This window comes from Cricetulus griseus, chromosome 7, assembly GCF_003668045.3.
Source record: "Cricetulus griseus strain 17A/GY chromosome 7, alternate assembly CriGri-PICRH-1.0, whole genome shotgun sequence".
In the NCBI taxonomy this organism is placed as follows: Eukaryota; Metazoa; Chordata; class Mammalia; order Rodentia; family Cricetidae; genus Cricetulus; species Cricetulus griseus.
In genome coordinates, this window is record NC_048600.1 from 61,783,688 (window position 1) to 62,360,403 (window position 576,716).

At 39.6% G+C, this 576,716-nt stretch overlaps 2 protein-coding genes across 2 annotated transcripts; both read right to left on the reverse strand.

Annotated features, from left to right (window-relative positions):
* Window positions 1-2,639: 2,639 nt before the first annotated feature.
* LOC113836825 (bromodomain-containing protein 4-like) lies at window positions 2,640-5,061 on the reverse strand. The gene has a single exon (XM_027427681.2). The coding sequence runs from the start codon at window positions 4,779-4,781 to the stop codon at window positions 2,931-2,933; it is 1,851 nt and encodes a 616-aa protein (XP_027283482.1). The 5' UTR covers window positions 4,782-5,061; the 3' UTR covers window positions 2,640-2,930.
* A 40,124-nt stretch (window positions 5,062-45,185) lies between these two features.
* Window positions 45,186-427,287, reverse strand: Sgcd (sarcoglycan delta). The gene is made up of 8 exons (XM_027427680.2): window positions 427,034-427,287; window positions 405,022-405,210; window positions 250,722-250,823; window positions 191,337-191,424; window positions 179,439-179,558; window positions 143,415-143,487; window positions 54,599-54,722; window positions 45,186-52,887 (listed from the first exon to the last, which is right to left on the reverse strand). The coding sequence occupies exons 2-8, from the start codon at window positions 405,208-405,210 to the stop codon at window positions 52,714-52,716; spliced, it is 870 nt and encodes a 289-aa protein (XP_027283481.1). The 5' UTR covers window positions 427,034-427,287; the 3' UTR covers window positions 45,186-52,713.
* Between the last annotated feature and the right edge of the window lie 149,429 nt (window positions 427,288-576,716).

Here is a 576,716-nt window from a genome sequence, read left to right on the forward strand (position 1 = left end):
GGCCCATTGTCTGTTCCCAATACCTGAGGCATCCCATAACGGGGAAAGATTTCTTCAAGCAATTTCTTAGTAACGATCTTGGCTGTTTCATGTTTAGTAGGGAAGGCTTCAACCCATCCTGAAAAGGTGTCTACAAAAATTAATAGATACTTGTATCCATATTTTCCTGGTTTAATCTCAGTGAAATCTATCTCCCAATGTGTTCCGGGCCGGTAGCCTCTGACCCGGTTCCCGGGAGGAAGCTTCAGTCTGGATGCGTTGACTCGGGCGCACGCATCACATTGCTCAGTTACCTGTTTTAGAATATCGTTCTTCCCCAAAAGGAAATTGAATTCCTCTTCTCGTTCGAGGAGCTCCCGCATCTTCTTGGAGCTCAGATGTGTCATCTTATGTAAAAATGTCACTAGGTACTTGGTTACCCGGTAGGGGATGACAGTCTTTCCTTCATAAGTCCAATCCCCGTTTGGTTCCTTTGCGGCTCCCAATTTCTCTAGGGTTTGGATGTCTCTTTGTTCATAGTCCCATGAGGGGAAGGGATGGTCGTTGGTGGGCTCTAGAGCCAGGAGGTTAGTGGTGTCTGTGGTCAGGGCCGCCTCTCGGGCAGCCAAGTCTGCCCTTCGATTGCCCCTTGCTTCGAAAGAATCCCCTTTTTGGTGTCCAGGGCAATGTATGATACTTAAGGCAGCGGGCAGATGAAGAGCCCTTAAGAGAGCGAGGATTTCCTCCTTATTTTTAATGTCTTTCCCTTCGGAGGTAAGCAGCCCCCTCCGTCTGTAAATTTCTCCATGTATATGGGCAGTGGCGAAGGCATAACGACTGTCTGTATACACGGTGAGCCTCTTACCTTCTGCCAATTTTAGAGCCTGCGTGAGTGCTATGAGTTCTGCCCTCTGTGCGGAAGTTCCAGGGGGGAGTGCCTGGGCCCAGACGACCTGATTCTCTGTGGTGACTGCCGCGCCCGCCTTTCGTTCTCCTTGATGCAAAAAGCTGCTTCCATCCGTGAACCAGATGTGGTCCGGGCTAGGTAGAGGCTGGTCAGTCAGGTCGGATCTCGCTCCATGGGCCTCGGCCAATACCTGTAAGCAATCATGAGCCTCGGGCTCCCCAGGGAGGGGGAGCAGGGTGGCTGGGTTCAGAGTCACCAAAGGCCCGAAGTGGACCCGGTCTTTGTCTAACAGCATAGTCTGGTAATGAGTCATTCGGGCATTAGTAAGCCATCTATCTGGAGGCTGTCTGATGACTGCCTCTACTGCATGAGGGGCATGTATGGTCAAAGGCTGCCCCAAGGTTAGCTTGTGAGAATCTTTTACCAGCAGGGCTATAGCAGCAATCATTCGAAGGCAGGGTGGCCATCCCGATGCCACAGGATCCAATTTCTTGGAGAGGTATGCAGTGGGCCTTCTCCAAGGCCCCAGTTTTTGGGTGAGGACTCCCTTAGCATAGCCCTCCTTCTCATCTATAAAAAGTTCAAATGGCTTAGCTAAGTCCGGTAGACCCAGGGCTGGTGATTCAAGGAGAGCCTTTTTGATGTCGGTGAAGGCTTTCTTTTGGGGCTCTTCCCATTTAAAAGCAACCCCTGGCCGAGTGAGGGGGTAGAGGGGAGCCGCCATTTCGGCAAACCCAGGGATCCATAGGCGGCAGAAGCCTGCCGTTCCCAAGAATTCTCTCAGTTGGCGGGGATTTTGTGGGGTGGGAATGTCTAAGATGGCTCGCATACGGGCTTCCGTTAGCCATCGACGTCCATCCTTTATCTTGTATCCTAAATAGGTCACCTGTTTCTGACATATCTGGGCCTTCTTGGCGGATGCCCGGTACCCTAGGCTCCCAAGAGTCTGGAGGAGGGCTTGAGTGCCTTCCTTGCATTCCCCTTTGGTTTTGGCTGCCAGGAGAATGTCATCTACATATTGTAAGAGGATTAGAGCGGGGTACCTAACCCGGAATTCTGCCAGGTCCTGATGTAAAGCTTCATCAAAAAGGGTAGGGCTGTTCTTAAACCCTTGAGGTAGCCTAGTCCAAGTCAGCTGCCCAGAGATTCCAAGGGCCGCGTCCTGCCATTCAAAGGCAAATATAGGCTGGCTGGTGGGATGCAGGCGGAGGCAGAAGAAAGCGTCTTTAAGATCTAAGACTGTGTACCAGGTATAGTTAGGTGGCAATCCACTCAGCAAATTGTAAGGGTTGGGGACAGTAGGGTGTATGTCCTCTATCCTTTTATTGACTTCTCTCAGGTCCTGCACTGGCCGGTAGTCATTAGTTCCCGGCTTCCTAACGGGTAGCAAGGGTGTATTCCAAGGAGATTTACAGGGCACCAGAATCCCTTGTTCAAGTAACCTTTTAATATGTGGCCGAATTCCTTCGCGGGCTTCTTTAGGCATTGGATACTGTCTGACGGATGCAGGAAGGATGGCAGCTTTTAAGGTTACTATAATTGGGGCCTGGTTAATGGCAAGGCCCATTCCTCCTGTTTCAGCCCAGGCTTGGGGAAATTCCGCAAGCCAGTGATCAAGGGTTTCCTGATTGTTCGAATTAGTCCTCTTTTCATGGAGTCTATATTCATCTTCTATGGACATTGTCAAGATGGTAAGGGGAATTCCCTCTGGCCCTGTGACTTTGACTTCTGACCTCTCAAAGTGTATTTGAGCTTTTAATTTGGTCAATAGGTCCCGTCCTAGTAAGGGGTAGGGGCAATCTGGCACATGGAGGAAAGAATGCATAACCTTACCGGTCGCGAGCTGGAGCTGCCGATTTGTAGTCCAATGGTACTGCTTTCCGCCTGTAGCTCCCTGTACCCATGCAGTCCGGTGACTCAGGGGTCCGGGTGACCGATTCAGAACGGAATGTTGTGCCCCTGTATCGACTAGGAAGGTGACCGGATGCCCCCCGACTTGCAGTGTTATCCTGGGCTCAGGGGGGGGCTCCTGGCCCCGACTCCTCTAATCTTCTAGGTTCAGGAGGTCAGAAACCCTTGGCGGTGGAAGCTTGGCCCGGGGGTTCTTAGGGCATTCTCTTGCCCAATGTCCTTTTTCTTTACAGTAAGCACATTGGTCCCTGTCCAGGTGGGGCCCCCTTCTGTCATCCCTCTGTCTATTCTGTCTCTGGCCTGTCACTACTGTGGCCAATAACCTGCTCATTTCTTTATTCCGCTTACGGTCTCTCGCAACCTCTTTTTCCTCAGCTTCCTGTCTTAGTCTTTCCTCTCTCTCCTGAGTTTCCTTCCTCCAACGTTCTTCTCTTTCTGTCTGTGTTTCCCTCTTATTAAAAATACGTTCTGCTTCCTTCAACAAATCTTGGAGTGTATATCCCTGTAGATTTTCTAGCCTTTGAAGCTTGTTTCTTATGTCCGGGGCTGATTGCCAAATAAAGGACATAGAAACGTTGGTGGCCTGACCTGGATCTTCCGGATTATAGGGAGTATACATCCTGTACGCTTCTTTCAATCTCTCTAGAAAAGCGGCAGGTGATTCCTCCGCACCCTGTATTATCTGCTTCACCTGGGCCAAATTAGTGGGTCTGCGTCCTGCCCCCCGGAGTCCCGCTACCAGCAACTGGCGATAGAGACGCAGGTGGGTCCTACCTGCTTCGGTGGTAAAATCCCATTCAGGTCTTTCAAGAGGGCAAGCCGCATCAATTTCATTGGGTAGCTGGGTGGGCTGCCCGTTTACTCCTGGGACATTTTTTCGTGCTTCTAGTAGCACGCGCTGTTTCTCTTCCGAGGTTAAAAGGACCTGCAAAAGCTGCTGACAATCATCCCAGGTGGGTTGGTGAGTCGTGAGTACCGACTCTATGAGAGATGTCAGCCTCACGGGGTCTGCAGAAAAAGAAGGATTATTATTTTTCCAGTTATAGAGGTCCGATGCTGAGAATGGCCAATACTGAGGTTGGCCGTTCAGCCCAGTTCGGAGGGGCAGAGTGGTTGAATCTGGAACGGGCTGCTCCCTACGACCTCTTAGTCGATAAGCCATTGGTGAAGGGTCAGGGGCCGCTTCCGCCAAGGCAGCGGCGGAGTCCGCTTCTGCCTCTGGTGGGGGCGGCAGTGGCGGATATGGCGGGGGCTCCTCCGTTAATAGATCAACCAACTGGTCTTCTCCCGGAGGGAGTACCTTAGGTGTCTTCTTTTCTTTAGCCTTAGTGTCTTTCACCACGGTAGGGTAAAGGTTGGAATGGGAAGGGGGGTTGGGAGGAATCAAAGGAGTGGGAGGTGTAGGGGCCGAAGGAATGGGTCGGTTGGAGCGGTTAGAGGGGGGAAGGAGAGAGGGGCCCTTGGGATGTAAGAAAGGACGTACCCAGGGAGGGGGGTCCTGAACCAAAGCCTCCCAAGTGACGATATAAGCCACTTGATCGGGATGCCCGTGTGGTCCAGGATCCATAATCTTCTCTTTTATCTGGAATATAGTCTGGGGGTTAAAGGTACCATCTCGCGGCCAGCCTACATCAAAGGTCGGCCATTCTGAAGAACAAAGAGTAATCCATTTGCGTTTACGCACATTAACAGATTGGTTATGAGCATATTCCTGTACATCTTTCCAGTGGGAGAGTGTTAGGGACAAAGGAGTGGTGACAGTTTGCCCCATAGTTTCTAGGCTTAGGAGGGCACAAATGACAGCTACAAGACAAAGACCGAATAACACAGAACAGACTTTCGCAGCGCGGTTTCGACAGAGAGTCGACAGAAGGAATTGAGAGAGAGTCGAGGAAGGGGGCCCTCCTTCCTCGTCCCCAGTAAAGATTGCAAATCCCTCAAGCCGAGGGCCTTCTCCAAAGAGACTGGGAAAATGTCCAGTCATAGATCTAAGTTCAAAGTACAAATCTCTCACCCTGAGGGCTTCCCAAGTTCAAAATACAAATCCCTCTTCCTGAGGGCTTCCCAAGTTCAAAATACAAATCCCTCTTCCTGAGGGCTTCAAACGCTACCAGGACGTCTCCTGGAGCCGCGGTCGGGAGTTCGGACCCGTCAGTCCCTCCTCGGATCCGCCTACAAATGTACACAGCTGTATACTACAAACGCAAGCGCAATTCACAAGACAGACTCAGACCAGACAAGACAAAACAGCGGATCCGCACAACACTTACCTCCCAGACGTGGGTCGGTGGTCCCTGGGCGGGTCTCAATCCCGGACCGAGCCCCCAAATGAAAGACCCCGAAGAGGCACTTTCGTAGAGGGAGACCCACACACCCAGGAATCAGCGAGGCCACGAACTGGATGCAAAAAACAAGAGGCTTTATTGGAGACGCAGGTACCTGGGGCGACTTAGCTTCTGTGTGGCTAAGCGCCCCGAGCCAAGGGAAAAGGGGTCCTTATATAGGAAAAAAGGCGCAAGCTAGGAGCAAGGATTCTATTGGATAATTCTAATGAGGCATTATACAGAGCTATTCCCATTGGTCAATGTATATGAGGCGCTATACAGGGTTATTCAAATGAGGCAAAGTACAGAGTTATTCAAATGAGGTGAAACACAGAGTCTTTCAAATGAGGCGAAATACAGAATCATTTCCATTGGATGGTTCAAATGAGACACAGAGCCATTCCAGATCAGCATATTCTCAAGGTCTGGTGTCTGGTACAGCAGACTCAATTCCCCCCCTTTTCCTGATGGCTGACCTTGGGGGCGGAGACCTTGGGACGGAGTGTTTCTCTTCGGGCGGGGCGGGGGCTCAGGGGCAGAGCTCCAGGCCGGCTCACTCGGTGTTTGTCCTCGTGCTGACCCACCTGGTGCTCGCCCTCGTGCCAGCCCACCCGGTGCTCGTTCTCGGGCTGGCCCACCTGGTGCTCATTCTCGGGCCGGCCCCACCCGGTGCTTGTTCTCGGGCCGGCCCCACCCGGTGCTTGTTCTCGGGCCGGCCCCACCCGGTGCTTGTTCTCGGGCCGGGCGGGGAAAGGCCACCGGGGGTGGGGATCGGGGAAGCCGCCGACAGGAGGAAGAGGAGACAAACTTGAGAAAGAAAGGGCTAAGGGAGAGGGGTCTTTCACATCTGGCTCATGATCCTGCCATCCTGCCTTCCCCATGCTGGGCTTGTCCCACAAATTGTGAGTGGAAATAAATTCTTAAGTTGCTTACGTCAGAGATTTTGTCACAGCAACAAGAAGAGTAACTAACATAAAAGTGGTCATTAAGAGAGGCAGAGCAGTTCTTCAGAGGTAGAAATAGACTCTCCAAAATAGCTTCACATCTAGAAAATGTTAGCCTCCATAACAAATGCATAGGAAGCAGAATTGTTTATCACTGAACATGTATTTTCATTTGAAAAACATCCAATTCTCTGGTGGACTGTTATTTACTAAGAGCTGTAGAGTGCATGAAGAGGGAAAGTGCTCTGTTATGATCTTCAGTGAGAAGAACATTAATTATAAGGGATGATGCAGGCAGGATAGAGGAATTTCATTTGCAGCAAGAAGGGCTTATGTCTGATGCACTGAAGCTTCATGACAGGAAGGGTTTCTTATGAAAGTGTTCTTGGCAGAGATTATGGGATCTTCTTTAATCCCATTATTACATTTATCATAGTTCAAGCAAACCATCTCTGCTCATAGAGTTAGCCTTGTAAAATGCCAGCCTGGTCATATTTATAACGTTTTCTTACAACTGTTACTTTTTACTTCTGACTTCTGGGTTTGATGAAGTTGTTTCCTAAACTGTTTGGAAGACAGGTTTCTGACTTAACACTGTTTATTTAACATGTCTAGGCTATTTACAAGGCTAGGGTGGCTCTAGCCTTATTATATAGCCAAAGATGTTCTTGAGCTTGGGATCCTTCCACTGTTGCTTCCCAGTGCTGAGGTCCCAGGTGCAGGCCATAATGCAGTGGTGGACTCAAGCCCAGGGCTTCCTGCATGCATGCTGGGCAAGCACTTTGCCAATTGAGCTTTATCCCAGCCCTAACATGGAATTTTAAAATTCAAACAGTAAATTACCCATGGTCAAATATAATGAAGAAATACTATCGTACCATTCTCTCGGAGAATCACAGAGTACACAGTAAAGTCTTGGGGAAGTCTCAGGGTTATGGGAGTCCTCAGAACTCTCACCTCATTTCTCTTAACACTTGGACGTTGGTTGTTCCCACCCCCACTGAGCCTTTACTCATACAAATTCCATCATTTCTCTCTTTTTCCTCACTAATATACTCTCATTCACTCTTTAAGTTACTGTTTTACCCTTTCTGCAAGTCTCACAGAACAGGCTCTATTCTTCTTATTCATAGTGTAAAGTTGTAATCTCAAGGGCTGCTTCTCCCTGCAGTCTCATCTCACCAGGCTTGAAAAACCAATGCCCAGCCTATGTCTACTAACAGACAGTTCCTAGTACCTATCTGTTACATGATTGAAGATGCAACGCTGAGGACACAAAGCCAGCCAGTGAGTTACTGAGTGACTTCATCCTCTCTACTTTTCCTGAACACTTGCCAGATAGTAGAGAGGGAAATATTACTGAGTGCTCATCCTATGCCAGGTTCTGTACAGTCTATTTCCATATAAGAACCAATCCTTTTGGATGTGGACATTACATTATGCATCCTTAGTAAAGACAGGCCATGTGTGGTTTGAATAGCATACTTCATTTCATGATGTTAGTCAAAAGTAAATTGAGCAAATGACTACCTGGAACTGTCTATAGATATCTTCAACCCAGATTATACAACGGTCAGGGTTCTCCTGTGGTGATATATTAGTTATGATTTGTTAAAGCTTGCATGAGCATTCAGAAAGCAAAGTCAGCCACTAGCCATTGAAGCCAGGCACATACCTTTAATCCCAGCAGTCAGAAGCTAGGAGGTGGTGGTATATACCTTTAATCCTAGGACTCAGGATTAAGAGGTAGACAGATCTCTGTCAGTCCAAGGCCACCCAGACCTACACAAGATTCAATCAGTCTAAAAGAGAATTATAGCTCACACTTATAATTCCATGACTAGAAGAGTGAATAAGTCAGTATCAGGCATTTAGTAGAAGAGATTCATTCTCCAGGCACACTGAAAAGAGGTAGCAGGATCAGCCCATTCAATCTGTGGTAAGAGCTGGTGGCCTGCTACTTTGTTTTTCTGAACTTCAGCTTTAAGTTTGATCCCCAATATCAGCCTCTGTGTCTTTTATTTTCATGTTACATTCTTCCACTTGCCTTAGTGTTGACTAATAGCATTCCCAGCAGATCCTTCCAAACCACAGTCAACTTGTAGTCCGACAGTGATTGTCTCATACTGGGAGGGCAAGACACTGTTTTTTGCTTAAGGTATGAGGTTGAAAGTCTCAGCAGTCCTGTATCAGTTGCTTTTCTGTTGTTGTGATAAAGTTCCATGACCAAAGGAAGCTTCAGGAAGAGAGAATTTATTTTGGCCTATGATTCCAGAGGAATAAGCGTCCATCATGGATGCAGTAAGTGGTAGGTATGGTGGCAGGAGCACTAAGCTGAGAGATCACAAGTGTGAAGCAGAGAGAGATAACCGGAAGTGGAACAAGACTATAAGCTCTCAAACCCACATTTAGTTAGTACTTTCTGTCACAAGGCTGTATCTTTTAAAACTATCTCAACAGCGCCACCAGATGGTGACCAATTATTCAAGTGCCTGAGCCTATGAGGTGTGTTTCTCATTAAAATCACCACAATGATGAAAGGTTCCTCCACTGATTAGTGTTTGTTGGGAGTTGGCACTGTGATATGTGCTTGGGAAACAGGAGAGAAAAAGAAGACAGACTCTCTCGATTCCTTGTGGAGGCTTTTGGGTGTTAGAGAAAGATAGGAAGTGATTAAGACAATGAAATAAAACAAACTCTATGAGAGGGTCCTAAAAGGATAAACAGCAGCATGGAAGGATGGGGGTATCTTTGTGTCAAGGGTCATAGCTATGGGAGATAGGTATCTGAGAATTGGGGACTCAACTTGGAGGCTCCAAGCTTCCTACCAGACCAGGGACAATGGTTATAGCAGGCTTTGTCCTCATAGTTTCAGGGCAGAGAGTGAAAGAAAGGTAGTGACTGTGGTAAGAGAAATGGTTGGGGGTCTTGGAAGAGGAACAAGTACATGAATTCTTTCTTGGTTACTCTGATGATATAACATGTTTCAATTTAAAAAGTTTATATGCATTATTTTAAAGTAGGCAATACATGTAACCATATATATATATGTATATATATATAATGCTTAGACACAAGCATATGTCACAATACATGTGTACATATGCATATAGACACATTTACTTTTTATTTTCTTGACACCAGGCCTTACTCTGATGCATAGGACTGCCTCAAACTTCTGGTCCTCCTTGCTGAGCCTTCTATTTGCCTTCTCTGAGCTTGGTAAGAGTCACAACCCCTGGTTTATTTCTATATCAATATATTTTGAGTAAAAGCTTGAGGTTATTCAGAGATCTGTAACTCCATGAGAATTCCGCCAATTGCCACATTCTTCTAGTTGTCTGTAATGCTTATTTAGGTAAGGCTTTAATATGTCAATCAAGGTTGGGAGGTGGAGCTTTGAGAACCATGAATATCACATTTATGAGCGATGTAGTCCCAGCAAACAGAACTTCAAGCTGTTCTGAAAATATGCTCCAGATCTTTCAAAATGGCAACTATGTGTGTATGTGTGGTGTTCAGCTACAAGGAAACTGTCTCACTTTAAAATCAGGAGTCATGGTTAGTACTGATGGAGGCTCAGTGAGGGACTTGGCTAAGTTACAATTAGCAAATGCTTCTGTACTCCATTTTAATTGACTCAATCCAAGGTTACTTCATTTTGGTTGCTTTTGTGTTTCTTTTTTTCTTTTTTTGGTTGCTTTTTTGTTTAGGCACCATCATCAATTGAGCAGTGCAAATAACTGTACAGGATGAATAGTTCTGGTTATGTGTTACTGTCTTTATCATTGCAATGGTGCCCATTTTACAAATGAAATAGTAGAAACCTTTACAGTAGAAACATTTACAAGTGGACAGTAGAAGCAGGCAAACCCTCACTGATAGGCATGTTAGTACAACATGGTTTTTGAAACAGATAACAAGCTTGGTGGTTACACAGCCGAGTTTTGTTTCTGTCTTCAGGTTTCTATTTCTGTGATGAGACACCATGACCATGGTGACTCTTATAAAGGAAATCATTCAACTGTGGGTGGCTTACATTTTTATAGGTTTAGTCCATGATCATTATGGTGGGTTGTGGTGGCTTGAAGGCAGACATGGTGCTGGAGAAGTAGCTGAGAGTGGAGAAGAAGATACATTTTTAATCCCAGCAGCAATAGGAAGTGAACTGAAACACTGGACATGGCTTAAGCACAGAGGAGACCTCAAAGCCCACCCCCACAGTGACACACTTCCTCCAATAAGGCCATACCTACTCCTCCTAATAGTGACACTCCCTATGAGGCTTGTGGGGGGCCAGTCACATTCAAACTCCACAGTTACCTGGTAGTCCTGGAGGCCAGTTGTCCATAATGATTTTTGATGGTCTGAACTCAAAGCTCTGAAGGAACTCCAAGGAAGAATGTTTTTCCTTACTTTTCTTGGCTCCCACAGGCTGCATGGGAGCCCTTCCCTTTGGTGTGGGGCTCCTTCTCCTACCTTCAAAGCTAGCAATGGCATCTTCAAATGGCAGTCATTTTTCTTTTTACTTTCTCGTCTCCCACCTTTTCTGCCTGCCCCGTCTTTCATTGTATTACCTTCTCTTTGACTCTTACCCTCTTACCTCCCTTTTATGGGGCTGTGGTGGCCTGCAATCATGGTTGACCCACTGCTCTTCCACCATGAGAGAAGGCAAAGTAATCTGAGAGGAGGGACGCACAACTGAGAAAATGCTTCCATAAGATAGGCTGTAAGCAAGCCTGTGGGGCTTTTTTTTTTTTAAAGGTAAGTGATTGATTTTTGAGAGCCTATGGCATTATGGGTGACACCATCACTGGGATGGTGGTATTGGGTTCTATAAGAAAGTAGGGGGGCAACCATGATGAAATAGCACTGCTTCATGGCCTCTGCATCAGCTCCTGCCTCAAGGTTCCTTCCTAGTTTTGAGTTCTTGCATTGATTTCCCTCAATGAACTGTAATTTGGGATATGTAAGCAAAAACAAACAAACAAAACAAAACAAAACAAAAAAACCTTTATTTCCCATGTTGCTTTTGGTCATATTGTTTCATCACAGCAGTAGGAACACTAACTAAGGGACCCATCATAATAATCCGAAATGATTTTTCCATTCTCAAGATCCTTAGCTCTTCTTGCAAAATTGTGTTAGCCATATTTGTGAGTTCTGGAAAGGAGGTGGGCATCTCTGACCAGTCACTATTATTTTATTATAGTCAGATCACTTTAAGAATGTTTCTATTAAAAAGATAAAAATAAATAAAAAAGAATGCTTCTATTAATGTATAAACTTTATGAAGCAAGGGCCAGTGCCAGTAAACAACAGTAGGAAGTATACCCCAATCTTAGTGATAACTAAAAATATTCTGGTATAGGGTCAGATGGGGAAATTAGCAGTTTAGAACTAATCTACTGACTACAACCTGCTCTTTGAACTTCCCCCACTTTATTCAGCTAATCTAATTAGTACTTTGCATCTTAATTAACATTATAAAAAGATTTCCAGAAATAGGATCCTGTTTAATCTCTCCACTCCATTATCCTATTGATGTCTATAGAGAAGCTTCAAATATACTCTCATCCCTCTGAGGGTTCAATAATTTTAGTATACGAAATAAGGCAACAAGGGCCAGGGATGTAACTCGGTGATAGATCACTTTTCTGGTTCATGCAAGGCCTTGACTTCAATTACCAGCACTGGGGGGAAAAGACAACATCTAAAACAACACACAAGTTTATACAGTTTTCATTATATGATGTTAACAGGAATATCAAAATCTAAGTTGGCATGATGTTGGCAAATTTTATGGAGCTTGACCTCAGGATATGAACTTGGGCCTTTTGGAGGAGGGATTTTAGAGGTCAGGGAAGTATAATGAAAAGTCTGTGCAGCAAGTAAGAGCTGTCCTGTGATGTAGATGACATCTCCTGGGTATCCCGTGGTGACTTCTGTCTGGGCTAGGGGTCAGACCATCAGTCATTTTCCTCTGAAGTGTGACATTATCAAAGGAAGGGTTCACTGCCCACCTTTGATGCTTTGATGTAGATAGATGCAAACTTCTTACATCAGGACAGCTCTGTGAAGCAATGCCTACCCCTGCAGTAGTGCATAGTTTGTCTGAATAACCCATTCAGAATAAAAGTGGAAATACATTTGAGTGATGGTATTTTGATCTCTCTCATATGATAGTTATTATTTCTATATTTGTGAACTCCTGGATGTATTTCCTTCATTGTGGCTTTGAATACCCAAACTTAAAAAATATGTATGCATGTATGTATGTATGTATGTATGTGTATAATGTATGTATATATGCACTTGTGTAAAATGGGACATGTGTAGCTGTCATGGGACATTTCAGGTGTCAGTCTTCATTTTCTACCTTGTTTGATGTAGGAACTTTTGTTGTTCTACACTGCATTCACCAGGCTAGCTGTCTCACAGAATTCCACAATTCTCTGCCTCAACCTCCTGTCTTGTTCTAGGAACACTGGGATTGCAGAAATAGATGCTATTGTGCCTGGCTTTATGTAGGTTCAGAGGACTTGAACTCAGGTACTCATCCTTGCACAGCAAGTGCTTTGTTCACTGATCTACCTACTCAGCTCTCACTACTACTACATTTTGGTATACTTACATTTTTGCATGTATTCGGTCTTGGAAGTCTTTACTTCTCTTTCAAATCTGAGCTTCCATCTTGGACTGCTCCCTTGAGCTTGAGAGGCTAGTTACATGATTTTTGAATGCACTATTATATGTATTACATTTTCAGAATTCTGGAGTTCTCTCTCTTAGCACATTAAAGATATCAATCTCAACTGTCTTTTATCTTCCATTGTTTTTCTGTGAAGCATCAGACATAGTTTTTGTTATTTTTCCAAATATTTTCCATTTCCTCTCTCTTCATTTGTATTAGTTGCTTGTCTTATTTTTTTGTGTCAGAATACCTGTGTCAAAGCAACTTACAGAAGGGTTTATTGTGAGTCACAGTTTCAGGTTACAGCCCTTCATGATGAGGAAGATAGAGCAGCAGGAGCATGAGGCAGCTGGTCATTGTATAAGCACAATCAAGAAGCAGAAGTTCTCTCTCTCTCTCTCTCTCTCTCTCTCTCTCTCTCTCTCTCTCTCTTTCAGTATGTGTGTGTCGGGGGGGATTGTGCATGGGAGGGTTTGTATGTGCATGTGTGTGTTTGGGTATGCTTATCTATGGCCTTGAACTGTGTCGTGAATTCTGGAATTACAGCTATGTGCTACCACTCCAGACTTAGAGAAATTCACTTTTGTGTTTGCCAACCAAAAGCTTACAAATCCCTGAAACTGAATAACTCATCATTGAATGAAAAATGGGTCAAAGCAGGAATTAGGAAAGAAACTAAAGACTTTCTATAATTGAATGAAAATTAATAGAGAACATACCCAAACTTCGGAACACAATGAAGGAGGTTCTTTATGAGGCAAGTTACTAGTACTGTCTACATAAAAATAAAAAAGGGAGATATATCATACTAGTAACTTAACAGCACACCTGAAAGCTCTAGAAAAAAGAAGAAACCATACCCAAATGGAATAGATGGCAAGAGATAGTCAAACTCAGGGCTGAAATCAATAAAATAGAAACAACAACAAAAACAAACTAATACAAATAATCTATGAAGCAAAGAGTTGGTTCTTTGAGAAAATCAATAATATTGAGAAACCCTTATTAGAATTAACTAACAGGCCGATAGAGAAAATAAAAATTAAAAAAGTTAGAGATGAAAAGGGGAACATAACAATAGACACCAAAATTCCAGTGAATTCATCATACAGACAAAATTTAAAAACCTGTAGTGCACCAACTTGGAAAATCTAAAAGTAATGGATAATTTTCTAATACATATCACTTGCCAAAGTTAAATCAAGATCAGATAAGCAATTTAAACAGACCTATAACCCCCAGTGAAATAGAAGTAGTAATCAAAAGTCTAATAATCCCAAAAGCCCAAGGCCAGATGGTTTTAGTGCAGAATTCTACAGATTTTCAAAGAAGAGTTAATGCCAACAATCTTCAAATTATTCCACAAGATACAAACAGAAGGAACATTGCCCAATTTGTTTTATGAGGCCACACTTACCCTGATACCCAAACCACATAAAGACCCTACAAAGAAAGAAAATTACAGACCAATTTCCCTTATGGCCATAGATGTAAAAATTCTCAATAAAACATGTTACTTTCAAACTGAATCCAAGAAAACGTCAAAAAGATCATCCACCTTAATCAAGTAGACTTTATCCTAGAGATGCAAGGATGGTTAAACATATGTAAATCAATAAATACAATACACCATATAAACAAACTGAAAGACAAAAACTACATGGTCATCTCATTAGATGTAGAAAAGGCAGTTGGCAAAATACAACACCCCTTGATGTTGGGATACAAGGTATATAATACCTCAATATAATAAAAGGCTGTTTACAGCAAATCCATAGCCAATATCAACTGAAATGGAGAGAAACTCAGAGCAATTTGTTTTGGAATATTATTTAAGATGTATTAACACTTGTTTATGCTGTGGAACATTTGTTTAATGGTGCAAACATATGTTGCATTTTTTTAAATGTTGCATTGGTTTAACTCTGTGAAGCTGTGCTACTTTGCCCCTCCAAAACACCCGATTGGTCTAATAAAGAGCTGAACAGTCAATAGTAGGGCAGGTCTGGCAGGCAGAGAAAATAGAAGGAGAAAAGAAGGAATGAGAGAGGAAGGAAGAGGATGCTAGGAGCTAGCCATTTAGCCACACAGCCAGCCAAGGAGTAAGAGTAAAAGTAAGATATACAGAAGTAAGAGAAAGGCAAAACCCCAGAGGCAAAAGGTAGATGGGATAATTTAAGTTAGGAAAAACTGGCTATAAACAAGCCAAGCTAAGACTGGACATTCATAAGTATTAATAAGCATCTGGGTGTGTATTTATTTGGGAGCTGGGTGGCGGGTCCCCCAAAGAGTAAAGAGTATAAAACAACCAACAACAGTAATTCCACTAAAATCAGGAATGAGGAAACATTGTTCATTCTCTCCATATACCTATTCAATATAGTACTTGAAGTTTTAGCTGGAGGAATAAGCAACTGAAGGGGTATAAGGGAATACAAAATCGGAAGAAATAAAAGTATCTTTATTTGCAGATGATATGATACTATATATAAATGATCCTAAAAATTACTAGGATACTCCCACAGCTGATAAACATCTTCAACAAATGGTGCTAGGCAAACTGAATGGCTGCATGCAGAAAAATGCAAATTGATCTATACTTACACCCTGAAGAAATGCTACAATCTGTAGAACTGCAGAGGTTAGGTACATAGTAAGGGTCCAGGTGGTACAAATGGATCTTCTTAGGAACGAAAAATAGAATAGTTATGAATGGATATGGGGGACCAGAAAGGTAGGATCAGGGAGATGGGGGAGGAAATATGGGGAGAGACATTTAAAATTAAGGGCCATTTGAATGGTAGTATGTAAACCTAATACAGTAGAAGTTTTCTAAAATATATACATATATGAAGGTGATCTAAATGAAATCACCAAATAAAGAGAGGAGACAAACCCAAAATGGACATCTCTTGTCAGCAAATGAAGCTTTCATTATTGGGAATGGATTACATCTAATTGGGTTGTTGGCCAAATAGGTCCCATTGGAACCTCTTAACAACCTAGGCCATTGCCAAGACTATAGGTTGCTCTCTAAAAACTGATGGCAAGGCCCTTTTGCAGAAGACAACACCCTCACAACTCACCGAACATGGAGAATTTAAGCTGGTGACTACAAGAGCCTTTACCCCATGTCCTAGCATCTTTGATACAGAAAGGTATCCTGCATGCCACCAAAGAAGCATAAACACCAACCCAGCTGAAAAACTTTGATCTACAACGGTGTCCTGCCTGTAAGACATGCAAGTGCAATGGTGGCACAAAGGTGTGGGAGTAACCAACCAATATCTGATTTGACTTAAGGCGTACTCTATGATATGGAACCCATATGTGACACTCCTTGGGTGACCAAGAACCTGATAACAGATAGGCCATGGACCTAGGGTCCCAGACCAGTGAAATGACCAATCCTCTTTCACTGCTGTTTTCTTCTCAGTCTCACCCATGGAGAGGAAATGTGACAAGCATAGGGATTTTCTAATATGTTTCCATTTTCTTCAGGTCTTCATTCATTGAATTCTGGCTGCTTTAATTGTTATCAAACAAATATACTTTAAAGTTTTTTACCTAGCTTTTATTGTTTCCAGTAGCTACTTTACTATGAATTGGGTTTATCTCTTACAGCTAAAAGAAAAACCTGCAGATTATTGTTTGGTTTTAATTTTTCATGTCTATCTCTTCAGAGAGAGAGAGAGAGAGAGAGAGAGAGAGAGAGAGAGAGAGAGAGAGAGAGAGAGAGAGAGTGTGTGTGTGTTGTGTGTGTGTGTGTGTGTGTGTGTGTGTGTGTGTGTGTGTAGGTCAGAGGACAAGTTTTGGAGTTTGTTCTCTATTTCTACCATGTGAGTCCCCAGCATTAAATGGCAGTCACTAGCCTGGATGGCCAGAGCCTTTTTCTACAGAGCCACCTTGCTGGCCCTTGCTTGTTTTTAATAAAATATATTGACTACAGGGTAGTCTTTCTTCATCTAGGTGGTGACCTTTCAGATACTTCTCTCCATTTATAAAAGCCTGCAGTCTTTTACTCTAAATTAAATGGCTGAACTATTTTCAGTTCATGTGATATGATATGACCCACTGCTATTCTAGTTTATCTTTAAAATTTTACTTTTAAGTAGAATACATACACATTATGAGCTCCTAATTGAGTGTAATAGGTTACTTATAACCTCTCTTCCCCTGTTTCTCATATTAATTACTTGACCAGGAATTAGTGAACTTATTCTAACCTTTGAGTGTTCATTGTCATGGCAAAGACACTGTCTAGTTTGAGGAGATGATTTTTAAATGAAAACAGCTGGATTATGGTAGGACTACAAAGAAAGTTCCATGCTGTGGCTGCTTCTGTAGTTTGTGTGCAGAGTGTCTCCTGACAAGATGCCTAGCTGGAATAAATTGTTAGTGTTATAACAGGTTTGTTGAAATCCTTGGTGTACATACATATTTATAGGTCCCTGCTTAGATTTCCAAATCCATTAAAAACAATAGAAGGTACACATATACCTTAAAGAAGGTATACCTGTGGAGTTAAATCATGCCTCCCTTTTGCCATCTGGTTCTTCTTGGTTGAACAGAGGAAAGAAAGATGTTTCTGGCAGAATTGAATTTAACTTCCTGAGTTCCCTTGGAACAGAAATTCATTCTCCCCTCCCTACTCTGTCCTGAATGACTCGTTATTGGGATTTCACTTGGCTTCCCTCTGTTTTATAGTAGAAAATTAATAATCGTTTTGGATGCAATCTCAAGCCAAGGCAGCAGCCTCTGTGCACTTGTTTGAAATGTCCATTTCATCTCAACCCTCCGAATCCTGTTATCAGTGCCTGCACATTTTTGGTAACCGATTGTCATTACATTGTAAGGATGTTGCCTGGATGATTACTCCTCAACCAGAGATGTCAGCCAGCTGACACACACTAGGAGACAACAAAGGACATTCCTGATGGGGGTGGGGTGGTGGGCCAGGAGAAATTTCCATGTGTTTGATATTTGTATTCAAGTAGATTTTGTCTCTTTGAAAATTCCCTGAATTTACTATCTCAAGCAGAAAAATGGAATCTTGGGGCAGGGGATAAAGACAGCCTACTTAGAAGATGGGCAGTAAGATGAAAAATGCCATGGCCTTGTTTTTGTTTTTGTTTGAGACAGCTAGAAAGAACTTGAAGTTGGGTGGGTAGAATCTGGGAGGAGTTGGGGGAAGGGAAAATATCAAAATATACTGTAAGAAAACAATTTTAATACAAAAGAAGGTCTGCTTTCTTTTCTTAGCCGCCTTTGGTTATGGAAAGGGAGAGAATTATTAAATGAACAAGGTCACAGTGACTTTAATTCCTGAGGTGTTAGAGACTAGCTTTATGAAAACACTGTTTGCAAGGATTCCTTAGATGCATTTTAGTAGTGTCTTACTGCCTCGGCTCTGCACAGAGTGCTAGCCCAGGCGTTTTCTGCATTATTGATCACGTGTAAAGGGAATGCCTTGAAGAAACCTTATTTATATGTGGGAGTCTCTGTGTGGAGCAACAAAGGCCTATTGCATGCTGAGTGTATGATCTCAAATGGTGAAATTTTGCATCAAGACTGATAAGCCCCAGTGATTAAACCCCAGAGGCAGTGCAGGCACCCTGGCTCCATCTTTATTTTACTTCTTCACAAATGCAGAACTTGTCTGCTGGTGCATGCTCAGCAAAGCAAAAGGAACAGAATCTTATTTTCTAATAAAGGGTTGACAGAGTCCTACAATGCACATGGTGTGCAGGACTAGAGGTGGCCTGATCTGTATGATAATAGTGCTTCTTTCTTCCCTTATCTGAGACCCTCAGAAGTCCTGATACCTAAGCACTGAGTACCTGGAGTTATGCTATAGATTGTAAGTTGTCCTATGAGTTTATAACTTATAATTAGTGCAGGTTGTATATGTGCATGTGTGTCTGTACAGAATGTGTGCACATATAATATATGTAGAGGTCAGTGTTGGGTGTTTTCCTAAATTGTTCTCCACCTTAAGTTTTAATATAGGGACTCTCATTGAATTGGGAGCTCATCGATTCAGCTTGAACGGGCTGGGCAGCAAGCCCCAGGAATCCTCCTGTCATTTCTGCTTGTGCTGGGGTTACTGGCACATGTAGGTTCTAGAGTAACAAACTCAGGTCCTCAGGCTTGCTTAGGCAGCACTTTACTAGTTTTCTCAACAGCCCAAGTAGCTAGACTTTTGGGAGAAGAGATTTTTTTTTTTTTTTTTTTTTTTTTTTATGAGTGAGTGCTGTGTGGAGGAGCAAGTGGTCGGCTGTGTGGGCTCCTCTCAGTGCAAACAGTGCCAGAGAGACTCTGTGGCAGTTAGTGCCATGGGAGAAGATGAAAGGTTACCCAAGCACCGATGCGGCAGGGGAATAAATCCTGCCAAAGGCCACGACCCACCCATGGGTTCGGAATCAATCCTACTTCTGGTACCCGGTAAAGTGGATCACAGTTAATGCAGATCACAATGGAGTCAGAACTAGTTTGAAAAACAGATGCTTATTAGGAAGTACTCTTGCGATGGATCCAGTCCTGTACAGCCAGACTGGAGAGGGAAAAAAAAGAGAGCGGCATGCATTTGTGTCTGGTATTTAAAGCCTTACTATATTACTCTGACCATGCCTAAGTGTGCGTGGTCAGCATTACCTGTGTCAGCCCCCAAGCGGGCGTGGTCAGCATTTCCCCCTACAAGTGAGTATTTTAATTTACATATAAGAAAAATGAATAGTTCAAGCATATAAACATAAAAATTCAGCCAACCAAATAGAAAAACCAATGGCTTATAAAGAATTTGCATAATGTATGTGTTTAAAGAAAGCTTTTTATATTTTGTATTTTTATGTATCTTTACATAAAATTGTATACTTCTCACGTGACAAATGTAAATTCGCTAGTTAATTTACAATATTGACACAACCCACCCTCATTCCACTCCAATTCCTCTCCCGTACCACCCACCACAATTCTCTCCCAACTTCATTTTTCCTTTTGTTTGGTTTTCCTCACCAAATCCACTCAGCACTGCCAGTATGTGTATGGATGCAGGGTTCTCTACTGAGGGCTAGCCTTTCAGGAGTCATATCCTTGAAGACACTGATTCTCTCCCTCCAGAAGCCATCAAGTGTCAGCAGCACCTTCGCTGTGGACTTTGTGAGTGTCTCCCCTCTCTAGGCTGAAATTTTGTCTGACTTGATCTTGTGCAGAATTTATGCATCCTGTTGCAGCCACTGTGAGGTTATAGGTGCAACTGTCCTGCTGTGTCTGTTTCCTTGTAGTCCTCCACTGACTCTGACAATGTTTCTGATCCTTCACCCTTGATGATCCCTGAGGCTTGGGAACAGGAGGTATAGTACAGATGTCCCATTTACAGCTGAGCATCAAGAGTTTCTTAGCCTCTGTTGGCTGAGCAGTTGTGAGTTTCTTCTGATTCTGGCACACTGTTTTTCTGTTTGGGCTGCCCCCGGTGTTTTCTCCTTCAGACTAAATTCTTCCATGAATCAGGTACAGAGCAGGGAAGGGGATACTGCACCATGGCCTTGCTTTCAGGCTTAAAGGCACTTAATACAGTAACCCAAGAAATAAGAGAGTTTCTTTTCATAACAGTAATTTTTGAAACCCATGGAAGAGTTCTATTGGTTATTTGGAGCCATGATCCTATCTGTGCAACAATCGATTGTTTAGAAGCCTGAAGAAACTATTTTTAATCCTATATCCCAATCAGAGTATTATTTCATCATTCTCAATTCCCTCAAATCTCTGGTCAACTTATTATTCTACCCGTCAACGCAGGAATTCATATATGAATATTTTGGTTCTATGAAATAATGTTTATATTTTTATATAAATGTTCCAGAGAATTCCCTAGAATTTTTGGCAACAAAGGCCCATTTGCTACCATGATTAATGTGGTAGTGACCAGAAGGAATAGCTTAACAATTCTTAATGATGTTCAAAGGAAATCTTAACCAATTCTCTTCCCAGGTTTCCATTAAAGTGGCTATAGTATTTCCATTGTTATACATTTATTCTGGGAAATGCTTGCTGGAGAACAAATGATAATTACTTTTCATTTTAAGATTCATCAACTCTAAAACAGAAAATCATAAAGCACATTTTTATGTTAAGACTGAATCTATCTCTTCAAAGTTCTTACCATGCTATATCCACCAACCCTAAAGTACTATATTGATTCTTGCCCCATCCTGATCAACAGCCCCACATTGAAAGACTGACTTAAAAGCACATTTCCATTATAATAGCATGTCCATTTTGCTATTCCTCAGTTTTAAAGATGTGTAAAATTCTGTCTAACTCATGATCTTTCTGCAATGGTAATAGACAAAACTCAGGTTTAGCTTACATTTGGGAAATAATTTAGGGCCCTTGATTTTTATGTCAGTGGCTTGTCATCTCCAAGGGTAAATGCAAGTGAATGCAACCAATGTGTATTAGTTAAATTGTATGGATCAAACACTTAGGGCTTCTGTAGAAGGAGTCTCAAACTAACTGTCAAGCACCTTTTCTCAAACTCTTCAGAGAGATGGAAGCATATAAAGCACAAATGGGGCATAATACAGATGTCAACAGGTAGTCTTGAGGGAAGATATTAATTCCATCCAGGACATCTCAAGAGGCTTTTTAGAGACTGTGTTTGGACTTCACACTGAAATGGCTAACATGTCAAGAGGAGAAGGCTATAAGGAAAAGCATTCCGAACTGAGGGCAAAATATAAAGGAGAGAAGGTAAGTGTGTGTCCTGAAGACCTAGCTGACCTGTGCTGGTAAAGTGGATGGGGAGCAAAACACTGTATACTTGGAATGCCAGGAATGAATTCCAGATTTTACTTCATAAGCAGCAAGCATACCTGGAAGATGGTGATGCAGCCAATGTACTCCCCATACCCTTCCCCTCCTTTCTAGTTCTTCAGATTATTGGCTTCCTTTTCTTCTTTTTTTCCTTCCTTCCTTCCTTCCTTCCTTCCTTCCTTCCTTCCTTCCTTCCTTTTTTATGGTTTATCTTCCACCAACTTGTGATCCCTTCTTTCTCTTCCTTTCCCAGTCTAATCTCCACCCAATTTTCTCTCTTTGTTTTCAAAAACCCCCACCCCATCCATTTTTGTTTGGATTTATTCTTCCATTCTCCCATCCTGCCTCTCTTCATATCTGTTTCCTTTCTCCATCTCACCTTTCTCTTACCCCTTTACTTCCTTATTCTTTACGTTATTCTTTATTTATTATTCTTTACTTCCTTCCTGCCTTCAATTCTTCTTATTTTTCCCCTTATATACTCCGAAAAACATGCATTTGGGTCTTTTGCTTATGCATTCCTGGTGTCTATGGAAGCCAGAAGAGAGAACTGGGACTCCTGGGACTGGAATTATCAGCTTCCTTGTAGGTGCTGGGAATTGAGCCTGGGTCTTCTTGGAGAACAGAAAGTGCTCTTAAGTGCACTCAGATTTTCATGCTTGTGTTTAAGAAGATTCAGAAGTCCGGAGAAGCAGATGAAAATGTAAATAGGAACTGTATTGATTCAATAGCAACCAAACTGAACTGAAAGTCTTGCTGGAAAAGTGGTCCTGCATGTTGGCTGCTGCTCATAATTAGGATGAAGGGCAGAGATGAGCTGCAGGAGTGAGGTGGACTGATGGGCAGGTGGTCTGGATGAGGCAACAGAAGGGCAGGCAGATGGCAATTAAGTAGGTTGTGTCAAGAGTGGGGACCAAGTAGAGCTGACATCCTTAATATAGTCAGAAGTTCTCTTCCTGTTGATTGATGTATTAATCTTTTCTGGATTAGAAATAAATATATCGTTGAATTTGTAGAAAGTATAGGGAGCTTTGCACCATAGTCCTTAAGAATATGTATAGATAAAAATTTTCATTTTGGTTTTATGGCCCACAAATGGTAGTTTTTGGTAAATGTTCCATCTAAATTAGAAGAGAAAGTATATTGTGTGATTGTTGGATGAATTATTTTATTCATAAATATGAGTAATTAAAAATAAAAAATCATTAAGTTTATTAATGGTGATGTTTAAATTTCTGTGTCCTTGCTGACTTATAAAATTTTGTTAGTTATTTCCATTTCTGAGGATATTTTGACATCTCTCCTCTTAGGGGTTGATCTCTCTTCAGTTCTAACAATTACTTTCAGCTTTATAGATTTTAAACATAAGCCATTAGGGAAAACATAAACTACTTCCTTTTATCTGCATTGACACATTTAGCAACAGAAATACATTGCTAAGAAAATGTATTTCCTGTGTTAGATGGGCTTTTGTCTGACTTGAGTGTGACATTATTTCTATTTTGGAAACTCTGTACATGGAATAATTTTTTGTCTTTTCACTTTGTAATTTTCTTACCCTCACATTTAAGATGTACCTCTGATGAGAAACATGTTTTCATTTTAGAAAAAAATAAGTAGTAATCTTACCTAGTATTTAGTATTGAGATGGAGTATCATTATATAGTCCAGACTGATCTTAAACTCAGTATTTTCCTGTTTCCTGAAGACTTGGATTACAAGTATGTGCCATTGTATCTAATTCAGTCTTAATTTTTAATCCTAACAGTAGTTCATTTCTATTTAAGATAGTTGGCAGTACATTTGGATATGGTGAACACATTGCCTTCCCAATACTGTGATTACAGACAAAGCTCTACCTTGCCTGGCTTTGTAATTTTGATTATAGTCACCATCCAGTACATAATGAACTTCTTCATATGTCTAGCTTGCATTTCTTTGATGGCAAATGATAGTATTTTCTCAAGTGCTGATTAACCAAATATATGTGGTGTTTGGAGAAATGTCCATCTATCTCCTTTAGCCATTTGTAGCTGGGATGTTTGTTGTCATGAACTTCATATATGAATACATCCTTCAGCTTTATTTTACTCGTCTCGTGTAGGGCTATAGATTTTTTTTAGTTAATCTTGTATCCTGCCACTTTGCTGAAGGTGTTTATCAGCTGTAGGAGTTCCCTGGTTGAGTTTTTCGGGTCACTTATGTAGACTATCATATCATCTGCAAATAGTGAGAGTTTGACTTCTTCCTTTCTGATTTGTATTCCCTTGATCTCCTTTTGTTGTCTTATTGCTCTCGCTAGAACTGCAAGGACAATATTGAAGAGGTATGGAGAGAGTGGACAGCCTTGTCTTGTTCCTGATTTTAGAGGAATTGCATTGAGTTTCTCTCCATTTAATTTGATGTTGGCTGTTGGCTTGCTGTATATTGCTTTTATTATGTTGAGGTATGTTCCTGTTATCCTGATTTCTCCAGGACCTTTATCATGAAGGGGTGTTGGATTTTGTCAAAGGCTTTTTCGGCATCTAGTTAGATGATCATGTGTTTTTTTTTTCTCCTCAGTGTTTATATGGTGGATTACATTGATGGATTTTCGTATGTTGAACCATCCTTGCATCCCTGGGATGAAGCCTACTTGATTGTGATGGATGATTTTTCTTATGTGTTCTTGGATTCTATTTGCCAGTATTTTATTGAGAATTTTTGCATCAGTGTTCATGAGGGATATTGGTCTGTAGTTCTCTTTCTTAGTTGTGTCTTTGTGTGACTTGGGTATCAAGGTTATTGAAGCCTCATAAAAAGAGTTTGGTAATGACCCTTCTGCTTCTATTGTGTGGAATACTTTGAGGAGAATTGGTATTAGTTGTACTTTGAATTTCTGGTAGAATGCTGAACTGAAGCCATCTGGTCCTGGGCTTTTTTGGTTGAGAGACTTCTGATGACTGCTTCAATTTCATTAGGGGTTATAGGTCTATTTAAGTTGCTTATCTGTTCTGGATTTAATTTTGGTAAGTGAAATCTGGTGCTCAGATTGCTGATGTCAGATGTCTCTGAGCAGTGATGAACGGGAATTGGAAAATGGAAACAGCCCCGGTCTACCTGTGCTGGCGGATGGAGGCAGAACTGCCAACAGGCCTCGGTGTGTCGGGTCCCGCCGCCGAATTTGGTCCAGCGGGCAGATTAGTGGTGTCAGATGACTCTGAGCAATGGTGACTAACAGGAACCGGAAATGGCCCCTACAGCCTCCTTTCTTATAGAGCCCAAGACCATCAGCCTATGGATGGTATCACACACAAAGGGGTGGACTATCCCATATCACTCACTAATTTAAAACACACACACACACACACACACACACACACTATAGTCTTACCTGAAGACTGATCTTATGGAGGCTTTTTCTTAGTTGGGGTTCCTTACTTTCAAATTACTCTAGTTTGTGTCAACTTGAGAGAGAAAAAAAAAAAAAAAAAAAAAAAAAACCAGCCAGCATGGCATGCATCTCTTTGGATATTGTGTCACCAATATCTCTTTTTCTATTTTTTATGACCCTTCATTAAGGCATACACTAGTAACTATGAATCTTAACATCCTCTCAACACTTTAAAAATTGTTATTTGCTTTTGCATGCTGCCCTGTAGTGGAATTCTTGAATATTCTTTGATTCCTTGATTTCATTTTTATCTATGTTTATATTCCTGAAACTTAGCTTTAACTCCAGTTTATTTTAGTAAATATGTTTTTTTTTCTTCACAAATGTTTTAAAACAATTGACAATTTGATACTTGTATATAATTTTGGTCATGTTTACCACCTACTCCCTTCTCATCCCATTCCCATTCCACTTGGAACCTTTCTTCCTAGCAAGTTCTGACTTTCATCTCTCCTCTGTGTGTAACCCACTGAACTTGATTAGAATTGTTTGTCATTCTATGGACAACAATGGAACCAGTATTTATCCCTAGTGCACAAATGGGCTTCGGGGACCCATTCCCTATGGAGGGATACTATTTCAGTCCAGATACATGGAGGAGGGCCTAGGCCCTCCCCTAAATGATGTGATAGACTTTGATGATCCCCCATGGAAGGCCTCACCATCCTTGGGGAGTAGTGGGGGCTGGGTTGGTAGGGAGCATGGGAGGATGGGAGGGAGAGGGAACGGGGGGATTCATATGTGAGATGATTGTTTCTAAATTAAAAAAAGAAAGATAGAGAATTGTTTGTCAGAGCACAAGAGGTTTTCACTTGGGCAACTTTATCAATGCCATACCACTGAAGACACATAGTACTCCTTCCCCCTGTAAACGCTGACTGCCAATAGTGCCTCAAGGAGAGGCAGAACCTTCTGGCCTTCTGGGCCTCTTCTCCATCCATGCATCCATGATGAAATTTTGATGGATCCAGTCTTGTGCAGGTCTTGTACAGATATCACAGCTGCAATGAGTTCTTCCACAATGTTTACTGAACCTTGGAGGGATGGGGTTAATATAGCTGTCCCAGAACTTTGGCCTGTTGTAATTTTCTTCATTAACTACATGCAGAAAGGAGCTTTGTTGGTGAAGGCTGGATATAGTACTTACCAATAAGTATTTAAAAGGCAGTTTGATAAGAATACTTTAGCCAAGCAATAGTAATAGGTTTCCCAGTAGGACCATAGATCTCCCAAGCCATGGGCTCTTGAATAGGTTTCTAGAACCAGAAATGTGTTCCCTCCTTCAGAGTAAGCCCCAAATCCAGTCAGAAAGTAATTGGTTACCCATGAACTAGTCATGTCACTATTGAACTATATAGCACATGCTGCCTTCAAGGTTCATATTGTAGCATTCAGAATTTAGCACTGGGTAAGATCATTGATAACTTTTCTACCATAGCATCCTGCATGGTACCTTTTAGCATCATGAAAGCTAGCTATTGGGTCAGAAGTTTCCAGCTCACTTATATCTTGATTTCTTGGTTTTGTGACCAAAGTGTGTGATGTCTTTAGTATTAGGGTTTTACAGTCAAGTTCTGTCAGTAGCCTGCATTGTTTGGAGGAATTTTAGTAGCCTGTATTGTTTAGAGGAATTTTAGGCCTCCAACACCAATAACTTGTAATGAAGTATCCCAGACTGGGTGCTAGGATTTTCATTTAATCATCCATGGCTTTCGGGAAGAGCATTATCCATTTGTGGAGGGTACTTCAATTGAAATTTGTTCTCATCTTTTAGATTATGTTTTGATATACTTATGAAATAGGTTTCATATGGCTTTTTCACAATCCTTATTTTGGGTTACTCTAGCTCTATTCTCAACCTTTAGTGCTTAAACCTTTGCAGCCCCAGGACTTGTCCCTCTACATTCATGTCTGATGTATTCTCCTATCTTTTCCCCTGTTTCTCTCTGTTGTCCTTCTAATGGCTCCTTTATATCTTTCTGTCATTTGCTGTTACTTTATATTAAATACACTAACAATTTGAAGCTGGTATCTAATGAGGAACATGAATGGAACCTGAGATAGATTATTAACTGGTAATTTATTGGGAAATATATACTCACACAAGGAATCAGTAACCAGATTTGACACTCTGAGAAGTCTGGTCCCAGATGCTTCCCAAAGCTGGCTAAATTCCAAGAGAGAGCACGCCCAGCTCCACCTTGCCCTTTATCCTATCCTTTGTGTACCTGTGTACAGGTGTTGGAATCTCTCCCTACGGCTATCCTCATATGAAAGAGAACATGTGGCATTTGTTTTTCCAGGAAGGCTTGGGTTCCTTAACTCAGTGTAACATTTTCCAGATCCACCCACTTTCTTGCAAATTTCATAAATACACTCTTTTTTTGCCATTGAATACAATTTTATTTTATGTATGTACCACATTTTCATTATCTATTCATCTACTAATACATATCTGGGCTAGTTCCATTTCTTCATTATTGTGAATAGAGTTGCAGTAAATATGAAAGTACAGGTCTCTCTGTTGTAGGGTATGGAATCCTTTGAGTTATGTCCAGGTGTGGTATAGCAGGATCATACAACTCTATGTTCACCTTTTTGAGGATACCCCACACAGATTTACATAATGGCTTCCCAGTGTTCACTCTCTCCAATAGTGGATAAGGGTTCTTCTTTCCCCACAAGCATATGTCATTATTGTTTTTTCTTGATAATAGCTCTTCTGAATGGAGTAAGATAAAATCTGAATGTAATTTTAATTTGCAGTTTTCTGATGGTTTACAGGTTTTTGGTATTTTAAAAATTATAGTTCATTTTGACAATTCTCTGTTCAGTTCCATGGGTCATTTTTAATTGCTTACTTTATGTTAGTCTGTTACATATTCTGGATATGGATCCTCTGTCAGATATGTACTTGGTGAGGACTTCTCCCATTTAGTAAGTTTTCTCTTCACTCCATTATAGTTTCCTATGCAGTATGAACCTTTTTAATTTCATGAGGTTCCCACTTATATATTGTTGGCCCTATTTCTCACATGACTGGAGTCTTATTCAGAAAGTCCTTAACTGTGTCTAAATTTTAGCCATTCTTTCTGCTTTATCTGCTAGTTGTTTCAGAGTTTTCTGTCTAATATCAAAATCTCTGATCCATTTGGAGTTGATTACTGTGTAAGGTGAGAGAAAAATATCATTTCATTTGTTAAGTGGACATACCCATTTTTCCCAGAACTATACGTTGAAGAGATTGTATGGACTTATGTATGTGTCCTCAATTCCATTCTATTGTTATTTGTCTGTTTTTGTGCCAGTAGCATGCTCTATTATGGCTCTATAATATAACTTGAAATCAGGTTATGAAGCCTCCAGTGGTTTTATTAATCAGGACTGGTTTGGGTATCTGAAATTTTTTCTCCCCATTTTTGTAAAGAATCGAGTTGGCATTTTAGTTAGAACTGTATCAAAATTATAGATTGATATTGGGAGTAAAGCCATTTTTACTTGATTCCTTGTGAATGGGGGTTTTCCCAAATTTTAAGTACTGTCTTCAGTTTCTCCAGTATTTTGAGTTTATTCCATGGTTTTTGGGAGAGTTTTTCTTTTTCTTATTTGAGACTATTATGAATGGGTTTGTTCCCCTAATCTTATTTTTAGTTCATTTGTCATCAGTTTATAGGAAGGCTACTGAGTCATATGTGTTAATTTTGTAACCTAGCACTCTACTGAAAGGTTTATCAACTTCCAGAGTTTCTAGTGGAGTCTTTGGGTGGCTCATTTTTCACACTGCATCATCTGCAAAAAAAGGTACTTTGACTTCTTCCTTTCATATTTGTATCAATTTATTTTCCTTTCTTTGTCTTATTGCTCTAAGATTTAAAGCACTATGTTGAATAGGAGGGGGGAGAGTGGGCACACTTGTCTTGTCCCTGACATTAGTAGAATAGCTTTGAAGATTTCTTCATTAACCATGGTTTTATGTGTATGTAAAGTCCCTACTGTAAATAGCAAAATACAGCTAGGGCTGAAGTATGGATATATTCCGAAACTTCAAATAGCAAACCAAGTTGGGGCTGAATGGATGAGCCCTCTTACCATAGATGGCAAATGCCGAAAATGCTGAAGTACTGGCACACTCTCTAACCTCATGGGCAAGCTGGAGATGGATCCAAAGTACAAATGGGTTCTCTACCTCAAATAGTGCATCAGAACTGGTGCTGAAGCCTGGGCTTGCCCTTTAACCTCAGGTATTGAACTAGAGCTGGGGTTACTAAAACTTTTCCTCATAACTTCACACATACTGTATATTATATAAACATAATAGAGATACACATGTATGTCCCTTTCCCCTTCTCCAGGGGACCATGTATGTCTCTCTTAAGAGTCCTCCTTGTTTCCTACCTTCTCTGGTGGTGTGGATTGTAGGCTGGTAATCCTTTGCTCTATGTTTAAAATCCATACATGAGTGAGTACATATCATGTTTGTCTTTTTTGTGACTGGGTTACCTTGCTCAGAGTACTTATTCCCAGCATAGGAATGGACTTTGGGATCCCATTCCACATAGAGGGATACTCCCTGAGCCTAGGCACATGGGGAGGGTCTAGGCCCTATCCCAAAGGATATGACAGACTCTGAAGATCCCCATGGAAGGCCTCACCCTCCCTGGGGAGCAGGAAGGGTATGGGATAGGTAGGGTGTTATTTGGGGGGGGGCAAGGGAGGAGGAGAGGGAGAAGGAACTGGGATTGACATGTAAAACAATATTGTTTCTAATTTAAATAAAAAATGGAGAAAAAAGAAAGATACACATGTATGTATGTGTATAGAGAGGGGAAGGAACTTATTTCATATTTTCTCTGTGTGTGTGTGTGTGTGTGTGTGTGTGTTTGTTGTGTTGTATGTGTATGTGTGTGTGTTGTGTGTGTGTGTGTGTTGTGTGTGTGTGTGTGTGTGTGTGTGTGTGTGTGTGTGTGTGTGTGTGTGTGTGTGTGTGTGTGTGTGTGTGTGTGTGTGTGTGTGTGTGTGTGTGTGTGTGTGTGTGTGTGTGTGTGTGTGTGTGTGTGTGTGTGTGTGTGTGTGTGTGTGTGTGTGTGTGTGTGTGTGTGTGTGTGTGTGATGTGTGTATGCTTGTGTGGGCATGAAAGGCTAACTAATCCCTGGTGCTGATCTTCAATTTCCACTTTGCTGTTAGACAGGTCTCTTGTTAACCACTAAGTACACCAGATGAGCTACATTGTGAGTTTCTTTTACTTTTTTCCTTTGATGATTGTGGTAGCTGAAATGGAATAGCCTTCAACAAGCCTATATATTTGAGCATTTGATCCCTATATGGTGAAGCAGTTTGGGAAAGATTAGGAAGTGTGATCTTGGAGGAGGAGGTGTCACTGGGGGTGGGCTTTTAGGTTTAAAATTTCATGCCATTCCTGGTGAGCTCTTTGCCTCCTGCTTGTAGATAGTGATATAAGATCTCAGCTACTGTTCCAGCACCATGCCTGCCTACCTGCCTGCTGCCATTCTCTCTGCCGTACTGGTCATGTACTTTAACACTCTAGAACCATAAGCCCCAAATTAAATGCTTTCTTATATAAGTTACATTGTTCATCATGTTTGTAACAGCAATAGAAAAGTAATTAAGACAATGACCCTGTAAACAAATAATTTTGAACTCTTCCTGATTATTGTATAATACTGATTTATCTGGATTGTATTTCTAAGTTATACAACTATTGATTACTTGGCATTACTTTTCTTCATGTTTGAATGCTTACCCATCCATTTGAGATGTTTGCTTTGTTGATCTCCAGTCTCTAATTGGTTTTTGAAGTAAGTTTTTGCTTTAGACTCTCTGAAAAACACATAAGAGCAAAAGTAGGTCTTGCATTTTTGAGCTAAGCCTTCTCCCCAAGGGGATAGCAAGGCAGCCTCTCCTCCTTTCAGGTGCTGTCATGAGGCTGATCTCTTATAGATGGGGAGCTTGTCCCTACTATTCTGTTCCTTCCCATTGTTTTATGATCAGCATGGCATACACTGTCCTCCTGGCCTCCAGCAGCCTCTGTTTAACTGGATCTTGGGGTTCAGAAAGCCCAAAGCTTTAGCCTTGCTTACCTCCCATTTCTAAGAGTTTCTGCTTTATAGTAAGTATATTGCATTCTAAAGATAATCTCACATATTTTCATATTTTCTCCATTTTATGTTCAATTTTGTTTTGTGTTTACATTAGAGGGTTGTCAAGGTATAATCTTATTGCCTGTCTTGAGTGAACTTGGAAATACCTTGTTGGACTTCCCTTGAAGTGGAGAAGATTCTGGTCTGCAGAATCTAGCTTCCCTCCACATTCATGGTGTGCCTTATCTTTTGGCATTTTGGTCTCTGACATGGTATAGTGTTCAATGTCTAGGACAAGTGACTTCTGACATCTGTCTCCTGTGGAATCTCAGATGATCTCCATTCTGTTCCTTTTGGCTGGCTTCCCGGCTCTCCCTGCAGCCCTTTTCATCTTTCAACAAGTTTGGAATGGTCAATTTTAGAAGCTCTCCTTAGCAACCAAAAGGTCGCCTCTTCTACAGAGGACAGCTTAACAGCCACTGTCTCCCAGAAGGTGAGAAGAAAGTTATTGTGCTCCCGATGACTAATTCACAGAAGAAAATGAAAATGAGCAAGCAAGTGAATGTTCAAGTGAATGTTCAGTCTTCCCAACTAACACACTGCATAACTTACATTTCCCAAGAACTTTGCTCTATCAGAACGCTCTTCTGCATCTGTGTGCAGGATTTCTCCTCATCAATTCTAAGCTCAGATGTTACCTCCTTAGGGGAGGGTTTAATTCTGTTGCAGCACTTTTGTGTGTGGACTGGAAACAGAGTTGTTTATTTGCACATGGGCATTGCTGCTTCCCACTATTCTATAAACTCCCTGGAGGCCATGCCTAGTTGTTTTTATTATAATTTCCAAATATATAGGAGCATCACCAGTGCTCTTCACATACTAGTCAAATAGCTAAATAGTTAAACAGAGTGGACTGGTCTCACCATGAATCAGCACAGTGATTTTTTTTTTAATTTAACCTTTTCCCATGAAAAATCTCAAATACATTAAGAAAAAGGAATGGTAAACTTTTATAGTTACCATCCAGCTTTAATAATATAGTTTTCAGTTTCTCTCTCTACCTCCTCATCTCTGATCCTTTGTGTGTTGTTCAGTTACAGCTTTATAGATTTTTATGCTCCATAAAATTTATCCATTGTAAGTATATAAGTCAGTAACATTTTAAGTTATTTACATAGTTATAAAATGACTAGTACAGTCTAGTATTACAAAATTTGCCTCCCTCCTGCCTGCTGGCAAGGTTATGATCCCTATTCTCACATCTAGTCCCAAGTAGCCACTAATCATCAAACCTATGTATTTCCTCCTTTTTGGACATTTCATGTAAGTGTAGCCATGTAGTGTCTTTGCATCTAGTTGTTCTCTCTCTCTCTCTCTCTCTCTCTCTCTCTCTCTCTCTCTCTCTCTCTCTCTCTCTCTCTGTGTGTGTGTGTGTAGTATGAGGACAGCACTGGCAACTCCTATGATGGTGCTTGAGAGATAGACCAGTGATGAAGAGTTTCTGGTGTGAAGAAAACTCCATTTCCCCATAATTCTAAAAGCAGAAGGGACAAATGCCTATCTGTGGTGCCTGTTAGCATACCAAAGTTCATATTGGCCTCCAGGCTGGCTCAGTATCACTAGTTGCTGTTTTCAAAGTCCATGCTAGCATCCTGTCTCTGTTCATCTCCTCCCTTACCCTGAACTCTCTCAGTTCATGGGCTTTCTTCCCTACAGCTATGCATTGTCTTTATAATGCTGCTATTGCAGCTATATAGTCTCTGTCTCTCTGTCTCCATCCCCCAGCCTCTTTGCTATCCCATGCTCCCCCTCCCCACTGTCTGTTCCTGTATCTCTCATGGCCATGTCCAGTGTGCTGGCCATGTTTAGTTTACTTTTTTTCTCTGCAGATGTCTTTGGCTGTTCTCTCCCTTATATCTACAAAAACAAATACACAAACTAAACAAAAATACAAAAACCTTAACCAGACAAACAAACAAAACACCAAAAACCTCCCAAAAATAAACAAACAAACCCCCTTTCCTCCTTAACCATACCATGGAGCAGTCATATTATCAATTTTTACAAAGAGCATGTTCAGCTCTTCCAGAGGATCCGAGTTTAGATCTCAGTATCTATATTATCCCACAATGGTCTGTAACTGCTCTGGGAGATTTGATGTCCTCTAGCCTCCTTGGGCACAGCACCTTCTCCCAACACTTAAAAAAAAAAAACAACAGACACAGGTCATGACAGCCAATGAAGATCATTTATCTGACACATTTCTTTCACAGGGAAAAGGCACCACAGTCCTGGACATAGTCACACAACTAACTGGTGACATGACAAAAACCAGGTTGTCCTTTTTTCCCTCTGTGCCACGTTAACAGCTTTTGAAGGAGCATCAATCCTCGGTGGTCCTGCCATATAGCTGGAACTCAGCCAATGGAGACATACTAAGTAGATCCCAGATTTGTCTCCACTCTTTTTTTTTCTTTTTTATTTTTTTTTATTTTATTAGTTCTAGTTAGGGAACAAGCTTATTTCAAGTCCCTTCTCCTTCTCCCTCCCCTCACCCCCAAACTTCCTCCCCCACCCCCAGCCCACCCCCACCCCATCCACCCACCACTCCCCAGGCAGGGTAGGGCCCTCAACGGGGGCTCTGCAAAGTCCACCAAGTCTTCCTATGCTGATCCTGGGCCCTTCCCCATGTGTCCAGGGCCAGAGTGTAACCCTTCATATGGGATGGGCTCTCAAAGTCCCTTCTTGCACCAGGGAAAAATACTAATCCACTACCAGAGGCTCCCTGGAGTGCAGAGGCCTCCTTATTGACATCCATGTTCAGGGGTCTGGATCAGTCTTGTACTGGCCTCCCGGACAGCATCTGGGGTCGATGTGCTCTCCCTTGTTCAGGCCAACTGTTCCTGTGGGTTTCTCCAACCTGGTACAGACCCCTTTGTTCTTCATTCCTCCCTCTCTTCAACTAAATTCCCGATTTCGGCTCATTGTATATCTGTGGATGTCTGTCTCTGTTTCCATCAGCCACTGGGTGAGGGCTCTAGGATGGCATAAAGAGAAGTCATCAATCTCATTTTAGGGGGAGGGTTTTTAGGTTATCCTCTCCACCGTTGCCTGAATTGTCAGATCGTGTCATCCTTGTAGGTCTCTGGAGATCTCCCTGGTTCCTGATCCCTTCTCGGGCCTACAGTGGCTCCCTCTGATATCGTATCTCTCATCTTGCTCTCTTGTCTCCACTCTTTCCACACATATCTGCTTGAATCATTTTGAGTCTCATTTTGGCTCAGTTTCCATGCTCTCAATACAATATAGACATCACACTTAGATTATGTACTCACTGGGCAATTAAATAAGATTATTTGAAAGGTTATTTGGGAATAAGAAAATTCAGTTTGAGAGAAGCAATATAAAAGTATAATAATCACTTTCCTTGTGTATAGGAAAAGATGGATGGTCAAGAGCAGGGAAGGTTATCACAGGGTCCCTAAGATAAGAGGGCATTAAGCAAGAGTAGAGGTTTTGAACAAAGGCTGGCATAAAGAACTTACCATGGTTACCAAGGACATTGGAGAGTGGGCCTCTTCTGTTTGTCTAATAAAATGTTTTTATAACAGAACCATGTTAGATTCTGTCTGAATCATGATAGATCTGTCAGAAGAAGGTAAATCAGCCATGCAAATTATAAACCATGTCAGCAATCTGTCTGGGGTGCTGTGAAATCATCAAAATGGAAAATGAAAAACAAGCGACTCTGACCGCCTTCATTTCATTGAGCAATTATTAGTGGATGGTACTCTGTGCGTTTCTGAGTTATGTGGATATCATGGGGGTTGGGAGGTGGAGCTGGAGATGTCCTGCAAGGAAATGGAGCTTGACAGGCCTCTAACAAAGCATAGCCCATGCTGGATTCAGACCATGCCAAGGGGAATTTTTGACAGTGGTGGGCTTTAAAATGAACAGTATCACTTGGGGTGCAAGGGCAAAAATTAAATTGGAGATTTGAGTCTCTTAGTGCAGGACAAAATAAAAAGGCTTAGATAGGGTGGTGAGAGTGTTAGGAACTCACATGGCTGGGGTCAGGTGTGGCACCACCCTCTATGAGGCTGTGTACTGTCTCCATGGCCCGTGGGGTGGGCATGATTTGATTGTGATTTCCAAGCCATTGACATGTGATGATTTAAGTCCATCCAGGTTGAGTAGTAGTCCTCCCAAATTCTTAGGACCACAAGTATTTTAGATTTAGTTAACGTTTAAAAACAATTAGGAGTATTTTTATACACATCCTGAGATATCTGGGAGATGAAATTCAAATGTAAACAAAAAATAATTTGTTTCATATGTGCCCTGTACACATAACCTACCAGTAATTTCATTCACTACTTATAATAACTTCTGGTATGTAGTAAAGATCTATGCTATGGAATTTTCCATGTGTGTGTCAAGAGAGACCTTTGGGAGGTACACATTACCACAAAGCATTTAAGTATTGCGAGCTATGATCTGTACCCATCCAGAAGGAATTAACAAAGCCCTCAGTGTTCTAGGAAGGAGGAAGACAGGCTCACCATGAGATCCTATCTCCCAAATGCACTCTATACAGTGTCCCAATGTGGTACACCTGAGTGCCTTTCCCTGTTTAAACAAGTGAGGCCTTGCAGCCTTGGACTTTAAATCTACAAATTGTGGGTTGCATACTATTCTTTTTGAAAACACCCAGCCACAGATGTTTTGCAATAGTAATGGAAGAATAAAAAAGGTGTGACTAATACAGAGACTAGTGTAGTTCATACACAGGTCTTTCTAAAATTAGAAATGCCGTTCTATGTCTATACCCTCTACTCTTTACTAAGCCTTTGCCCTGAGAGCCATAACTTGGCTGGAGAATACCTTTTTGGGTGGAGGCAGAAAGGTTAAAGAAAGATGAGCTAGTTGTGCCATATTATAGTGTGTAGGCTGACTATATCTTCTTCAGAATTTTTAGGACCTCACATGTTTTGGAATTAAAAATTAAGTACTTATTTACTTGGTATTATGGTAATTTAATAGAATAATTTTAATAATTCACTGCATAAAACAAATATTCATACCATAGGATCTTCTACTTATAGAATCATTTGTACTAAAAACATCCCTGATTTTAGAATAGTTAAGATTTTTGGATTAGGGATGCTCAGTTGTTATCAGTTATCTAGTTTCATTAAATGATAGAGTTAGACCACTGTAGTAATAGTCCATAGAACTTGAGGAGGGGGTCAATCATTGCTTGTTGGATTGTCTGTTATGTAGGACATTTTTGTATGTGTGAGAAACTTGTGTTTATCTTTTTCTGCTTAGTGGTTTTATTACAATATTTTTGAAATTATAATCACAGCATTGCCTCTTCCCTTCAAACACCCCTATGCAACCACCTTGCTCACGTTCAGATTCATTGTTTATTTTTTTAATTATTGTTGTTGTTGTTGTTGTGTGTGTGTGTGTGTGTGAGAGAGAGAGAGAGAGAGACAGAGAGAGAGAGAGAGAGAAAGAGAGAGAGGAAGAGAGTAACACAGAGAGACAGAGATACAAGAGGGAGACAGAGAGAGAGAGATCATGCAAAAGAGTATTCCAAAATACATAAATATAACCTACTCAGTCTGTATACTACTTTTATGTGTAATTCAGGATAGTCACTGGATAACCAATTGGAGAGCTCTTTCCTAAGGAAGACCATTTCTCCACTCTCACTATTCCCAAGTTTTCTGTAGTTCTTTGTAAGGAGTAAGGCCTTGAGCTTTAACATTTCCATGTTACCATGTCCCTTGGTGTAGTCCTTGTTGAGGTGGAATATATAAAAACATATTTTAATACAGAGGTGGATGTTTCATCACATGATGGAGGAGGAACAATGAACTACAACATTGTGGAGATAAGGGAAATAAATTGTGATATCTGAATATCAGGGGAGTATGGGATTAAGATATACTACTAAGCTTGTCCGAAACTCTGTAGAGTTGGAAAGTATAAAGTCAGGGCAGGAGAGGTGATTCAGTGGATAAAGAGCTTGTTGTATGTGAGGGCTGGTGTGCAGATTCCCAGCATTCACATAAAAGTTGTACAGGTGGAGTGGCTTCTTTGTAATCTTGGCACTCAGGAGGTGGAGACAGGTTAATCATTGAACAAGATGATGAGGTAGACTACCAAAATACATAGGTTTCAGGCTGAGTGAGACAGCCTGTGTCAGTAAATAAGGTGGCAAGCAAGTAAGGAAGACACCAGATGATCACCTCTGGCCTCCACATGCATGCACCTGTGCACATGGGACTGGACACAGCAAATCACCACACATGCAAACACACAGTCATGTTCAAGTATATCAGTCACACACATACAAATGCAATATATGTATATTTAAAAATTAATTTAGCAAAACCAAATAACCAACCAACTTGAAATACTGAGGATGGAGGAAATATATAACTCTAATGATAGTGGGTTAATTTGTAATCAGCTCTACAAGCCTTTGTCACAATGAATGGACAGCTATCCATGTCTACTTGTGATTAGAAGTTCCCTTGGTTCCTCCTTGTGTAATTTAAAAGACAGGAAGTCTTGGGCCATTCCTTACCTTGACTTTGCTAGAAATCCATTATGAGAGCCAATTGACTTCAACCTTGAGCACAAACAACTCTCTTGTGTGAATTGTTCTTAGATACAGCTCCATGTGAGACCTTTGCAACCACGATAGCAACTAGAACAATTTCAAATATCGTATTTTTTCCAAGGGATGCGTTATTCTCTGCACTCAGAAGTCTTTTCAAACTCGATCCATTGGTAGATTTGATTAAATAAACTGGAGTGGAAATTAAATACTTTAAAGATCAACTTAGAAACCATCTTTGTTCATCTGTTGTACAGAATTAATGGCTATTCTTAAGAGAGAAGAGACAGAAATAGTTATGCTTATATTACTTTAATGCTTTAAAATATTTTTTAAATAATCTTAAAAATGTGTGGTTTTTACACTTACAGTGTACTAAATGTGTATGTTCTCCAAAATTCACAGGTTGATATTGTTAGCCCCAATATGATGGAATTAGAAGGCAGAGAGAGCCTTGGAGATCAGATGCCAAGACAGAACCTCATAAACTAGATGCATACTTTTTAATTTTTATTAGAATGAACCCTAGAGGGATCCCTTGTCCTCCCTTTTTAGTGTGAGGATATAAGAAGTTGGTCATTTGAAACCTGGAGGAACGTCCTCACTAGAACCATTCTGGCATTCTGATCTCAGACTTAAGAATTGTGAGAAATAAGTTTCTGCTATTTATAAACAACACAGTTTGTGGTGTTTTGTTATGGCACTGACAATCAAAACATCATTAACTTTAAATGTAACCTCAATTTAAAGTCTCCTAAAGTTATACATGTGACATTCTGTGGCTCCAAAATTATTTTAACTTATCTTCCAATGATTGGATGTGACAGGATTTATGTACCCATTACTCCAATTGTTGAGATAAAAGGCAAATAGTAGACTATATTTCTTTATCAAAATACAATAAGTAATTTGTGGTCTATAAATTTTGTTTCTTAAAGATTATGTTATAAAACACATTGATTCTGTGTTGTAGAAAGAGCAGATTATATTCTTATTTTGAAAAAGTTTTATTTAACAAATACTGTAGATACAAGAATGATAAAAATATCCACAGCATTTTCACTCAAATCGTTTTGCTTATCTTTCAGTTTCTGTAGAAATCTTGACTATTGTGTATACCTCACATTTGCCATAAAGTGTTGCCATATTGAGATAAAAATCTTGCAGGCTTTGGAACGCCTATTTGATAGTCCATGAACTTGAAACACCATTGTCTAGTTAATATCTCCTTCAAGGTCAGGTAGCATTGTGAATTTTTTTTTCATCTCTGAGTTCTACTGTTGTGCACAGGGCTTTAAGAACCTCGTTTTACTATTTAAATATTGTTGGCAGGGTGAATTTTGAAAATAGGTTTGCTGGACCAAAGGCTATGAATATTTTTATGATTTTTCTGACAGAACACACCAGTGCCTTCTGCCAGTGCACAGATGTGCACCTTCTCCATCCTTCTGCCATCAGAGAACAGGTGTGCATCTGCCTCTTATCTTGACAGAAAAAATGGGAAATCTCCTAGCATGGAAGGAGTTATCTGTGATCTTAGCGCACAGTTGTAGGATTGCCCTCCACACATTTCTTAATTCTGTTGAGAAATATTTCTTGTAAATGTCATAATAATATGTACTTTACTGTTTTCTTCAGGATTAAGTAATATAATGTAAATTTATTTTTTCAACATGACCCCCAATTTAACAGTCACTAGTCAACCAGTCTGATAGAAAAACGAAAGATTAAGACATCAGTTTTCTGTAAGACTATGCCTACCTTGATTCTTAATATTGATTGTCAATTTGACAGGATCTAGAATCTCCTAGAAGATAAGCCTCCAAATACCTGTTGTGGGATTCTCTAGATTAGGTTAGCCCTACAGACAAGTCTGTTCGGGATTATCATGAGTGAGCCAGTTGATGTGGGAAGACTCACGTTTCTGAAAGTAGCACTAGTCCGTGGGCCAGGTTCCTGGACTGAACAAAACAAACAAACAAACAAAAAACCAAAAATCCCCAAACACCCAGAAAAGGTGGTGTAAGATGAGCATTGACAGTCACCAGTCTGCTTCCTGACTACAGCGTGATCACCTGTTGACACTGACTCCCTTGCCATGTGTTCTAGTACCTTTGAATTGTGATCCAATATCAACCCTTTCTGTATGTTGCTTTTGTCAGGGATTTTGTTAACAGCAACAAGACATTATCAAAACCATGTTTCCCTATGGTTTTGTAATGAATTTAACTACATTTTCAATAGCATATATATTAAATATGTATGCAATATATTGTATTTTAAATCATTTCACATCTCAAAATTCAGATTGCATCATACAGTGAATACTACTACTATTTTTTTTTACATAAATCTCATGTAACCCAGGCTATCCTTAAACCTCACTATAAAGCCAGAATGGCCTTGAACTCCTGACCCTTCTGTTTGTAACTCCCAAATTTTGAGATTACAGTTGTATACCACTATGCCTGAATTTACACTGAATATTTAATGTGATGGCATATTCTTATTTTGTTTGGAAAATGTTCATTAATTCTGTTACAGCTGCTAATGTCTTAGTGTGGAGGAAAATGAATACTTTCATTTATGTAAATTATATATAATTATTACCCCTATTGCATATTTATGTATTAATATCTTGAGGGTTTTATTACTAACCTATATGAGTACCTTCAAACTTATAAAATTTAATAATCTGTTATATGTATTGATATTATTATTTTAAAAAAGATTTATTTGTAATTGTATTTGTGTGGGACTGTGCACATGTGAGTGTAGTGCAGGAGAGACCAGAGGCATTGGATCTCCTGCAGCTGGAGTAACCACCTGACTTGGTTTTTGGAATCAAATTCAGGTCCTCCGAATGAACAGCATATTCTTTTAAATTGTGAAGCATCTCTCCTGCCTTATTGTTTGTTCATGTGTGTGCGTGCATGCGTGTGTGCGTGTGCGTGTGCGTGTTTATAGTCGAACTTCTCCTGTACATGACAGTGGGCTGAGGGAAGAAGGAACTTGAGAATTACATATGCTATTTGGATGTGGTAGCATAGGCTCCTCCTTACAGCACATGGGGGACTGAGGCTGGAGTATAAATAAGTTTGAGGCTGGTCTGGGTCATAAAGCAACTATCTTTAAAAAAAATCCCCAAAAAACTCCTCAACCCCCCCCCCCGCCCCAAACTAAACAAAATGAGTACTTGAGTAGCCTAGTTTTCTCCTTACAGATTGTGGGTTAGATGATTGTCTAGCCTATTATTTTGTCTTTTCTTCCAGGCTGTGTTGTAACTGTGCATTTTAGATCTTCATGCATCCAGCAGGCTAGGCTCTGATTTTCCTGAAGCAAGGGGTGTGTGTTATACACAAGAGCATAAAGACTCTGTAGATACCAGATAACAGAGTGTTCTTACGTCTGGACCACTGGAGATAATTTAAGGTGTGAACCTTGAAGCCTTTGGCCTTCAACCAATAATTGGCTGATCAGTTTTCCAAATATCAGTCTCATGATCTTTACATTTTCTCTTGGGTTGTGCTGATAATCTAGCTGTTTACCCAGCATCCATTATTTCATATCTGTGGCAATTTCACTATTGTGGTTGCCTATTGCAACCTCAGTGAGTGCAGAAATGTACATACACATCTTGAAAATGTTATCTTCATTATGGCTGTTTTATAGTTTTAAATAACTGTTAGGTTTTTGTCTAGAATCTATTGTTTATCTTCACTATTTGTTTTCCATTTTAATTTGCCTGAACATTATATATATATATATATATATATAATATATATATATATATATATTTCTTAGAACAAATTGCCTGTTGGGTAGAATGTTAAACATGTAAATAAATAAACTTGAGGGAAAGCAAGAAAAACTACATCATTTTTTCCTCTTTACAACTAAAGGTTGGTTTCTTCATTTTATTTTTCTTTGAAAACAGTGTATTTTTCTTAGCATAAGAAAAAGGCACATTCTATTCTTTCACACAAAGGTTTATGTATGTCTGGACACATGCCTATTATACTTAATAGGTATTGTATTTATATAGCAAAGAATATCAGAGTTGGCAGAGTCTTGATTCTACTTGAGAATCACTTTACAGCTGCTTGAGAAGCAAGCACTTAATGTTTGGTGAATTTTTAAAGTTCTATATCTCACTGAGATTTTCAATTTTTTCATATAATAAAGTAACATAACTTCTAATTTCATGTTTGTGCTTTTAAATGTTTTAAATATTTACTAGAAGTATTGTCTCTTTTAGATTTTTGGTTTTGGTTCTTTTAGACATAAAAGTTTAGGACCCCTTCTTTTAGCCTTACTGTTTATTTTTGTTACTGTGTTGATGGTTTTGGAATCTTATGGTGAATGCTTTTATCATCTCTCTACTGACAAGTTAAAACCCTTTTATACTTCAGAAGACTTTCCATTCGTATAATTTATAGTGTGTTCTTAAATTTTTATTTTTGAAACAACATTTCGCTATGTAGCAGTGGCAGACCTGAAGTCAGAGATTCACCTGTCTCTATCTCCTGGGTGCTGGGACTAAAGACTCACGCCACCTCATCCAAAGATTTGTTGTATTTAAAAATTAACATTTCTTACATAGGCTGGTTCCTTTCTCAAATCATGGACTCGATAACAGAATATGTTCACTTTAAATTTCAGGGATCTCGTTAATGTAGAACACATGATCTATTTATCTTTCTGTTTTGAGAGAATGTAGCTGGAAAAGTTTAACATTTGCAGTTTGATGTTCTTATGGAGCCTCTGTGTATATGTATGTATGTGTTTGTATATATGTGTATTGGTGTTTTGTAATTTGTAACTTTGTAGAAGCTACATGATAGAGTGATAATAGTCTCCTCCCATAGTTATATTTTATTTTTCTTCTTGTTCTTATTTTTCATGGTTTTATACTTTTGTTTATTGATCATTTATTTGCTTCATCATGTACAGTCAATGAGGTGGGGCATATTGCTTTTGGATCTCTCCTCAAATGACATTAAAATATACATAGCTTACTTTTAAATATTAATTTTAATTCCAATTTTACTGGTAATTTTTTGCATATCATATTTTAAAATACAACTCTTAACATGGCCTCATAATAGATGAGGACTGATTAGTTAGGGTTATAACATGTTCCTTTGATAACTACTATCTGAAACTTTGTTACTTCCTAATGCTTGTCTCCTACTGGAACAGACCATCATTTGCAAGATTATATAATCACATTTTAAATTATAACATGTTATCTTGATATTTTAAAAGTATTCCTAATTATGCCTAATTGTTTGTGCCAAGGAGACTCAATAGCTCATCTGTTAACCTCCTTTTGAAGAGTAATGGAGATATTGGGGGCAGCAAATTGATCCTCAATTGCTGCCAAGTGTTTAGTACTGTTGAAAGTCATTAAAACTTGGCAAACATAAACTAAAATTAACTTGTCATTGTCCTTAACTGGAGATGCCAATTCCTGTGTGATACTCACAGCTTCTTTTGAAATGTGTTTATTACTCTATGCACAGACCCCACTCCTACCCCTTTATTTTGGCTTTTAGGCTCAAGGAGGATGCCCCATTACACAATCTAATATGGTGGGGTCAAGCTACAAAGAAATCGAGCAGTTGCTGATTTGTATCTGTTTGCTCCTTTGAAAAATCCCCATTTTCCTCTAAAGCTTCTTGATTTCTGCATATGCTCTTTAATTTGTATCTATAATGAGGCCTATAGTTTGATTTATCAGTATTTGCCTGCATTTCTCCTCCTTGAGTGCTTCTTTATCTTTTTAAACTAAGATTACACTTTTCTTTTTCACCACATATTTTAGCTGGCAACTTAATTACCTTTGATGTAGATTGCTTAAAAAAAAAAAGAAACAAAACAACTCCATCTTTATAAATAGATCGCACCCTGCATTGCAACAAGACTTTTAGAATATAGTCCTTTGCTTTGAAGATTCTGTCCCTTCAGCACTATTGGGAGTCAGCAGGTAAATTTAATGAGAGGTAGCCTTGGACGAAAATACAATTGTAAATGGGAATTACTTTGTCATATACAGGACATGCAAAATATGTGGTGAATTTTTCTATAAAAGGAAATTATCTACCTTATAATTGTGAGGATTGATTTAGGTATGTGTTCAAGTTTTTAAACTTTAAAACTGAATGCAAATATTCTAAGGTTTCAGATAGATAAATAGGTAAGAGCTTAGTAAAATGCAGTATTATGACATAAAGTCAATTAATGGTGGAATTAAGGGTTAATGATGAGGACCATAGAGAGATGACACATGAGATTGGAAAGCATGGTATTCTGGGGTGGGTGGTGCTAGGTGGTTGGTGTTCTAGGTAGATGGAGTAGATAGTATGCATAGCAACTTGTCACTGTGGAAGGAAAGAAGGATCAAATGCTAAAAATGAAGGACTGAGTATGATGAGTAGGTCAAGGAGACTCTACCTTCCATGCTACATGCTCTCACTGTGCTCCATATAGCAGTGTGCTGGACTATTCTTTGAAAAAAGATAAAAAGTGACTTGCCCAGGGTTGAGTGCCTGACTCTATAGTCTTACAAAGGATGCTGCTTGAAGGGGTCTCCTCAGTAGGGGGTGACTTCTTCAAAGACTTGGTGAGTGGGGTGGTGAGTTCCTTCTGTCAAAGTTCATATGGGTGACTTGAAGATTCATTAAGAATAGCATTTTCCTGACATGTCCCAAATCATTTTGGGACTCTCACATTGCAGGCCATGCTTACCTTAAATTAACCTCTCTTTTCATAAGATAGTCCATGTGAGTAACTTCCCAAGAGCCAACATGTTTTAGCTAACATGTAAGAACATTGATCAACGCAATGTAGAAGAGAGATTAGTCTGGACTTCCATTAGCTATGAGAGAGGAGCTCTCTGAAGAAGTGGACAAGGTACTTTCCTTCTTACCAATCATTATTTTTTATTAATATATTTTACAAGACTGCAGTTGAAATAATATTAAATACAAATTTGTTTTTATACAGAAAGTGTAATAAAGTTAAAATAGTTCCTTGTAATTCATAGCATTATTGCAATGCTTACAAAATTTTTGCATAGAGTGTGCAAGGATTGATGTTATTTAAAAGAAAATTAAAACACTCTTCTCACATCACACCAAACCCAGAGGAAAAACAAAACAAAATAAAACAAAACCTAAAATAACACAAAAGCCAAATTCAGATGGGGTTCCTTTTCCAAAGTTCATAATCACCAAACAAATTGACTTCTGTGCCAACATCTATAACCTTATCTTTTCTGGTAGAGCCCCAGAGTGTCACCTCCAAAGGGTATTCAGCCCTATCATGATGAATGTTCTACTTTCCTATCTAAAGCGTGGCAACTTCAGTATGTTTCTGTGGCTTTGTGGCCTCTCAGAGAGATGAGAAAATTTATCCCACTTCTTCATGAAAATATCAGACAGAAATTGCTTTTGTGTTACTCTAGTATATGTATCCAATAAGTTCCCTTTACTTTGATACAACTTCCAATCTTTTCCAGAGCTTTTGTGAGGATGGTGACATAAGATGTGTCAAAGGTGCCCATACATGATTTGCCATTTGGAAATTAACACCATTGGAAGGGAAATCCCTGACTGACCCAACTGGAGGGTCTTTAACAGTTCTAGTGGATTCCTTTCTAAGGTTGTATGAGAGGTGGAACCACACAAGCTGTAGCTCTGGGGATGAATTTAAGTGTATCCAGACCCTCCACTGCCATGAGAAGGATGCACATAGGAGCACAAGGGACCCATCTCATAGCATCTCTAAGCTCTGGGAGGGTCAGGCTGACAGCAAGACTTTCACAAGGGTATAGTAGGGTGTAATCTGTTCAGACAGACATTGGCTGAGTCAGTTTTTCAAAAAAGATCTTGTCTATTCACTCTTATGAACCAAATTCCAATTCTGCATTCATAAGGTGCCAACATTCCAAGTTACCCAGTTATAATGAGCTGTAGATTGTTCTCAGTCCTGATTTTTAGTTGAAATTCCTATAGGCTTAGGGCTGAGTGTGGGACACCAATATAAAAGAGATGCCCTGGTTAAGGTATAGAATGGCTCTCATTTCCAACTCAGGAGAATTGGTGGTGATGGCCTAAAAGCTCTATTGTGAAGAATTCTGCACCTTGGGAGGGATATGGCCCTTTAGTGATAGTTGATAAGGGTTGGGGACTAAGCCACTACAGAGTCATAGTGGCTTGCTCCAGGTGGTGTTGAATGCTTAAGGTTAATTGAGTCCTAGGTGATTCTCAGTGATAGAGATTGAGCCCCGATTTATTTGATGATTTTATTTCACTAGAAGTAAAGGGAGAGAAGAAAGCCTAATAGTGTCAAAGATCTCACATAAAATACGACAGTTGATTTTTGGAAGGAGGTGTAGAAGAAGGAAATAATATATAGTGGGAACACAGCATTGTTCATCCATACAAATGCATTACCAAGCATTCAAATTTTCTCCTACATATGAGGCTGACAGCTGAGATATCTTCCAGTCATAAGGACTAGGAGTCTAAATTAAGAATCATACCCAGAACAAAACAGTTGGTTGGTTTTGTTGCTATTGTTCTAGATTCTGTAATTCAGTCAGGCCTTCTATATCTCCACTCCACATATCCACACTTTACTATTGTATGGAACCCTGAGAAGAAACTACAGAAAACAAAGATGTGAAAGTTCTGTAGCCTCATTTTTCTAGAAGGTCTAATCTAAAACCTAGGAGGGGCACACTCCCCACCAACTTGAAAACTAATTCAAATGTTAGTGAACTGCCCAGGGATGAGCCCAGGGAACTGCCCACACTCTGGGCTGGTCGTTTTATAGATACTGAGTTTGAGTAAGTTTCTTAGTCTCTGCAAGTCCCAATTTCCATATCGATAAACTGGAACCTTGTTGGGAGCTCAACTCCAAAGCACTGTTCTGAGGAAGAAATAAATGGATGCAGATAAAGCATTGAGCATGGTGCCCAGTGCAGAGGTCAATGAATATTAACACACAATTCTAGTAACGATTGGAAAGTAGAGTCTAGTTCTTTTCATATCTTAGGGTAGGCTGTGGATCCAAGAAAACCTCTTGTTTATGCATGAGTTTTGAGGACATGGCTCTTTTTATGGCAAAATTTTATAGCTTTTTCGCTCCCTGTTCAGAAAGCAAATAACCCTGGCCCTCAAGATCATAGAATCTCCTGACTCAGGTTAATGTGAATATTGAACACCTATGTCTTCCCTGTTGACCAATGCCATCTTTCAGTCCTCAGACAACCCATTGTTTTACCACTCTCAGCCGGGATGGAGTCTTTTCCTTTATGAAATCTGACCTATCTCTGCTTCCAGTGAAAGAAGCCCTAGATAAAAGTTGGCTTTGAAGACATTCTGGGTATGTGGGGAAGATTTTTTTTTTATCTTAAACATGAGTTTTCTTTCTGGTTTTCCCAGCAAGGGCAGCTTCAAGTTTGTTGTATTTACTGAGGAAGCAAAAGCCACATACTTGCCAGTGAGGATGGCAACGAGTGTGGCTTTTGGCTGAGATCTCTGGCTTCCTAGTAGGACAGGTAGATTGGGACTCTAAAGCTACTTCTTGCCTGTGGCAACGGTTCCTTTGATCTACTCCCATTTGTAGCCCCAAGGGTGTCCTGATTCTGCCTGTTGCTGGGTTTAAGTTAAGGGGCAGCAGTTGGCATTGCTGTTGCTATATACTTGCAACTCTTTATGGATGGGCCTGTTGGCATCATTAATGGGTTGTGACATAACCCTCCCTACTGCATCAAATCCCCATGGCATTCTCTCTTCCTCAAAGGAATATAATGATGTCTTACTCTGTGCATTTCCACAAAAGCAAGATGGGGGAGGGTGGGGCCAAATAACCTTTGTGAGCCTGGGTGCCCCCAGGAGAGTTTCTTGTGCTCCAACTATACTCAGAAAGAGGACCTCCCTTGGGTAATTATTTTCCCTTTGCCATTCAGACCTACCTTGACAAGTTTCAAGGACTCCATTATGAAGAAAGCTTTTAAGACTCAGAGAAATCACATTGCTTTAGAAAGTGCTAATGCCTACGGTGCATTGTGCTGCCTGGAGCAGCAGGCTTGGGGCTGCTTTATCACTGATCAGTGGTTTGGTTTTGTGAATGGGAAATTCAGAAGCAACTGTACAATTTAAAATTCCGATTACCACAGACAAAGAGATACATCTGACATCCTGGTGCAGTAAGCTTCGGCTATTTTAATGGAAATATGTTGGAACTAGGGAAGCCTTCCTCCAAGGAAAATGATGAAAAACTGCAAGAGAGACATTTTATCTTTGAGATAAAAGGCCTGTTTTCTAAGGTTGTTTCTTTCATTAGAACTGTCCCGCAACCTGCCTGCTACTGGTGCTCCATGCAAAATGTATCATTCAAGGAACTGATTCTTTATCATCTTTGTACTTAAGACTTCCTAAGGTGTATAGTGTGGGAGGCAGGTCTGGTTTTGTCTTACAACTTACATAAATGACATTTTCATCTTTTATTGATCGTTAATAAAGGATCAGGTACTTAAAAATGGGTCAGTTCAACCCCTTGGCCCCAAACATTAATGCTGTCTTTTGTTCAAAATAAATAAAACCAGGGTACTCTCATTGGTCTGCCAACTTGGTCCTTCAGATATATTCATGTGGAAGGCAGAGGGCTTTTCTGTAGTGATGTAGATTAAGGACCCAAAATGGTAGACATTCTCTAAGGTAAATACTCACACCCACAAAGCTTCATTTATAATGATGGTGAGTTAAGAACAGCAAGTACAACATCACTATCAGCAAAGGGGAAGATCTACTATAGCAACTGGTCTTAACACACAGAAGCAGAGGTACATGAATACAAAACATGTCCCCCACTCCAAAGGAGCAAAGAAAAGACTCAGATTCCAAAGAGCAAAAGTAAACTGTCATTTATCTGGACATTTCTAGAAATGGCTCCATGGAAAATATTTCACTGTTTATTCCTACATATACAAAAAATGTTATTGTTTTGCATCCTTCCAATTATTCTGGGGCTATAAGAACAGTGGCTACCTTGGACATATGAGTAACAGAGCTCACATAAGGTCAAGAGTATTCTCTGGAGGACCTAGGTGTGGAAGTCTCTCTGGCACATGGGAAGATGCAGTCTTGGTGGGTGTAGATAGACTAAGTATTTTTAGGGAAAAGACTGTGAATCAAGATCACACTAGTTGGCTCACTTCTGGTCAAGCATCACTGACCTGAGAAACACCTATGAAAGCCCTCCTGCAAAGAGTGAGAGGAACACAGCTTCCTTATTCTCAAGCTTCTTTCCATTCCAGTTTCTCAGTTAGCCCAAGTCCTCTGAGCTGACTTCTCTCTTAGCTATGTCCTTCTTCAAATCTCAGCCAAGTTTTATATCCCCAATGTCCCACGATAACACAGGTTACTCCTTGTTCCTGAGAAATCTGCCTTCTGTTCCACTATGCCTAACACATTCTACAAGTGACCTATAGCTCAGGGGTCAGCAAATGTTTTCTATAAATGGCTGCATAACCATAATGTTGTGTTGCTGGCCATGCAGTCAATGGTGGAGGTAAAGGGTGACATGGCTCATAGGACATGTAAATGGCTGTGGTTTTGGACTCAGGCTTGGTCTCCAGTTGCTAGTTTATTGGCCCTTTTTTAGGGTCAACCCTCAAGTAATCTTTGGTCTATGGTTTGTGGATGGATGCGCAGTGCTATTTGTCTAGAGAGAGAATGGCCTGAAGGAAGTTAAAAACCAGTTTTAGTCTGTAAGTGCTGTCCCTTAGTCATGTAACAAATATGAAACCACACACTAAGTTTCTACCTAGATAGATGCCACCGGAGCTCTTCAAAACCTATGTCATCTTAAGGCAGTCCCTCCAAATGAAACTCTGAGGATTTGCCAAACAGACATGCTGAACAGAACTAAATGATAAATGTATCTGGAGATCACATTTTGATATGTAAAATGTTTTCTGAAAAACATTAGCATACCAGAAGTTCTAGGAGGATGGAGAATCATTTGAATACTGTTGTTCCACCAGCTGCTTAAGAGACACAGGGGTGTGATTGTCTAGAAGATACTATATAGAAAGATTCTCATTTTCAAAATGTAAGGGTCAAAAGACATTAATATAAATGCTGATCCCCTCTACAGAAATCTGTGAAAGTGTCTCTCATGACTATGGAGAAATATTTCTTGTTGAAGAGCATTGGGTGGGTAGATGGGGGAATTCCTTGACAACTAGGGATGCATTTCACCAGTTTTTAGTCTGAACTGAAATATGTAATCTTCTCAGGCCAGAGATCCTCTGTATTTATTACCTGATGTCCTTTAACAAAATCGAAAACCAGAATTAATCAGAATTTTGTATCACGTATTCCTCCAGAGATTTCTCCATTTATATCCCCAACTGCTATTAATTTTATTGTGTGTCTGTGTGATTTGCTTGTTATAGGATTCATTTTTGCATGTGTGGCCATATGTTTTTTTAATTGTCATAAAATTCCCAAGGAGTATGACTTTTATGCCACAATTGGAAATAAAATCAGAAGAGATGCAGGAAACTTTGTTTTTCTCCTTATTGATAGACAATGGATCTGAGACGGTTAAATGTAATGGCAGTTTGTCTGCTTAAATGAGATGAGACACTCCCTCCACCCACTCCCAAACAACCCTGTCTTCTTTATATACTTAGCCACAAGGGAATTCAGAGTTATTGTGTATCTGAAGGATATGGGGTAGGGGCTTCTAAAAGCTAAGAAGGGCATTTTTTTTGTGACTTGAAAATAATACCTGTGTGTGATACAAAAGGGCCTATAAGAGGTTCAGTACCCTGGAACCTTGTATAGGATATCTTTGTAAATTCCATGCTGCAAATGGAGCAATTTTAAGCTTCTTCCCTAAGATGGACCCACCCAGTGCCTCTGCATAAGATAGACAGAGAGGGTGAGGGAATCCAGGCCTGGCCTGGAAGCCAGAAGTCCAAGTCATGAGTCAGGTTAAGAGTCCCTGTGTTGTGGCAACAAGCAACCAAGGAGTACATTCCATATGTGCAAACCTCAGCCTGTTGCTTGAGTGTCATATCAGAAATAGCAAATCTCTTTTTTTGTTTCCTATAATAAACTGTTCAGCTTGTGGAGTAAGAAAAAAAAATTAGAACCCTGTGGAGAACAAAAACAGAAATAAGGGCCACTCAGGCCTACAAATACAACTTCATTCAAGATTGTAGGGCTGCTGCTTTGCCTAGTAGCATCAAGGATGATCTAAGCCAGTTATACCTCCATTCTGGGCTCCTCAGAGTCCAAATGTGGAAATCACTTGGTTTGTCTACCAGTTTCTGATGCCCAGTCATGTCTAAACCATTTCCCTCCAACCACCCAAAATAAACTACAGGTAACAAGATAAATAGGATGTGCTTCTCCTTGCTGAGTGCATTGGCTTAAGGCATAGGCACATTTCCCCCTCTTTGAACAGAGATGGTATAATCCCCTGTCCCAGCACAAGAGCTGGCCAGGGTGACCCTGGGGCATGGCAATGAAGGTGGGGTGATAAGAGGTAGCTGATGGCGGGAATTAAGAGACTATTTCTGTATGTGGGGGTTGGGTGCTGCTGAGCCCAGGGGACACAGTGATTCTGATGAGGACACATGACTTTGTCTATATTGTCATGAATAATTCTGGCAGCATGTAGTGTCTTAGGTCTGTGATTCCTAAAAACACAACAGTGAGTTCGGGAATATGAATACCCCAGCACTGACAAAATATATAAGAGCAAAGCAAGAGAGATTGTGCAAGCCCTTGAAAACCTGACATGTCTCTAAATGGCCCATCCATTTCAGGAAACTTGTGAAAATTAGTTAGCTTCCCTATGGTACTCTTAGATTTCCATCTTAAAGTAACTTCTCTTGGGATCTGGGGCTCACTCTTTGAGATTCAGATTGATTTAGTGATTTTGAGTCTGTTGGATAGAGTCAAAAGTGAGACTCTAAAAGCTTGGGAGACAGTTTTTCCCTTAAATGAGATGTCTCAGCCATGTATCTTTGTCTGTCAGGCCACTGAATGGCTTCTAGCCCATGGTGGAAGAGCTGGTATCCTCTTCTATGCTGATTCAGAGCACTTACTCATTGATTGTGGGACAATATGCGAGTTTAAAGGAAGTAGAAGTTACGTGAGTGACTTACATTCTTTCAGAATTCAACCTCCCTGCCCCTATTCATTTAGCCACACAACTCCTAGTATGTTGATCTACAAAGGTAGGGTGGCTATTTTGATTTCTTGTGACTTATTTCTATGGGTATACCCTATCTTTACCTTGAAGAGGAGAACTTGACCAGCTTGACTGAAGCTAAGAAAGGGAAACTGTAGGGGATCAAATGTCTATGTTTTTAAGACAGTTTCACTATGTAACCCAGGCTGGCCTCCATTACCACAACTTGCCTGATGTTGTGATTACATATGGATTAAATGCTTATCTTTTATACTAATATATCATTGCTTGAGAGTGACCCAAAGATTCCCGCCATCATTGCCTCTGACGACTCTAAGAGAGAAGCTAGGGGATTACTTGAAAATATCAATGGATATTCTGTAAGTGCTCAATTCATTGTGTGATTTGAAATTGCCCGGGGAATGCTGAGCCAGTGCTTAGATTCTGTCATGTGGGTGGTGGTGATGGGGTGGAAAAATGACAATGAATGATGTCACAGGGTCACCCATGGTTCCTTTTGTACTGAAACCTCATTTTATACAGAGGATATATATATATTTATTTATATATATTTATATATATTTATACCCACTCATACACACAACCCACTCATACACATACTCATACACACACACAAACACACAAGGTCTTTGATAGGCTTTCTGTGTTCTAGTAAAAATAACTGGCAGCCAGTGTCTCAAGCCAAAAAGGGCCTCGATGCTGCCAACAATTGTCCACTGTGGATAGTCCTTCAAAGGCAGACACTTGTGTTTATCTGACAAGTGGAACCAGTTCCTGCCTGGGAGAGGAATAACCTCCCATTGGCACAGACGCAGACCTCGAAGACCTTCTGCCTCGTTCCTGTGGGTGTGTAGGATCCACGAGGCAGTCTAGGTAGTTTGATTTTTGCAGCATCTAACTTAATCTAGAGAGAGAAAATAGAAAAGAACATCAGTGAGAGGCTGCCATGTGCATTCTTGAAACTCAGAAACACCTGAATATTCCATTCCATTTACATCTCACAGTACTGACTGTGGGCTGAGCAATGTCTGTAGTGGGGATGAGACAGCCTATATTGGGGTTGGAGAGATGGCTCAGTGGTTAAGAGCACTGGCTATTCTTCCAGAGATCCTGAGTTCAAATTCCAGTAATCACAATCATCTATTGTGGGATCAGATGCCCTCTTCTGGCATAAAGTTGACAGAGCACTCATAAACGTAAAATAAATAAATAAATAAATAAATAAATAAATAAATAAATAAATAAGAGTTTCTGATCTCTCTCTCTCACACACCTATAATCTAGCACGGTTATGCCTTATTGGTTGATGTCAGCATTTTGCAAAAGTGTGATATGCCGAATAAGAATAACATCATAGATTCAAATAAATGTGGGAATGACACAGTAAAGAGTTCACTACTATAGGGCAATCATGCGCGTGGCCAATAAGAAGTTCCCAGAAGACAGTAGAATATATAGCATTTTTCATGTTTTAAAAGATCAGTGAGCTTTCCTCTTGCTTTCTTTTTCTAATGATGGCATTAATATTCAACAGAATGTACTTTGAGAAGGCTGGACATACAAAAAAAAATAAGCTTCGGTGAAAGTTGTCATTAGGTTTTTGATTGTAACTGCCTCCCCCAGAGGTCAAGTTTGAGTGGCTTTGAACTGCCTATATGAGTCACTGTTTTTATGAGAGTGGCTTGCAGTTCATGGCTATTTGAAGAGGTAGTTGTTATAATGGAAGTTACCATCAACAAATTCTTTTAAAACAATAACAACAACAACAACAAAAACCAAATGTCTAACTAGACCAAACATTTTTTTTTTAAAGATCCCACTGAATGGATATAATTATGCAAGAGAGCTAGGTACCCTCTAAGTAGATATGCAAGGTGTAGTAGTGTTTTATCTTTAAAAGTCAGGCTGCCCTTTTATTTTCATTCTTAAATGAAACAGTTCACCTATGAACACTTAAAAAAATCTCTTTTTAATCTGCAGTCAAATTAGACGTTTGCTGCTAGGAGAACTTGGCTTAAAAATACAAGTGGCATTTGTGTTCCATGGCTGGGGCTGTGTTGGGGTAAGGAGAGTCAACAACAATTTAATCTACTTGACGTTGTTGGGTTCTGGCTTGTTTTGACTCGGGGTAGTGCTTAGACCCAACTTCCCATTCTCAAGGAGAATCCAGGCACACAACATAAAATATCTACATATGAATTAGGTTCATTTTCAGTCATATGAGTCTAATATAAAACTTAATTATGTATGGGGGCAAACAAAATCTTATTTTAAGAGTATGAGAAAAAGGTAGATGGACAGAGAGAGAAAGAGAGAGAGAGAGAGAGAGAGAGAGAGAGAGAGAGAGAGAGAGAGAATTTGGAAACAGTGCTCATTTTTCACAGTCGTGTGATTTTGTACTTGTGACACATACCCAGCATTATCCTGGCACATTACAAATAATGCATCATAACTTTTATTTGCTATGGGTTTGGCTTATAATCATCCTATTCAACTATTTTGTGTACTCCTTGGGTTGATACTGTGTAAGATTAATCTCAGTGCAAACCAACCTAGGGGAAAGGTTGACCCCTCAGGCCAGTGAACTCCCAATTTCTTTCCTTCCCACTCCTTACCTCCCCATCCTTGGACTCCAGTCTCAGCTCACTTCTGCAGGTGGCTTCCATATTGCCGGCTTCTGCATTTATTTCTACCCCTTTCGGGGCTTCCATCACTAGAGATCGGGTTGGGGACTCCAACCTGAAATACAATACATAGATTGAAGATCCTTTTCCCTGCTTAGGAATTTTAGGAGGCAGATGCTCATGGCATTGGATCTAATTTGTCTAGATTTTGCTTTACAAACATACATGTCTGTGACAGGATAGTGTCAGGGTTCTAGGCTTATCTCCTCCACATTTCACAAAGCTTGTTAGGAAGGTATTCTAGGGTAATAGCCTTATTTTATACCTGATGATTGTTTTTTATTAAAATTAACCATATTTACCTATATCTCTCATTCTCCATAATAATTATTTTTAAAAGTAAGGGTATTCTAGCACCTAGCTTTCTAGAATGTTTTCACTCTGCCATATTGTCTGGATCTTATGAAGGCACAATCAGAGCAAAGTTAAGAAAATAGACCGAGGTGGCTTAGAGGTTAAGAGTGCTCTAGGGGTATTCGATGCCCTCTACTGGCCTCCTCCATCAGCTGTATGCACAATGAAAAATAAGATCATTTAAAACAAGAAAATAGATCTGAGTCAGACAGTCTTAAAATCAATCCATGAGGTGCCCCCTAATGTTACCTTTTGCACATGTACATACAACTCCTACCCTAAACATACACACACAATTAAAAATTAGATCATGTAAAATAAGAAAATAGATCTAATAGTCAGACATTCTTAAAAATCAAGCCATGAAGTGTCCCCTAATGTTACCTTTTAAGTTTAAATTGCTGTGATTAAGAGATCTATAAAGCAAAACTGCCTCTAACCTCTAAGTCCCACTTGCCCAAGGACATACAACTTCCTGGAATGCTGAGTGCTGTTGTTCCTGTACAGTAACAAGCTGTGTGGTTTTGCTTCTGTAAACAAGCTTGCTTGCCTCAATTGCACAGTATGTAAGCAGGAAGTACATCAGGATGTATGCTTGCCTCTGATTGAAGAAAGGCATAACATACATAGCCTTGTGAGTTTTGTTTTTCTAAGCCCCTGACTAATGTAATTTGGTGCCATAATCTGAGCATGGACCTGGCCAGTATCTACAGCCCTGGCCATTATTTAATAAGGTCTCTTATTTATTAAAATTTATTCATGATCAGACTGGTGAATCTATGAATGACTCCAGATTCATAACATTATAACCACAGGCAATTCTTTTTTTCTTCTCATCGCTAAATTATCTCAAAGCCTCAGTTTCTTTATCTATAAAGTTCAAGTTAGGCCCAGCATTAGAAATATGACTTACTCTAAAATACTATGCTTGTGGGTGGAATATTACTTACCTGAAATTCTTGGAAATCAAATGCATTTCAGAGTTTGGAAATGTCTAGAGTTTAGTAGACCTTACTGGAACATTCCTTATCTGAAAACCCCAAATGCTCCAGATAATGGCTTTCTAGTGTCGCTCAGTTGTTTTTGGAGTTTCAAGCATATTGAGACTTTTCAGATTAGGGATGTTACCCTGCTCTGGTGTTGGCATTATTATTATATCAGCAAAAAAGAGTTCTTGAGTCTCAGTGATGTAGATTTAGAATAGATCAAGGGCTGCCAGGGTTTGGGAGTGGCACTAGTTGAGGCATAAAGAGGAGTCATTTTGTGTGGTGGAACAGTGATGTATATTTTGGTTTTAGTTTAGCACAGATTCTGTGTCCTTATGCACTTTTGAAAATACAAAATAATAAATCAATTTTAGTAATTGTAATAAAAATTAACCTTGTTCTATGTTAATTATAAGGGAAAAACAGGATGGTATGCCACAGCAAGTTTTTTTTTTGACCAACCCACTTTAATGAGAAAGAGCTCAATCATCCCCATTAATCTTCTAGATTTGAACAATGTTATGAATCCCTATGATAAGAGAGGGGTTCATGAAGATCCTCTTCATTTCAGAGAAAGCAGCTCAGCCAAGGGGCAGGACCTAGCAATGGCTTTAGAATTGCTTTTCTTCTTCAAGTCAGTTTCCTTAGAATTAATGTTTCCAACTTTCATATTTCTTAAACAGTGTTGAAAAGTGTATCTCTTTTTTACCCACTGCTGGCTTCCCTACCACTCCATATATGGGTAGAGCAAACCTTTTAGTGCCTCAGAAAAATGGCCACAAGGACAAAGTAGCTAGTGGGTTGTCACCACAGAGAAATCATATCAAGATAGATAGTGGGGAAGGCTCCTCCACCATCCTTGTTCCCAACTACTTCCAGGAAGCAGCCTTGTCCTTGAAGGTTTGCCTCTTATACTAACTTCACTGGACTCACAAAGAGAAGTAGGAGGGCCACCACACTTCTCCTAACAAAAGGCTTTCCCTTCTACTTGGTTCATTCTTTCCTTACTGATCTTACTCCCCTGTGTGTGGCAACAATCTCTCCAATCCATAGTCTCATCACAAGACTTCCACCAAGGTCGCCCCAGTCAGGTGTGTGTTTGTTTATTTTATGACTTCATTTGCAGAGGGATTTTTCTCATCGCCTGGGAATAATCTCAGTGCAGTGTGGATGAAGTTTTATTACTAGCACAAGAGGAAGCCATGTTCATGCAGGGCTACCAAGCTGAGACTACAGTTTGATCATATGCTAAACATTGTGCTAAGAAACAAAATCTTCGGCAAGAGCCCTTGGGAACCACAAAGGGCAAAACACTCTTGAAGTGATACCTATCCATTTTTGACCACAGATCAACAACTAGAACATGACTGTTTACGTGACATAAAAATGAAATTGGTGGAAAAGAGTTGAGGATTCTGCTGACTCTTGGGAATGAATGCTACTATCATTGAGAAAAAAATGCAACCTCCAAGAAAGAAATATGGAAAGGAAGAGAAAGACCAGGAGGGAAGGCTAAGGGGAGAGGTCAAGTCTTAAGAAGAATTTTCAGTGTAAGTTTGTAGAAGCAGAGTGCTGGGCTCAGTAACTGATGAGTAGTACTGGCGTGAAACCAACACATCTACAGATGTTGCCTTCATGCAGGGCTGTAAACTCAAATGCCCACAGGGACTAATTAGGCAGTACTAGTGAGCAACCTACAAGGAAGCTTTAAGTAAAAGGACAGTGCCAGCATAATGGTACCTGCAACTGATGCTGGCCTGGATGTGATGGAGATGCTGTCTACAGAGGTGGCTGCTTCTCTAATCTCTCTGCTACTTAGGATTCTGATTTTTTTTCCTGAATTTTAAAAAGCTAATTTTCTTTGGAATCATTAAATTCCACAAATAAATGCAAAGTCTTTATAAAAATGAAGGAGGGGACACAATGGAAAGGCATGATATCTTCATGCTCCCATTTTCTTTTAAGAATAAAAGGGAAAATGCTTACTTTGTGGTACCCACAACTCATTTCCTCCATTCCACTTATCCCTTTCCCCCCTCACTAATAAATACTATTAGGAATTTTGTGTTTATCACTTTGTTGCTTTTATTCACAGCTACACATTTGCCTCCTTGATGAATTGTTTCCTTCTGTATGTTTTAAACTTTGTACCAAGAATAACTCCGCTTACATATTTCTTTAGTAACTATTGTGTACCGCATCATATTCTTGAGATTCACACACAGCCCATCAGATGGCTATAGTTTATTCTGTTTTCCTGGTGTCATCATATGCTATGATTTATTTTTGTATTGCTCCATTAGACATCTGGTTCCAGGCTTTTGTTTCTATGGTTTGTCTATTTACACTTTGGGGCATGCCTCCTTGTGCACATATGCAGAACACTCTTGCAGATATATTATAGACTTGGTAGTCCTGCAGCATATAAGAACATATCACGCAAACCCCAAAGGGATTGCTCAAGTTGACTTTCTCTCCAGAAATGTAGAAAGTGCCAATCATTGCACTTTGGTAATGTTAGAGAGGATACTATTGTCTTTAATTGTATTTCCTTAATTAACCAGAGAGTGAAGCATCATTTCACTTGGAAGCCATGTGAGGTTTTCGTCAGTGAACTTTTTGTTCTATTTTAATTTTTACTTTCAACTTTCTAGGTGTGATTTATAAATATATATGCTAAAAATTTCAGTTCTATACATTTATGTTTTTATCTTTTCCTTTGTGATTTGTCTGTTCATTCTACACTTAGCATAGTCTATGAATATCAGTGTAGCTTTCCAGGTTTAATGTAGGTAAGTAGGTTTGTGCCTTTTAAAACTTATTGGAGCAATAGTCCTTCCACTGTTGTCATGATTTTCACTACATCTGTAACTTGCGGATTATTGAGTTTTGTGCATTGAGGCTTATGCTGGGGTTGGACTGATGCAGCTTGTTATGACAACATTGTACGTGAAAAGCATCTGGAGCTCTACCATACTTGACATTTTCATAATCTTACTCCTCTTCTGGGGATTTCCAGTCTCATTGTTTAATCTGTCTATTCTTGAGAAGTACTTATGGTATGTCAACTTACTTTAAGGGTTCTAGTGTTCTAATTTATACCTGGTAGGGTAAATCTTACTACCTGTAGCTTCTTCAAAACTCCTTAACCATTCTTGGTTTTCCATGCAGCCTTGGATTTAAGTGTCACAAGGAAATATGGAGTGATTTTGTTACCCTTCTAAAGACATCTATTTTTTATTTATTTGTGTGTGTGTGTGTGTGTTCAGGCACACATTCACATTTATGAACCATAATGTACTTAAGGAGGTCAGATAACAGCTTGCCAGAGCTAATTCTTACCTTCCATCATGTGGCTCCATCTAACTCAGGTGTCAGAAATGACAGTGGGTGCCTTCACCCACTGAATCATCTCACTGGCCCAGGGTTTTTGCTGGGATTTGAGTCCTACCCATTATCATTGTGTTTGTCTAGTTATGTTTTCTTGGATGCATTTCAGTAATTTAATATTGTCCTGCATAGCTTTATACCTCACACACTTGTGCTCTTATTTCTATTAAGACAAATTATAGTATAAGATATGTTTTATAATTCTTTTCAGGTTGATTTTAATAAGCAATTTTTTAATTTTTCTGTTTCACATAATGGCTTAAGTTTTCCCTCTTTTTTTTTTTTAACTCATGGCTCTGTCTTCTTCCCCTTTGAACTATACCACCAGAGGTTTGTTTTAGGATTCAAAGAACTAATTTTTCTCCTATCTATTTAATCTTTATTTTCAGTTCCTGAATTCCTTCCTGTCCTTTTATTTCAAATATGTTAGAAAAATTCACCAGCTATTCTAACTTCTAACATATGCCATATCCTAGATCCTACATTTCTAGAACATATGCGTTTATATGCATATTAACAGCATCCCCAGAAAATACTTACAGCTGTGACTTTTCAAAAATTGCAATATGATCACTCCTGTGGCCTCTAAGTTTTAATCAACAGCTATTCTTATTTCTTACATTCTAAAAATATGAGATGTCCCGGAACAGATTTCTAGATAGGCCTACTATATGTTTTTATTATTGATTCTGAGCTTTTGGACATTGTCTTTGAACTGAAAATCCTATAATAGAAACTGCTTTCTGTATAGAATCAATTCTTTAAAAGTTGAAAGTACCTTTTTGGGTCTGGTAATGTCAGTTTTTATAAACATTCTATGAGCCTGTGTACTTCAGGGGCTGGTGGCATGTTCTTTATGTCTTATTAACTAGTTAATTGCTCTGCTTGGCTTTATTATTTGTCTTTGAGCCATGTTTGTGATATTTGTGTTTTTTTTCTTTTTTTGAGACAGGGTCTCAATATGTAGCCTTGGCTGGCCTGGAACTTACAATATAGACCAAGTCAGCCTCAGCCTCACAGAGCTCTACCTGCCACTGTCTTCCAAGCACTGGGGTTAGAGGTGTGCACCACCATACCCTGCACTGATTTTTTTTCATTTTTAAAAGAGGTATGTTCTTAGATACCAACTTTCAGTTTTCTACATTTATTGTCATCTTATCAATATTTAATGACTCTTTTGATTTTTCTTTATAGTCTTTTCCCACATGTGTTAAAATTCAGAAATCCATTGCTATAGTTATTTTGAGTCGGTATCTTGCAGAATTTTCCTGGTGGAGATTTCCTTATACTTTCAAATATGAGGCATGGGATTTGGTTATATTCCAGATGTGTGCCTTATATAATTGATTACTTTTTACTTCATATGGCTTTTCTTTGCATGTGTGTGTGGTACATGGAGGTGTACACATTAGTATGTGCTCATGAAGAGGTCAGAGTTTGATGTTAGCTGTCTTCCTCTGTTACTCTCCACTTTATGTATTGAGACAGGGTCTCTTGCAGAACCCAGAGCTTGCATATTTGACTAGACTGGCTTTCAAGATCCTATCTTTATAGGGGGTTTCCTATCTTTATCTCCCAGCCCCATGGTTGGAGGTGTACACCCTCATGCTCAGCATTTTCTCTGTGTGTTAGAGAACTGAACTCAGGGCCATCTCATCAGCGCTCAGATTACTTTCAGTTGAAGTAAAAGCAATGCAGAGTAAATGTACAGATCTTAATTATATGCTTTTAATGTATTTTGAAAAATGTGGTTTCATGCAAACACTACTCCTCAAACATCCACACCATCCATTTTGGCAGTCCCCACCTGCCTCCCTCCCCTCTCATTTCTCTCACCAAACATTAGTCTTGCTTGTATTCAAACCTTGTGTAACAAATGTCACCATTTTTAGACTTTTCTGACTTTTGAAATGTTTACTGTTGTTTGATGTGGCTGTTTTCATCAGTTGTTCAGTCTTTCTATTGCTCAGTAATGGTTGACTGTTTGAATAGACCATGGTTTGTTTACCCAATCTATGTTTATTAGACATCTGGTTGTTTTTAGTCTGTGACTATTTTGTACAATGTACTATGAAAATTTCAATGCAAGTATTTTTGAGGATAAGTTTTCCTTTCCCTTGAATAAGTAGCCATAAACCACTAAATCTAAGACAGGTAGCTTTAATAAGCCTGGTAAAGTAGCACTGAAGAGAGCCCTTAGTGATCCTTGCCCCCTGATACTCATGCCCCTAGTTAATTTCCTCCCTTCAATATAGGACTTTATACAAATAGGACATGGCAACAGTGATAGTCTATCACTCATCCAATTAGTATGTAAAGACTGGACTTTACATTCCAATTCCCACTTCATCATGTTGTGGCAACTTGTCATATGAGTTGTCATATGGATGGCTTCTTAAAACTCATAAAACCAATGAATACCTTTTGCCCACTAGGAGCTAATGTCCCCTGACTAATAATCAGAAGCCATGGAACCTTGCTCATAACCACAGCATTCTTGGAACTGAATTTTCCTCTGGTCAAACATTTGATGACAGTTATGGTCAACAGTTCACCTGCAGCCTCATATAAGATCTGGAGTAGAAGCCTCAGCTAAGCTGCACCTCCACTGTGACTCACAGAAGCTGAGATTATAAATGTTTTAAATGTACAGTTTTGGGGATCAGGTCCTGTCTAATACAGATAGTTGTACAACTGCTAGTGATGCTGAGTATCCTTTAGTGACTATATAAAGATATCACCTGGACTGTTTGAGATATCTTAGTACAAGAGCTTCTCACACTACCCTGACTTGACTTCACTTCTGCAGCCTACAGTGGAAGGAAAGAACCAATACCCAAGAAAGTTCTCCTCTGACTTCCACATTTGCACCCCGGCATGTGTATACCTGCGCTCATACAATAACAGAGAGCAACATTTTGTGAATGACATTGTCTTATAATTTTCAGCTCTTGTGCCTGTGTGATAAGTACTTTATTGACCAATCCACCTCCTTAGTCCCTATACATGGATTTACCTTTACTTGCACTGACTGACTGTAAACTCTACATTTACGGTTTCATCTCTATCCTTACTGCTGGACAACATTTGGCAGATATGTGCTTGAAAATTAGTTTTGCTTCATTTCCAATTGTGTTCTCTCTCTCATTTAGACTAGTCTTATTCTGACATGTCTATTATCCTGTTTCTGCTTCCTGAATAGTTCTTCAATATATTTTCATATTGATTTATCTTTATCCATTTCACCTCATATCCATTGGAGTTTTGCTTTGTGAGGTTATATTTTTATTCATAGACATTTTGTTTAGTTCATTTTCTAACTTATTAATCACTTTAAATATTCCTTTGCTTTGTATCATTTGGTTTCATTCTGTTATGCATGGCAGGAGTACCCATTTTACCGTCTTTCCCTGCTTACTCCTATATCTGAAGCCTCCATGACAGTAAAGTTCTATGCTTGCTCTCTTGTTCATGGGGCTTTCTTCTGAGTCTCTTGTCCACCTTTGACTATGAGTTTATATTTCTTGGGTCCCTATCTGAAGAGATTATTTGAGGTCTGCCTTTAAGATAGTTTGCTGTAGAGTTTATGATGGAGAGCGGATTCCCTTGCTTGAGGTTTTAGGTTAGCATGGGGAATATGTACTGAGGTTACAAACTAGAGCAAGGGCTGATGTAAAGTTATAAGTCATGGTGGAGTTTGAGGCAGGTGGGTTGTAGTCATTTGGGTTGATAGATCAGGGGTCAGGGAGAGATGAGTTCAATGCCACCCTAACACTGTGAATTTGGGATTTGGGGGGGGGTCTCAGTTTTCCTGGTGTTCTTAGACATACTACTTCAATGGGCTTGAGATGTATATTGTGCCAATGAAAATGGAGCTGCATTTCATGCAGTTGAGCAAAAGCTATAAAGATGGCCTCAGAGTTCAAACTCTGAGTTCCCATTTATCTTTAGTTTGTGAACCAGTCAGCTTATATAAACTACCACACTGTTGTGCTTGAATTCTATGTTTCTGAACTTTTAAAAGAGTGATGGTGTGACATCATACACTGAAATCACTTCACCTTTAAAGGTGGGATTAAATTCTTACACTTTAGAGACACACCAACTTTCTGAGAATGCTCTCTAACCTGAGAGATGCCAATGTGCTAGGAAACTCCTTAGAAGTTTATTGATTAGGGACCAAGTAGAGAATGAGCGCTTCTGAGAGTAGGGCTGCATATATCTATTGTAGGGAGTTGACTGTTCATGGTGGTGGAGTTGATTCAGGAGTCTCTTCAAGGCTTGGTGCCAAATGCAGGAGCCTGACATCAGCAGGACAAAGCAAGGAGAAAGGAAAGATGGGCATGGAGTGATACCTGAAAGAGTCTCTTGCCTCCCAAGCCTCTGCTAAAGCAGAGGAAACAGTGCTTTCATCACTGGAGCATTTGGAGGGAGTCAGGGACACTTAAGTGTGGGATGCAGTCCCATGCTAACAAAGTGAGCTCCAGTGGTTCCCAGTGCTGGGAACCAACCTTCCAGGGGAAATAGTACCCATTTGTCTCACATTATCAGCCAGACTAATTCAGGGTAGGAATTATAGGAACTGCAATTCCAGCTTAAAAAGCTGAAATATAAGTCCAGTCAGCCATGTCACCCCTGCTGTAAATGCCTGCTTTGTATTGAATATGTGGTGTTCAGCAGAAATAATTTCAGCCTGCATGACAGAAATTCGATGAAATTAAAGAGGCACCTAAGAACAGTAGGAAGAAACAGGGCTTTCACAACTAGATAGGTTCTGCTTTTAAGTCAAGCAAGTTACTTTGAAACACAAGATGTGTATGTGTGTGTGTGTGCTCCAGATGTATCATATCACCCTGGGGCTGGAGTAACAGATCTTTGTAAGGTGCCTGACTAGGGCTTGGAGCCAAATTCAGTTCCTCTGTAGAGAACTTCATGCTTTTAACTGCTGAGCCATCACTCGAGGATCTCAAAAACCCCTTAACGTGCAGTAGGTTTCTAATTTTAAAAATGGAGCTTCCGACCTTGTAGATGTGCTTTTAAGCCCCATGTCAAAAAGAACTATGCAAAACAGCCTTTGGTTCTACTCTGAAAGTCTAAGAAATGAACTGAATAGTTTCAATTGAAGACATTTTCTCTCAGAAAAGCAGCAATATTTACTCACCTAGACAAAAACCATTGCATGATTTGTTTTGGTGAAAGGCAATCCTGGCTAACACAGAAAATCATTTTGAATCAACCCCTTTTTCCCAGTGTAGAGCTTATGGACTGATTTAATGTACATTTATTAGACCTAGTCTAAGGTGACATGGAACTGTGGCCTATATCCTAGACTGGCAGCTGCTGGCTTGGTTCTAAATGTTCATTAGGGACCGACTCATAATTTTATTAAAAGACGGTATTTGTTTGTGGGTGTTGCATTTATATGGCTGTGTACATAACAGACAAATGCTTTACCATTGAGATTTGTCCCTAGCCTGATCATCAGACCTTCATTGAGTTCCCAGTACAAAGCAGAGAGCTAAGGCTACAGTTGTGTACAAGGTGAACTTATTTCTTGAGCTAAGGCATCCACTTTTTCAAGACAAGCTGTAGTAAATAAGTCCTTGTTTATGGTGATAATGAGTCCTAGAGAAATACTGGACGTTATATGAGCCCATGACTAGCATAAGTCTGGGTATCAGGAAGGGTTGGTATATGGAAAAGCTCACATGTGACATCATACGGATGAGAAAGAATCTCATATTGAGGGTCCAAAGACTTTTGGAAGAACATAATTTTTCAGGCTGCAGGAAATTTAGAGACAGTAGATAGAGCAAGCTTCATTACTGAGAGATGGGAGGTAAATGGGGACTGGCTTTGAAGAATAAAATGAAATAGCCAAGGAGATTATATATAATTGAATATATATAATGGAATTGAACCTCTCTCCATATATATGGAGAAAGTTAATATATTGATATTATATGGATAATGATAATGTCATTGAACAACTTGAGCCCATCTTGATGTGGTGGTGATTCCTCTAGTTTACTTTACATGTCCACTTGACAGGACCATGGGTTGCCCAGATATTTGGTCAAACATTAATCAAAGAATATCTGTAAGAGTATTTCTGAATGAGATCAACTTCTGAGGACATGGACTAAGTAGAAATTATCCTTAATGCAGATAGCCTTCATCCAATCAACAGAAGATCCAAATAGAATTAAATAAAGAAGAGTTAGAGAGGCTTTGCCAGCCTACTTAAGATACCAGTCTTCTGCCCTTGGATTTGAACTATGTTTCCTGACTCCCAGTGGTCAAGCCTTCAGATTCAGACAAGAAAGACACCACCAGCTGTCCTGAGTTCCTCATATGTGGAGAGAAGACTTTGGAACATTGTTCAAGCCCTTTCATGCAGAGGGCACTTCCTTAGAACCAGTTTCTCTCCTCTTCCCCGTTATTTTTTTTTTGTTTGTTTGTTTTGTTTTTGTTTTTTTATGCAACTCTGACTACAGAGTTGTTGTATGGATAGCAGAAGTTTTGGACTTACATTTGATGGTAGACTGAGTCAAAGCTGAGTTTCAATGTTTTAGGTTTTGCCACTAGTAGGTAGAGAGCATCAGCCACTGACAGGTGTAAGTATATTCTAAGGATGCAAAATTGTGAGTTTACTTTTAGTCACACACTGAACTGATATTTTGAGATGCAAAATAGAAAAACTGATATGCAGGGATAAAGAGAATGAGTAATGTACTTATATTCAATAATAGTTGAAGGCACATTTCTTTATTGCTGAGATGACATTACATGCACAAACAACCAAAAACATGGGTTTCCATGGAATGCAGCTACATTCGGATGGTGAGATTAGAGAACACTCACTCTGGGAATTAGTTATCCAGCTGATTTGCGGTGTAGATTGCTTCCTTTCAGGCTGAAGACACCCCTCCATTTAGATATTTTGTATTTATATCTGAGGGATTATTGCTCTTTGAGGGACTATCACAGCTTGTCTTGGAAGGCATGCATTCTTTGCCAGGGAATTTGACAACGAAAATTAGTCCTGTCTTCAATGTTTATGAAACTCTGGGTAGTTTGTCTACCAAATAATTTCCTGGCACAATTCTGCGTTTATTTGAAACCTTTACTTCTCTGCTCAAATTCTGTTTTAAATACCCATGACAGGTAGGCAGCAATTGTGTCCCCTTTCCATCTTAGTTATATTCAGAAGTCTCATGAATCAAACCCCCCACAAAACTTTAAATGCTATCACAAGGTCTGCTTTTGAAACTTGGGAATAATTTATTTGTGGTTGGCATTATCAGTTTGTTCTCTCTGTCTCTGGCTCATTTTTTGTTGAAATTGTTTTTGTAGGAACAGTGATTACTTATCCAGATTTCTTGTTTTCATTTCCTTCATCATCAGAATCTACATTAATCACTTCCAAGCCAAGACAAGCTTTTAGATCATATTCCACTTCCATCCTTAGAGAATGGAGACAGTAGCTTATATTATACTGGGGAGCGACCTTCAGAACACCATAAAAACACAAGCAATGTGAGTGAGAGAGAGAGGGAGAGGCAGCACCAGAATCTCTCAGCAAACAGCAGACTCACATCAATACCTGGGATGAGTCTATGCTTTGTAACTTTGATGGAAAAATTAATTAGAGGAAGTTATGATGGATATGAGAAGTGTTGTAAAATTGGTACAGCTTTGGTCATTCCAAGCAGATGAGAAATTTCACCAAAGACAGAATCACATGAGAACATTACATGTTCTCATGCACCACCAAAAATTTATTAGAATGCCGGGACATACATGTGTTTTGTTTGTTTTTTTATAATTTCACTGCATAGAGATGGTACAGAGAATCAGGTGTGTTAGACTAATATGGCTGACCTGTGTGTGTTGCAGATCTTTGCACTTAATATAGACCCCTACCATGGCCCTGATGGGAAGACCATGCTTTACAATTTTGATGAGACAAGTAATTCAAGGTACAACCAAACTAGGTAAGTTAATGTATAGTCATATGCCACTTAATGAAGGGGACACATTCTGAGGAATAAGTTGGTAGACAGTCTCATTGCTGTGCAGACATCATGGTGTATATGTACCCAGTTCTACATGGCATATCGCAATCACACAGCTGATGCCTTTTTCAAAGTAAGATGCCATTGCTAGGACAACATGGCATATTAATTTCTAGTTATCTTTTTGGTACATAGAGGAATTATCTTACTTAGGGTATCTATTGCTGTGAAGAGACACAATGACCACGACAACTGTTACAAAAGAATTGGGGTGGCAGCTTTCAGTTCAGAGGTTCAGTCCATTATCATTATGGCTGAGAGCATGGTGGCATGCAGACAGACATGGTACTGACTACATCTGATCAGAAGGCAACAGGGAATAGACTGTCTGTCATACTGAGCAAAGCTCGAGGAAAAGAGACTTCAAAGCCCAGCCATACAGTGACACACTTCCTCCAACAAGGCCACACCTTCTAATGGTGCCACTCCCTGTGAGATTATGGGGGCTAATTACATTCAAACTACCACAGGTATATTTTGAAAATAATGATTAAAAACTACAGCATCATAAATAAATGAATGTATATAACAGATATTTATCAAGCACTACATACTGCATATAACTGTGCAAGAATTGTATATAGCTTTACATAACTGGCTATCCGCAGGTTGATTTGCAGCAGCATTAGAGCAGACACATGCATAATGATGGTGCTATGAAGGCTAAAGTGTCACTAACCAACAAGAGATTGTCAGCTCACTTAGATTCCTATGAAACTACATCTGTGTATGCCCTACATGACTTCTGGATAGAATGAAGATGTTCATTCCTCTAATTCATGAATCTATTGCATATCTATGTTGCCAGTGTAGGGACACACACACACACACACACACACACACACACACACACACACACACACACGTGTGTGTGTCCAAATCAAAAAGGTATCTATACCTATGAAGATGAAACTATGTGAATTTTTGAAGTGTATGTATTTCTCAATTTTTTCATTGATCTGAAATTCATTAGTTCTCATTGACTTTTTAAGTCTCAAAGTTTAAATCTTAATTCAAGAAAAGCATTTAAAACTTTTTATTTACTATTTTCTTTTTGCTTGATAAACACTAAGAAACAGATCGTGAGCAACATAATGTGCTAAAGAAGTGCTAGGTGAGATTTTAATGCATATCATTTTACAAGCTTAACATTGCATACCATCAGATTCCACTCTGTTGTCTACTTACTTTTGGTTTGAAAATTCTGATGTATGTGGCTTCCTCTTTTTTTATCCATGCACACTGGACATTTTTCATGGACATTGTCTTACCTGTCATTTTCCACTAGCCAGCTTCATTACTGAGAAGGAACAATGAACTTGAGACTAACAGAGACCAAAACCACAGGCCTAGAGAGTTGTATATGCAATTCAGGTCTCCTGAGACTGAGGTAGTGTATTCTATAATATCCCATGGTTCTGATTGATGAAAAGCAGCTTTTGTTTTGTTTTGATTTTTTGAGACAGGGTTTCTCTGTGTAGCTTTGGAGCCTATCCTGGCACTCACTCTGGAGACTAGGCTGGCCTCAAACTCACAAGAGTGAGTGCCAGGATAGGCTCTGCCTCCTGAGTGCTGGGATTAAAGTTGTGTGCCACCAACGCCTGGCTGAAAAGTAGCTTTTCACTCTTCCTGTAACCTGTTGTCTCATAGACAAATATACTAAATTTCAAAAGAAATGAATGCTAGCTATTCTGAACTTTCCTTTATTAAACATGAAGAGGGGGGTCTTAAAAAGACTCTACAGTGAAAGTATTTACATGGTATTTTGGGTCACCCTGCAGCATTGATATGGTGGGTACAATCTCTATTCTTGATTATATATTTCCTTCAAATCTTCATAAATGTCACCTTTTAGAGACTTTCCCTGATTGACCACACCTATCAACCAATGACATTTCTTCACATCACTGGACAGTTTATAATTAGTTGTTTACTTGTTTTAATTTCTCTTCCATTGAAGGTTAAGGTATTTAAAGGTGGCGATTCTACCAGGATTACACCCAGCATGATGTCTAGTGCTCAGAAATATTTGTTAAATTTGTGTCCCTCTTATACTCTGTTACCTACACAATGCTCGTGCTATATTCTGAGCAAAACCAAGAGGCCCAAAATACTGTTTCTTATCCTTACCTTCTTTACATACAATTTGCAAGCCCATTGGAGCCCTGTCCCTTTCTGAATGGAGATGGAGGAGAAATGGATAGGGGAGAGGGGAGGGAACAGGAGGAGAGGAGGGAGGAGAAAGTAGTTGGTATGTAAAGTAAGTTAAAAAATGTTATTTAAATAAAGTAAAAAAAAAACAATTCTGAACAATTTAATCTCATTTTGAACTTACATTTTCATGCTCTCTTTTAAAAGTATTTTTTATTTTACATGAAGGAAATAATTTCTTCTTTTAAATGACTCAAAAGATTTACTGTTTTTTTAAAATGTATTAGTGAGCTTGTGCTACTTTCCAGTCATTCATTCCAGTTTGAGAGAGGGCATAGGTCACTAGATTAAAGGTAGATGCTCAGGGTGATCCCACACATTGTGTTGTGTTAGGTATTTGATCCGATAGCAATTGAAAGCCTTCTTGAGGCTAAGCCACTTTTCCTGTCCAATATGGGATAATGGCATCTTCCTCAGAGGACTGTTATAGAGTATGAATGTATAGGTAAAACTTTAGTCAGGATATGCACTCAAGCCAATCAACAAGCAACATGTTAATATTGTGTTCATTCTCCCTCCTAACCTGCTTATGCTGGTAAGAGCCCTCTGTTCTTGTTTCATCTTTGGTTCTGCTGAATGTTTCCATGTCCAAAGACAAACTTTCTGTCACAGCTGTCACATTACACATTGTGAAGAGCTTAAATTCAGGAATGCTTTTATTCCCCAGTATTCAAGGGGCCAAAGGAATTAATTCTTCCTCCATGCTGTTTGCTATTGTTAAAAGATATATTAAAAATTCAAGGTCTTTGATACTAAAATTGTGGTGGATTCTCTGTGAAATTGCTCAGTTGTCTTTCCAGAGGTCACAAAAGATCACACATGCTGTTCCTCCATAGTTTACGATTTCTGAACTATGTTGGAATACAAAGCTCACATATTTGGTCTCAAAACTCAAGGTTGTCAAGGTGACTATGAATGACATCACAACTGTCATTTCTAGAGGAAACTCTTAAAGGTCCTCTCTGTGCCTTTCTGTCCCCAACCCTTACATGCTCCATTCTCTTTCTAAAACCAATAAGAAACAAATTGATTTAAATATCAAATAATATGTATTTCTACATTTCCATATTCCATTAGATTTTTTTGTAACTTTCCTAACAAGACCTAATGCTCTCAGAACTCTGTGTGACAGTGAGCTAAGTTATCAATTATTATAGTTATGAATTGAATGAAGAAATTCACAAATACTGTTTAGATTTTTTTCAATTACATAAAAACTCCAGCTTTGCTCTGGGTTGGAGGTCAATTTAGCCCTATGGTCCAGTGTGTCGCAGGAGGAACCCTAACCTGGGTGGTGGGAATGGATTCTTGTCACTAGGTTTGGAATTAATTTGGCCATAGGGACTCACTTGTCTCTGTATGATGAGAGTTAGACTATCAAATAAAAGATATGTATTTCAGCCCTAAACATACCTCACATTTACTACCCCCCCATACACGTTAGAAGATTAACAGCAACCAACCAGACAGTTTGTCATGATTATAACTCAACAACTCTCTTACATTGAGTTGAGTGGTGCAATGAGCACTCTTCATCATCCAGGCTGACACTCAGCAGACATATATGAGAGTACTCAGTTCCACTTATCTGTATGCTATAGGGTCGGGGGTGGGGGTGAAATACGTAGGCTTCACTGTCAAGAGGAGGCTCCCAGCAGCAGGCAATATGTCATAATCATACAGTTATACTTTGAGCTTTTCTGAAAGGTATTTAATAAAAACTTACAGATTACAAGTGTTGCATACTGATAGTAGTGCACTAAGTGAAATTATAATATGAAAAAGTCATTAATTATGCCATTATTACTCTTTTGCAGATAGATCTAACCTTGCAAACTTCACTAAAATTGTAGAGCCAAGACTCAGCAGAAAAACATGTGTCCTAACCACAACTCTTTCATCATTTTCAATGTTCCCTTAAAACTGTCTCTACTTACTGAATATAAATTGTAACCATGTAAAATTTAGGAAGTATCTAATTTGTGTTAGGAGACATTTTATTTAGTGTAAATGGATCCATTTAAAATGAAAGTAAATGGTTCTCTGTTGGATATTAATTGAAAACTTCTATTTTTATTCCAGCCATGAACAAAGTAAATTGAGTCGTGATCAACCACCCTTAATACTTTTTGAACCTCTCTACTTCCATCCCTGATAGTAAGCATGATTGCGTGGGAAGCCTGCAGCAGTGTTTGAAAGTGATAGGGAGAGAGGCTGGTGCCTCTGGTATGATCAGTTGGAGGAGAATTTGGATATTGTCTGAATGAACCTGGAGTGGTTTGTGAGGGGTCAATAACAATGACTCCTATATATTGAGCATCAATCGGCCTTTCACATGTTCTCCTGGGAGCTCTAAGGGAATCTCTGGCAGTATATGGTAGAATCTCTATTGCACAGATGAGACTCAATATGACAGGATGAGGCCTCCTAGTCCCCACTTATAGATGGGAGTCATGTGAACAGAGTGACTGGATTTACTGTCTCCTCAATACTTTTCATGTATCTACCAGCTTTCAGAGAGTCTTGTTAATGATTCTTAGTGGGGTGGGGTCTGGGGCACAAACCTACTGAAAGTTCCGTGCTTACTTGAATTCTGTTTATGTTTGGTTTAAAACATTATGTATTTAGTATCCTATCACATAAAAGTTCTATTTAAAGGAAAAGTGATTTACTATTTTCTAAGCTATTTGATTTCTACCTTTTGTGGTTTGCACATGAAATGTTCTTGTATAGTAAGGGCTACTTTTTCATTGCCACAGCATGGTGGGTCCCTGAGAGATATTTGGATCATGAAGACTCTGATCATTGGGATCATGCTTTTAAAGGGTATATTACTTTACCCATAATCCCTTGCTTGCATGTGCATCATCCACCCACCAACCCACCTATCCTCTCTCTCTTTGACCATCACAGATGAACAGCCTCCTCTATCACAACCTCTAACCATAGTATTCTGCCTCCTGTCACTCCCAAAGCAATGAAGCTGATGACCTTGCTCTGAAGCCATAAGTAACAGTAAATCTTTTAGAGCTGGGGGATGGCTTCATTGCTAATATGCTTGCTTTACAAGCACAAGGACCTGGGTTTTGATCCCTACCACCCGTATGAGAGCTAGGCATGACAGCATGCATCTGTAACCTCAGCTCAGGTTGAGGCAGGGGATAGAGAGGAGGATTCAAGGAGCTCATTATCTTGCCAGTTGGTTCCAGGTTCAATGAACAGACACTGCCCCATAAAAACAAGGTAAAGAGTGATCAAGAAAGGAACCTGGCCTCAACCTCTGGCCTCCTTATACATGAACACACACAGAAAACCATCCTTCCTTACAGCTGTTTTTCTCAGGTATTTTGCCACAATAAAGGAAAACTGACTAATAGTGTTCAAAAATTTTGTCAAAGTATTCTTCAGGAATACATGTCTAGTTTATATTATGATCTCCCTAGTTTGAGAAGGATAATGCTTCGATCATGCAGGAGTAGAGAGAACCTGTGGTCCAAGGTTCTTTACAGTACACATAACCTTAAGAAAGTTCTTATCTTCTCTGAACCTGAATGTAATCTATCTATAAGACACAGTCCATGAGAACTCATAGTGTGTGTTACTGATGGGCTCAAACCAGGACTTTATACATGCTAGGCAAGTGCTTTGTCACCGAGCTCCACCCACTTCTAAGACTCACAGTCTTTTGCTAATGTGTATTTAGATGGTGGTTAGCCACAGGTTATGTCATGGCATAAGTGTGAACAAAGGTAAAGAAACACTCCCAAACTGTGAAGTTTGGGATGCATGGCAAAAATGACTTAATGCCACTGTCATGGCAGTTCAGTGAGATTCCTGTCAGAGCATTATTCCCTTTAAGTCTGTGGATGGCTAAGTTTACAAAGTCACAAAACTTGGGAAATAGCCCATCTGCTTTTATAAAACTAGGGGCTTTTAGGAGAGCATGGGGAACCGTTTCTAGTCCTACCCACGACAACACTGTGAACACTGTACACTTTATTGCTTTAATATACTAATAATTTTATGGCATCATTTATAGAAATGGAGAAAAATACTTGCACCTATTGCTCTTTTTTATAACACAATTTAAATGAAAGCCCACATTGGAGTTCAGCTTATTTCTTCTTAGATTAGCATTGAAAGATACAACACTATTAGAGATGATGGTGTTGGTGTGATCAGCATAAAAGACTTCAACAAATTCTTGGAAGTACTTAACAAAAGTACCATCATCACCTCTAGTAACATTTTTTTTTTTGAGACAAGGTTTCTCTGTGTAATAGTCTGGCTGTCCTGGAATTTGATTTGTAGATCAGGTTGGCCTTGAACTCAAGAGATTCACCTACCTTTGCCTCCCAAGTACTGGGATTAAAGGCATGTGCCACCACCACCCAGCTTCTAGTAGTTTTCTTGGAACCTGTGTCCAACTCATCACATTTCCATTCAGAGTGAGACACCTCAGAGCCCAATCTCACCACCCCTAAGTCCTTTGCTTCATTCCCCTGTTCAAAACATTTTTGCACACACATGGGGAGATTGTCATTTGAGTGATAGAGTCAGGGAGCTCTTAGGTAGTGTTGAGTCATGAGGAGGAAGTATGGTTCTCAAAGGATGCCTCACAGTGTAACTATTTGTTCTTTTTTACCTAGAGTCACAAGAAAAAGTCTTCTTAGAAAAATCTAAGAATGATATATAGTATATATACTATATTTTTATGTAAAGCAAATTCTTTACACAGTGCAAATATCTGTGCTAACAATAACGCTTATCGAGATTATTTATTATAAGGCATTAAAATAAATCTTCTTTTCAATTACTTTCTAATGAAATGTACCAATTACCTTTTGACTGGTGACATATGGCTGTAATCTATTCCAGAGGGGATAAATCTTGCTTGTACAAGGTTTCAAGGACTCCCTCCTGAACTGCATTAATTACTGGTGTAAACAAAGATGGAAGATTATGATCAGCCTTATCGATAAATCCTCAGCCTGCTGCAGTCAAGTTCTTGGGGTTAGAGCACATTAATCATCAGGTAATTTCTAACAGTTATGGTGCAAATCTGTTAAAAAACGTAATGTTTTGGCAACCCAGCTAATTGTGAAACATGTTTATTAATGTGGATGAATCCTATGATAGTGGGGAGAAAAACACATGGGATGCTATACACATGGAAGGCATATTGCTAGCATTGGGCTAAGAGAAAGAAGCATTATCACAGGAAAATGTCAGTCAAGGTATCTGATGGCTATTGTGTGTGCTCAGTGATGATCCATAGGCCATAATGCTAAGATTTCTTTATTCAGATAAACACCAGCCCAAACGCAAGCCAGAGCATGCCCAGAGGCCGAAAGCTAGCATGGCCAGAGAGAGAGCCGGCCTCTTAAGAATTGCCTCCACCATCATCTTCGCCCTCCCCTGACCACGCCCTCATGGGCGTGGCCAGGCACACCTGTAGGGGCTACTAGGAGGTGGGGCTACAGTGTCTCCCTACAGATGGCTGTTGATGAAAACAGAGCATCTGCCAGGACCAATCCTCTGCATGGCTAAACTTCTTTTGGTATCTTTCCTTTCGGGGAGCTGTTATATGACTAAAGAATTGGAGGAGAGAAGATAGGAAGGACCCAGAGTGAGGATCCTAATTTCTAAACAATGGCATTGAGATCACTTTTTCACCCATTGAGAACTATTATGAGCTTCAGGAGAGAACTCTGAAGTTTACATGACACCATTCCCCCCACTTCTGAGTACCCTTTGGTTTTTCACTGAAAGGATAGACAAGATATTGAATGCAAGATACAGTTGTGCCTTCTTACTCTCAGAAGATATGTTCTATGACCCCAAGTTAATGCCTAAAACCTCAGAGATCCAAATATATTACAATATTAAGTTCTATATACACAATATTTATTCTGTATCCTAATAATTTGTGTTGTGTGTAGTAATCAAATACTGAACTTCCAATATTTTCTTCCTGAAACCTTAATCAGGTTCTTAAACATTCCTTGAGGTCTTCCTATGCTATAGCATTATAACTCACTGAGTCTATCCTGTACCCCCACAATGTGGTTTCTGAACACCCTGGTCAACCTTCAGCAAGAACCTAGTTGAACAGAATCAGACTCTTCCTCCCTAATGTTTTCATTCATTGATTCCTATCCTGCTTTTTGGCTACAAATTCTTTCTTACCTAAGTTGTATTCAGGGTTAAGCTCAATATCTTTCCCCTCTATTTTATCATACCCCTTAGACCTGAAGTTTTAATGTCATTCTATAGATGTTTATTGAGCTTGGCTATGTATGGAGAATATAGAAAGCTATTTAATATAGTTTATTGCTACTCCTATTTTTGTGTGTGAGGAAAATGAGGCTCGAAGAAATCAAATGACTAGCCCATCCTACAGAGCTTCATAGATAGAGATCTACAACTGAAGCCAAGAATTCTGCCTCCAAAGTCATTTTTCATCATACTTCTCATCTGGGTGAAGAGAAATGTAAACTGACATCTAAAATAGCAGAAAACATGAACCATAAGAGGTTTAGAGGGCTGGAAAGATGGCTCAGAGGTTAAGAGCACAGACTGTTCTTCCAGAGGTTCTGAGTTCAATTCCCAGAAACCACTTGGTGGCTCACAACCATCCATTGTGTGATTTGGTGCCCTCTTCTGGTGTGCAGATATACTTGGAAGCAGAATGCTGTATACATAATAAATAAATAAAATCTTTTTAAAAAATAAGAGGTTTAGAAGGTGGCATATTATCCCAAATAGGTAGAATGATATTTAACCCACACTTGTAAGAGCTTAGCCATATGTCCCAAGAAGAAAGGAAATAGGAGACTGTCCCAGGCAACATAATTATGAGAATTTTGTGATACAGGAAAGTAAAAATGGAGTATGAAGGTAGAAATGAGACAAAGCATAAGGCCTTTGTTGGTCAAGAATGTTGTGTGCTCTTTCCTCTGAAGGGTATTAATCAGGAAGAGATGTGGTAGAGAGAGTAACAGCAGAAGGCAGCAGGCAAGTATTCAGACATGAGAAGGCTAATGTTGATGGAGGTGGTATCCAGATTTTCATTACGATGTTGTCATCACTTAAGTTTTATAATACAGGTTAAGGAGTGGGAGTGAGAGAGCAGGATAGAGCTAAAGGGCTCTTCTATAGTGTTAGGCACAAAAGGGACAGTGGCACTTCTACAAGAAAAGAGCATATGAATAACATTCAATTACAATAGCACACAAGGCCTCTGAGCAGAAATCAGTAGGACAGTATGCCTATATTAAGAATTGGCCATCTTCAAGATGGTTTATGTGAAGATAATTACTTAGATATAAATACAGTTGAAAAGTATAAAATTCTTAGGAAATGACTCAAATTTGAAAATGAAAATAGTACCATACAATGGGAAGTAACAAGAAAGATAGACAAAAGCAAGAGGTCTGAGATTAATTAATTCATGAAAATAGGGAGGTACAGATTAATAAAAATCAATAACATTAAGAGTTGTTGTTGGTGAAGCAAAATGCCTTTTGTCTTCTCATCTTCAAATACTGGAAGGCTATTAATCATTCTGTATTGTAGACACGTTTGCCAATTTGTTGTGTTTGAATGCTGAGTAGGCAGTGGGCATGGGATGACTACCTGGACCGATATGTCAGGAGATGGGCTGAATGCAAAGCTTGTTATACTGTTGGTCATCCTGGTTAGACCTAGGGTAGCCATTTTCTTCTGCTGTAATAGAAACAAGAAACACCTGCAGACAGATGGACAATCTGCCTTAATTGCAGATGGTACCCCTTTCTTATCTCTGGGTCCATCAGGCTCAGCTACCTTTGAGTTCTTGCACACACACCTATTACTTTATAGCCAACTGATACAGTATGAAGATAGTATGAAAGCAGCTTGAAGACCATTTGATGAATCACAGAATGGGAAGCTCTAGCTTGGCCTTTGGAAAAAGGGTTCCCTGTGACATCATTTCAAATACACAATGCTTCTTAACTGAGCTGGGCCCTCAGGTGACAGTTTCACTCCTTACAGTGTTCATTCTAGGCAACCTTTAGTATTCCAGACTTACTACTTACTGATATCTCACTTTTGGGTTTCCTCCTATGCATTTAAACTCCACAGCTCCCAAGTTTGGCCATTTTACAGCACTACAAATCCTGATCTTAAATAGTGGCACTACTGGCCTTGGTCACTACCTAGAATTCATTCCTGACACTGCCCATTGGCAAAACTGACTGATTGTATGTGAATCTTAGTAAAGTTAGATTATGCCGTGACAAGTATCAAGGACCTTGGTAATGCACCAGTCCTAAAGCTAAAGTATGTGGTACATGGCTGATCTACAAGTCTCTCCAGCTCATCCCGGGTGTTCTTAGTCTGTTATCTATTGGATTCTGGCAGTTGAGGATGAGGACCTATCAATTTGATGAAACACCCTTAAACAATCACCTAAATGCATAACCACATTAAATGCATCATTCTGCAACTTTAATACAATATGTACCTATTTATGCACTCACAAACAACAATAACAATATGACTTTAGGGAGACATATCGCCTGCAATAACATTCCTGTGTCATAGTTCTGTCTTGCTGCAATGTTTGAAAATTACATAATAGTGATACATCAACTTACACAAATGTCACATTCTACCCCAAATCAGTGTTTGGTGTATGGTTATGCCTAGAATGTATTCCATGCTAGATGACCCACAGGGATTCCTGTCATCACTAGGCTTTCTCTAGCATCCCAGATCCAAATGCCCATTGATGTACCTAATAAAACTCTTGCTAATCTGTGCCATCTCAATGCCACACTAACTGTTCTGACCCTATTCCAAGTTATCTGACAGCTCTACTCTGTACCCTCCCAATGCCTTCCTAATGACTTTTGCTTTAACTCCCCCCCCTCTGTGAGTGTATAGGTGTACATGTGCAGTGGTGGAGGTGTGAAGGTCAGAGGACAAACTTGGGTGTTGGTCTTTGCCTTTCCGGCTTGTTTGAGACAGTCTCTTTGTTGTTGTGTGCACTAAGCTAGCTGGATCTTTAGATGCAGATTGTCCTATCTCTGCTCTAGTTTCCCCATAGAAACACTGAGATTATAGACATGCACAGCTTTGCCTGACTTTACGTGGGGTCTAGAGATTTTAACTCAAGTTCTCATGTTTGTTCAGAGGTTAAAGAATTTATAGTGCAATGGCCCCAGTCCCCTACTTTACTAATTTGATCATCATGGTCCCTTCCAATCTATTCTATTACAGCAGTAGTGTGTTCATTTAAACCCAAATTTAACTACACGCACACATGCACGCATGCAGACATGCACGCACAGATGCATGCCCTATCTTAAAATACTTCCTTAGATTCTTACTGTTTAGGGACTATATGTGGAAAGCAATATCCTGGCCCTCAAAGTCCTACATTATCTGAAGTTTCTGAACCTCTCATATTTCATCTTTGACCTTGATCCTCCACACTGCAAGCCTTATGGATATCACACTATGCTTCCTCACTAGAGATTGTGCTCATGTCAGGGGCCCCAGGGACTTTCTCCTTCACATCCTTTGGAGCCTAACTCCAGCATCACTCTATTAGCCAGGGCTTTCCCAGCTTTTTAGACCAGCTTGAATCTCTGAAGTCACATGTTCAGTTGGCATCCTGATTCTTCTATTCATAGCATTAGATCTGTTGCTTGTGGGACTAGTTATTGAATTTACGTTCCATGCTAGAATTCATTGCACAGAAGGAGCCTCCCCAACCCAGGTACTTTCTTCACCACCAAATTTCATTGACAAGATGGTGGCGATTACTTTTAGGGTTGCCCTATGTGTTGAATGAACATGCGGACAGTAGTCTCTATTGACACTCTAGTACCTCACTCATGCATTTGGGAACTACAACAAATATGTGGTAGGTGACAGACATAGAATGGCAGGATCAAAATTCCAGCTCATCTTGCCTCTCAGTCACCAGAACCTTTCCATTTCACTCTTTAGAGTCTAAGATGTATCACTTCAACAAGGAATTTTATCCAGATCCAGCCTGGACATTTGATTTGACAGTGCAGGCAATGAAAGAGCTTTTCATCATCTCTGTACAAAGAACTATTAAGAACATGACTCCAAATCAATAAGCTCTTTCTCCTTAAAAAAAGAGAATTAATTTATTTTAATTATAAGTTAAATGTTTACCTGCATGTATGTATATGTACCATGTGAGTGCCTGGTGCCCAAGGAGGCCAGAAGATGATATTGGATCTTCTGGAACCAGAGTTATGGATGCCTTTAAGTTAGCATATAAGGTACAGGGATGAGAATCCAAGTCCTCTGCAAGAGCAGCATGTGCTCTTAACCCCTGAGTCACCTCTCTGTCCCCATTCTCTTTCTTTAATGTTCATTTTACTAACAGTCAAGGACTATGTGGAAAGCTTTTATTCTGAGTACACCCATCTTTGTGGTTTAGCAGGTGCCTAGACATTCAATAGGCAGAAGTAAGAGAATGGCAGTCCCTCCTCCCCCACCAAAATGGGAAGAATGTGTTACTGGGGCCTCAGAGGAGAGTGCCAGATGGACTTGTTAGACTCTAAAACATCCCACAAATAGAATAGATGGTTATGCTGAGGTCGACGGCCAAACCTGTTTATAGCATCCAAATGGTAGTTGTCAAGGAAGTTATAAGTGTAACTCTGATCTGGGTGGAGTGTTGGATATGATGACCTCTCAGGTTCCTACTCTGAGATTCTATATTTAGTCTAAAGTGCATGTTGCATTTGGGTCTGGGAAGAGGCAGTAAAACATAGCAAGATAAGGAGCATCTGAACAGCCATGAAAGAATTTATTGTGGGAGTTTGGAGCCTGGAGCCCAGGATTCTGACTAAATCCCAGCCCAGAGTGGTGGCTGTATAGATTTTATGACAAAACTGTCATCACGGCTTTGATTATAGTTGTGACAGGAGAAAAATTATTAAAGTGTGAGTATTCCCAGCTTTCCTTCTCTCCACTCGGCCAGAAGTAAGCCTGGCCTTGGCCACTCAGATGTAGGGGAAACTGCAGCCACACCTGCTTAGGGGCTGGCTACAGGTGTGCCTCACCACGCCTTCCAGGGTATGGTCAGGGTGACATAGAGTGAGAGGCATTGAGGTGGCTGGTTTTGGTTTTGGTTTTACTTTTGGCTTGCTGTACGGACTGCTGCCACCAGCTGGCTAGGGTGCTCTGTAAATAAGGCTTTTCCCCTATTAAATACCCTTGTATTTCTACCTGGCTCTATATTGGTATTTTTCCACATTACTCAGACGCTCTTCTCTTTCTTTTTCCTTCCTTCAAAGAATCTGGACTTTCTTTTCTTTCTTGCTTTTTAAGGCTAATATTAGCTAATGGAATATTGATAGTGAGCAGCACAGGAGAGCTGATGAGCCACCGGCTTCGGTGTTTGCAGAATGGTTTGGAGTAGGCATGCTCCTGAAAGTCTCCTGGAGAGAACTGAGAAGAAAAGGCGATGATGTGGACTACTTGGCTGGTTTCCCATCATGATCTTTGTGAACTGTCCTCTGGATAAGGAATGCAATTCATTGTGAATTCCCTTTACTTGTCTTACGGGATTCTGCTCTGGGTATAAACTGGGGGGGGGGGACCTCCAGATCATGGTTTCCAGAGGTCAATATGGGAAAATCTAGAAGCAAAAGGGTTACTCATGTTTTTCCAAGCTAATGACCGTCCTTCCTGTTTCCCCAGAACAATCCAGATGCAGGTTCACAAACTCAGTATCCCAGGTACACTAAGATCTTCCCTCTTACTGTCTATTTTCTTTATCATATTCTCCATACCAGATGTTCTCTGGGAAGCAAGTGGTCTATCACCAAGCTACGATTCCCAGGCTATCTCTTTGATTACAGTGTTCATAATTTCACTGTACTATTCCAAACCTACTACCTGTAGGATCCTTGCAGGGCTAACGTCCTAGTCTTAACACCATCCAGGATTCTCCACTTTCCCTAGTTACCTGGCCATAGTCCTCTCTGCATACCATTCCTCTCACTCTGTCCTTACCTCATGGAATACACAAAGCCTGCTCCCTTGGGGTTTTCACACCATCACACACCTGGCTTCTGACCTTGGAATATAGTTTGTTCACTCACTTGTTTTTGCCTGCTTATATGTGGAATGATTTTAAAGGTGTCTCTTGTCTACCCACCTACTCCAGGACCCTTCCTGGATGCTCACCACACTGAATTGAATGTCATCCTAGTGCTTTTCACTATCTGCCATTCATTATCTAATCTATATTGCAACTATTTTCCATATCAGTGAGGTCTGGTTGATATCTGTTAATGTTTAGTGACTGTCATTGAAAGGATTAAAAGAAAAGTTAGGGAATTACAAACTTTATGGTTCTCTCTGTTCTTTCCTTCTGCATTCCCTGAGAAGGTGGAACACTTGGGACTACTGAGATAGGACACCACACTTGTCATCTTGACCTAGGAGGTCTAGAGCATTTAAGCCATCTGTGGAGGACCTCTTGGCAAGTGTATGTCACAGGTTAGGATTCTGGCAAAAAGAACCAGTGAGAGCTATTTAGAATACAAATGAGTAGCAGCTTCTTTTGACTCTGCTATGATCCGTCAAGCAGGGATGGATCATGTGTTGGAATCTATAGACAAAACCCTACACCTGGCCACAAACTGTGTTTCCTTGACTACCTTTATCCTCTGCACAGAAGGCATGGACACTTTCCTCCACTCATCACACCTTACAGGGAACTTCTGATGACTAGTGGAGGTCCAAGTAATGACTTTCCCCCACTTTGACAGCTATTTGAAATCCAGGATTCTGCCAAGCTCTTTGCGTCTTAATACTACTAACTTTTAATTATATAGAATTAAAACACCATCAATCATAAATGCTGCATTAAAGCCTCCTGTAGTATTTTAAGTTTCCTTCAAAAGCGCCTATTAAGAGCACACAAAGTGCAAGATAAAAATTGCAAAAAAAAAAAAAAAAACAAAAAACAAATCCTACCCTTCTATAAGTGACAGTCTGAGGTGACTATTTTTATTTCAAGGAGGAAAGTCTTAGCTTACTGTGCTAGGATACAGTCCATTGTGGGAGTAGGCAGAAACAGCATGGTAGCAGGAGGCTAGCTAGTCTCATTTTATCTGCACTCAGGAAGGCAAGCGTAAAAAGGAAGTGGGGGCCACCCACAAAACATTAAGGCCCTTCCTAGTAACCTACTTCCTTCAGTGTGCCTCCACAGGGTGGATATTTTTATGTTAAGTTGGTATCCGAGTATTTGGTCAAGTACTATTCTAGGTATCTCTATGGAGGTATTTCTTAAACAAGAATAACATTGACACAAGCAAGCTTGGAGAAAAGCATATAATCTTCCACAATATGGGTGGGACTCAGCCCTGTTATCTTAGAGCCATCAATAGATTGGCTGGCCATGGAAGAGGAAGGGGATTGCCTTTGGGGACAACTAAACTCGTCTTTGCATCTCCAGCTTGAAGGCTCATACTAAAGTTCCCACAGTGTGTGTGTGATTTTCATGAATTGAGCATATATTCTGAGAAATATGTTATCAGGCAGCTTAATCAAGTGATTACAAAAGAGCAGTAGCATCAACCAACATGGTACAGTCTACTACACATCTCACTGTATTATAAACATAACATATAGGTTATGGAACATGTATGGCATGTATGAAAGAGACACAGTTAACATGAGATGCATGAGGCGGCTTCTGGCATAATATGGCACACAGCAAGCTTTTAATAAGTAAGAATGTGTTCTAAAGCAATGATAACCCGGGCAGCAAATACACAGTAGCAGTAATTTTTATTATTGTCGAGTGTGATACACTGCACGTATTTGTATGTGGGCTACTTCTACATGGATGCTGGTGCAGTAAGTTTGTTTATAGCATTACAGATAATTCAGTGTACTTGTGTGGCTGTGATGCCACTAGGGGATGGGGATTTTTCAGGTCCACCACTATCATGAGACCAATGCCAGTGGCCTGTGTGTGTGTGTGTATTTACATGTTTTCTCAGCCATTCTCTTCGGAGAACACTGATTAACTGTCTATTGGGGGAAGAGCTACATTCAAATGTAAAAACAGTGACAAGTGCTGCTATGAAGAATGAGTGAGGTTAAAGGCACCTGCTGAGAAAGATGTATCCTGGTTGTAGAGATCACAGAAGATTTCCCCAAAGAAGTGGGCCCTGGATAAAATCAAGGTTGGAGGCAAAGGATGTGTAGAAAAAGCATTGCAGGCACAGCAAAGGTCTCTTAAAGGATCCACCTCTTTGTATGTTTCAATTTTAAATCCTCATTGCACCTGGAAATGTATTGCTCTTATCTGTGTTTCATATATAAGTGAAGCAAAGCATATGCAGGATCTATAGCCTCAGGGTTGGGGCACAGTAGAGCTGGGGTGCCCTTATTAGACTCCAGAGCCTCTGCTTTGAGCCTCTAGCACCCATTGGCAATCCAAAGATTTAGGAAACTGCACTCATCTGCCACTAAGGCATGCTGCTTTCATGGCTATACTATTTTCAGTATAGCCACATACAGGCATACTTACATATGTTAGACACCATACCAAATGAGGGGAGCTCACACACCAGTGCTGCCTGAGTTCCTGGAAAGCTTGGCCGAGAGACGGCAAGACAGACATACCTGTCCAGAGTATCATCTTTGTGAGAGGAATGAGGACAGAGGCATAGAGAAAGTTGCTTTGTACTGAGTTTGGCAAGACTCTGGGCTCTGGCATATGTTCTAACAGGACAGGGAAGACAGACATAGAATGGCTATTGTGGAAGAATCGGCTCATATTTACAGATCCTAAAGAGAGAATGTGTGGGGGAAATACTGAGGTGGTCAGGAGGCACTGGGACTAGGGGAAGGTAGGCAAGAGCCTTCACTGCAATTTTTATGGGAGGAAGTGAAGAAGGCATGACAGGCTAGATCGACTTGGTTAGTCTGGATACTTTCAGTGGACTATGGTACAGGGTGTACCTCTGCTTGCTTAACACCTAGCCCTGGAGTGATTAGAGGTAAGGACTGTGGTCCAGTCGAGACAGGCAGACAATGGAAGTAATTAGTGGAGAGCAGTAGATAGTGTATGGAAAGGTTCAAACTCAGGTGGTAGGTTTCTATGGAATGTCTCCCAAAGTCTTATGACTTGAAGGCTTGGTTTCCAGCTGGGGGAACTATTAGGAGATGTTTCAAACTTGAGGAGGTGAGATTTAACTAAAGGAAGTTAGGTCACTTGAGGCTGTGTTCTTGGAGGCTGTATAGGGTAACCTTCCTCTATTCTGTTTACCAAGAGGTGAACACATTTCCCGTCTGCCATGATGTCTTTGCCTTGCCTGCAATGATGATCTAAATTGAATCTTTCTGTCTCTAAGTAGTTCTTCTTGGGTATTGTGTCTTGGTGACAGAAAGGTGACTCATACAACTGATACTCCAGGAGTCCACTAACCCTTCAAGGCATGGTTCTTCCAGGGTCTGTCAAACTCTCTGATATCAAAGTATTCCTCACAATACAGTAATGCCAGTGTGGCTGAACTTTCCCAGAAGAGGCTACACAGGGCACCACATGCACAGAGCCATAGAAGCATGAAAACGACTCAGTTTGGCATGAAGAGAGTATGGCAGGGATAGGGAGAGTACACCCAATGTTGCAAATGTGTTTATGCATGTGGGGGGTAGACTGAGTGGGAAGCACTCTAATATGAAACTCGATTTTATCTCCCAGGCAGGAGGGAACATCAAAAGCCGCCTCATGTGGCCCATTGATGAAAAGACAGCAATTTGAGTTCTTTACAAAGTGGCCCATTTAAAACCAGCTGGGCTTTCCCTAGCATTACTTTCAATGAATCTCCTTTGAACTGTTCGTCTGCTCCCCACCTGCTGCCCAGGTAGAGGCTTTAGATGTTTTCCTTTTAAAAAATATTTAATGTATTAATTTCACACATGAGGAGAGAAATCATATTAAATCTCCCGACACAATTAGCAAGGCTGCAAATACATTTTCAGAAACAAAGATGAATCATGTCATGTTCTAATTAAACCTTGGAAGGTTTAATTAAAAAGCATCTTTCAGAGCAAAGCAGTTTAGGAGGAATTTGGGCTTAGCATTCTGAATTTGGGATCATGGAACTTCTTGTCCCACTTTTGCTGAGGGTGGGGGCAGCGGATGCATATATGCAGGAAGCAAGTTTCCTGCAGTGAGATGGGATTGTGTTCTCTACTCATATGAAGTACTAGCACAGAGGCAACAAAGCTGGGGAATGGTAGGGGGCAGCTGAGAAGTCCCACTACTTCTGAGAAGACATGGCCACAATGGGATATTTACTGCACCCAGCACCATACTGACTGTTAATACCACAGTCATTCCTCACAACCCACTCCATGAAGTAGGTAGTATTACTGCCATTTTCTAAGTAGGTGAACTGAGGACACAGACATGAGAAATGGAGGCAATGACAGGTACCCTGGCTTCAGGATCCTATCACCACCATATTATACTTTCTTCAGGTACCAATGAGGAGCTAAGGAGATACTGACAATGTGCTTTACATTTAAATCTGAGTGCTCTGAGTCAGGAGATTTGGAGCCTCAGTCCTACTTCATAAAGTGGGGTGAAAAGAAGAATTTGAAATGTGGTTATGAGATTTGGGTAAATGATGATGCACCTGAGTCAGTAAGAGCTCTTCTCTCAGCAACATCAGACAAGATGAGCAGACTCTAGCAGAAGTCTACATGAAGGTATTAGAAACTCTGGTATATCTCAATGGCCATAAGAATAGAAGAGAATTACAGTAACCTTTTACAGTTGATATAATTTCTAAAATATACTACAGTGTGTGAGTGTGTGTGTGCAAATGCTGCCAGTGTCCTAATTAAAACCATATAAATGCATTTAACAATTAGTTTTAAAAAATGCTCACTTTGTCCATGTACAAGGCCCTACAGGACTTGGCCCCTGTCCTTCTTATCATGTCACACTTTCTTTGCTAAGGACACCTCAGCACAGTGGCCACCCTTTTGCTTCTCTGACAAGTACACACTTTATGTCTGGCACTGTGCAGAGCTTCGATAGGTGGATTATTTCACTTGACTCTCAGGACAGACTCAGGAGGCGGTGCTAATGCTTATTTATCTATGCTTTCCAGTTGTTGGAAGCTAGACTGTGGCCAGTGAGCAGCCATCCTAAGAATACACAGCTAGTTTTGCTGCAATTCAAATCTATGTTCACCTGCTTCATAGTCCAAACACTTGACAAGATACAACACTCCTGAATTTGACCTTGCCTGGAATCCTGTAGCCACTCCAAGTTAACATTTGTTGAATGAGGAGCAGATTAATGAAGGAGAACAAACATAGAGTAGTTGCTGAAAGTGTGCAGAAGCCAGCATGCTCAGAAAGTCAAGCCCAACTCATAAAGGAGACAATGTGTAACTTTTGAAAGTCTAAGGGTGACTAGTACATTTTTGTATTTGTTCCCTGAATGATCCTCGTTCAGTGTGAAGCTTGACTTTAGCACCTGAACTGCCTATGCTGATGGGTTTGAACCAGCTTCAAGGCTATAATCTTGTGTCCTTTCCATTTATACAATAGACAGTCACATTATAATGATGGCATTGAATTAATCTTCCTTGTTCATCTTATCACCTTCCCATTATTATTTCTTAATTAATCTTTGGATTAAGACAAGTGGCAGGCCATGTGATGACTGTCCAGACACATTAGAAAGAATGTCACATACTTTTGTCTTGCTTCATGGCTACAGGCTGAGTGGCTGGCTGCCAAATGTCAACTTTCACAGCTCGATGAGTCCCTTTCTGAGCCTGTCAACAGTAAAGTATGAGAAATACCATCTCTTTCTCTCCAAGAAACAGCAGATGTTTATCCTCAAATGCATGGCAAGAAAGAAAAATAATATGATTTACTGAGAAGACACACACATTTCACCAAAGATCTGGGTTTTTAATGCCTTGTTTTGAATAAAAACAAAACTAAAGTTCAAGGAAAATTTCCTTGATGTAACAGATAAAAACAAACATGAAAGTCCCTTGTACTGAAGTCTTTCTCAGTTAAAGTGGTTGCTTGTCATCATTTGTGATATCTATGTTCTATAGGGTCACTGGAATATTTTAGAATAGCAAACAGTGAGCCACTACTTTTAGGGGAGATATGATGTTAGGTTCTTAAAAGTCTCTGATTATATTTAAGACACTTAATTGATAAATCTTTAAAAACTGAAAGTTGTATCTTTAGTTTTAAAGTGCATGCATGTGTGTGTGTGTGTATGCATGCATGCATGCAGGTGCCCATGGCATTCAGAAGATAGCATCATATCCTGAAAGGTGGAGATACAGGTGGGTTGTGAACCACTTGACATGGTTACTAGGAATAGAACTATGGAGTCCTCTGGAAGAGCAGCACACACTCTCAACCTTTCCAGCCACCATGATCTATTTTACACACAGACACACACACCCTGGCAAGGTCATATGGTGCTGGTTAGCTTTTGTTAACTTGACACAGACTAGAATCTTGGAGAAGAGCTGCCTCCATCCAAATGACATGTGGGCAAGTCTGTGGACCTTTTTCTTGATTAATGATTGATGTAGGAGGGTCCAGCCTACTGTGGAAGGTGCCTCATTACAGGTGGTGTATCAGTAAGCAAGATGAACAAGGCACAGAGAGCAAGCTAGTAAGCATCATTCCTCCATGATCTCTGCTTCAGTTCCTGACACAACTTCGCTTAAGTGATGGATTGTGATCTGGGAGATGTGAGATGAAGCAAAGTCTTTCCTCCCCAAGTTGCTTTTGGTCTGTATGTTAGCAACAGAGCTAAACTTACACACATTTCCCCCTCTTCTTAATCCCAAATCTCACTACTTGCTGATTCTTTCTGCCTAGTAGGAAAGTCACTAAGTCTAGTTAAGTGGGATCATTATGCTGACTGAGGAAAGGGACTGTAACTTGCTAAGGGTTGGTAACAATCCTGTCTCTCTTATTTAACAACTCCCTCTTAAATGGCTTATAAGATCTGCTGAGCCAGGAGCACACCTTAATTTTCCTGGGACAACTGTCCAGTTGATTTGATTGGCAGCATCACATCACAAACATATTTTCCATTCATTTTGCTTTTGGGGAGCTGCAAGAAGTTGTATAAATACAAAATCTGATAAAACCAAAAGTTGCATGTAGCAGACAGACTAAAGCTTCTAGGGCTCTCTCATGAAGCGGAGCTAGGTCAGGGCCTGGGGATAAATGAACTGTCTGTCCTGGAAGTTACAGCATGAGGTAAAGTAGCACAATTACCAGTCCCACCAGAAAGTCATCCTCTGGCAAAATATGATGGATTACAAAGTCTTTATGTTGATGCTGAAGGCTGTCAGAATTTCTTTCATTAAAAAGTGTTTTTTTTTTTTCACCACAACTTCACTTTTTTCCATAGTCCTTCTGCCTACTCCACAAGGGGAAATGCTGTGAAATACACCTGCAGCAACATAATGTTAGCTTGGCAAGAAGCTCCAATCCAGTTCCAGTGGTTGATAGAGAAGACATGTAGTGTTGACAAAGACAGGATCTTACAGACACATCCTGTGATGGGCCAAATATTATGCCAGAACTGCCCTGCATTGAAAATGGAGGAACATTTTCCAACATACCTGCTGAACACAGTGATATTGCCTTAGGGTTTTTAAAACTGCTTCTTTCCTTCCTTCTTTTTTTACATTAGCCACATCGAGTGGAGTAGAGAGAGACAAAGAGGGTAAGAGAGGAGAGCAAAGTGTTTTTAACTTTTTCTTAAAAAGGTATATTTTGGTTTGTTTTTTCAGAGGGTGTTGGAATTGTACTGATGCGAAATGCTGGCACCCGTTTATCAAGCATCTATTCTCTACCAAGCCTTGGCTCACAAAGAAATGCATACATTGTTTGAATACTTATGAAGATATGGAGGTGGCTATAGGAGCAGTGAGTGAAAATGATAAAATACATTGGATGACATCCCCAGAGTATTAACAAGTATATATTTTACTTATTTTTCACTTTAAATTATCTTTTACTTAATGATAAAATAAAAATATAAATACATATGATCTATATACCAATATTTATAAGTAATTAAAATTATTAAAATAATTTTTCTTATTTGTGAAAATTATAACTTATTAGATGCTGTTAACACATATTTCTCTATAATGAATTTTTAAAAGTTTTTTTTTTTTGCCTTGCCTTTTTGTCTTTCACTATTCTCATAAAACCAGTGAGATTCTCTCTCCTATTCTTCAGGCATGGGAGACTTCCAGTAATCTGAGGTGGGCAAGAGTGATAAGAAACAGGTCCAGGAGGGAAGAAAACTCCTTCAGGATTGAATAGACAGCTGCAGTGTTGAAGCAGAGCTGGAAGACTGCCAAGCCTGGCCTCCCCTCTTCTGTGCACACTGCAAGTTCGTGTTCCAAAGTTCCCAGGTGGTAGGAGCCCGGGGAAGTTATTTAGAGAAGTAGTGAGGGGATTGCCATCCCAGGTCCCCAGAAGAGAGGAGAACTGATTGTGAGGACTAGTGCCTGCACTCTGCTCCAAGCTTATGTGCTCATCAGAGGTCAGTCCTTCTTGCTCCCTCCAAATCAAAGTTCTTTTCTGACTATGTTACTAATGGTTAAAGGAGGAGAGGAAGTTTAAGGAGTGGGAAAGAACACAAGTCACTGTTTGTAGAGGCTCTAGCTTGGCAGATGAAAGTGAAAACACAGTTTCCGACACATTCAGACGGGTACAATATAACTGCAATACTTTCCATTTCTCTCTGAATTCCACCCTCCAACCCTCCCCCAACCTCATTCACCACAACTTGTCATCAGCTCACACTTCTTTCTCCTCTTCTTTCATAGACTTTCTCCTTGCTTAGAGCTTACCAGGCATCGTCCCTTGATTCACTAACAAGTCACATAATTAATTCCCCTTACCAGCCTAGATGGCATCATGGGTGATATACATAAGCAAGGTTACTAAAACAATTCACCTTCAACCTGTCATTTATCCCTATACATCTACTTTCCCACACTTCACTATACCTAGAAATACAAAATTCCTTTCTTCTCTATTGTCATGTTGCTCCTTCAAAATCCATCACTCTAAAATGAATGAAGGCATATCAAATATCTGGTGGGAGGTATCTCATGCTAGGGTTATCCCTAAAAGGAAAGGAGCAATTCTTTGCTTCACTTATGGAAGAGGTATAGTAGATTCATTTTCATAAGCAAGGAACAAATATTTTCTACACGTTCAGTTGCTTTCTTTTGTACCCTGTTATTTGATTGTGTTGATTTTGATTGTTTTCATTCGTGTTAGCTAAGGCCTTGTTATCTTGAATTAGGACAAAGCTTTGCTTACTTAAAGGGAAGGGAGTGAATCTTGCAGTAGAACTTGAAAAGCACTGAAGTATGTAAAATTTAAGTACATTCAAGCAGTCTTTCTTGAAAGTAGTAATTACTACAATGAAGAAGATGTCAGGCTGCAGAAATACTTTCCATGAAGAGCTCAGGCATGGTTACTGTTAATGTGTTCCATCACATTCTGGCAGGCAAATTTGTAATATTCCTAATAATATCTGCTATTGTTTGAATATGCTTTCCCAAGAGTTCATATTCCAGAATCCCATACTCAAGGTTGTGTTGGTGATATTTGGAGGTGATGCTTGGGGTAATGAGGGTAGCACTGTAACTTCATTAGTGACCTTGAAGGAGAGGGAGGAAAGTCATAGCCTCTCCCATATAATGATGAATGTTCTTGCATTTCCTACCTTCTCGAGCCAGGAGGCAGATATTTATGGTGTGTGTGATGCTGGGAACTGAATGCAGGTCACATGGCAATCCTTCTGCCTCAGTCTCTTAAATGCTGGGATTACAAGCATGGTCCATCATGCCTGGTTAAGAACTAAACTTTTTTTGCCCAGCAGCCTTGGCATATTATTACACTCATCATAACTGAGCTACATAATCAAAGAGAGGAGTAGAGGACTGTTATCTTGAATTAGTTGGTAATAAATTCATGTTATCTAGGATAGGGAACACACATAAAAGTCTATCTTTCATTCCATCACTGACTAGAAGTTATACTGCTCTGGCCAAGCATATAATTTAAGATTCTGTACCTAGATCATAGATGACACACTAAACTACATGTCCTTCATAGAAATAGAGAAAATAAGGGATTAAATATATCCTTCAAGTGACTTTTCCTTCAGAATTTCTTACAGAATTGAATATGATTGCAGCAGGTTGATTGAAGTATTTTAGTATACACATTTGAACTCACCCTGAATCAGAACAAAATAGCAGTGAAGGGCAAGATCTAAGTCACATTGCTATTAAAGGTCTGGCCAAGCCATGGCATCAAATATGAGAGCCCTGTGAAGAAAGTTGATAAGGGACTATTTCACAGCTGTGATCAAAGAGCAATGACAGAGTCCTCTGCTTTGAGAGCTAAATGAATCCCAGGCAGAAGCAATGTGAACTAGTCACTCATAACTCAGTGCTAATGCTCAAAATGCCAAGTTCTTTTTCATTAGTACAGACTATATACTTCTTTCCTGCAGATGGGAGGGACTGAAGGGACTATTTGTAGATTATAAGCAATCACATTTCAGATGGTACAACTTTCAATTTGTACCCATCAGAGGTAAGGTATGATGAAATGACAAGAGTCCAGAATGTCCATGACTTTACAAAGCATGTGTGACTAAAGTTCAATCCAAAAGTCTTTTTATTTTAAATGTTCAACAACCGATCATTTTTCCTAACAAAAGGAGGTCAATGTTGAGTCTCCTGTAGAATCTATCATAATAACTATTTTAAAAGATGTATTGTTATCATTTATGTTTAAACACGTGTCTCTGTGTGTACATATACTTGCTACAGTACCCAAGGAGGCCAGAAGAGGGCATCAGACCACCTATATCAAGAATTACAGGTGGGGTGCGGGCTGCTCAACATGGGTGGCAGAAACTGAACTTGAATCATCTGCCAGAGTAAGATGCACTCTTAATTAACTGAGCCATCTTTTCCAGCATAATACTCAAATCTATTCTTGTAAATGAATTTTAGAGCCTCAGCTATAAAGTTTTTACAATAAGTAGATGGTTTATAAATAAGAACTTGAATTTGTAAGAAGTACCTACTTAGAGTAATCTGTCTACCTAAGATGTCTGTTACAGCATCTGCTGCATGTTAGTTTCTAATCAATGTAAGCCAAATCTGGATGCACCAAAGATCAATTAAAAACCCAGTATAAAGAGCTGGAATGCCCCCTCTTATTATCTAAAACTTTTATATCCTAACATTCCTTAAAACAGGTGCATATGATTTTGAGATGAATATTCCATATTTTTTTGTACCTTTGGTAGATGATCATTCTCTTAAAGTGGTTACACATCATCTTCTAATGATAAGTGAATTAAAAATACAAAATATAGAAAGACATACAACTCTACTTTCATTTATTTTCATGATGTATAAAATTTGGAATGACATTGAAAACAATGTAAAAGTGAAAAGATGGTTTTCTATCTTGTAATTCATCACTCAGTTAATACTTGCTCTGCTCACAGACCTGAGTCTATTTAGGGATTTAAGAAATATTAGAGTTGAACTTCTAGATAAAAAGACCTTTAAGTAGAAGAATGACATATTATTTGGTGTTTTTTTCCTGCTTATGTTCATTTCAGATACACTGAGATACACCAATGATCATGTTCCGGTGACATGCTTTAAGTGGCTTAGTGTTTACCTTTAAATCTAGGAAAAGTCATAAATTCATCCCACCAATTTGCATGCTGTGCCCATGGCCACTCATTACGACTTTAGAAATGTACTGGAATCTAGTAACAATATTCTTATAGGAAATGTTGAGAATGGATTATTTCTCTTTCCTTCCCAGGGTGAGATAAAGGATGGTAAGGAAGCCTGCAGGCATCATAACAGGTCTGTGGAGACCCTTTCTGTGCATGGACCCTACATAGGAGAAAATGGACCTCAGAAGTAGAATGAGTGGAGATTTGATAGTGTAAATCTGACACCCAATTCCAGAAGTGTCCAAAGTATTGGTCCATGGATTCAACATTCTTACTGCTATATGGTAGACACAGACATGCTTTGATGTTGTTACTAATGATCAAGACAAGACAACAGGCTAGGAGTCGGTAAGTAGCATGAAGCCACAGTTTATAGTCCTTGCTGTTCATGAGGCATTAAGTGTGAGAAAATGTTATATTGGTTCGGATTTCTTTATATCTCAACCTCATTATTTTCTTTTATTATTATTCCGTTCATTATTTTTTGTTTTCTTCTGGGCTTCCTTAAACTGAGAATTTCTCATCTGCATTTTTAAGGTCCAACATCATGCCTGGAACAAATTATCTACACCATAAATGTTTGAGCAAAAGAATGAATGAATGTTTCCTAGTGAAGGTAAGTCTTTAGCACAGCAAAGATATGTAGCTAAAGATGAATCTCTTTGCTTCATCCAGTTTTTACAAGTTTCTTGAATGAGTATGAATAAGAATGCCATTCGCAAAACATCCTAGCTCTCAGTTCTGAAATAACTTAGATCAAGAAAGGAGAGGGAAATCTAAACAGAGAGAATGGCTTGAGTTCACTGAAAAGGAAAGAATGGGTAAATGCAGAGGAAATCTGTTTCAAGTTCTAGAGTGATGATCTACAGATTCTTCTATTTTTGGTTGTGAGCCTAGACTTTAATGGCTGAGCCATCTCTCTAGTCCCTGTATAGATTCTTAAATTGCTGTTTTCTTTTCCTTGTTTTGATATTGTTGCAAGTATGCTTTTCCATAGTTGAAAGTAACCAGGAAGATCCGAGATCTCACCTTACTTGTAAGCTCACAAAGATGCTGGTAGAAGTCAGGAGACCCTCGAATCACAGAGGATAACCTCCTACAAAACAACATGAGCCACAAACAACAGCATAGCTCTATCAGTTTCTCCAGCCCCACAAACTCATGGGTTAGTGTAGCATAGATGCACTCCAATGGATACCTGCAAATACAGTGACTTATGCAAAGGAGGAGACCCAAGACGGTGTGTGGATACATGTGTTACTGGCAATCAAACTCAGGGCCTTGTGTAACTGAGGCAAAGCACTCTACCTTTAAGCCACATTCCCTAGCCCCAAATCTGTTTTTAAAGATCGATAAGCACTGCTATCCTTTGTGCTGGTGTGAGACAATGTCTCTATTTTTTTTCAAAGTGAATATTATATAAATGACCTTGAAAAGCAAGTCTGGAGCAATGGGCAGCACTTGCCTCCCTTGGAAAACATGCAGAAACACAAGAGTCCCAGGACAAACTTCTCTCTACCATAGTAAAGTGGGGAAAAGGAAATGTGAATTATAATATTTAAGCCTCAGCATGTTAATCCTTGGATATTTAATTTTCCCACAAATAGATTTCCTGCCATATCACAAAGAGAAGCTATATAATGTCCATTTCACTCAGAAGCTGCCTGAAGAATGAAAAGCACCCAAGAGAAGATTGCAAAGTCCCTCGAAGAAAGTGATGAGGACAAGAACCCCTGACCAAATTGGAGCCTGGGGGCAGGGAGAGGAAGGAGAGTCTTCATCCAGTTTCAGTTTGAAGCAGAAACATACACCAACAGCTAAGCACTGAACCATACTACTGGAATTCAGTTGTGGAGAGGGAGGAGGGTTGAGCAAAGGAGCCAAGACAGGGATGGAGAGATCTGCAGAAACAGTGGACCTTACTTATTGATAGAATGGAGACCCTAGTCATAAAGCTGGGGAAACAGCATTGGACCAAACCAAGGCCTCTGAATGTGGGTACCAGCTAGGAGTCCAAGACAGTCTATGGGTCCTCTAACAGCGGAGCCAGTCTTTATCCCTAGACCACAAATGGACTTTGGGAGTCCATTCCCTATGGAGGGATACATTGCAGCCCAGATACAGCAAGGAGGGCCTTGGTCCTCCCCCAAACAATATGACAGACTTTGAAGGTCCTGGGGATAAGGTTGGGGTAGGGAATATGGGAGGATGTGAGGGCAAGGGAATGGGGGGGATGAACATGTAAATATGAGTAATTTTTTCCTTACTAAAAAGGAATAAAATGAAGTGAATGCAGATAGCATGAGTACTGAACTTTCTTGGAAACAAATGACAGTATTGGTGACTGCTCATCTCTATGCTCTCAAGTTGTAGAGGAAAAAAAAAAAAACTGTGACTTTTCTTCCACATTATATAAACAGCAAATCTGGATGTCTCAGGCTAATTCTCATCAGAGTCTTTGCATTACAGTTTAAAAAAATGATGCTATTTCTTAAAAGCAATATATGAACCACTATACCTCTTGGTCTACTTTGGGTGCCCTTGACTTGCCCCCATCCCTTTGATCAAGGTCCCTCTATCCCTAATTATGATGAGACCAGACTTTGACTGGAACACTGAGAACATAACCAGTCATCTATGGAAACAGATACAGAAGTCCATGTCATTTATAACGATAATGGCACCTAGGGACTGAGAAGGGCAAAGATAATGATGACAAATAGGTAGATGATGGTGTTTATTTCCAGAGACAATCAATAGGGATTTTGCAAGAATCACATGGAAACCCTCAAGGAAAAACTTTCTTTCCTGTTTTTTGCTTGAGTAACTGGATGGATGTTTGTCATGTCTAGAGATAGGAAAGGGTTGGTGGAGAACTCTAGTTCAGACGCAGTATTGGGATCCTATGAGGATAATTAAATAATAAGTTAGATTTATCAATCTGGGGTTCCAAGCAATGTTTTGGGGTAAAGACACACAAGCAAGAGTCATCAGAATATAGATGATATTTAAAATCTAAAACTAGGTAAGGTCATCCAGGGGACAAGTGTGGTGTTAAGTCTAGGGGTGTGACAATGATTAGAAGGCAGAGAGATTTGATTCTCTTTGTAGTAAGAAATGTCTATGCATGGTGGAACACACCATCAATAGAAGGCTGAGATAGGATGATGACTAGTTTGATGCTAGCATGGGCTACCCACATGAGATCTCAAAAACAACAACCACAATGAAAAGGAAGTGATCATCGGTGTAACTATGTCACAAATTGATGAAAGATTTTATATGAAATGGCTAACTGAGACTGGTAAGATGGTTATAAGGCAGGCCACAGTCAGGAGTCATACACTGCTGTTGTCTTAGTTAGGATTTCTATTTCTGTGAAGAGACACCATGACCACAGCAACTCTTATAAAGGAAAATGCCTCACTGAGGTGGCAGCGTACAGTTTCAGAGGTTCAGGCCATTGTCATCATGGTGGGATACAGTGACTTGTAGGCACACATGGTGCTGGAGAGGTAGCTGAGAATCCTTTATCTTGCAGGCAACAGGGAGCAGTCTGAGACACTGAGTGGTATCTTGAGCATAGGAGACCTCAAAGCTTGCCTCCACAGTGATACACTTCCTCTAACAAGAACACATCTACTCCAGCAAGGCCACACCTTCTAATAGTGCCACTCCCTTTGAGGACCATTTCCTTTCAAACCACCAGAGCTGTGCACCCTATTCACATTCGGCCTCTCTGCAGCTTATCTTCAGATTCTAAGGCCCAGGCCTGACAGTGGCAATTATCAGGGAAGCCACAGTAAGAATAACAATGACCAAAATGTCAGTGACTGATTTATTCCTGTAAATTTCAGGGAAAAGCATACCCCTGCTTTCACTAAATTGCCTTATATTTAAAATGAGAGAACATTTACTGAGAATTGACAAAATTCTAGGATCCATGGTGTCAGAAAGATCATTTAATTTCTACAATACATCTTTAGATGAGTTGAGACTCCAAGGACTTTATATTATATTAAAAAGTAATAATCGTAGAAACTCCTAGGTGAGCAGGAATACCCACTCTAGTTTACCTCTAAGAACATAATAGCTACTTGAAAGCTATTTAAACTGTCCAGATATCTGCCTTAGATGACATTTGCCTTCCTTTATCTTGGTAACCATGAAATCTTAAAGTGCATGAGAAATATTACAGAGTGCTGAACATTGAAACATGAAGTATTACAGAAGCAATTTTAGAGATTTACAAAGAAGGCCACATATGAAGTAATATAAACACTTCTCTTCCTTATAATTTGCTATTCTATAGGTAATAAAACCATTGGATATATTTTAAATGAAAAAACAATTCCATTAAAATAGTATTTTCTCTTATAGCTACTTAGCAAAGTCATTTTTGGCAAGGTGTTATAGGCCATGAATGTGGGGCTCGTAGTGTTCTGGAAAAGGTGGGCAAACTGAGAACAAGGCAAAAGTGCAGGGTACAGATTAAGATACAGAGACTTGGATGTTGGGGAGACCATGAATAAGTAATATTTCCCAATTAAGGGTACACTGAGAACATAAAAAGAGGAGGGTAAATCAGATTTAGAAAACATAGAATTTAGGGTAAAAAGGCCAGTCCTTTTAGAAGCTTGCAGAGTTGTTTATGTACGATTTCACTGAGAGAAAGTAGATCTACTGGGCTTTCCTATGTGTTGCCATTATTCAGCAAAAGTCTTCATGTTCCTTCTAAGCACAAACATACCTCCAAGGGAATTCAGTTTGAATGGGTGTTTGCTCTTATTTGCAGTAGTTTAACAAGACAAAGTTGGTGACTGGAAAATACTGGCTTTCACTGTCCTACAGGAAACTCGGAGGTTTTCACTCTTGCTTCTGAGAAGTATGATATACACCAGCTTTGCATTTAGACCAAATTTGGGAGCTGTGCTAAACTCAGATTGAACTTGAACCCTTCAACTTTTGCCCCAGCTGGGATGACAGGCATCATCATAACATCCAATCAAGATGTTCTTTGAATGAGATAGGTGATGCTGCCTCAAAGCTTCATGGTACTCTTGAGAGAAATAACGTAGTGTTCTTGGCTCATTCGGGAAGGACCCGAGAACATCATTTAAGACCTTTGTTCCCTCAATGGTATGACACAAGATCTGAGGGTGACTTGCCTTCCAGGAATAAAAGGGGCTGATTTGTAATGCACAGAATCATTCTAACCCTTTTCTTTCTTGGATAACTGAACTAAGAGGGAGATCCTAACTTACAAGCTTCTTATTGGAAAAGGCACCTCGAAGTTACAATAAAAGGAATTTAGAAACATCAAGAAAAATGCTTGGTGTGTGTGTGCATAAAGAATAAAGTGATTGTTTTCAGAGACTGACAGATGTTCCAACGACCACCTCCACAAGGTAGATGGTTGTAATCTTTGAATGACAAAATCAACTGAAATCATTATTTGGAAGTAGTAAAGAAATATCCTTTCCTTCCAAACTAATTGATTTGCTTGACTTTGGGTTGTCACTGGTATTCACCAAACCTTGGAGGTAGTTTTAGCAGGCTTTGTGTAGAGAGGGACCATATCAATATCTCTCAAACAAAATGTAATGAGACAGTGTATGCTTGACTGTGACAAATAAATACTCTCCAAATATTCAGATAGCCATTGAGTTGTTCCCCATGCGGTGCTGTCTCTCCTAGGTCCTCTCTTTTCTTTTACTCTGCAAGCTACAAGTAAGTTCAGTCCTTCCTTTACAAACCAGGGACAGTCACAGGGGTATCATGTACAGGAGATATCATGTATCAGCATGCTTTTGACAATCACTGTAGTTGTTGATCACTATGTTTGTGACCTTTATTTGCAAATGTCACATCAGTTCCAGGACCTTTTAAAGAACTATTCTTGGTTTGACTTTTTGGCTACTATTTATTGGATATTTTTTATGTGATAAGCAACATGGAGTATGCTTGTGTGGTATTATTCTCCTCCTCCAATCTGAATTCTGTTCCCTAGATATCCTGACTATTGATGAGATGAGTGAAATAAGATTTACTTCCCACTTTGGAAAGATACACAATTGAGGCAGAGAGAGGAAATAATATGCCTAAAAGCACTCAGCTGCTCTAGACAAAGAGATAGTACTCCAAAGCTTGTGAGTCTACAAACCTGTATGCTGATCTTTTGAAGTGAGTTTTCCATGTCATCACCCATGTAGGAAATGAGCCATCTCTTGTATCAATGAATGATCATTACTGGAGAGGCACAAAGGGCAAGATGAACATCATCTGTTGACATCCTTGCATTAATGGCAGGTTGGACTATGTGGCTTTCCCATTGATTCTTACACCTTTGTCAAGGATTGGCACATATTTAGAGCTGGACTGGGAGGACTGAGTTGGTGGCTGTTAGACCATTATGGGAACCATCAGGAAGCAAACAGATGAAAATGGAAGAAGCATTCATCCAGAGAAATCCTTACTTTTCAACATGTTCTCTTTTCTCCTGGCCTTGGGAGAAACTGCAAGTTGTATTATTAATTTGTTCCTGTCCAAATGAGCAATTTCATGCCTGCAACTTGTGGGACATCCCCCTCAAAGCTGCTCTGTTTTCATAATGTCCAACACACCCTGTCATCTTACTGTTCCTGTGTTAAAGTATGGGTTCCCTACCAAGTTGAAAGATGTTCTCTAATTTCTAAACAAGCAGGGAGAGCAGCAGGACAGGAGAGCTGGGTTAATTATAACAGGAAATGTGGACGAACCTCTAGGCCCAGAGAAAGCCATTGCCATAGAAATAACAGATTTAAAAAAAAGTGACCCATCTGGGTTATAATTTCTCTCTTTGTCTAGACTTGGGGGTGGGGGAACTTCCTTTACCTTGACAGTTTTTGAGTTCCTATGTGTGTAGTGTGCATGTGTATATGCATGCTCATGTTAGGGGTATGCATATATGAGCATTTATTTACATGCTTGTATACACGTGGAAAGGAAGAGGCTGTGTCTTCCCTCATTTCTCTCTACCTTAAAAACTGAGACAGATTCTCTTGGTGAGACTAAGAATTTGATTAGCTTATCTACCTAGCTAGCTTGCTTTCGGGATCTCCTGTTTCCTCCTCCTGAGGACTGGGATTACAGCTGCACTACCTTGACTGTCCAGCATTTATTTTTGTAATAGAGACCCAAATGTTGGTCCTTACATGGCAAATGTTTTACTCTTGGAGATATCTCACTATTCTTATTGTTTCAGTTTTTATCTCACGGAAATAAAATTCAGAACTTCAAAATATTGGGAGTCATCAATCTATTCAGCCACCCATCTATTCTTTACTCTATGCACCTAGCCTCTTTGCCATCCACCTATCCACTCAGCCATCTATCTACCCATAAACCTTCTACCATTCTATCAATTCCAATCATCCATCCATCCACACATGCACCACACCCTCTACCTACCTATTCACCTATCCTTCCTAGTGTATCTTGATGATATGGAGCTGAACTGGTGGGTGTGATTAAAGTAGTTCTGTTCACATTGGGCTCATAGCCCAGTGATGAGGCAGGAAAGATGAACTGAGAAGCAGTATATGACAGAAAACTTCAAGGTTGCATATGAAGATATGGAAGGGTGTCTTCATTCACACTTGAGTGATTGAATAAAACTTCAAGGAAAAAGCTAATGTGCAGATTATTTCCAAAAAGATAATCCAGGATTTTCTAGCCCAATTACTAATGCATGTGAACTGAGACAAAGGGACATAGGGAAATGGAGAGGAGGGTTAATAGAGGAAATATGTGAAGAGGAAAATAAGTACAGTGCTTGAGAAGTAGAACATCTCCCAGTGGTTTCCACCACTAATGTGGGATGTCTTTCTGTACATCATGAATATGTGTTGCTCTCATTGGCTGATAAATAAAGCTGCTTTGGCCTATGGCAAGGCAGTATAGAGGCAGGTGAGAAATCCTAGCAGAGATACAGGAGAAGAAGACTGGAGTCTGAGAGGCACCAGCAGCTGCTCAAGGAACTACATCACAGACCACCACTGTAAGACATGGGCCACATGATGATACACAGATGAATAGAAATGGTTTAATTTAAATGTAAGAGCTAGCTAGTAATAAGCTTGAGCCATCGGCCAGACATTTTTAATTAATATTAAGTCTCTGAGTGATTATTTAGAAATGGCTTTGGGGCTGTGTAGGACAGAAAAGCCTCTGTTTACAATTCACTTTCTCACACTTGTCCACTTGAGCTTTCTAGTGAGCTGTACTGTCTCATATATTATGAAAAATCCTTATTGAGATAAAATCATTATTTTGTATCACCTATTTAAAGCAAATAACTTTTATTTACACAGTAGTACAACTATTACCACAATCACCTCAAGAACATTGCCATCATTCTCAAAGAAAATACCATGTCCTTTATCTCTCACCCCACAGGACAACAATTAATTTTCAAACACTAAAGTGATACTCAGGTATTAAAATAATAAATATCAATTCCTGGCTGACAGGTTAAGATAATATATAGGCAGAAACCCACACTTCTAGAACATAAGGCAGCTTTCTATGTCTATTGAAGTAGTGAAGTCGATGAGTGTGTTTTCCTTTGTCTGTGTAAGGAAGATGGTGACAGGAAAAAAGATTCTGAGAGATATCTAAATAGGGGGTCACTTTGAACTCTAATGTAGGCTCTTGGATGGAGAGACATGGGGCTAAAAAGACAAACAAAAGCAAAGGAAAAGACCATGTAAATACTTGAAAGGAGTACCAGCATGAAATTATCTACTGATTAGCTTCAGTTATCACCCAAGGATCCAGAAAGTCTCAATGAGAAATCCCATCTTTTTCTTGATTTCTGGGGAGCAATGGGCAAGTGGTATAATGATGGGGAAACTAGACTTGTTCGTAGAACTTCACAGTAAAGGACATCCTAAGATCTCCGAATTATTCTAAAAGAGTTGGGAAATGAGTAAGAATGGATAGAATGATTGGAAAGAAAAGCTATAAGTGATCCACATTGATTAGGCATTTACCAGTGATGTTAAAAATGAATGGCTGTCAAGAAAACAGACTAGCACTAATAGCCATGGCCCAAACAGCAATCTTCAAGATATGAAGGTATAGAATGCCCCTTAACAAACTCCTTATCTACTCAAGCACATTAGGCTCTGGAGACTGAGCCCAATTTCCACTGGAAAAGCCTCACCCTGACACAGTAACTTCTTCTCTCTTTACTCTTCCTGTTCTCCTGATTCATTTCTTACCATGGGACTGCCTTGCTTATTTTCTTTCACCTTAACTGAAAAATTAGTTTTCCAACTTGACAGCCTGTGGTTTGTTCTTTACATTAAATATCTAACCATGTTTCCAGAAAGAATTTCTCCTCCTCACCTTCTGAATCCCAGAAAATAGGCTTCTTTCTGCTTTTTGTTTGTTTAAAAATACTTAGCTAATAAGGGTAAGGGAAAGTACTGAAAATACAATGAAAAAGAGTAAAGTTTCTTCTAAACCAGAAAAATAATCTAGACTGTATTGGAAGATTGGAGTGCCAGGATGGATTATATTCCATCAGAGAAAAAAAGGACAGAATTGGAGGGAATGCACTATATCCCACAAATGCCAGGAAAAGCCTAGATGGGCCAGGTACTAGGCTAGACTGGCTATCTGACAATGTGGGAGTAAAGCCATAGCAGTTTTTTTTAAAGACTAATCTTTCTTTTCAAATGATGTAAAAACAAAAATACCACAAGGATTCAATGCAGAGAATACAAGTTACCTTTGGACATGAAGAAGACTTGCAGAAAAGATCTCAGAGTACCTCTGTTGACCATTGTCTGCCAGGGATGAGAAAGGACAACTGACACTTCTCTGGGTATCAGTCTGGAAAGAAGGCATCAAGGGCCTCTAGTTTTTTTGTACATAGGAGAAAGTATATGTGTACCCCAATGATAAGTTCAAATTTTGCTACTCTAATGGATTGAGTCATAGAATTAGATAATTGGTTTACAGAAAAATAAGTGTCATATATAATGTATATTGGAGTTGTATTAAGTACACACACTCACACACAAAAACACATGAAAGCATACACACATTATACCATAACATACTTCTGTGTGTGATAAATCCTCAATATTTTATGTGCCAGTAGTAACCATTGCAATGGTTATAACAGATATCACTTGTGGTTAGACTGATTTGTTACTCATTTTTATAAATAAAGTTTTATTGGAACATAGCTATTCATTTGTTTGAACAATGGTTTGTGGCTGCTTTGGAAGAATAAAGATAGAGAAGTAGAGTTTCAACAAAGGTAATATGGTCCTCCAAGTTAAAAAAAATACTTGCTCTCTTTAAATTTAAAGGAAATGATTGCCAATTCCTATTTTAGAATCATAACTGTTATAGGATAATTCACATGTTTCATCAGAGAAAGAGAGAGGGGCTGTGAGATTTTGAGAGACAGAGATACAGAGTGGGATTTTGAGAAACTGGCTCATGTAGTTACAATATATTACAGTTGAAACTCTACAGGATAGGGTCATAGGCTGGGAAGAGCTGTCATTCAAATCTGAAAGAAAGATGCTGATAGAATGATCTCTTTGGATTGGGTAAGACTCATCATATTTAATCCAATCTGCTTGACTTAAGGTCTACTGTATTAGACATCAGTCTCATTTGAACATTACTTTCATAGAGACATCATAGGGTGACTCAACATATAAACCATATAATCCAACATAAAAACCAAGTTTACATATAAAATTAATACCTTTCCCACTGTCCCTCAAAGTCAAGAACAGGACACAGTACCCTCTTTTTTTTTTTTTAATTTCCTAAAATTTTGACTTCATTTGTTTTGAATGGTTTCCAGTCAGTCAGAGGGGGGATTCACAAACTCTGTGGACTGTTTCATTAGTGTTCTTCAAGCAAATCATTTGCTATGGTGATTCATGTTTCCTTTTAGAACATGAGATGAAGGTAAATATTTCACATTTCACTTCCTGTTCATTTTGGTGTCACACCAGCATGAAAAGGCCAAATCCAAGTGGATTTTTATTTAAATCAGCTGGCATACAACATGACATATTCCTTTCTTCTCTGTGGGAAAACCAGACGGGCCTAATTAATAAAATGTATCATATCAGTCTTCAATTATGTCTCAGTGGGGAGGGAGAATAACACAGTCTGGAAGTCTTTAGGCCTTGGAGAATGATGTTTTAATTAAATAAACACGTTTTTATTTTTGTGCTTAGGAAATAGCTTTGAAAACAAAATATTACAGTTTTAAAGAAAGGTAATGAATGGAAACCTTTGTTGATATTATCCAAGCTTTCCCTGGATTTTGTAAGGTGAGTATGATAGGTTTTGCCTTCTCAAGGTCAGAATGAAAAATAAATTCCAGTTAGGAGAGAATTTTGAGAACCATAGAGGACTTTGCAAACAGAAGACAACATTGCAAATAGCCAGAATAATCAAGTTGGCTGCAGTCCAGATTTGAGTGTAAACACTCAAGGTGTTTAAAAGAGCCCTCAGTGGATGGCTGAATCATAATCTGAAACAAAGACAGGAGATACAACTAAACAAAACACAGGACTCCAGCAGACTTAACTCCACTCTCAGATCTACAGTCAGCATTTCCTTTGAAAATTACAGTGACCTGGGTGAAGAGGTGAACCCTGCAGTTTAGACTCCCAAGCTCCCACAGCTGGAAGACTTTAATTAGACAACATATTGCAACCTTAGCCATTTGGCATGTAATATTTTACTAGGCAATTACAGCACCTCTAAGACCTTAGAGTTCATAAAGTTCAATTGCAATTGCAAATCTCTCTATTTACCAGGGAGGGGATATAAGGATAAAATGCATCATAAGTCATTGCACAATGACTTTGTAAAGTGATAAATGGCAAGTGACCCTCACCTTCAGGATCTGGGAGACATCAAGAACTGTTAGAGTCAGGGTAAGTTATAGATCATCTCTGTCTCTTTTGGAGGTAGCAGCCCCAGATTATAATATGGATATTAAAACAAGTGAAATCTCCTATTAAAATATGAATAGGTAATTAACATAAGAAAACCCAAATAAACCATAATTCATATACTAAGCTAAACAGCTATGCATATCAGTTGCACATTCTGATAATCTACCCTTCTGATTTTACTTATGGAGAAATGATGACTCATGCAGGGGTCATAGCATTTAGAAGTCAGTCATTTCCCCTCCATTGTTGTATTGCACTAAGCAGATGCCCTTATGTTCCTATATTCTAATTATCCCCTAAGTTGTGTAGTGTCCATTAAATCCTCAAAGCTTTCAATCACTATGGAGGAAACAGATGGAGAAAACAAGATATTCCATGACAAAACCAGATTTAAACAATAAACATCCACTAATCTAGCCTTACACAAAGTTCTGGAAGGAAAACTGCAACCCAAGGAAGTTAACTACAACCAAAATAATAGACAATAGATAATCCCACTTTACCAACAGCCAAAAGGAAAAAGGGATAGAATCCCACACACAATCTCGCCACTATCACCAAATCAAAAACAAACAAGAATGAACAATCAATGGTTATTAATATCCATTAACATTAATGGTCTTAACTCCCCTATAAAAAGACACAGAATCTATCCTTCTGTTGCATACAAGAAACACACCTCAACTTTAAGACAGACGGTACCTGAGAGTCAAGGGTTAGGAAAAGACTTTTCAATCAAATGTGCCGAAGAAACAAGCAGGGATAGTAATCCAAGTATCTAACAAATTAGACTTCAAACTAAAATCAAAAGAGATGAAGGGCACTTCATATTCATCACAGGAAAAGTCCATCAAGATGAAGTCTCAATTCTGAACATCTATGGCCCAAATGCAAAGGCACCCATGTTTGTAAAAGAAACATTCCTAAAACTCAAATCATATATAAAACCTCAGACACTTATAGTGGGAGACTTCAACACCCCACTCTTACCAATATATAGGACCACCAGACAGACTTAACAAAGAAACAAAGGAACTAACAGAAGTTATGACCCAACTGGGTTTAACAGACATCTATAGAACATTCCATCAGAACACAAAAGAATATACCTTCTTCTCAGTGCCACATGGAAGATTCTCTAAAACCAACCAAATACTTGGCAACATAGCAAACCTCAACAGGTACAAAAAATTGGAATAACTCCCTGAATCTTATCAGGCAACTATGATTTAAGGTTAGAATTCAACAACAACACAAATTGCAGAAGACCTACAAACTCATGGAAATTGAAAAATGTGCAATTGCACCATTCGTGAGTCAAGGAAGAAATAAAGACTTGCTAGCATTCAATGAAAATGAAGACACAACATACCCAAACTTATGGTACATTTTGAAAGCAGTGCTAAGAGGAAAATTCATAGCAGTAAGTGCCCACATGAAGAAACTGGAGAATGGTCACACTAGAGAATTGATAGCCCAATTGAAAGCTCTAGAACAAAAAGAAGCAAACTCACCCCAGAGGAGTAGATGCCAAGAAATAATCAAACTGAGGGCTGAAATCAATAAAGTAGAAACTAGGAAAACAATACAAAGAATCAATGTAATGAATTGGTTCTTTGAGAAAATCAACAAGGTAGACAAACCTTTATCCAAACTTACCAAACAGCGGAGAATGAACATGCAAATTAACAAAATCAGAAATGAAAATGGGGACATAACAACAGACACTGAGGAAATCCAAAGAATCATCAGATCATACTTTGAAAACCAGTACTCCTCAAAATTAAAAAATCTAAAGGAAATGGACCATTTTCTGGATATATATCACTTACCACAATAGATGCAGAGGGTCATTGCCAAAATCCTTTTATGAGGCTTCAAAAACCTTGGTACCAAGGCACAATGACACTTCTAAGAAAGAGAACTACAGACTAATATCTCTCATGAACATTGATGCAAAAATACTCAATAAAATACTGGCAAATTGAAGACAAGAACACATCAGAAAAATCATATACCATGATCAAGTAGGCTTCATCCCAGGGATGCAAGGATGGTTCAACATATGAAAATCCATCAATGTAATCTGTCATATAAACAGACTTAGAAAGAAAAATCACATGATCATCTCACTAAATGCTGAAAAAGCCTTTGACAAAATCCAACACCTCTTCATGATAAAGGTCTTGGAGAGATCAGGGATAACAGGAACATGCCTAAACATGATAAAAGCAATATACAGCAAACAAACATTCAACATCAAACTAAAAGAACAGAAACTCAACGCAATTCCTCTAAAATCAGGAACAAGACAAGGCTGTCCACTCTCTCCATACCTCTTCAATATTGTCCTTGAAGTTCTAGGCAGAGCAATTAGACAACAAGAGGAGATCAAGGGGATACAATTTGGAAAAGAAGAAGTCAAACTTTCACTATTTGTAGATGACATGATAGTTTACATAAGTTACCTGAAAAACTCTGCCAAGGAACTCTTACAGCTGATAAACACGTTCAGCAAAGTGGCAGGATACAAGAATAACTCAAAAAAAATCAGTAGCCCTACTATATGCAGATGATAAATGGGCTGAGAAAGAAATCAGAGAAACATCACCCTTTACAATTGCCATAAACAACATAAAATACCTTGGGGTAAATGCTAACCAAACAAGTGAAAGACCTGTATCGAAAGAACTTTGAGTCTTTAAAGAAAGAATTAAAGAAGATAGCAGAAAATGGAAAGATCTCCCATGCTCTTATATAGGTAGGATCAACATAGTAAAAATGGCAATCTTGCCAAAAGCAATCTACAGATTTAATGCAATCCCCATCAAAATCCCAACACAATTCTTCACAGACCTTGAAAGAACAATTCTCAACTTTATGTGAAAAAACAAAAGACCCAGGATAGCCTAAACAACCCTGTACAATAAAGGAACTTTTGGAGGCATCACTATCCCTGACTTCAAGCTCTATTATAGAGCTATAGTCCTGAAAACAGCTTGCTATTAGCAGAAAATAGACAAGTAGACCATTGGAATCTAATTAAAAACCCTGAGATTAACCCACACACCTACGAACATCTGAGTTTTTCCAAAGAAGCTTAAATTATACAATGGAAAAAGAAAGCATCAACAAATGGTGCTGGCATAACTGGATGCTGGTGTGTAGAAGACTGCAGATAGAACCATATCAATTGCCATGCACAAAACTTAAGTCCAAATGGATCAAAGACCTCAACATAAATACAGTCACAATGAACCTCTTAGAAGGGAAAGTATGTGGTACCCTGGAATTAATTGGTACAGGAGACTGCTTCCAGAACATAAACCAGTAGCACAGACACAGAGATCGACAATTAATAGATGGGATCTCCTGAAACTGAGAAGCTTTTGTAAGGCAAAGGACACAGTCAGCAAGACAAAATGGCAGCCCACAAAATGGGAAAAGATATTCACCAACCCTACTTCTGACAGAGGGCTGATTTCCAAAATATACAAAGAACTCAGAAGGTAGTCACCAAAACACCAATTAATCCAATTAAAAAGTGGGGTATAGAACTAAATAGACAATTCTCAACAGAGGAATCTAAAATGGCTGAAAGACACATAAAGTGCTCAACATCCTTAGCCATAGGGAAATGCAAATCAAAACAACTCTGAGATACCATCTTACTCCTGTCAGAATGGCCAAAATCAAAAACACCAATGACAGCTTATGCTGAAGAGGATGTGGAGTAAGGGGAACACTCCTCCAGGGCTGGTGGGAATGCAAGCTCATACAGCAACTTTGGAATTCAGTATAGTGGTTCCTCAGGAAAATGGGAATCAGTCTACCACTAGATCCAGCAATTCCACTCTGAGGCATATACCCAAAAGAAGCACATTCATACAACAAGGACAGCTGCTCAATCATGTTCATATAAGCATTATTTGTAATAACTAGAACCTGGAAGCATCCTAGATGCCCTTCAACTGAAGAATGGATGCATATTTACACAATGGAGCACTACTCAGCAGTAAAGAAACAATGGAATCTTGAAATTTGAAGGCAAATGAATGGAACTAGAAACCATCCTGAGTGAGGTACCACAGTCACAAAAAAGACAATAATGGTGTATACTCACTCATATATGGGTTTTAGACATATAACAAAGGAGTACCAGCTTACAATCTACACCATAGAGAAGCTAGCAAACAAGGAGGACACTAAGAGAGATACATGGTCTCCTGGAGAAAGGCAAAGGGATGAGATCTCCTGAGCTAATTGGGAGCATTCTGGAGGGGAGAGGGAGGACTTGAGAGAGCAGGAAGATACAGTCAGGAGAAGAATAGAGGAGAGCAAGAAAAGAGATACCACAATAAAGGGAGCCATTATAGGTTTAAAGAGAATTTTAGCACTAGGGAAATGTCTAGAGATCTACAAGTTTGACCCCAACTAACAATCTAAGCAATAGTTGAGAGGCTACCTTTAATACTCTTCTATGATAATGAGATTGATGACTACCTTATATGCCATCCTAGAGCCTTCATCTAGTAGATGATGGAAGCAGAAGCAGACACCCACAGCTAAACACTGAGCTGAACTCTAGAATCCAGATGTAGAGAGGGAAGAGTGATGAGAAAATGGGTCAAGACCAGGCTGGAGAAACCCACAGAAACAGCTGACCTGAACAAGGGGTTGCTTATGGACCCCAGACTGATAGCTTGGAAACCAGCATAGGACTGATGCAGACCCCCTGAACAAGGATGTCAGTTTGGAGATCTGGGCAATCTATGGGGATGGTCTAGGCCCTGTTCCAAGTGATATGTCAGAAACTGAAGATCCCTCACAGAAGGCCTCATCCTCCCTGGGGAGCAGAAAGTGGTTGAGATAGGGGGTGAGGGGGGCAAGGGAGGAGGCAAGAGAGGGGGAACTGGGATTGACATGTAAAACAAGCTTGTTTCTAATTTAAGATTGGTCTAATTACAATTATAAATACTAAATTAAAAAAGAAATAATTTCTTTGTCCATGTTATATACTAATAAATTCCTCTTTGCTGACCTAGCACAGATCATGTTATATGTCTATTTTATGTGTTTTGCTTTATCTATTTGAACAATGGAAACAGGAAAAAATAATTGATAATGTACATTCATTTTATATTTTCATTCTAGTTCACTGTATGTAACACATATAGATGCTTAGGTACATGCAAATTTTGTGGCTGAGATCCCTGGGCTATCAGTTTAAGGATTGATGGAAAGTGTAGACCTTTGTCTATGCTTGGCCTGACATAGGTTTTTGTTGTCTAAACATACAAGCTAAAAATACATTTTACACTTTAAAATGATTGAAGTTAAATTGAAATAAGATAGTATTTTGACATAAGAAATTTTGTGAAATTCACTGACCAAAAAACATATTGCTATATGGCCATAATCATCTGTTTGGGTATTTTCTATAGGTGTCTTTGAGCTACAATCACAGAGTGTAAGAACTGGGACATACTGTGATGGCCCAATGAACTTACAATTCTTACTATTTAACTCTGCACAGCAAGTTTCCTGATCCCTCTTTTTGAGATCAAATCTATACAGTAGAAATGTTGTGCACCTGTAGACACATAATATGCCAACTGGGACTTAATGAACAAAATTATTATTTACTCAATTTTAATTAGTTGAAATTTCAACAGCTACATGTATGGATTTTGTGGTTCTAGTCAGTCTCAAAGACACATGGATCCTCTACTGATATTCATAGTTTGTAATATCCTAGAACCAGGTGCAGCAACATGAACCTACAGTCCTATCTAATTGAGACAGTGAAGTAAGACTAGTTGAGCTGACAAATTCAAGGCCAGTTTTATAATTTAGTGATACCCTCTTTCCTTCATTCCAATAATTAAGCAAACAAACATTATATCTTTTAAAATATTTTCCCATTGACATCTCTTCTAGATCAAACCAATTATTAATTTCTTTTTGCTATGTTTTCAAGATTTCCTCACAACCCTTTACCTACTATAGACTCTTCTTTCCTTAAAAGTAGAAATTTATAAATGAGTTGCTCATGACTTCTTGTCATTTTCTCCTAATAACTGTTATTCTCATGGCAGTAACTGTCACATCTAAGTCAACAGCCTTAAATATAGAGTTCCTAAACTATGTGTCCTCAAGTCTAGCTGCTGGCTTTACATGTCTGCTTAATTTACCAGGATATGAACCCAAATGTATCTTTAACTACTTTCCTTGTTGTCCACATCAAGCGATCTCTTGTCCCTGAGTGTTCTAAAATGAGTCCAGCTATGAGGCTAGTATGCTTGGAGTCTTGCTGCTGGTGTTAAAATATAACACCATTTGTTTTATTTCAATCCAACTTTTAAATAAAAATAAACCTAAGAGCACAGGCTTGCAGCACAACCGAACCAATCCTGTTAGCTCAGGAGTGAGCCCCAAAATTGTGAGCATGGGAGAGCTGTACCGGTTACCCATCAGTCTTTGTCTTGTGGCTACATAGGCATCGGAGAGCTGCCCCCCCCCCATCAAAAGTCTAGGGCAGATGGTAGAGCTGACCCTGTGGTCATAAGATTGGGAAAACTGACCCAGACTCACACACAGCAGAGATGGCTCTGTACCTCTCCAGGGCAACACAATAGAGTCATCCCTGTTAGCTCACGTGTGGGTAAGGCAGCCCAGAAATTGTGAGCATGGGAGAGCTCTCCTCATTTCTCATCTCTCTTGCATGGCCTGTGTCAGGTGGGAGAACTGGCCCTACAGTCATAAGAGTTGGAGAGCTATCCCTGACCCCCACCAGCTGTAACACCTGGGAGAACTGGCCCTGCATTATACCAGGGGAGCACAATAGAGCCAACCCTGTTAACAGAGATGTCGGTGAGCCAGCCCCAAAGTTGTGAGCATGAGAGAGATGTCTCCATTTCTCATGTCTTGAGGAGGCATGGGTGGGGGAATGAGGCCCTCCCCTTGCCCATCAACATCTGAAGCAGGTGGGAGAGCTGGGCTTGTGGTCATAAGTGTGGGAGACCCATCCCCAACCCCCACCAGCTACAACACGTGGGAGAGCAGGCTCTGCACTTTACCAGGGCAAAGCAATCACTGGCACCTGCACAGCTCTGTCAGTGCAGGTGCCAGTGATCCAGCCCCGAAGTTGTAAGCATGGGATAGTTGTTCCCATTTCATATCTAGGGACCAACCCTATAGCTGCCCAGGCCCAGACCCAAGGTTATGACTTGGCCCACTCCATCATCCATCCCATTTGTGATCTGCTGGAGCACGTGAAGGGATCTCACCCACAGACCCAAAGCTGCAGGATCTCCACAACACAGGGCAACAACAGGATATCCAGGAGGGGTCTTAATATAAACCAGAGGCCTCCAAAGAGACCAATAGCTCTTTGCAATCAACACTTGCAAATAAAGATAAATGGACAAAGGGGTTTATGACATGATTCACTGTGTCACACTACAGCCTCCGTGATGAGATTTTTAAATTTTTCCCTTTTTAAAAGCTTTACTATTTTTTCCTTTTTTCCCTTAAATTTTGTTTTATTTGGGGGGGTGCAGGGATGGAGGGTGGATGCAAAGGGACAGGGGAATGAATGGGATCAAGATACATGATGTAAATACACATAGAATAAATAAATAAGCAAATATATAAACACATAAGACATTCAAAAGAGCACAGGCTCAGCTAGCTTGCCTGTGTTTGAATTTGAGCTCTACCTTCTACTAGCTCCATGATCTCAGGCAAGTCGCTTAGTGTCCCTGCTTCTCGGCCTTGTCTGTAGACAAAAAATTAAATAAGCTAATATTTATAAAGTAATTGAAGATAGTAACTTTTAAATGTGTTTAAAAATGTCATATATTTTCAACATAAAAATTGTATTTTGGAAAGGATATAGCTGGTTTATACAACAAGAGGGAGAATATTTTGGTAATCTTTTAATATTTTACAAAAATATTACAGCCATTATAAGATACGAGCTAAATTCTGCATCTAGTATGCTTTTCTGGTTTCCATAAATAACAGTTACTCTTTGGAGCCTCCTGGTAGATAGTTCTGGATATTCAGAATGACACAGAGTTTTAATGGTGGTGGTTTCCAGGGCTTATGTTATAGAACTGATCTGAATTATTTCTTGTATGAAATTAGCATAATCTTCCCAACATCCTTCCTATCTTTGCTTCTCTCTTTAGAATCATGCCTACAGCTTAGACAGCATCTATTCTGCAAGCGGCCCTTATGCCCTCTATCAGCTGTGAGCAGAGGAAGAAACCCCAGCCCTCAGTCTAGATGGTGTCATCCTGCTGGCTTACATGTACAATTTCAGTACCATTCTTGTCTCTATCATCCAAGAATAATGCCTCAATCTTCTTCCCTTCTTTTGGACATCCAAATCTTACCACCCTCAAATACCATTTTTCCATGAATATCTGCCTACAATCCATTGCTTCTTTTGAGACTTCCTACTGTGATTCCTGTCTCTCGTGTTCCTTCTTGGCATGGTCTTGCCCTCTCTATTGTCTCCATAGGTATAGAAATTGAAAACTTGAATCCTTGTGAATTCTTTACATCATGCATTAGAAGATGTGAATCAGTGTTGCTACTATGTACCAAAGAAGGAAGAGAAGTGCTATCAACTTGAAAGCTTTGTTACACATTGTTTTGTATTTGAATATTTCAGATTTAGATAGAGGTTATATAAGTAGAATTTTCAAACATTATGTGCCCAGAGTCTACTAAAATCAATGTTCTACATAAGCATAGGTATATTTGCAAGACTAAGAAATCAACACTGCTATGATACCATGATCTATTTTTAGCATTTGAATGTTGCTACTTCCCATGTCTTTTTCTTTTGTTTCTAGCATGTATTTGTTCTACAAAACATGCCCGTGTCCTTCACTAACTCAAGATCTGGTCTGAAATTGTACCCTCCAGGAAAGTACGCTACCCACAAGGACTTGTTTGGATGTCTAAATGGACACATGCTATGACTAGCTTATGAGAAACCATGTGGAAGTGGACATGGAAATACCTAGGCTTGAGCTATTTTCAACAATAGTATATGTGTCACTTTAGAGAAATCATCTCAGCTTCAAGCATGAAGAATGTGAGTGACACTGATGGGTTTCTGCTTCCCAGCATCCATTTTACCCTTGTTAAAGACGCCCTTTGAGGACTTGGTCTGCACTGAATACAGACCAGTGGAGCTATGATCTGGGACTGCACTCTGAACCCAGACTGGGACAGTGTATTACACCCACAACCCCGTCCCCTGACTCAGAGGTGATAAGCAGAACAAGATGGAAATCAGGTAATCCTCTCCAGATCCACCCGACGCCCAGATCTTGGCCTGCTGCTTCCTGAATCCCATAACTTCTTTCCTACCTTCAGCTTCATTTTCTCACCTCCTGTTGATTCTTGTACTTTTCTAACATCCTTCTGAAAACCTAACCTGTAGGCCTGATCAAGTCAGAATTCCTGTTGCTTCTTACCAAAGACTCCTAAGTCAAGTGTGCAGGAAGAGTCACTGTTGCACAGATTGTGTGAGCTACCACCTATGAAAGTCCACAAGGAAGAGCAATGGCTATGAATATCCGAGTTGATAAATTCATTGAAGTAAAATCAATTTTCTCCCTCTTTCATAGAACAAATAGTTAAACCAAATATTTATAGGTGCCAGCTATTGTACTGAAATAGCAGACATTTTGCAGTGATCATGGAAGGAGTTCAGTGCTGTAATGTTCAGTTACTTCCTCAGACAGTGATGAGTGTATTTGTTGGGGACACAGAAGAGAGCTGGCAGGCATCGGCAGAAACCCCACCATGCTTTCTGGGGTATTTCGGTGTCTCTCTTTTGCTAACTGGTGCAGCTGACGAGCACACTGGGGAATCCAGCCTGTACCACCTGATGGCTGTCTCCCTTCCTGTCTTCCTGAGCCAGCCACATGTACAATCAGCTTGGGATGAACAAGGCTCACAGTCCCTGGCACTTAGTGAATGGCATCTTTCTCTTGTGCTGCCACTAGCTGTAGGTTTGTATCAGTTCAGCTTGTCAGCAAGTAGCGATTTATGACACTTGCTGATGCTGAGGGAAAGGAGGGTCAGGGATGAAAGTGTGATACATTTTCCCGGCTGAGACTGCCGGTTTTACCAGGCACATTATCTGCTGTCTTCTTTAATGTGCAGCTTTGATAACAGTGACATTTTGGGTCCATTCAAAGTTGTGGAAAGAGTTTCAGATAGCTATTCAGTTCAGTGACATAATGGCAGCACAAGTTGAATTTTCTGCCTCTCATAAATAGCTTGCCCTCCCTTACCTCTTTGTTCTGTTTCATAAGCTTTATACTATCTGGCTTTTAAGGAGAATAAGGAAATATCATGGAGGGACAAGTTGGAAACAAGGAAGGGTGTTCCACTCAAATGTTTCTCTCATTGCTGTGACCAAATATCTGACAAGAAAGCAACATAAGACAGTTTGAGGGTATAGTTTATCATGGCGGGGGACATGCAGCTGGTCACATTGACTTCTCAGTGAGGCAGCAGAGACTGAACAGAAAGTGAGGTTAGGTTCCAAAACGTCAAGACCCACCCCCAGTTATCCACCCCCAGTAATCCAGGCCCACCACCAGTAATGCCCCAACTCCCTAGGGTTCCACAACCTTCCCAAAATAGTGCCACCTGCTGGAAATCAAGTGTTCAAACCAAACGCTCCAGCCAATGTGGGGACAGTTAACATGCAAACTATAGCAGATGTGTTTTGAATTATGCAGATTTCAGATCGTCTGAACCCTCAGTCTTAGAGCTTTTCAGTCTTTTTGAGTCACTCCCCCAATTTGCTCATGTGCTAACTCCTGCTGTTGCGTCGAGATGACAGAGTCCTGTTAAGTGCTCCTATTACATGACTTGCTATCCTGGAATTTTGTCTATGTTCTCAGCCCCTAGCTCTCATGCTCTCTGTGTAGCATCCATCTTCTACCTTTGTCACAGTGATGGGATTGTATGCATTCATCATTATTGTGTGTGCCAGCTCTCTGGAGATTGCCTCATTGTCTGGTGAAACGTATGTAGAACTACTGATTGCTGGAGAGGTTTGTGAGAGAGATAGTTGCTCTGAAAAGAGCTGCTTGGGGTATGAGATATTGTTGAAAAATGGGTCCATGCCCAGAGGGAATAAGACATGCTTATAAATCACAGGCATGGTTACAAAACCCTGACAGCAGCTGACAATGGGAGAAGAAATGATCAGTGTAAAGAAATGAGCCTGTGATGTCCTCAAGATCAAACTTGTGTGTGGCTCTGGCTTTGCTCTGAGAGTCCCTGACAGCAAAAGCCCATCAAGAGATTCTAGAAGAGTGGTTGGCCACCAGGGACTCTAAGGAGTTCTTCAGATTGGTTACCTTGGAGCACTGTGGTTAAATCACTCAATGGATTTACAGGCAATTTAATAATCAACCACAGCTTTGTCCCTTGAATATATGTAAGCCTGTCAGACACTGAATAGGCTTCATACCAAATACCATCACCGTTGCTGTTGTGTTCAGCAGGGATGCTGTTCAAGGACGAAGACAGCTTGGGACCCATGGTGTGCAAGATACAAGCCTGTTTGGAGAGATCATCCATTAGGGCTATGCTGCTAAATGAAGCAGGGTCTGTGCTAATTGTGCCGGCAACCTTGCCTTATATCAGGGTGAGGACGCAGAGGGAGAAAAGGTAAAACAACAGTCCATTCTAGATCGCAACAGATCTGGAACTCTCTGGGTGTACAGAGAGGAGGTGACTGTGGGGAAGAGTACAGCCAGAAGGTATCTGGATTTAGACTGACCTGAATTCAAATGGCAATTACCCAATATGACCTTGGGTTATATATAATAAATCCTAGGCTTATTCAGGCTTTTGTTTCCTTATTTAAAGATGGTCACTATCTCAAAATTGTTATTAAGATGGAAGGCATATATAAGGTGTCTCATGCAATGCTCAGTTAATAGTACCCACCATTTCTAGCAATTAATGGAAGAGGAAAACTTCTTAAAGTGTTTTTCACCCTCTTAGAAGAAACAGTGTGTAAGTTAAGCCTTGTGGCAGCAAAGAACATCAGCCCAGCTTGACTTCGCTTCAGTAAACATTTGTTAAGTAGCTACTGTGGATGCTGCTTCCTGCCAAGATACTAAAGTAAATGGCATCATCCCCGTTGCCTCCCCAACTGTACCATAAACTTCTTGACAAGGCAGGCATGCATGAAGGGAACTTTAGGAAGGCTTCCAAGACAGCAGAAAGGCAAGCCAGAGGCTCTGTGGAGACTGAAATACCCAAAACTCTTAGGGAATATAAAACAAAGCACAAAGATAATTCATCAGGGATGTGGATGGTCCCTTGCACACCCTTGCAGCCCCTGTGCTGGATGAGACATCAAATACTTGGGAATCTGTTAAAGTGTCCAATAAGGTAATGTGCCTATCTCTTTCCCTGCATAAAAGAAAAGCATTGAGAAACAAAGTACAATGTTAGTGATTTCTCCTCTTTGTTCCTTCTCCACTACCTCTACTTTCCCTTCTTAACATCTTTACTTGAGCATGAGTCTAATTTGTTTGGCTAGCAGCTACCCTTGGCTGAGCAGCCCATTTGAGTTAGTCCCTGCCATTGTTTTCCTTTGAATCCTGAAGCAGTTGACTTCATCCCACAAGGCGTTTCCTTCCAGCATCTGCCCCTTGCCTTGGCTTTAATGGCTTCTGAAAATTCTGCTCACAGGGTTGGATGATGCCTACTCCTCTGAGAAACAGTCTTCTTGCCTCAGCACTTGCATCTTCCTCCTTTGTCAGCTCCTTTGAGCATCCCCTGCCATGTCCTGCAGCTCTGTGTTCTCTCTCCAAGATGGATCTGTTACAGCCTGATTCCTCTCCTTTGTACACAGGTTTGATCACTTCCAAGGTACTTCTACTCTTTGGGATTTCTGTAACTTCAAATAAAACTAAAACAATGAAACAATCCAGTTTAAATCTCAAGCATCCCTTGATGGTTCATGTTAACTGTCAACTTGAGGGAATCTAGACTCATCAGGCAAGGGCTTCTGGGAACTTCTCAACCTTTTGACTTGAGATGGGAAGCCCCAGCAATTTTGGTGGTGCTATTGCTGGCTGGGATCCTGAGCAGTAAAGTGGTGAAAGGGGACTGAGCAGCAGCATGCATTGTCACTCTGTTTTCTAAGCATGAGTACCATGTAACCAGTTGCTATAAGCTCCTATTACTTCTACTTGTTTAGCCATGATGGACTGTAATCTTTCAACTCCCCTTAAGATGCTGTTGTCCAAGTATTTTATTGCATTGAATTGATCTTAAATTCTCCTGTTTCCTTAAGTCAGAGTAGCTATTTTGTATTTTTTATGCTAAATGTCTATAAGTACTGTCATGTGGAGACAGCAAACTACTCAGATGCCCATTCATCTCAATGAATCTACAATGATTTGGTATATATGCTCTCACATACACATGCTCAAGGTCATAAAACTAGTAAATGTAAAGTCAAGGATTTATTCCAGGTCTATGTGGGTTTGAAGTTGAAGCTACTTTATACACACTTTGTTGTTCTTGTTAGATAATAGGGAGGTGTGTGTGTGCGTGTGTGTGTGTGTGTGTGTGTGTGTGTGTGTGTGTGTGTATATTTAGACCCGTTTCACACATAAAAAATTATAAGAACTTCTACAACTCAGAAAAACATAATTTTGTCTTCAAGATAACCCGCCTTTTTTTTTTTAAAGGTTCATTGTACAAGCTGCCTCCGATTTATAGTGATTTATTTACTCTTATTCAATGAAAGAGTATTGTGTGTCAAGCACTGTGTTAAATGACAGGGATAAATGGAAAGCGAAGTTGCCCTGCAGCATCATGCTTTGGGCTGACCAAGGAGACCACTATGAATAAAACAGGCTTAAAGTAAATGTGTAATTAAAACAGAGGCAGATGTGCTAGAAGAGAGATGTGGGATCTCTGGAACACAGGACACAAAGTGCAGTCTGAAATACAGGTGTCTGCACTCACTGTGGATTTCAACTAGACAAAGCACATCAGGAGGGGAATCAATAAAGTAACAAGACAATTCACATCCATCTTAAGACCTTATATAGTTTATTAAGTTAACAAAACCTTACAGAGTGAAAAACACCACACTGAGATGTTTCCTATAGTGTCATGTGATTTAGTTCGTAGGCACTGGATGTCTGTCCCTTTAAGCTTTGTGCTTTGCTGTCACTCTCCCACCCATATACCTGGACTCCCTCCCATTATAGGGAAACATTTGTGGAACTAGACTGTCCCTTCTATATTCCATCACAGGCTTTGTTGAGTTATGTCCTTTGCTTTCTTGGAGATTCTCAATTAAACTTCACTTGATGGTGTGTGGTGGGAGAAAGATGCACAGGGAGGGAGGCATGGCATCAGCTCTGCAGAGTGTCCGTTAATCCACCTGGTGTCCATGTGCCTTCTGTATCAATGCTTCCCAGGCTCCTGGTGCTGATGCTGCTCCCAAAGTCATCATTAAGTGAACTCAGCTATAAAACTAACACCCCCCCCCAGTCCTTGACCTCTAATGCTTCAAGACCCTGGGGAACTCAGCCCCCTGCTGATGAAATGATGTCCTCTGTCTCTCCTCACAGTAGGACCTGCTTCTTTCTTCCCACATTTCCAATTAGTTTCTGCCTAGTACGTGAACATCCCTTACCCAGACTGCATTCATCTTCTTTATCTTGCTCACTGTTTTAAATTCTAAAGCCAGCTAACACATAGCCCAAAGATACTGCTGTTTTTTTGGGGGGGGGGCAAGGCTGCAAAGAATTTTGCATTTATTGCTTGATTTTGGAGAACTAGGAATAAAGCAAGTCAGCTTTAAAAAAATAAATCACCATATCAGTGTAAACTTTTGTCCCCCAAAGAATTCTATTCTTGCTACTTGCATACATCTTAACATGTACTTCATATGATGCCATCTAAAATTTTACAAGACAGCTCCAGACAATTCACTGGATACTCAGTTCATATATCAAAGACAAGTGTCTTTCTGGCAAATACTGGAGCAGTCACAGACCCAGAGCCCAGAGTGCAGGTCACCCACTTCTGCATTACCCATGAGAAAGAGTCCCATGTGATGTTTTGACTACTTCCACCCAAGTTCTTATTGCATAGCGCTATCTTGAGAGGACACCCAGAAAGGTCCTGTGAAGAAGCTAGGCAGCTGCTCTCAGCTCTGAAATTCTAGCCTTGTCAACCAGTCAGGAGGTCCTAGTCACTCCCCTACACTCTAGGAGCCCAGGTGGCCTAGCCTTAATAGCCGACCTGCAGAAGTCCTCAGGAAACAGTTGTGTGACTCTGCCTGAGAAACAGCCAGGAAAATAATGCATTCCCATTGCTTTGTAAACAGCCAAGTGGTCCTGTCTGTGCACTCTAGCTCTCATACAACACATTCTGAGAGACATGACCCACAGATGCTCAGGGAAGCGAATGAACAGGCCTGTCCAGCAATATAGAAGCACTGAACAAGGCTTTCCTGAATGGCAGAACTACCCAAGTGTCCAGAAAGCAGCCAGGAAGACCCTTTCCATTCCCCACCCCCAAATGCCCCCACAAAAAAGTAGAGTAGTCTGTTCCCAGAAGCTAATTATTTTCATTGTTACTTCATAACTGTAGTTTTTCTACTGTTATGAATTGTAATGTAAATATTTTTGGAGCTAGAGGTTTGTCAAAGGGTTGGATTGTGGCCCACAGGATGAGAACCACTACTTTAACCCTTCTTTTACACAGTTTTCATTAAACTCAGAGGCTAGTAACATGGATTTAGCTAGAGTAAACTCTTTCATTATGGTACTCTCTCATTAAAGAAAAGCCTGCTGGGAGTATATTGTCACCTGGTGAGAGCACTTTTTGAAGCAGCCTCATTTGATGTAATCTAGTTGTAGATAGACAGTTTAGGACCACAATATTTTTCACCAGTAAAGAAACCTCAAATTGAAAATAAATCAAGAACACAGACAATAGTGAAACATTTAAAAGTCTGTTTCATGATGAAAATAGTTGAAATGTTTTTATTTTACAATTAGGCTGATTATCTACATTCACCTACAGGTTATATAAATCTTGTGTGACATTAAAATCTTGTTATCATCCCAATTCTGTATCCTTCTCCAGTACCATTTACCAGTGATCCAAATTCCTTGGAAACACACTGATAACCCTTCCAATGTATGAGGCATGTATGAGATCTGCTTCTTCTACCAAAACATTTCTACCCCTTCCTTTGTGGTAGATGCTTGTACATTCTTGAATCTAGGATACTTTTTTTTTTTTCAAATGTGTTCTTCCTTTGTATGCAGGCCTATTGTAAAACTGACTTTCAGACTTAATGTTTCCATTGAGGTAGCACTATGGCTGGAGGACTTTCACATTTCTACTATGTCACCATATGTTGGAAAATGTATTCTCCTTAAGTGAGTGACATATAGGACTCTCACAGAGTCCATTTAAACCTGGACTTTCTTACTTAGCAGTATAGCATTTCTATTTTTTTTCAAATATGAACAAAGCTTGCAGAGGACAAGTGCCTGGTAATCAGTGATAGAGGAAGACAATATGGTTCCAGGTTCTAATAGTAATGACTCTAGAGTGGTATATGATCAAGTTCAAAGTACAGATTAAATGGGATAAAAAGGCAGTGCAATGCCAGCAAGTCCCTAGCTAGAAGTCAGAAGGCTGTGTTCTTAGAGCTTCCTGCCCAGCTTAGCTATGTCCTGGGAAGTGATTCCACATCTTTGGACCCAGATTTCCTCATTTATCATACAGCAGGAGTAGACTTGATAATATCCAAGTCTCCTATGAATTCTTTTCTTTATGAGTGGTTGCTATGTACACCCACAGAATGCTGACAAGCCCTCACAAGGGGATAAGATGTAAATGCAACCTGATTGACACAAATTGTTTAAGTGTATTGACATCTCACACTCTCCCTCATAAATATAAACAATATTACACTAATTAAAAAGTAAAAGAAAGAGAAACAAGCATGTTACCATACTCAACAATTCATACTCAAGGTATATTTATTGGAAGAAAATTTACAGAAACACTCTGAAAAGGTATCCCTGACTTCCTCTGAAGGGAAAGGAATCTGTTTTCTTGGAAACAAACCTTTATGTCAGCTCCAGCTCCAGTAAGACCCTAAGGCATGATTCTGTAGGAGCCTGAGAAACCAAGGCAACTATACTGATCAGCACCAGAAAGAATCAGAATGGAGGGAAAGAGGTCAGAAGCACAAAGTGGAGAAGAGAAATGAAAATAAAGGAAGAAATAGAAGAGATGGTGTACTAGATATGCAACCTGGGGACTTTTTGAACTAAGAGTATTTACTATTGAAATTTACTTTGTTTTGCTTTCTCAAAAATTTTTATTAAAACCCTCCAACTTTTTCAGGGCAATGTACAATCAGAATCTTTTCACTAGAATCCATTTGGGGGTGGTGCTGAGTTATAAATCCCTCCTTTGTGCTACTGGATAGACAAATGGAGCAGAATGGGACTCCTTCATAGAGGTGTAGGTCATGCCTTCCTTATAGGTGACATATATATCAATGTATATGTAGAGGGTCTTTCAAATAATAGATATTGCACATTTGTAACTTTGTTATATTTTCTGGTAAAAGGCAGAGAATATATTTTTTTAAGTAATCAAGGCTATTGATATTGCTCATGATTATCTCCTAGAACTTGACAGAAAGTCCCTGTTGCTAAAGACACTACATAGTTACATCATAGGGCATGGAGAAATCAAGCTGATACTGACCTGGATGCTTCATTCTTACAGTCTAGCTTTCTTAGTGCTACATGCTACAAAGAAAGAAGAATAAACAACAGTCTTGCCCAGCTATGAACCCTGTGAGCTACATGGTTTATTAGCTTGGCAAGATAAGCCCAGAGCTGTAATAGTGGCATGAATGTCATGGGATAAACAACTACTTATGATTGGATTTAAGGTCCACTCCACAAGATGTAACTTGTGCCCAGTGCTGATGACTGGGTCAAGAACATGTGACTGGGTAGATCATAGTTTCCAGGGGAGATCGTCAAGAATTATTGTCTGCTTTGTACTAAACTGCCCCTAAATACTTGTCTTTACCTGCATATCTATCTATCTATCTATCTATCTATCTATCTATCTATCTATCTATCTATCTATCTATCTATCTTAGAGTACAATAATTTGGGAGGAAATGTGGTAAAAGTGATAGAGAAGGAACTGGGAGAGAGAGGATGGGGTAGAGTCTATAAAAAACACAGTATATGTACCCACGAAATTCTCAAACAATTAAAACAACAATATTAAGATAAATTTTGGACAAATAAAAGTGAAATGACCTGACGGAAGTGTACTTACTGTAATTTCACAAAAGTGATAAAAATGTAGTGGGGATATCTAGTTTTAGACCAAATACAGTGCTAGAACAAAATTCAAAGCCAAAAGTGATCATGAAAACAGGCAGAGGTTCTTATAAAGGACATCATGTTTCCCAGGATTGGTCAAAAGAATTTTGCATCCATCACTTTTAGGGTAGAATAATGGGTAGACACAATGGTCTTAACTGACATCCAAGTGACACGCTGATGGAGCAGTGTTAGGGAATTAGACAAACCCCACGCCACTGCTACTTTCTCCACCAGTTTTTCCAACACTCCCTATTATCTGTGCAGCCTCACTTGCAGGCACTTGAATAAAAATAAGAATAAAAATGTGATGTGCTCAATGTGGTGTTGGTACCCTGCTGAATTATCCAGGGGTATAATCAACATAATAACAAGGAAACTGTGAAGCTCTCAGGTGTGGAAGGTACTTAAGTGTCTTTCTCCCACCCCCCAATTAAAATGCTAATAGTGTGAACAGGGCATCTACCTCTGCTGTTCATCATTTTCTACATCTGAATGACAGGGAATTCTCAATTGCTCACAGAAACTTCCCTTTCATTGCTTGGCTTACAAGCAATCATAGCACCCCACACAAACTATAATTTCCTCTTTGTTATCTTTGCTTCCTTCAGACAAACATGATTCACTGAAGATATAAGAATGAACCATTACCTCTGATGTAATGACTGCCTGAGTTGTCAAGAGGGAACTGAGCCAAGATCAGAGATGAACGCATATTAAGGAAAACAAAGAGAATTACACTTCTAGATGATGTGAGAACCCTGCAGTTTGATGTTTACATTTTCATATCCTCATACACTTATCTAAAGCCTCTGCTGATTTTTATGAAACAGTATGCAGACTCATAAGTTGAACTGTGAACAACAATCCAATACTACTACTCTGATACTTAAATTCAACAACAGCTCTAATCACGGCCTTTGTCATTCATCTGCGCACTCATTCACTTACTCACTCACTCACTCACTCACACACTCACTCACTCACTCTCCCACTCACCCACCCATCCCACAGTCTTCACACCTCTCCTCCTACCCACTTATCAACATGTTCTGAGTGTCTGCTCCTGGGCTTTGTACCACTTCAAAGCTTATGAAATACAGTGTGCTTGTAGATTAGGGTTTACATAGTTATATCTGTTTTAGCCTCAGTTCCCTAACTTGACTGCAACAAGGAAACACCAGACATGTTTTAAACAATTCTAATGTCTAGCTCTAACGCCTAAAGATTCTAATTCATTCTTCTGGAATGGGGAATTAGAAATCAGGGTTGTCTTTAAACACCTCACATGGTTCCAATATGAAACAAAAGGTTCAAAATCAAGGGCTTAGAATTTATAACTTATTAAAGGAGACAAATATTTTTTTCATTGTAAAATTTTGGATTTTTGTCAAAAATCAGGTGTTCATAGATGTGTAGATTTACATCTGGATCTTCTATTTGATTCCATTGATCTGCTTGTCTGTTTTTATGCCAATACCAATGGTTTTTATTACTCTTGTAGAGCTTGAAATCAGGGATGGTGATATCTCTAAAAGTGTTTTTTTTTTTTTTTTTTTTTTTTTTTTTTTTTTTTTTTCCCAAGACAGGGTTTCTCTGTGTAGCTTTGGAGCCTATCCTGGCACTCGTTCTGAAGACCAGGCTGGCCTCGAACTCACAGAGATCTACCAGCCTCTGCCTCTGCCTCCCGAGTGCTGGGATTAAAAGTGTGTGCCACCAACGCCTGACCATCCAAAATATTTATTCCAGACTCTTCCCTCTCTAGACCATTATGTTTAGCTACCAGTTAATAGAACTCAAACTTAGATGTCACGTGCACTTTATAGTCTGCTGACCTCTGCGCTATCTTGTTCAGAGATCACACTTAGATCCTAGGCCCTTGAGATACAGGACCTGTATTCATGGTCACATGTACTTGGCAAAGGAGTGTTTATATAGTCACAACTTTAAGATTTATTGTACACCCGGAGTTGCAATGATTGTTTCCTGGAAGCCTGGAAAAGGAATATTGTAACATGGGAACTTTCCCCCCAAATTGTACTGTTTTAAACATTTGGGCATCAGACACTCTAGAAGTTTTGATCCAGATTGGCAAAGTCAATCTGCAGAGTTTTCATTCTCACCTCTTTGCTGATCATTTCGCTGCCTGTTGAGACCCCCTCACTCCCTGAATCCCTCAATGTCCTTGTCCAAGTCACCAGAACTCTATGAGCCTCTGGCCCTCTAGGTATAAACTAAGCACGGCTTCATCATCTCTCCTAGGGTGTATATAAATGAGGTAAGATGCACACAGGAGTTAGGCTGGTATGAGGCAAAAAAAAAAAAAAAGGTGCTCCATAAATGCCCATCACTCTGCTTAGATATACAATACCTTTCCTGCTAAAAGGGAGAGTCCATGAGCACAAGAACCATGTTTGTCCTGTTCATTAGTCTGTTCCTAAATCATATGTCAGACACATGACAGATATTAAACCCTAGTGGAGGCTATTCATCCACTTGGGCTACATTTATGTGGCTTGCCTGGCAAATCCAGTTAGAGAAGTCTTTGGCTGGAAAGCATAGAATCTGGCAGCAAATGTCATCTCAAAGCTGGCCAAATGGGTTCCCTTGTGAAGTGTCACCCCAAGGCATTTTCCCTGTCCCCTTATCCTGTCTGTGTCCCCTTATCTCATCAAGCTAGTCATGCAGGGCTTGAGAGAGCTGTAGAACTAAAGAGATGGCATTGCTTTGCTTTCTCCAGGTTCCAGACTGAAACCACTCCACCCTGTGTCAAGTGCTGTCTCGGAGAGCCCATGGAACCAGAATTTTGATTGTTTGATACTCGTTCCTTAGACTTCATTGGTAGAATTCTTGTGACACCAGCTTTCCCAAAATTACTGTGCTAGAATGGTTCCAGGGGTGTCCAAATATCTGTTATCACCAAACAATTAATTTGCCTACAAAAACCACAGGGGGAGAACATTACATCTTGCAGTGGAGTCTGGCTTAGCAGTAAGTTGTTACCACGAAATAAGAGTTTGTTGGACCCAGTGGCACAAGTCTGCCATCCCAGCTCTCAAGAGGCTAAAACAGAGGGCTTTCGAGTCCTCCTGGGTAAATTAGTGAGATCTTGGTTCAAAAAAGAAAAAGAAAAAAAAATCAGTTGCAGCCTCCTATGGTTACAAGATAAAATTCTGTCTAAGCCATATAAAAAGGTAGGTAATCATTATGGCCATCAGGGGAGGGAAAACAACATAACTCATAAAGGCACAATATAATGAAGAGGCACAAACTTTATGGATACATGCAAAAATAAATGGGCACTCTCTAGGATAATATGAAATATTCAGATGAAAAAATTTCAAATCTCATTAGAGTTTAATGTTTTCATTTCATTTCCCACTATGCTTAGAAGAGGGCTATTGATTGCTGGCAGCAGTTGGCGACAAAAATAAAATGTACCCCGACAAGGCATTTTGTTCCTGGGATTTTCTGTCTCTTATTGTCCTCTGTGGAGCTGAATTTTGATTCCCACCACCTTCCTGAAAATGGCTTCAGGGGGGTTAGGAAGGACGGCATTTAGTAACTCTAATGCTGGCAGACTTTTAACACATTTAACACATTTTTACATGCTATTTGTTTCTATTTTTTCATGGATGTGGTAATGCATGTATTCTATATAGATGCATGTGTCTTTGTATGTGTCCATTTATTTTTTGACAGGGTCTTACTCTGTAGTGAAGGCTGGCCTGGCATTTTCAATTCTATGTCTCAGTCTGTCACTAGAATTGCAGGAGTATGACGACACACCTAGCTTCTCTTTTCTGTTTTTAAATATCATCACCTCTTAATTCCTCACCTTACAGGAACTAAACACCAAAAAATGTTCAAAAGCTCTCTGCAGTATGAATGCTTAAAAAACAAATCTTTGCATTTATAATCACAATGCTTAGCACTTCATTCTATCTGTGGAAAGCTTGTGTTTCTCAAATTGCTTCTCCTTGGGAAAAGATGTGGCTTCATCCTGCCTTCAGCTACAAAATGAATGCCTTTCCAGTGAGAAACTTTCAGCAGGGTCAGAGTTCACTTTTGATTTTGGGACCAACCTGGCAAATTATTCAACTCACATTTGTTTTATTGTGTCGTCTTAAATCGACTTGTACAAAACAGGCTATTAACCCATGGCTGGCTATTATCCCACAGGCATATAAATACTGCAGGCCAATTTCCAGATTACCAGGACAGATTTCCCTACCATTTTCATGGGTGAGTAATGATGTGTTCTTGCAACAATAAGACCTCTGGATTGAATGCTTATTGTGCTCCATGGTCTAGGTACTATTGAGTGCACACGTGTTCATGTACACACACACACACACACACACACACACACACACACACACACACTGTGCCATTGAAATCTCATAAACTCCTTCTGAATTTTGGTCTCATTCCTATTCCATGTCTACATTTTTCACAAATGAGAAAATTGAAACTCTGTCGAGGTCACAGGCTATGAGGGAGCAAAACTGCCTGACACTCTGACCTCACATACTGTTACCACAGCCGACATTTGGCCTACTTACTGACACCTTCAAATATCATTGGGTAGGACTAGGGACATGTTCCCCAGCTGAGTGGTACAACTCTTGCCCCATGGTTCATTCTCCAGCATGGCATAAACACTTCTAGGCATGGCAGACCCACACATGTTATCTTAGGACTCAGAACCCATAAGGCTGATGCAGGATGGTCTCAAGGTCAGTGGAACCTAGGGCTATATATAGAGATCCTCTCACAAACAAACAAGCAAACAAAACAAACAAAAAATCCCTACTATACCCAGATATTGTCAGGGGAATTTCCATTGTTTTTGAAGGAGATATTTGTAAAAATACTTTAAAATTATAAACCATTATATAACTATGAACTGTTCCCAAATATCCACAGAATAAGGAAAAGAGAGGAATCCACACTTACTATAGATTCTGGCCTCAGCCACTCAATGGTAGGCTTTTTTTCATGGAACTCAAACTCCCTGAGTGGCCTTAAAACTTCTGTGAACATTAGCATCCTAAGATGTAGAACCTTCACTTTGGAGCAGAGGCAGAAGCCATTTAGTTAAAATAACTCCTCCTTGCGAGTCTGATCCATTTCTTTCTTTTAAAAATTTTATTTAGTCTTTTCTCATATATTACATCCCAACCACAGCTTCCCCTCCATCCTCTCCTCACATTTGTACAGCAGTTGTGATTGGACAGTGACCTTGTCTTGGGTGATCCACATTAAGGACTGTCAGGGGAGGTACCTTGGCATTTCAGACAATTACAGATCACTTTCTTCTACTGAGCTGTATCTTTTGGTCTCACCCCTCACTCCAGAGCACTCTAGGTCATTAACACAATGGACAAAAACACCCTTGTGAGAATGGTACGTTGTATACAGAGAAGCCTGTGTTCTAGCCTTCATTAGTTAGTGCCTGGCTGGGGCTACAGGAGAATGTGATAGAGGGTAGACTCCTTTGTATGTCACCCTCTCCTAACTTCTATGCTTTGGACGTGATGCTGAAGTTGGAAGCATATTGAACAGTAACTTCCTGCATTCTCTGTGCTCTGTTTGGATCATGTCCTTTAGGGTTGTGTGTCTCACAAAAGTTCCTCAAAGTGACACTGAGCCATTTGCAGGAACACAGCAATCAGAAGAAGCCTAGAGCCTTCTGCTCTCCATTTCCACCTCAGTTATCATGCACATTTTCCATCTATATCTGCATGCAAAGGCTGAAGGGTATTTCCATCATTTCCCCCAAGAGCTTTCACAAGGACCAGAGAGAGCAGCATAAACTAATAGACAGATGCATCATGTTAGGAAGGGCATCAACACTTTGCTTTAATCAGTACACAGTCAATAGTCTCCATCAGGAATAACTAATTAGTGTCTCAACTCTGTTCCTCGGATGTCATTGCAGAACTCTATCTGAGGAATGTCATCTCTACTTAAAGAAGGGACAAGCATCATAATTAAGTTGTAAGCTATTACTTCAGCATGAAGCTGCCACCAAGTATGAAATGACTATAATTCACATTTTAAGACCCTGAATTTATTAGCATCCATTTTCTATTCAAAGTTAGGGGTATGGTTTTTGGATTGTCAGAGCATTCAAATTTCTCAGCCCTTCGTTATTCTAGAGTAACTGTAGCTATGCTCTGATGCTAGACAAGAAAATATTAGTGGGGTTGGTTGTATTTGTGAAAACAAAAGTCACAAAGAACTAGAGGCTTCTTTTCCTATGTGAACTAGAAACAGCAATGAAACATATAAGTAGGGAAAGGGAGGTGGAATTCCTTTATAAGTTATATCTGTGGCTTAGAAAGCAAATAAGTGCTGTAGGCTATGTGCTTCTCTGGGATGTGCCTATTATACAACCTATGGACATAAAAAGTACAAGAAGTTTTAAGACAACTTTGGAATGAAAGGGGAATGAAATAACTACTGTCAGAGGTGGCTTATTATGAAAAGAAGGAAGAAAACATGTGGCTACTACATGTTCAACAGGACTGACTAGGCCAGGGAGGCCCTGGTAATGCCCCTTCTTGAACAACGTGTAGGAGGAAGTTACTGATATGTTTGCTGGCTAAGTGTCTGCTTTTGAGGAGAGTGGATTTGTAACCATTCATGTAACCAGACCCCTTTATGAGCAATAGTCAAAGTGGAACATATCTTGATCAATCAACTAGAAGATGAAAGTTTAGGTGTAGTGTGCAGTTGGAAGAGGAAGACCGTAATTGGGGCCTAGGTTAGGTGAAATGGTCAAGATCAGAGCTTAAAAGTGAATAGAGTTTCCCAGAAGAAAGGGATGAAAGTTAGTTTTAAATCAAGAGAATGACACTATGAAGGCTCTAAGTCCTTCTAGAGACTATAGGAAAGGGGCAGTATGGCTGACATCTACAGACACAGAGACCTTCTGACTGAAAGACATGCTGTATGTAGTTGCCTCCCTTGGAAAAAGATAATGCAGTAACTGGAAATAGACTCCTCAATGCCCCAAACCCACAAGGAAAATAAAAGGGGTAAAAGTAAAAAAGACAATGTCAACCACAAGTTGGAATTGAGACAAAACCCAACACATAATAACGTCATTAGAAAACATCAGGAAGCTGAAAGTTGAGAATCCATGGGTCTAGTAAGACCCAAACTGCCAGATAATTCAAGATTCACAATCTTGGCTGGCCCAGGAATGGCAGTGAACAAGTACCTCTTTGATGTGGCTACAATCATATAGCTAATGGGAGCAGGCCTCAGGAAACAGTCACCCTCTAGGAGTTTCTTCCCTCTTTACCTTGTGACCACACCACCCTTACTGAGGAAGTAGGAAGTCAACTCTGGCCTCTGTCATACAAGGAGAGCTGAAGGTAACAAACACTGAAAACCAGGGCTAAGTGTAAACCTACATATTATAGGGCAAGACCTCTCAGTTTTCCACTGCTCCAAACATACTGAACATCAAAGTTGTCTCAAGCAATGGGTTAAGATATCACTCTAGGAAAACTGACCAACCAAAGAGGGAAGACATGCAAATTTTGACAATGAATTCAACTCATCCAGAAACTCCAGAATCTTTGTATCCCAGAGACCATCACTTAACTAGTTCCTCATGTGTACAAAATAGATTTACAAATATTTATTTTAATGTTAATCATGTATACATGTGTGTCTGTGTGGGTATGTACACATGTGGTTGTCTGTGCAGACTATTATGAAGATACTCTAAGTGCAGGTAGCCTATGAGCCATTGGACTTGGATGCTGAGAACAAAAATTCCAGTCACCTGCAAAAGCAATACTGACTCTTAAACACAGAGCCATCTCTCCAGTCCCTCCAAAGAGATCCATGGTGTGTTAGTTCTTAAATTGAAGTGATATATGAATCACCAACTTATTTTTTAAGTTTTAAAATTGAAAATAGATTCCTTTCTCATACAATACATCCTGATTATACTTTCTCCTCCCTTTATTCCTTCCAGTCCCTCCCCACCTCCCTTCTCTCTGAGACTCACCCCCTTTCTGTCTCTCATTAGAAAAGAACAGGCTTCTAAGAGATAACAACCAAATACAACAAAATATAATATAATAAGACAAAGGAAAAACATTCATATCGAAGTTAAACATGCCAACCTAACAAAAGGAAAAGAATACCAAGAGCAGGCAAAAGTGTCAGAGACCCTCTGGTTCTCACAGTCAGGTGATCCATACAAATACTAAGCTAATATGTGTAATATATACACAGAGGACCTGGTGCAGACCCAGGTAGACCTAGTGTCTGCTGCTTCAGTCTCTGTGTGCTCATATGTGCCTTGCTTAGTTGATTCAGAGGGCTGTGTTCTCCTGGTGTCCTCTATCCCCTCTGACTCTTAAATTTTGTTTCCTCTACTGCAGGACTTTCTAAGCTCTGAGGGGAGGGATTTGATGGAGACCTCCAACTTAGACTCTCCCTCTACATAATGTCTGGCTGTGAGTCTCTGCAGACCTTAATTTAAATAACTTGAAGGAAACTATCATTTGTATAACCTATAGTAGAAAAGAAAAGAGAAAGTACATCTATGTAATTCATGCAGGATATAATAAAGGGCAACATTATAGAATGAAGATTTCTGAAAATTTTTAATATGAGAGCAGGAAGGAAAGGATAAGGGGAAGGGATGGAAGACATAGGTGGGCAAGACAAGAAATAAAAATAAGAGAATGCCAGAAGATTGGGAAGAGAAGTGGACTCTAAACAAATAGGTTATGCTAAGGTTGAGAGGGACTTTTAAGATTTGTTTGTATGTGTGTGCACATGTGCACATACGCATGCACATGTGCCATGTGTGTAGGGGCAGCCATAAAGGTCAGAAGAGAGCATCAGTTCACCTGAAGCTAGAGTTATAGGAGGTTGTACATCATTGAACATGGGTGGTCAGCTGAACTTTGGGTCCTCTGGAAGAGCCAGCGGGTGCTCCTAATCATTGAGCCATCTCTCCAGCTCTTGAGAGCTATATTTTGAAGCTTCATCAAGTCAGTGATACCCATAAAAAAAGAGCAGATAATGCAGTGACATTAGGTCCAACATTGTGCCTGACCATGGCTAGGAAATGAAATGTGCTTGTCCAGGGGTCCCCGAGATCTGTTTGTCTGACTCTCACTGTATTCTAACAAACCATGGACCATACTGGATTAAGAAGAGTGCAAGAGAGAGGAAAACATGATTGACTGGCTGGTTTGTTTTTAATTCATTTCTGATTCTCAACTGAATTCATGTAAAATCTCTTGTCATCTTGTTCAGCTAACCTCCCATTACTCTTTGTTTTGAAAAGGTCTTAACTGGAATCAAACAAGCCTGGCTTCAAGCCAAGACCATGAAGGCTGTAATTAAGCAAGATTTTCTGTCTATATACCCAGCAGGACCATCTCTAGAGGAGGGAAAAACAGGAGTCAGAGGCAATTGTGCATTTTTGAAAACTAACAGAACAATATATTCTACATACTTTACATAATAAATGACAGCAGCTGACATTTTAATCAAGACAAAAACAACAATAAAGTTGCTCTGCCTTCTTTGGAGGCAGAAGTTAGCCCTAGCTCGTGAACACATTTTTTTTGCTCTGAAAGACAAGTATATCAATGCTTACTTTTGAGCTGGTATATTTGTCTTGACAACTAGGAAAAAAAGTGCAATTTTATACCCTCCTATGATGGCTTCTCCTAGAGTCCATATTTAGGCTTAAATTACTCATGTTAAAAGTTAATCTAAAATTCATAATTTTAATTCTTAAGAAAAGCCACTTTGTCTGGGATACTGGTGGTGATGTCATTTCATTGTCCCTCTTATGTTGAGATGGAAATGGGCCTACTGTGACAAGTAAAAGTGGCATTTTTCAAGCATGCCATCAATGGCTCTAGCTATCACAGATACCCCAGAGATGTCAGGTAATGACTTTGAGAGAGGCTTGAAAGATGCTTTTCTTGTCAAGGCATTCCTTTCTATATGTGGTTTAGTCTGAAAAATTAAAATACCCAAGCCACTTTGGGGGAGAATGGCATATTTGGACTCATCCCTTGCTGACTTAAGATTCGTAAGGGGATGGATATTGCTTATGACAAGGGTTATAATGGTGGATTCTGACAGATTGTTTTACCCTTATTTCCATGGTTCCTACAAAATTTATAAAGAAAGGCTCATAGCCATTTTATCTTGCCAACATCAGATAAAAGACAGTGGGATTTCCAAGCCATTCCCCATGGAAAGCTGGCCAAATGACAAACCACTTCATTCAGCAAAAGTAAATGGCATATCCTCATTGTTCTTGTCTGATTAATTTTTGTCTCAAACTCTCTCCTCATGAATTGTTGGGGGAAAGTCAAATGGCATCTATTCTAGTGACCTTTCTATGAGCCCCCCAAAAAGATTTTCCTTATAAAAATCTGTTTTTTCATTTTTCCTTCCCTCATTGGAATATTGTAGAGGGGAAAACATTTATGGGACTGCCTGGTAAGAGGAACAGAGGAATTTCAGCTTCCAGGACATATAGTTCTGGTGAGATTCAGGGTTGAGTAACAGATCACACTGAATTCTGTTTGCTCATCTCCATGCTCACTTAGCCACACTGACTATCAGGTATGGTTGGTATTGCTAGGTCATAAAGTTAGACACGCCTCCTATCTCAGTCTAAAGCCAGACTATCTACTTGGTGCCTCAGCCTATATTATGATTTAAGTATAAAGTATAATCCATTGCTTCATGGATTCCAGACTTAGAAACCAGTTGATGGCCTCTTGGAAAGCACCTGAATCTGGAGACTTGTGACCTAATTACTGGACTAATTCTTTGTTAGAGTCATAGTATGATGACATTATTGTGAGGCAGTGAAAAGCAGGAGATGGGGCCATGGTAGAGGACATAGGTAACTGTGAGGCATGTCCTTTGCATTTGTAGACTGCCCTGGCCTATTCTGCATTTTCTTCCTCTGTTTCCTGGCCATGAAGACATTAACTGCTTTTCTATACCATGCCCTCTCTGCCACAATAGATGGAAATTATGAGAAAATAAATATACCTTCTTTTAGTTTCTAACAGGTAACATTCCATGGTGATTAGAAAGCTAAGCAATCAGCCTCACTCCAAGCAATCTTCCTGGAAGCCTGTCCACTTCTACCATCAGTTACCACCTACATTCCCAAACAGGACTCAGCTGGAATGAGATTCAATGGTAGAATGCTTGCCTAGTGTGCATGACTCTGGCTTGATCTGTAGTACCAGAAAAAATAAGTGGGATGGGGTGGGTTCACATGGCTCCTTCTAAAACCTATTTCCTCCTTTCCTAGGAATTCATAGAATTTCTTCCCTAGATACATGACACACAGGGAGGCCATATGTAGGAGAACTTTGCACTATGGTTTCACCCCACAGTCTCAAAAAGGGCAATGACATCTTGTAGTTAACCTTTCTTTTTTCCCCTTTTGTTAAAAGGCAGGATCTTACTATGTATCCCTGGCTAGCCTAGAACTTACTATTAGCCTAGGCTACCCTTGAACTCACAGAGTTCTACCTGTCTCTATCTCTTAAGTGCTGGAATTAAAGGTGTGCAATGCCAGGGTCAGCTGACTTTTCTTGAAACCCATCTAATTAGCTATTTCCTCCATCATTGAGAGCTGTCATTTATTTTAATCCTTGCTTTCATGACATTTGTTATCTTCTTCCCACAACTCACAAGGTATAAGGACAAATAGGCTTTCAATTTCTTTTTGAGTGAGAGCTTTAATTATGGCATAATTTCTCCCATGTCACCTGACTTATATCTTTCTCTGGTCCCAATGGGAGAATTACAACATAGAGAGGAAATAGATGCAGAACACACTGGAAGTATCTTCAAAGAACAAATCCTTTGTCATTCTTTACGATATTATTTTGGAAACAGGGTCTCCTATATAGCCCTGACAAGCTCAACTCACTAAATAAACTTGGTTGGCCTCACAATTGCTGTGAACTGCCTGTGTCTGCCTCCCAAGCATTGTGATGGCAGACAAATGCCATCACATCTGGCTTCTAACACAGTTTTTAAAGAGCTTTTGATTGATTGATAGATATGTCAAGGGTGACAATGGAACTACCTTAATTATTGAAGCATCACTTTTCCTTTGTTCCATTTGTTCCTGTCTCCTCATGAAGACCAGAAATTGGGCAAAGAAAAGCAACACAATGGCATTGCCCAATTTATGAGATGGTCTTTTAACAAAGAATGTTAGTAGGGCTAACCATTTATCTGTAATGTTAATAGTTGCCCTAAATATAGTGGTTGTTTGCCTATCTTGTTTTGTCTTTAATTGAAAAATAGTTACTGGACTCCATCATTTGATAGAAATCTTGAGGGGAAGAAAAAAATGTTGAACTTTGGGAATGCCAGTCTGAGCTGTCTGCCCTGATTATACAGAACTGCCTCTCTCTTCTCTCCAAAGCTAACAGTTTCTGAGTTTGTATTTTCTGAGTTTTTATGTGTTCTAGTCACCTAAACTTGAGAGCTTAAGAGCTATGCTAGCATTTATTATGCACATGGGCATTGGGATCAAATTAAAAAAAAAACTTCAGGCCACCTCTGGAGCCCAAGCTCTTGACCAATGTTGATGTCATTCATGTTCCTTTCACTTTTACTCTGGAGTCTGAGTTTTTACTACATGACTCCCTGGTAAGCATCCAACCAATACTTTGTAATGGTCTCTGGTCCTTCCAGACATCTTAGCTATGCTGTTTGCATATTTTTTAAATTTCTCATTTAAATCATATTATATTGCCAAATGTTTCTGAACATCACGTGTGCAAAAACAAAAGACCAAAGTCTTAGTTTGTGGGATGCTGGGAAATGGAGGAAAAGGAAAGGAGGTTGTGAAATTTGGAAGATGTCTGTAAAATATTCAAAAAGAAAATGTAAGGGTTCTGTACATTCTAAAGACATTCTGTGGTATTGCTCTATATACCACACATCCTCAGCCAAGAGGCTCATTACATGCCTCTCTCCCTCTCTACTTCCTTTCCAGTTCTAAAAGACATCATCTGAGAGTTTTGTATTGTGACTTTGAGAGGGTTAATACCTACCCTGTGGTTAACTGAACCCTGAGGCTGTCAAACTACCTTGGTACCTTAGTTTTATAAAGCACCAGAAGGCAACTTAAATTTAGTTAGACTTTAGTTAGGCCCAGACTATAGTAAATAAAATAATTTACTTTTGACAATTTATCTGAGTCTGATTGAATTCTAGTTTCTGTATGATATACACAGGTTCTAAATCTTACACATTTTCGAAGAAATTAGCTTTCCTATTTTACATTAAAAAACAAAAGTGCACACACACACACACACACACACACACACACACACACACACACACACCACCTATAGACTCTTCCAGAATATGCTGGGACTACTAGATGTTGATAAGAGTTCTGTCCTATCCATAGGATGCTGGTAATACTTGAAAAAAAAAAAACTAAAAGTAATAGCATTTTCAGTTGTTGTACAACATGCTTGAAATTATTTTTTATCCCCAAACCATGGGATGGGCTACCTTTAGCAACTTAATAAAGTATTTCAAGTCTTTTGCAATCATATTTGAAATCATGTCCACAATTTAATAAACAATATAGCCACCAGAAGGAAAAATCACATTTTAATAAATGCCATAGAATGTTGTGGAGAGCCACAAAGAAAGGTTGGGATATTTGTTCCTTAAAACAAGTGGCAAGAGACACCCTTTCTCTTTCAATCCTAAGACTAAGTCATTGACTCTTTTCTACATATCTCAAGCATTATTTGCTATGGGCAACATTACCTAATTATCCTAGGTAGATGTTATTCTTTGTGTTTCTACCAATTTGATTCATACCTCAATCCTAGTAATTATCACGTTACAATGTATTTTGGGTTACATTTCTGTTGCATTCCCCCTTGACTTGAAAACCACCTCAGCATTCATTTTATTCACACCTGCCTTGCAAATGTTCAATACATGATTCCTTAGTAACAATCCAACCATTACTTTGTAAAATAGTCTCTGATTTTTGGAGAGAGGGTGATCATGTTAATCCTTGCTCTAAGTGAATGTGAAAAAGAATGTGGAGTTTATTTTTTTTTTGTTGTTGTTGTTAAATAAAGTTTATTTAGCTTCTTTGTTCTTAGGCATTTTTACGGTTCTTCCAAGATGTGGGGGCTGGTTAAAGTTGTCAAATATCACAACCCACTCAACTTTGTCTCCACCTTTCACTTCTTCATCCCTGGTGTCTCTGATTTCAGATTCTCCTTCCTGATTCTCTAAGCCTCAGGATCCTCTAAGAAGGCTTCACAGTCACAGGGAGCCCTCAGAGCAGTGTGGGCACTCAAAGGCGGCCTCTCTGTGTTCTCAGAGAAAATACATATGCAAAGCCGAGGGGCCCATTTCCCACCTCAGATCATGAAGAGCTGGTGATCAGAAGATTCTGAACAAGGGAACATTGAATATATTCACACCCTGAGTAGTGAATTTATTAAAATCCAATTACTATTCCAGATGAGTTCCTCTTATTGAAAGGAACAGGTTCAGCGCTTAGTGTATTTTTGAGTATAGTTTCCAACTTGGAACATTGCATCATTATTTCAGAATTACCCTTCTGGGTAAAGTCAACATGTACGAACCTTCTTACCTAGATGGTTGTTGTAGCCCTTATCAGTATAGTAAGAAGCAGCACTCTGTTATGGATTTGACCTCAGCTTGGGGATTATATAGAAACATTTTGAGTAAACACTGCAAAGCAGGGACCATAGTCACGCAAGAGCAAAGCAATAAACCAAAACTTTGCAATAAGGAAGCTATTTCTCCTTTACTAGGAGCATCTAAGGAAGAAATACCAGAAGTCCCAATACTGTTTTCTGTGAACAAGTAAGCAAGAAAAAATAAATAAACCAAAGAATCCAAACTCTGAAGCAACCAAGAGCAAGGACAGGGAAGTGATTCTAGTGGAAAAGCATGCAGAGATGGGTACAATTTTCTGATGTTTGATCATCTGGGTGATGAAGCACTGTGGATATTTAAGTTGTTTATTTTAAAAGAAAGTCCAGGTCCAAGTCTTCTGGGATCTTCTGACTCAACTTGTTAACCAGTAACAATACTTGCTGAGAAAAATCAATCTATTTCATTTAAAGAACCCCATCCCAAATACCCAAATTTAACTGCACAGAGAATTTTAAAGATCCATTCACTTACATCTCAACCAGCTCCTGTCTATAGAGCTCTTTTAATAACATATTATTGATTGATGATATAGATGACTGTATCTCTTGAAGCAAACCTAATAGAAAACATGATATCATAGGACTGTAAGAAGTTGATATTAGAAAGAATAGTAAGGAGATGATCTGTATATACTTCTATAACTCATGTTTAAATTATTTTACAATAAGAAGTTGGAATAATAGAAAATAAATAGACATCTAGAACCAAAAGAGAGCTGGGTTTCTATAGATGCCAGGGCTCCGTATTTGGATCAAGGCCATGGAATGAGTTTAGTTGGGTCCCTGACTCATAGTACCTAGCCATTTTCACTCTGTTGCATTAGTAATAGTACAGTTTGTGGTTCTCTACTTGCTGACACAAGTCCAGGAGTCTCATTTAAAGTACACTGTTTCCTTGAGTCCAAAGACACAGTGGGATGCAGAGGCCAGAGGACATAGACTTCAAGTTCATTATCTTTGGCTCCATAGGCAAAGTCAGCACCAGTTAGCAGACTAGAGTAAAATGTGCTGCTATTCAATGAATGAAAATGCAAAACATACAGAGTCTAGTACAAATCTGTCTGTGAACCACAAATGGGAATCTTCAATTTGTCTAACAGGTATATGTACCCTGTAGCTTACCACTGAAGATAGCTAGGGATGGGGCTCAACACAAATCACAGACTGCTTAAACTATTATAAGATTTTATTGTGAGATATATATATATATATATATATATATATATATATTCAAGTATATACATATACTGTAATCTGACTGCTTTGTGCTTTGTTATGGTGTGTAAATTTTGCAGATGACAAGGTCATGTTGCAGTGTCAAAAGGCTGGCCATGTTACAAGATGCCTGTAATGGCTATTTTAGTGTATCAACTTGACATGCTAGAGTCATCAGAGAGGAAGGAGCTTCCACAAAAATCCAGCTGTAAGGCATTTTCTCAAGTAGTGACCAATGGGGGAGGGCCCAGCCCCTGGTGGGTGGTACCATCTCTGGGCTGGTAATCCTGGGTTCTATAAGACAGCAGGTTAAGCAAGCCAGGAGGAACAAGCCAGTAAGAACCACCCCTCAATAGCCTCTGCATCAGCTCCTGCCTCCAAGACCCTCCCCTATTTGAGTTCCTGTCCTGACTTCCTTCAACAATGATTAATGCCATGGAAATCTAAGCCAAAGAAAACCTTTCTTCCCAAACTTGCTTTTTTGTCATTGTGTTTCATTGCAACAATAGAAACCCTAAGATAATGCCAATAAGAAAAAAGAATTCTAGAAAGAAGAAAGGGCCAAATTATGATATTTTGTATTTTCAACTGGACTCAGACTACCATGATTTGGACAAAAGGGACAAACAAAACAGTGTAAGGATAACACAAGGATGTCTGTCCTAGTCAGCCCTAAGTGTCATTTTGACACAGCCTAGAGTCATCTGAGAGGAGAAGCCTCATTTAAGAAATTATCTAAATCAGGTTGGTTTGTGGGCATGCCTGTGAGGGCTACCTTGATAAACTGTTATGGCACCATTTTCCATGCAGGTGGTCCTGGGCTGTATAAATAGCTAGTTAAGCATAAGTACATGACCTAGAGAGTAAACCCGGAAGAAGCATGCGTCCATGGATTCCAACATGACTCATTGTTCAAGTCCCTGCCTTGACTTCTTCAATGATGGACTGTTCAATCAAAGTGTAAGCCAATCAAACCCTCCTTAATCAGAGTGTTTTTTAATCATAGCAACAAAATGAAATGGGGATAATTCTTATCAGAAAACATTACTTTGATCATCTGTGGACTTTGCCCATAATTTTATGTTTTTGAACTACACTCTCATTTTCTCAGAAAGTTTACAGAGAACATATTCTAATGCAAATTCCCAGTTTTCTCTTAGGTTTTGAGTAGACACTGAAAGCTTAGCCTCAGCACACTATGAGCAAACATTGTCCTATGTTTTCCAGCATGAACTGATTATTGAAAAATATCCTTTTGCTATGGTTTTATTTTAATAATATGTGTTTATGAGGAGAAAATGCTAATTTGATAGGATATAATAATAATTAAAGGAGGGTAATTAGCCTTTGTACCTTCTTAAACAGTGGTCACTTTTGTGATGTAATCTTTCAACCCATCTTTTCTGGTTCTTTATAAGATATGTGATAGGCTGTGAATTATAGCACCTGTCTACACAGTACAATAGAACAGATTTCAATGTAATGTGTATAATGCATATTTGGTACCCATTATCTAAGCTCTTCCAATCTCCAGTACTCATATTCTTACTGATAATGACCACCATTCTACCTATACTATACAATCTACTTATTTTAGGTTTAATATATGAATCAGATCACACTATTTTTCTTTGTGTATCTACCTTATCTCATTCAACATAATGTCCTTAAGTTCATCCATGCTGTCATATGTTGCTATCATACTTTTTATGGCTTTCATGTTGCAAAAAATAATAATTATTATAAAAGCAATTTTGATAGAACTTTACAAAATGGAGTCAGGGAGCCATTAGTACATAAGGTTAGGCATGACTCCAACTGCCAACTGCTACCTAAAATGCGAACCTTTTACATGAAGCATCAGCAATCCAGGAACCACAAGTCAATGCCTTTGCATTCTAAACTTCAGGATGTCCATCACTTGGTGTTTGGACTCCAACTTTATGGGCATTTCAGTTCAGTTTACACTTCTTTCTTTACCTTCTCTACAGCCAATGGCCCACCTAAACTCAGACTCCCCATGCCTTTCTCAGAACACTGACTCAGGCTGTCCAAACCTGGAGTCCTGAATTCTTATTCCTAAAACTCCAGAGACTGCCTTTCTTTCTGATGCAGTTTCTGAGTTAAAATTCAGTGACATCACACATCTGCCACATTTTCTTTATCCATTCATCCATCAAGACACAAGTGAGTTGATTCTGCTTGGCCCTTGTGAGACTTGCTGTAGTAACTGTGAAAGTGCAGATATCTGGTGTATGTACCAACTTCACCACACATGTATAAACATGCATGCACATACAGGCATGCTCACACACATGCAGGGCAGCTGGCCTAGAAACTACAGCTCCACCTTATTTGGGATTCTTTTGGGTGGCGGGGTTCTCACTTCCTAAAATTTTCCCTCTTTTCTCTCAATCTATTTCCATTTATCCTTAGGATGTTTACATTTTGAAGAAATGCCTGGGTTTTGGGAATGAAGAGATATATTTCTCATGGTTGAGAATATGTTTCTGTTAAGGGAATACAGGCTCCCCTGTGGCTGTGGCCATTTCAGGAAAGCACGGATCAAGAGTGTACATTCTGAAAGAGAGGATATAGCCTATGCAATGCAGATGCATCTGATTATAGTTGACTTCTATTATGAAGTAGTTAGCCAATGCTGTCTGTCCTGGTGATTTACCATTGATGTCAGGTCAAAGAATTATCAAACACAAAGAAAACCAGCATTCCCCTGGCTTCTGGATGATTATAATCCTACCTAAGAAACCACAGTTGTATTTATATCAATATACTGTTTTGAATGTGTTTCTCTTGTGGGGCTGTTAGTGCCTAGGATGGCTTTTAGGCTGTATCTCTATATCCATCTGTCTGTATATTGCTATTTTTCATTTTACATGGTTGGTGACAACTGTAAAGCATCTCAGATGCCTGCCCTGCTAAGACCCACACTTATGGATATTTGAAGAGCAACACTGGTGCAAAGAATATCTAGAGACTACATTCCCAGTGCTATAGGACATCAAGTATTAGACATTCTGTTACATGGGAGACATTTAAATTGGGTTAGAAACAAACTTCTTTTAGATAATACTTTTGGGGCAGTTGATCCATATCAATTGTGATTTGTTTTCTAATTCTATCGATTTGTAGAAAGCTAGAAATAAGCAATAAATAGACAATGTCAACCCAGAAATCTAATCACCAATCACCTTTCCATAGCTGGCAACTTCTCACCCCAGACCATCAATTCCTTAAGCACTCATGAAAAAAAAAAGATTAAAAAAATTATCACTGTCTTGAGTAATTCTCCAATCTCTCCCAGTTAACATGTTCAATACAAATTAAATGTCAGCATTATTCAAAATGAGCCCGTGGCCCACCACAGACAGGAAACAGCCACTGATCAATGCAAATCAAAGCCAGAAGCTTACCTTAGTTCCTTGAAGGGGTCTGCTCTGACATTAGGTGTTTCTATGGATTTGGGAAAGACTGTGCCTTCAGCTCCTACAGAGAAAAGACAAAACAGATATTGTGCATGTGGGGCCACCTAGGGCATCTGCAGCATGCTGTTAGAGTGGAGAGCATGCATATTGCCACTAGTTTCAGGGCTTCTGACAGGACATGATTGAATCAGTTCCTGTAAGCAAGCCTTGAAAAAAAAAAAAACCAGGGGCAATTCCTGTTATATTACAGTGAGGCTAGAAGGAAGCCTGCCCTCCCTGGGTTTCCAAAAAGAAGACAAGCAAGTACTTTATGATTAAAACACAATTCCATTATGTTCCTTTTCCCTCCTTGAGCCCCTCCCATGTTTCTACTCCTCACTCTAAAATTGATAGCCTTTTTCTCAAAAACAAAGAAAAAGGATCTTTAAAAAGATGCCTTGAAATGGGAAATTTTAAATCTTGTCTCTTATAAATTATTAATGGTCACCTGAATGGAAGCTTTGAATACAGCAGTTGAGGCCCTCTCCCTGACATGCAGTACAGATTGTGTCACATGGGATTAGATGGTGGTGTTTGCCTAGTGTCAAGCTAAAGCTTCTTCTGTAAACAATGTTCTGCTTTATGATTCTGAAAAGTTATGCAAATGGAACATTATGGGAGATCACTTGAAGTACGGATTTCTATGCTGAGTATAAACATTGATCCCCAGTCCAATCGAGACATTCAGCTCCTGCTTGAGCTATCAGCCTCTATCTATTCCACTTGACAACATTAGCTGAACCTTTCAAGCTATAAAACATAGCGATTATCTGATTTTTATGCTCCCTAAGTGATTTCAAATCATTTAACCTGCAGTGTATCGGGGACAATTGCTCTGGACATTAGCTTTCCAATTAAACATAGCTGGGGTGGTATCCTGTACTTTGAAGAAGTTCTGGGCTTCACATTTGCTGTATGTGTTTGATGAGGTTAAGAAAAGGGGAGTATCTTGCACTCATGTGCAAATTTCTAGCACTCTCATGCATGTTTATACCACCTAGAAACTCCTCATTTGTAATTATTACTTCATTTTAGATTCATCTTGGTATAACGATGTGTCCATAAAAATGAATTTGTTTATTTACTTATGCAGAAACTGCAAAATTATTCAATCTTATGATAGCAGCAAAAGACTGCTACAAGTAAATCAGAAAGTAGTGCTTTGGCCTCATATTACACATAGCCATTGGAGGAACAGCTTGATGATCAGCAGGAACTTATAAGTTAATGATTTTGAGTAAATCCTATAGGTTCCATCATATATACTTGCTCATATTCCCTGCAGCAACCTCATAGAATTGCCATGTTCGGTGGACAGAAACATTAAGTATGAGCCATTTCAAGCTTTTCTCATTCTAAAAATATCTTTGTGTGTTTGCCTGTGTGTATATATGTGTTCTCAGGTGTGTTTACACATGCATGTTCATGTAGAAACTAGAATTGATATTGGGGGGGGCTCTTCTTCAATGATGCCTTACCTTATTTGTCAAGACAGGGTCTCTCACTGAACTTGGAGAGAATTATTGTGGCCAGACTGGCTATCTCGCAAGCCTCTGGTATCCATCTGTCTCCACCTCCCAGTGCTGAAGTTACAAATGTATTCCAGCCAAGTTTGCCTTTTATACAGCTAGTGGGGACCCAAACTCAGGTCCCTGTGTTTGCATGACAAGCACTTTACCCACTGAGCATCTCCGCAGAACTGAAATTCTTGCTTTTTAAGATCCCATAGCATTTCAAACATGTTGAAGTATACACATAATGAAATTGACAACTTGTTAGGTGAATTACCTAAGAATATTGAAAGTTTTATTATGCATAAATTACTAATTTTCACCCTGAGATTCCCTCATTGTAGTTTTGTGTAAGTGTAGGACAGACTGGATTTTAGATTATCATGTATCTTTTGTTGAACATGCACTAAATTTGGCTTTGAAGACTATTATTACCTTGCATTATCCATGTTAGGCTATTTTTGTTTGAATGTCAAATGCCTCTCCCAGGATTATGTGTTGAATGTTTTGTCCCTAGCTGTCGTTGGTATTTTGGGAGGTCTTAGGAGGTTTAGAAAGGGCTGCAAGCTGAAGAAAGTAGAGGTAGGGATATGATGTTCGAGGCTGTGTCTTATCTTAACTTGGTTTTTGTGTCTGTTTCCTTCTGCTTCCTGCTTGTCATGTGACATACAGCTTCTGTTCCTATCTCTGACTGCCATGTCCTTCCTCACACATTCTCAGACACACAGAAATAAACGACCACACTGAACTTTCTATTGCAAGCTACAACAAGACATTCCTCTTTTAACTTTCTGTGATTAGTGATGTGTAGCTAAGTAGTTCCCACACAGCTGAATGCACCACCTACTGAAAAAAAAGGCAACAAACACCAGAGGGGCATCTCTGGGTAGGAAACGGGACTCTCTGTGGGAAAGGAGGGAAAGGCAAGATGCCCACATTTCCTTGTTTTTTCATCATCTAATCCAATAATCTCTGAGTTGTTGTGTGTTGGGATTTGACCAATGGTGTATCTACACACCAAAGGCCATGACTTTAGACTCAAATTTCAAGAAGTTTGAAGTTTGCTGAGGGACCCTGAAATCGACATGTAACTCCCACGACACTCTATTTTCTTCTTGGAAAAGAAGGAACATAGGCTGGCAAAATAACCCAGTGGGTGAATCACTTGTCATGTGAGGATGAACACCTGAATTCATCTTGGAACTTACATTAGACAGGGAGACTCTACTAAAAGACAAGTCTTCAGACCTCAACACACATGCTGTCATGTATGCATGCCTTATGGTAAAGAGACTGAGCATCTTATGGATGTGCAATCTGTGCCTTGGGGACATGAAAACTGTCCCATTGTCATAGAGCTGAGGAGCCTGGGGTTGGAAACTTAAGTTCAGCCTCACTTCCAGATCCAATGCTCTTTTCATCTGCTCCAGGTGATCTCTCAGCAGATCCATCTGCCCTGTACTTATTCCTTTTTATCCGAGTCTAAACAAATACCAAGGATCATGTCAAGTAGTGCTTGCCTTTAAATTCCCAGTTACCTGTCTTCCCAAACCAACTCATATCTACAATGAGATGAGATATTAACACTTAAAAAAAAGACCTTTATTTTTAAATCCTACCAGGTTTCTGATTTCCACATTTCTTACTTTTCCAGATAGCCATCACTGATACACATCCTCAAACCTGCCTTCTACCATTCTTGGATAATATATTATTCTTGATTTTATTATTTCAAAAAGACTCCTAATAAAATGATACCTACTGGTTCTTTCTTTTGACACAATATAATTTACAGGCAATGAATGTTCATAAACAGTTTGACTGAAAAATCCATAAAACCATTTCAGCTTTATTTTAAGTTCCATTTAATGTCCCTCAAAAATGATTTCATCGATGTGTTTCCATTAGCTGGTTCTCTGCCCAATAACTTAATTCCATGAAATCAATCAGGAATTTATAAAGCATGTGACAGATCTATCTAAAGTATCTTGATGCACCATAAAGTTCAGCTCAATGGCTCTTTTCCCTACTAGCTCAGGTAGGGGGTACACTTGTAAAAAAAAAAAAAACATACTTGAATGTACCATTACCATAGTAACAGAAACACAGCTTCTCTAGAAAAGACACTCAAGTTCAGAGTTCAGGCTTACTACAGTTTTCCTTTGAGGAGTTCTGTATATAAGAGACCTGACATCTAGTCTTCCCTCTGTGGTGTGTAAGGTATAAAACATAGCATATAATCTTTCTAGGTGTTCATTTCCTCAAGTGTAAAATGAGCTGAGCTAAGTATTAGACCTGAGTGGTACCTTCTAAATCTAAAATTTTGTGAGGTCAGCACCTAATATAGGTAGACTTTCATCCTTGCTCACCTCCTTTTCCTCCTGGAGAAGCAAAGAACTCTAGAGTATATACTGAAAGAAGTTTTGCAGTGTTATATTTTTGGGCTGCCAGGGATTGGACCTAGGGTCCTGCATATGCTAAGCAGCTGCTACACTAACCCTAAACTCACTTTCTTGGCAGAATAAAACCATCAGGAAATGAATTCTGTAAGAGACAAACTAGCAGAAAGCAACATTCATTACAGATGGAAGTAATGAAACAATAAACATTATATCTAATGTCTTAAAACTTGGAAAAGTAATCTCAGAGAAATCCAGAACTAAACATTAGCTCTTCTGTTTCCCATTCCTGATTTTCCAAGAAACAAAATCAACCATTGGCTAAGCTTTTGATGACCCCTTTTCAGTTTTACTTCCTTATCCATTTTATAATCCAATATTGGTATAAAAATATATTCTTATCCTACCAAGTAAAATATGGTTGTTTTGAAGTTATATAAAGTGGAAATGGGTGGATTCCATGCTTTGCTAGGTCACTTCAGGTAACTGTCTAGATGAAATACCCTCATGAGCCGGGAGAAGATTATGGTATGCAACTAAACCCAAAGTTCAATTCATTCAGCATGGATGTGTTGAGGAGTTAGCTGTAGGCCTTAGAAGCAGGGATACATAGTCACAGGTGGTAGAGTGGCGCATCCTCCACTATCATACTCAACAAGTAGAAACCACTGGTAGTCATATGAGCTCACAAATAATATAAACTGATAAAGAGTGCTGGTGGGAGTTAATATCATCATGGAAACATGGCCATTTTGCCAGCCTATGTTCTTTCTTTTCCAAGAAGAAAACTGAGCCTCATGGGAGTTTTATGAGCTGATCGCGATCCCTCAACAAATCTTTGAAACTTTCCTGATGTCACACGTAGCACTCAAGTTTTCAGAAGAACTGAAGTTTTGCTGATATCTTAAAAGTCATGAGAGATGAACATGCTAAGAGGGGTGTAGCAATAAAAAAGAATACACAAAGGCCAGACACTTCAGAAACACAACTAATAAAGAAGATTGTGGGGTTTGATCATATATAGCAAGAGGCAGCATGATGGGTAATAGAGAAAAGGATAGGTCCCAGGGAGTGCAGTGTTCTAAAGGCCATAATTAGTTATTAATCAAGAGATACAATTTCTTCAAATTCAGATTTTAAAAGATTGTGTGGCTGCATGTTATGCACTGAGTGTCTATATCAGCCAATTATTAACATGTTGAAATCTTAACTCCTATTGAGATGGCAGCACAAAATAGGGCTTTGGGAAGTATACTGGTAATTTTCTTTTGTCAATCTGACATAAACTAGAGTCATTTTGGAAGAGGGAGCCTCAACTGAGAAAATGTTCCAACTGGATTGGCATATGGGCAAGCTTGTAGTGCCTTTTCTTAATGAGTGGTTGATATGGGGAGGTTCCAGCTCTCTGTGGGTAGTGCCAGCTTTGGGATAGTGGTCCTGGGTTCTATAAGAAAGTAGGTTGAGCAAACCATAAAGAGCAAGTCCTTCTCCATGCCTCTGCATCAGTCCCTACCATGCTTGAGTTCCTGCCCTGACTTCTCTCAGTGATGGAGTCACTTACCTAGAAGTATAAGATGAAATGAACCTGTTCCTCTTCAGAGTGCCTTGGGTCACTGTGCTTTATCAAAGCAATAGAAACCCTAACTAGAGGAAGGATTTAACTAGATTTTGAAGAGTTCATGAGGTTGGAACCCGGATGATGGGATTGGTGCTCATATAAAAAGAAATGTCAGATACATCCTTTTTCTGTCACCTGTCTACGAACCCAGGATGAGAGTCATAAGGAAAGACAAACTAACATTCATCTCCCATCTCTAATGTAAGGAGAGCAGGAATCTGTCCATCTTCAAGTCAGGAAGTGGAGTCTGGCCATTCTGGCTTCAGAATTCAGACTTTCCCACTCCCAGAATTGCGAGGAATACAAGTCCTATGTAGAGCTGTGACATTCTGATAGTGACATTCAGACACCGTGCTGCAGCATGGAGAAGACAGCTGCAGATGCAAAGAAAGATGTGGAGAGCAGGGGAGAGTTAGTAAAGGTGGGTTAGAGAACTCATACACAGAAAGGGGAGTGGATGGGCTGAGGGGATACATAGGAGAGAACCAGCAGGGCTTGGAGGTGCATTGGACAAGAGGGGGTGGAAGGCTGATTACAGAGCCCTAGAAAAGACCCAGATGAATGTTCAAGCCATGTGAACAAATTCTCAATGGCAGCTATGCCCATGGAAGCCATATACTTCTAAAAGAATCCACCCATCTCAGAATTTGCTATTTAAGTTATAAACTCCAGCTCTGGCTTTCTTTTTCTTTTCTTTTGGTTTTTAAAGACAAGGTTTCTCTTTGTAGCTTTGGAGCCTGTCCTGCTCTGTAGACCAGGCTGGTCTTGAACTCACAGAGATCCACCTGCCTCTGCCTCCTGATGCTGGGATTAAAAGCATCTGCCACCACTGCCGGCCAGCTTTAGTTTTCTTATAATGAAGCAAGAAACATAAGAAAATTTAAATTAAACCACCTGATATATTTATAAGTAATGCATTTTAGTAATTACAGAAAAACACAAATAATGAACATACTTTGCAAAACAATATTTTTCTGGTAAAATAATAGATAAAAAGGTTTTCGTTTAGCTATCATTGTTAGAATTCTTTCTAGAACCAGTGAGATAGTTTTTGTCGAAGTCCAAAATATTGAACTCGGAAATGTCTTAATACTCAAATATAGTATTCCTTAGATTGGAGATCCATTTTTCTGTAAGCTGGTACCTTCTACAGCACAGGAATCATGGTAAGGATAGAGTAACTTGTCAGACAATGACCTTAAAAAATTCCCCTGAATCAACTGTTTTCATATTAGTTTATGTGTGTGAGGTGTGAGTGAGTGTGTGAGTGTGTGTGTGTGTGTGTGTGTGTGTGTGTGTGTAAGTGCAAATTTATATGAGTGCACATATGTCTACATATGTAGAGGCCAGGGTTCAACTTCTGCTGTTGTTCAGAGGCTGCCCACTTAGTTTTTGCAGTCGAGACTCTCACTGGGACCTAGGGCTAGTTGATTAGAATGGGCTGGCCAGAAAATTTCAGAGATCTACCTGTTTCTGCCTCCTTAGCAACTGGGACTATAAGCCACTGTCAGCACACACCCCTGACTCTTGATTCCGGGGCTGGGGAGAAGACAACTCAGGTCCTTGCACTTAGGTGGCAAGCACTTGACTAAGGGAGCCCTCTCCCCAGCCTCCACATTTAATTATTAGCATGGACTCCTGAGAGTAACATGCTGTTACATTTTCCTAAGGAAATTCTAGGTTATATTTAGTCAGAGCTGCAAAAATGAACTGAGAATTGGAGAGGATGCTGAGTTTCCTCAACTTCTGGGATTGTGCATGGTGAAAATGGAGGCCACCGTCTCCAGGCCTTTGCAGATATGAGGAATAAGTAGATCCTAGATACCTACTTTTCATGGAAAAAGTCACTTGGGGCAGTTTAATCACAGCATGTCTTCCCTAGTGGTATTTATTAAGCTGCTAATGCAAAACATCTGTAGTTGTTGTGAGCAGTTTCTAGGATACACAGAAAATATTTTCTTTGGGGGGATTAGGACACGTTCTCCTAACCTAAAAAGAGTAGGTAATTAATCCATTCAGCCAGCATTTGCAGGAGGCCTTCTCCATACATGGTTTGCAGAGAAAATTGACTCAGATGTTCCTTTGTATGGAAATGCAAGTTAATAAAATTCAGAAGGTTCATAAGGTTTGGGTTGGCACATGGGCAAAGAGACTGCTCCCAAGCCTGATGGTCTCAGGTTGATTCCTGGAACCCATGTACTGAAATGATACACATTTGCAAGGTGTCCTCTGCCCTCCACACATGTGTTGTGGCACATATGTGCTCTTGCACATGAAAAAATAAATTTAAAGTGTTAGTAAAATTCAGCTATTCTAAGTCTATCACTATCATGCAGTGGGCACTGTACAGAGCAGGACAGTTTTCTGTGAGAAACTTTTAGCTTTATATTCCCAGAATCTTATTATTAGCTGTATAGTTACAAAGTTAGATGAGGAAAAATTAATTTCTTGAGTGAAATTACTATAAATCATGCATTTTTAATGCAGATGGTATTGCCTACATGTTGACAAGCTAACAAGTACTGATCTTAGAGGGCGTAATGGTTTATATTTATTGTCAACTTGATAGGATGTAGAATCTTCCTGGAAACAAATCTCTGGGCATGTATGTGAGGGGTTGTCTCAATTAGGCTAATGGAAATAGGAAGACCCAGGCTAAATGTGGGTGGCACCCCTCCATGGGATAGGGTCCTAGGCTGCATAAACAGCAGAAAGAAAGCTGCACAGGAGAAATGGTAAGTCTCCCGTTCTTGACTGCAGATGCAACATGTCCAGCTGCTCTCTTGCTCCTGCCAACATGCCTTCCCATCATGATGCATTACATCCTTTTACACTGCAAGCCAGAGCAAACCCTTCCTTCCTTCCTCCCATTGCCTTTGTGGTTATTTTGTCAATGTGATAAGAAAAGTAACAAATATAGAGGGCTAAAGAAATCTTTATGCACAGGGGTATATACATATGTATTTGTATGTGTATATTGTATTGTTTTATATGTATATATGGCATGCTTGCATGTATATATGCTATTGAGTATAGAATATAGTGAAATGCATTACAGCACATCAATGCTTTGCTATATTTGGTTGCTACATCAAGTCGTTCAATAGATGATGGATATGGTTTATTCACTGTGTTAGAAGACAATGAGAGCAAGAAGAGAAGGCCTGAGAAATAACAGGACATCATTAACTGCTCTGAATATTAGTACCAGAGAATAATGCCAGGAGTTCTCTTTTAAGTACTCTAGCAGCTTTGCCCAACCCATCATACCATCGATATACACATTATGAGCATTTGTGTAGAGTGTGAAACTGTAAGACAATTTAAGATGCACATATAGAAATATCCAAGGAAGTTATCGAGAGACACATAGTTAACTAAACAAACTCTCATTGAGAAACTGATAGACCCAAACTCATGCTTGTTGTATCATTACATCCAAATTGGAAAAAAATAAGAAAAAGAAAAAAAGAAAAATTGAATTATCTAAGCAGCAAGTCTCATTTCAGTTTCTTATACCTACTTTATCTTTTATAGTACATAAAACTACACAAATACATATTTTAATCCCTTTGGTTGTGTTTAACATGGATGGAACATCTAGTATAGTGTGTCCTCTGAGTTAGAGGACATATGAATAGCAGAGCTTCCGAAACAAGGAGAGGGGGTGCTATGTGACCTCTGTCACAGAAAGCAGTACACGGGCTGCTCAAAGATGGCACACTGTGTGTTGCATGAATGTGATCTTGTCTAAACACTGCTCTCCAGGTCTGCGTGGGACAGGTGGCCAGGACCAGGGGAAGTAGGAGAAAGAGAGAAAGACAAAGTAAACCTTGCTGCGACCTGCCCTTCCACCTGGGACTCAAGGGCAGGTGGACGGCTCAATGGAAATCTCCACTCTCAAGTGTCTCTCACCATGAGAGCAATCAACACCAAGACAGTCAATGGAGGTTGAGAGACCTGAGGACATAGGCAGACAGGGTTTCTAATGTTTTCCTTGCCACAGAAAAAGAAGCAGAACTTATCACTCCTGTAGCAGAGCAGGTGGGTGGTGATGCTTTCCTACAGAGAAGGAAATTGAAGTATTAATTGAGAACCACAGAGAAACACAGTCTAAAACATAATTGGAGAAGCTTAAGAAAATCATTTATTGGAGATAAGATGATGACTGGAAAAGGGAAAAATAGCAAAGTGAAATCTTAATGCAGGCGATGGGGCTTTCACAGAATTAATAAAAGCACTTGAAAGATTTCATTCTGAATACAATCGTGTTAGGAAAAGAAGCCTCAAGGTGGGCATACTTTGCAGGTGGCATAAAGGCTACTCTGATTTTGACCTTATCTATTGACTTTATTCCCAGGATGGCCAGTTTATTATTGCAACAATCAAGCAAAAATCCCAGTACTATTAATGAGACCAATGCCTCCAGCTAAATAACTACCCTTCCAAACTCTCTTCAAAATAGGAGTGGCCATATCTATCATATAACCTTGCCTAATGAGAGATGGGACACCCTTCTGGAGAGAGGTACTGGGGAAGTTTTACTGCCCATAGATGGGACATAGCAAAGGTGGCTGGTTCCACTCTTGTTCCTTATTTCTCTACAAGGTGTATGAATGGAACTTCCCAATCATGGAGGCTTTCAGACACCTAGTGGTTGATCTTGTCACCATAAAGCCACCAGAAACTGCCTACTCTTGGGCTTGCTCAGTCCCTAGGTCTGATTTCTTTCATATTAAGGGAATTTCATGACTCACTGCTGTCTGAAATCCCATACTAATGCATACCATCAAGGGAGAGAAGTAAATTGACCCTTCGAATGGCTCATATCCTTTAAAGCTATTTTTCACAATAAGTCAAAAGATCTTATGATGCAGTTCACTCTCCTCTATCTTTATACTTGAATAGAAGCAAGCTTGGATTAATTTGTGACAGAGGTTGGTTTTTCCCACCTGTGTTTTTAAAAACATTTATTTTTAATGCTGTGTGTGTGTGTGTGTGTGTATGTGTGTGTGTGTGTGTGTGTGTGTGTGTGCGCATGCTCGAGCACACATGTACATGCAAGCATATGCATTCAGGTGCCTGTGGAGACCAGAGGTAACTGATCCTCCTGGAGTTGGATTTACAGACTGTTTGACATGAGTGCTGGGAACCAACTTGGGTTGGCTCAGGAACAGTAAATCCTCTCAGTGGTGGTACCATTACTCTATCCCTTGGTTTCCCCACAAATTTGCTCTTGCTCATAGTGTTTTGAGCCAGAAAGTATTCTTCTTTCTTTTGTATTAGGTCTAATTATTTAAGATCTACAAATAGCACCACCATAAAGGAGTATTGTGTAGCTCTTCACAGTTCTCACTAACTCCTTCGCCTGAACTTTCATGATCATTATCTGTGCACTCCCTGCAGTTTGCCTTGAGAGATGGGTCACCGACTGTGCTGGCCTTTACTACAATAGATGCTGCTTCAATCCAAAGGCCATGTTGACAACACTGTTCCCTTTTGGACATCTTAACACAGGTTTAGTTATTGTAAATTCAGTTTGACTTATGCAGGAATGCTTAAGGTTGTAAAAACCTGCTAGTGGGGGGAGACATATGAGCCACTCAGCACCTGCTACTCTACCCTGATACCTCCCCAATTTACTATGCAGAAGGTGATGGTTAAGATTGCAGAGCTATGTTCCCAGTTTTTCCCTTTCTCAAACTTCTACCTTGTAATCTCTCTAACTCAGTGCAGTCAAATCAACTGCTCATCTCTATGGTTGATAGAGATATTTTTTACATCCCTTCATGTCGAGCAGGTACCATCCCAAATCCTTGACTTACATACACCTTGCTTAAAGGAAGGTTTTTCTCCCTGGTGTATACATCTGCAGATCCAGAAAAATACACAGGGTTGAATATTATATATACTGCCAAAAGTAGAGGACACTGGTATTTTAATTTCTATCAAAATTTTTTCTTGTTCTTCCTTCTTTCATCCTGGGAGCAGCTCAGGGTTCCCACTGTTTCCTTATTGTTTTGCCTTTTCTGGAATGCTTTTTTTTCTTTTTTTTCTTTTTTTCTTTTTTTTGGGGGGATAGGGTTTCTCTGTGTAGCTTTGGAGCCTATCCTGGCACTCGGTCTGGAGACAAGGCTGGCCTCAAACTCACAGAGATCTGCCTGCCTCTGCCTCCTGAGTGCTGGGATTAAAGGTGTGCGCCACCAATGCCCAGCCCCCGGAATGCTTTTTAAATCGAGTGATATTGGAGTCTGGCTTTTTTTTTTTTTCTCTCACTTAACAAAAGGCACTTGAGGTGAGTTTCCTGATAGATGCTTTCATTGTCTCAAAAGCAAATGTTGCTTTCCAGCAGCAGTTGTTGCCATGTTTATAAAAACTTAACTTTGGTGAAGATGTGTTGGTCCTAGAGAAAGGGGAAGGGCTTGGCAGAATCCAAAGAGAGAACAGACAGATAGACAGAGTCAACAGATCTCAGGCTGGAAGTTCTGTGTCATTAGTAGGGAGGTCGCAGCCTCTCAGAGGATACAGCTAAGGTATGCCTCTAGGAGACTGCACCTGTGTCACAAGGACTCTGAAGTCTCACAGAAGGTCCTGTGTTCCTTTCTATGCCATGAGAGTTAAGAATTGACATTTTTTTTTGGAATGGGCATTTTAAAATTTAAATTCGAAACAATCTTATTTTACAATCAATCCCAGTTTACTCTCCCTCCCATCCTCCTATGCCCTCCCCACCCCCCATCTCATTCCCCTTCTGCTCCCCAGGGAGAGTGAGGCCTTTCATGGGGGATCATAAAAGTCTGTCACATCATTTGGGGCAGGGCCTAGACCCTCCCTCATGTTTCTAGACTGAGAGAGTATCCCACTATGGGGAATGGGCTCCCAAAGTCCATTCATACACTAGGGATGAATAGTGTTCCACTACCAGAGGCCCCCATAGACTACCAAGGTCTCCTGACACCCATGTTCAGGGGGCCTGTTTAGGTCCAAATCTGGTTTCCCAGCTGTCAGTCTGGGGTCAATGAGTTCCCCCTTGTTCAGGTCAGCAGTTTCTGTGGGTTTTTACAGCCTGGTCTTAACCCCAGATTTAACATGTTTTTAAAATGTATTTGTTTATTATGCAAGGGTGTCATATGTATATACAATGCATTTTGATTGTATCTATCCCTTGATGCCCTACATCTTCCAGATTGCCCCCACATCCCATTCTCAACTTCATATATTTTTTGTGTGTTCTATATAATCCACTGAGGTCAGTTAGAGCTGGGGTTGGGCCATACACTAGAGCATGCATAACCTACCAGAGGCCATATCCCTGAAGAAAATGGACTCTTCTTTCCCCATCAGCCAACAACTGCCAATAGGAAAGTAGATAGTTTTTTAATCATCAGAAAGGCCAAGAAGTTGAAGATATCATAGGTAGTCATAATGGCCCAATGATCAGTGGGCCTGCCCATATTTTCCTGACATCTCAAATGCTTCCTCAATTTTTGAACAACATGGTTGTGATGGGATATCCTGCTGGACCACTATAAGAGCTCAAGACAGATGGAGACAATAAAAGTCAAGTGGTTACTGACATTGCATGAGTACTTCTTGCTGGCAAGACATTTTCGAAGAATTTTGTAGGTTTATTCATTCTAATTCACACTGTGTCTCTATGTGGTGAGTGGCATCATGTGCCCACTTCCAGATGGGGCACAGGAAGGTTCCACACAGGGTATTGTGAGAGTAGCATTTGAACACCAGTCTGTTAGGCCGGCAACCTGTGCTTATAACTCCCCGCTCATGTGTTACCTTTTCAGTTGTGCTGAGAATTATGATTCAGATCCACAAACTACTGTCTGCAGGCAAAGAACAGAACCATAATCTCCATCTGTGTACATCCTACTCAGCACCTTCTCTGCTAAAAGGCCATCTTTGATCCTCTTTGACCAATCACATTATAACTTAACCACAGGACCTGAGTACAAAGGGTGTTTTCAGGAGCAAGTGGTACTAGATAGCAATGGTCAACACTTATGTGCCTGTACAGACATCATTCCTCCCTCTTCAGGAACAAGGGTAGAATGAGATGCCAGACAAAATTGTATCAGAGATAATGTTTTCAGCTTCCTCACATATATTTTGAGTAGGTGTCATGTTGAAAAGTACAAAAAGCGGCATCTCAATGGGAAAATGTGAAAGAGCAAAGCAGATAAAAAGGCATCACTTGGCCTCTGGGGAATGGAGGGAACACATAGACTCTAGTAGCTTTTTATTTGCTGCATGTCTCATGAAGCTTGACTATATGTAGCAAGCTGCTCACGACTTATCGTTCACAGACTTACAAAGTTCTTACTTTTCTCATGTTCTAAATCGTGTGGCTCTTTTCTATAAAACTGTACACATCCTTAGATATCTCCTAAATATGTCTCTGTAATCTCTTACACCCATTTCAGGCAAGTTTTCATTATATATGAGAATGGTCTCAACTGTGCAGACACCCTCCTACCTCTGCCTCTGCAGTGGTACAATTGTAAGCATGTGCCATCATGCTTGACTTCATGAACATTGTGTTGATACTACTGCCAGATCTGTACCACAGGGGCTGGATGGACTTGTGTTACAGCAGCTTTAATGTAGTTTGTGCTCTTTGAAGAGAAACCATCACTCATTAGATAAAAAGCTTGGGAATATGTGGGACCTCTTCCACATTACTTTTCTTCTCTAAGCTCAATCCATGGCAATTATGAAAGTCTTGCCTTTCCATCCCCTTTACTTCCACTGCCTCAGACAGTCACCAAACCCCTCCTTATTATCAACCACATGAAGAATCTATCTGTAGAAAAAGACAGAACAGAAAAAAAGCAAAGTTTCATTTGTGTCATTCATCAATGTGGAATCTTCCAGACTCAGCAACAGACGAAATCCAGAGAAATGGCTTTAATGTGTCACATGTGCATATGGGTAGGGTCAATGCCTGCTTGTTCAACACCCTTTATCTCCATTTGAGCAATTATTTGCTTTGGAAAAAAGAATGAAATTAATTAATTGAAAGCCTTCCTTTCCTCACCACCAAATACAGAAGAACACGAGCTTCTGACCAATCAGCAAGTCTGATTCTCTAGAAAGAGTGAGCCGCCTGAGGACGTGTGACCCTGGCAAGCTAACCAGTGCTTTTCTTGATTGTGTGGTGTTGTGGACAAAGGAGTTTCTACTTCTCCCTCAGAGGTGATGTTTGCTAAGCTGCTGCATAAAAGAAACCAGTACAGAGGGATGGTCAAGAGTATCACAACAGACCACACTTAAGACTTCTCAGTTCTATAAGCTAGCATGTTTCCAAGCCCTCCTCCAACCCCATTAATTTTGCTATTTGTCAGTTACAATTAGACATACTCACAAGATTTTTCATCCATGGTAGAAGAATCTGCGACTTATTGTCTATCCCTGACATCCCACTAAAGCTGGAAAGTTGGTTCTGGAGACCATCAACAGTTACTTTACTATACTTTTAAAATTTTAATTAATTTGTTTTATGTGCATGGGTGTTTTGCCTGCATTTATGTCTGTGCACTGCATGTATGCAGTAGCCAAGGAGGTCAGAGTGGGTGTAGCCAGAAGAGGGTATCAGATGCCCCTGACATTGGAGTTACAGACAGTTGTGAACCATCACGTGGGTGCTGATAATCAAACCTGGGTCTGCAGGAAGACTAGTCAGTGCTCTTAACTACCAAGCCATCTTGTCAGTCCCTATTATTGTTATTTTTTGAGATTGTTTTCATGTATGACCTCCAATTCTCTCTGTAGCCAAGGATAACCTTTAATCTTTGATCTTTCTATTTTTACCTCCTTAAACGCTAGCATTATATGCCTGGTTTGTGTGGTGCTAGGTAGGAGTCACACCCAGTGTCTCACAAATGCTAGGTAAGCAGTGGACCAACCGAGTCACATCCCTAGGCCCTATCAAAGTTACAACTGAGAAGAGTCCTGACTTCTATAGGACTTTGCACCGAATATCTGCTTGATGTGAAATGGGATTCGTGGCCAATAACAGCTACCATCAGGAGCCATTAAACCAGACATGCTCAAAGATGTGCTTCAGTCTGAACTGGTATGAGACACTAGGGAAGGCTTACAGCAGCTCACTTTCTTTGCCAGTTCAAGAACACATGTATCTTGTGAGCCTCTTAATTTTTTCTCACTCTGTCCTTACAAACAGCACCAATATCACAGTATAGAGAGAAAATGGGGAAAATAAAACAAAAATAAAAGTGTCTGTGAAGACTGAATTATTCAGTGCCAATGAGTAGGCTTTTAGATGCTGAACTGATTATCTCTTAAAACAGAAAATAAAAAGCAAGCATCAAAACCTCTATCTGCAGAGTATTTTTTTAAGTTTGATTTAGGTTTTTGCTAAGCATATCGTGTGCCACTCTGTCAGTCCAAGTGACAGTTAATCAATACTAATCTGATACAGTTGATTCTTCCCTTTCCCTAAACAGGATTAGGATATACTATCCAAGAATGTATTTCAACCCAGGCTGTAAATCTATATGCTTTAACATAAATGCATTAGCGTATCTTTCAAATGGAATATGCTGTGTATACACAAGGAAATAAGGATGGATTACCAACTGATCCTGAAAAATGCCTTTCTGATCCATTATGAAAATGCTTCTGCTTTCATGACAACACTAAGGAGAGCAGGCACTTCTCATTATTTTATATTGAAATGTATATTCTAATCTCATGGGGCCTTATTAAATTAACACTCACAATACTGGGAGCCATATTGCCCTTTTTCAGGTGGGGCAGGTGGATCTGCTCATTTGTTTATCACCTTGTTTGTTAATTATTTCAGTCAGTGTTTATTTAGTGGTTGCTATGGGTCCTAGGGATATAATGGGTGAACAAACATCAATAACATTTATAGGCCTCACAGTTCTCACTATAACTTCAAAGTATACCTGCTATTAAACCTCTCTACCCTGGTCTGTTTCCATTGCTACATACATACTGAAGCTGGGCTAGAACAGCCAATTTATTGTCCTTTTACTGTGCCCCAAACAGCATCAACAACTATTTGTTCCCTTGTGATCTCAACTTTGGCTCATTTTTCCCTTCTACTTGACTCAGTGGACAGAGAAACAATCCCTGAGTTTTTGTGCTAGAAATCATTTTGATCAGCATTCCTCTGGCGTTTATTGCTTGAGTCTGTGTATGTTAATCTGTTATGGGGCAGTTAGAATTTAAAAATTACTTTGCTTGAGGGTCTCAGGTGTGCATTTGGCTGTCAACTTATAGGAAACATGCAAGATTTAAATAAGAACAATGACTGGCAGTATACATATGCTGGCTGATTTGCCTGGCATTGCCTTGATCACTTTTATCAGCATAAAGATGAGGAAAGAGAAGCTTGGAGATAGATCACTCTCATAATGATAAAATAGTGGCATTGGTTGAATATACTAGGGAATGACCTTTACATGAATTGTCTCTTTTCGTTTCCACGGTGACTACCTAGGAATTCAGGACTGGTGTTCTCATCACATTTGTAAGGGTTTGGAAACATTCTGACTTACTTAGAATTTCCCTTCTAGTAGGTATGAACACTATGCCCTCTATATTAAAACCTGACTGAGGACAGCAAGCTACTCTTACAGGGCATGCTCTTGAAGACCCTTGTGATTCAAAGGACACTAATCTTCCTCCTCCCCACTGAGGCAGATGTGATATCTATGTGCTGCTCTCTCATTGATTAGACAACTTTAAGACGTTTTAATATTATGTGACTTTTTTGTGATTTGCTGAACAGAATGGTAAAAGAAGAGAAGTTAAACTCATCATAGTGATGCTGCCTGCTCCATTGTGACAAAGCTTTATAAAACCAAGCATGCCCAATTCCAAGTATTTCTCCATTTCCTATTTTAAAACCAAATCCAAACTTATGTTCTGACTGACAATAAATATTAGGGTTCCTGTATATTATAAAACATACTGAGCCAATAAGAAGTTATCAATAGATTATAGGAAGTGGCCAGAGATGATTCTTTTCATATTAAATCCCCAATATACTCCAGGCTCTATATTTTGGTCAGTGACTCAAATTAGTCTGCACTTTTGCTACTTTATCTTTGCAGGTAAAAGGTTATACACAGTCTTCCCATAGTCCTGGTTTTAGTTTTAGACCTTTCTGGGGAGTTATACAGCCTCCATATATACTAGTGGGTTACTATAGCCCAGGTCCCTTAGCTTATATTCTAGGTTATTTAAAGGCCATGAAGTCCCAGTGGTTAATATAGTCTGTCATTGATCACATTCAAAACATACATGCAATTCTAACCTTCCTCTCTGTCCTGAGCTTAATTCCTGTGCTTACAATGTCAGCTTCACCTACTCCCCAACCAATTTCTCAGGTTTATCAAGCAGGAAGAAACTGTAAGCAAAATACAACTACTAGTGGCAGATGGTACCACCTGGAAAACTCTCCTGGATTCATTACAGACTCTTAATCATTACGATGTGTTGCTTTCATATGTATGTTTCCTAAAAGTGAGAAGACTAAGCTAGCATGGTTAATTGAAGGTGAAGAGCAAAACTTCCACCTTGGTCTGTTCCATTTTCTGTGTCATTTCTAAGAGATCTCTAAAAAATCCCATCTCAAGACCTAATTCTGGGGACACCAGATACCAACAAATCAATCAGTGTGGGCTCATTTTTCTGAACCCGGTTACTCAGCAATGCAAAAAGTCCCTCTATGATTTTCATGATAAATGGGAACAGCTCAAAGAGAAGCTCACTAAACAGATGGAGTTGACAGTCCCCTTAATCCATCAGTGCAAAGGAGTTTTAGAGACCCAGGGACCCCACTGAAATCACTCTCCCACAGGGCAATTGATCATAACTTGAGGACTCATTTCAGGATTGGGCCAAATCAGCCTTAGGGGGAGAAGAGGAAATGGCACCAATTTTAGCACAACTCAGCATCTTAAACAGATGAAGCTGTGCACTTACATCTGTGCTGCCAGGGGAAGCTTAGACTTGTTTCTTACATTGAACACATGACATGGCTTCCACCATTTCATTTTATGATTTCATCTTATTTTTATCATGTTGGATCTTTGGGCCTGTGCATTCTAGACAAGATCACGCATTGCATTAAATCACAGCTCCAATTCTTGCCATTATAAAGGTCCTGGTATGACAGACCTAGCTTATCATTTACCCCAATGCAAATAGATATCTGTACCTGCAGAAACAGGTACATGGAAAGACCCGAGAGATATAGAAGAAATAAGCCCTGTGTTATAGAATCAATATTACATGTATAAAGCAACAGGAACTATGTATCAGGTGCAAAACAGATTTCTGTATTATTTCAACCCCCTTCAAAGTCTATTGCAAATATAATGTTTCATAGGTGATGACTGAATACAACAGACATCATTTATGCTATATTGAGAGGGAGTGAACCTTCTATTTGTACCAATTAGAAGTAGACCTGTCTTGTCCAGGCTTCTACCTTCCCTTGCATCATGAGGAGAAGTAGTTTAAGATATTATCCCTGACTCCAAAGGGAGGTAGAGAGTCAAACCACTATTCTTAACTCCTTTTGTTTCTCTTCTCTAAAGAAACCTTACCTGTAGTTCCTTCCTCCTGCTACTACTGTGAAACTGAGTCCTGGGAAAAAGAGAAAGCAGGGTCATACTAGTGGTTAATCTTTAATTGTTCATCTGCTGCATATATGGTTGGGTACCAGGCACTGTAGAGGGGGCGAGAATCTCATTTGTAATCAGAAGGATCAGCATGAAGCTCTAAGTGTGTAGAGGGCACAGAGTGAGGCACACATAATTCCATTTATAGTAGTACTTCATCAATGGTCTGTGTATCTTCTCTCTGACCTAGGGTTTCTCTACTATAGCTCAATTAACAGGGAAGGCTTGTAAATTTGTTAATCCATTGATGTTAGGGTTGTCCTCCACTGACTAGTTGCTAGTGACACTCTCCAAGCTAAATTGTACTAGTCAGAGATACCTCTAGACTGTCCAGTCTACCTTTTTTGGGCAAAAGTGTCACCTGCTGACCACTTATACTTCTTTTGAGAATCATTGTTTTGTCTCAGTGTGTTGGAATACCCCATACACACCTGTTTTCAGCAAGCTTTCTCAAATTCGGATTGAATGTCATCTGTTCTATGACATTAAACATAAGAGAGTATTGACATATGTCAGAGTTTAGAATCAGGTCTTGTTCTTACTATAGCCTCATGACATCTCTGGATTATAATAGTGATGGTCTATTTAGGCACCCCCAAGCAGTTACATTAGGATGGGGGCATGTATCTCACTTGGAGAGAGTGGAGTCCAGGGATCCATGGACAGAATTCAGCATGTCAGAGAACTTTGAAAGGCTCAGATCTACACGATTTTCCTCATTCACTTCTAGAGGAAATCAAGCAACTTTTTTGATGAGAATGGAGATAAATGACCCACGCTTTTAATCTCCAGGACTCTGTCACCAAAAGAAAGTACAGATTCTGTCACAGTCAAGTTGTAGCATGCAGGCAAATATCCCTCACTCCTGTTCCATGACTCATTTTCTATTCCTTGATCATTCAAGTGACAGGACTACATTTTCACTTGGATGATAACCCACTGCCACTGGCCTAGGTGAGGACTGCATTTTCAAGCTACTTTTTAACTATGGGGTTCTGTCACAAGGGTATGAGTGTTTTCTGATGTCTTTCCTGTTCTGGAGCAGAAGCTTCTGGCTTCATCTAACCTTACCCAGGGAAGTCTTTTAGGAGTAAGCATGAATCTCTGCTTTGCAGTTTCCCCTAGGAGTAAACATGAATCTCCACTTTGCAATTTCCCCTCCCTCATATTTCCATGGCTCTAATTTCCAGAGCTATTTGCACACAATTCTCTCCAATCCATCTCTCAGATCTCCTGTGTTTACCTAGGTTCCCAATACCAGTTAGAAACTGCCTTTTACAGCTAAGACATCAGTCCCATTCTTTACTCCATCAGAAAACTTTGGTCACAGTATATGAGGAGTGATACAATTTCAGAGTCTCAGCAGGCACTAGTTGGGAGGTGGGGAATGTCAGACCAGAGAAGCTTGCCCAGGCTCTCGTACAGGGACATCCTTACTAAATGTATGGCTGAACCACGAGAGCCTGATTACTCCCCAATAACCCAATAAGCTAGACAGATAGGAAGTCAAGAGGGAAGGTCATTTTTTGCTGGGAGCTGAGACACATTTAATAGCCAAAGAAGAAAAGCACATTACCTTCCTGCATAGCTCACAGGCGCCCTACATATTGATTTCATATTGGCTTTCCCCTTTGTTTGGTTAAATGCAATCTCTTCCACAAGCTCATCATGCAAGTGTTTTAAATGTGCTGTGGCCTCCCATCAGCTAATATCAAGCGATGCAATGGAAAGAACAATGCTCTGTATCCAGCACTCATTGGCTATGTACAATCTCTCTGCAAATGGATATTTCTGCCCTTTCTCAGATGATCAGCCAGCTGTCTTGGGGACAAAATTTTAAAATGACAATCTGGGCTCTACAAGCTCTATGGAGCAGGCTGTATCAGTTTCTTTAAGAAATGTTTTTAAAATTTAGCCACTGAGCATACATGTTAAGCATGTGTGTGGTTTTTTGATAAGAACATTTGTCTCACCCGTCACTGGCTGATCATCCTCAGAGTAACCCACAAAAGACACATTGATTCTTGCCATTTCCAAGTTTGAAGGTCTGTGATACCTACTTGTTTTTGTGAGCCTACCCTTAATTGATTTAGCCATCTCTCTAGCCATCCCATGTTTTTAAAAACATGAAGCCTAACAGATTACCACACAGAAATCATTCACCGTGATACTTTTCCAATAGACTCACACGTATAAGCACATACAATATTAAGCTATAATGCATAAGTATATCTAAAATACACAATATGCATGCATATAATAATACATATACTTCATATATTCAACAAATGCACTTACTATGAGTATAGAAAAATAAATAATATAGATATGTATACATGGTTGCTGGGCTCAAGATACATGTTATCTCAAAATACAGCACCTCAATATTTGAAAAGACAGCAGAAGCTGGAAACTTTTCATTGATTCTGACCTTTTCTCAGCCTTCTCCCTGTAAATAAGCCATGACACCTAGGATGGTCACTCTCTGACCTCTCATGTGACAGGTGTCTCATGCTATGGCCAGAGGAAAAGAATAAAGAAACATGGAGGCCAAAAAGAATCGGAATAAGCAAACTCTATGGGCATTGTGGAGGTGGCTCTGTTAGTGAAATGTCTTCCATGTGATCTTGAGGACTTGAGCATGCATCCCTGCTACTCCTGTGAAATATAAACAAACAAACAAACAAATAATAAATAAATAAGGAAGGAAGAATGAAAGAAAAAGATGGAAAGGAAGGAAGGTAGGATGCAAGCAAGCTGTCATGGTCAGGCATCTGCAACCCTAGTTCTGAGTAGGGAGGTACAGAACTCTGGCCCCCATATGTATGTATGTGCATACTTGTTTGTACACATGAGCATCCATACACACACACACACACACACACACACACACACACACACACACACACTCACATACTGTGCAGGAACACACAAATATACTTACATACAGTGCAGAAACACACTCACAATGCAGGAACATACACACACACAGTGCAAGAACACATACAAGCACACACACAAGCATGGGTGCACGCGCGTGTGCGTGCATGTGCACACACACACATACACACCTAGGCCCTACTAAGACACCCTTATTTTGTCTAGTCATTCTACATGGCTGTCCACTCATCATCAAATCCAAAACCAAAACTACACAGTTCTCATTAAGGCTATTCATTCCTGAAAGCTCCCATGTCATGTAACTACATAATGAATACATTTGTTATTCTTCTATTGCACTAATTTGTCTTTGTTGTGAGGGTGAAACTTCCAACCATGTTTTATTCCTGCCTCTATGTGAAAAGCAAAGGCTATTTTTACTAAAAACAAAACACTGACTTCTACAATGTAAGTGGGCAAATTGTGTGGTACATGAAATTACAGATCAATGAAATTGCTACTGAAGTGAACATTCTAGAATCTGATTACTTGGATTTGCATCTCACTTCTGCAATTTAGCTTGCCATCTAACCTCGGGGACTATGTCATTTGCCAGTTTCCTCATATATAATGGGTGTGAGAGCGGACGCTACCTCTGAGCAGCTGTTAGAGCAGAGTTGACACACAGGAAGAGACTGCTCAGCACCTGGTAATGAATGAGCAAGCATTTCATCCCTCTCACTACTATAATTATGACTCACGCCTTCCATCTAGACACCCTGCTCCCTGGTGTCTACCCTGTCTGTGGAACTTCTAAAGCTTTCTCAAAGGTTTAGATTTACCAGGATTTTGTACATTCTGTATTGTATGCCTTTAATGGCTACTCCAAACCTTGAACTGAGCTCCAGCCTCAACAGCAACACCTTTCCCTCCAGGGAGACTTTCCTTATTTGCAGAATGAAATTGGTGTCCTCCTTTTATGTTTAGTGTCTTTTGGCTTGCTGTTGAAATGAGACACACACTTCTTGGATCCAAGGTTTGAAACATCTGTCCTTTAGGCTTAGTGGTATGTTCCAGAAAGGCAGGGATCCAGGGTGTGTCTTTGGCCAGCACAACAATTGGCCATAGTTAAATCATTAATTAACATGTGCTGAAAGAGACTGAATCTTTTGTATGGAGGACTGTCTGTAGTACAGATTAAATAATGGCAAGAGGTTTCCTAGTCATTCATTTCTTGAGGCTTCAAACCCTGAAAATGAATGTTATTACATCATCAGTGAAGCCTGAGTCTAAATATTCTTGACTTTTTTGCTTTGACTTACAGAATGGAACCAATACCAAGGATCCACATTACCATTCCAGTCACAGCTGTGCAGAGCACAACCTAGAAGGAAAGTCCCCAGGAGATTCCGGTGCATCTCCAAGGCACCTCCCTAACTCACATCTTGGGGAAAGTTACCAATTCCCGTTTGTTAGACACTGATAATGACAGTCTCTTCCCATAAAAAGAATCTCAGCTGCTCCCCTGTTAGAAAGAGCACTGTGCTCAGAGTCTGTGAACCATTATCTAGGAGTTGTCACTCATTCAGTGCTTTCTGATCAGACAAAACCTCTTCCCACCCCGTAGACTTGTCCTCAGTTCTTGTCTAGGAAGGCTCTGATTAGTGCTCCAGCTGTGGCCGCCTGCCCAGCTCCAGAACTTAGCACTTAATTTCCACTGCACAGACAGGAATGAAGTTCAATCTTACACCTATGTTTTTTTAAGATTTATTTTATCTTTAATTATGTGTACCTGTGTGTGGAGGTGGGTGTGCTTGCATGAGTACAGGTTCCCATGGAGGTCAGATTAGGGTTCTGGCTACCCATGAGCTGGAGTTAGAGCAGTGGTGAGTCAGTCGATTTGGAACTGAACTTGGGTTCTCTGCAAGATCAGTGTGCACTCTGAACCATTGAGCTGCATCTCTAGCTCTCCATCTTAAACTTTATGTCCTAAAAACATTTTTAGTGCTATTTACAATTTGGCTGTGTATGTTCTTTGCACACCTATGCCACTGTTAGCTATTTGAGATCATTTAAATAGGACCTTTGGCTTTTTGTCCTTCTGTTTCTGCAACTGAACTTGGTTTGGTGACCATGTAAGTTACTTCTCTTACTGCCATTACCAAATACCCGACGAAAGCAGAGAGAATGCTCTATTTTGGCTCATACTTAGGGGAGATCCAGTTCACCATGGCAGGGAAGGCATAGCCATAGGACAGCTCATGGCTTCTGGAGAAGGAAAGGGACACCAAGAAGCAAAGAAAGAGTTGGAACCCAGGCTACAAGATAGGATTGAAGGTTTGTCCTCAGAAACCCACTTTCTTTAGCTAGGTGCCACCACCTAAAGGCTCTGTAACCTCTCAAATCAAAGAATCTGATGGGGAGCCAGCATTCAAAAACATGAGTCTATGGGAAATATTTCATATCTAAACCATGGCAGTGATAGCTGTTAAAGTGGTATGGAGTAGGAATTTGATGAGGGAACAGTAACAAGTATCACTAATATCTGGGACCTAAACTGGACTCTGTACTGTGCTAAGTTCTTTGTGTGCCTTATATAAGTACTCTTATTACCTCCACTTTATAAATGGGGAACCTGAGACTTTCAGAGACTTAGAAGTTTATCTTAACTTGTATAATTAACACTAGAACATTGTGCAACACAACCATCCCACCCTTCCATATAGTGTCCCCAAAGGAATAATTCCAGGAATTTACCTCTAGTCCCAGCCCTGAAGAAGTCTGTACATTTTCTTTTCTCTCCCTCCCCATTTCCATGCTTGTCACCCTACCCACTATTCCTAGAGAAAGTGGGGGCATGAATGGAGTCAAGATAAGAGATGAGGATGGGGCCAAACTATAGGCCAGGGCAAGTAGAGCAAGGAAGATGGAGTTGAGAAGACTTTCCATACTCTTTTCTACCAATCAAACAAGTAAATATATTTTAAGTCCTTCCAATAAGGAGAAATAAAGTGAGTGTCTTTCTCTGTTCTGTGCCCTTAGAGTTCTCTGCTCACTTTTTCATCTCATTAAGCCTCTTATCACTGTAGAAACCTAGTGCCCCTTTTGGCTTCAACTGGAAAGGAAGAATGAACAAGTGCCAGACAGGTAGCCTTTGGTGGCATAAGCATGCTCTTTAATAGGCAGTGTAGTTGATGGTGAAGAAGACACTACGCTTGGCCTGTATGGCTTTCTGACCTGGAGGGCAGCCTGGCAGAAGTTTCTCTCCTTTGAATATACTCAAATGAGTAACTGGCAAGGAGAGAACTCATAGACAGTAAAACCACCAAACAGATGTTTGAAAGCACACTGACTGTTGCTTCATAGAGAATTCAAATCTTGTCACTTCAAAACAAATTTAACAACAACAACAAATCCAAACACCAAATATTGCTTTCCCCCAGTAAGTGCTGTAATTGGTTGTCTTCAAAACAGCCAGTAGTGAACCTCATCAAACTCTTTACTCAAACCAAAAGACAGACACACCACACGTGTCCCCACCCCCAACCCCCTGCAGGCACCACAGAGGAGACAGTGATTGAGCTCTGGGAAGGTCTGGTGAGGCAACAATGCTGTTGGGACAGCTGGGGACATTTACACGGAACCATGAATTCATCACGCTCCTATTAAATCACATCTCTCTGTTGCCAAAAGGAAAAATTATGAAGGGCTCAGCAAACTCCTTTTCCTCATGCATCTGGTATTAACTCAAGCTTGGGGGAGGAACAGCTAAGACCCTGCAACACAGGAGGCTTGTGCACCGGGACTTGTGTATGCACAAAATGAGCAGGGCTATAGCCTTGACTTCTATACTAGCTCTTTAAAATACTTCCCTTTGAGAGTTATTCTCCCGACAGCATTTGTAATGAAACCCCATTATTATTTCTCTATTGTCGAACTGTAGTTTTTCTCATTAACTATCTCTGGTTTATTAGGTTGGGGCTGTTCATCTGAAACTCTTTCGTGTTTGCCTTTCCTGTTGCATTATTTATGGGAGATGTGTTTTTATGATCCCATACATTATTCCTACATCCCTGTAAATAATAAACCAACTTTGGAATGAGGTACCACTGAAGCACCAGGGAAGCAACAATCCTGTTTAAACAGCTCATTCCCCAGCAGCACATCTCTGCTAATGATAACAGGGAGCAGGAAGAAGGCACTGGAGAGTTTCAGGCCCCTTCAGTTTGTTATCTGAATGCTACTCTTTGGTTGGTAGCCTCCCATGTCCGAAGGATCAATGTCTGAATTGCTTAGTTCATAGAAGCTTATTGAGGAACCAGGGTCCATTCTCCAGCAAAATCCTTCACTGTCCAATGCCTCTTCATCATTCACTGATGTAATGCTTTAGAAAGGAAAAATGGAGGCAAAGTAGGAGCAGAGGGACAAGGGTTGTGAAAGGAGAGGCTGTCCACAATAAATGATGTGAAGAGTGTGATCAACGATGTGTAGTTGGTAGTATAGCAGAAGCTGTGTGTGTTACACTAAAGACTATGAGTCCCTCATTCTGCCATGGAGGATGGCAGAGTAGGTGAAGAAAATTCAGAACCATAGTACAGGCCCCATACTCCTAAAATGCAACAGGGACAGTTGAAGCCTTAACAATTAGTCTTGCAGGCTCCAGAGAAATATGCAGAAGGCTGGGGGCTGCCCGGGAAGGCCAAATTGGAGGAATATCTCTAGGATACTGCTAGGGACCTCCCACCAGGCCAACTCCCCCTTGTCCATCTGTTCAAGCCATGTAGACCTCCCCCTGATTCCTCTGCTCAGCTGGCATCTCTCTCAGACTTTTTGCCAGGCATTTCCCTCTGGACAATGGACTTCCACAAGGCAGAGTTCAAACACTAAGCCTCAGGACATATGAAGCTGGACATTATTCATCTTTGGTCTCCAAACTTCTGTCAATGACATCAAAACTTTGTCAGTCAGAGGGCTCACAGCACCAGATACATTTGTAACTGTCCCCTCTCCTAATACCCAGTTTATTGATCAACTTTCAGTAATTTTGTCCCGAAACATTCTTTCCCATTTGTCCTCTTCTTTATCTTCAGTTTAGCTGTTACAAATCCTCATGGGAAGTTATCACAATAATTGTTGTCCAACTCAGGGACACACTTTCCTTTCTGGTTAATGTCACATTAACTGTAGGGTATTCTGATGTTCAAGATCAGGTGATCCACTCATAGAACCATTACTGAATACTGACTGGGTGCAAGGTTATTGATCTAGACTCTGATTAACAGAACATCCATGGAATATCAAGCTCTCATGCTAGTAAGGAGGGCTGGGGAAAAGAACACCAATATATACCATGCCTCTATAGAACTGGCCTAAAGAGGAAGAAATATAACATCACAAAGAAACTAGACAAGGAAGCAGCAACATTTTCATATACTAGCAATACAGCAAATATTGGAGGTCCTATATGTGATTGTCTCTGTTATCCTACTATTCTGCCACTGTAGTTCAGAGCATCTACAGACAATACTTAAACTTGAGTCTAATAACATATCACTTTTAAGCCACACAGTACCTTAGTATTGTAAATATTTATAAGATTTTTTCTAAGGTGAGCAGGGAGGATTTCTGTGATAAGAGAAATGGATATTTGAACCATTCTGTCCCTGTACAGAGATTATAACTTGCTTTAATTTGACTCTCAGTTATTGTAACAAGTATTTGCTGTTTTACTTTACCTAGCACATTTCCTTCTCCTGATACTAAGACACAATTTTCCTAGAAGAATTATCTTGTCATTTTCACTTGTAGTCACTCTAACCCTAGCTTTAGCAGTGCTATCCTCTGCTATCACACGTCATCACCCTACTCTTGAGGACTGGTGGAAGGATAGATAAGGACTTCAATGGCATCGCATTAGGGTTTCAGTTAGGAAGGTGAGCACTCCCTCTGCTCACCACCAGAGCTGAAGACAGAATAGAAGACTGGAAAGAGCACTCACACAGGAAGTATGAGCAACAGAGATGCTATGCTTTTTGCTTCATTCTATGAGCTACTGAGTATAGCTTGCAGCCAACTATCCTAGGGCTTTTCAATCAGGTGAGGCCATAGTGTTCCTAGTCTGTCTGTTTATCTGTCTGTCTGTTTCTGTCCTTTTTTCTAGTTGTCTGTCTCTGTCCGTCTCTTTATGTGTTTGTGTATGTGTGTGCGCACACATGTGCCCATGTTGGTAGGGTGTATGTACCAGTGTGGAGACTACTGGAGGACACCAGGTATTCCTTTCATTACTCTCTATTTTTTTCCTTTGAGGCAGGGCTTCTCACTGTCTACCTTGCTTATCAGTTAGGCAGCTAGCAAGCCCCAGTGATCCTGCTGCCTCTGCCCCCATCAGCACTGGGATTAAAGCCATCATAAATATACCCAGATTTTTACATTGGTACCAGGGATCCAAACTCAGGACCTCAAGTGCCCTTACCCACAAAGCCATCTCCTTAGTACCTTGTTTCAATGTGCTCTCTCACTCTGAATTGGACTTACAGCACTGACAATGAAGTGAGTTCTGAGTGAACTTATGCATCATCACTCACTCATGGATACTCTCCTCCTAAGTCTTTCCCCATAAATTTATACATAGACCTGCTCCAAATGTTTCTGTTTAAAAACTTAAGATTTATAACCTCTCCTCTACCTCAGATGGAGTTGAATGGCACCTTATCCTATCTACAGACAACTGGTTATCTTTTTTGTGTTCTTAGATAATCACATATGTCTCAACTTTTAGACCTGAAAACATCCTAGGAGAATAGGGACAATGGCATGTATCTTTGTCTCCATGGAACCATCATCAGAAAGTTTGGGACACACACACACACACACACACACACACACACACACACACACACACACTTATGATGGGGACACATTTGTTGAATGAATGAACCATCAATATTACTCCAGTTCCTTCATGTGACCACTCACTGTAAAGTTGCAATAGTTTCATAAAAAAGCAAAAATGTAAATGGCTAAGAGCACCATCTGAGCAGTCCTAAAAAAGTTAAACTTTGAGCCATATTTAAACTTCTATAATTTTTATGCTAATTAAAATGGCTTTAGATTTAATTAAAAATGTTTTTTTTCAATTGATAATAATGTAACTCAGATAATTAGCATCAAGCGGCATCTAGAGGACATGTTTAAAAAACAAATCTAGAGTATAAATAGCCCCAATTGACAATTAGAATACTACGTTATAATTATGCCTTGTTTATAAATGCTATAATGTCCAAATTCATGTTCTATGAAACTGCTCTTTAATGAAAACTAAAGCCACATTCTCCCTGGTGTTGCCATGTAGATGTATATTAAGTTCCCTGACTTATGTTGTCTATTTTCTTGCTGCTTTGGATAGGCCATTCTCCTGTACAAGGTTTAATAAATGTACCCTACAGTGAAAGATAAACTATATTGTGCTTTGGCTTACATATTATTTTTATAATTCTCTAGTAGTTGAATGGATGGATAGCACCACAAACTTAAATTGTTTTGTGCCTGTCATGAAGAGAGACTCCTGTACATTAGAAAACCCAAGGATGGCAGAAGCCCTGGTGTTCCTGAGCAGAATGGACCTGGCATCTAAGCATGAAAGCATGGCCTTGAAGACTAGAATGGAAACATCACAAGGAAGATCATGGCTGCTGTCTTTGCAGATCTAGGGAGTTCAGCAGGGGCGGCCTTGGTTACACTGCAGTAAGTGAAGCCAAAGAGACAAAGAGATCTCCACAAGAGCCAGAAGAGTCTACACTCCTGGGAATGCGGAACAGGAAGATAGAGAACACCACAGGCAAATAGGGACTGGGGGTATGTGAAGAGCAGAGGAAGCCTTGATCGAATGTGTAAAAGAGTAAATGACATTCTAAGTGACATTCCGAGTGCATGACATTTTGTGTATTGTTGACATAGGCACAGTTATGTCAAAGACCAATACTTCAGAGCCATGGGGAAATAGCAAGGTCAGGCTCAGAATGGTTAAGCCTTCCTCTAGTCCAAGTATAGTGTTTATGATTGGCCAGATGTTTACCACCTGAGATTGCTTGCTTACAGAGGCCCCTCTCTTCTCATGCTGTCCATCATAAACATGCTGGGGTTCTTGGATGTCGCAGTACTTGGTGCCAATCCATTAGAATGTACACAGTTCACCTGATCCCAGCCTTTCTGTACATGTGTGTTTGTTTCTGTCCTTTATTTATTCCCTCACTACCCTAGTCAGGTTTTCAGACCCACGCTGAGCAGGTGGTGGCAGGGGTGGATGTAACATGAAATGAAACAAATGTTGTCATAGGAAGTTGGACTTTTATAGGTGTAGGATTTCACATACAAGCATGAAAAGATAAAACTGAGGATCAGAGTTCAGGGAAAACCACAGATGTCTTCAGTGAATCCAACTGGCTTACCAGATGAAAGAAAAGGTCACCAAAGTAGAGGAACAGAAAGTGGGCAGATAGCCAATGGACTGAGAGCAGTGTGTTGCTAGAGATGAAATAGAGAGCAATGTAAGGAAGCTATGGACTCATTTTCCCTCTTGGGAAGCTGAAGATGCCTGAGATGCACATCATGGATGGGAGTAAACAAGATCCTCACTTGGTCACTAATTCTCTATGGAACCTTGGCATGTTTCCACATCTCCATTTGCTTGTATGTAAAGAATGAGGACAAGCATGTGTGCTCCTTGTAAGGTAGTTGTAATGACCAAATTTATTTATTCATGACAAGTAATGCTAACCTACCCCAGCACTTTGCACTGAGTAAGCAGTCCTGTTTTCAACATTCATTAATTGTATACACATGGTAGCTTTGCTGGGTCTCAGTGGTCTGATCTGAAAGCGATCAGCCGAGTCACAGGGAAGGGATTTCCAGGTGATCACCTTAGGCTGGTGTTTTGAAAACTTTAGGATGCATCAGTATCTGTGGGAAGGCCTCTTACAACAACCCATTGGGATCCACCCTGAATTTCTAATGCCACAGTGTGGGGCACTAATTCACTGAACACCTCTAACAAAGAGACTGCAGCTGGTGTTCCTCACATAAAGACGACACCGTACAGACTACTGTTATAATGAATGGGAGGAGAAACCTTACCATAGGAGGGATTTGTTTCAGGTGAAGCCGCCAAGATCAGAATTAAACCTGGGAATACATTTGTTACTAACATCTGCCTCACTTGTGCTGTGTCAACTTGACACAGCTGACAGTTAACCAGTGGAGGGAAGTTCAACTAAAGCATTGTCTGGATCAGACTGGCCCATGGGAATGTTTGCAAAAGACTTTTCTGACTGGTGATGGACACCATAGTTAGTGTCATCTCTTGAGAGGTAGTTGTGGACTATACAAGAAACCTAGCAGAAAGCCAATAGCAGCATTCTTCCATGGCTTCTGCTACAGTTCCTGCCATGACTTCCCTCACTAATGAACTGTGATCAGGAAATATATGACAAATAATCCTTTCCTCCCCAAGTGGCTTTAGACAGGTGGAAACTAAAGCTTAGTGAGAAGAGTCGCCTTGAACAGGGCCACTGAGACCCTAAGAGGATGAGCAGAGATTCAGACCCAGCTGTGATAGCTGCTCCCATGAATTACCCATCCAGACTCAGACGTCCCAAGAGCTTGTGCTATCTCTCAGACTTCTCATTAAGCTGAAAATGAAACTGCCTAAATGTTTCATTCCACACCATATGGCAGAGGCCCAGCTGACAGGAAGCTCATCTCTCTAGTACACTGGGTTCCTTTTGCTGGGAAGATGGATTTGAGATTTGTGGGGTGGTCATTTCCCAAACTTTAGCACCTTTACTGGCAGTTGAATTCATTTTGATTATGTCCTTCCTAATTTCTCCAGAAATGAGGAAAATACTCCCAAAGATGGAGAATGGCATATCTTATCAACTATTCTTCAGGTGAAATATCATTGCCAACAAGAACAAGTGACTACTTTGAAGTAACTGGAAACTATTACATGTCCTGGATTTTAGCCTAAGCAACTATGGGACAGTAAAGTTCAAGAATGACAAAATTCCATATGACAAGGTTAAATCAATGTATCAGAATATTTAACATTATTTTGTGTCATTTTATTTTCTTTGCAAACTTGGGTTTTAATATGGTAACATGAAACAAAAAGTATGAATGAACTACTGGGGAGAGCCACATTTATAAGATTATCATAGTATGAAATACCTTCATTCCATCTTCTGGGCAACTATTTCAAAGCTGGTAATATACAATGCCATCAAATAAGAGCAGAGCCTGAAGTTTTGTGCACCCCAACTGGCTTCAACCTTCATTACATAGTGATCTTGGGGCTATGTAATTTTGGAGCTTTGTTTCATCTTCCACCATTGAAAACACATTGCTTGGAAGCCTGTTCTGTAGGAAGCTCCCACTCTGTAGATGTGAACAGGAAGCCCCTGGGAGAGAAGGCAGCTGGACTGATTTATAGGTGAGTCACTGGCTGGGGACTGGACTGGCTGGCTTCTTGCTTCCCCACCAGTGCACCCTGTACCCTAACCTCCACTTGCCCCCTTAAGGATGGTCACTTACATCTTCTGACTGCTGAGCTGATAGCATGTTAAGACAAAGGGACAAGGATCCAAGTTGGCTAGAAAGACTGACTAAGATTGAATATGAATGGTGTGTGTGTGTGTGTGTGTGTGTGTGTGTGTGTGTGTGAGAGAGAGAGAGAGAGAGAGAGAGAGAGAGAGACAGAGAGACAGAGAGAGACAGAGAGAGACAGAGAGATAGAGACAGAGAGAGAGAGAGAGAGAGAGAGAGCCTACAGCAGTCACATAAACCTGCTATATTTGAGAGGCTGATGGGATATCCAGATAAAGAAGAGAAGCAAACCTAAAAAGTCAGGGAAGAAATCAGAACTTGGGATGGAGACCTATAAGTTAACCTGGTTTTTCAAGACAGGGTTTTTTTTTTAATTATTTTTTTTATTTGCAGGAAAATGGATGGAACTCGAAGAAACCATTCTGAGCGTGGTAACCCAATCACAAAAAGACAATGATATGTACTTGCTCATATGTGGACCTGCTTTATGATACACAGTAGTGACCATGCTTTATCAGAGCTGTTTTTAATGATGTTGCTCAGAATGGTTTCCTTCCAGATGATGACTGAGAAACTAATTAAAAAAAAATGGTGCAAAGTACCACAAGAGTAACAGAACTGTGCTGTCTTCTGGGATTTTGTTTTTTACTTTTTTGTTGTTGTTGTTTGTTTGTTTTGTTATTTTTAAAATGGAGTGTGCTGAAAAAAAAAAGAAAGTACATTACAATAAAAGTAAAAAGGTCACCAGTGAGTCTCCAGACCACCCTGGTCCCCCTTTACATGAAAAACACTTCTGCTACTGCATGTTTCTATTACTGGGTATATTACTGGGTTTGGGGTTCACCCATGTTCACTCTTAACCACAGTGTCTTTCAAGCATGTGAGCTGGTCTGTGTGGATGATCTCAGCAGTGAAGTTGGTGCCACTAACTTTATGACAGTTACAATCTAATGAAATCAGTTTCTGTCTAAAAAAAAAAGTTAACCTGGCGAGGAAATTATAAATGAGTATTATAAAGGGAGGGAGGAAAGAAGGGAGGAAGGGACATGGGAAGATGGGGAGAGGGGAGAAAGAGAAACGCAGATTTCCTGGGGTCAGAGTGAAAGAATACAAGTGATGGAGCTGGAAGAAGATGTAAAGGGCAAATAAACAACAATACAGAGAACAGATGCTAATTTATAATAAAAGGAACTTATAATAGAAACTCAGGACTGGCTAGCACTGGCTGAGCAAACATAATGCTAGTCAACTTTCCATGGTCTATAGGCTACTTTGTCCAACCCTCCCATCAAGCTGGGAGGAAGGAACTTCAATGATAACAGTTTCACAGATAAACAGGCACCAAGATGTCAGATACCTTTCTTTAGATCTCAAAACCAATGTAGGAAAGAGATGGGGTTAAACTAATGGTGGGGTTATATTAGAGCTTTCAACCACTGTGCTTCAGGGAGTCCTAAGAAGAAAAGTAGGAAAAAAGAGTTAGTACTGACAGTAGCAGCGGGGTGCTGCTGCCAATGGAGTGCTATTTTGCACAGGGTACTGAGGGAAGTGCTTATGACACAGTCTCTATTAACTTTCTAATTTCAGATGGTGAGTATTCTTAGCCTTGTTGGAAGAGAAGGAAAATGGCTCAAAGATGTCAGTAACCTGTCCCAAACCACACAACTCAATGTGCAACATCAGCAATTAAAAGCTAGGTTGGCTTTGATAGATAGTAAGATTCAAACCAGCATGCTGGGCACTTTCACTGGGCAGCCTTGGAAGACACAGGTGGTGTGTTCGAAGTCTTTGATGCAGCTGGAGTAGCATAGAGATTTCTGCTCTGTTTTACTTTAAAAGCAATGGGGATGGAGAGATGGCTCAGCCATTAAATGCAATCCCTGCTCTAAGTTCAGTTCCCAATATCCACATGGCAACTTACAGACACATGTTACTCTGGTTCTGGGGATCAGAGGTCTACTTCTGACCTCCCAGGACACCAGTCACACACATGGCACACATACATACATGTAGGAAAAACACTCATATACATAATATATAAATAAATAGGTCTTTACACGATATTTTACAAACAGTTTCTTTCCTTCTCTTCCCTTCCCTTCCTTTCTTCTCTCTTCCCATCCCCACCCCTCTCCTCCCCTGTCTTTCTTATTTCTTTCTTTGAATCAGAGCCTTACTCTGAAGCTTGCAGCTCACTATTTTAGCCCAGATTAAATTCAAGTTTGCAGCAGTCCTTCTACCTTTTCCTTGTGAGTCCTAGGATCAAAGATGTGAGCCATCCTCTTGGCTTATGAGTATTTTGAATATTGACTTCTCAAACCTATCCACCAAAGCATCTAATTCAGTAAGTTGTAGTTAAATCCTTAAACTAAACTTTGAAAAAACCCCTTGGCTTATTCTTCATTTGCAAACAGGTTGAGAATTTACCTAATCACATGTCAAGGAACCTGTTGGTCTGTAAGAAAAGTGTGTCCAACATGAATACGTCCTTATATGAGTACACATTGAAACCCAAAGGTCATGGTTGAAACAGGAACCAATGTGAATTTATGGTGTGTGAAAAGCTCACTGGGGAATCAGGATCCATGCAGGTCAAACTGCCTTGCATTATAAGAACCTAGGAAAGTGGCCTCATTACATTTCTCTACCCCATTTGTTTTTGTTTTTGCTCCTATAACAATATACTAGTGCTGGGTGTTGGTGGTGCATGCCTTTAAGCCCAGCACTCAGGAGGCGGAGGCAGGCAGATCTCTGTGAGTTTGAGGCCAGCCTGGTCTACAGAACAATATACTAGTGAGTATATGGCTTAAAACAACATACTGTTTTTCTTCTCTTCACAGTCTTGGAAGTTAGAAATTTAAGATCTAATGAGGATGGCTATCTTCTAGATACAGATTGCCAAATCCTCCCTGTGTTTTTATAAGTGAGGGAAGGGAAAAAGCAAGGGACACAGATGAAGAGAGAAGAGGGAAAAGGGAGGAAAAGGAGGAGGGAGGAAGAGAAATAGAGGAGAGGGAAATAAAGAAGCTACCAAATTACCACCTTCCTTATTTCCTTATAAGGGACCCCATGTTACTGATAAAAGCTCCAATCAACTTCAGGTACAGATTTCCTGATAAAGGTGTAATCTCCAAGCACTGTTATACTAGAATGTTAGAATTTTAATATGTGTTTTGGGAGAAGGCATAAGCATTCAGTGGATGGCACCATGTCATTTTCCCTTTGAAATATACACGTAGCATCCATCCAGTTACATGTTTAAATTCCCTCACCTAAGACTCGCAATCTCTCGGCTCCCACGACCACTTCACTGTCATCCGCAGAAAAGAGCAATTTTCCAGAAACAGTTTTTACTTCAAACTTTTTGCCATATGCTTCCACAGCTTTCGGACCTAAGAGAGAGAGAAAAAGAAAGAGAGGAGGAATATATTAGCCTCGTCGAATTTGACTACAAAAGCTTTTCATAGGACATATGTGCTCCCTGGAATTGTGTCTGATTTTAATGTTAAGTGGATTGGTTTTCTGAAGCCTACTGTGGAAATCAGTGTCTTGACTGCATCTCATCTTGTCAATTGCTTTTAATCACATGTTCCTGGGATATGGTTTTAGAGGCCATCCTATTCTCCTCATAAAAATACTTGAATGAGATTTCTCTCTGCTAGACCCAAATTAGTGTCAAACACTTGGGGGCTTTTTATCAAAAGTGTCAGGACCCAGAATATCATCTCTTGGGAGAACTAACCATCTTCAGTTAGTTGTAAATAACAGAAAGTATTCCCTCAAGTTGAACTGAAATGTGTCTGTTTTAAACCCTTGACCCATTGACTAACATGAAGACAAATCTATTTCCCCAACAGACAGGTAATTTCCAAGCAGAAATGGCTATATCATAATTAAATCTCCTACAAGTCTCTTATAGTATGAATTAATTTAATAAAAATATACTTTGAGTTCATTGTGTGGCATCAAATGCTGTTCTTTGGACATAGGCTGTCTACAGAAGTGCATAAGGAATGGGGGAACCCTGGTCCTATCACACCTGTATCCTGATTGAGCCAGACTTACATAGATTCAATTTAATTTTTAAAATTTTTATTTATGTATATTTTATGTATGAGCACTCTGCATTTATGCCTGCATGCCAGAAGAGGGCATCAGACAAAAGAGGGCATCAGATAGAAGAGGGTATCAGATTCTGTGTGAGCCACCATGTGGTTGCTGGAAATTGAATTCGGGTCCTCATATCTTCTGGAAGAGCAGCCAGTGCTCTTAACCACTGAGCCATCTCCCCAGCCTCCAGATTCAATTTATTAATGCAGCAGAAACCTCGAGAGCTTTAGCAAGAAAGTAAGCTTGTTAATATATCCAAGGTCATGACAGGAGTCATCTGAGTCTAGCTGAGCTGGGAGACTTCCCCAGCCCCTACAGTGACTTCCAAAGGCCAGTCTACATGAAAGCATCTGAATAGCAAGGTCATCTTTACTTGAATCCAACTCTGATCAAATACACTGTATCTTGGTCTACCCTGTAGTAAAATTTGATAGTAAATTCAAGAAATGTATCTTCCCAAAGAGGCCAATGGGATTCTGATGGTGACTTTTGCTGGTTTCCTTCTAGGAAATTTTCAAGAGACTATTATTTAAAATAAGTAGCTGTGACTAGCAGACTATACCTGTAGGGGCCAAACATTTACCCATTGCAGGGAGGAAGAAAGCACTTCCCACACAAACACAAGCATAGGGACAAAAATCTGTAGCAAGGACTTACTGTGGAATCTAAGCTCATGTTGAGCTATTGTCAAGGGGAAGGGGCTGAAGCAAACAAGATTTAGATGAAGTATTTTCAGGGTGGGAGAGTAATTTTGTGATTGACAACCCCAGTAACTCTCATCCATAAGTAGGACAGAGCTGTGCAATGCTAAAATGGTGTTGGGTACACAACAGTCTCTGATTTCACCTCAGATGAGATATGTGAGGTCTTGTGGTCTGGAGAAGGCTTATGCTTTTGTCTGTATTCAGAGATGGAAGAGAGAGAGAGAGAGAGAGAGAGAGAGAGAGAGAGAGAGAATGTGCTTAGAGAGAGCTTAAAGAGAGCTTATGTACTTCTGTAAGTGTGTGTGTGTGTGTGTGTGTGTGTGTGTGTGTGTGTGTGTGTGTACACCTCTCCTATGAGTATGTATATGTCTTGATGGCTCCATCCATCATGGTTCCTAAGGGACCCTACCTAGGAATGTTTTGTGAAATTACTTAAGTTTAGGCTGAGACCTGACTATTAGAACCAGAACAGCTTTTGTAAATCTGAGATGTTGCTCTTTGTCACAAGTATGGGACTTAGAGCCAAAAGTCCCTCTATCCTTCTGCTTTTGGCAATGTGGTTGTAGGCAAATCATTTTATCTTTCTGTTCCTGTGTATGTAAAACTGAACTATCATCATCTCTCATCTGTGGACTGCATAGAAAGGCTACAAAGAGCAAATGATATTGAATTCATACAATGAGCTTTGGAGGCACAAAAATGGCATGAGTTGTGGTGATTGCTCCAGTGGGTATTGTTGTCACCTTCATCATTGCCATCAGCATCCTTTTACTGAGATGGTTACAATATAGTGAATCTCTTAGTGCACTTTGCCTATTCACATACTCATTCAATTAGCAGACCACCTCCTCCCTTTCCAGGACATTTACGTTGACATGGAAAAGTTCATAGAAAAGGTTCCTTAATGAGCCAGAGACTGAAGCAGCAGAGATCATAAAGGATCTATAAGTACTTTGTGAGTCCTGGAGATGTTCTTGTCTGGTTGCACAGAAAAAAAAGTATGCATTGTGAGGCTACAGCTCCCACAAGGTCACTGTCAGAACAAGGGGGAACCTGAGAATGGAATCCAGCTCTCAGAAAGCTATATGGAACACAAAGTATATCTCTCTGTGTAGAAATGTGAAGAGGGCTGGAGTCTGCAGATCCCAAACAGCAAGGGAATAACATTTCTGAGGAAGAGGAAATGTAGAAATCAATGAGAAAGAACCCAAGGAAATCTTGAAGAACAATTTGTAAAGAACTTAGAGTAGGTACTCCTGTGTGAGTTATGATGTAGCTATCTTATTGATACCATTAAAACTTGAAGTGAAATCTATACTGTTTGTTAATTCTAGAAGAATAACACTGTTTTGAGGGAAAGAAATTGAAGATGGAATAGGCAATATGCTAATGAAAAATGAATGAACAACCTCAGGATGGACATGGACAGGTCAGGGCAGTTTGCCTACTTCAGACCTAGACATATGGAGAAGTGACAGTGGGAGACAAATGCTTGGTCTTGGCTTCCATGAACCTGGCAAGATTGTCAGACATGGTTTCAGGGTTCCTGTAAACAGTCTGAGCTCACTGTGGACTCCAAAACAATATGTGAGATTTATGGGGGTAGGCTGTACTAAAAGAGACCATAGCAAACAGAACATACAAAACATAATTAAGTTGTCTTACATTTCAGAAAACCACAAAATATAAAATAGAATTTACCAAGGGACAGAAACATTTGCCAACATAAAGCACAGCAAAACATAGCTTTAGCCAGAAGTCATCACAGTGACTGCTGGCTAGATGGTGCAGACAGCTTTGTCCTTTGTTGGTTTTACCTGGGGCTGCCAAAATGTCCTGGTCATGGCCAGACTCTTAAAAGGTACCTCTAGAGTGAAAATCTAGTGGAAGTGGATACTGTTTTGGAAGGCCTGCAGTGAACCTAAAGCTGTTTGGGGCGGGGGGTGGGGGGACAGAAAGTCATCATGACTTCTAGCTTGAAGCTCGTCTTCAGTTAATGCCTTTCTATCATTGAAGTATATGTGTGACTCTTCGGTTTCCTCTCCCCAGCTGGGAGAAGGCAAAGCCTCAAGGGTTTATGCAGGTGCTGTGGCCGCCAGGAATCTGAAGACAGGAAAAGCCTAGTGCTTTTTACCCTAATTTCTTCTTTGGGACTAGGGCTTTTTCCCCTCTTAAAGCTGTTCTCCTCATAGGTTTCAGAGCTCCATACATGGATTGTACTCAATCAGTAGCTTTGTGAGTCAAAATGCACCAGTGGCCTGGTTTGATTTGTACCCCTGGAAGTAATGCTTCATGCAAAAAGATGAGATGAACTTGGAACACGGGGCATTCTGGTGGACTTTCAAGATATTTCCCAGGTAAACAAGAGAGTTGTAAAACCGTCATGGTTGCAACGCTCAGAGGCATGAGAGTTTGCTTTGTGTAGTAGTACATCCACAGATTAGGAAGCATTGTTCTTACTTCGTTTTGTTTTTCCAGAATTAACTTATCTTGTTCCTCATTTGAAAAGTAAGTATTGCTGTCTTCCAGCTCCTAGGAGGGACTAATTTAGGGATGGGAGATCAAAAGACTACTGGAAAGCAATAGGAGAGAGGAGGAGAGAGGAAAGGAAGAGAAGGCAACCAGAGGGTCAAAGGGGGTGGTAGGGAGAGAGGGGTAGGGTAATGGAGAGGAAGGAGGGTAAGAAAAGAATAAGGAAAGGAGGGATAGGAAGAAAGAACAATGTAGAGAATGGACGAAGGAAGCAAAAGAGGACAAAGAAAAGGGGTGGGAAAAAAGAGAAGAGGACTATGGAGAGGGGGTGGGGGAGCTGGGAGGCAAAGGAAGATGAAAAGAGAAAAAGAGAAGGAAAAGAGGGAGGAGGGAAAGACACAGAGGCAGGCTCTCTTTAGAGGGGTAATAGTCATTTTCAGCTTTATCAAAGCACAATCTTTCAAGTAAACCAAATCTCCCACTGCTGATAAATGGTTACTGATCAACAGGCTAGATCAGTTCTTTTTGAGCCCTGGGATCTGGGAGCTGGAGGTTGGATTTATCTCCCTCCTGGAGGCACTTTTCATACAAGCTGCTTAAATCACTGCTTGCTGGACCTGTTTAATTATTTAGAACCAGTGACTGGAGGCCAGATGTTATATAAGCAAAACCTAGAGTCCAGATGCTTGCTGTAACAGTGTGTTTGTGCATCATAGGCTCTACTGGGCAGCATTTCCACAGACCCAGGAGTTTCTTAGCTGTGTATGGTCCAGTCCAGCTCAGGGCTATGTAACTCTGAACCTCTATCTGCAGCTTTGCTGGGAGGAGGATGGCAAGGAGCAGGGCTCTGCGTGCAAAGGCACTTGCTTTCCTGTAGGGAGCTGCAGAAAACCGCACCCAAAAGATGGCGCCGGTTTCCGCCTTCCGCCAGCCCGACGGCAAGCGCTCTCTGTGGTAAACAACTCCAAATAAGGCAAAGGTCATGTATCCTCTTAATTCTGCTTGGAGACAACCTATCCTGGCGCGCCACGTAGGGTTAGGTGATTGGTAGATGTAGACTATATCAAGCCCCGTCTCCCTCGGCCCGGGGCCGCCGCCATTATACATTGTACAAAGCAAAGAGGTTCCCGATTAAACTGTGTTTGAAGAAGATTCCTCGGTGTGGCGTCTTTCTTGCTGGTCAAGGGTGGACGCCGCAAGTGGTGGCCCGTACGGGGAATCAGAACTTCTCACAGTCGGGGGTAAGTTCCCAAGGTAAGTGGAACTGTAAAGTCCGCGGTGAATGCGGAGATAGGTCTCCGGTAAAGGAGCACCAAGGTCCTCGGGAAAGAGGCGATAAAGTCTCCAGTAAAGGAGCAACAAAGCCCTCGGGAAAGAGGCGGTAAAGTCTCCGGAAAGGAGCAACACTGTTTGCGACAAAAGCGAACCGAAAGTAAAAAACCTCGCTTCTGCTTTAATTTGCAGAGTGAGAGTAAGTTAATGGACCCCGCTATTATAGTGGTGATTTGGCTGCTTTTAGACATCACAGTGTGGGCTTTTATTTTCTGGTGGTGTTATCCGACTTGCAGTGAGAAATCAAAGGAGAAACAGAAAAGGGATAAGAAGCGAGTTTATCCTTCTCTAGGAAGGTTGAGAAAGGAGTTAAAAGAACCAGGAGAGGATTCAGAATCAGAGCAGGATATATGTGAGGATGAGGACATCATGGAGGAAGAGGAGGAAGAGATTATTGAGCTCATGGAAAAACATTCATTAAAAGTATCAGAAAAACAGCGTCCTAAAATGGCGACTGTAAAGCAAGGGCACCGCCCTACCGCTCCTACCCCCTACTGCTCGAAAGAGGAAGTAGGAGGTCCTGGTTGCTCCACCTTCTGTCCGGAAGTGTGGCGTACGGTTCGCACTGAGCTTCAGGTTACTCAACCACTGGCTTATCCAGTTTTTACAGACGGTAACCAACAGAAATATCATAAACCAATTGACTTTAAAATAGTCAAAGCTCTGGCAGAATCGGTACGCACCTATGGGGTGACGGCAGCTTTTACAATTGCTCAGGTAGAAGCGCTCGGTCACTACTGTATGACACCCAGTGATTGGACAAATTTGGTAAGAGCTTGCTTATCACCAGGACAATATTTAGATTGGAGAGCTTTTCAAATTGAGTTTGCCAATGATCAAGGTGCGATTAATCGTGCAGCTGGTGATCAATATTGGGATGTGGACATGCTTCTTGGTCAAGGACGTTTTGCACAGCAACAAACAGGATATCCTCCTCAAGTGTATGATCAGATTAATCAAATAGCCATTAGGGCTTGGAGGTCTCTGCCTAACAAAGGTGAGGTCAGTGGAAATCTTACAAAGATATTACAGGGTCCTATGGAACCCTTTTCAGACTTTGTGGCAAGAATGGTAGAAGCTGCAGGAAGAGTGTTTGGGGATCCAGATACTGCTATGCCTTTGATCAAACAGCTGATTTATGAACAGTGTACAAAAGAGTGCAGAGCTGCAATAACTCCATATAAGGGTAAAGGCCTTGAAGTCTGGATGAAAGTCTGTAGGGAGTTAGGGGGTCCGCTGACTAATGCTGGACTAGCAGCTGCTGTGATGCAATTAACTAAGAAAGGTGGAGGTTCAGGAGCTTGCTTTAAATGCGGCAAGCAAGGGCATTTGAAAAAGCAATGCCCCGAGGGAGGAAACACTAAAGTCAATAACTTTGCTCCGCGCCCTAAGCAACCTGGCTTATGTCCTAGATGTAGAAAAGGAAATCATTGGGCTAAGGATTGTAGATCAGTAAAAGACATCAGTGGACAGCCTCTTGTTCAGGGGTATGGAGGAGCCTGTCCAAAAAACGGACGACGGGGCCCACGACCCCAGGGCCCACAAATATATGGGGCCATGGAGGATCAGAACCAGGAGCAGAGTCCCGAAACCTGGCCCTCTCTTCGTCATCCGAGGGACCGAGGAGAGCCACTACAGGCTCCGCGGGGCTGGACTTACGCTCCACCACCAGACTCGTATTAACTCCCAGAATGGGGGTCCAGCTTGTTGACACCGATTTTAAGGGACCCCTTGAGCCTGGCACAGTAGGTTTGCTTATAGGAAGATCATCTGCAGCGTTGAAAGGCTTACGAGTACATCCTGGAGTTATAGATCCTGATTACATGGGTGTAGTAAAGATCATGGTAGAATCTCCTAGAGGGATTACAGCCATTTCTCCTGGAGACAGGATAGCACAGCTACTGCTTTTGCCAAGTTTGCATGACAAGTTTCCAGCACAAGCCAGAGAGAGAGGAGAGGGAAACTTTGGTTCCACTGGATCAAACTTAACTTTCCTAGCTTTAGATCTTGATCAACGTCCAACCCTTGAGTTAATAGTGAATGGTAAGAAAATCTTAGGCTTACTAGATTCTGGAGCTGATAAGAGCATCATAGCCACTAAAGATTGGCCCTCTGGCTGGCCTATACAGGTTTCTTCTCAAAGTTTACAAGGTTTAGGCTATGCTAAGGCTCCTGATATGAGTGCTAGACAATTGCCTTGGAAAGATCAGGAAGGGCATTCAGGGACCATGCAACCTTATGTGTTAGACTTACCAATTTCATTATGGGGAAGAGATTTGTTAAAGGATATGGGTTTTAAACTCACAAATGAATACTCAGAAACATCTCAAGGTATCATGAAACGAATGGGATACGTCCCAGGCCGAGGCCTCGGGAAACATCTGTAGGGTCGTGCCAGTCCTATTATCCCACAACCAAGACCAAAGAATCTAGGTCTGGGTTTTTCCTAGGGGCCACTGAGGGAGGTATTCCTATTACCTGGAAAACAGAGGAGCCGGTATGGGTTCCTCAGTGGCCACTTTCCTCTGAAAAACTGGAAGCTGCTAAGACTCTAGTGCAGGAGCAGCTGGATCTGGGGCATATAAAAGCCTCTGTATCTCCATGGAATACTCCTATTTTTGTCATTAAGAAAAAATCTGGTAAATGGAGATTGCTTCACGATCTTAGAGCTATTAATCAGCAGATGCAAATTATGGGCCCTGTACAACGTGGTCTTCGGGCAACCTCACTGTGGATAGTTGGGATAAGCTTGGAAAAGATCTAGATTTTGTCTGGGCACAGGGAACGCTGAAGCCAGGGACGAGGCCTATTTGGAAAATGGTTCGCAGCTGTCTAGAGGATCAAAGATGCCGCAAGGCTGTAGAAGAGGGGCAGGAGACGTTAGAACAGCTGAAGGAAATAAATAGATGCAAGTCATGGGGCCTGTGCAGCGTGGTTTACCGTTGCTGTCAGCCCTACCCAATCATGAAGAACCTGATTTGTGATGTGTGCAGGATAGTGTTAGGTTTGCTTTTACTTTACCTTCTATTCTCCATACCATTATATGAGTGGGTGGTTTTACCCCAGGGTATGGCCAATAGCCCCACTATGTGTCAGCTTTTTGTGTGTCATGCTATTGCTCCTATTAGAGAGAAATACCCTGCTGTGAGATGTGTTCACTATATGGATGACATTCTCTTAACTAGTAAGGAGTTGAAATTGCTGCACTTAGCATATGGAGATTGCATTGGATATCCAATCTACCCTTAATGCTCAATTGAAAGATGGCATTATGGTTTTGAATCAACACATTGATCTATTGCAGGAACAATTGGATACTTTATGGTAACTGGCACAGTTGGGATGTGAATGGAGAATGCCTGGTTTGTGTATAACAGCTGTTTCCTATCAGAATTATTCTTTAGCAGCAAACATGTCTAAACAACCTTCATAGTATCTTCTAGGCAACTGGTCTGGGGATTTTGACAAGCTGATGCAGGAGCTGAGACTCTCCATAGTGCATGTGAATTCCACCAGGGTCGACATCTTGGTTGCGGAAGGACTGTCTGCGTGGATCACTCAAGCCATGAATCATCTGAAAGAGTGGGCGGGAATGGGTGCCCTGGGAGGAATGCTTATCCTAGTTAGTTTCATAGCGTTATGGTGTATCTGCAGGATGAGGGTCACACAGCAGAGAAGTAATACCATGATTGCACAAGCCTTTAGTTTAGTTAAGGAATGGGCTGGAGTAGGGGTTATGTTTTCCATGATGCTGTTAGCCATTTTTGTTTGCTTGTGGTGCCTATGCAGGATCAGGAAGTCGCAAAAATCCCAAGCTGCTATGTTGGTACAGGCCTTTGCTGCTGTGGAAGCAGGACAGTCCCCTCAAGCATGGTTATCCATGCTGACAGACAAATAGATGTCTGTCTCGCCCTTGCTGAGTGAGTGATGCGTATCTGAATCAGTCATGCTCAATGACGGGCACCTACCCTCATGCTGAGCGAATAAGCATATATGTGTTCCCTTCAACCTAAGACATGAGCCTGTGAGGGCGACACAGTGACTCTTTGACGGGTAAGATAGGGACACTGGGGTTGAACCTAAGACAGAGATGACTGAAATCTGACAACAGATAGATACTGCTACTCCTATAATATTAAAACAAAAAGGGGGAACTGTAGGGAGCTGCAGAAAACCGCACCCAAAAGATGGCGCCGGTTTCCGCCTTCCGCCAGCCCGACGGCGAGCGCTCTCTGTGGTAAACAACTCCAAATAAGGCAAAGGTCATGTATCCTCTTAATTCTGCTTGGAGACAACCTATCCTGGCGCGCCACGTAGGGTTAGGTGATTGGTAGATGTAGACTATATCAAGCCCCGTCTCCCTCGGCCCGGGGCCGCCGCCATTATACATTGTACAAAGCAAAGAGGTTCCCGATTAAACTGTGTTTGAAGAAGATTCCTCGGTGTGGCGTCTTTCTTGCTGGTCAAGGGTGGACGCCGCTTTCCTGTAACTCAGTTACTACTGGGCCCCTGGAAATTCTCCTCACAGTAATGTTTTAGGGCATTTGGGTCACTGTCCTCTCAAAAATCCATCTGAACGCCTTTCTCTCAGCCCCAAAGCCAAATGGCCTTTTCTTCTGGAGGTCTAACAATGCCACTCTGACCCACACTTTCCCCTTCCACTGTGGGGTAGACAATGCCTATCTGTTTATCACGTCTTGTAAACCTACAGAGGGTACATTGATCATACCACTCAACACATGACTGTCCATGAGGCCCATGTTTATCAGTGGAGTCATTATTATGAACAACCAATCGTTGTTTAAGTTGTTAGAATTCAAAGCTTAAAACCAAGTGGGTATTTCCCATGACTGTTAGGAACAGATCTTCTGTATTAAAGAAAAAGCACACATATACAGCTTGTGGACACATCTGGAGCTTGTAGTTGAGTTGGGCTCAAAGACAGCAAGCATAGCAAAGGGGGCCGGGCTTCAAACTATCATTAAAGATCCCTTTCCAGGAGCTGGGGAGATGGCTCAGATAGTAAAGAGCCTGCTGTGCAGGGATTGAGGACCTGACTTTGGATACCCAGTTAGCTGGCATGATGAGGGATAGAGGGTCACAGATAAACAAAATTCCCTAGTTGGCAACCAGTCTAACCAGTCAGTATACTTTGGCATCAGTGAGAGCTGCTACTCAAAAACTAAGGTGGAGAGTGATGGAGATATATACCTGATGTCAACCTCTGCCCTTTATACACATATGTGGACACATGTATATATACACAGAGCATAACACATAAAATCATATACTCACATATCACACACACACACACACACACACACACACACACACACACACACCCTCTGCTCTCAGTTTAGTGTAATTGGCCTTTATTCCACTGTTGTAAAGGGAGCCTTGGACAGTATGACTCCTTGCCCAAATTAAAAACAACAGGTTCCACCCTAGGGCCTATGATCTCCAAAACTATGGGCTTTTAGCTCAGATTGCAACACCAGTCTTTACTTTAAATTCCTTCCTGGAAAACAGGTATCATTGAATCAGAAAGCACTTGGTTACCTTGTAACTGTTGTGTTACTGCTGCACAAGTAGGCACATCTTGGTAAGTCTGTATTGCAGCATGCAGGCTCATGCCACCCAATTGCCTTCTAAATACAATTTATCTTATACCCATAGACTGCTCTCACACTTGGTCAGAGAAGCTTCTTTTTGCCGTGGGAATCCATCAGTGGAGAGATTCACAACTGGTCAGAAAGTGCTAGGGAAAGAGATGAGTGCTCAGCCGTAAATGAGATGTCTATATCAACCCCTACTCCACCAAGGCTCAGGCATCATTGCAGAAGATGAGGTCAAAATGACGGAAGAGCTGGAGGATAGGGAGGAGTGTGGTGAAATGCTGTCTTCTGGACATAACAAGGCTATTATGCTCATGAACCTATAGCAGTTGTGGTTCCCTGCACAAGACTGTGGGAGATCAAGACAGCCCAAATCCTACCATAGTTCCTTAACAGGGAACTACAAATAGTGGATAGGTGCTGGAGGATATGGCCACTGGTAAGTTTTCCATAGTTGAGTGAATACCCCCTACCTGTGTATGTATAGGGCAACACTAACTGGAATTAAGTACTAAAATAAAGAGACATTAAATTGGGTGGGAGTGTGCTGGGGTGAGTTGGAGGGAGGAAATGAGGGCTATATATGATCACACCTCATTGTACACATGTACGAGATTCTCAAAAATAAACAGCAAAATTTAAAAGTTTTTTTTTTTGGTTGAGAGCCAGTTGAAACAACTGGCTTGCATTTAGAAGTTATGTTATACTAAAAACAGCTTTTCTGCAAAAGCAAGTCCATGGCACTTGTTAAGTTAACCATGTGAATACTTGGGACTGAACCTTTTGATAGAATCAGAGTTTACAAGCTGAGTTCTCTTTCTTTACACAGTACACAGTCAGCAGACCCTTGTTCGAGTTCATGTGGGATCTCACAGGACAAGACAGTCTGTTAGGTGCTCAGATAGAGCAGCCATTTGTCAATTTGTTCTTCTCTTACCTGTCACCAGCCGCGTCAGCACTTTTGTCTGGTCATTGAGAATGTTCACTGTCACGTTCCTGGCAGATTTGAAGTATAGGGCATTACCCTGGAATAAGAAAATGGGAGAAGCAAATGAAGGTGGCAGTAATAATACTACAATAAAGGGACCGTAATCCCATTTCTCTGAGGGACTGATGTGGTTCTAGCCAAGTTCTGACTGATACATCTTTGTTTTAGAAGTTCAGATATTTAATGGTATGTAAAAATGAGCACAGAGTCAGCACAGATTTCCTCCAAAGAGACACACCTCCAACACGCACAAGCATGCATCTACGCACGCACACACGCTCGCACGCACGCACGCGCACACACACACACTTGAATAAGAGATAGTTGAGACCTAGAGTTTTTTGTATCTTAGTGTGGAAAAGAGCTAGCCTTGGAGCACGGGAGCAAGTGATCACCTGCCAGCCATGTCCCTTCTAGTTTCCAGTTTCTTCAGAGGAACCATGCAGCTCCCAAACAGAACAGCAGAAAGGTGGGGTGGACACCTTCCAGTCAAGAGAATCTTCTGTGCAAATGCTGACAGCACATGCATGAAGAACCTGGGAAACCCACAGAGACAGCTGACCTGAGCTCATAGGAGCTCATGGACTCTATACTGACAGCTAGGAAGTCTGCATGGGACCGACCTAGGCCCTCTGCATGTGGGTGACAGTTGTGTACCTTGGTCTGTATGTGGGGCCTTAGCAGTGGGATGAGGATCTGTCCTTGGTGAATGAGCTGGCTTTTTGGAACCCATTCCCTATTGTGGGATGCCTGGATGCAGAGGGGAGGGGCTTGGTCCTGTCACAACTTGATATGCCAGTAGGATTTGTTGACTCTGTATGGGAGGCCTTAACCCTTTCTGAGGAGAGGATGGGGAGGGGGTGCAGGAGAAAGTGCAGGGAGGGAACTGGAGGAGAGGGGGTAGGGGAAGCTGTGGTTAGTATGTAAAATAGATATTTAAAGGTTTTTTTTAGGGGGGGGACGAAAAAAGAACCTGGGAGAGATGACATTGTCAGGTAGACCTCAGCCTGCCCAGTTTTCCTATTCTCCTTTCTATCCTTTCCCTCCAAGTACTCTGGGGTTACCATCTACTCTCCCCATTATCAAATAGGTCTCCATATTTCTCTTCCACACTATACTTCCTTCCCCCTTTAGAACAAAATTCAGAACAGTGCACAGCATGCTGTTGGGACAAGCCTGATTCTAAATCTTATGATCTCTGTTGACATGCCTCACCTCTTCCATTTTGGTATACAGTTGGTCTTCAATGGATACACACAAGGAGGCATGGCTGTATGCCAAAAAAATGTTACCATGGTAGTAACCAGTGGATGTTGCATTGTTTTCATTTTATATTTAAAATATTATGCAAACTTAATGTATCATAAGATATTATTTCATCTGTCCTCCCCAGTCATAAAAGGTAAAAAGTCCAAATAAAAAGAAACAAGCAAACAAACAAAATAAATAAAACAAGTAAAAAACTCTGAGTAGTTTAATAACATAAGCACTTCAAAGATATTATTTGTCAATTTCTGGTTCCGAAATTCTTTTTCAACAATACCTGCTGGTGGCATCAGTTGTTTTTTATTGGAAAAATTAAAAAGAACTTAGCAGTGAATTTTGTCTAAATCTGTCATTGAATAGTATGTGCCTTCCATAAAATTCATTAATGTATCAGTTTAGTGAGTCTGACCAAATGTCATAAAATCACCATCCTATAAGACAGACAAACTGAGTCTGTGCCTCAAAGTCCTGTTTTGGTTGTTTGTTTCTTTGTCAAGACCAGGATTCTTTGTCTAGCCTTGACTGTTCTGGAACTCACACTATAGATCAAGCTGACCTCGAACTCAGAGATTTGCCTGCCTCTGCTTCCCAATTGCTAGGATTAAAGGAGTTCATCACCACTACCTGGCCAAAGTCCTGCTTTCTAGTGCGTGCAAATGTAATAAATGCAGAATAATGGGAGTGATTTGGGTGCTACAAAATGTTGGGTAGGAGTATTTGTAGCTTCTGGCGGAACCGTGAGAAGCATGTGAGATTTCCTGGAGTAGCAAGTACTAATGAAAGCACTTGGAAGGAACACAGGCATGGTTTCAGCATGTTGAAATGAAAAATGAATGTCGGGTAGGTAGTGTGGATTGGGTGTCCAATGTATTTTTCCTTCTGTGCTTAATGAGGCTAGGGATTATCGCTAAGCCCAACCTAGTATCTGCTTATGACAGAGGAAAAGAACATTTGGGGTGATAGCCAGAACTGAGGCAGAGGCCAGAGGGGGCTTTTTCACTTGGAAGAGAAGGGAGGCCATGGCAGCCACCAGACATCCACAACCTGGGCTTACATTGCCTTTCACCTAAGGCAAATTGCTAAAATGGATTCTTAAACCCATGGCCTTTAGGCCATAAGGAAACAGTTATGGATGTGAGCTATGGACTAGTTAGAGTCCGGAGGAGAGAGGATGACCACTAAATTCATCAGGTATTATAGAGTCAATGTGATCCCCACACTGGCTTAAAGCTTAATTTTCCCCTGATGTAGAAAAGTCTTTATCTTTAGTTTAGTTTGGTTAGAAGCTCGCAGAATCTATACATTTTTGTCTACAAGGAAACAAATATTAGAATAAAATAGTTTCACCATTGCTTCTAGTAACACTTATTAGCTCTATTTAAATCTCAAAAGCATTAAAATGACAATGAATTTGGAAAAAAATTCATGTATTTGTCAACCTGGCTCTACAGAGAAAAAGGTTGTGTGGAATCAGGCAAGTAGGTACCCTGACTACCATGTGACCTTGAGAGCATATGTTGCAACTATGGCATTCTCTGCCATCAATACCAGTGTCACTATGAAGCTCATTGACACCACAGTTGAGCATTTACTTGTGCTGGGTATGCAGTAGGAGACCTGAAATGCAGCTGATTTCCCATCTCTGCTCTACCACCTGCATGCGAGTCAAGCGACACTGACAAAATAACTTAATTATTTCAAGCCTTGCTTTCTTTACATGTCAGTAAAAATTTTCATTATCAAACTTTTAAGCATCTTTATTGTTACCTTATAATTAACTTATACATATAGTTGGTAAAATAGACATGGTCTGGTGCCAGGTATAGATGAAGCCCTTAGTAACTAACAGGGCAAGAAGCAGAGGAGAAATGAGGGCAATGAAAGGAAGATTAGAAAGGGACCGGGGGAGAGAAGGAACAGGAAGAAAGCAGGGAAAGGTGGGATGGAGGATGGAAGGAAGTGTGGAAGACAACCCTATCGCATCTCTGGTTTTCCTCAGCCACCTGCAGAATGATTTATGAGTTTCTTCCATTTCTAGTATTTTCAGCCTCTACATTTCAAAGAGTCTCCCTTTCTCTACACATGCCATTAACTTAGCATTGCCTTTCAAATCCCAGTATCTTCAATCACTATTTGTGTGTTCTTGCTGATATACAAATCATTTTGTCATGAACAGTAAGTATCTCAAAACAGCTTTGTTCAAGATTTTATAGTAAGAGAGATTATACAACCACTCACTCCATGTTTTACTTATTCATTTATTTTAAATTTTATTATGCTAATTTTTATCTTTGGAATGAAAATAGAATTATATAATTTCTCCTTTTCCTTTCCTCCCTTCAAGACCTCCTGTGTACCATGCCTCCAAATCCATAGCCTCTGCCCTCTTTTTCTTTAGTTGTGATACACCCACATACATATATATACTCCTAAATATATGCATAGATATATAACCTGCTGAGTCCACATTATTGCTACATATATATGTATATATACACACACATATGAAATCATATGATTTCAGAGCTGTCCATTTGGTTGAATAATTTCTGGGCTCTTTCCTAGGGAAGATTCTTTGTCTTGCTCTCAGCATTCCTTAGTTGCCTACAGTTCTATGTCTAGTGTTAGAGTCCTGTGATGTATTCATTTATATGTGTATACATGTGTATGTCTGTGTGTATGCATGTGTATTCATTTACATGTGTATATATGTGTATGTCTGTGTGTATGCATGTGTATTCATTTACATGTGTATATATGTGTATGTCTGTGTGTATGCTATGCATGTTCATACACGGAGATCAGAGGAAAAACTTGCAGAAGTCAGTTCTCTCTTTCTACCATGTGGGCTCCAAGGATCTAATGAGGTGGTTACGCTTGGTGACAAACACCTTTACAGGATGAATCATTTTGCTTGCCTGTTTCTTTTGATCAAGAAATAAAAATATTCTACTTGAGCATTAATTGTTCTAACATACTGGCATCTTGGGACACTGAATCTTTGCTACACCACGGTTCAAACAATGGGCTTCATTCTTGCCCAGTACTTTCTGTTATAACCTTCAAGTTTACTTGTAATAGAAAGATTACTGGGGAAAAGGACATGAGCCAACTCACAAAGGGGAAGAGCCTCACATGTCAGCTGGGCCCTGTGAATTTCATTTTGTTCTTTGACTGCTTCTGACAGGAAGCCAGGAAAATGCCAGCCAAGCAAGCACTCCCAGGACCTCTGCTGTATCAAAACATGTGAGGAGTAAGAAGAGATGGCAGTGTGCCCATCCCCCCACTTCTTCTTTGTTCCCTGCACTGTCCCATGCATCACAGTGACCCTCAAGCTGACCTGAAGGTGACCTAGGAGGACAAGGACCCAGAGGAAGCTGCCTGGGTGGGCAGAACGGAATCTGCAGACTCATCTGATAGCCAAAACCAGAGAGTCAGACTGCAGTCAATCAACCCTCCCTTCTGGACATGGGGGAAACTACCTGTGAGGTACAGGAAAAATGTCAAACACCCTATTTTGTGCTGGAACTTGTAGCACAGAGATACTTTGGCAGAAAACACCTCCCTACTTCTTCAGTTCTGTCAAGCAGACTCACAGAGCACAGTACAAACTTTTCTTGATGTCTTGGGGTCACTGGCATGAACATTATTCACTCCTCCACGTCCTCCAGTGACTGCTGTATGCAAGAGGCCATTTCAACACCAAATAGCTCTATCCTACTGACATTTAAAATTATTGTATCTGTTTAAAAATATATTATTTATTCTTATATTGGAACTGAACAGGTAAATGTCAAATCTGTGAGACTTACAGCAAAGAGTCATAATTCAGGTCTTTCAGCACCGCAAGGGCTTTCAGGGATGTCTCCTCAGGGATGTTGCACCCTACATGTTGCACCTAGCCCAACATGTCCTTTTCTACTATCTCCAGCATTATCAACATTAGATGTTATTCATTTACTTTTTCCAGGGGTATAGCTTCTACTTAGCTTTGAGTAAATCACTCTTCTTAGTCTATATGCAAGGAAACAGCAGGCAGTTGCTAGTCTCGATCTGGGAGCTTATTTTAGGTATTCTCTGTACATTAATGAGATGTATGTATTCTTTACAGCCAAGCCAAGGAATATATGTACATTTCGGTGGTGATTTGAATGAGAATGGCCTCCATAGACTCATATAATTGAAAGCTTAGTCCTCAGTTGGCAGAACTTTTTGAGAAACATTAGGAGGTATGGCTTTGTTAGGAGAGAAGATAGAAGCTGTGACTGGAGGCTGGGAAGGAATCACAGACAAAAGAGGTAAACAAGCTTAGAGAGAGCACAGCTCTTGCTAATTTGCAGGAGTGTCCCAATAGGTGGTTTTCATTTTACTAGAAGGACATGAGGTACTACAGATGCTCCAGCTGCTGAAACTGCACCCTGGATGGGAAACACAGGCAACCAGCTTTGAGTCCAGGATCACAAAAGATGTTCACTGTCCTAAAATTCCATGTTTGTGATGTGCGCATCAGAGTGAAAGGAGGCTGGGCTTTTGCTCTACACTGGGCCGACTTTCAACTAAACCTCTTGCTTTTCCCGCTTCGCTCTTGACTTCCACTTTGTTGGGTATCCCAGAAGCCAGAGACCCTATGGTTTGAACTACTTTCAAGAAACTAAGAAACTGTTCTGTTTTCTAATAGGTGAAGGAGAGGATCTTGCCTAGTTGGGTACCTTAGAGTAGGATCTGAAGACATGTGATTGCCTAACTGGTCTTCTTTATCTATCTTCTTTGGGCCCCCTCTCCAGAATGCATAGTGAATTTCTCCACTGACTTCTCATCCATTTGCATATCTAGGAATTAGGTCATCCTAGTCTACCTTGACTTCTAAGTTTATAGAGGAGCTGCCTGCCAAGCCTTGCCAGGACTCAGCACCACAGACTGCTCACATCTCTTTTGCTCCTACCAAAAGGCTAATAATAGGTTCAAGCTTTGCCCTTTGAGCTCCCTTTCATTACCTACTTGATATGTTTCAAAACTGAACTGATTCTCATTGTCTGTTATTGCTTACTGTCTTCTCAGTGACCACATGACTTCATAAGACTTTTGGAAGGGAGCAAGGATGAGTTCTTAGAGCTGTCAGTTTGTGCATGTAGAGTCACCTTGTACTATGTTCATCTTAGGAGAAAAGCCAGTTAAATTTGCATGCAAGGAAACAGCAGTCAGTTGCTAGTCTCGATCCCGGGAGCTTATTTTAGGTATTCTCTGTACATTAATGAGTTGCCTGACTCATGTCAGATCCTGTACCAGGCTCTGGAGAATGAGAAACATGAATAACCTTTATCTTTTAGAAGTTCCCAGCCCAGGAGGAGACATAGTGAATGCCAAATAACTATAATAACAATGTGGTATCAGTTCAATGGAGACTTATGCTCTCTTGGTAGGAGACACACAGATTTTAATATTTGCACTGAATCAAACCCAGATCACCACAGTCTGTTTTGACAGGATGTAGTAGCTTGGTGTTTCTTATCTGGTTAATCCTGCACTGTGGTATATTTTCCCTGCCTGGTGAGGAGCTAGCAATCTGTTCTGCAAATCATAACAGGGAAAACACAAGATAGCACACAAACAACGGCCACACTTCAGGAGGGCTCTGAACTGTGTGCATAAAGTTCAGAGGAAAAGAACCAGCTGCTGGCATTCTGGGGAGAGACATCACAAGGAGAGCCAGGCTGGCTTTTTGATGTTTCCTCCTCACACAAAGGCAAGAGCAATCACAACAGTTTCCATCTAACACTAAGTAGGTATCAAGGGATGCTGGCTTTGTGGAACAAAGGTAGAGTGCTATTGTCAGAGTGGGACGACTTAGACTTTACTCACAGGTCTGTTTCTTCAATAATTGAGTGGCTTGGGGTCAACCACTTCTCTTTGGGTCTCAGCTTCTGTGTCTATGAGGCAAGGTTCAAGCCTACAAAATGTGGTGCAAGAAGAAGTATGTACAAAGTGTGTACACAAGGATGTGTACAAAACCATTGTGTCACAGTAAATGGGGAAACTAAAAAGCTATGTTAGAAGAATGCAGAGCAGTGGTTCTCAACCTTCCTAACACTTCAACCCTTTAACACAGTTCCTCATGTTATGGTAACCCCAAACCATAAAATTATTTTCACTGCTACTTCATAACTACAGTTTTTTGCTACTGTTATGAATCTTAATGTAAATATCTAATATGTAGGATATCTGATATGCAAACCCCTAAATGGGTCTTGACTGATAGGTTGTGAACCGCTTACAGAAACTGCTGATTTTAACACAGGAACAAGAAATCTATAACCTGGGCCTGGAGCAATGTTAATGCCAGAAGGGATATCTTCAAGAAAAACAAAACAAAACAAAAACCTACAACAACAACAACAAAACTATCAAAATCCCAAATATCTTCACAATGGGAGCATGCCCAAGGGACACAGGGGACACTGAAAAGCACTCCTAGCTGACCAAATTCAAACACATAAGAAATACAATAAAGTCATGCTGGATTATAATACAGAATATACAATAAATATCCATGTATACAAGTATACACAAATGAATATCTAAGTAAGTTGTGACATTATAAAAGATCCCTTGTAGAAGAATTCCAGATGATTGACATAGATAAAACTCTCAGCTCCTTAAAATGGACTGAGCATAATGTTTTTCTGTGAAAGTGGACATTATAGAAGGGAGACAAAAAGATTTCTCAGAGCTAAGGAGACTGATGAACAGTCTGTCAGCCAGATGACCAAGGTCAACAACATCAACAGCGATAAATCATGTTGATAGCAGGTATCACTGATATACTGGAAAGAAAATGGCACTTAATCTCAACAGTGGTCCTTTCCATTGAATCCATAACTCCCTCTACTCACAAGGCAAATCTCAGTTAATGTCCATTTCATAAAATGTCGACCCACACTTCTCATAACTCTCAAGGTCATCAAAACAAAACTAAAACCAGAACCCAAGATACTGTCAACAGCCAATAAGAGACTAAGATGTGGGGCCAGATGCAGTACATTATTCTAGATGGGATCCTGGATCAGAAAAGGGGACATTAGGCAAAAAATTAAAGAAATTTGAGTAAAGGGGGCATTTACAATGACCTATCAGCCCTGGTTTGTTAATTGTGTCATGATTGATTTTCTTATTGATGACAAGTAAAATAGTCTGTATTTGGGTAGATGGGAAAATGAAGCTAACAGAAAGCTGGTCCTTTACTATCATATGAGGCTGCCAAATTCTAAGCTCTATGATTTTAGAAAGAATCCCTGCAGAGGCATCTGGTCCTATGCAGGTGAGAAGGTTGCGATACTAGAGACAAGTGATTCTAGTCTTTGTTTGATTGTATTGGAAAGTTTCCTTTTGCCCAACTTTTTCACAGCAGTAGATACACGAGGATATCTCTGCGGACTCATAGTTGGCCCCTCAGCTTAGCTCCTTTAGGCAGGCTTATTCTTCCCTGGTCAGCAGACAGAAATCAGGGTAAACAGAAATTACTGACTTCTTTGCAGTAACTGTCACACAGAATAGTGTGCCATGGTTAACAATGAAACAGTACAAAATCTAGATGTGTTCTAGAAATTAAAAATGTACAGTTGCAGACTGGATTTGTCATTAAATCTTTTCAATGACAAAGTGGTCATTTGTCCATTTTTCTTCAGTGCACACCAAGTGTTCACAAAGCATCACTGTTTTTCAGTGGAGACTTTATGTGGCTATCACTTAAAAAGAAAGTATTTACAAATAATACTATAATATGACTTTCAAATTTGCCTGGGGCATTTTTATAACTATGCTTAGACCAATTTCTATTGTTTTACAATGTTTTCCAGTATTGAATAATGAAGCCACCCTGTGAACCATTTGCTCAAAATAAACTGGGAAACAGTCCAGTTATTCCAGCATAGCTTTCTAGTTCAGCTTCTCTGCTATGTGCCCAAATTTGGGTGCATCTTAGTCTCTATCAACACTTGATGGTGACGAACTGTTTTGTTTCAAGGATTCCTTCCAGGCACCATGGTCACATGTCAATGTTACAAGGAGACAGCCAGTTCTTCTGGTACCCAGTACATTCCTGGCACCCATTAGTCTTTCAATAAATATTTGTTGAATATCTGAATGTGCAAATGAAATTAAAGTCAACAGAGAGTAACCACTGTCGATAAATGAAGCCATTAAATGAAGTCTGACAGTGGCTGTCCAGATTTTGGAAAAGCAAGCCATTAAGCATGAGTGATTCGATGAAGATGGGGACAGGAGCAACAGGGAGGTGGTGGCAGTCTAGCCATTTAATCAACAAATATTTGTCTACCATCTAATTCAGTGGAAGGAACTGTAGGGCTACAAATGATATTTGACTTGCCTAGTCTCTAGGTGACAGGAAGCCACAGCACAAATCTTTACCCTAGAGTCTGGTAAGATAAAGATTGTAGGATGCCTGGAACCTCCCTTGGGGAAGTAGCACCTATGCAGCATCTGGTGTCAAATGACCCATCTTTCAACTACTGTGCATCAATCTAGTCTAACTAATATTTTTTTGCAGTATCTTTGATGCGGAAAGTGCAGTGCCAAAGGATAAGCAGGTGGCCTTTGACCTGTGGTGCTTACAAATCTACTGGGGGCAGGTAATAAACTTAAGAGTTCCATAAATAATAATGCATTTGCAACTGTGGTGTGTGCTGTGAATGGTGAATGTAGAAGAGAAGGTGCATTGAAGGCTCATGCAGCGGCTAACACATACTTAGGGCTTTAGAGGGAGGCCTTTTCTGCCATTATTTTTTATTGGTACATAATCATACGGAGTACTGTGCTTCACATGGACCATTTATTTCAAGTATTTCTTATGCTCTAACTATACTCACCTCTCCATTTCCTTTTTTCTTTAGTTTTCTCCCCCTCTTCTGACCCCATTTGCTAGTTGTTCATCTACTATCCAGTCCAGTTTGGTATTATGTATGTATAAATGATGTTACATAACTGTAAAAAAATTGCCCCACAAGTAAGAGGAAATATGATACTTTGGGTGATTAGACTTATGTTGAATAATGTGATGATCTCAGGTTGCATCAATTTTTCCAGCAAGTGACATGAGTTCATTTTTCTTTATGGCAGAATTGGGTAATATGCCACATTTTCTTAATTCATTCATCTATTGATGGATACCTTCCTAGGCTGACTCTATAACCTGCCTTTTGTGAACAGTGTAGCAATGAATGTGTGCGAAAGTACCTCTGTGGTATGATTCCTTCAGGTATACACCAAGAAGTAGTAGGCACACTATTGGAACAGTTTCTTTTTTTTTTTGTATTTTTAAAATTAGCACACAAAGTACATGGAAGTTTCAAACAAAGTATGTTTTAGGAGGTTCTCCTGAACCTCTCTCATCTTTCCCACCCTTTTGGCCCCCAAGGAAAGGATTATCAGTCGCCATACAAATTTTCATAGTAGCTGGACCTGCTAGTAATATACAAGGGTTTCACTTCTCCTATGTCCTTGCTAGTATTTATTGTTTGTTTGTTTAATGAATGGGGTGATCAGGAATCACTGTTGCTTTAATTTGCATTTCCTTGATCATTAAGGATATTGAGCCTTTTTTCTTTTACAAGTTTATCGGCCATCTGTACTTGATCTTCTGACAATGGCCCATTGTAAACGTACTGACTGAGCTGTTTGCTATTTGGGTAGCATCTTAGCTTCTTTGCTATTGCTGTAATAAAACTCTATAAGAAAGGCAATTAAAAATGTTTAATTGGGCTTATATGCTCAAAGGGTTAGAGTCCATAGTGGTGGAGCAAAGAAGACTCAACATCTTGATCAACAAGTGGAAGGGAGACAGGCATGTTGGGAATGGTGTGCATCTTTTGAAATCCCAAGATTGGCTCTTAGTGACACATCTCCTCTAAAAAGGCCATACCTCCCAGTCATTCCTAAACAGTTACTCCAACTAGGGACCAAGTATTCAAATATATGAGTCTATGGGGGGTATTCTCATTCAAATCAGCAAAAATGTTTGCTTTTTCAGTTCTTTGTATGTTTTATATGTCAATCATTTGCCATATGTATAGCAAGGAAATAGTTTTCTCCAATTCTGTAAGCTACCTCTTCTCTTGATTTGTTTTCTGTATTATGCAGAACGGGTAATTTGAAATCTTGGTGTTATTTCCTGAGTTAGCAGAGTCCTTTTGTGGAAAGTCTTTCCCTATACCTGTGTTTTGGAGTGGTTTTCCTGTATTTTTTTCTAAGTTTCAAAGTTTCAGTTCTTACATTAAGGTCCTGGATCAACTTTGAAGTTCTTTTTGTATGGGATGAGAGATAAAGGTCTTGCTTTATGCTTCTCTACAGAGTTACCAAGTTTTCTTAGCACCATTTGTTGAAAACACTGTCGTCTCTCCAATGTGTGTTTTTTATATATTTCTGAAAATCCTGGGGAGATGCTTTATCTCTGTGTACCTAATTCTGCATTTTCTATTTTATCTCACTGATCTGTGAGTCAGTAACATAGTTTTTGTTGCTTTGTAGTATGCGTTGAAATCAGGGTTACTTGGTTCTCCAAACAATCTTTTGTGTTTTTCTATGAATTTAGGGATTTCTTTTTTAATTATATATAAAGAGTATCATTGGAATTTTTATGAGGATTGCATTGAATCTGCAGAACACTTTTAGTAATACAGCCATCTTCACTTTATTAATTCTTCTGATTAATGCATATGAAGGAACATTTTATCTTCTAGTGTCTTTCCTCCGTATTTTTTTCCTGAAATTTTTTTGCAGAGGGTTTTCACCTTCTTAGCAAGGTTTTCCTAGCAATTTTTAGAGCTATTGTGAATTGGATTGTTTTCTTAGTTTCTCTTTAAAGCATGTTCATTATTGAAATAGAACAAGAGATCGGAATTTTGTCCACTGATTTTGTATTCTGCTACTTTGCTAAAGGTGTTTACCTATTAGAGTTTTCTGGTGGAGGCTTTAGGGTCTCTTACATACAGGATTGTATTAACTGCAAACAGGGCTAATCTGAAGGAAGGCCTTTCTGAGGAAGAAACTTTCTGGCTATGATTTAAGAGACAAGTGAGCAATGGTGAGCTAAACCAGAGGGGAAGGAAATTTTGGTGCACATGTATTGACCCAGAAGAGTGAAGGAGTATTGCATATTTAAGAGATAGAGAGAAATTTATGATTGAGGAAGACATGACAATGTGTTAACATTGCCCACAGTGCCTCTGCTGAACAAAAATGCTTAATTTTTGATGTAAGAAGCTCATTTGTTGCTCTTTATGGATGGTGTCTTGGGAATTAGTAGGAAGAAATTTCTTCCTACCCTTTAGGTTTTCTTCAGTTAGCAATTCAGTTTTATTATTCTTATCATCTTTATTCTCCCTGGAGTTCACTTTCACATGTGGTTAAGTAGGAATAAAAATGGAAATAATTTCTCTCTATCACTAAGTCACCAGTATTTCCCCCACTAATATGCCATACTACTTTGATTATATTAATTCCCAAATATACACCAGTGTCACAGTCCTTTACTATGTTCCACTGCCTTCCTCACTATTCTTGTACTAACACCACCTTGCGTTTGTTTCTGTGGCTTTGAAGTGTGTCTCAAAGTCTGGGGGACCTATCACAGTACTTTTCATTTACATTAGACATTTGAAAAGTTTTTTAATTTCTCTGAAAATGAGAACAATGTGAAGGATTTGAAACAAGAACATGATTGGAACCTGATTTTCATGTCAGTATTGGGTTAGTTTTGTGTTAACATGCCTCACATCTGATCAATTATGGAGAAAAAAAATGATGTACTCAGTTCAAAATTACATGATTCAAGTCCATGGCATAGCATTCACATTGGTTTGGCCCACTCATGAAATGGCACAGTGTGGTAGGGGCTGGTGTCAAGAGTGAGCATTGCATCTCAAACCAAGAAGGGAAAGACTGCAGACACATAATTCCCCTTTAAAGCCATGTCCCTGAGTAACCTAAGGACCCACCTATAGGCTCCCCCTAGACAAAACCTTTTCCATATAAACCTTTAGGGAACATTATAATCAAAGATTACAAATGTGATCATTCTAATCAGCTTGTGGGTGTCAACCTGTTCTTGATAGCCAGGACAGAGACAATTTAGCACTTCGGCTAGAAAACGATGGCAGCTTGATTTGGAGCAGAGTTAGAGGAAGATAGTTTTAGAACTAGTAGAGACTGGTGGTTGGGCTTGGGCATGAGAACAGTGGAAGAGCCCAGGGCAACCCTTGCATTGTAGATAATGGAAAAGAAAGTCACTATTGAGTTATCTACAGGCCACCAGGTAGGGAGAGAATATTTGGAGTGAGTACATAGTACAAGATTGGGTCTTGTTTGGGAAATGAGACACACAGGGTTCTGGTGTGCTGCTGTGTACTGGCATTTCTTTCAATCCTGTGACATATATGTCAAGTCCCACTGTATAGTCATGCTGGATACCAAAACCTCCTGTATAGTCATACTCATAATCATACTGCCACCCATGTCCATCTTTCACACAAAACCTTGCTTTATGTTGTTGACTGTTCTCTGGTAGCTTAAATGTTCTCTCAGCTCTCTACTCTGCTACCTTCAATAGGGAGCTAGGGGATGACAGAAATTCTACAATGTAGTAGTTGAGGACAGTTGAGGACAGTGTCTCACTCAAATTTCTCATAGTTTCAAGGTTGAGAACAATTCAAAGAAATTTCTCAGGAAGTGAAAGAATGTGTGTGTGTGTGTGTGTGTGTGTGTGTGTGTGTGTGTGTGTGTGTGTGTGTGTGTGTGTGTGTGTGTGTGTGTGTGTGTGTGTGTGTGTGTGTGTATACAAAGCCAAACTCAAATTACAGATATAGATCTCTGATAGCCAAATAAGAAGCAGATATACAATTATAACTAATACTAAATTTCTAGTACAGGTCCCAGAATTATAGCCACATCCATAAGAGAATACATAGTTGCTATCTTTTCCTCTTTGGTTATAGGTTCAGATAGGAAAATCAAATGAAGTGCTTTGGGAAAGAAAAACCTTAGTGTCCCTAAGCCCCCAGATTCCAAAACCAAACAGACCACACAAGTGCCAGTTTCTGAGCAGGGCTCTACTGTGTAAAAGTGGGGCTGGGGCAGGGTTGTTTATAGAGCCAGGTGATTTAGTCTGTGGTAGGGGAAGTCCATGTTGGAGTTCAGCAGCCACCCTTAAATACAATCACTGTAATGTTAGCCAAGGTGACAGAGCAGCAAAGAGTTAGCTAGAGCTAAGTGCTGCATTTGGAAAAACTAAATTCACACTCCAGTGACTTCCCAGGCCCTGGTGAGGTCAAAGACCGAGGTGGTCCTTGGTAATGTTTACTGTACAAGTCTACACATTCCCATGTAACCCTTTCATCTTCACAGAACACCAACTCATACCTTGGCTAACTGCCTAAACCCTTCTTTGTGCTCTTTCCAGGATTCTGCAGAGAGCTGCAAGCAATCATTCTTATAAAACAAAATAAAAAGTAAATGCTTTAAAGGAAGAAACCTGTGAACTTCAACACTCTCCACCCTCTTCCTCTTCAGCCCATCACCCATGTTAGGTTTTTCCCTTTCTCTTAACAGGTTTTCCATGCACAGAATTTGTTCTCCTGTGGATAATCCACACCTCTAGTGTCTATTTGCTCATGGCTTTATATGCACAAGCTATTGCATATTTAACTCTGACACTATCCCATTGAAATAACAAGAAGGCAGAGTACAGAGGCCCAAGCCTATTACAGTCTCAGCATGTAACAGGCCAGGGCAAGAGAAGCACAGACTCAAGGCCAACTTATGCTACATAGTTAGTTCTATGCTACATTAATCTATCTAGAAAGACCCTGTCTTACAAGAAACAAACAACAAACCATAAAAGGCTAAGCAAGAATATCTAGCAAGATGAGGTCTCTGGTATGTCTGCTGTAGGGTTTAATGTCTCCAGTCCTGTCTCACTGCCATATAATGAGGAGGTTGAGGTCAGGTGTCAGGCTTGGCTTCGGCAGGCTCCCATGCTCTAAACTGTAAAGAGAGAGTCCCTCCCTCCTGCTCCATCACTCTGGAGCACACACTCTGAACTATAAATGCATGGGCTGTAAGGTGGATTCTACAAATACTGAGCACAGCTAGGGAAATCTTTACATGGAGGGTGAGACAAACTTGACCAGGGGTTCTGAGGCAGCCAACAAGCAGAGATAGGTTGCAGGTGAAGAGGCCACACAGCCTTTCCCCATGAGGCCAACTGATTCCAATACAAAACATCAAAACCCATCAGAAACAGGTTGTTTTTTTTCTCCCCTGATTCCTGAAACCAACACAGACAAAAATTGTTCTGTTGCTATTCTTCAGGGCAGAAATGTCAAAGGCCAGAATTTGCTGGCTTTCAGCCACATCTGCAGACAGGGCTTTTCTTGGATGGTTTCCCTGTGGCCTGAAAGCACCCCCAAGTTTGAAAGCACAGATCTTGGCCTTGTGGCTGGCCCCCACACATTCCTCAGCTCTGTTTGCATGTCTCCCTCCCCCCATCGGTGAAGGCCTATTGCTGTGGATCATGACCTTTTACAGAATGGTGTGTGATATTCCAGGAGCCAAAAGATAGATCTCAGGAGCAGTTGGTGCAGAGAAGATGAAAGGCTTTCAGACAAGAACAAGCTGAAGACACAATTATCAACAGCAAGTACATGCACCACATACATCTGCCCCAAACAACCTTCAGAATAGCATCAGGTAACAGATACCTTCCAGAGTTGAAGGGGTTAAATGAATCAGTACAGATAAGGAATTAAGCATCATGTTCACCACCCCTTACATGTGTGGCTGTGGCTTTCTTTTCTTTTTTTTTTTCTTTTCTTTCCTTTCCTTTCCTTTTCTTTCTTTCATGTAAATGGTATGAATCATTGATATTGTGGTTGGGCTGCTAAGTTTTCTTGACCTCATCAAATTAACAGAAAGGTTATGCTGAGACTTGTTCTGCACTATGCATAGTGATTAGAAGCCTTATTTGTAACAGACAGGCTGGGACTTCCACAGCCCCTCACCCTCAATACCATACTGTGTAAATGCAGTAACTGAGTGGCTGTGCTTCTACTTCCTTACCTTCTAGTATAAAGCACCTACTTTATAGATCTCTGCAGGAACTAAGACAATATATGCAAAACAGACAGCACAGTGCCTAGCAAACAGTGGCAGCAGTCTGTGATAACTAATATGAAAGAATGGGAGCCATGACCCATGGGTATAGAAATGCATTGTGCTCATGTGTGAAACTCTCAAAAACATTGAAAATCAATAAATATACACATGTATACATATGCACATACAATCAAGAAAGACATATACATACATGTGCATGTACTTGTGCTCTCATGGACAGGTGTACCCACACACATGTAAACATGCGTATGCATACATGAACACCACACATACAAAAAATCATATGGGAAAGGTAAAAAATTAAGATGTGGCAGAAAAATATATTGTGGGCAAATATTGAGAGAAAAGTAAGAGATCAATAAAATGGATAAGGTGGCTACAAAGCAACACTACCGTGTCCATGGTAGAGAAACAAAAAGACACTGTGTGCTTGGCAGAGACTGCATGTAGCAACAGTCTGACCAGAGAAGTCTTATCAATGGGGACCTGCCATGTATCCATCAATGAACTTAAACAGCGGTAACTGGCAATTATTGCAACATGGGAATCCAGCCACAGTGTGTAAGATTTCCACAAAAAAGTTCTATTGGAAAAAATCACAGGTGTCATATGTGACAGATAAGGTTTTAGTTGGGGGGGGTAGGGGAGGACGGGTGGGAGAAGGGAACTGGGATTGTCATGTAAACAATCCTGTTTCTAATTCAAATAAAAAATGTTGAAAAAAAATCACAAGTGTCATGGACCAAATAATAGCATGGAGAAGGGAGATGGGAACTCAACATTCAATTAGAACTGATACAGGAAACTCTGAACCTCCTGAAATAGAGATCTACTTTGTTTTCAAACACACTAAAACAATTGCCAACACTACTGATGGCGCTGTTTTACAAAGGAACTTCAAGTGAGCATTATGCCAAATATGTTTTCAGGCTGTGGTGCCATATTAAAGTATAAATCAATTTTAAAAGATAATTAAGAAGAAAATGCACCCAAAATAGCTGCCTTCATCTATAATGATTGCCTGGCTTCCTCTCTTGCCCTCCTAAAGTCTGTTATCCTTAGGAAGGTTGGGTAAGTCTTTTCAAATTCAACAGATTATGTCATTGCCACAGGGTGGTAGGGGTGGGGGGATCTCGAGCACTACCAAACCTTTTGAAGTCTAAATTCAAGCTCCATCTTATAAGAAACTATAGGAATGACACAGGTTCTCCATGATCTCCTCAGTCATTATTCTCTAGAAATTTCCTTCCATCCCTTCCTCCCTACCTTCACCAGTCCCTTCCTCTGTCCCCCTTCATCTTCCTCTGCTTCATCTTGTTCTTGCCCCTCCCCCTTTCCTCTTCCCACCTTCCCTCTCCTTTCCCTGCCCCCCTCTCTCCCCCTCAGCTGCTACCATCCTTACATTTCCTCTTAGCCTTCTGCCTGTTCTCTTTTCCAACTCCCTCCTCTACTTCTTCCTTCCCTCCGTTCTCTCACTTCCTCTTCTGAGGTGAGGCCTCACTAGGTAACCTAGACTGTCCTACAGCTTTCAATTCTCATTCTCATTCTAATTCTCCCTGCCTCATTCTCCTGAGTGCTGGGTGCCAGACTGTGCCATCAGGCTTGGATCCCCTGTTACTTCTTCCCTAGGAGCTCTGCACTTCTCTCCATTCTTCAAACAATATTGAACTTCACACTTCCAGGAATTTACACTTTTGATCCCTGTGACCCTTCCCCCTGCATGCCACAGTCACCTGTCCTCCTCAGAGTCCTCCACTACCACAGCAGACATTTCTTTCTCTACTCTGACTTGCTTGTTATAACTTTCAGTGTGACTTAACCTTTTACTAGATAGCTACTTGGTTATCTAACTTTTATTTATCTTTCCATACCTCTGTACAAAGCTCACAAGGCAGGGAGTCTGTCAACTCACTGCTGCATCCAAGGATTAAACACAGTCACACCCATAGCAGGCACAAAGATATTTCTCAGGTAAACAATTACTAAAGTTAGTATGAGCTCCCTGATTGCCATGACACTTTACTCTGTAGTCCTGAAAAGAAGGTGGGTCCTAATTCAACATAATTCTGAGGGCAGACTTGGAGTATTAGGTTCAGATACCCTTGAAGAAGGAGACAAAGGTGAACAAACATGGTAGCAAGGACAACATTGTCCCAGTGTCTGCAGAATATGGTTTTGTGACATTTCACTACAATGATGATGAACTTGGTGACAGGATTGAGCCAGTGTGGTTCCTCCCTTAGTCATGCAGTGCTCAATGGACTTTGAAATGCCGTAGCACCTGTGGTTCACTGACACGCTCCTGTCATCCCTGCACAGTTTGTGATGCGCTGACTCAGGTGATGTGTGTACAGGCTCCCATCGAATAACCTTGCACTTTCAGCATGCCTGAGGAGTTCAGATATGGCCCTTGTGTACCCGCTATGAAATCACTTTGTCCCATCCAGGCTTTATTAACGTGCAGCCAAGAATTTCCTCATCCTGTTCGAAGTACTGAGACCTTGCAATGCCTTTATGATACAGACAGACTGTACATTGAAAAAGTAGAGCTGGTGTTACGAAAAATTATTTCATTTGAGAAAGGATGTGAAGAATAAAGAGGTCATTCCAGAAAAGCAAAGGTCATGGGTGAGAGAGTCATCCTTATAAACCCATAGATGCCATGGAAAAGAGAGGCCAGACTTATCCTGAGTGGTGTTTTGGATGGCTTTGAAGGGATATGTAATTTGGGGGTACTTTGAAGATATATAAAATGTTAGGTGAATGAAAGGAAAATATTTCAAATAGCTATATTGTTCAAAGGAACACACACATGAATAAAAATAAATCTTTGGGGGAAAAGGTATTCTCCTGAAATTATAAACCAAGCTACTTAGTGATAATGATCAGTCAGTGGTCATGGTAGGTGGTGACATGAATACAACAATCATCACCTTCACTGGTAGTCATGGCAGTCACCATGGCTAAAAGTGTATTCTTTGCTAGGCACAGTTACTACTACTTTTCATGTAAACTGTATTTCCCCCCAAAGTCTAGACTAGGGATAGGTAAAATAGATGGTGTCACAGAGCATAGTGTCTCTTATAAAAGGGTCATTTCCTTTTTAGATGCCTCTTAGTGTCACTGACAAAGTGATGTCTCATCTGGTACCCATGTTGTGTTGTTTATTTTTGATTGTTAACTTGACTCGTTTTAAATAAACTAAGAGATGTTATTCTGGGTGAGTCCATAAGGGCATATTTCTAAGAATGATTATGGAGGGACAAGACTCTCCCACTGTTCTCAGAGTGGGAAGCATCTTCCTGTAACTCCTAGGTAGAAGGAAGTCTAAATGAAAAGCTTTGCATGCTCGCTTTTGCCTCTTGCTGTTCTATCATCACTATTGCCATCCTTCATTGCGTACAAACTGGACTCTATGGCCTGAAGACCAATGGCAGAACTGTCTAGGCCTTAAGCACCAGATTGGGATAGTTGAGGACACTTATGGATTGAGTATGTACTGGGTTCTTAGTCTCTCTAGCATGCAGAACTACCTGGTAGTTCAGTTATTGCTGAACTACCAGGAACATACTATGTAAGCCAATCTAAAAGACACACACACACACACACACACACACACACACACACACACACACACACATACTGTTTCTGGTCTTCTAGACAATGCTGACTAGTACAAGTCCTGTTATTTCTCTATTGCTTTTATAAATGCTTATATGTCCATTCTTATCAAAGAGTTGGCTTCAAGTATAATATTTCCCTATTTGTGGTTAATGCTTCTATTTAACTTTTACCCATAGAAAATGAGGTTGGTCTTAGATTAGTGATATACCTCTCCTTTAAATGATCAAATAAAACAAACAAAAATACATCGAGGAATTATTGCTTTAAAAGACACACATCCATAACCCAAATCTTATCAGGGCTTCCAGATCACTCAGTGTGTGGTGACACAGAGCAGAAGTCATCTCATTGATGATGCTGGTGGACTACAGATCACAACTCGGACTCAGCTCTAGCTTGGGCTGAGCATGGGGATAACTACTGGTTAATGTCCTCACAGCCAGATATATGAGCCACACATTGTGTATCCTATAGCACACTGCTCCCTTTCAATCTTGTTCATTCATCTTCTCAAAATAAAGCATCACACCATGTAAAGTCAGTAAAATAAAGCCACATGGATAATGTTCAGAAATGTGTACATATTGGAGTCATCCTTTATTTAGTAGAGAAGTAGTGGTCTTCAAAAACTAAACATATGCAAATTTTATTTTATGGCAAAACTTGAATAGAGTACTTCCTGTCTTAATACTACCCCACCCCCAAAATATTATGATTAAGTTCCCAACAATTTGATTCATGCAATTTGATCAAAAACCATGTGTCAGATTTTAGTGATGAACATGTCTGTGAAACAAGTTCAAAGAGAATAATCCAAAGCTGGTAGGGCTTTTTTAATTATTAAAATTGAAATGACTTTCACTGATAATTAGTTTTATATATTCTTTGAAGAACTGTCAAGTCACAATTCTCCAAAGTTAATATTTGAACAAATCTATTACCGGGAAAGTAACACTTTTTTTTTTCCACAAGAGATAACTACAACCCCTAAAGCAAGCTTTTGTGCAAACAAAATGACTCACTTAGTTAAGTGGATGAACACTGCCTTTGACTACAATCCAAGAAACTGAAAGTGAATAAACAGAAGAACCTTGAATCTTCAATGGGAATCTGATGTCTTCCCTCCCCTGCACCCTGGGATTCTGCAAAGGGCTAGTTTCCTCAGTAGCTGTCCTCCCAGCCTCACTGCTGTTCTAAAGACTAAGCTTCTAATTCAGTGGTTCTCAACTTGTGGGTCATGACTCTCTGGGTGGTTGAACAACCCTTTCCAGGGGTCACCTAAGACCACTGGAAAACATAGGTATTTATATTACAAATCATAAGAGTAACAAAATTACAGTTATGGAGTATCAATGAAAATAATATTATGTTTGGGGTCACCATCACATGAGGAACTGTACTGAAGGGTGACAGCATTAGGAAGGTTGAAAACCACTTCTCTAACTCATCAAAACCATATTCTCCCAACCTACTTAGTTCAATAAGCTCTGCCCAAGCTCTTTGACTTTCCTCAGAAGTCTAAACTAGGCAGCAGCAGCACACAGATTCTGCTGCTTCTGCCTGTGGTTTTGCTGCTTGCTTCCCTTTGAATGAAGAACCAGTTTTTCTTTTATTCATAAATATTCAGGCAAGGAGAATTTGCTAGATGGGCAAAAAGCCAGGCCAGGAGAGTACCTAGAAGGAATTTAGTTGGATTTTATTTTTTAATTTCCAGAAGGGGAAAAGTGAGGGCCTGAAGTGGCTAGTAACCTCCAAAGGCCCAAGAAGCAGTATAAAGTCCAAGAATGGTGTCTCTTGAAAGAATCTCTTTAGTTCTATTTCAGATGGGACTTGAAGAAAAGAAGGTCTTTGGACATTGATTTTAATGCATCCCAGGGCTGGTTTTGACAGGTGGTACTCTTTTCTTCCTGGGCAAAGTCTAATGAACACAATTGTTACTAACCAGAAACACCTAATACAGACTGAAATAACAGCAGTTACCCAGTGCATGGTGTTTGTTCAGGAAACAGCCTCATTTGCACTGCACCATTTCAACCTCGAAATAACCTCTTTAGTTCTGGGCATTATTATCCAACTCTTGTTCTTTGGATGGGGAAACTAAGAATCAAGGTTATAAACCAACTCACCTAACTTTATCTAGAGAACCACAGGCAAGGCACAGATTTTAATTGGCAAGAGGTTTGCTTCACTTCAAAGACAACACTCATAGCCATATTACTAAACAAAATCATTTCTTACTAAAATTATCCACAGTTAATTGCATTTGCCTGAAACTTAGAAGGGAAAAATTAAGTTTTTTCCTCTGCATCAACAATGATGAAGTAGTAACTTATTTATGGGATATAAATTTCAATCAAATCTGATTTTTAAACTTCAAATCCAACCTTGTACACACCACAAAGTGATCTACCAATGGATTTCTTCTTGTATGTGTATGTGTGCATGTCTGAAGAATAGGAGTTTATGTCTCTCTCTCTCTCTCTCTCTCCTCTCCCTCTCTCTCTTCCTCTCTCTCTCTCTCTCTCTCTCTCTCTCTCTCTCTCTCTCTCTCTGTGTGTGTGTGTGTACGAGAGCACACATATTCAAGTGTGCATTGTTCATGTGTTCTCCCATGTGGAGGCTAGAAGTTGATGCTGGGTGTCATTCCTTAATTGCTCTCCTTAGTTTTGGAGACAGAACTGCTCCCTGAACCTGGTGCTCCCTAACTCAGCTAGGCTGACTGGCTAACAAGTTCCCAGGGACTCTCTGGTCTGCCTGCCTTCTCCCTTTTCCACTGCTAGGGTTTCAGTGCCTGACTTTTACATGGGCATTGTGGTCCTCAAGCTTGCATGGCAAGCTGAGCCATTTCCTGAAACCAGAGATGGGTTTCTAGAACCTCTTTTATTTATCCTGACATACATACAGCCCACAAAGTGCATTGATGCTGGCATCCCATGATAACATCATGGCCACACTTCTGATGGATTTCTGAGGATAGCCTGGAGTAACTTCCAGAGAGCAGAGGATTTTTCTCTCTAGATTCCCCTCTCTCCAGAATTGATGCAACATCATTTAAATTTAATTACATTCCATAGAGACTGAGGGCTTTTCCACTTCCAAGGGGCTGTGTGTCTGCTCTGCAGCCCAGAACTCAGGGGCGGGTGTGATTCTGGTGGCAGGAAGAAAAATTACATTGCAGCATGTTTACTTCTAGTGAGGGATGTAAGAGGAAGCTGTTACATCTGGCTGCTTTTCTTTGCCAAATTCTTTAATTGTTTTGTAATTTGAGAGAAAAAAACCAAAGGTGATGAAAGAAAACAGATAGAAATAACTAACAATAAATAAAACAAGCTCATAACAGAATTGTAACTCCATCACCATGGTAACTCATGCTTACATTTCTAACCTCTAACCCCCCCCCCACCTACCATTGGAAGCTCTTTAGGGAAAATTTTGATATTGTCTTTCCCTCTCCTTCTGTTGGAAGGATGGATATAAAGAGATCAATAGTTTTTTTGTTTCTTTTTCCAACTAAGACTTATAAATATCATTAAGTGAAAGTGCCATCACATTGTAGGAAAGAGGGACTCCTTAGTACCCTCAGCAGTTAAGAACACTTGCTGATCAATCAGGAGGACCAGATTTTGGATCCTGGCACTTACATCCAGGGGGTTTACAAATGCCTCTATGTCCAGCTCCAGTTCCAGGGGATCTAAGACCCTCTTCTGGCCTCTTCTGGCCTCCCTGGGTACCTGTAGTCACACATGTACACACCTTTTATAAACACACACACACACACACACACACACACACACACACACACACAAATAAATAATAAGAAAAACCCTTGTCCAAGTAATTGAGAAAGTAAATTCCCTGATACATCCACCGCTCCTTAATAGGCTAAATATAAGATATGTGCTTTCCATGCATCCAAAGTTTAGATTAATAACCAGAGCTCCCAAGGACTATGGTAACTTACTTAGTTGTTAAGACCCTTGACTGGTTGGGGGGCATTTTATCTCCCTCTGGGGGATGGTCAGGTAACTCATTTCAGGTCTCATGGGCAAGAAGCAGGAATGTGAATTTTCAAAACCAAAGTTGCTATTAACTGACTTGTTTCTCTTGCCACTTGGGTGTGGTCACAGCCTGAAGCAGCCAGATGGTGACACAGCAGAGGCTATGTCGGATGGCAAGTCCTGTGGCCTCTGTCTTCATGACAGGAAACCTCCTGGTCTGAGACATCCAGGATATTTTCAATACTGGACTGTTTTTCCTCAGACTGTAGGCTAGAATCAAGATGGACCAGCTGATAAAATTTGCACTGTGACCAATTACCATTCACATTTTATAGGTGAGGAAACTTGGAAAGGAAGGGTTCTGTATAAGACTATGTAGCTTGTAAATAATAGGTCTTACATTCAGCTCATGTCTTCCTTACTGAGGATAGACCTTACATGCATTCATATATATATTCTTGCACAGCAAACGGTTTGGGGATCCATCTACCTATCATCTGCCTAGAAAATTGATCTTCACCGGAATATCTAGAACCAAGAGGTCTAGAACTTTTTTTATGACAGAATGTCTGAGGGTCCTTCTACATAGGGCACCTTGTAGAAACAGATGGCAACAGTGGCTCCATGTTCCTTGGAAATTAGAATACTTCTATGCACACAAAACTGAACTCTCTGGAAAGGGTGTGAAGTTCTTTGCCATCAGCATCACTTCATCCTTTATGGATTGGATGTATCCTACATTCATAAAAATCAAACAGTAGTACCCTTAACCCACTTTTTGAAACTGAGTTACAACAACCTTTCCAAATTGCCAGACACAGACTTGACTTGCATTCGACTAATCAATATGAAGGAAGCAAGAATAATGGACCTACCATTATATCACCAGTGTAGTCAGTTATCTGACATGGAATAGGAGTTACAGGGTTCTTTGCATAAAGGATATATTCATGAATACATGTAATTAATAACTTAGAAGTATGGTAAGACTCAGAGATGTGATAATAACTTGAAATCTGTTTAAAAGAAATGAGTCTCTAGCAAAGGTTGCTGCATTTTACTTAAATTGTAAATGGATTACTATGTTGCCCTAACCAGCAACAAACAAGGAATGTAAGACTGCTTGCTGTTTTCATGTTACAGTTGAGAAGGGTGAAATAGAGAGGTTAAGAAGACTGGGCAGACACAGAGATAGCTGTGAAATGAGCTTCCACTATGAGTATTGGGGTCCAAAATCTATGTACCTAATGATGGTCCAAACTGCCTTTAAAGAATGACCAAGTAACACTTTCAAGTCTCTTTACTAAACCCTCATACAGTACCCTCACCAACTCATTCAACATTTTCTATGTATTTTTCTACCTTACACTACAGAAAATGAAGAAGGAAAAAATAAAAATAAAAGATGAATGTGACAGACAAAACCCAAAATGGAGAGGTGAGGTGGACATGAAGTCCCACCTCCTAGTTAAGGAGTTTCTAGCAACTGATAAATGCTAGGCAAAGTGTACTTAGAAGATGGTGGTTAGAGAAACAAAGGTGAGCTCAGAAAGTGAAGGCAGCCCTCCCTAAGATGGCAGAGTTTTGCACCAGGAAGACATTGAGAGACAGAAATGATGGAAAGGCATGTGGTTAGGTGTTTAAAGAGGACCATTGAGAGAATGGAGAGGACACAGGGCTCTATAACATGCCCAAGCGAGTGTCCATTTAGGAACTCCCAGGCTTAGAGACCCTCCAATCCCCAAGGAATAAAGTGTTTACTTTTACTTTCTTTGAGGACTGGTGGTCTATCTTTCCTGGATGTTCAATTCTTTTTCAAAGGAACAAGCTGCCCCTCTGATGCACTGAGTTCTAGTGGATGGCTATACAGTCAAAGTCAGCCTAAATTGGACTTGATGGTTTTTTTGTTTTGTTTTGTTTGATTTTATTTTTAAAAGAACACAATGTTGGGTGGGTTGGGAGATGGTGATGATCCAGAAAAAGCTGGGGAGAGGGTGAATATGGTCAAAATATAATGTTTGATATTCTCAAAGAACTAATAATTTTTAAATACAAAATGATACTTTTTACCGATGGACAACTATCTAAATTAGTCTATACTGATAGTGTTTCACGTTCTTAGAGGATATAGCAGATTCATGGATGGTTGATTTACATACTAAGCCATTAGGTTACTAGTAACTCACTTGCAGGGATTTAGGTCTGTTGATTGGGTCTCAGGAGAGCAGAGAGGGAGCACTGTGTTCTGCTTAGTGGGGAGCAGGACAGAAGGAATTGCCACATCATGTAGAACTGCCTGGAAATGGTACTATTCATAAGTTAACAGGTTCAAACCTAGCATGGATATGGGCTGCATTTGAAATTATACTGATTGTATAACAGTATAAGAGTTCTTCTAACAAATCTAGGATAAGTGTAGGCCAATTTTATGTGTAAAGAATCAGTGAATATTCTAGTCTCTGCAAGCCATTTATCTATCATAAATAATCCATTTTGAAAGTTTTTAAAAAAGTCATGGAGAATATATAAATGAATAGGTGTGGCTATGTACTAATAAAACTTTATTTATATAAACAGGTTACAGGCTGAATTTGGCTCAAGATCATTTGCTTGCAGACTCATTGGTAGTGTGAAAAGCTAAAACCTAGAACAATAGTGTTCCTCTCAGCTTTCTCTGAATTCATTAATGCCCACACGATCCTGCGTTACTTATCAGTGCAGAAATCCTGGCATGTCAAATCAGGTCCTGGTCCCAGCATGCAACTTGCCTAATTATGACTAATACTTCCCATCTTTATCTGAGAGAAAAACATTCTGTGAATGCACAGATGGTGTTGCTCTGGAGTCTTCAGTCTCTCCTCAGCTGCCGATGTAACTACATGGGTTGCAGGCTGAAAATGATCAGCCAACTGCCGACTTCCCAGGGAAATATTGAAAACAGAGGAAGTCTGCAGATTCGAAGTTCAGAACTATGCTTAATCCTCTCAAATGAAGGCTGTCTGTTTGCAAAAAGAGAAATCAAGGACACTAGTCCACAACAAATGAGAAACTGCCACAGTAGAGAAAACACATGTTAACCATATACAAATGAGACATATTTATGACTCCCTATGACCCCTCAACTCCAGAATGCAATGAAACTAGCTGCCAAAGAGTAGAGTACATGACTGTATTTGTGAATGTGTCTTTAGAGGATAATTTGTAACTACAACTACACAAAAGCAGTTATTTCCCCAAGACTCAGAATATATATCACCTTCTCTCCTGATTTACACAGGCACTATCAAAGGAAGCTGAAGAAAGAAAACATGAAGGAAGCTAAAGAAACAATGAAGGTATGTCTCAGCAGCCCAAGAGACAAATGCACATGGTTTGACTCCACACTGACTCCCACTTGACTCAGAATTGGTTTTGAGTCTAAGCACATGATTCTTTTTTTTATTTAAGTGCATATTCCAAATACACCCCAGCAAAACAGAACACTATTGATTCAGACAGTGTGTGTGTGTATCTCTCTCTCTCTCTCTCTCTCTCTCTCTCTCTCTCTCTCTCTCTCTGTGTGTGTGTGTGTGTGTGTGTGTGTGTGTGTGTGTGTGGTATATTATCAAACAAAATTAAGGAAATGAGTAATATTCTTAATGGGGATAAATCCTAAGGAAAAAAAGCCAAATGGTGCAGGTTAAGAATTAACCATTTCTCCTAAATAGATCTTCATCTACTGTGCTAATCTCTGCAGAGATATGGATAAAGGGAAGAAATGAGGACACAACTTAGTTTAAAACCTCCCAGTGAAAAGACCTGCTGGAAAAGGGAGATGTTTGCATTGTTCAAAGGATGAGTCTAAATAACAGATGGGGTGACTGAGAGTCAGCAAACATTTGGTAACAGGATCCTGCTTTGTATACCCAAATACTGGAAGGGGAGACATGAGAGTAAGGAAGTATGTACACCTGCCTCCCTCTATTAGCTAAAGCAAAGATCTCAAAACAAAGACAAGTAAGCAAAGTGACCATTCATACAAGTATTATCTTCCCACAGTCATCTTTTCTTATTTCATTTAAAAATGCTAGAGTATGTTTATTAATGTCATTCTTGTTCATGTAGGGGGTGGGGCACTTGAAGGGGGAAAGAGGGAAATGATTTAATTATATTATAATCTCAAAAATAAGAATAAATAGGCATTTTTACTGATGTTAGCAACGACGGTTTGCTAATAATGGCTTCTTTTGTTTTCTGAGGAAAAGTTGCTAAAGCAGGTCCTTGTTTGAACCTTAATTCAAAGGGAACCATCAGCCAGGAAAGGGTCCCTGATAATGATGTTTTATTTCAGATGACTCCTCCACAATGGGAACCACTTGTCTGCACAAGCCTAAGAATAAAATTGAGTCATAAACCTCCCTTCACTGACTCTTAGAGCAGAGCACTCAGTGATGTATATGTGGATGGAGAGATGCGAGGGTAAATCAATGGGCATAAAGTCAGCTTTCCCACTGCACTGCCAGGTCCCACACTAACGGCAGTGGGACCAAGGGCAGGGCAGAGTACAAGCCACCCTAGAGTTCATCATATGTACAACGACCCTCTAGGGACTCCCTTATGCATCATTTCCCTTTCTGCTCACAGCGGGAAATCTCTTATCTCCCAAAGTCCATGTGCCCACTTCTGCAAAACCAATTCCTTGTTCCTAAGAGATCAAATCTCACCTCCTCCCCAAGGCCTTACTCATTGTCTCAGAGAAGAAATAAACCTTGTCTATGTTATTAGCCTTTGGCATCCTCAAGGTCTGTATCCTCAGGTTTGATCAAGTATGATTATAAAATACATCTACAAGTCACATCTCTATTCAACATGTACAGGCATTTTCCTGTCCAGGACAGATTTGAGTAGCACTTAAGCAGCATGCACAAGTCTGGCTCAAGATTAGGCCAGCCAAACATCTCAGTATGGATGGGGGTGGTGCTCAGCAAGTCCCATCCTAGTAGAAGCACTAGTCACAAGGATGGCTGACAGGGGAGAGTTGGTTGTCTTCAGAAATGTAGCCCCTGAGAGGCTGGCTACCTATGCTCAAGTAGGTAGTCCTACATGCATGTACATATAGACAACATTAATTAAGTGGACTCAGTGGGTTTAAAAGTAGAGCACACAAGGTTGGGTGAGGATAGATAGGAAATCAGAGAGGAGGGAATGGGGACCAGTTTGAATAAAACAAGCCATATGCACATCAGAAATACATGTATGAGTGCACAGCAATGATGTGCAAAGCATAGCAACCACCCTGGGAGGGCCTATGGGCCATAACAACCAGTTGGCCAATCAACACAGGGCAAACCCTCCAAGCCTGGAGCCACACCAATCCTGAGCCTGTGCGTAGCTCTAGACACTCCCCTTATGCTGCCCTATAAGATCTCTATGCAGAAGCTTTGAGCTGTCTTTCCTAGCCATCTGCCATGGCAGGTGGATGAAAGACCTGAGCTAACATGGGGTTAGCTCATTAAGCAATAATAAAGCAGTTTGCATAAAAAAGAAATACATGTTTGAATTCAAACTGAGAAAAAAGAGAATATGGAAGGATATGTATACATTACCTGGAAACACAACATCAATTTCCATAATGAATTTTAGCCCCCATGGACTTCAGTATCATCTGTAGAAGTTTCTAGAAGCAATGTCATACAGCTGTTGTGAGGCAAATGTGTTTCTTTTAGAATCTGCACCCTTTGAAAGCCTGTACTGAGACTATGACCTGCCAGAGACTTTCTGAGATCTTGGGTTTGCCTGTCTAAGTGTATACCAACTTTTACTTTCATTTACAGCACTTCAGCATCCCCATCTGTGAAGATGGTGTGGTCATGATAGAAAGCTCACAGAAGCGCTGATGAAGTGGGATGGACTTATGCCCGCTTTACAGTAGGATTCAATAACTTTAGATATATTTCTTATGAGGGTAAAAGCTATTTGCTCAATTTTTGTTTATCAATGACATATTAAATTTCCTGGTGGTAGTAACTGTCAGTCAATCACTGAGGCAGTGTTATTTAGTGGAAAATGTTTGGACACAATGGTTACACAGACATGAACTAGAATTTCAGTTCCATTGTATGATAGTACTGTGATTTTGGGCAATGACACAGAAAGCCAAGTGCTGAAATACTATCAATGAACATATAGCATCTCACCTAAAAGCACAGGATCCATCATCCAAAAAAAAAAAAAAAAGCAATGCAAGAATCAACAGTGGACACTGTGAGGATGCTTACTGGAACAAGAAAGCAAAGTAGATTATATTACACAGTACATATCTTTCAATCTGGTAGAGGCAGTCTCTTGCCCATTTATTGGAGTAGAACCCATGTAGCAAATATGAAGCCCTTCAAGGCTCCCATGTTCTAATCTACTTCAGAGTCTCTGCGTTAACACCAAGAGAAGTCCATGCTCTGCATTGTAGCATGTTCTTGGCAAGTGTGTTTGAGGTGATGGGTAAACATTTGTAGCCAACTACATTAAGTATAACATTACTGTTAGGTTTAAAGAATCTAGGGCTATTAAGATCTATGACATTCATATTAGGCTGACAACCTAGGAGCATCTTGCCTTGCTTATGGCAATGCTCCACCTCTTGTGAATGGAAACATTCCACAGAATAGCTGTTTTCTTCAGCACTGATCTGTGATCAAGGATGATGATACCTACCATACCTCAAACAAGGTAAAACCATGTTTAAATGCACACCTACTAATAGAGTGTGGAAATATTGGATATATCTCTTAGATTTGGGTGGGTTTTCTTTTTAATTTCTGGAGTTTAGTGATTCCATTTTTCCTTTGCTCATGAAGAAGAGAATAAGGAGATTTGAAGGAATAATCCAAATGTCTTGTCTGCACTGATCATTTCTATAGATTAACCAGACTTTAAAGAGAAGAGCGAAGATACAAATTTCAAGGTGCCATGGTGTTTACCCAGGTAAATAGTTCAGATTTTCTATCACCTTTAAGGAAGCCTTGAGAATTTGGAACGACTGGAGTCCAGCCTCAGGCTCTCTCTTCCTGGGACCCCTTCTTTCCTTCATCTGCAGAGCTTTTTTACATCTCCCACCATGAAATCAAATCCTTACTTCATTCCCTAGTGACTGTGTTTTAAGTCTTCCAGGTCCCTTCCTGTATGCACATGCACTGTCCCACATAGACCCTACCAGTGTTTTAAAGATGTTTTATTGTCTCAATTACACAGATAAGGAAAAACTTCATAGGGAGACAAATACCTTGGTCAAGTTCATTCACTTAACTAGAGTCTTGGCCACTTCTGTTTAGAGCAGAGAGCAAAAGTTTCAAACCATAGTTGAACAACATCCAATTTCCCTTAAGTCCGTGTTTTCTTAAACTCTCATGCAATTTTGTCTCTCTGCTTGCTCAGCAATTTCTTCTCTCTGGTGCTTTTATTTTGTTTTGAAGAAACTTGTATTCCGTTAGAATTTTTATTGCCAAAACACAATCTATCTGAAAGGGGATTGGCTCAGAATGGGAAAGGTATATGCACAGACCTCAGGATACACTGCACAAATCTGATTACTTCTTTTCATAACTATTTGTCAGGGACACTCAACTCCACTTAAAAAATTTTTATGGGCTACAAAATTAATCTTATTCTAATTGATGTTATTAGCACAGTGATTTCTAGTTCATAAAATATACCTGGAATTTGGTTTTTCTCTCCTCTTCAATCATCAGACCCTCACACGTGATAAGCAAGTACTCTACCACTGAGGTATACTCCTACCTAATTTTTATTTTATATTTTGAAGCATGATCTAAGTTACCCTGACTGCCTTTGAACTCTGCTGCACAAGCAGACATTGAATGTGAAATCCTCTAATCCTCTACCTCCCATATAGCTGAGGTTGCAGGTCTATGGCCACCAGGCCCAACTTGGAACAGATTTTTTTTTCAATCAGAGTTGTCTGCCTCGATCTATGTGGCAAGGTCAAGGGATATATTTGTTGCTACAATTTGGAGGCCACATTGGTAATTAAGTGGGCAGAGACTGGGGGTTCTGCTAAACATTATAGAATGCACAGAACAGTTCTTGCCACAGACTTACTAAGGCTTGATCATAAATAGTATGAAGGTTAAAAAGCCTGGAAAAATGAAGAAGAAAATAGTGATTGTAAATGTCCTGTCAAGGGAAAATGAGTAAATGTAAAGAGAGGGAGCTAAAGCCAAAAAGAACCAGTTTTTCCATTTGATTAGCATTGATCAACTGTATAATTTAAAATGTCATTATGACATTTCACACATGTATATATTATACTTCGATCATCTTCAGCCTTGTGTTATCCTATCCTGCGCCTACTCCCACTGTCCCCTTCCTCCACCTCTAAGCTGTCTTTCTACTTTCATGTATTATCTCTATTGTTTTCATTTTCTTTAACTATTATTGTTATGTGTATATAGACATATAAAAATATAAATACAACTCATTGAGTCAATTTAGTGTTGTATATATGTATGTGTTTTGAGGGCTGATGGTTTACTATTGGATAACAAATTAGGGAGATCCATGGGGAAGACTGATTCTTTCTCTCTTAGTAACCATTATTGTCTGTAGCTCTTTATCTAGGGATGGGTCCTTGGGAGAGTTCCCTTTTCCATGTTGGCATGTAAACTGGTATTGTCATTGCTCATGTCTTGTTTAGGTAATCAGATTGTTGAGATTTTATGGGTGCTGCTTCCTTGCCCTATATAGAGGGCAGTCTCAGAATTACTTTTAAAAAGGTAATTTACATGCAGGGTAGTCATAAAGACAGGAAATTGTAATGGAATGAATTAGAGCCTAAATGTAATTTTTCTTATTTGAAATTCAATGTATTTCCCCCTGTACACCAACATCTAATTCAGTCCTTTGACTGAGGTTGTATCAAGGGTCCTTTGCTAATCAGGATTCACAGTTTTCTCTTCACTACAACTCACTTCCCTCATCCTTAGGTTTTGTTCAGTAGTTTATGTGACAGTTGGACTCCAAATATGAGGTCAAGATGCATTTAATGCTCTTCAAGTCATATCCCCTTTGTTATTAATTCAATATAATTTCCATCTGACCAGCTCATATTTAACACATTTTCATAATCAAGGAAAAACAAGTCATTTATTCCACAAGATTTTCTCTTATTCTGTCAATTCATTTTGATTTTTATATAGGATTTGGACCATAGGAGTCACTGAAACAAAAGCAACTTTAAGGAAATGTATTTTATGTTGTACTCCCACTGTCCACAGAGTCCACCATAGTATCAAGGATATTGGTGTTCAAAATACTTGATGAAATATGCACATGCCCATACACATCTGCTGGTTTTTAGACTCAGAAGGGAAAGCTACACTTTCTTGGGGTTAGTGAAGGAGAGTCAATAGAAGAAAATTTAAAAAGTGAAACCTAACATGAAAATAACACATAACACAATAAATCACATTATCTCTTTATTTGCTGTTTGATAATTTCTTTGATAATGTGTTTTGAACCTATTTTATCCTCTTCCCCAACTCATCTTAGATCCATTCCTTTCCCTACCTTACAACTTTGTGCCCTTTATAAATTTTTTTATTCATTTACTCATTACTTTGTTTATTCATTAATTTTTTATGTATGTGGGTATTTTACCTGCTTACCTGTCTGTATACCATATGCATTTGGTGTCGATGGAAACATGTGTATTCAGTATCCATGGAGGCCAGAAGAGGGTCTGGACCCTTGGGAACTGGAATAAGAGACAGTAGTGACCAGCTACTGTGTAGGTCCTGGGAACAGACCCCAGGTTCTCTTAAAGAACCACTAATGCTCTTTACCACTGAGCCATCTCTCCAACCCCAACTCACTGTTAACTCTGGAATACACCCCAAGGATTATGTTAGGCCAAAATTGTTATACTTGTCTATCACAGTTATTTTTTTCCCATTTCCTTTAAAAAGCCACTATTTGTCTTCTTTGCTAATGGTAAAACTGTCTTGACTTTTCTTTCTTTATTTTTTCAGTCCATTTATGAGTATCTACATAGCAATGTTATATTTGCCTCATATTTGTAAGCAAAGCTCAAATGGTATAAACAGTAGGGTGTGGTGATAAGTAGGATGAAAGCAGTGCCCATATGGGCTGGAAGACCTTCACTTCCAGCATTCTGATGATGCCACCAGCATTCTGAGGACAGCAGGATGACGGGTGAGCATGCTGCCTGTGAGGCCTCATGTAAGGGCTAAACTTGACATTTTCCTTTCATGCAGGCCAAGCCATTATCTTTACTTCTTGATCATGATAAGCATCATTTTGTTTTCTCCAAATCCCTTGCTAGATTTTTGTCCTCCCCCTAACAATCCTCCTTAGAATATTATCCTTTTCTCAACCAAAGAACCTAGTTCTAATCCAGAAACTGCTGGGGCTGGAGTGATGGATCAGTGTTAGAGCACTGGCTGTTCTTCCATAGGACCTGTGTTCAATCCCAAGCACCCACATAGTAGTTCACAACTGTCTGTTACTCCAGTTTCAGGGGACCTGGTACCCTTTTCTGTCCTTCATAGGTAGTGCATAAACATGGTATAGGGACATGCATGTAGGCAAAATACCCACAGACATAAAAATAACGAAAATATCTTGTAGCATGATTGTAGAAAGTCTTTTCCCTGGTCATCTGTACCCTGTCCCACAATGCTGGATCTTTCTAAAATTCTTTGAATCACCTACATCATTTTCTGGCTCAGACTGAGAAAAACAGACTCAGGGAACCCATCCCTCACATAGGCTTGGTAGGAATGAAATATCCCTGGATTAGAGGAGTTGCAGAGCCTGAGGTATTGAGCCTGGACATAGTCTTGGAAAATCTTAAGGTCTGGTGACTTTTGTAGCTGGCTAGAACCAGTTTTGACAATCTGGTATTACTCTAGGTGTGAACATTATTGGATGTTCCAAACAGCATTCAGCAATGAACTTTAACGCAGCCGGTATTTCTGTGGTGGCATGGGGTCAACTGTGGGCTGACTGCTAGAGATTTGAGCCTGGCAGTAATGCCCAAATTTGGCCAAGTTAGACACTTAGGATTTTCTGACTCAGCAATTTTCAAATTTCACAACCTGACAGTTTTCAAATAATCTTCTTATTTAGTTGAAGAGCAAACTAATGTCCAGTAAGTTGGTGACCTTCTGAAGGTCCCACCCAATCTGGAGAGCAGAGCATTATAAGACCAGCTCTCTGAAACCCAGCAGCCTGGAAGTTTCTTCTCTCTGATATTCTTGCTATGGACTAGATATCTGAGCCCTTCTCTCAGAAAAGTGGGCACTATCCCCAGCCTTCTTTGTATGTACTCATACATCTCGATTTTCAGAGACAGGATTTGTTTCAGAAAAATCCTTGTTCCCTGGAATCTACCCAACTGAGCTCTCAAAGCTACTTCCTGAAGAGATGCCATTAACCTCTCAAATCCTTTAATCACAGGACTGCAGGAGAGGCTCAAGTGAGTCCACCCTTCAGTGTGACTCCATGGGGGCCCACCAAAGGCTGTGGAAAGGTTTAGGATCACAGAACAATGGCCTCTTCTCTGGCCACGTCTTTGCCTTTGCTCTAAAAGTAAAGCCACCAATGAGGTTTCTGTATCTGTGGGTATGTGAAAGTAGCAGAGGTCTTTGTGACTCCCTGGAGGTAGAGGTAAAACACTGTGTATTTGGCACTTAGGCCATTCTCTCACTTTCATTTTCTCATTTAAACATCTCAATGAAACCTGTGCTACTGTTATTTACTATCTTTGGTTTTCAGAGAGGGACACTATAGTTCAAGTTGGAGATAGTGACTTGCCCAAGGAAAAGAGGCTCAATTTCTGAGTTAACAAGATTTAGATGGCCCGAGAGAGAGCATACACTCTCCATGATGCCATGTCCAACAAAGCCCCCAGGCTAGTGTCACAATACAGGAGTCCTGTTTTGCTCCTGGGAAAGAGACCTGGAGTCACAAGATGCTGAAGATTGAGCAGCACTTAGCCAACATCTGTGGATGAACAAACATGATTGTCTTCACCTTTTCTGCATCTACAGCAGTGTTTGTAGATGGCATGTGGGAACACTTGGTAGAAAAGATTTTGCTGTAATGACTATTGCATATGCATGGTCCTTTTGCATAGATTGAGCAGAGGACAATGATCCTATAGTTTACAAGACTGCCTTTTTTTTTTTTCTTAAATGGTGCTTTTATTGTTTTCCTTTTTATCCTTTCCAGGTTTTTGTTTGTTTGTTTTTGTTGTTGTTTTGCAGATTTTTTTCATTTGAATTAGAAACAAGATTGTTTTACATGACAATACCAGTTCCATTCTCCCTCCTGTCCTCCCCTACCACCGGTCCCCCAACTAAAACCCTACCTATCACATATCCTTTCTAGCTCCCCTGGATGATGAGGCCTTCCATAGGGTGTCATCAGAGTCTATCCTATCCTTTGGGATAGGGCCTAGGCCCACCCCTGTGTGTCTTGGCTCAGGGAGTTTTCCTCTATGTGGAATGGACTCCCAAAATCCACACCTATGCTAGCGATAAATACGGAACTACACTTTTGTGAAAAAGAATCTTCTAGTCTCAAATGTGAACAGTGTTAAGGATGAGGAGCCCTAGTGAAGGAGAAGCTAACCAGGCTGACAGCTGATACTCATAGCTCATAAAGCAGTGACTGCCTTAGGAAGTTTCTCAGAATTAGAGTCCTCTTTGGCTTTAGACCTCTGATACTTAGGCCTTTTGTCTTTATCCAGGCTATTTGTCTTTGTCCTCCCGAGTCCATGCACATGGACAGGTTCCATGGTCTGCTGAACCTAACCCCCAGAAGATTAGAGGATGAAGAACTGGCTCTTCTGTTTTGGGGTTCTTACTCTGAGGTTGGCCCTGATTTACTGATGAACTTTGTACAGTGCTTTGCTACAAGAAAGCAAAACAGAATCCATGGATTTGGTGAGGGCTAAATGCAAGCAGCGAAGAGGAAAACTCAAGGCTCACTGCCTAAGTGGGGATGGTGGCTGTTATCTGATTAGCTTTAAGACAGGCTAGTCCATCTCTCTAAGGTTCACTGTTCTCGGGGCTCACTTCCCTTGCCTTTTTACTTGAAATATAGAAATGATGGTAACAACAACTTCCCTGAGTTCCTAGGGAACTAATATCTCTAGTATTTGCCAGACAGCATATGAAGAAGAGCCTTACTTAATACCCATCACCTGCACCCCCTCCCCGCCCAAGAAACCTGGTTGTAGTCATGCAACCTCATTCCAGTAAAGTCAGGGTCATGAATATGAGGCAGATAAATAATTTTGATAAATTCTTGGATGTACAAGCAGGATTCAAAGTGACTATATTGCTACAATCTGGCACAACTAAAGAACCTTGTAGAACATGCCAGTGGTTAGTGGAAATGGGGGCAATGGTTAGCAAAATGGCATGAGAAGGTTGTATAAAGTTGAGGAACAGTTTTTTTTTCCTAAATAAGTTTTAAAAGTTAGAATCTTCTGCTTCCTTCCAACACACACACACACACACACACACACACACACACACACACACACAGACACACACACCCATGCACCCCACCCCATAGAGAGACAGAGACAGAGAGAGGGGGAGAGGGAGGGAGGGATGAAGGGAGGGAGGCAGATAGGGAGGGAGAGATTGATTTAATTTTGGTTCCCTTCAGGAATTTTTCAACTTCCCTAAAGCTCTGTTTCCTCACATGTAGAATGCCTATGCCAAGATTTTTATTTTAGGTTACTATTGTAATATAGAAGATTAATTCACATAAGGAAGGTTGCAATGATTCCAGGGTCTCTGTATATTCGAGATGCATTTCTTTTCTTACAATGTACCTTTCTCACTGTGTCATAAACATGCTAAAGACTCAGTATATTCCCTAGGCAAGACTGCATACTTTTTCTTAAATGCATTTCAACAAAAAATATAGAATCATCCTTGATTTTATTACAACATCTGCACTATTGTTGGAGTGTCAAGCTGAGATAAATGCTGTAACAGGTGCTTTTTGTATGGTCTATCTATCCTATTACTAGTCATAACAAGCTTGAAAAAACAGTTACCAATGTAATACCATGGCCAGGGATGTGAACTCTAGAGTCAGGTGGTTTAGGGTTAAGAGACCATATCTAAAGATTTGAACAACTTAGAAACCACTCAGCATTTGTTTCCTTTCCCGAAGATGGGCCCAACACCACATCATAATGTAAAAGAGTGCTGTGAACATAGGAGACGATGTGGACCATCAACTGAAGGCTCCATGCTTACATGTCCGATGAGCTCATACTCTTCTTATATTATGATGGAGTAAGATAAAGCTTGGACAGGTCCAACTTTTTCCCCCTCAGAACATCTAGTGGAAAAGACTGTGTTTTTAAATTATTTCTTTGGTTTTCTTTCATATAAAATTCATGTTTTGAAATACACTGGAGTTAGAATTCACATAAAGAAGGAAGCATCATGGTGATGGGTTCATGGGGGCACTTCCCTTTACAGCTTTCAGGAAAAACACTATGGTGGTTTAAGTGAGAAATGTCCTTCAGAGGCTCAGGTATTTGCATACATGGTTCCCAGTTGGTGGCACTGTTTAAGGAGCTTTAGATGGTGTAGCCTTGCTGGAGGAAGTACATAAGAAGGTGGGGGTGGGGGTAGGCTTTGAGATTATACAGCCTCACACTACTTCCCATTTTCTTTCTTTGCTTCCTGCTTTTGAAGATGTGAGCTCTCAACTTGCTGCTCCTGTTGCCATGCCTGCTGTTTGCTGCCATGTTTCCCTACCGTAAGGGACCCATATCTGTCTGGAACTGTAAATCCCCAAGCCCTTCTGTAAGTGGTTTCTGGTTCTGGGTTTTATCACAACAGGAAAGTAACAATTTCAACCACTGTACACATGAGTGTTAGAGAGTGACATTGACATGGTATGGGTAGGCTTTTGCTTGGAGTTAAGGAGGACCACATGGTACTTTTCCAGAGTTTCACTGAAGTTGCTATGAAGGGCCCGCTAAATAGTATCTTGATTTTTTTTTTAAATTCATTTTGAACTTTCCCATAAGACACATATCTCTGGAGTGCAATATTTGAAGCAGTTACTATCTGCAATCTAACTCAAATTAAATTTCATTGGGAATTGCTATGAAAAGAATTAATGAAAGAGAGAAATTTTGACTAAGGTGTAGTTGTGAAACTGAGTATGGTAAGACAGTACAAAAGAGGGCATTCCTTTGTCTTCCAATTCTCTTCTTTCTTAGCTTTTCCTGTTGACTGAACAGTCACATTCAGCACATGCTTAGTGCCATAAAATGGCAATATTTAACTTAGTGTCAATACATAAGACAGTGCCAGACCAGAAAGAGGTTTCTCTTAAGTGTTATCTACCAGGCAATATGGGTCAAGAAGAAATGAAGGCATCTTAATTCACATTAAGTGCAGAATTTAATTACGTCTACAAACACTAAGTAGTAAGTTCTATAGAAGGAGGGCATTTATTGAGCTCTGGGAGTTGAGTCCATGGGTTGTAATGATAGGCAATTCATAGGCAGCAGACTCACATACTCATATATTCTAAGGTAACAGATTCAATGAAGGAAAATATTGAAGGAAAGAAAAACAAACAAACAAACAAACAAAAAAGAGAAACAAAGAACATACAACTCCAAATTTCTATCTTTTTCTGATTACCCTTGATAGCAGGACAATATGGCTGCCTAAAAAAGATCTTAACAATGCCATCAATAATAGACATGTTATTGTGGAAGCAGGAAATATCCAGAGGCCTCAACTGTAGACAAAGAACTATAGGCAGCTGATGACTGCTAAAATGAGAAGTAGCCTCTCCCCAGGATGAGACTACCCTGCCACAGCTGGTTATAAGGTCAGCTCTGAAACCATGTACATACAAGCAACACTAAACAAATTTACACATATGTGGTGCATGTGTGTGTGTGTGTGTGTGTGTGTGTGTGTGTGTGTGTGTGTGTAAGAATAATAAAGAAAAAGAGGCCATGATTTGAGAGAAAATAAGTGGATGGGCATGGAAAGGATTGAAGGGAGGAAAGAAAATGGGAGAAACGATGTGATTCTATTTTAATTACAATTTAAAAACTAGTAAGAAACAACCCTAAAGAGAATTGCCACAGGTCAGATCCCTAAAACATCTGGTGAAGCCACTTCAGCCCAGCACCTAGCTTATCCCTAATCAATGTCAATTTCTCAAACAATTTTTCTAGATACCCCTTGCTTTTGAGAAGACCAAGAAAGACTCATCATTAACCAAAATGCCTTCAGAAAGTATCATATCCACAGAAGCTTGGCTCAAGAGGAAAACTACATCACCTTCTGTTCAACTAACCCTTAGAAGAAGAAAATATAATGTACCTCACACAGGCTTCAGTGAATCCAGTCTGAGATCTTGACAAAGGCTCCTGGTGGGGAAAGGCACTGCATATGTCTTTGGTGGTTACTTTTAACTGTCAGGTTGACCCAAATCTATAATCACATGGGAAGAGTGTTTCAATTTAGCAATCACCAAGATCAGATTGTCCTAGGTATGTATGCTGGGATATTGTCTTTATAGTTATTTAATATGGAAGGACCTAGCCCATTTGAGGTGACACCATTCCCTTGGCTGGGAGTCTTGAGGTATATAGGACAGGTGAAAGCAGAGACACACTTACTACCTTTTTCCACTTGACTGTGGATGCAATGGGCCAGCTGGTTGAGTTCCTGCCTTGACTTCTCTGAAAGGATAAGTTGTGACCTGAAATTGTAAGTCAAATATAAACGTTTCTCCCCTAAGTTGCTTCTGGAGAGAGCCTTTATCCCCAGAATTATCTGGGTAAAAGATGTATGATCCATTCTCACAAGACATATGTGGGTTGAGTGTGACACACAGCTGTCCTAATGGATTTATAGAAGACAAGAAGCATCTTTGTGGAATAGCATATGAATCAGCTTGCCTAAGAACAATGTGCCTTCCTTGCTGTTTTGTGTAGGAACAGCATTATAATTCTAGAACCAGAAATCTCCAAAGCAATTCTCTCTGGAGGAAAGCAGGCAGCCTAACAGGCTCTCTGGGTAACAAGCCCACTCTCCTTCTGCCTCCCATGAGTCTAAAGCTCCAGCCAGCCACTTGCAAATCAGAGACTGATGGAATCAGAGGGTGATGGGTCCAGTCATTGCTGTGAATTAGCTTCCTTCCTTTAAGGCTCAGAGCTACAAAATTAAGGACGTGTCTCAGAGAGCATACCAAAGGGGGTTTGAAATATGGGTAAACTTCTTGTCTAAGATACACAAAATCTGTGAATGAAGCTTGCATTTTGTTCCTTGTAGTGCCACCAGGTTGATCACACCTTTGATGGGGTAGAACTTCCACCAGGGCTGCCCAGTTTTCATGAAAATGTGGACAAGAGGGTCACCCCCAACAATCCTACCCAGACAGAATAGTGAGATCTCAAATAAAGTCTCAGTTTAATTATGCTATGTGTTGGAGGTTTTTCACAGACTATATATCTGTTTGACAATTATATAGTGCCAGGTATTGTGATGGCCAGCTGAATACAAAAGGAAGTCCTATGGTAGGACCCCAGCCTACAAAGTGGCCACCATCAAGGGGGATGCAGTGGGTGCTTCCATGATATCAGCTGTTCTTCAAAGAAGATCAACACCAAGATAGGAAACAACATCCCAGATTAGTTCATACCTGGATTTGAATTCCACCTGCTTCATATGCCCACCCACTGGGCATAGTTTGTAGCTTGTTTCTCTTTATTTATTAAAACAGTGTGATCTGCTTTTTAACCAGGGGACTTACAGGAAAAAAAAAAGATTTCAGTAACCATAGAATTTCAAAAGGTAGGAGAAGAAATCATCAACAAGATGGGGAGGTGTTTAGGATGTTAATATGCAAGCACAGGAATGAAGATTGTCGTTAACTATCCCTTAATAAAAGTTAAAATGAAAAGCTGTTTAGCAGAGAATATTCATTATCTCATAATAGCTTTTATCTCTCTACTCATCTTACATTATATAAAACTCCCCTTCAACTATTTTTTTATTTTCTGTACTATTATTGTATAAATAATAAGTACTGCCTAATCTAGGACTTAATCATCTCATTGCTTTTGTGTTAATTGTCTTCTTACAACAGGCTTATCTCCCAAATTATGCTGCACAGTTCACAGAAGACAGCATAGACAGTATAGTTTTGGGATATTCACTTGAATGTTGTCAACAAATATTGATAATACAGAACAGAAAGGATTTAAGTTTTTAAATTTATCAATATATAAAGATGTAGTCTATTTTGAATGCTGGCCATAAAAATAAGCCCACACATTCACAGGCCATTCTTTCTAGAGTTTTATGCAAATGTAGAAGAGTTTGTGGCAAAATCAGAAATGCTTTGAGAAACCTGACAGCCACCCTCTGTTGATGAGAAACTCCCATCAGCTTATGAGTGGGTCTCAGCCCTGACCAAGGCAGGCAGGTAAGAGGACAGACTCCTTGCAACAATTCTTAAGTTGCTTTTGAACATGGAATCTCATGGAGTTTGCCTGTGGCATTTTGAGAAGAATTTCATTAAATGTTGCTAACATGTCATAAGCTCCCTTAAATGGAAGGGTAATGGCTCATAACATTTGTAAGCTTTTTAATTTCATGGAATATGAGCAGCATAATCAGGACCTATTAAAGTCAATCAACTGTGCCAAGAGGGGCTACCTACCTTTGCTTTGTTTCTCTTTTCCTTGTGGGTGTACCCTGTGAACCAATGGGTAGCAAGCCCCAGTAACATTCTTTAAGGCTCATGCTGGCGTGTCGCCTTCTGAATAACTTCCGATGAAACCATTGTGGCTCTATTTGCATATATGGGTTGAACAGACACCTCTGGGAAATGATTCTCTCTGGAAAAAGAGGTTTTTTTCTTTGCATTTGCTTCAGCTAAGAATGTACAATCTTGAGAGAATTCAAAATCAGACATCTGACCATTGTAACTGGAATTAGTAAATGGATATGAATGAAAGGAAGATTCATGTTTCCTGCAACACAGAAGTGGCCGGCAATCAGTCTATCAAGTTTTTCTCCAGGGTTCTCTTCTACTTTCAAGCCTTAACTTGTAACAGTGGTCACTTATACCAGGTTAAGCAACAGGTATGCCTGCAGGAAAAATGCTATATTTACTGATTCGAGTTTCATGAAAACTCAATGATTTGAATAATATGATGTCAAATCACATGCCACAAGTTACAAAACTAGAAATGGGCAAAGCCACACTTCAGATCAGTTTCCATCTGGCCCTAAATCACATGCACAGTACTTTTGTGCTATACTTTCTTTATACATGCCCCATTGCAAGTGTTCCCAGAGGAATGGAAATATCTCAAGAGCATTTCCATAAAGGGAATAGAAGTGTCATTTTAGCATGGCTGAAAACTTTATAGTTAAACAGAGGGAATTTATATCACAGTTAAGGGAGAAAATACACATAGAAATTTTAAAAGTAGATCTGAATATAGTGAATCAGAATATGACAAAACCACAAGCATTTCAACAATATGGAAAAAAGAAAGGCAATGAATGAAGACCTGAGCAAGTGATAGGCACCTGTGATGGTTAATCTTTATGGCCAACTTTACTGGATGTAGAACTACCTAAGATGCACTACTGGATGTGTCTGTAAGAATGCTTTCAGAGAGTTTTAACTGACCTATGGAGCACCAATCCTGAATATAAGAGGCTCAAGCCCATGGACTGGGCTCCTGACCCAAATAAAAGGGGAAAGAGAATGGGCACAGGATCAACAACACTCACATCTCTCTTTTTCATGGATGTTAGGTAACCAACTGCCTTGTGTTCCTGATGCCACATCTTCCCTGACATATGGACTATATGCCTATAAAATATGAGGCAAAAATTAACTCTTTCTTCCTTAATTTGCTTTTGTCAGTTTTTTTTTTTTCAGCAATGAGAAATGCAAGTAATACAATGCCCACCACTAGGGACACACAGAGGGTAGAACTTTAAATTCTATACAATTCCTACTGTGCATTAAAGCTGCATTATCTGAGGACTCCACAGTTAGGAGAAGCCCCATGCAACCCTAACATGTAAATCTTCACAAGATAAACAAATAAAAACTGAATATCCAAACTGAAATTTCACAACAGTATGAATACAGATATACTTATACTTGGTTACAAGTATATGTATGCAAAATGTATAAAATAGCTATTTCTATTTTATTTTTTATGAAAAATAGTTATTTCTCAATCTGCCAGTAATGACCAGACCCGAAAATATGCAAATTAATGACACCATAGTCTCAGGTATGTATAATCACTCTCATATCTAAAATATATGGGTTTTTGTTTAAAAAGAGCAAAACAATTATATCCAAGAATATTTACTGTATATGTGGGCGTGCTGTGGGATTTTTTTGAGTTGATAAGAATCAAGAAACAGGGCTAGAGAGATGTCTCAGGGGTTAAGAGCAGAGGACTGACTTCAGATACCAGCACCCATGTCAGGTCACACCCACCTATAACTCTATCTCCAGAGGATCTGGTGCCCTCTTCTGGCTTCCATGAGCACCCACACTCACATACACATACCCATGCACAAACACACACTCTTACACATCACTTTAAATCTTTAAAAAGGTATGAAGAAACAATTCAAGGGAAGATAATCATGATGCACATATCATAAGGAGAAGAATTTATAAGGCAAGTTGAATTCAGGATGGAGACAATTTTTCTCCAAAGGGATTCCAAAAGATGACTAAGCTCTAGGACAACTATTAGACCCATCAAATTACTTTCTCTCCTATGCATCTATAGTAGAATTTGGAGGGACTGATAGAGCTAGAAGATACTCCCTAATGCTTTCTGGGTTTCATAGTTGAAACAGAGAACCATAGTTAAGAACATCCAGGTCTCTGGAACTTTAAAGTTTCTGAAAGTTTCAAACATTTCATATGTGTTTCACACTGACATACTCAGAAATGAGCAGAGTACTTAGACATTTAGAAATCAAATAGCTTGATATCATAACTAAAACATATCCACACGACCTAAGTTTCACTGAAATAGCATGGTGATTTTTGTATATTGGTGTGTACCCGAGTTAATTTGTACACAGTCCTTGACCATTCACAAACAGGTACTGTAATACAGTTTTAAGTAAAAGGCTTAATTAGAAAGAGGCCAGGGAGATGATACAATCCATCAAGTGTGTCCAACTTATGACATTGCAAGATGATGTTGTCATCTACAAAGTATGTGCTCAAGAACTATGCAAATGATTAATAAAAATGTAAAAATAAATCTCATAATGTTTTAAGTCAGTTTACCATTTTGTGTTGTGCTGAATTCATAGCTATCCTGGGGTATATGCCACCTACAAGGCACAGGTTAATGTGTCTTGCTAGGGGATCTGTGATTTAAGTGGAGGAGAAAACTATAATAGAAGCCAAGACAGGGAGTATGAGAAATGGCCAGAAAAGACATTAACTGGTTAAAAAGGGGGAGTGGTGGTGGTGAGGTCCTCTGATCTTCATAGCACTAGCAAGAGGTATTCATGTTTCCCTGAATTACAAAGAAGCCATGTAAACAACACAACATAACCTATATCTATCTTCTACTACTCAAGATAGTAGAACATTCCATTTAAGATCCGCATTAAAATCCACTCTGTGGAGTGGGATAAATGAGTAGAGAGATGGCCCAGCAGTTTAGAGAACTTATTGCTCTTGCAGAAGACCTGAATTCAGTTCCCAGCACCCACATGGAAGCTCACAGCCATCTGTAACTCTGGCTTCAGGGGATCTGGCATCTTCTTCTGGACTCCTGGGGCACTTGCAGGCAAGCAGTATGCTTATAAACATGCTAGCAACACACTCATGCACACAAAAACAAAAATAAATCTCAAAAAAAGACAATACAGTTGGACTGTGATATAAGATTTATGTTCTAAGCTTTTACTGTTCATCTCTAGTAAGATGACTACAACACAGATTCTTCATAGGGCCACCACAAAGGAGTAAAATGTTACCTTTATACCAGCCCTGTATCTGCTGGCTTTTCAGCAGGGAGGATTGGGCTCATTTAGCTTAGATTCAAATTCAGTAAACATTCATAAGCAATTACTGTGGGCTATGCCCTTTGCAAGGTGCTTTTTATACCTATTAGTTTATTTAATCTCTCTAACAGCAAATCCTTTTTTTTTTTTGTCTATTAAAGATAAAGACAGCCAATATTGAAACAGAACCATAAGCCAGAAGGGTCTTAGGAATACTTTAAAATTTTCTACCAAGGACTGGTGAGGTCCTTGAATGCACAGGGCACTGGCTTGGCATGCACGGATCCCTGCAATTGTTCCTTAGCATGGCATAAAACCCTGCCTGGTACTGCATGCCTGTGATCCCACCACTCAGGAAATGGAGGCAGAAGGTCAAAAGTTGAAAGTCATCCTCCACCTCCAGTATGTTAGGCATTTGAAGCTAGCCTGGGCTGCCTGAAATCTTGCATCAAAAAAAAAAAAAAATAGCCAGTCTGTGGTGGTGCATGCCTTTGGTCCCAGTGCTCAGGAGGCAGAGGCAAGCAGATCTCTGTAAGTTCAAGGTCAGCTTGGTCTACAAAGAGAGTTCCAGGGAAGGCTCCAAAGCTACAGAAAAACCCTATCTTGAAAAACCAAAACTAACAAACTAACTAACTAACTAAAATGTGTAATTAATCCCTACTATTTTGTTGGTAGTAATTTTTCAGTTATCCCGAGGACATTACAGTTCTATTGTCTACAACTCTTTACAGGGTAATGTCTCCTTTAATTAGGAGACTCTTCATGGCTCTCTTGGACCATGGATTTACTGAAGAAGGCTGTATGCATAAGCCCTAACAACATTAAGCTTTATGGGTTATTTAAGTTATTTTCACCCCAGGGGTAATTTAAAAAATAGATTTTTTTGCTAGGCCATCTTAAAAAAACCCAACATATACAGGTTGACCTTATAATTAAGATTACTGAGTCTCACTGGACCTTAGTTAGCCTGTGGTATGTGTGGTGGTAAGTACTCAGACAGAAAAAGTTCTCTGTATTTATCTGTGTAAAGAGGGTAATGACGACCCACCATTCATTACTGAGTTGTGGCTGGCTATCCATTTAAATTTTAATTTATTTTTATGCAACAACCTGATTATTAGACAACCCTGTGAATTTCCTGATGATTCTAGATGTCCGTCCTCATCTTTCATTTTGCTTGAGACAGGGTCTCTTCGGGTGTTGCTGCATTCATCAGACTAGCTGGCCTATGAGATTATAGGGATTCTCTCGTCTCTGCCTCTCATGTAGCCAGGAGAGCTGGAATTACAGGCAACTGCTATGGTACCTGGCTTTACACAGATTCTTGGAATTCAAACTCAAATCCTCACCTAGTGCACCAAGTGCTTTGCCATTGAGCCATCTCCCTAGTCACATCTGCCCTTTCAACCTACTATTCCTGATATTTCCTGTTCTCTTTTCACAATGACTTCCAATCCAATTCTTGTTTGTACTTATACTTAAACAATTCCATATAGAATAACCTACAAACAATAGAAATTTATCATCTCACAGCTCTGGAAGCCAAGGAGCCCAAGGTCAATGTACAAGTAAGTTCAGTCATACGGTAGGGGCTATTCTCAGCTGCCAAGATGCTCTCTCACTGCTGTATCCTTCCAAGGAGAGGACCGTGTGTTCTCAAGCAGTGAAAAGGAAAGGTCAGATGTTTTATGATCTTCCTTTAGAATGGTCTCAAACCACAATGGATGATCCCTGTTTATTTCTTTTTTAAATTTTTTTATTTTATTTTATTTTTTTTTTATTTTTTTAAGATTTTATTTATTTATTATATATACAGTCTTCTGCCTGCATGCCAGCAGAGGGCACCAGATCTCATTCAGGGTGGTTGTGAGCCACCATGTGGTTGCTGGGAATTGAACTCAGGTCCTCTGGAAGAACAGTCAGTGCTCTTAACCGCTGAGCCATCTCTCCAACCCCTAAATTTTTTAAAATTTAATTAGAAAGATTATTTTACATGTCAATCCCAGTTATCTCTCCCTCCCCCCTCTTCTGCCCCCCCCTCCGAATTAACACCATAACTATCCCATACCCTTTCTGCTCCCCAGGGAGGGTGAGGTCTTCCGTACGGGGTCTTCAGAGTCTGTTATATCCTTTGCAATAGGGCCTAGGTCCACCCCCTTGTGTCTGGGCTCAGAGAGCATCCTTACATGTGGAATGGGCTCCCAAAGTCCATTCCTATGGTAGGGATAATTACTGATCCACTACAAGTGACCCCATAGATTTCTGAAGTCACCTCATTGACACCCACATTCAGGGGTTCTGGATCAGCCCCATGCTGGTTTCCCAGCTAACACTCTGGGAACCAAGAGCTCCCAGTTGTTCAGGTCAGCTGTTTCTGTGGGTTTCACCAGCCTGGTATGGATCCCTTTGCTCATCAGTCCTCCTTCTCTGCAATCAGATTTCAGTTCAGTTCAAGGTTTAGCTGTGGGTGTCTGCTTCTACTTCTACCAGCTGCTGGATGAAGGTTATAGGATGGCATATAAGGTAGTCATCAATCTCATTATTAGGGGAGGGCATTTAAGGTAGCCTCTCCTCTGTTGCTTAGATTGTTGGTGTCATCTTTGTAGCTCTCCAGACATTTCCCTAGTGCCTGATTTCTCTTTAAACCTATAATGTCTCCTCTATTATAGTATCTCTTATCTTGCTCTCTTCTGTTCTTTCCCCAAGTCAACCTCCCTGCCCCATCATGTCCACCTGACCCCTGCTCTTCTCTCCTTCTCATTCTCCTAGTTCCCTCTCACCTGCTCCCATGCTCCCAATCTGCTCAGGAGATCTTGTCCATTTCTCCTTCTCCAGGGGATCATGTCTCTTAGGATCTTCCTTGATTATGAGCTTCTCTGGTAGTGTGGGTTGTAGGATGGTAATCCTTTATGTCTAAAATCCACATAAGAGTGAGTACATTCAATACCTGTCTTTTGGTGACCAAGTTACCTCGCCCAGAATGGTTTCTTCTAGTTCCATCCATTTGCCTGCGAATTTCAAGTTTCCATTTTTTTTTTTCTGTATAGTACTCCATTGTGTAAATGTACCACATTTTTTCTATCCATTCTTCAGTTGAGGAGCATCTAGGTTGCTTCCAGGTTCTGGCTATTACAAATAATGCTGCTATGAACATCGTTGAACAAATGTCTTTATTGTGTGAATGTGTTTCTTTTGGGTATATGCCCAAGAGTGGAATTTCTGGATCTTGAGGTAGACTGATTCCCATTTTCCTGAGAAAACTCCATACTGAATTCCAAAGTGGTTGTACAAGTTGGCACTCCCACCAGCAGTGGAAAGTGTTCCCCTTTCTCCACATCCTCTCCAGCATAAACTGTCATTAGTGTTATTGATTTTAGCCCTTCTGACAGGTGTAGGATGGTGTCTCAGAGTTGTTTTGATTTGCATTTTCCTGATGGCTAAGGATGTTGAAAAGTTTCTTATGTGTCTTTCAGCCATTTCAGATTTCTCTATTGAGAATTGTCTTATTTAGTTCTGTACCCCACTTTTTAATTGGATTATTTGGTGTTTTGGAGACTAGCTTCTTGAGTTCTTTGTAAATTTGGAGATCAGCCCTCTGTCGGATGTGGGGTTGGTGAAGATCTTTTCCCAATCCGTGGGCTGTCGTTTTGTCTTGTTGACTGTGTTCTTTGCCTTTCAGAAACTTCTCAGTTTCAGGAGGTCCCATTTATTAATTGTTGATCTCAGTGTCTGTGCTACTGGTGTAATGTTCAGGAAGTGGTCTCCTGTACTGATTTGTTCAAGGGTATTTCCTAATTTCTCTTCTAATAAGTTCAGTGTGACTTGATTTATGTTGAGGTCTTTGATCCATTTGGACTTAAGTTTCGTGCATGGCGATAGACATAGATCTACCTGATTATCTCTTAAAGGACCTACTTTTACATAAGCCACTAAAGGTCGAATGGAGGTGACACATTTCAATTATAGCTCTCCTTGCCCCACATTTTGCTAATTTATATAATGCTGTGACTCCTTGGAGTGTTTGTGGAAGTGATGGGAAGCATGGTAGTTAGTGACTTCCACTTCTCAAAAAGCTCAGATAGAAAAAGAAGTAAAAACAAATATATTGGAAAGGCAACAAAATTGTCATTGAAGTGAGGAACAAACAACAAATGGTTTTATGCTAATAACTGAAAAATGAACCCAACTCCATTTCTTATGTCTTAATGAGCTACCATCTAGGAATAACTCATCTTGCCATAAATATTCCCCTCATGTTTAGTAACAAAATTGAGCCTCCATTGAGGGCTAAAACCAATCTATATAGCTTGATGGTAGATCATTTCAATTATTCTACCATCTGTACTTGCGTTTTTCTCTTGAGAGAAGGCAGTTGGATTTCCATGACTCTGATGTTGCATAATGGGCTTTGTGGCCCCATAGCTGGGGCAAGGCTCACTACTGCACCAAACAAGGAGGAGAGCCTGGCCTGCTCACCGTTTCCTTCTTTCACCTTGGTGATTGCTGGCCTGCCTCACACTTCCCTCTTCCTTCCCCTCTAACACACAACAGGTGCATCCGAGGAATTTTTATTAGCCTTAAAAGTCTCATTTCCTTCACAGACCATTTTAGTATTTGCCTGGGGGCAGAAACTCTGCTGATAAAAACAGAATCCCTCCGGGAGATTCAGAGTCCCGCACACATAATTTTAGGCAACCGCCATTTAAAACATTGCTGGCAATAATTGACTGTGCACTGCAGCAAAAGGTTACACTTTGCTGCTTCCAGAGATCACAAAAAATCAGCGGAACAGCACAGATTTGCTTATCATTTCATAGGTCAAAAAATGTTCCCTTCAACCCTTGAAATGACATCTTCCAAACAATCATCTGTGATTTTTGACAAGGAACAAGGTTTTTTAAATTGAGATCAAGAGTACAGTACACAACATCAATTATGAAGCTCCCAGTACTGTGAGCATTGCTAGATGAGTCTGTTTTGATTGAAACATTAGGAAAAACAAACGCTAAGTAACTTTTTTCTAACAATTTAATTGTGAAGAACTACGAAGCTTTTAGGAATATAACACACCATGAGCTATCCTTAAAGCTAGCTCCTTTCTGCATCATTGTTCCAAGTGCTCAAGAGGCACCACAGGCTCAGAGATGCCCCTGGACTGAAACTAGACTTTTCTTACCATTTAAAGAACATCAATCAAACCACAGCAGACTCTGGCATGCATTCATTTTGTTGTTGTTGTTAGGTCTTAAATGTTAAGTTCTTAAATTTTAAATATCAAGAAACAGTCTGAGCACCAGGTGGCCATTGTGTTAGCATAGATGTGGCAGTCCTCCATCAGTATGTACCAGTCATTGCATCAGCGCAGGCTACTGGTACAAACAGGACCAGGTGACATCACTAAAGCACACATATTCATGAAAAGATAATTCTTTTATAGTTAACATACAAACTCCTGCAAAGGAGACACTTGTCCCTGTTTCTAACTGACAAGAATGGACTTAGAATATTCATTGGTTAAATGAAACTCTGCTTCCTACCCCATCACAGACATGAGACTAGGAACTTCAGGGTTTAAAAAGTGACAATAATAATATTTTAAATGGTAGCAACATATAATTATATTCAAACTTATTGACTTGTATTCAAGACACTGTCCTATAAGCTACATATTCCCTTTCACACTGCTGTAATAGGCTTATGAGTTATAATTACATTGAAATTGTGCCCATTTTCTTGGGGATTAATGTGAGTCACAAAAACAGTTCAAGACATTTGCTCAAGCTCACATACCTAGTAAATGAGTAGACTCAGGAGCTGAATGGAGGAAGGCAGTACTTTAGACTCTGGTCGTGTGTGTATGTGTGTGTGTGTGTGTAAGGTTTACTGATGATATGACAAGATACCTATCAATAGTAAAATGGTTAATATTACTATATTGGGACAAATACACACCCTTAGTATTATACTTCTAAGTCTGTGCTGTTAAGGAGATTTGCTGGGACAGAGGACTCACATAAGCAAGTAGATAGGAATACAATTTACATCTATACTACATAAATTGATATGATGTAGTAATAAGTGATATAAGAAAACAAAGATACTTGGGCAGGGTTGTATTTTGGATGGGCTATCTTGGGAAAGCTTCTATGTGAAAGTTGTTGGAGCAGACTTGGAAGATGGAGTGAGGCTAGTAGCTTTCAAACTGGATATGGGGAACCCACTCAGGACCTCAAGTATCTTATAGCAGGTAGCAAGGGCATCAGGTAGGTGGTAGAACAGACTTCTGGCACCATCACTTTGACTTTGAGTTTCCAAGGGAAAACTGCTTAATGAAGTCTATGACTTTCAACAAGCAACAGCAAATGAAAAGACAAAAAAGCAGAGACATGAAGGAGCTTATTCAAAGGCTCACTGCTCATCCAAAAGTCATTATAAAGAGAACTAGCTTGTCAAACTCTCAATCAGTAGTCTTCCCAAAACACTAATTTGCCACCATTAACTTCCCTTCCTATCCAAGAGGTTTTAAATAAATTCTGGAGTTCTGTTTCTAGGGATAAGATTCTTTCTCTTTGGATAATTCACAGCCACACTCTAGGCTTTGAGTCTTCCCTTATGTTCTCTTAGCTAATCTGACTCCTCCCAACCTTGACCCATTTCATAACCTCTAGCTAATATATTTGTACTTTAGTTTTTGTGAGGCATCACCAACCCTTTGTGCAAATACTTCACACCAGATGAAGGAGTGTTTATGGTATGATATTAGCTTGAAAAAATAATGCCTTTCAGTGATCCAGGGTCTTCAAAACAATGAGACCAAATTGATGGATGGGGCATGAGAAAGATTTCAAAGGCATCTTGAATGGCAATGACCCTCAAGGCATACAATTAGACAGTCTCAGACTTCAAGCTTATGCCTACTTCTTATACCACAATCATGGCTAATGTAAATGGAACTGACACCTGACCAAAGTCCTCCAGAGTCCTTATAACTTGATTTAAGAAGAAAAAATAGAACTTCTCTTGTTAAAAGAAGAATAAAAACCTCAGCAGTCTTTTTACTTCTACAGCAACCAAAAGCCTTTGAATACTTTCATCTGTTTACCAGGAAAACAAACAAACTAGTGTCAGAGTTTATCTATTCATAATTTGTTGTCTGTTTTTTAAAAAAGGCAAGCAGCTGGTTTCCAGTATTGGCCACAATAAATTACCACATGTAAGCAGATACATGGGGGAATGGTGCCTGGTTTCACTGTACAGATGGGGTTATGGATGACCCTTCCATGTGTAATACTATCCTGATTTATGTGTGAGCAAGGAAACGCAAAGATGCCTAATGCCCCACTCAGACTTAGTACAAATCATTTTTATTTACTCAGGCAATATTTCATGGTCCAGTTAACTTCTTAATTAAAGACAGCAAGATGCTCATGTTCCATGCAAGTGGCATGGAAAATACTGTTCTGTGTGCAATATGTTCAGCTGGGAGTTGAAGCTGTTTTGCTTATTCCAGAGACACCAATGTAGCCTTCATTTGATTTCTGCATATCTCACTACAACTAAATGATCAGTGCTCTTGTCTGTCACCCCACGTTAGTTCTGATATTTTCCCTTCAAATAAAACATCCAGAATCCAAAATTTTCTTCCCAACCTGAGCTTCATCTGTGTAGTGATTAGAAGGATAAACACACACACACAAGAGGAGGCATGTCCTTGAGACAGAGTGAGGAATGGCTATAGGTAGTCACAGCTTCAGGCTCCAGCAGAAGTTCCAAGAATGCTACCACCTGCCAGTGTGCATGCAGACAATGAAAAATGAAGAAGATGGCGGTCTCATAGGTTTTGATGGCAAATTGGACTGTACAGTTACAGCAAGTAAAACAGAATGCCTCCAGAATGAAATCAAACACACAGATCAGCCAAACAGAGCAGATTGCCCACACAATCAACTGCTCTCTATTGCAAGAACCAAGAATCATGACGGGGAGAGAACAGTCCCTTTAGTAAGTGGTACTGAGAAAACTGGATATACACATTTGCATATGAAGGTAGAGACAAGGAAGGCAAGTAGGGAAAGATGGAATCTTAATCTTAACTGATACTCAAAAATGGACTAAAACTTAAATGTATGACCTAAGCTGATAAAATGGCTAACAGAAAAATGGGAGAGGTTGATTTTGTCTATAATTTTTCATCTTTTTATAAGAACTAAAACCAAAGGCATCAAAAGAAAATATAAACAAATACACACTAATGCTTCTGCACGGCAAAGGCATTTTCTCACCAAAGTGAGGAACCAACCTCTCCAGGGAGAGAAAACATCTGCAAAACATGCAGCATCTAACAAGGAACTGAAGTAAACATATATGAAGAGGTGCACAGGACTTTATACCAAGAATAGTAACTTGTTTAAGAAAAGGCAAAGGGCCTGATAAGTCATTTTCCCCAAAAAAAGTCTTGCCAATGGATGACAGACTTGTTAAGAGTGCTCAGGAATATTGCTAACAATTGGTGAAATGCAAATGAAAAGTAGGAGCTGTTATCTCACATCTGTTAGAGGTGCATTAGCAAAAAGAAGAAAGACAGTATGTGCTGACAAATATGTACAGAAAACAAAATTCTTACATGCTGCTGGCAGTGGGTACCTATGAGATGAGAACCTATGCACACTCCTCAGAAAACAAACAAAAAAATCCCCTCTCATAGGACATAGTGATAAAGCTCTGAAAATATAAAGCCAGTAAAAATATCTTTACAGCAAAGAGATGTCAGTACTCTGAGTTTATTTCAACATTAGTTAAGAGCAAATACATGGAGTCAATCTAAGCATATTCTAATAGATGATTAGATGTTCAAATGTCTATACAATAGAATATGCCTGATGCCTATGAATGAAACTCTCTCAGTTGTAACAAAATAGAGGAAAGTAAACTAAGTGAAATTACACAAAAAAGGAAATACCACATGATCACAGTGCAATGCAGAAAAGGAAATACTGAACTCAGAGAGACAGTGAATAGAAGGGTAGTCATTAGGGGTAGGTGGTGGGATAGGTGAAGTGCAGACATGTACTCATTGGGTCCTGACCTTTGGTTATCGAATAAATAAGTTCAATGTGTAACATGGAAGCTCTGAAGTTATTAGTATACATTATTCATTTGAAGTCAGTTTAGAAATGTCTGCATGGCAACCAAAAAGGATTGTTAAAATGTCTTATTTGTTGTGGTCACTTTGCAATACCTATCAGGACATCATTAAGGATTTATGCCTCTAATGTGTACAATTGTATTTGTCAGTTGTATAATCAGTAAAAGCTGAGGTGGGGACACAAGAACTGGATGACTATGGAAAACTTAGGCATAGGAGAGAAAAATAAGAAGCAAGCCATGAAGAATGAGTAATGATTATTAATATTTATTTAAAATCCACTGCTTTAAAAATAAATATTCCCTCTTACTTTTTGAAAGGGAAAAATACAACATAATGTATTTACTCCTTGATGAGGTATATACACTTGCAATTCTGTAAACCAAGGGTTTAGGGCAAAGAACCATAGCAGCAAGGGACATCAAGGACACAAAATTCAAATGACTGCAGTGACTGGATATGGACCACCGTGACTGAAACTGCTAGACTAGAAACAGTGAGGAGGAGAGTATTGCCCAGATGTACCCTCAGAAACATCAGCCCACTTCATTAGATCCTCTGTTCTTTGTGAGGGTCAGATTTCTTCTCTTGACTGAATCAAATGAACAGATGTGGAAATTTCAGAAAAAATGTGACATTGTTATTCTTGCCCATCAGAAAAGGAAAATAGCAGCTCTGTCAAGTGATGCCTGTGGGAAATGAGGTTCACAATGGTTAGGTGCTCCCCTTAGCCAACACTGTGGAAGGTGGATCCCTTAAAATGCATTCACCTTGACAGGAAATTGTCAATAGATAGATCCAATACCACCAGGCCCAATTTTCTGCATCATTCATTATTTGGGGATTCATTTTCCTCACACCTTCACTCCTCTCAAGGGCTCAGTGGCATGTTCCAGCCAGCTATCCCTATTGAGTAGGAAATCCCCAATTGTGACAGCTTATCACACCTAGCTGGTATGATGGGAAAAACTGAAGGCTAGCTCAGTAGTAATATCATGGGGACTTGCAGTCATGGAGTTTATGTCTGTTTGAGCTTTTGGTAGCAAGGCAAGTCCTAGTTCCTTTACTAGGCATTACTGCCCCCACCATTCAGGGAGGTGACGAATGGAATTTAACTCTCTGGGGCTTTGAATACTCAGCCTAGATATGTATTAGTAATTCAGGAATTAATGTTTGCTGATATCACTCACAGTTATAAATTTATCTTCTGAGGTGATTGCCACCATACTAACTTTAATCCTAATTGTAGGGCTTCTACTAGGACTCTGGCATTCACTAATGTAATCAGATACAGTATCGAACATTGTATGCATGGTTTATCTCGGTTCTCAGATCAGTGAAATAGAAAACCAAACTGAAGACAATTATCTCTTCATTACTCCACCCCATTTAGTGTGGCTCTCAATCTCAGTCAACTGGGCATGAGTCTTCTGATGTCGAAGAGCAGAAGGAGATGCCCATGAAACATAGCAGTGGTGATACATGGGGGAATGAAAGAGGAGAATGGAAAACTGCTGAGTAGTATTGTTAGAACATGAGACATCACTGATGGCTGGAATTGATTTGTACCCAACCATCATCATTTCCATCTTCCTTGACAGCGGAACTACAGTTTGTTCAGATACCATAATCTCTACCTGCACAGAGGAGGGTCTATAGACTAGCCCTAATGATCTGATAATCTGTCCTTTATCATTTTCTGTCAACACACTTGTTTACCCTTATGACATTCCAAAGAGATGCAAGTTCCTCCTGACAGCAAACAACTCCCCATTTCCCTCTGTGTCTCTCAATGTTCTCCAAGAGAGAAATGTATTCCCTTGATCACAATCTCATATCTCTTTTCAGCAAACCAAGACAGCCTAATTTCAGGAAAAGACAGAACTTATGTAAGTTAGATGTTAAATAGATGGTTTTAAGGCAAAAAAAAAAAAAGAAAAACTTCAGGGAAAGGCAAAGGTATTTTATATTTAAGGGCTTTCATTACATATGGCTCCAGATCTATGAAGGTCAGAGAAATGCAAAGTAAGGAGAGTCAAGGAGAGACACATCAATGGTTTCTTGGAAGCAGGGGAGGACAGAATGGTTTGATGGAATAGAGAATTTAAAAAGGGGACACAGAGAGACTCTTAGGGGTGGTGGACATGTTCACCATTTTTAATGTAGTGAGGTTTTTTATGTGTACTTATGTATGTGGCACATACATGCACACATTTTCTAAAAACAATTTTAAAAAGATTTTGACAGGCCTTGCTGGAGGGTTTTGAGCTGTATTGTAGATATGATAGGAATAGTGTTTCTGCAATTAGAGGGTCTTAGCATCACGAGTTAGATCCAGTCTACTACAGCCCTGGACCTATATGGCCCTCATATAAAATGAGCCACTACACGAAGTTGCTGGATTTCATTAATTATGTCAATTGATGTGTATTATATAAATGATGATTTGAGGAACTTTCTAGTCAGTCTTACTTTCATGTGGATGGTGAGGCAAAGTGAAAGACTTAATATGCAAAGTGAAGGATTTAATAAACATTTTCAACCAATGAGCTCTGTTTCTTTACAAAATCAATAAGTAAAAGCGGTGAAGGCATGGATAATGATTAACAGGACTAGGTTCAAATATAGGTTAAATATAATTTATTTCAGGGAGAAGTCACTTAACACAAGAAGCAGATGGCCACCGTAGGTTCTGTCTCTAAGGATCTGTGTCCCTGTGATCCCACTGGACACAAGAGAGAGAGCCACCTGCTGGGCCCCTGACCTAAACTCACTTGCATCAGGTCCTCTCTGTGACCACGCCCAAAGGGGCTTGGTCAGCACTACAAGTGCAGGCAGGGTAGATGTCTCACTACAAAAAGCCTATGTAACAACGTGATGGGTATTAGCTTTCTCGTTATTGTGATCAAATATTTGACAAGAAGTGACATAGGGGTGGGAGAAGATTTATTTTGCCTCACATTTTAACAGTGAAGTCTGTGTGTGTCATGGTGGGTATGGTAATAGCTGGAAACTGGGTGGGAGGAACAAGTATGATGCTGCTTGCTTACCTTTCTAATGATGATGAAGTACAGAGTGTCAGAACTATAAACCTGAAGGCCCTTCCTCAGTGACACACTTCCTCCACTAAACCTCCACTTCCTAACTATTTTACAACCTACCAAGAAAGCACTGGCAACTAAAGACTGACCAGGTGACACATGAGACTGTCGGGGACAGTTCATGTTCAGACCATAATCCAAACCAACAATAAACACCATTAGCCACCAAGTTTGATAACCTGGACTAATGAAGGTACATCATTTGAGAATCATGCATCTTACTATAAGAAAAATGAAAACTTTATGCAAGAGACTAGTTAGCAAAAAAAAAGGAATTAGATTTCTGTAATTGAAATCTTTGCTCTGATTTTTAAAATCTATTCTGAACATTTTATTTATTAATGGCTTAATTCACCAATCTATAAAATGGAGTAGCAATAGTTTCTGTCACAATGACAACCTTTGAATTAAATGAAACACTTATTATGCATGAAAGCCAGCCTCAACTGGACACAACATTCAGTTATTAAATACAATTATAGGCCACAGTTGCTGATAATGAACTGATTTTTAGACAGCATGGGTTACAACATATAAGCTGTAAATGAAAACCAATGTTCTGATTCATTAGTTCTGCTTCCACAGATGACGTTGAAATAGTCAACAATTAAAAATAATAGTAATATTGCCCTTCACAGGTTTAGTTCTAGGGTTTTCTGTGTTTATTATCTCCTAGTTCATTACATCATTTAGAAGCTGGCAAACAGTGACTGCTACCATCTATGCCACAAATGTAAGGGGCATGATGGGATAATCTTGTTTGTAGCACCACAACTATGATTGTTACCTAAGTCTTCAGGTCCAAATGCCAATTTACCCACCATCTCAATCTCCCATCTCAGTGGCTAGTAAGGTAATTTCCCCAGATTTAGATTTCAGAGCATCAGTTTCTTTCCTTCTCATCAGAAACTTACTGGTCGGGACTGGATTTCTTTGGCGTAGAGAGGTTGTAAGAATTCTGAGTCTCCTTCTAGCTTCAGACCCTTTTCTGTGATTCTTAAGTTCCCCATTCCATCCTGAAATAGACACACAGACACAACAGGGAAAATGTGATGAGCTAACATTTCAAAATACCCCAGGCTGTCAAAAACTGAAACAGTTATTGCCTTCTTCTTCTTTCTTTTTCTTTTCCTTTTTAAAAAAATATTTGCAGGAGTGAGATGAGGGGAATCCAAACGAACACAAAATACCAGGAGGCAATTTCAATACAATTATGCATATTATTCTTTTTGCTCACTTATTCCAAGCAAATTCTATTCTGAGAATGCCCCTGAGCCAATGAGTTGCACAGAAAGAGGAGGCCCTCATCCCAGGGCTGCACAGAGCAAAGGAAGCAGGAGGGGTGAAAAGGATGATTCTCTAGGTGGAAGTGAACGATGCTATTTCCAAAATTCCTTGCCAAGATTTCACACCAACAGCTTGTAGTCAAATTCAGTGTTTGCACACGATTTGTTTGACTCCTCAAACATTTGAGAAGTCTAATCAGTGACTACCACTTTAAAGAGTATTTTCCATATCAATGCTAATTCAAAGGTAGAAATCTTCAGCAGCATCTATGTACTTACCACCCATCTTCAACATGTATCCATTTATAGATATTGCTACCTATCATATCTATCTCATTCTCCCTCCCCCTTGCTCAAAAATAATCCAAATATCATATATGATTGTAATCCCTCATGACAATCAGTCCTTGATATAAGACATAAAATATCAAATCCTAACAATCATTCTCTGTTAATAGCAAATACCCATACCAACATTCGCACATCACTGATAATATATTTTCTCTCTAATAATTTGCCTATTTGAATGATATTTTCTACTGTTATTGGTTGATTGACAAAATAGTAGGTAGTTTCCTATAGCCTCTAGACAGTATTTCTGTAATGAATCACTTACCTATTTTTTCCAAGACAATGAGGTTTCTGTATTCGTTCATTCTCATCATTCTCATATCCCCCCTCCATTCCTCTCTCTGTATTTCATTTTATTGTAATAAAATACAAAGTCCTTTCTCTTTCTGTGCCTTATCATCTCAAATAGGTTTCTCTGACTGCTATGTTTTCTGTAAATTGTCAGTTACATCAGGAATCTTGACCAGTGTCAGACTGAGTTTTCAAGAAAGACTGTATCCTGCTGAGTATATGCTAGGAAGTGGAATGTATTTGTTTTCTGTTGTTTTAATGAACCACAAGTCATAAACTTATTAGTATTAAACAACACAAATTTTGTATCTAATAGTACTTAATGTTAGAATTCTGCCTTAGGGCTCATGGGACTAAATTCCAGGTGCTGGAAGGGCTTGTTCCTTTGAGAAGATTGAATAAGAATACATTCTGTTGTCTAGCTTCTCCAGGCTTCTCCTAGCCCTGGGTTCATGACCTCTTCCCACCCCCAAAATTAGTAGTACCCAGTTGAATAACCACTAAGCACTCTGACAATAGAACAATGTTCTGTGATTTCCTTTGGTTTGTGACTTCCCTTCTAGGATCGCCTGCTCACACAATTCTATCTGCAACTTTAACTCTCCTTAGCTAAGAACAGTAGCAACTTCACAGGTTCTGAGAACAGGGTGTGGCTATCTTTGGGATGGGGAAAATTTTCTGTTTGCCATGTGGGCATTTTTCTACTAAGAGGTGCATAGCATTCTTGCTACGATTTTATCAGCTATTGCTGATCTCTGTTAAAAAGGAGCCAGTTTAACTAGAAGTTCCAAACAGGCAATAGGCTGGTCCCATTGGATTCTTAATTTATTAGATAGAATATTCTTTTGAGAAAACTTTCATGTCATTCATTATTTACTTTCCTTAAGTTACATTTTACAGGGACACTTAACAGAATTTGGACTTTCCTTCTTTTTTTCATTGGTGTTCAGAAGACTGAAGGGGAGGTAGGACCATCAGGAGTTCAAGGTCATCTTCAGTATACACTGAGTTCTAGGCCAGACAGAATGACATGAAACTCTGTCTCTCCCAGTTATTTTGCTAGCTTGGTTTAGTGAAGAGAACGTATAACACAACTTCAGAACCCCCAAACCACCCCCAACCTGACATTATGACTAATAAAAACTGAAATTTTGCCAGCTCTGAAAATCCTTGAAGCATAGTCTTCTAACAAAGTATAAATAATGGGGCCTCAGTCACTGGAATGCTGATGTGTGTTGTCATGACACCTACCCACAATGGCAATCCACTTCACTATCCCTGTTCACTCTCCATCTCTTTCATGCCATTTTAAAAGTCCTCTTTTGTTTTACAGATTTGTAAACTATGCACATGCTTTGGTTTTATTGCTCTCTGTTTCCTAGTAACATTTGAAAACTGAAATCTCAGAGAGCTCCTGCCAATTCAGGGTGAACCTCTCATACAGTCACTGCCCACAGCCTCCTTGCTTTAAGGACATCACATATTCTATCCAGATTATTTCACTAAGACCCTAGATCTCAGACTCCCACAACAGCTTTCTATTGCAGACATAGCCATCGGGTGTGTATCTCAATACACACAGTGCTGCTATTTCGGGGATGGAACTAAATGACAAGATTGTCAATTGGCACTTTACCCCCTCCCCTTTTTGTAAACATGAGTCAGCCTATGGATGAAAACAGATTTAGAGAACCACAATGTTCCTCTATGGTACACATTCCTGATATTCGTATATCTGGCATTTATAGACACAGCTTTGCTAATACAGCCCCAGATGAGACATTCAAACCCTGAGAGAGAGGCAATAGGCTGCCAGACATGTATGTGTCTCACCAGTAGCAGTTTAATATGCAATAAAGAAAAAAAAAGAAGAAATCAAAGAATAACAGAGATAGGGAAATAAGCAAAGCCCAAGAAAGACAATTCTGTCCAAACAACAGGCTAAGCCCTTACAGTAGTAGTTTAGTTTTTATCTCCATCTCTCTCATGGCTACAAATACCCCACAACCTTGTGAACTTCCCAATTCTTCTTAGAGGCTCCTCATATGCTCATGTATCATAAGCTTTCATTTGCTAGTCTCCTTTCTGCTCTGTAAGTTGTTTAAATAATGTGATGTGGTTGGCCTCTGCCTAAACAAACAGAGTCCAGGGGTAAACTAAATGTCTGTCCACCTTTAAAGTGTCTCCTTCAGAGCCTGTCAAAAATTCATCAACAATATCTTGGCATCAGATTCATCTGAAATGGCTGTATCTTTAAGCACAATAAGCAGTTGAACTAAGGTGGAACTAAGATAGTAGCTGCAGGACAGACCCAAAGCCTAATTTTATTCCTAATTAGATGTAAAGAGATATTTATTACTAAATATACATAATGTGAATTTTAAAAGACCCACTGATTTCTCCCCTGTGCAAACAGTAAAATTTTAGTTTTTTAAGTTGCAGGATAGCCAAAGAGCCAGTCTCACCTAAGCGAATTCCCTCACTCAAGAGTGTCAGAGTACCTTCAATGAAAAGGGACCACAAACATGAGTGTGACCCCAATTCTCTTAGTTGAAACCAATACAGGGCAGGGTCTGATGCTTGGTCAGCTACCAAGACATCTGGACATTGCCAAGAAAGGTGCATATGAATGCTGGCCTTGAGGGCTGGGAGCTGTGGAGTGCTACAATGTGGTTTTAAGGAAGTATGCTGTCTTGCTCCCGTGTTCTTCCTGCTGCATCAGCATCAGCCAGGTTTTAATGCTGTCAGCACATTTGAGTCTTGAAGTGAAGCCAACTGCTATTTTAGCAAGCACTCACATGGCAATCTCTTCCTGAAGCAGTTTTAATGGTAGGCATGAATTAGATTTGAACCAAGCAGGAAATGATATTAGGCAATACAAAGACTACACGAGAATGTGGGCTTGATGGGGTGTGTGGCTTTGGGCTATTTTCTTCACCACTAGACATTCCATTTCTAAAATCTTGCCTGGGAAGTAGTACCCATTCAACAAATGCTTTGAAGTGAAAGAATTTATTCATTCTAAATAAAGACATCCTGTAACTTAACAATGATGTTACTTCCCATGGATTTAGTTGAAACAGATCATAAGTTGAAAATATTACTGGTAGAAAATGTATTTGTTTTATGTAATATACTGAGCACCACAGTTTAGCATCCATTGACCCTTGTGATTACATGGCTAACAAAGCTATGGCTCACTGCTCTACCCAACACCCCTCAATAGTCCAGACTAAGGTAAGCCCACCTGAAGTGTAATTTCTACAGAATATTATCACCTTCACACATATTAAAGGCCAAAATATTCATCAGCCAAACCATGTAGTGATGATAATCTCACGCAGTTACCTTTGGAAATGTAGTGGTTGTGTAGGGGTGGGGTTACAAAACTGCTAAAGTTAGGTCTGCTCTGATACCAGCTTCCAAATGGTTAGAACACACTTTCTCAACCAGGTTGGGCAGGCCCAGCATGCACTAATTGCTTAATGATAAGTTTAAGGGATGAAAACAAAATCTTAGGTTGTATATCTCAAAAGCATAGCTGTTTTTATATATAGGGTACAAGTGCATCTTGAGAAGAGAAACTCAATAATGAAAGAATTTAGAAGCAGTTAGGGAATTAGAATTTTAAATACAATATTCTTTGCAAATTTCATACATACATACAAGGTATTTGATCATCATCACCTCCCATTCTCTATCTCTAATTACTTCCAGATACCATCATTTCACTCTCCAACTTTATGTCCCCCACCTCAATCTCTTTCCTCTTCTTTTTATTAAATAATTCACTCTGTATAATCCCTGTTGCTCATGTGCACATGGGTGTTAAGCCATCACTGAAATCTAAATTAATCTCCCAGGGGCCACAACTGTAAAGAAAACTGACTCTCTACCCTGCCTGGCAGTCATCAACTGCAACAGCTCCTCAGCTAATGGGTAGGTGCTCCCAGGCCCCTCTCCAGCCATGCTGGAATGTTGGTTGGCTTGGTCTTATGTAGGTTATTTGCCTACCATCACAGCTGCATGAGTTCAGGAATATAAGAGTTCTATCATGTCCAGAATACAGTCTTACCTAGTTCTTCCAACCGCTGACTCTTCAAGTTTTTCTGCCATCTCTCCATGATGATCGTTGGGCCCATGTGTTAGGGTGTTAGAATTTCCAGGCTGTGTTTTCCCCTATAGACTGTCACTTTTTTGTTTGTTTTTTAGAGACAGGGTTTCTCTGTGGCTTTGGAGGCTGTCCTGGAACTCACTCTTGTAGACCAGGCTGGTCTCGAACTCGCAGAGATCTGCCTGCCTCTGCCTCCCGAGTGCTGGGATTAAAGGCATGCACCACCACCATCCAGCTAGACTGTCACTTTTAACATCTATATCTTACACCATCTTGGTAGTTTTTCAGATTTTAAAAGATAATAAAACAGAAGTAACAGAGGTGAAGATGAAACTTCTTTATATATATATATATATATATATATATATATATATATATATATTATTGATTCCTTTGGAATTTCCCAGCATGCACCCACATCCCATTCATTTCCCAGTCTTTCCATGCCCAGCCTACAACCTTGCTGCCTCCCTGCCAAAAAGAAAGAAAATAAAACAACTTTTCACTTCTCTGTCTTTCTGACCTCTCCATCACATATTCATTTGTTCTAGTATCCTTCAGGGCTGCAGTATATCATGCAATAAACCCTTTGGCCCAAACAGTGTTATTATCAAATGTTCATTGCAATGAGTTGTCAGTATGACTCAAGGTCTCTGGATTCTGGTAAACCATCAATATTGGAGCCTCACCAAAACTTCCCCCCAATATTATGCTGTTGCCTGAGTCATGGAAATCCTGTAGCCACTGTTCTACAGGACCAGTCCCTTCATGTACTCCAGCAGGCCATCTCTTCTTCCTGTGTGCAGTGTGGGGCTAGCTCTCAGCTCCCTAAATGTGGCAGTTTGAGGGTTGGATCAGTTCTCCCAGCACCATTGAAGGTTGGGGCCAGCTCCTCACAGCCACCCCATTGGGGTCAGTTCTCCCAGGAGGATGTGACAGAACACTCTGTTGAGGTGGCTGGCAAGGTGCAGGACCACAGAAACAGACATGGCTCTCAGCTGCAGCTTGGGCCTGGATGTTCATCACCATGGCCCTGGATGTCAGCACAGGCCACTCAGATTGATATGGCACTGGTGACAGTGTGGTCCCAAGATATCAATATAGCCTCAGGTGGTGACTTAGACCATACGAATCCATATGGCCTTTGATAGTAACAAGGTCATGGACATCATCAACACAGATCCAGGATGTGAAAGCTATAGACACAGACATGACTCTAGACGGCAGCACAGGCCCAGACATCACATGGCTCCAGGTGGCAGCACAGGCTACCCCTATCACCACCATCTTGTCTTGTTCTGCTTCTCTCCACAGTGCACCGCCTACTCAGCTTCTTCCTCTCTGTTTCTTCACCACATACTTTTTTATTGTACTGGCTCCTGTCTGCCCAAAGTGTGGGACAGGGGGCAGGCCTGTGGCTTGCTTCAGCCAACCCAGGGTGCCAAGATGGAACTTCTTAATCACAGATGCAACACTCTTCATTTTGTTTTTGTTTTTAGTTTTGTTTCATACATTATAGTTTTCCTTCCCTCCCCCTCCCTCAAGCCTTCACCTGCTGGCCTCTATCTACATCCTTGTCTCTCCCTAGCCTCTCCATCTTTTTTTGAGTGTTACAGATTTCCCTCCCCTAGCTAATAATACCCTTTCTACACCTGTGCTCCTCTCTGCCATCCTTTGATTTCCTTGAGGCTGTCTTCTGCATAGCTGCTGTCCCAAAGCCAGAGATGCTCAGCTCTCTCTGATCTCAGAGTCCCTGGTCCCTGCCTCTTATCTCAGGGCTTCTTGTTGTCTATCATATCTCCTTGTAAGTCTTCCTCCTCTCTTGTCTCATCAGCTAGTCAGCCATGCAGGTCTACTTTCTTCCTCACCAGACTTTAAATTCTTTGGGATAAAGCATTTGTGTATCACTTCTTTTTCTAATGGAGTCCAGTAAGCCATTCACCTTCCCCAAATATGCAATTACAATAAAATCAAGAGATGTGTTTTACAAAAAAGGTTGTCCAGGAAATGCTCATCAATTCACACATTTAAACACTGACAATAAAAGCTACCTTTCCTCCAAGATTATACAAATCACAATACCTGTATTATATTTATTAATTCTTTTTTATCACTCTAGGGGTGTTGCACTATTAGCTTTATTCCACAAATGAACAAACTGAGGGCCTGATATTAATTCTAATGTCCAAACAAAACTCTTCAATATCATATCTTCCATTGCCCTGTTAAGCTCCAGCTGTATGCCAGCTGCAAGGTGACCTGGTATAAAAACATTCAGATGGGAACACCCCTTCCAGGAGCTCCAAAAGCTAAAAGACAAACACATGAGTTGCATTCATGCTGGCAAGGACATGGAAATACACTATCTCTAATGTGGTACCAGGGAGAGTGTAAAGTGGTAGGGCAATTTGAGAAAGACTGATTGTTACATGTAGTTATAATAATATGGCCCAGGAATCACATTATAAACTACCTAAGATAGTATAAACCAACATCCATACAATAACCCACAAATGTTCAATGTAGGACCATTTGGAGAAAAACAAGCAAAAACCACCGAAAATGTCCATCAGCTGATGAGGAGAAAAGAAAACTATTCTCCATCCCTGCAAAGGAATGCTAGCTAGCAATAGGAGGAATGAAGTGCTGATATATTCCAAAATATAAATATACCTCAAAACACTATGCCAAATAAAAGAAGTCAAACATAAAAACCCAAGTACTATATGATTCCATTTGTATGAAATGTCCAGAGAAGCAAATCTAGAGAGACATAGAGCAGATTAGTGTTGCCCAAGGCTTAGTGTAGGAATGGGAACAGACTGCAGAGGGGTTCAAGGGATTGTATTGAGGTAATGGAAATGGAAAATTGGATTGTGATGATAGCTGCAAAATGGTAAATTTACTGAAAATCACCAAATTGTACACTCAGTGTAGGTGAATCTTAGAGTATGCAAATATAACTTTAACAAGGTCCTTTGTAAAAGAGTGATAGCCTGGAAATAATGCTCACAAAGAAGTTGGTTCAGGGCTCAGAAATCTGTGCCTTGGGATCCTCCAAATCTCTTCAGAATACCAGTTCAGAGATGTGCACTGGGCAGGGAGAGCTGGCAAGTTCAAGAGGAGGCCAGTGACAGATGGTTGGGGTTGCCTGCCCTTTGTGTGACACTATTAAAGAAATAGGCTGGCAGTTTTCTGTTGCTATCACAGGCCAAGATTCAAGAAGGATTTTTCAAGGGAGGCAAGATGGATAGGATACATTTGGGGATCAAGACAAACTGTGGGGGAGGCTGCACTGACAGCTACTGACCTTTGCTGGGTGTAGAAACCGAGATGTCAGCAGTGATGGGTGATGAACACAACATCGAAGGATAGGGCCAACAAGACACACTGTGTCTCCATCACAGCTTTAGATTCTATCAGTCATATGCTGGGTCATTGCAACTTCATGCACATTTTCTTTCTTTGGTCACTCAGGCTGAGTATGGACTCTCTGCTTTCTACACTTGCTACCTCCTAGTTAATATAAGGCTTGTGTATCAGAACTCTCTGTGTGTGGGAGGAGGGGGTTGAGAGTGAAGAACTGGGGGAGAAAGAATTTGACAGGGAGACAGTAAATAATACTGTGAAATTGCTTTGGCACCTCAATGGATCTGGACTGTGATTGCTCACCCCTAACATTGCTTAAAGTGATTTAGAAACTGAAGGTTACTATATCTGAAGCACTCCATGTTTTCTAGCTACCAGAAGAAATGTATGGATAGGCGTTCTTTGTTCTATATTGTTCTGAAGTGATTAAGTCAAGAGGGGAGAGGAGTGGCTGTCTACCAAAGCACACAGAACAGGTGATTCTAAGTCTGCTTACTGACAAATTGACCAAGACCTACTTATCCTTAAGGGCTTTCCTGAAAGCACCTATCTCTATTTCGGCGAGAAGGTGCTTCTTGATCCTCATAGTCCTTCAGAAACTGCTTAACTTTGCTTTCTTCAGTAACTATAGCAGCACATGCATGCACACATCCAATGCTTGGCCACACTGACCAGGAATATACACTCTTGAATCAGACAGCATTAGCTAGAACATAGACTCAAACCTTAGTCTTCAGCAACACTTGAGAAATCAAGTTAATTACTATTTCTAAATTGGGACTTACATTAGACAATCCATATACATCATTCAAAAGAAGCCAGTTTATATCTTTGGAGACAGATACTGAAAACCTCAGTGGTCTCAAACAATGTAGATTTATTTCTCATTGAAGTGACATTTCCATGGGCTTTATCAGGACAGTCATTCAGTAACACAGGATGAAGGAATACTTACCATTTGAAATACCCTGCTGTTCTGTATTACTCTGGGGCCATGGAGGTTTATATTTCCACACCCACTTATGATTGATTATGTTGGTGAATTGTGAGCAATTCAGTCAACTAGAAGAGGGTGCTCAAGAGCCCCAGCATGCCTAAGTTTGCACAGGCAGAGTCAATATTTGAGCAGTCTTTTTTTTTTAATCTCAAACATCTCTCCTACTCTCTGACTCAGGAGTACATTTTCACTTATTATAGAGGGGACGCCTTCTATTAGTCATAAGGAATCATATTCCAGCTCCTAAATGAACCCAAATGGGACTTAAGAGTCAGTGAGCTCCAATACCACATATTCAGCCCAATGCTATGTTTATTAGCCTTTGAGAACACAGCCAGGCCAGCCAGAAGCTTGTGTACACTTCTGCACTTTAGAGATTGCTCTTGAACTGGAGTTCTTGGTGTAATCCCAGCATGTGTAATGCAGAAAGATCATGAGTTAGGTGGTTTAGGATAGCCTGGCCTAAAACATAAGTTCCTATCTCAAAATAACAAGAGTGACAACAACAAACAATGCAAAATCCTAGAAAATGATGTTCTTCAAGACTGTTTGGGGTGGGGGCAGATGCATAGCTCTCTTACAGAACATTTTAGTTCAGTGCTAGCACACACACCAGGCGTCTCTTAACTGACTGTAACTCCAGTTCCAGGAGATCTAACACCCACTTGTGACATCAAAAAATACTGTGCTCAAGTGCTTAAGTCCACACCCAGACACTCAAATACATGCAAAATTAAAAGTAAAAATAAACCCACTTAAAACAGAATGTTTGTGAGGAAATTCAAGCACACAGACCTCATAAGAATCACAGGGAAAAAATTAACATGTTGGCTTCTAGTCTTGACTAGCTCTTGCCTTGACTAGCTATTCATGTCAATTTGGACAAACATAGACCCGTTGAATCATCTTTCCAAGTCATAGTGTGGATTTGCATGGTACTAATATACAAGTCTTTCCCACTTTAAAGGGGTTTAATTCTAGGAGGATATACAAGAATAAGATTGCTACCACAAGACATAGCTGTTGCTGGGAGTTGGTGCCCCCCATCTAGGGGGCTAAAATGAGGACTTTGGTGATTTAGACCTCTACAAAAGAAGTTCATGGGGTAGGAGAAAAGGGAAGAAGTCTGCAAAAGAGCTCCTTTAAATCACTCCACATGTATAGCAGATGCAGAAAGGATTTAGTCATAAAAACCAATGGCAGCACATTGCTCTGAAGCCGAAACTTGTAAGCAACCTTTAAAGATATCGGAGGAGAATTTATCGATTGTTTGAAGGGAAGAAAATGAGAGATGGATAATAAAGTGCAAGTTGCTACATCCCCTGTCCTGGGTGAAAAATGGGAGCTTCTGATTCTCGAGCCATTGTTGATAAAGGAGCAGACTCATTTATCATAAAGAGACACAGAAAAGAAAATAAGTGAAATATGATTAGGCCTCTGCCAAGTGTTTGGATTAAATCCCTACCATGGCAATCCCTGCTGCTAGGCGAATGCTTCCCACCAGTAAAGCCCGATTAAGATGCTGGCACGAGTGATGCTAAAAATGCATGCTGTGAAAATCCTTTCCAAAATAGATTCTTCCCCCAGGGTATATGCCCTAAGGGACCTGCTTTTTCTGTCTTCTCTCTGTTTTCGTTAGGACAAGTTGTCAGTTGTACAGGACAGTATCTTTCATGAGGCTTCAAGCTCTAGCTTCAAAGGGCTCAGTGCCTTTTTGATACTTGCAAGAAAGGTTTCCAGGGAGGAGTTCAGAAATACGAAAGCTTCTCCATGCACTCCCTGCAATGGAGCAAGCTATCAATTAACATGTTCTCCTTGGCAAGTGTTAGTGTTCAAAATAGTCTTCCAAAGGATGGTGTTAGATGTACTCTTAGTCTCTAAGCTGAACCACCAATTTCCATGATTATGATTAGTGTTAAACTAAGGAGAAGAAATGGCTGTCCAATGGTGACAATGACTGCTGCCTCCCTGCTTTTGCTCCTAAGCCCTGACAATCTTCACATTTCATACATGAGCTCCTGACAGGATGGGGCAGTTGGAAATTGCACAAGATATCTGTAAACCCTTGCAGAATCCACTGTTGTCTTTTCGGTGGACAAACACAGGATATGACTTCTTTTGTCCCTCTTATAACCAACATCAGACAGCCAAAGGAATGACTTATTACAAAACAAAATGAGGCAAAGGAGGATAAAATGTGAGCATTGTATGTGTGTACATAGGGGATGGGTATGATTCAGACAAGAGGTCTAGAAGGTTTGATTTTCTTTTGCTTTTATTTTGTTTTATCTTGTTTTTGGAAAATCCCAATTGAAAAGAGAAAGCTAGCTACTGGAAAACCTGGATAAGAAGATCATTGAAAGGACACTGAGAATGGCCAATATGGAAGTAGCTCCCATCATACAATGTGTACCCTAAGGTAAAGAATAAGAGGCGATATACTCAGAGGTGGGAAGGGACCAATTCACAGCATATTAGAGAAGATGCTTCTATGGAGTGTGGGCCTGTGTTCTTTATGTAGTCAAATGCTCATTAAGCATGTTAACTCACAGAATGATAAAGCTGAGATTTACACTATAATTTAGGTAGACTCAAATGAGATGCCCAAGATCACATAGAGCCTCAGATTTCACTCCAAGAGCAGCTCTCTAAACATGCTGATAATAATATCTGCTGTGACCTTGCTCAACTTAAATAACTGTTTTGGAATGTTCCCTCCATTTCCTTTTGTAAATAATTCATAAAAAACAATAGGCCGGGATCATAGGTTTCAGAATCACAGTGCTCCATTTTGAATTTCAGATCCCAACAGTTAAGAGTTGTAGACTTCCTGACCCTTTCCATGTCTCTAAGATGGCTATTGCAACTTCCTTCTTTGAGAACTGTACATGTGATCTGCTTAGCAGGCTACGTGCAGTAGTGCAGATGTCTCTGGCAAGTCCTGTACTGAATCATTCACCCTCTAGCTCCTCCATCTATGTGCTTCTTGATTCTCCTTCTGACTTCCTTCAGCCGCACACCATTTAGCACATACGTGATTCAGTATGTGCCAAGGTCTGCAGAAGAGGAAGAAATGGGGACTATTGATGGAGCTGCCAGTGTCAAGAGGATGGAAAGAGACAGTGATAAGGGAAAGGGATGAATCAAAGGAGTGTGCCAGAAAATTTGTGTCTGATGGTTCCCAGGACAGAGTGAAGGGATTCGATCACAACTGCTATCTCAAAGCCAGCAACCAAGGAGCAGAGGAGAACAGAAGGAGTGTTTTAAGGTTCACCAAGATTGAGGCTGCTTTGTTCCCTGGGCTTGGTATCCCATTAAGTGATTTCACCTGGAAATAAGCTATCAAGCAGTAAGGGACTAGAACCAATTAATGGGATCTAATTTGCTCTTTCAGCCCTTCAATTACTATGACACGTATTTCTCATATCCACTATCTATCCCTTAATACGGAAAACGGAAACCCTTGAAGATTTGAGTGGTTTTGGGGACCCAGAGTCAGGATCATTCTGTGAGCAACAAAGAGATGCAGCCAGGCAACACTGGATGTTAAAGTCTACAGCCCACTGAGAACCATTTTTCATACCATATTTGAAGGTACAGAGTAGTTTAAGTGAACATCAGTTACAGCTCCAGACATTTGGCCAAATGTTATTCTGAGTTAGAGACGAGGAGGATGTTCAAAGAAGTCATGAAGTCATTGTGATTATAGTTAATGAAAATACATTCTTTTAAAATATTGTTGCTGTATGAATAGATTTTAATTGTTCTCACCACAAAAGTATGTGTAGTAATCCAGATGCTGATTAGCTTGATTTAGCCATTCCACAATGAATCAATACGTTAAATACCAAAGCATCATGCTCTAAACCATGTACAATATATTATAATATCTAATATAACATATTATAGATAATATACAATGTATTATAATATATATGTATATATATGTAATTTGTCATTAAATGCATAAATTTGTCAAAACCAATGTTGGATATTTCTGAGGGTTTTTTCTCCAATGAAATTAGCATGTTATTTGGTAGACTGAATAAATGTGACTGTCCTCCCTTGTGTGATGGCCCTCACTCAATCAGTGGATGCCCTGAAGAGAATGTAAAGGCAGTCATTTTCTATAGCACACATTTAAATTGAAACATGCCTTCTTCTGGACTTCAGGCTTTTGGATTTGTCCTGTAGTTACATCATTGCACCTCTGAAATGCTAGAGTGACAACTGCAGACTCTGGGACTAATTATCCTCCATAGTCATGTCATATAAACCCAGTTCTCTACAATAGATATATTTATTCATGGACCCACAGATACTATGTATGTATGTATGAATGTATGTATGTATGTATGTATGCATGTATGTATGTATGTATGTATGCATGTATGTATGTATGTATCTATCTATCCATCTATCATCTCTCTACCTATCCTACCTACCTATTATCATATTATTCTATTCTATTCTATTCTATTCTATTCTATTCTATTCTATTCTATTCTATTCTGCTCTACTCTGTTTCTCTTGGGAATTTTAACAAAACACTAGAGAGCCTGATCCCCACATGTTCTAAAAGAGAATAATATAACATTGAGCTAAGGCTTTCAGAAAGGATTTGTACATGTTAAACAACCTCTTCACTTACCACACACACCTTAAAGCCATGCAACCAATGCCATTCTTGCCAAGGACATAGGTTTTCTTAGACCTTGTAGGACCAATAGTTGTTACTACTGTACCCTATCAGTCCCTCCCTTCCCACGAGGAGGAAAGCTCTTGGGAATTCTTAAGCACAGATTCAGAGCCCTTTCCTGGATTCTCCAGATTATAAAAAAAGCCAGACACATGTGAACCATGGCTAAGAGAGTCAGGGTAATCTTGACCTTGCCCAAAGTGGTACTTCCACAGGGAGCTAAGACATCAATTGCTTAATGCACCGTAATCCTAGGCATAGTTTGGTAGAAGTTTATAGCAGCTTCAGCCATCTGCTATAAGTTTATATTGCACACACCTACAAAGGGTCACGGGAGATTTACTTCCGTTTTACTAACAGCTTTACATCAGACACAGTAAGACTTCCTCTTTGAGATTCTAAACATCACAAGCATGTCAGACAATTTAACAAGAAAACAGCCCTCCCTTTATCACACTTAAATGGTGGCAGAAGGTGAAATCTATACAGTGAGGGAACAAAATGAAACCTCACTCAGTCTCTGCTTTAAAATATATGAGCAATCAAATTATCTGGATGAGATTCTTCTGAGGAGACCCCCTGCTTCTCTGCCTGTAGGAGTGTCAGGCTTACACACTGCATCAAAAGCTTTATACACCCATAGACAGCTGAAATTCACACACCCACAGCTTAGTCCTTAGTGACAGGATAGGCATCCTTTACTTACTTCACTAGCACTTTTAATTGTGGATCAAATCCTATTATTCAGAAGATCTGAATTGACTTAAGACAACCCCAGGAAATTACAAGCCCAGGTAAAGTGTAGCCCTTGGGACTGAAATGGCAATGTTATTCATTCCATGCAGAGGGTGCTGGGGAAACTCTCCAACTGTTTTCTTTTTTTTTTTTCAAATCACACAATACCTTGTAATGGGCTAGCCCTAAAAAGAAACCTTTGTCACTATGACTGGCATATATATGAAAATGAAAGTCAGAGAAACACACACACACACACACACACACACACACACACACACACACACACACACATTTCAGAGTGGTGAAGTAAAAGGAGCACATGAAAAGCTTATGAGAATGCACATGTTAACAGGTATGCAGAGGGAAGCTTCGGGGATGTCTCAGTATTTTCCTTCTGAACTTAAAGGGTACCTTTGTGGGTTGCTGCAGTGGCAGCTTTAGCATCCAAAGGACCTATGCTCAAATGCCAGTTGGATGCCTTGCTCCTTAAGTGACCCTGGGCAAACCAGCTCCTACTTTTAACTTTGGTTTCCTTCTTTTAAAAGTAGGAACATGTTGCCTAGGAGGATGGGTGTCAGGGCTGAACAGGTTTAATTTTCCCTGCATGGTGCAAGGTGATCTGTGGAAGCTTTATAACTGTAACTTCTATTCTCAGTAAAATACAGAGACATGGACTTAGCATATTCTGTTTTTTAAAAATTACTTCCTAAAATCAGAGATTTTTAAAAAAGGATTTATTTGACTTTTAATTTTGTGTGTGTGTGTGTGTGTGTGTGTGTGTGTGTGTGTGTGTGTGTGTGTATCTGTTTAGAAATGGGTATGTGAGTGTGGGTGCCAACAGAGGCCAGAAGAGGGCACCAGGTCCCCTGGGGTGGGTGAGCCAACAGATAGGGTGCTCAGAATAGAAATTACATTCTTTATAAGCCCAGTCTCAGTCTCTGTACCATCTCTCTAACTCAAGGTAAAGAATTCTGCAGCCAGGATGATCTCAAGTTTCCCTGTTCTTTAATGACATGGACTATGAGTTTTTTCGTCATTGTGGACTGAAACCAATAGAGTTATTTCCCATAGGTACAGGCATAACATATTGGTTTCATTTGAGTTAGTTCCTCTGTTTATTACAAAAACCTGGTCTCTATTATGTCCACTTCAGACTCTGGGAAGGACTCAGAACACGTCCTTCTGTGTCGGTACATGTACCCTTCAACTCTTGAACCTCAAGCATCCTGGCTGAGCCAGCCTTTCTGATGGGTGGCAGCTGACTGCTGCCTCTCTTGCCTGCTTGGCTCTGTGCGTAGGCAGTCATTTTGAGTTCTCTTCCAAAGATGGAAAGAATGTACAAGTGAGAAGACCCCAAACCAGACACTACTGCTAGACTGGCAGGTGGAGAGATTGGGTGAAATCTCCAATTAAATAGAGGGGCTAGCATTTGACTCTTAGTCAGGGGTCACAGGAATGTTTGTCACCAGGTTGCATGGGAAGGCACCAGGGTAGTTACAGAAGTTACTGCTCTCAAGACAGTAGTTCATACATGGAGAAGAGAAGGAACTGGATCCCTACAATGGTTGACTTTACACACAAATGAAGCTGGCAAACACATGAAATTCTCCTCTCTGATTTTCCAACAACAAAGAAAAGGGTGGCAACAGGTAGACAAGTGTGTAGCGGGAGCAATAAATAGGGGTGTGACCCAGAATATCAACTGGGATTAGTGTCATTTTCCCCCTCAACCTCAGATGACTTCCTTCTCCCTCACAGTCACATGTCTGAGACTATTCCTTAAAATGTCACAGCCTGAATTATGTCAATACATACATGTGTGTGCATGCATACACACACACACACACACACACACACACACACACACACACACACACACACAAAGGCTTTGGTGTAAGTCAAATCCTTGATCTTGGGATATGGAAGGAAAGACCACATTTCCACTCCAGCTAGAGTCATCATATTAGTGTTCCTTGGGCACCTTGAGCACACCAAATGGGTCCAACCTTAAGGCCTTTGTATCTATTATTTTCTGTGCCTCAAATTTTCTTCTTGTTCTCTTCAAAACTGCCCCATCCATTTAACTGGGCTTCCAGCCCAAATATTGTATAGAAGGCTCCCTGACTGCTCTGAGACCAACAGCTCTTCGTCTATCTGCCTAGTGACAGTGCTAATACCATTCATTCTGGTTTTAGTTTTCACTCACTTGTATATGGTTACTAACCTCACTAGAATATAATTTCACACAGAGAGGGAAATTATTTAAATTATAGCTGGAGCAATGCCTGGCATGTATTACAGGTATTAATATACCTTACAAAAACTACTTGCTAAACAATAAAATGCACTGAAACATTAGTAATCGCTATTATCAACTTTATTGATAATGAAGTTTTCTATCAGAGCTCTGGGTGGCAATAAACTTTGAAGCCTTTTCTTGGACTTATAAACTTTTCCAAGAATGGATGAACTGCTCTGAAACAGTGAACACAAATTTCATAAGTGTTTCTTCAGGCTTAGTTAAAGTGGAGCTAACCAATTCCAATTGAGTGGACAGATGAACCGAAGCATTGGGGAATTACAGAAGAGGTGTGAAAGGAAAGCAGATGGCACCAACATCAGCTGCCTGCCCCATGGCACTGAGCACCAGACCAGCACCCAAGGTTGCAAACCAGTTAGCATAAAGGGTACTGGGCTGGACCCAACCACAATCCAGAGGTTCACTATGAACATCTGGTCAAAAGGCAATGGCACTGTCATGGTGCATCAAATGCTCAGAAGTATGGGAAACCTATATCATTATTATAAGATGACAGACATGACTCTAGAAAGGGGCAAAGGCTCCTATACCTGAAGACACAGCTCATGGTCTAGAGATTCTGCTGCGGGGGCAGGGGGGCATATGTACTTGGGTTTCTCAGTGTGTAGTCAGATGTGACAGAGGGATTGGCCCAAGTATTTCCTGCACTGCAAATGTCATTCAGTCAAAGGCCTATCTCTCTCATCACTCTCACATCTCTCACTTCATCAGATCTGTGGGAAACAAATGAGATTCCTTCAGGAAAATGAAGTGTTGCCTCCAATTCTGTTTCTTGAAGATAAATTATGTCTGGAATAAGCATCATCTCTATACCTTAACAGAAGTCTAAAGAATTTAAGAGCACTGGGAAACCTTGGAGGATATGTAATCCCAGCTTGCCATTTAATGGGAAAAGACAAATTGACTCAAGTTTCTAGCAATCACCTGAGGCTACATTGTGGTAGTCTCAGAGACAGGGCAATGACTTAAGACTTGTGACACCATTTCTCAGACTTTTTTCCACTTCAGCATGCATAAGTACTAAATGATGCTCACATAAGTCAGGCCTTCTATAAGTTACCATGAAATAAAACCAAATTTGAAATGTCATGCAACAAGCCCACACAGGCACCCTATCCCACTCCAGTGTTGGGTTTGCAGAAAACTCAAATATATATTCATGGGCAAGTTCTGAGTAATATGGGGTAGAGGCTGCTGCTGTCTCTGTGTGAGCTGGGCAAGTAGAGAGTTAAAATAAGACAAGGCAGACTTTATTCTAAGAGAAATAAGAAAAGTATTCGTAATTCATGAAGGAATAAAGGAAAGGAACAGAAACCAAGGTCCAAGTGTAAAACACAGGGAAATGAGCTGAAGGCTACCCTGGTCCACCCCACCTCCTACCTGCAGTCCCCTGATGTGGGGAGGGTTCTCAGAAGTTCCTTCAGAAAGGTAAGCTGGGGAAAGTTGAGCTGTCCTATGCTCACACTGAACCCAAGGTCTTGTGAGCTTCAAACACAGCTGCAGCTTTTGGTGAGGCTAGAATTCCTGTGGCAGATCAGCCATCAGCAGAGAGGAATCTTATTATATCACACTACATGACTTTCATGGTATTGGATAAACTCTGTCTTAAGAGATTCTTCTGTTAAAATCTGAGTTTTCCTAGGGGTGTTAGACCAAAGAGCATCCATGGGTCAGGACCCGCAGTTTGGCCTGTTAAAGCCCTGGAATATGAGAAGGCCCAAAGAGATAGTTGTGGAGTGTAGGAAAACCAAAGAGTGCAGGTGGCCAGAGATGGGGTCAAACAGAAATTAGGACATTTCTGAATTTATTTAGAATTCATTTTTTCGAGCTTGGGTCCCCTTAGCAAGCAGTAAGTACAGTGGCCTAGTTTTACATAGCACTGGTCAAAATGAAGAACCAAAGGAGTACTGGAATGATATATGCTCTGGTTGGTGCAGGTGGCTACATTTGCCTTGGACTTACCCAGAACCCCATCCAATGTAGACATGTCATAGCTTCTTTTGGTTAGGTAGATGATTAAGGAGTGAACAAAGTTAATAAAGGTCTAGAATAGATATGTAAAAGCACAGAAATCATTCCAAATTTCCTTTCATGAATCTGGAACTCAAAACAAAACTCTTGATACAGAAACAAACTAGATCTAATTCAAAGCTTCAGAGCAGAGCAGTTATTTGGAAGACTGGTCCTAGGGCAGTTTGGGGCCCAAACTGAATCTATGTGGTCAAGTGAGGATTTAAGGTTTCTAGGTGGGCAAAACATTGCATAGCAGTTGTGAAGATGGTGAGGGACATGGACACACACACACACACAAAAAAAAAACTTGAACCAAGTTTTCTAAAACTATTTTATAAATTGTCTTTGACTAAAGAGTTTAAGTTGGGTGCTCACTTTGACAGCACATATACTAAAATTGGAATGCTACAGAGAAGAGTTTAAGTTGGGTAAGCCATCCTGTTCCAAGTTTCTGAGGCTTGGAACTATACTTGATAATCAAAAGGTGGAGGTTAAGTTTGTGTTTTATTCACTGTTTCATTGTTGTGATAAGATACTATGACCAAGGCAACTTATAGAAGAAAGAGTTTGATTTGGAACTCACAGTACCAGAAGGTTACAGTCCATGACAGTCATGGTGGGCATCATGGCAGCAGGCATGGAGGTACAGTTCTAGAGGAGTAGCTGAGAGTTTATATCTTAAGACAAAACCACAAGGCACAGGGAGCTAACTGGGAATGGTGTTGACTTTTGAAACCTTAGCTCACCCTTAGTCATACACCTCCTCCAACAAGTTCATACTTCCTAGTCCAGTGTTTCACAACCTGTGGGTTGTGATCCCTTTAGAGGCCAAATGACCCTTTCACGGGGGTTGTGCATCAAATATCCTGCATATCAGATATATCCATTATGATTCATAACTAGCAAAATTATAGTTTTGAAGTAGCAATGAAAATAATGTCATGGTGAGGGTGTGTCATCACAACATGATAAACTATATTAAAGGGTTTCAGCATTAGCAAGGATGACAATCACTGTCTTAGTCCTTTCCAAATAGTATCACCAACAAGGGATCAAGTATCCAAACATATCAGTCTTAGTGGCCATTCTCATTCAAACCACCACAGCCAGATACACTGGTACACATAGATAATCCCAGATCTTGGAAGCATGAGACAGGAGGGTTATGAGTTTGAAACCTGCCTTGGATGAATAAATAGTGAAACTTGGTTTCAAAAACTTAACATCAATAGTGACAAGACAAACTATTGTGTGTTGTTTAGAAGGCCAGAAAAGGCTAGCTAGATATTAGTCATTAGAGTGGACATTTGTAAGGTTAAAGGGATGGCTTAGCTGTTACATTCCTTATGCTTTTGAAGAGGACCCAGGTTTGGTTCCCACCATTTATGTCAGGCAGTTCACAACAGCCCATATATAACTCCAGATTCTGGGGAGATGTGATGCCCCAAACCTCCATGGCCATTGCACTCAAGTGCACATACCTGCACAGACCTATGTTTAGATAAAATAAATCTTTAAAAAATGGATATTCATGAACTAGCTGGAACAGATTCTAGCAAAGGGTCCCCTTTATATCAAATGAGGGAGTAAATATGAGTAAGACTCCCAGCAAAAACTGCTACTATAAGAATGAAAAGCATTCCTTAGTATATCAATACTACAGACCATATTATTTTAGGAAATATGTTTAGGAAATATGCTTCACCCTTAATATTCTGTATGCTAGTACTGGTTACTCTCATTCAACTCCATGCTGAGAAAATCACCCCTATTCCCCCACACATCCCTGCTGCTGACACCACATGACACAATAACATTACTTTGTTTCTATATTCTTGAATCTATCTATATATCCACAGCATCAAGAGACTACCAGCAGCCTCTTCTACTCAACAATTGCACAGGTCTAGCCTATTGATTCTCAGCAGGGATGAGCATGCCCAGTACAGTGACAGGGCAACGTCAGAATCATTTATTGCCCTACCAAGCAGGGGTGGGAAGAGCAACCAGTGGACAGAGGCAAGGGTTGCAATATAACATACCAGAAGGAACAAGGGTAGGGCAGATAAAGGTAGACAATACACAAATCTGAGGCAAAATATTCCAAAGATTCCGAGGTTAGGAATCCCTATCTTAGGTATTTCAAATAATGGCAAGTTTCTTTAAAAGAAAAAAAAAGTAATCCCAAGGACACCTGTGTGACTTTCTTACATACAGGAGAGAAATTTATAAAAGGAATGTAAGTGCCTATTAAAGTGCTTTGTGATGTTACTTTTTCTTCTCCACACTTCTTAAGATCACACAGGAAGGACTAGAAGGTGCTCTCCATCCTATTCATACACACAACCACAGAACTCTCACTTCACAAAAGATTTTCATTCTAAAGAGAAAACCAAGTTCCTTATTTCCCAGACTCTGATTAACGTTCCTGGATTTTCTATAAAGTTTCTTACAGAGCAACATGGGGGCTGTACCTTAAGGAAAAATTCTTGTGAATTACTTTGTCCATGGATTCAATTATTATCTGATGCTAGAAGTTTAAAACAAAGATAAAGTGGGAAAAGACTAACACTCCTTAACTGCATCCTGATGATTGACTGATTGGCAGAGTGCCCCTGCATGTGGCCACTGTCTACCACACTGAGAGATCAAGGCAGATGGCTTGGTTATTTTTGTTGTTGTCGTTCAGGATGTTAATTTTTGTAAACTTCCACCAGGAGCCCAAGTCACAATGGTCCTTTGAGCTGCTGTGATGACTGCCTCATTCCTTAGCACCAGAGTGCAGCACCTCAGCCCTTGGTGACTTCACATCACCCTATTTAATTACCCTAGTACTGGATTTCAACATTCTTCCAATTGATCCTCATACTTCTTCCCTCATCCTCAGCACTAGAACCTAACATCAGATCCCTTAGGTGTGTTGTTGGATCACAGGTCAGGCAGTGGCCTCCATGTGTTCATCTCAATGTCTCATTCAACAGTCAGATGGAGGTATCTGGGTAAGCAAGTAGGGGAGGAGAAAGCTTCTCCTAAGATATCTCGAGACACTGTCTTCCATGGCCCTGGAAGGTAGCCTGTGCAGGGATAAGTTGTGATTGGTCAGAGCAAAGGAAGCTGGCGATCCTTACACATTTGCTTGCACAGGCCTAGAGAAATAGGAGAGGGGATGCAGGTCTGTGTTAGCTATGCTTGTCTCTCTCAAACATTTCCATGAAGCATGCCTTCTCATCTGCTCTGTTTCATAACTGGCCTCCAGAAAGGGGTCTTTAATCCATGAGAGCAGCTTGTCCACTTCTTCCCTAAAGTCCCATACAAGTGTGCATTGTGATGACTTCATTCCCATAACACAAGCCAGGAAGAAAACCCCCAGACTCATGCAAATGAAGTGAAATGGTAAACCAAACTTCAGGTGACCTGCTCATGGGCAAACATGGGCTAAGAGTGGTAAGCTTTTTTTGGGGGGGGGATATTAAATAAAAAATAAAGCAGCCCCAAACCAAGAGGTTTCACTTATGATTTTTGTCTTGAAAAAAATCAATGTTTATTGAGGAAGCCCAAATTCTCCCATGATGACATCCTGAGGTTCCATAGTCACTTTCCTTTACATGCTTGGAACTTCTGTCTGTGTTCAGAAGATCATGGTTTCTCCATACCCTGGTTGCTCTACTCACCCTTCACAGTTCCTTATGTCCTCTTTATTCGCTCAGCACTTTGAATTTGAACTTTCATCTTAATGTGTTAGATTAAGGAAGGGTAATTTGTTTTTAAACTCAGAGGGCTTTAAACTATAAAAATAAAAGTGTTGTGGTAAATTCCCATGCTCTAGATGAGAAATGAGTGTGTATTTTTGTTGCTGACATTCTCCATGCACTGATCTTGTAAGCATTATCACAATCTCCCCTTAATGATGAACAATCCACCTATTGTGCATTGGATTTTTTCAGATGGCAAAATCAATGCCAGAGAGATTCAGAGATATGTTCAAAGGCCTGGTCAAGCAAAAGTGTTAGTGGGTGGTCTGGGTCCAGCTCCATAACAATCCTTCCTATTACTACAGTGTGTCCCTCACAAGAATTTCTCAGGGAGCTTTTAAATAGGGTATTGTAGGTTTGGCCTTTGGAGGCAGCTATTCATGACCAATAAACCCGTGAAGGTCAATTCTGCAAATTCCTTAACCTCTTGAGATGCAGCTTTTGGAGATTTCTTACAGAAAACAACAGTAGTAAAAAGAAACAAACATAAACACCACACCTGAAATTCAATAGTGACGTTCATGCGGTAAATAAGCCACTAACATTATTTTTGAAAAGAGATCCCAGGATAAAAGAGGTGCCAGAAACATAGGATGTTTGCTTAGGAAGCTACAAGCACAGAGTAGAGACAGATCAAGGGAGGACTTGTCTTTGCTCTGGGTAGTAGAGCTGGAAAGTCTTTTAGAACTCAGATGATTCCATCATTGTGAGCCCCAAATGGTGGACATGGAACCTCGGGATGTCCTGTTTGTCTTCTGGGTTTTGGTCTTGCTTTGTTCTCATCACCCTTTCCCATGTCCCTATTCTCCCTTTCTAGAATGGTAGTGTTTGTTGTATGCCATTTTCTATAGGAAACATGGAGTTTGTTTTGGGGTTTATAGGGTCTCACAGCTAAGAAATCACTCTGAGTGAAATCTCCCTGGAAGGATGAGACTCAGACTTTGTATTTTTAAGAGGTCCTGGAATTGTTAAGGATTATGTGGATTTTTGAGGTTACACTGAATGCATTTTGCATTATGGGATGTCTGTGAGCCTATAGATGCAAGAGATGGAAGGTTATGACATGGAAGTGGTACATCTGGGTATCAACTTAAGAAGGGGGTGTGGATTAGAGATGATTAATATTGTCAAATTGACAGGTTCTAAAATCACTTAGGATGCAAGCACAAATATGGGAGATTATCTAGGTAAAAACTCTATGCATGAGTGAGTGTAAGGGATTCTTTAGAATAGAATGATTGAGACAGAAACATCCACTCAAAAGGAGGGGTGCTACCATGCCCCGTGCTTACGTCCAGGCTTGCATAAAGGAGGAAGCCAGATGAGCATCAATATTCACCACTCTTGACCCAAATACAATGTTACCAGTTGCTTCAATCTCTTGCTATTTGGACCTCCCTATCATGACAACCATACCATCAAACTACAGACCACAATAAACCCTAACTTCCTTGAGTTGCCTGGGCCATTATTTTGCCTGTGATGAACAATACAGAGAGTAATGAATACAGCAGAGATGAACTGACCTGGGTAAGTTCATAATAATGACTGTCAGACAACCACTAGGGCCAAGGGAACAGGCTCAGTGGAGTATTTCCTTCTTGTCTGCCAAGAGTGTTTGTGACAATGACTTGTCATGCTGCTGTTCTAATCACCCCAGTTAGACAGAGAAGAAGTATGAGGAAGAACTCTTGGGGAGTGACTTTCCCACTCACCTTTCAAGGCAGCTGCTGGTGTCACTGCACTCACAGGACAGCAGCTAGGGGCACTGATATAGGTTTGATGTTGCAGAAATTTCATGTGTTCTTGTTAAAGCAGGATAGCACTAGCTAAGGGGCGGTGGCGCACACCTTTAATCCCAGCACTCAGGAGGCAGAGACAGGTAGATCTCTGTGAATTTTAATCCAGCCTGGTTTACTGAGTGAGTTCCAGGACAGGACAGGCTCCAAAGCTACAGAGAGAAACCCTGTCTCAAAAAACAAAAAACAAAATAGGACAGGTTAGCACTTCAAGGAACCTATTGAATAAACAGCAAACATGATTCTGGCACTTGTTTTAAGTAACAGTGCGTGACCTGTGAGTGGTGGTTTTCTTTCTATTCTGCCTTCTACCTTCTCCAGAAGCAGATTGTACAAAGAACGAAGAGGAAAGACTTGCTTCAAAACTCTGAGAAAAGCCTGAGTTTTCTGTATCCTTGTCTCCTTAGTGCTGTTTTTGTGTTCACATGTACAGACATGGATGAGCAGGTGTATGAATGAGTATAAAGAGCAACGTTAGAAGTTTTCATCAACTGCTTCTCGATATGACTGTTAGAGATAGGCCCTCTCACAGCACTTGGAACTCATCAGCTGTTTGGACTGTCTGGCCAGCAAGTCCTGGACTACTTCTATCTTTGTCTCCTCAGTGTTGAGATTTCAGCCTCACACCATGGCACTCACAGCTTTTTACATGGGTGCAGCACATAGAACTTAGGTCTTCAGGTTTCTGTGGCACAGACTTTATTGAGTGAGTCTTTCCCCGGCCCCTTGGAACCTTTTGGATATTCTCTACTTCCATGCTGTTGTGCCAGGGAAAATCAGGAACCATGAGTTTTCTTCAAGTTTTAAGTGTCAATCAGATTCCACAACTGACTTGAAGAGAACAAGTGAGTCTTCCTCAGGTCCCAGTGCTTCAGATGCTAAGGCAGGGGTCAGTCTCAAAGTCTAAATGCCCACAGAGGTGAGGGTACGTATGTAACAAAGGAGACAGCAGGAACAGACCTGGGTACTACAGACCTAGGGTCATATCTAAGATATGAACATCTATAGCTACTTGGCCATTTCTGTTATTCTTGTTATTGTTTTGCTTTATAAGACAAGTGCAGTAACCTAAAGCTATGGAGTCAACTACCCAGTAGTTTAAAATTTCTTTTTGTGGGGCTGGACAGATGGCTCAGTGTCAAGAATATTTGCTGCTTTTGAAGAGGAACTGGATGTTTCCAGTTCCATAGAAACCAGCACCCTCTTCTGGCTTCTATAGGCATTAGGCACACACAGTACATATACATACATATATGAAGGCATAAACAAAACAAAAACAACAAAACACTCATACAAAGAAATAAAAGCAAATCTTTAAAAATCTCTCTCTTCCCCTCCCTCTTCCATCCCTCACTGGTGTGTGTGTGTGTGTGTGGGGGGGGTGCTAAGGCTTCATTCTTGTTTGAGATAGGCTTTTTAAAAATTATTTATTTATTTATTTATTTATTTATTTATTTTACATGCCAATTCCAGTTTCCTCTCCCTCCCCTCTTCCCAATCCTCCCACCTTCCCCATCCCACCCCCCCATTTGCTACTCAGAGAGGGTGAGGCAACCCATAGGGAGTCAACGAAGTCTGTTCCATCATCATGTTGAGGCAGGACCAAGGCCCTCCCCTCTGTGTCTAGGCTGAACAAGGTATCTCTCCATAGGAAATGGGCTCAAAAAAGCCAATTCATGCACCAGTGATAGATCCTGGTCCCACTGTCAGTAGCCACACAAACTATTTAAGCCTCCACTGTCATCTGCATGGGGGGGGCTAGTTTGGACCTGTGCAGGTTCCCCAGATGTCAGTCTGGAGTCAGTGAGCTCCCACTAGCTAAGGTTAGCTGTTTCTGTGGGTTTCCCCAACATGGAAGATAAGCTCTTCATTTTACATTTGCTACTGTAAGCCAGGCTAGCTAGTCTGTGAGTTTCCAAGGGACTCTTACATATCTGCTGTTAATATTACCGAAGGAACACTAGGATTATGTAAGTGTGCTAACATGCCTGACTTTTACATGGTTTCTATTGACTTGAACTTGTCTTCAAGCTTCTGTGTCAAGCATTTTACCAACGTAGCCATCATCTCCTCAACTCTAAAATTTTTAGCCTTAAATTTACACATATATATGAAACACACACACACACACACACACACACACACACACACACACAGAGAGAGAGAGAGAGAGAGAGAGAGAGAGAGAGAGAGAGAGAGGAGGGAGTGTCATCTATCTGTATATTTTGCATATGGAGATTCAACCAACTACATAGTAGCAATATTTAAGATCTGCATCTATGTTGAATATGCACATCTTTAAAATGTTTTCTAGACACATCAGTACAACTGCCTCCATATTTTCATTGCAAGGGGACCTGCAAGTCATCAGAGATGACAGAAAGTCTTTGGGAGGATGCACATAGACTATGTACAAATACTGCTGCATTTTATGCAGAAGACATGTGCATTGGTGGGTTTGGGAACCTATGAAAAATTCCTCTGCAGATATCCAGGAATAGAGAGCTGGAAAGATGGCTTAAAAGTTCAGAGTGCTTACTGCTCCTGCAGAGGACCAATGTTCTATTCCCAGCATAAGGAAAGGCTCTCAGCTGCCTGGAACTCCATTTCTAGGAGCCATGACTTTCTCTTCTTGCCTCGGAAGACATCTGTACTCACAATTCATATTTAGATGCAGATATAATTATATATAAATGAAAAATAAAACTAATCTTTAAAAAGGTAATCAGGTATAACCAAATATAGTCTTTTACAACATTGAAGAGAAAAGCAAACACAGGAGAGGGAATTGGCTCTCTGACTGAAGGCAATTTAGAAGGCAGGATGGGTTGTCAGAAAGGAGTCAAAGTGTTGTCTTTCAGTTGCAATGATGTAAGTGGGAAAGATTCAGTGGGATGAGAAAGATAGATGGAGTTTATTGATTCTTCAAGTATCTCAAATATAGACAGTTGAGAGGATATTAGGACTGAGCACTAAACTCAGCAAGCCTTCTGGGGCTCAGAGCACCTGTGCACCTAAGTTCAACAGAATTCTCAAAGGGTGGGTGTTAGATCTCACCAGCAACTACCATCAAGGTCTGAGGCTGGTGGTGTATCCTGGTTAGGCCTCTTTATGTAGGCTTTCATTAGACTTAGTGGGAGTGTGTTCAGTGTTATGGGATAATCTTCTTGTACACTGTGGAAGATAGAACTTTGCCAAGGTGCCTTCTTATTGGTTTATTAAGAGAGCTAACTGGCCAGTAGCTAGCAGGAGGTATAGGTGGGACAGTCAGCCAGAGGACACTGGAAGGAAGAAAGTAGAGTCTCCATAGTCTCTAGAGATACAGAGAGAAGCAAGATGCACATGCCATGTAGAAAGAAGGTACAGCCAAGTGGCAGACAGTAGATAAGAGATATGGGTTAATTTAAAATTTAAGAGTTAGCTAGTACCCAGCCTGAGTTATCAGCCAAGCATTTATAACTAATAATAAGTCTCTGAATGGTTATTTGGGAGCAGTGCTGAGACCGAGAAACTCCACCTACACTCAGAAATTAAAAACAGATAATGAAAAGAAATTGATATGTTGTGCTCTGTTTACAGTTTTTATATCACTCTAGGAAGTGCTGTTATCACTTGAGAGATGGTGAAAGGATCAGAATCATCACACAGCACTTCTGGTTCACAGAGCTAGTGGCAGGCGGCCTCTGCATTTAGTCCTAAGTCCAGTCATAGTTCCAATGATCTTCGTTGCCTCTTTGAGGGTTCTTGCTGGATCACCCTTTCTCCACCCTTTCTTATTTTATACACTACTTAGATTTCTACCCAGGAATCCCAGCAGTAGTTGATTGAAACATTATTTTTCTCAATTGCCTACTAATCAACAGTATCATGAGGGGACATCACACAAAACAAGTTCTGAAAAGTGATGCATTTTGTACTTAATGACATAGAAAATAAGTGATTTAAAGGTAAATTGAAGATCCTCATTTTACTTCCATTACTGCTAGGGCAGATCGTTACAATAAAATGGAGATGAAGTGCCCATGGCCTTGACATCACATTCATTTATTACTTTTTCCCCTTAGATATTTTTAAGCCATGCTCACTGTAGCAAGCCAGGAAGAGGCAGGTATTCATATTAAGGCAGCATGAGATGCTGCTTATCCCTCATGAGAGAAAGCCCCATAAACAGAGGTCAAGAAGTAGAGTCTTGGCTGCTCCACCATTCAAGAAAGACTGGCCTCCTTGCTCTGATCCTTAGAATTGCTGAAATGACGTTTTGTTTGTTTGTTTTTGTTTTGTGACTTGGATTTTCCAGGTGCCTTCTCATTTCTGGGAGAGCACTCAGAGAAGCCATAGGCTTTGCCCAAATTTATCCAAGGGCATGAAAAATGGTAGGCATAAAGAGAGGATTCCCATGGAATAGATTGTTTTGGGGAGAGAAACCTTGCCCTCAGATTGTTTCTGCTTCATGTCACATGTTCAGTGTTCTGGTTCTGCCACAGTATTATAGAAACACACACACACACACACACACACACACACACGCACGCACGCGCACACACACACACACACACACACACACATCTAAACAACCATGGTACTTTGTTGGTAGCATTATACATGAGGCTCAACAATACCAGACAAATTCTTAAACATCAAAACAGAATATAGAAAGAATGGGGTCTGAAATGCTCTTCCAAACCACTTTTCACTTCATTTAGCAGTGACAATTGCATGGGTTTTCCTCTTTTCCTTTTTTGTCCTTAAATTCACTGAATTAAAGCTCTGTCTAAAATTGCTGTTGCATGCACTTCAAGGATATTGTGAGTTCCACGAGACTCCTTCTGGGCTCATAAAATGTACTTTCTTCCAAAAGGAAATCCTTGCTGAGATCCCAGTGAGCTGATCTATTCTGAGACAAACCTGAGACTTAGATGGGTGATAGCAGCTGGTCCGGACAGATATTTTTAAAGAGGAAGGATTTAACTTACCTACACGACACCTGATTAGGATTTCTGGAGTCATTTTAATACCTGAGAAGCTTGGATATGCTTCTCCCTGGGGCACCAATTTCCCTCTAAGTGATCCTATCGAAGAAGGCCAGGATTTGCCACTCACTACGTTCCAATTCCCTCAAGTGCAGTGTTTAACTGCGGAAGTATTCCACTATTTCCTGGAGGCATTTTTCTCTTCTCCCGTCTCAGATATGGTTTTTCTATGTTCTGATTTCAAACCTCATTTCAAACACCTCTTTTTACAGTCATCCATGTCCACTCTGCAATTGGCCATATTGGAAAATAATGACGGCCCTAGAACGTGGTCTCTTAAACTGCCAGAGGTGAAGCATGCTGAGTGCTAAATCTTTGATCTCATCTCCTTCTCCCCTCCCAAGCTCCTTTATCAAATTTATTCTGTTCCTGTTTCACCTACATACCCAATTTCAGTCTGAAAGCACTGAAGTTCTAAGATGAACCCAAAACTCATTGTTTCCCTGGGTTAAGAGTTAAATGCACAGGTAGTTCAGAGACAGGCCTGATAATTGCCAGCACAAAATGCTAAGTTATCTCATACAGCCCAAATTCTTCATAGACTGAGGAGATGCTCTCCAGGTCCCATCCCTTACAAAGGCCCTATCAGGAGTTGATAGCTGCTGGAGAATGGACAACCACTCTTCCTCCTCTCCTCCTTTTTCCTTCTTCTTTAACATGTAGTCATTGGTAGGCTTCTTGTGCTCCAGTGGATAGTCCCACATCCATACATATGTGGGTATCACTAACTGGATTTAGTGGGTTATTCAAAGAATGAGACTATAAAGTTGAAAGGCAGGGGGGAGAGTATCATCCAGTTTTTGCCATGGTGGGATAGCAAGTTCAACAAAGGACTACACCAGCCAAGCCTACTCAGTATTAGTCACTAGGAGGAGGTTACTGGTGATTAATATCTTAAGCAAATATACATCAAAACAAAAGAGATGATTCCTTCTGGCTTCCCTCTGGCATGCAGTGGAGTGTAGTCTTCGAGTTCTATGGCATCCTGAAAGGATGTGGTCTCTCTTCAGCATCTTCATAGTCTCTTCTTTTCTGTGCCCCCACCTCACCTGTATCCTCCAAAAGGTTCTCTCCAGCCCCTTGCTTCTCCTCCACTCTGATCTTTGAAGATGCCAATGAAGCCCTTACAGGTGAAATGTGTACATCTTGTGCATGGTGCTACCAAAGAAGTTCATACTTTGGTGGAGCCCAGCAAGTGTCTGGATAATAAAGAAGTTGTTAGAAGTATTATGGTGGAGGAAATTGATAGGTAAGGAGTATACTTCTATCAGATTAAGTGTAGCTAAAGTTGTAAGTCAAAGGAACTAGTCAGCAAAGATTCCTAGATAAGAGACATAGTATCCTGTCAGAAAAAGAAAACAGACATGGAAGGGGATTTTTTTTTCTATTTTATGAGTGGACTGAAGATGTTCTCTGTCTTTTCCAGTTTGGGGAGAATCCCTAGCAAAAACTCTTAGCATGAGTTTTGGTGTTCTGAAAACATGCCATGGCAGAGGAGAGGTATTTCCAAATGAGTCATGGCAGCGGAAGTAAGCACCGGAGACAGGGTAGTCAGAGAATAATGGTGACTTTAGCTGAAGAGTGAATTTGTGGACATATGAGAAGGATCATTTCATGAATGACTGGAAATAATGGATGGTTACTATGAGAAGAGGCTACCTGCCATGCTTGGGGTAAAGATATCTGATGGGGGAAGTACTTCTGTGTATGTTTATCTTATTGATTGTTTAATAAAGTTCTGCTTGGCCAATGAAATGGCAAGTTAGGCAGGACTAGGAGTCAAAGAGGATTCTGGGAAATGTAGTAGAAGAGTGGTGATCCAGGCAGGAAGTGACATAGCAAGGAGACTCATATTAAAAGAAGGAGAAACAGGAAGCATCCCTCTTTTCCCTTCCGCTCCTGTTCCAATGGCACGATGTGATCCACCAACAAGGAGGAACGCCAATAAGGCATTCAATAAGATAAGTCTTATAAAATATATAGATTTATGATAATTAAGACTGAGCTATCAGATGAGAATCCTAGTCTTTGGCCAAGCAACATTGTTCCTAATACAAGTTTCTGTATATTCATTTGGGCCTAACTCGGGGGCGAGCGGCTGGCATAAAGCTCACACGTGGCGGTGGGGCTCAGGCAGCTTTTGGTGGAAAGATTTATTATAACAGATAGCTGTTGACATAAAAATGAAGGGGGATGCATATTGTATAGGCAGCACCTGGTAAAGCTGGCATAGTCTGTAAATTAATGGTGCAGGGAAATCATGCCTAATAGTTGTCATTTAACATGTATTGAATATCATTCACTACATTAAATTATTTCCCTACATTATGCTTATTGAATCTTTACAAGAACTCTTTAATGTTGACATAATTATTGTCCCTGTTATGTGGTCCATAGAAACCAAGGCTTACAGCAGTGTATTAAACCTATAGGGTCACATTATTAGGAAGTACTGATCCATTGAGATCCAGTGCCCATGTTTCTATTTAATCCTCCTCTAATGTCAGAAAAGAGTAGTAGTCCAAATGGACACATACTAAGCATCCATCCTTGCTCATTCACTGTGTTATAGGGCTCTTGTTCTATCTTATAATTTACTATCTTTTTAAAATTCCAAAATAAGAAAGGAGGTACCTCTAGACTGGCTTCTGTTTCAACTGGGACCAGATTGATATCAATACACCATGTCCACCCAGCTAGCTGCCTCTTTCTGCAAGCAGCTGGGTCATTCCTCACCTCACCAAAGAGAGTTGCTAGCAGGACTGGAGTGGCTCATGCTCAGGGATTGTTGCCCTACTGCTAGAAGCTGTTTTGTCAAAGAAATGAGACAAGCTGCCACAGAGGTGCTAAGGACTTGCCACAAGCTGTCTACTGGAAAGGAATGCAGGCAGACCTGGGGTTCAGAGCAAGAGGAGGGAGAAGAATCATATACTCCATCCGTAGGAGTACTGGGCTGGATCTTGAGACAGTCCTTGCACAAGGTTGGGTCATTTTGCAATCATTACATTCCATAGGGACTGTTTCTACCTTGAACTTCTAGTATTGGGGAAAGGAGTCTAGTGTGCCTTAAAGTAATTCATATAATATCTTCTGTTTACTTACTAAATGACAGCCATGACCTGGCTCTGAAGCCAGCATAACCAAGCATATCTTCAAACACCCCCAAATAACTTCTTGGAGATACACTGTACTTTTCTTGGGAATTATTGAACATTCCTATCTTGAGATTTTGAGGGTTGGCAAGAAAGAACTAGATGAGATTAGGGATCAATAGGATTCACTGTTTGGTTCCATTCACTTCTAGAAAGCTATTGAACCTTGAGAAAGTCTCTATTTAGTTTTCTAGGATTCAGGTTTGTAAAATGAAGGAGCTAGGCAAAATTTCTATTGAGGTTCCTTCCCAGAATGTTACTTTAACTTTTTTTTGTCAATACCACCCATAAAGAACTGGTGTTGGAGGGATCTACACCCATCTAGGATTTCAGTTCAAAATGTTGTCTATTAGGTCATAGCACCAAAGTTGTGTGGACATGATGAAATTTAGTAGAAACTGGTGTTTCTTGAAAGTTGGCTTGCAGGGGAAGCTATCCCTGCTTGGAAGACATAATGGGTAGTAAGATGGTGTCTGTTAGCAGGGCTATCCAGGTAGTGCAGTCACATGCCTCATTAATACAAAATAGTTGGGGAAGTGTTATTTTTAGTTCTTTGCAATATTTACTTAAATTTTAGGAAAAGAAATGTATCACTCACTAAAAACATGTTTGATATTGATTATGATACTGGTAAAGTTATAGTTCACTTGGGATAGAAATGACATTAACTATATTGAATTTTCTAGTTCATGAATATGGTACACTTTTGCATTTAGCCATGTCTCTTACATATTTTCTTATGTAGAATGGAATATTATCTTTCCTGTTCCATGCAAGTTCTATCATATTTGTCTATGGTAAAGGCACACATGCAGAAACAGTAGGTAATAAGTCCTTGATTCATTGCTATCTAATCTATTCCATTTCTAAGGAACTTAAAATAGATGAATCCCTCAAATCAAATGCACAGAGAAGAGTAGCATTTGTAAAAGAGCTCTCCAGAAATGACCCATCTCCCTTTTGTCTGTAGCTGCCAGTCATTAATCTCTAATTTAGTGAGTTGTCTATTACCCACTGAAATACTTCTTATACAAACTTTTGCTTGCAATGAAGACATTCTGCAGTAATATCTGTTATTATGTGGGATACAAATAATGTGGTTCAAACTAATCTTTATTATGACTATTTTTAAGATGCTCTGTTTGGGCTCATGTTAAAAATGTTTTTTTCCATAGTACAAATTTAAAATATGGTAAAAAATAAAGTCTTTTATTTATTTATTTTAGAAATTTCAAAACAAAAGAAATGATAGAGAAAAAATATCCAAACACCAGCAACTTCATGAATTATGTAGCAGGCATTCACAGTTAGGCACACAGCCTGTGTGTGACTTCTTCTGTTTTAATATTTGTTTAACAAAATATCCCAGAAGTGAGCTGAAAAGCTAATGGTGAATATACACATATTTTTGTATATACATTTTTCTTTCCTTCCAGGTACTCAAGAAATAAATGAATCTGAATTTTAAGAAAGGTTTTCACATCCAGAAAGGCTATTTTTCTCTATTATGATTATGATTATGATTATGATTATTATGATTATTATTATTATTATTATTAATTCAAGTTAGGGAACAGGCTTGTTTCACATGTAATTCCCCTCTCCCTCTCCCTCCCCTCACCCCCATTCCTTCTCCCCCACCTCCAACCTACCCCCCACCCCATCCACCCACCACTCCCCAGGCAGAGTAGGGCCCCCAACCGGGGCTCCACCAAGTCCAACAAATCTTCCTGTGCTGGGCCTAGAAAGGCTATTTTTATCACATAAGTCAACTTATTTCCCAAGGTCCCCAGCAACCAAGTCTGTCTTGGAAGTGTTACACATGAGTTATAGACATCTTTCTTTGAGAAGCTGATTGCTTCAGGAATCATATCTTTCTCTAAGACTAGTATACTGGTTGAGTTTATTAAACCAACATGAATTTGGAAGACTTGACATGTGGAGATGTGGACTTAGGCCATGCAGGTACCTCCCTGAATATTTTTCCAATGGCTGGGGCTCTCACAGTAATTTTCCTTTTGGCAATTAAGGGTAGGATCACACTATGTAGGTTTGGCTGGCCTGGAACTTGCTATGTATACCAGGCAGGCTTCAGACTCACAAAAATCTGCCTGCTTCCACCTCCAGAGTGCTGGGATTAAAGGTATGCTCACCATTCTCAGCAGCAAGTAGTCCTTAATGACAGTAGTTAGTGGGGATTGATTCTAGCCACATTAAGTGACTGAACATTGTCACTTGACACCAATCAAGTACTAGGATTGCCTATGATTATCATGGCATTGAAATAACAACTGGATGTTATAATACATATAAGCCACACTCACCAGAAAAGTATCTTAAAATGTCACTAATATATCAGCTACTCAATTTTAATAGTGGTGTCATGACTATCCATAATTAAGAAATAATTTATTTCACTTGATTTTTCCAAAATATTGAAATTCACATTTATAGATGAACTTTATCTTTTTACATAAAATTGGCTCATTAGTATATAAAATATTTTTAAAGAATGTGTTTTTATTTTACATGTATGAGTGTTTTGCCAGCATGTATGCAGAGTGGTGCCTGGTATCTATGAAGGCAAGAAGAGGGCATCCATTTCCTGGGAACTAGAGTTACAGGCAGTTATGACTGTCTTATGGGTGCTGGCAGCCAAACCCAGGTCTTCTGCAAGAGTTACAGACAGTTATGACTGTCTTATGGGTGCTGGCAGCCAAACCCAGGTCTTCTGCAAGAGAAGTGAGTGTTCTTAACTGTGGAGCCATCTCTGAATCCCTAGTATCTGGAGATCTTGCTAAAATATACTATTTATAGTAAACTAGTTTTAGGGGACAATTTCTTCTTAATTTAAATCATTAACTGAAGCAATTATAATGCACAATCTGCATTATAATGACCAATATGCTCAGTTATACAGATGTGTGTCTGATGATATGATCTCTACTAGCACTCCACTAACAGACACTTAACTTGGACACAAGGCTGTGCTTTTCTTGAGTCATGAATCTCACAAAGAAATGTATGAAAGTTTCAGACTTGTGCTCTAGAATAATGAAGTCATGGATGCAAGAAAGTTCATAAAAGAAAACAAAATACTAGCAACACTAAAGGTCTGGTGCAGTTCTAACTAAGATTCTCAAGGTGTTTCCAAGGGACTAAAAAATTCTATCCTGTAAATAAGCAATGGCAGTACAGAGATGGACAAATACAATGACAAAGGTCTGTCCTTGTGTCAGATACTATGGCAGACTTGCTGTGCATGACCATATTTAGTATCTCCAAGACGTTTATGATATGAATTTTATCTCTGCCCATTTTTCAAAGAAAGAAAGAAACTGTGGTATAATATATTTAGCAAGCTATCAGAGAGAAGGTTGAAATGTTAATGTTGGAAGTTCTAGCATGTGTGTTCTTTCAGGGGTCTCATCTGTGGTGTCTGCAGAAAATTATCCCACTTCTATAGAAATAAAGATGTCATTATTTATCACCTATTTCATGTTGAAGATAACAATTGATGTCTCTACATGTAATCCTCCCAGTTTCTGTGTATATTTAAAAAGATATCCTGGAATTCATAACATACTATAAAAACTTGCTTAAACATTACAGAGAGTGAGCAAGTAATAGACCTAATTTGAGCTCAATTTTACTTCTATGAATGCTGTGGTCTTTCCCTTTTTCCTATTACTAATAGAAACCACTACCAAGAAGATTAGCCCCTTTTGCCTTAGGCCAAGGAAGATGAGAAATAAGTTCTGGCTGCAGCACACTTTCAACAGGAAGGATGCCCCTACAGATACTTTGGCTTTGTTCTGAAGTGAGGCTTTGACAGTGGGAAGACTTTCCTCTCCTTCCAACATTGTAAGCAAATAACCTCTCTTCCTATGCAATTTTCTGATACACAAAGAAGTCATAGGAAGAAATCCTTCTATACACTCCCATGAAGCAGGCGTTTCAGCTTTTGGGAGACTGAAACAGGAGGATTGTTTCAAGTTCAAGGCTACATAAGTGAGTTCTAAGTCAACCTGTGCTACCAAAAGACTTTGTTTCAAACAATAAACAAAAACAAAAACTTAATTTTTCTTCCTTTAAAGAATTTAAAATAATGTTAAGACCTAAAAGTATCTGTGCTGTTATCTAGGGTTTGTTTTTGTTCCAACTTTACACAAGCTAAAGTCAATTGAGAAGAGGAATCTTCAACTGATAAAATGACTCCCTCAGATTGACTTACAGTCAAGTTTATAGGGAAATTTTTTTAATTCATGATTGATGTAGGAGGTTACCAACCCACTTTGAGTGGTGCCATCCCTGAGCAGGTGGTATTGGGTTATATAAGAAAGGTAGCTGAGCAAGCCATGGAGAACAAGCCAGTAAGTGGTGTTCCTCCATGGTCTGTGTTTCTGTTCCTGCTTTGGCTTCAAATAATGATGGACTTTAGCCTATAAGCCAAAATCAAAAACAAATAAACAAACACACCCTTTTCTTCACACATTGCTTTTGGTTATGGCATTTATCACAGCAACCTAAGTCAAATGCCTTAGAGTTTCTATTTTTGTGAAGAGACACCATGACCACAGCAACTCTTAAAAAGGAACACAATCAATTGTGTGGCTTACAATTCAGAGGTTAAGCCCATTACCATCATGACAGGATATGGTGGCATGTAGGTAGACATGGTACTGGGGAAGGAACTGAAAGTTAATACATCTTTATCTTCAGGCAACAGGACGTGGTCTGAGACACAGGTTGTGGCTTGAGCATATATGAGACTTTAAAGCCCACTTCCACAGTGACACTTCCTCCAACAAGTCATATCTACTCAAGCAAAGCCACCTCTTAATAGTGCTACTCCCTCTGAACTTATAGGGGCCAACAGCATTCAAACTACTGCAGCAAACTAAGACAGTAAGACATGCAGGGAACCTACTGTGACTAGCAGGGATGTCAAATCTGTCTGCCTGAGGCATTTAGTTTCTAACTCCTGGCATCCTCCTGGGATGAAATGAAGAACAGACCTAAGAGCACTAGATGTTGTTGTGAAAGCCCACAAAATAAGAACCCAAAACATAGGTGTTGCTTGACTCTGGATAGAAACTCTTTAATCAAGCCCCCATAGATTCCTTCTGCCTTGCACTGTCCTGAAGTGACTGAGAAGGCAGATAGATAGGTGACTCAGGAGTCCCCAGAAATATCAAGACACCAGGGCTAATGGAGTGCTATGTGCTCCTCATCGTTCCTAAAGTTAGCAGGAAGATTAATTAGTATTTACAACATGACTGTAAAATAAGTAATTGTACACAAGGGTTAAATATGTTTGCTTCCCAGAATATCTTTGCTTCCTAGCGTCCTTGTAGGCATCTTTGCTAGGAGTGGAGATAGAATGACAGCTCTTGTCACCTAGCCCTCCCTTACAATTCCCCAGTTAGAGAAACACTGGGTTTTTAGTTGCATCTATTCACAAAAATATATGACTTGGCATTTTCACTCTCAGAATATATTGAAAAATAATTTAAGCTGCCTTCTGGTGTTATCTACAGCTTGTATATGACATTGCAGGCTGCAGAGAAAGCTCGGGAGGCTGCAAAGAAATGAGAGATTTGAAAGATACTGTCCCAAAGGGGTAAGAATAAGTATATTACTTTCCTTTTCTTTACAAACACACACTAACCAAGAACTCCTGAAATAAAAAGGAAAAAAGTTATATTCGTTAGCATGGAAGCCTGATAGCCCACAGTAACATGTACAATGGACCTTGTGCCAAAGAGAAAGAGCACCTGTTCCCTGAGTCCTGGGCCCATCAATACTACTCAGATTCTCCATGAAATCATCTCAGGGGTCCTGGAAACAAACTCTGCTTCACAATCCTCTTCTGTTTGACTTTGCTGATTTGTTTGTTTTGAGTTAAAGACATAGAATTAGTATCTTGGCAAGAGACTGAGGGTAAGGTTCTAGCAGTAGACAGTTACCTTGTAACATAGGTTTGAAAGCTAGGGGAGAGGGTATCATTTTGAATATGTGGGGCCATGTGGGGACAGACCTTCAATGATCTTAAAGGTAGAAGACCACAAATGCTTAATAACATGAGTCTAAGAGCATTTTTCTTCCTTTCTTTCTTTTGGTGGTGGGGGGTAGGAGTTTCAAGCCAGGGTTTCTCTGTAGCTTTGCAGGCTGTCCTGGAACTTAATCTGTAGACCAGACTAGCCTCGAACTCACAGAGATCCACCTGCCTCTCCTCCTGAAAGTCTAAGAGCGTAAAAAAAAATTTTGATTCATTTTACATACCAACCACAGTTGCTCCTCCAGCTCTCCCCTTCCTCCCACACCATTCCCCATTACTCCTCCAAAAGGATAAGGCCTCCCATAGGGAGTCAAAAAATCCTGGTATATCAAGTTGAGGCAGGACCAAGCCCCCACCCCACCCCCGCCTCAGTGTAAGAGTTTAAAAAGGAGAGAAAATATGGTGTGTGTTTGTAGTATAAGGATGTCTAAAAATAAATTCTGTGTATTTCACAATGTTACCACCCAGAAAACTCATCACAACTGCAAAAGGTTTCCCAAGGACTCAGTTTCCCAGAAGTTGACATGGTGTGCCAATTCATTCCACTAGGGCACAGAAATACCCTTCATTACTTTGAGTTTCAAAATATTTAGGTGGGTCAGAATTCCACAGTTCCACTCCCACTTTGCCTGTATCTTTTTCCAGGGGCGCAGTAGCTGATAGACACATGATAGTTTGGGAAAAACCATATCAAGTTGCAACTGAAACATGAAGCACTAAGTGGTAAGTAGATGACGTTTCAGAGGGGATTTTAGAAGGACTAACCCTGAACTCCTTTCACAAACATATACCACAACCCAGCACAATACCAAGGCTTGGGCATCTAATGACATTCAATTTAATCTCAAGTTGTAGCTGAGACACGGGAGACTGAGCCTTAAACAGACCTCACCAAGCCCAGAATGCACACAGAATCACCTTATGCCAGGTAACGTTTTAAGTACAGAAAAGTACTGTAATTAATGTTGGAGTCAGGGAATTGTTGCAGTTTTGACTTTATAAAATCAATAGCAATACAAAAGCCTTTCAATTATTTAAAGGACTAAAATACCTCAGCTATACTCTGCCCACTAGTAAATGTCATTACATTCTTCAACAAATATAACAGGAGCATTCATGAACCATACTGTGTTGTACAAACCATGTTTGTTCAGGGGGAAAAGTAGCCTGAAAAGCAACAATCACTCTTTCCTCACTTTAAAAAAATCTGGTAAATGAAGCATCCATTCTTGCCATTTCATTGATTGAGTTGTGAATCTTTAATATCCAAAATAAATAAATAAGAAGAAAAGAAAATTCTCTGTGTGTCTATATACCTTTTACTGAAAATGCTTTCATATTCAAAATGGTGACTAGAACTACTGTCTCAAATATAGTTTCATCCTCTTACTAGTGGTAGCAATTAGGGCAAGCTCTTTGTATCACTTTCCTCATTTGTACATCAACACAATAGCAGTAGATATTCCATAGGGTCCTTGTGAGCTTTCAATAAGACAGAACACAAACGACATAGAACCTGGCACATCATAAATTTAGCTAAAAGTTAATTAGCAGCTTGAGAGCTTTTAGTATCCCCATTCTGACTGGAGAAAGACTTGAAGAAATTTCAAAAGTCATATAGGGTCATAAGCTTCTGGGATCAAGAGAACAAATACCTCATTTCTCATTTGCCACCTATCTGTCAACACATTAATTTCAATTAGAGGGTGACAGGAGAAGACAATTTCAGGGATTGGTTCTTCCATCTTTTTGAGGCAGGGTCTCTCTTGTTTCTTCTGCTATGCTGATTAGCTCAGGCTACTTGACTCACAAGTTTCCAGGCCATTTTACTGTCTCTATCTCCATATCACCCTAACAATTGTGAGATTACAAATGCACATGGTAGCACTTGCATTTGACTGTTTACATGGTTTTCAGGGAGACTGAACCCATGCCATCTTGTTTGAGTGGCCATCTTGCTGGCTTTCAACTGCACTATCACTAAAATTTCTTCATCTAAAGAAATATGCAGTTTGGTAAACCATTAAGTTTCAAAGCCCAACAGCCATGGAGCACTGTTACAAGTCTGTGGTTTGCTCATGAGTTAAATATTCAGCTGCTCACTAAAAATGACTACTGTAGTGAGGCAGTCAATGCTTTCTCTTTATGACTGTTAACACACATTTGTCTGATGTTTGTGAAGGCTGTTCCATTTCTCACAAAGGATATTGCAATCATTCTGAGTTCAGGAAGGAGTTTGAAAGGACAGAGAGGAGCTTATTTTATGATGAGCTTTCCTCAAGAAAAGCAAACTCTCAATGAATCAGAATACAATTAATCATAATTCCCATTAATCATAATTGCCTATTCTTCACAATTCTTCATAAACTCATAGCCCATGAAATTATATCACAGCCGTCTTTCCCTTGGCAATGATACTGCAAAGAGATGTCTACATTCTAAACACTTCTGTTTTATTCATAAAGAGAATACTTTCCGTAATTAGCTCTACACTAGCCTCTCAAAGCCCACTTAATCTTCATTCATCCACAATTCTAAAAAGCCTAGTTATATGATTTTTAGAACTAAGGAGACCAAAATTTTAATCTACTTTCCTCAGATTCAGTAAGTAGAAGACAATGTGATTCTTCACATTTTGATTTCCTCAACAACAAAATAAGGACGATTCAATTAAAATGCATGTTTTTGTTTCCTTCAATTCTAGTTCTAAATGCATGTTACATAAATTCCAGTAGAATAGTACCTTTGGGAGGTGTGGTATCAGAAGTCAAGAAATGATATTATATATGTTCTAATTTAACTAGGAAATCTTTACTTATTCCTTAGAGCTAGCAGCTGGATCTCTGAAACAACAATTGATAATTGCCTCTTCTTTCTAATTGCATTCCCTTGCTGATTCCTTGTACAGGAGACCACAACAGTAAAGATCACATTTGAACAAGAGAAGAAGACAGAACATTCATTTCCATTTTCAATCCTTTCTTCCTAATCCCACTCCTCTTACCTATAATGGCAAATATTATATAACCAAGTTTGATAATGAAACATTCAATGCCACTCTGTTACAAACAGTTCTCCATATGTCTCACCTGACACCCACGAATCCATCTACCTTTGGCTCAGACTTGTAGCATTTGTAAGAACTGTCAAAGTGAGAAGCTCAAGGTCCCAAAATATGATTATGGCCCATTGTGTTTTCTAATTATGGAATAAAACTGCAAGCACAACACAAGGTTGTTTTATCCTGTGAGGAAGAAATAGAAGTGCATTTAGTCCATCATAGATACTGACTACTTTTAGGAGAAGAAAGTTGAAGGAGGAAGTGTGGAATTCTATTCCATGACTCTTCTCCCTCCTAAGTGAACTCCAAAGGTTTGTTGCTCTGTGGGTATGTGACAGTCTAGGTGACCTGAGACTTAATTATCTGAAATGAGATTGTGAAAATTAGTAGCAGTTCAGAGTTTGTCTGTATTGGCATATAGGAAGAGAAAGCATCACGGGGTAGTTGGTGAAAACCCACAGCAAAAGTGAATTTCCTAACACTGTTTTGTAAGTGGGACTAATCGGTGGGTTAAAGGTTTTCCAAGAAAACAGTATTGCATTATGCTGCCTTTAATATAAATCTGAAATTGCTTCATTTTAGACAGTTGTCTGTTTTATTAAACTTAAGTCTTATTTTATAGTAATGTAAACTGTCTTTATTTATTTCCAGTGTTCCTGGTAATGTTATCCGGTTTCAGAAACGTCTGTGGGAATGTTTATTTTGACTTTTGTTGAGCAACCTGAATGAGAAAGACCAGATGCACATTGTCTAAAAATTTAAACAGTTAAAAACAATGGTGTGTGTGTGTGTGTGTGTGTGTGTGTGTGTGTGTGTATGTATGTGTGTGTGTGTGTGTATCAAATGCAAAGGATATGTATATATATCATGTATATCATTTCTCTGTGCATCATAGAGTTTCCATTTTAAAGGGGGAGTTTCTCATAGGAAATAAGAAGCCTGAAACTAGTTGAAGGGTTATGTTTCACTGAAGCAGGAGAAATCTGTACTTCCCAAACTAAAATCTTAAAAAAGATCTCCTTTGAAATTTTTTGGGCCAAAATGTAACCCCATGTTTGTCTATCTGTCTGCCTGTCTATCAATCTTAAATATTCATACATTTCACTTATTTCTGAGAAGTACTATATACCCTGAAACTTCTTCAAGAATGATAAGGCCCAGCTACCTGCTCAGAGTTCCCAGAATCCTTCAGCAAAGTGGGATTTGTTTACTTTACATTCATGTTTTGAAAATGCATTTGGCTAAAGAAATCCTTAAAAGGCATGCACAGCACAGTAGCAAATGTTATTATGACATGTATCATTGCAAACATGGGGTTGTGATAGCCTAGGGTGAACCATATATTAGCTTTATTATTTCAGGGAAGAAAGTGAGTGAGCTTATAGATAGAAAACAACAGAATCACAGAATAGCATTTGTTTATTCACTCATTTATCCACTGCCTCACTCAGCACCACTGGTAAAGGACACACCATTAAGATTCTCTGCATATGAAACAGGATCATCAAATCTGGCTGTGGCTTGAATTTTGGGGGCTATGCTTCATATCTTTCACATTTTCCAAATCCTTGATTAAATCCTATCTCTTTCATAAATTCTACCATTCTGCCTGCCTACTATCCAATGGATAATCTTCATCTGAAAACCCAATGCACCATTGCGGTAATTATTTGTAAACCTTTTAACATTTCTAGATCTTGATTTGATGCCTAAAATTTTATGCTTTTGCCAAGGACTATGCTTCATATATATATTCAGACTCACAAACCTAATGTGGTTGACCCAATAAATCATTGTTCATTTGATATATGTGACAATATTGCACTCTCTAGCCTTGTGAATGACATCATCCTAAAATGCCCACAGCTGAGGGTAGTTGCCCCATCTTGAAACGCAGCAATCAATACTGCATTTCCTAGCCTGTATTTATAAATAGGAAGTTAACTGCCTTCAATAATTGTTCTAATTGACCTTCAGCTCAGGTTTGTAAAGCAGATACCTCAGCCACACAAGAAACTTTATTGATGAGATCAATCCATTAGTGGTATCTTTGGTTGCATTATGATGGTGCCACATGCAATAAACATACACCTTTCAACAGTCTAGATGGGGGGGTGGCATTTGGGGTTCCCTCTAAACTAGAAGGTATTCATCTCATACTCCTCTTACTTGAATTCAAAACTATAGAGAAAATCTACAAAGGGTATTTAGCTAACCTCCAGGGAGAGACAGATGTAAGTAAATGAATGCTCTAACTTCCAAAATCACATTAATTAATGCTTAAAATTTCCCTCACATACCATAATAGAGGGACACATTTTAGGTTTACAGAGGAATCAGGCACTAGGGAAATGTCGGGAGATCTACAAAGATGGCACCAGCTAACAATCTAAGCAACAGAGGAGATTGCCTTAAATGCCCTCCCCTGATAATGAGATTGATGACTGACTTATATGCCATCCTATATAGCCTTCATCCAGCAGTTGGTGGAAGCAGAAGCAGACACTCACAGCTAATCACTGAACTCAAGTGGAATCCAGTTGCAGAGAAGGACAAGTGATGAGCAAAGGGGTCCATACCAGGCTAGTGAAACCACAGAAACAGCTGACCTGAACAACGGAGAGCTCTTGGTCCCCAGACTGATAGCTGGGATACCAGCATGGGACTGATCTAGACCCCAGAAATGTGGGTTTCAATGAGGAGACCTCAGAAATCTACAGGACCTCCTGTGTAGTTCAGTACTTATCCCTAGCATAGGGGTGGACTTTGGGAGCCCATTCCACATAAAGGGATACTCCCTGAACCAAGACACACGAGGGAGAGTGTAGGCCCTATCCCAAAGGAGAGGATAGACTCTGATGAGCCCCTATGGAAGGCCTCACCCTCCCTGGGGAGCAGAAAGGATATGTGATAGGTAGGGTATTAGTTGGGGGAGTGGTAGGGGCGGAGGGGAGAGAGTGGGAACTGTGATTGGCATGTAAAACAATCTTTTTTCTAATTCAAGTAAAAAAATAAAGTAAAAAATTCCCTCACTTAAAAACTCACAAGTCCTGATGTTATTTGAGTTGTGTCATTTGATATAGTATGGATGGATGTGTAAACTATTTTCTGTTTTTATGTTTTTCAATCAAAATGGTGTTGGTTTACTTGTGTTTAGGTTCTAGAACACATTTCAGTTTCTGTGAACAACTACTGCATATTAAACCAGTAAATGTCAAAACAGCCTTTTATGTATCTCAGATATTATTTTATGGGATCAAAAATTCTAGAGCTAGAGTGACCATCTTGAAGAAGAAAAGCAGGTTTGTAAAAAGGCTATTTTCAAAAGAATTTGCATCGTTAAAGAAAAAATAAGGTCTCTCAGTGGAAATCTTCAGATTTGGTAGAAATTTAGCTTCTGAGTGGAACAAAATGAAAAGGGAATTTCACACATGGGAAAGAAAAGAGGTTTATATAATAAGGATGGTTTTTGCTTTGTGTTCCAATGAAATGCAGCTAATTGAATAATATTGAAGCACAGGATCTGAAAATCTTTCCTCAGGTAATGCCAACAATCCTGATATGTTCAATGAGACCATATAACTTTGGCATTAATATGTTTTTATTAAATATAAAAACAAACACTAACTACAAACCAACAAATCAAATGTAATTATTAAACATGCTTCAATTTAAATTTTTGACTCATTGAATGAAATGTGCAAATGCATTAGCTTCTTAGGGAGGCTTTTAATGGAGCCCCTATGAACTGAGCTCTGAGTAACACCAATTCACTGTCTCACAATTGTGGGTGTACTAATTAATGTTAGTACAATTGTAATATCCCAAAATCTATGGGAGAGAAACACTTGTCTTTTCTAATTCCAAGACTTCTGCTTCATTTTGTTTTGTCTGAACAATTTATTCTTCAATTTATATGTTTCTCCTGGAATTTTGCTGTGAGAAGAAAAAAAGTGTTTTTGGGAATTTCTACCTCTAAATTTTCAAGTTCATAGTTTACACATTTTATTTTCCACCCAATGGCAGAATATAATCAGCTAAGCTCTCTGCCCCTTACAACAAAGATCATACTAACTCTAGCTACCAGGTAACAGGGTCCTCATTCCTGTCTGAGATCTAATCAGAAGCACCTGTAGCATGCCTATATCTAGCAAGAAATATTCATGATAATTACTGTACTTTCGATACAACAGAGGCTTTCTTAATGGCTTTTTTTTATCTCTTTGAGTCCCAGGCAGAACCTCCTGGAATGTCCATATTTTATCAATAATCTCTTAAAAGCAAAGCAGGCAATGCTTTTTTTATTTTTTATTTTTTTGGTCAACACTCATAAACTGGGCACTTTCTGTTACCCAGTTCTAAACCCACTTCTGCATTCTTGGATGCTCATTACCACAGCATTCCACTTTCTAGTACTAAAATCTGTAATTAAGTTTTTTGGGGGGATATCATAACATATTATTAAATGGTCAACTTAGAACACGAAGTTGTTTCTGTCAAGGTTGTGGAGACTAGAAATCTGAAATCAAATAGTCAGATGGGCTTCTCTCTCTCTCTCTCTCTCTCTCTCTCTCTCTCTCTCTCTCTCTCTCTCTCTCTCAGCTCTTGGCCTGCACTGGTGCAATCCCTGTTGCAGCAATGCACCTTTCTGACATGTCTCGATCAAACAGCAGTGTCCCTCCTTAGATGATACCCATTACACTGGATGACGCCTTCCCAAAACATAGCTTAATTATATCTGTGTCTTAGGACTTCTGCTGCTTTGACAAAACACCATGGCCAAAAATCAATTTGGGAAGTAAAGGGTTTAGCTTACAATTCAGCTTTGCTATTCATCACTGAAGGTGCTATTCATCACTGAAGGAAGTCAGGACAGAAACAGGGCAAGAACCAAGAGACAGGAGCTGATGCAGAAGCCATGGAGGAGTGCTGCTTATTGGCTTGCTTCCCCTGGCTTGTACAGCCTGCTTTCTTTCCTTTTTATTTTTTCTCCATTTATTTATTTATTATTTATTTATTTATATTTTGTAGAATCCTGATATATTTTTTCCATTTTTTATTTGAATTAGAAACAAGGTTGTTTTACATGTCAATCCAGTTGCCTCTCCCTCCCCTCTCCCCTACCACCCCCCCCCAACTAAAATCCTACCTATCACATAACCTTTCTGCTTCCCAGGAAGCATGAGCCCTTCCATAGGGGGGTCTTCAGGGTCTGTCATAACCTTTTGGGATAAGGCCTAGGCCCACCACTGTGTGTCTTGGCTCAGGGAGTATCCCTCTATGTGGAATGGTTTCCCAAAGTCCACACCAATGCTATGGATAAGTACTGATCTACTACAGGAGGACTTATGGATTTCTGAGGTCTCCTTACTGACACTCACATTCCTGGGGTCTTGATCAGTCTCATGCTGTTTTCCCAGCTATCAGTCTGGGGACCAAGAGCTCCCTGTTGTTTAGGTCAGCTGTTTCTGTGGGTTTCACCAGCCTGGTCTGGACCCCTTTGCTTATCACTTGTTCTTCTCTGCAACTGGATTCCAGTTGAGTTCAGTGATTATCTGTGAGTGTCTGCTTCTACTTCCACTAGCTTCTGGATGAAGGCTATAGGATGGCATATAAGTCAGTCAACAATCTCATTATCAGGGGAGTTATAAAATCCAGGACCACCAGCCAAGGGATGGTATCACCCACCATGAGCTGGGCCCTCCTTCATTGATCATGAATTAAGAAAATGCTTCAACGCTGGACCTCATGGAGGCAGTGTCTCAACTGAGGTTCCTTCCTCTCTGGTGACTCTAGCTTGTGGCAAATTTAAAAACTAAATGGGCTGGTACGATCTGCAAAGATCTTTTGCCAAATAAGGTCACATTCCTGGTACTGGGAGTTAAGACTTCTGCATGGCTATATAGGACACCTTATAGGCATAACAAATATGCAAAGTATAAACTTATTGCTTCTCCACAGCAAGTTCAACTTCGAATACATGCTTGTTTGTAATGTCCACACAACCACTACCACCATCAAGGTAGAGAACACCTCTACCTACAGTAGGTCCTCTTGACTTTTCCAATTTTTCTTCTCCACCACCTTTGGCCCCAGGAAACCACTGATTTACTTTCTCTTACTATACAGTAGCTTTCATATTGGAGGATGTTGCATGCATGATATAATACAGCATGTATCCTCTAATATCTCAGTTTCTTTCATACAATACAATGATTTTTGAAACTCTTCCATGATGTTCTTTGTATTGGCAATTTATTCCTTTTTATTGATGATAATTCCACGGTTTGAATGTCATTCACTGTGTTTTTCTCAAGGCTTCTCAAGTTCAACAGCCAAAGAATTCTATGTTGATCCTGTTTACTGGAGCATGTTAGGCAACAAACTCAGTCTCTTATAACTGAAGGACTGCAGCATGCCCCTCCCTATAATGACAGACAGAAATGTCTACAGACATGAGCAAATGTCTCCCTGGAGAGCAGCCCCATCCGTGATGAAGCAGTACTGGCTTACCTGTTCATTTGTTAGTGGATGTTAATGACATGTCCTGACTGTGAAGGAAGCTGTTGTGAGTATTACTTCCTACTTTCACAGCACCTGTAACAGTTTCTAGCCCTCAACAGGACACTCCTGGTGATGAGACTACTTTGGCTGAGACTTAATGTTATAATGTAAGACCCATCAGGCTCTCTGCTTGGAGGAGAAACCCAGTAGCCTAAAAAGCCAATTGTTTGTATTGGTACCACTTGAGAAATGGACATAAGGCAAGAGAAGAATGTGTTCAGAGAGGGACATGGGAAGAACTCTTTGTCTTACATTGAATGTGAATCCTGGGTGAGAACAAGCCTTTAGAAAAACAAAAAAGAAGCTACACCAGAGCCTGAATGTTCAAGAATGGGGACCATGAAAAATGCACTGTGAAAGGAAAACATTGATGCAATAAGCAGGGATTAGAGCTGAGGTGACCAGATAATCCGGCGTGGGAACATAGGTAAAGCTGAATGAAGAGTCCAAGGCATGTACTGTACCTCTGTGTTGTGACAACACAGGCTCCATATTCAAACTTTTGCCACTCCTATTACCTCTATGGCCTTTAGCAAAGCCAGTGGCCTCTTTCTGTGCCATTTTTTTTTCTCATCTGAAAATCTGACTGATGCTAATATCTCTACCACTGGGCTATTGAAGACATTACAGTTGTGAGCAGTGGCAGACAGTGAGAGCTCTGTGTAGGCCAAATGCTTTGTTGTCCACTAAGCACTGGTAGATGCATCCTTGATAAATAAGATGCCTCAGTGCAGACTGAATTGAGTGTGAATAGCCAGAGGTGTGTGTGTGTGTGTGTGTGTGTGTGTGTGTGTGAGAGAGAGAGAGAGAGAGAGAGAGAGAGAGAGACTTCACATTCCTTCACATTCTGTTCTTCCCTGGGCAGGGTAAACACAAGATGCAGCTAATCTTCTAGAACTTTTGTTTTCTTGGTAATATCTTAAGTAACTTTTTTGTTTGTTTGTTTTTTGAGACAGGGTTTCTCTGTGTAGCTTTGGAGCCTATCCTGGCACTCCCTCTGGAAACCAGCTGGCCTTGAACTCACAGAGACCTGCCTGCCTCTGTCTCCTGAGTGCTGGGATTAAAGGCATGCACCATCAACGCCCGGCCTTAAGTAACTTAAGTGATGAAAATCTCCTCCAAATCTGGTAGCTAGGTAGAACTGTACCCACAATTTCAAGCCATCTCTACCATTATGATTCGATTCTACAAAGACAGCTTCCTTATCGTCTGATAGGCTTTGATTAAAATCTGCTACCAAGATTTAGAATAGACAGATGAGCATTTACTAAAAAGTTGCTTAACAAGGCATGTTCTGGGTACTGTCTGAACTTATTATCTACCTTATATGTTCTTACAAGCACCTCCAGAACCTCCAGGATTGTTTGGCATCTGTATATCAGTCAAAGCTCTTCAGGCACAACTGTTCAGTCAGTTATGAGCTCACCTAACTATCCTGCAATCCAGATCACATTTCTCCATCTTGTCCACCAGATGTAATAAGAGACTTTGTTAAATGCCGCATGTCTATGCCATTAAAGTTACCCACTAATCAAATCCATCAATTTGTAACAACAAAAAAGCTGTTGGAACAGTTGAGTCACAACAAAGGAAGAGGGACAAGGGGAAGGGGGGAGGCAGGAAAGCAAGGGAGGCAGAGAGGAAGAAACAAAGGTGAAAAAAAGAGAAGAAAAAGTAACAGAAGAAAGTCAATCACATTTCTGCCTCTGTGAAGGAGAATAAAAAAGGCTTACTTCAGGAATAATGGAATTCTAAGTTTTACTCACTTTACTAGTTTGCTTTTTCAACATTTTCTATATTATATCTGAACTATCTGAATATTATTAAATAGATTTTGAATGATTTCCCTCCAAACTGCCCTTCCCTCTCCTTCCTTCTGCCCCCACACCCAACCACTCACCCACACAGACACACAAACACCATTGATTTTTTTCTAATGTGGATTTAAGTTCTAGCTACCCTCCTTTTATTTTTTCCACCTACACAGTAATTAAATGCAATACAATATTTATTAAGATCTGATAATGACCATAAGTGCTCACTAGCTCCCCCTACCACAAATAAAAAAGGAAAACACCTCAATACCTTTTGTTTTTAAAATCTCTTTACTGGAGCTCAGCTCCTTGCTCCAGCAAATTCATTTAAAAAATGAAGTGGTCTTGCATCAAACATTTCAGCTTGCAATTCTCCTTGTGATCTATTTGAATTTTCTAGAAAAATCCAGGTTGAGTTTCAGAGGAACTTTCCAGAAGGCCTTTAAGGGTCTACTTCCTGAATTTCCCTTCCCGCATACATCAGAAAGTATGTGGGACTTTGGGCATTAACCAGCTTGTCACATCTCTGGGCTCTGCACTTCTCTTTCCATAGACAGTGTGGATGTGGAAAAGGGACTATTAAGGAAATCATGTAAGCTAAGCTGCCAGCTGGATGGATGACAAATCCATTCTCTGGGAAACATGAGGAATTCAAATGCAACCCTCAGAAGGTTTCTATGGGAACTAAGACAAAACAATGTCAAAATGTGTTGGTGAATGGGGCTCCTCTGACCAGGCACTAGGGTAAGGATGGTTCCAGGAGGAACTGAGTGTTCCAGGTGCCCTGACCCTGTACCTTTCCCATTTGGAACACACAGCCTCAGGCTCTCAAAATCCAAATGTAACTGTCTAACTTCACCAGGGCAAATACCCACAAGCTAAGATGATAGGGGAGGTCCTTCTGTGTATATGATTGTTTTATTGGTTGATAAATAAAGTACTTCTTGGCCAATGAGGAAGCAAGATAGTTGGGACTAGGAGTCAAGGGGGATTCTGGGAAATTTAGTAAAGAAGTCTTGTGATCCAGGCAGGAAGTGACAAAGCAGGCAGACTCATATATAAACAAGAACAAGAAGGAAGTTGTCCCTTTTCCCCTTCTTTCTTCCTCCTGGTCTCTGCTCTGGAGTCGTCGTGTGATCCACCGGCAAGAGAGGGCACCAGTGGAAGGCATCCTCCATAAGATAAGTCTTATAAAATATGTAGATTTATGATAATTAAGAGTGAGCTAGCAGATAAGAAATCCTAGTCATTGGTCATGCAGCATTTATACCTAATATAAATCTCTGTATGTTATTTGGGACCCACATGGTGGGGAGAACTTGGGCAGCTTTGGTAGAAAGACTTATTGTTACAATAAGACACAAAGTTTATTCAAGACTGACTTCGGAGATATAATGCAAATGTAAACAGTTCACATCTCTTATGCTTCCTATGAATTCTCGGGCTACTTCCCCATCCTCGTCTAACCTCCTTCTCACTTTGTTCCCTAACTCACTTAACTCAGGTCAAAACACAAGGGAGTTCTGGGTCATTGTGCCAATTACTAGAGGCTCTGTAGGGAAGAAAGTCAGGGTCAGTTCTGCTCTCAGAAAACATGTGGTTTTGGATAAAATGGAAATAATCCAATCAGACAAGTGAAGATGAACTGCATGCTGAGTGTGTCTGACAAAAAGTAAGGCCTCAGTGATCCAGGAAGGGCTGACACATTTTGAGTGCTTTTTTAACGCCCTCAAAGAAGTGCAGAGTAAGGACTTGGGACTTTCATACCTGCTACAAGCTCTCCAAAGGGGAGGCTTCCCTGCCTGTGTGCATAGCCCTGGACAGCTGCTTGTACTTCAAACCAGCAACTGCCAAGACCATAAGTTTATGTATATGCCCTGAAAATTAATTTCCAGGTAATGTGAGGCTATCTCAAGCATATCATTCTGGCTCATGCTGCTTTGCTCCGTGAATGGACAGAATTGCCAAGAGTCCCACAGAGAGCTCACTGCTGTGCAGTGTCATACCACAGACCACAGTCATAATGAAATGAAAGAACCACTTTCCACTGTCATGCTCTGATTGAGAAATCAATATAATTCATCCCCAATAGAGTGCTCTAATTAATGCGATCTCATTTTACCTTGTGCAAACTCAGGCAGGTGGTCAAACTGAAGCTGCGTTTTTATGCAACAGGTGCTGAGTCAAAGCACAGGGCTATGAAGGGAATTAGAGGCATGCTGTGGAGAGTGTAGAGGGCAAACTCTGGAATGGTTGCACCCATTCAGTGATGGAGGCACCTCAGGGACTTCTGAGATCAGTCACTGGGGACTTCAAAGGAAACAGTGACCTAAATTGTAGATGTGGTATAATGAGACTTAAGCTAGAGTGGAGTGGACATCCAATGTCTAGACTTACATTCATACAGATGTGGGATTGAATATTGACTTGCTCCATTTAAAACTGCCTCATCTCACATACTCTCAGTTTCTCTCAACCATAAAACGAAGGTGTTAGAATGGAGGGCTTCTTATTCACTTCCAAAGTTAGAATCCCCCAATTCTACAGCTGGGTGAGAGAAGCTGTGATTCATATTCTTTTCCATATTATCTCACCCTCATAAAATCAATCCATTCTAGGAATTTTACCAAGGGCCAATTTGCATAACAATTATTCTTACCCAGCCAGCCTTTGCCTGGATCCAGCTCTTGTGGCCAAGGAAGGGAGGCAGAACCTCAACCATCTGTCCTTTCATAGGACAGGCTCTATTTTTGAATGGTTGCCTAGGATAAATTTAATTAGGAAAGTAAGCCTGTGGGGGGAAATCACAAAATACATCACAAGACCTGAAAATAAGAAGAGATTCTTGAATAGGATTTGTTTTCCTTTACAAGTCTAAAGCTGGATGAATGGCTGGGCTTCTCGTTCTCCTTCCAATAGCACTACAACCTAATCCATAGATCCACAAGAATGTTCACATTTCAAGTTGGGAAGACACTTAGTGGGTAAAGGCTCTTGTCACCAAGCCTAAGGGACTTCAGTTTGATCCTCAGAACCCACTTGATAGAAGAAGGAACAGACACTGGTGCTGTGTCCTTTGGTCTCCAAATACATGCCATGGTACATGTGGATGCAGAATAAAATAACACCAATTCTTAATTGTTAAAAATATTTGTTCATGCCTATTTCCAGTTTCTCTTCTTCTCCTACCCAGTGCAGCTCTCTTCATAATTGCCTTTGTCCCATGATACCTTTAAAATTTTATCTTTTATGTTCTTCAAATATACTTCATTTTCATGGAGTCTTTAGGGAATGTTTGTTTGTTTTACTGGCCAGCACCTGTTTTCTTCAACAAAATCAATTTGATTTGGCTCGAGGGAAGACAGGATAACTCTATTTCGTGGGACTTGGGGGGAGGGGCTGGTGCTCAAGACTACTGTTGACCCATGTCATCCGTTCATCAGGGGTTTTTCTCAGGGCCAAGTGTGCCATAGGCATAGGGGATAGTGGGTTACAATGGCAGTGCTTCTGTTTTATATTGAAAGTATACTTTCGTAGGAGCTCCTAAAGATTGAGGCCCATGCTTATGTGTTTTTCTATTTCTAGAGCCTGGCATACTACCTGGAATAACACATCCCCAAAAGTTTGATGAGGGAATGAATAAAATATTCTAGGTCATAGGTTAAAAACAACATGTGTATCTTCATATGACATTCTGAATTTTCCATGCAGTTTTACACAGATATTTCCATTCAATCTGCACAGCAAGCCAGTATGCAAACATTATTATAAAGCCAGTTTGCAGAGCCCAGAGGAATTACATGAATAATTTTTTCTGCTGGCAGTCCAGGTAAGGCTTTAAACCTAGGCACACATCATCACCCTATGTGGCCTCATTTTAAATGTGAGATGAAGGAAAACACCAATACAGTAATGATGGGAAGTTAACACATAAATATATTTGTATGTATTGCACAAGCAAGTCTGTGTGTAATGCATATGTGTATCCCCTTTGCACACAGGTACATATATGTAGATGTAGGTTCATGTATGTGTGTATAGATCAGAAACTGACACTGGGCATTTTCCTTGCTCACTTTCTAATTTACTGAGCTAAGGCCTCTGTCTCCCTGACCCTCATCTAAATAGCCAGTTTGTCCTGTAGATTCCTTGTATCCACCTCCCAAGTCCTAGGATTAAAGAGGGGGATCTACCACGCTCATCTATCTATCCAGCTTTTGATCTGGATGTTGGAGATTGCAACTCTAGTCCTGACACTTGCAATGGCAAGTTCTTTATCCATGGAACCATCTCTCCAGCTCCAGAAAGTTATAATTTTACTTTTCCCTTTCATCTGAAAGATCTGCTTTTATATTGTCTCTCATCCCCAAGTGACAAAAATATACTTTCAAAGCATTTTTTTAAGCTTTTCACCATGGTTCTCAATTTGCCGAGAATATGAAACTTCAAGATCTGTAGATCTGGACTTTTTATAAAAATCCATCAATGCTGATGAAGAGTCTTAAAAGGCAATGCAGGAAATTATAGAGACTAACACAATGGATGCTGAGATATATGTAGCCTCACAGTCAGTCCCTCTCGCTGCTTCTGGGTCAGAGTTATCAATGACAGGGGCTAGAAGCAGCAGTTTCTAGGGTAGTCTGTCAGGTAGGGCCACTCAGTGGCAAGGGGAATATTCATCAGTGAGCATTCCACGGAGCCCTGTTTACATTCTGCAGGAACATTCATTGGGCTATTACCAAGAACGCTAATGCTCTCAATTACACCTAAATTAAGATAAAGCAGTAACCTAGTTACTGTAAAAGTGGTTTTATTTATAGACAGCAATTTAATCTTTAATATGCAACTGCCATCTGTAAAACTACTTAGCCCATCTATCCCATTTATGTCTTTATTATACTCTTGTAAAAACACGTGGAACATTCTTGGTTATAGATGTGAAATGAGTTCTTTCTCTAACATTATTTTAGGCTTAGAAATGTTGATGTAATTACCCTGGTAGATACATTTTCCTGCTGAATGTCCTTCATTCATTATATCCTGTAATGGAATTAACCACAAGCTCCCCAGAAAGGAAAGGGAAAGTATTTATGATCAATGAAGAGACAAACAGGATCTTTTTGGCTTCCTCCATAATAGATTTATTGGTTTGGGTAGAAGAATGATTTGGAGATGGGGGAGGACAGAGGATCTCCTGGGTTCTTAACTGTCAACTTTTTTCAAGCTAATCATTTCTACGAAGTAAGCAAATTGTTATCACACCCATCCAGCTGAGGGCCTTCAACGGGCATTTCTGGAGGTCCAGCTTTGAGACTGCAAGCTGTCCTCAGAGTCAAGGCACATCTAGATGCCTCACTGGTTTTTAACCTCACCAGTCTCAACAGAGGCAGCTTGTCTATTCTTCAAGTTGCCTTTGGTCACAGTGTTTTCTCCAGGGATTCACCAGTGACAAGCCTTCAGAGTCATTGGCTACTTCATTGTGGTAAACAGTTTTCATCAAGAATTCAGCTGTGTAATCAATCAAGGGTCTGTGAAATTATTACTCCCATCTATATTGGTAGTCTAAAGTTTGAACATACTATGTATTATAAAGAAATATGTCCTAAGAAGGTGGGAAAAATTATGCATGTTAAAGTTTACCTCCTTCCTAAAATAGATCCATTCCCATTGTTGCTCCATGACAGCTATTTCTTTCAAAACTACTAAATACAACTTAAAATCATTTCATTTTCTTCTTTATCATCTCTTCCATCAGAATGTATATTCTATAATGACAGTATGGTAATTTGAGTGAGAAATGTCCCTCATAGGCTTCTGTGTCTTTGAATAGTTGGTTAGAAATTAATGGAACTGTTTGGGGAGCTCATGGGTTCTTTAGGAGGCAGAGGTATGTCACAGACAGCAAGTTTGAGAGTTGCTAGCCTTGCCTCACTTCTAGTTAGCTCTCTGTCTTCTACATGTGGATGAAGATGAGATCTCTCAGCTTCTAGCTCAGGCCACCTGCCACCATACCTGTCACACACTGATTGTGGACTCTCCTCCTAGAACTGTAAGCTGGAATAGACTTTCTTCTTTAAGTTGCCTTTGGTTGTGGTATTTTACCACAACAACAAAAGGTCACTAATACAGAAAGGAATATTTTCTGTCTTACTCTGTGTCTTTGTCCCCAGTACTTAACCTGATATTCAATATAAAAGTGAGTGCTTAAAATATCTTGGTAACTAAACGAATAAAGCCCAAAGCATTTCTAAAGAGAACACAAAGAGCTTTTACACACACGAGCATCTAAAATGGAAATTATTATGAAACTGCACAAATGATAGTTAAAAGGATGATGTGTAAACTTAGGAAATTCATGCAATATAAAGGAAAGAGGAAGGAGTTAGTCAAAGAACTGTCTGCATGCCTCAGACTGAAACATTCTTACTCCTTTGAATTGTATCTCATGGTTAGCTCACCTTGTCCCTGAGAAAGTGAAATAATTGTAAAGCCACTAGAATACCTATTTCACTCCATTTTTTTTTTTTACTTCATGGTTGAGAAAAGTGACTTCTAGAGATGTGGAGGATATGAATGGTGCAAAAATTGGAGACTGATAGAGCTGAGGCATCAATGACTATAAACAGAGTCCTTACAAAGCCACTTCCCCTAGACTCCTAAGGTTAGGGCTACTTTTAGAGACTTTAACCCCAACACCTTTAAGCCATCTAGTATGAATATATTTCATCAGCTGAGAGGATACAGAGAAAGAATGCATATTTTCCTTACCTATAAAAACAGTCCTGCTGTCCTATGATGAGATAACTTTGTTTTTCTCTCTGTGTACCCTGTTAAGCTGTTGTTGTCCTCAAAGAAAACAGACCACCATTTGAGACCCAGTGGGTTGTTGGTTATAAGTGTTTTCTGTTCTCCAGGAAGGGCTTGCTACCTCCTCACACAGAAGAAGAGTTGATCTCACAGTCCAGAAACTGATCTAAGGACAGGGTACACATTTAAGCATCCAAATCAACTTTGACTACCACTGGTACTGAGAACCGTTGGGTCATTTGTGGTACCCAAGGAATACCTGAAATTAGCACCCCAAATCTGACAGCTTCATCCTGGTAACAAGGCTATTTAGAAATAGCCTTGGCTGGATATCACACACACATATCTCTAGAGAAAATTGCACTACACTTCACCAGGTGACCAGCAGACACACAGGACTGCATCTTTTTTTTTTTTCTGTTACAGAACTGCATCTTATGGTGAATTTTGATTGAAAAAAAATAGATTTATCTAGACAATCATCTTTCAATTAGTCATACTAAAAGAGAAGAACCACTCAATGTGGAGATGATTATACATTTCCAATTCTTTACTATATGTAGTGATTAGTAAAGAATAAGGTGCTAGATATTAATAACATTTGATGATGATAACATTTTCCAAGCATGCACATGTACCATGTGGTTTGTTAATGAGATGTCTTCATGAAGGAGATAATCGTTGCCTTTAAGACACATAAGAAAGTGTTCAACATCCTTAGCAATCAGGGAAATGCAAATCAAAACAACTCTGAGATAACATCTTACTCCTGTCAGAATAGCCAAAATCAAAAACACCAATGACAGTTCATGTTGGAGAGGATGTGGAGAAAGGGGAACACTTCTCCACTGCTGGTGGTAGTGCCAACTTGTACAGCCACTTTGGAAATCAGTATGGTGACTCCTCAAAAAAATGGGAATGAGTCTACCACAAGATCCAGCAATTAAACTCTTAGGCATATACCCAAAAGAAGCACATTCATACAACAAGGACATATGTTCAACGATGTTCATAGCAGCACTATTTGTAATAGCCAGAAACTGGAAGCACCCTAGATGCCCCTCAATTGAAGAATGGATAGAGAAAATGTGGTACATTTACACAATGGAGTACTACTCAGCGGGGGCAATGGAATCTTGAAATTTGCAGGAAAATGGATGGATCTAGAAGAAACCATTCTGAGCGAGGTAACCCAATCGCAAAAAGACAAACATGGTATATACTCACTCATATGTGGATTTTAGATATAGAGTAAGGATTACCAGCCTACAATCCACACTGCCAAAGATGCTAATAAACATGGAAGTCCCTACAAGAGACATACATGGTCCCCTGGAGAAGGGGAGAGGTTCAAGATCTGCTGAGCAAATTGAGAGCATGGGAAGAAGGGGGAGGGAGCTAGGAGAATGAGAAGGGGAGTGGAAGAGGGATGCCGAGGACATGAGGGAGCAGAAAATATGAGTCAGGGGAAAAATACAAGATAACAAGAATGGAGATATCATAATAGAAGGAAACATTTTTGGTTTACAGAGAAATCAGGCACTAGGGAAATGTCTGGATATCTACAAAGATGACACCAGCTAACTATCTCAGCAAAGGAGGAGAGGCTACTACCTTAAATGCCCTCCCCTGATTATGAGATTGATGACTGACATATATGCTGCCTTCATCCAGCAGCTGGTAGAAGTAGCAGCAGACACCCATAACTAATCACCGATCTGAACTGGAACCCAGATGCAGAGATGGACCAGTGAAGAGCACAGAGGTCCAGACCACGCTGGTGAAACACACAGAAACAGCTGACCTGAATATCCGGGAACTCTTGCTCCCGGTCTGATAGCTGGAATACCAGCTTGGGACTGATCCAGACCCAAGGACCATGGGTTTCTGTGAGGAAACCTCAGAAATCTATGGGACTTCCTGTAGAAGCCCAGTAATTATCTCTAGCATAGGTGTGGACATTGGGAGCCCAGTCCATATAGAGGAATAGCCCCTGAGCCAAGACACACAGAGGTGGGCGTAGGCCCCAAAGAAAACGAAAGACTCTGATGACACCCTATGGAAGGCCTCACCATCCAGGGGGAGCAGAAATGATGTGACAGATAAGGTTTTTGTTGGGGGGGCAGGTAGGGGAGGATGGGTGGATGATTTCCATCTTCCTACAGGTCAGTCTACCACCAGGCAAAAATGCAAAATAAGGCACAAATATCAAGTGGACCAAGTGGAACATCATGCACAATGCATTCTTACCTCTACCAACACTTAATCTGATTGTTTTAGTAGTATATGGCAAAGTATCTTAGAAACCCTGTCTTGAAAAAAAAAAACTGTTTCATTCCATTTGTGCATAAACCATAGATGCACAGTGCATAAACACATACAAGGTATATCTGTGATGGTAACATTTTAGAAAGAACATTTTTATGCTTATTTCCATTGTCAATTTGACAGAATCTATAGTAACCTGAAGATGGGGCCTCTGGACATGTTTGTGGGGGATTAGCTACATTATGTCAATTGACTTGGGTAGCTACATTGTGTTAATTGATATGGAAAGAACTGCCACACTATGGGAGGCACCATTCCCTAGAAGGGATCCTGAACTGAATAAATGGAGAAAGGAAGGTAAGCACAAGAATACCATTCATTGTTCTCTATTCTATACAATGTGATCATTTGCTTCAAAGTGCTCTGTCTCGACTTTCCAATTGTGATAAACTGTATCTTGAATTGTGAGCTAAAATAAGCTCTTTGTCCCTTAACATAGTTTAATTAGGGTATTTTGTCATAGGAACAATATAACAAATGAAGACAGGAATGATTTTACTAAATATCATTCACACAGGAACTTATTTGTGATGATGATAATGGTGTTAATGATGATAGTGGTGATAATAACAGATGAGGGAAATTCTACCCTCAGGGTTGAATTGTAGCTCACAATTACAGTGACTATTTAGCATATATGAGGCTATGAGTTATAGTCTCAGCAAATAAATATCATAATTATGATCATTATCATAAGGGCTAGAAAGATGTCTCAGTGGTCAACAACATTTGCTATTCTTGCAGAAGGGCCAGATTTTGTTCCAAACACCTACATGTTGGCTAACAATTGTCTATAACTCCCATTCTAACTGTCTATAGCTCCAATTCCAGGGGATTTGATGCCCCTTTCTGGCCTCCATTGGCAATGAATGCATCTGATGCACAGATACACATATAGGCAAAACACTAATATATAAAAATCTTGTTTTTGAAAAAAGACTGAGAAACATTATCTTAATAAGTCAAGAAGAGGAAGAAGAGGAGGAAGTGGAAGGAGAAGGAGGAAAAGAAGAAGAAGAAGAAGAAGAAGAAGAAGAAGAAGAAGAAGAAGAAGAAGAAGAAGAAGAAGAAGAAGAAGAAGAAGAAGACGAAATGAGTGCTTTGGGTTCTATTAAGAAATGAGTAAGTGCACAAGAAGGATATTTTAGGCAAATAGCTTTACCACCCAGATAAATAGTAGGGTTGTCATACAATGACGCAGAAAATAAGTACCTCAGCAGGAATGGGATTGCTTGCTGCATGACTCTGGGGAACTGAAAGCCACTTTCAAACTTAGTTTCCTCAAATGTAGCCAGGCTGGAGTTTTCTGGAGAGAGCATGTCTCTTACTGTGTTAAATAGGACTGTCACCCTAAAGGTACTTGGCACAGCCTCAAGAGAGTGTGATCCTTCTATAATGACTGGGTGTCATTCCTTACCTTTCACAGCCTGAGAAAAAAAACTCATGGTTTAAGATTCAGGTCTATGTAGACAGAGGCTTGGACTTGGGTATATGATCTCAGTTGCATCCAATTTCTTGCCTTTAAGGTCTCTGCAATTGCTCAAGTGGGTGAAATCACAGTCATTCCCTTAGAGTCATTCAGAGATTTAAAATCTTCCTTCTGAGAAAGCTGAAAGTGTCTGCCATCCAAAGTGTATTCAATCCATGCTAAGTTGTCACAAAGATTGTTATTACCACCCCTGCAGCTACTATTCTTATTAGCCTATATGGGCATCTTAGGCATAATTAAACTAGGTGGTAGACAGCCCACAAAAGACAGATTAAAAATGTAGCAAATGGCCCACCATTAGGTTGGGAGGGAAGGGAAGGAAAGAAAAAAAGGAAGGTAAATAATATCTAATGGCTAAATACCTCAGCTGATTATATGTGCTGTGTAATTTTATAAATGTGAAGGGACACAGTGTGAGCTGGCACGGCTGAAGACTTCCTGTGAGAGGTGGGAGCTGAAGTGCTGTTTCATTTCTTGCATTAGGAATATAAACCCCTCTTTAGCTATGCATTCCTTGCTGCTGTGCACAGAAACAACCTTGTCAAAGAGATCCTTCCATCATTACTGGACATCTCATGGGCCAACCACCCTGCTGAAAATTGGCAACCTGATAACACAAAAGAAAAGGAGTCAGAGTCCACCGTACATTCTAGTAGGTCCTCGAGCTGCAGTGTTTGCCAGAAAAATACCAACTCCCAGAGCAGGAGCATATGGTAAAACTGCTCGAGAGGCAGTGGGGATGTGTATTGCAGGTTATTTCTACAAGCCTCCTTTGAGAGGCCAAGTCACAGTTTGCCTGACTACTACCCTACTTCATCTATAGTTTTCCAAACATGCATGATTTCCTGCCATTTCAAAATCTCCCAAATATGCTCTCATCCCATTCCAAACCCATGTCTTGGACTCCCAAGCTAGTGTGGGACTGGGATGCAAATTCAGTCTGCCCAATGCATTGTCTAGATAGTTCACTTAGGAACCACCCTTGTATTTCTTCTGGGGTATTCAGTCTCCCAAAGCTCCTCTCCATCAAAGAGAGCATATAGGGGGACAATTTGGAGTCCTTCAAATAACTCATCCCACCCATACAGATGTATATGTATGTGTGTATATAAAGTCTTCCTCCTCCAAAAGATTAATGGAAACATCTCTGCTTTATTTCTCCCTGCATGACCATCTCCATTATTAGCCTAGATTTAAACAGCTAGCATTCAAATTATGATTCAGTGTGTTGGCTGGCAATAGTAATCATTTCCATATGTTGCCAAGGCAGTGTTTTCTTGAAAACAATGGTGTCTTTAGGTGTTGATGCACCCCATTTCTACTGTTTCACCACCACATCAGAACTGCCACTGTGTGCTATAAAATCAGGCAAACATACATAGAAACCTTAATTTCCATCTTAACCTTTTGTGCCATTCTGACATCCTTTAAAAATAACCAATAGCTCCAAGCAGGACCTTAAAATATAGGATCGTCACAGAGGCTTTACCATAGACAAAACTTCAGAGAAATTAGAAGACGTTAGTATAACGCCTTTTATTTCTCTTTAATTTAGGCCACCAGAATATTTCCTTTGAAAATCAATGAACATACCCCTTTGGGAGGGTGTGGGAAGATGAGAGACTGAATCCAAAGTAATAAGGAAGTTGCACCCCAGAGCATGCTGTGTGCATCCTTGATTACATATGTTGTGCCCAAGTCTCAAAGACCCCCAGAGACTACCAAGGAGATGGACTCACCAAACTGCAAACACAAGGCTTTATTGTTTAATCATATGGGTAGGGACTCTGGCTAGCAGGCTGATGCAGCAGCCTCCAGAGGGAGTGAAGTCCCTTGTTTATTGCCAGAATTTAAAGGGAAAAATCACAGAATTACATCAGTAGGTAAGAGTCAGATTCTGATTGGTTGACATTTGAGAAACAATTAGGGGAATTTCCCAGAGTCAGGGCAACTAGTTTGTTAGTATTTTTGATTGGTTGGCTACGGATGGGAGGGAGCATTAGTGGTTTCTATGGCTTTGTCTGTTACTTGCAGGTAGCCTGTTTTCATTGGTTGGTGCTGGGAGGGAGCATTCTGTGGTTTCTCTATCTCTTGCAGGTGGTTTGTTGTTAAACACAGTATCCAGGTATTTAGTAAGTCTAAGAGGAAGGTTATCTTGGAGTTTTGTTCACAACACAAGAATCAGAGCTTAGGGGACTGGATTTGTTTTGAAGGCTTTTCCATAACCTTTACATTTATATAGCTTCTTTCTAGTATGAATAATAAGAGTTGAATGGGAACTTAAGGCTTTGCCACATTTATACAATTTCTCCCCAGTGTGATTAATTAGAAGTCAAGACAGCCTTTGAGTTTAGTTTACCTCTTTCACATAAGAGATGATTTACACATAAAATGGTAGCATTACATTTTTATATTTTGTATATGTGTGGTGTGTGTGTGTATGAATCCTTTAGAGAGAGAGAGTGTGTGTGTGTACATGAAGGTCAGAGGGATGCACTTGTCAATCACTCCCCATGTTGAGACAGTCTCTCTCACTTGAACTCAGAGCTCAATATTTTAGCTATTTTAGAGCTAGTCAGCTTACTCTTGGGATCATCTGTCTCTTCCTGCCAAGTGCTAGTATTACAGATGTACCATGATACCAGTTCAGCATGGGTGTTGTTGCACAACAAAAGCAACTTTATTGACTGGGTCATCTCTCAAAGTCTAATGCTAATATTTTAAAATAAATATTAGAAGCAAAACTATTACATCTATCTAACCTGCAATTCCAAGAACACTATTATTAAGATGAATTCCCCATGTCATTAAAAGCTCATTCATAGGAAATGTTCAGAATGTAGCTTCCTTGCATGTTTAGAGGGGTTGTGCCATTGTAGCTGGCCACCACACCACACGTTGATATTGGTGGCACAAGTGCATTTTGATTGTGATTCTTAAAGTCATGGTGCACAGAGAGCATGAGAAGGGAATGAGACATATCATTAAAAGACATGCTTGAGTAACCTAATTTATACTTCCTGAGGTTTCTAAACCCTCCCAAGATTCCACTGCCAGATAGGGACCAAGTGTTCCAAATCTGAGTCTGTGGGAGACATTTCACATTCAAATCACAACACTCAATATTAGATTTGGCTATATTGCTTTGCTCTGAAGGAGGATATGGGGAAGAGTGGATGACAGCTACACTTGGATCTTAAAATATGTTTTGAGTCACTTAGAATATTTCAGTATGTATTTTATGAAGAACAAGTAAAAACGTGTTTGAAGGTTTTCTACACAACAAAATAAGCAGTTATTGCCTTAATTGATCATTATACACCATTATATTCATGAGTGAATGGACAAATAGGTCAATTCATAATGTGCTCAACTATCATACTGTACTATAGAAATGTGTCTCCAATGTGTATCAATTAAGTAAATTAATATTCTAAAGAGCCAGAAAATCCAGACATTCCTTTGAGGGTTACTATAGCAACAAAACCACAGTGGAGGGAGACTGGTACAATGGTGATAAGATGCAGCATGGAGTCTGACCCCACTCATTAATATTCTCAGTAACCACAGACACATCTCCTCTCTTTCCATTTCACCAGTAGACTGGGGAATCTTCTTAGACCCTTTAAACTTCCAAAATGTCATCGCTCTTCAATGTCTGTAGCATTAGTGATTAGAATTTTAATCCTGTATTAGGAAAACAAGGGCTCCCAATTCCTGCAAAATGTCCCTACTATATGATTTGATGACTGATCTTGACATGACATGGAAGAGACATATTGAGTAGTCAACATAAACCTGCTCATCTTTTCATTTCCTGAACACTATAGTATTTTGAAACCTTATGATGGAGAGGTATAAATTTTCTTTGTACCCTTGTCCACTCTGCTGAAATATGGGGTACAAAGAAGCAATGCAGATATTTTTGTTGTTATTGTTGGAGATAGAATCTCACTGCTTAGTTTGACTCTGAATTCACTTTGAAGATCTGATGGCCTAGAACTTAGAGAGTTCCATTAACCTCTGTCTCCTGAGTATTAGGATTAAAACTGTGAGTTTCTATGTCCAGCCTGCAATTCAGATACTTAATTAAGGATTCAGTGATTTTGATGTGAGTAGTGATTAGACTACTCTTTAAGAAACCGGTCTAGGAAGACAGACAGGTAATCAAACAAGTTATTTTATTTATTATTTTTCAGATTGGTGCTTCACAAATGCTGTCCAGGCTGGTCCAAAATCACTGGGCTCAGTTAATTCTTCTGCTTCAGCTTCTCAAATATACAAGATCCAAGTAAGCCACCATTTCACATGGCTATTTTAAACCTGAGGGCAAGCTGCCATAATACAGGGAGACTTGTGGTGCTGGGGTGTACCCTAATGCTGTCCCAATCTGTTCTGGGGGTAAGAGAGAGCTGCCTAGAGTGAAGGATATCCAAAGTGACCTTTCAATGAATAGCAGAATTTCATTAACTCAGAATGAGAAGGGACATTTGGACAAAATACAGCAATGAGCAATTACTGGCATCCACAAGTTTTTGCCCTTTCTAACTGAGAAGGACTGACTCAGAAGCCTGGCAAGCAATGGTTCTGCTCTCTTCAGAAGTATTTGTGGAATTCACAAATGAATAGACAAGCAGGTCAATTTAAAAAGTGGCTAGTAACCCATGAGGGTCAGCAAGTTGATTCTGGGGACCTCTGCCATCTATGGGCCACAGTGCTTACAGAGAATACTTATTTGCCAAATGTCCTGGCAAACAGGTAGACAAGAGTAGACAAGAACATAATTTGAGTCAATTATGTATGGCAAGAATTGATGAACACCTGGTACCCCAGACACTCTTGAAGGTGTGATCCCTTGCCAAGCACTTGATACATTTTGTCATCCACCATGCAGATTTTCATTTCTCTCATAAGACCAAACACAGATGTATTATATAATATTTAGAGATAAGTGTCTCTGTCACAAATGTCTTAGGGTGTATACAGCTTGGTAACAAGAGGTCAAAATGTCGTGGCAGGAAATAATTCACGACTTATACTCTACCAACTATATGGAGACTTTTGTGTCTAAGACAGAAATTTACGTACTTTAAGTGATATGATCATGAGCAACTGATATAACTACTCTGCTCCATTTTCTTCAAAATGTATTTTCATGGGCTCAGTGGTTAAGAGCCATATACTGCTCTTGCAAAAGACTGAATTCGGTACTCACCCTCCACATTTGGTGCCTCACAACTGCCTATTACTCAGGTTCCAGTGCATGTAGCCACTGTGTAAGCCTATGCTCATTTGTAATACTCACACAGATACCCATGATTAAAAGCAAAGCAAATTAAAAAAAAATGGTATGAATTAGGCAATCTCCAAAAGCTGTTTCTATTCTCTCAGCCCATGAATTAGAGTCAAAGATTAATTAATCCTCTGGGGATTAAACAAGATAAGCATTTGCTTTTGTTCTCTGTTCCTCCATAGATGATGTGTGCTTTACAATAAACAGATCTGAAGAGAAATGAGCATGTTGCTTAGGTGTTCTGAAACTGCCTTCTAAGAGACCCTGTAAGTGGAAGAGTGCTTTCCTGAGGTCGAGATAACTTGCTTGGCAGCTATAATTCCCTCTCCTCAGTGGCTGAGCCAATTTTCTCCTCCAGCTCTCTGCTACACCTTTAATGAATCCATGTTCCTTTGATTAAATTAACATTTTTGTCTAGCTAATTAGCCTGCAAAACCTATGCCAAACCGATCTGGTAGCATCTTCATTACTGTTCATTGGTGCATGTTTGAGACCAATCACTGTCAGCTCAATCGCCTAATGATTAGGGAAACATTAAGTTTGGCTAATTTGGCTTTCCATGGCCATCATTCCATTCCCCAGGATGGGCCAATCACAACCCTAAATCGACTTGTTTGACAGTGACAGATGTTTTAATCACACACTGTCATTCATTAACATCCATCAGCATGGCCCACCAGGCTTGCAGCAAATACCTTGATTTGAAACCAAAACTAATTAAATGCCATCTCTGTAATTACCTGATATGGTTACCTTTTCCTAAGTGGGCCAATATGACAAGGGTTGAAAAAATAAAGCCTTCAGTGGGGGTGGAGAGGAAAACGCTCCTTGCTAATGAACTGTATTTCCCAGCTGCTCAGGTTCACAGGGTGTGTCTGTGAGGAGCTGTCAAATACTCAGAAAAAAAGCATCTCAGTTTGTCTCTTACAGGCAAGTTGTGAAATATACTCCTTTCTTAGATCTTGGATACTTTAGTAAGATTCCACATACATGTAACAGTATGCAAACACCACAGGCTCCTTTTGCTCATCCTCAGTAGCAGTGTTCTTGCATTAACCACTTAGAAACCACACTTTCCACTCTGCCTTTGTAACTGGTGCTAACAGTTCTAGAGGTAAGGGTTGCTTGTGGTCCAGGTTCAACCATGGGAGATCTAGCAATCCCTGGTTACAGGGACTGTTCCCTGGTCAGACATGTTATGCAAGGGATCCAATTGTAGACAATGAATTTGATTGTGGGACTCTCAAAATATGGTTTGGATACAGCTGAGTGCACTGCCTAAGGTCTCAAGGAAAGTTGGTACCTAATCTGCAGTAAAATGATGCTGAGAAGTGATGGTACCTTTAAAGGACAAGCCTAGTACAAGGTAACACAACCACTTCCCTTTGCTTTAATTTCCTTCTTGCCTCATGGTTGTTCCTTCTCATACTCTGACCATAATAGGGGGTCCAGCCAAAGGGTTCTTTGCTGCAGTCCATATCTGGTACTGATGCAACTGGACTTCTGACATTCCCCCAAACTTTAACTCAAACAAACCTCGTCTTGATAAATTCCCAGCCTTTTGTGTTTTATTATAGTCATGAGAAGTCAATGACTATGCTCAGCTTTTCCCCTATGTCATTTCCCATTCTGAGACAGTAAGGTCAATAAAGCTATATACTTCTTAGAACCATGAGTGTTGAGGGATACTATTGTGGGAGGGGCTTGTATGAAGGGAAAGGTCTGGATCCCACATAGAATGAAACTAACTTAGGTTTGCATTGTTAGCATTCTCATGAGGTTTAATGCCATGAATGAACAGCTTCCAGAATCTTCATTTCCAGGGATAAAACACACAGAAACTAAAGGATCAGTAACTGACAGTATGTACTTTGTCAGCCTCTCTCAGTATTTTTTATACTTGCTGCTCTTATTGATCTCCATAACAATTCCATGCAGCTGTGAGTAGGAACTGATAGCCTCCTTTTGAGAGGAAGAAGAATGAGCCTCAAATAGATAGGGACTGGTTAAGGCTCATCAAACCAGTGCTGTAGATGGGTATCAAGGAGGTTCAGCCACCACTGTGGTATCTGATGGCTGTTTTTACCAAACTTGGTTCATGTGTGCATCAATATTAGAGCAATGTTTTGTGTGTCAGGAGAGCATGTGGCTATTGCTCCGCTTTTCAGTTCTCTGTTCGTATTTTACTAGACAGATGACATTGAACATCTGTTAACACCAGTGTCTTTCTGAGGGAGAGTATGTGTATAGAGAGCTCCATGTACAAAGTGTCTCTTTCTTGACAGTAAAGAAAAAATTATTGTTCTAACTTTACATTTGCTCTAATATATATATATATATATATATATATATATATATATATATATCTGTGTGTGTGTGTGTGTGTGTGTATAAACTATAAACATATACTTATTTTATAGTGCTGGAGATTTAACTCAGTGTCCTGTACATGCTGAACAAATGCTCTCTCACTAAGCCATATCCTCCCACACATACCTTTAAAACTTTGTGTAACACAGTCTGGCTAAATAACATAGGCTGGTATTGCTGGCCTTGGACTGCTGTTGTATCTCATTTTTGACATTTAACCCCTATGCTCCTCCTTCAGCCTCTGGGATTACAGACTTATACCACCAGGTTCAGTAAGAATAGATTAGATAGATAGAATATATATATATATATATATATATATATATATATATATATATATCACCTATCTTTGTGGTTCAAGATACCCATCATCTAAGCCATTTAAGAAAAATGTCTTTTTCTCTGAACTACAGGAGCAGCCACATTCTACACTTATGTCAATTGGGTCCCCTAAGGTTTTCCTCAGAAACTGCTTCTAAAGATTATAAAATGACAGGTCAAGTTATTTCCAGCTAGGAAAGTTGAGATTATCAAGTAGTGTTGTCTAATTGCTGGGGAGGAGCTGGAGATGAGATTCACAGCAGAGGAGGTGTCAAGATGAAAGTGCTTTTACAAAGCAGTCTTCGAGGAAGTCTGGCTACATCCCGATTCCCTTTCTTCTGAGCTCTGAAATCAGGAGCTCCTTACATAACCTCTCAGAGCTTCAACTCTCCTCATTTTGAAATAAGATTATTATCTATTCTTGCATACATCAAAAAGGAAAAATTAAAATGCAATGTGCAGAAAACACTGTGCACAAGGTCTTGGCTAGTTGCTATTCTTTGAGAGTCTTCCTTATGAAGCCAGCCTCGGTGGAAATCAGGAACTTGACAGTTTAGGAAGTACCTGTTATTGGGAGAGCTTCCAAGAATGCCTATTCTACTTGCATGTACAAATGTTGGGCCTTATTGCTAAACACCTACTTTCCTTCTAGAAGTCTCCAAGTTCGATGTGTCTCAGGCATACCCTGCAGAGATGACCAGAGACTCTGAGAGCAAGTTCTTCCTGACAATATTTCACAGGTACCATCACTACTTCTAGTTGGGGGAATGAAGCACTTTCTGTGTGACTTCCCTAGGAGAAGATGGAATTCTTACATTTGATTTCCTAAGTATCTTTTTTCTTTTCTTTCTTTCTTTCTTGTTTTTTTTCTGAGAAGGGTTTCTCTGTGTAGCTTCGGAGCCTATCCTGGCACTCACTCTGGAGACCAGGCTGGCCTCGAACTCACAGAGATCCAGCTGCCTCTGCCTTCTGAGTGCTGGGATTAAATGAATGCACCAACACATGGCCGAGTATTTTTTTATTAAAACATCATAACCAAAAATAAGGCTATCTGCTGCATCCTGTGGGTCTTTCTCTTATGTGGCTAAACCCAAATGTGGAGTCGAGCTTGTGAGGATGAATGTACGCAGGAAAAAGATCTATTTACTGTTGTAGATCATCTTGTCGTACTGAAATGGTTACTGGGCAGACTTACAAGAAACAGTGATTTTGATACCACAGGATCAGAACTGTGGAATGCTTTCCTATTCGTTTCTTAGAGCAATGTGAGAACATAGTTGTCTAAATACATCTTCACACACTTGTATTGTTAGGACCTGTGAATGAGGGTATTTCAGTAGTTCTATCTGGCTGTGGAGAACTAGAGAATAGAGGGATGTGATGATTCTAAGTGTGTGAGAACCTGCAGAATCAGGCTCTGAGAAGAATAAGGAAGCATCACACACACAGTACAATGTTCAAAGTTACAGGTTAAGGGTAGGCACAAACAAAACAATACATATTTCAGAAGATAACACAAAAATACTCAATAATTCTATGCAATTTTTTCTCTGCTCAGGGGAACAGTGAGAGAAATGGAGTATGGGAATGACAGATATGTATTTCTTTTTCTTTTTTTTAAAGATTTTATTTATTTATTATGTATACAGGACAGGAAGTAGCTCAGCAGACAAAGCACAAGATTGAAGATCTGAGTTTGATCCCTGGAACCTACCTGGTAGGAGAGAACCAACTCCTGCAAGCTGTCCTCTGTCTCCACATCCATACCGTGGCATGTAACCCCCCTGCCAAATAAGTGTAATAAACTCTTTTTAAATATCTTGAAATAAGATTACAGAGGTTATGATGTACTCCAGCTGATGGAGTATTTGCTTAGCATGAACAAGGTCCTGGATTTAGTCCCCAGCACTGCATTCATGAACTCTATACTTAGGAGGTAGAGGCAGAAGGATTAGTCGTTCAAGGTCATTCTCAACTAAGAGTTGGAGACCATCTCAGAATACATGAGACCTTGTCTGGAAAGAGGGATGAACAGAGAGATAGAGGGAGGAAAAGAGGGAAAAAGAGGGGGGAAATAATAGAGCCTTTCCTGTATCAAAATATTTAATGAATGCAATTGTATACTTTTCTCCACTTCTTGAGCTCAAGAGGCAAAACAAACCCCTTTCACATTGTTAATATAATGCGCTGGTAACAGGTGGCCAATTTTAAATAGTCATCTAATATAACAGGTTTCTACTTGTCACATATTACTTTACTTCATTATTCCTATGATTCCTTAAAGTATATACTATACATATCTTTACCTTGGCAATGAAGAATAGGCACAGAATAGGAAAACAATTTGCCAAGATTACAGTCTATGGACTTTGAAGTGTGCAAACATGATGAATGGAGAGGCTGTTTTCCCTTTCTTTTAGCATTCATCTTATGTGTTGGAATGTGATTTTTGTCATGAAGACTGCAACATTCCAAAGAGAAATAAAGTAAAAGATGTGGGATGAACTCAATGTGTTCCCTACTATAGTGGGGGGGGCATCAGCAGACCTATTCCCTCAGCCAGTTCAGTATCCATATGTCTCATGTTTTAAGACTCCTGGTACAATGATGCCTAGAGTACTTTTGCTAAGATTGAACTTCTACTTAGAGCTTAATGGCCAAGTAAATGACCAGCTTGTGTGTGAATACTGCAGAAGCCCCCAGAATTTGTGATTTACAGAATTCTTGGCCCTGCCTTGTATGCAACTTCCTTCACATTCTCTCAGTAACCTACAAACAGACATATAAACTGCACTTGATAGGAACGGTTCTGGACAGGGGCAAAGGGGTGCTTTGGTAGGCTGGGAATATGGCAATGTCTGAAGACATTTCTAGTTGCACAGCTGTGCAGATAGTATACTACTGGCATCCAGAATGACAGAGGGGCGACTCTTAGGAGGTCATACTGCTGTGACAGAAGATGGGTTAAAACTTACATTTGGGGAGTCAACTGTGGCATTGTTTTGAACATACTGTTTCTACCTTACACAACTTTATTTTTTTAACTTAGTCTCCTGTGCACAGCAAATATTTCCCCCAAGTGAGCAGTTCTAAGCCCTCAAAAAGCAATTGGAATGGGAAAAAGAGACTCAGTGATAAGATCAAGATATGAACTATCAACCCTGGCTACTAGGGGATAAGTTTAGCTCCCTGACCTTCATCAGAAACCACATTAGCAAAGTGCTGATGAAACAGTTTGAGCCTGTGTGTAGCTGGTGTACATTTCCAAAAGTCCTCAGGGCTCTGGGGCCCAACATAATACGAAGCTGCACCTATCTCTGCAATTTCTCCAGGGTACACACTGTCATTTCATGGTGATCCCTAGCGCTAGGCCTGTTAAAGACTCGCTGATTGGGTATTAGGACTTATCCTTAAACCACAGCTTAATCAGAAATCTTTCCAAAGGCAAGAAAGTAATAGGAGGAGGGATTTTCCTAGCCTTCCTAAGTAGCAGCTATGATTTCTGTAACTGGGCCTCTTCAGGTTCCCATGGAGAGACTCAAGCACTACTAAGGGCTCTCGTTTACCCAAGGGCCATTTGAAATTCAGATTCTACAGCTGTTAAGATATGACCCTGTCTGCTCTAGCTGTCCTTTACTATCCTCCTCTCAAGTTGTGCTCTTTGTGTCCAATCTTCACTTGAGAGACTCTGGGGCCACCCTGAGGAGGAGGATGCAGTCAGTCAGAGTAGAGTCTCAAGTGTGACCGGATTCCTTCATTCCAGGGAAACTTCTGACCTAAGCCTGCCAAAGTCATTGGCCCCTGTGAAACATGCTATGGTAGCAGCATCAAGGTCAATACAATAAAAGGGGAAAATGTGTTAATTTAATTACAACTCCCAGTATACTTCTAAGTAGGGTGTGTGTGTGTGTGTGTGTGTGTGTGTGTGTGTGTGTGTGTGTGTTTATGTGTGTCCTTAATCTAAAATGTTTAAGACCAGAGTGATTTTCACATTTATGTTTTGAGGGGGGAGTAGGTATATTTACATATGAACTATATGATATCTGGGGGTGGTATCATTTGTATATCTCCAAGGATTTATTTAGTATTAGGTAAATACTAGAAGCTCAATGAATACTAAGGCATAGATAAAAAAGGCTCATAAAATTAAAAACAGGACACTGGTTGGATGAAGAGACCAGGACCAATATGAGAGCTGAAGTTTACTCAAAGACACAGACTTTACAGATGTGGAATCAGGATGCAAATCCATGATATTTAAGAGTTACTATTTTCAACACACTCTGCCCTCTGTCCTGCAGCGGGTACATAAGCCTCAGGTGAGTCTGGGCACTGCTCTACTCCCCAACCTCCCCCGACAACCCCTGCTCGCTTCTGCCTGAGCCCACCCAGACAAGAGTGGACCTGCCCAGACCAGAAGGCCCACCCTGAGTCTGGACACACCTCACCCCTGTCCACACTCCACCTTCTGTCCTGTGGTGGATGCCCGAGCCTCAGGTGAGTCTGGGAACTGCTTTGCTCCCCAATATCCCCCATTAAACCCTGCTCGCTTCTGCCTGAGCCCACTAGGGCAAGAGTGTACCTGCCCAGACTGAGAAGGTCCACACTGAGTTTGGACACACCTCACCCTTGTCCATCCACCTCCCTCTGCCATCCAGTTAACACCAGAGGCTGAGCCCTCTGCCTGCCACCTGAGAGAGGGAGAAACCCCACCTGCACTCACTGAAAGAAGGGATGGGAAGAAGACAGAGTAAGAACACACTCAACAACAGAAAGACAAATATTAACACCACCAAAATCTAGAAACCCCACACCAGCAAGCTCTGAAAAGCCCAACACAGAGGATGAAGAAGAGATGGACCTCAAAAATTATCTTAGGAAGATAATAGAGAACTTTAAAGAGGAAATGAGAAAATCCCTTGAAGAAATAGAAGAAAAAACAAGCAAAAATTTAAATGAAATGGAGGAAAAAACAAACAAAAAAATTCAAGAAGTAAAGAAATCTCTTAAAAAATCTAAAGAAAGCCAAGAAAAAACAACCAAACAAGTGGAGGAAGCACTCAAAACAGTACAAGGCATGAAAGCTGAAATAGAAACAATAAAGAAAACACAGAATGAGGTGATGCTGGAAATAGAAAGGCTAGATAAACAATCAGGAACCAAAGATGTGAGTATAACCAATAGAATTCAAGAGATGGAAGAGAGAATTCTCAGTTGTTGAAGACTCTCTAGAGGATATATAGTCATCGACCAAAGAAAATCTCAAGTCCAACAAATCCCTAAAACAAAATATCCAGGAAATATGGGACACCGTGAAAAGGCTGAACCTAAGAATAGGTATAGAAGAAGGTGAAAAAATACAGCTCAAAGGTACAGAAAACATATTCAACAAAATCATAGAAGAAAACTTCCCCAACCTAGAGAAGGATATGCCTATGAAAGTACAAGAAGCTTATACAGAACACCAAACAGACTGGACCACAAAAAGAAGTCCCCTTGACACAAAATAATCAAAACACCAAACCTACAGAATAAAGAGAAAATATTAAGAGCAGGCAAAAGAGGAAAAAAACAAACAAATTAAGAGCAGGAAAAAGGCCAAGTAAAGGCAGATCTATCAGAATCACACCCGACTTCTCAATGGAAAATTTGAAAGCCAGAAGGTCCTGGATAGATATCCTACAAACACTAAGGGAGCATGGATGCCAACACAGACTACTGTACCCAATTACTAAAGATGGAGAAAACAAGATATTCCATGACAAAACCAGATTTAAACAATACATATCCACAAATCCAGCACTACAGAAAGTTCTGGAGGAAAACTCGAAGCCAATGAAGATAATAACACTCACAAAATATTAGGCAATAGATAATCCAATTTTACCAAACATGAAAAAGAAACAGGAGGGCGAAATACACATACAATGACACCACCACCAATAAATCCAAAGCAAACAAGAAGCAACAATCAATGGACATTAATATCCCTCAATATCAATGGTCTTAACCTGCCCATAAAAAGATACAGGCTACCAGAATGGATACGAAGACAGAATCCATCCTTCTGCTGTATGTAAGAAATATACCTCAACTTCAGAGACAGGCATTACCTCAGAGTAAAGGTTTAGGAAAAGATTTTCCAATCAAATGTGCCCAAGAAACAAGCTGTAGGTGTAGCAATGCTAATATAACAAATTAGACTTCAAACTAAAATCAAAAGAGATGAAGAAGGGCATTTCATACTCATCACATGAAATGTCCATCAAGATGAAGTCTCAATCCCGAACATCTGTGCTCCAATTACGAAGGCACCCACATTTGTAAAAGAAACATTACTAAAGCTCAAACCACACATAAAACCACACACACTTATAGTAGGAGACTTCAACACCCCCTTTCACAACTAGACAGGATGACCAGGCAGAAACTTAACACAGAAACAAAGGATCTAACAGAAGTTATGATCCAACAGGGTTTAACAGATATCTATAGAACACTCCATTGAAACACAAAAGAATGTACCTTCTTCTCAGCGCCACATGGAACCTTCTCTAAAACTGACCACATTGTTGGCAACAAAGCAAACCTCCTCAGATACAAAAGAATTGAAACAACCCCTTGTATCTTATCAGATGACCATGCTTTAAAGTTAGAATTCAACAGTAATACAAATTGTAGAAAACCTACAAACTCATAGAAATTGAATAACAACCAATTGCACCATTCCTGGGTTGAGGAAGAAATAAAAAAAGAAATTAAAGACTTCCTAGAATTTAATGAGAATGTAGATACAACATACCCAAACTTATGGGACACTCTGAAAGCAGTACTAAGAGGAAAGTTCATAATACTAAGTGCCCACATGAAGAAACTGGAGAATGGTCATACTAGAGAATTGAGAGAACAACTGAAAGCTTTAGAGCAAAAGAAGCAAACTCACCATGGATGAGTAGATGCCAGGAAATAATCAAACTGAGGGCTGAAATCAATAAAGTAGAAACTAGGAAAACACTACAAAGAATCAATGAAACAAAGAGTTGGTTCTTTGAGAAGATCAATAAGATAGGCAAACCTCTATCCAAACTAACCAAAGGCAGAGAGGGAGCATGCTAATTAACAAAATCAGAAACGAAAAGGGGGATATAACAACAGACACTGAGGAAATCCAGAGAATCTTTAGGTCATACTTTGAAAACCTGTACTCCACAAAATTTGAAAATCTAAAGTAAATGGACAATTTTCTGGATAGATATCACTTACCAAAATTAAGCCAAGAAGAGATAAGCTGTTTAAATTGACCTATAACTCCCAATGAAATAGCAGTCACCAAAAGCCTGCCAACCAAAAAGAGCCCAGGGCCAGATGACTTTATTGCAGAATTCTACCAAAAATTCAAACAAGAGCTAATACCAGTACTCCTAAAATTGTTCCACACAATGGAAGCACAAGGGACATTGCCAAACTCTGTTTACAAGGCTAGAATCACTTTGATACCCAAGCCACACAAAGATACAACTAAGAAAGAGAACTACAGACCAATATCCCTCATAAACATCGATGCAAAAATATTCAACAAAATACTGGAAAATGGAATCCAAGAACACATTAGAAAAATCATCCACTATGATCAACAAGGCTTCATCCCAGGGAGGCAAGGATGGTTCAACATATGAAGATCTATCAATGTAATCCACCATATAAACAAACTGAAAAAGAAAAACCACATGATCATCTCACTAGATGCTGAAAAAGCATTTGACAAAATCCAACATCCCTTCATGATAAAGATCTTGAAGAGAACAGGAATAACAGGAACATATCTAAACATGATAAAAGTAATATACAACAAACCAACAGTCAACATCAAACTAAATGGAGAGAAACTTAAAGCGATTTCTCTAAAATCAGGAACAAGACAAGGCTGTCCACTCTCTCCATATCTCTTCAGTATTGTACTTGAAGTTATAGCTAGAGCAAACAGAGAAGAAAAGTAGATCAAAGGGATACAAATGGGAAAGGAAGATGTCAAACGTTCACTATTTGCAGATGATATGATAGTCTATATTACTGACCGAAAAACTCTACCAGGGAACTCCTACAGCTGATAAACCCCTTCAGCAATGTAGCAGGATACAAAATTAAGTAAAAAAAAATCAGTAGCCCTACTATATACAGATGATAAATCCAATGAGGAAGAAGCTAGTCTCCAGAACACCAAACAATCCAATTAAAAAGTGGGTTACAGAACTAAATAGACAGTTCTCAATAGAGGAAGCTAAAATGGCTGAAAGACACATAATGAAGTGTTCAACATCCTTAGCCATCAGGGAAATGCAAATCAAAGCAACGCTGAGATACCATATTACTTCTGTCAGAATGGCCAAAATTAAAAACACCAATGACAGTTCATGCTGGAGAGGATGTGAAGAAAGGAGAACACTTCTCCACTGCTAATGGGAGTGCCAACTTGTAAAGCCACTTTGGAAATCAGTATTGTGACTCCTCAAGAAAATGGGAATGAGTCTACCACAACATCCAGCAATTCCACTCTTAGGCATATACCCAAAAGATTCACATTCATACAACAAGGACATCTATTCAACGATGTTCATAGAAGAACTATTTGTAATAGCCAGAAACTGGAAGCAGCCTAGATGCCCCTCACCTGAAGAATGGCTAGAGAAAATGTGGTACTCATTTACACAATGGAGTACTACTCAGCAGAAAAAAACAATGGAATCTTGAAATTTGCAGGAAAATGGATGGAACTAGAAGAAACCATTCTGAGCGAGGTAACCCAATCACAAAAAGACAAACATGGTATGTACTCACTCATATGTGGATTTTAGACATAGACTAAAGGATTACCAGCCTACAATCCACACTGCCAAAGAAGCTAATAAACAAGGAGGACCCTAACAGAGACATACATGCCCCCCTAGAGAAGGGGAAAGGGTCAAGATCTCCTGAGCAAATTGGGAGCACAGGAAGAGGGGGGAGGGAGCTAGGAGACTGAGAAGAGGAGAAGAGTAGGGATGCAGAGGACATGAGGGAGCAGAAAGGTTGAGTCAGGGGGAAAACAGATGATAAGAAGAATGGAGATACCATAATAGAAGGAGACATTCTTGGTTTACAGAGAAATCAGGCACTAGGGAAATGTCTGGAGATCTACAAAGATGACACCATTTAACAATCTAAGCAACAGAGGAGAGGCTGCCTTAAATGCACTGTCCTGATAATGAGATTGATGACTAACTTATATGCTATCCTATAGCCTTCATCCAGCAGCTGGTGGAAGTAGAAGCAGACACCTACAACTAATCACCAAACTGAACTGGAAACCAGATAAAGAGAATTAGGAGTGAAGAGCAAAGTGGTCCAGACCAGGCTGATGAAACCCACAGAAACAGCTGACCTGAACAATGGGGAACTCTTGCTCCCCAGACTGATAGCTGGGATACCAGCAAGGGACTGATACAAACACCAGGAACATTGGTTTCAGTGAGGAAACCTCGAAAATCTACAGGACCTTCTGTAGAACTTCAGTAATTATCCCTAGCATCGGTGTGGACTTTGGGAGCCCATTCTATATAGAGGAATAGTCCCTGAGCCAAGACACATGGGGGTAGGCCTAGGCCTATCCGAAAGGATTCAATAGACTCTGATGACACCCTATGGAAGGCCTCACCATCCAGGGTGAGCAGAAAGGATATGTGATAGATAGGGTTTTAGTTGGGGGTGGTGGTGGTAGGGGAGGATGGGAGGTAGAAGGGAACAGAGATTATCATGTAAAACAATCCTATTTCTAATTCAAATTAAAAAGTTGGAAAAAGAAAACAAAACAAAGACAAAAACAAACAAAATAAGAAATCAGAGAAACATCACCTTTCACAATATCCACAAGCAACATAATATATCTTGGGGTAATGCTAAGGAAAAATGTGAATGACCTGTACAGTAAGAACTTTGAGTCTTTAAAGAAAGAAATTAAGGAAGATACTAGAAAATGGAAAGATCTCCCATGCTCTTGGAGAGGTAGAATCAACATAGTAAAAATGGCAATCTTGCCAAAAGTAATCTACAGATCCAATGCAATCCCCATCAAAATCCCAACACAGTTCTTCACAGACCTTGAAAGAACAATACCCAACTTTATATGGAAAAACAAAAAACCCAGGAGAGCCAAAATAACGCTGTACAATAAAGGATCTTCTGGAGTCATCACCATCCCTGACTTCAAGCTCTATTATAGAGCCATAGTTCTGAAAACACCTTGGTATTTGCACAAAAATAGACAGATAGACCAATGGAATCTAATTGAAAACCCTGATATTAACTCACACACCTATGAACATCTTATTTTTGACAAAGATGCTAAATCTATACAATGGAAGAAAGATAGCATCTTCAACAATTGGTGCTGCCACAACTGGATTCGGATATGCAGAAGATTGTAGATGGATCCAAAGCTATCATCATGCACAAAACTGAAGTTCAAATGGATCAAAGATCTCAACATATATCCAGCCACTCTGAAACTTCTAGAAGAGAAAGCAGGAGATACCCTTGAACGAATCCGCACAGGAGACCTCTTCCTGAACATTATACCAGTTGCACAGACATTGAGATCTGCAATTAATAAATGGGACCTCCTGAAACTGAGATGCTTCTGAAAGGCATAGGACACAGTCAGTAATACAAATTGACAGCCCACAGAATGGGAAAAGATCTTCACCAACCCCACATCTGACAGAGGGCTGATCTCCAAAATATTCAATGAACTCAAAAAGCTGGCCACCAAAACACCAAACAATGAAATTAAAAAGTGGGGTGCAGAACTAAATAGAGAATTCTCAACAGGGGAATCTGAAATGGCTGAAAGACACTTAGGAAAGAGCTCAAAATCCTTGTCCATCAGAGAAATGCAACTCAAAACAACTCTGAGATAACTACTCTCACCTGTCAGAATGACTAAAATCAAAAACACCAATGACAATCTATGCTAGAGAGGATGTGGAGAAAAAGGAACACTCCTCCATTGCTGGTGGGAGGGCAAACTTGTAAAGCTACTTTGGAAATCAGTATGGCAGTTCCTCAGAAAAAAATGGGAGTCAGTCTACCTCAAGATCCAGCAATTCCTCTCTTGGGCATATACCCAAATAATACACATCCTTACAACAAGGATATATGTTCAACCATGTTCATAGCAGCATTGTTTGTAATAGCCAGAACCTGGAAGCAACCTACATGCCCCTCAACTGAAGAATGGATAGAGAAAATGTGGTACACATTTACACAATGGAGTACTACTCAGCAGAAAAAACAATGGAATCTTGAAATTTGCAGGCAAATGGATGGAACTAAATAGAAGAAAGCATCCTGAGTGAGGCAACCCAGTCACAAAAAAACAAACATGGTATGTACTCATTCATATATGAATTTTAGACTTAGAACAAAGGATTACTAGCGTACAATCCTCTTCGCCAAAGAAACTAGGAAACAAGAAGGAGTCTAAGGAAAAATACATCAACCCCAGGAATGGGAAGGGCTAGGAACTCCTGAGCTAATTGGGAGCATGAGGGTAGGAGAGAGGGAGCTGCCAGAATGAGAAGAGGAGAAGAGGAGGGGAGAGGAGGAAATAGAGAAACAGAAATGTTGAGTTGGGGGAAGAATAGAGGAGAGCAGGATGAGAGATGCCATATTAGAGGGAGCCATTATATGTCGGAGGAGAGATCTGGCACTAGGGAGATTTCCAGAGACCTACAAGGATGACAGAAACTGACAATCTAGGCAATGGTGGAGAGGATAGCCTAAATTCGCTTCCCCTATAATGAGACTGATGACTACTTTCTATGCCATCCTAGAGCTCTCATCCAGTGGCTGATGGAAACAGGGGCAGACACCCACAGATATACACTGAACTGAACTCTGGAACTTAGTTGCAGAGAGGGAGAAATGAAAATTAAGGGGGTCAGTACCAGGCTGGTGAAAACCAAAGAAACAGCTAGCCTGTACAAGGGTGAGCACATGGACCCCAGACTGCTGTCTGGGAGACCAGCACAGGACTGATCCAGACTCCTGAACATGGATGTCAATGAGGAGGCCTCTGCACTCTAGGGGGTCCCTGGTAGTGGATTAGTATTTTTCCCTGGTGTAAGAAGGCACTCTGAGAGCCCATCCCACGTGAAGGGATGCACTCTTGGCCTGGACACATAGGGGAGGGTCTATGCCCAGCCCAGGATGATGTGGTGGCCTTTGAGGTGCCCCTGTCAAGGGCCCTACCCTGCCTGGGGAGTGGAGGGTGGATGGGGTGGGGGTAGGGGGATGGGTTGAGGGGTGGGGAGAGGGGAGGGAGAGGGAGAAGGCATTGACATGTGAAACAAGCTTCTTCCTAATTTAAACTAATAAAAATATTATAAAAAAGAGTTGCTATTTTCCTTAGATGACCTAAAAGATCTGCAACCTAATGACTATGATGCTGTAACTAAATTCATTTAGTATAAAATCCCCAAACACTTTGTGCAATTGAGGCTGGATTATTGCCCTCATAATAATGTGTAGGGCATGAGAGAAACTAGGCCATTTTCATTTTACACCCTTGTGTGCACTTTCCATGTGCCTTTTCGTAACAGTTTCCTGTAAAGGATGCCATTGAGACAATTTGGAGAATATATATAAGTACTTGATTTATGACAAATAAGAGATTTGAAAGAACATCATCAGGAAACTTAAACATTACAGGTACTATTTGCAGACATCCAATTGAGCAGAATTCAAAACCCTATTCTCAATCCTAAAACCGACAAATGTCTGTTCACTACATCTCAAACATAACCATTTTGAAGCATGGACTACCAACAGATAGCTACTTCAGAACCATAGCATCCCAAATGGTTCTTCATCTTGTCAACATCACTGAGAAACTATGTAATTCTTGCATGAGGGTGGGGTGTGGGATAGGACACTCACTGCTAAGTGACAGTAACTATAGCTTGAAGCTAACTGTCATAGCAATTACACATCAGTGGATCTTTTTATGAAGCTGTGGTAGGATTGGGTCTTCAACAGTAAAAATCCCAACAGGGTTACCCCAGTGTATTGAAGAATAGAGATTGAAATTAGAATGTAGATTCAGTTGAATTGGATCTTTATGCAAACTTCATAAAAATATTAGGTAAATAAGTTCACAGTCCTATGAAATGCACACGAAATTAGTATCAAATTATTCAGTCTATTATGGAGAACTCATCCAATGTTCTTTAAGCTCCTAATAGTGTAAGCTTAGGAAAAAGCTTCTAGTGACCTGGTTTACCAAGGATTTCTCTCCTGCTTTGCATATTATTATGTGCTTCCTCTTTGACACTGACCTATTGTATCTCTGACATGGTACTTTTGTTCAGGGGCAACATCACAAAGTAGGCAGATGTTCTAGTTTGCCACTCTGTAGCTAAGATAAAAACACTATGACCAAAAGCAACCTGGGGAATAAAGGTCTGTTTCACTTGCACTTCCAGGTCAAAATCCATCATTGAGGGACGTCATGGCAGGAACTCAATACAGGACCTATGGAGGAACATTGCTGATTGACTTGATCTCTTCCAGGCTAATGTTATCAAGTTTTCTTATATGGTCCAGTATTATATGCTACCCACAGTGGTATCAATGAGTAATCAAGACAATCCCTCACAGACTTACCTACTGGCCAATCTGATTTAGAGAATTCCTCAATTGAGGCATCTCCTCTCAGATTACCTAGCTGTATCTAGTTGGCAATTAAAGGCTAAGCAAGACAACATTCATTTAACATTTAAATATAAGCAGCATACAAACCATAAAGATGGCTTCTGACTATGCTCTGTTCTCACTGAAGTAATATATAATATTTAGAGAAGCCATGAGTATTGTTTTTTAAAAAAGAAAGAAAAAATGGTAAAATTGAAGACAAAATTTAAGTATGTATCTCTTCAGTCTTATCATGGACCAAGGTTGGGAATGCTATAGCAGGTTTCACCAGAATAGGAAGACAGTCCTTTCAAGTTTTTGCAAGGGGAGGACATGTGTGGAGCCAAAACAGTAACTCAAAATCTAGGTTATGCCAGCTCCTGCTCTACAGTTATTCTGGACAAGGACAAAGAAAAAATATCCCATTGTGTTACAGTGCAAGCATATTCCTAAGGTATAGTGTACAGTGAAAAACGTATATCCATTTGGCAGCCATCACTCATGAAGATGAAATGCCAGTTCTTCTGTATAACCATAAAAATGGGCCTAGGTCTTAGTCCCAAAAGATAATTTTAAAGGTACATTTATTTTTATTGTATGTGTATTTTTGCTGTATGTACATATGTGCACCATGTGCATGCTTTGCCCAGAGAGGCAGGAAGATGGTATATGATCCTTAGTTACTAGAGTTACAGATGATTCTAAGTCATCATGTGGGTACTAGAAACCAAAACCAGGTTTTCTGAAAGAACAACAAGAATTTTTAACCACTGAGTTGAGTGCTTTTGTTCTAACCCCCTAAAAGGTATTTTAAAATAGCTCCAAAAAAGATCTATCTCATGGACTAAAGCCCCTCTACCATTTTCAAATCACTTAGAAAGCTAAAAAACCATTGCATATAGTAGCCTCCAACTCCTACATCCAATCCCATATCCTGTTTCTTGAGATCTAACTAGTTGCCAATGACTGGCTGCCAATGACAGGGGGATAACTATGTCATATGTTTTTCCAGTTCTATGAATAGACTCTCGGGCAATTCTGAATGGCAATGCTACTATTTGGTGGAAGCTATGAATTTGATCCTAAAACAATGGTAGTACTGAGGTCAGCGACTAAATAAAGAACCTTACGTTTCCTTGTCAAATGAACTCCACTTTGTGAATGTCTGTTCTTTGTCACCCCAGAAGATAAATGATCTGAGATGGTACTATTTCTGTTGATGGTCCCTCTCTTCTGCTTAAGATTTATATATCTATTGTTCTTTAAGGGGCAGTTCGAAATTATGACTTCTGTTTGTGTCAGTTCAATATGTGGAAAAATAAAACCCAGGCCATCAAATACTTGGATGCTTATAGAATTTCTTGGTAGCTAGATCATAAAGGAACACACACGTGTGCATGCGTGTGGTTAGTTGGGGCAATATACCTAACACTATGGAGATGCCCCTCCTAACTACATACTTAATAAAGCTGTCCTTCATTTTGTGTAATCTATGTTGCTATATTTTTCTAAAGTCAGAATAGGAATGTAATGTTAATAACTTGAACAAAAGAAAAGTCAATATGGGACTTCCTAAAGAATGGGAGAATAAAAGATAGTGTCAAATGTACCAGCAACACACCAGAGCATTCCAGGAATTGCCTAAAGATGAAACTAATATTCGAAGTAAAACTACTTTGGCACATATATCTTAAGTTAAAGATTATTCTTATATGGGAAGTTGTAGCAGACACTCATTTTGGCTCTGTTTTGGCTACTGGATATCTTGCATGGAACTTCTTTCTGTTTGGGGGTATGCCTATTTCTACACAGAAATTCCATAGAATAAATTCCTTATTCTCCAAGGGAAATGTGAGAATCTAGTCTTCCTTTTCATCTTTTCAATCCCTGTTAGCAAGGGCATAAATAAATGCATCATCTATGAGATCTATCAAGCAGGCTGTTGAAAATTTCTTTCTTCGCACTCTGGCATCCTGGGAGACCCTGGGAGACCCTGGGAGACCCTGGGAGACCCTGGAAGACATAGTGTTGATTTGAATTCATTCCAAGAACATCTGATAGATGCTGTTCCCTCTAGCAGCAGTGTGCCACCTTGTAAATGATGCTGATGGTTCTTATACTCTGTGGGTCCTGCAGTCTCTTAATACCCAATCTAGATACTAAGTTTTTCGTTCCTCTGTGATTTAGTGAGACCATAATGCATCCAATTTATGATATTTAAACCACAAATATCCTGATAGGAGGACTGATTTCATGACACTGGAACTTATTTCTACAAAATGTTCACTTTGGTGCATACAGCACCAGGTGTTGAGATAGAAAAACTCTAGGATGCCATCATAAGTGATTTTTAGAAGAGCCAGTGACCGTTTCGTCTTTCTTGGCTCTATTTTGGTAAGAACAGGAGTTAGAAACTGGCCAGGTATTTTGTGGCACAGAACATCCAAACTGAACATTTCCTTGGAAAAAGCTGGAAATACCCTGGGTCCTGTCAGTAGCCTTATACTTGCTAGAGGCCAAAATGGTTTTGTTCTGCCCTGGCCAGATGCCAGGGATGCAAGAAGACAGTGTAGATACTGCTTATGTCATCTCCCATTTTGTAGAAACTGTAGCTGTGAACCTGACAGAACCTGACATTTGGCAAAGAATCTGACTGACCAAAACTTATCTCCCCACTGTACTCCCATCCAGAAGAGCCTTATTATCTCCAAGGTAAAGCTATTCAATATTATCTAACTACTGAGGGGACTCACTCTTGCTACATAGAATTATGCTTTCTTCCTTTCTCTTAAGTAGAATATTTCTTGCTAAAGCTCACCTTCTATAATGCACAGATTTCATACTTCAAATCTGAAAGTCAAGAACCAAAATACCACTAGGTTAGGGCAGCTTTGGTAGCTGTAGAATTCTGGAATTCAAGTATCTCCAAGCCATGCTCAGCAACAGCAGAGAAAGACTGTGTGCTCTCAAAGACACCCCTACAATTTCTTGTACCAGTTCCTCCACCTGATAAGCTGGGTGTGGAGGGTGGTCTGTATTTCTGAGCCCCATGTGCATATGGTCTCCTTTAGTCTTCACAGTTTCTTAGGGTAGATAGAAGTTACCCAACTCTTTGCTTAGTCCCTTTATCCAGTATACATTTCTTTGTAGGGAAAAGGCTAGAAAGACCCATCTGTTTATGAGCTAATCATGAGAATGATTGAGTGTGAGAAAGCATACATCATGGATGGATGACTTAGATTTAGACCAGCACTAGCTCCATTTGCATGAATACACTGTGCACTCATGCCTTCTTCCCACTCCCAAAGTCACATGGTGAAGCCCTAAACTCTATGTAACCAAACAAAGACAGGACCTTGAAGGAGAGCATTGCTGTTCAACGTGGATTTCTAACCCAAAAGTTCTGGTGCCCTGGTACTTTTATGACTCAGATGAGAATCAGGCTGAGGGCAATTCTCAAGGCTCAAATCTTTGCTTGGACTTGAGATGAGGTGAGAGCTTCACTATCCAGGTGGAAGAGAAAAGGGAAGAGTGGTAAACTGAGGCCCCATAAGAAAGAGTTTATTTTAATGACACTAGTAGAAACTAAACTTTTACTTATTGAATGGCTTGCTTTTTCCTCGACACCTCCTTTCTCCCACCTGCTAACATTTCTACCTTGAAGACTGTTTCTATTGGATTTTGGGTATCAGCTAAACACAGAAAAACTACTGCTTTTAACTTAATCCAAAATGAGAGAAAAGCCTCCAATTTCAAGAGAAAATAGTTTTTGTGTTTTCAATGAGAATTATGGATGGGCAAATATATGTTCAGTTTATAGAGCCCCAATGCTTCATTGGAGCTCCTAGAAAGAGTGCAACATTTTTCCACTTTCAAGCAATTTGTATTCTACTCTTTTTACAATTATGATGAATTCCCCAAGAAACATTACTAACCATGCAATTTGCCCCGCCTTACCCATTTGGGTGAATTATCTAGGGAATAATACAGGGCTTCAATATCTAAATTTACTTATTTGTTCATCAACATTTTGCAAAATTTCCACTGTACTTCAAGTTCTGTGCTTTGTACTAACATAAATCATTAACTGGCTGCATGATCTAGGGCTCTGCTTCCTGTTGCTGCTCTTTCTTGTCCTCACGAATCTCAGAGGAGAGTCATCTGAGGGATGTTCATAGCTCTGGGAGGATCTTGAGAGGCCATATTGTAAACTGCTTTCCAAAAATTTTGGCCAAGGTGTGATGCTTTCTGCAATCCAAAACTGCACTAGTTTCATCACAACCTTGCCAGTCAAGGATTCATGTACCTTTTAAACTTTTAAACAATTTGAATGAGTAAAAAAAATGAAATGTTACTTGCCTGTTTTTGTATTTTTTTGTCTTGGGTGTTGATTTTCTTTCTATATTACTAGTAAAATTCAGGAAAACTCATAAGTCAAATGCAGATTTAATTTTATACCATGTTCTCAGATATTCTTTGAAAGAGAAATCCACTTTGTAGGTTCAGGAGTGTAAGAACAGACAGGAGGGGACAATGATATAAGCTGTCTTCAGAATGAAGTCATTTCAGAAAATGTTTCTGTGACACGTCACACTCATAATACAAGGAAGCTTCTTAAATGTTTCCATTGAATTACTCCATCTCATTCCCCAAAGGAAATCCTCAATTTCTGTGCTTTTACTCTTTCCAAACAAAAAATGTTTATTTTCATACTTATTTAAATGCTGTAGATAATCTCCCAAGCAACAAGGCAACAGTACACCACTCTTGTCATCGATAAGTGATTGGGAACACTTGAAAATGCAAAACACCATATAAATGCTGTGGACTAATTATGACAGGGACATCTTATGGGGAAATTGAAATAGCAAATAAATGGCTTACTTAAGGTTTATTTAGTATGTTTTAAGGTTTTGTTTGACAGTTTGTTACTTCTATACAATATATGGGGGTTCATATTCCAGACCTCCATTATCTTCTTCTATTCCTCTTCCCACATACATTAGCACCTTTTATCTCCCAAACATCATTGCTTCTACTCCCCCTGTGTCTGTGTCTGTCTTTCTATTTCTCTCTGTCTCTGTCTCTGTCTCTGTCTCTGTCTCTGTCTTTGTCTCTCTCTCTCTCTCTCTCTCTCTCTCTCTCTCTCTCTCTTATGTATATGTGTGAACATGGAAGTCTTTGCTTAATATTTGTGTGCTTGTTTCAGGGAATGACTTGGCTGTTGTCTTAATCACTTGGCCTTCCATAACAAAATGCCACAGACTGTGCGGCTTAAACAGCAGACATCATTTTTCTCACTCTGTAGTCTGGAAAGTTGAAGGTCAAAGTCTGGCAGGGTTAAGTTTCTGATGTGGGCTTGGATGAGGCTGCCTTTTCCCTGTGTCATAGATGGAAAAGCACTCTGGGGTTTCTTTCTCTCCTTACAAGGCAAAAGAAAGAAACCTGCAGGAGGGAGTTGGAGACAAATTGCTTTCTTCTTTCAGTGGCTCTTACACCCTGTGCTAGAGCAAAACCTAAGCATCCTTAGGAGGCAGGGCAGTGCTGTGAAAGAGTTTTGACTATGGGAATGCAAGGCTCTGAAGACAACGTCATATTTAAGTGCTGCATTAAGACCCACCTTCCATAATGAAGTTGTTGTATGACTAAAGACAGACTTCCATTGTTTATCTAGGAACTTCCAGAGACTAAAAACATGCCCATAGTTGGTGCTATTTACACTTTTTCCACTGTATAAATTTAATTACTTGGGGATGGGCCTATAGCTCAGTGATACAGTAGACTTGAAAGCCCTGGATTCCCAGAATTCTCCTGAAAAATTCATTAGTGTGATCTTGTGTTTGTGCTGCTGCTCCCAAAGCATAAAATACCAGCAACTTCCCCAAGAATATAGTCAAGACAGAGAATTATTTATATAAACCACAATGGGCACAAAATCTGATTCTCCATTAACGTGGTAACCCCTTCTCTGTTTTTGCTGCTTATGAAGCAATCAGTGCTTGCTAGTGACATCACTCCCCTCCACTATCCTTCAAGCACCATGGAGACCAAACAGTTTGGTACATACCTTTCAAAATATTTCACTCCATTTATTTATGTCATTTATAGCAGGGTCTAAAAACTCCATCCTGTAACCCTGTGGCCTGTTTCTCAGAGGTTTTCGTCTCAGAACATCCATAGGGTGCAGCCATACTCACTGTTTACCTATTGTCTGCAGCTGTTCTCACGCCATAACAGCAGAGGTGAGAGACAACTGAGACCATACAGCCAGTAAAGCCCAAAACACTCATTGGCTGGCCCTCGAATGGAAAAGCATGCCAGCCTTTCCTCCATAACCTTCACCTTGCTAGTGTTCTCCTCTCAGGATCATTTATCTGGCCCTATCTTACTCGGATCAAAAGATCACATTGCAGAATTTTACAGAAAATGTGTAAAGTTAGCTTGAATCCTATCAATGGGAATTTCAAATTATTTTTCTAGGTTGAACTTATAAATTTCAATAAACAGGGGAATTAAGAGGCCTTTAAATGTGGAGCTTAACAGAGATGTACAAGAAACGGGAATTAAGTGCTGAATATTACTTGACACGTTTTAGAAAGGGATTCCCAAGATAACACATATACGTTGAAGAAATGAGTTGCAAAGCTCAAAATTCAGTCTTTTTGAAAGCTTCAAAACCTTCCATTAACCTAAGTTTGAATGAATTGGTTTTCTGCATGCACAGCACCATTGGAAAGAAAGCAATCTGTGGGACTTCATCTCCAAGCTTCAGCATTAATTTAACAGCCGAATGCTTTGCAAAGACACTTGTCTCTATTTAAAAGGACTCCTTTCCCAAGTGTTCAAGCCTCTGCCCAATGAGGAGGCTATACTGTTAGAAACCCATTTTGGATGCGTGTTCAGGCCAGAAGAGACAGTTTGCTGTATATAGTGAGAGGGCTCAGTGGTGAAGGCTAGTGTCTTTTTTGTTGGTTTGTTTGTTTGTTTTGGTTTCTCGAGACAGGGTTTCTCTGTGTAGCTTTGGAGCCTATCCTGGCCCTTGCTCTGGAGACCAGGCTGGCCTGGAACTCACAGAGATCTGCCTGCCTCTGCCTCCCAAGTGCTGGCTTAAAGGCGTGCACCACCAATGCCTGGATGAAGACTAGTTTCTTACTTGAGGTTTCTACTGTGAGGAGACACCAGGACCATAGAAACTCTTATGAAGGAAAACATTTACTTGGCTTACAGTTTCAGAAGTTTTAGTCTATTATCGTCATGGTGGGAAGCATGGTGGTTCACAGCAGACATGGTGCTGGAGAAGAAGCTTAGAGTTCAACATCCAGATTGGCAGGCAGCAGGAAGAGAATGAAACCTCAAGGCCTGCCGCCAGTGACACACTTCCTCCAATAAAACCACACCTACTCCACAAGGCCACACCTCCTAAGAGGGCCACTCCCTATGAACCTATGGAGGATATTTTCTTTCAAACCACCACAGCTAATGATGCGACTAAGCATCTGGCATAAGTTCCAGGATCCACCCGTGAGATGGAATGTCTTCTCACACTTACTTTATAACATATGCTATTACTTTCTAGGTTTGAAATGTAAGATGACTTCATAATCTCAAGCAACACATTAGGCTTAACCTATCTCTTCTGAACTCCATGCCCTCTTTACTACCCACATTGTAATGTAAAGGAGGTTTTTGGCCACCTTCTTATGGGATGGGTCTCAGCTTCAATGCCATCCCTTTCTGAAGGGTCATCTTTCAATCCTTGATCCAGACAGACTACCTCACCCTTTGTCTCCATCTCAGGCCTCACTATTTATACTCTGGTTACAGCATCTATGCTGATCAATGTGCTTATCCAGTTAACTCACTAGGCTATAAAAGTAAGGACAAGAATCATGCCTGCCTGGGTCACTCTGGTACCCATCATGATGGGTACCACCTGACACACAATAGGGAATTAATAAATTCTTGCTACCTTAAGGACTTAATTATATGACCATTGAATTGATGGAAAGCCCACATTTGAATACTGGTACTTCCATAACAAGAGAGACTGTGATCAAAGCCACTTGGATTCTCTGGAGGATTCCTCTTTGCTCATTAGTAAAAGTCAAACAAATAAAACCCAATTCATGGAATTCCTTAGGGTTCAATTTAATTCCATCCTGAGGCATAAAATTATCTGCCCTGACTGACTATTTATATCACTATTTATTTGCCAATTTGTCACCATGGATAGAAAAATAGTCACTTTGTTATTTGTATTCAAGAGATGCAGAACCACACTTTTAAAACACTTTTATATTCATGCTCTAACTTTGGAAGTTTCGCCAGCTAAAGGCCATGCTAACTATTCTGAACAGAAATGATGATACCGAAGGCCAGAGTGCTGGTGGCTCTCACCCAACTAGCAGAAGGCCAAGAGAGGTACTATGTTATTCACACTCAGTCTAACTATTCCTTATTTAGTTTCCCTAAGTGTGTGTGTGTGTGTGTGTGTGTGTGTGTGTGTGTGTGTGTATGCCCGAATGCCCGAACACACTTGTGAGTGTGTAAGTGCCTGCTATTGTAGACTGTGAACCCAGGGCCTCACATATGCGAAGGGAATGCTTTATCACTGAGTTAAACACACAGGCCCCTAACATCAGTTTTAACAGATAAACATCAAATAAAAAGGTGGAACAAACATTTTATCAAAATCTACTCTAGAATGCACAACTAAAAACTATTATCTGTTTTCCTAGGTGCTGTATTAAATTTTCCTCTTTAGGGAACATAAAAATTGCTTAACTTGTGATAACTCAAGGTAAAAGGAGAGAGATAATTTTCAGACTTTTCTTACTGGCTGTCAAGTAGGAAATAAAAGCCACCCTAATTCACACAGATGTTTTATCAAGTTCTCTTTCTGTTTTAGAAGCATAGCAAAATACTTCAACTTTTAAACATGATTTCACTGTGGGACTGGATACAGCAAAGAAATTCTTTGCAAAGTTTTTGGTGTACTTATAAAATGATTTCTGAAGCATTTTTGAGGGGGGTGGGAGTTGCATGGTTGGAGACATTAAAACACTTTCTGGGAATGAAGAATAAAAACAGCACGTGGCATTTGGAAACAATAGCTCTGTGTGTGTTGACTCGATCTCACAGGAACACTGATAAAGCAGATATTGCTGCCTCTATTCCATGGAATGGCCAACAAAGATCCTAAAAAATTAACTAACATTCCAAAGGGCTCAAACCATTTGCCTGGTTGAACCTGGATCTAAACCCTAGTATATCTGACTCCCAAACACCTTGTTTTCTCTCATGTACAGAGCTGTCCCAGCTTGATTTCTGTGTGCCTTGGGTTATATCCCTCAACAACGACTTGGAAATTCCAGTTTATTTTCAAATCCCCACCATTTCATCAAAGGTGATGGGTCTGTACCATTTGTGGGATGTGAAAGCACTCACATCCCACAAATGGTAACCCTTCAAATTTTACAGTTTGTGAAGCAGGTGGAAGGGGAATGAGCTCACTTCTGCAGAGCATATGGAACCTCACTGAGGTGATGGGTCTGTACCCGTCAAGAAATAAATGGAGTGACTTAATGATCAGCTGTGTATTTTGTGAAAACCAAACTAAGGGCAAAAGAATGAGGAAATAATAAAGTGGGGACAAAAGACAGAGGTGGGAACAACAAATCATATTTGAAAATTTCTTAATGTTCATATGCTAATTTTAAAATTTCTAATAGTTCACATGCTAATTTTAAAATGAATTTATGTTTTTTTAAAAGGCTGCAGAGATGACTTGGTGGGTAAAGCCCTTGCCCCACTAGCATGAGGACAGAGTTCTTATTCCTAGCACCTACATGAATGCTGGGTGTGTGTGGCAGCTTTTCTGTAATCCCAGTCATCCAAATTCTTAGGTAGGAGAGCCACAAAGCAATCTGGCTAGCTAGACTAGACAAGTTAGGTGGCTCTGAGCTCAACTGAGAGACCACAGCTTTCTCAATACATACACTAGAGAGCAACAGAAGACACTTGACATCAGTCTATGGCCTTCTCGCTCACATGTACCTATACAAACAAATATACCCCCCCACACACCCCACACCACAAATAATCCACAAAGAAACAAGAACAACAAAAGAGTGTATTAACTCTTATACTGTAATTGATCAATAATCATCGTGTTATTGTAGGAGAAACAGGACAGCAAAAGAAGTCCCCCAAGGGGTGAATGTAAGTTGAGAAAGCTGTTTTAAAATCAAATGAGTAATGAAAATCAGTGTTCATAATGATGTGTTTATAAATTCAATGTAGAAAGTCTCCCTCCTGAAAAACAGCATAGTAAAGGACAGACCCAGAAGTACAGTAAAGCTATCAACGTGTTTTCAATGTATGAAGGAGAAGTTGATTCAGTCTTGGAATAAAATGAGGTGGAAAAATAATAAAGAAAGAGGGAGATAGGGCTGGGACATTAGAAAAGATTGACAGTACTGCCATGAGGTCACTTGCCTGGGGTACACAGTCCATGAAAGGGACTACTAGGAAGTATGGAAATAATGAAAGCCCCTAGAAAAGACTGAGGCTCAACTGTGGATGAACATGGCTGTCATCAAAACTAAAACTATGCTATTAATTCTTAACTCAGTGAGAACTTTGCACTAGACCCAATGCTAGGAATTGGCATTTTTAATTTCTATACCATTCCTGTATAATGGCTAAAACTATTTTGATTTTCCAGAGACAGTAGCTGAACCTCACAGAGAGAGGTTTAGAACTTATATTCAACTCTTTTGGGGCAGAATTCATATCAAGGTCTAACAATTTGAAACCTATACTCCTGGGAGAACTCCTGGATGACATTTCCTGAATCTTCACAACAGTACAATGATAAGACTACCCTACCGTTTTACAGGAATAAGGAGTGGAGAATTGGGTGAAAGTGAAAGAGAGCTTAAGGATAGGGTTAAAGTAGGAACAATGTCACTTGTGCCATTACAAATAATCTAATGAGAGCATTCTAGAGGTGCGGACTGATAATAGCTAACATGTGTCAACCACTCGGTGCACAAATATATAGGACTACCTATCTGCTGTTTTGTTTAATATTTTCAATAACTCTTGGATGAAGAATGGAGATGATGATTATACCTATTACTGGTAAGGAAACCAAAGCTTAAAGTTATTCTGGGGCTGAGTAGAGATGCATCACAGTGAATGCGTATATGATAAGAGAAAAAGAATAAAGGGAATGGAAAAGAATAGGCTGCCAAAGGGGACTCAGAAGGGTCTGGAGATGGTGGGGCATCAACAAATGAAAGCAAGCAATGACTCAGAGGTGATAACTGCCAGAAGCATAGGAAACCAAAAGCAATGTGTTGCCTTGCATGAAAATTGGAACGAAGCCCTCATTTGTAGAGAATAATGAGAAACATGTCCACCATTAATTCAGAACAGAGGGACTACACAGTATAAAATACTAGAGAAACAGCAAGGGCTATTTCAGCCAACAAGGGCTTGTCATCCAACAAGGGCTATAGGATTTAAAGTCAAGCCTCTGGTACCCCTCTGGAGAAAGATTTAGAAAGACAGAAGGGAGAAGGGCTTGTCACTGACTAAGGGATGGAGTGAGCATCGAGGCCATGAACATACAGCTGCTGCTTTTGTCACATAGCCTGATGAAGTGAAAAGGTTAAATGTGACTTAAGGAAGTACCATCAGAGACAAAGGCAAGTCAGTTTCTTTGTAAAGGATAAAGGAGATCTGACTTTATTCCTAATTTTTTTTTTTTAAGTTATGGTTTCTTCTCCTTTAGCCAACAGACTCTGCCCTATTCACTGGGGGAGAAACTATCCAAGAATGGAGCCTGAACACTGCTGAAACACAGTGACCATTATCTCTGTTTTGGAGATGTGAAAACAGAAGATCCCAGCGGCTTAGCTAGATGTCCTAGCTTTGCCAGTAGTGAATCTGGCCATAAGCTCTACCTCAATAGGTTCAGTTCAACTCTCTCCCTAGACATGCAGGCCTGTGGTGGGAAGAAGGTAATCACTTCTTTGGGATGGAGAATGTTCTCACAACATAAACAATTTAAAGGAAGAAATGTCTTTGTAGTTCATGTTTTCAAAGGCAGTGATCAATAGGAGACTTGCAGCATTGCAGACTGTGATGATGCACAGAATCACAGCACAAGGGGTGGAGAGGAGCATGGCTGCTCACTCCAGGGCAGGCAGAGAGCAGAGGAAGGAGCCATAGATGAGGTACAATCCACAACCCCCAACACCACCAATGATCTACTTCCTGTTGCTAAAAGCTACACACTGAAGTCTCTATCCCTCCCAAATTAGCATTGCCAGCTGGAGAAAGTATCAACACAGGAGCTCCTGGGAGACTCATATATAACACATAATAGGAAAGGAGAGACCAACTAGAGACAGGAGAAGCCAAAGAACAAGGCTGGTACAACACAGGATATGACCAGTAGATCAAGCACAGGTGGGCTGCTGCCCAGGAAACTGGGGAGGGAAAGGGGATTCTTTGTATTGCTCCAGTTGGTAGGTTTCTGTGTTCTAATCCAGAGAATGTAGAATGGACACCATCATTTTGTTCTTATTGGGCATCATCTAATCTCTTATAAAATGCTTGGAGACACTCATTTAGGGAGGTGGAAAGAGAAGAGTTAAGAAAATGGTGAATTTTTAACTATCAGGCTGTGATGTGACTTTGGAATTTCTAATTTAGTATTTGACAGTAACATCGGAATGGGCACATAGTTGTCACTTGGCACAGATCTCCACTATGACACCATCACTGAGATAGACATCTTTGTCTCTAAAACCCAGTTTTGAATGCTGTGCTCTTACCCTCTGCTTAAAAGGATATATCATATACTCCTCCCCATCTGCTATAGATCATTATAAGGTGGGATATTTGTTTTTTATTAATTTATTTATTCTTTTAAATTTCATTTTACATTCCAAACACAGTTTACCTTCCCACTCTTCCTTCTGCCCCCCCAAGCCTCCCCACAGCCCAACCATAGTCCACTGTTCCTCCCAGGTAAGGGCTCTCATGGAGAGTCGACAAAGTCTGACACAATAGGTTGGGGCAGGGTCAAGCCCCTATCCCATGCATTAAGACTGAGCATGGCATCCCAAGGTGGAGTGTTTGTAAACTTGAGTATCAAAAGTACAGCCTTTAAAACCCTCCCCTGAACACCCCATAGTGGATCAAAAAAGGCCCTGTCCACTATGTATTAAATACATAGGATAAACATCAGAGCTCAATAAAGACCACAGGCATGGGGGCTCAGTGGATAAAGCTCTGGCTGTGCAAGTGTGGGAATCCTCAGCGCCACAGAAAAAGCTAGGTGTGGTACATGCCTGTAAACTCAGCCCTGGGCCGAAGAAACAGGAGGGTCCCTGGAGTTGGAACTAGACAATTAGATGAAATGGAGGAATTTAGGGCTCAGTGAGAGACCATGTCCCTGTCTCAGGAAATAATATGGATAAGTAACTGATAGAGACATATATCAGCCTCTCCCACAAGGACAATTGCACCTGCACACATTCATATGTACTGTGCATATATGCACATATGCCACATGCAGGAATACACAGACACACACACACACACACACACACGCGCGCAAGAGAGACAGAGAGGGGGAAGAGAGGGAGGAGAGAGAGAGAAAATACATGACCATTCCATGGTATGGTGAAGGGAAGTTTTGTGTTGTAGATATAAGAAAAAGAATAGCCGGAAGCATCTGGCAGAGTCCATAGCAGAGAAAGGAGACTAAACATGGCCAGCAGACTGGATCTGGGCATAGAGAAGCAGGAGCAGAGCAGGGTGGGACACAGCAAGAGAGAGAGATCATGGGAAATCAAGGGTGGTGTGGTGGTGGTGGTGGTAATGTTGGACACACACAGAGAGAGTATAGCCAAAAAAGTAGGGTTATAAGGAGAATGAGTAGCTCAGAGGAGGCAAGCCCATGAGTTGGGGGAATTCAGGGTAGGGAAGGAGGTGAGGAGATTTAGGGTGCATGTGCAGCCTTTGTCATGTGTAACATACTGAGATACTGAGAGAGTCTGGAGACCAACATGAGCTTTGGTATGCTAACAGACACCACAGATAGCCATTTGTCCCCTTCTACCTCTTGGAATTTGGGGACATGGAGTTTCCTTTGGACTTAGTAATACACACATGCACATGCACAAATCCACAAATACAAACTGCTCAGTCTGTATAATGTTACCTAAAAATTTATTTTGGAAGTTATCTATAGGAATTACTGAACTCCAAAAATAAATCACAGCTGGGGTCATGGTTGAATTTGTTTTGACTTGTGTCCCCTAAGGGCTCTTGTATTTTCATTCCCACTGCGGAGTAGTTAAGAGGGGAAGATCCTAATCCACAGTGTTTAGATGTGTGCTCTTAGGGTGACTAGGTTTGAGAAGTCATCCATAGTGGATCCTCCACATCCCCTGGTGGCTTTATAAGAAAAGGGACAGATACCAGAAGAGTCACGCATCCCTTATGTCACCATGTGATCTGTTTCATGGTGTTCAGGTCCTACTAGCAAGAAGATGAAAATATTTGTTATATAAAACTGAATGAGATGTCCTTCCCCCTCCTCTGCCAGCATGAACCCTACCCTGGACCTCTCTGGGCCTGCACATGCTTAGATTGGACCTGCCCAGGAAGGGAGGAGCTCCCTGAGTCTGGAAACACCTCACTCTTCCTTCCTCTTTCCAGCGCCCAGCCCAACCCTTACCAAGTGAGGCAACTACCAGAAGAGCCAAGATTATCCAGAGCTTCAGACATTGAAGTCTTGGCCCCCACACACCACAGGGAGACAAAAGGATATAGAGAGACCCCACCTGCACCCACTGGAAGAAGACATGGGAAAAACAATGAATAAGAACACATTCAACAACAGAAAGACCAATATGACACCACCAGAAACTAGGGACTCCACACCAGCAAGATCTGAAAAGCCCAACATAGAGGATGAAAAAGAGATGGACCTCAAAAATTGTCTTAGGAAAATGATAGAGACCTTTAATGAGGAAACAAGAAAATCCATTGAAGAAACAGAAGAAAAAATAAGCAAAAAATTACATGAAGTGGAAGAAAAGACAAACCAAAAAAATTCAAGAAATAAACAAAGCTCTTAAAGAATCTAGAGAAAGCCAAGAAAAAGCAATCAAACAAGTGAAGCAAGCACTCAAAACAGTTCAAGGCAAGAAAGCCGAAATAGAAACAATAAAGAAAACACAGAATGAGGTGATGCTGGAAATAGAAAGGCTGGATAAACAGTCAGGAACTAAAGATATGAGTATAACCAATAGAATTCAAGAGATGGAAGAGAGAATTCTCAGTTGTTGAAGACTCTCTAGAGGATATACAGTCATTGACCAAAGAAAATCTCAAGTCCAACAAATCCCTAAAACAAAATATCCAGGAAATATGGGACACCGTGAAAAGGCTGAACCTAAGAATAATAGGTATGGAAGAAGGTGAAGAAATACAGCTCAAAGGTACAGAAAACATATTCAACAAAATCATAGAAGAAAACTTTCCCAACCTAGAGAAGGATATGCCTATGAAAATATAAGAAGCTTACAGAACATCAAACAGACTGAACCACAAAAAGAAGTCCCATCTACACAAAATAATCAAAACACCAAACCTACAGAATAAAGAGAAAATATTAAGAGCAGCAAAGGAAAAAGGCCAAATAACATATGAAGGCAAACCAATCAGAATCACACCCGACTTCTCAATGGAAACTCTGAAAGCCAGAAGGTCCTGGATAGATACCCTACAAACAATAAGGGAGCATGGATGCCAACCCAGAATATTGTACCCAGCAAAAGTTTCAATCACTATAGATGGAGAAAACAAGATATTCCATGACAAAACCAGATTTAAACAATACAGATCCACAAATCCAGCACTACAGAAAGTTCTGGAAGGAAAACTCCAAACCAACAAAGATAACTACACACACAAAATCATAGAAAAGAAACAGGAGGGCGAAACACACACAATGACACCACCAACAATAAATCCAAAACAAACAAGAAGCAACAATCAATGGACCTTAATATCCCTCAATGTCAATGGTCTTAACCTGCCCATAAAATGATACAGGCTAACAGAATGGATACGAAGACAGAATCCATCCTCTGCTGTATGCAAGAAACACACCTCAACTTCAAAGACAGGTGTTGCCTCAGAGTAAAGTTTTGGGAAAAGATTTTCCAATCAAATGTGCCCAAGAAACAAGCTGGTATAGCAAACCTAATATCTAACAAATTTGACTTCAAACTAAAATCAATCAAAAGAGATAAAGAAGGGCATTTCATACTCATCACAGTAAAAGTCCATTAAGATGAAGTCTCAATCCTGAACATCTATGCCCCAAATACAAAGGCTCCCACATTTGTAAGAGAAATATTAATAAAGCTCAAACCATACATAAAACCACACACAATATAGTAAGAAACTTCAATATCCTTCAATATCCTGCTTTCACCAGTAAACCGGACCCCCAGGCAAAAATTAACAAACAAATTATCTTACAGAAGTTATGCGCCAACCGGGTTTAACAGCTATCTATAGAACATTGCATCTAAACACAAAGGAATATACCTTCTTCTCAGCGCCACATGGAACCTTCTCTAAAATTGACCACATAGTTGGCAAGGAAGCAAATATCCACAGATACTAAAGAATTGAAATAACCCTCTGTATCTTGTCAGATCACCATGCTTTAACGTTAGAATTCAACAGCAATACAAATTGTAGAAAACCTACAAACTCATGGAAATTGAATAACAAACAGTTGCACCATTCCTGGGTTGAGGAAGAAATAAAAGAGAAATTAAAGACTTGCTATAATTTAATAAGAATGTAGACACAACATACCCAAGCTTATGGGACACTCTGAAAGCAGTGCTAAGAGGAAAGTTCATAGCACTAAGTGCCCACATGAAGAAACTGGAGAATGGTCACACTAGAGAATCGACAGAACAACTGAAAGCTTTAGAGCAAAAAGAAGCAAACACAACATGGAGGAGTAGACATCAGGAAATAATCAAACTGAGGGCTGAAATCAATAAAGTAGAAACTAGAAAAACACTACAAAGAATCAATGAAACAAAGAGTTGGTTCTTTGAGAAAAATCAACAAGATAGGCAAACCTCTATTCAAACTAGCCAAAAGGCAGAGAGAGACCATGCTAATTAACAAAATCAGAAACAAAAAGGGGATATAACAACAGACACTGAGGAAATCCAGAGAATCATCAGGTCATACTTTGAAAACCTGTACCCCATAAAATTCAAAAATCTAAAGGAAATGGACAATTTTCTGGATAGATATCACTTACCAAAATTAAGCCAAGAAGAGATAAGCTGTTTAAATCAATCTATAACCCCTAATGAAATAGAAGCAGTCATCAAAAGTCTCCCTACCAAAAAAAGCCCAGAGACGATGGCTTCACTGCAGAATTCTACTAGAAATTCAAACAAGAGCTAATACCAGTACTCCTCAAATTGTTCCACACAATAGAAGCACAAGGGACATTGCCAAACTCTTTTTATGAGGCTAAAATCACTTTGATACAAAAACCACACAAAGATACAACTAAAAAAGAGAACTAGAGACCAATATCCCTCATGAACATCGATGCAAAAATACTCAACAAAATATTGCAAATCAAATCCAAGAACACATCAGAAAACTCATCCACTATGATAAAGTAGGCTTCATCCCAGGGATGCAAGGATGGTTCAACATACAAAAATCCATCAATGTAATCTACCATATAAACAAACTGAAAAAGAAAAACCACATGATCATCTCACTAGATGAAAAAGCATTTGACAAAATCCAACATCCCTTCATGATAAAGATCTTGAGAGAACAGGAATTACTGGAAATTATCTAAACTTGATACAACAAGCCAACAGCCAACAACAAACTAAATGGAGAGAAACTCAAAGCAATTCCTCAAAATCAGGATCAAGACAAGGTTGTCCACTATCTCCATATCTCGTCAATATTGTACTTGAAGTTCTAGCTAAAGCAATAAGACAAGAGGAGGAAATCAAAGGTATACAAATTGGAAAGGAATAAGTCAAACATTCCCTATTTGCAGATTATATGATTGTCTACATAAGTGACCCAAAAATCTCTGCCAGGGAACTCCTACAGCTGATAAACACCTTCAAAAATGTAGCAGGACACAAAATTAACTCAGAAAAATCAGTAGCCCTACTATATACAGATGATAAATGCAATGAGAAAGAAATCAGAGAAACATCACCCTCCACAATATCCACAAGCAACATAAAATATCTTGGGGTAACTCTGACCAAAAAAGTGAAAGACTTGTACAGTAAGGACTTTTGAGTCTTTAAAGAAAGAAGTTAAAGAAGATAGCAGAAAATGGAAAGATCTCCCATGCTCTTGGATGGGTATAATCAACATAGTAAAAATGGCAATCTTGCCAAAAGTAATCTACAGATTCAATGCAATCCCCATCAAAATCCCATACAGTTCTTCACAGACCTTGCTATGGGAAAACAAAAAACCCAGGATAGCCAAAACAACTCTGTACAATAAAGGGTCTTCTGGAGGCATCACCATGCCTGACTTCAAGCTCTATTATAGAGCCATTGTTCTGAAAACAGCTGGTATTGGCACAAAAATAGACAGACAGACCAATGGAATCGAATTGAAAACCCTGATATTAATCCACACACCTATGAACACCTTATTTTTGACAAAGATGCTAAATCTATACAATGGAAAAAAATAGCATCTTCAACAAATGGTGCTGGCACAAGTGGATTCAGACATGCAGAAGATTGCAGATAGATCCATAGCTTTCACCATGCACAAAACATAAATCCAAATGGGTCAAAGATCTCAACATAAATGCAGTCACTCTGAAACTTCTAGAAGAGAAAGTGGGAGATATCCTTGAACGAATAGGCACAGGAGACCGCTTCCTGAACCTTTTACCAGTTGCACAGACATTGAGATCTGCAATTAATAAATGGGACCTCCTGAAACTGAGAAGCTTCTGAAAGGCAAAAGACACAGTCAGTAAGACAAATCGACAGCCCACAGAATGGGAAAAGATATTCACCAACTTACATCTGACAGAGGGCTGATTTCCAAAATATACAAGGAACTCAAGAAGTTACCCACCAAATCACCAAACAATGAAATTAAAACGTGGGGTGCAGAACTAAATAGAGAATTCTCAACAGTGGAATCTGAAATGGCTGAAAGACACTTAAGAAAATCCTTGGCCATCAGAGAAATGCAACTCAAAACAACTCTGAGATACCATCTTATATGGGCCAGAATTGCTAAAATAAATACACCAATGACAATCTATGCTGGAGAGGATGTCGAGAAAAAGGAACACTCCTCCATTGCTGGTGGGAGTGTGAACTTCTAAAACCACTTTGGAAATCAGTATGGTGGTTGCTCAGAAAAAAATGGAAATCAGTCCACCTCAGGATCCAGCAATTCCTCTCTTGGCCATATACCCAAATAATGCACGTCCATACAAGTACATATGTTCAACCATGTGCATAGCAGCATTGTTTGTAATAGCCAGTACATGGAAGCAACCTAGATGGCCCTCAACTGGAGAATGGATAGAGAAAATGTGGTACATTTATACGATGGAGTACTACTCAGCAGAAAAAAAAGCAATGGAATCTTGAAATTTGCAGGCAAATAGATGGAATTAGAAGAAATCATCCTGAGTAAGATAACCCTGTCACAAAAAGACAAACATGGTATGTACTCACTCATATATGTACTTTAGACATAGAGCAAAGGATTACCAGCCTACAGTCCTCTTTTCCAAAGAAATTAGGAAACAAGAAGGACTCTAAGGGGAAAATGCATGGACCCCAGGAATGGGAAGGGGCAGGAACTCCTGAGCTAATTGGGAGCATGAGGGTAGGGGAGAGGGAGCTGGCAGAATGAGAGGAGGAGATGAGGAGGGGAGAGGAGGAAATGGAGGAGCAGAAATGTTGAGTTGGGGGAAGAATAGAGGAGACCAGTGAGAAATACCATATCAGAGGGAGCTATTATAGGTCTGAGGAGAGATCTGGCACTAGGGAGATTTCCAGAGATCTACAAGGATGACACAAACTGACAATCTAGGCAATGTGGGAGAGGATAGCCTAAATTCGCTTCCCCTATGATGAGACTGATGACTACTTTCTATGCCATCCTAGAGCCCTCATCCAGCGGCTGAAGGAAGCAGAGGCAGATATACACTGAACTGAACTCTGGAACCTAGTTGCAAAGAGGGAGGAATGAAGATCAAAGGGGTCAGTACCAGGCTAGTTAAACCCACAGCTGGCCTGAACAAGGGGCAGCACATGGACCCCAGACTGCTGTCTGGGAAGCCAGCACAGGACTGATCCAGACCCATGAACATGGATGTCAATGAGGAGGCCTCTGCACTCTAGGGGGTGCCTGGTAGTGGATTAGTATTTTCCCTGGTGTAAGAAGGGACTTTGAGAGCCCATCCCACATCTCTGCCTGGACACATGGGGGGAGGGCCTAGGTCCAGCCCAGGATGATGTGGTGGACTTTGGGGAGCCACCATTGAGGGGGGTGGATGGGGAAGTGGACAGGTGGGAGGTTTGGGGGAAAGGAAGGGTGATAGGGGAGGGAGAGGGAGGAGGGTTTTACATGTGAAGCAAGCTTGTTCCTAATTTGAACTAATAAAAAAATTGAATGAGATTGGGGAGGGATAGAGGAGGGCAAGAAAGGAGTTGCCTTGACAGAGTGAGACAGTACAGGTTTGGAGAGAGGTCTGGCACAAGGAAAATGTTAGTGGAATCACAGGGATAACCCCAATTAAGAAGCCAGGCAGTGGTGGAGAAAATGCCATTGATGCCTTTCCCCTATAATGAGATTGTTGTCTACCTTGGTTACTGTTCCTAGAGCCTTCATCCAGTAGCTGTTCAAAGCAGAAACAGGCACCCACAGCTAGGCATTGAACTATAACTGGAATCCAGTTGTGGAGAGGGAGGAGGGATGAGCAAAGAGCCAAGATGGGGCTGGAGAAACCCACAGAAAGTGGACCTGACCTACTGATAGCATGGAGATCCTAGTCATAATGCTGGGAAACAGCACTGGACCAAACCAAACCCTCTGAATGTGGGTGCCAGGTAGGAGGCCAAGACAGTCCATGGGACCTCTAACAGTGGAACCAGTCTTTATCCCTGGAGCACAAATGGACTTTAGGAGCGTATTCCCTATGGAGGGATACTATTGTAGCCCAGATACAGCGGGGAGGGCCTAGGCCCTCCCCCAAATGAAATGATGGACTTTGAAGGTCCCTGGTGGAGGGCATCACTAACCCTGGAGAGGAGTTGTGAGGGGGTTGGTGGTGAACATGGGAGGATGGGAGGGCAAGGGAATGGGCGGATGAATATATAAATAAACTAAAGAATAAAAAAAGAAAAAAATAAAATTTCTTAACAAGGAAAAACAAACTGAATTTTACATAGTTAATAAAAAACAATCTAACTTAGTCTGCCTTCTTAGAGTTGCTACAGATGAAAAGCCAGCTGAGTTGGGACCTGGGATGACAGCTGCTCCGTGTGCTCTGGGAGTGGGGTGTGATTTGAATTTAAAGAGATAGAAAGCAGAAAGGGAAGAACTAAAGGTCCTGCAAGTTCCAGTGGAGACCTACAGTGGAGGGGAGCCCTTATAGTGATTTTGCAGTGAAGAACTGACTTAGGGGGAAGACATGGTTCAAGAAAATGTCAAGGTCTTTGGTGAGGGGGTACCCCTCCCACTGGCACCACACCAAACCTTCTATAGAATACATATTTCTCAAGTATGCTTTCTCTGGGATGGCAGTTTCCTTGACAAACACTAAGACTCTCTGAACTCTACACCACTACAGTGTGGACAGACAGCATATATATGGAGACAAGGTCACTACAGGTCCTTCTGGGTGTGTGGTGGGGAGTTGAAGGAAATGGAGGCAATCTTTATATTATATGGCCTCAATGCTCACAATTGCAGGGGAAGTAACAGTGTCAGAGAACTTTCTGCCCCTCCTCCCTTGGTGATTTTTATCTTCTCCCTGACAACTGGGAAAAATCCTCTGTAGAGATGACATTTAACTGTAAAAGCTACAGGGGAATGGCAAGACCAAGATCAGTGCTTTCTTTTTTTCCAAGTAGTAAACAAAACCTTTTATTTAATATTATAATAATTCTTTCTTATTAGCTTGCAGGGTATTTTGCATAATATCCCAGCATCCAAGTCATTAAGTGAGATATCTAAACTAAAGCAGTAGTGAGGAATGTATCTCTAGTAGTTTGAATGTAATTGGCCCCCATATGGTCATATGGAGTGGCATTATTAGGAGGTGTGGCCTTGCAGAATTGGGTGTAGCCTTGCTGGAGGAAGTGTATCACTGTGGAGGCAATCTTTGAAGTCTCATATATGTTCAAGCCATGCCCAATGTTTCAGACCACTTCCTGTTACCTTCAGGATCAAGATGTAGCTCCTTCTCTACTCCCAGCTCCTTCTCTAGCACCATGTCTGCCTGCATATCCACCATGTCCCACCATGATGATAATGTATGCAAGCCCCAATTAAATGTTTTCCTTTATAATAAGAGTTATCATGGTCATGGTGTCTCTTCACAGTAATAGCAACCCCAACAGCATCTGAGAGATAATGCCTCTGCAGTGAGGCTGTGGTTCTAGATGCTGGCACAAAGACACAGGAACAAAACAGTTTAATTCTTTTTTGCTGGGTAAATACCACGCAAAAGACCTTGCTTGTCCTTATGTGTTACTTATCTCACAGTGAGTCAGAAAGTAGGGGGAAATGTGGAGGTTAAATGACTTGCCCGGGGCTGCCTAATAATAGGGAATAAAGTTGAGATTAAAAATCTCCTGTGCCTTCCCCCTAGGCGTTTGCTCAAATTCAGCAGAGTCCAAGTTCTTTAAAATTACAAGCCTTTTCTTTGGAGTATGGCAACAGGATTATGGAAAATTCAACAAAGGGTGATTCAGAGGCACACATTATAGGTCATCTTGACCTGGAGTTTGTAGCCTGGTATGGTGGTGCTAGACACTGAGTGTTGAATTGTGATTCTCTGATGTCCTCTGTGAATGGCAGGTGGAATGATAAAGATGGAGAAAGGAGGGATGGGGTAGGCTGTGGGTTTGCAGCTTGGAGCTATAGTGTGACAGCAAGGTAGCTAAACTTGAAGTTTCTGAAACAGTTATAATGAACACATACTAAAATCCTCCCAGGAATGACATGTCTGCTATCCTTCCCAAGTCAGAGGCTGGAGAATAGCAGCTGCTATGGAGAAATATCATGGGTTTTCAATTTCTTGTAGATTTACCATATGATCCAGAAATTCTACTTTAAGGCTACATCAAGACTGGGAAGCAGGAAGACGGATTTATGCTTGTGATGGGATATCCCATTAGAAGAAAGATTTGAATCCTCACAAATGCTATAAGATTTGTGAATGAAAATCCCTGAAAAGAAGCTGTGTCTGACTGTGAACAATCTGCAGAGACAGATGGAGTGACTGGAATTTCAGTACTGTGGAAAGATGGGAATTTTGTAGGTTCAGAGGTTAATTACTTTATCTTGGGCTACTTTTAGCCTTCTAGAACAGCCATTTCTTGCACCACTCTATATCTGAACTAACACCTTGTGATAAATAAAAAACATCTTAGAAGCTATTAACAGAACACTAGCTTCCAACAATCCAGGGGCAAAGAATGTCATCAGATAACATCGTAGGCCTATAGTGTAGCTTTCCCAGGCTCATTGTACCTGCCTCTGCCTCTCTGGTATACCCACCAAAGTATTTTAAGCTTGCCTCAATTTATGACTTTCTGTGTTCTAAAAAAACTCTAAAAAAAAAAAAAAAACGTGAAAGTGCTTCCATATTGGATCATGGAATTTGGGATAACCTAAATCTGTGTTCCAGGACCATGGTCACCCAAAATAGCTCTAGTCTCAACTATCTCTTATTCCCTGTGATTTTGATGTCAGCAGGGTACACTCTGAAGATGTTATTTAATTTAAGTAAGGCAGACACAAAAGAGAGACACAGTATAATTCTGTGTATGTGGAATGTATCTGAAGTCTTCAAACTCATGCAGACAGAAAGAGTGAAGACTTGCCAGGGACTGCAGATGGAAGCTCTGAGTGCTTATTAAAATGGTGCAGCATTTTAGATGGAGATGGAAGGTGGTGAGATGCATACACTAAATACTACTGAACTATTGTATTCTTGAAAATTCCTACAATGGCAAAATGTATATTACACAGTACTTTCTCGGTGTGTTTTAAATGGGGCCATGAAACCAGGGCTCACTGTTTGCTAATGGTCATCTTTTCCAGTATATGGCATGTTTCTGACACATATCAAGTTCTCAGTACATCTGTAAGTGACTATGGTCCAGCCTTTGGAGTCCATTACTTGCTTTCTTTGTCACAGGCTTTTGCATTTTCACATATTATTCCATGTCTCTTGGTTGTGTTTATAGACTGTCCTCTAGGTGAGCCTGCCCTGTGTGGCTAAGCTACATACATAGCTCTCAATCCTGTCACCCAATAAAGGAGCAAGATCAGGCCCACACACCCAAAGAGTATTTATTGAGTGAATACACAACATGTCTGGATTAACTCTTACATCAATAGCGTTCATGACAGCTTTATTATTTTAAGTCATCCACAGTGATTTAAGACATGCAGACCTCAAATTCTGCCTGATCATCTGCATCAACTTGGGAACTTGTTAAGAGTACATACTCTTTGACATCACTTCTTCATAGCTGATTCAATAGGTCTGTGTGTCTGGGACTCTGAATGTTAGTTTATTTGCTTTAGCTACTATGCAAATATGATTGGAAACTTCAATTACCTCATATGTATGTCTTACTTTGAATTAGTTCACAAGACATATGAGCTCAAGAAATATTTCCTATGTATTTGGTTCCTCACCTATAGTGTCTTGGAGATTAATAACTGCTGAGCTGTCATCAGTTTTCCCATAAGCATAAGACCTCAACCAGTGCTGGGTGACCATATGACAATTCATGTTATCCAACATCTCAAGCATAGAGACCCAAATATAGCCCTCCATACTTATGCAATATTAGCAGAAGTTGATTATTCATTTAGGTCCACATCTGTTCTTTCAAATACTTGGACGATAGAAGAGTTATGAATAACACATTTTAAGTCACAGGAAAGTCCAAGAGGCAAAAAAGCCTGCTGTTAGGGCCAAGCAATGTATATTTAAACAGACACAGCTGTGGATACAGAGCATGAGAAGTGCTTTAAGTGGAGTAATGTTACTGATTTGGCTGTAAACAGTTCTTTCCCAAGCAATATAGGTTAGTATTAAATCAACTTTAGGACAAGGGGAGTGGTTGATTTTTGATATGCCCAATTCTGCTCTTATTATTTTGGAATGAAGTCTAAATTTTGTCAAAATCATCACATTACTTATGCTCCCAGAGGTCCAGATGTCCCTTTTTAAATGGGGGTGTACTAATTTGTAATTCATTGGCACTTGAGTATAAAGTAGGTCAGCATCAACTTGTTAGCACTCAAGGTTTAAGAAGGTCTTCTGTGGAATGTATTTGCAAAGTGATAGAAAGTGCATTTCTTTTCTCCAAGATACAAAAATATACCTACATAGTAGTTTGAGAAGGTTAGTAGCTATACTAGTAACACATAAATCATTAGATAATTTGCTTAAAGTGAGAATTTTCGGGTAGGCTCCTCAATCATTAATTCCGAGGAGTAGAAACTAGAGAGGATCTCACTCTGTTGTCTGTGCTGACCTGGAATTTATTATGTAACCCAGGCTGGGTTTATACTTATGTTTCTACATCCTGAGTGCTAAAATTGCAGGTATAAGCTGCTGCACACAGCTAGCAATATATGTATTTATAACACTTAAGGTGAGTCTGACAGGAACCACAGTTTGAGAACTATATTACCTTGTTCATGATGCAAAGAGACTGAAGAGTTAACTCAACTTAATAGTTGAGTAAGGATTGATTTAATATACTCAAACACATTAGGCCCTTTTACCTCTGTTCATGTAGCAACTATTAAATTTTATACATTCTGTAGCTCATGAGTTACACATCAGACATCACTACATCAAAATATAAAAAGGCAAAAAAGATTGATTGAATAACTGCCAACATATAGTGACAGGAATTAATATTTATTTCATTGCAATACATATCATTCCCCTGGTATATTTTGGTAATGTTTGACAGACATAATATCTTCCTCCCTCCCCAGATCAGACTGTCTAAGGAAGAAGACAGATAAACAACAAACATGCAGAGATCATGATGTGTGAAGTTCATGCAGTGTAGAAGGAAGCGAGGGCACATTACAAAAAATAATGGATAACTCAACATTATTTGGACAATTAGTTTGCTTTGCAATTCATTCTCATCCTTCTCCTGTCTTCAGTGACTTGGTCAACAGGACAGAAGTATCTGCTTCCAGAAGTTATTAGATGATTCCACTAAGCCATGATTTCAAAACAGACAGTGTATAAAGGCTCTGGGAAGGTTATATCAAGGCTAGACAGTCAAGTTCAACATATTCCTCTGCAAGCCAACTTTCTCTTGGGTCCTCTCATCCTCTGGACCTCCAAAGTTAAGAAGGGGTTCAGTAACTGAGCTGTTGGGATCAAGTTGGTAGCTGGAGAACTGGTAAATGAGAATACTGTTGCCTCTTCAGACAAGAACCCAGATTTATATCTAGAGTAACATTACCATCTGTCCCACTGCGTCGAGATTATTCAAGTCAGGAAGTTGGCTTGCCATCTTTGCTGATATAGTCCCATAGAAGTGTTGGATGTATGATAGGCATTGGGGTAAATATTAGTGTCAACTTCAGAGGATACATAATCACCTATGAGACAAACTTCTGGGCATGTGAGGAACTTTCTAGATTAGGTTCATTGAAATAGAAAGACAAACCCTAAATATGAGTGACACTATTCCCTGGACTTGATCTTAGGCTGACTCTGAAGGACCACACAATCTGAGTACCATCTTTCATCCCTCCTGCTTCCTGACTGATACAATATGACCAGCTGTCATGATGGCTGTATCTTCAAACTGTGAGCTGTAATTAATTCTTCTTTCCTTTAGTTGCTTTATTTCATGAGGTTTTTTTTTTTTTTTTGTCATAGTAGCCAACAAGAAAAGTTAATGATCTAGTAGCCAACAAATATATTTTCAAAATCATCAACCTTTCACAACTTTTGTATATGTAGGTGGAGACCAACTAGAAAGTTAACATAAAATTTAATTATAAAAGCTCCAATATAATAGAAGAGAGACATCCAGAAGGACTTTGGGCAATACAGAGAATGTTCCATGTCTGTGCTGTTTGGAACAGTGGCCTCTAGCAAGAGTATCTCACAAAAGCTTGAAATGTGGCCTAGTAGGTTAAGAAGCTGTAATGGCTTTAAAAAGCTGAAATTTAAAAATCTGTGTGTGTCTAATATCTAACATGCTGGGTAATATACTTAGCAACGGGGACTCTTCTAAAATTCTTAATATACAACTTCCAAGTTTACTTTGGAAGTTCTTCATCTAACCAGTTGGGAGAGGAAAAGGGGCATGGACAATAATGGATTACAATTTTATGGATCACACAAGCAAGTAGCCATATAATGTCCCCTTCCATTTCATGGATAAGAACAAGCCGCTGCTCCCATCTGTATGCAAAAATCCTGGTGACATGGTTTCAGAATATGCACTGGGCTACCTTTCAGCTGCAAGTCCACATCCTAGAAAGAGAACAGTCATCTGACTCTGCATGGCTAATGTAGGAAGTCTATTTTCTAGACATTTCTGTTGCTTCCTCCACTCTCTCAAAACAAGTCTCAGGTTGCAATGAAAACTAACACGCCCCTTTAGTCACAGTCCATGCCCCTTTAGTTACAGTCCATCAGACAGTCTGAGAATCTATGCTGGTATATTTTTGGGAACACACCTTTGCAGTCTTTAACTGATTCTTGGGCAGTGGGGGACAGATCTCATTCTGCCAATAAAGTTTACTTTGAATCAGAGGGCAGAGCTATCTACTAGCTGACCACAATTAACCATAGAGGTTTTGAAGATAGAGAGACAGGAGGTAGTAGAGTGGAGAACAGAGAGTGTCTTGGCCCATTATGGATGACGGAATGAAAGAGATAAGAGGTCACTGGTCACTTCTCCACTGCTTCTCTAATTATTCAGGTTCCAACCCCATATCTGACTATCGAGTTTTTATTGATAAGGAATAATTAGATAAATACATCAGGAAGGAGGCTTATGCTGCCCCCACACTCTTCATTCTAGGTTCTTTATTTCTTTTCCCTTTAAATCTATTGAACTGCACTGTCCTATCTGACCTAATAATTCCCCACCCCTGAAGAGAAATATTCACAATCTCCTCTTTTCCTACAGTCAGGTCTTCCAAGTAACAGATCTGTGTATTAGAAGGAAGACTCCGTGAGAGTTAGTCTTCTTTGGGTCAGGAATCAACTAAGAGACACATTTCTTGGTAGGTCTAGGGGGGTCTATGAGGGAATTTTCAAGATTAACTGGGGATGAAAAGACCCTTCTCTTGGGAAACAACCTTCCTGCAGGGTTCATATATTAATAGGTCTAAGGAAAAAAATAGCAATGTCCTTGCTGCTGTTGCTTCTTGCAGATGAATGTGTTTATCTCTCTTGCTGCTGCTGCTGCTACCAGACTTCAGAGTCTTTGGATTCCAATGTTGACTGAAGGGCAGAGGCTCTCCAGGAATCTTCCAGATCTCCTGGGTCAGACTAAGACTGCTGAGACATCCAGCTGATGGAGTGAGCAGCTACTGGCTTTGACGGCCTACCCAGCCCATATCAACATAGCCACTCTATCAGTCTATCAGCTCTGTTTCTCTAGAGAACCTAGCTGAGCACAGATCCCCCTGTGTCCTAGCAGAAGGAATCACCAGTAAGAGACCTTCAGGTAGTGCCTTGAGAGACAGGCATCTGGGGAATAGAGTTAGCTCTCAAATCCCAGGAACACTTAACAAAGGGATTAAAGTTGTTTGGACTCTGGTCCAAATGGAAAAGGTCAGTGTGTTACTAAATCTCGACTCTGGCAGCCTCAGGACAGATTCAAAACCATTTCTCAGTAGACAGGAGAAATGGAGAGTAACAGATCCTTTTGCCCAGACATTCATCAAACTTGCCCCTGCTCTTGGTTAGGAGCTGTCAGAAAAAAAAATCACTTCTTCCCTATGCGTACATGGAACTCACCACTTAGAATGTCACTTTCCTTGGGATGACTTATATACTGCTGTGTGTGTGTGGGGGGGGGTCTGTACTGCTGAGAAGCTTGTTAAGCATCCAAGTCTTGTCTCTCTGTAGATTTGGAGGTACCCCAAGGGGCAGGCATGTATTCTCTCATCCTGTTTACATGCATCTCCCCAACAGAGGACACACATCTACCCTTTCCACACACATTCAGCATGTAGCCACTCAGTTTTGCCATCAAGTTCTCAAAACTATTGTAAAAAATCCAAGTTCTGGTGCCTTAGGCAAATCACTCCCTCTCTCTGAATTTGGGGTTTTTCTGCTGTGGCAATGTTTGGCAGATTACAGTGCATGGGCCTATACACTAGGGATTGGTTGTTATATCTTTTAAATGTTTATGTAAATGAAAGTAAAAGGACATGTGATGTGAGACTGTATGGGTTCTAAAGACTAATCTGGTTTTTCATAGGAAATGCTTGTTGCTCTGTGTAATAAAATGAAAACAATAAACTAGACACAATGAAATGTCTCATCCAAATTTCCTCCTTTCCTACACTTTATTGGAGTCATCTGTCTAACAATGACCTTACAGGACTCCCTGGCACTGACTGTATAACAGATTCCAGCCCGTGCAGGTGGGTGCTGCTGTGGGAACTGATCAACATCCTTTCCTTCTCCCTGGTTGCCTCTTAAGCCCCTTGGGCTCTGGGCATGTAGTTTGAAAACCTTCCCCCTAACACTGAGGAATCCCCTTCCTATCCCCTTCACTTTGTAGTTTACTTGGGAGTGAACCCAGGGATAAACACTGACTGGATATTGTAAATAGCTCTTATCACCAAGCTATAATCACAGTCCTTGCTCTGATCTCTGTTTCTGGGAGATAGTGGAATGCAGTGGTTAATAGTTGACTTGCAAGCCAGATCCTTTAGTTAGGCCAAGTCTTGACTCAGTCCTGGTTCTTCCTATATTTTAACTTACTAATATAACATTTACCTTCATTTTCAACTTGATTTAGATTGGGAATCACCACGGAATACATCCTGGATGTGTCTACATGAGTGTTTCTAGAAATCCTTATCCAAGGAATGCATGTGGGTTACTGTTCCATGGGCTGGGGTTCCAGACTACATAAAAAGGAGAAAGCAGGCTGAATGAACACCAGCATTCATCACTTTCTGCTTCTGGGTTGTGGCTACAGTGTGATAAGCAGCCTCACACTCCAGCTGCCGGGTCTTCTCCACCGTGATGGACTGTCCTCTCTCCTTATTGGCCAAAATAAACCTGTCCTTCATAACTAGTGCACTGTTGGAGCTTCGTCTATGTCAACTTGACACACGCTAGGAAAAGAAGGAACTTCAATTGAGAAAATGCCCCCATAAGATCAAGCTGTAAGGCATTTTCTTAATTAGTGAATAATGGGGGAGAGCCCAACTTATTGTGGGTGGTGGTATCCCTGGGCAGGTGGTCCTGGATGCAAGCTGAGCGAGCCAGTAAGCAGCAGCCCTCCATGGCCTCTGCATCAGTCCCTACCTCGGGGATTCTCCCCTGTTTGAGTTCTTGTCATGACTTCCTTCAGTGATGAACAGCAGTATGTGACTGTAAACCAATTGAACTCTTTCTTTCCCAACTTGTTGTTTGATTGTGGTGTTTAGTTGCAGCAATAACCTTAACTAAGATATTCACTTCATCTCTCCAAATAGTCCAATTTAAATAGTCCACTTAGGGATGACCCCTACTCCTACCCTTGAGCAGAATGGTCTGCACATCCTAAAGTGTCCATTTGTAGGAACAATCTCTATTATTGAAAGAGCATGTTCTTCCCCCACCCCCACCATCTCAAATGCACGCATATTTCTTGAAACAGCTTCCACAATACTATAATTCAGAGGTCAGAAAGTCACACATTGTAAAGTCCCCCACCATGCAACACACTAGGGAACACTAAATATATATTAGACAATCAATACTTTTGGCAAAGAGCTCAGCATCTCTTGGCTGAGATGCTCAAAAAAATCTTGAAATAGTCTCTCCAATGCCCTGCTTGTCTAAGCTCGAATCTGCTCCCTACTCTCTAGTCTGTAACAACACCCCCTCCCACAGACACACCCAACATACATAAATAAAATATTTCACTGCTAATGAGGGGGAAACCCAACAGTTTTCTCATCACTCTGATGACAAGTTTATATGCTCTACAACTGCAGTTGAGATATTTTTTGCTGTTTTCATGATTTTCTTGGCTTCCTTCCCAAGAAATTAATCATTTCTCCAGCACTTGGGAGAAGCCAAGAAATCACAGACATGAATGAATGACATGATAGTGCATTCTCTCCACCCACTCAGGCACCCTCTCTCTTTATGAAGTTAAATCTTTTCAGCAGGGAGAGATGATTGTTGCACTGGGAAAATTTAGAAGCTTAAGTCTTCTAAAGTCCCTGCTTTGGTGAATGGGTTTCCATGGCCATGTAGCTTCACTTCATTATTTTGAGTTGTCCAAATCCTAATAAAATAGACACATTTCCAAAGTTTTGTGGCTACGCCTGAATCCAATTTGCAGCTGTCTGTAAGTGGGCAGGAGATAGTTGTTCTGAGGAACTGACTAAGGAAACACATGACAGAGAAGGGAGGCTCTGTGGTCAAGTTTGAAATCAGCGAAGCTGACTCAGAAGCTATGTCAGAGACCATATTAGATTTCATTTTTGCCAGGGAGGAAAGTATATCTCTGTACAAGATGGTTTGCCAATATACAAGCTTTGAAAACAAACCTAAGCACACCTGAACCTAAGTTCTGCTGCTCACAGACCACCTGGACTCTGTGATGCTCCATGCCTCCCTAAAGCTATCCAAGCTGCTTCTTCCTAGGATCACTAAGAAGAGAAGTGCACTTTAGCACCAGGCATGGGATATGCAGACAGTCTGGGTCTATAAATGGACAGTTGATGAACAGATGTAAAAAACGGGAGCTGGGGAAGAGAAAGGCTGGGGTAGAAAACTTAGTAGTAAGATGCTTGTTGGGCAAGCATGAGGAGTGATGTTTGATTAGGCCCTCCCTCCCCAGCAACTCTCTTAAAAAGCTGGGCAGGATAGTACATGCTTCCCTTTCTTGTAATCTGGGAAGACCAAGACAGGTGCATCCCTGAGACTCACTGGCCAACCAGCTTAGTCTCAGTGAGTTCTAGTTACTAGAACTAGAGTGCCTATTTCAAAACAAGGTTGATTATCTCCTTAGGAGGAACAGGGCCCAAGGTTGACCTCTGGCTCACATAGACACCCGCATGCATGCACATGCCTCCTCATCTCCCAGCCCCCACACAAAGCCATGCGAACACACACAAATATACAAACAAAACTAATACCTGCATTGGTCTCAAAAGTTCTGCCATCTTGCCCAGATAACCAACCTCCTCCTCTATAAACCACCCAGGAAGCAAGAGTTGTAGGATGCTAGTTGCTGTCTGTTGTGCTAATCCCAAATGTTTAACAGCACTGCAATAATTTGTCTCCAGTGCCCAGAGCTTTCTTGATCAATAAGTGGACAAAGCTTGTCCAAGTCTTTGTCTTTGCATCCAATTTGGGAAGAACCAGAGAAATGCAGACAGACATGTATCCTTAAGTAAACATACAAGATGCTCTGGGACATCTAAAGTTATCTCATACTGGGGTGGTTTTGACCTCCCTTTTGGTCATCATTACATTTTCTCTCTCCCTGACTTTGAGTCTCTGCCAAAACATAAGTAAAGGGTGACTGGATGACTTAATTTTTTATTATGGCAAACTCAGAATAAATAGTCTTTGTTGTCTCTGCATGCTTGGTCCTGACTTATTTTCACCATGTGCACATACCTGCCTGGCATGTTCCCAGAACAATCACTCACATGCTGCCTGCCATTCAGTCAATTACATACAGAAAGCAGAAGGTCTAAAGTCCACTGGCAAAAACAATAGCATAGGGATTAATTAGTACACATTCTGTTCCAGTCTATATACAATTTTGGTGTGTGTGTGTGTGTGCGTGCGTGCGTGCGTGCGTGCGTGCGTGCGTGCGTGCGTGTGTGTGTGAGTGTGTGAGTGTGTGTGTGAATGAGTGTGTGTGTGTGTGTGTGTGTGTGTGAGAGAGAGAGAGAGAGAGAGAGAGAGAGATGAATGCATGTCTGTGTGTGTGCTGGAAAACATGCTCATCTGAGTACCTGTCAGACGACAGCATGCTGACACCTTTCTTCTTTCTTCTTCCTCTTCCTCCTCATCCTTCTTTTTCTTCCTCCTCTTCTTTTTCCTCCTCTTCCTCCCCTTCTTCTCTTTCTCCTTCTCCTTCTCCTCTTCCTTCTCCTCTTCCTCCTCTTCCTCCTCCTTCCTTTCTCCTCCCCCTTCTTTTTGTTTCCCTTGGGGTTTTTTAGACAGGATTCTTTGTGTAGACTTGGCTGTTCTAGATCTAGCTCTATAGACCAGGTTGGACTTTTACTCAACAGAGCTCCTCTTGCCTCTGCCTGCAAATGCTGGTATTAAAGGCATGTATTACCATGGCACAGAACATGCCTTCTTAATTGGTCTCTATTTTGTAGACAGTATTTCTCGATGAACCCAGTGTTTACTATTTCAGATAGGCTGGCTGTCCAGAGAGACCCTGGTATTCTCTTTTCTTTTCTGCCTTGTAGAGAGGTTATATACACTCTCAACCATGTGTGCTTAGGATCCAAACCCAGTCATCATGCTAGTGTGACTAATACTCTACCAGCTGAGCCATCTCCACAGTACCCTGTATCAGAATTTTAAAGATGGTGTATTGTGTGGTGCTTAATCCATCTACAAGAGCTTTATCCATCAACTCTATGAATGGGTGAGAAGCAAACCTGACTTAGCTACTAAACAGAGTAGTCCCAGTTTTAAAATATAAGCTTAAACATCATTTGTAGACAGGGGAAGCAAGGCACTTAGGAATTAACATCATGTTGTGTCAAAGGAAGTAATTAACCATCTTTCTATGGGTCTCTACACTGATGGCATCAGGTTTCTCTATTAGGTTCCCCCCTATAATCTCACCACTGGATCATTGCAATTCTCCAGTTTTTCTCCTAGCTGGATTTTTCCCCTATTTTGGGGGTGTGGTGTTAATCTTCTTAATTTATCTCTTTTCAAATGTGTTAATTAATACCTTCAAACACAAACAAAAGATCATTGTTTAACTTATGAAATAAGATGCCATTGCTAGTCCACAACTTCTTATCACAATTTGGTCCTCATTTATAATTCACTACTGTCTCTGCCCTCCCCTATAAAGTTCCCAATCCTTCACCTGGGCATGACTAAATCATAATCTGCCAAGTTCTTACTCTGCCTGCCGAGTACCAGTATACTCTGCTAGTTTCCTAGTTCCCCTGTCACGTTCTCAATGAATTCCTCCCATGGGTCTAATAGGAACCTTCTTCACTGTACTCTCAAAGCACCATTGGATCAGAGTAATTACTGTTCAATACACATCTGTCTTCCAAGCCCAGAGTATGACATTTATGAGAGCAGGAACCATATCTAGCTGGTGTCTTTTCTGAATGGCCAAACCTGACATTTAGCAGGTGAAAGGGCTGGAATGCAAAACTGTGCAAAATGCAAAACTGGTTCAGTCAGGTTATTCTGAAATATCTTGATAGGCTCTTGCTTGATCAGTGAGCAGATGAACATTCTAAGGGTTAAATATTAAAGTAAGACAGGGCTTCTGGTAACTATTTGATGGTGGACTCCCAGGGGGAGGGGAACACTGACTTGCAGTGTTTGCCTATTTCAATGGTGTAAATATTCTCTCTGTAGGGAATTTGTAAATAGGTAGATATTCTCTCCATAGTTTGTCACTTTGAGGATACTGAAAACAAAGCTGGGAAGTGATGCATATAAGCAAACCATCATATGTCTCACGGATATGATAATTAAATAAGTTAGAATACCACCATCATAATTTATAGTACAAATAATTCCTGATGGCATATGAGTATTACTTTTGAATTTTTGAAGTGTTTTAAAATAATTTAATTTTAATATGGCATGTGTTTAACTACCAGGTTAGAAATAAAATTACTAAAAATGTAGCAGTTGATTCTCATGATTGTAAATGAAAACTCCTGAAAGGAATCTATCTAAAAGAAACTGGCTGGTTGATTACTGTGGGAGATTGGAATGTTGCAGGTTCAGAGGCTGATTATCTTGGGTTAAGTTCTGGCCCTCCAGAAAAGACATTACTTGCCTATCTCTGTATCAGAACAAACATCTTGAGACAGTAGATAAAAACCTTTTAGAATCTATTGACTTTGCAAGCAACTAGCTTCTACCAATCCAAAAGTTATGAATACCATCAGAGAGCATCTTTCCCCTGTAGAATAGCCACCCCACCCTGACAATCTCACTGTACCTGCTTCTCAGACTGACACACCAATGCATTTTAAACTTGCCTTGATTTATGACTTTCTCTGTTCTGGCAAACTATAAAAACTTCATAAAACTGCTTTCACATTGGGACATGGAATTTGGAACACACCTAAATATCTGTGTTCCTGAGAAATGATCACTCAAAATGGATACAGAATAACTATCTCTTATTCCCTTTAAGATGAGAGCTATGGTTTTGCATCAGCACATCAGTATGATCCAGTTTGATCTGGTTCCACTGTCTGTTTGGATATAGCCTGTGAGAAAGGTAGGGTGCATCAGTTACACAGCTAAAGAACTGCTTATCTTACTCTTCATTGACTGATGCATGTTTTCTCAGCCCTTGTGCCATGTTTTCCCACTGTAGAGTTCCCTTTGGGCCACATCTTCTGTGCCTGCCTGATCTAACAGATTCCAAGCAGAGGTTGAAGACTCTTTTTCATTATGTATCTGACACTGAGACCTCAATAAGTACTACCGAACAGGTAGTTGGAGGAAAGGCAGGGGCAATTTCTATTCCATCACTTTTATACTTGCATCATAAAGGTAATGCAAGACAGGAGTGTGAACTAGAAATCATAAAAGGTAAATTCTTAATCAGTATGGCATAACACTGTTTGCATCTGAGGAATTCTTGAGAATACATTCAATATATAGGGTGCTAAAAGAACAACAATTACAAACAAAGGCAATTTCAGCACCTTTGCAAACAGTTTATACAATGCACCTGACACAAACAACAGATTAAAAGGTGGCCCAGACAATAACTTATGAAGAAAGCTGTGGCAGCATTGCACAAGATACCATCCTCTTGCTTCCCACTTAAAGGAAGAAGTTTCAGCAGGAAGAAGACATCATGTTTTGATTCCTCCTGTCCATTTTCAACAAATACCACTAATAAGTGGGTGGATGAATGAAGAGATAAGTGGTAATACTTTGTATTTTGGGGCACATTAGTTTGAGAGAGACAGACAGAGAGACAGAGAGACAGAAAGGGGAGAAAACTGAGACACAGAAGATTAGATAAGTAACTCAGTCACACAGAAAACAAATGTCAGCTGCCTGGTTTCAGACCCTCTGAAATGCTAGATACAACAGCTGGTAAAGAAAAAATGCTAAAAATTTACAGCCTTCCTCTGATTCTGAGCCTTTGAAGTTGGTCCCAATCATTTAGAACAGAAGGTTTCATCTTATAAGGTCTCCCAAGATAGGCATCCACTCTCTGGATAAGGAACCAAATTACCAAACTCAAGGACCTCTGAATGTTTCTTTTTTTTTCCAGAGGGAATGGGAGTACAAATTTCTGCCAACTGCCACTTTGTCCAAGCCCTTCATGGCACAGTTTCAGATGGAGCTATGTCTTAGGAGACAGTATGTTCATTTTCCCCCAGAGTGGGTGGCCAACAAGAATCTCTTAAGTATGGTACTTGACAGGTTCATCTTTGTAGAGGCTTAGGGAGTTTCAGAAGTACAGGACTTCAGGTATAGGACTGTGTATGGACACATGTATGTCTCTGGGAGGTCGGTGGGAGGTACATTGCAAGTACTTATATGTATTTTCTCAGTAAGAGTTTGCCTTTCCATCTCTCCCATGCCCATTATAAAGTCAAACTAACTTTTCAGGAATGCACACTGATAAGAACATAATAGATAGCCTGTGAGATACCGATTTACAGGGCTTGCAGTGGAAACATCCAGTTTCAGTATGCTGCATCTCCAAAAATTATTAGATTTCCTACCTCTACCAACATTTAAGATGCCTAAGGCACAACTGGGCCACTATCACTCCTTTTTTGGATGTTTAATGTTATTGATTAATACAATTGTAGAGATGACATGGTGATCAACAGCATGTACTCTTTTTGCAGAGGCCAGGAATTCAACTCCAGAATCCATGTTGGATGCCTCACAGATACCTCTAATTCTAGCTCCAAGTGGCCCAACACCCTTTTCTGACCTCTGTGGATACCCACAATACCCCCCAACAGATAAAATTAAATCTTGAAATGTAAAAGTTATAGGTTAATAAAATCACATAATATTACAAAAACCGTACAGAGTGCAGAAATTTTAGAAGTTAAAACTCATTTTGTTAGGAGGAAATGAGGCTTTTAGGGAGAAGCAGCTGAAGAATGTATCCAGTGAACTGATCCAAGCTCCTGGCTATATTTTGTCAGAGTCCAGACATGGATTCTGGCACAGGAGTGTCTTCAGACTGCCAAGCCCAAAATCAATTTGTAGGGGAAACAGCAATCAGTCATTAATTGATTTCTGATTCTTTCTTTGAATTAAAGGATACCTCCAGGCCTTTGCAGATAAAACAACAATCAGTGTTTGGGTCCATCTGATGGCAATTTGATTACTGTCCACATTAGACCCCAGGGTTCACCAACAGCTACCACTTTCTTGGTACCTGTTCAATTAATCTGCCTTCCACATTTAATCCATTGATTGCCATTCTGTTAAGGAAAACCAGGATCTATGCTAGGAATGTGTTTAAGTAAACTATCCTTGGGAAGCTTTTTTATGTAACAGATGTGGTTCTTAGGCACGTGTCTTGAATTCCTCACCATGCCCTTTTTATCACATAGTTATTCTGATAATTTAGAATCTCAAGCTGGTGATGGTGTGGACTCACTCTAGAATTTAAATGTGATGTCTTTGGAGTCTCTACACATGAAGCCCAGCTTCTGTAGCTCTAACAGATCGACAGTTTGTCAATATGGACCCTCAGAAGATGCCTGGGCCTACGATCACACGTGGTAAGTCTTAGAATACCTCCCTTTTCCTCCCTATGATGACAGGTTAGGATGGGAAGAAAAGAGATGAGCTGAAGTTTAGGGAAAACTTTGCTATCAAAACCAATGAGATCTGAAGGTGGGTTTAAAGGAGTCCACAAAACCCAGATAATGATTAACAGACATTTATTAGGGAGCACTGACACAATGATGGTAAATAACTGCCACTATCTTCTAACTCCTGAAGGTGCTCTGTCCTTCCAGATGCTCTGACCACAACCCAAAAGAGCAAGCCAGCCCCTCTTCTCCCTTATAAAAGGTCACATGCACATACCTAAATCGACACCCCTAGAATGCACCCACCACTTCAAGTCCATTGGTGAAACAAGATATCACTACAGAGATCAGGTTTGGACTATAACATTAGTGTTAGCAATGGGACATCACTGTCCAACATCTCACATGTGATCCATGCCAAAGATAGTAAACATTTCTTCTTTAACACATACCTTCTCCTAAATATGGGCACTTTCCCTTGAGATTATTTTTTGGGGGTGGGGAGGGTGTTGTACTGTTTTCTTATTGAAAATGCATTTTTGATCAAACATCTCAAAAAGTTATTTAGAGACGATATTCTATGCCAGACAATAATTCTGTTTTTATGAAGCAACTCCACAGTTCCACATCTAATTCTTCATTTGCTGTGACAGAGTTAGCAAAGAATATTTATCTTCAGCTGGTCCTTCTTAGCTCTTTTACTCAGCTTATAGTTACAATACATCATGCCTGGAGGCACTCTGGTATTATATAACCTCCCATGCATAACTTGAGTTAGCAAGGAAATGACATATTTATATAGCAATTAAAAATATGCTTAGTGTTCCCTGAGGGGCCACCCCTCCCAATTATTTAAGCTCAGAGCACATTAATCATCTGGCAGGGTGTAGTACTATAGAGACAACAGTCATTTCTGTAGCCAGTGCTTAACACTGTACATGGAAATGGAATCTGAATTTCCATAACCTTGAAGTGTCACTGCACATTGATTATACTTACACTTAAACACAGCATGCTCTTTTAAACACCACCACTTGGAGCTGTCATGTTCCCAAACACACAGACTCACAGTTTCATGTTCTCCACTTCACTATGAAACCATTCAGAACCGAGTACAAACAAGAGGGAAGGAGAGAGAAATTCATTCCCAGAGGTCTTCTCGATATGACAATGTATGTTAGCTGTTCCTCTTAGCGATCTAGGTTCCCAGATTCTATTAGGCATTGCGTAGCGCTCATTCCTGACTGCTCAGACTTGGCGCTGGTTGAAAAGCACACTTTACCTGGCTTGTTCACCCTAGACAAGTGATAAAAAGGAAAAACAGTTGAATTGATGTCCCTTTACTTGGCTGACTATTCTGAAGGACATTGAGAGAGGAGTACACGTTTCTGCACTGCTAGGGTACTACTGCTCATATGGATTTGGTGGATCCAAAGTAATGGCAGGCAAACAGAAGAGAGCACTTTGGTGCCATCCCTCTACAGGTGGAGCACTCTCTCAAGCAATGGACAGTGAAGGAGCGAACAGCTTGAAGGAAGTCACTGTGTGTCAGCAAAATGCTGACATTATTATGATGTTGGATACTCAGAAGGCACTTGCTCCTCCTTGATTTCATTTAGGCATATAACAATATTATGAGGATAAGGACCATAATACCCTTGCTGTAGAGTTGAAGAATGCAGTCACATGAATCATAGCTCACTTGTTAGATCTCACACATTTTAAAAAGTCGCAAAAACTCAGACATTTATACTTAAAACCAGGACATCCTCTACCTAGGTGATAGCATAGGTACAATTTATCACTTGCTTTGTAATTTTATTGTGAGCTATGTAGCATTTTTATTAAACTTAAGTATGAACCTACTTGATCCTCATCATTCTCTTTCATGGGTGGTAAAATAGAGAGTCAGAGATGCTAGCAGACTTGCCATGAATCTCACAGCTAGAAGGTAACCTCAGACTGGTGGGCCTAGAGCCCATGCCTCGAAAAACCCACACAGCTTCATCCACAAATTTCTGATCCCAACATCTGATATCTAGGAAGTTTTTAAGGCTTTAGATTTATTGGTGGATATGTACACTAAGGGAATTTAAGTGACCTTAGCATCACCAAAATGGGCTGGGAGTCATTTTGAACATTCTGAGACTAGTTACACAATTAGAATACTTTCCTCATCAGGCTCAGAGTTCACAATCTGATTCTATCCATGCTCATGGGAAAAACACTTTCCCTCTCTCCTACAACCCCATTTTCCTCATTCAGTAATTGATGGAATAATGGAAAACACCTGTCTGGTAGTGTGGCATGCTGTATGAGATCATATTTGAAAACGTCACTTAGCACATAGGCTGGCTATCATCCAGGTTCAATAAATGGTAACATGCATAATTTTTAAAAGTAGAACAGGTCACCAGAATCCAATACTCTACATAAGAAGCCCCATTCCTTCGTTGAAACTTTTACCAAGGGCATAGACCATGTCTACACAAGTCCCCCACCAATAACCATCCATCAAATTCCCTTCCTCCAATGCTGGCCCAGGTCAATTCTTTCTTCCTCCAGGGGATCCCAGAAGGACCCTGTCAGAGCTGTTCTCTCACTCATCCATTCCATGCACCTTTCTAAACCACTCTTTCAAACCTTGATCCAATTTTGGTATTGTGAACATGAAACAACAATAACATTCATTAGATAGAACTCAAACATCACTCTGGCACCACTCTTCCTTTCACTCTATTTTCACCTAGGCTCTATCTCCACATATCTGAGGCTGCTGTGGGACATCTGTGGAAGATGCACTGTACCCTTCCATTCCTTCTTAAATCCACACACTCAGTGATAGTTCCCATGCTATCTTGTCGCCTTGGGAAACATCAGACTTAACACAGAGCATGGATGTCCCTCTGTCTTACAGAGACAGAAAATGAAGTCTGAAGGGGGAAACAGTTCACAAGGGTTACAGGATTGGTTTTTGAATTAGAACCCAGGTCTTTTAACTCTTCAGTTGTCTTTTTTTTTTTTTTCATTTCACCTCATTGCTAACTAAATCTGAATTCATGATTACAGAATGACCTCTTGGTATTTTTAACAGTACCAATTTTGCTGAATTCAAACCCCTCTATCATACACAAGGAAACAAAAACATTGATACAAAGACCGTTCCAATGTGCTTTCCCTCTCTGCTGTAGCCAGGGAGCCATCTCCTGTGTAGAGATCTGGATCTGTGTCCTGACGCTTCCTGTTACATCTACATGACAACTTCAGGCACACGGCCTCAAATTGGCTGTAAGAACCTACCTGATTTGTTCCCCCTGGACTGTTTCTGTCTCTAAGCACCAAAGCAAAGGATAATAAAGTTTCATACCAGCATGGCACTGCTAACATTTATAATCTATTATTGGAAAATATGATCCTAGGAAGCATAATTCATAGAAGTACTAGAATACACCTCACAAATCATGTCTAATATGACTGAATATGTAAGCACGAGAAAATGAACATTTTGACATAATGAGAACCTTCAAAGAATTGTGCTTACAATCAGGTGTTTCCTAGCAGACATCTATATAGATAAAACCTTGGATGTTAACATTTCTTAGCATTTAATTATCTCTTTGATTATTACTTTAGGTAATTATTTAACATGTGGTCATGGCTCTATCACCATTCCTTGGCTCTATGTCTGCACATAAGAGGCACTCAAGAAAACAGAGAAGGTTCTTTATAGCATTTATAGTCTAGTAAGAGTGAGACAAGCATCCAAAAGCTATAGCATAGCACGAGAAAGTCTTTGACAGAAAAACATACACAGTGACATACTCATACAGGCGGGACAGCAGATGTAAACATGAGAGGTCATAAGCTGCCTGGTAGAAGATATTTTTCTTAATAACTATTAGTAGGATAGGAGTTAAGGAAGCAAAGAAAACCATAGAGACCAGAGATGCCAGAAGAGACATGATAATACCATCCATCCTAGGAATGGAAGTATCTGTTCCTGTTGGTCCTTCTTGGTTGGCTCTTGACACCTACTGTAGCTGTATATATTTAGCTTCTGTGAATGCAACAATGTATATCTACCAAATACATAGGTATGCATCTATCAATGCACACACAGTATAAAAACATGGACTCAAAGAAACAAGGGATAGAAGACCTGTTACTCAGACAGTATCAGTTCCCTTGTCATTTCTCACACTTGCAGTTTCCTGCAATGTTCCTTTGATTCTGACAATTACATAGACTTTTCTTCAATATGATTAGTCATTAGCATTTTAGTTAACCCATATGATAGTTAAGCCCTTGCTTTAAATAAACACACATTTTAAATATTCCACTTGATCTGTTCTCATATTAGAGCAAAGACCTAGCTGGTTCAGACATAAGCAGAAATGATAACACATGTCTCTGAAAAGGGAAGAAAGGATAGCCTAGGGTCATGTTAACATAACAGTGTTTTGCATTACTAGTTCTGGGATGACTTTTCATGCTAGATTCAGATGACAAGGTGATTACCAAAATAGCAACTTCCCAAGCTCTACAATAGATCAGAGGAGTAGACAAAGGACTCCTGACTTCCCACTAGGGAATCTGGATCCTGCCATCAAAGTCCCTGTACTGATGAACTATAGTGGCAGACACAGACTGTTCTACACAGCATGTATTCAAGGTTTCTGGACAGTATCATGGTTAATCTTTCAGACTTCAAGTCATCTTTTTTACTATGAAATAGTATTTTGAGTCGAATTATATTCATCTGTGTCCACATGAAAGGCAAGAACCTGTGACAAAAGTATCTTTTGAACTGGTTAGACACCAGGATGCACTTCGTTATTGTTGAGGATGCAGCCCATTGTATGAAATGTAGCCATTCACCATGAATGGAATTTTTAAATGTGATGTGAATCACCATGGATACAAACCACCTTGTGTATCAGAGACCCACCTTCAACGTTCACAGCATCAACCTAGGTGCTTGGGCCCCAGGCTGAGGAGAAAAGAAAATAAATGAGCAAGTGAGTTGAGCACCAGCATCCTTCTCTTTCTGTTTCCTGACTGCAGATACAAGCTAGCTATCTCATGTACCTGCCACCATGCCTTCCACACCATGATGAGCTGACTGTCATAAAATGCAACCAAATAAACCCTTCCTCCAGTAGCTTTGGTCCTGCATTTTGTCACAGCAATGAGAAGGGTGACAAATGTGCTTCACTTAGTTATCAGGATATTCTAATAAAATCTAACAACTATCGTTTCTCAGATGACACCATAATCATTGGCAGTTCATAAATTTCTTACATTTATATAGTTGGTTTTGCTTACTTATTTTAGTCAATAGGATTTGGAAAGCAGATGGATTGACTCCTGTTGTGAGCACATGTACCACTGGATTTAGCAGAGAATAATTTATACTCCAATCTATTTTTTTACTAATTAAAACTAGTCCCTGATTTTTATAACTTTCTGTTTTAGCCTCTCCCTCACTTAATAACTTTTAAACAAATCTTAGGTGTAGGTAACAACCTACTGGCACAGGGAGGAAAATGAGGCAGAAACCCTTTGTGGAGTTCAGCTTTTATTTGCAAGAGACTCAAGACCATCAAGATCATTGGTACTCATTTTCTTGGTACTTAGGTCTGAATATATTTGGACAGACCTCTGACTTTTATTTCTGCTCTACGGTAACCTGAATAAACTTTAACAAGTCTTTTAGACCTGCAAAACAACCTTGCTTTCTTTTAGCTGGCTCCTTTTGGCAGAAGAAAGTTAAGGGCAGACAAAGGCACTGGAATTTACCAGGAAATGTCTGAAAAGCAGAGAGTACATATTTAGATCATGGCCAATGAGCATTGATTTTGTAGAACAAGAACAGAGACTATAGAATGATTCCAGTCTCCACTATGACTATTTATGGCATTTAATATTCTAGAGGCTTTGGATGGATAAATGGAGCATAAATCTGTACACATGTGGGCAACTTGTGGGAGTTAAAGAAAATTACTTAACATATTTGTAAAAATATTGTACAAACAATACTTCCTATAGAGTATTTTGTATATACTTCACTGTTTGGTCTTTTAACAATCTTTAACAATAAAAATATACTAGTATTATCCCATCCTTATGGATGAGGAAAACTGGGGCATGGAGGAGTTCTGTTCTCTTCACATGGTTACAGAGGCTTCAATTGTAGGGCTAGAATCCACTAGCAGACTAGCCTTCAGTCCTGTTCTCTGACTGTTCTGACTAAATCCTTTGTGGAATCCTTTCTGGTCTAAACCACTCCAATTCTATATGTACCCCAAAGTGTGCTTCTTATAACTATTTAAATCACCTAAATAGTTGGAGCATGTAACAGTACAGACTGTTAGAAACATTAATAATAAATATTTGTATATTTAAACATGCCCAGAATTGCTAGAACACTCTACACAATCCCCCAAACTGATTCCTTTGCCTTCCAGGCTGGTTTTTCTTGATACCTTATACTTTGTTTCCCTAAGATGTGCACATCTGTGATTTCTCACTGAAACTATTTTCTGCTGACCTCATGTGACAGGGATGGAAGAAACTAGCCAAAGGATTTTATTGCCCATGTTCAATTTATTCTGCCACCTAAGAACTCTGTGACACCCCAAACTCCAGCAACACTGCAGTATACACAGAACTCACTTGCTACCCCCATCTTCTGATAGGAAAGGAAGTTTCACCACCTGGGGCCTGGGGTTGGCTCTGCTTCTCCTTCTATGTCAGAATTGGAAACTGGAGCCCACCTTGTCTATGTCCAGTCTGTGTTCTGCACTACACACCTCCTTTGGGAATGTTTGGCTCACACAAAATATTTTAAGAGATTGGGAGTACTGCTTTCCACTTCATAGAGGAAGACACCGAGGTTCAGAGTTTGGACATACATTTAGCACTATCATAGCTAGGATACTGAAGAAATGGTATTATCCTGGAAGTATTCATTTCTAAGCCATGTTCAAAACATCAGCCACTCCAATGCCACCATTACTAAAAACAAACAGCTTTGCAAGTCACAATGTCTCATAGCATGGATGGATGGATGGATGGATGGATGTCTGAAAAGTACCATTTTTCAACCTTTCTAAATCCAGTCTGGCTAGCCCTTCTACTGAAAGCTTTAAGCAGATGTTTGTATTGGCATGGTTTTTGTTTTGTTGTTTTTACAATAAAATAAAGAAATACAAAATATAAAGTATAGAGTTATCAAATTAAGATACTGCAGAGTTTGTCCCAATAGCATAGCCATTTTAACTTTGACATGGCTTTGTTGAAGCCTCAAATATATATGCCTTGGTTAATGCAGTGGTTGCCTTGGAGACCCAGAGGGAAAGCAGAGGGGCTACAGAGACCCCAGGATCATCACTGAATGCAGATATCAACAATGGAGATTTCCACTGAGAACAGAAAATTAAAGAGTAGTGGGGTCCAAGACTCAACCACCAGTGCTTGAGGAGGTATCCAATATCATACACACAAAGCCTAGACAGGCTCTGATCTCCAGGAATGAACTCAGTCTCTGTAACTTCTTTTATTTAAACACAGGGTGGAAAAAGTTTAACAACAGATATACTGGGCTAAAATAATTGTTTTAAATGGACCATTTGTCAGGTTTTCCTGGTTACTAGTTTCAAAGACAATTTTCCAAACTTCCAAACTGTATTTTTCTCACTGCCAGTACCCAATCTGGCAGCAAATTATCCCAAAACATCTTTAAACATATCTCTTTTGCTATGTTGTCATGGATCTGGCCCAAACTTGGATTCTTCCAACAGCATTTTAACTCTTTTTTTTTTTTTTTGCTACTAATTCCTCTGCAATGCATTCTTGTGAAAGCAGTCAGAGAGACAATTTAAAAAATCTGAACACCTGCTTTTCTCTGTAAGAAATGGCTTCTTTTGTCACTCAGAATAAAAAACAGACCTTGTTCTGAGTTAGAGATTCCACCATTTTGCCCCAGCTAACACAGATCTTGTCCCCACCATTCTCTCTATCATCCACACAGAAGGTCATTCCTTTCTACTTTTGAACCTGCTGGTAGCACTCAGCTAGGGGGCCTTTGCACATGCCAGCCCCTCTACAGTTCTAGCATCTGTAGGAGTAATTCACCTGCCTTTCACAGACCATTACACAAAGTCACCTGTTTATTAGATAGAATCTTAATTTGTTTCTTATTGTACCTGTCTTACTCCACTTTGCATGATGTCGTTGTGGTTCATGCATGCTGCAGAATGGGTCAGAATATTTCTCTCTTCAGTAGGACTCAATGATTCTCCTTAATATATACAACACATTTGGTGTATTCTTTCATCTGCCAATGGACACTTGGGTTACTTTAAGGTCTGGGCTTCTCTGAGTAATGCTGGGCTGTTCTGTAATGAACACTGTTGTGACAAGACCTATTTCATTCTTGACCTTGTTACTTATGAAGATATGTTTAAAATTGAGATGGCTGAATTGTATAGTGAATTTGTCTATGAGAGAAGTTGGTAATTTTTAATAATTGTTTCATGCCACTTGGTTACATAACAATAGAGTATGTTCAGTTTGCAGAACCAACGAGTTCTCCTTAAACCAGAAAGACTCCACTCCATATACACAAGACAGGTTGCAATTGACAGAAAGAATCATAACACCTGTAACTACACAGTTAATGCCACCTATTTCCCCTTTAAAAATACATCAAACAATGGAGTACTAAATGAATAGTTCTGGCAGGGAGCAGGTGTTTAAACCTACCTGTCAAGGGCTGTGACTATACCATGCTTTTATTAATAAAGATGATTCCATTCACAGATTCTGTGTCTTCTACCTGCCATATACTAGCTTCTGGGATTTCTGACATGACCAAAACAAAACCAAGGTTTGCTTTTATGGTGCTTACAATTACTTGAACAAAACAGACATATTTCGCATAAATTCCAACAAAACACTACTTTCTGGTTAGTTTACAAGGTGGAGGCAACACGAAATCAGAATAAATTTTCTTAATGTAAGAGGAGTTTCACACACATTAAAATAGCAAATTTATATTGCAGTGTAAACAACCAATGTTGAGTATCATTAAATTACTCCCTCCAAATTTAAAACCATACTCCAAGAGGTTCAGAACAACACTGGCAATATTCAGATGCTCATCGGATGAATTAGACTAACTAATGAGCTTAAAGTTTAATTAAATAGTACATATTAAGTTCATTATCCTCCTAACTCTAATTTATATTTTAACATGAAGTTTGGGGTTTTAAAATATGTTCCATTTGTAATGTTTTATTTTCAACTTCAGTGGTTTCATGATATATATGTCTTGTGGGAACCTGTTAGAGTGGTGAGCCCCATCTTCTTAAAACTTGCCATTATTTTCAAAGATAATTGGTTTTAACTCTCATCTGTTTCCTAGCCTTATTTACCTAACATGAAGTCATATATATAAAATCATTACTCTTCGAGCTTTCATCATTCTCTGCCAACAAATGAAACCTGTTTTTTTTTATTTCTTTATTTATTCAACTATTTTAACAAAACTTTCAGTTACTTTTGATGCTAGTTTCTCAATAAGTTGAGAAAATGTAGTAAGTTCAATATCCTTTAAAGTACAAAATCAGACCTTAAAATACTATACATGTAGATGGACAACATGGTCACCTGTACACTGTAGGACCTGCTTCTAGGACCACTATGGGTGAAGTTCCAAAATAAAATGTGTAATAGACTCTTGTTAACTTAATTCTTAAATGGAGCATTTTCTCCCCACAAATATAGGCTAGCCTTGAGCGGTCTTAATGCAATACTTATTCTTAAGTGATTAAAGGTAGCTCTCACCAAATCAATAAAAGAAGCGATACCAAAGAGAGAACATTAAAATTGAAATTAGCATTGACTTGGAGAAGATATAAAAATAGCATGAAATTATGTTTTTCTTTAAAGTGCAGCAAAATTATTGGAGGTTAGAGAAAAAGAAATGGGAAGTTGAAAATGTAATTGGATTGGCAAGTGTCCTCCCCTACAAATGCCTCTTAGAGTAAATTACAGTCTTCTGTAAATTGTCTAAAAAGGCTTGCATGCTAAGACCAACAGGAATGAAGCCTGCTCTAATGTCTGGGCAGATGAATTATGAGTTACTCTTAGCTGAGAATTTAAAGATCAAATAATGCTTATGATCAAGAATCAGGACTGCATCTCTTGGGGATGGCACAAAAGAAGATGCAAATTACTACACTTCACATTTTCTGAAAATGTTATCCTCATTAGGGCAGCTAGAATGGAAACATGAGGGCAAATGAATCTATGTCCTCGACACAGAAGATCTGAAGAGAATGCATGAGGGATTTCACACCACTTCCCATTCATAGCTTTTTACATTAGACAGAGATGGATTTAAAATGAACCAAACATGGGCTGGAAAGATAGCTCAGCCTCAGTACCTGCCACCGAGGCTGATCTGTATTCAAGTCCCAGGTTGGACATGATTAGAAAGATAAATGATTTCCACAAGTTGTCCTCTGACTTCTGGCATGTACACTGGAGCAGGTATAAGCCCATCTTCTTCCCTGCTCCTCAGACTTACATCAATGTAATGAACTGACTAGGATAAATATGAAAGTCTTACAACTGGTTTTCATTTTGAAACAAATGAGTATCATGTGTGTGACATGGGATATCAAAAATCTAAATAACACCTTTATATTGGAAATTAGTCTCTTTATCGAGTGAAGTTTGAAGCAAACTTTAATTCAGTACTGGCCAGGATGATGAACTCTAGCCAGGTCCATTCTGGTTCCCAGGAAATAGCCCAGAGATTCGTCATTAGAGAACTTTGTTGACAGGTGAGAACTAACAAACAAATGCAAAGTACATTTAAAAAACTAACATGAAAGAGAGAGAAGTTCTACAAGGCATGTCTTATAGAAGTCCCTGTGGATTATTTATATGAGATAAAGAAAGCCCGGGTTACTGTAGTCACAGGGGAAATAGTAGCGAGACAGAGAAAAGGGCAAAGAACAGAGCATAATATACTGTTCTGTCTCCATCAGCTATGCAAGGGTGGGCTCTGGTGTGCCTGGTTAGAAAGCTGGCAGAAACCTTCATGCTCATTTCCACCAAAGGAAAGCCTGCAAAGTCTAAGATGGGGATATCAGCTACATGGGTTTCTCTCCCTTCAGTTCATCACAGACATCCTAGTAAAGTGTCTCTCATAGGAAATCTCTTGCCACTTGAGTTACAAGCTTGTGATTGTCTTTCTTTATCCTTTCCAAGTATTGTATGAGAAAACCTGCTACATCAATCCTAACACTATTTTTCTGAGTACACTTCATTATAATTTATTTATCTCAAACTTTTATCATATAAAATATTCCTCAAACCAATCGTCAATTACCAAGTCTCTACAAAGGGAAAACTCATAACCAGAGCTAAAATATGATATTAATAAAAACTCCAGATGATTCCTTATTTGAACTGTTCTCAGTCCTGCTCAAAATAATTCTTAGGTATGTAAACACACACATTGTTCTGTCTACATAGAAGAAAGGTAAGAAAATGAACTTAGTGCATTTGCAGTTGGAGCTTTCCTAAAGGGGAATCATACACCTTGACTAGAGTGGAGTAAGACAGAAACCTAACCTGGTAACTACATGTCATAGGACCATTGTTTTGTTTTGTTTTGTTTTGTTTTGTTTTTCTCCTTCTTCAATACATGAATCATCTCTTTGCCAGATTGCAGTGGGAGAAAAAAAAAACCAACAAGTCCTGTCAACCTCCCATGAATCTTAGTAATTAGAGGCCAATTAGTTTCAAATGCTTACTGCTTTGCTGACTACACATATTTCTCTTACTAATTTGCCTTAGGTTTGTTCACAAAAACCATTCTATTTTTTGTGCCTATGAATGTCACAAAACAATCTCTTTTTAACAACATCATAAAAGGAGAAGTGTCATGCACCTACCTCTCTCCCTGGTGGAATGTGTGTTTTAGCCTTTGTATGTGTTATCCTGGCAAGCTGAGCAGGTGACAAAAGGGCTCTCATGTCAACATTTACTTCGAACTTATTGTCAGACATCATAACATCATCATAAATGAATAAAATGCATAAATCATTCATTGGGTACTAGGGTGGCACAGAATAGTGATGTGCTTCCTGGAATATTGTGCAGGCTCTGAAAATGCTTTTAGACAGGTAATTGCTTTGCCTCTCTAAGCCTGGTTCTGCATCTGAGATGTACTGAAGATAATGGCCAATTCCTATGCCTCCTAAGAGGATGAAGTAAGACAAAACAATGACACTATTAATTGTTTGGAAAGACAAGGAATTCTGCACATTTGTTAGTAACAACCTGCAAAAGTCCTCATCCTCCAGCTCACACCCATTTAGCACTCTGGTTTTTCTGGGCTGTCTGTGTAGACCCCAGCCTTTCAGTCTGTGTACCAAATAAATAATTCTCCTCCCAAGGTCACAGAACAGGATCTGTAATTTTAATCCTGGATGCTGAGAATTTCTGGAGAGTGAATGACCTTTAAGGAAGGTGCCTCCAAGAGCACTGACACAGCCATGAAGTGCTGAATCATTAACAATTTAGAGCAGAAAAGAACTTAACCAAGTTAGACAACTTTTATTAGCTCTTGTGACTGAGAGCATTAGGGCCATTTTGGTCTAGTTCAGACCAAAATAATGAATGTGAAGGAGAGACTACCTGGAGACAAGTATTTCTTTTTCTATCTTAAAGCCTATTTAGAAATGTCCCAGTGTGCCTTTGTGGCTTGATTTTTGTCCCCTACATAAATCCATTCCAATTAGTCAACTAGTTTTTAACCCTCATTGCCTATTAGAGGCACATGTGCTTCCCTCACTACAACTCCCCCCCTCTCTCTCACACACACCTTTTGAATGCTGATACCCAGAATTTGAAGAATAAAAATGGTCATGTGTTTTATTGTTATTCCTCTTTGTTTATTCTTTTGGTGCTGAGTATGGAACCCAGAACCTTGAGCATGCTATCTAAATACTTTACCACTAAGTATGACACACAATCCTTAGGAAGCTAAATTTTAATGCTTAAAAAAAAAAAAACTTGAGGAGGATTGGACAGATGAGGGGAGTTGGGGGAGTAGAGGAGGTGGGAAGAGGAGTGGAAGGGAGAACTGAGTTTGGAATGTAAAAATGAAACTTAAAAAATAAATGTAACTTCTAACCTAAATAAAACAGCAAGAAACATAAAAAAATACATCATTCATTCCTCTGCATTTTATTTCTCTCTATCATGTGGCTCAAAAAATGTTGAGAAGGAAAACATTTATGAGGGGCATAAAGTAGGATTGTAATCCTACAAAGGGGAGTAGTGAGAGCTGTGGTAAAATTCAGGAAGTGTGACCTTTAACTACTTTCAGATGAAAAACTGTCCCCTCAAATGGTCACCACTCCACAGGTATCATGGCACATGTCTGTCAAGCACTTTGGTCAACTGTCATGGCCTCTAATCTAAATCTTTCACTACACATATAGAAACTCAGGGGATTTCAGATCATTTTAAATGCAGTTCTGCCAACGGGATCCCAATCCTAATTCAATTCGCTCCCAATTTTCTCAGTTTTGTTCATATCAGCACCCTTGAGTGGCTGGTGGAAATATACTACATCAACACAAATTGGAATGAAGTATCAATTAGTTTCACAAATCAATGGAAGTGGTAGAAAACTCCTGACTATTTCTCTGAAAAGATTAAAAATCTGTTGTTCATGAAAATTAAATCCTGTAATTCATACATATAGCCATAGACACAGTCTTAGAACAAGAAGGAATCTCAAACCATCTGGTCTACCCTTGCTGTCCTCAGGCAAATGAACTGTTACTGCTTCTTAAAAATGAAGCAACCGAGGCTTTGAAAAATCGCAAATGCATCATGGGTAACAAAGAACTCCGTTTCCTTGCCTTCTGGGTTAGACTACTACTGAGAAAGAGAATTTCAAAACATAAGGCAGAATTATGTGCTAGAGTATACAGCACAAACCATAGACAATGAAGATAAATCCAAATCCTGGAAGGGTCAATGAATGTTGGAGAGGATATTAGTTCTTCTTGAGTCTATTCTTATTTAGAACACAAGGATCCAGAGTGGCCAATGTCTATAATCATACCATATAGGCAAGTGTAGTAAGAGTTGGAGTTCAGCTTGGGCTACATAGTAAGACTCTGCCTCCTCATACACACGGGAGCACGCACACACACACACACACACACACACACACACACACATATATATATATATATATAATATATATATATATATATATATATGTATATGTATCTTCAGATTTTGTAGCTTTTATAAAAGCCAAACATAGTTGAGAATTCATGAAAAACATCCCAGAGACAAAGTCCATACTGAGTCAACATGCCCTATGGCACCACCATAAATTACTAAGATCACTGCATTGCTGTACAGGTCAGTGCAGAGCATGTATGAGGAGCTGTTCATGTTATTTAAATGTCTAAATGTTTGTTTCTCAATGTTACTCTTCACGTTCAAATATGCCACAACACTGTATGATTGTTTCTATGTTAGAATTAGCCAGTCATCAGGATTGGGCATTCTAAATTAATCTGGGTACCCTTCATGGTTACTTGAGGATCCATTTAGTCAGTATGCTAGTTGATATTTAATTATAGCTCCCTACTCACTCCCCAAAGCCTATAAAACATATATCCCTTGATAGTATTTTTGTTCTTAAGGCTTTAATCCATGTTTTGACTGTTGAAGTGAAGACAGAATCTGTCATGTCTGAGTGACTCCTACATAAATGGTGACATGTGAACCTGAATCTCTACTTCCATGCCCTTCTTCTCTGAACCTTCTATCTATCCCTTTCTGGTTGGTACAGATGGAATATATATAAAATAATCTAAAACCCAATTTCTTTGTTCCAAAGTCTAAAATGGCAAATTAAATTTATAACTTATAGTAAATATTTATGTGTCTTCTACAATGATGGTTCCAAAACCTTTTGTTTTATTATATAACCCTTTCATTTGTGACTCTACTTTGTATTTTGCTCTTTGTTGGCTGGAACACGATAGTAGAAGATGTGTGATGTGAGTTTTAAACTATATAACAAAGTAGTTTTCTTCTCTATGCCAGGTAAACTATTTCTTGATTAAAATATCCCAGAAACTCACCTTTTCAAAAAACTGCCTGGGTAATCGTTTGCTTTCTGCTTTGTTCTAAAGGAAAAACATTGGTTAAACATAAGTATTTTGAACTGTAAGGTGTTGTTGGAATTTGGGGGATGGCTCAGTTGGTACAGCATCTGCCATACAAATGTAAGAAGTACAAATATCTGGCACTCATATGGGTGTGGTGGTATGCATCGGTAATCCCAGCAATCCTACAAAGGAATGGCGGAAGAGACTAGCAGAATCACCAGAAGCTCACAGGCCAGCTAGACTGTAGTACACAAAGATAGAACAAGAAACACACCCTACCTTAAACAAGATGAAAGTCAAGGACCAATGCCCTAGGTACTGATGCACTACTGGAGGCCCCATAGATTGCCCATCCTAGGGCCTTTATCCAGTAGCTGATGCAAGTAGAAGCAGACACTCACAGCTAAACATTGAGATGAACTCTCTCCTATTTTTAATTCCATTGTTTTGGGGACAGGTACAGCGGCTGCTCACAAATTTGTGAATATGTTTACATATACATATAATTATATATGTATGCACATACATGCACGTGTACACACAGATATAGATATGTATATATAGGTATACTTATAAACATATATATATATATATATATATGTGTGTGTGTGTGTGTGTGTGTGTGTGTGTGTGTGTGTGTGTGTGTTTAACAACAATGTGTGTACCTATGCATACATGAGATTCCCTTCCTGGGTAGAGAATTGAAGAGAAGACTTACTAAACAACAAGATAAAGACAAAGAAAGAAATATTTATTTTCCTATTTCCACCAAGAGTTAGGTTTGTAATCAGACCCCAGTTCAGGCCTCAAAGGATGAAGCATGCCCTGAAGAACTCCCAGTTAAGGAAGGATACTTGTATTCTGATGACAAGGTACTATTTTAAATATATTTTACATTGTGTGTGCACATGTGTATGCATATGTGCACACATGCACACACAGACATGTATGTATTCATGCCAGTGTGAAATGGGAGGCTTGAGAACAACTTACAGGAATTGGTTCTCTTTTTCTACCATGTGAGTCCCAGGAATCAAACTTATCTTATCCTGTCTGCCCAATATTTACTATCTTTAACTGTCTTCTGCAGTAAAGTTGCATAAGTCTAAAAGCTAGAAAAAATTTGGGCAAGAGATTCATGATAATTCCTAGTCTTTGATTACAGAGTAATCAATTCCTTGTTCTCTGCTTTATCTTAGACTCTTTCACAGATGGCTAAGAGAGACTGAGGAAGATGCTATTTCTAAGCCAAGGGTTCCTGTTCTGTAACTCCTGACTACAGAGATGTACAATACTACAGAGAAAAACTATCCAGGGTTTCCCTGGATTCTTTGCAACCACCCATTATGTCAATATACATTAAGTTACAGAGAGGACACAGAATACACAGGACACTGAGCTTTCTACTTGAGCATAAGTCAAGTGTCCCGACTTTCACAATGATGAGGTCTATGTGGTTCTGGAGAGAAAATACTAAGGATAGCATTTAGAAAAAAAAAAAAACTACTAAGTCAGTGTGTACTTCTACTAATCTTTAGGGAATAGGAGGAGTGACTCTCATTATTCTTGAAGCACTGTTCTGTCATTAACAATAGCCAGCTCCCATTTCTTATCCTCAGAAGCAAGCAAAAATACCACAATGACTTCAAACATGTAGTCAAAAGTGACCTTCCAATATAATCTGTGTCCAAGACCAAAAGGGTATTGAGCCTTCACAGATCCTTTGAAAGTCATGCAAAAATTGCATTCTCCTTTTTTCAATGGCATATGGGTAACTGAAGGCGAACCAAAGCTTTTCAGTTCATGCAATCACCAGACACTGTTCTTTCCAACTCTAAGCCATGCATCGCTCCCAAAGTCAATTTTGCAAAGTGCCACATTCTTTCTAAATATCCCATGGATTTCATTATGTATTATAAGAAAAAAGTAGCCCTGAAGCTAATAATAAGATAGGCACCAAAAATCTGTTCCTTTTGAATTGATTCTGTAATACTGAGTGTTAATGAACCTTAGAGAAATAAAGCTAGGAGAAGCACTTGGCAGATTCACAGTGCACAAAGTTGACCGTCTTCATGCAGAAGTCATTGTAAAAGTCAAAAGGTTCCTGGGGCTTCTACCATCACAACCCTAGTTTAATTCAGTACATTGGCTCTATCTGATGGTTCTACAATTGCCTTCCCAAACACACTACCTTTTTATCTCAGATTGTCTCCCATGCCTCCCTGCACAACCAGCATGTTTCAAGCAGGGGACTTTTGAGTCAGGCTTAAGCCAACAGTTATTTCCTGACCCCTGTTTTACTGTTTCAGACATGGGCAAGTGAATACACTCAGACTGGTGACAGAGTTGGAATTTTCAGGATATCCTGGGGATGAGGTGTCTTGGACTTCTGAAATGTGCTCTGAATCTATGCCCCTCCCCCATTAATATGGCAATAGAGGAGATAAGCAGGGAGAAATTCATTGTTTCAATCTATAGGCAAAAGCTTAGGAGGGGAATGACGAGGAAACTACTGAGAAAGTTTAATTGCCAAACAAACCCAAAGGTATGCATTTGAGGAATAAGCCCCATGGATTAAAACACTTTTCTAAAGTCTTCTGGATGGGAAAGGTCACCATAGCATAAGAGCACAGCTATGTCTGTGGTAAAGTCATCTTTTTTCTAGGTAAAAAGAATCCTAGAAATATCAGGAGGTTTAAAAAATAATAGCTATTATTTTTTGACATTTAGTTGATCAATATAATTTAAACTGTCATTCAAGCAGGATGAAAAAAAAAGTCTAGGTAATTTTTATGAGAAGTGCTGAACTTAAAAGTACATACTCAAATATTTCTAATTTCCTCGGCTTCCATAGAAACAGAGCATGCTCACCTTTTAGTAAACCTTTTATGCATATGTCTTTAGAACCCAAAACAGAGTTTGCAGAAGAAAACTCATCACTAACTCCTGTGACAAAACTTATAAATCAAGGGAAGTCATATATTTAAAATTATGCAAGTTAGATTCAGCTTGTAGAAGGCAGGTGGAAATGTAGACAGATTTCCTGGATTCTGACATTGAGAGGTCAGCAATGAGAAAGATTACTATTTGCATGGAAAAGCTACTTGTGTAATTAAGTAAAATTAATTATGCTTGTACAAATCTCACAGAAGTGCTGCAGATCTGGATTTTTGACTAATTAAGCTTTAAGTTAGTTGAGGAAACTAAACCATATAAGCTTTTATCTGAATACTCTGCTTACCCATTAAAAGAAAAGAGGTAAAAAAAATCATAGATTTTAGGAACCATCTGGAGAAATAATCAATTAAGGAAAGCTGTAAAGGCAACGATGAGAGTCAATTATCTAAGATGTAAAGCCATGCTTTGAGGTTATGCTGTCCTTCATTTTCTCACAAGTACCCTTTAATTGAATGCAAATAATTGGAAATGGCAATTAATAGATGGCTGTAATTCCCTGAGTAGGTAGTGGAGCCCATTTACCATACATTAAGGGTGCTTTGAATAGTACAAAAGCAAGATCAGAACTAACCAACTAAACAAAACAAATGGAATGGGTTCCTAAATTGTTGTCTCATGTCCCCCTTTACAATATTCTTCTATGAAGATGCAACCTCAGAGGCTATCCTTTACGTGTTCCCAATATTCACTGGGAAGGAGTGACACTTGGAAGAAATCAGCTACAGATTTGAGGCTGGCAAGGAATTATAAATATTTTAAATATATATCTCTATTTTTAGTTACTCATAGTGAGGGTGCCCCCAGAAGCCAAGGGAATATGTCAGATTTCCCAGGAGCTGGAGTTTCAGGTGGTTATAAACTAACTACCCAATATGGGAGCTGGGGACTGAACTAGCAATTCTAAACTAGCAATTCTAGAGTTTCCACAAGGGCTCATAGCTACTGAGCCATCTCTGAGGCCCTGAATTAGGACTTCTGAGCCATGTGATGAAGGCATCAGAACACACAAACTAGAAAAAAAAGTCATTAAAGCGCAGCCAGCCTCTTGTGAGTGGCCATAAGGAAGGTTCCAGTGTTGGCAGTCCATTAGTTTCAGCCTAGCTGTATGTTCCTACAGTGGACACTGAATAACAAGTCTCTCCCCACTACTTAGACTTCCTGTTCCAATCTCCTCCTTTATGGACCACTTGACTTCCCTGAAGCTACAGCCTCTTTCCCTTTCCTCTTCCTGGATTCTCTCCTGGATCTTTCCATGGCTATCTCCATCCTGCTCATTTGCCTGTCCAGAGAGGCACATTCTGTCCCCTGTTGCCAAAAAGCATAGCCCAGCTTCTCATAGTCACATCTTTCCACCCTCCTTCAGAGGACAGCTTGCTGTCAATAATGACTTAGTTTATTTAGTGCTTTGCTTCTTTAGAGGGCATCTCATCCATTGACTAGTTGGACTTTGCAGTTTCCCAGAGTTCTGTGTTAAGTTGAATCAGCAATAATCCTACTTATACTTATAAAACATTTGACTGGCCAAAATTCTTAACAGTGAAGAAGATTTCTGGCAATATCTGAATTAAATATGTTTTTAATACTCCACTAGTCATTCCTTTAAAAGTGAGCTTGGGATTCTGGCCTGAATTTTAGAAACTGGACCCATTTGCTTTGGAAGGCAAATACCTAACATTTAAGTTGGCAACAACACCAGTTAACATCGGATATCTGCAATGCTTTACTTTCTGGTTATCTGACCTCCTCATCACAACCCTGCAGTGCTAATATTCCAAGTCCCTTCCTTATAAATGAACAAGTAATGCTTGCAAAATTAAGTCACTTTCCACTGTCACCTGGATTGCTGGTCACAGGGCTGCCATATAAACCCAGATCTGTCTTCTCCCAAATCTGTCTTCTCTAAAGCAACAAACCCATGCTGTTCCTACCATAGAATGTGGCCTTCACACACTTGCAGTTTTCTGAAGCATCAGTTGCCAACAAAACTTCAGTGGAACTGAGGCAATGAGACACTAGTAAAAGAGGAGCCAAGATTCTGGGCAGTCTGGACTGAAAGCATTTGCTTGACAGTAATTATGTCTGCTGATTCTTAGGGCTCTTCATTCCTCTGGGAAAAAGAAGCAATGTGTCCAATAGGAGTGAAGATAATCAATAAGGTCCATTAGAAAACAAGAAGAAAGGCATTTTCTCAATAAATTGCATGTGAGGCACAGTGTCAACTTGGAATATCCAGCAGTCATACTCATGTATGGGCAGGAAGAAGGGTTCAGAAGTGAGTTTATTTTAGGGATGTTAAAGATCATCAGCATTTCTCATGTGTTCTGCTGCTATCTGTAAAACATTTTAACAATGCCACTAGCTTGAGGATTAAGGACTCTAAAGAGTGCAAATAGAATCCTTTTAGGTTATAAGACATCATGGGAGAATGCGTAGCTGGACTTTTAGGAGTCTCAGTTGATTGTGGTATTGTAGTTATGGTAAGTAACTACCTGACCTTTCCTCTCAGCCGTGGTTTCTCTTTTCTTTAGCTAGGAACATTAACTCAAGGATCCATGTGCTGGGGTTGGTAGATAAACTAGATAATGTAGCCCATGTTAAGTGCACAACAGAGTGCCTACCACTGAACAAGTTCAAAGTCCATGCCATGCTATGAATGGCAGCTGTTTCCAAGACCTGAGGTGGAGGACAGTTTGCATGTGAATCATGGCAATAATAAACCCAAGGTTTACTATACACCAATCTCATTGCCTTAATGGAGAAATGACTTCCATTACATGTCAAAATGGTCTAGTAGTTGTGACTAAGGCCCCCAGAGGCTCTTAAGAAAGTACCATGATGCTCTGTTCCTGCTCTACACATCCTTTTCTCTTTGTCCTTTAGCTGCTTGTGTTTGGTTCTTCTTAAATTTTGTGTGTATCATACAAATACAGTCTCCTCACAAAATACAAAGCTCAGAAGAAAATCACTTACTTACCAAAGGCTTCTTCTACAGACCTACTGCTCCACCAGCACCACCACCACTCAATACTTTAGAGGAACGTGCCCTCAGATTCTTAAAGCACTTATATGGGTCTTACAGGGTCACCTAATACTCTCATCTCTACGTTCTTCCACTCTGTGTTCATTTTTAGCATCTATACAGCCACCTCTTAAAAGTCTCCCTGATCATGCCAAATCACACCTCCATTAACTGTTACAGTACTCACTCATCGTAGCTGCTCTTCTGTGTTTATCTGTGTGATTACATGATTTGGAACCATATTTTGTGCACAAGAATGGATGTTTCCCCAGGGAAAACTGCACTTGGCATACTCACTCCTGTATCTCTGGCGAGTGATGCACATTCATACTGTTAGTAATTAGCTCACAAGAAGAACTCGGCAAACATTTGTTGAGTTAAGTGGTTCCTATTCATTCATTCCATTGCTACCAGATTTTTGACAATCTTGATGATAGGTTTGAGGAGGTGAGGGTTTTAAGCAGGAACCATTCATTTAATTGGGACTGGGAATTCATTTTCAAAAGAAAACCAAAAATAAAATCACAGAAGCATAAGGTTCTCCAGTACTGCATGAACAAGATGCAAATTATCCCTACTCTCTGGATCCATGCTTGCCAAGAATTACAGTATAGGCAAGCATCAGCTGAGAATATCTAAAATTGCTTAAGTGAATGAGACATTTATTTCTACATGGTCATCAACTATGAACAGCACCAAACTGTTTAACCTGGTGAAGAGTGAGCCAAAATGAGCATGTTTTCCTATCTGTATGCTTTAGGTATAGCATTTCCTCTTTTAATTAGGAGATTATAGATGGAAAGGATTCTTTTACATTTTTATTAGTTCTTTGAGGATTTTCAGTTTCATACCATGTTTTGTGGTCACATTCACCCTCAATTTTTCCAAACCCACCACCTGTCCCTATCAACTGAAATACCCAATGTCCCTATCAACCAAATACCCAAATAGGTCAATGCTTCTCTCAATGCCTCATCTAATATACCCATAGGTCAATACCTCTCTCAACCCTCATCTGAAATACCCAAAAGTCAATGCCTCTCTCTACCCTCATCTGAGAAGCTTCTATGTGCAGCAGATGGTGACTAAAACAGAGACCCACATTTTGCCAAGGTGCAGAAGGCAAGATACTTCAGAATGATCAGTTCTGTAGGTATCTCACACACACACACACACACACACACACACACACACACACACACACACACACTCTGGCAGCTATTGCATTCCCTCGATTTGTCAACCCACTCAATCTCAGAGTCTGTGGTCACAAGTGTTTGTTTATTTACTTCCAATGGCCTCACTGTCAGGAGACTGTAGTCATTAAATTGAGGACCCCTGCCTCAAACAATTAAGGAAAATGTGTATTCTCATCTCCAGATCCTTAATTTAGGCAAATTAACATCCTTTGCCAAATTAGGCAACAGTCTCAGGATCCAGGAAGTAAGCACAGAAACTTACTGTTGAAACCACCATTTATGCCATTATGGTTTCCTATTCCAATCTATTCTTCTAAAAATGCAGCTTGTCCATGGATAAGTGTATGCTCTCTCCACACATTGAGACAGTTCTTGATTTGTGTCTTCAACAAAGCAGAAACGCTGTAGCTAATCTTCCGAATCTGTGTCATGATGCTATGTCCTTTTACCTTAAGTGGAACATTATATTCCGAAGCCAGCTTCTACACTGAGAGTAATTCCAAAGTAATTTCTAGTTATGTGGCATGTGTAGGTGTTTTGGTCAGTGAAATCCCAGCCAACATGCAGCACCACTTACACATATGTAAGTGTACTTACAAGATGAGTCTAGACCCAGCATTGAGCCATCTCCACCCTCAAAGTCCAGGTCAAGTACTTGATATCAGGAAATACAGAAATCAGTGCATATTGTGGGATCAATAGGGAAAATAAGTTGTGGCTGTAGTGAGCCACAAAAAATTAGGGCACTTTGCTGTATAGCAACAGGCAACAAGATCAACTATTCTTTAAATAACTGAGTATATTAAAATTCAGAATGAAGAGGCACAGCATCTATAATCCCTAGCATTTAGTGTCTTAAATCTTTGCCAAAGCAGACAGAAGGGTCAAGCACAGACTCTCACAGACATGAACTACACACGTGTACTTCCACAGAACATAAAAATACTTAAATCATTTCCACTGAGTCAGGGAGCATGAGGAATCCATAGTTAAAAATAGAAACTATGTGATATTGGAGGACCTTAGATATTATGTAGCCAAAACCGCAGTTTACAGATAAGCAGAATAAAACTTAGACAGAACCACAGACACCTCTCCCTTTCTAATATAGGTCTTCTCTCTCCAAAGGTCTATATAGCTCTCACAGGCACAAAAATATTAACTGCAGACTCAGGATCTCCTCAGTTTAGAATACTGAAGGGAAGGGAAGAGACAGAGGATGCACAAAGGCAAAAATACGGGTACTATTGGTATGGTTGTTACTTCTGATCATTCCACAACCAAATTCTGAGAAATACTCTTCTTCTCTTTCCATTATTTGTTTTTGCTTCTTTCTTTTCATAACTTAATCCCATGATTCCAGGTCTTAGAAACTATGCAGAATACAAAGAAGAAAGAAAAAAAATATTCACAGGTCTCACCAGGTAGTCCAAAGTTAGGGCAGACTAGACCAGTTTGGAAACAAAGGCCTTTATGGAGTAATATGTTTCCCAATATGGTACCTACAAGGTGTATGTACCTTTTGAACGTCTGCAATGAAACTAGTGTGATTGAGAACATGAAATTTTTATGTTACAATATCTGGGTTTCTTAGAAGATGGTGTCACCTCAGTCTAGAAAGTTCAGCTTGGCCCCCAGCCTCTATAATAATGTACCCTTGATATTGTAACTTCTCTCATCTGATCACTTAATGCCTCAGCAAGAGAGACAGATTCCTGAGATGGGGTCCAAACTTCTGATTGGGATTATTTGGAGTTCACGATAAAGGAGCCAGTAAGAACTTAAAATTCCATGTGTGAGACAAAATGGAAGAAATGTTTTCAGGAGGATTTTCTAACATTATTTTCCTCAATTCTAGGACAATAAAAATCCAGTTTGCAGTCAATCAAAACTAGGAAGAGTCAAAGGTCATGAGCATTAACCCTGTAATGGGATGACATTCTAAAGTGATTTGTTCATCATTGGAATTGGAGTCTCTCAGTTTGATCTCAGGTGTGAAATTTGCATTCTGTTTGGCTTACAATGTTGACTAGCCCCTGCTCTCTGCCCTCCCTCCCCACTTTGGTTGCCGACATTTGAACTTCCTGTGTGAGACTTACCAACCACTTTTCACTTACTCATCTCTGGATGCCAATCCTACTGCTATCTCTATTTCTGACTCCCACTGGAAATGCTCCCTCCATCCTGCATATCCATAACCTAGAAGCTGTCAAAATGCCTCCTAGCTTTAGCTGAGTCTTCTCCCATGCTTCTTTAAGGACTTGCCATTTTATCTGCAACACAGAATCATGTTTTAGTTTTCCCTAGTAAATTATGAGCTAACTAGTAAAGTATAAGGCCACGTTAGGGTACTGGGGAGACGGCTTAGTTGCTGAAGCGCAAGCATGCACACCTGAGCTCTAGGACCCATGTACAAAATCCAGGCATGGCAGTTCACACCTGCAATTTTTGCATGGGAACAGTATAGACATGAGGAGCCTTGGGCTTAATGGAAAGCTAGCCTAGCTAAATTGGGGAGCTCTAAGTTCAGTACAAGCACTATCTTAAAAATTGTGTGGACAGTGATTGGGGAAGACATCCAACATCTATGTCTGGCCTCCATGTGCCATATACACATGTGTAAGCACACCTGCATGCATATGTGCATATGCACATACATACACAAATAAGGTGGACATAAATTGATAATGACACCTAACACTGACCTCTGACCTGCACACAGACATACACATGTGCTCAGGCACCTACACACATGTTTATACACATATGAACACATAAACACATAAAGACCAATTTAGTCACAATCTTTAGTTTCCATAAAACATGTGGTACAGTATGCAAATCCTGTGCTTAAGAAATAATAATTGACAAGTTTGGGGAGATAGCTCAATCAATGAAGTGCCTGTTCCATAAGCAAGGGACCAGCATCCACTTCCCCCAAATCTATGTACATATGTTTCCTGTGGCGGTATGCAATTGTAATTCCAATGCTGGGCAATCACCCTAGCTTTTTTGGTGAGTTTAAGGCCAATGAGAAATGTTTCAAAAACAAAAACAAAAAGGATGAAAATCCTTTACGTTTGACCTCTGAGTTCTACATGCATAATCACATATATGTAGAGGGGGGAGGGGAGAGGAGAGGAGAGGAGAAGAGAGGAGAAGAAGAAAGGTTGAGACTGATAGACAACCATTTGGATTCCTATCATTTGGCAGCAATTACACTGCTAAACTCTTCCCTCATATTGGTTGATTTATTGAGGTAGACAGATCATAAATGATGAGTGCATGAACTTGATTATGAAGAGGTATTTTAAATGTAGGTCCTCCCTAAATTCTTGAAAATGCTTCAAAGACCTTAAAATTAAATATGACATTAGTGAGTCATACCCTATAACTGACAGGAAATTTAAGATGAGGGGTGTTTTGAGTTTTGTTTCCTGCATTCAAATTTCCACGATGTTTAAAATAGTATTTTTAGCAATTGTTCAGACAGATGGGTTTGAATTTATAGGTAAAAAGAGGCCAAAGAATAAAGGTACCAGAGATGAATGGATGATGAACTCAGCCTGGGAAGCTTTACGCTGTCCCCAAATGATGCTGGATTACACTCTGAGGTGGCTGCTATTCTCACACTCGATATATTAACAATGTTAAATGAAAAATAAAACACCAATAACATTACTTTCTTCCATTTACTGAGCAAATTTGCCCATTAAATAGAATAAAATATCCCACTTCAAATATATTTCACACTCCATTGTTGTTTTCCTTGTGTAATTAAAATGTAGCAGGCAGATGATACAGGGGAGGGAATGCCTACATTAAAAATACCCCTTCATAATCAAATTCAAGCACTCATTTCATTTATAATCTGTCTACCTCAATAAATCAACCAATACTTCATTTTAAAAGCCATATAAAGTTCTATTAATGCATCTTTATACATTTCAATTTAAAGTGACTGTCTATGCATAAAGTTTCCCCATTCACTTATTCTATAAATATACTCTGTCTTGCATGTGCTAAGCAACAGACATGCTCAGAGCTGAGGGGACAAGATCAAGAGTTCAAGTAACTGTCTTCTGAACTCACCTCCAAACAGGGAAAACAGTAAGGAAAATAAATATAAACAGTGTGTATGTCTTCTGCTTTCTGACACTGGATGAAGCTGAACACAAAGGAGGGAATGCAGGTTCAAGCCATGAAGACTTCAGAGAAAGAATGAGAAGAAGGCATTGCATAGCATAACACACACACACACACACACACACACACACTCATTCATGGATAGAAGATCAAATGTAGGTAAGATTTTCAAATCTGACCTTGATAAAGGCAAGGGTATCCATACCTTGCTGCTCAAGTGGCAGGTCCCTACAAACCAGTGACTTAGGTTTTCCAAGCCATTGTGGCTAAGGCATGAGATTATTTCTATGGGCATGCAAGCCAAACTCACTGAGACATACAACACTTATTGGGATAGTACAGCTCATTTGAATGTCTCTTGAACAATGATGAGAGACTTTTATAGGGAGACATGAAGACTAAAAGGAAATGGCTTCTCATAGAGGTATTTCAAAGTCAGATGCAAACTGAAGTCACAAGCATACAGAAAATGTAGACAGACACAAAATTCACCAGTAGCATGGGGAGAATGGAGAAAACCATGCCTTACATCAATCTCCCAAGGCAAGTCTGATGGCTTTGGTCTAGGAAAGCAAGCAGAGGGGCATATCTCAAGAAGACAAGATCCCACTGATTGGAGGCGCTTAGCCAACATCTCACTGGCATCCTGAATCCCCAAAAGATAGATCCCCTTCTCCTTCCTGCTAATGTGTGTCCTCATTCCCCTCTGCTTGAGTTAGTTTGACTAGGTCACAGTTCTCTGAGCCTTCCCAAAACAGATGAGGTGTCACTGGCCTGAGTTATGGAAGGCACTGGCCATTCTCCCTGGCTTTCCCTGTTTTACAATGTGTCCAATTTACAAGTATTAGAATACCTTCTTGTGACCCTCAGTGGATCTTTATCTTACTTTAGGGTAAATAAATCATGCTTGAGACATCACACTGAACAAATTCAATTTGTCTTCATGAAAAATAGCCCTTGGAAAATGGTCAGCCCTGTGTAATGATTAAGACTACACTCCAAGCCAGACTCTCTCCAAGCCCATCCTAGCTTTGCCATTCACTGGACTGTGTGACCTTGGCTTTGTGACTGTACTTCAGGCTTCCACTTTCTCATCTATTGCACCTGGATAATATGAGTGCCTATCTCTTAGTGTTTTTATGAATATTATAGGAACATTGTGAAGTAAATTCTATAGAAATTTTTATTCAATAAATAAATATAAATTCATGTATTACATGATCAGCAAAACCTATGTTCTGGAGTTTGGAATTTTGGTCAATGAAGAGACTCTCAGGAGAGCTATACACTAACTTTACTACAAATGACTGGGTACTTGGCTTTGGTGTTATTTCTGTGCATGAACAAGAGGGAAATTTACAATTACTAAACACTAACTGAAAGCTGGCTCTGTATAAGCCACTGGGATGAAGCTAAAAATTGAATAGAATATAATCTTTGTGCCCAAGAAGTTCCCAGGGCAAACAGAGGGCTGAAGTCTGGTCAGGAGGTTTCATGATCCTCCTTGATTCTATCATCTGTAAAATGAGGTGTGTGACTAGGAGACTCCCATGGTTCCCTTTTCATCTAGTTTTACATTTATTGGGGCAAGAGATCATGCCAGCTATCAATGAGTCCTACACCTTTTCAGTTTTGCTACTTACTAAGCACTATGCTCCAAGATGGTGTATAGAATAGATGATCAATACTGTACTATGTGGAAGGTCTTCAAGGCTATGATCTTAGGAAATGGCTTCTAAAATGCGTTGGCAGAAGCAAGAGTCTTTCATAGATCAATACTTCACATGCTAAGGCAAAGAGCAAAATACAGAATTGAAATATTCAAGCAGGAATCTGCCTTGAAAGATGTAGAGGCTAAAACACTCAGCTCTATCCTGAGTTCTGAGGAGAAAGGTTACATTAGCTTGCCTTCAAATCCCTAGTCTGCCATCTCAAACCAAGTTACTGCATCTCTCTCTCTCCTTTTTAAAGTTTGTGATAATCTATGCACTTGCTTGTTCTCTGTTGCTATCAAAAGCAACTGGGAAAATAAGTCATTCTGTCTATCTGTCTGTTTATTATTTATTTATTTATTTATTTATTTATCTTATACTTCAACATCACAGTTCATCAGTGATAGAAGTCAGGGCAGGACCTTAGCAGGAACTCAAGAAAGGGTCACAGAAGAACACTGCTTATGTTTCTCTAGCAATGGCTTTTTCCATCTGCTTTCTTCACACAAGGCAGCACTACATGTTCAGGGGTGGCACTATCCACAGTGGGCTGAACCTCTCACAGTCACGAATGGAGAGAATATCCACACAATCTTGTCTTGGGCCAATTTAATAGAGGCATTTTCTCAAATGGAGTTCCCTTTTCCCAGATGACCCTGGTTTATGGTAGGATGACAAAAAAATTCTTATACAGTATAACTTGGATAGGTTATATCTTATAAGTTAAGCTATATTTGCAAGTGACAGTAGTACTATGGAATAGATGGAGCCTGCAAAAAACAAACAAAAACTATGCTGATGGCATGAAGCACATTCATAAACTACTTCTCTGTCAGGCTGAACTCTAAACACTACCTCCACTACCTCCTCTAACATTCACAACAATTCTGTGAGGTATGTCCTGGTGTGACCTCTGGGAAATGGCAGCACAGAGAAGTTTTGGAATTTATGAAAGGCCACATGTAAGTGGCAGAAGCAAGAACTATAATTAGAATGTTTGCTTCCAGAGCCTGAAACCTCAACAACTACACTATTGTGTGGAGCCTCTTGTGACATTCTGTTGTCAGCACTGAGCCTTCCTTTGCGACAGATGCTGCTACACAAGGACAGGACCCTCAAGTTAGCATATGGCACACTAGATAGTCACTTCAGCACAAGGTGAGTAAAGAGTGAGGGCAGTGCCCAGAGAAGGTCACCCACTGCCTGTGACAATCTTGTGAAGCAAGGAGTGAATGTTGCCAACTGCCAATTCTAAACAGAGAATGTCACAGGATTCCTTAGATTGCAAAGGAAATTGTGACACCAGAAAGCAAACCAAGATTAAGTTCTGAAGATTCGGAATCTTACTGAAGAGCCATATTACAAAGCAGCTAGGGAAAGTAGGAACTATTTGGTGGATTTTGAGGTCAAACACCACCTTTGGACTCACTAGCCATACATCTTTCACTGAGTCCTTTAACTTCTCTGAAGCATGGGCTCTTTTGTATTACAAAGGATTAAAACTATTTTATTTATGTGATTATTTTGGAAATTCACTGCAAAAATGTAAGTGTTATGAGCAGTACCTAGAACAGAGTAGACCCGTAAAGTGTACTTAATGAAGAGAGTCTGATTTCTGGGTGTATTGATATTGGAAAAGCATGTACTTTCCAAAGTAGAGGAAATTGAGAATTGGAGCCAGACTCTCTTGACCAGTCATGGGCACAAGGGTATTGTGCCACAATCAGAGGGAAGCAAAATTATTTATCTTTGGATTTATTCCTAAACAGGGAAAACCCATTTGTAAGTTTAGGTTGTTATAACCACAGCTATTCCACAGAACTTGCATCCTTAGGTGGAGCAGAACACAACTCTGACACCAAATCAAACATCCCCAGTGTTCAATGTTTGATAAATTGCCAAGCCCTTAGAAATGACACCAGCCTCATAGTTTGCTGTATGCTACGGGTTTTATAATGTAAAATATCCCAGACCCCCAATTTTTAAACAATTCAAGCATATAAAATGAGCACTCTTTTTGATTGATAAGATTTATAAGCTCTTCATAAAATGATGCAATGCCACCTCATTGATTCCCACTGTTCTCTCATCTCCTATTCTCCAGTAGAACATTGATTAACACCTCATTCTATTTTTGCAAGATTTTCATTGTCAGTAAATTATTATTTGTGCCATAAAATTATAATTCTAAGATAATATGTTTTATGATGTGACTAATGGAGAAAATATACTTTTAACTTGCAGGGCAAGACCAATTTTCTAATACTTGAGTTCTATTTGCTCAAATGCATTACTGTTATAAAGCGTCAATTATGACTAATAGTGGCATTATTCTCACTGCTGTAAGTACTTGGTGTGGTGAAGCTTTAAGGACTCTGAAATGTGGCACTCAATTTAGTTAACTACAGGAAAATAGTTGATTTCATATAGATTATTACCTTAATGTCACACTGCTCTCCAAGCTCACATGTACCCAGGGTATTCTCTATATATCTGTATTCATTTCTATGAATCTAGTCATATGAAGCGTACTCTACAAGTCATATTTGTTTAATAATGAAGTATTAAAGTTTGAGCTCTTACTTTCCACCCCACCCCATAAATCTCTCACATTTTAGAGCTAGGTGTCAGACCAGACAAAAATGGGGAAATAGAGAGGTTAGCCTCCAGCAGCATTAGGAGGGAATCAGCATAGGGTTCCTCAGCTAAGTTCCGTTGGGGAAGTCATATACTCTAGTATGCTTTCAGAGCCTAGCCATCTAACTCTCTTATTAGCCACAGAAATTCTTCCAAATTATCTTTTTAGCCCTCAACCCTGACATATTAGCTAGTAGGCAAGGTTTATGAGTTCTACCCTTTAAATGTCCTGGGTTATTGCTCTCTATACTATGTCTAAGTGCAAGTCTTCTCATGTTTAATACTTTAGTGTAAAAGCTATTTCAGTTTATACATTTTTACTATGGAATATGAATGTCAATAAAGGTCAATTATAATTGCCTGAGCTTCAAACCAAACAAAATGGGCAAAGGCCACCATTCACACATAAACTGCTAGAAACTTTCACTATTCCATCGCATCCTTACTTGCAATCTCTAGATACAATCTGGTTCTGCTGTTCTCTTTACTTAAACATTTCTCTAAACATTGCATGTTCATAAAGAACACCAAGGTCCAAAATGTATGTATTGAGTATCATATACAAACAGATCATAGTGTGTTCCAACACTCTGGAATTGGTGACCTGGAACTCACAGCAGCACATGAAATTTACCAGTCTGAATTCCAAAATTGATGTTGGAATACTGGAGGCTATTCTGTATTCTATGAAGTAACTGAAACATTTTCCTACAAGACAGAGCTATGGAACATTAGGGCAACTTTAGATTATACGTTTCTAAACTTTAACTATGGATATTGAAGGATGGTCCATTCTTAAGCCTGCAGCAGTATCCCTAGCCTTGGTTTCAGACACCACACTTAACCCCAGGACCAGCTAGCTCCACTATGAGGGATAGACACAGACACACAGAGAAAGTGTGCATAAAGTCTAACACATGCAAGCACTTGTCCTCTGGAGAGGTAAATATAACATGAGATGCATAAAGGTAGCCACAAAGCATCAAGGTGTGTCATCTACAGATAGGAAAGATGGAGGGAAAAAAAACAGAAAAAACAGCAGATGCAGCCTGAGCAAGCCAAGCACAAAAATTAATCTTGTGATTAAAAAACACCACAAACACCAATATCCATAGTTGTGATTGTCACAGAAAAATCTCACTATTTCACTTGGTTATGACTTCATTATCAATAAGGAGTTGTTTAATTGCCTGTCCATTAACTTTTGACATCAGAAGGCGAAAATGTATTCCCAGGGCAGCAGGTTAGCATCTGTGACCTTCTCATTAGTAAGTTAATTATATTGATTCTACAGACTCGAATCACTAAGTTTAAAAGACCTCAGAATACACACATGTTATTTTGCAACAGTCTTCTTTTCCCTTGAATTCCAACAAGTCAATGCCTGATCTATGAAACAACCTGAGCACCAGAAACAAGAGTTTTTATCAAAACATATATGTCTCTTTAGAGGAATAACAAAACAAAACAAGGAAATACAGTTGGTTTCCTCTCAATTCCATCTGACCCATGCAATAGCAGAAAAGACTTCTGTCCCCAAACTAGATATTTTCAGTGAGCCACAGTGATGGACAAACAGGTGTAATTTGCCTGCTAGTGTTCTGAGATGGTTCTCTAAGCTCAAATGTGCTTGCATATTTCAACTCTTGCCCAATGAAAGGATTCATCATTGCTAGTAAATTTGGTGAAAACAAATACTTTCACTTTATACTTCATTTCCTTCTGAGTTATTTCCTTAAGTGCTTAAAGACCAGAGGAGGCAGAAACATTATCATGATGGAGGGAAGACATACAAGACACCTTAAATGACAGAAATGACTCTAAATTTGGATTCTCAGCCCAAGAAGGACTGAGGTTAGAGAAAAGTTGGTTTTCATACTCAACCTGAACAGGAATTCAATTGAGCTCAAATGGCAGGTCACAGGACACAACTTTCCCACATTCCTTTGCTCTCTTGCTCCATGCTCCCCTTTCCTTCAGTGATAGATAATACATTTATGCAATTTTACTTACAATTGTGAAGTTCATGACTTTGAGAATCCAGATGGTCATGGCCAAGTTCACCAGGATTAAAATCATGAGGAGCAGGACAAAGAAATACAGGCATCTTTTCCTCCAGCCATAAATCCCCACTTTGTAAATGTGTGGCCCCTCTGAGCTGGGCATGGTGCTCCTGTGGTGAGAGTACTGTTCCTGAGGCATCTGAAACAAACCAGGCAAAGAGAAGCATTAAACCACTGAGAGAGGGAAGCAAAAATCAGGAGAATCAACTGATGAAGAGATATGGTCAGCTCCTGGCAGTACATTCCCACCTTTCTGACAACTCTAAAGTCTGTTTCCACCGGACAAAATTGGCTTTCCAGGGTGCTCAATTCGGTCCCCTGATTTGAAGCAACCATCTTTACTGGTGTGAGTATAAGGCACCTTCTTTGAAGGGAAGGCATTTTCTAAAGATTTCTTAGAATCCCAACTGTGTTTTGAATGAGATATTCAGAAGCTTACCAAATTTCTGGGGTACAATATAGAATTAGTCTGAACTCATAAATTAACCCAAATACTGCATAAGTGTACCATAAAAATGATTACTCAGGCAATTTACTTTGAGCATTAAAAACAAAAAGGCTCAAATGCAACACTTTTGCCTGCAATAGCAGACACTTAAACCTTTTCTCTGTTTGGAGGTAAAAAGAGTGTTGTAGACACAACTCCAGATGATTACTAAACCTTCACAAAGAATAGTGACCAAACCCTTCTCTAGTGTGTGTCAATTTCCACTGTATTTGAATTGTCAAAGACTAATTCTGTGCTATGAGATGATCTAGAGTCTACCACTAAATTCCCAATAACTCTCCTATAAATCACAGATTATTGTGGGGGATAGGGCTGCAACAGAGCCATCACTCACTGGTATTTTTATGCACTAACATCAATCAGAATTAGCAAGAATGAAGCCGGTTGTTGGTGGCGCACGCCTTTAATCCCAGCTCTCAGGAGGCAGAGGCAAGCAGATCTCTAAGTTCCAGGCTAGCCTGGTCTCCAGAGAGAGTACCAGAATAGGTTACAAAGCTACATAGAGAAACCCTGTCTCGGGAGAACCCCCCCCCAAAAAAAAACAAAAACAACAACAAAAAAGAAGCAGCAAGAATGCCCTGGAAGCCTGAAGGAAATGAGACTTTATTTTCCATTTAATCATTCTATGAAGCAAGGAAACATTCACAGAGCCTTACAGTTATATTTGTAAGGTCCCTTGATTTCAGTCTGCTAGTTTTCTGAATGAGGGTTACAGATGTTAAGCCTCTGTAGTTGACTATAAGACTTCTGGGACATCAGAGAGATGAGTGACATAAGCATCTTGTCATATGAATCCTGCAGTTCTGACCAGTGGGACATCTGGAGGTAAGTGCTGAGAAACTAATGACACTGCTATCTCACTTATGCTGTTTTTATGAGTCACCACAACCAAGAGTATCACTATTTATTTAGGTATGAAATGATCACTTGTTGGAAAGATATGCTCAATAAACTTAAGAGAGTAAAGATAGGAATATCAAGAATTTTTTAATACACATAGTTGTAAGTTGACAGAATATAGTGAGGGCTTTGAAGAGGAACTCTCAGTTATGGGAATACACATCAAAATCATCTGTGCTATTTCTAAAGGAGTCTAGAATCTATTTAAGTAACAATAGAAGATTTTTTTTTACCCAGTAATCAGTAACAGCATAGCCTACCGTATAAGGGACAAGTCTGAATGCTATTGGTCTGGAACATCCTCACTCAACTTCAACTAAGCATCAAAATCCAAAAGAAACCTAACAATTGACAGTTACTGGTCTTCAATGTTAGAACCTGGGGCTCAGGGAGACCATTGTAAAAAAAAAAAAAGCTGCTCAGAGGATTATAAATATTTGAGTGCATCTGAAAACATAGCTTCCCCTTTAAAACTTTTTTCATAGTATAACCATGTTCAGATAAAATCTTGTGACTATCATGTTAAATATGAAGAATATAATCAAGAATGCAGAGCTCCTTGGAACACCCTCAAAGAATGCTTTGGGTCACAGGAAGCAGTGATTTTTTTTAAATCAATCCCATTATTGACTGGCCAGAGATTTTAAAGCTCTGTCAAATCATAGGGTTAGAATTCAGATCTTTTGCTATACAACTTAATGGTCTACTCTGATTGGCATGGGGCCTTTTATTCCCACCATGCTCCCAACTCTTCAGTTTCCAACTCTGTAAAATGAATCAAGAGCAGGAAAGGCAGGGAGGAACTTCCTGGGCAAGTGATAGTGGAAGGCTTTACCAGGTAAAAATAAGGTACTACTGTCACTAATATGAGTCACCTGGTACAGACACTTTGGGGAACTCGTATAAGCTGAGGATATTTGTTTCTTACCAACAATCCAAATATGTTTAATTGCTAAAAAAAAAAAGGGGGGGAGACAAGCTTGAATCTGTCTTTCTTCTCATTGCTTCTTAGAAAAATAATTAAGATCCAATGAATAAAGTTGAAGTTTCAAGTTCTCACTGGGAAAAGCTCCTTCACATTGGGGTTTTGTAGAACTTACAGGTACCTAGGAGATTCAATTAAGAGGAAACTGAACTAAGTTCATACAACTGGGGTAGTAGAGAATATATTTACATTGCTTGCAGCAGTAGGTACATTACTGATGGCTCTTCTACTATTGGGAGTATGTTTTGGGGATGTTCCTTTCAACTCATGCCAGTTGGGGACACACCAGTATTGGACCTAAAGGAGACACTATAGGTAAAGTGACCCACAGTGGGCAGCACCTTAAATATGTGGAGAGTAATGAAGAGCTATGCCAGAAGCAACAGGAAATTTGATATGAGTAAAAATTGAAATCTACAGCTCAATTTTCATGGAAACCTAGTCAAAACAAAAATTCTCTACTCATGAAATTATTCAATTTACTACCTATTCTTACAAACAATCTAGTTTTCCTTTTGTGCAGAAAACAGAATTAATTAGAATACTTGTCTTTACAGGTCATATACAACAGATAGTCTTATGTAGAATTATAAGTTTTATGTATCACAACCATCAATAATTAAAATTTCCTGTCAAAACTGTCATGATAGGCAATTATCTTCCTTCTATCTGTATACAAAATTCCAGTGGTGAACAGTTGTCAAATAACAGGCATTTGAAAACTATGTGACCAGAAAGTATTTATGTGGTATAGTTGATTACAAATAATTCTATTTTAGTTTTACAATATTGCCTTTAAAAACTAATGATTTCTTTTCTCATTCTAATTACATATTAATGTCTAACATAAGTTTGTTAATGTAAGTTTAAGGGTTTTTTTTTAAGTTACTAAACTATTTAAGCTTCTGCATTCACAAATCTAAGGTCTTCCCACAGCCTCACCCCTAAAACACCCCACATAGAGCAGAGGACAAGACAGAACCATAGACAATGCTGTCCCATGAACCCAGGGGAGAGGCAGTGTTGGGCCTAAAAAGGCCTAGTGGAACTTCCTGAGCCTGGCTAGAGTTTGGTGACCTGTCTCAGCAAAACTGCCTCTGCCCATTTATTGCTAACGTGGTGAGATATTATTGGCCTTTACACCTCACCCCATCCTGAGGTCTCCACCCACTTCCTCAACCCTATATAAGTAACTGCCTGATGCAATAAAGCTAGACTCTGCTTCTACATATCTCCTGACTCAGTGTGGTTCTCTCTGGTGACTTGGAGGGGTGTCTGAATCATTGACACTCACCATCCTGGCTCAGTCCCTGGAAGAGACCTGACTGGACTGGCTCACCCACAGCCCTACCTGCTGAAGGATCTTGCAAGGCAGTATAAATGTCCCACTGGATGAAGTTCCCATGCTTGAGGAAACCTAAGAATCACTCTAAAAATGTGTTGAATACAGATTATTTGGCCCCACATCAAGCTATTTTAATTCAGGAATTCTGGGGTGTCTCATGAATCTGTATTTTTAAAAATCCTCAAACTTATGTGGCAGTGATTGAGGGATGCCCTGAAGCATAAATCAAGGCTGGAAATAAAAATGTAACCCAGGCCCCGGTTGTCTCCACTGCTTTCCTCTGGGTCAACATCTTCCTCTCTTTACTTTCACAACCCTATACATTTTTGAAGCATTTTGTCCTTGAAGCGTTTTTTCCCTAGCACCCTATTCTAGAATTTTATTAATTTTAAAATCTATTTTAAATGAATGTGACTATTTTATTGCCATCTCAAATTCATTAGCTGTTAAAGCAACAGGTAACATTATAATAGCTTTACTGGCTCCTAACTACTTACCAGATCATCTCCTATACAATATCCATATACAAATAAAAACCTGGCAGGACCACCATTGTTATTAGGAGTTATTATTTACTAGACATATTAGAAACAAGCAAAAGAGTTAATAGAACCCAGGAATAGTATTTGAATACCAGTAAATTTAGTCATAAGTTCTTCATTGTCTTCTCTGTTTTCTTTTTGTTTTCTCATTTTCATTAATGCCCAGGCTTTTTGTATCTTTGGTTAGTTGTGACAATTTCATCTACTGAAATGGTCTATTAGAAACATCCATCTTCAAATTACATTGGACTTTTCTTATTGCTCATTTTTCTCAGACCTTGAAGTTTTGTGTTGTGCCAACTTCCCTTCCTGCCTGGAATTCTTCTTTCTGTTTCTTTTTTTTTTCTTTTGCATTCATGAGATTGTGGGCTCAGAGTCTACTCTATTCATCTCTGATTACTGACTTTCCTAGATCTCTTCTCTGCTTCTTCCTTCCAAGATCATGTTATAACCCAATATTCTTATTCCCCTTAGAGACAAGCACACAATGTTATCTGTTAATTTTGTACCTCTATGAAGATAAAATTGTTTCATCTTCTAACTGGAGTTTCCATATCAAAGTTATCTATGCAAATATTGTACATCCATTTGTCTGCTCATCAGATAGTTCTAGAGTGTTGATCAGATTCCATAAGTGCTACTGTGTTCTAAATATATGATCAGGAAGCACAGAGACTCATGAAGCTTACAGTCAAAACAGTGGAGGGACATTGTAGACGTGTAAGGACACAAAAGAGATAATATTAAGTGCCTATATCATACAACTACTGTATGTAAAAATGGTGCAAAAATCACTTTATAATCACTTTATAATGACTGACAAATAATTCCATCAAGATGTAATGTCTTAGCTGGGACTTGGTGGATAATCAGAGGGAAAAGTGCAAGTAGGACTAAGAAGCATCCTAAGTAGTGAGGGGGAAGCCCAGATAGCACTCTGATGCACACGCAGCCACCGATCTGGCTTGAGACAGTTAAGGCAGAAATAGGCTTGAGATGGGGTTCAAACAGTGGCTGAAGACAGAGGAGGCTGGGCCCTAGAGACCCTACTGAGAAGTTTTAGCACTACTGAAATGACCATGAAACACCACAGCAATATATGAAATCCAATCTAATCCATAACCTTGCAAAGTTTATAACAGTGTCTATAATAGTGACAAAATAGATAGTCATTGCTTGATGATGATTAACAACTTTTCTCTACTTTCTATAATAATCGTACATCCAGTAACTCCACAAAAGTGAATAGTCCAGACAAACAAATCTTTTCCAACCAAATATGCTTCCTAGGACATTTTCTTACATATATGGGGAGAAGATTTTAAGTGAAATATCTTCAACTAACAGTGTCTTCTAGACAAGACAGGACCACTATACTCACGAACTTACAGCATCTGTGGTTGTCTTCACAAGACTTCATAAAACCTGCACAATTAACACCCTAGCATGGAAATGAAGGGGGTCATGAGCCCCTAACCCTAGCTGAGGAGACATTGATAGTTCATGACTAGGAGAGGTAGAGACACTTTTCTTTATTGTTTTTTTGTTTTTGTTTTTCGATACATGATTTCTCTGTGTAGCTGTGGCAGTTCTGGAACTCACTTTGTATACCAGACTAGCCTCAAATTCACAGAGATTCACTTGCCTCTGCCTCCCAAGTGCTGCGATTATAGGTGTGTGTTACCATTGAGTCAATTTTCTTTAAGGGGGTAGTCTGGACATCAACCACACTCTAGTGGCTAGTCTCACATATACACATATACAAGCAGCACAAACTGGGACCAATGGGTTACTAAAAAGAAGGGCATGAAGTTGGGAGGTGGGGTGTGATGATGGATCTTGGAGGATTTAGGAGAGAAGTATGGGCTGAATATGATCAGAATACATTGTATTTATGTATACATGCATTATGAAATTCTCAATGAATATAATATTTAAGAAAAGGAGCCCATTCCACATAGAGGGATACTCTCTCAGCCTTGACACGGGTGAGGGTTTACGCCCTATCCCAAAGGATATGACAGACTCTGAAGATCCCCCATGCAAGGCCACATCCTCCCTGGGGAGAAGAAAGGGTATGGGATAGGTAGGGTGTTAGTTGCAGGGGCAGGGAAGGAGGGGAAGGAGAGGGAAGTGGGATTGACATGTAAAACAATCTTGTTTCTAATTTAAACTAAAAAATTAAAAAAAGAAAAGGAATCACAAAGCATTAGCAGTTTCCATTGGTATTTACCAAGCTTCTTGATGTGTATTTCTAAACACAGGATCACCTTTCCTAAGAATTTAAAACTTTCTTGAACTCCAATTGGATCACAAATATGTCATATGGCAGGTTTTTTCAGAAAATGAACTTAAAGTCACAGCAATATTAACTAGAACATACTCTCTAATTGTAAACCGACAAGCAGCTCTTGAAGGGCAAGGGAGGAAAACATACACAGCTTTGGCTTTCTAAAGCACAATTGTGCTAGTGCCAGGGAGGCTTAAATCCAAAGCATTACGCCACTTTCACAAGGTTATTTTCAGTGTTCACCTGTTAAAGAACAAATGCAGTAGACTTAATCTATTTCTCAAGTATAAAGTACAACAGAGTTATGTTTCCCAGGGAATGAATATAGCAAACTTTCTCTTGCTTTACCATTAGATAGGCATAAATAGCCAATGATTACTGTTATAACAACCCATAATCTCATACTAGGTGACTGAATACATGAAGAACTAAAAGGGTTAAATCAAAAACATGTAAACAATTCAAATCAACAAGTGGGAAAATGAGATAAATTGATGGTTCTCAGAAAATGAAGTACAAATGACCATTAAATATATGAAATTTGTTTCAAAAGCTTTAGACATCAGAGAAATAAAACCCAAAAACTACATTGAGATTCCACCTCACCCAAGTCTGAATTGTTAGCATTACAAACAAGTACCAATGCTTGTGAGGATGTGGGTGAATGGAAGCCTTATGCAAGGCTTCTGGGCATGTGAATTTGTCTAGCCATTGAGTAAAACAGTATGGAGGTTCCTCCAAAAAACTACAAAAAGACTTATTATAATGTCCAGCTGTGCAACGGACCCTAAGTCGGCACACCACAGAAATTCCTGCATTTTCATGTTTATTATGGCACTATCCACAGAGCCAAGTTATGGAATCAGCCTAGGTATTGCTCAACTAAGAATGGATAAAGAAAATATAAATACTAGTAGAGTCTGGGCCAACCTTAGTACTTAGACACTGCAACCATTGTCCCTCTACTTAAGGAAGCTACATAGCTTCATGGGGTTGGGTACACTTCTGTAATAAGACAACATCCATCCAGACACAGGGAGCAAGCACAGGTGAAAGGTCTGTCATGTTACTGTTGCTGGTCCTTCCTAAATATGGTTAGTACCAAGGACTTCCTTGAGAAAATCCTTTATTGTCTATCTCACAGGCTTTCATTGGTAGATAGAGGATGCTGGGTAGTTCTCAGGCAAAAACATACAGGTGACATGCTCTGAGGGGTTTACATATGGTGATTTGTTATTGGCAGAAGCCAGTTTATGTTTTAGTTCCAACCAAGTTCTTTTTAACCAGAAAAACATTATTTCCTCCCAAGTATAAGAGTTATCTGTAATACATTTAAAAGGTCTGACTTATAATTTGTAATGTAAGAATACACAAGGCTTTGGGTGATGGCATTTAAACAACGAAATTAATTTTAAAGGTATATTGACATGATCAAGGTTCCAGCCATTTTCTTTTTTTTTCTTTTTGTAGTCATGCAAAATGTGATGGGCCTCAGTTAGCTCTACTAACCAGGGATGGTTCAGGACAATGGCATTGGATGGCAGTTTACTTGTTAATGGTGTTTGACTTGGCTGACTATCATACTTCTCAGTATCTTCTTCTATAAGGGAGGGTGTAGATGCAGTTTGAGGAATATACTCACAATACAATATCTGCTTTGATATAATCCTTATTTCGGCAATATTGGAAATTGAACCTAGGGCATTATGCATGTGAGGTAAACCCTCCCCCACTGATCTACAGCCACAATCTTTTGAAAAATTTAAGAATTTTTCAAAAAATGATCCCATTTGTGCTTCTGTCAACCTAATTTGACGAGAGAGGCAGACAGCAAATGTTCAAGCAGTTGAAACTCTAAGAATTAGAATGTGCAGCCAGGAAGGGAGCACGAAGGATCCCCTCACAGACTACAGAGGCAACCAACACACCCTGGTCACAGAAGGCCAGTCTGACAAAGTGACAACTAATGTGAGAACAGGAGAGAAGCAGGTTTCCAACCAGGTCACAGCAAGTTTCACATGGCTGAATGGCGTGTTCAAAGGACAGACAAGAGTGAGCTCAGAAAAAAGGAGGCATTGAGTCTGTAGCAAAGGACTAGCTGCCAGCATATGCACCACACATCCATGATGGAGGTGGGGTAAAGGCAGAAATAAAAACCACCACATTATCTTATTTGGTAATGACTATGATGCCAATCAAGAGAGGTGGGGTGTTTGGGTGATGCCTCATGTCAAAATTTCTGGTAACATGAAAAAGCAAACCCAAATTACAGAATTGTACAACTCCTGGTGAATTTTTTATAAATAGCAGGCAGAAGTTTCTGTACAGGCTCATTATAGTTTTCAGAGCTGATTGTGGCATATGAACCATTTTGGATTATCTTCGCACATGCATAGCCAGCCTTCCATCAGACGTGTTAATTTTGTGCTTTCTGACTGAAAACTGTTTGCTGTTAAGGATTGCTTTCATTCAGCCATACAAACATTAGTCTTGGATTGTTAATATCTGGCACAACTTTGGAAAATTGTAACTAACTTGTTGCTTTGATATTTGATATAATAATCAACTTCTTTTTCCTCATAAAATTCATCCAGGAAAGCCAATGAGTGTTTACAGATTAAAAATGACATTTTCCTTTAAAATGAATATTTGGGATAATTTAAAAGTCAGGAATTCTACATTTAACTTCCTAAGAGTTGGAATATTTAAATCCTAAGCAACTTTTATTGAAAATTAGGCAGATATGTGTGTTTTAAAAAGCAGACCCTTAAGAACATCTCATCTAACTTTTAACCTATTTCCCTCAGGGCAACCACTTTACTGGACTTAAAAAAATCATTCCAGAAATGATCGATGCATAGAGAGGCCATATTCAGTATATATGTTCAAAGCACACACACACACACACACACACACACACACACACACACACATCTGAATTTGCCTTTTTATACTAATAAGAGCTAACTTCATAGACTTTTCAAAATTTAAGTTATCCCATTTATCTAAGCAACAAAAAACATACAGGAATCTACTTATTTACTTATTTAAGATCTTTGGGACTGAGTTTCAGATAGCCCAGGCTACTCTTTAATCCTCACTCCCTGTGTTGACAAGGCTAGTCTTGATATCCTGATCCTCCTGAGTACTGGTATTACAATTACAATCACAGCACTTCCTTTCAGAATGTAACCTTTAAACACTTGTACCATTTAAAATTATGGATTCACAGTACATATGTTAGTTTCTTTAGATATGAAAACTGAGGCTATTCTGCATAATTTTCGCCCTCCTCTGTTTATTTAAACCAATGCCTGGCAGTTTCTACACTGTGCAGACACCAGGCGACCAGGCTGACTCTGAAACTCTAAAAGAACTTGTATCTTAGTGGAAGAAATGGCCATGGTTAACATTGATCATCAACTTGATTTGACTGAGAAACTCTTAACAGAAAAGCACAATTCTTGGCGTGTCTGTGGAAACTTGTTCCCAGAAAGGGTTCATAAGGAGTAATGCCCCACCCTGAATGTGGGCAGTACCGTCCTATCCACTGGAGAGACAGGAGACAAGCTTTATCCCTGCTTCCCATTTTTGTGATGTTCTCCTTTGTTACCCCCTCCTGCAATCATGACAGAAACCTCTAAATTCTTGAGCCCAAATAAATCTTCCCTGCTTTTAAGTTACATCTGGATCTCTGCCACAACAGAAAGTTTGATATACAAAGAAGCATGCAACTTCATCTCTATATCCTTGGCTGTCAACCTCATGAAGGAAAAAGTGAAGCAGCAGCAGATGGTTGACCTTTGGGGTTCTGCTTATGTTAGAGGGCTCCTCCCAGGAAAGCCCTCTGTCATTGAGGGGTTGGAGGCAAAAATATGAATGAGCAAGTTAATAAGCAGAAGGACATGGGCAGAACCCCCATAGAGAAAGGAGAACCAGCAAGTGTCTTGGGGTGGGTTCATTAGATCATGGAAGGCCATGGAGAAATTGAAAACAAGTGTGGGTACAGGCTGCTAAGAGGCTGTGCAGGCTTGTACAAGCTGTAGTCAGCTTAGCTGTGATACTGATTGCAACAGTAAACCACCGCTGCAGAAGCAATATGTGAGCATGAGATGACCACATTGCCCTAGGCAAGTGGCTGTCAGAGATAAGAGTGGAAGCCTGGAGTCTGGCCCATGAAAATGGATCCCTCTGGGGTCAGGTGATAAGGTCTATACCTATGAAGATATAGGAGGGAGGGACAAGACATGCTGTATGGGGAGACAGTTGGGGAAATGCAGCTAATGGACCCCTCTGCTGCATGAGAAACCTCAGGAGTCCAAAAGCATGTAAGGGTTCTGGCAAAGCATCATGAGGAATGAGAATGCCATTTCCCAGAGGAGAAGCATGACGCTTATGGGCAGAAGGTGTATGTCCCAGACAGGGAAAGAGGAGTAGGCAGTTACATATACATGGAAATGAACACAGACTCTCGAAAATGCTGGTCACTTGGAAACAGGTAAGTTTCTAGCATATAAATATTAAGTAGTAAGAACAAATAAACTTGCATTTAAGCATACTTAATTCTAATGAACCAGAAGATGGCTGAGTACAATCGTGTACATCAATGCTTACCATTCTGGAGAGTGAAAGTGTGAAACGCCACTGATGTTGCTTTATTTAGACAGAAAGGTATCTGTGATATATATGTATACATTTGTACAGTCACTATCAGACATACGAATAAGTCCATTCCTGGGAGTTACTGAGAGGTTAATAATCTTAAAAGCCATTTCATCAATAAAGAAATAGTGGACCCAAGAAATGCTGACATATCATCAAGAAACCCCAGTAGAATTTAGTAAGTTATGGGACTCAGACCATCCTTTATTTGTATCACACTGAGAGCGAGGCAAAAACCTCACTCTGAACTCAAAGCAAGGCACTAAGAATTACCATAAGGTGTGTGGAATGCATTTAAATGTTCATAAGCATTGCCACCACCTGCCAATTCCAGGTTTTACTTCAGGTTCTTCTGTGGCACTCTTCTGTGTATTTGGACTACATCAATAAGCAACATAAAAGCCCCCTCCATAGTCTTGTGGCAGTAATAAGTGGTGATAGAGGAAACAGCCAACATAGAAACACAACTATATTTTATATTTGATAGGGGATGAATGATTTGGAGGAAAGATCAAGGATAGTCTTATAAATGTATTGGAGCAGACTTTAAAGAATCTCAAGAACTGTTAGAGATTTGGTTTATAAAGAACTCAGACTTCATCTAAATGTGATACCTGATATTGCAGGTTGAGGACCAGAGATGAATGTGTGAGAATACTCTTGAACACAAGTCATCAAAAGCTTGACTGCAGGTTTAATTCTGTCATCTGTATAAGCAAAGGAAGCTATGTCCATCTGTCATGGCTACTGTCTTGGGAATCTTTTCAGCTCACCAGGTGCCCACCACTGCACTGGCCCAGTATTTTCTAAATCCTCATAGATATTTCTGACAAAGGCCAGAGGAAGACAATCACAGCTAAGCTCCCAGAGCTTTTCCTTGGCTCAAGAACCAGGCTGCACCATAAGGTAATGTTGAGCCTGACTCACAAACTTCAGATCGGAGAGTGAGACCCAAAGCTTGAAGGGTTTATGGACAACATGAAGTTCCCATCCTTCCCAGTAGATGAGAAAAAGTTCTTTCCGGGATGGGGATCCCCGCTGGGGTGTGCAAGCACTTAATCAAGGTCACAGAGTAGTTAGTAATAAAAGTAGGCTAAAGGGAGAAACAGTAAGTTTCCCAGAAATTCCAGGCTTCAGACTTTCCCATTTAAAATCTTGTTTCCTTTCCCTGTTCTTAAGCTATTGCACACACACCTTCTGGCATTCAGAGATGCAGCATGACAAAACTTCGAGCTGCCTAATGTAAAACATGTATAAATTATAGCAAGTACTTGCATATGCTCTGATATGCTATAGAAACTTCTAGACATTTAGTTTTCTTTTTTAAAAAAAGTTTTATTTATTCTTCTCTCATACAATACATCCTGACTGCAGCTTCCCCTTCCTATAATCCTCCCAGTTTCCTTCACCCCATTCCTGACTTCCAGAAAGGAGCAGTCCTCACAGAGACATCAATCAAACAAGGAAAAACACGAGGCAAACAGTAGGAGGAAAAGGGACCCAGGCAAAAGAGTCAGAGACAGCCCCACTCCCATTGTCCAAAGTCTCCCCTAAACATTAAGCCTACTCCCAAAACATCAAGCCAAAACCGTAACATATATGCAGAGGGTCTAGCCTATACTCATGCAGGTTCTGTGATTGCCACTTCAGTCTCTGTGAGCCCCTATGAGCCCTGCTCAGTTGATTTCCTGGGCATGCTCTTCCAATGTCTATGACTATAGCCCAACCTGAATTCAAATTAATAGCAATCCTCTTGCCTCATGTCTTCACACCTGGCTTTAAATGCTTTACTGAACCGATTTAACCTTTACAGCATATGACTATAAGTATCTGAGTTAGACATGCAAAACAACTGAAAACTTGGGAGGTTTAGTAATTTTCCCAAAGTCACTCAGCCCATTAAGACAATAAGGAAGGCAGCTATGCTCACCACTATACCACTAATGCAGCTTGTGGAACTCCTAAAGGTGGGGGCATGAGCTGTCTCTGACTCTTCACTGCTTTTCAGGCCCCTTTCCTCATGCTGGATTGCCTCAACCAGTTTTAATAAGAAGGGTGATGCCTATACTTACTGAAACTTGATATGCTGTTTGGTTGATATCCATGGGACATCTGCCCTTGTCTGAAGAGACTATGAAGATGGGTGGATGGGGGATGGGGTAGGAGGAGGGGGGAGAAAAGAGAGGAGTGAAAGGGGAGGAGGGAGGGGAAACAGGATCAGCATGCAATATATGAGAAAATAAGATAGTAAGGAATCCCTGGTTGAAAAACCTATTCTCACCTTATTAAAATACTCCCAGATATAGGCAAATATCCATCCAGGCCATCATGACTACTAATTAAAATATAATTTAAAATAATTTTTGTTAAAGGCAGGAGGGGCTTATTCCTCCCCTAACTTGATATGCCATGCTTTGTGGATACTCATGGGAGGCCTTCCCCTTTCTGAACAGAAACTGAGGAGGTGTGGATAAAGGGGACAAAGAAGAGTAGGGGGGAGGGAACAGGAGGAGAGGAGGGAAGGGAAACTGATGTTGGGATGTAAAATAAGTGAAAAATTTAGTTAAAAAAGAAAAAAATCATCTTTGTTAGAATTTGTCAATGGATATTATTAAGTTTAAGTCAAAAATAATATTTGATCAATAATATTTGACCATATATAATTCAGACAGAGTAAACGTTACTCTAAGAAGAGATATTTTTCTCATGTGAAGTAAACCCTCTCAAACCCATAAATTTTTATAGCTTCATGAAAAACAGCTCTAGAAAATGGATGCATCTTTCTATAGTGATTTGGGGGTTCCATAAAATTACCATTGAGTCAGTGGATTCTCCCTTGACAACTATTTGGCAAAGATCTTCAGCTATTACCTGTGATGCCGGAAATGAGATCTATAGTCTAAAAGGAGATGTTCATCTCATTTTCAATCATTTCATTTTATATAAAAAGTTGAAGTTTACAGATACAAGCATGACAGTAAAAGTTACAAGTTGGGGCAGGAGAGGTAGTTCAATATTTAAGAGCATTTTCAGCTTGCTGCTCTTGCCGATGAACCAGACTCTATTCCCAGAACCCACAACAGGAAGCTTACAACCACTTGTAACTCCAGATCTAGGGGATCTGACAGCCTCTTCTGGTCTCTGTGGATATCTGCATTGAAGGTGGTGTACATACATTCACATACACAAAATAAAATAAAAACTTATTAAAAGTTATATCTTTTGTGAAGCATTCTGCATCCATGTTATGAGTTGGTGGACACATTCACAAATGCATTTATGTCTATCAACTAAATACATACAGATAGTAACTAGAGAGCTCCATGGTTTTAGACATCTGTGCTTATTTGAAAATATGATAGGACATATTTCTATCACTCTCCAAATTCCTCTCATGCTCTTCCTTTAAAAAATTGTTCTCTGGGGCCGGAGAGATGGCTCAGGGCTTAAGAGCACTGACTGTTCTAGAGGTTCTGAGTTCAATTCCCAGCAACCACATGGTTGCTCACAACCATCTGTAATGTGATCTGGTGCCCTCTTCTGGCATGCACTGTATACATGATAAATAAATAAATAAATAAATAAATAAATAAATAAATAAATCTTTAAAAATTGTTCTCTACAAATTATGTATGTTTGCATGTATATTTATGCTGGTATATTTGCATGTGAATACAGATACCCACAGAAGCCAGAAGAGGATATTGGATCATCTGGAGCCAGCATTACAGGTGATTGTAAACCACCTAACATGAGTGTTGGGAAACAAAGTCGGGTCCTCTGCAAAAAAACAGTACTTAGCCTTAACTACTGAGCCATCTCCCCAGCCCCTCACACCCTTTCTTAAACAATCCCCTCTCCTAGATACAGTGATTCATCTGACTTCTGCCATGTTTATAGCTTCTTACTTCAGCTGCCACTCATGTGATATTAGCTTTTGCATCTCTCTTCAATCAGATACTCAACCCAGCACAACGGTGTTCTTGTAGAGAAATAAGCCACAATTTAATGGTACCCCAACTTCCATCCAATGAGCTCTACTTTCAGGAGAACTGAGAAGGATCCTTTGAGTCACTGTGTTCCAGAGTTCCATTGAGAAACTCTGCTGAGGCAAACAGAATTGAGCCACACATATTGTCACTCATTGGTAGCACAAATGAGTGAAGGAGGCATGGGCCACTCAAAGGAAGAAGAACCCCTCTGCCATGGTGCCATGACAAGTGAGACCACAGACACAAGTGAGACAACAACCACTTATCCTTTGTTTTAATGAATCATCTGGACACTCAGATTTTCACATGTTATGTTAGGAGATAGCTCAGTAAATGAATAGAAAAGTGTGTGTTGGAGGGAGCTAAGCACAGCTTAGAATGATCCCAGCATTCTAAGGCCTATTCATGCCATCAGCCATTTGAGGCTAACCAGGGCTACAAAGTTAAGACCCAGTCTCAACAAAGCAAATCCAAAGAAAAACACTTTGTGAGCCTAAATGAATTTATAGAACAGGACGTGGATTTTGATTAGAGGATCCTCAATATGGAATATATTGTGGGCAGCTTGTTTACATAGAAGAGCAAGGCAACAGTCTTTTCTCAAGTGCACAGTCTGCTTTGGAACTAATGTTGGTCATGACATTGCCAAAGTTATGCTGTCCAGACTTACCTCTTAGCTGCACTCAGCCCCCTAGAGCAAGGCAGATGCTGTGATAAACAGGTAGGTACTCATCAAGAGAGAAAACAAAATATAGGGGTGTGATGCTGGCACTAAATAAATAAAGGAGAGGGAAAGAGCTAGAAAGATTTTGACAAAAGAGAAGAGAGAAGACAGCCATAGGGACACACTGGAATGGAAGAACAATGAGGCTCTTTTCCCAGACGCTCTGTCCTCCAGCAATCTACTCTCATGAAATACATCATACCCTGTCCACATCCCCCATCAGAGTACTTCCAGCGGATACTGTATAAGGATCTGCTTGAAGAAGGCAGTTCACCCTGCTACTTATTAACTCTGAGCTCAGTGAAAACAGAATTAGTGGCCGACCACTTCAACATTGGCAAGCAGTCACAGGGCCTCCAGACATTCCAAACACATCTTGTGGAAGTCAGGGTGTTCACAATGGAGTCTGATCCTATCGAAGGAATTGGAAATGTGTTTTGCACAGAGAGAGTCTGCTCCCTGACAGTATTGTCTTTATCAGGGAACTGTTCTTGCTTTAATAGGCAGCACTGCTTTCTTGGTTAAAACAAGAAGAATAAAGCAATTGTATCCACAGCCACCTACACACCCCAAGCATTAGTACAGCCATCAGCAAAGAGTTGTGAGCAAACCAATCTCACGGGATTTATATAAGAAGTGAACCATGGTGACACAATCCTCTGAATTCCACAGGCCCAGCTGAGAGTCAGGTCAGGGGCCATAGCATACAAGCTTTTCTTTAGAGGAGGTGGCTCACATTTGGCAACAGGAATCTGAAGCAATAATGAAGACAGTCACCTTTTCCATGTGGCAGCAAAGGTGAAGTAATGGGGACAATGAAATCTTCAGAGAAATTGAGAGGGAATGCACCCAGAAAGGAAGCTATGCAACTCAAAACAATGCCCTCTCCCCTTACTGGTGAGTCTTTATCACTATCTGGTTATTTCATTCATTCTCAGTTTACCTGGTACCACAATAGTTAACATTAACCACGTGTATGCCTAAATGTCTAAATGTTTACTCTGCATAGGGGTTTATGCTATGTGTATTCCACATTCATAACAAACCATGATACAGATATTATCATAGTCCATTTAAAGACCAGGACATCTGAGTTCAGGGTGATGATGAAAGCTGCATAAGGTCACAGAGTCAGAATCCAATAGAGCTAGGGCCAATTCTCATCTTTACTGCTCTTTTGCTATGGCAAAGTCTTCATGTACTTTTATTTATTTGTTGTACTCTCTCTCCCTGGCATCCACTCTCTTTCCTGCTTAGATGGCTGGATTAAAGTTCAGAGAAATACAGTTTTGTCAAACAGCAGTTAACTAGAATATTACAGAGGAGGATAAAGATGATAGCATGGGTAAGGGTGGATGGTGGGATGAATAAAATATTTCAAGATGTCCCAACTTGGGAAAGCAGATGAAGAGATATTCTGAAAGGGGAATGCCTTGGAATTGCAGAAATCATAGATTTTGAGAAGCATAAAGAAACTGCAAAGCATGGGCACCCTTCTAAACTGGAGATAATGGGATAAGGGAGCTAAGATGTTCTAGAGATCTCCACCACCACTTTTTGTTTCACTTCCAAAACCCATTTCTATGCCAAGTATCACCATCACACTCATGCATGGCTTCAGAGGCCATGAGGTACACTGGGGTCATTTGGATCATGCTTGACAGAGGAAATAGCACCCAAACAACCTCAGGGTAGAGTGAGTAAAACTATCACTCAAGACATTGTGTCACATCTCTCTGACATTTGCCACCAAAGCCATACTAGTATTACTGCAGTATTCAAAACAGTATTTCACAAGCCCTGTAGTTTGACTTGGATTGAACAGATTGCAAGAGGGAGAACTTTCAGAACTGAAAATTCTCCAGTTTGCAAGTCAGACTCAGTAGCTTTTGAAGACTATGGTTATTGGTAATTTCTGAGGGGTCCTCTATTACTAAGACCCCCTCATACTGTTCATCTGTCTAATATGGCTTCTAAAGTGTTACAAAGAATCATTTTTTGGGCCAACACACATAAAGCACACTCACAACCCACACTTCATATCAAGAACCCAGAAGTTCTGTCTCTAAGCAGGATTGCCTGCACTTCTTAGGCAAGGGATCCTTTCTCTGGTCTTAGGGCTAACATCTTTATAACAGAATTTATAACACAATAAATGGTTCACTTGAGTTAAGAGTTTAAATATATTTGGTTCTCCTTTTATTTAATTTTTCTGGAATGCCAAGAACTTATGGCCAATACTGTCTGTCATGTAACTTACAGACTTCATATTTTTAGGTGCTAACACCACTCTGATTTGTATCAATGATCAAAAAAACCTTCACCTCAGATTATGGTTTCTACTCAGTTCTCAGTGAGTAAAAGATTGGCCAAAGACAGTGCTTGAGGTGTTATTCCATGTGGCTGGTGCCTGACCAGTGAGCTTTTGACCCAGTTATGTCTGTGTGCCTTGAAGCATCAGGGTAAGACCATAATGAAGGGCATTTATTCCTTATTAAAGGAGTTAGGGGACAAATAATTCCCCTTCATGCTCCGTTACTACTTCCCTGGCTTGTGCATGCCACTTAGAAATAAAAAGAGGATATAAATAAAGCCTATGTGGAAGTATGGGAACCAATTCTCCCTGCCACAGTCCTAGCTTTATAAGTCTTATCTATAACCATACATGTGAAAAACAATCCTTTTAATACTTAGATTACTACAAGCAGAGTTTGAAGGACTGATGGCCAAATGCAATCTTCACCGACCCAGCTTTCAAACTTTCTTTTCCAATGAAACCTCCTGCAAAATCCCAACATATAGAATAAATTAATGTATTTGGGCTCCACCTGTCAGGAACAACATCTCTTGGTAGTGCCTTCTGCTGGCAAAAATACAATTCTCTGGATTTGGGCCCTCAGATTATCAAGCTTAGATCAGTACTACCCTATTAGAACACCCTCTTGTTTCAATAAACTCTCCCTCACAGACTGTGAGTTATATCTGCCTTTGGATTTCCCTCTCTGAATGATACCACCCTATTTCCTAGGTATCCAGCATCAGATTAATGCCATGGTGGTTCTTGGCTTGCATAGTTGTGAGCTAATTTCCATAATAAATATATCAATTGTCTGTTTTCTAGCATCTATCAACTGTGACTATCATCCTATCAATCATTAAGTGTCTATCAGTTATAACCACTTTTCTCCTTAACTATTTCTTCTACACATCATTTATCTATTCTACCATCTACTTATCATCTCCCTCTCCAATTCTATCTCTGAATTTAGCTACCAACCTACTGATCTACCTTCTCTCTGCTCATCTCTCTTGTATGTCTCTGTTGATCATCTACCTACATATTCTTTCTTCTTACTTTTTCCTACTATTTGTTAATGTTATGTTGTATCATCTATCATGAATCTATTGTATCAATCACCTATACCCCCCGCCCCATTTGTATGTTTCTATAGCAATCTATGTGACTATCTTTTCTGTATGTTCATATTTAATCTATCAGTCATCTATCTACCTATTTATATTATAATCTATTTTCTATTCTCTTTCTCTCCATATTGCTCATGTTTTTGTCACCTGTTTTCTATCTACCCTTTATCTATATCACAATCTTCTATCAGTCCTGTATCTCTGCAGAAAAAAAAAAGAACTTTTTTTTCTATTTTAAAAAAAGCATATGTAGCATAGTCTTCTCTTTCAAAACTTTGTTTTTAATAAAGTAGGTTTAGCAGAGCCTGGAATAGCTTCATCCCAGTAGTGAGTTGCTCATGTCCACCTGGTCCCTTCACTCAATGCTCCTGCAGGAATAGCTCTGCAAGGAATAAATATGGGCTAAAATAAGGCCCCAAGAGCCTGTTCTCTCCTGCTTAGGAAATCTGAGCCCTCTGGGTAGTGCTATTCTTACAAAATGTGCTTTCTGATTACTTCCAGAAGGCACTGCAGGGCAGGCTGACCATACGGTCTCCCCTTATGAGGAAGGTAAACTAGCCTAGTGCACCGAGGCCATGATTTACCTGCACATGAAGCCTAGCAGAGCAGTGTCTGAAGGAGTCTAAGAAGTGTGCTAATTCCCTGTGCAGAGATCTCTCCTCCCTCCATGCTCCATACTCATTTTGCCCAGCTCTGTCCTTACAGGATCCACCTCTGCCCAGATTTCTTCTCTGTCCCTTTCCTCCTGACACCCCTTTCAAATGTTAGGAGAGCTTGACCTTCCCTCATTCAAAAAGAGAAACTACAATTTCTTCCCAGTTTGGGGCACTGCTCTGCACAATCCTACAACCTGAAGTTGCTATGTCACGCCTTTCTGCAGAAAGCTTGACACAAACTAAATTTAGAGGGGATGACATTCCAGATCTCTCTCTGTCTCTGTTCCTGGCAGTGGGTGCCTGGCTGTGGTTCATGTCAGCTTCTAATCTGCCTGGGTATTCGAAAAGAAAGCCATGGTCCATCTTGACTTCTAACTGTCCTCCCTAGCCTAAGCTGCCCCTCCCTGCCCTACCCTTTCCAATTCTTTTCCTCCTAACACGCAGATGAGGTTAACAAGCATAACAGGTGTGAGCCATCCATTGCTCAAGACTGAGAAAGCCAGCTAGCTGTCAGTCACATACAGATACTATCCTCCAACAACTAAACTATGGGGAAAGAAAGTGCTAGCTAACAATCTGAAAACTTTACTACCGGAGTGAGGTTCTACCTACCCATCTTAGGATGGGGAAACTGAGGCTTCCCAGCATTTACCCTTCATTCAGTCCTCACCCCATCGAGTACTGACAAGCAGCCTGTTAGGGGTTTCAGGACTCTGAATTAAACTCATCCCGTTTTCCAAGAGAAGCACTCATGAGTTCCAGTGGCTCTTTGCTATGGAACTAGTAGGCAAGGACTCCACCCTTGTATCTATTTTCCCCAGGCAGGCTCTTGCCCAAGTCCCCTCTGGGGAGCACCTTTCGCCATGGACTATGTTACAAGGAGCCCTACAGCAGGATGGATGAACTTTAGTCCAGATTTATCTTAAAGACAGTGGCACTGTGGGGCTTGTCCTCTAAATATGAATACAGAATGGAGTAATACCAAAGTCCTAGGAGTGCTATTACATGTATTACTAGACAGCCTATAGGTATGAAAGAGAATTAAAATTGAAGAGGAAAGCTGAGGTCTCCTTGCCAAGCTAAAATTATTCAATATTTTTTAAATGGGCTATTTTTAGTTAGGTGAAAATAAAATGAAGTGGTCAATAAAACCTTCACACCATTTGTCTCTATTTTTAACAATGACTTAAAAAAATTACTATTTCCTGCTACAGCTCTATTATCTGTATTAGAAGTATTTATTACCTGCAGGTTATTCCTACCACTGAGTAAAAAGGGAATTGCTTACCAAAGCAGAATAACTGCCCGGCACATGGTAGGTAAATATATTACTGCTGTTCAAATCTCACATAAGAAAGCCAAAATCATATATGAAAATAAAAGACACCAGGAACTCTTACACACACACATCTGTTCCTACCAAGAAAAAAAAAAAAGAAAAAAGAAAACAAAATGTGTTCCAAAATAAAAACTTCAAACTCTGATTCCCTCCAAAACCAGAACACTCTTTCCTGCTTGGAACACCCCGTCTTAAAACCCTTGAAGCATTAAGAACCGGAACATTTTCATCAGAGATTATCTTTGCTGTCAATGAAGTGCCCGGTGAAGCAGAAAGGGAAACTTTCAGACCGCTGGAACACAGTGACAACAGAAGGAATCCACACACTTTCCATTCCCCAGTGGTGTTAGCTGTGGAATCCTAACTTTCAAAAGTGCCTGGGCACTGTTGAAACTCAGACCTCAGGAGCCTTTTGGGAGCAAACAAAGATGAGAACCCGCCCACTCCCTCTGCAGAGGTGATGGAGCTGAAATGTGTTAATTAACACATACAGACGCGACCCCCACCCCACCCGCCCCCCAGTGTTTGTGAACAAACACCAAACAGGGCTCAGAAAGCTAGGCTGGAAAGGCAAGAACTGCAATGTCCCCTACCTCTCCTCTGTTTCACAGAGTGGCCGATGAAAGTCCCCCGTGGTCCTGGGGAAAGCTGGGAGGCTCTGAAGGAGGCAGCCACTCAGCCCGCCCATGTGAGCAGGCCCTGCCTGCACTCAGGAGCTGCCCCAGTCAGATTTTCCAGCCGCACAACTGCAGCCAAGTCCCTGCCCATGCCTGAAGAATTTCCTGAACAGCATTCCCGGTCTTTCACTGCCTGCTTTGAAACCCTACTCTGCCTCTGCTTCGATCCGGTTTTGTCAAGCCCAGCTACTGGGCTGTCTCCAGATATCAATGGGAAACACGTGTGTCAAAACACAGCCTTGATTCCTCGCTACTGCACTCATGGCGTCTGCTGGGCTCACACTCTCAGAAAGAAAGAAGGCTGTTTCTTGAAACGACTTGGATTTCCCAGCCATTCTCCACACAGGCTTTTTGCTCTAGGTACTAGATGCAATAGACAAGTAACGATTGTTGTTGTTGTTGTTGTTGTTGTTGTTGTTTTTGTTTTTTTTTTTCTCTCCCAGTTCAATGCTGTCTCTTTGTACCTTGCCTGTCCCACGTGGAATCCCCACTGCCCCGGGGTTAGCCCTCTCCCTGGTCTTGATAATAAACTGATCGCAGCTGAGAGATATGAATTCTAATACCACCTCCCTCTCTGGCTCTTCCTAACTTTTTCTTAAAATTTCAGTCGCTGGAGAAGCAATATTTTTAGCATTTCCAGTTCCGTTCTTCCAAGTTGCCCTCTCCACCTGATTCGTGGTACATTTCTGCAGCAACTAAAAATAATACAATTATTTTTCTGAGACACTTCGGGTACTTTTTGCTTTAAAGCTGTACAGGTAAGATGGCACTGACTGTAACATTTTACATGCTGTGACAACTGTGTTAAGGTGACAGGAACGAGGAAGAACCTGGGACCAGAATGCATCCCACATCTGGGCAGCTGTAATTTTCGTTTTCCTAGGTGGCATTCCCTCACAATGTTCTGGGTACCTCCTGCTGCGTTCTTTGTCTACCATTGACATTTTCTCTTTCCTATCATAAAACAGTAGAAAAATCTTAAAAGACAAGAGCTTCCAAATGGAAGCTACCTATATCTAAGAAGCCAAAGTAAAGTCTTCAAGTTAATGCTGCACAAAACAAGAGGAGCATTTGGTGTGAGGTTTTGGGGGGTTTTTGTTTGTTTGTTTCTTCGTTTCCTCCTCCTCCTGCTCCTCCTCCTCCTCCTCCTCTTCCCCCTATCTTTTTCTTTTCCTCCTCTTCCTGATTCATCTCAGCATTAACATAAACCACATGAATTAGCAACACTTTCTTTCTCTCTCTCTCTTTCCTTTTTCCTTCCCTCCCTCCTTCCTTTGCTTTTGTCTTCCAATTTTTTTGCCAGATTTTACAACTGTTTTTATGCACCAGATGGGGGCTGCTGTAAATATTAGGATTCACTGGGGCTCAGAGCTTAACATCAAGTCATGATGGTGTGGTATATATTCAGGCATATGTGGTCAGACACACCCATACATCTGAGGTCACAGTACAGTAATTATAGAGCCAGAGAACCTAGAGACTAGCCAATGCAAATACTCCCCAGTCTTCATCTTACATAGAGAAACTGAAGCCTAGGGGGATGAGATGATTCATCCAGAGTTGCAAAGACAGTTAATGCCACACTCATGCCAGGGAAGGCCTTCTGGGGCCCTGTTCCGTGTGTTCTCTATACTGTAGTATATTCTGGGAAGGTGATATCACCCAGCTTTCAAGGGAGCAGACGTCAATCAGATCTGGGCAGAACTTTCCCCTCTCCTCTAACTAAACTAGCTGTCCCAGCTGTAGGCTCTGGTTAACTCTTTTAGTCTCTCTGGGCCTTGGTTTCTTCATCTGTGAAATAAGAGTAATGATTGGATCGAATTTGTAGAAATGGTTACTGGTTCATTGAGGTAATCCATATGATGCATTTACAACACTGCCTATAAATCATTTAAGTTTCTTTGTTGGTTTAGTGGAACAAAACCCAGAGCCTATCAGAATTGTGTCCCTAGATATTTTCTGCTGTCTAATAAAGGCATATCAACTCAAACACAGGAAACTGTAGTTTGAGCAATAAACCAGCCATCTGGCTACTCTTCATTTATTCCCAAACAGAACACTGGAGTCTTTCCTCTGAGTTAACTCTTAGGAAAGGCAAACAATAGAATCAAACCTGCTGTGAGTCACATGAGGCAAGCCAAGTGCCATTCAGAGAATTAGATGTCCCCTCAGCACTAAGAGCTCAGAAGACTAGTTCTATAAAGAGAAGGTCATTGAGAGTTGCGATGCCTTGTTCAGAAACAGCTCCAACCACAAGGTCCAGCAGCAACATGAAATCCCCATGCTGAGAAAGAAATCGTTCAGAGAAAACAGCTGCTATAAATCTTAAAGAACTGGATGTCTATTTGTGGGTTTTTACTCCCTTTGTTTTAGAGGCAGTGGCACCCAGTGCTTAATGAAGCTTCCTTCAGCATCCTCCAAGAAAACAAAAGATGGAGTTCAAGTAGTTACTAAATTTGAGTGGCTTACAAATTGTATAAGTTATTAAAGACTGGACAACTCACTGGGAAAACAAACTCACAAAGTTTTATTTTCTTAATTTTTATGTGTTGAGCTTTATGTATGATAATACAGAGTGGGGGTGCCCAGTATAGCACCCAGTAAATGCTCATATGACTTCAGTGCAGCTAGTGTATATTTGCATTTGACTTGTAAAGGATGGTAGAGCTCCATCCCTCAGTCTCCTTCTCTTGCAAATTTTCATCTGCATCCGTCAGTTCTTGAATTGCCTTTGATTGCAGCAGAGAGCATCATTCAAATTAGCCAAAAGAAACAGAAGGACAATGTCCTAAATCAACAACTCTAAGTCCACATGCAGTCCTGAAAGCAGGACAAGAGTGAGGAGGATGCTCTCAAGACTCTTCCTTCTCTTCCCCTAGGCTTTTTCTCTTGGTTGCAGTGTCATCTTGGTTCTCTCCACTGAGCAGCAAGGCATTCCAAACTACTTCTCTCTCACTGAGAAAAATCCCAACTCTCTTCCCAAATAGGGCTCTGCTCAACAAGGTCCATCTTGATCCACATGATTACTGCCAAACATGTCTCTCATCACAAGGATGGGGTCATCATTTCAGCCATATTTGTCTCACATCATACACTGGCAGGCTAAGGGAAAGGAGTCAGCACCATAAGTGCTGCACAGGTTGAGTACAATTAACAAGGGATTCAGAAAAAGTAGAAGGTACAATAAAGTGCTAGGCAATTTCTGGAGAAGTGTTCTTCCTGTGGAAGCTTGGAGTCCTGAGTTCAAATCCCTACAGCCTAGGCATGGTCCCCACTTGTCCGTTCCCAGAGTATTTGGAGTTGTGTAGGGTGATCTCTACGGCTTGTTGGCAGCCAGCCTAGCTTCAGGTTCAGCTAGAGAGCCTGTCTCAATGGAGTAATGGCAAATGATAGAGCAGGACAATGAAAAACACCCTCCTATGGCCTCTGCATCCATATACTCCACCACACACACACACACACACACACACACACACACACACACACACACACACAATCTATGAAAGTTCTAAGAGAATAAAAACATACTTCAACATCGTTTCTGTAGAAAGCCCTCTTGGAATAGTATGAGGCAATATTTAGTCAAAAGATGGAAAATAATTTTATCATGTTCAAGCCAAAACAATTAAACTCAATTTAATTAAATGAGTAGCAGATTATTGAGGGAGTAGCATGATCTGTTGCCCTCTTTCATTTGAAGTTTCATTTTGGAACAAGTTCCCAGTGAGGTGGCACACCCTGTTTGGATTTTCAGAATAGAGGGAAAAGACAGAGCCACTTTCTAACAGCCAAATACAAAGTAATCAATTGACTTTGGAGAGAAAATTTTCTGTAAGAATTTGAGCCTACTCATGGCTGAGTGACAAATGAATGGCCCACCCCTTGTGAGAATATCTTTATTGGCAAAACATACTGTCTAAGCTGATGTCACTTTCAGTATTGAAAATTCAGTTCTACACATGGTACACAGAGAAGGCTTCTCAGGATCAGTCATAACCTTGAAAAGGAATTGGTACATGGGTGAATACAAACACCCTTCTAAAAGCAATTAATTTAACAGCATGGAGAAAATGCTGGTAAACTTGAACAGTCAGCCCATACATTATTTTCCTTTTCACTATAAAACACTGGTCAATTCTTTGAAATTTCTTTCTGGGCCATAATTCCTCCTAACGTTATAGCTTACAAAAAGTAAACTCTTGAAATACTACATTTTTATTTGGAAATAAACTTTATTGATCAATAAAAAAAATGGTTCAGACTCCATGATAGCCAGAAATAAGAAAGAGCCATGTTTGAAAAACCCATAACATCCCTTGTCTTTATTTGTACAATATCTGTCCTGCTTGGAACAAAACCCAACTGTTGAGTGCAGGAATTCCAAGTGAAATATAAACCACAGGAATAACATATATATTAACTAAGACCCAAGCCTCAGAAACCTAGTTCCTCGATCTGGGAATTGGCTCAGTAAATAAAATGCTTCCTATGCAAGCCCGAGGAACTGAGTTCAGATCCCACTACCCATGTAAAAGAAGGTCATGTCTGTGTTTGCCCATAACCACAGTACTTAGAGAGGCAGGTAGACAGGTGGATCCTGATGGCTCATTGGCCAGGCATCTAGTTGAAATGTTGAGTTGGTAAAGATCCAGTGAGAGACCCTATCTCAAAAAAATAGAGAAATGATTAAGGGAGACATCCCAATATTAACCTCTGCCCCCTGCATGGACAAATATATATATATATATATATATATATATATATATATATATATATATATATATATCATGCTGAGTCCATGTGGTGTTGTGCATATGTGTTCAGGCTGATTGCTTAGCAGTGGATAATCTAACAGGATGTTCATCCCTAGGGAGCACTGGTTCTTTTCTCCCAGAAGCTTCTTATTGCCTGTAGCTTTTCATCAAGGGTAGGACCTTGTGATATTTCTCCCACCCATGATGACATGTCAACTAACCCTTCAACTGGTGAGTGGGTAGTGAAAATGTGGTACAAATGCACAATGGAATTCTTTTCAGCTGCAAAGAAAATAAAACTCATGAAATTTGCAATTAAATGGGTAGAACAAGAAAATACTAGTGAATGAGGTAACCCAGACCCAGAAAGACAAATATCACTGTGTATTTCAAAGCCTTTTATGGTCACATGACAGATACCAGACTGGGCAAACTCATAATTCACAATGAGTCTGAGATTAAACAGTTGTTGCATAAATGTCTTTAACTTCCCTAATAATGAACAAAACTAGCAATGAAAATATTCTGCATTGTTTCATAGTATATTTGAAAAGAAAGGAACTTTTCAATAATTAAAAAAAATGTAATTAAATCTTACAAGTGGCAGACTGCAGATTTTTCTTTGTTTGGGTTTGAAATTTGACAAAAGTTGATTACTACCCCTTCAAAAAATATTTGGCTGCACATCCATGCTTACTGCAGAGTCTTTCACAATAGTTGGATTATGACATCAATTTAGGTGCCCATCCACAGCTAACAGACAAAGAAAATGGGACTTTATTCAGCCATTGAAGAGAATAGGATTATATAATTTGCAGGCATGTATACAGGACTGGTGGTCATTGCCTTAATAAGATGTGTGTGTGTAACTTAGACACTTTCATCCTGACCCATCATCATCAGTAAAGTGGACTGGCAGCCTTCATGTGACATTAAAATATGATCTATTTTTGAACTATCTCATTAGTTGGTATTTACAAGTGTTTAGAATATAAGTATGCTTTGGTAGCAAGAGTCTATATTCGAACTAACATACACTCTTAATTTCTCAAGGGCTTAATTATTATAAATTAATCATATAATTTATTTTAGAGGTTACATTTATAAGCTTGAATTCATCATTGCAGCTATGTTATTTAGAAGTATGCAATGCAGTTTTCTTCTTCCATGATATTCAGTGCCACTTCAAAGAGTCCTTCCTTAAAGCTAATTGGATCCAGATGGCCAGAATCACTCATCTGGGATTTGCATCACTTCCTGTCTCTCTGTCTCTAGACACTTTCAATCAGCAAATACTTTATCCACTCAGCCATGTCTCTGGTCCAGGAATCAGCTTTTTAAGGCTTTGTTCTTTACCCAATATTGGTCTCATACTATGAACTATTCATTTGTTTTTCATTTCTCTTTGGATTGTATGGCTTTCCCAATAGTTGTATTGAACCAGCTATTCTTTCCCTATTGTGAAGACATGAGACCTTTGTTAGTTGATTGTCTTCCTTGTAGATTTATTTCTAGCTATCCACTCTGTTCCATGGTCTATGTGTCTGTTTTAAATGTTAGTACCACCCTGATTTGATTACAATAACTTTGTAATGTAATTTAAAGTCAGTACATTTGATGCTCTCAGCTTTGTTCCTCTTGCTAAAGATTGTGTTATGAGAGCTAGAAAGATCAGTGGGTTAAGTACCTGCTTGAAAGCATAAGGACCTGAGTTCAATTTCTAGCACCTACAAGTCAGGGTACACACCTGGAATTCCAGTGCTTGAGGTAGGTGCAGGAAGATTCCTGGGGTTTGCTAGCCAGCCAGCCTAACTTAGTTGGAGAGATCTGGCTGGGTGAGAGACTGTCTCAAAAATATAGGGAGAAAACTGATATCAATATCTGGCCTCCACATATACACATATACACATAGAAATACACAAACAGATAGATAGGAAGAACAATAGAATAGTATTAATTATTATCTTTCCTATTTCTATGAAAAGGGTCATTGTAGTTTTTAATGGAAATTGTTAGAGGATATGGATACTTTAATTTTTCTAGTCCATGAACACTGGACATCTTTCTTAAATGTTTGAGTTGTCTTAAACTTTTTAAATCAATAACTTAGAATTTTCAATGTACACATCTTTTAAGTCTGTGCTTCAGTTTATTTATTCCTAGGATTTTGTTCTATTTGACACAATTAAAGATGGGAATTTCCTTCTCCCTTTCTTTTCCTCTTTCCTTCAGTTTTAGGCAGCTTGCTTATAAAACTGCAATTGGTTTTCCTATGTTGATTTTGTACTCTGAAACTTTAATGAATATGTTCATTAGCCATACCAGTTTCTTGAAGGTGTCTTTGGGATTTTCTATTTATACAACCATTTCATCCACAGAGATAAATTTCTTCTTTTCTGATATGTACTCCTGCTTTTTGTTTTGTTTTTATAGCCACCCTAGCTAGACACATTATAACCAATAAGGAGCTAAAAATACAAACTATTTAGGGAACTTATACTGTTTGATAAGAACAGCCCCCCAAACAATCCCAAATAAAAATGAGTGAAGGACTTGAATCGAGGTATGTCTAAAGTAGACAAACACATGACAAACAGACACATTTACACATGTGCTACATCACTAACCCCCAGGGAAATGCAAATGAAAATCACAATGAGATTCTCCTCTCTACCCAGTAGAAACTCAGTCTGCAAAAAGACAAAAGATAACACTTTGGTACCAAAGGAAGCCTGTGCATTGCCGGTGGAGATGTACACTGATACAGTCATTGTGTAGGATAGCAAAAGGAATGGCACAAAACCAAACATCCCCACATCAATGTATACCTCTAATGAAAGTCAAGTCAGAACTTTCAAGAGATACTTGAACTCCCACATTCTTCAAAACATCATTCACTACACCTAAGATATGAAAACTTAGTATCGGTCAATAGATGAATGAATAGACAAATGAGGTGGTTTGAATAAACGTCACTCAAAGACTCATGACTTAGTCTTGATCCCCATCCTATAGTGCCATCTAATGGTGGTAGAATCTTCGAGATGTAGGGCTTAATGGAAGGAAGTTAGGTCATTGGTGTCCTCATAGGGGATTCTGGGATACCAGCTTGTTCCATTCTTAATCTCTGTCTCTCTTTTACTTACTGGCTGCCTTGATATACACAGCCTCAGCCTTTGCTTTGGACTTCCACCATGATACAGAATTTCACCATAGACCCAAAGCATGGGGGAAATGAATAATGGACTAAAACTTCTAAAACTATGGGCCAAACCAGGTGTGGTAACATATATCTGCAGCCCCAGAACTTTAAAAGAGGAAGCCGAATGGTTGTTTGAGCCCATGAATTCAATACTAGACAAGGCAATACAGCAAGACTGTCTATAAAAACAAGAAACTAAACCTCAAAAATTCAGCAAAGAAACCGTTCCTGATTTTACCTTAAGTATCTCAAGTATTTTGTCTCAGTAGCAGAATGAACACCATACTCATTGTTACATGATAGAAAATGGAAAAAAGGAGCTGGAATTTGCCCACCAGAGAGGTGGTGTTCATAGCGAGAGTTCAGCTAGATTACAGAGTTTAATATGAAACTATATTATATAGAGTGGTTCATTTTAATTCAAATAGGTTAATGTTAAATTTTTATTTATACTGTTTTATTTTATTTGCATGATGTTCTGTCTAATGGCATGCTTACCAACCAGTGTAACACCCAATTCTAATATCTTGTCTCTGTTAACTAAATCTCAGAAGATAGAAAACTCAAACCACCTTATGAATTAGTATAGTTTTGATGCCTTGAATATTGAATTTTTGAAGCTCAGCATTGTAGTGACTTCCACATTAACATTAACCATTGCTTCTGCTTAATTCATTTTATATTGTTGACTAAATCTGTTTTGTTACAAAGGGCTCTGTTGCATGTAATTCTATGGTACTTCAAATGCTAACTCAATGGACATGTAGTTGCAATTCCTTGTGACTTCAGGAAATGTGAATCTAGGTTTCCAAAAGGAAAGAAAAAAAAATGCCTCAGTTCCCAGTAGGAGAAAATCAGGATGCCTTGGTGTTGGTTGCATTTTATACATATTTTCACAGAAGCCAAAAGTAACAGCATGTGCCAAGGACAAGATGAGTTATATTAGTGGAGCATTCCAATGGTGAAATTGTGGTTTAGAATGGTAATATAAACAATAAAAACTAGAGTTTTTATTTAATGAGGGGCAATAGCAATACTATGGCAGTCAGCTTAACAGATCATAGCCTCACTATCAAGGAGAATAAAGCATTATCATAGGCTTGTCATGAAAAACATATCTTAAGCCCTGAATACTCAGAACATTTCAACCCTCAAATATCATTTCCCACAATCATTCACAGATCCATGAATTTTGTTTTTCAGAAAATTTGGCTTTACTGATCTTATAATTTGTAACTAAAATTGGAGACATGGAGCCCTTCTTTATCAACATAATATTTACACATAACCACAGCAGCCAATGGTTAGTCAATGCCCAGTGTGTGCTAGGTATGTTAATTGCATCATCTGGCATTGCAAAGCGTCATATGGGCCAACTCAAAGGTTGGCACAATTTTCTGTACAAACCACATAATGAATGTCTTAGGCTTCCAGGCTGTGCAGTACCACATTCAACTATTAAAGCATTTAAGCACCTAGAAAGAAAATATAAATGAATAACATGCCTTGTTCTGATGTAATTTTATCTATAGATAAATTCCATATATTTTATGTAATAAAATATTATTTTGTTGATTTATTTCAGTTATTGAAATGCATGAGTCATTCTTTTTAAAATTTTATTTCATTCTTTTGATTTTGAGGTTATAATATAAATATACCATTTCTGTCTTCCCTTTTCTCTATCCAAACTCTCCCGTATGGTTTTATTTTTTTAGATTATGTCTCTCTCTCTCTCTCTCTCTCTCTCTCTCTCTCTCTCTCTCTCTGTGTGTGTGTGTGTGTGTGTGTGTGTGTGTAAGTACATAAGTACATATACATGCAGGTAACCACAGAGCCAGTTAATTTTTAAAATGACATAACAGTGTAGTCTCTGGTAGGTGGATCATGTTCCAATGGATGGCCCCATATGACAATGTTTGGACTCAGTTGGTTAATTTTAAAAATGACATGAAGTTGGAAGGTAGATATGGAGAGATCTGGAAGGAGTTAAAAGAGAAGTAGACAGTGAGTATGAGTTAAATATACTCCAAGCATTATGAAATTCTCTAAGAAAGGATTATGCATCTTTTTTTTCTTACCATTGGCTCTCCTATGGTGTAAGAGAAACATTGTCAAAGAATCAAGATACGGTTCACATTTTTCTAATGTGGGACTTCAAATATCATGAATCTATTACCAATAATTATTTGTTAAATGGGTATAAGGCTAGTCTACAAACCTTATAAAAGAAGGGGAGAGAAGGGGGAAAGAAAGAAGGGAAGAATATCTATGTTATATGGAAAGCATAAGCCTCCCCTCACGATCCCTGGTTTTGTCTTAGTAATTTCCTTTCCTCATGGTCAACTACATACCAAAATATCAAATGAAAAATTCTAGAAATAAGTAGAATTTAGGCAACATGTTGCACGTTGTTCTGAGAAACAGGATGAAATTTCATAGCACTCAGGTTTATTACAGTATATTATTCATTGCATTTTGTTATTTTTAACACCTTGCTGTTCCCATTTGTATATTAAACTTTATCATGGGTATACCTAAGTAGAAAAGAGGACAGTGTGAACAGAGTTCAGTATTATTCATGCTTCCAGGCATGCACTCCAGAAGATAAGGTAGGCTGTTCTGCATGGATTGAGGACACACTGCTCAGAGTAAATGAGTTGGAGAAAATGTCAGAAAAATCAAAATCCATTCATAGTGGAAGATAATAACTGTGCAGGGTCTTATAGTAAAATGAAATTGCTTGATTTAAACATTTATGGATACACAGGGAATTGATTGGTGAGAGTTCAGTCCTAAAGCTAAACAAGACACTTCTATCACCCTATCTAAGGATCAGGTATCATTAAGGAAGAAGAGGAGGAAAGACTCTAAGAACTGGGAGACAGGGAGAAGGGCTGTGAACTACTGACTCCTAGGCATGACACAACCAATGCAGTCATTACCATATTACAGCTATGGCTTCTGGAATAGTTCTACACACCACTGGGCCTATCAACAGTCAATCATGGATGCAGGAGGGCCTTACAAGGTACTTCTCCTTCCTGATAAATTATTAGGTACAGGTGGATTATGGAGGAGGGACAGTCATGGCTTCAGTTGTGTACCCACTACGGTAGCCACCAGGATCGAATGGATAGCTCAAAACCTGTTGTTACATGCATGAGCAATGCTTGTTAGAAAAATGAAAACAAAAAAAAAAAACACCCACTCCCTCCCCTGTAAATCTGTGAAAGGAATTTGTATGATTTGGGCAGTGTTAGTGAATGGGAGATTACAGAAGGTGTATGTGTGTGGAGGGGTCACAGGAACTAGCATGGGAGGGTGGGTGGAGGGGTCACAGGAACTAGCATGCACTGTTTATGTGTGTCCAAAGCAAAACCAATAAAAGTTACATGCAAAAAAAGACATTAGTTATTTCAGCAGTCTGTAAGGAAATTGGAATTACACAATTCTCTTACTGGGATTGTTTTGTTAGTGATGATGAATAAGACAGTGATAACAATTTCAATTAATTTTCTCCAGCTAACTCTTCACCTCCTATCATGTTAAGTATTATTTGTGTTATTTAATCTTTACAAAAACCCTATGATTAAGGCATTGGACTTCTCTCTGTTTATACTTGAGGAAACTGAGGTACATAGAGGATGAACCAATAGCCAAACCATATATTGAAATAGTAGATGAGAGACAAGAGTCCTGTTCAGCTCAGGCCTAGCTGATTTCACAATCTGTATCTTTAATTGCTATGTGAGGTGGCTTCTCATTCCTATTAATGAATATAAAATTGAAGTAGAGTGGTGTCGTGGTTTAATATTCTATATAAGTGATGGCCTAATGGAATTTTAATAACACTTTATAATCTATAACATGCATTTGCACAGGCAATGTTTCACTTGGTTTCAACAGCCACATATGGTACTTAAGGGTTGTCTTTCTACAGGTATATGAAATAAAGATAATCATATTCAAACAAGGTGAATGATTCATTGGAGATCAAGTAACTGGCCAATGCTACCTCTGTGTATGTATCTAGGAACATGTCTTACTAATTATGCAAATGTGTTGGGAACAAGTAATAGCTTCCCAACCTCCATGTATACAATCGAAAACTGAGGTCAGAGTTCTAAATGCCCAGAACTGTGGTCAACATGCAATCAGTCAATCTACATGTATAAAAGCATGAATGCAATTCTAGGAAAATACTACATGTCTCAGGAGCAGTCCTTAAAGTGTAATGAGGATTTGGACCCTTTTCATCAGAAGAAATCAGGGTGATTAGCTGTCTCTACAGACATAAAAGCAATTAAAACCCCCATTGGTGTTTGTCTTTCTGTTGCTGTAATCAGCAGCATGAGCAAGAGCTACTGGGGGAGGGAAGGATTTATTTTATCCTACAGGATATAGTCTATCATAGAGTGAAGCTATGGTAGGAACTCAAGGGAGGAGCTTGAAGCAGAAAGCATGCAAGGGCATGCTTACAGGCTTGCTTCCAGGTTCATGTTCATATAACTTTATATATATATATATATATATATATACATATATATATATACATATATATATATATATATATATATATATATATATTATATATATATATATACACATTTCCAGAGGCATGGTGAGCTGAGCCCTCCTGCATCACTCAGCAATCAAGAAAATGCCACCCCCACCACATGTCAACAGATAAATCTGATAAAAGAAATTCCTTATTTGAGGTTCCTTCTGCCTAACTGTGTCAAGTTGACAACCAAGATCAGCCATAATGACTGTTAGGTGTGCTACTTGTTAATTTTAAGTAATCACCAAAAATGGAGTCAGGCAGAGACACAGTCTGCCAGTTATGAAGGGCAAGAGCTACCTCCAGTTTACAACAGTGTTTTCCAAGTTTTTGTGAAAGCAAAAAACACTGACTGATGGTTAAATCTATAAGTTCAAATATAGAAACAAGATAGAAGAGATTTTTGATGTGTGGAGTAGTGGAGCATATGGCCCTGCATAAAACAGCTACATAGCTCCTCTCTTCTGTATCTGTCTGTCTGTCTGTCTGTCTGTCTGTCTGTCTGTCTGTCTGTCTGTCTGTCTCTATCTATCTATCCATTCATCTATCATCTATGTATTTATCATCTATCTATCTATTCATCTATCTATCTATCTATCTATCTATCTATCTATCTATCTAATCCACTCCTCTCTAACTCTCTTTATCTAGCAACCATATCTTTCTATATTGTCTAACTATATCTCTCCTTCTATCATTCTATATCTGTGTATCTCTTTATATTACCTCTCTTTCTCTTTCCTACCATTATACATTTATTTATGTACCTCTTTATCTAAATCTATCTATCCTCAATATCTATCTACCTGTCTAATCTATCTATCATCTACCTATCTGTCTATCTATCTATCTCATATCTACCTATCTATATCTATTTAAAGAACATATCCAACTGGGTCATCTTTTAAAATCACCATATAATTCTCTGTTCTAAAATCCTATGATCTGTGATTATAAAGAACACATTTTTCCATTGTATGACCCATTAGAAAAAAATCACTCCTACATTATCTACATCATGTTTTGGAAACAATTGGATCTCTATTTGAAGTAATAAAGGGAAAATTAGATACACTGAAAAAATACAGGACTATAGTTAATAGGAGACAGGATTAAACTATCTTATTCTTGTGCTCAACAACCATACTGCCATACAGTGACAAATGTTTCATGGTGTTGCTTATGGATCTAGCCTTGAGAAAACTCATATGAAGTGCCAGACTTTAACACCACAGGGAAGCTAGTTTCAAGCAGGGAGAGGAAGATAGCAGGTGTCAGAGCTACATAGAAAGGAAAACACTTCTTGAAGAAACTCTATAGCTAGTACAACAGTAGGTAATTAAGACCCTGACTCAACTCAGCCCCAGGTATATCTAACACATTCACTTTGCAAGTTCCTTGGAGCTTTTGCTAATTTTGTTCCCCTAAAGGAAGATCCTCAGTTCCTATTTCTGGTCCATCTTACCTGGAAGTCAAAATGGGACTTTTCTCTTGGAAGTTTCTTCTCTAGCCACTCACATTTTAGTCTCCTTGTTTGCTTCTAAGAGCCTCATTATCCAGGGGCTGCAGAAATTGTTTCATTCTTTAGAGAAATTGCTGCTCTTGCAGAGGACATCACTCACATGGTGGCTCACAACATCTGTCACTCAGGTTCCAGGGGATCCAATGCTCTCTAGTCTTTGGTCTCTACAGACACCAGACATGCACATGGTTTACAGATAAGCAGACAAACACTTATGCACATAAAATTTAAAACATATTCATTAAAGACCCAAGTGCACATAGAATTATAAGTGATTAATGTCCTGTGAGTTTATTGTGTTTGAATCACTTGCTATGAAAGGGAATTTTCAGGAGAGATGCAACATTGTCATTTTCCCATTTTAATGCTTGATTGCACAGTGTTTGAAACATAGGCTCTCACAAAACCTATTTATCCATCCACAGTTTTTAATGGGTAACTATAGACAGCAACCTAGAAAGATGATGGAGTAGAAAACACTAGCAAACATTCTTCCCAGCTAAATTATGATTTTACTGACAGAATATGTCTGATGTAAATATTTTGTAGTCATCAGAAGCTAGTAAGTACCAAGAAAATAGCCAGATAATAAACCATTCTTAAATTCAGTCAATTTTAGTTCACATGCAATAGTGGAAAATTATTCCACAAAATCACTGGTGCCTTATCAGGTATCTGCATATCTGTTTTTGTATGAGCTTGAAGGAGCTAAGGATGTGAAAGGGACCCCAACTTCCAGATATCAAGGAACCTCTGAGCACTTCTGATCTCAGAGAGGCAGCAGCATCTGCTGCACCTGCTCCAATGTTGCAAGCCCTGCCTCTAACTAAGGTCACTTCCAAGGGACTTACAGGGCTGGTGTTTCCTCTCCTTAATTTTTTCCCTACTTGTAAGATATAGGAATTGACATCTATATAGAACTTAACAGTAACTGTACATAGAAGGAGGAGGGTAAAGCCACTATGCATGTGCAATGGGAGCTATTGGGTTTCCAAAAGGACTTTACATTGATACTTAAGGTAATCCTTAGCTCAGAAATATCTCATTATAATACAAAGGAACAAACTAAAACAACAAATATTTCAATGAAAACCACATTACACCATGGGAAGAGGGACAATCCAGTTTTCAGAGTTGCCTCTGATTCAAATATTCAGTTTTCAACAGAATTACTATAAGATACACAATCAAACAGGGAATCTTAGCTCATTCCAAAAAATAAGTCAATAAAGATATCATTGTTAACAAATATCTGATGACAGGTCTATTAGACAAAAACTTCAAAAACTGATTTTAAAAATTCAGGGAATTTAATGTAACAGACAAGGTTAACAAAATAAGTATGAAAAGGAAAAACAACAAGACATAGAAGACTTAAAAACAAATCAATATGAAACTGTGGAATTTAAAAGCATAATATTTGAAATGAAACACTCATTTGAGGGATTCAGTGACAGATTTGAGCAGGCAGAAGAAAGGGCCAGCACATTTGATAAAACACAATGATAGAAAGGATATCAAGTTTGAGGGCAGTGAAAAGAGTCTTGGGGACCCCTGGAAACACCAGCGAATAGATTAATCATTCACGCTGGAGCCCGAGAAGGAAAGTACAGAAAGAAAGAGACAAGAGATCATCTGAAAACAATAAGAGCTGACTACTTCACATTGTTCAAGAAAAACTAGAATATAAACATGCAAAAGTTCAACAAGTTTCCAGATAAGTCCAAAGGCACACATGGAGACACACTATAGCCAAAGTGTATAGGCAAGAGCTGAGAGTTTGAGGGCAGTGATACAAAGGTGACTCTCCACAGGCCCAGGATCCAGGCACCATTGATAAAATCACCACAAGATTTCTCAACAAAACTTCAGATACCAAGGAGCAGCAGATTATATCCTGCATCCCAAGTTACAAGACTGTTTTGTTTGTTTATTTTTATATTATTTATTTTGAATCACAAAGGATAAAATACTAAAGTTTAAGCACTGTCAACTAAGAAAATTCCAAAAGTGGCAACTAAGAGTCATATGTTTTATAAATCAAATTATGAACTATGAACTATGTTCATAAACTATGAGACATTAAAACATTTCAAGACAAACACAAACCTAAGACTTCATTGCCAATGGAGCATCTTCCATAGACATGGGAAGGGGAAAACCATGGTTAAAAAGGAAAGATACTGAATAGTAACATAAAAAGTATGTGAAAGAATTGCAATCTAGTGAGGCTAAATGCTTAGAAAAATACATTTTTTTTTGTTTTCTACTCTACATTTTGTTTTCTGTATGACTGAGGAAATGAACGCAACCAAAAAATCAATTTGTGTTTTCTGATACACAATGCTAAAGCATTATTTGTGACATCAACAAATACAAGAGGTGGGTAGGGCTCTGGAAGAAACAGAATTGTATATTTGTGAATGTGATCTTGTATAAATTTGAAAGCCATACTTGAGACTACAAATAGAATCTCCAGGATAATCATAAATAAGCAGGAAAGGAAAAGGATGTATGCCAGCAGAAATAAGGGAAGAATCAGAGCATTTCACTACTTAATACCAACTAATCTCAAAGTAGCACAGTAACTCAGAAAGGAAAGACAAAGGAGCTACAAAGCAATGGAAAACAAAAGAAAGAAAAAACAAAAATGGACAGTCATCCCTTTCAAGCAACTACTTTAAATATAAATGGCTTAACTTCCCCAGTCAAAAGATTGAGGTTGACTAGATTTAGGACCCATCATCCAGTGATCCTTTGTATAAGTTCAGTCTATATTGAAGGACACCAACATATTTAAAGTAAAATAAGGTCATAGGATGGAGAGATGACTCAATAATAAAGTGCCCCTTTGCTCTAGCAGAGGACCCAGGTTCAACTCCAGACACCACATGGTAGTTTACAAACATCTGTAACTTCAGTTATAAGGAATCTAATACCCAATTCTGACCCCATGGGCAACAGGCATGCATATAGTATACATACATACATACATGTAGACAAAACATTCATACACATAAAATAAACATGTCTTTAAAAATCTTCAAATAAGGTCTCATAACATAGAATCCAAGAAAGAGCAATGTTATATTAACATCAAAAAATAAATTTTAATTTAAAAATATACATCAGAAAAATGGCATTATAAATAAATAGAAGTTCTTACACAGGAACGATTTACAACAATCAATGATATATGTACTAATGCTAGCTCTTGAAAATATAAAAAAAAACAAAACTGACAGGACTAAATAAAGAAGTAGCTATAATATTTGAGAATTTAAACAACCGACTGTCAATAGTAACCAGAGCAGGACTATTCATAAGCAAGGAAATATGGTACTTGAATAGTGTAAGCTATGCTTGAATATGGTTTGTCCCAACCACTTGTACAAAGAGGTACTTAACCAATGAGGCTTGGTCCCTACTCCAGATTTAATACAATCTCTACTAAATTTTCCAAAGACTTATTTCTAATTAAATAGGAAAACAACATTCATAATTCTTATGAAACATCAAGGGAACTTGAAGATAGAAAACCATCATAACAAATAGTGAAACTGAGACTTTATATTATCTGATTTAGGGTTCATAGCCAAACCAAACAGTATTTCATTGGCAGAAATATATATATATATATATATATTATATATATATATATATATCCATATGATCTTCAAGTGGAAAAGACAGCTTTCCGGCAGATGGTTCTGGGAAAAATTGGGCATCCACATGTAGAAGAATGAAATGGACCTTTGTACCATAAAGAAAATTATCAATACCAAATGTGTTAGAGGTTTAAACATGAGAATTGAGACAGCACAACTGTTGGAAATACAGAATGTATATGGAGCATCAAGTAAGGAGATTTTAAAGTATGCAAATACCCCAATAAACACCCCTCCAAATAAGATACACAAATGTCTAGTGATATGTTTGAAAAGCATCACTAATGATTAGAGAAATTCAAATCAACATGACAAGAAGTTGCCTCAGCTCCTAGGAGAGTGATTAAAAAAGACAAGTATTGGTGAGGATGTACTATTAGTACCTAATTTATATTCTTTGTGCTCTGCTGATGGGAATATAAAATGGTGCATCCTCTGTGGAAGAAATCATGGCAGTTCCTTTACAATTAAAACAAAGAATTATTACTTGCTCCAGCAATTCCTTTTCTGGGTGTGTGGTTAAATGTATAAGTGAAAACAGAGACTCAAGGAGATAACTGTATGCTAATGTTCACAGTGATATTCAGAATAACAAAAATGTGGAAGTGATCTTGTGTCTATCAGAAAGTAAGTGAATAAGAAATTGTAGTAATTGATTCATAGCAATATTGAAATAGGCTGCACTATGGGAAAACTGTAGGACATTTGGATAATTGGAATAAGGTAGTCACAAATACACATGGCTGCACACATATAAAGTGTTACATAGTCAAAATCATAGACACAGAAATTAGAAAGGTGGTTATCAGAACCAGGGGAAGTAGAATAATCATCATTCAATGAGTATAGACTTTGAGATGTTCAGGATGAATATTCAGGATTAGATGTACACTTAATGGGTAAGACAGAACCCAGAAAACACTTCCTTAAATGAAATTAGACTCCAAAGAGAGCCACTGAAGGGTTTCTCTTACAAGTGAAACCTGGAACAATTAAGATGGAACCAGAGTTGATTAGAGGTTGCAGGCTGAGGGATGCCTCCGGATTTGGTAGACAGTGGCATATCAAATATCACCTACAAAAGCTGTAGTGCCAGACTACCATTATTTTAGAAACAGTTTCCCAAGCTTCTATGAGCAAACTTAAGTATTTTTACTCTAAATTAGAATATAAGATATTAGATAAGATGATGCCACTTCGAACAAAGTGTGTTTTAGTACATCTCCTAGCCACTCTTCTACCCTCTCCTCCTGTTACCTCCAATGCCCCTGGTAATTCTGCTCCACACCCCTTTCAGTGTATTGTCCTCTTTCACAGACCCTTTTGCCCCACCCCATCCTTCCTCATCATCTATTTATGCCCTCTCTTGGCTTCTTTTCTAGTTTTTTAGGCTTTACCGAAATTTATACCATACAGATGAGAACAACATGGGTGAGAACATGTGATTCTGAATTTGAGTCACCTTGCTAAATATTCTACTATCCTCAATTCGTCCATTTTCCACAAATTTCATTTTTCTTCACCTCAGAATCAAACACGATTGTATATGTGAATCATGTTTTCCTTATTCATTCATCAGTTGATGGATATCTAGGCTTTTTTACTTCTTTGTTACCACAAACAGAGCAGTGATAAACATTGAGTGTAAATGTCTTGATTGTAAGCTATGGAGTCCTTTGGGTCTATTCCCAGGAGTGTTTCCATTAACAGAATATTCTTCATGACAAATGTTCTGTAGCAAGGCTTCTTAAATATTTTCCACTTGCAACTCCCCTTGGCATTGTATCCTATTCTATATCCTTCATCCAGCAGTTGGTGGAAGTAGAAGCCAAACACTGAACTGATCTGTAATCCAGCTGCAGAGAAGAAGGACTGATGAGCAAAGGGGTCCAGACCAGTCTGGTGAAACCCACAGCAACAGCTGACCTGAACAAGAGGGAACTCTTGGCCCCCAGACTGATCACTGGGAAACCAGCATGGGACAGCTCCATACCCCAAGAATGTGGGTGTGAATCAGTACTTATCCCTAGGATAGGAATGGACTTTGGGAGCTCATCCCACAGAGAGGGATACTCCCTGAGCCTAGACATATGGGATGGGCCTAGTTCCTATCCCAAAGGATATGACAGACTCTGAAGACCCCGTATGGAAGGCCTCACCCTCCCTGGGGAACAGAAAGAGTATGGAATAGATAGGGTGTTAGTTGGGGGTGGGGGCAAGGAAGGAGGGGAGGGAGAGGGAATTAAAATTGACATGTAAAACAATCTTGTTTCTAATTCAAATAAAAATTTAAAAAAAGGATAAAAAAATTTTTACATGATCTCAGATACATGGATATGTAAAATAGGTTGACATTTACTGATAATAAATCATACAGGAATTAATTTCAAAACAATTCTCTGTTAGACATAGATTTTGTCACTTATTAAAGACAAAAGCAAATTTGCATGCTGAGATGGATCTGCAATAACACAAAAATACTGATTTGACAGTTAAATTCTGAGAATGATAATGGAAAAAATATTAGGAATGTTTTATTAGGAGTGTTTTCTGTAATTAAAGCATCAAATTTCTGTAAGAGCAGAAAACTCATGTCCAGTAAAATACTTAGGTTCACAGTAAACAAAAATAAAAATCTTGAATCTGAGTTGAGGTGTGTCAAGCAGTGTTTATGGGTGTTGTATGATGATGTGATGTCACAATGTGCATACATTGAGTGCTCAAAACAAACCTGAACTGAGACACACAATGACACATGGGTAAACACTGCCAGAAATCCCTTGGATTCATTATGCGTTTGATTTTGAATTATTTTTTGGACATTGTACCTTCAGAAAACTTTTGCTGTTTTTAAGTTTCTGGAGCTATCTACACCAAGTACCAAAGCCCCATGAGGCAACACCACAATACAAGACATATTTTTAGAAAATCCTACTGCCAAATAAAAAAAGCAAAGTTAATAAGGACCCTCACTTTAATCATTGTAGCCGGATCAACTAATGTGCCTCATATCAATAATGTGCCCAATCTGCACTACTCCTAGTGGAAGAAAATGCTTATTTCCACATGCTATCATTTCTACAGTATAAACATTGATGTAAAGGAAGGAGTGGCGTGGTCAAATAGTGGGACTGAGGAGGCCAGCCTGCAAAAGCAAGGGGTGTCATTCCTATAGTCAAAACCGAAGTACAGTACACATTTCTTGAGGCAAATGTTGGATGTCTGGTAAAGTCACAGGAAAAAGTGGGCTAAAGACATTTTTATTTTAAAACCCAAACTTCTCTTGGACTCATCTCTAGGGAAGAACTGAGGATACTCATTTTGAACTTGAGACCCATGAAGCTTGTGAGCTTATCATTGTGTGCTCTACACTGAGCTGACAGTTCAGTTCAGCCTCGGTAATAAAAAGTCTTGTGTTTTTCTTTTGGATAAAACATGAAGATAACAATGTTCTTGGGGGATACTATATAACACTGCTTGTAAAATACAAGCATTCAGAATACATAACAGAGACCAGAAAGCCTCACAAATAAAGTTCAATTCGGGTAGGCAAAGAAATGTTTCTTCCATTGTAAGAGCTAGTTGAAAACAGAAAAGAGCAATGGCAGGACAAATGAACTGCAGGCAGTCTCTTAGACCCCCTGTGACAACATTTTATATAGCAAGTGATGGACTCAGAACTACTGGCTTCTATGTGTCTTTGGCAAATGTTCACACACTCAAGGAAAAGGAATCCAGTGGCAGAAAGCTCCCAGGAGCTACACCCAAAACATTTTCAAACTAGTTTTAGCTAATGTAACTTTCCTGTGTACCTTTACATCCAAAAGTTGTCCTGAAGCTGTTGTAGTTTGCCTTCTATTGCTGTGCTAAAGACCATCTCTACAGCAACTAGGTGAGGAAACGACTTATTTCATCTTCCAGCTTACACTCCATCATTAGGGTAGTCAGGGCAGAAACTCAAGCAGGAACCTAGTGGCAGGAATAGAAGCCAAGACCATGGAGGAAGGCTGCTCACTGGTTAGATACCCATGTCTTGCCCAGTTTGCTTTTATAGTACAACCTAAGATCACCTGCCCAGGAGTGGCAGCACCCACAGCAGACTGGACCCTCCCACATCAATCATTAATCAAGGAAATGCTACTCTATTGCTCACAGTTCAATCTAATCAAAATAATTCCTGAATTAAGATTACCCCTTCCCAAATACATCATTTAGTGTCAAGTTGACAAAACCCACTCAGAACAGAAGCACAAAACAAAGTTCCAAGACCTTGTTGTAAAGACTTTATGCTTTTGGTTCTCACATAATACTTTGAGAACTTATTTTATGTTAATACAGGCAAACAAATAAAGACTAACATCAACATTCTATGTGACCTAGTTGCAGTGTTTTGCACTTGACATATGATTTCTCTCTCTAAACAATACCAGTGGATGAAATGCATATGTGTAAGGTTAAGGCAAATTCCTGTCCTTCCCAAACATGTTGAAATTTAATTACAAGTGAAAGCTACCAAAAGGTGAAATGGTCCACAGTGTGGAGTGGCTCCATGTCACTCTCTGTTTTTCCTTCTGTTTGCCTTTCCATCACTTGATGATGCTGGAAACCATCTCTGGCCATAGTGGGCAACCTGGTGTTTGAATTCCCACCCTCTAGAACAATAAGCAGACACATTTCTGCTAAGTACAAATTACCTTTGTTTAGGTATTCTGTTCCAAGATCACAAAGACACAGTTATAGTATATCTGTGTGTTTTCTTTGTTGTGTGTGAAAGTTCTTGCCTACCATGGTGGAGTAGAAAAGTCACACGACAAATCATCCTAACCCAGGGAGCTCCATCCATCATCCATCTATCCATCCATCCACCCAACCAACCACTCATCCATTCATCTATTTTTCTATATACCCATCTATCAATCTTTGTCTTTCTTTTCTGATTCAGTATTCAGTATTCTCATGTTATTTGAGATATTGGCATTTTATCCTACCACAGGTTCTGTGGTGAATGGAAAGCCTTAACTGTATGTGGACAAAAGTGTCTGTGCTTGTTTAAACTGTGCCAGGCTAAGTTTTGATGTCCAGTAGTTCAGATGTGTTTGCCTCTATTCTCAATTTATACTGTTTATCAGCATACAACTCTACTATATATATATATATATATATATATATATATGTATATATATGTATTTGTATATATATATTTTTTTCTTAACAGTTTTCATTAGTGTTTGTATATTTAATGTGTGGTCCGTGATGACTCTTTGACCACTATGGCACAGAGAGCCAAAACATTGAACACTCTTGCCTTAGATCATCAGCCAAGATAAACCTTTACTTATTTAAATTGTTTTTCCAAGCATTTTGTCACAGCAAGTGTGAAAGGCAACTAGTATGCCTCTAACTGCATCTTTCAACAGTTTGCCTCCTGAAGGTCATGATTCTTTAGTGAAATTTTAAAGACCATTTGCATCAATGCCATGTTTGGTCAAGAATTATCTCCTGGGCACTAGTCCAGTTTTGCTGAGGAAGAAAAATGTCAGTATGACTCTCAGAATACTCACTGCACACAGTTGTGTAAAAGTTTTCTCCATACTAAAACATTGCTCCCTGCAGTGAAGCTTCTTCAACAGAAAGGTAAACAACTCAAAATAGCTTCAGTAAGTCCCTGAAACTGACCAGATTCACTAGGCCCCTCCTTGCCAGAGTAAGCAACAGGAAAAGAGCTGAAAAGAAGACTCTCAGACAAGCCAAGCTGCAAATAAGGAAAACTCATGATAACAAACCAGCTGCCTGGAAGAAGCAAAAAATAGCTGAACTGCCTGGAAGCCATTTAGCTCAACTGGGTCACTTGGAAAGGACACTTTCCAACCTACTGAGCTGCCTACAGGCTGTGCAATGTGCTCCAGGTTCCCTAGCTTTTTGAGCTGTCACTAAGGCTTGGGTGAGCTTTGGTGATGCAGCTAGCTCTCTTTGAGTTATTTCTGTTCCCATCAGTAAACCCTCATCCATACTCCTGTAACCCCAATAAAACTCATTAGTTCAACAAGTTGACCTCTTGTGGTATCTGTACCTTGGTCTTTTGTGGGATCCCTGTCTGGCATGAGTGTGTTGCATCTCCACAGGGAAAAAAGTTGCACAGCACACACGTACACACACATACACACAGCAGAACACAGCAGCTTGCACTTGTAATCTCAGTGCCAGAAAAGAGACAGGTGGATCCCCAGGCTCACTGTCCCCACACACTAACTTATCTGGTGAATTGACTCTAGCTGGCCCAAGAATGGCAAACATAGCTCTGTCAGGCCTTGCCTTTGTCCCTCATTCCCTCTGTCTTGCTAAAAATTATTAGATTATGTTCCTACAACTAGACACTGTGAGATCCCCCAGACCAGACCATATCTAGCAGGGAGAAAAACACCAGGTGTATGCAGGGTGGTTGAGGACTTCTCAGAAACAGTCCCCCGCTCACTATAAGTAGAAATACCTTAACTGCAAGAGAGCAGCAGGGAGGAACATTTCCCACCTGATTACCAAAAGATAGCCAAATATGGGGCCAGCCAATCTTAATGAAGGGCACTGCGGGCTACCAATGAACAATATCCAACTCAGCCTGTTGCTTGCATCTGCCTCGAAATGCCTATGAAATATGTATGATTTTGCTAATCAGGGTCGTTCCTCTCTTGAGTGAAGACAACCCCAGTGTGTACTGGAAATAAACCTCATGCTTTTGCAGCAGTCTTGGTCTCTGTGTCTCAGTGACTGGGCATTCCCAGTTTAGGTCTCCTTCGTGGGTCCTACACCACAAAGGTCTATTCCATTATTTGGCCACTTCCTCCTCCTGAGGTGGACTACCAAATTTCAGCTATCAAAGTATTGAAGTCCCGAAATCAAAAGCCCCCTTTGGCTCACCTAATTAACATGCCCAATACTGGGTTTCCCCTTTTACCTTTATAAACTGCCATTTCTTATGAGTCATGTCTATCTCTTCTTGATCCAGAGGCAGTACTTTTCTCCTACTCTGGGACAAATACCCTTTCACCTCTCCCTTGTTCCTTTTCTTTTCTCTCTCATCTTCTATCTCCTGTTTTTGTCTCTTATTCGCTGCCCTCTATCCCCTTGGGGAAAATAAATCTCCTTTGTGCTAAGAACTTAGTCTTAGCAGTCCTCAGCCAATATCATTCCCTTTCATCTGACACTTGCTCAAAACTAGTGAAAAATTCTGTCTCAAACAAATAAATAAGGGGTTCAGTGGTATGGCACATTAGGTAAGGTGCAAGCAAGACTGAAATCTTGAGTTTAATCCCCAGAATCAAGATGGTGGAAGGAAACTACAGATTCCTTCAATAGGTCATCTGATCTCTACATGTGTCTTGTGGCACCCATGCCCACAAAATGAGAGAGAGAGAGAGAGAGAGAGAGAGAGAGAGAGAGAGAGAGAGAGATATTTGAAAGATGGAGGACTCCTGAGGAACAATATTTGAGATCTCTCTCTCTCTCTCTCTCTCTCTCTCTCTCTCTCTCTCTCTCTCTCACACACACACACACACACACACACTATAGTGCTAGTCAAGTCACTATAAAAGCCTGTATATAAGCTAAACATACACCTCTTCATGCCACCCAGCCTCCTCCACTTGGTTTTCTTATCACTTGTTTCTCCTATAAGCTACACAATTTGTGGTCTTAGTTATATGCATTTGTCGTATAGAATGCAGACCTCACACAGAATATTTTCTCTTCCTTTCTTTGGTGTATCTTCCCTCTAACTTCTAGCGTATGAAACACATAAAACAAAAAGGGGATTCTACACCCAATTTCTTCCATGTTACCATCTCCCTACCTGGGAGTCATCTATAATTGGTCCTGGTTCAGAGTGCTAAATGTTCCCCAATCATTTGCTACCTCTTTTCTTCCAAATGACATAAATGACCCTCAGGTCCTCAAAAACATCTCATGTCTTTATTCTCAAGACTTTTCTGTTTTAGAATATTTTAGCTTAAACTTAATAAACTTTTTGCTCCTTTTGCTAATAGCTATAGCTCAAATACACATATTAGTCTAGGCTTACATAGGATCAGGGTCACCCACATCAGCCTTTCCCCTCTACATTCTGTTTTACTAGATCTTCAGGGTAATATTCCAAATGAATCATTCATCTCTGTCTCTAGCCCTTTCAAGAACACACATAAGGTTGTTTATCAGTTAACACTTATTTGTTAAAAACAAGAGTACACACTAAAATAATGGTTAAAGTATAATATAGTAAATACACAAATGAGTTATATAATATCTCACTAATATTATCAAATATATGCTGTGTAAAATTGCATGTTATACTTTCATATGACTGGCAGCTCCCTGGGGTTGTGTACATTAACATCACCAAATAAAACTTAGTTAAACATCTCTGGGTGATGCTAATTTTTCAGCTCAATTACAATCTTATGGAAACACCCTTGTCTAGACAGTCTGCAATAAACCAAAAAGTCATCACAAAAGGCAAGACTTCAGATCTACAGAGTGACAAATACTAAGGGGACCTAGAAACTGTCTTCAATTAGTAGTCAGGCAATCACCAAGCATATTTGAGTTTGGTGACCATCGAGGACAAAGCAACCATGTTCAGATGGGAATGCGACTTCTACAGAAGAGTGTACCTAGCAATGATCGTGAATACACAACACAAGTTAAAAACCCTAAGAGGTCATCAGTGGTCTTAATTGCAGGAAATGTGTGGTCAGATGCTTGGCACCATTTCAGTTTCACAAGGAATATATATGCCAGGAAGAGTGGATAGCAAGGCATGGAGGGGTCCTGGAACAGTGACACGAAGAGACAAAAACATGGAGATGTGTCTAGGTTACAATTCTCTGTGAGAATTTTGTGAACGCAATGATGAATAAGAGTCAAAAAACAAAACAAAACAAGGCCAACATGTTTTTCACTGTCCAAACACCATTTATGAATGAAAATGGTGTATTGCTCTTTCTTCAGGTCTAGTACCAACTACTTGATCTTGAGAGCTTCAGTGTCATGAGTGTTAACCTACTTTCTAAAATGTGTGTTCTAATTAGCTAACTGTCCCAGCTATGTGTGATATTCTCAGGGGAACCGTTTAGAGCCCACCAGCTTGTAGATTTGTTATGATGCATAAAGGAAGGCACCCTTACTCATCAACATAACAACATTAATTTAACCACATGGCATCATTTCTGCTGCACAGCAAACCCAGCTAAGAGCATCAGCCAATAGCACCACATACAGGGCTCTCCCAAAATAATCCATTTCCTTACTTGAGACAGTTACCAACCAACTATCTGTATTGCACATAAACATATTTTAAACTGCAACATCCAACTGAACTTTCAGTTGTTGGACAGATAAGCATGCTTCTTGTAATGAGATATCCACCCTGCCCAAACCTGTAGCAGTGACCACACCCATTTGGGCATGGTCACAGGTGCGGACATGAAGGAGGGTAGAAATAGATCTAAGGTCCCTGACCCCAGCATGGTCTCTGGCTTCTGGTGGGGTCACAGAGGAAGCCTGGGTGAATCCTTGGAGCTGAAACTTGCGGCGGTCATCCGCTTCTTGTGTAAGAGCATTCTCCCAGGAAACTTCACTTAACTTGTACTGAGTTTAATGAATCTTGATTCCCACACAATATGCTCTCTTCCTCACTAAAAGAATTTTAAGTGTGTTTACAAAAGAGATATTAAAAATTAAAGTGAACGATAAAACACTCCCTGGCCCAAACCAGTAATTATTCAATTAAGTATCAAATAACACTCAAGCATATCACAGCTAATTGAGTCATTTGCTTTGTTCATGCTACAAGGCAGTTAAACACACCCAGATGTTTTACAATTTCCCTTATATTACCAATGGGAGACAGTATTCCTTAACCAGGTAGACTAAAATTAGGCACCTAAGCCATTCGTTCAATTGCTCATTCATTTGTTTAGTAAAGGCATTTGGATGCCTACCACATCCCAGGGTCTGAGGTGTGTGGAATAAGATAGTCCTCAAGGTAAACTCTTTTCCTGATACAGTAAGTGGTTCAGGAAGGGATAATGTAAACAGTAGAGTTTGATTTTTGTTGCTTCAGAAAGTAAAAAGGATGATCAAATTAAATCTAACATATGCCTTTGTTGTGCAAGCAAAGGGAAGTATCCTACCTCCTTTCAAAGGGGGCTCTCCTTGTCAAGTGGAGAATCAGCCTCTACTACATTTCTGGTTTACACAATTTGAGGTTGACTTCACACTTTGATGCCAGAAATGGTTCCAACACCCTGAGCTTTCTAATTAGCATATTATCTCTGATAGTGATTGAAGGCAGGTCTAAAGGAGTCCATAAAACCCAGATAGATGTTTAACAGGTATGTACCAGGGGAGCACTCACATAATGATGGTAAACAACCACCTTGGTCTTCCCACTCCTGAAGATGTAGTCTCTGCCCTTCCAGATGATCTGACCACAACCCAAGAGAGCAAGCCAGTCCTTCCTATTCCTTATAAGTGGTCACGTCCACACACCTAAAGCCATACCTCTAGGATGCAGCCACCAATGCAAGTCCATTGGGAATCAACATGCCACTACAAATGATAAGTTTATCCTGGTGATTATTTATTTATTTGTTTATATGCTGTCTCTCCATTTCTGTCTTTCTTTGTCTCTTTCTGTCTCTCTGTGTCTCTGTCTCTGTCTGTCTCTCATATATATATATATATATATATATATATATATATATATATATATATCATGATTCACATCAAATTGATTTCCTTTTTCTTTTACCATGCTGGTACTCAGTCTTTCAGGAATAGCAGTGATAAGCTTTACCCACTGTGACATGTCCCCACTATGCTTGAGATTTGACTTAATCCATATTAATGAACTTTAGCACATCAGAGTTAATTTGAAACTACTGAGGAAAATAAAAGCTTTGCTGAAATTCTAGCTTTGTTAGCCAAGTGATGGTGGCACTTGCCTTTAATCCCAGCAATCGGGAGGTAGAGGGAGGTGGATCTCTGTGAGTTCAAGGCCAGCCTGACTACAGAGCTAGCTAGGGCTGTTACACAGAGAAGAAACCCTGTCTCAAAATACCAAAAGAAAAAAAAGAAGCAATTCTACCTTTGTGAAAACAGATGTGTGGAAATTATTCTTGAGCCCTCTGTCTATCATGAGACAGTTTACAATTGAACAAGGAAACACGTATCTGTTTTTATGTCAATACCAAGCTGTGTTCATCACTATAGCTCTATAGTAGAGCTTGGAGTCAGTGAGATGCCTCTGGAAGTTCCTTTATTGTACAGGATAGCTTTGGCAATCCTGGGTTTTTTTATTTTTCCACATGAAGTTGAGTATCATTCTTTCAAGGTCTGTGACAAATTGTGTTAGGATTTTGATGGGGATTTCATTGAATCTGTAGATTGCTTTTGGTAAGTAAGATTGCCACTTTTACTATGCTGATACTACCTATCCAAGAGCAAGGGAGATCTTTCCATGTGAGCTGCTTTGGCCCCTGCCTTGGTCCCAACTTCTGCCTGCCCACTCTGGGAACTCCTGACGTGGGGTCTGCAGGCAGACTGAATCATCCCGAGGACTAAGCAACCCTGACTCTGTTGAGATCTTCAATTTCTTTCTTCAAAGACATACAGGTCTTTCACTTGTTAGGTTAAAGTTACCCCAAGGTGTTTTATGTTGTTTATGGCAATTGTAAATGGTGATGTTTCTCTGATTTCTTTTTCAGCCCATTTATCATATATATATATATATATATATATATATATATATATATATAATATATGAGGGCTACTGATTTTTTTGAGTTAAGCTTGTTTCCTGCCACTTTTCTAAACATGTTTGTCAGATATAGGAGTTCTCCAGTAGAATTTTTTGGGTCATTTATGTAAACTATCATATCATCTGCAAATAGTGAAAGTTTGACTTCTTTTCCAATTTGTATCCCCTTGATCTCCTTTTGCTGTCTTACTATTCTAGCTAGAACTTTGAGTGCTATATTGAATAGATATGGAGAGAGTGGATAGTCTTGTCTTGTTCTAATTTTAGTTGGCTATTGGCGGTTGGCTTCCTGAATATTGCCTTTATTATGTTTAGATACATTCCTTGTATCCCACATCTCTCCAAGACCTTTATGATGAAGGGGTGTTGGATTTTGTCAAAGGCTTTTTCAGCATCTAATGAGATAATCATGTGTTCTTTATTCTTTCAGTTTATTTATATGGTGGATTGTATTGAAAGATTTTCATATGTTGAACTATCCCTGTGTCTCTGGGATTAAGACAACTTGATCATGGTGGATAATTCTTTTGATGTACTCTTGGTGAACAAGAAAACAAAACATGATATGCTGGCATAGAACATGGTCATGTTATCAGCACATATAATTCCTGGATAAATGTACTTACTTCATGGGCACCTTAACCTTTAGAATTCAGCTAAACAGTTTTATCCCATATATAATCCTTTTCCCTACTGGAGTATGTTCTCTCTCTCTCTCTCTCTCTCTCTCTCTCTCTCTCTCTCTCTCTCTCTCTCACACACACACACACACACAGACACACACATTTTCTTTTGGACTCATCCCACTCTAGACTATAAACTATAGATTTATGGATCCTCAGTTTTACAATGATGACAGTCATTAGTTTGGTTTGCTATCACACCTTTTCATGTAAAATATGACAGGACAGGGTGAACACCACAATAATTATTTGTTGGAAATTAATATAGGACATTTTGTTAGTGATCTTTTTCCTTTCAACTCCAACACATTTCTCATACTTATGCATATACCATACTCATTCACGAATGCTGACATAATGCCTTAAATTCTTTTAGGATCAGCATTTACATTCAATTGACCTCTGCTTTCATACTGTTTCTTGACCTTATATATCACAAAGTCAGTAAGCAGATATTATTTTCTGAATGTGTAATCTATCTCACCACACACAGAGGTGTATGTATGTGTTGAGGCTTAGTCCTTAATTGGTCATGTTGTTGAGGGGTAACTGGATAGTGAGTTTCTTAGTTCACTGACCAATTTATAATTGAAGAGGTTGTTAGAAGGTGGACACTGATTGAAGAAAGTATATAACTGTATGAATGTCTTTGAAGACATCTAACTCATCAAAGACTGTTTCTGCTTCCTAGATGCTATGAGGTGAACCACTTTCCTCACCCTTCTGCCATTGTATTCTTCCCCAATACAAGTTCAAACAGATGGAGTCAAGTAATCACAGACCCATGAGCCAAAATAAACCATTAGTCCAGTAAGGTTTTGATTGTGAATATTTCATACCAGTCACAAAATTTAACGAACACACCAGATTTTCATATTTTAGGTGCTAGTCTAAAGCCTGTCATAGTCATTCCTAAAATAACATGGTAGAACTGAAAACTCGGTATTTATATTTCTACAGGTAATATGCTCCTAACTGCCAACATGGAAGTTATTTTACCTTCCCCCTCATTTCTGTTTTAATGATCATCACTTGACAGTCACTGGCATTCTGACTACTCTCTATAAAGAACCTGCAGATTTGAAAACAGCTGTAAGCAAACTGGCTAAAATTTCATTTTGCAATAATATATCAAACTCTCACTAAAATGTCTGCAATTCTGGGTACTGCCTCCAGATTAACCTCACTGGTGTTTTTTCTCTAGTAATGACTTTTCACTCCAATTAATATGAAATGGGGAAACTACTTCACTATTAAAAATTCTCTGTATTAAAGAAAAACCTGGGCGCAAGGTACATTTCTATGAGAAATAATTAAACCATGCTATTTTGAAAACCCACCACTATAAGGGGGTACAAGATAAAATGATGAGAATGAGAATTCACAGGTGTGTGCTTGCGTGTGTGCGTGCGTGCGTGCGTGCGTGCGTGCGTGTGTGCGTGCGTGCGTGTGTGTGTGTGTGTGTGTGTGTGTGTGTGTGTATCTTCCTGATTTATTTCTCCTGCAAGTAAAAGTCTTGATTATAGGTACAAATACAGAGGGTCTCCATTAATACCAAGGCTTGGTAGCCATTTTAGACAACAGTCTGTGTTAGAAATATGCTGTTCTGAAAAATGATTGGGGTTGAGTTGTGCACCAAGGAGCTATTGTGGTTTGAATGAGAGATGCCTCCAACAACAGCTCAAGTATTTGAACAGTTGGTCCCCAACTGGTGGTTCTATTAGGGCATGTTCTAGAACCTTTAAGAGTTAGCACCTTGCTGTATGAAGTAGGTAACTGGAGGCAGGCTCTGAGGTTTTATAGAAAACCTTACTTCCTGTTCTCTCTCTGCATCCTGTGTGTGGATGAAATGAAAATGCCTAGCTTCATGCCCTGCTACTATGCTTTTCCCCAACATGATGGATTTTATCACCTCTGGAACTGTGAGACAAATAAGCTCTTTCTCCTCAAAGTTTCTATCAGAGCACCACAATATGATAGTAACAGAAAAGTAACTAACACAACAGCATTTTTGAAAAGCATATATGTGCACACACATGTTTTACATATATACATATGTGTGGTATACATATATTTATATCAACATGTAGTTCATCTATCTATCTATCTATCTATCTATCTATCTATCTATCTATCTATCTATCTTTTTCCCAAATAAGAGGAGTGGTACATTGATGAATATACAGCAAGTTTAGTACATCTTCCTTGTTCATGTTATGTTGACAGAGAATCTCATCTTGCCCAACAATTAGCATCCACATTGTGTCAAAGTAATTGCCTAGGTTGAGAATTGCTCAGGTACCAGATTGCTTTTTTGTACAACTGTATTAATAGACAATATGAAGCCATTGTCACCAGAAACCCACAAAGTGTGTCTGATTGGAAGTAAGAGTGCACAATTCAAATGAAAACTTTAAAACCTTCACCCCTGGTCTCAGTACATGAAGTACCCAACAGTTTTCAGGATTCTTCCAAAGACAGTGAGACATTTGAATATTTTATATTTTAGAAGATCTCTCAATGGCATTTTCTTTTTGGTTTTCAAGTTGATATTTATTTAATTGAATGGAAAGGCAGTTTTAGGAAACACTCCAGCTCTCTGTGGATTCCACAGTTACTCAGAGCAGAGAAGAAACATCTTTAATCCCCATCAGATGTTTACAGTTGAGTGCTGTTTTTCATGTAAAGACAGGATAAATGAGAGTTTGATCATAAAATTAGTATCTTTCCCACCACTCTCTTGTGTGAAATAGATGCATCATCCCTTGTCATCCAAGTGCTCTCTTTGGGCTCCCTTCCCCTCCCCCAGGTTTTGTTTTGCCTTTGTCAATACTTCACAGCTAGTCCTGCAAAGGTTAAAAGGACTGCTCTGAGAGCCCACAACCCACTCTGCATTTTTATGTCCTTTATTACAAGTGGGCTATTTTTATAGCTGATAGCTGCTAACAATCTGAAAAACCTCAAGCCCTGAATAAAATATGACAAGGGCCAAGAGGGGTAACAGTGGAATCGCTCGTATTGAAGCCAAGCTGCTGTTAGTAACAGCAGGGAGAAGGGGCCGAAGAGACAGGGAAATAGGCTAAGCAGTAAGAGTATCTCCCTGTGAGGGTCTGAAGTGGGGGCTGAGGGACAGGCAAAGCTTACTTGGTCAACCCAGCACTGAGACCCATCTCCCTCTTCATCAATTTAACCATTGACTGGCATTCTTCTGGATAAGAAATCCTTGACTTAGTGACATCTCACATTCTGGCAGGTACCTTACATGTCACAGTCAAACAAACATTGGGAGTTGACATGTTTCTTAAAGATAAAAAAAGTCCCCCATTCTGAATTTGTATGAAGTTCATTCACAACAGAAGAAAGGTGACATTGTAATGATACTCTGTGCTTTGTGTTTTGACAATAAAAATTTAAATATAACATAAATGCTTATCCCCAGAGGGAGGGTGTTGGGGATAATTCTTTTGTACAACATGAAGAGTGAAGATGTGTATCTGCCAAGGGGTCTTCTGATTGGTTTAATAAAGAGCTGAATGGACAACAGCCAGGCAAGAGAGGATAGACAGGATTTCCAGGGAGAGAAATGCAGAGAAGGAGGAATCTAGGCACATGAATTTTGCCAGCAGACTGGGAGCAAGTAGGATGTGCTATACTTAGGAGAGGCAACTAAGCCATGTGGCAGAATGTAGATAAAAATATAGGTTAATTAAGTTATAAGAGCTAGTTGGAAATGAGCCTAAGCTAAAGGCCAAATTTTCATAATTAATAATACGTCTCCATGTCATTATTTGGGGGCTGGTGAGCCAAAAAATAATCTGACAAGAAAGCATGCTACATTTGGCACCACATGTTGGTCACCAAATGATGTTTTTCTGTTGGCTTAGTGACTGCACATGAATATTTTAATTATTGTCTGTGGCCCACAGATCCACATTCAATGCCCTGGCAGCCACTCAGGCCCTGGCCTGGAGGCCTTTTGGCCCAGGCTCTGCAGTGACAGCGATATGTAGGTTTAAACTGTATCTATATCATTCTATTTACCAACAAAGCCTGGGAAGTCAGATACAGGGGGGTGAAAATGTGTTGCATCAGAGAAGCCAAGAAGGAACCAGTTGACCTTACTTTTTGGCTGGAGACACAGCAAGAGATGTGTTTCTTCACTCATCTTAAAACCAAAAAGAAACACCAAACTCAAGTCCCCACTCTTTCCTCTATCCAAATTTCTGGTTTCTCCATAACCAATTCCAGTAAGCTAGTTGCTATCTCCACCCCCTGATTCAAGACAAACTTTATTTAACAGTCTTGCAATGTCACAGTATTATCACAATTCTCACAACATGAGGGTGCATGCATTTTAGTTTATCTATGCTTTGAAATAAGACAACATTTTAAATCCAAAATTTACACTCTTGACATCACACACACACACACACACACACACACACACACACACACACATATATATATATATTAATCATACAATTTGTGTATGTGTGTGTATTTGAATATGTGCATGTGTGTATGTGGTCATGTGTACTTGTGTGACATGTGTGTAGAAACAGAGGTCAACCTCAGATGCCATTCCTCAGAAACCATCTACGTGATTTTTGAGACAACTTCCCTTACTAAGATCAGGGGCTCAACATATAGACCCCCCATTGATCCTCCCTCTCTTCCACCCAAGCACCTGAGTTACAGATGCATGTCACAACACTTAGATTTGTATATGGGCTCCAGGGTTGAAGTTAGGCTCTCATGCTTGCACAGTCATCACTTTACCAAATGATCCATCTCTTATAACCCCTTAGCTATACATTTTGAAGTACTCACATGGTGTCTGTTTCTATTATAGAAATGCACATGACATGAAGGCAAAGCCTTCATTTATAGAACAGCAGGGGGACCTTTAAAAGCTTTGTGAAAAATGGGTCAATACCATGTCACCATCAAAAATACAGCACACATATATGCATTTATGTAGGAAGACTTTTAAAATGTTCTCATTTCTTGAAAATATATAGGGGTGTGTGGTAAATTCCTTTCTGCGAATAAAATGTTTATAATGTCCTTTCCTCTGAACAATGAAGAACAAATTCCAAAGGAACAAACTGTGTCTCTGTGTGTAGCTTAGTGGTAGAGCATTATAAGGCCCTGGGGTTGATTTTTAGTACCAGAAATCAAAGGGGGTGTTGACACTAAAGGGCAAAATGCCACATTTTTTGTACATTGATTTATATACCTTGGGAGAAAAAAATACTAGTTAAGCATGGGAAATGTGAAAGTTTCCATAAAACCTGATAAATGACAGTCTTCTTTGGTAACTGCAACCTGCTGTTAATTATCTCACAGTTAAAGGAGACAAATAATAAAAGTAAAAACAGTCAAAGTAAAAGGAGTCAAATCCAGAAGCTCTCAAGAAGGCACATAAACATAGAGACTCCAAGTTAGCTGTTCTATAGCTAGAGGGCCAAGCCCAGTTTGCAGAGGTAGCTGGGACATAGACTACACTGACATCACTTCCTGAAGCTAAAAGTCCCAGGGCAAACTCACTTATTTCCTTTGAAGCCCAGTACTGTCATATTAATGAATGGACACATTGTTGGCTCAATATCATGCTGAAAATTAGGTGACTGTCTATATGAGAAATGTAAGATACTTCCTGGAGCCTGTAGAGGCCGCAATAAATTACTTTAAGAACCAAATGACTGTCTATAAAAGGATTGTTTTTCTGTGCCTGGGCTATGGTGGTACCTGGCACATGGTTTTATATGAGGTCCTCTAAGGAATTTTATGATGTTTGAGTTCATTCAGTATTGATGGAATCAATATGGCACCCCAGTAATGACATAGTATACTATAGAAAGAACAGTCCAACTTGAAAGAGGGAAGAGAGGACTCTTCCAAACTTACTTTGATTCCTAATAGGTAATTCAAAACATCCTATTTCAGAAGAACCATTTTCCCTACCCAAAGGTCAGCTCCTTTCTACCCTAGGACTTCCTAGGTATTGGAGCTAGCACAGCATAATTATGTGTTTGTTAATTCTGGGTGAGAAAGTAAGTGCAAACAGACTTTTAAGGCACTGTAACATGCAAAGATATGCATGAAAGCAGTATCTTAACAATGAGAAAGACACATTTTTTTTTTTTACTTTAGGTGTGTCTCCATGCTAAAAAGCATGTTTCACTCTAAAGTATTTAAGCATATACACCTACAATCAGATATTTATTAATAAATTATATATATATATGTATATATATATATACTCATATTATATACAAATGTAGGTATATGCTTTTAAAATGAGTATTTTGAAGTGATGTAAAAGTCATCATAGAAGTCCTAATGTTTCCTCCAGTACCTAATGGAGTGCTTTGTGCATATCCTGGGATGTTAGTGTGTTTTCAGGTAATAGTGAATCCTTTCTAGGGCCTTTCCATCCTTGTAATGGAGAGTCCTATTGTTCTCTAACCTTAGGAACTACACAGGAGAAGCTAGAGATTAAGAGAAGAAGTCATGACCATGCTGGAGAAACACAGAAACCGAAACAGTTGACCTGACCAAGTAGGAGCACATGAACCACATTCATAAATCTGGGGAAACAGCATTGGACCAAACCAAACCTTCTGAATGTGGGTGTCAGTTAGGAGGCCTGGGCAGTCTATAGGGCCTCTGGCAGTGTGCATGAAGGGACTTCTGGAGCCCATTCCCCATGGATGGATACTCTCCCAGCCTAGATAAACAGAGGGGGGTGCTAAGCCCTCCCCCAAATGATATGGCAGACATTGATGGCCCTCATAGAAAGTCTCACCCTCCCTGGGGAGTGGATGGGAGTTGGAATGGGGGGTTGGTGGGAGGCATGGGAGGATGAGAGAGAGGGAACTGGGATTTATATATAAAATAAGATTGTTTCTAAATTTAAAAAATAGAGAGAAGAGGTCAAATCCACTTTTGGCATGTATTTGATGTGAGATGGTTATAAATTTTCAAATTAGTTACCAGCACTTAGTACTTGCATTTACAATGAACTGGGAAGTCAAAAGAACAAAAACAAAAACACCGATCTTTCTCCACTAACAACTTGAACAGCCATTCTCTCTCTCTCAGATTTATTTTATTTTACAATTGTAAAATTGTATGCATATGTGCAGGTGCCCTTGGAGGCCAGAAGAGGGTGTTGGATCCATTGGAGCTTGAGTTACAGATACCTGTGAGTCTTGAAGTGTGAATGCTGCAAGACCAGTATGTGATTTTAATTACGAGCCATCTATCCAGCTCTGCCCACCATCCTTTATCATGGCTCTTGCCAATCCTCCTTCCCTCAGTTGAGAAGCTACTCTCTTATATTTTTGGTTGTGAGCCTAGCCTTTAACGGCTGAGCCATCTCTCCAGCCCGAGAAGCTACTCTCACTGTAGATAGTTGAGCTGGCAACTTCTCACAGACTGGGCCACCATGATTATTGAATCAGAGGAGGCATAGGCCTAAAAGATGAGTGATTCCTTGGCTCCCCAAAATTCCTTCTCCATTGAAGAACTAAGGGGCACAACTAAAGAGCACTGTAGAAGCCACTTGCTAGTTTTACCCCTCACCCCATTATTTCATTAGACTTAACTCTGCTATGATACCTGAAGACTATTCCAATAATCTTCATTTATTGTTTATGACTGACCTCCTAAGAGTAGAATGTTTTTTAAATAATAGAACTATACAGTGCCCTGGGAATATTTTGAAGTCTGAGAGAAGAGGTAATTTGCATGTTCCTAAACATATTCATCAATATAACATCTACTCTTTCAACCAAGTGCAAAAATATCAATAAAAAGCTCGATAATTTTAAAACATGATGGGAAATAAAGTATTGTGCTTCTCAAGTTGTTCACAGACCATTTGTTAACACCATATCATCTACAGGATTACAGTTTGACAGCCACCAAGAAAAGAGAATGAAGGATTTGATTGTCCCCATTGCATAACAATTGTAAATTAATGTCTGAATATAAATCACACAATGGCCTGTTGTTATTTGAAATTTTAGTACTTTTAACTAAGAAATTTATATTTATCTTATTATATTTAATGTAAGAAACACAGGCTATTAATAGCTGAGGTCTTTGGTGTACACAAAATTCTGAAAAATGTATCTCACCCCTCCTCACCTTGATATACTACCAAGCTTCCTTCTTGAGTTATGGGCCCAGTGATCAGTTGTGTGGTAGGACACTTGCACCATTGTCCCCTGATGGGAGTTGTCCTTCTGTATATGTTTCTCTTATTGGTTAATGAGTAAAACACTGTTTGGCTAGTAGCCAGGCAGGAAGGATAGGCAGGGCTACCAGATGAGGAGAATTCTGAGAAGTGTAGACAGACACAGTCGCCATGTAGCCACCAAAAGGAGAAACATGTGGAAATACTTAGAATTATAGAAGGGATTAATAATTAAGACAGAGTTAGCCAATAAGAAGCCCTAGTCATTGGGCAACAGTTCATAATTAATATAGTGTCGGTGTGTTTATTTGGGGCTCAAGGGCCACAGCACCAGCTGGGACAAAGAACCTCTCACAACAGTTCTCATACTCAGGCTAATTCAGGGCCCTATAATGCTAGGGATATACAGCAGTCCCTCCAAGTCTCAGGTCCAATCTATCACTGTAGGTTAGAGATTGGGTTTCTGCACTTACTTTTCCCTTTAAAGGAACATGATAACACGTAAAGGTATCATCTGCTCTCAGTTGAATATTTTCATCTACAAAGATTTATGTAAAGTTTTTTTTTTGCAATTTTCTCATACTTCTGGGATCCTGTGATAACCCTCTAGTGACTCAGCTCATTTCCAGCAGAGGCAATCTTTTGTCTTTTAAAAATTGCAAAAGCCGCATTTTAAAAGTGCCCTGCATAAAAAATATCTAAAGGCTCCACTACTCCCATGGCAGAAGATATGCTAAAAATTCTCTTTTTTTTTCTAGGTGATTAGACACATGTAAAGGTCAGAGGAGAAATAAATTTAGCTCGAGTGTGAGTGGTCAAATGGAAAGATACCATCACAGAGTTAGAGTAGGGTCTGATTACAAAGTTCAGCTGGCGGTAGGTGGCTCTATTGATCCAGAGGAAGAGAAGTCAGAGAAGGGAGCTGACATGTGCTCTGAACCATATTTCTGTGCAGTCTAATCCTGGCATCCATTGCTACAGATGAGAAAGATGAACTCAGCACAGATTACATGGTTTGTGTTCTTTTCTCTATAAGGGGAAAGATGTATCATAAGTAAAGATGACAGGTGAAAGCAACTTTCTTGAGTCAGCTTTTTCCTTGTAACAGGACACTACAGAAAAAAGGGGACCCTGAGATTTGTAAACCTGTAATGTGATACATGGGCAAAAGTTGCAAATTCTCCCATGCTTTCCTCATGACCCACTTCATGAGCCTTGACTCTAACCAATAGTTCACTGTCTGTGTGAAAAAACTAATCATGCTAACATTATACAGGAAGAAGAAAAACCTGAATTTCTCTGTGATAACTTTTTGTTTGTCTAAAGCAGGGCTCAGCAAAAATGGTTCCTTGTGGAAACAGTCCTCCTATAGTTTGAATGTGTACCCCTAAAATTCAGGGGTTAGAAACTTAATTCCCAAGGCAATGACAAAATGTGGGTGGAACATGAGTACTCTGCCCTTGAATGTGGACTGTTGTTATTATCAAGGGAACGAGTAACTACCTATATTTTGGTAGTAGGTTTGAGATAAAAGAGTAAGTTCCTTTCCCCACTCCATGCAACTCCTCCTCTCATCTGTTTCCCCTTCCTCCCCTTCCTCTCTTCTCACTTCCTTATCTGCTGCTCTTTCAGATTCCTTATCCCTTCTACTTTCCAGCATGGGAAGCTGCTGGAAATTTGCTGAATACAGACTGTTCTCTCTTCTTCCAATTTTCTAGCATCCAGGACTGGAACTGTATAAAACAGTTCTCTGTTCTTTCTGAATTATACGATACCAGGGGTTCTGCTTTACCAACACTAAAGAGACCAAGACAGGCATAGAATATTCATCGAGTCATACTGCCTCATACATACTCAGCTTCATCTTCTGGTGCTTGAGAATACCACAAGATGGTACATAAACAGGCATGCATGCATTTCTTAATTTTCAAGGCTAAAACAACACTCAAGTAGTAGTTCCAAATCCAGGATTACAGGCCTAGTTTGCCTTACTCAGCTCTAAGAGGTAACTAGAAACATGTCCTCCCAGACTCTTGAATATACATAATAAATAAGTCAGCATGTTAGTATTCTACTCATACAGAGTATAAATCTAGTGAAGAAAACAAAACTATTTCTTTGAGAGAAGCTAAGGCATGCCTGGCTTAGGAACTAAGAGTCTATGTTTCTTCCCTATGGATGGGAAACAGATTGGTGAGCCTCCATGGGATTATCTGAATTGAAAATCATAACACAAGTGGGATTTTGATTTTTCTGAGGGAAGAAGGAAAACTTTAAAACTTGGTAGTGCATTTTTACCTTCTTTCCTTTCAATATGGGCTTGAAGTTAGAAGTTTCCAGAAGTGAAGTTCCTTTGTCAGAATGTTGGAGTTCTGTCTGAAAATGACTTATTGGAAGAGCATGGCTGACACATGAGTCTTCCCACCTGTTGCAAATATTGCTGCTTAGCCAATGAAAGTGCTTTTCTCCCTAATGATGCAAGCTTTAGGACCTGAGCTCATTTCTTGAAATCTATATAAAGATGGAAGATAAGAACTGACTCCACATATGTGCCTTGTTACATGTGCATACATACATCATGTGCTTATACAATAAATAATAATAATGCAAAATTATAAATTCACTAGATCAAATTTATTTCATTTGTATATTTGTTTCATCACACTTTTGCAGTTGGTGATTTATAGAGCAAAGAAAAATTCTGCAAATCTATGCATGCCATTTATTTATATGAAGCCAAACATCGAAGAAAGCTGTAAAATGTTTTGTGTCTCTTCATGCCCATCATGAGTGCTATCATTTTCATTCCACAGGTTTGCAATTATCACCCCCTTATATCTCACAAAGTTGAAGTGAACAGAGCTTAGATATAAATGCTTAAGGTTTAGAGTCACACTGATTATTAGAAGAAATCTAGAAACTCAAGTTGTTACAGTGTATTAAAACTGAGTCTAGATGAGATTGGGTGCATTCGGGGTGATAAATGACATCATAGAGCTTTCATCCAGTAGTGATGGAAGCAGAAGCAGAGATTCACAGCCAAGCCCTAAGCCAAATTCCTGGAACCCAGTTGTAGAATGGGAGGAGTGATGAGAAAAGGGGTAAAGACCATGCTGGGGAAACCTACAGAAACAGATGACCTGAGCAAATGGGTGCTCAGGGACCCCAGTCTGACAGCTGGGAACCAGCATATGACGAACCAGGCTCCCTGAACGTGGGTGTCAGTTGGGTGGCCAGGGCAGTCGATGGAGCCTCTGGCAGTAGAACCAGTATTTATTCCTTGTATATGGGCTTTGGGAGAATCTTATAAATAAGCATTTTTTGTCAGTTTCTGGTGGGGTTTCTAGTGTCTCAGAGCATGGAGCCACTCAACTAGTGTCCATTCAAGGCCATGGGAAAAACACACTACATCTTCCTGGAGTGTGAAATGTATTAGATATTATACAATCTAAAATAACATTTTTATTAAAATAAGACTTCACATGAATATTCAAGATAAAAATATCAGACTTCAAAGACTCCCTTGCTGGAAGATTGCTTCTGGCTAAATTGTGGCCTCACCGGGTTCCTAGTGCTTTCCTATGCCATTAGGGGTTTTTGTGAAGAAAACTTTGAACAACACACATGCATCCCCAAACCAATTATGTGAGATTCTAAACATCCTTCCATTTGCCAATACATATTTAGTGTTTGAACTTCTTGACAATTAAACTTTTTATTTTTTTAAACGTGAAAGAAAAAAAAAACACTGAGTAAGGGATACACTAAGTGTGGAGAGATCCACAGTGGCTTTAGGGCATTGTTTTATTTCACTTGTTAACTCCCATTCCACATATCACTGTTGGAATTATATTAATATCAAAATGAATGTTGTATGCTGTATATAAATATATTGTAGCATGGGCTTTGTGGGTAAAATGAGGTTACTAGCTATATGACTAAACAAACATTTCAACCCAATGATGCTATTGAGAGAAGGGGTTAAACAAAATCTGGTGTGCAAGTTATGAGGAACAGTGCAGAGGAGGTACAGTTAGTGAGATGTATAATTTTTCTTTCTGTGATGCTGGGTGCTGGGTGCAAGACCTTGCACAAAATAGGCAAGAATCCTATACTGAGCCACATGCCCAGACCCAATAAGTTCAACTAAAATGGTTTACCTCCAACACATAGCATTGAGTTTTTAAAAAGCAAATTTAGTGTAAATAATATAAACTATTTCAAGCAAAATATAAAACAGTGAATAAATATATATTTTCCATGTGTCTTTATTTATGAATATATAATTAATTTCAGTATGTCTGGAGATTAGTAATAGTAAATCTCTTATGGGGAAATGAAAAAAAGCAGATGAATTACCAGAGAGGCTATCTGAATTTCATTCTTATTGCCTTGTATACACACAGGTTCTTTCCTCTTAAAATAGTTAATGAGAAAGCCATGAAGTTCCTAACTTGCATTACAAGAGGCAGAGAGAGTAGAATAGAGGAAAGAGGTGAGATTGAAAGTTAGATCTATAATATAGCTGCCTCTTACATATGTAAAAGCTGTGCACAGAGACAAATTATGCTTGTTTGCTATCTGGAAGCTTTTTCTTCTTAATGAAGAGGTCCTTTAATGATTTGATTCTCTAATTTCTACTAAAATTTTATTAATGGAAAATGTGTTTATATTTTAATAAAATTTAACCTAAGTTTCCTAAGATAAGAGTAATTTGGCAAAGCATAAAATTGCACTAAATTCAATAAACTCAAGTAAAAGAAATCATTAAGCCCTCTGCAGAGCAGAGCCTGTTTCCAAGCCCTTGCTTAAGTATCTATAAAAAGACCAACAAGACACTTAGTTGTCTCTTTATTACCCTGACTTTCCCCATTGACTTACACAGTCATTTCAGATATACTTTATTTTCTGTCTGGGTTCATTTTCTAATTGGCATTGACTTCCAGCAAAACAGTTTTAATTTTCCCTGATTGCTAACTCCCAGCCTTCAGTTCCCTGTCAGACAGTCAATAATCTGTAAACAAACACTAAAGCATGCTACTGACCCTGCCTACAGTTTTAAGTTCTTTGTTCCATGCCTGGAAACCTGGTGAATGCAACAGAAAAAAAGGAGCACCCACCCAAACCTCCTTTTTATTTATTTTTTACTTGTTGCTTTACTTTTTTTTAAATTTTAATATAGGGTCTCACAGTTCATTAGTGATGAGAAGCTGGTTTTGTCACCCCAGGCAAAATGTCCTTGCCATGCTCCTCAGCCAATGGTTTGATGTCTTAAACAAGGGGTTGTTACCTCCTCAAACCAAGCCTTGTTCGTGAGCAGTGCTTGTGAGGTTCACATGTTCTCCACACATGTCATGAAGGGAATACCCACCATTACCCTTTATGTAGAAGTCAGTTTGCATCTTACAAAGGAATCTTGACATTCTTGGGAATATCCATGGTGACAAAGGTAGTGTTAAATGAGTCTTTATAAATTATGTCTAATTTCATAATAAATGCCAAACAAAAGGGAGAAATCAAAATTAACAGTAGTGATTTCCACAGAAATAAGAGGGATGGCCAGACAGGAAAATGAATACAAGTTTCAATTCTTCTCATAGTTATGAAACTCTTATAGAGACCATTATATCACATACAATGACTTTATCATGCCATTTTTTAGTATGTAAAATATGAGAGCATATAATGAAGAATCTATATTCTTCAGGAGATTTTTTTTACAAACTGTATAGTCATATTTTTCAAAGATCTTTCAATTACATATACTGTCTTAAAAAATAAGGCTGACTATGGCTGGGGATGCAGCTCAGTTGGTAAAGTGATAGTCTAGCATGCATTAGGCCTTTGGTTTGATCAAGAACATCACAAAACCTGAGAATGAAGGGACATGCCTATAAACCTAGCAGTCAGGACATAGAAGTAGGAGGGTAAGAGGTCCAACATCCTTCTTGGCTACATCGGGATTTCATGGCCAGCCAGGGTAGAGACCTTGACTCAATGATCTAAAATGAAATAAAACAAGGTTGCTTATTTCAGGTGTTCTAGGGTTAAAAGAATAATAATGTAGTTTATAGACAATTTGGAACAATGCAGCAAAAAGACCATAGAGTTGGTGATATCCTTTGCCCCTGTGTGAGGAGTTGCAACAAAACATAAATTATGTTTTATAATTTTACAATAACCTAGGGAAGTAATTATTTTAGGAAAATTCCTTTACAAATGCCTAGATAGGGCACACACAGAAAACAGCTTGCCTAAAACCGGAGGTTTGATAACCAGTGACTCTGAGACTTGAATTAAAACTTTGTAAAGTCAGGTCTGAAGCTCTTTGTTTCTCATTACCTATTATTTTGAAATATGTGAGCTTATAAAAGCATGTAGAAATCTCAAACACAAGATTGCTACAGCAATTCAACTTTCCCCAGTTCCCACTGAAATTATGATTGATTTGTTGCCAACTTAGCAGCGTTTTCTGTCCCCATCATACCTGTTGTCTCTATTAATCTCCCCTTTCTGCTCATATGGCCTCGCTCTGCTGTTGTCTTCCAGACTCTCTTACCACTACTTGATGCCACCAAAATCCCACCTATCTTCCTTTGGTCACAAAGGTCAGAACTCCTTATAGCTCAGTCTAAAAATTACATCTCTTACTCAGCCTCCTTCCCACTGTGCCCTATCTGAATTTCATATTGTCCCATATGCCTGCCATCCAGGATCCATTTTCTCCAGCCCAATCTTCAAAGGATCGTTAAGTCTTCAGTTCAGTGTGCCAATAGTACCTCTGAATTCAATAAGTCTCAGAGAAAAATTATGACTTTTTTGTGGGGAAAGGGGTGGGTGGAGGGTTGTTCAAAAGACAGTCTTTGTCCAGGCTTAAATAATCCAGGGAGCCACAATTTCATTCCACTTGGTTAGCAAGTTAATAAGCCTGGAATCATTTTGTGCACCAGCTTGCCAACCCAATGTGCTCAAATATCCAATTCAGATAAAGTCATCTTAAGAATGACTTCTTGGACTGCAGAAATAGAGTTGAGATGGATTCTTTGAACCTATGTAAATTAAGCCTGGCATAGTGATGTGTGCTTTCAATTCTAACAATTGGGAGGCAGAGATAAGAGGATCTGGGGGTTTACTGGACAGTCTGCGTAACTAAAAGGGTAAGTTTCATGTCAATGAAGAGACCCTGCTTCAAAAATCAAAGTGGGTAGCATCTAATGAATAATACCTAAGGTTGCCCTCTGGCCTCCACACATACATGCAAAAGCACACACCATATGCCTATCACATAAAACAAGTATACAGATACATAATGTCTTCATTATTCTATTGCTACCGATCAGATCAGGTGTATACAATCCACATCTCACAGACCACCTGTGGCAGAGGATAGCTAAGAATGTAACCCAACGCAAAGTCATAGCCTTACTGAAAGCACAAATTTGTCTGTGATTTGTTTGGAACTTTGCTTTTCTAATTTTAAGCGTTACCTTTGCATATGAGAAAAATCCTGAAGCAATGTAAACAGACTGGGCATGTCCAGTTCTAGACTGTTCCATCAGTGTCACTACCATGCACCTGCAGCATATATAATTGATGTATTCCAAGATCGGCTCCACACTGGAGCCAGAGTCACCTTCTCAAACTTCAGGGGCTTTGTGTTTTCATAGAATAAAGTCTTAAATCAGTTCTCTACGGAGTCCAGCATAAAACAGCTCTCATTTGGGCCCCCTTGTATTATTACTTTATTTGCGAAACAAATATGTGATAAGGTAACAACTCAATAACTTTCAGCAAAACAACAGTTTAATTCTATCTACAGAATTTTGCTACTTGTAACATGTGTACGAGGCACAGGATAAATTTTCCAGCACTGCACAAAAAGGATTAGCCTTTTGAAACCCTGCTTCTATTCCCTGCCTCTCATTCTCTGTATTCGTGGCTTTGACCGCTAGAATTCATGATACCATATCCACCACAGCTCTAATTCCTTCCAGTGGGGATTTCTCAATCTTCCCCTCTACATGCTCATACTCAGCTAGGTGTCTTCACTGCAGCCCTTCTTCCCTCTCCCCCTCCACCTCTCTCTCACACACTGCTCTTTTCGGATGTAAACAAGCATATGCTGCATGTTTTGTTCTGTTTAATTATTACCATTTAGAATTACGTGCCCGGAAAAGATCTTTTCTACTGTGACCCCAATCTCTCTGGCAGACTCATGTCCTTAATACTTCCAGGGAACTCTCTGTTCCTTTCAGAGCATTGTTTATGTTTATATTTGTAATTGCATTAGGGTCATTGCTTTAGTGTGCATTTCCTTCATGGAGCAGAGTCTGGGTCATTGGATATATATATATATATATATATATATATATATATATATATATTATATACAAGAGTATTGTAGACTCTCTCTCTGTCTCTGTGTGTCTCTCTGTGTGTGTGTGTATTATATACAAGAGTATTGTAGACTCTCTGTCTCTGTCTGTCTCTCTCTCTCTCTCTCTCTCTCTCTCTCTCTCTCTCTGTGTGTGTGTGTGTGTGTGTGTGTGTGTGTGTGTGTGTGTGTGTGTGTGATTTTATTTAAAAAGATTCATTGCTGGTCTGGGGAGATAACTGACCACTTATGAGTACTTTCAGAAGACTTGAAGAGTTATGTATGATTCCTAGCACTCATGTGGAAGCTGACAACTGCATGTAACTCCAGCCCCAAGAGATCTGAGACCCTCTTCTGGCCTCTGTGGGCACCAACAAGACATGTGGTGATATGAATTGTCATAGTGAAGGAGAAAGCACAACACTAAAAATAAAACTTTTATTTCCTTACAGAGCTACAATTCTAAATTTCCATTGTGCGCAATGGGACTATGTGTGACTGTGTTTTCTGTTGTTAGAAGCATGATCACTATTCTGATGCCTGCCTTTCTACCAATGTGTTGATTCGGCTTACCATGCATTTCAGGCATCCCATACATCCACATCCCCTTCCTTCCTCTTCTCTCTAGCATCACCAATCTCACATGCTCATATCTGCTATCATCTCTTGCTCAGGTGACCAGATGACCTTTCAAATGCTTCCCTCCTTTGTCACTCATTCTCCTGCAGTTATTTCTCTACGGAGACACTATAAAGTTCATTAAGATGCAATAAATCAGTTTGCTTCAATTTCATATAAGATCTTTTAATCTTTTAAAGCCCCTCCCCACACATTAATCACTGTTATCTGAATGGATGACTCCTCAGATCACCACTGGTAATTCCACCATTGTAGCTCTGAGAGAATATAAGCTTCATGAAAAGCAAGCACCTGGCATTCACACTCATATCAGGCACACAGTAGGTATTATCCAAAAAACAAACTAAGTAGCATCTAAGTTGTCAGAATATTCCTTAAGGTAAAAAAAAAACAATCAAAAATTTGCTTTATGTAGTCAAGTCAGAAACTCTTTTTATCCCAAGTACTATCACTAGCTTTGCAGACCAAGAGGTGGAAAAGTGGCTTCCGATGATTAAGTACCCACAGAATGGGTCTCATATCTTGAATCAAATCTACTTAACTACTGATGACTTTCAGAATTTGTATGACAAAATGGCTAATGCGATCTGCTAATTTCTTATTCTTTCCATTCCCAAGGCGACTAACAGGGCAGCAGTGTAATAATCTTCATTATCTCTTCCTCTTTACAAAATCTCTCACGAAATGCTGCAAATGAAAAGGGGCCCGCTGGTGCCCCAGGAAGGCCCATCTGAGTGATACTTTTTTTGTTTATGCTAATTAAGTAGGTTGCAGACTGGTTACTTAGCAATCTCCTTCATTGAGATGCTCCACGGCAGGAACTTAATTATATGTTCCATGCCTAAAGTGGTCATTATTAAGATGGGAGCAGGCAATATCTGTGGACTCAATGCTGTTCTCAGTGTTGCCAGGATCTGACCTGACAAAGCCCTGAGAATGCACAAAGCCATTTACAGACAGATGTGCTGAATGACATCTGTCATGACATCAGTTATTCATGGTTTAGCCACAAAATGAAGATTAAGATTTATTTGAGAGGCAGGAGAGAGAGGGAAAGGGAGAGGGAGGGAAGGGAGGGAGGGAGGAGGGAGGGAGGGAGAGAGAGAGAGAGAGAGAGAGAGAAGACAGAGAGAGAGAGAGAGAGAGAGAGAGAGAGAGAGAGAGAGAGAGAGAGGTTTGTGAATGTCAAGTGTGTATAGGTGCCTACAGAGGCCAGAGGCTATGAATTCCCTTGGAGCTAGTATTATAGGCAGATATCAGCTGCCCAAGATAGGTGCTGGGAAACAAATTCTGGTCCTTTGTAAGAGTAGTATGAGTCCTGAGACACTGAGCCATCACCCCAGCCCCTTGAGGCCATTATTTTTTGAATGAAGTTAAATATATTTAATATGTGGTAAAATATTATTTCTTGCTTAAGGTTTTAACAGTCTCCTCTCAGCTTTAGTGCATTACCTGTTTGAAGGACACAGCTTCACACTGGCTTTCAGCTGGCATGAACAAGTACTTCCTAAATCAATCTTTTCATCATACATGAAAAAACAACTCCATTAAAAATCAAATTCCCCATGGGCTTTAATGGAACCCATCAATACTGTGTGTGTTTGGGGGACCGGGGGGGGGGAACCAAACTTATAACCTTATTGTTATAACTATCGATTGTTTTCAATAGAATTTTACTATTGTAGGAGTTCTTTTCTCCCTGTCACATCAGTCTCCTGCCACTCTCAATGGCATATTTTGACTTTCTTCATCTTCAGCTGAACAGAGGGCACTGCATGGGAGCAGAGAAAACAAATGCAAACAGTTAAAGTATTGAGATCACAAACACATTAAGAATGATTTTGGTGATGGGATGAGTTAGTGGAAGGCACCTGGGTGGAACTGTGAGGAGACAGTACTCTGGCATTCAACAGTAGATGAGAGAGACAAGCATAGCTCAGAGGGGGAAAAAAAAAACTAGAAACTTCGTATCTGTGAAAGACAGCAACCTTTCAATGGCATCAGATATAACACTGTAATTTGAATCCTATCACTGTGGTTGTTTGTGTGACTTCCATTTCCCCCCAAGCTTAATTGTTCAATACCCATTTTGCCTTGCATTAATGAAGCCTCTGAATATTTATAACCTAGAACACAGATATAGAAATTCTATCTTTAAAAAGATAAGCATGCATCATCACAAAGTGAGGTAAGCATAGTAACATCGTGGCAATGACTCTTGATGAATGATTGGCATGAGAAAATTGCTGTGATCCAGAGGGATGTGGGGCCTTAGGGAATTTGAGCGCAGCTCTGTCTTTTGTTTGTTTTGGTTTGCTCTGGCTTGTGTTGTATTAAACTGGTGTTTGTATTAAGACATATCAATTCACATTTTGATAAAGATTGATGTTCATTGAATACCTCGAGCATAGACCCAAGTGTCCTTCCATAATGTTCTTCCTGGCTTGGTTTCCCCTTCCCTCCCCTAACACATTTCTTCAATCTCCACTGCTGACCTGACACTGTTTCACCTTTAAATTTTTTTGATAATGATTAATAAAAGGAAATCCATGCACTGTTGCATCAATGGGACCTCAGGGTAATCAAATTGTTGTTCAGGGAAAGTTATTCTTTATAGAGAAAAATCAGCTAATAATTAAGAGGGAATAAATTTTAATACCATTGAGCATTCACTGTTGAAATAATAAATCTAGGTAATACTACACAGTAGGTTGTAAAGCTATGATGTGAAAAACATATGGGGAATTTTACACCAGACAGGTTGAATGGAGAGCACAAAAGTCCAAAATTAATCTATTTAAAAAGAATTTTATTAGTAAGTATTTATATGTGTCTGTGACTATATCTGTAAACCTGTGTACATGTGCCCATGGAGGCCAGGAGAGGCCATTGGGTCCACTGTGGCTTGAGTTATAGGCAGTTGTGAGACACCAAACTGGATTTGGTGAACTAAACTGGAGTCTTATGCAAGCACAGGAAGTGCTTTTAACCACTGAGCCATCCCTCCAGGGAACTTATTCTGAAGATTGTTTATGTGTATCTTTAAGTTTCCAGCTTAAAACTGGCATAAATAAAGCCTTGACTCTGAAGATAAATTTATGGGAAATACCACAGGGACAGGTGGATCCATTAAATGACATTACATGGATGTAACCAGAGAAATATTTGATGGGAAGTTGTAGAATAGAGCGGAAGAGGAAGCTATTACTGATTGAATGACATCTAAGAATACATTAACTAAATTCTATTTGGGGAATCTGAATTTTTCTTCTCAGATAATTTATGAGAGACAAATTATCTGAATCATGTTTGAAAATACTAAGAAAATAGATACAAACAAATGTTTGCATTTAATATGTGATAAAATCAACACTCTGCTCACAACTTGTACATGTATTTATAGAAAAATGTTTGCAAATGATATGATGTCTGGCTTTTCTTGTATTGATTCTTTCTGAAGGAGGTTTAGTGAAACATGAAACAAATCAATGAGATCATATTGGCTGATATTTCTGGAGTAATCATTGAAGCTGGGTGAATGGTCTTCATTACACTAGCTCCTACAAGTATTATAATTAAACTTGATTATGTGGCCGGTTGGTAATTACGATCCAACAGTTTGTTCACAACAATGTTTATATCCCAAATACCTAGGAACCGAGCCACAGATCTCATTTTTAGAGATTCTTACTTCTTAAAATTCTGTATAACTTTTAATTATTACTAAAAACAGAAACATCCTCACAACTATAAAATTATTGTTAATGGGGAAAATAATATTATTTTAAACACTAGACCCATGGAGATTTCTATTACTAGGGTGAGGTTTAGCAAGCCTTTCCTATGCTCCATTATATATTGCATTATTACACATCACAGATCCACCAGGCAGAAGCTTAACATTGATACCTATGAGACCACCCAACTTTTAGATGCCATTCTATGTTTCATTAGTCAGGTCATGTGAAATTTTTATTTTTTTTCTTAGTATAAATGATGGTCAGTTTTCTGACTTACCGATGGTAGTTTCTTCTATGCTTCTTCATGACAAAATTACTCAATTTTTGGAGGTGGTACTATGAAGCATTCTATCTCTCACTGATCTGTAAGTTGAATATTTTCTTTATTTATTGTGAGTTTGTCTCTTCAAGTTTTATTCAACTGGTTGCAGTCTATAACTTGTATTCTATCACTGTCATCCATTGGGCAGAGCTGACCTGAGCTTCTCTCAGACGCTGACATTTTCTCTTCTTCATTTGAATAACGATGCATTGTAACAAAAGATGCTTCAGGTTCATCTCCTATATCCCTCACCTATGCCTTAGAATCAGTTATTTCTCCTGGAATTCCCTATTCTCCTATCAGAAATGGTTTACAGAAGTCCATAACTGAGTTCTTTGTGTGCTGAGGTCACTGGCAGGAGTGGTGGGGCAGGGGTCACTCTTTCTATGTCATCTGAGCAGACATGTTTGAGTAGTATGCGTCTACATGCATATACTTACTCATTTCTCAGTAGAGCATAACGTGTGTTCACAGGATCACTCTACTACCAATTCAACAAGATTAATTTTGGATTTCTCCCTTTCCATACTTATCTTTGTGCAGAGCTACAAGTAGAACCTAGGATCTTATGTATGCCAGATAAATTTCTGCAGAAGGAGCAACGCCCCCTGATGATAGCTTTTGTTCCCAGCTCTAATACTGAAAGATTTCAGTTCTTATAAAGTACCCACTTAATAATTTCTCTAAAGATACCTAAGCCTTCATCAATGCAGCAACCTGCTGTTTATAAAGATAGTCTCTGAAGCTATCTTAAGGATCAGCATACATACTTAGCTACAGCTTTCCTCGCCTCGTGTCTCAGGTACATGTACTACACTGCATGGAAGCCCACTTTACCTGCTCCGCACTTTCACACCTCATATATAGATACTAATTTCCCACATAATTTATATCATCTGCCTTGCTTGTTCATCATACCCCAAAACATGATATGCCTTTGTGTAGAACAGCTTTAACCCCTCAGGCTCTATCATCTTCTCTTATATTTTTGGTTGTGAGTCTAGCCCTTTAACAGCTAAGCTATCTCTCCAGCCCTCTATCATCTTCTCATAGGTCACATGTGGACAGCCATTCCTTTACCATCCCCACATGTAAAGCACCCTATGTAATATCCTGCCCTCTCTGCTTTCCATACATGACCACATTTCCATGTGGTCATCTTGGTCATCCTGGCATCCTAATTCATGTGAATGTACTTTTCTCAGTCTCAGGTTTGGTATCCTATGCAGCATCACCCAAACCCCATCATCTCCCTATGTCCTCAGCTCTCACACCACTTTCTTCTGCCATTCTCTCAACATTTCACTTATATTTGATACCATGGTTTGCACAGCCATCCCTCTTATATGCCCCCACCAACCAGCTTAGCTTTTTTTCCTTTTTAATAAAATGTCTATTGGGGGATGATTATAGATTTATATAAACAAGTATATGAAATTATATGGAGAAATCCTCATATCTTATAAAACCACATTATAACATCACAAACTACATGATTGTCATTAAGATAATTGAACTATAGTATTATGATTCTCCAGACATGTGTGTATTCATGCTTGCATGTACATGTATACACCCATGTAGTTATAACATAGTCAATACACAGACCAATTTTATCAGTGTCCAAATTCACCCTCACATGCCTTCCTCCCAACTATCACTGCTTCAGATCCTTGAAGACTACTAATTCCTTTTCCATTTAAGCAACTATGTTACTTGATGTTTTTACATCTTAATCTAGCAAATGATGCATGCCAAATAGTCACACTGAGTAAGGACATAAGAGGTCATAAAAGCAAAGGGAATGGAAGAGAATATCAGGGAAGTCTTTAGAGAAGAAAAAGTCAGATAGAGATAGAGTAGCCTGGAACCAAGTCTTGTATGCTATGTGCTTCCTCTCCCTCTGTCTAGAATACCATTCCATCCTCACATGCCCTCTAAGAGCCCAGTGGCAAAATAGGAATGAAACAGATGAGTTCTCCGACCTTCCTCAACAGTCCTCTCTAATCTGCAATTCAACTTTTAGTCACTGAAAATCAATTTGACGAATAATTATTTGCACAGCTGTCAGTTCAACAACTAAGAATTTGTCACAAGGAAAAGAGGCCTCACTATGAATTTCCAGTGCAGTGTTAGTTAGTTCTGTACATCTTGGAGCTGCCCAGTCAAAAGTCCAATTCTAACACATGGCAGATTTTAGACTTTTAGCACATTATAGTTGCTCAGGAATTTTGGGGTACTTGTACATCTTTCTTCAGGGTCTATTAGCTTGAAGCTTGGATCTCACCATCAAAGACCTGTGGTCAACTGTTACAAACTTCAAGATAAGGTGGTTTCTCTATGAACTTTTAAAGAATCTATCCATTTATAAATTAATGTAAGACTCACAAGTCCTATACAAATAATAAATTACCCATATATTTCTCCAGCAAATTTGTCTACTGGGACTTGTCAGCAAGCTATAGCAAGCGACCAGTTCTTCTTTGCTATCATTTGTTTCCTCTTGGTTTTACTTTTCCTTTTTAAAAGTCAATCTGTGGTTGACTGGTACTTTGTTGAACTACATTAATTATAAATTACAAGAAATAAAAATTTTAAAATCTAAAAGATAAAGCAAAGATTAATACTACAAGCTTCAAGTTCTTAACTTTACAAGACAGACTACAGATAGCACTCAGTCAAATTTCTGTGGGAGTTCCTAGGTACTTAGTCTGAAGTTTGATTCTCGCCTTCTGACAAAGATCTAATAAATAGTGTGCCCTGCTGTCAGACAGCAGTTTACTCTGGAATGGTCATCACCAGGGTTCTGTACCCGCCTAACCCCTAATTATGTTTTAGCATTTTTCAATGTCTAAGGAATGGCATATCTGTAAATCTTTCCAGAGACTATCTGCTGTGAGGTCAGAAATAGTGCTTTCTACTTCATTAGCATCTCCAGAACCCATGTAATGGGACACATTTTTAGTGATCTACAGAAAATACGTTATCTGTTTCCTTGGGTCTATCCCCTGTTTTTATTTCCTGTTGTATTATATATTTGAATATAAATCATTTAGGTCCTTCCTTTTTGGAAAGAGTCATGTGTTAGGAATTGGTGGCATACAGGCTGAATCTGGATAACAAACGAGCTTTGCTTGTTCCTGAAAACATATTGAAATGGCTATAATGGATTACTTCTTTGGCAACCTAAGGCCCCTCTTCACATGTGACAGAAGGATGACCCAATAAAGCTGCTTTACTAGATGGGTCACTACTGGGAAGATTCAATTATTAGAGTTACCTACCTGGTACCTTTCTAAAAACAAAATTGAGGTTAATAGACTCTAAAGAGCAAAACTATGAAAGAAAATACCTGAGGCCAAGTTACTGTAAGAGACAGTTTCCTGATTGTTAGGTGGTCCAAAACCTCTGTTACTACAAATGAGGCTCATAAAACTCTGTAGTGGGTAGTGCCAGGGGATTCATGTCTTAAGAATCTTGTATACTAACTACATGGAAAATGAAATTCCTCCTCTTAGTATAGAAAGTCTGTATTCATATTTCTGTATTAAAAATTTAGTATGGGTCTGTGATGATGGAAGAATCTTTGGCTTCTTTAAAAAAAGTTTTCTTCTCTGCCAAGAGGCACAACAGGCACATTACTGTTCCCACTCAACCAAGTCTGACTATTCTCTAATCAAAAATGTCTACTGGGCATGGACCCAATATGGGATAATTCCAGGAATGGATTCTGTCCTCAAAGCAGGCTGACATTTCCCAGGCCCAGGCCTTCAAAACACATTTGGTATAACAATAAAAATGTCAGTTTTCTGGAGAGGCCAAACTCCAGTATCTTTTCTTACATACTCCAGGAAAGAATTCTGCTTGAAGCATTCTTCAAATGAAAATATCTTCCAACAGGCATCAGGAAGCTGTGGAACAGGCTACTGTAGCTAATGGCTAGGATCAGAATACACAGAAGATAAAACCATAGTGCAGCCTCAGTCTAATATACAGCCAAACAAGGTCTGTTAGCACTCTGACTCTGAGGAACAAGTCAGGCCCTGCAACTTTCATATGTACAAATGTGTTTTACAGTAGTGCAACCATACACCAAGTATGAGCATTGATATTTAAATGGATTTTCATAAGCTATAATTTAAAAATCAGTTCCTAGGTGTGTTTACAAGTATTCAGTAGTGCATGAGTTTTAGTATATGAAGCGAAGCTTTGTTCCTATTCTTGGGATGATATCTTTAGGCCAGAGGCTCCACAGATGGATTCCCAGGATGGTGGGTGTACGTCTAAGAGGGAAACACAGCTGTCTAGGGACTGTGGTGGCTGTGAGCTGTAGAATGTTGAGACTTTGGGGATAGACACCTTCTCCAGAAAAAAGAATCAGGCCTCCAACAACATCTACTAAAGAAAATTATATGTTGATGGTTGTGCCGGAAACAGTGTGCAGCTGCAAATACATAAGTGTTAGTCTTTCGTCTGCCCTTGGAAGAATTTTTAGAACTTAATTTCCCTGGTTATTCTCTCCTTCCACCATGTTGGTCCCTGAGATTGACCTCAGGTACGCAGGCTTGTGACAGGAGCTTTTACTCACAGAGTCATCTTGCTGGCTATATCAATATATCTAACCTTTCCTTTCATGTGCTGCTTTTATGGGTAAAGCAACAAAATTATATTTGTTTTTGAAACTTTATTTAAAATTGTTTCAGTGGTCCATTACTCTACAGAGTGAAACCTGTTCCTTTAGTTTGGGGAGAAGGAAATTAAAAATACAAATCCCATATCTACTTGTAATTGAGCTGTGTGTTTAAAAAAGACTAGTTAATTCTCTCAACTCCAGGTGATGGAGATTGAACTGCTTTAAACTGAAGACCAACTACAGGTGAAATTCCTGCCTGAAGATCTAAACGGACAATACCGCACACTAAACAAGGTTTGTTACAGCTGTGTGATCAGAGATATGCTGTGATCTTGCCCCACTCTAAAGAATAGAAGAGTGTGCAGAATATGACCTTGGCCTGGAGTGTCTTTTAATCAATTAAGGATGTGCTAATTTCTCTGGGAAAGGGGAGGATTAATTCTAGAAATATCAATCTTGACTTTTAATAACTGTTTTCTAAAGTGGCTATTTTTAACATTATAATTATGTGTATTACAGAATCAACAAATACACACTGACATACATTACATACAGTATAAGCACATACATACATACATACATACATACATACATACATACATACACACACACACATTATAATTTATGCACAAGTGATGGGGGTGTCCTTCTGTATTATGTTTCTCTTATTTGTTGATGAATAATAAAACACTGGCCAATAGAGGCAGGAACATATGTGGGACTAGGAGACAAGGAGAATTCTAGGAAAAGTAGGCATAGAGGCACCACAAGAGATGCCATGTAGAGACCGAGAGGATAGGAAGCACCAGGTATTCTCTGCTAAGATAAGGCGATGTAGAAATACATAGATAAGTAGTTATGGGTTAATAATTAAGACAGAGATAGCCCATAAAAAGCCCTAGGCATTGGCCAACAGTTGTATAACTAATATAAGTCTCTGTGTACTTATTAGGGGCTCTGAAAGAGGGCAGGACCTGGCAAGAAAAAAAAAACCAGCAAAATAAAAATATACATTTTCTCATTTGATGTGAATCTGCCCCTTGTTTCATGTATTCCAGGCATAAAATTAAATTTATTTAATTTAATGATCATTGGATAGTGGGGGATGAAGAGTGGGTTCATCTGTTAAGAGGACTGGCTGCTCTTCCAGAGGACCCAGGTATGATTACAAGCACCCACATGGTGGCTCACAGCTGTCTACAAGTCCAGTCCCAAGAGATCCAATGCCCTCTTCTTACCTTCACTGGCACTCTGGCACCAGACATGAATGTGATATATAGACGTATATGCAGGCAAAATACCAACAAACATAAAATAGCAAAAACAGAAAGAATAGCATCAGATAGAAGGGAAAGTACAGTGTGTTTATTTGTCTTTTCGTTAGTCTTTCTTCATCTATAATAAAAAATCATTTCATTTTGGGATCATAATAAATTTAGGAAATCAAAATACTGCATCCAAAATAAAACTATATCCAATTATAACTTTTGATGAAAATCTTTGAGACAGAACTTTTTAAAAACAGCAATTTCAACTGATGGACAGATTATTTAATATTTTAACTGAGATTATCTATAGGAGAGAGGAAAAAAGATGTCTCTTTCTCAAGTAAGAAATGTAAGTAGCATCAGTGAGATGGCTAAATGGGTAAAGACAAGAGTTCTTTCCACCAAACCTGATGACCTGAGTTAGATCCCCATGACCTGCTACCAGTTATCCTCTGACCTCCACATGCATGCTGGAGCTCATGTCCCTTCCCTCTTCCATACAACCAATCAACCAACCAATCACCCAACCAACAAATCAATCAAATGTATAATAATTTTTAAAAGAAAAACAATTGGATTTGTTGTACAGTCAATTAGTAGAAGAACTCCATTTCTGTCAAAGCCCTGATCTCTTCCAGGCTCAGCAAAAGCAGAGTTGTACTTGGCTTGGGGAAGCATTATACAGGTCTATTATTTTTTCTGGTTCCACTTTCTTTCTGCCCACAGAGCAAGTAGTTTGCTGAGGTGACAAGTGAGAGCAACAACCACAACACATTTTTTTAAGCTATGGAACTATGTTCCCTGCTTGCTCATTTCCTTCTTCCTCACTCGAATAGAAATTATCCAAGAGTCACATGGCACATTGTGATCGATTTTCTGTCTCAGAACAAAACCAAACACTAAATGGAATTACAATGCCAGGTCAGGCAGCCCATGTGCACACTTCCCAAAATCTGATTTGCAATATAGTATTTATCCAAATTGGATCCTTTAGTCACAGACACTGATGATGCCTCCTGCTCAATAAAATGGTCTTCTGTATAGACATGCCATATCCCTAAGAAGGTTGGAGGCATATACATGATTAGGTTCCTGATTTTGTGTTTTAAACAGTTCTCTGGAATATTATAAAAATTCCAATAAGAATTACAGTCTTCATCAATAACAAATTATAATGGCAGGGGTTCCCCTACATTTTCTCTTCCATCAGCTTACAATACTGTGGTTCTAAGTACTGGACTGGAAAGCCTCCAAAAGGTCTTATTTCAGGCATAATCTGACCTAGGGGACCCTGTGATAATAACACTACCTGATTGTTTGTGTAATAATCTCTGGCCATTGTTCCTCTCCATATTGACATCATGCTGAAATAGCATTATGTTTCTAGTGTTGTGTCCAAGTCTAAGCCTAATGGACACTATGAGTAAGTTTAAATTTTCCACCAAGAGCCTAAATATACTGTCTGGGTGGCCATTACAAACCAGTCATGACAAGTAGTAGGAAAGCCTGCTAATATTATTTACCTCATGTACCAAGTTCCACTCCTGTCCTTCTGACAAAACTCTCTGAACAAAAGCAGCTTAGGGAAGGAATGTTTTTTTTTTTTTTTCTACTTACAAATTGCAGTGCATCATTGAGAAAAGTCATGTCAGGACCTCAAAGTAGAACTTGAAATGAAACTAGGGAGGAACACTGAGTGCTGGCTCCTTTATTCATGCTACCTTTCTCATTGGGCCCAGGACCAGTTACCTACCCAGGAAATGGCACTGCTCACAGTGGGTTATGGCCTCCTACATCAATTTGCAACCAAGAAAGCCTCCACAGGGTAGTTGGACTGGGCAAGTACTCAATATTGCCTTTTCTCTCAGATGACTGTAGGGTATGTGATGTTAACAACTAAAGGTAAGGGGGAAAGATGTAACACATTTTTAAGCAACGTTCTGTTTTAATTATTGTCTAGTCTTTAGTGTTTGTTGCGTAGCCCGGGCTTTACACAGCAACCTCATGGAGGCATTGGGGAAAGAGTAAAAAGAGTAGACTCATACCTCCCATCTGGACCTCCTCCTGCATGACTTTGGGCTAGGATTTACATTTTGATGTGACAGTGAAAGCTTGGTCCTAAGAGATTGCAAGGATGAACATGTTTTCAAAACATACATATGATTGTATGTACCATAAAGAATTCTCCAAACCTATCATTTAGAAAAGGCCAGAATTAAAAATATACAGAGTAGTAACATTATGTGGACTCAAAAGGATATCTATATATCCAATAACAATTAGCCATGAAAGAGGCCATGATTTTGAAGGACAGTGAGGAGGGCTTGGAGGGAGGAAAGGGAAGTGAAAAAATTAAGTTATAATTTCAAAAATAAACAAATACATGAACAAAAAGAAAATATACAACCCAGGCTGGAGATATATCTCAGTGGTTGAACACTTTCCTAGCACATGTAAGGCCCCAGGTTCAACCCCCAGCACTGCAAAAGCAAAGAAAGGTGCCAATCCCATTGCAAAAAGACAAAAAGAGATCCCTCAACAAAAGCAGAGACCTAGAGATAACAAATGTAATGTGCACATCTGCTTGTTTCCTTAGTTTTTCACAATATAGAGTTCATTACAAGAAGATGCTATGTTATGTGTCATTAGGGAATTAGAAGCTGAAACAACAGTGAAATACCACCACACACCTTCCAGAAAGGGTGAAATTATAAACCAGCATTAAATTTGGACAAGAACACAGAACAACATACATACTTCTCCATCAGATGTGAGAAGGCAAAACAACATAGCAACTTTAAAAGATATTTTAAAACAATTAAAATATGGCAGAGAAAGCTTTATTTGTCTTCCAAAACCTGAAGATTTACTTCTAAACTTTGATGAAACAGGGCTACTGTGGTCTGGTTTGACAAACTCAAACCAAATGCTTGTTACCTTTCAGTGCATCTATAAAAGTAGACAATGCAAAATTACTATTTCCAGAGGCTGGAAAAACAGCTCAGTTGCTAAAATGCTTGCCTTGCAAGCATGAGGACCTGAGTTCAATCCCCAGAACTCATAAAAGGAGGCCAGATGTGGTAGAACATACTAATAATTCCAGTTCTGGAAAGGCAGAGATGAGAATATCCCCAGGGCTCACTACATAGACAGTCTAGCTTATTTGATGAGTTCTAAAGCAAAGAGACATCCTGTCTCAGAAAACAACAACAGAAAATATCAAAATAAAATAAAGCAAAACAATTAGTGAATGGTACAGCTGCAGAGTGCTTAAAGGAGCTGTCAGAATTGTCTTCTGCCTCCCCAACATGCTATTTCTCTCTCTCTCTCTCTCTCTCTCTCTCTCTCTCTCTCTCTCTCTCTCTCTCTCTCTCTCTCTCTCTCTCACACACACACACACACACACATATACACAGGTGCTCTCTCTCACATACTCACATATGTGCTCTCTCACACATGTACACACATGCTCTCTCTTACACACATACATGCATGTGATCTCTCTTTCTCTCTCACACACACATGTGCTCTATCTCACACATGCTCACACACATATGTATATATGCACCCAAGGCATATGTACACACACAAATGCAGGCATATATATGTAATTATAAACAATAACAATTGCTGTTCCACCTTACAGCTCCTTTAAGCACTCTGCAGTTGTCAAGGCTCTAACTACTCTAAGGTGGGTGAGTACTCAACAATACCTTTAAACACTCTTTCCAACCTTTGTCTCCCTCCATTAAATGCTCTTGGCCTTAACTTTTTTCTTTATAACTCAACCTCACTCATAACAGATTTAGCCAAAGTAAGTGAAAATGTATATAGCAAACAACTGGCAGGCGAGCTGCCGCCGAAGCATTCCCATTGTGATGTTTAATTACTGGAAGTTATAGCATCTTTCAAATGTAACATGTTTCTCTTCATTTTATTAGGTTTTACTGCAAAGACATTGTACAAATAATAGCCTTTCTCTGGATAAAGATTGGCCCATATCTTGGTATTTTTGCATAATCGAGGGATGCAGCTGACATTTATTTTTCTTATGCAGAATTTCTTTTTTGTTCTGTTTAGCTACAAAATTTTATCATGCTCCATTAGGGGAGACAAAATGAATTGTAATCTTGCAAACTCTCTCTGGTTCCCTGTTGTCAAGAATACATATGCATTATTCTTGCAAAAGGGAAAAGTGTGCATTCAAAACTCCTTTTAGACAATCTCCTGACACTTCTTCATCTTCAGCTACCATTCACCTGAGAGGAGCTAAAAGTCATATTTCATGAGTATTAACAAATTTTCCTATGTCTTTGTCTTTAGTCTCCTTTGATGAGATAAATGATCCTTTTAATGGGAAGAAAAACACCTTGGGACCAGGGGAATGTACAAGAAGAACTCCAGGCAATATTGCTCGATAAATATACATAGAATGAATTGTGAATGAAGGTGAGGCAGAGTCCCACACCTGCCTAAAGTCAATGTGATATGTTTATTATAGGAGATGCTAAGAGACAAGCTAATAGACTCTGGGGGGAGACTCCAATTCCAGAAAGATTTTACAGTCTGTCAAATCATTCCAGCTTTGGTGTAAGAAGAATCCTAATGATGCATTATTTTATATGTCAGTTTTACCAACTTTAGGAAGCACAGCTTATGCTCTTAGCGTCTCGGGGAAGCAGAGTGAAGACCACTACCCAGATGGGGAAGGTTTATCTGACCTGCATAATGTAAGCTTTAGTCTGTTTGTGGCCCTGCTAACATAGGGTTATGAATCAACCTTAATCAGTTACCTGGCAGTTGAAAATATCTGAGGGTGAAATAGTGCAGGCTTAGGAGACTTTAAAGGTACCTCTGATGGCTAGCTCTGTCTACTTGACACTGCCTGAAACTGCCTAGGAAGAGAGCTGCAAAGGGATTGCCTACATTGGGTTGGCCTGTGGGAATGTCAGTGGGAAATTATCTTAAATTAGTTGTTGTCAGGAGCACAATTCTCTGGGTTTGAGTCCTGAACTGTGTGAGAATAGAGAAAGCCAGCTGAGTCACAAGCATGACAAACATCCCCTCTCTTCCCCACTCTTGAGGGTGGATGTGGTGGGATCAACTAACTGCAGCTGGTTTTTACCACAGGGATTCCCCATGGTGACAGACTGTAATATGGAAATGGATGGTTGCCTTTTATCAGGATCCTTTATTACAACAACAGAAATGAAACCAAAATACCGTCCAAGCAAATGTATTTCAGCAGGTCACTAAAGATTTCACTCCTTGTAAAAATGTTGCCATATTTAAGGGAATTATAGCTTACATTACTATGTCTTTTTTAAAAAATAACTTATATTGTTATTGTTTTTAATTTTGTGTATTCTGTATCTCTCCCTTTCTCTGTCTCCATCTCTCTCTGTCTCTCTCTGTCTCTCTCTGTCTCTCTCTGTCTCTGTCTCTGTCTCTGTCTCTCTCTCTCTCTCTCTCTCTCTTCTCTCTCTCTGTGTGTGTGTGTGTGTGTGTGTGTGTGTGTGTGTGTACATGAGTGCAAGCACTTGCAAATGCAATGGATATTAGATCCCTAGGAATTAGAGGTAAGAGTGGTTATAAGGTACCTGATGTGGTGCTGGGAATTGAACTTAGGTCCTCTGGAAGAGAAGTAAGTGTTTTAGATGATAAGCCATTTCTCCAGCTCCCACTATAAAGTCTGTGAAAATCATGAATAGTTATGCTAGTTGTACCTAAGTCTCGGGTTTTGCTCTGGACAGAGAAGCCTGCGGTGTTCTAAGGGTAATATAGATGTATATTTAACTCCTCTAGATGCAGAGACTGATGCAATGTTGATCTGTTCTTCCTTTTCATTTTCCTTGATAGAGATCACTTGAACTACTCTATCTATTTTATTAGTCAGAGTCGGGGGACTGACTGTTTTCAGTCCCCCACTCTATGTTCTGCTGGTTACTGAAGTGCCTCTCAGGACCAATCCTAATGCTAGCCTCCAATCTGTCTTACTCAATCAACTCAGGTCAAGGCAAGGCAAAGTGTCTCACAAAAATCAAAGGCAGTTCCAAGAAAGGGCAACTTATAAAAATGGCAAAAGAAAGAAGGAAAAAAATCTTTAACGCAATCTGCCCTTCTGACTTCCTGACTAGAATGTTCCAGAGGAATGGAATTCCAAAGAGGAGAGGTGAGTCTATCACATTGGTGGCCAGGATGGTGCCCCCCACACACATATCATATCTATGGTTCTGGTATGGTTTCATTGTAGTTTCTAATATCCAGTTCCAACGACCAAATAGCCCCAAATCAACAAATCTTAAAGCCCAATAAGCCTCTGTGCAGTAACTTTCTATCCAGTTATATTAATAGCTGCCAGGGTCCACTCTGAATGAGGCGTATGTATTATATAAGAACATTTCTAAGGAAAAGAATAAGGTACTTCAACTATGCTAATTAGGACCATCTGGAACCCAATACTCGATTTTTTCCCCTTATAGATCATGGTGACAATTCACACTAAATCTAAAGCTAAATTCACTGTCCTTCTATTTATGACATTTTCTATGCCTTCTAGTTTGAAATGATTCCTCTTGTAACCTTTTCTTTGTCTATCTTCAGAAACAGAGAGATCTTGATGAAAATTTGACTATCCAAGTATCTTGTATGATCATTAAAAATACTGATGCTATAAAAGCTGTTGATCAATAAATATATTAATTTTACACATTGTTTATGGGAACACTAAATGTTTAGTCATTGTTTACTGTGTGCTCAACACCACACATGACAATGAAGGCAAAACTCATTAATGTATGTTAATGTCACTGATTATATAGTTTTTAATAGTTGCATACTAAATATTTTATGTAAATTTCCTATATACCAAATAGCTTTCTTTTTTTATAAGAATAAAAATTACCTAAGTGTGTAAACACTCAAGTGGGATAAATGCCATTCTTCTGCAAAGCTGAGAAAACTTGCAGAAAAAGTTCAGGCAATCTCTCTGAAAGTTCTTTGTCCTCTGTGCTTGTCTCTGTCTTTCTGAAGTCCAAATAAACAATTTCCGCTTGTCAGTTCCAATAACTACCTTAGTAAGTATTCGTCCTTACTCCCTTTAATTCAGTAGAGAATTTAAAGATACCATTGATAGAGACAAAATCAAATTGCAGTTTTGCAACTGTAGACAAACTTGGCATTTGCTCTCCTAACAAATGCTTTATTGTGATCTGGCCCCAGCGGCAAGTGCTGAAGGATGCTGAGTGAGCAGAATGCCATTTTGTAGTTGTTAGTATTCTCCCACACTGAGTTCCTGAGTGGCACTGCTCTAGCTTTAATATCTTACTCTGGTGGATGACTATAATCTTAATAGCAATAAAAGTAACTAGAATTTTAAACAAACTGTGTTCACAAAAGTTTTGGGATTTGTTTGCTTTTGTTAACTGGCATCATATCTTCAGTGGACACCAGTTATTTTATTATTTATTAAGAAACTGGTATTTCAAGATAGCTTGACAGGTAGACATTTTTAATCACCAAGGAATGTTTTCAACCAAGAAACAGGTCTTATATTAGATGCTAATGCTTATCTAGCTTTGAAATATGAGGGAGAAAAAGAAAAAAAAAACTAAGGATCCTTTGCTGTATTGGTGTCTAGTTGCTTGGAGACACTTTCATTGGAACTCCAGAATTTACTACCCTTCAAGTCAAAGGTACTTTCCCTTCCACTTCAGAGATAACAAAATAGGTACAATAAGATTATTTTCAGAGTCATAATAGGGCCAGCACTGTGGTGTATGGCTTTAATCCCAGCACTTGTGAGGCAGAGGCAGAGGCAGGGGCAGGGGCAGGGGCATGGGCAGGGCAGCGGCACAGAGGGGCAGGGGCACAGAGGGGCAGAGAGGGCAGAGGGGCAGAGGGGCAGAGGGCAGAGGGGCAGAGGGGCAGAGGGGCAGAGGGGCAGAGGGGCAGAGGCGCAGAGGCAGAGGCATGCAGAACTCTTGAGTTCTAGACCAGTCTGGCCTCTACATAGTAAGTTCCAGGATAGCCAGGCTAAACAGAGAGACCCTGTCTCAAAACAAACAAGCTAAAAAAGAGCCATGTTACCTTACTAAAAGAAGAATAGTCAAATAAAAAAATTCTTCCACAAAATATATTTGTAAAATATCTCACATTTCTTTTTTTTTCTTGGTTTTTTCGAGACAGGGTTTCTCTGTGGCTTTGGAGGCTGTCCTGGAACTAGTTCTTGTAGACCAGGCTGGTCTTGAACTCACGAGATCCGCCTGCCTCTGCCTCCCGAGTGCTGGGATTAAAGAAAATATCTCACATTTCTTAAAATCCCAAATTAAGGGAAAAATTTTGTCTACTATATTTTACACACAGACACAAGGACACAAAGGGATTTTGTCAGAAAGATTATCAACTAAACCATGTCCTGATTGTGGAGTTCAACAAAGAAGCACAATTTTTAGGACAAGATATGGCATATAGACTTTTACTTGCTTGGGATCTTAAATTAAAGAAGATTGTATGATTATCCTTACTTTAAGCTATAACTCATTGAAACATATAAAATCCAAACTCAATGTATTAATATCTGTATTCATTCATTCATTTGTGTGGCTTGTTGGTTGGGTTTTTGTTTTAATGATTTTGGTACCAGCAATCTCTCCCTGGTTGATTGTAGTTAACCTTTCTATATTAACATTGCATGGTTCTAATACAATGCAGTTTCATAAAAATTAAGATCACTGGGATAGAAAAACAAAAAAGATAATTGGAATGAATATAATTAGGGTAAAACTCAGAGTGTGCTGTTATTACAGGAAACAATGATGTTCTTGACAAGGGACTACAGAACCTAGAGGATCACAGCCTTTTTATTCCCCCACTTCCCTGCATTGGGACTAAAGTGGCTTCACTTTTGCTTGGGATACTCTCTTCATGACTTCTTAATTTCAAAGTTAATTAAGGAGTCATGTTCTGTCTCCATATGTGGTCACCAACAGGAAGTTAATTATAAGGTGGACTGCCAAGTGCTGAGGAATGAACTATTATTGGTACCAGGGATTAGAATTGAATCCTGGCTCCTGAAAATTTGGGCAAGGGTCCCTTTCTCTCTAAACATCAATGTTTCCACCTGTAGAGTGGCATGGAAAATTTTATTCCATGGGGGATAAAAAATCAATTCATATAAAACACTTATCACATTGTCTTATGCAGTAAGCAAGCAATCAATACATGAAAGCAGTTATTACATTAACAGAAATCCATATTTCTCTTGTTTCACATGTGTTGCAACCAATACATCAAAGAACATACAGATAATAATTGGATTCATTAATTTGAGTCACTTTTATTTTCATGGGATAAATACCTTATCACATATGTTGATTTATTTAGAAAGACATGCCCCATGGCGAACACTGTGTCATTGGTGGCTGTTCTTGAACAGAAAGCAATTGTCAAAAAAACTACTTCTCATGTTTTGTTGCCACCTCAACCACAAAGACAGTCATGCCTTGTAGATGCCCCTGGTGTATCCAATCTGCCACTATACCCTGCTGTTTACTGTGTTATAATGCCAGTCATATTATCTCCATGTCTCTACATTCCTATAAATATAGCATTAAGCCCTTTGTCATCTCAGATTTAAGCTAAACCCAACCTATTTCCTATGAACCCACATCATTCACACAGTTTCCTTAAGGAACTCACATATATGGTTGGAGATATGGCTTAATGCTTAAGAGCACTTGCCATTCTGCCAGAGGACCAGATGATTGCCTGCAGGTACAATTGTTTGTATTTGATTGCCTCCAAATACAAACCTGTTCTGCTCACTTCACAACCCACCTTCTTATTTGAAGAAGGGACTGCCGTGTTACATTAGCAATGTCTCACAGGATCCACTCTCTATGGTCTTTGCCTATCTCACAACCCAATATCAATCTCCATGTTATCAGAAAATTAGTAATCAACCTACCTCAAGACTCAGCAATACCACTTTTGGGCATATACCCAAAAGATGCATGCTCACACCACAAGGACACTTGCTTGACAATATATCAGCATTATTCATAATTATTCATTATTCCAGAACCTGCAAACAACCTAGAAGCCCCTCAACCAAAGAATGGGTAAGGAAAATGTGGTATATTTACACAATGGATTACTACTCAGAGGGATAAAAAAACAATGATACTTTGAAATTTTCAGGCAAATGGATGGAAATAGAAAAAAAGCCATCCTGAATGAGGCAATCCAGACCCAGAAAGACAAATGTAATACTCACTCATAAGTGGATATCAGGCAAAAATCAAAGGACAACCAGCCTACAGGTTACAACCCCAGACAACATAGGTAACAAAGAGGACCCTACAGAGACATACTTGGATCCGGCTAGGAAGGAGGAAAAACAAGATCTCCTGAGTAAATTGGAAGTGTAGAGGGAAGTGTGGATGATGGAAGGGGAGAGGGTAGCAGAGAAGAGGAGTGGGGAAAATGTATAGCTCAATAAAAAATAAAAATTAAAGGAGTAAAAAAGCACAATTCAAATTCTTCAGAGTCTTTCTGGCTCCAGGTCTTTCTGAGTCTGTGAGTTGAATTCAAGTCTTCCACTTCAAAGTATCAAATCTGCTTATTTCTTATAAGCAGATTTCAAATGTTTTCAATTGGGTCTCCATTGGTTATCAGCTAACACACATCTAAAGTGAGAAGTGCCCACTGCCCATCAATCACTCTATAGTTTCCAAATGTGAGATTTCCTTTCCTAGTAATCATATTTCCTTTATGATTTGCATCCACTTAATGTAACAATATTTAGGGGCTAGAATGGGTAGATGAAATTGCCTGGAGAAGCACATTAGAATTTGAAGGTAGATTCTGAGGCTTCAATGGCTACATTCTCTTACATTCACAAAAGAATTAAATCATGATGCAATGGTATTGAAATGTACACCTGTACAAGGTCATAAAGGGTTGGCCTTAATAAATGGTCATAAAAGTGGGCTGAGCTGAGTTCAGGCTCCTTTCCTTGCCTCTAGTCTCGACTTTTTCCTACCTTTCCTCCATATCTTGTTTTGATACATGTGTTGTTTCTTGCCCCACATCATGGCACAGTGAAACAAGAAGGCCCACAGCAGATGTGAGTTATTCATCCTTGGACTTTCTGAAGCAAAGTGGAATGACTGGAACCCCTTTTGGGAACAACCACCTTCTGCTTTACATATGTTCACCTTTCTTGATATTCCTGACAAAACCATGTGTGGTGATATTTATGATTTATTTAATAAATCATATTTATGATTTATTAAAGCTTCCCTGAGGGTTCAGAATGCAGAGCACAATGGCTCACAAGCCTTAGAGGTCAGGCAACCATACTAGAAAGCTATAAGCCAGACAGTGGTGGCACACACCTTTAATCCCAGGACTCACGAGACAGGCAGATGGATCTCTCTGAGTTCAAGGCTACCCCGACCTACACAAGAGTGAAGAGTAACAGAGCTCATGTCTTTGATCCCAGGACTTGGGATCACACACCTTTAAAGCCAGCCCTAGGGAGGTAGAAACAGGAGTGATATGGCTGGCCATATATAGAAAGGAATATAAAAGGCAGGAGGAAACAGGAACTCAGAGCTTTTGCCTCTGAGGATTAGTGGAGATAGCATTGTCTCTGCAGATTTGTTTAGGCAGGACAGCTCTTTCAGCCTGAGGTAGAGGAAAGAGCTAGGGGCTAGCTGCTTTGCTTTTCTGATCTTCAGCTTGAAGCTTGAACCCCAATATCTATCTGTGGGTTTTTATTATTTATGTTATAACTATGAGGATGGCATAACTGCAATTTTATACTAAAGAAACTGATAATTGCTAGATAATAGAAAGTGGGGATGAGACTTGATTCCAGACCTGTGAGAAGTAAGGGATAAAAGGGTATCTATTTTTCATTTCTGAATATCAACAATATGGGCCTAATGTGACTGCAGAGCTCAATGAATTCTGCTAAGGCAGACTCATGGCTCCTGGTTCCTCCTGCCACTGCTCTTATTGCTTCCACCACCCCTATGTCCTAATTTTTTGTTCACTCTCCTGTAGGCCAAGCATTCTAACAAGTGGTTTCTGTGTATTATTTCATCTTTAGGCATTATAACTGATGCTTTACCTAAATTCCAAATATGAAAACTGAAATTCAGTTGTGCCTAGTTTCATACAGCCATCCATTAGATGGAGTCAGTATCCATATCTCAAGTGTCTTATGTTGGAGTCAGTATCCATATCTCAAGTACTCTAAGGATAGAGTCAGTATCCATCTTTCAAGTAGCCAAGGTCTAGAATATGAACGAATCTAGGGCACAGTATACAGACAACCACACTTCGTAATATTTCAATAGTCTTGGCAGAGAAACTAACATAACTGTTAAACTGGTATTTGAGAGAGGTCCTTGTAATTACTTACCCATCCATATATTGGTCTGATCCCTGAGAGAGTGAAAAGACACAGAATTGAAAACAAAGAGGTTCTTATTCTTAGAGGAAGATCAAGGTTTCCATTAACTCTCTTTCATGATGTGTGAGTAAATAAATATGATTTAGAGGGATTACCAAGGTGTATAGGCCTTTGAAATTTATATAAGTTCTTCCATAACTAAAGAGCACTGGAGGAACAATGAGGTCCCTATGCCGCCTATATAAACATCCCTAAGAACATGAACTTCAACTATCTGTACACTATTAGGTTGTAGACTAGTATACCAGAGGGACTACATGACAATCTAGGACCAGCTGTGGTTGTACAGCTCCCATAGCTCATTGCTACAAAATTACTGCCAATAGGGCAAAGAAGAGTGGTAGGGCCACAGGAGAGATATGTGGGTCAAATGGGCTCTGCCCTCAGGAATGATCTGATGTGCTTTGCTGAGAGTGGGATTCTAATAAGGGGTTGAGTCCAATGCCCTCTGGTTTCTCTTAGTTTCTAACCATATATCTTGTTGGTTTGGGGAATATGGTCCCTTTTATTTCCCAGTCCTCAGAATCACAGGTCAATACATTTCTATTCAGTGTAAATTACCTAGTTTGTGGGATTCTGTGCCAGCAGTGGAGAATCAAACAGCACAAGGAGTGATTGATACCACTACTCCATTACAGCACGACATAAAGCCTTTCTTGATTTTTCTCAAAATGTCAGAGAACAAGCATTTGCAATAGCAGGAAATTCATTCTTGTAGATTTCCCTCTCTTCTTTTAATGGAAAGAAAATTAAAGCGTTCCCACTTCTACCCATTGATCCTAGTCATGCCACTTAAATCCACACAGTATAAATGAACCCTGCATTTTCAGTATGAGGGCCTGAGGTAAGAATCCTGTACTGCTATCCAAACCACATATTAAACTCAGTTAAGAGACAGAATGAAACTGCATATGGGGAGGAAAATAAGCTTGTAAAATTGTATGTTACAAATAAGACAAATATTTCAAGAAAAGATGGAGTCATTGAAATATATGTCCAGAAGTAGCTGAAGAACACAACAATCACTTTCCTGATTTGATTGGTAGAGTTCACATATTACCAGCTGTAAAATAACTTCTCAGTAGCAGAACTGGACAAGGTCATCCCTGGTTGTTTATAATTCCCTAGTAGGGTTTATTTAAGATTTCTCCCATGTTGTCACATCAGTACAACTGGCATGCCCACTGCACCATACACCATCACTTTCTAATGCTATCATTTCAGATTGAATTCTATTTTCTGGATCTTTGCAATAGATATCTCATGCCTATATGTGAGGCATTTGATTTATAAAGTCAGTGGGGAGAAGGCATTCTATTTAACACACTCTGTTGGGTACAGAACTTACATAAGTAAATTCTTACATCAGGACATGTTAAGAATTATACTTGTACACACACACACACACACACACACACACACACACACACACACACACACACACACAAACACACACTTCAAAATGGAACAAATATCAGTTACCCAGCCAATACATTCAAGTGTAAACCAAAAGCTTGAGGAGCAGCATTTCAGTAGCAATAGAGCTCCAGGAGTTTACACTCATAAAGTCAGGGCTTTGCAGCACCCCCCAAACAAACAAACAAACAAACAAATAGAAGCAGAAACAGTTTCACAACCTTGACTTTCTATGTTTGAATTCGTAAGCACTTACAAAAACAGTAGTATGTTTTCACTGAAATGATCAACATATGACTATTTACTGATTGGATTATCGCTCTATTGTAATAGAGTCCCTCACTGGCCTGGAATTCACCATGTAGGGCAAGCTGACTGACAACTGAACCCTGAGAGTCCAGCTGTCATTTTTTTTTTTTTTTACCATTTTCTTTAAATATGAGTTCTAGGATCAAATGGGTTTTCTTGCTGGCAAGGCCAGTGTTTCGCCAACCAAATAACCTCCCCAGATTTCATGTGCATATTTGTTTTGTTCTGTATTCTGCTTCCAGAATACATCAAAATCTTAAGGAGGCAGAACCAGCCTAAGACCTTAAACAATGTAATCCTTCCTTGGAAACGTAAATGCAAAGATCAATTCTAAACTGGCAGGATTGTTGCCAATGGAAACTACTCATGAGTTTTTATGATATTTTTCTGAACTGTTCCCTGGTGTATTTTGATCTAAAATGCTTCTCTTACAAGAGGCTAAAGGTTGTGTGGTAAGCAGAATTGGGACAGATTCCAATCATCTCCCCCCCTTCCCAAACTTTATGGCTGGCCTTGACTGCCATTGAATCAATTCAGATGCAGGCAGCAGAAATATTTACAGCAAAGTTACTAAGGGATGGTAATAAGTGAGGCTTTAGCTTCTATATTATATATGGCCTTGATAACATATGACAGAGTTATAGTCACTTCCAAATGAAGCTCCATCTATGCAAATCACAGGGCCTTATTTGGGCAAACTTGGTGATCCTGGGACAAGTGAAAATATTTTGCCAAAGAAAAAACATACAAAATAATCACATCCAGAATACTGTAAGATACCACAAGTTATGTAAATTTTATCTACCTATTTTAAAAATGCACACATAAACTTGTGCATATATACAGTTTATATATATGTACTTAAATGTAAATTTGGTGAATATGGTTAATTTTCTTTTCTTTTCTTTTTTTTTTTGTTTTTTTGTTTTTCAAGACAGAGTTTCTCTTTGTAGCTTTGGAGCCTATCCTGGCACTTGCTCTGGAGACCAGGCTGCCTCGAACTCACAAGATCAGCCTGACTCTGCCTCCTGAGTGCTGGGATTAAAGGCGTGTACCACCAATGCCCGGCTACGGTTAATTTTCTAATTCACAAAATTGAATCAACATTTAAAAATAAAATGTTACTTTTTCACAACTTTTTCTTAAAATAATCCTTAAAAGGGTCTTACAGGAATAAAAAAGCTAAGTGGTAAGTGTCATTTCAAAAGAGAAGGAACTAAACTAAAAATACAGTTGCAGTTAGTTTCACAAGGTGGAGTCAGAGGGTGTCTCAGTGGTACAATACTTGCCTAGCATGCCTGGGGCCTTGGGGCTTCAACACAGGCATGCTCAAATGCACACACACAGAGAGAGGGGGGGGGAGAGAGAGCAGGTACAAAGTGAGAATTGACATTTCTTCACTTATAACTTTGAAAATGTCAACTAGAAAGGGTACAAAATAGGATGAGAAAATTCTCAGGAACACTAATACGATTGAAGCACATTTCTTACTTGTGAATGTCTCGCCTGTTTTGAGAGGGTGAGACTTTCCTGTTACCAGGGTAATGAGAGGTCAGGGAGTGGGTGAGTCAGTGACTACAGGAGTAAGGTCATTACATACAGCACAGTTCCAGAATTTGAGAGATAGTGGCAGACACAAGAAAGCATTAAAGATACAAATACGAAATAGCTCCTTTATGTTGGGAATGATAGGGTAAACATGAAAACTGCAAAAAAAATGCTAATATACTTACTGTTAGTAGGAGGACAGATACACGGGTCTACCCACAGATCACAGTGGTCTTATCCTTACATCATCCCTGGGGAAAGGACCTTTAAAGATTGCAAAGAAATCAATTTGGGTATTTGAACAACCCAGGAGCAGTGAGGAGAGCAAGAATAAGATCCAAGTTATGGGGCTGGACATATTTTTTGCACAAAATTCAATTCAGCCTCATTAAGGTCATTTAAAGTGGATGTGCACCCAATGCTAGTGAACAATAAACTAATAGGAAGTGTATGTTTCTCCCCATTCTCTGGATATAATGAACTTAAATTCTATTAAGGCTTCTGCCAAATGAAAGAGACAGAAGCTAGCAGATGATGGCCGTTTTCTTTCTTGACATCTGTAGAGAGAGTATGATTATTGTCTGTTTCCCTCCTTCAGAAGTGATTTGTGTAATGTCTCTCATGGTGAGGAAAATGACAATACCAAATGATCATTTGAGTAACTAGGCCATTGTTATGGATATTACATTTCTATTAAAAGGTCATTTCCTTCATTAAACAAATCATGACAAGAGTTTGGCCATTATTTCTGAAGATAAATAAAAGCAGAGAGAAATAATGTTTTAAAATTTTCAAATACAAACTCATACAGAGACACACATTCACTTACTTATACACATATGCATAAATATGCATATATGAATAATACATGTATTTAAGATAGTGTCTCATTATGTGGTACTTACTATGTAGACCAGATTGGCCTCCCAAGTGCTGGGATTAAAAGTATGGTCCACCACACCCAGCAGTTATACACTCTTTTTAAAAAATATTTTGAATCTTTTCATTTTAATTTTCTGTTCTTAGTGAACAGAGGGGTGTTGTGCATGCCACAGCACAGCTGTGGATGTCAGAGGACATCATGCAGGAGTCTGTTTCCTTCTTTGACCACATGGCTCCAGGGATCCAGGATCAGGCTGCCCTTACCAGCTGGTCGACCTCCCCCTCCCTCTTCTATTCTTAACAGTAACTGTTATTCTGTATATGAAAATGGACAAAGCAAAATACTAACTTATTTATTTTAATTTAGTTATTACCTGTACCATTTAAAGATACTTTAGGGAGCTAGAAACTACAGTGGAGTCCAAAAACTCCTGAGTTCAGGAACCCATATTTCTTAATCTCAGGGGAGAAATGTGAAACAATTTTTATACCAAATACTGAAATAAAATTAAATGTGAGGGAAAGGTTGAAAAATTAGCTGCAATGTTACCTTGCTTCAATTCATGAACATAAAATCATATAAAAGGAACGTTTAGGAAATTAATGAGATGTGATTGGGGGGCATAGCTTTGAAAATTCATTTCTCCCTGGACCATCTACAAAAGTATGATATTGCTACACTTTTTAGACAGATTAGTCTTTCAAATAATCACAAAAACAATTTTCTTTCCCTATAGTATGAAGACACAAATTAGAAATTTTTCCATGTTTGGACAAATAAAGCCAGCATCAAGACACTTTAAAAGGTTCACACACTTAAGACACCGGAGTTGCAATAATACACAATGTTTCACCACACTAATGCCTCTTTGGCCATATGACTCTCATTATCCATGTTTTACACTCACTTTCTCAAACTCCTGTACTCTTAAACTTCAAAGTGCACAAATTCATTTAAGTGTTTTTTTTCTTGTAATTTGCCAAAATATTATTGCTTCATCTCTAGAACATATTTCAACAGAATTAAGATCACATTTCCAGAATACAAATCACAGAACTGTATCAAAATCATGTATTTATTACATTCTGAAAAAAGTTCACATTTCATTTCCGAAGTACTATGCTTGGCGTTAGAGACTCATAGGTGGTAGTATGAAAAAGAATTGGGAATAAAATAAGTAATATCAGTGCTTTTGGAAATAGGCTCCATCAACTAGTCACAAATTTGGAGATCTCTGGGGTCATTTATTTCCTATATGTCTCCCTCTTAGCTTAATTCCATTCTCTTTGATTAGATAGCTTTGTACAATATTTTGAAATCAGACAATGCAACATTTCAGCTTTGTTCTTTTTGCTCATCATTACAATACCTTAGCCATTGCATTTTTGTGGTTCCATATAAATCATAGCCTTTCCCTATGTTTTTAGTCTTAGGGATTTCACTGAGTCTATAGATTGATTTATAGAATGAAGAAACTTGACTTCTTTTTACCATATCACAATACCTGAAGCAAGGTGATTATAAAGAAAATAGGATTAGGGAGATTGTTTAGTGGGACATATGTAAGTATGAGAAGTTTGCAACCACAGAACCCTCATAACTAGGTATGATAGTACATGTCTGTGATACCAGCATTCCTACAGTGATATGGGGATGGACACAGAAAAACACAGGAGAATCGCTGGAAATTTCACAGTGGAGAACAAAAAAACTGCCTCACTGGCAAGATGGTTCAGAGGGTAAAGGCACTTGTCATGTAACAGTATACCCTGAGTTCTATCCTGGAACTCACTTAAAGGTGGAAGGAGAGAACCAATTCTACAAAATTGTCTAACCTCTATAGCACACATATACACTTGTATGAATAATGAACTTAATAATTTCTAAATGAGATACCCTACCTCAAACAAGGTGGAAGTTGAAAACTTATACCCAAAACTGTTTTCTGACCTACACAAGTGCTGTGCTGTGACACATACATGGCACATACACAGCCAAAGACTGACAGACAGACAGACAGGCACACACACACACACACACACACACACACACACACACACACACACACACACACACACACACACAATGTATAGCACATGGTTTTATAGACTGATGCTTCAAGAGCAAAGTACTTTCTATGATAAGAACCTTATACTTCTTGACATATTTTCATGTTTATTTCATATTTCATGTTTATTTTCCAATATTTTGACATGTCCAATTTCTTGTGGAAGCCATTGATTGGTTCAGATAATGTTCTTTTGGATTTTATTTAGTTTTAATTTCCCAAAGTCCCACCTGCTGCTGATTTCTAATGTTATGTTATAGTAGCTATAAAGATACTACTTACATTCTTAAGGCCTTAGTTATTGGCTGATGTATAAAGTATCCTTAAAGGTGTTCTGTGCGAACTGGGAAAGTGGCTGTGTTGTTCTGCTGTTGAACTCTGTCATGATGACATGGCTGAAGTGTAGCTTAAGGACAATGTTTCCTTATTGATTTTCTCCTGGATCATCTGTCCATTGCTGAAAATGGGTACTGAAGATCCTGACCCTTATTGCTGACATGTACCCCATTGGATCTACCATGCACAGTGCATATTTAAGTGTTCCTGTGGTAAATGAATCCATATCTAGAACTCTTATGTTTTTATGATTAACTGATCTGTTATACTATTATACAATATTTGTGTTTTCATTTTGTATTTTTTTACTAAAGTAGTATTTTATCTACTTTTGTGCTCTTTTGTTTTCTATTTATTTCACTATATATAAAAACCCTACAGTTTTACTCTACCTCTGAACCAATATCTTATAAATTCAATGTCTCATGATTTATATAATTTTATGATATGTAGTTATTGTATCTGTTATAGATTTTCAGTAATTTTTTTAACCTTCATGCTAAAGTTAAAGTGTGAACATTAAACAACAGAGTATTCTGAATTTGAATGTGCAGTTACTTAGAACAGGGAGTTTTATATTTATGTGTTACATTTGAACATCCTTTTATTTAGACTTGAATGATTCCTTTTGGCATTTTCTATATGACAGGGGTAGTGGTATTGAAACTCTCTCAGCTTCTGTGCAAAGTGCTTATAGGGGGATCTCTCTTGTTCCATCAGATTTTCCATATTTGGAATTCTAAGTTGTCAGTTTTTCCTCCTGCAATTTGGGTATATCATTGTTCAGTATCTTGACTTACCAAAGTTTTGCTCAGATATTTGCCACAGGCTTATGGGAAGACCCTTATTTGTGATAGGTTTCATTTTTTGACTGACAGGTCCTTTATTCATTTTTAAAATTTGCGTTGTTGACATTGTATTTGAGGTTGAGAGAGGCAAGAATGGGGGAGACAGGTCTTACTAGATAGCAAAGGCTGTCCTGGAACTAGCTGTATACAGCCTAAGCTAGCCTGGAATTCATGATCACATTGATGCAGTGGGAACCCTGACATTGCAGGTGTGAGTCACCACACATAGCATTATATTTCATCTCTGATAGTTTGACTATCAGACACCTTGGTGTCATCTTGTTTGGACTTCATCTTCTATGATCTTCTGCCTAGATACTCAAGTCTTCCCAAGTTTTGGAATGTTTCTTGACACCTTCCTGTGCATAAGGTTTGTATCCTTTAATTCTCTCTTCTGCTCTTTGAGTTACTGTAACTCATAATCCCTTGTTTGATGTCATCCTACCCATTCCCTATGCTTTATCCACACTCACACTTTGTGTGTTTATGCACAAATATGTAAGAGACTTGGTGCATGTGTGTGTGTGTGTGTGTGTGTGTGTGTGTGTGTGTGTGTGTGTGTGTGTGTGCATATACGTGGAAGCCAAGGCCAATGTCATGAGTCTTCCTTGATCACTACCCACCTGATTTTTGAGACAGTTTCAAAATGAACCTAGAGCTTATGTATTTGGCTAGACTGGCTGGTTAACAAGATGATGTCTATGATCCTTCACCATCCAGCATTGGGGTTAACCATGAGTGCTGCCACACTCTGCTTTTATGTAGGTGCTTGAACACAAACTTAGGTTCTCATGCACACCATTCAGCCATCTCCCTGACCCCTGCTGTTTATTTTATGATTATGTACTTTGAAATAACCTGAGTCTAAGCTCAGATACTTTTTATTTTGCCTGATCATTTCTTTCATATAAGGTCACTTTAGCAATTGCCACCATATTATTGATTTTATTTTTCTGTTCTAATCATTTGCAATTTAAAAAATATATTTTAAATTTGTATTACATTTCTAGTTTGGATGATTTCATTGAATTTTCTTAAAGATGACTCAGATTTCTTAGATCAATTATTTTATTTGTCATATAATTTACCTATACATTCATTTAATGGGATCAACTTTTGGGGATATTATTATATTATTAAATGTTTTTCACATTTCTTGTTGCCTTCTGTTAACTTCCATGTGTTTGAAAAAGTGTAGGCTTATTCAACTCTTTGATGATTGGCTTAGTCTGGGGAAACATTTTGCCAGCCAACACAACCAGAGATTCTGGGTAACTTATTTGTTATGGTTCATGATCAGGCTTGCAGCTAGAGTCCATGTACTCTACCTCTTTTGGAGTTTTATTGAGGCACACCTGGTACTGGCAGCATGTCTCCATACACTGTCCAAAATGGGAGTAGGGAAGGGGTGAGATGGATTCCATAAAATTCTCCTACTATCTTTAATATCTTTTCCCCATTTCTGTGTCACTTCCAGTCACTGCAATTGCTCACCTGATTTCCTAAGTTCTTGCAAAAGTATTGCCCCAAGTGTGGTTACTGAAGTTGGATTTTTACTGGCATATATGTTTCAAAGACTATTTTACTACCCTGCTTGTTCCTGGATAGTAGTTTATATTTATAGAAGTGATGGTACCAACAAGATAATGTAGATACAAAGATACTCAGTGAAGAAATAATTACAAGTGAAGTGAGTATCATATACCATATAGATATCACTTACTATTTTAAGGCACAGATGTGGTTGCTGAATATAGGAAAATCAACCAAAATGGCCTTTATCCTTGAAAAATAGTCAGTGCCCCCCTCCTCCTTTTTTGTTCTTTCCTTTTTTGTGTTTTTGTTTTATTTTGCTTTGTTGAGACAAGGTTTCTGCATGTATCTTTGATTGTCCTTGAATAGACCAGGTAAGACTTGAACTCAGAGATTCATCTGTATCTGCCTCTCATATGCACCACCATACTTGGCTTCTTTAGTCAACAGTACCCATTAGTCCCAATCTGTTAGAACAGTTCATAGCTGTCCAAGCTTCTGAGACCTGAGTGTGTTTCAGTCCTAGGAACCCCAGTCAAAATGGTGGCCCTTGGCAGTCACCTCAGAGGATAAGATGTGGAGAAAATTACTTGAGCCTCAGCTATAACCTAGCACATAGGACTTTCAGTATTTTCTCAGTATAAAACAACTAGTCTATAACATCCAATTGGAGATCTGGAGTTTATTGCCTTTGCTGAACTCTAGGACAGAGAAAAATGCGATGTGGGGCTGCAGAAAGAGACTGGATGACCTCATTCTATCCTTGTTTTGTATCAATTTAGAGTCAATTTGTACTTTTAAGAAGTCATGTTTGTAGCTCTATGCATTTATTTCTATTTTATATATTATATCCACAGTTTAAGATGTGTACTTATGGGCAGTAGTCTATTTTAAGTCTTATTTTTATATGTAAAAGCATGATTTTATATAAAAACTTCTCAAATGATTCTTTCATGAATAAAATGGCATATAAAAACACTAACCACATCCTCCTTCCACCTTACCTTTCCATTTTCCTAGTCAGAGAAAATTAGCCTATTGAGGTGAACGAGTTGCTATAGAGATAAGCACAAGTGCGATGGATCAATAAATAAGGTTGTTTCTTCCCTACTCTGGTTTCTACCTGTAATTATAAGTGAATGGTAACTTGTTTGTTTGGGAAGTTTTAAATGTCTGTGTTATGTATCAGTATTCCCTATGCAACTGATATTAAGATAAACATTTTAAGAAATATTTGCAAAACTCAAACATGAGTTAATTTTAATTATACCCAGGAGCAATATGAGGCAAATACAGACAGCAGTGACAGTATAACTAGGGTCAGGAACCTATGTTCACACTGTAAAAGGACATAAAAGATTAACTAGATTAAAATACATTTTAGCAGAGGTAAAAATGGAGCTTAAAATATTAGCTGACTGACTTTATACTATAAAGGGTACTGCCAGGACTCAGAGTCTTATGGTTTTACTGAATGCTTGTCCTGTTACAATGTGTTGACTTTGAAAACAATTACCATGACTGACTCACAAGCACCTTGAAGACATCAAGGGTACATACAGGGATCTCTCTAGAATAGGAGTCAGACCCTCCTATTTAGTTTCTTGCCTTTTAGAAAAAAAAAGGGTAGGATCAAAATTTCCAAAGAGCAGCTGCAGGCAGGTATCTCACTTATTTACATCATGCTTTCAAATGTCTATCAAATGAAGCATAGTTGGAAAGCTCCAACCTATAAATGTATATTTGATTAAGATCTCTTTGATATCATAAACATTTCAGTTAAGTCTTATCATTCAGTCATCTGATATCACATCCTGAAAGCACATGGCTAAGTGCACAGGAAAGAAAGTCTTTTACTAATAGCCTAGGGAGTCACCTTTGAATAATGTGATGCATGTCCTTGTTTAAAAAAATGTTTCTTCCCTTTGGAACTGTGCATATATGGTGTCTGCCATACTAATCTGCAGAGACAAAGTGAGACCCAAAGAAAAACCCTCCAGAACTACTCATTGTCAGAACTAACATACACAGCCATTTGGGTTGAATGCCATGATATCTTGTACTTGGTTTGACAAAATTTTCCAGTTTCAAATGTTGCACAGACTTATTTAGCTTCCTTGGCCATTTATTAATTAACATGTGTGTGTTCCTTAATTACCACCCTGTCCATGGTTAGGACCTTACCACAGACAATGTTGCTCAATGTGTGTACACTGTCATGTGAAATGTCTGATGCTTCTTCTGTCCTCATGAAGATTTTTTGCAATACTGAACAAAACTTTTTCTGTATGTGTCCTATGGCCCAGCAGCCCAACATTTACCTAAACTGTGTAAATTGTCATGATAGAGAAGCAGTTTATAAATTGAAATGTCTAGCCATGGAAAACTGGGAGACAACAATACTACATATACAAAATGGAGTATTATATAGCTGTATAACTATAGGAAAAAAGAACGTTTTAATCGAAAAGCATGAAGTGATCATCAGGATAAGTGTTCCTATTAAAGTAATATGGGATCTAGCTCTGTTCCATACTTTCAACTCTGCCTTCTTTGAGTTCTCAATATGAACCCATCCCTGCTTTAGCTTTATCTACTCAGTGTGTTTTGTAAGTCTCCTTTGAATTTATTTGTACCATTGTTTTACTCAAAATGTAGGCCAAACTAATCAGCAATTCTATCTCTCACTACAGTAACCACAAAGGAAATTAATTCAAGGCCATGGAATTGCTCTCAAAATGCATGATTTTTAGAGACTAAGTGACCAGTTGTGTTGAGGACATCAGGTTGTTGATTGGTTCTTCATGGTCTGGTTTGAGTCTGTACCATGAACTCTCTTGATTTGCCAACATGACATAGGAAGAGCAGTCCAGCAGAGTAAACCTATATATGTCCTTATAGGGACAGGGTAGTATATATTGTTCAGGTAAAAACAGCAACCATCCACTGTGTTGCATTTGCTCAAAATACCCATGCTTCTGGCAACACATCTCTCATCATTCTGAGCTTAGGGTTCTGCAAACAACCCCAATTCCACATCATTCACTACCAGATCATGCATCTGGTCTCTGTTAGCACTATAATTATCAATCTCTTCCAATGTTTATTAAGCAGCTACCTAACCCATTTCATTGAGATCTTCTCTCACAAAGTGTGATTAGAGATAAAATAAACACTAATTCAAGTTTTCTTGACACCAGTTACCTGGCAGTCACATATAAGCACATGCATAACTTTCTTATTCTGTACAGTCCAATGAGACTGTCATCCCAGATGAAAAAACCAAGGCAAAGAAAACTGATACAAAATTTGCCAAGGTCCCAAAAGCTAGCATGTTCATGGAAGTACTTAATACTATAGAAAGATGCCCATTGTTCTTTTGACATAGAATCATATTAATGAAGGATTTTCTCTAGCATATGCGGCACTTCATGCATGATACTACCTTTGATAAATAGTAACCCATTCCAATAAGGTATATGTAAATTTATATCACTCTGTACATTTAGCACATATACATTGTAAGCAAGCAATACATGGTCTTAAGTGAATCACATCTGACTCACGTAAGTATTAAATCAATCATCATAGCCATCATCTTAGAATGTTATTCTTATGTTCACAGCAAAGAAAAAGTTCTGTGTGGTACACCCTGTAAGAGGGAGGTTAACTTCCCTACTCTTGAATGTGGGTGTATTTCTTCTGGAGATGCAAAACCAAGAATATCTATTTATTGACTAAACTCCAAGTGAATGAATATAACTTAGTAAGTCAGGTTTGGAAACAAGAGATACAACCTAAGTATTCCAATAGTTGGAGACCTGTGGCCTTGTTGAATCCTGTCTGTCTTTCTTTCTTTCTTTCTTTCTTTCTTTCTTTCTTTCTTTCTTTCTTTCTTTCTTTCTTTGTTTGTTTTTTGGTTTTGTGAGACAGGGTTTCTCTGTGTGGCTTTGGAGCCTATCCTGGCACTTGCTCTGTAGACCAGGCTGGCCTTGAACTCACAGAGATCCACCTGCCTCTGCCTCCAGAGTGCTGGGATTAAAGGCATGTGCCTCTAACGCCCAGCGAATGAATCCTGTGTTTCTTAAGCTTGCTTTTCCATAGCATACACTATATTAATAAAAATACTTCATAAATGGTATTTGCTTTTAGGAAACTCTTATGGAGAATGAACACAGAAAAGTTTAAGAGAACATACAATATGTTTGTCTTTATCCAATAACTTTAACTCCCATCAGTTTTAACCTCAAAGATTTTTAATTAAAAAAAGGATTGGAATTTCCCTTCACTATACATTAATACAATTGAGTATAGCCCCATGAACCTCAATCCTGACATTTTTGAGAGATTCTTCTCCAAGCAGCCATGGGATCTTCATGTGCCTTCAAAGCTAGTTGCTGTAACCTTATTTGGACTGATAAATTTTTTGCCCTAAACAAAATGTTGACAGAAACTTTACAGGGCTCTTCCTGAATGTTTCTCTATGGCCTGAATTTCTTTAATCACTGTGGGTCAAGCAATCGCAGAACTATAAACAAGCTGTGATGACTTGCATGGGTTTATTTTAGACCTCATTTGGTTGATCCCTGGCAGTAGTAAAGCCCACACTCATTTAACTGGACACCATTCAAGGAACAGAATCACAGAGCCAAACCTTAGTGTGGCTTCCATTTGTTGCCAGAGCAAATGTCTTAATTCTTAGGATTAGGAATGATACTGAAACTAAGTTCTGGGAAGAATAACAAACTAGGCTGAGAGAGCCACACAGGAGTCCACACTCAATCAGATCATTTTAGTGGCAAAGGCCAAGCAGGAAACATCTGTGTGATCCTCAGGTTCAAACAGGGGAGCAACCAGAGTTTTAGAAAAGCCTGCCATGAGAAACACTTAATTCAATTCTGGACAATCATTTGCAATCACAGAACAAGAAGAAAGTGAAATTCTTCTTCAGCTGAGCAGACCGATGGAGCTGTTTGCAAAGGCAGGACTACTCGGGGCGACGCTCTCACGGCTGCTCTCCTGTGGCCTCATTAGCTGCCTTGCAAGGTGCAGGCTGGAGCAGTGCCCTAGATTCCCACACACCAACTCTGACACTTTATGAAGCACTTTCAGCCCTGACAAGATCAAAAACTCAGCATTCTTTCAAATCTCATAATAACTCCCCAACATCCCTGGCTCAGGCTGAGAAAATTGAAAGTGATCGAGCACTTAGTGGATTTTAAAAAAATAAAATAAAACAACCTTGGGAATTGTGTGTTTGTCCTCTACCCTCCTTTAGCATGATACGTCCAGTTGATTTTAATAACTCATTTTCCCTTTTAGAAGAAAGAGTACTGCCTCCAAGACTGGATTCTTGGCAAGAGCCACGGAATAGGATACTGGCAATCTTACCTGTGTTCTGTGGTTACCCTGTTAAACTGTGGGCTTTCAATCAAAATCTCCTCTGGTTTTGCTTTGAGGTCAATATGAGGCACATTGGCACCATGTGTTTATTACACACTTGTCACTGTCATGTGGCAATAAAGAGGAATTTGAGCATATGTTGCTGAGCCTGTAGTCTGGGTTACAGCTTACATGAAGATGATGGTTTCTGTTCCTTTAATTTTTTAAAATTTTCCACTGAAGCACACTGTTAAGTAGTATGACACATACCCATATTTCTGTGCTACAAATTTTCAGAACCTTCTCCTTTTGCCAAACTGAAACTCCATATTAATAAATCATGATTTCTTCCCCTCTTTCTCTCTCTCTCAGCCCTTAGCAAATATCTTTCTACTTTCTGTTTCTATGACTCCTACCACTTGAGGGACTTCACGAGTGGAATTGTACAACACTGGTTTAGTGTAATATAATTCCTTGAGTTCCATTTACATTACTGCATACTTTTTAAAGGCTGCTTGTTATTTGATTATATTTACATAGTACATTTTGCTCATCCATCCAGCTCTCAGTGGACATTTAATAGTTTTCAACCTATCAGTCACTGTGGGAACAATACTTACATCACATGACTGTGCAAAATCTCAAGATTTCTCCTTGAATTCTTTTTTTCAAAAGTAAGTTTGCATAAGTATGTTCTTTTGCCAAGAAGAAATTCATGTACAGAGCTTCTAAATTATGACTAAGGTGCATCCTGGCCTTCTTTTCCAGTCTGGGAAATGGCTTTCAGCTTGTTCCATCCTGTCCCCACCTATGCAGTTAGCTTTTCAAGTAGAACTTCCATACCTTAACTGGTGACTTTTTTTAAAAGTAGGAATCCAGGTTTTCAGTCCAGCACAGACTTTATTTACAACTTTCTAGTCACAACTCTGAAAAAAGGACTAGAACGAATTGCACCTTTATTGACACTGGCCCAGGATTTTAAGTTCTTTGTGCCAATATGATTTCTGAATCATGTGGTACAGTTGCTTCGATGAAAAATGTCAACCAAAGGTTCATGTATTTGAATAATTGGTTTATAGTTGGTGGAGTATTTCGGAGGTTATGGAACTTTCAGGATATAGAGCCTTGCTGGAGGAAGTACAATAGTGGGAATGAGCTTTGAGAGTCTATAACCCTGCTGGACCACCGTTTCTTGCACTCTGCCTCAAGTATATGTGGTTAGACGTGATCTCTCAGCTTCCAGATATGACTGCCTATATCCATGCTTTTCCCATGACTGTGGACAATGAGCACTCTTGAATCCTAAGCCAAAATAAATACATTTGCCTGTAAGTTGGTTTTGGTCATGATGTTTTTATAGTAACAGAAAAAAATTAACAATATGTTCTTTCAATTATTTGTTTCAGGAGAAAATACAAAACTGTTTTTAGATTCTCCCCTATAATACTCAAGGCTTCAAATTTCCATACATTCTCATATTTTATTGTTTTTATGGTACCTGTCATAGTTGATATGAGATGGCAAATCTTTTGTGGTTTTGATTGCACCTATCTTCTAATTAGTGTTGTGAACATGATTTCATTTTGCTTTTTGTCCATCTATATATATGTTCTTTGGAGAACTGTTGATTGAAGATTTTTTTCATATTTTAAAACTATTTGCCTTGTGACAATTTTATTCAAGTTCCTCATACATCTGATATTGTAATCCTTCATGATGTATGTGACTTACAAGTATTTCTTGTTCTTCTTCTGATTGTTTCCTTGGATGCATAAAAACTTTTAAGTTGTATAAAGTCTAACTTATACATTTTTTTCTTCTTACCTTGGTTTTGGTATCATGTGTAAGAGATAGCTTCCAAATCCAGTATCTTGACATTTTTCTGCTATGCTATCCTTTATACGTTTTATCATTTGTCTCTTCTTTTTAGGTTTATAACTCACTTTGAAGGAAACTTGCTTATGGTGTGTGGTAAGGGTTTAGCTTCATTGTTTTCCATGTGTAGACCTGAAATTTCTGAGAACTAGCCATCCTTTCCTCGTCATGTTGTCTCAGCACATGTGTGGAAGATCATGTGGACACATTTGCAAGGGTTTCTGTAGAGGCTCTGCTCTGCTACAATGCTTTTCACAGCAGCTTTATGACAGTGTCTGCATTGCTTCTACATCACAGTCCATCCTGAGGTGAGGAAGAATGGGTCTTCCAGTTTTATTCCTCTTTTTTCAGTCTTTTTTTTTTTTTGCTATTTTGTATCCTTTTAGATTTCATGTAATTTTAGGTTACATTCTACTTTTAAAATTAATACCATTTAAGTTTTGATAGAAATTGATCAAGACTTCCATTTCGTTAGTTTCAACACTATTAGAATTACCAATACCCAAGCAGATTGTCTTCATTTATTTGCATCTTCTTTGATATCTTTGACATAATATAATATTAATAAAGCAATTAGTAAATTCCTAAAATATCAAACCTAAGAGGAAATCCATAGTCACTTTATTCTTTAGCCCAAAGCTCAAATACCTGAGATCCAAGAAGCCTTAAGATCTATTTACTTGTTTGTTTATTTATTTATTGTTTGTTTGTTTGTTTGTTTATTTTGAGATTACAATATAATTATAACATTTATCCCACCTATTTATTTATTTTTATGTTATGTGTTTAGGTGTTTTGGCTGCACTTATGTCTGTGCTCCACATGTGCATAGTATTTACAGAGACTAGAAGAGTGTCCTGGCTCTGGAGTTACAGACAGTTATGAGCTATTTGTAGGTGCTGAGAATCAAACACAGGTCCTCTGCAAGAACAAAAGGTAATATTATCCACTGAGCTATCTCTCCACACTGTTGAAACCCATTTGAATGTATGTCATCAGTGGAAGTGGGGGAATAGTGATGTTGTTCAGTTGTTCTCACTGGGGATACTGAAGCAAAATTGAGAGTAGTTGCTGTCTTTTGAAGTTTATGGTGGTTTTGGTGGGTGATCTGAAAAGACTCAATTTTATTGCCATGTTTTAAAGAAAGAAAGCATCAAGGAACTAAAAGTTAAAGTATCTAAGCAGAAGATCGCTGTCTGGTGTAGTCCTCCCAGAACTACTTGTCTGTGTTTCTTTCCCTTCACTGTACATATACCACCTTTTATATATGACATGTAGATAATTATTAAAATACTATCACCTGCAAAGTCCTGATTGTGAGTACATTGCCACTATTATTCCTGTCTTATGACTTCCTGTGTGTGTGTGTGTGTGCGTTTGTACATGTATGGTGATGCATATGTACATGTTTGTATTGTATGAAGGTCAGATAATTACCTTGGGCATCTTCCCTCAGGTGTCATCTACCTTTCCTTTTTTTTTTTTTTTTTTGTTTTTTGATTTTTAAGACAGAGTGTCTCATTGGCCAGTAACCTAGGCTGATGGCCAGTGAGCGATCAAGCTCAGGATGTTTCTTTGCCTCCCCAGCACTGACATTACAAGCATGTGTCACCATGATTGGCTTTTTTCTTGTGAGTTATAGAGATTGAGCTCAAGTTCAAATGCTATGTTACCCAGTAAGCTATTTCCTCAGTCCCTGAATCTAACTCTTACTCTGCTTGAAGCACAGAAGATGACTGTCATGCTTAGTTGGAAAGCATGATTTCAGAGATCTCCTAGTGCTGCCCATTAAAACCCTAGCAAGAAGAATTTATTCTATTGAATCTCCAGCAAAAGCCAAGAGAAGATGGTTGGTTCTTTCACCATTGGCCAGAGAATCATTCCTGAGAGCTGACAGCAAAAAGGGAGAAGGGTTAGGAGGCTGAATCCAGATGCAGCACAAATCCTCGACACTCAGATTACTACCTTCTCCATGCTTAATCCATTGCCTACACTGTGGGAAACATAGTCATGACTATTTCAAAAGATTTCTTGGAAAATTAATTGATTTAATAAACATCACAGTGCTGCAATGTCCAAGAGTCCACTTACTCAATGAATTATTATTTGTGAATGAAAGAAAAGGAACCTTACTTTCATTTCCTATGTGAATACAAAGAACAACAACAAAGAAATCGAATAAACAAAAAAGCCATCATCTATATAATTCCCACAAGGTCAAGTTTCTACTTGACTGTGTCTAAGAAACTGACTACTTATCTGTCCTGTGCACCTGTCCTTACTGATAAAGAGAATCTTTTATGTCTCTCTTGTTTATTCCACACACAAACTGTGTCCTAGAAATGAGTGCAAGAATAAGGAATGCATGTTGGAACTCTGGAAATAAGGATCTAGAAAAGGGGGCAAATATCATAAAATTATTAATTTGAAATTGTTGATGGTGATTCAATATATAAGAACATCTATTAATTAGGCAGATTAATTTTAAAACATTTATTTATTCATAATTTTGTGTGTGTGTGTGTGTGTGTGTGTGTGTGTGTGTGTGTGTGTGTGTGTGTGTGCAATTGCACTTTAATAAAGGCGGCCAGAAGAGACTTATCCAATCCCCTGGAGCTGAAGTTTCAGGGAGTTGTGAGCTGCCTGATGTGGATTCTGGGAACCAAATTTGGGGTCTCTTGAAGAACTGTTGGTGTTCTTAATCATAGAGCCATCTCTCCAGACCCTAGTCAGATTAGCTTTAAAAATTATCTAACTCCTTTGAGTTAGGCAAAGAAAAAAAAAACATTTGAAGTTCTGTGTTTTATGAATTTCTTTATGTTCTTTAGATGTTCCATACCCAAGTTTGGAAAAGGTACATCCTCTCTTGTTACTAATAGAAATGTTAATGGCATCCCATTTCTGCATGATACTTGATAAATGCCCTTAAAAGTCTGTAGACATGTGTCCTTCCATTATATTTTGAGGCATATTTCCTAAGGTAATCAACCAAAAACATATGCTAAAATTATTTATAAAGTTTAAAAGGCTTTGATTTTAAATTGGATGGTTAAAGACATCATAAGTCTTTTGACGGTCTGGATTGTTTCAGTAAATAATGGCTATTAGGAAGCATTTCTGGGGAGAATGATTAATGGCATACAAAGATGTTCATAATTAGTTTCATCACAAAGACTGTACAAAGCATTGTACAGTCCATATGCCAGTTTAATAAAAATTTGTGAAAATCTCTTTTGATAAATTCCCAGTATATGGAAGAGTTAATTATTTCATCTATGGTTTAAAGTACTAAAGGAGGTTTCATTCCCACAGAACTAAAACATACATCACATCCCTAATTATGCCAGCTTTATGACATAATCTTTAATAATGCAGTCAGAAGATATAGTACACATCATTTATTTTTGTTTCTTCCTGTGACAGAAGTGATGACTGGATAAGCCCCAAGTGGTGAAAGATATAGCACCACAAATTACTTGACCGTCCAAATATTTTCCAAGGTACCTGAAAGTCCTAACCAATAGTTTTAGCTTTCGCATTCTTGATGAAGGAAATAGATCTTACATCAAAAGCACAAATATGAGTGACCATGGCCTGGGAATGTGGATACAGATTTGAAGTTTCCACAAATGCCTGTTAAAACTGTGGTAACAGTTCAATGAAGGTTTACAGTAGTATTTATAGTAATATAATAGAATATAGTATATTAATCAAGACTCTCGAAGAGCACATTGGTTGGTTCATCAGGGAAATCTCAGCTACAGGCCTCATTGAAACTCAATCTTTTTGTACAATAAAAAGTCACAAAGATGTTAAGTTACACCCAGAAGAGGGTAACACTGGGCTATTAAGGGACATCAAGATGGTCTAACAAGATTCTGCTCTAGACCTCCTACCACATTACAATCTCTCCACTTCCCTGAAGCTCAAATCAGTCAGCCTGCCTCTGGAATCATAGCTACTTCCCAGGAATTCTCATTCACAATGTCAACAATATTATCTATTTTCTTATCCTTCATTTCAAAAGATCAGACCCAATACTTAGATCATTCATTTGCTGTATAAATCATGTTCAAAGATTATGATGTTGATTGGGTAGACCAGTTATCTGGAGGAAAATTCAGTGATGTCACAGTTATAAATGTCTGTCCTGAGTTAATACACAAAGCCTCAATTTACTTGGTGAACCATAATTTAGGTTTTAGAAGCAGCAACTAAGCATAGAATAAAAGCAGAATATTAAAGTCCAGAGAAATTTTTATACATGGGCAGGACAGTCAGGATACATTCTTTATTTTAGTAGAGAGAAGTTATGTAGAGAAATGGGTCAGGAGATACAGAATTGAAGAGGCCAAGGAGAACTATGAGAAATCACAAAGGCAGAGAGTGGATGGGTACAGTTCCTAGGGCTGTAAACAGATGGATAAAAACTGAACTTATCAGATCTGAGAAGTTTCAAAACTGTCCCCAGATGGCAGGGAGATGGATATCTGAGACATGACCCACCTTATGGAGAGCTAGTGTTTTTAAAGGCTAGGAGAGGCCCCATCAAGCAGAAAGCTCATCTTGAAGGGGAGGAAGGTGTCATTAGTGTCACTGTGTGAATGTGAGAAGATGTCAGAAGCTGACACCAACAAATGGAGGACTGAGCAGTCTCCTAGAGCACATGTTGAGGAGCAGGTGAAGGAGAATGAGAAAAGACCAAAGGGTCTTTCTCAGCCCAACATTTTCCAGTTGCCTTATTCCTTAGTGGGAAGGAAGTAGATAGGAACCAATCACAAATGAAGAGATGGCTCCCTGAATTCAGCCACAGCATCACAAAACAAGGAAAGATAAGTGAGTCTAATTGAATGACAACTTTAGATAAAATAATGTATATGTATAAATAGGCATGTACACTAACATGTTCAGTGAGTTAGAAAAACATACATAAATGATTTAATATTCATGTTTTTAGCATTTTCCAACTCTAAAAAAGTAACAATACTTCTTCTATTATAGAGAAGAGCTAACTCTGATTAACAGCATGTTAAATAATATCATCTAAAATTAGATATAAAGCTGCTGGTATATTTGCAGAGCTTTTCAGAATAACAGTTCTGATTTACATTAATTCCCCTAATGGCACCAGAAAGAAAACCCAAACTTCTGCTTCCCTGGCTAAACAATGATCAACAAGGAACATACAGACAGGGACCATAAGATTAATGAATAGTTTTCTCTTTTTGAGTGTAGTAATAGTTGTGTGAAAGAGGCTAGCATGGGGTTTAAAGAGGTATCAGATCAAAACCAAACACTAATTAACTGGTTAAAAAGTTGGCAACACTATTTATAATTAAAACTAGAAAAACATTTGTTAGAGGCAAAAGTCCCCTAAAGCACATTGGAATCTAAAAAGTACAGTCATTGCTATAATTGGTTTCTAAATTGTCATACAGTGTTCTTCTTAATTTGGTGAATATATTCATCCTTCCCCACCATCAATATCACAAACACAGTGACTACTGAGCACTTGTTACCTGTTCTCTCTATATATAATATATGCTAATGAGCCTTTTTCCTCATAGCACTCTTAGGAGATTGGTGCTTTTCTCTTTGTGTGTTTTTGTGTGTGCACGCAGTGTAAATGGTTTAACTACTTTGCCAAAGAGCTGCAGCAAAGGCAAAAACAGGAATTTAAAGGAGCTTAATTTCTTAAGTGTCTTACATGATTACAATACAATATCATGTCATTAATCAGTTTATGTTTTTCTGTTGCTGACCCATTTAAACTCTATTATAATGTTAATCACTTTGAGGCATTAGAGTGATCAACTAAAGTCCTAATTATTTGTGGTCTCTTTGTGTTACTTCTTCTGTAGTTTTTATTGTAACATGCTCAATTATTAAAATACGATGTGGTACATTTCACTGTTTTTCCCCTCAAAGTGTAAATTAAGTTATGACAAGGCTGCTAATTTCCAAACAACAATAAAAACAGTTACGATTTCACATATAAAATGCACCAATTTACAGAGAACATTAAATGCATTTTTACAGCTAACATTAAGTTAATATACTTTAAATAGTGAAATGTTGGGCCAGCAAGATGGCTCTTTGGGTTAAGGCATCTGCCACCCAGCCTGAAGACTTGAGTTTGAGTCCTAAGGCACACATGGTGGATGGAGAGAACTGGTGCCCTTAAACTCTGACCTTCACACTTTTGCCATCTGTGTACATTCACTTATATTCACATTAAAAAGAAAAGACCTCCAGTGAAGAAAGCAATAAAGCTTTATACTCCCTTTCCCCTATAATCAGATTGGTGACTACTGTAATTGTAATCATAGACCCTTCATCCAGTAACTGATGGAAGCCGAAGCAGAAGGAAAGATCCATAGCTAAGCACTGGGCTGAACTCCTGGAATTCAATTGTAGAGAGGGAGGAGTGATAATATGACCAAAGGGATCAAAACCATGTTGGGGACACCCATAGAAACAGCTGAACTGAGCAAGTGGGAGCTCACTGACTCTAGACTGACAACTGGGGAACCTGCATAAGACCAAACTTGGCCTCCTGAACATTCAAGTCAGTTGGGGGGGGGCGCTTGGGCTGTCTATGGGGCCATTGGCAGTGGAACAAGTATTTATCCCTAGTGTATCAACCGGCATTTTGGAGCCCATTCTCTATGGAGGCATACCTTGTTCAGTCTAGATACACAAGGGAGGGCCTTGGGCCTGCCCCAAATGTTGTGACAGACTTTGATGATTCCCCACAGGACTCACCTTCTCTGTGGAGTGGATGCAGTGTGGGATGGGAATATGGGGAGGACAGGAAGGAGAGGGAACTAGGATTGTATGTAAAATAATATGTGTGTGTGTGTGTGTGTGTGTGTGTGTGTGTGTGTGTGTGTGTGTGTGTGTGTGATATGTGAAATGCTGGGGCAGCAAGATAGCTCTTTGGGTGTTAAGGCACTTGCCTTATATATAATCTTTATACTCAGGTAAAGTTCTACCTATAACATGTGGAACCCACAACCATGGATGAATGTCAATTTCTACAGCCACTTTGCCCTGTAAAGTTTTTTAAAAAACTGCATGTCTATATGGTTATATGTGAGCACAGGTATATATGCAGGGCTGTATGTACATGATTGTCTTTGGAGACCCAAAACTGATGTCAGGTATCTTTTGTCATTGCTCTTCATCTGATATATTGAGAAATGGACTCTCACTGAACCTGGAGCTCACCATTTCCACCTAGTTTAGTTAGCCAGGTTGCCCAGTGGATCTCCTGTATATGTCTCCAAAGAGCTAATACAACGATGCTTATTTGATCTTATGTGGGTTCTGGGGATTTGATGCTTGCCCAGAAAGCATTTTATTCACTGAGCCAGCCCACTGGGCATGCCCTACATTTTGATGCAAGGAGTTTCCTGTAGGTTTAGGTCTATACCAGATGATGCTACTGTATCACCCTGCAGCCATCAAACCAATCACTGAACTCCTTTTCAAGAGTTCAAAACACAGTTATGACTGTAAAGAGCTATTCACGTGCAATATGGGGCCAGCAGAACACTCAATTAAAGCTGTTACAAAAGATGAAAGACCTTAGGGGTTCAGAAGAATGAAGTCTCTTCTCTGTAGGTGTGTTGATGGGCCCTCCTTAAGGAGAGTGGACACTCTAGCATCAACTTTGGGTCGTCAGAGAATCCTGTGACAGACTTGGAAACAGCCTAATACTGTGGATAAAGGTCCGAGGTGTTCTTCCTGACTCCCTCTGTCAATCCTGGTCTGGAAGTAGATTAGACATGTTGGGTGGGTAAGAGGAATTCATTCTCATATGCACAGAGGGAAGCAAGGAGAGGCCAGTTTACTGAGGATGTATAAATAACCTGTGTGTGGGGGGGGCCTGTGTGTGTGTGTGTACAAAATAATAAAGAAAAAATGGAAAACAATCTAAATATTTGCTCTAATTCAGATTCAACTACGTCACAAAACAAATATAGGGAGCCATGTGTTCCTGAATGCCTCCAATATTAAGATGAGAGTTGAGAGTAATTGTAACAGTGTTCAACTTCAATTTGACAACATTTGGAATCCAATTCCCTGGGGGTGGGGCTCCAGGAAAATCTGTGAGGGATTATTTATCCTCTAGGCATACCTGTGAGGGATTAGCTTGATTAGCCTCATTGATACGAAAAGATTCATCTTAAACCTGGGCATGACTATACCTTGAGCAGAGATCATGTATTGTACAGAATGGAGACAGTGAGAAGAGCATGTGTCACTCCTTGTGGCTCCATGCTTCCTGATTATAGATTCGATATGACTGTGTGTGTGTGTGTCCTAGTGCCTCAACTCCTCTGCTATGGTGGGCTGTGCTCTAGAGCTATGAGCCAAAACCAACCCTTTCTCCCCTGAATTGCTTTTGTCAGGGCATATTATCACTATCATAAGCAACATAACTAAGACACTGGTGATCTCATGGTGACTTGAGAAAGTGTTTAGGAAGAGTATCCAATGACTCTTTTTTAATGATCATCCTAGAAAAAATGAGGCTTTGATTATAAGAGAAAAAGAGTAAATTGTGCTGATTGGGTGATGTCAGGCAGAGATCAGCAGCCCCTAGCTGAAGGAAAAGAATGGTGTGTGTACTCTTAACTGGTAAAAACAGTAAACAGTACCTCATGATGTGCGGAAGCGCTATGAAGGCAGAATCCCAGGGTTCACAAATCACATTGTTTTGGAACATAGGAAGACTAATTAGTTTATCATATGGCCCCAATATTGACCTCACAATAGAGGCTGAGTAGCAACAGAAGCCAGAGTTTGAAGTGTGTCCTACCAGGCCCTTCTGAGAAGTGTGCCAACTCTAACAATAAAATAACTGATAGAGTACCCTCCATGTATGTGCTCCTTATCAGAATTTTCTAGTTACTCTACAGTGTTAGTTTCACTGATAAATCACTAGGACAACTTCCAAGCGTTCAAAAAATGCATCTCTTAGCAGAGTGGTTCTCAGCCTATGATCACCACTCCTTTGGTGAATACATATCAGATATCCTGCATATCAGATTTACATAACAGTTCAAATAGTGGCAAGATTACTATTACGAAGTAGCAACAAAACAGTTTGTGGTTGGAGGGTCACCATAACAAGAGGAACTGTATCAAAGAGTGGCAGCGATTAGGGAGTTTGAGAAAAATTGTGCAGGTTATATGATTGTGTCTTTTAAGAGAAACTAACTCAACATGACCAAATGTAGATCTTAGCTATCTACTATAATTTCCCCTAACCTACAAAGCTGCAATCCTCTTAGAAAGATAACAGTCCTTTTTTATATATTCTAAAAGTCTCTATACCTCATACAAACTGATGGTTTCTACAACGTTATAGTTCATCTGTGCTACTAATAAAGCTTGTGTCTTTTTGCTGCTCTTCTTGCCCAGTGTTGGAAACAGGAGGCAGATGGAACTAAATAAGGCATTTGCAAGCCTCTCTGTGGGCTGTGGATGGCTGGCCTGGCTATCTTGCAGCTCAGATGTAAAACATGATTGGCTGGTTGCCACTGGGCCCCAAAGCACTAAGCTGTGATTCTGACTGACAACTTCCTTGTCTTTTGTAAGCATTCCTGCTCATAGTAGTACAACTGTATGCTAATTTAGTTTCTGATTTTCCTTTCCTGAGTTTCTTCTATAACATAACTCTAGCTATTGGAGTTGGAAATTGAATATCCACTGTTATTACGCATCACAATACTCTCCAAAGCCAAGAACACTGTCAATTACATAAAAAATGATTCACTCTTTGATGTGCCTATCTAACTTCACCTTTTTCATGTTATTGACATGAAAAATATAAAAATTATGCATAGTTTAGGTGATATTATTTAAAGAAAAACATTTCCCCAAAGCTTATTCTATCAGATTTGAAATATCAATGGAAAGGAATGGAATGTAGTTCCTCCCAGTGGATTTAAATTGGTTCATGAGTGGAAAAGTCTCTACACCTAGGCCAAGTCCTCCCTTAGATCAAGGTACCTGCAAGTGGGAAGCCTAACATCTACCCTTCTCTTCCTTTGTTTCCATGGTACATATAACCTTCTCACATAATACCCTACATTCTTGATAATACTTTTTATTTTCTGTTTTGTTTAAACACATGCTCCACAAGAACAGGTTTTTTTTTTTTTTTGCTTTTGTATTTCCTAATGGATACTTTCATAAACCATCTAGAATCATGCTGCATATGTAATAGGTATTATCAGTGAGATTATGTACTTGGAGGACTTTTTTATTTATTTTACGTAGACATCAATCAATTTCATAGGGTAAAATGTAGAACATCCCTTTATTTTTTAAAAACAGGTTAATTTTTAGTAGTTTGTTAGATGTTGTTCCAGACTGATTTTGTTATCAACTCTTGATTTATTTAACAAATACTAATAGAAGGCCTACTGTGTGTTAAATACTCTTTTATATAATTTCTTCAGCAATGTCATTTTCTCCAGTTGAACCTGAGTACAAACTCCTAAGCTGTCATTATTAGTGTAACAGATGTACACTTTTGAATCAAAGGTCTCTAATCCACAGGGAAATCGTGATAGGACAGGTAAACCAGGCAGCCACAGGGTGCTACAAAAATCTCCCTTTCATTCCGGGTAACAGAAATCAGTCACACATTTTTAAAGATCTAGTAGAAAGGCTGCTGCTTGCACCTGACCCAAAACTTTTGTTTATTTTGAGTGCATTGTTTCTTTCTTTCCTTTAGCCAAGTGCATGTGTCTGTCAAAGTTGCTTGCCTGTTCAAAGAAATGGCTCTGATATTATTTGCTCCTTTGTTTTTTTTATTTGCTTCTATGTCATTGGTCTGCTTTGGTTTCCATTATTTAACTTCATCCATTGGAATTCTGCTTGGATAGTAGGGTATTTTTTTAATATTTATATCCCTGAGCAATGTGTTTGTGCACTTTCTGATAATTTTTTAACATTTTTTAAAAATTTAAAACAACCTTTTCTCATTTTACATGCAAAAAAAAAGAAATCAGTCACAAATTCAAAGGCAGAATTCTGATAAAAATGAGAAGGGAAACCAACTAAAGACTGGATTATCCAACACACAGGTCTGGGTCTATGTCCATCAACACAGTTGTTGGCCAAGGAGTATCCACTGACTAAGAGTCAGATGTCCTGCCTTACTCTGGTGCTCCCAGTCAGCATCAGTAGGGATAGGTGTAACTCACTTAAAGGTTCAACACCAATCACTATGCTGAGCAGCTTTAATAAGCTTGAACTCGCTGAGACTCGCTTCTGTCTGTCCACTAGCAACAGTGTGAAACAGAATCTAACAAACATACAACAGCATGAAATAGAATCTAACAAACATAGAACAGCATGAAACAGAATCTAACAAACAGAACAGCATGAAACAGAATCTAACAAACCTAGAGAGTCCACTGATTCTTTTGGGGTGGCATCATTTATTGTCCTGATTTATCTTTCTCCTTCCATGACCTTCATCTCCTTATCTTCTACTACCTAATTGCCACTTTGAGTTCTGATGGATAAGCCTTGGCTGTGCTCTCTTGATTTTTTCCCCAGTAATAAAGGATTTTACTATCATTTTTTTCACAAAAGAGTGGTTTTATTAATTAACTGACCATTGCACTCATTATTTTCTAATTTTTACTTCATGCCTGTTTTGTTAGATGATTCCCCATGGTTCTCCTTGAGCCTGTAAAGTCCATGACATCTGTGCATGACAAGTACTGACTAGATATCAATTGACTAGATCTCAACATGTACTGCTTTCTGTAAATCTTCTAGTATCACACCTTGTTTTTCATTACCAATGATCAGACTTTTAAACAAGGAAACAAACAAAACAGACAAAAACAAAATAAAACAACTGCTTTGCTGTCAGGCACACACCCTTATCACCTACATGAAACATACCCCCAAAAGCTCAGAGTTTTAGATTATTTTATAAAACAGGATTCAAACATACAGATAGAAATAATTCCATCTTCCCTACATGAACCAGTGGCTACATGAACATCACCAAGGACTCCTTAACTATTTATTTGTCAATGAAGAAACTGCTCTAGCATCCTCTTGTAATATAGGATGCTGCATGCAAGTGCTCTTGGTAAGATTGATTCCCTTAGAAATAGCCTACCTTCCCCTGTAGAGCATCTCCACTCATAGAGTGAGACCTTCTGTCTGTTCTAATTTTATTTTAACATAGCATTTTAATAGTGTGCAATTTTCCTCAATTATGTTTATTTATGTTTTATACCTCTGGTTAGAATGTCAGCTCCACAATGGCAAAGTCCGTATCAATATGCAAGTACCCCGAATAATGCCTAGCACATACTATATGCAAGAAAATATGTCAAATGGATGAATGAATCAGTCTCATTGGGGAAAAATATGTAGCAAAATTGGAGAAGACTTCCCTAGCATACATGAATGTAGGGATAAACCCTGATTAGAGGTAACGCTGACCACACCTGCTTGGGCATGGTGAGAGTTACCTAACAAGGGTTTAAGAAGGAGGGAGGTACACACCTGGCTCTCTTTCACCAGGCTGAGCAGTCTGGGGAGCATTTCTGGGTCCATCCTGCTCAGGTGAAAACCTGGTCCCTGGCTCCCTTGCATGAGTACTTTTCCCCAATAAACTACCATTTATCAATATATTTCTGACTCCACTTTGTAAACATCTATACATGAAGCTCTGGGTTCAATTCATACTCGAAGTGTATTGTGTGCCTGTAATTCCTGCACCCTGGAGGTGAACACTGAAGGATCAGAAATACCCACAAAGAAAGTATGAGGCCAGCCTGGACTACATGAGATCCTTTTATTTATTTTTAATCAAATATCTTCTACACGAATAAAAATACCAAGGCCTTCTGGACCAAGGTGAGGCCAATAAGGCATCTAATATACTAAATTTTAGGAGGCAATCCCTGTTGAGGCTAACTCTTCATTAGTATGACTTTAAGCATATGAGAGTATCTTCAAGTCCTCCACCTGAGACACTTCACACATCTCCCCTGAGCCCAGGTCTTAGGACCATCCTTGGGGAAAAAAAACAAACAGATGTCTTAGTCTTAGCTGTATCTACTGAACTGAAGTCACTGGGGGAAACTGTGGCCTGGGGACTGCACTGCTTAGGGGTACTCTGTCATTCTTACACATAATGATGGGGCAGAATCATAGCTATACATTAAGCAGTACTGCCCAGATAGATTTTTCATTAAGCCAGCTCTGGAAACTCCTTCCTCATCTCATTTCACTTGCCCCTTTGTTAAAAAAAAAATTACAGTAACAGTTAACTCTTCACTGTTGTAAGTGTTTCACCACTTATGATACTCAGAATCCTGACATAACACTATGTGAATGGTGCCCCCTTTTGTCATTTACCTATGAGGAAGCTGGCACAGAAGGGTTAAAACAATTCTCTGAGGTCACATAACTATTCAGGCAGACCCGAGGTTCACATCCACACAGCCTCATTCCACAGACCATAGATACACAGGCAACATCTAACATTCTAGAAAATGTTGTTTCAATGTGAATCTTAGATTCTCTCAATTGTCCTCTCTTCTATTATTTTCTTCTGGGAATGCCTCTTCTAGTCATTCTTTACCAAAAACCTTTGAATTAAATGCACATTCATATTCTGTGTGTTATCCTTTGGAGGAAGCCTCTGCCCTGCTCCATTGTGATGGCTGAGCTTGGTCACAGGTATACAAACAAGCTGACAAAAACAGTGTCTTAGTTACTTTTCTATTGCTGTGATAAAACCCCATGACCAAAGCAGCTAATTGTGGTTATGGTTTCCAGTGGTTAGAGTTCATGCTTATGGGACAAAGACACGGCTGCAAGAGCAGCCGAAAAATCACATCTCAAGCAAGCATGAGGTAGAGCACACTGGGAATGGCCTGGGCTTTTGAAACCTTAAGCCTGCCCCAGTGACATGCCTCTTCCAACAAAGCCACAACACCTAATCCATTCCAAACAGTTCTACCAACTGGGAGACAAGTATTCAAACATAGGAACCGTTGAGAGCCATTCTCAACCAAACCATCACATGAAGGAATGAGTGATGACATCCCAATTCTGCAAATAAGTTAGTTTTACTCATCATGATAATAAAGTTTCCTTTTCTTTCATCTCCTGTACCTGACCAAAGTAACCTGAAAAACTCCTGTGTTACTTTTGTTTGTTTGTTTTTGCTTTTTGAGACAGGGTTTCTCTGGTAACAGCCTTGGCTATCCTGGGACTCATTCTGTAGACCAGTCCTGTTTTACCTTTATTTATGTATTTTATTTTTTGATGGTTTCATGCATATATTTCATGAATTTTGGTCATTTTCAAGACCCATTCTCCCTTATTACAATTTAATTTTCTCTCTTGATCACAATTTATCAGGTAATTTTGAAGAGCCTGATTCTGTTTGGCTTCTTGCTTCTGTTTTCTTTAGCCCTGTTTGGTTTCTATTAGGTGTGTGTGTGTGTGTGTGTGTGTGTGTGTGTGTGTGTGTGTGTGTACTGAATGAGATGTGATTACATATTTTGAAATTCTGCCCATAACTCCTATTTCAATGAAACACTAACTGTGTCCTTAAAGCCTAGTACTTATGGAAAGGAAGAAAATACTATGAAAAGAAAACAGAAATCAATTCTTGGCCTTTGAGTTTTCAAAGCACAGAGCAATCTCCTAGAAACGAATCAAAATTACTCATAAGCAAAGAGCATTGATTTAGAAAAACTTGGATAAGTAAAGGTCAGGCTGTCTAACTTAGCCCCATTTCCCCCTTCAAATGGGATAGGAACTCCCAATTGAGAGGAGAAGTAAAGGTCAGGTTCATGAAAAGGGGTTGTGAGGAAGTGCACACACTAGTTCATGGCTGCTTGAAGATAGGAAAGAAGAGAGCACCCCTGTAATTCAGACTAGGAGCCAGCAGAACAATACAAACCCAGGAACTGTCTCTTAGATGTACATTGTTACACAAAAATTATAAAACGCTACTGAACTGGAATAGATTTTTGCACTGGGCCCCCTACATACCAGACTAAATACCAAATCACACTGGAGTTCCACTCACCAAAATGAAGACAAATATTTATCCAACCAGAAGAGCAGCAGGAAGAAATTTGGCCAAATTTCTCTAATAAGCCAATTTCTGTAGCCATGATAATTAAGTTTACCTCACTTGTGTTTGAGATTTCAAAAGGAAGAGGAGGAGGAGGCTGATGCTAGCCAATTAGTTCCCTTTAAAAATGATTATCCTTTCTCTGTGCCCTTACATTATAAGAAAGATAACTTTCAAATGGCTGATTCTTTTTTCAGTTCTGTTTCTGCTTTATTTAGCCCCATTCTGTCTGTAAGTCACACTCTCTAACTTGACTCATTGAGATATTCACAGTGGGATGAAATGTTGTCCAAGTCTAGAATTCTAAAAAGTTAATTATGGCTTTTAGTTAAAATTTCCTTATAGGGCCTGTTGAGAATACATGGGCAGAGACGGTACCATGTGCCCTGATCATTTAGGAACAACACAATGATGGGCCTGAAAAAGTAATAGTAACCTAGAAATAACTGAGGACGGCCAGAATTATGTCCTTAAGCTAACACAGAATGAGCTCCCGTGCCCTAAGGCATTTTGAGAAACCATGAGAGAGAACCAGCCTTGAATTTAGGCATAAAGGATGAGCCCATGATATTTTGAAATGCAACAGAACACATAGCAACAAGAGTGTCAAGCAGAGAAAAAGTGCTCCATTTCCACCCCAACTCCCACCTTCCATGACTTACACACCACTGAATTCTCACAGTCAATCCCAGGGATGTGTATTGTTGTCACTTGGGCCAGAATGTTGCTTGTGATGATGATCAACTCCTCATGCAAGGAGGTGAGTGAAAGGTACTTGCAAATGAAACAGAGGATTTTAACACAGCTTTAGAAACAGATTTTTTTCTTTCTTTTTTTTTTTCCAGCACAGTCTTCCAATGGTACTAGTGATCATGAGGGTGACTCATTAGAAGAAATCGGAAGAGGGGCATACCAGAACTCACCCTTCCCATCATAGATGTCTGGAATAGACGAAAAGCATCCCAGGTCCCATGTGGATTCTGAAACAGCATTCATCAACACAGTAAAGGAAGCACACAGAAGACATGGCTAGAGTGTTTTTGGTTTGTAAACTCAAACAGTCCACTGTGCTCTTAAAAGATTCACAATAGAAGTAACATTTTTCAAGGTCCTGCCAGACAGGGCTTTTGTGATATTTGTTAAAAATGAATCACAATCACAGTGTTCCCTGTGAGCTTTCCTTGGGGGATTTACAAACCAGATTATTCTGAAACCCCAAGTTAATTTGTATGTATCAGACAACTACGGGCCTTCATTTTTGATCAAGGACAAAAAATGATTATCTATTGATGCAAAGATGTTAAAAAATATTAGAATACACAAATTAGAATACATGGCTGAAGAAGAAAGATTTAGAAAATTAAAGGAAGAAGCAAGAGATGCAGTCTAAGAAAATCCTTTTATTCTCTACCATCAACACTGCAGGAACATTTTGAACCCAGCCACTTCTGCTTCAATTACTTTTGAACTAAAATAATTCAAAGACTTATTTTAAATAAAGATGAAGATAAAAAGAGCCAGCATACAGAATAGCCATTCTGTGTCCGGTACCTGAAGGACATAGGAATATTGAACACTGTTATCTCAGGCACAATTTTAAGAGTATTGTTTTAATAATTGGTCCTGCCAAACAAACACCATGCAACACCCATCTTACACTTAGGATGATGGCAAGTAGCACTATGCAGAATTTATTAAATGATCTGACTTGTGTACCTTATATGCTATAGAGTTCATGTTAGGGGAATAAATTCCATCATGGTAAAGCCTTTGACCTGGCTTAATGGGAAGTGTTTGGGTTAAATCTAGGGAGCCCTTGTAAATGGATTAGTGGCTCTTCAGTGAATGAATTATTGCCTTTGAGAAATGGGGTTAGTGACTGCAGGATGAGTTATTACAAGGAAAATCCGTCTCTTGCCTTCTTTGTCTTCTGGGCATACCCACTTATTCTTTTGCTATAAGGAGAACAAGCACTATAGGAAAAGTCCAGCACATAATGGCACCATGCTCTTGGACATTCCAACCTCCACTATGAGACAAAATGACTTACCATTCTTTATAAAGACGATAACCTTGTACATTCTATAACAGCAACCAAGGACATGCTTAAAAGGTATGGTTGACTTAACTAGATATCCAGTGAGTAGGTGGCTGTCACTCTTACACCTGTGTGCTGGTCTTAGTATGAGCTATGTTTTCTGCTTACAAACACAAAGAATGTATTTTTATTTATGCGGCACATAAACAGACAAAGAGAGCAAAGATGAGAAGGAGGCAATCAGAGTATCCAGAAACACTCAGTTTTTTTTTTTGTTGTTGTTCCTTGTTTGCCTGCTTGCTTGTTTTGTTTGCTTGATTTTTTTTTTTTTTTGCTTGAATTTAATCGATCGCTGCCACATTAGAAGAGTGTTGTAGATTTCGGAAATTTTATGAATTTGGGACAAGGAAAAATAAGAAAATCAATAAAAATGTGCAGTCACACCATGCTATTAGTGGCCTGGGAGGGGTAGAAGGAGGGAAGGAAGAAAGGAAAGAAGAAAGACTCTATCTCAGTTCAGTGCATGTGGGAAATGCAGTGCCTACACTGGGTCTGCCTTTGCACACCCTGCATTTCCAACCATCTCACTACCCAAGGCAAGTGACAAGGTCAAACTCAGAACCAAGCAGCAGCGAAACAGACTTTTACACTTTGGTGGAAGAAATTACAAAGTTCTGTTGCAAAAGGGCAGCCAGAAGGAATGAAGGAGGAGGAGCCCCGCTGATGATCAATCCACCACAGTCACCCAGTTGATCACACTTGACTGTTCTGGATCCTCTGCCTGCTCTCTGTATTGATTTTGTCTACTAAAGTGCCCAGTCTTAACTGCTACAGCTTGGCAATGCAGACTCATATCTTACAATGTTAAGGGACCTTGATTTGGATTTGTTCATCACAATTACTTTAGCTATTCTTGGGTCACTGAATAGCCACTTAACTTGTAGAGTTGGTGTGTCAGTTTCCACAGAGGTATCCTCTAGTATTTTGAATACAACAGTGTTAAGCTCCGTAGTCATGAAAATCTACAAAGGAATTGTCTGCCCTCCTTTTGTTTCAGGAAACAGCTTATGCCTCTTCCTATTTGACTTAGAGAAGATGCTCAGACATGTTATCTACCTAGGAGAGATTTAGACAAGCAACCTCCAAATTCTTAACCTTTGTAAATATTTGCTGTAGGTAAATACTGTGATTAATGTACCTAATTAACTCACTGATTAACCTGGGCAGAGCATCTTCTACCTGGAGTTCATTCCTAGTCAGGCTTTTCTCTTTGCTCACACCCTTAAACTCTGACTTGCCCCAAGATAAAGGCAACAGTTGATGTAAACCAAAGGCCTCTTCCAAAAATTAGCTGATTACAACAAAAATATCCTTTTCACAGAAACTTCTCCAACTGACCTGCTTCCTCCCCCAAACCTGGCTCTCTGTAACTTAGTTTATTTTTCAGTATATAAAAAATATTTTAACTAAAGAATGCTGGCAATTTCTATTGTCAGGGATCTCCATGTTACAGTAGGACCTGTCTCTTCAATTTAAGTCTCCCTTGTATTTTAATAAAGATCCCTCATTTAAATTAATCTCCCTTTATACCTTACCTGTAAATTTATTTTCATTTGGCATGTCTATGACTCATCTTCAAAATTTGTTTCCATATCAACTTTTTCAGTTAATATACATAGTATAAAATTTATTAGGTTCTCCCTACTCCAGTATAATGATGTTTTCTAGTCATTAACGCTACAATCTTACACCTCTTTTTCTGTTTATATTCCTAAGGAGTAGATGTTTTATCATGCTATCATAAATTGCATTTTACTACATTTATTCTTTTTAATGTGTGTATATGTGTGTATATGTATGCCATAGCATGTGTGCAGAGGTCAAAGGACAACTTTTGAGATTTGGTTCTTTCCTGCCATGAGAGTCTTGAAGATCAAACTCAGGTTATCAAGTTTCTTGGCAAGTTTATTTATCTCAGAGGCATCTCACTGTCCCCATAAAATGTATTTCTAAAGTTCCTTTTCTGAATATCTATAGGTGAAATGTATATTGATGGAGATTTGTTGACCTTACTAAAAGTCACCTATTATTTATAGTTTATGAATTTGACTGCAGCTCTTTCATCTATATAATCCTGATATCAGTTATGACCTTCCTTATTCCTTTTTAGGCCTATGGCTTTTGTTTCATCTTGTTGCCTTCACTGCACTGCTAGGATCAATAGAACAAAGCTTAAATTCAAAATATTGAGATAATTTTAATTAATTCTCTATCTGATGATTAAAGCTTTCAATAGATCATCATTAAGTAACACTTCAGTAGGCTTTTTGGTGAGTTTTAAATATGTCTATAATTAGGCTATCCTATGTTAGTTTATTAAAGCTTTAATCCACTAGATGCAAATTTTAGCTAGAACCTGTTCTTAGAGCTGAAGTGACCTTGAAAGTTATATGGCAACAGAAACTACAAGAATATATAACTTTTCACTCTGGTTCCAAGTCAAATCTTCAGGCATTTTCTTTACAGTTCTTTTTTAACAGGAGACACTGCTGTTTTTCATGTTTTCAAACTTAACCAACTGCATTTTCAGACGCAAAGTTTGGGAGACTCCTAACTTAAAGCACATCTCTTAAAACAAAGACAATAATAACACAGCTTAGGTAGAAGGCGTGCAGGCATTCAAATACTTATTAAATGTTCATTCTTTAACACTGAGATTTATTTTTAGAAGTGATATTTTAAATTACCCAAACCAAAAGGCTTTAACAGTGAATATATGTAAAATGCTTGGAAATATTGTTATAAATAGAAAATAAAAAGTATGGTGATACAAATACGGGAATTCATGAATATTTATATAAATAACAACCATAGAATAGCACTTTTGGTAGCCATGCAAAATAATACACACAATTAGTTTTATTGTTATTATTATATGGTAGGCTTTAAACAAAATCAAACTTATATAAATTGTGTGAAATATTTTTTGCTTAAAATTCCATGTTTAAATATCTATATTTAAAATAATATATATTATATATATATACACAACATGTTAATGGATAAGTTAATAAACTTTAAGATATTTGTAGTGTATACGTTTATGCTAGTGTTTGTGCTGGATAGGTTTTTGTTACTGTTGTTTTTGTTAAATTGATACAAGACAGAGTCATCACAGAAGAGGAAGTTCAACTGAGATTTCTTAGCCAGACTGGTGTATAAGCAAGTGGGACATTTTCTTCATTAACGAATGATGTGGTAGGGCCCAGCCCATTGTGAGCAATACCACCTCTGTGTAGGTGGTCCTGGGTTGTACAAGAGAGCAAACTAAGAATTAGGAGCAAGCCAGTAAGCAGAGTCCCTCTCAGTTCGTGCCCCCAGGTTCCAGTCTTGAGTTCCTTCCTCAAATTTCCTTAATGATGGCCTGTAAGCTGCAAGTCAAACAAACCCTTCCTTTTACAATGTGCTTTGGTCACAGAATTTTATCACAGGTATAGATAGAAAATTAAGACAATGTTAAAAAAAATCACCAGAAAAAATAATGACAGAAAGAGACAGTATAATTATATGCATACCAAACATTACTTTTCATTATTTAGAACTTGAAAGATTGTCAGTCATTAGGCAAAGACTCAGCTTTGGCCTTGATTAGAATAGTCATTTATTTTTTAAAAAGTGATTATTGGACTCTTGATGGAAATTACTGTGAAATTGTACTGCTTCTAGAAACTCACTGTGTGTATCGGCTTTCATCAATCAATGCAACTACTTGTGAGCTCTGATTTCTTCTTGATCACCAACAGTGACCATTTGCTGAGTGTGGCATGTGCCTGACAAATATTTGTCACATATTAGCTATTCCCATCTTTGTGCTGAAAAGGAAAACAAAGGTAATATTTGTCACTTCTATCTAAAGATAAAATGACATTTACCTGTTCATTGAGAACATTTGTAAAATATATAGCAAGTAAAAGAGAATTAACCTGAGATGTCCAAGTCCAAAGAGCCATAATTCTTTGATTTATAAAAGATACTTTCTGTGACAACATTCACATCTGTCTATTACTAGCTTGGAAGTAACACTGGTGATGAGCCACTGATCACTTAGTCTTTACAACTGACAGGTCAAGCCACTTCCTGTATAAGTCTTGCTTGTCTAGATTGGTGCCAGGAGACACTGTTGAAGTAGCATTTTTGTTAGATACTATTTAGACAAAGGGTATGTGGTTCAAACTTAGTCCCGGTCATCCTTCCCTCCAACTGATGAGCAGTTGCTTTTTCTACATTATATTGCTCCATGTTATAAAGTGAACAAATTCTGAATACTTAAAAGAGTAACTGCCAAGGTACTTCCAAGAGACAAAAGCAGATCACTGGGTTCCTAGGATTGTGGTAAGGGAAATGGGAAACAAGGGAAATGGGAAACAATTGTAAAAGGTTAATAAAGTATTATTTGGGGATTGATGGAAAGGTACTTGTCTTGACAGTGGTGGTAGCCGTTTCCACATGTGTGTACATCTGCCAAATCCATTATATTATCCACTTTAAATAAATGTATTGTGGGCTGGTGAGGTGGCTCAGCAGGTGGAGAGCTATTTGCCTCTTGACCTGATAACCTCAGTTCAAGCCCTAGGACCCATAAGATGGAAGGAGAGAATCAACTCCAGCAAGTTTTCGCATATGTACACTGCAGCATTTATGCTCCCCTCCCAATAAATAAATTTAATTGAAAATTAACTGACTCTTCCTCTCCAAAACAATATTTTATTTGAGACCTGCATCTCACCACATTAAACTGAAACAACACTAAATAACAATTACAACTCACTGTGCATCACTGTTAGCCTATGTTAATAATGTGGCATATCTTCTGGGGGTGGTCACAGAACTTCTATTCTTATTCCAATCATAAGGTAATGACTGATGGAATGAGCCATCAGAATGCTGATATAGGTAAGAATCTATCCACTTGGGATGAGCACAAATCTCTCTGCTTCTGATTAGCTGAAGGCACAGTAATTTTTATCTTTAAAATATAATCTCATTAACTTTCTCCATTATTGATTAGTATCAACCAAATTTTATTAATTGACCTTCACATAAAGTCAGAACAGCAGCATTTCTTCCTATGCCTCTGATTTTCAAATGAGTTTATTTGGAGTATATTTCCATTTTTCTCTTATGCACAAGTAGTTACTGACTATTTATATTTTCAAAAGAGAAATGAAAAATCCACAACCTGTAGGGTATTATTTCTCACTGACAACAGTGCTTTCAAAGGACACATTTTCCTAGGTTAGTTATTACACCATTGGATGCTATTCTTTCTGTGGGACAAGTAAAGGCTGAGACTCATGAAGTCCAGCTCTGAGTACAGAACAGATGGGGCTATGCTGATGGCAAACAGCCATAGTAGGCCGTTTGATTTGATGTATATTAAGATGCAACAAATGTTTCCAAAATTGGAACATCCTCATAAAATAAGGGCCATGTGAATCAATAATTGTTTTCCTCTATGCCATCATCTCAATGGTTGTTATTATTAAGTTATAATATTATGTTATCAAATATTATTTAAATTATATGGTTATTTTACTCTATTTTCCCTATATTCAGAATTCATGGACATCACTGTCTTCTTCAGAGATTTATTCCTAATAGAAACTCAATGGTGGGAAAATCCAAGATTTTGTAAACTAATTTATACCTAGTAGTTAAACACAACTTACCTGAAGTATATCTGGTTATTTTCACATTCCCTTTACCCTACTTATCACAACAAGTTGGTTCTATAATACCAATAAACTTGATATTTTTGAAATTTAGGAGTCTCTTTTTGATTGACTGTATAGTCTTTTATCTTTTCCTAGAATTACTTATCTCTCTGATTTGTGATCAGATAGGTTTCCTAGTTTTCCTCACCAGGTCATCTTTTGAGCTTTTGAATCATTATTCCTCAAACCCTCTTAATAGACACCCCTTTGTAAATTTCCTATTTTATTTTATTATATGGACACTTGTGTGCCCATTTGTGTGAAGGTACCATGAAATCCAGAAGAGGCTATCAGAGATCCTAGAGTTAGAGTTCCAGTGGTTCTGAGTTTCCTGACATGACTATTGGGAACCACCCTTGGTCATCTCCAAGAACAGCAAGTGCTCTTAACTATTGAATCATCTCTTTTAGCCTAATAGGCTATCTTTCTATTTTTTTAAAAAATAGGATCACACTATACAGCCTTGACTACCCTGGACCTTTCCATGTAGACCAAGTTAGTCACAAGCTCACAGAGATCCACCTGCTTCTTGACTACCCTGGACCTTTCCATGTAGACCAAGTTGGTCACAAGTTCACAGAGATCCACCTGCTTCTGCATCCCAAGTGCTGGGGTTGTAGGTGTGTGCCACCATGTCTAGCCTAATAGATACTTCTTAAGAGTTGATTTCCATATTTTTTTCTCATCTGTCTTTATTCTCTCGCAGTTAGAGCTATTCTATTCTAATACATCTAACTCCCATCAATATCTTTCTGGAGCTTCAGATGGCAAAACACAAAAATCTGATCCCTCTATACCACTTTACCACCACTTACATATGGATCTGTTAATGCCATTCAAAACCATCATTGGTGAGCCCTCCACTTTGCATTTTGACCACCTCCTTCCCCACAGGACCATATCCCTGCATCATACCACCTTCTAAGATAAAATTGTTATGGAAATTTTAAGATTCTGTACTCTGAATCACATTTCTTGGTGTGTGTCTAAACATGAAATTATAACAGAATTCTTGTGGATAAAGGCAACTAGGCAAAACACTGGTAGATCAAAAGTGCATTTCCAGGACACCAGCAAAACCGAGGACACTTCAAACAATAAGAGAGGCAGTTAAAAGCTACAATTGTTGTGATTTTGTGATCTCAATATTTTGAAAGGAACATCACTCTTATAGCTATCCCTTTTGGTTTACAGAATGAATGTATATATACTAACAAGTAGAAAGGGTATATTCCTAGGAAGTTCAGGAAGGATATGACAAGGTATGAGTGACAATATTTAATAATTATGTTATCTGATTGTCTCATGAAACAGTTTTGTTCCATCCAGATTAATAATCTCTATTGAAAATACTGTGAGATCATCCTCTGCTCTGTCCACCCCGCTACCCAATCCCCACCCATTCATTCACTAAGATGTCATTCCTTTATCTTACATTTCCTTGTGGTCTGTACCACAACATTTTCCCTTTCAGGACCATTTCCTGAAAACTACAGAACATCAAGGATACAAGTTATGCTAGAGTTCTACAGCCAGACTGCCTGATTCAAAAGTTGACCTGAATGTTTCCTATTGTGCAAATCACAGGGCTTCTTCAAGCTTGTAAGTCTTTATCTAAAGGAAAAGGACATGCAAATTTCGAACTTACAGTTATTATGACTATAACAGGAAGTCATTTGTATGCAAGGGTGAAAACACAGAGCCTGATGCTCACAGGTCAGATACTCTCCCCAGCATATTAGTATTGTTGTGCTTTCTCTCATCCCTGAGAATTTATTTAAGTGTGTTGATTCTAAGACTTGCTATAATACATTGCACTGTTCAACTTCCTTTTACTGTAACAAATACTGGAAATTGAACTAAAAAATAAGACAGACTTATTTTGGCACAAATTTTGGACCATTTATGTGTGGTTAATGCTACTGTTCTGGTACACCCAGTGAAGCAAAGCTACTCACTTCATGGGAAAGAGATACAGATGGAGTTGGGGTCCTAACAGCGCATTGAACTACATGTCTCTAAGGACTTATCTTTCACCTACTAGGCTCCATCTTTGCAATGTTTTACCACTTCTTAGTAGAACCAGAGACTGGCAGACAACCAGCCTTTTAACCATGATCCTTTGAAGAACATTCCAGATCTGAATCACATACCTTATCATCAAAATTTCAAAGTACCAAATATTTGTTAATCCAGCAAGAATATGGCCTTTATTGACTGTTTGTACATACACTTGCTTCCCAGCCACATTTAAGATTTCTTAACAAAGCTACACAGAGAAACCCTGTCTCAAAAAACCCCAAAACACAAACAAACAAAAGTTTGTAACGCAGACACCATATCTGAAACTCTTTGTTATTCTTCTTCATCATTATATTATTAGCATAGTCAGTAATTGGTTACACCTAATTTAGCTTAAGGCCTGTATGTTTACATCAGACACTGTGCTTGTTTGTTTTATGTATACTGCATTCAGTCAGTCACTGTAGTGCTACCAGATGGGAGTCACATTTCCATTTCAGAGCAAAATGAAAAAAAAAAAAAAGAAGAAGAAGAAGAAGAATGGGCTGTAAGACAGAGCAGTACAGACAGGGGTGTTTCACTCTCACCAAGTGAAAGGTTTTTCATGATTCCAGGAACCAAATTTCATCCTTTCTCCAAAAGACTCTGACACCCTGTTCTGTGTTGACAGCAAGATAAAAAAAAAATTATGGCCATAAAGATAAGTAGGGCATCACACTCGGTCTTTAGAAGTTTCTAACTTTGGCCAACCTAGTAACAGGAGTATTCTGATTACTACAGGTTCAGTTCCTTGGTGGTTTAGGAGTGCACTCGAGTAGAACTGTTCCAAGTGAATGGACATTAACATTCACAAAGCATGCTGAGTAAAAGGAAGAGAGTGTTTAAAGTTATAGGGTAGGATAAGGAAGTCATAGTACGTGATTTAGAGAGTCACACATCAATTGCTCATAAAACCTCTGTAGTTTACCATGCAACTGTGAAGATGAAAGAAAAAGAAAGGAAGAAAGGAAGAAAGAAAGAAAGAAAGAAAGAAGGAAGGAAGGAAAGAAAAGGAGTGCCCCCTAAGCCTATGAGATAGCTCAGAGAGTAAAGGTCTTTGCTGCCAGAATTAATAACCTGAATTTGATCAGCATGACCGACATTTTAGAAGGAACAAACTGACTCTTATAGGTTAGCCTCTGACCCACGCACCCAGGCATGCTGTGGCACCCCACATCACTAAATAAATAGACATAACAAAACATTAAGGATGTACCTTATGTCAACAAAAGAATTTTGACTTTAATGAGAAATTGGATATCACAGAAGGGGTTGAAGTACCTAAGGATGAGTAGGGTAAGCAAGGAGAAACTCAAAGGGTAATCAAAGGGAAAAGCAAAGACATTCTCAGCTTCAACTCCAAAACTAAACACTTCAGTGATCATTTGTAAAGAAGACTACAACTCTAGAGTCTGGCACTATTCTAGAAGAAAAATGAAGATGAAGGCTACTGAGACTAATAGGTGAAGTGCATGAGACATAGAAATACCAGTCAGGAGCATGGAAGGACTATGATGTATGTGTGGAGAGAGAGACATCTGGGACAAAGCCAATTCTTTTGACTTTATTCATCCATGGAGTTGATCTAGCTTTGCAACTATTGTGAGAGAAAGCTTTTATAGATAACATCCTCCAAGCCAATCAAGAGCACATTCTTTTCATGACTACCATCATTGACTATGCACTGTGTTCATTGGAAGCAGGAAATAACCAACTGTTTGAACACATAAAGCTTATACAGGTCTCTGAAATATATGGTGCAAATGGCCCAGCCTGACCCAGCCTTTGCCTAGATCTCTGTTCTACTCTGTGTTCCTCTTTCCTCCAGTTTCCAAGGTTGTGGTCCCAAGAACTACCTTGCATTTCTTAAGCAAACTGAAAAGACCCTCTCTCCAGATCCCCTTACTGCTGGCTTTTCTCTCATGCTCCCTTTTCCAAGAAGGCTCCTTTAAAAAACCCATTTAAGTAGATTTCTCTTTCCTCTACCAACTCCATTACTCAGTTTACATTAATTTATCATCACTATCCTGACTTGCAACTCTCTTTGTTTGATTTCTCATGGGTTGTGTGTCCTCTGAGCTATGCCAACCCCATAAGTGACTCTCTCTCTCTCTCTCTATATATATATATATATTATATATATATATAATATATAAACACTGCATTTGATAAACACTCAATAAATACCAAAGACTGGATTATTGTAACTGTCAAAGCATAGTTCTATACACTTTACAATGACTTTCCAAATTTATTAATCCCCTGATGTCAATTCAGCCAGAATAATTAGACATAGCATGCATAAGAAAACTGGGGCTCCACAAAGTTTCCTGACTTTGTAAAGTCAAGCAACTAGTAATTGCAGGTGCAATACAAAGAACTTAATTTTCCATATGATTGGTCATCATTGAAAAAAACCTGCATAGTGCTTTTTATAATTTATTATCAAAGGAATGAGGATTAAAGGCCAACTTAACTATAAAAGAAGTTATTGTTTCATTGTTCTATAGCAAGGGAAGTAAATTTAGACATTTAATATGGTTTGAGGAGTTTTAGGGTTTCAAAATGGATTTTCTCCATAAAAGTTAGAGAAAAGAGCAGGAAATCAGAAGACTCAAAACTGATTCTATACATGAAAGTAATAAAGTCACCAATTAAAAATCTGTGGATTAAGAGAATGAAGAGATGGTTCAAAGGTTAAGAGTTCTTGCTAGTATTTCTAAGGAGCTGTGTTTGGTTCCCAGCATCCACATTGGGAAGCTCACAATTGCCTATTTTCAAGGAATCTAATCCTTCTAGTCGATGTGAGTAACACACACACACACACACACACACACACACACACACACACACACACACATACACACTTCAAATAATTATTTTAATCTCTGTATTAATCAAACACAAATGTTTATGTACATTACTGAGTTTATTTTTCTCCTGTTTAGTACATATAATAACATTTGGCATGGTGACAATTCTTTTGTTAATTTTATTTCCTTCTGTTGACTAATGGTGGCCTTAATTTTGATATTTTTGTATGTGCTTGCAGCAATGCATTGAAGCACCACAGACATCATCCAGATTTGACAGACACACTCAGCAAAACCCACTTACAAGTAATTTCATATTGCAGACGACAAGATGTTTCTGGCAATGTGTCTGCTTTTCCCATTTATTTTTTCCTATGATAAAATGGGTTAAAATAAAGAACATTGGAATTATAAGAAATCCACATTGTCTAAATTTCTTTCGGGATTCAGCAATCTTAATATTTATGATTATTCTATTATTCTGCTTACTATTGATTTGCTCGTGGCAGGGATTTCTAAGATGTGAACAGACTGGTGTAAGGATGCTTAAATGCTGGTAAATAAGAAAAAGTTCATTTTAACATATGGATTTAGAAAATCTTCTTTCTAGTTAACTCATAGAAAATTTGTGGAGGTCCCACACATTCTGTTCTTGCAAACTCTCATGTATAAATGCTGCCTGGACAGTTCATCCCACACCCCTCGTGTAGATGGTTATAACATTACAGCAACCTTTAAAAATGCAACTCCGTTGTCTACTTTTAAGCAACCTGCCACAAGCTAGAGTTATTTTGAAATATGAAACCTCCATTGAGAATATGCCCTCAGTAAAACTAGCCTGTGGGCAAGTCTGTGAGGCATTTTCTTAATTGTTTGTTGATTTTGGTGGACCCTGCCTTCTTTCTGTGCCACACTAGGGCTGGTGGTCTTGGCTGCTTTAAGAGGCCAAGGAGAACAATAGACAGTAAGCAGCACCTCTCCATGGCCTCTGTGTCAGTTCCTGCCTTGAGTTCCTTCTCTGTCTTTGGTGATGGACTGTGTGACCTGAGTGTTTTAAGCTAAAATAAATCCTTCTGTACCCGAGCTGCTTTTGTTCATGGTGCTTTATCGCAGCAATAGAATGCCTAAGACAGCAACTAAATAATATACAGAAAACCTATTCTTTAGAATTCTGTAATTAATTAGAATAGCATTTGCCTTAGAGTGTGAACATTTTCTGTGATTAGTGGATGTTTAACCAGAAATGTGATGCTCACAGGATTATTCAGAGAATGTGATAAATGTGGAGTAGAACTCAAATGTCACATAAGTCACCGAGATCAAAGGTCATTTTCCATAAATCTTCAAAGGATTCGGCTGCATAGGAAAAGGTAATGATGGTATTTCAATTAAGAGGTACTTTATACAAAGATCATCAGGTTAGAGGATTTCAGGGCTGAAAGATGGCTTAAGGGTCATGAGCGCTCGAGCCTTATTTTATACATGAAGAGATGAAGAACTAGAGAGGTTCAGGAATCATGAGAAATCATAGCCAATAAGTGGCATCGTCATGATTAAAATATGTACTTACTGGCTCCCTGCTGAGTAGACATACTGTGTACCAAGGAGCAGGAGGTGCAACCCTGATGTCACCAGTCCTGGATAGTAATGTAGCAACTAGTAATATAGTGGAGTGACTTCCCAGCTCTAAGCCTCAGTTTCTTTGACTGTACAGGTGTAATTATAACTGCCCTACAGGGCTACTGATGGATGGCTCTGGGGCTTAAACATTTCTAACAATTGTCACTAGCCCCCTAGAAATGCTTTACCACTGAACTGGATATTACTTTACCACAGGGCATTACCTTCAGGACAGAGGGTCAAAGGCAGAAGAGCTCTAAATGAGCTCCATGCAGTGTGTGTGTGTGTGTGTGTGTGTGTGTGTGTGTTTTCTTGATATATAATTTTAGCTGGCCTGGAACTTACTATGTTGGTCAGGCTGACCTGGTCTAACTCAGAGATCTGCCTATTTCTGCCTCCCAATGCTTGAATTAAAGATTTGTACCACCATGCCTGACACTTAAAGCTATTTAAAAAAAACCTAACTTTATATTGAAATAATTTAAGACAAAGAAGCACTGGGGGAAATAGGATAAAACATGCAATTTGTCACCTGTCATCCAATTTCCTTAGTGTTAACAGCTTACATGACCATGGTACATTTAACAGGATTAAGAAATTAGGGTATGTAGAATACTTTTTAAATTGAAAATTATACCACTAACTACAGAGTCTGGATTCCCTAGTTTGGCTATCAATGCCCCTCCTTATGTTCTAGGATTCTACCCGATACCACACTACATTTAGTAAAACCCAGGCCTTCAATCCTGCCTTCTCTTACTTTAAGAATATAGCTGTTCACTTCCTCTCCTTCTTCTTCCAGCAATCACTGAGACTTACTGTTGGGAACTGATGTGCTCACAGGTAAGCAGAGAAGTCTTGAGGAAAGACACCTTCTATTAAAGCAAATATTTAAGGCATGTATAGATATCATCCATTCTAATAGGTACCAAAGTCTCATTAACCAACTGTCCAATGTCAGACAGAGGAAAGCTACCAGTTCTCAAGGCATGCCTAGAACCTCACAAAAATTGTGCCCTGTCTTCCATTTTAAGTCTTAAAACATCACGTTTTTAAAAGGAAGAAAAATGGATACTCTGACTAACATTCTTTGGAATCCTAGTTCCCATTTGGGACAGTCCACAATTCTCTTTCAAATCTCCAGGTCACAAAGAGAAAGCCTTTAAATTAAGACAAAATCCTACTCCTGGGGGAACCTAAGACAGGCCCAGGAAGTAGAAAGATATTCCCCATGTGGTAACTTATTGTCATGGTTAGGTTTCTTTCTTGCTTTCTTTGTTCAAGACAGGGTTTCTCATGGTTAGGTTTCTATCACCACTATAAAACACCAAGATCACAGCAATTTGGGGAGGGAAAGGATATATTTTACCTCACATTTTCAAGTAACAGTCTGTCAGGGAGGGAAGTCAGGTCAGAAACTCAAGGCAAGAACCTAGAGGCAAGAACTGAAGCAGACCCCATAAAGGAACACTGCTTACTGGCTCTATCATCATGGCTTGCTCATCCTGATTTCTTATACCATCCAGGATCATATGCCCAAGCTGAGCCTTCCAAAGCCAATCATTGAGCAAGACAATGTCCTATAGAGTTCCCTATAGGCCAATCTGATGGAGTCATTTTCTCAGTTGAGGTTCCTTTTCCTAGATAACTCTAACTTGTGTCAAATTGACTAAACATGATCCAGGGCAGTGACCCAATAGGGCTTGGAAGGAGTAGTATCCAGCATCAATGTATAAATGCCTAACTCCTTTCAATGAACAATCCCAGGCCTTCCAAAGTGAAGGGATGTCTGGAGAACCATGGAAAAGCAGTCATTCCTTTTCTTGCAAAAGCCACCTGAGGATGTGTATGTGTGTGATGGTATGCAATTACCACCAGGAGCTCAGGCAGGGCATGAGAATGAGATTGGAGGGGTTTTCCCTGTCTTAATGACTGTCTCTTCTGATTGGATGGCTACCTCCAACTTGGTTCGCCCGATACTTTAGTGCCACAACAAAGGAGGAAAATAGATGACAAGCAGCTACTGCAGGGTCACCTGATTAGGTGAAGATGAAAGAAGGAATATGCATCAGACCTGATACTAGTTGTGACTCTCTCAAAAGCAGTTACTTCATGCGAAAACATTTTCACTCCAACACCACTGGTTCCTGAGTCCACATGATAACACATTCTGTGGAGAGAACATTCTCGTTCCTTCTTTTTCTTTCAGATACTAGCCACACACTAGACATGCATTCCATGATGGTTTTATCACAAGCTCTTTAAAGCTCCTTACTCCTCCTCCTCCTGCCAGGCCATTGACTGTCTACCATATAGCTACCTGTCAATCTCCATTGCTTTCTTGGGCCCTGAGCTATAACTAGTGACTTTCACTTTCTCTCTCCTTCATCTCTCTCCTCCTAGCAATTGTGGAGACTCACAGCTTGCCTGCTCTGGTAGTTTTCACTCAAGCTAATAAAGCTGTTCTTGACATCTGCCCTAGTTTGCTTTCTACTGTTGTGCTAAAACTATAACTAAAAGCAACTCAGAAAGAAAGGATTTATTTGGCTTAGATGTCCTAATCACTGTCTGTCATTGAGGGAAGCCAAGGCATGAAGTAGATGTAGTAACTGATACAGAACCATTGAGGAATGCTGTTTACTGGCTTTCTTAGACAATACAGGACCACTGGATCATGGTGGCACTGCCCATATTGAGAAAACCCTCTCCTCTCAATCACTATTCACGAAAATGCCACCACAGACTTTTCCACAAGACAATCTGATGGAAGCTATTTCTTGAGTTCCCTCTTTCCAGATGGACTTATGTCAAGTTGAATAAAAGAAAAACTTCTGGCACAAGCTTCCAGCTACCCATTTTTAAACTCTTTCATTAAAGAGACTAAGAACTCAAGAGACAGGATCCAAAATTCCACAGTAACAGCATTCATGTCCATCTTTGGATTTGTTAAATATTTGGGGTCAAATTATATAATAACATTGTCCAAAGCACTCCACATCTCTCTCTTTTACCTGAACTCAAATCCACAGGGAACATATACAAAAGGCAAATGTGTTAGATCACTTCCTCCTTTTCTTACTTGCATATTTTGTGTACATGTTCATGTCTGCATGAAAGTTTATGGACACATATGCATATGTATGTGCACATGTAGAAGCAATAAATGAATGTCAGGAGTTTTCCTCTATTGCTCTCTTTTACCTTTTTGGATGCAGATTTTGACTCAGCTAAACTGGCCTGACTCCACCTCCCCAATTCTGGGATTACAGTTTTGATGGGAACTTCTCCCTTCAACTTCTCCCTGTGCCTTCTCCCTGTGCAACCACAATGCTCATTTCCTTTTGTGTTGCTGTGATATAAAATACAAAGCAACATGAGAGAAAGCATGCATTTTAGTTTACTATTCCAGGTTATAGTCTAGCATTGCAACTTGAAGAAGAAAGAAAAAAAACATAAAGAATGAATGCCTGTGTTCAGTTCACTTTCTCTGCAATTGTTCAAGATCCCCTAAGTAGGGAATAGAGCCACCCACAGTATGAAGACTTTTCATCTCAGTTAATATAATCAAGACAATTTCCCACAGACACACCCACACATGATCTAGATAAACCCTCATTAAAATTTTCTTTCCAGGTGACTATATTTTGTCAAGTTGACAACTGAAAGTAACTGTCACTACTACTAAAGCCAGCGTGGGTGCTCAACAGCACAACCTCAACTCATCCCAACTACTACACAAAGTTCTCACCTAAAAACACAAATAACATACAAATTCAGTAATTCTCCTCAATGAGAACTTGTGAGCAACAGACCCCAAACATATAATGACTTTAAGTGATTTGCACAAGTTTAAACAATGAATGCCATTCTCTCTTTTTTTTTCTCAAGTAAATAAACTTTAGAAAATCTGTGATATGCACAGAAGGAAATTCAAGGAGGCATCTTAGCCACTAGTCAGGAACAGATAGCAGGAGGTGCCACAAGGGGCTACCGGAATATGGGAATATGGTAAGTAGACCAGGGATACATCAGCAAAGCTTATGCCTTTTTCTGTAAACAAAGTGCCTTTGCAGAGGCCTGCGTGTTCATTTGTCAAATGTTCACAGTGGCAGCTTGGGTCACAGATAATCGAGGATCCTGGGGGCAATTAGTTTTAATGCTGTGACAGTGAGAAAGTGGTGAGGCCTCGGGTTTCAGGCACCCTTGTCATGCTCTTCAGGTTCTTTATTAGGTTGGGAGACCAGATGTTTCTTGTCAGCCTTTTGATTCCCATTTCAGGCCCCAGTGCCCTGGTCTCCCTTCCTCAGCAAACACACTGCTAACCCTAAGGCTTGCAAGTGGGCTGGGAAAGACCCCAGGTCACTCTAGTGGGGGTGACTGCAGCCCTTGTTGCTGACCTGCTTTCTTGAGAGCCCAGGCCTTTCTCTATCTCTCTGAGCACCTGGCATAGGTCCCAGCTGCTCAATAAATCTCCACTTAACTGCATTGGCAGCTCACTTCATCAGCCCAGCCTGCTTTTCTTATCTGTTGAATGGGGAAAGTGAGGGTTACCTCAGGGTTATAAGGGAGCGAGCGTGTAGCATCAAATAGCATTGTTTCTCCCTAATAGTGCACGGGGGACAAACTAACTTTCCTTAACTTTAAACCATAAAACACATCTTCTTGTGAACCCTTTAGGGGACATGGCATTACTTCAGTTACCTTTAATTGCTGTGTTGGGAAGATAAAAAAATCAAATTTTTATTCAGTATTAAATGTAATGATTGATATCACAGACCAAGACAATTGCATTCTATATTCACTTAGGAGTTACTAAACATTTTACTTGTTCAGTCTGATCACAGAAAAAGGAAATATGTCACAAATTGAATACTGTTTTTGTGTATGCTATGTTAGTCAATGAAAAGCTATTTTACTATTTTAACTATCATTTATCTGCTAGTCTCTATGTGCTAGGTACTCTGCTGAGTGTTTTAAATAGATTATCACATTCCTACCACAAATTGTCCAACTGTGTTTGCTTTACATAGCAAATTGTCCAACTGTGTGCATATGCATATGTGTTTGAGGCAAAAAATAGCTTAAACCACTTGCTAAAGTCACAGATCTTGGGTTTGGTCAAGTTCATGCTCTAGAATGAACATAGCAGCATGTAACACCCCTGGATAGGAGGGAAAGTTGGACTATTTACTCATCCATGCCACAGAGTTGAGAGATACCATGTGCAAAACTCTGAACAACTACTGGGGAATTCAATTTCAAAGGGCACAGCTTTGTCTTTGTGAAGCTTTGGATACAGTGTAGGATAAAAACCCCTGAAGAAGTCAGCACATAAATAAATTCAGAGCTGCAAATCACAAGTGCTTCGAAGAAAAGATTAAAAGGCATGGATGGGAATGCTTGGTAATGCCGGCGCCAGCACCAGTAGGGCACAGAGATATTATCGGATGTCAAAGTCAAGCCAAGGGAACGCTCTTCCAAAAAGAGACTGAGGAGAAAGTCCACAGGTGTCTGGAAAAGTAAAGCCAGGAAGCAGGAACTTGCTTTCCTAGAGCCAAGTGTCTTGCGTGCTCAGCTGGAGACGGGACTAGGCCACAGCATTAAAGAGAGGAAATCAGGAAGTGGAAAAACAGTGAAATATAAAAGTCAGAATGGAGAATCAGACAGCATAGCCTACTTGAGAAAGCTTGAAAATTGTTGGCTCACTGGGGTGTAATTGTCCTCCCTCTGTGGGTTTATAAGAGGTAGAAGTGCACAATGGCATTGAAGAACAGCTCTTTTGCAGGCGAGACTGAGTTCATTTTTTCAGTGGAAAGGGCTTGAATAATGCATGTAGGGGCAGAGCAAGTCCAACACTGTCTAAAACTCCTTCCCCCAAACACAACACTGGGTTAGCCCACAAAATTAGGAGACACACATGGCTTATGTGTTTGTTCACTCAGGAAGACTGGAGTGACAGAGTCATGCTCAAAGGTATCTGGGGGTTAATGGAGCTTCATCCACCCACCTGACAAGGTGGAGGCATGACACGTGACCTCAGTAGTTTCCCTTCTGCACCTTCAATATTAGAACTAGCGATTCAAAACTGTGCAATCACTTATTATTAGTGCATTGGTGAGTGCTTGTGTGTGTGTGCATATGCATGCATTGCATACCATGGTGCATGTGTGGAGGGCAGGGGATAACCCCTGGAGGTGATTCTGTTCTTCCAACATGGAGGTCAAGGGTGTATAACCCAGGCTGTCATGCTTGACAACAAATGCCTCTACCCACTAAGCCATCTCTCTAGCCCAGTAATTAGGTTTTAAAGGGCACATGAAGACATTGTACCTTGCTGGTGACTTGATATAAAAGAGGTACATATGCTAATGCATGATGCCAATGAAATTACACAGCCAATGATCCTAAAAAAGGAAACAGTGAAAATGGAGGTGGAGAAAGAGAAGCCAGAATCTAATAGATTGTGAAACTCTCAAGGGCTGACATTAAGAGACTCTTTCTTTTTTCTTTCTTTTTCTTTCTTTCTTTTTCTCTCTCCCCCTTTCTTTCTTTTTAAATTCTTTCATATGTGTCTTTTACATCATGTATCTTGATTATATTCATTCCCCCATCCCATCCCTTCCCATCTGCCCTCCACCCCTGCACACGCCGAAATAAAACAAAATTTAGAAGAAAAAAAATAAAAAAGAGTATAAAAAGGGAAAAACTTAAAAATCTCATCATGCAGTGTGACACAGTGAGTCACTCTCTGAACCCCTTTGTCCACCACATATCTGTATTTGCAAGGGTTCATTGCAAATACTCATTGGTGTGGTTTGAGGCCTCTGGTTTTTACCACACTATTGATATTGGGTCCTTACTAGGGCTCCAGTAACCCCCAGATACCTTTGAGCATGACTCTGTCATTTCAGTCTTCCTGAGTGAACAAACACATAAGCCATGTGTGTCTCCTAATTTTGTGGGCTAGTATATCTTATTGTTGCCCTGTGTCATGGAGATCCTGCAGCTTTGGGTCTACAGGACAGATCCCTTCATCTGCTCCAGCAAATCATAGACTGGGTGGATAATGGGATGGGCCAGTCATGTCCTTGGGTCTGGTCCTGGGCATCTGCAGAGTTAGTCCACGAAATATGAAGTGAAAACAACTCTCCCATGCTCACAATTTGGGGGCTGGCTCACCTACACCTGCGCTAATAGGGTTGGTTTTATTGTCCTGCGCTGGTGAGGTGCAGGGCCTGTGGAAGAGCTGGTCCTATGTTCATAAGAGAGAGAGGGAGAGCTCTCCCTGACACCCACCTGCAACACTCTGGAGAACAGGCCCTGAACCATGCCAGGGTAGCCCAATAGAACCAACCCTGTTAGCACAGGTATGGGTGAGCTAGCCCCAAAATTGTGAGCATGGGAGAGCTGTCCCCATTACACATCTGTCTTGTGGCAGCATGGGCTGAGCAGAGTTGCCCACCTCCCCCATGCCCATCAAAATCTGGGGCAGGTGGGAGAGCTGGCCCTGTGGTCCTAAGAGTGGAATTGCAATCCATGACCTCCATCAGCTGTAATGATAGGGGGATATTTTTCAAGTGAAGATAAATCAGGGAAGAATCAAAACCTGACTTGTCACATTTATGTACTGCCTTAAACTTGTTAGTTATCACCTAAGAACTTTGAAAACATCCATGGCTGCACACAGCAAAGATTTTTTCCTTCTTTGGAAACATCTGGCACTTAATTTTTGCAGGATATACTTAAGACCAAAAGCAGTAAGAGAAAATAGACTGATGTTTCTTCCTAGAATAGCTTGTCTGATTTGAGAATTCACTGACTGGTGAGGTCTCATCTCTTCTTTTCCTTTTTGAGACAAGGACTAACTGAGAATACTGTGTTCTGGGCTGACAAAGTTTAATCAGCTGTTGTCCAGTGTGCCAAGTGCTGGAAGTGTAGGTATGTATCTCCATTCCACCAGAGGGGGAGGTGTTATGCGTGAAAGAAAATGAATATATATGCATATGTATGTATGTGTGTGTGTGTGTGTTGCTCTTATCAAATAAACTTCTATTTTATTAAAATTGTTTTCAGGTCAGGGAGAAAGCAGAGTTGCTAAAGTGCATGCCACAAATTCGTGAGGACCCAAGTTTGAATCCCAAGATCCATGTACCAGAGCTGAGTATGGAAGTATGCATTTGTAATCCCAGCACTAGAGGAGTGGAGACAAGGCAGGTCCCTGGGGCTCACTGAGCTAACCTAGCCTAGCTCGTGAACTCTTACTTGTCTGTTACTTAAAGGGGGAGGATTGGCAAGATGACTAGGCATGCCTGCAGTCATAAAAATAATTTCTAAATAAATAATAAATAAATAAATAACAAGGTGAGTGGTACTCATGAGACGTGACACTGGAGATTGTTCTCTAGTCTCTGCACACACATGAACAAATGAACTGGAATATGTGCATACACACACACACACACACACACACACACACACACACACACACACACAGGAGATAGAGGGGAGGGAGAGAATTTCATTACTTGACACAACTCCAAGAAACAGAAACCAATAGGAAGTTAATTTTGCAAATTAGGCAGCTGAGGAAAGTGACTTCTCCAAGTCATTAAAATCTCTCAGTTACTTATGAATCCCTACACACAGTGCTCATGGCTTGTCATTTCAATAGTTTCAAACCCAGTAGCCATGTTATTTGTCTTTGTTTTTCCAGGAAAGATATGCATAGTGTCCTATTCATGGTACATTCTCCCAGAAGCCGGTGTATTTGATTTGACATTGAAAAGACCAGAAAATGGAATTTGTTAAAATGTACCCTTTACAAATGACTGACATTTGAATTCAATATTGACTTGGGTAAAAAAAAAAAAATCCCATTCATATTCTATACTAGCCCCAAATACCAGATGAATATAAATGGGAGGCATTTCCATGTCTGCCTTCTTTGAGTATTTCCTGCACAGGCAGAAGAAGCAGGGAGAAAACAGCCAGGCTCCCTCAGTGAAAAACAATGGTGTTGACACAAGGTTGCCATTTCCTAAAGGAGTTACTACAAGGGTGGCTGTGAGGAGCAAGGCTGAAAAGAAGTGGGAGGGGCAGACAGTCAGTCTGTGGATTAAATATGTAAGGAAAGAAAGAGACTAGGAAACCAGTCCAAAGAATGATAGAATTTTCAGTGCAGCCAATGCCAGTGCCAATATTTATTCCATGAGGAAAATTGAGCTTCAAGTCCCAAAATGACCCTCGGCTTCCATTCTCAGCCCCAAGTGCACATATTTACATTTGCTAGTGACTTCGTGACTGTATTTAAATTCTAAGCTCCAAAAGACAGCATACAGCTGTTTCAGCCATTGTACCAAACTGTATCAACACTCCTTCCTTGCTATTCTTCAAAAGCATAAAGTTCACATGTGCAAAGTGTGGGTTTTATTGTTCATACATTCAGGGAGCTTGTCAAGCAATGTCTGACCACAAGGTCTTATGCAGAAGGAGTAAATTCCATCTAAAGGAACCAAAAGAAAATACCTTCTGAAGCCAGAAAGTGAGGACCATTATATTAGCACAGCACTGCATCTCAAACCAAACAGGTTTTGAAGGCTGGGTGAAGAAAATCCAGTAAGCAAAATGGAGGCTGAACCTGTCTGTCTCAAACAGGAAATCTGTGTGGTTTCAGCTAGTTCCTTGAAAACAGATTAGACTTGGATCACCAACAAGTTAGTAGATCCTTGTGAGGCAATTCTACAGAGTCACAGCCCTGACCCATTTCCTCAGCCCTCCATTCTTAAGAGCTTTACACATCAGTTTGTATTTCTTAACTATTACAGTCCTAACTTCTTTAGTGAATGAGAGGGATAGGGAGAGGGAGACAGAGTGTGTGTGTGTGTGTGTGTGTGTGTGTGTGTGTGTGTGTGTGTGAGAGAGAGAGAGAGAGAGAGAGAGAGAGAGAGAGAGAAAGAGAGAGAGAGAGAAGTGAAAAGTTTCAACACCCAATAAGACTCTCTGCTGATGCAGCAATCCAAATTAGACCAAATCAAAAAGCCCATGTTTAATGAAAGGCCTTCTAGCCCCCCAGAGAGGAGATGGGAAAGACAGTCTGGAAAACCACAGGTTTGTTTTCTGGGGGGCAGTTTAAATACCCTGTGGGAGTGGTCTTTCGCATCTCTGTGGGTGGGGCCATCATTTGTTGGGCTTTCTGAGATTCAGCAGGATCTGGAGGGAGATAGGAGACAGGGGCTTGGGAGAGCTTCCACCATAATGTTCCAGACTCTTCGGGTATATGGATGCCAGGGGCTGGGGTGAAGCTTCCACCATAAAAAGGAAGGAAGGAAGGAAGGAAGGAAGGAAGGGAGGGAGGGAGGGAGGAGGGAGGGAGGGAGGAGGAGGGGAAGGGAGGGAGGGAGGGAGGGAGGGAAGGACATGACTGCTCTTAGGTATAATGGAAGAGGAAGATTATTGTAGATATATGGGAGAGCATAGTCAGAGGGAGAGACAGGGGCATCTGAAAGAGTACAGAGCAGAAATGACTAGACTCAGCTGGGTCATGCAGGGAGAAGGGGAGGGGTAGGGAGGTGGAAGAGAGGAGAATGAGGTAGAAAAGATCAGGTAACAAAAATGGCTGGATTATATGGGGAAGAACAATCCAGCCCCTTGGGGTGGAGAGTTCAAGGTAAAGGGTGGGGTATGCAAACCAGGCAGGGGCTGAGGGATGCTGGGAGAACCTGGTGGCCAGGTTTACTTTAACATGTCAAATAGGCAGCTCAGCCATTTGTCCCAGGGTTTGTGATGTAACACCCAGAATCACTCTTCCAGAAGGCAGAACCCAGCATATATCAGACAGAAGAAAGTGTACCATGAATCCCTAAGGTGAGGAGTGAGAGCGAGGGAGAGAAGGGATGGGAAAGAAAAGAGAGGAAGGAAGCTGTGTTTCAGCCAATGTACCAGCTTGCCATTATTCCCTGTATATTATTTCTTTCTATAATAGCATTTGTACATTCAAAACCCAGAAATAAATTCCTCCTCTCTGAGAGCTTGTAGAATGGTACCCAACCACAGCCTTATTCAGAGGGAATAAATTCCAGTCATAGGAACCAAAAGGGAGGTAGCAAGTCCAGGAGGGGGAGGTGGGAAGGAAGATATGGAAGGAGGGAGAGGATACAATATCTGGCTCCGAATTTTAAAAGTCTCTACCATCTACTACTTTAAGACAGGAAAGATTCAGAGAAACTTGGTTCTGTGCCTATCCCAATCCTTACCAGGCAAGCTAAGGAAGGGGGGGGATTTTTTGAGTCAGCAGGGGTGGAGGGGGTGGGAATTTTGGAAGGATTTAGCTTAAAACCAAGACAATTAGATGCTGATGCAATGATAAACTGCTGCCTAGGTGTCTCCCTCAGGCTTAGCACTTGTGGAGACAGCAGAACCTGATCTGTTTTAGGGAATTTAGAAGGGAATTGCTACTGCTCATAGCCTGCATGGGATCAGGGAGGCAGAGCGTTTTCAGTATGCTCTAAGCTAGAGTTTAGATGTGAGAATAAATCACATCCTACAGGTGCAGAACAGCAGGGTGGGGGGGGGCAGTAAAACTACTCCATCAAAGTGGAAAGCTAGAGTCTGTTCAGAGAATAAGCTCCATATCTGTATAATCCTCAAGGGCAGAGGGAAGGAGACTATGATGGGGAATGCCTGCTGTTTCTTCAGGGACTTTGATGGACTTGAGAGGATGATTGCCCTGAGCTGAAACCAAGGAGAAAGGAAGTCCTCGTTCTCTAAGGGTGGTCACTGGTGGAAGTGGTCTATTCTGGAGTCCCTGTTGCACCCTGGGAAGTTTATGCTCCTCCTCGGATGACCTCAACTCCACCTGCCTCCTTGGCCATTAGCTACTTGATGGGTGACATGATGAAGCTACCACCATCATGATATTATCTATAACCTGCCCACACAACTTTTGTCCTGTGACATGTTGCTTTGTAACACTTTCCTCGGAGGCTGAAACATTTTAGTCCACAAGGAAGCTTCTTAAGCAGGAAGATAAACAAGTCAAAAGTAGCTGCAGGAAGTCCCTAAAACTGAGCAGGTTCACTAGGACCCTCCCTGCAAGAGTAAACAAGCCAAGTTGGTAAGAGTCACTCTCAGAGGAAACAAGTGGCAAACAAGACAACTCTAAGACCAGATCAGCTATAAAGAAGTAGAAACCAGTTAAGCTGCCTGAAAGAGGTTTAGAATAACCCAGTCACCTAAAAAGGACACTCCCAACCTAGGCAGTGTGCTCCAGGTTCCCAGCTTTTGTGAGCTATCACCCATGCTGGGGTGGGCTTCACTGATGCAGCTGCCTTTGAGTCATCTCTGTCCCTGTAAGTAACCCCTCACACACATTCCTGTAAGTTATCCCAATAAAATTCATTGGTTCACCAAGTTGGTGGTATCCATGCTTTGGTCTGTCATGGCATCCCTATCTGGGGTGAGTAGACTTGTGTGTTGTCTCCCAAAGAAAAGTGTTGTTACCACCTCATCACCCATAAGGGTATCTGGTTCACAACCCCAGCAGCTTCTAGGGTGGTTGCCTCTTTCCTTCCAGGCCCAAGTGCAGTTCCTCTCTGTACATGAGATGTAGGTGTTTTAGTTTTTGTTTTTGTTTTTCACAGTTGCCTCCATCAGCTGTTTGAAAATTCCAGAAGTCAAAGCAGGGTATTGACCTAGAGAAGGAGCCATCATTCACTCATGACCCTATGGTCTGTCCACTCATCTGCTCTGCTTTGCTCCCTTCCTTCATTGGCTTGATTCTCTTTCCCTCATCACACCCACCATCCTCTAGCCAAACACTACTTACTATTGTGTATGTTTGTAGAATACTGTATGCTAGAGAATGTGCACTAAGAAAAATTGGTACTTAAATCTATTCCAGCAGGGATGTGGTAATGAATAACATAAAATTAATAAGTGGCTGCATTTGGCTGAATGCAGTCAGGATTAGACGGTGAAATAAGACATTGGAATTTAGTCCATAGGAAAAAAAATGACATTTTCATAATCTCACTGTTCAGTTTAGGAATAAAATGAATGATACAGTTAGAAAAACTAAGCAATTCAAACAGGATGATAAATATTTGACCATAGTGAAAGGAATGGTATCAGCTCAAGACCCCAAGACCATGTTCTTAGCACAAAGGAGGTTTATTTGCTGGAGAGGGCAAAAGGTAGAGAATAAGAGACAAAGACAGGAGATAGTGGACAAGACTGAAGGTGAATGAATAGGGAGAAGGTTATTTGTTCTAAGATACGAAGGACTACTCTGGATAGAGAGGAGATAGATATGGGACAGGAAAATGGTGATTTATAAAATGGGAAACTCCATGTTAGGATGAGGTGTTTAATTTTAAATGGGAATGTTAACTGGGTGAGCCAGAGGGGGCTTCTGATTGCTGGGCTTCAGTAGCTGGACCTTGGTAGTCAGCCTCAAAAGGAGGAAGTGGCTAAATAAGGGAATACACCTTGGAGGCTAGCTTTAGTAATGTAAATCTAAAGGATTTTTTTAGCAAGGTAGAGGGAATATGTGTGTGTTTTGGGGGGCGGGTAGGCAAGATCTGCCAGAGCCATGCTAGCCATGCTGTGGCAGACTAGAGTCCTCTCACATAGGACTGAAACACAGTTATAATTTCAAATTAAAATCTGAGGTAGTTTAGATAAGGTTTATCTTTCTAAAGCCCCTGTGATGGAAGCTTTAAGAAGATGTCATTAGGATGTAGGAGTGCCACTTCTGTAAGTTCTCCTGCACTCTCACCCTGTCCTGTCATTATCTGTGTTATGAATGCATCATGAGGCCCTGATGAGTTCCTGATGCCAAAACACACCTCTATTTTATATAAAGTTCCCAGACTTGGGTACTTTGTTACAGCAACAAAAATTGGCCAAAATGAATACTACTAAGAGACAGAGGAAGAAAATATACAGGTGTGTATTACACTCATAAATAATAGTATTACTGTTTTGTACACTCCTTATCTTATACTAGAAGTAGAGAAGCATCTATAGTGGATAAGAAGTTAACATGGGAGAAAGTAAGTATCAATGTTTGTCTTATTTCTGCAATTGATCACCTGTGTCCCCAATTTACTGAAACATTCAGACTCTTCATCCATGGAATACAAACAATAGGACACAGTTCTGGGGCCTGTTCTGAGTGATTAATATAATGCATAGAAAACAGTAAACACTAAAAGAATGTGAATACCACTGATATTATCAAGGTGCTTCACTGAGTGCAACTAGAGGAATCTATCACTTAACAAGAGAACGACCTCCACTGAACGGAGCTGGATGCTGAGTGTTTTGCATCCATCTTCAAGTTTTCCCCTCCTCTCTGTGACAAGGCAAACCTTCAGTTCAAAATGTATATAGTTGTAAATCTGATTCCCCTTCAGTTTTACACATTTTAAGTGGATATCTAGATAAAAAAGATAGACACATAAATAAAGACACATAATAATGAAGCATATCATGCCAAAATTTGACAAAAGGGCTATTAGGTAATTCAATTTGCTGGTGGTGCTCCCAAGTAACAATTTTCTGGGACATAGCTATAGCCAATTGTTTATGTAGAGTTTATAGTTATTCTCATATACAAGGGGAAAGTGGAAGTTTGTGACTTATAAGCCCTGTAATATTTCCTACTTGGCTATGACCCACTATGACCCAACGGATGGGATTGAGGGAAATGGCAGGAATAAACAAGAGGAGCTTCAAGGAAAGAATTGGAAAATGCCAGGTGAGATGGCAGCAAATGATAAGCTAATGTCATGTGACACTGGACACTTGCAGAGGAGAGATGAACAAATAATCATTAAATAGAGTGTAATGCTGATCAAGGGATAAGGACATAGTTGCTGTGTAAGGATAGATGCTATAGCCAAGAACATAGGGCAACATATCCCATAAGTCTTAAAAAATGTTTCATTATAGGAAATAAAGCTAAAGAAAGTACACAGAGCAGAACTCTGCTAGGAACTGAATGCAAAAATAATTGGATTTAATTTGTTATGGTTGTTGATTTAGATGCTTATTGAAGAAACATCTTTGAGGTTATAAAGAATACTTCAAATAAATGTGATTCTGTGACATTTTCACTTTATTACTTTAATAAATGAATCGAGGGAGTAAAATATAAGAAATGGAGTCTTTTTAATGGGAAAATCAGAGAGATTAATTATTTAAGAATTTCAAATTAGTATATACCAGACTGACTCTGGAACGGATCTTTATCTGTGTACCCATATATCCCCGTTAAGAAATAGATTTATCTTCCACTTAGCTCCATATTAGCATCTTCTAAAAATTTAGCTCCAGTTGACAATGCATTTATCTCTCTGAGATAATCTTATTTATTGTGTAATTACTGTATCTTAATAAGAAGCACTTGTGGAAATCTGACTTGAAGACTTAAAAATGTGTCTGATGTGCTTTAAACATCTCTGAGGTAGTGAATCATACCAACGATATTATGTACTTGAACTGATTTGCTGAGGAACTCATTTCTTCAGAAAAAATACAACTTCCTATTCTCTCAAATTCCCATGAATACTTATGAAAATTGTCACATTTTCTTGATAATTACAGACACTTTCTAAAGAGCTACATATTTAGCAATACAAGGTTTGTTAAAGTAAAGTATTCTCATGCAGTCATTGAAATAATGGAAAAATCACTATATGGAAAGTATTTACAGTATTTAAATGAAAGCTTTAGAACAATGCATACTAATTTTACAAGCAAAAAATGTTTTGTACTTATAAATGTATAGTGACTCCCCCTGGAGTAATGAAATAATTATAGATTTTCTCCAATATACTTTCTGTGTTTTTGAATTTTACATATTATGTTTATTCTATTTGTAGTTAGCAAACATAATAAGTTCTACTAAATATATCCTATCTTGTATTTAAATATGCAAAGTATTGGATTTTACAATTTAGAAAACTACATGATAACCTCTCCAGAAGCCAAAGAAATGAGTAATTAAGAGAAGTGAAAATAATATATGTAGTAGTTTGAATTTTTGCATGCATTCTTTTCATTTGCCGAAGTCTACTATCAAAGAGTTGAAAATTCAAAATTAATCATCATCTATGTAATGCTAAATAATTCCAACTCTTCAAGATATTTGGAGTACTGAAATTCAATGACACCCACATATGTTTGTTCTTTCAGGCAGACTCATAACTTTTACATATGACTGTATTTTGATGCATAATCATACATTTTGTACAGAGAGCATGTGACATTTTTTAAAGGCTCTTAAATCATTGTATTTACTCTTGCAAGGGACACTGAAGGCCAGACAGATAGGACAGAGGGTAAAAGTGCTTGCCAGGGGGCATAATGATATGAGTTGGGACACATATGTTAGAAGGAAAAAAAATGACTCTCTGACTCTCTGAAGTTGTCCTCTGACATCCATACATGTGTGGTGGCATGTAAAAGTACACAACCATAATAAATAAATAATTGTAACAAAACAAAACACTGGAAAATTGTCTGAATAGATACCATCCTTCCTGTGATGGTAGAAGAGAATCGTACAGAATTAGTCACATGAGCTAATGAATGTTGAGAAAGAGTAGAAACTAAAAGTTTCCTCCTTCTCAAAAATAGTACATTGTCTCTCATACTCATGATGAGAAGTATTCCACTCTGGAAAACAGTGAAAATTAGAAAAGTGTGTGGCTCTTGTCCATGGACTTAGTGAGTTCCATGGATGATTGTAGATTGAGTTCTCCAGTCAGATCTTAGGTCTCTGGTGAGTCCTGTTCAACATACTGATGAGTGAGGTCCTTGGGATGTCTTGAGTAATGATTTGTGAAATGCTTTCTTATTCCATATATATCTGGTAAATAAATTCATAGATACCAAGTAGATATGAGTAGCTCCCATTGCTCTCCAAAATGATTCCTTCCTTTTTATGTTTTGGGTGTCTTGGTGGGCCTTCAGCACACGGATTCATCATTTCTTGCTGGCTTGGCTCAGTGTGGTTCTTGATTTGGGCCTTGGAGTAGAGCCACATCTCTTTTCCTTCTGGCTCTCTCTCGCCACTCCTTTAGGACTACATATAGTTACAGCTCGCATCTCTTTCCAGTCATACCACATAGCACTATTCCTGATTTTTCTAAATGGTCACAACCTTGCTATGACCATGCCATGTTCTTCTTGACAAGTAAAATGGAAAAAAAAAAAAAAAAAAAAAAAAAAACTAAGGGAAGGCCCTTTCTCTGTCCAATGAGACTTCCTAGAAACTAAGTTGTTCTCGAGAGTGGGAAGGCAAAGTGTGTCCAGGACTGGCACAGATTCACAGAAGTGCAGAAAGAGAAGGAATTTCAGAAATCAGAAAGAGAAATGTACAGACCAGGCAGTGATGGAGCACAGCATGTCCCAGTCAATAAGATTTAGAATCTGAATGTCCAGGCCTCTTTTCTTCCAGTGCATAGACCACAAGCCAAACTTGAAAAGTCTGATACAGTCTGTAAAAGGCCAAGTATTTCCAAAGAGATGACTACCTGTAGCATTCAAGAAATCCTGACTCAACTGAATGATTGCCTGCTGAGACAGTAGCAGCAAATGTACATTCTTGGGAGGATGCTGGATAAGCACACAGCAGGGTACAAAATCACAAACACAACATCACCAATTCATTTGAACTGCCAACTTTGATAATGAAGGGACTAGACCCCCATTTTGGCAGCCATGACAGTAACACGTGTTCGCTATGACCTTGTCCTAGTCACTAGAAAGTCAGATCCCTGCCTTGTGGCAAGGAACCAATCAGAAGTTAGCTGGTGGTGCTAAGCTTTACGACTCTGGGTGTGCTTTACAGACAAGCGCACAACAAAGACGTGCAGAGCATAGCAACCACCCTGGGAGGGCCTATGGGCCATAACAACCAGTTGGCCAATCAAAACAGGGCAAGCCCTCCAAGCTTGGAGGCACACCAATCCTGAGCCTGTGTGTACCCCTAGACACTCCCCTTATGCTGCCCTACAAGATCGATCGGCAGCTGGTTCGAGGTGTCTTTTATAGCCAACCGCCATGGTGGGTGGACAAAAGACCCGAGCTAACATGGGGTTAGCTTGTTAAATTACAATAAAGCCTCATGCAGTTTGCAGCAAGCTCTCGAATCTGCCTGGTGATTGGGGTGACCTCGGTCGTGGCCTGGGACCTCAGATATCTGAGTTTTCCGGAGGTCTAACAATATCACATATGTCTTGAAGAATATTCATTTTAGTGACTCGAATTACTTAAAGCTGTGAACATGAAGTGATAAGCTAACATTTTCATACCACCTTATTTCAAAATTTGGGTATAAATCAGGAAGTGAAAATTGCAGTGTCACAATATTTCGAAATGACAAAATTCAGATACTAAAAAAATTGTGATTAATCTGTATGTCTTATCAAATGTGACAAGTTAAACAGCCAAAGAAAGCCATTAAAATTTTTAACTGCTAGGCTAATTATAGTTAATTTTAACAGATCCTTAATAAAAACATTTCCATTTCCAAAATCGACTGTGTTGTAGCATGAATTATCAAAGATTTGAATATCGTAGTGAAGCAAAGCTTCAGGAAACAGATGTCCCCAACAATGAAGACAAGCAAACTGAAGAATGAGTATTGCTTTGCATACTATAGACAGCAATTTAAACTATAGATCTAACTGGATACTAAGTAGAAAAGTGTGTGTTTCCCTTTGTAGGACAAACTGCAGTCAGCCTACCCCAGCAACAGTTGCCCTCAACTGTAGCAGGTATTTTTCCCTTGAGCCAAGCCTGCTTCTAAGCCCAGAGACTGATGACAAAGAGACACCTGACCGAGAAACACCAATGAGTAAAGGACAATGCAGCAGAGTTAGCTGCCTGAGCCAATAGGACCTTGGGAGGGGGTACAAAAGCAGGTCTAACTTCCTTAATAAAGGAGTCTGCAGCAAGCTCATTGACTCCCAGTACCTGAGTCATTTACTGTGTCTTCTCACCCCCTCCCTCAATGGGTGTCCTAGTAAGGTAACCCACAACATCCCTTGACTCAAATCTACATTCCAATTATTATGGAATGAATGAGAATGTGGAATGTGAGGATAACAATAAGGTGGAATGCCTAAGGTGAGGATGGTAAATTCCTGGGAAAATAGTCATTTTAAATGCACTGCCATTTATTAGACATAAAGAAAAAGTGGGAACAGCTTAGGAATCACTTTCCTGATTACTCCCAACTGCATTTCCTAGAGCAAGCTTTATAAACTCTCATTTGGAAAAAAAATGGCAAAAATAACATATTTCTTAGTGTTTAAAAATACTATTTATATATGAAAGTACACATGTGTGCATGTGTGTGTATGTGTGTATGCAAAAGCAGTCTAGTGCTGGCATCTACTTAACAGTTAATAAATGGCACCCACTCTTTTAGTCACCCTTCCTGTGATGTCCCCGGTTATTACTCCAGAAATAAAATAGATATCAGTAGCTAGGGTTAAACATCTTGTGCCAAATTGCTTTTGAGCCAGTTTGGTATATCTCATTCATCTTGTCTTTGAGTGAAATCCTGAAACTTTTACCTCGTGTAAGCATACATATTCTTATATGTAATAAATCTTTGGACATGCTTTAGGAAAAACTTTTCAAGTATGCAGAATCCTTGGCAATAAATGCTCCTCTATGGACTGAGTAGTAATTTCAACTTGTGTATTTGTCTCCAAAGGTGATATTTCTACATCAGAAGCAGGTACTAGTGGCCATTGTGAAAACCAAGAATTTTACTAAGAATGCTTATGTTCCCCAGGTATGGTGGCATGCACCTATATTGCCATTACTAATGATGTTTAAAGTGGGAGGAGTCCAAGCTTGTCGCCAGCCTGGGCTACAAACTGAGTGAGACACTATCACCAAAATAAAAAGAAACCAATCAAACAAAAGAAGGAATGAATGTCTGCACTATAGCTTAGTGGTGACTCACCTGGCTGTGAGGTTAAAAGTTGGATGTGGTTGTTTCCAAACACTAGATCCAGTCACACGAAAAATAAAGATGAAACATCTAATGCTTTGTCCAGTGTACATTCTGAAAACATTGAACAATGGGCAGCATATGTCAAAACAGTGATTTTAGACTGTATTTTTAAAATTAAGGTCTATCTTAATAAAAAACTGTGATTTGTTGAGAACATAGTATCAGTTAACTCTTGGGAGGCACCAAGGCTGGAAAATTAGACATGAAGTTTTAAACTCTGCCAGCTTCAGCTATATAAAAATAATCAAGTATTCTGGGTGTTGGTGGCACACCCCTTTAATCCCAGCACTCAGGAGGCAGAGGCAGGTGGATCTCTGTGAGTTCGAGGCCAGCCTGGTCTCCAGAGCAAGGGCCAGGATAGGCTCCAAAGCTACACAGAGAAACCTTGCCTCGAAAAAACAACAACAAAAATACCCATCTTCCACCAAAAAAATCAAATCACTTAACTTCAGCCTGATTGTTTCTTTTGTGAGAAAACAGTGAACAATCTTTGCTTCCTTGAGTTCTTAAGATACATAGAACAGAAGGTAAAGTATTTGTCATAAAATCAAAACACAGGATGGATTATTAATATTATCATTGTTTGACTGAAATGCATATATTATGTATATATAATCACTATGAAATTAATTTATTCTTGATTAATCACCGTTACTTCACATATATGAGAAACAGCAGTGAACACATCTGCCAGGCATTGTTCTCAATTATTTAGGTGGAAGACAGCTGCTGTTGGACTATTTTTTACCATATTGCATAAACTGAGTTAATAAATGTGTCCTGGAAAGACAGCTATAGGGAAAAACAACAACAACAACAACAACAACAACAACAACAACAACAAATCCTGTTGGTTTCTGTGAGAAGCTGGTATGGAGAACCACTTTCTTGGAGTCTCCCAGATCTAATAGCTACTGTTTCTGAATAAATTGCTATAAAGTTATCCAAGGACAGGGCATTAATGAAAGAATAATCAAACGCTTTGTATGTTTTGGTGTATTTTTGATGAAAATTTTAAGTAAGACCAGGCAAGTTCAAGGTCACCTACCAATCTGCCTTCAGTCTACACAGTACCAAAATTGCAGGAAGCATAAGGGAATAAAACATCCAGTCCTTTAAGATAGGGATTTCAGGAGAATTCCAATTGTTAAAGAATGCCTGTTATGTTTACTTATTTTCTTGACGACTCGTTTTCTAATTACTTTCCCTCATAGAGAGAGTAGAAGAGAATGTAAATGCAGTTCTTAAAGAGCACTATAAAACCAAGGTCCACATTAAAAAACTCATCACAACCTGGATTCTCATATACCCTCAACCAAAGGAATAGAACTTTCTCTTTTGTCAGAAATTAATATTTTAGTCACTTTACAACAACAGTGTCCTGACTTCATTATTTATATATGACTTTGTGATAGGTCTGAACCATTCAATTTCATGAAGACAATAGAAAAGACTTGCCAAGCAGGGCTACCAGGCTCTAGTTGGAAATACTTGAACAAGACTCCTAAGCAAGTTACCTTGGGAAGTGAAATGGCATGACTACAGGTTGCACTGGGTTTTGTGCCAAATTATATTTAATGTCATTGGAAAATTGACATTATTGCATTTTCCTTCTCATTTCTATAATAAAAACCCACCAAGGTCACTCGCTAAGGAATTCATTCAGAAAGGGAGGAAGGTGCCTTGTGACATAGTTGGTGAAGAAAGAAGGGGGAAAAGTTGACCCAGTGACTCTCCAACTTGGCCAAGGATATCTATAGACTGGACACACATGCTTTTTTAACAAGTCATAGAGTCATAAGCTGCTCTCCAAATGAGCTCTACCCATCAGAAATATAATGTAGTACAACCACATGCTATTAATATTCTATCAGTCACATTAGAATATAAAACCAAAAGTTAAAATTTCAAAGTATGCTAACATAAGATATCAAAACATTACCATCTTAATACATAATCAATCTTAAAAATTGCAAGTGAATTATATAGTATATGAATTGTATGTCAATCAAACTGAAAATAGCAATGCTTTAGGTTATTTCTGCTGTTCTAAAAATCTTAAGTAGACTGTTAACTTATGTTTTGTCTTAATTTGGGCTGGGCACATATATTCCAAATGTCCAATATCCACATGTGGCCAGTGGCTATTTATCAGACTTAAATGTCTAATGTATAGGATTGTGACTTCTGTGAAGGGATCTGTCATGGGTATTTCTTAGGTTTTCTATTTAGCTTTTCCTTTTAACCCACAGTGTCCTCAGTGAAAAACACTTGAAAATTTCAAGACTTTGCCTTTCCTTAATCACTGACATTTTCCGTTGATAAACACCTACTGAAGATAAATATCATAAAGATGTTTAATTAAAGAGCATGCTTAAAGATGATTTCAAATAAAGTCAAGTTTTGTTTTCTTTCTACTCACAATTGCTTACCACTATAAAGGGAATAAATCAATAACCTTACTTCCATTTTGGGTAGCATTTTTTTTTTCAATTTCTCCCCTACACTGTTGCCTTTGACAAATCAGTACTTCCGTTTACACCAATGAAAACAAGACAAGCAATTCCTTTGGTCTTGGCTCATGAACTGCAGATTTTTTCCCATTCTCCTTCATTTGTTCTGTTCATGAATCTTAATGCCCAAACAGAAAGTATACAAACACTGGAGGCCTTTCTTAGAGACTGAAGAAGAAGGATGTAAGCAGGTCTAGACTCTTCTTCAGCAAACCAAAAGAAAATGTAGTTAAGACACAGATAAGTGTACAGGAGTTTGGGTTTTGTTGAATCTCAAAAATCATTGTAAAGGAGAAGGCAGAAATCCTATTCTAGAAAAAAAAATGTGAGTGTGAGCCACACTAGTCCTTCTACTGATATCATTTTCTTTTTCTCTAAGTTTTGATAAGAACCCTTGAAATACAGAATTTATCAATCTCTAGGTCAGTGTTCTCAATCTTCCTAATGCTGCTACTTTGTAAAACAGTTCTTCATGCTGTGGTGACTCCCTCATCCCAACCATAAGATTGCTTTTGGTGCTATTTCATAATTATAATTTTGCTTACTGTTATGAACCATGAATCATAATCTAAATATTTGGGAAATAGAGGTTTGCCAAAGAGATTGCAACCCATAGGCTGAGAAACAAAATTAGTCTTTCAGGAAAATTAGTGAATAATTAATGCCCTACCTTTCAGAAAGCAAAGGAATTTTATTGTAAGAACAGCAAGCTCACTGCATTGCAGTATCTCCCCCCTCAAAAGCCTGCATCTTATGTCTTAAAGAAAATACTAGTCCAAGAGTCAACACAGAGAAGCCCCAGCTTTACATCATGAAATACTATGTCCTTATAATTCTGCAATTCTTTATAACAGGAAGTGTCAATTCAATGTCAGTGAATGAATATTTATGAAGTTCTACTACATTATGTATGGATAGAATGAATGTTTTTTACCAACTTCTGGTGATAAGCCAGAGTGACTCAGACTGTTTATCTTGAGTCTACTATGAAAGACTATAAATGAACTCTATCCACACTTCCATTATAAGTAGTTTTGGATGAAGATCTTTGTGTTGGCTAGGTTGGATGGGAGCTTCTCCATACACGATATTCTTTAAACAAATAAATAAATAAAGTACAGATGCCAGGTAGTTGACATTAAATTTCTTTTAATTGGACAGATTTGTTGTTTGAGATGTGGTCCTACCTACTGTGTAGCCCTGGCTGGCCTGGAACTCATTATGTAGACCAAGCTGGCCTCTGCCTCCCAAGTGATGGGATTAAAGGTAGCACCACCATACCTAGCTTGGACAGATATTTTAAAACTCATTAGCACAGGCAGAACCTCCAAACTCTCTTGAAAGTTAGGTGAGACAAAATGCATCTTGGTTTTCAGCTATTTTGCATAGGGCCAGCAAGGTAAGCCTTTCTAGTAACGGAAAGGATTATGGACTTTATTCAATATAAGTGTTACTATTTCCTTGTTTTCCTAGCCACATATCTGGAAGAAGTAGAAGGACACTTTCTCCTGGAAACCTTCTCTTTTATTTTATTCAAAAGCAGGCTTGGCATTAAGATAAAAGGCTTATGAAGATCTAAGGCTGCACCTTCAGTGAGTCATTCGGCTCAGCAGTCCTTCCATATGAATTCTATTTCCTCTGACTGTAGCTATATTCAAAAAAGGTAGAGTTTCTCCTAGCTATTTATCAGACAACTTGCAAATTGCCACATCCACAGATTTTTGTAAGAGATTTCAGATTTTCCCTTGCAGCTATTCATTTGCCGATATTTTCCCCTCTTGTTCTCATCTCTAATTTTGTCTCTGCATTATAAAGGCAGCTAATAGCATCTGGAAGCTAAACTGTTAATTCAACAAACATCTTGAGAATTTAGTATGTGGCAGTCTTGTGCTAAGACAGCTTGCTATCTAGTGGTGCTCAGGAGCAAGAAAGGGACCATGAACAATAATTTGTTTAATGTGTTAAATTGCCATGGAAGTGTAGGTGAGAGGCAACCAGAGGTTGAAAGCATCAAGCATCAAGAAAATCATCATGAGACATTTGTATTCTTTTAGAAGCAAAGTGTCTCCTAAACTGGCAATCAAGAAAATAATTTCCATCCTTTCTACATTAGGCCTGGACATGGCTCAATAAGGACATGGCCTTGTGAGTCAGTCTTTGACTTTGCATTTACTATTCAGCAGAGCTCAGACCTGGAGAAGGTGCTTGTGAACCTTTAGGTATGAGGGACCAAAAATTCAAATTAATAAAGATTTAAAAACTTAGGCCCTGAAAATGGAACATCTAATGATAAAGGAAAATATAACTCCTTAAATCAGGAGTGCCATGACTGGCACCTGATCCCCTGCTCTTAGAGAAGGAGAGGTAACTATCCACCACTCCTGTTAACATTCCTTTGCTAATTGCTGGTCATAACGACCCCCCAGCCCAGGGGATAACTGACAGACCCTGTCACCCTGTGACCCTACAAGCCCATGCCCTGTCTTATCTCAGTCAAATGTATCTCCCTTAAAATGTATAGTTACTGACTAACTCTGTACTTTGTATGACCTTAAGTAACCATGGAAACTCTGTAATTCATGGCCTTCAACCTTATGGTCTGCCCCTTTAAAAGCTTCTCTTTTTGGCTGGGTGGCATCTCATTTGCCCACCATGCAGTGAGATCCTAGCTGGACAGCATGAAATAAAAAGAAAACTTTTGCTTTTGCATCAGAGTGTTGACTCCATGGGTTAGTCTCTGGGCTCCACGAACCTGGCACAACAGGTAGAAGAATGTGTAATTCCAAAATTGTAATTTAGTACTCTGTAGAACCAACTGGTTTTGCCTCTGGTTTAAACTTACTTAAAGATCCTTTGTAGACAGTTCCTTTAAACATTTTACTATCCAAGTATGCACCTTCCTATTGTTCTCATAAACAAGGAGTTACATCAAGTTGACATATATTTGCCATGTATTTGTATGAGGTTCTTGATTGTACTTTGCATATTAAACTTCACAAAGCCTTATTTTAATGAGTTCAGCAAGAAATTAGAGTTCTTCTTATCTACATCTTCCCTAAGAGAATATATTTATTCATCAAAAATAAAATAGTAAGTTGCAAACACATCTGTCTGTCCTCCAGGCTGAGCTTCCTCAGCCATCAATCATGTTTAACTGATTCTATATCTTTCTCTAGTCATTAACCCAGTAACTCTTCTTCTCTGTTGTCTGATGAACTCTCACAATTTATGTTTTTAATGAGTATGTATCACTTGTGACAATTAAATGGAAGGCCTTAACTTCTTTGCATGATCTGGTTCATCTCCAAACTTTAGTTCTTCTGTGATTACAAGTATCTTCTAAATACTTGTGTGTGTGTGTGTGTGTGTGTGTGTGTGTGTGTGTGAATTCTTTATCTTACCTCATTAATCTGAGGGAAAAATGATCACATCTCCCTTTCTTAGAGACACTAGAGACTCAGACTTGCCTTTGTCTTTTCTCTACTTCTCCCTGTCTAGAGTCACGTGTTCCCTGTGTCCTTGACTTCACTGGCAAGGTTTATGACATTTGGTTAACTTGATGCATCAACATGTGTTCATGTTGTCCTTACTTGGAGTATGACTTAAAGACAACTTCTGGAATCCAAGTATTTTTCCCTCAGAAATTTTGAGACACTGCTTTCCTACCCTTCCTGCTGCGTTGCTGATGAAAAGTTTGATACCAGTTACGAGATCATTTCTTTGCATGTGAAACATTTTCTCCCCACATGAGAGAGACTTTCACAATGCCTTTTCTTTGGTGTTTTGAAATTAAACAGGATACAACGGGAACATCTATTTCTCACTTACATGATGTGGCTCTGGATGTATAAATTAAATCTATTGTCTATGCTCAGCTTGAATATTAATTGGAAGTTCCTTTGATTGCCCCCTTTCCCCAGTGTATCTGGGGCTGTGCGAGGTTTGGAGAGTGAGAGGAAAGGCTGCTGCCTGTATCTGCTAGCTTGGCTTCTTTATTATTACTAAATATTCTTTTCTTTTTCACGTATTCCAGGAAATTAAACTTAATTTGTAAGCCTTCTAATAGAAAACCAACATTTAATATAGACTAGATCTTACAATTATCTAAAACATCATCCTATACTGTTGTGCCTTAATGTTTTGGGATAAATTGTATTTTTTACTATCATCAAGGACTATGATAAACAGGTTTTGGATATACTCTTCAATTGGTAATAGTAGATAATTTTTAAAATTTTCATTTTTATTTTATGTGTATCAATGTTTTGCTGGTATGAATGTCTATAAACCACTTATATGCCTGGTACCTGTGGATACCAGAATTGGGTGTCTGATTGCTCTGGCATTAGAGTTGCAGATTGTTATAAGCCATCATGCCATGTAGGTTCTAGGAATCCAACCCAGGTCCTTTGAAAGAGCAAGTGCTCTTAACTGCTGAGCCTTCTCTCCTGCCCCTACAGTATCTTTGTAGTGGTCATATAATATTGTCTGTATTATTTGTCTTTGTCTATTATCATTGTCTTTCTCTGTTTCTCCTGATAGTTAGAACACTATCCAGGGGGTAATTTATAACAGTGTAGATTACAGTGCCAGCAGATTTAGTATCTGGTGAAGTCTATTCTCTCTGCTTCCCAGAGGCTCCCTCATTGCTTCATCATCTGATGTCTGCTGAGACAGAAGAATAGAACAAGAGAGTGGAGTTTCAGATCCTGAAGCTTCTTATAAGTGGATCAACTCTATTCAGGAGGGCTTGGTCTTGTGGAAACAATCATCATCCGAAACATATATTCATTACTCAGCTGTACTGAGAAGTGTTCCAAAGAGAATTGTGAGGGAATACTATCATATTAGTTACATTTGTCTTGCTGGGATAAAACATCATGATAAAAGTAACTTATAGAGGGAAGAGTTTATTTTGGTTTGTGGATCCTTGAAGGAAAGTTCATAATGACTAATGATGGAAAAGGCAGGACAGCAGGAGGCCTGATCAGGAAGCTGAGGGATTACATCCAGCTGTTACACCAAGCAAAGGGTTAACTGGAAGGGAGGCAAGATTATAAACTCTCAAAGCCTTCCCTAATGACATACTTCCTTTAGCAAGGCTTATTCAAACTACCTAGCCATAGTAATAAGCCAACAAAAGGAGATAAAGTGGATACAAATTAGAAAGAAGTCAAAGCTTTGCTACTTGCAGATGATATGATAGTATACAAAAAAAAAAATAAAAATAAAAACAAATTTAAAGCCGATGATCCTCAGAGGGCGCTAAGAAAATAAAATCAAACATGCTTTGTACTCACTCATGTGGATTTTAGACATAGAGTAAAGGATTACCAGCCTATAATCCATACCAACAGAGAAACTAGTAAACAAGGAGGACCCTAAGAGAGACATACATGGTCCCCTGCAGACAGGGAAAGGGACAAGATCTCCTGAGGAAATTGGGAGCATGGGGGAGGGGAGCGGGAACTAGGAGAGAATGAGAAGGGGAGGAGGGGAGAGGAAGGCATAATGGGGCAAGGAGGTTGAGTTGGGGGAAGAACAGGAGAGAGCAAGATAAGAGATAATATAATAGAGGGAGACATTATAGCTTTAAAGAGAAATCAGGTACTAGGGGAATGTCTGGAGAGCTACAAAGATGATACCAACTAACAATCTAAGAAACAAAGGAGAGGCTACCTTAAATGCCCTCTCCTAATAATGAGATTGATGACTAATTCATATGCCATCGTATAGCCTTCATCCAGCAGCTGGTGGAAGTAGAAGCAGACACCCACAGCTAAACCTTGAAGTGAACTGAAATCCAGTTGCTAAAAAGGAGGACAGATGAGCATAAGGGTCCATACCAGGCTGATGAAACCCACAGAAACAGCTGACCTAAACAAGGGAGAGCTCTTGGTCCCCAGACTGATAGCTGGGAAACCAGCATGGGACTGATCCAGACCCCCTGAATGTGGGTGTCAGTGAGGAGACCTTGGAAACCTATGAGGCCCCTTGTAGTGGATCAGTACTTATCCCTGGCATAGGAATGGACTTTGGGAGCCCATCCCACATGATGGGATCCTCCCTGAGACTAGACACAAGGGGGTTGGCCTAGGCCCTATCCCAAAGGATATGACAGACTTGGAAGACCTCCTAAGGAAGGCTTCACCCTCCCTGGGGAGCCATATGGGATAGGTAGGGTGTTAGTTGGGGGGGGAAGGGGAGGGAGAGGGAACTGGGATTAACATATAAAATAATCTTCTTTCTAATATAAATAAATAAATAAGAAAATAAAACCAAGTAGTAAATTTGATGTACATATCTGTCACACATAACTGACACAGAACTTAGATCCACAATGTTTTAATAACTATTTTCATTCTTTGAGTTTATAATACAATTATATCATTTCCTCCTTAAAAAATATTTCTAAAGGTCCTGCCAAGTAATAAGAAAGACAAGTAACCCAATAGAAACACAACATTCCTGAGGATTCTTTTTATGAAAGATATACAGATGATCAGTAAGTACAATTAAAGATGTCAGACATTGTTAGATAATGTGCGAATTCTAATTAATGCAGGTATACTATGTTGTGCACACTAGACTTAGCAAAACCCACAAAACTAGAAAGCTGAGAAAAGCAAAAAGCAAAAAGCAAAACAATAAGTTTTCCATGTTGCTTTTGACAATGAATCACAGAAAAGAACTATATGGAGAGGGTGGGTTTTTTTTCCTTTGTATGTTTATCTTTTTCTTAGATACAGAATCTCACTCTGTTGTCTAGATCCATTTGGAACCCATAGTTCTTCTGCCTCACATTAAGCCTCTAGAGTGTCATGACTAGAGATATATTTCATCATACCTAGCCCATGTTAATATGTCATATAAAATTAATGTATACTTTCTCTGTGACTTAGAAGTTCCACCTATTAATAATCTCTTAAAGAAAGCTTGTATTTTTGCAAAGAAATACTCCCAATTGTTTTCAGTAATATTGTTTTGGTAATATTACAAACTTAAGATAGTTCCATGTCCATCAGAAAGAAAAAAAATCAAATATATGATTTATTCACTCAATGCCAATGATAAGAAATAAAGAACAAAGTGTTTTCAAAAGACCATGTTGGGACAATAGAATATATCCTGATGGAGTTTTAGATGAGTTTTAAAAGATGCACTACTTTTGCTCAGATAGAAGAGATAGACATTAGGACTGAATGTACTTCATGGTGAAGACAATTTGTCTAGAAGTCACTGTGCAGTAATTGCTAGCATATTCACTTGGCAAAATTCAAACTGTCCACTTACAGTTTATGATTTTTTGTTCTATGTAAATAATACCTCAGGAAAGTAGACTAAAAGCATCAATGAAGGAAGTTAACTATTTTATCCTAGCTAGTAAAATCCTTTTGCCGATTTATAAGGGTTGTCTCATATACTAAAACTTAGACTGCACAACCATGTCTATTTGAAAAAACGTGAAATATCATCAAAATGCATCTTGAAAAATCACTAGAACACAGTCCTGTGTTTTGAAAGGTATTACAAAAGTTTTTACACCATATAAAATAGTTAGTTTATAGGCTGGGGAGATATCTCAGCCATTAAGATGCCTGACCATTCTTTCAGAGGACACTGGTTTGGTTCCCAGCACTGCTAGAGATCACAACTGTCTTTTACTCTAGCTGAAGAGGATCTGGTGCCCCTGATCGCCCCAGGCACCACATACCTATAAACAGACATACATATCTACACATAATTTAAAATATTAACAATAACATTTTAAAACATAGTTTATGGGCTTTTCATCTGGTATAAGAATGTATACATTTTAAAACAGTCAATAGTATTGCATATAGTAACATGCTCATACTATGAAAACCATAAAACACTGGAGTTACTAATTAATAAATTGCATCACCAAGAGGTACAGAAATTGTTTCCCTTAACGCTACCATCAATCACAAATGACTCCACTGAGATACGGCAAATAAGCATCAAATGTAAGCTTTCTTTACATCAGGTCATTTTCCCTCCAGGCTTCACTATGACTATTACGGCTCTCTGGCTTTTGCTTCATAGGCATGATGGAGCTAGAATACTGGCTGGCATTCATTTGTGGGTTCGGAGCTGACTTGTCAGCATGATTATAATGAATCCTCTTCAAAAGGAGTACTCTAAGCAAGGTTTGAAGGTGTGACAAGTGACAAGACTCCATGGAGACCAGGAGGCCTCTAGTGATCTGGATCCATAAGAATTAGGGTTGAAAGTCTGTTGCCGTAGTTTTAGTAGATGTTACAGGCAAAGGAACCAGCAGGTATAATGAAGAGGCAATATAAAGGATCAGAAATTTCTGGAAAATGGAGAAGTTCTTTGCAAATGGCTGAAAGACTTGGAGGCAAGATGACTGTAGAGGGAATTAGTAGAAAGACAAGAGATGTTATCTGCAAGGAGAAAAATCATGTTTTACACACTAAAGTCATTAAACAGTTCTGTAGGTGATGAGAAAAATGGTATGGTTAAATCACTTCCACATTTATTTTACTTTGACCCTCAGATTCTGTGAGATGGGCTAGAACCATGTTTCGATATTGGCTAAGCATAAGGAAATGCTGACATGGATACTAGGGAAAAGATTCATGAAAAAGAATTGGTGAAGGAGAAAGGGTTATGGTCAAAACAAAGGAAGAAAATGCAAGTTCACAGGTTAAAAAAAAGTCTTCCTGAGATCCCGTATTGGGGAAGGATTTCCTCCTAGTTTTAACAATTCATCCTGTAAGGTGGCATATTGGGACTCAACATTCTAAAGAAAGGCTCATTGATATACAGGAAGTTCTAGAAAGAGACTCATTAAGAGTCAGAAACACAGGTAGCAAGGTTTGCTAAGGAAAGGAAGGAGACTCTCTAACGTGTCCAGCTGCCTGCAATTTGTGTAGCAGCCTCAAGGGCTCCAACTTTAGTGAGTCATCACACATGCTAGGAGAACTTTAAGGAATCAAATTCTGAGTCTTCCATATTTTTACAAGTAACCACTCACCCACACTCTTATAAGTAACCACGGTAACTCTGGTTTATTCATATTAGACTTTAGTGGTATCATTACTTTGGTCTGTCATCAGTTCTCGCTCTGAAAGAAGTATATGTTTGTTTACATCTTCACAGAAAAAAATAAGTGTCACATAACATCATTAATAAGTTGCAAATTTGCAGAGTTGAAATTTTCCACCTATATTCCCTTTGGTAATAAAACAACTCTTTGTAGAATTGCAACTGGAACATAAAATGGCTGTTTCAAGGAGAGAGAGAAAGATTTAACTTGTAAATAAGATCTAAATCTGTACAAGATTCTGAATGCAGCAATAGTATACATTTTAAGTTTCAAAGGCCTTGAGTAAAATTCAGCAGGAGTAAACAGATAGGCAGCCAGACACATGCTCAAGGGGAAAACCACAAATCTCTCCTCCAGTAACTGTCAAAAGGAGACTCTTCTGAAAACAGCAGTTGTTTGCATTAGAAAAAGAAAGAAAGAAAAAGGTAAAGGCAAAATGGTGCTTTCCCTTTGAGATACTGAATCAGAAAGCACTAGAGCAGGCTCCAGGGGCTACTGAACACACCTAGGGATAAAGTTTGCCCTGCCAGGTGCCTGTTAAGGAACCAATTCAGAGATCAGGTCAGAGATCCTCATCTTGAAGCAGAGGGTTTATGAAAGTCCTGCTTTTTTTCAGGTTCCCCAATGGAAAAATAAGAAGAACCCTGTAAGAGGCATGGTTGAGAATAGAAAAAAATAGTTAGGCTATTTCTAGACTACAAAGATGTAAAAATAAAATGATGACCTCCTGCAGACATTATGACTGCATTTTTTTTTTTAAAAAAAACCTCACTGTATAAAATAATTGTTAGAATTCTGCATGAAGTCTTTGGTAGAGTTCATGTAGAAGTTCTTTAAGATTTTATTCTCCTTTTTAATTGTGTGTGTGTGTGTGTGTGTGTGTGTGTGTGTGTGTGTGTGTACATGAATGCAGGTGTGCATGGAGGGAAGAAGAGGACATCAGAAACTGTGGAGCTAGTGTTAACAAGTAGTTGTAAGTAGTATGGCAATGGTCTTAGGAACTGAACTCAGGTCCTCTAGAGTAGGAGTAAGCACTCTTAACTGCTGATCATCTCTCTAGACCCCATGTAAAAATTCTTTAGCTTCATCTGTTTGGAATTTCATGTAATATGTTTGAATTGGACCTTATATGGTTATTTTATGTGCTCAGAGTATGTTCCTGTATCATCAGTAACTACCAATTCACTTGACATTGAAGGAAACTGCAATATTTACTGAGGTCTAACAAGCATGTTCAGTTTTTTTCACATTGTAACATAATGTCATTTACAAAGTATACACACAGAACGCTGTGAAATCAAGTTACAAAAAAACCATATACACACAAACATCATAATATTATCCTAAGTTACAATTGTGTTGGGCCACAGTCATAGCTATTCTCAGCTACATCTAACTAACAGGTCTTGGGTTTGACAAGCCTTCAGGACCTCCCCAGTTTTATTTAAGAATGTATTTTATAGGTGATGAAACTATGGGATCCACCAGAAAGGGTAGGTGTCCTATAGATATACTATGATAAACCACAGCCCAGCTACTGGTTCCCAAGCACAGAGGAAAACAAATGGCTACAAAAAGAACATTGTGGGTTACCCAATCTGATTCTTCTATCTTATTCATCCTCCATATTTGATATATTTATTAGCTAATAATGTGAAATTTTAATGCATAATGAACTTCAGGAACAACTCATCAAAAATCAAAGAAACCATGAGTGAAAGGCAGTTACAATTCTTGGTAAGATATCCACAGTTCTGCTCCATTGCTAGGGGGCAACAGAAAGTGTAAGAGTCACCATTTCCACATGCTGGGGAATAGCCAACTGTCCAAGTGATGTGCATGAATGCAGAGACGCATGCAAAACTAGCATAAGACTCTACCAATGTCAACTATCATAAAAAGAGAACACACTCACACACACACACACACACACACACACCACTCTTCTCAGTCAGCCTACTCCAAATGATGACTGGCAGAAATGACAATAAGACCTATCCCCAAAGGCAGCTTTTCATCTTGCTTTTGATACTCTTGGAGGTACACAGAGCCTCTCTATCAAAAGATCAAGTTGGGAATAGACTAATTAATTTGTCAATATCACGCTCTGTTAGCTGGCACACATTTGCAATTTTTCTGGTTTTTAAATTATACCCTGGGAATTAAACCTTTTGAAGCCCAGCTAAAATAAAGATGGATGCTGAAGTCACATGAAAAACAGTTATGACAGTGAGGCAAACTGTGGAGGTTAACAAAGGAATTGAGCTCTTCAACATTCTAAGACAATTAACCTTGTTGGTATATGTTAAACATGCTAAGGAGTTCCAGGCTCCCTTCAGTCCCTCTGGACAGATAAAGTGTAACATTCACATTTAATGACATTTTTTCTCAACATCATTTCCTACGTATTAATTAAATACTTTTTTCATTCCTTTGG

Excerpts from the sequence above, each read along its gene's own strand:
- LOC113836825 (XM_027427681.2), bottom strand. The coding sequence starts at position 4,781 with ATGACTGGACATTTTCCCAGTCTCTTTGGAGAAGGCCCTCGGCTTGAG.
- Sgcd (XM_027427680.2), bottom strand. The coding sequence starts at position 405,210 with ATGCCTCAGGAACAGTACTCTCACCACAGGAGCACCATGCCCAGCTCA. Across the intron at positions 191,425-250,721 it reads AAGAAATCCAGTCCCGACCA|GGTAATGCCCTATACTTCAA; the intron begins GTAAGTTTCTGA and ends TTCTTATTCCAG. Across the intron at positions 143,488-179,438 it reads CGAGAGATTGCGAGTCTTAG|GAGCTGAAGGCACAGTCTTT; the intron begins GTGAGGGAATTT and ends TTTTCTCTGTAG.